At 43.1% G+C, this 576,716-nt stretch overlaps 5 protein-coding genes across 53 annotated transcripts; 3 read left to right on the plus strand and 2 right to left on the minus strand.

The window, feature by feature from the left end:
- Positions 1–1,748: 1,748 nt before the first annotated feature.
- Positions 1,749–291,953, plus strand: ABLIM1 (actin binding LIM protein 1). 25 transcript variants are annotated; one of them, XR_011493660.1, is made up of 25 exons: positions 1,749–1,989; positions 151,095–151,229; positions 176,095–176,278; positions 179,677–179,786; positions 198,905–199,031; positions 200,981–201,074; positions 241,768–241,855; positions 244,983–245,041; positions 247,473–247,553; positions 256,553–256,630; positions 257,337–257,492; positions 260,593–260,628; positions 262,495–262,624; positions 264,846–264,965; positions 272,583–272,687; positions 274,604–274,651; positions 277,497–277,643; positions 279,841–279,932; positions 281,193–281,298; positions 282,895–282,959; positions 283,601–283,661; positions 284,268–284,340; positions 285,109–285,183; positions 286,147–286,227; positions 287,319–287,602. XR_011493660.1 is itself a non-coding variant. In XM_044750337.2 (24 exons), the coding sequence occupies exons 1-24, from the start codon at positions 77,464–77,466 to the stop codon at positions 287,430–287,432; spliced, it is 2,244 nt and encodes a 747-aa protein (XP_044606272.1). In that variant the 5' UTR covers positions 77,392–77,463; the 3' UTR covers positions 287,433–291,953. The 25 variants fall into 25 exon arrangements, 1 of the variants encoding a protein (XP_044606272.1); XR_011493657.1 differs by lacking the exon at positions 1,749–1,989 and adding an exon at positions 77,388–77,527; XR_011493658.1 differs by lacking the exon at positions 1,749–1,989 and adding an exon at positions 77,388–77,527 and having other exon boundaries at positions 277,503–277,643.
- A 24,538-nt stretch (positions 291,954–316,491) lies between these two features.
- AFAP1L2 (actin filament associated protein 1 like 2) lies at positions 316,492–413,933 on the plus strand. 19 transcript variants are annotated; one of them, XM_070482802.1, is made up of 21 exons: positions 317,156–317,425; positions 323,051–323,099; positions 373,218–373,346; positions 379,577–379,651; positions 381,286–381,380; positions 389,287–389,377; positions 391,777–391,860; positions 394,602–394,807; positions 396,045–396,224; positions 399,383–399,472; positions 401,058–401,142; positions 401,483–401,587; positions 404,055–404,266; positions 406,132–406,277; positions 407,151–407,262; positions 407,938–408,183; positions 408,269–408,443; positions 408,737–408,892; positions 411,396–411,589; positions 411,712–411,834; positions 412,720–413,933. In XM_070482802.1, exons 4-21 carry the CDS (start codon positions 379,600–379,602, stop codon positions 412,744–412,746), a joined length of 2,379 nt encoding a protein of 792 aa, XP_070338903.1. In that variant the 5' UTR covers positions 317,156–317,425; positions 323,051–323,099; positions 373,218–373,346; positions 379,577–379,599; the 3' UTR covers positions 412,747–413,933. The 19 variants fall into 19 exon arrangements, with proteins under 19 accessions (XP_070338852.1, XP_070338909.1, XP_070338903.1 ...); XM_044750446.2 differs by having other exon boundaries at positions 317,270–317,425; positions 323,046–323,099; XM_070482731.1 differs by having other exon boundaries at positions 317,270–317,425; positions 323,046–323,099; positions 408,272–408,443.
- Positions 413,934–414,128: 195 nt separating this feature from the next.
- Positions 414,129–462,350, minus strand: VWA2 (von Willebrand factor A domain containing 2). 7 transcript variants are annotated; one of them, XM_070482719.1, is made up of 15 exons: positions 461,636–462,068; positions 458,241–458,361; positions 453,489–453,550; positions 449,230–449,304; positions 447,747–447,880; positions 441,550–441,659; positions 433,117–433,311; positions 429,177–429,310; positions 428,403–428,535; positions 425,285–425,340; positions 422,516–422,623; positions 420,974–421,546; positions 418,228–418,779; positions 417,427–417,552; positions 414,129–416,536 (listed from the first exon to the last, which is right to left on the minus strand). In XM_070482719.1, exons 3-15 carry the CDS (start codon positions 453,538–453,540, stop codon positions 416,466–416,468), a joined length of 2,319 nt encoding a protein of 772 aa, XP_070338820.1. In that variant the 5' UTR covers positions 453,541–453,550; positions 458,241–458,361; positions 461,636–462,068; the 3' UTR covers positions 414,129–416,465. The 7 variants fall into 7 exon arrangements, with proteins under 7 accessions (XP_070338820.1, XP_070338801.1, XP_070338812.1 ...); XM_070482700.1 differs by lacking the exon at positions 458,241–458,361 and having other exon boundaries at positions 461,636–462,342; XM_070482711.1 differs by lacking the exon at positions 414,129–416,536 and having other exon boundaries at positions 416,957–417,552.
- Positions 462,351–470,468: 8,118 nt separating this feature from the next.
- On the minus strand, positions 470,469–509,463 carry TDRD1 (tudor domain containing 1). The gene is made up of 24 exons (XM_014867845.3): positions 509,139–509,463; positions 507,014–507,072; positions 499,645–499,789; positions 497,446–497,551; positions 496,665–496,728; positions 495,516–495,617; positions 495,101–495,283; positions 494,432–494,575; positions 493,454–493,625; positions 492,278–492,364; positions 490,572–490,739; positions 490,343–490,450; positions 489,024–489,194; positions 487,381–487,623; positions 486,844–486,981; positions 483,726–483,836; positions 482,751–482,921; positions 480,279–480,566; positions 479,623–479,742; positions 478,261–478,377; positions 475,231–475,398; positions 474,210–474,437; positions 473,565–473,611; positions 470,469–473,484 (listed from the first exon to the last, which is right to left on the minus strand). Exons 1-24 carry the CDS (start codon positions 509,437–509,439, stop codon positions 473,392–473,394), a joined length of 3,534 nt encoding a protein of 1,177 aa, XP_014723331.3. The 5' UTR covers positions 509,440–509,463; the 3' UTR covers positions 470,469–473,391.
- Positions 509,464–519,089: 9,626 nt separating this feature from the next.
- Positions 519,090–573,714, plus strand: CCDC186 (coiled-coil domain containing 186). Its single transcript, XM_014867836.3, has 16 exons — positions 519,090–519,403; positions 529,107–529,802; positions 531,889–532,015; positions 538,733–538,861; positions 544,002–544,214; positions 545,410–545,529; positions 550,713–550,817; positions 551,280–551,378; positions 551,550–551,636; positions 552,521–552,663; positions 561,870–562,125; positions 563,039–563,228; positions 564,644–564,724; positions 566,495–566,705; positions 568,615–568,834; positions 569,513–573,714. The coding sequence occupies exons 2-16, from the start codon at positions 529,141–529,143 to the stop codon at positions 569,594–569,596; spliced, it is 2,727 nt and encodes a 908-aa protein (XP_014723322.2). The 5' UTR covers positions 519,090–519,403; positions 529,107–529,140; the 3' UTR covers positions 569,597–573,714.
- The last annotated feature ends 3,002 nt before the right edge of the window (positions 573,715–576,716 follow it).

Genomic DNA, 576,716 nt, shown 5'->3' on the forward strand with positions numbered 1-576,716 from the left:
GAGAACGAGGGAGACTGGATATTATGATATTACTGAAAATCAGAGGGGAAAGTATTCTGTCTACAAGAGAGTGTTTGCTTAGCGGCCTAGCTAGAGATGATGCTGGAGAGGTAGGAGAGCATAGAGTGTGGAAGGGCTTAAAATCTCTGAAGACCTTAAGCTCCACATAGACGTGGACAATGTCTATCTTGTTCACCATTATAACGCTAGTACCTGACATAGAGACTGGTATATTGTGTATGTTCAACAAAAGTCTGTTGAATGAATTAAGTGCATGGATGAAGACACTTTGAAATGTTGAGTCTTTATCTGGAGATTGGTGTGGAGTCACTGGAGGTTTTGGAGTATGTCATGTTATGTAAGACGTCATGTTATAAATAGCGTTTTAGGAAAACTATTCTCAAGGCCATAGGCAGAATAAACTGGAGGAGGTGGAGGCTGGATATAGGGAGAGCAGCTAAGCTATTCATGTAATCATCCTTTGGGTGAGAAGGGTTAATAGTGGACTGAGAACAGTGGGAAAGAAGAGTTGTTTTGAGACTGAAGCAACTGGATTGTGATTTATTGGCAAGTTTTCTGCCTAGAAGACAGTGAAAGGGATGTTGTCAAGATGGATAAATAAGTTAATTTTTGTAGTTTGTAGTGGAATTTGAGAATTTCTACTCTTTTTTCTTATCTTTTTTCCAGTATTGCTTCCTCACATCATTTGAAGGGGCTTTCTTCAATGATGCTCAATTACCCACCAATTAGTTTTCTCTAGAGCTATTACATTTTCCTATTCTTTGAATATTTTGGAATTGTCAGACCTATTATGCAATTCCCATCATACCAGGATAGATTTCAGAAGTGTCTACATAGGAAATAACTAGAACACCTATTGTGAGAGTGTACAGAGGAGAAGACAACAGAGCAGGGAATGTGTGAATTCCAGAAACTTGGAATTCTTCCACCAGTCTTAGAAGTTTAATTTAAGGTACTGTTCCTGTTCTTGAAGCTTAGAATCCCACTTCTTCAGTTTAGAACTTCTAGATCTGGTGGCTTTTGTTTTGTTGCTTTCTAGCACCAAGCTCTAGTTGATAAACCTCCAGGGCAGTAGGAGATTGGTCGTTGTATTTTCTTGTTTTCTCCCTTAAGTATAGAAACAGTGGATTTGTTTGAGAGTTGGCCCTGCTCTCCAGCCCAGCCCTGCCCTGACACTTCAGAGTTGATACAATGAATCAAATATGTCTGCAGAAGATCTTCGAGCGTCTGTTGACTCAAGACACGGCGCTGGGTCAGTGGTCCCTGCTCTTCAGGGCTTACCTCAAGGGTAGCTGGAAGAAAAGCCCCGCCCATCCCACCCAGCTGACTTTGACCTTGGTCGCTAATTTTGCTTTGACCCGCGTGCGGACCGCCCAGGTCCTTCTTCCCACTGAGGGCCAGGCCCTCTCAGGCAGTGGTGGTCTTCTCCTCCGGTCAAGGGCATCACCTAGGGGAGGGAACAGCTCGCTCCTGCTTTCTTTCTCTGGGACCAAAGCAGGAGGCTGGAAAGCCACTAATAACAGCACCAATATTATTATTAGTTATTATTTTTAGTTAAAAACCCGGGTCGGCGGAGGGGAAGACGCAGCCCCTTCCTGCACGCCCCACCTCGCTGGGGACAAAAGCCCCGCCGGGCGCCGCAGCAGCGCGGCCCTGGACCCGGTGGGCCGCGAGGAGGCGGGAGGCGGGAGGCGGGCCCCGCCCAGCGCGGGCCGCGGGCTGTCAGCGTGGCCGCGCCCGGCGGCCGTCCCGCTGGCCGCTGCGTCCCCGCCTGCCGGCCGCGCTGCACCGAGCGGGCGGCCAGGTGTCCTGCGGGAGGCGACCGGGCGCTGCGAGCCGCCTCCCCACGGCGGGCGGGCGCGTGTGCGCGGCTTGCGTTTCGGGGATATTCTCCTCCTCACGCCCTGCCGGGTTTCTCCTCTGCCCTCCCTGCTTCGGCTCCTGCCGCCTGAACCATGTCCGCAAGGGGTGAGTGGGGACCAGGTGGGCGCCGTCCGCGGACCCCTCGCCAGGCCCGGTGGGGCAGGGCGCGGAGCCGCGCGGCCCGGGCAGGTGCGGGAGGGCGAGGGGCTGCGAGAGCCGCGCTGGCCCCAACCTGGCCTGAAACTTTGGCAACGGATCCCTGGGCTCTGGGCGGCTGGCGGGTGGAAGGAAGCCCTCGCCCTTGACCTTGTTCCCCGGATGTGGGCGAAGCCTGAGGGCCAAGGTCGGTGCCGGGCTCACCTGTCCAAGCGGCACGTTGGGGCTGGGAGGGCGTGGGGGATGGGCTTGCCGCCGCCCGTCCTGCTGGGGAGCAGCCTGAAGGGCTGGCCAGGAGGGAGGAAGAGGTATTTTTTTTCCTCCTTTCTTGTTACCATTTTGCAGCTCGATTATGGAAGGAATCCAGGGCTTGATGCAGTAACATTTAAAGCTGCAGTGCTCACACCCCATTAAAAAAAGTAAATTCCCTACCTGTACTCCTCTTTGCATTAATCTCACCTCCCTCCCCCACCCCCCATTTTCTTTCTGGAGTGAAACAATTACTGCAGGTGAAACTGGGTGAAAGAAAAAAAATCAGAATTGCTTTTCAGGCAAGAGTGAAGGGAATGTATTTCTTGCCATCTGGAGCCAGTGGTGATGCTGGGGAGAGTGGGTTAGTCATAGCTCAGTGGCTGCTACTATGAGTGAAATATTAAAGAGATCAAGTCGTTGTGCAGCTTGCCAGCAGTTGAAACGAAGAGACTTGGTTGCTTTCACATAGCATTTAAGGAAAATATTGATTATTTTTAGAAAGTGTTTTTGCAAAGCAGTAAGTTCCACCCCTTTGATACCCTGAAACTTGTAAGAGGAATTGCAGAGGTGTTTTGTTTTTTTTTTAACTGAAATGTTAACCCTGCTTTTTTGGGAGCGGGTAGGGGTAAGTTTAAGAATTTGATAGCATGTGTTGGATAATTAAGTGCTGCTTTTCAGGGTTCATTCTGGGGCATGAAATGAATAGAGTAATTTCTATCCAGAATGTTTAAATTCCTTTTTAAGGAAACATGTCTTTGTTGATCTGGCAACGTGGTCGGTTGGTTGTAGACCTGGAAATGGGGTGGTAAGAGCTGCGTGCAATAACAGAATTTACATCTGTACATACTGGGCTACAGAGGGGACGTGGGGCCCTGAGATGCTACCTGCCTAATGACGCCTAATGATTTGTGCGTATTAGAGAAAGAAAAAAGAGGGTGGAGCAGATATGATTATGGGGGACTGGATGTGTGTGCGGGATCTTCCGAGTGCCTCCAGCTGTACAATCTCTAAACTGTGTTCTAAGTCTGAGACCGTCGGTCCTCATCTCTCTCCTAAGTGCCACAGGGAAAGTGTGGGGAATCTCTCTCATAGGTTGTAAAACTCTCTGTGGTCAGAGTCCACTTCTGATCCAGCTTTACACCACCCAAAACCCTTAGTACAGAACCTTGCACACTGTAGAAGCCAAATAACTACTGGGAACAAACGTGGTATGTCCTCAGAAGCATGCTTCATTAGGTTGTCTCCCCCCCCCCCCCCCCCCCCCCCCCGCCCTCCAGTTTCCCCTTGTCTCTGGCCCCTTCTATTGCAGGGTCTCCTGTATTGATCTGAGCATAAGAAATGAAGATGGCCCAGTGATTCAGAGGGCTACAGCCCTGGATTAGGGCTTTGTTCTCAAGTATTTCTTTTTGAACCTGGTTTCAAGCAGGATGATTTGGAATCAGACATAGACATTTCTCTCAGCTGTCTTGTTTCCCCTTCGAACCCCATGTTGATAATCCTGCATTTAACAGTTTAAAGTTTGACTACAATTGCAGGGGGAAAAACCATGATAATAAATATCAGTTATTGCCTACTTATTATGTGTCAGGTACTTTACATGTATTATGTCATTTTATCCTCGCAATAACTGAATCAAGTAGATTCCGTTCTTACCTCCCCATTTCACAGATGGAGGAACGGAGATTTTAAGAGATTGTGTAAATTGCCTGAGCTCAAACAGTTGTTAAGTGGCAGATCCTGATTTCCACCCAGGTCTGTCTGACTTCTGATCACACCTGCTTTGTTTTACTGCCTCTCCGTTATTAGTCCTTTGAATATTATAGTAAACATTGCAGTCATTGATTTACTAAGAAGAGAGAGAAAATGCCTTATCCTTGAGATTTAAGGGAAATGGCCTTTGTGAGTAACCTGGAATGCCAATACATTTAGACACATCTTCGTGGGCATTTGGTAATGGCAGAGTGAAGGAAGCAAGGCCCCTGATCCCTGATGTTCAGTGGATATTCCCACTCTGCTCGCTCCTGTTTCAGTTTTGAGGACCAGAACTTCTTAGATCTTACCAATGACTGAAGATTTTTCTTATGTTTTCATGAAGCATTGTTATTTTTATGAATTTGTAAAAAGCAATTCTAAGTGATCAGTAGAGTTCCTGGTAAGGTAGCTACTGAATTGAGCTTGTGTGGAAAAATGTTTGATATTTATTTTTTGTAAAAGATGTTGTCAAACTTGTGAGCTTCGCTCTGGTTCTCATATCCAGTATTTGCTCTCATCTGTACTCCTAAAAGTAGAAGTAAACCTTCAGGATCAGAAAGCTCATGTGTCTATTTAAATACCTAACTTGCAAATAGGAAGGTCTTTAGACACTTGGAAACATAAACATCATTGATTTAAAAAACGATCTCTGCTTATTTCTAATATCTGGCTTGTAGGTTATGGTAGGGGTAGAAATACTTTTTAAAAATTGAAAAACTGAAAGTAATTAAATCTCATAAGAAAAGTGATTTTATTTTAAAATTTTAGAGAGAAAAATATCATTCTTTAATTCATCTGCTCTTTAAGATATAAACAGAGTACTAAAATTCAATACACTATTCAAACGAGCAATAAAAAGCATTCTTTAATTCCATGATAGGGCAAGTGAAGACATTCCCATCTTGTGGTCTTTTAGAATATTCTCGTCAAAGACTTTTAGCTTAGTGTTGTATTTTTACTACTATAGACCGAAATGGAGCCATCATATCTTTATTTTTGAATTACCAACTAGAGGAAATTATAGCAGTTGGAATAGAGTTTCCAAATCTGGGGAGAATTGTCCTAGGTAGTCTTTTAAAAATGTGTATTCCCAAGCCTCAGTCCAGATCTAACGGCTCATTAACGCTGAAGACAGAGCCAAAAAGTTCATGTATGTGAAAAGCTCCCCAGGTAATTCTAAGGACCAATAGATTAGAGCAGAATTGTAAGAATCATCTGGAGTATTTATTAACATATTGATATCAGGGCTCTGTTTCAGATCTACTAAATCAAATGTTCAAGGAGAGGCCTGGGAATCTGAATGTTTAATAAGCCCCAGTTGCTTCTTATGTACAGGCAGACTTGGAAGCCATTGAATTAGAGCTTGTTTCTTCTAATTCAGGGTTCTGTATCATCCAGCAAGTTTTGAAAAAAGCTGCATTTAAGTTATAAAAGTAATGTGTTGAAATTCATTATCAATATGTTTTTATTATAAAAGGACAATATATTTTATTGTTGTATGTTGTATTAACATATTAATGGTATATTAAATATTTAAATTATAAAGTAATATATTAAAAATTCAAACAGAAATATATAGTTAAAAATGAAAATTCCCTATTTTTACTCCCTTCCTATCAAATCCTCAGATTTAAGAATGGTAAACAGTGCATTCTGTGTATCCTTCCAGGCAGTTTCTATCTGGTTAGCTTTGGTTAAATTCAATAAATATTAAATACCTATTCCATATAAGACTCATGGCAGATAACAGGTACTGTACACAGAAGAGATCACTCATGAGCCTACTAGCTTATCAGAAGCTGAATCTTGAGAAAAAAGGTCCAGGTGTGTAGATAGGGTCCATTGCACTGGCAGAGAAATACCTCCAAGTATGTTTGCTCTTGAAATGTTAGATCAGTCTTGCTACCTTTGTTTTCAGAACTTCCATAAAACTGGAAGTGACGTGAATGTTCATCCACTGGGAAATGAGTCACTAAATTATGGTATGCCCATACTATGATCTGTTATGCAACTATTAGAAAAAATGAGTTAGATCCATTTGTGTTGGTCTGGAGGGATGGCCATGATACATTGTTAAGTGAAAAGAGCAAGTTTTAGAATAAGGTGTATGTAATGTTTGAGCTCAGTTTTGCAAATTGAGAAAAATCCCTATATGTGCGTATGTGTGTGCTATGGGTATAGAGAAAATCACACAACAGTACAAACTAAGCATTTCACAGTCATTACCTTGAAGGCAAGAGTGGGGAGAGAAGATAGTTGGCTTTTCTTTGAATATATCTTTGTGTTGTTTACTAGCAAACAGATATAGGTTTAATAGATCAGGAGAAAAATCCAGTAAGTAAAAAATATCCACTTCCTCCCCACTCATTCATTGTTTTTGAGTGAGGCCATACATTTTCATTCATTCATTCAGCAAACATTTATTGAACACCTGTTATATGCTGGCAGTCGATGACTAGGACCCAGTATATACCCACAAGGAGCTCACAGTTTTGTTGGGGAGACAAATACATAAATATTTATAAAAGGATATGCTGGGTGCAGAGAGAAGGAGAGAGAGAATATGGGATAGAGAGACGGTATCATGGTGATACAGAACGGTGGCACCAAATACAACCTTGGCAGGGGGTGGGGTGTGGAGGGCAGGGTTGGGAGGGTGAGGCCCGTTAAATCAGGTGAAACTTCCCGAGGAAAGCAGAGTTGTTTCCTTGGAGAATGAGTTGGATTTAGCCAGATGGAAAAGGATGGGGTGGAGGGAGGGGCTTTCCAGGGAGAGAGCATGAAAAAGAAACAATAGGGTGTGTGTCGGTCCTGGGAAGCACGTTGGTGCAGGATGGCACATTTCCCCGGGAGAGGAGAGGAGAGCCAGATTTCAGTTGAGTCAGGAGGTGCAGAGGGCACTTTGTGGAAAGGCTGAGGTTGTAGAGATTTTCGTTTACCAGGAACTGTGGTTCCAGACAGCACAGTGGAAGGTTGTCAGTGGTGGGAGATGTGCAGCAGGAGAGAGGAAGCACAGGGCAGAAAGGGATGAGAGGTGGGAAGAATGAGCAGGGAGGCAGGCTCTCCATCTTTTCCGTCATTGAGACTGCAGGAATGAGGGAGATGGTTGGGCATGACTGGCCTCAAATATCCTAACTTTGGAATGAGGTGTTTTGGTTGCAGTCCAAGCTGAGTCCCTGGCAGTATTGGCTGAAGGCAGAGGGCGGTGAGGGCTGCCATCAGCTTTATAGAGTAGAGCAAAGCCCCCTGCTGGACAGTGGCTCTTTCATAGCATTGGGGCCCAGGTAGGATGTGGTGCAGAGAGTCTATAGGAATCAGAGCTGCACTGATGTTTGCTGACTTCTTGAGCTTCCGTGCTTACAGTAGTTGATGCTTACATCAACAAACGTATATCTGCTAATTGAAAAAGGGGACACTTGCATTCTGTTTCTTCTTCGCTCTTACTTCTTCCTGTAACTCTCTGCCTGTTATACCATCCTCTGCATCACTCCACCTTTGTCGATGATGTTGTAAAGATTAATACACTAAGACTTCTGATTTGGTGTTGCATGGCGGCCTTTTTTCTGGCCTGTATTAGCTACAGTGTCTCCTCTTTTTGGGTTACGGAACTCAATCAGTTTATCAAACTGAAGAAGGAGAAGATACATTTTAAAGTCAACTTTGGCCATTATTAGTTTTGGTATTACAAAATAAAATCAAAACAGCAACACACTACACTTCCTGAAAGTCCTTTTTTGCATTTAAAATAAATGGGTTCCAATTCAATAAATAGATTTTGTTTATATGAGAGAAATAGCTGTGGACATCAGTATCTCACATGTGGGAGAATCATGTTTAAGAAAAGATTTTTGGAAGGTTGAATTGTTCCCACATTGTATCTGTGAATAGCATTGCATTTTCTGTTATTTATTTTGAGACCTCATGCAGAGAAGGGGGAGTTAATCACAGTTCTCAGGTTATGGCTCACACCACCACCGGGTCATCAGACCCCTCTCTTGTCTAGTTTATTTATGATATATTTTTATCCCTATCCCCCAAGCCCATTCCCTTTTCCCCATTGGCAGCTATTCATTCTAAAACATTTGTTATGTATGTCCCTGGATCTGTAGTAAAACCAATTCTTAGAGCAGTTCTTATATTTAAAGCTACAAGTACCAAGTTATTTTTTTTGTGTGTGTGTGTATGTGTTTCAAGGATTAATCAAAGTCTTAATTGGATAACTGATTTTATGAACATATACATATTTCTGATCTTATTTGGAAATTTATATCACTTAATGCAACAGCATGCCTTATTCTGTTAGGGACTAGGTATACAAAATGAAAAAAGATTAGTTTTTGCCCGAAGGAACTCCAACTGAGGGATGTGTGTGTGTGTGTGTGTGTAAGGTTATTCACACAGCTGACAGGAAAAGGTTGTGATAAAAATTATCATATAGGACTGATCAAACTGGAATGGGAGAGTCAACTAATTGTGACCGGGGATAAGAAGAACAGCTTCATTTCACAGAGGAGGTGGGATCCGAGCTGGATTTTGAAGGATGAGTAGGAATTTGGCAGGCAGAATACTGAAAGATGGACTTTCCGTTCAGAAGGAACAGCACTGGTCAAAACAGGCAGGAGTGAAATTGCAGGATATGTGGAGGGGAAGGGGTCTGTGAAGTGTGAGGGGTACAAGATTTGCGGTGGGGAGAGGAAGAAGAAGAGGGAAGACGGGAATGATATAGTAAACTGGTGAGTCTTATGTCAAAGGCTTTTCCTGAATAGAGAAGTACAGATATGAAGAAGGGAGATGAGAGGTTTGTCCTTGGTACCTTCAGGATAACTCACCCCTGGTTGTTCAACCGCCCACAGTATTAGAGATGGCATTTTATTGCCAAATTATGCGGCAGTGAGTTACATTTTATCCTGACCACGGTTCTCATTTAGGCAGAAATCTTGCCAAAAGCTCTCTCTTGTCTTTCCTTTCACATGGTAGATTAGACTGTCTGAGTCTTGTCTTTAGTTTTGAACCTGACACCAGAAAATCCCAGTACTAAGAATGCTGGCATATGGGAGTCGTGAAGGCAGAGCATTCAAGCAACATGTTTGACTCTAGCAAGGGGAAGGAGCGAGGCCATTCCCCGAGGAAGAAGCATGCATTCTTAATGGATCCTATTTTTACGTGCACATTACTAAAAGTTTCCTCAGTTCTAGAAAGGAACAAAACAGCACTAATTCATGAGCCCTTTAAAATGAAAGAAGAAATTTTGTAAAATTTATGGAACATTATCTTTGAGATGGTAAATTAGTCTTCATTGTCTGTTGTGGAAGAAATGTTTATTTTTCATGAGCCTGTGGTTTCAGCTTCTCTAACTAATCCATGTTAGTGTTCATTGACATAAGTAGTACTAACCACTTGATACATTCTGGCATTGTGTTGCTCCATTCAGAATATACTGCTTATTAAAACCTGAACTGTATTTCACTGTGACTGCCATTATCTGCTTAATCCCTGGTTACCAGTGTACTTGGGTAGAGAAAGGACAAAGAATGTCAGTGGTCAGCATTTCACTCTGGTTAAAGCAGCGTCTCTAGGACCATCATCCATTCATCCAACCATTCATCCATCCATTCATCCATCCATTCATCCATCCATTCATCCATCCATTCATCCTGTGGACGTCTGTTGAGCCTTCATCATCAATGTTCTCTCTTAAAACGTGCAGCACTAGCCATACATAGCAGCTTGTGCCAAAAAGAACCTGTTTTGTTCACTTTCTTTAAGGACTTCTTGAGAAGCATTTTGAAGCTTCGTCCCGTCCCGTCCTGTCCAACCATCTTGGTGACAGTGTAGCAAGGCTAAAAAGGTACCTATGATTCTACCCCATGGATAGAGCAAGCCCTGTGTTTCCTGTGGGCTCTTCTGGGGCACTCCCACTTTCAGCTCTTGTTTTCTCCCTTGCAAGTTAGGGTATACTGTTTGCTTCCTTTGTGAATACCTCATGGTCTAGAGCCCACGTATCATCATTCTGTCACAGACAACAGCCTGGGGCCAAAACCAACTCACGTACAGACTGGATAGGAAACTATTTTGTTGCTGTTGTTGTTGTTGTTATTAATATCGTTATTTTACTTTTTTCTGATTTGCTGAAATGATTTCCAATTCTTTGTCTTTTTTTTAATTGAGGTTATGGTAGTTTACAACATTGTGAAATTTCAGTTGTACATTATTGTTTGTCGGCTGCCATATAGGTGCGCACCTTCACCCTTTGTGCCCAGTCCTTACCCCCTTCCCCCTGTGGATAGGAAACTGTTTTAAGGGTAAAAAGAGAGAGAGAGAGAAAGAGAGAGTATGAGAGCAATAGAGGGATTGATGTATATTAAATAAGACTATTAAAAATTGAAAATAGAGACATTGGATTTGAGTGTAAATTAAGGATTTGCTAGTGTAAATTGAATTATCATGTTTTTCTTTATTGAGAATGGAATAGAAGCTAGTGCAGTTGTGATTTACATTAGATATAAAAGGGATTCCACACTTAAGAAAATACATGCTTTCTTCTATCCCCTTTCCCAAGGATCAGAAATGCCAACCATTTGTCTGAAAATTTCTTGACAGCAAGCAAGAAGACAGTGTGATGGCCTGTGGTTAACTCTTTTGATTTTCCTCACTGATATTCAGTCAGCTAGTATTTATTGAACCTCTTTCGTAGAGTAGCCAGATTTATTCCAAATCCTTTCCTGGACTGATGATGCTAATATGTTAATTAATGAAGTTATCTAACAAATATTTATTGAGAACTCTGGGGTGAGGATTGTCATGATTTTTGAGTTGAGGAAGTTAAAGGGTGTTAGAATTTGTGATTGAATGAAGCTGGGGCAAATAGGGGCTGATCATCATTTATTGCTCACATTTAAATATATAGTATATTTTACATGTACCATATAAGTTATCTCCCAAATGGGGAACTTCTGCCTAGGACAAATGCTAAACCAGATGGGATACTGGGACAACAGGGGTATAGTGGGGCTGTCTCAGGCAAGTGGGGACTGTGGTTTTCCTAACTAGTAGTGTTTCTAGCCTGCCTGTGTTTTGGCGTCAGATAGAATTTGTTTAGTAACTGAATATCTGCCTGTAGGATTAGCTACATTACGTATTATCTACATCAAAATTTAACTTAAATCCTGGACTGGCTATTTCCTCCCCTTCAATCCAGTGCATTTCTGAGCTACTTCCTCTCACATAGGAGGTATGCTGCAGGTGTAACTACTCACGTAATTGGTATGCTCAGGTGTAATTGCTATTATAAACAGTAACATTTAGTACAAAGTCAAACCCAAATGAATTTTTGGAATATTTGTTTTTCTATTTTTTGGGTAATTCACATAATGGTTTCCTTGTATTGGGGTAAATTATCTAGAGAAAAACTATTGTGGGAAGGAAATCTTTAGTACCTTTGTTTCCTCCGTAGTCATTTTAAATGAGTGACTCTATTTATTCTAGTTAATGCAGTTTCAAAGCAGCTTTAAAATGTGTGGTTCAGTTTACCTACGGTTATTCTTGAACTCGCTCCCTACTTAATGACTCTCTGCTAGTGCATTTGAGATTTATTTCCCCCGTACATTGTATTATTTTATTGGGAAAATTATCTAATGTGCATTTACCACTATAAGGAAATTGTTACTATTTTGTTTTATAATTACTGGGTGGGGAAGTCCTTATTTAGTAGATCTATGTATAAAAGCTTTTGTATTGTTGTGCCCTGCATTAGAATAAAAATGAAAGCAGGAGTTGTGGGTCAAGCACTCAAAAATTACTTGCTGATTAATTAGAGGTCATATGATTTTGTCCTTTGCTAGGTAATTTTTTTTAGGCTCCTAAAAGGAAGCACTCTACATGCATAATTATTATTATTCACATTTTAATAAATTAGAGGTCTTTATTCTGTACAGTGTGTTCTTTCTCCAGCTCTTTAACATTATTACATGTGAGCATAATATTGGATGGTATATATGTAACTATGTTAGAGTCAATTTATAAATAGTTTTTCCTAAAGAAAATATCTTATAATATGTTTTGCTTAAAACTGTGTCCAAGGTCTTTACTCATGCTTTTCTTTCTCAGCTTATTGAGAATTCATTTAAAAAAAAACACATTCACACAGGGTGGCCACCAGAGAACTGAATGGTAACAATGAAGGGAAATGAGGACAATGAAGTAAACAACTATTTCTGGCTTTCAGCTCCAAATAGGAATGAACAGAAGGAGAGGAGTCCCAGAGTCTGGGGGAAGGAGGGAGAGGGGAAAAGCCGTAATTTTTAAATGTTGAAAAGAAGGTAGAAAAGAGGTTAAGGTTGGCAATCTCTAATGGATTCTGGGGAGATTTTTGTTGTTGTTGTTCTGGGTAAAACAAGGGAATCTTTCTTTTGATTCATTTAAGCATTTGAGTGAGTAATGAGCATGAACATCCGTGATGGTTTAGTTTTCTCACCAGTTTCTTAGTTACTGTTTATTTTAGGAGAATCTATTCTGTGGTTAGACACTTTGTATAACTATAGCCTTGTAGCTATAAATAATGTATTCATTTATACGGTCAGTCAGTAAGTATTAGTTGAACACCTACTAAGTGCTTCAGCTGTTCTAGGTGTTGGGGTGAGACAGCCACTTACCACATAAACATATAACGTGACAGCTGGTGATAAAGTGCTCTGAAGAAAAATACAGAAGGGCAAGTAGAAGAGAGAATGTTGGAGACGAGAGGGCAGGGAAGGTGCTATTTTATATAGGGTGATAATGGAAGGCCTCTTTAACACAGTGACATTTGAGCAGAGACCCAAAGGAAGGGAGGGGATCATGCATATTCTGGTACAAGGGTTTTCTAGTCAGTGAGTGAAGCAATGCAAAGGCCCTGAGGTCTACCTGCTTGTGTGTCCTCCGACCAGCAGGGAGTCCATTGTGGCTGGATCGGAGAGTAGAGGGGAGAGGGATGGAGGTGAAGTCAGAGGGAGGGTGGGGAGTGGTGGTGTCAAAGTGGTGCTCGCAGGCCACTGTGTGGACTTGAGTTTTCCTTTGAGTGATATTGAAAACCCTTGGATGGTTCTAAGCAGAGTAGTGACATGATTTGATGTAGTTTAAAAGCATCACTCGGTCAACGATGAGGAGAATAGACTGTAGGGAGCAAGGGTAGACACAAGAAGACTAGTTAGGAGGCTGTTGTAATGGTCAGAACAAGAGAAGATGGTGGCTTAGACCAGATGGGAGGAGAGCAGCTGGTGAGAAGTCATTGGATTCTGGAAATATTTCTAAGGAAGTCCTTAATAGGACTTGCTATTGGGTTGGAAGCATGGAGTAGAAGGAAGAGGAGAATTGTGGATACCTCCATTTTTTTTAGCAACTGAGAGGAGAGCATGCCATTTCCTGGGATGGAGAAGAGTATCTAAAGAGCAGATTTGAGTTGGTGGGGGCATCAAGTGTTTTGGACATTTAAGTTTGAGATGTCTCTTAGGCATCCTTTAATGAAGATATTTATTATGCCCATTTTAAAGATAGAGAAAATGAGGCCTAAAGAAGTAAAGAAACCTGCCTGAGATCATCTAGCTAATAAGTGGTTGATCTAGGATTTCAATTCAGGTCTTGTTAATGCCAGAGTATGCTCTACCCACCACAATGCTGCCTTTATACATCAGGCTGAAATACGAGCCAGCAAAACAATGTATCTGCTTTTCCTTTCTTAATCATTTATGATTTTCTCATTATGTGAGATAACTTTCTGCATTTTTAAAGATGGCTTGTGTTTAAGGGGAAAAATATCCCTGTCATTACATTATTCCAGATTCTACCATTTATCAGTATTATCATTGTTACCATTACAGAAATGCTACTGAATTGTATTGTGTACAATACCATGAAGTGTATGTGTATTCTAGGATTGAAGTGTATTCTGGGATTATGGCATTCATTCATTCGATGTAATCACTGAATGCTTGCTTGGAGCCGGGCTTGCGGGGCACTAGCTCCTCTGTTTACAGAGCTCCCAGACTAACGAAGGTGAGAGGCTGTGCACAGAAGTTACAGCACGATGTGAGCAGTGGCGTGATGGTGGTATAGCATGATGGTGGTATATAGAGGGCATTGTGGGAGCGCAGAGGAAGGACGCTGTTCCATCCTGACTGGATGTGGGGCCGAGGAAGACTTTACAAAGCAAGCGATACTGGAATGGGGCCTCGAAGAATGAGCGGAATTTGCCAAATGGAGAAGTGGTAGAAAAGTATTCCAAACACAGAAAACAGCGTGTTTTTAGAATTTAAAAAAATGGCAATTGAGCATATTAAACATTAAGAATAAAACATTTGAACTGAAATGTAACATACAGGAACACTATGAAGAAAATTTAAAAACTACACTGAGGAACGTGAAAGATTTGTCATTCCGTGGATCTACGAGGCTCTTGGATAACAAGACACCATATAGTAAAATTGTCCATTTCTACTAAATCTCTCTATAGAAGAAGTGAAATCCTGGTTAAAATGCCAACAGAAACTTTTTTTTTTAGAAGTAGCAAAATGACACTATTATTTATTTAGCAAAATGGAATACATGAAATTCTGAAAAATAAGTGTAATTAAGGGAGATTAACCCCACCAGATATTAAAACATATGGTGAAACTGCAATAATTTAAGAAGTTTAGTATTGGAGGAAAATGAGGGTAGTGGAAAAGATTTGGGTACAGTGAACAAATGAACATGCAATTTAGTTGTAGTGAAGTGGCATTTTAAGAACAGTATGAGAAGAGAGATTATTCAATAAATGATGTTGGGACAACTGGCTGTGTACAAAAAATAAATCTGGATCCCTTTCTTGTTTCTTACACACACACAGAGAATTCCTAATGTATTAAATAGTTAAGTGTAAAATAGCTGAAGCAATAGAAGTCCCAGAAGAAAACACAGGTGAATTTATAACCTGAGAATGTTACAAGGTTCCTGACCTTTTATACAGGATACAAAGCCTAAGAGTCATAAAAGAAAATGTAGATACATTTAACTACATAAAAGTAAAAGATTTCTGTGTGGTTAAAAATACCACACCCTGCGTTCTGGCTTGTAGTTCTCACCAGGCCCCAGCACAGCTGACTGGAGCCTGGCCACCTGCACCAGGAAAGTCTAGCCAGCAGGTAAGAGGGAAAAAGGCAGAGACACGTGTGGGATGCTACTGAGAGCCTCTTTGAAAGCTTGGCAAATGCTTTGACAATGTTACTATTAGACTCACCTGCGGACCTCCTTGGAGTTTTAATCTCTGCACAAAACGGGCTAGACAAGCTCTGAGGATGGCATTCACTCATGCATTTCACAAACACGCATGGGGAGTTTTCAGTAGCAAATGCGAGGGGTACAGCAGTGAGTAAGGCGTAGTCCCTGCCTCAAAGAGGCCACATCGGACCTAGGATTGACATCGGAATTGGAAGGCTGTCGTCACTCCCACTCTTTCCTGCCTTCTAGAACATTCACACTCCTTAGGATAGTCTGGTCTGAGGCTTTATCCCTTTTCTGGACATTAGGAAGGATACTAAGTGGTCATTTAAGGTTAATACTAGGCTCCCCTGTGACCCTGGCACACCTTAACCATGGAAATAAAGGTAACTTGGTGGTTATGCTCTACTTCTGGAAGGACTGACTGCTGAAAAAGATGACAAAGGGCACCTTGGAGCTGTAGAACTGGCAATCTAATGAACTCATTCATCTCAGCCTTTTCTGCTTCCATAGCCAAGCTGCCTAAGCAGAGAAAGGATATTTATTTGCTGGTGTTCAGAACATTTGATTTAACTGAGCATCCTATTAGTGTTTCCTGGAGATGAGGCTGCCCTGGTTCTCTGAATCCCTTTGATTAAATCAGCGCCTTGTTCTGGAGGCATCCTTTTGCCCTGGTTTCCCTGCTTGTAAACACATTTTGAACTTGGTATAACTCTGCTTTTCCTCTGACAGCTACGCTTCCTCCTCCCAGACTTTTTCGTTTTAGTGTCTATTACACTGACACTAAACTGCAGAGTCCTCTCAGTGGCTATATCCTCTTCTAGACTGTGAATTCTGAGAAGTCAGGGACCGAGTGTTACGTGGGTATTCCCAGATCCTCACCTACCCCAGAACCTGGAGCTAAGTAGATGTTTAATGAACAATTATTTAGAGAAGAAAGGGTCACCCCTTTTAGTTGAACTCTGTTGAGTTGAACATGACCTGGAAGTTCGTTTTCTCATACACCTCTGCTCTTAGACCTGATCAAGAACACAGTTGTATTTTTCCTACTTGGATGGGAAGTGTTTGACATGCAGATTCTAACCCCATCCATTGTGTTCTTCGGTGGGCTGGGTTCTGGAAGGAGCTAAGCCAGACACTTTGATGTGGTTGCTCTGATGGGCAGCTTTACCCTCCTGCCCCCTGCATTTCGTCTTACTACAAGGCAATGTGTACGCCAGATACCCTAACCTCTCCTGCCCTCACCCTGCCTCACACCCATGCTCTTCATTCCCACCCATCACTAGCTTCTGGAATGTGGTAGGGATGTTGGAGTGCATATTGGGTATGTTGTTGTGTTGCCCACTGCATTGTAGCTGTAAGTTAGCCTCCTTCGAAGTGTCCCTTGGTTATTTCTAAGAGTTTCCTAAGATATTGTCTCACATGTGTCTAGGAATGAGCTTTTTTGGTTCTTATGTTCGGACATCCAGCTTGGCTGAAACCATGCTGCCTTGGCATGGACAACATTCTTGAGAACTGCTGTTTTGCTGCGGCCTCTGGTCGCCTCTCCCACTCTCACGTAGACTGGCCACTAGTCTCCCTGAACTGCTTTGAATTAAGTGGGACCAGAGGCTCCTCCTAACAGCATAACTGAGACCAAGGTGTAACTTCAAAAACTAGCTAAAAACTAAAAGCTGAAAGCTTCTTTTATAATCCTAAGAGCTGCGATCTCACTATCCAGGGAAACTCCATTGACATAAAACAGAAATATACACATATAGCTAAATTCAAACAGAACAATTTTAATAACATAAAGGAAAAGTGAAAGGTCCCCATCCCATGAAGTAACCACTATTAATGGTTTCTTGAGATTCCCTTCTAGAGAAAAGTTATGTGTATACTAGTACACTAAAATCAATCCGTCTATTACCTATAAAACTACTATCTTCTTATTTACTTTTTAAAAATACCCACTGCCTTTTTCACATAGTGTATCTTGAGATCTCTCCATGTTAGTACATACAGATATGGCTCATTTTCTTATTACTGCACATTGTTCATTCATATGGTTGCACCATACCTAATTTAATAGACCTTTAGTGATAGATACTTTGCATGTTTGCTTTTATGGACAGTGCTGAACTGAACATCTTTGTACACGTTTCTTGTTCAGATATTTAGAATATAGCCATAGGTATGAGGCTCTAACTTTTACAGAGGCATTGCTGTTTGTTCAGAGATAATGGAAGGAGGGCATGGTCCACAGGATGTCTCCAACACCCCTCTGGAGCTGACCTGCCGTAGGCCCCCTGCTGTGCTGTCTCCTGCCTTGCCCCCATTCAGTCTCTCCCCAGCTAGGAGCAGCTTATTTCTCCAGCACCAGAAAATGTTACAGACATTTCCTTCATTTACACCAAGGGGCAGGCCACTTCTAGCCCAGAGGAAAAAAGAATATTTTTCCTCACTTCATCTAAAGCAAACCTCATTGCCTGTTATGGAATTAATTTTCTCCAGAATGACCCATTGCTTTTAGGACAGGATCATCACAAAATAGTCTGGTGCTGATATATTTCCCAAAGGCTGGATTATTTATTCTTATTCATGGTCACTTGTTACCCTCAGTTACTAAACAAAACCTGAAAATTAATTCTTTTTAAGATTAGGTCCAAATGTCCCTGCTTAAAAATAATCAAAATGGCAGGCGTCCCACAGAAGGCGGTACGTTCTAGTGGGAAGAGTCAGATGAGGAGTCAGGAGACTTGAGTTCTACCTTCAGCTCTGCTGCTCTGGCTGTGGGATTGCGGGCATACCATACAACAGACCCTCATCGTGGAACCCCATTCCCTTATTCCTGTCTATTGCCTAGATGATCTCAGAAGACTCTTCCTCTTCCAAGTCCTGAAACTAAAAATGAATTTCCAGATCAGATGACTCAATTTTATTTTGTCTAAATTCCTGTAATGCTTAACTTTTGGCCAGAGTTGCAGCAGACAGGAGCAGAAATTGGCAGCATTTTATGTAACATTATTTGGGCAAAGGGGTTGGGAATGGGGCTGGCTGCCATCTCAAGTCATGGTACTAAAATTTTAGGCTGCTTCTCACTTTTGTCTTTGCAAGATGTGTCTCCTGGTTTGCTAGGAGAGCCGATAGAGTTTCTGAGAAGCCTGCAGTGGGTTTGGTGCTCTTAAACCAACGAAATGAAAAGTTTGCTAGTGAAAGGAGAGAATCCTTCTTGAGTTTGGGTGTTGTATACCATTTTTAATGATGCTTATAACATGTTTTGGTCAAGGAGCCCAAACGTAAAACTAACAGGGGACGTCCTTTGCTTTTAGAAAGGGTCATATGGTGTTCACTAGGTTTGCTGGATGAATTTATTTGGAAGCATTGACTAATAAGGCTTAATATAAGCATATCATATCTAACTTATAAAAGAATTTAAATGCCAACTTTTGTATGGACTAGAAAGGATTAGGAAAATGTCAATATCTTCTTTGTTTTCTCCATACCTCTTGCTGTTGGTTCTGGTAACAAACAAACAAAAATATCAAAGATTTATTTGGCAAAGAGGAAATACAAATTTGACAAACGGGGATTACCTATTTGAGTATTCGTTCAAAACAGCCCCTGTTTACCTCATAGAGTTTTTTGGCTACAGTAAAGCATCAGTGACTGAATGGTTTTCTTTCTGTTCCTTTTGATGAATTCGGTAGTTAAGGCAGGTTTCTCCATCAAGCACTTTAATGTTCAGAATCATGATAGTCAAATTATACAACATCTTTCTCAGTTAATAAAAGGAAGTGTTAATGGACAAGTCAGGGGAAAAGCCTCTTACACAATAATTGGCAGTTTTTGTAGAAAACGCAATGATGACTACTTTTGTATTATTCATTGCAGAAGAAAATATTCCTTATAAAATTGATGTTGGGATGCTAAATTTAATCTGTAGAATATGACTTTAATACCTGTTAGGGCAAAATTTTTTTGAAAACTTATTTTTACCGTCTTATTGAGGAGGTCACAACAAAGGGAAGCTTTTTAGTGGAAATATATTTTATTAATAGAATGCTAGAAGAAAGATGTTTTATAGGAAATTGTTGTCTTGTGTAATATACTTTTAAGATTCAGTAGAATGATTCTGGAAGTTATGAATATTGACAACATGAAGCTGTGACAGAAGGGGTCTCCTCTATCTACCTTCAGCTTTGTTGAGAAAATTATCAACAACGTTTTCACTTTCCCAAGCTGCCTCTTTTCAGATTTATTTTCTAGTGTTTTTTGGGGGTTTTTATTCTACTTAAATTAGGTTATACATTTATGTGCACTTATTCTGAAAAATGTTTGAATTTACTTCTTCAAAGACGTATTGCTAATGATTTAGTAAGGTTAACGACAAACTGACAAAGACCCTACTGGAGATAATTTGACAGGTTTGACTTTATTTGGGAAGCAGTATTCACGGATGCTGTTACTACCTGAATAGTAGGAACAATATCTTAGGCAAATCTGTCTGTCTAGCACCTAGTACATTCATTTCACAAATATTTACTAAGCACCTGTTGTCTTAGGAGTAGTAGATGCAGCAGTGCACAAAACAGATTTTAAAAAAATCCTTGCCAGTGGGAGCTTACTAGGGAATTTTATTTATGTAAAAATTACATTTGTGAAATGTAAGTAAGTAAAATATGTAGACTATCAGATGATATACCAGAATACCAGGCGATTAGTGCTCTGGAGAAAGGAAGCAGGGATGGGGGGTGAAGAGTGTGGGGTGGGGCGATCAGGGAAGGCTTCATTGAGAAGATGACATTTACACAAAGAGAAGGAGGAGAGAAAGGAAGCCTTGCGGGTATCTTGTGTAGGAGAATTCTAGGCAGAGGGAACAGCCCACTGCAACCCTGAGTCAAGAGCGTGCTTGGAGTGTTTCAGACACAGTGAGGCTAGTAGGAGGGGGAGGTCAGAGAGATGGTGGGCGCTTGGAGGACCGGCCATGTGCTGTCTTGTGAACCAGTGTAAGGACTTTGGCTTTTACTTTGAGTGAGATGGGAACCATTGGCTGGTGTTGAGCAGACGAACACTCTTAGTTAAATGTTGACCTGAACTGAATATACTTTTAAAGAAAACATAAGAAACCCTGATCTGTGGCTTTAGCTTGTTTATTTATATAGTATATAGTATTTGGTCATCTTTGGATTTTGTGGTGTGTGTGCATGCATGTGTGTGTGTGTGTGTGTGTGTGTAAGGGGAGTAAGATACAACCCTGAGAGTGAGGCCTCCTTAACTTTTACACCCTAAGCACCTCATTCCCCTTTCCCTAGTCCTGCCTGGTGTGTGTTTTTATTGTTTTAATTTGTGGATAATGGTGTGAATAAAACTTAGGTATGGCTACTGATACCATTTGTAGCTAGCAAAGTGTGCATCCTGTACAACAGGTCACTTATATTGTTAGAACAAGAAAGAAGCAAGGGTAGCTAGCATTTGGCTTAGAGCATTGATATAGTCGAGAAGAATAACTACTAGAGGAAGGCAAACCCCTTCCTTCTGTGGTTTCAGAAAGGAAAAGCTGTAAAACTAGATAACCACCCCGTGAAGGGTGTGACTCAGCTTAGAAATCAAGATGTCTGACGATAAATCATTGTACTTTCAGTAGACCCAGGATTTTCGGAATGGTACATCAATTAAGTTATTAGTCTTACCCCTAACATGTTATTTGAGCTGGAGACAAATCCCCTGGGACAGAGGTTACACGCAGGTGTGACTGTTGTCAAAAATCTCAGCTGCCATCCTTGCCTGGTCTTGCGTGATATGTACCAGGATGTTTTCATTTGTTTTTTTTTTTTTGAAAGCAGACAAACGGGAGAGAAGAGATGAATTTACTGGACATGGATACATGTTGAACAGAATGAGAGACAGGAGCACACACTAGATATGACTTCTGAAGGCCTGAAGCTATATTAAAACATGCACAGATAACATTTTCATTGTTGTCTCTGCGTATCTGCCAGTAGAAACATAAGTTCAGAACAGAACTGCCCTTTTCCTTCTGGATCACCGTTGTATAGATTGCATATTTAAGCTGGCCAACCAGAGACAGTATCTAATTTCATGTCTGTTTACTACTATATATATGCTTTTTAAGAACAGAAAGATAATAGAGATAAATGATAGCTAAAAATAGAGTCAGCTCAATTTTCCAAACTTAGTTCATGATTTCCATTAAAATGAGAATTATTCAAGCACAGGACTTCGCATGGTTTGTAATTTTTCCCCTTTGTTTGGCAGTTCAGCAGTTCCAGCATGATCATGTCATGGTTTTCCATGTCTAATAAAGCCTTTTAAGTAATTAATTTCAGCTAATGCTATTCCTAAATTTCGAGAATATATAAAGAAAGCAATTAGGATTGTAAACTGGGTCATTTGTACTTACGGACTACTGTTATCAGTCTCACCCATATTCCCTTTCTACTTCATTCTACGTATCACTGCCAAATTAATTTTCTACAGCTTGGCCTTGATTGTCTGGCTTCCCTATCAAAAGGCTTCCGTGACCCCCCCCCCCACTGTTTCTTGAATTACCTTCAGATTCCTCTACCACTGCGTTCCAGGCTCCTTTGTGATAAGTACCAGGATGTTTTAATTCTTTTGGAGGGAAGAGACAAATTTGCTGGACATGCACACTATTGAGCAGAGTGGCGAGACAGGCACACACAGCAGAAACGACTTCCAAATTAATTAATTTTCTACAACTTGATTGCATGATTGCAATGGCTGGCCTATGCAAAAAGCTTTCATGACCCTCTGTTGCCTCTTGAATTGCCTTCAGATATCTCTAACTCGGCATTCAAGGCTCTTCCTAACCTGGATGACCCACCTTACTTTTCTGTCTGAAACCTTTGCTTTGGTCAAGCTAGACTGTTCATCTTTTCCAAACACAGCTATGCTTTTTACTCTATTTTCCCCTGGAATACCTTCTTCACTAGTTTCTGAGAAAATGGTGTCTATTTTTTAAGGCCCATCTTGTATGCTCTGAAGACTTCTCTTCTGAGAGAGAGAGACCTCTTCTGCTTTTATGGAGTCTCGTATCTTGTAGAACAATCTTCTTTGCATTATGGAGATTCACGTGTTTGTTTTAATTGTATTCTTCTTACTTAGAAAGGAAATTTTTTTTTTGTTGAGGTCATAATAGTTTATAACATTGTGAAACTGAAAGGAAATATTTTTTAAGCTACCATTAATAAATTGAGTCCTCATTCCATGCCAGGTGGTGAGAGACAGGATGGCATTTAGTGAAGACAACTCTAAAAGCAGACTGCCTGCGTTTAAATTCCGGCGCTGCCACTTAGAGCTGGGCAACGCTGGACAAGAACCCTCACCTCTCTGTGCCTGTTTCCTCATAAATAACAACCGTCTCATATGGTTGCTGAGAGAATTACATGAAAAATTCATTCAGGAAAATTCATACAGAAGAAGGGTTTAGGACAGAGCTTGGCACATAGTTCACACTTAGTTAACATTAGTGATTACTATTTGCAAACATCATAATATTTCATCCTAACAAAGACTCCGTGAGGTTTATATTATCCCCATTTTAAAGATGAGGAGAGTGAGACTCAGGGAAGTTGAGCAACTTGCCCAGGGTCACACGGACAGTGAATGGCATAGCTGAGATTCCAGCCTTGGTCTGCTCAACTGCACTGTGTGTCTTGCCCATTAAAACAATTTTAGCGTGGTGCTGTGTACCTCGTAGGTGCTTAGTAAATATTTCTTGAATTGAAATGATGAGTCAACAGAGGATACAGAAAGAGCCTGGGTTTTTGAATTCAGATTTTGCCTCTGCCTCCCACGGGCTGTGTGAATTTCAGGACATACTTAAATCATCCTAGCCTCAGATTCTCCTCCTTTGAAAAGGATGAGAGTAATAACTACTCCATAGGGTTAGGGGAGTAAATGTGCAGATTAAGTGAGATAACCAGTGTCTACTGCCTAAGAGGTGGAAAGTGAGTATGAGGTTTTTCCCTCACTCCTCTTATTATTATTTTTTAATTATTATCATTGCATTAATCAAAATAAAAAATTGGGAGAGACAGGATTCTGATTAGAGCAGTCACATCAACTTTTCCCAAAAAATGCTGGTCATTCTTATTTTAATAATGGCCATGAAACGTGAGGGGGGGGCAGCCTTTTGTTAGAGGGCTTGATTTAGAAGTTTGAACGTGTCTCCTTCATTCACCTTGCTGTGTTGCCTGACGTTATGTTGATCAAAGATTGGGTTGAGTTAACCAATATCCTCTTTCAAAATGCAGTGTCAAGGAAAGGTCTTATAAATGAGTTAGTTTATTGTTTTTATTTTGATTTGGCTTAAGTCAGCCAGTATTGAAGAGAAGGGGACTTTAGTTCGGAGGAGGAAGCGTGAGGGAAAAGTAATTTTTAAGTTACAAGGATAGGCCTAATGAGGATCTAAAGGAGCATACAGCAGCGTGGGTGCCTGGGGGCCTCTAAGAGAGAGGAGAGCGAATTTATAGTCAGAACAACTCTCAGACTGGATAATTGACCCTTACGGAACACTTGGCTGCAACCTTGAGCTTCTTTCTCCACTTGATCTCATGGGACAAATCCATCTCACAGAAAAAGTTCTTTCCTATAATAGGGCCACAAAGTATTCATGATTAGAATATACTGCTTTCTAAAGATTCATAACAACATGAAGTCAATGATAAACTGATGCCTTAATCTAGACTTCAGTTTTATTTTCAGGAAACTAAAAGATAGCAGTAGATGAGTTTGGGTAATTTCTTCTTCCTTCTCCTAGGAATCCACCCATTTTGTCACAATTCTACTGCATTATTATGCCCGTCTTCAAATTTCATAAAATATCTTCTGATTTCATATATCAAGTGCTAACTTTTTATGAACCAATGGAGTCCTCATTTCCCTCTGTCTGATATGCCTGTCGCTTGAAAAATACAAAGGCCTGTGCCTGTCTCTCTTTGAGTATTTGATCTCATTGAGTTGATCATATTGAAAAGCCAGCATTGGGAGGCCAAATGCAGTTTTTGAAATAATAAGGCCTGCAGTAACACCTTTTGCAGATGCTCATCATTTACCATTCTCTTTTCTTCAGGCATGAGGAAAACTGACCAGCTTGTGTGGATGCACGGCTATTTCTTTGTGTGCTCTTGTGCTGCTGTAACTCCCTGTTGATCACACAAAGGGACAGATAGGAGGAGCTTCAGCTCTCCAGGGAACTTTTGAATTGTGATCATCACCCCTTCTCTAATATCATCAATGCCGTCTTAGGAACCACATTAGCTAGAGACCTCAAATCTGGTCTACTTCTCTATTCATTCAACTAAAATTAGTGATAAAGACACATTTACAGGAGCGTAATAAAAATATATCACAGCACAAAAGAAAAATGGACCATTTTAAGCATGGGATGTCAGTGAATCAAATAAACTGGACCTTGGTCAGATATACTCTTAAAGGTGGGCAGGTTCAGGTGAGTTGAGGAGGGAAACATTAGTTAATAGTAATGCTAGAGAGTGGAATTTGTTACTCCTGGTTTAGATGTAGTAATGTGAGGTAAATCGCACATACTCTATGTGGATTTTGTGGAAGGATGAATTGAGGGAACTGATCAGAGGGTACGCATGTTCTGTTTCCCCACTGCTTTTAGTATAATTTGGATGTTACTCAAAAGAGCATGATTATTTATCACCCACTTCTTTTGAAAAAGATTCTAAAACTGGAGTTATGTTTCTATATAGGCATATTTGAGAAAAATAGTGGGTTGTCAAGTAAGATTCCTTCTAAATATAAAATTAAATGAGATATTCAGACTCCATCTAGACATCTGCAAACCCAGGTTGGTATTTTAGTGTGAAAGATGTATAAATGCAAATGCATACCACATTCCTCCAGAGCCATCCAGCCAGTGAGTACAGATGACGGCATATACATATAAGCAACCAAATTTTGCTGGCTCAGTGGCCCATACCTGAAAAGCTGGAAACACTCAGCATTTCCCTCCCTGGAAGTCTCTCCCACCTTTTCTGGCAGAGCCAAGGGGGTATCTCATGTGCTGTGAATGAGCTTACCATGTTCTAGTGTAAGCTCCTTATTACAGGCCACTGCACAGAAGTTACTTTTTAGCCACCATTCACAGAATGCTACTGCCAGGCCCTGTTCCCAGGGCTTTCCATACATTACTTCGTTTATGAATGAATGAATTGTCACAGCCACTGGATGGAGCGGGCATTAGCGTTTCTGTTTTACAGATGAAGAAACAGACACACTGAGATTAAAGACTTATAGGGTTATTAAGTGGCATTTCTCAGAATCACCCATTTATTGACTTAAATATTTTTTGTGAACCAACCATGTTTCAGGCACTGTTCAGACGCCGGGCCATAGCAGCGAATGGCACAGTTAGGGACCCCTGTTCTCAGGTTTGTAATCTGTTAGGGGCCAGGAGAGGTGCAGACAGACAATAAACAAGAGACAGAAAAGATAATTCCAGATAGTGATATGACAAAAGTAAGCCAGGGTTATGTGAAAGAGAATGACTGGAGGGATCTTTGGAGGTGTCAGGGAAGCCGTTTTGAGAAGGAACCTTTGAGCTGAGGTCAGATTGAAAAGAAGGAGCCAGTCACCTGAAGATCTTGAGAACGAGTATTACAGGCGGAGGGGACAGCAGACGTAAAGGTCCCAAGACAGAAAGCAGCTTGATGTGTTTCAGGAACAGAAGAAGATCCATATAGCTGGAATAGCTATCGATGGGAACGAAATCAGAGAAGAAAATGGAGGGGAGGCAGAGCCCAGGCCGGGCAGGATCTTGTGTGCCATCGTAACAGAGGTTGATTTTATTCTGGCAGTCATAAAAACCCACTGGAGGGTTTGAAGCAGGGGCACGATGGGGTCTGATTCACCTTTTAAAACTTTTGCTGCTTTGTGGGCTGTCAGTTACAGGTAGACTGGAGAGACGTCAGAGAGAACATCTGGGATGCCTTTTCAGTGATGTAGGGGAGGAAGGATGGCGGCTTGGAGGAGAGTGGGGCAGTGGAGGGAGGGCAAGTGGACGGATTTGTGGAATATTTTAGAGGGGAAGTTGGCAGGAATTACTGGTGGAGTGGAGTCAAGACTGTGAGGGAGAGAGAGCACCTGAGCAAGAGTGAGGGTTGTGGTTCTGTTTAGGGAGGTAGAACAGGTTTTGGAGTGAGGCTAACATCATGAGTTCTGTTAGCACGTGTTAATCTGAGATGCCTCCAAGACATCCAAGAGGGGCGGTCAGGCAGGCAGCTGGACATCTATGTGAGTCTCTATCTCAGGGGAGGCATAAGGCAAGAGCTTTAAATTGGGGATTTGTCAGCATAAAGCTTGGGGACATTGCCTAGGAAGATAGTGTAGAGGGGAAGACTGTGGCATTCTCTGGAGCGGTGCTGCTCGAAGGTGATCCACAGCCCGGAGCCCGGCCACACCCTGTCACTGGTCCCCAGTGAGATAAAAACTGAATTGAGGGTAAGTTTTAGGAACTTTTATAGCAATTATAGTAGATGCCTGATCAGTGGCTTGCGTCCTGTATGCCTTTTGATTTTATTGTTTTGGTAATTCATTTTTATTGCATTTTACAATAATATTGTTCTGCAGTGGATTGGAAGTTAAAACAAAAACACCTGGCTCCTCTCCCCAGACAGTTGAAGAACTCTGCTCTGAAGTTTAGAGGTTGAACAGAGAAGGAAGAGGTAGAAACAGAGCCCTGAGAATAAATAGCCAGTGAGGTAAAAGAAAAACTTTGGTTTTCCTTCGATTTGAATGCAGTCTGACTCCAGAGCACAGGTGCTTTACTGCGACTGCATATTGCCCTTTTCCCTAGGGAGTACCATAATGAGGCCAGTGATATTACACCAGCGGAGCTGTGATCCCATCACGATACTTCTGCGTCTATGCCCGGGTGATGTCTCTTGGTCTCCCAAGAGGCCTACTTAGGTTGCCAGTAGGGACTGCATCCCCATTGGTCCTTACGGAAATGTGTCTTCTCCCCAACTTCTGGTCTCACTTTGTCGTGTGGGTCCCCAGAGAAACCCTATTTATATTTCAGGTTTTTATATTTTATGAAGTCCCTGCAGAAAGCAGCTTTTTCTTCTTTTACATCAGCCCCTCTCTTTATGGAGGTCAGACCTTGTCCATGTGGCAGAGCTGAGAAACAAGGCCGTCCTATCTCCATTTCCCAGGATCTGTCCTCTCGGCTGCATATCAGCCCATACGAATCAGGGTCCATGAGGGGAACCGGAGGCGGAGGCAGCTGACAGCCTCGCTCAGCCAGGCCTGATCTTTAATACAAACTTTAGGGTTTTCGTTTTTTAAATATATTGTTGACAAACACAGTTACTTCCCTGGAATCCTTTTGAAAAGGGCTAATTTGATTTTTAGAGGCTAAAGAATTTCTCAGGCTTTGGAAAAAGAAAAAGAAGACAAACAACTAAAAAATTTATTATCTTACCACTTGGTCTGATTTTAAAACATTATTATTTCACAAAAAGATCCAAGATGGTTATATCTAATTTATGCAAGAAATCTGGCCGTGTATCTGAGTTTGGGAATTTGAACTTCAAAAAGTACAAGTGGTTCTGGTATTGACCTTTTGTTTTCCTGAGTTCTAAAATATATGACACCTTTGATAGCTAACTGAGTCACTTACTCTGAGTGCTTCCATACAGATGCCCAGGACACACTGTCTGTAATCCTAATACTCTAGGTTTCGTTACTCCTAAGTCAACACCAATGGAATATAAATTCTTAACTCGAAGCTCTTCTAGATCTTCATTTTTAGGCAAAATAACCTTAAAGTGACTTTTTCTAGTTGCTTTAATTTTGCTTTAACCATATGAGTGTGATCCTCACATAAAATAATAATAATTTTAAAAGTGTACTACTTCTTAGCAGTAGTGGTAATAATTACAAAATCTAACATTTATTGAGGTACTATGTGCCAAGCAATATTCTAAGATTTTTACACTGATTAATTAATTTGCAAGCCAGCTGTGGTTGTCTAGTGGTTAAGATTTGGTGCTCTCACTGCCGCGGCCCGGGTTTGTTTCCTGTCAGAGAACCACACCACCCGTCTGTCGGTTGTCACACTGTGGCGACTGCATGTTGCTGTGATACTGAAAGCTATGCTGCTGGCATTTCAAACACCAGCAGGGCCACCCATGGTGGACAGGTTTCATTGGAGCTTCCAGACTAAGACAAGCTAGGAAGAAGGACCTGGCCACCACTTCTGAAAAAATTGGCCATGAAAACTCTGTGAATAGTAGCAGAGCATTGTCTGAAATAGTGCTAAAAGGTGAAAGGATGGAGCAAAAAGACCAGGCAGCGTTCCACTGTGCTGTACTCAGGGCCGCTAGAGGTCAAAATGGACTCTGTGGTGCTAATAACAAAAATCGTTTACAATCCTTGAGATATGTCTTAGGCTGTTTGAACTGCTGTAACAAAATACTATAGACTGGGTAGCTTATAAACAACTGAAATTCACTGCTCACAGTTCTGGAGGCTGGGAAGTCCAAGATCAAGGTGCAGGCATGGTCACGTTTTGATAAGGGCCCTCTTCCTGGTTCCTAGCCTGCGCTTTCTGTCTGTGTCCTCACATGGTAGAAGGGAGCCCTGTGGGATCTCTTTTATAAGAGCACCAATCCCATTCATGAGAGCTCCATCCTCATGACCTGATCACCTCCCAAAAGCCCCAACTCCTAATACCATCACCTTTGGGGGTTAGGATTTTAACATGAACTTGAGGGAACACAAACATTCAGTCCATCACTAAGTAGATAATGTTACGGCCCCATTTGACAGATGAGGAAACTGAGGCACAGTGAAGTTAAGTAACTGGCTCAAAGTCACTTAATCAGGAAGAAAATTTTTTTTCATATTCAATTTGCTGGTCTGGATGTTTTACTTATGGAAGCAAGTGATATGTAGAGTACAGACAACGACATTTTTGTTTTGTTTTGCTTGTAAGGGTTGGAAATAAACTCAAATAATGCAGTGATGGGACACAAAGATAAATTGTATCTCTCCACATTTTTTTGTGGAACCAAAGTGTTTTTTGACAGTTAGTCATTAGATACACTTGAGCATTTTGTAATGAATTAACTGATTTTATAATATTTAAAGTAAGGTAAACACAGCATTAAAAATATTCGGGGACTTTCAAAGAACACTTAGTACAGCCTTTATTTTATAGTGTGAAATATAAAAATTGAGCACCTTTTTATTTTTCTTAGAGCATTTGTATTTTATAAGAAGGGAATCCACTTGAGTTAAGCTAGCTTTCTACTAAAGTTAGCAAAATCTATGAGAATTAAGGGTAGAAGCAACCTACTTTGCCCTAATAGGAACCCTAAAAATTCTTATTAAATATAGAAAGTCCACAAGTTATGAATAGGTTGTGTTTCCGATGTTTGACAAAAAGGTAATTTTTCTGTATTTATGTTTTGTTATAGTTTTCTATAAACAACTTTCCATGTCTATAAAAACTTCCACAGGATTCTTTTCATGACTGCATAATGTTGCGTTGAATGACTGTACCATAATTTGAAGACATATTGCCAGCCGTTTTTCCTGAAACGCTATATCATTTTAAACTTCCACTAACATTTTATGATAGTGCCCTTACAATTTCTAGATTTTGGCTTAAAATAATCTCTGTCAGTTATTTGTAGCTAACAAAAAGGATCTTATTCAGGCTTACATGATTCTAATCAGGAATGAATCTGGCCTTTTCCATATACTACATTTTGTGAATTGCTTGATTTTTTTTTATGGTGGGGGGTTGGGGTGGGGGGACAGGAGGATGTCCCTTTGTTTCTCTTCCTAAGGATAGTAACTATTTTTTCTGATATATGTTGTACATATACCTTCCTAGTTATTGGCAGGTTTTTTGATTTTAAATCTAGTGCTTTTTCATTATTTAAAGGATTCATAGTAAGAATAAGCCTATCAAGGTGTTGTCTAGTAGAATTCTTTAGGGTGACTTTAGGTGACTTTAGGGTGACTTTAGGTGAAAGAAGTATGCCACATGGCTCAGTGGTTTCCAAAGTGTTAAGACAGCATCTTCCTTGATTTGCAGTCTATACATCACTTCAGAAAAGCAGAACTTTTTCTTATTTCAAAGGTCTGCTTCCCTATCAGCTCTGTCCAAGTGACTATCCACTTCTAATCAGTACAGTACTAATTTTCCTGGAAATTTAAATTTGAGGCTGCAGCCACTTCCTTTCCATACCCCCAATTTTCCACTTTAACGAGTCCCCTAGGAGGATGTGTAGGAGTTAGGATTTAATCACGCCCAGATTTCCTCCTGGGTAGAATAAGAAAGACTTCTAAGGGAAGTGTGGAAGAGCCCTGGGATTACTTATTTCTACGCAGTCCTAGGTCAGTAACCCCAAATTTCCCTAAGAGAATGTAGGGAAGGGGCAAAGCTTCTGCTGAAAACCTGTGACTGTCCATTTGGGTTAATGTTCCTGCTTCCGTTATATGCAATATGAGCTGCAAGTATGAAAAGCTTGCAATGTCTATTCTTAAAAGGAGTTCTTACTAATAACTAACAGGATGGATATTATTAAAATTTTGAGGCACATATTAGCATTTGCCAGACTTAGTTAAAAATCATATAAATGTGTATTCAACTGTCAAATATATTGTAAGAGATTCTCCATTTATTGCCTGGAAACACTGTTAAATCATTTTGGTGACAGTTCTTTCTCTGTGTCCTGTAATTGCACTTTGTATGCTCAGATTTAGACTTTAAAAAAATTGGTGCTAACAGATTTGTTGTTATTTTAGAAATGGCTATCCTTATCCTAGCTGAAAATAGGGAGTCCATCCATTGTACTCAAGGCCAGTGCATTTTTTGCTTCTTTTTACTTTAGTTTTTACCAATAGAAATATGTCCTAGCAGGAGCATATCTTGGCCGAGCTTCCTTTAAGCCTGTTAGGCTCTATTCAGTTTATCTTCTAGCGTCAAAGCAAGGACCTAACATTGCCTGAATGCCAGCTGAGTTGGCAGTTGACCATCTGGATTGAAGTGGGAAATTGCCGTATCCAATGGATTTATGTTTTTGATGGCGAAAGGTCTTTAATATGCCCATTTCTTATGCAGATTATTTTTTTCCCTCAATTCTGTGATTAAAAAAATCAAGAAATTATGGTAAAAGCAATGCATGCGTAATGTAAAAGAAAAAATCAAACAGTACTGAATGATATTAAGTAAAAAGAAAAAATATCCTGCCCCATTTGCTCTACACCTCAGAACTACTTTTAAATGATATGTTTTTCTGGGGGGGGGCGGGTAACACCTAAAATCTACATTGCTGTTTCTTCCTTCATTAATGTTAGACTCTTCGCTATGAAAGGTAAAGATTTAGCATACTTACTGCATTGTACCTCTCTTAATATCTTTAATATTACTTATAAACTTTTTGAATTTTAAAAATTTTGCTTGTAGCCCAACTTCTTGTTCTATCAATTCTAGACCCTATGGACTCACTAGGGTGTAAGCTGATTAACTAGCATCCCTAATTATTCTCAACTTCCTCTTCGCTCCGACTCCTGAACTCCATCAGCTCTAGCACTGTTTTTATATGATCAAAATTTGACATTTACATTCTGATGTTGTTATAATTAAACTTGCCCTGCTTTGTCTATAGGCTTATGCTAAACATTGGAAACTAGAGAAAGAAATGCAATTCCATATAACCAAACCTGTGCTTCTTGGAGGAGAATGTTCAAATGGCTTCTCTTTTCTTACATTCCAGTGACTCAAAATCACATCATCTGTGAACTGATTCCTGTTCAGATAGTGACTTTCTTGTACCTCCTCTGCCTGTTCTGGAGGTTTTAGTTGCCTTTCTTTTTTGCGATTAGAGAAGAGCCATTATGTTTTCCCTACATTATTAAGATCTTTTAGCTTCTTAATCATACTATCGTCTGAAGAGAATCATTTCCCTTCCTTGTCTTGGAGTATGTTCTTGTTCATCCCGACCACTCTGTAAAAATAACAAGTCTACTTTCCCTTCCTTTGCCTTCCAGCAATTCCTATTTCCCTTACTGTGCCTCAGTTTCTGTCTCTTATAGGTCCAACTAGGAGTTTATTCATAAAGTTGTCATTTTTTCCTTTTCAGTTTTGAGCTAAAACCCAGCTACTAAAGGATTCATGGGCTAGAGGAGACCCATGTCTATCCAAAGCTGTTGGCTGTCCTTTGAACTCTGTCTTGGTAGAGTGTCTGCATTTTTCCTTTTTAAACCAAGAGAGTAAAAGGATTTTGTAATTATTCTTTCTCTTTAATTGAGTGACTGGAGGGGATAAAGGGCTGCATTAGGTTTTGTCCGCACTTGTACATTTTTCCATGGATATCCTTTTCGGCTTTGAATAAATGACTTTGTTTCTCCAAGTGTCTCAAATTTCTCCCATCTCTAATCTGGAAAGCATAATGTTTTAATATTTTTCTTATTGAGATATAATTCACACACCATAGAATTCACCCTCTTAAATTAGACAGTTTAGTTGTTTTTCATAAAATCACAAGATTATGCAACTTAATTTTTTTAGTAAAATATTTTAATATCCACAAAAGTAGGTGAAATAGTAGAGAACAACTATAATGATAACGTTTTTTACTAGAATGGTTCTGAGGCTGGCATGTTCATGTTGGTTCATGTTGGGCAAACATAAGATTTTAAGAAGTGCATGCCCTTTAAAAATGCAAAGTATTTTATTATGTGGATATGCAAGTGCACAGTCATTCCACTTTTGGCCTCTATCTCCTAAGACCATAATCATTCAGATCTGTTTCAGTATACTCTGTATTTGTAGCAACAAATTTGGAGATTTCTTTACTGGGTGGCTTTGAACTGTATTTTTAGTGTCTTTACTACATCTCCTTGAAGTGTGAGATAAAAATTCTCAAAAATTTTTTAGTGATTTTGTACCTGTTGATCATACAAGGTTCGAATGTTCCTTTAATTAGGATAAGGATTCAGCAGGATATGAACAGGTCCATTTACGGGATCAGGATTTGGGGTCAGGGGATAGCAAAGTTCAGGTTAGGAGGGATTTGGAATTAGAACGGCCATTGTGTTGAAACCAGGAAGTCAGGAAGCACTGAGGATTACGCAAGTCTCAAAGATCAAGATAGAAGAGAGCCTGGAGTTCAGAGGTCAGAAGATTTGAAAAAGTGGTTCTCCCAAAGTGATCAAGGACTGTCCACTTTCTGCCGCCATTTTATTTCCTGCTGATGCCAGCTGCCACAGTCCAACAGATGAATCTGGGACATGCTAGTGTGTCTTCTTCCAGAGTTACTAGAATGTTAGACAACATATAGTTTGAAACTATTTCAGATCGATATACACATCATTGCATTGTGGGCTTTTTAAAAGCACAAAGTGGTAAAGTGATATTTCTACCTATACATTTGTCACTAGATTTAAGGGTATTTTATGTTTTTATAGACAGGGTAGTCTATAATCTAATTTTTTATAAGCTAATCTCCATGTTGTCCCTGGGTTCACGTTTAGATAGCTGTCACTGTATGTACCATTTTATATTTTTTCTAGCCCAAGTATCTCTTTTGTTATTTTTAGACAATAGTTAATAAATTTGTATAATTTTCAGTTTTATTACTTTTTAAGCTGGGACTGAAATGCTATCTTAGGGTTTTGCTTTTTAATATACAACCCAGTGAGCCAACACACTCATCTGATTCTTTGTCTCTGTTTCGCTTGGCTTAGTAATCAAACCCCAAATGGCAATGAGGATTAAATCACTATGGCTGTTAATTACGTTGTTATTTATGAGGTCTTTGCTTAATGCAGCAGTATCTGTATTTTATCTCATATCCCAGGGCCAGGCTATTTTTCACAGATGACAGATGATATAATAGTGGACTATAAAACGAGTGCCTCCTGGTTCCTGGGGGGCACTTTGGGATTATAGAAACGGTTCAAGAAAAACACCACTACTCATCAAAATCTCTTTTGCAGAAACTCTAGCTCTCTTTGTGAGTACATTGTGTAAAAACATGCCTTCACCAGCAAGTTTAGATGCCACACTGCTCCACAAATGATGGGGCAGGAAGATCTACTGGCCCTCCCTTGGTAAGGATGTGCAGTTAGATATTTTGAGAGTAATATAGAGGTTTGTGATTACTCATCCATATTCCTTCACCTCGTCTCCTTGGTGACAGAAGCACACATACTGTGTTGTAATATTTGACTATCGGATTCCTGTCCCAGCTTCGCAAATAGAACTGCAGTTTTACTAAAACATTTTTCATTCTAAGACCAGTTATTTATATTTATTAATGTAATAAGAAATATAAATTAAAAAAAAAAAAGGAATTCCAACTGGTTCCCAAGTCCCTGGAACATATTGAAAGCGGAAAATTTTTTGTTTGTGTCCAAAAGAAATTAAGGACAGTACTTTATTGGCTCCACAGATAATAAAAAATCTTAGATACCTGGGAAAATCATTGTTCTTTAGACTGAGACCCTTCAGTGGTACTCAAAGTAGGAGCCGTCTTTCTCCCTTCATGCCTTTCCCTTTACCTGAAGCATATTTTAGGGAGTACCTGGGGGCTTGAGCTAGCGTACGAGATTTCAGGCTTCTCAAGGGTAGGGAACCAAGGATCTGTCTTATCTTTGTAAACCTTTGCAGTACCTACAACTGCACTGTGTACGTGGTAGGGAAGAAAAAGAAGAATTCCAGAGTTGTACTTGCTAACTTGCTGCATCTTACACAGTCTTGTAAACTGCTTTAAATTCTTTCTGGAACCAGTTTAGGTAGCATGTCCTCACTTAAAAACTATTCCAGGCAAGAACTTTCTTAACCCGTTGAGTATATTTACTTAATTATTAGATATTTACTAAGCTTTTACTCAACAAAAGGCATACTAACTTTCTTAATCTCTTGAGTGTATTTACTTAATTGTTAGATATATTTACTAAGTTTTTACTGGATGAAAGGCATACTGAAGAAGCCTTACCCTCAGGAAACTTACCGTTTAGTTGTAAAGGGAAGACTTAACCCTTTTGAAAATTTAGTAATTTATGTAAAATAATCTATTGAGGATTGATGCCATGATGAGTCAAATCATGGGCAGGAAAGCACATCACCCTATTATGTGCCCAGTGGTCTGGGAAGGCTTCCTCCCACAGAGGGCTGAGCTCAGTCTCAATGGATTGGAAGGGTTTGGAAAACAGGTGCGAGGAGGGCCTTCCAGAGAAGGAGGATGAGGGGAGCCAAGGGCGATGGTTGGGGAGAGTAGAGGAAGTATTTGGGAGAAACTGAGAAGACCATTTTGATGAGAATGGAGACTTTGGGAGAGTGAGTCATTATTGATAAGGTTGGAAAAGTGGGTCAGAAGCATGTCATGGGGGGCCATAAGTGTAAGGTTATGCAGTTTGGGCTTTGCTCTGTAAACAGAAAACCATTTGGAATGTTTGTGTGCAAGGGACTGACAATCTAAGCGGTATTTTAGGAAGATTCGGTGGGGAACCAGGTACAGGGTGAATTAAATTAGGTGGCAGGGGGCTGAGGCAGGGATCAGAGACAGGAAGACCAGTTAGATACTAAATCCACCTATTAAAGTCTCAAGATCCTGAAATAGGGAGTTCATGGTGAAAATACAAAGGAAGAATGAGATGCCAAAAACATTTTACTAGAGTCTGACAGCAGCAGGGAGTATGTTTCTGATATAGCTGGGATTTGGCAGAAGTACTTATTCTGTTACTTACTGAGCACAAACAAGTCCTTTATCTAATTATAAGGAGACTGAAGTTGGATGTTGTAAATTAATTTTTCCATGCGCCACTTGTGTTTTTTGGGTACTGAAGAAAATGGGGTGTGACATCTCTGAGGGTTTATCTCAGCAGGTTCTAGTTCAGTACATAAATAAGTAACTTCAGCCCAGCATGCTACAAGAAGGCTGACTTTTAAATTGTTTAGTGTGGCTGATTAAATTAATTCCAGAGACCAAACTCTAGATCTTCAGGGAGCATGTTTTTGCTTGGAGTATAGCATTGCAGTGGCTGAATTACATATGATCAAGCCACATGAGCAGTGGGTTACAATATTTTTGTTCTAAAGGGCAATTTTTGGGACCTGCTTTGTGTTGCTAGACATTTCAGTCCAAGGATTCAGAATAGTTGCAGTTTTCCCTGTAGCCCTTAATTAGGCTGTCTTTCCTCTGTTCCCACTCCACCCCGTCACCTATCTAGTTCACACTGTACCTGGCACCCCACCAAATCTCCTAAAATACAGCTGAGATTGTGTCACTTTCTTGCTCAGAAACCTTCTAAAAGGTTTTGTTTACACAGCAAAGTCCAAACTCTATAACCTTTCTATCATGGCCCTCTACAATATGGTCCTAATCCACTTTTAAGTTTCATAATATAGAATCAATGATTCCAGCATATTCTTAATTATTGTATCTATATTAAATGAAACAACAATATAGACTAGAGAATCTGAACATTTATATATCACCTGGATCTTCAATTGGAGCCTAAGTCAATGTAAAAAATTCATTTTTGTATTTTGAGTTTTAAACTTTTTAGTTTTTTGTTTAAGTATTTGTTATAGATATTTCCATATATTAAGGTAATCAACATAGTTATCCTTTTCAGTGGCTATGACTTTTCAAAAAATTAATTCATTAATATCTTGCTTTTTTCTAGAAGTAATTTAAGGCAGTTTATAATGATGTATAAAATATACCAAGGTAGCATGATTTAAAGTAGGTGAGATAGAAGAAAACATAACTGTAAATCTTCATGACCTTGGAGTAGGCAATGATTTCTTTCTTTTTTTTTTTAAAGATTGGCACCTGAGCTAACATCTGTTGCTAATCTTTTTTTTTTTTCCCCTTCTTCTTCTCCCCAAAGCCCCCCAGTACATAGTTGTATATTCTGGTTGTAGCAATCCATACCATGTAGTATATCTATACCATGGGATATTTTTCAGCAATAAAAAGAATGAAGTACTGATACATTCTACAACATGGATGAACCTTGAAAACATCCTAAGAGAAAGAAACCAGACACAAAAGTGACATTTGACTGCATTTATTTGAAAGATGCAGAATAGATAAATTCATAGAGACAGAAAGTGGTTGCCAGGGGCTAAGAGGAAGAGGAATGAGGAGTGACTGCTAATGGATACAGTGTTTCTTTTTAGATGATAAAAATATTTGATTATATAGTGGTAATGGTTGTACAACTTTTTGAATATACTGAAACCCACTGAATTGTACACTTGAAAAGGATGAATTATGGTATGTGTATTTTATCTCAAAAACAAAGTAGGTGAGAAAATTGAAACAACATACAGATATAAAATGGATCTAGGAATAAAACTGGTATTATCCTATAAAGGTCCATATACTTGCTATTGCTTGGCTGTGAATTCAGCTCTAATTTGTGTGATTTACAGATTAGTTCCATAATCCATGGTGTCATTAGTCCACTAGCTTAGGATTTCATCATGGTGACTGATCACTCGGTCATTTCACTCTAGGTGGAATTTTGTACTCCAGTAAAGGAAACAGCATTCCAGCTACTTATAGTCTACATTTTCCCTCAAGGAATACGTTCTTTGTGTACACATTATTTTAGAAAAGAAACATGACCCAGCTGTATGTACAGTAAAGCTGATTTGAATGAAGAATGAAAAGCCACTGCATTAGGCTGATTTATTTGTATGTAAGTTTACTGATATAATAATAGCTCTGTTCTCAAAATGTTTACATTCTAGGGAAGTGGATAAAAGAGTGAGTAAACTGTTATTTTTTATTTTACCCAGTAATTGTGCTGACTAAGCAGAATAACGTGGCTTTTTCCCAGCCAAACAGTAGAACATAAAGCAAAATAATTAGAAAGGAGTCTTGCTTAGCAAACTTATATTCCGTCAAAATGTTATCTTCTCTCTATTTCCTATAACACTGTAGTACAGTCTCATTTTCTCAGGCCTGGGTTTAAGAAACACCCTAGATTTTTGTCCAGACTCCATTCCTTGGCCATTCTACATGGTGTCTTATGCTGTCCTGGGAGCAACTAGGCCATTCACAGTCAGAAGACTTAAAAACTCACTCAGCAGTTTCTGTTTCAATTTGGGAATCAGACTGTGCAAACTACTTCAAGATTTGGTCCTTTAGGGTGTTTTTTTTAAAAATACAAATAATATGGGTTTTTTGTTTTGTTTTGTTTTGTTTTTAAGATTGGCCCTGAGCTAACATCTGTTTCCAACCTTCCTCTTTTTTCTTCCTTTCCAAAGCCCCAGTACATAGTTGTATGTTCTAATTGTAGGTCCTGCTAGTTGTTATATGTGAGCCGCCACCACAGCATGGCTACTGACAGATGAGAGGTGTGGTTCCACACCTAGGAACTGAACCCGGGTGGCCAAAGCAGAGCCCACTGAACTTTAACCACTAGGCCATCAGGGCTGGCTCTAGGGTATTTTTGATGTCATAGATAATTACTTCTGGGCATGACAGACTACCCATAATCTTTTTTTAAAAGAATCCTCATTTCCTTGGAGCCTTGATATCACCCCAGATTTGATGGTGTCGTCAGCTTTGGGACCAGGATGGTGGTGCCATGTTGAATGGAAAGCCCCAGCATGTTTTGCAGCTCGGGGTATATCCATACATTGAAACCTCTGGAGGCAGACAGTGAGTGCCCTGGCGAGAGCACTGGCTTTGGAGTCATCCTGGGTTCATACTCAACTCTGCCACTTGCTAAGCTGCAAGAACTTGGTCAAATACTTTCTCTAAACCTCAGTTTCCTCACTGGCAAAATAAAGTAATAAGAGCACGGGAGTGAAGAGATGATTAAAGGAGCTAACACTTGAAAGGTGCAGATCACAGTCCCTGGCACATGGTTATACAGAGTAAACAATTCTGTGGCTGCACCTAGAACCAGTGCCGGCACATGTTCAGTAGATAATTGTTGAATGGATGGATGAATGAATGAATGAATGAATGGATGGACTCCTAACTACAGATTGGAGGACATTAATTTATGAACACTTTAGAATAAAAAGTATTTGGAATGTATGGAAAAGAATAGAGAAAATCATAATATCTACAATGGTATATAGAATTCTACAATTTTGCCATACTTGCTTCAAGCATTTTTTTAAGAAATAAAATATCACAAATACAGCTGAATTCCCTATGCATCCCTCCCAAATCTCTTTAATCTCCTCTCCCCAGAGGTCATTGCTGTCACGAATATGTTATTGTCACTATGATGCTTTTAGAGCATTCCTACATATATATGGAAATGAACAACAGACAGCACAGCTTTGCGTATTTTCACTCGTTATATGAAAGTATTATACACTGTTCTATAGCTTGCTCTGTTTTTTTGGCTCACCATTATGTCTTTGAGATTAATTCATATTGATGCATATTCCTTCTTTGTCTTATAGTATTTTATGACTGTATCAGAATTTATCCATTCTTGGTGTTGATAGATATTTAGGTTCCGATTCTCCCCAGTCTCTTGCTATTATAACAATTAGGCAATAACATTCTTACTTTGTGTCCTCCTGATGCAGGGGGCATAAATGGAGGAGGGACTATTGGAGCATTGGGCTTACGCATCTTCAGTTTTACTAGATGTTAAACCTTTGCTCTCCAAAGTGCTTGTATGGGCTTATGTTACCAGCAGCGTAAGAGCATTCTCATTTCTCCACAGATTTGCCATTGTCAGGTTTGAGTATGAAATGATAACTCACTTTAGCTTTAATTTTCATTTTCCTGATTACCGATGAATCTGAACAGCACCTTTTCATACATTTATATAAGGTCATTTGTTTTTCCTCAATTGTGAATCGCCTATTAATATCTTTATTCATTTCCCAATGGTTTACCCTGTTTTATTATTATTATTAATTTATAGGTGTTTATAAATTCTGGACACTAATTCTTTGTTATATTTTCACAAATCTCCCAATTTGCTTTTGTTTGTGGTAGCTGTTTTTTAACAGAAATTTTCAATGTGAATGTAATCAGTTTTATCAAACTTTTCCTCTATGACTTGTCCCCTTGAACACCTGTTGAAGTTGTTCCTTACCCTGAGGTTGTTAAAGCTACTCTATATTCTCTTCTACAAGTTTTACAGTTTTGCTTTTTTTAAGATTTTTAATCCATTTGGAATTTATTTGTATGTGTATTGTAAAGTAGGCATGTAAGCTTTTTTTCCCCCTAGATGGGCAACCAGTTGACAGGAGACCACTTTATTTAACATTGGGAAAATTCTGAATTTGTGGATGTCAGAGAGAAATACTTTTTTGCATTTGTTTTAGATATTTGTGGGGTTCAGGACATACTACCCCAAAATATGGCACCTTGACATATTGAATATTTCAAGCTGAAGGAATTTGAGAAATGGCAGGTGCCAGAAGGACTTTCTGACCTTCCCTGGAAGCAGGTTAGAAGACCCTCATGTGAGATGTGCCCTCCCTGTACCCAGAGGAAAGGAGCATCCTTATTTCTAAGACAAGGGACACTGAGAGGATTCTGAACGAACAGGCTTTTCTGTTTCCCCAGTTCCTACACGTAGCTCATACCCTTTGTCCTGTCACATTTTCCCACAACTTTCCACTCTTCATTAACCGTAGCAAAATATACCCAATTTATAGATACAGAGAACAGATAGGTGGATGCGAGAGGCAGGGGGTGGTGGGAGGGTGAAATGTGTGAGGGTGGTCAAAAAGTACAACCTTCTAGTTATAAAATAAATAAGTCCTGGGATGTAATGTACAGCATGGTGACTATAGTTAATAATACTGTATTGTACATTTGAATATTGCTAAGAGAGTAAATCTTAAATGTTCTCAACGCAAGAAAAAAAATTTGTGACTATGTGTGATGATGGATGTTAGACTTATTGTGGTGATCATTTTGGAATATCCACAAATATCGATTCATTATGTTGTAGTGAGACTAATATAATGTTATATGTCAATTATATCTCAATTAAAAAAAACAAATACCATAAAAAACGCTCAGTTTTAACCCCTTCTTTGGGTCTTTGTTTCCTTATGAAGGCCCCTGTGTCATGTAAAACTTATGTTAAATAAATTTGTATGCTTTCCTCTTGTTGATCTGCCTTCTGTTAGAGACCCAACTGAGAACCTAAGATGGTTAGAGGAAAGATATTTTTCCCCTCCTACATATTCTAAAATTCCACATTCTACTTTTTTGTTATTGTCTCAAAACACAATCAGAAACTTCTGAATTGCCACTTGAAATTTTATCTTGTTTCTAAGATGAAACTATTCTTTCTTGATAAAAGCTTTTAAAATATTAGTTAGTTTGGCAGGTGACACCATACGTTTTTCTTCGTTTTTCTTCGTATGCTAGCAGACTCACTTTAGACGAGACGCAAGGAGATGAAGTGGGTCTGTTGATTTGTTCATGCCCTGGGGCATGTCAGCCTCCCAAAGGGAGGTAAATATCTTTGATGATGACAGTTTGGGATTCTGTAGAATTTTGGGGGTTGCTTTATTGCTGTTATTTATATGCATTCACATTTAACATTGTTTCTGCAGGGTAGGCAGAGTTGAATTGCTACAGCTCACAAAAACTTTTTGCCCACTGGCAAAATAAAGCATTTTTGTGAAAACTGCAGAAAATAACTTTCCCACATACTCATAACAGCTGTTTTGTAACAACAAGAACAAATCTCAAAGCCTATTTCCTAAAACCTTTTACAAATTACACCCTCATATTCTTTGGAGGTATAGAAAATAGCAATTAAATACAGAAATGCACAAAAAAAATGAATTCAAGTCACACAATCCAGATAATGCCTGTGGACATTTAAAAATGAGGAAAGTGATATATGTACGTAGCTTACATCTGAACAATACTTGCCCCAAGTTCTTCCTTTCCTGACAACCAGTGTGTCTCTCTGAAGAGAGATTCTTTGTATCCGTCCAGAAGAAATGCACTTAATTTCTCATAAGGGCTCATACTGTACACACTATTTTGTCCTTTAGTTTTTTAAACTTGATCATCTACCTTGGGGTTGTGTCACACCTGTGTGTACAGATGTGCTGGGTCCTCATTAATGGCAGTACCATGTTTATTGTATGGAGGGTCCGCATTTTTTTAAAAAAACAGTTCCATAGTCCCTATTAGTGGATATTTAGGTATTTCCAGGAATTTACTTTTTGTTTCTGTTTTGTTTTGCTTTTTACCTGCCACGCTGCAGGAAATACCCTTGTACATATATCTTTGACCTATTTTTGCTGGTATATCCATAGGATAAATTGCTAGTGGCAGAATTTGTTAGTTCACAGGTTATGTGCTTTTTAATTCTTCAGTTTTAATCCTGGAGACTTAAAAAATACATTCCCAAATGCTAATTTTGGAGGGAAGGCCTGATGCTTGTTGAGGAAGCTTTCTTCTTCTTTTTTAAAAATAGCATTGAGTTGTTTTGTGTGACTGGGGGTGGAGGGAAAGAAGAGAAAAGAGAAACATAATTTTACTCATGGTGTATCTAAATATATGAAAATGTGAAGCATGTTTTAACTTAATATGCTTCACTTTGCATAAGAGAATAGGCAGGCTCATTTACTGGCAGGAGCATGGCAGGCATTGAGCATCTGGTGGCTCATATCTGGTGTGGTTCAGGAGAACCCTGAGGCCCGCCTGCCCATCCCCCCTGGTGAAGTCACTGCCCTCACTGCCTCCCTGGCCTCAAGGCCCTCTTCGAGTCTCTCCTTAGGGTTGGACAGTCCAGGTGAGGGCCTGGCCCTAAAAGGTCTGTATACAATGCGCCTGCTCTGCTCACGGCAGGAAGGCAGGGCTGCTCAGAGTTCCCTGGGGCCCTGTTCTGTTAATAGGGTAGGGATTCTCTTCACCTCGGAAGGCCTTGAAAGAGTTAAGTACTAAGTAGATGCCATCAGTGTAGCTTCTAGGGGATGATGGGAAGGAGAAGGGATAGGGAAGAGAGAAGGTCAGGCCTGGGGCTTGGGGGTGTCAAAGGCAACTTTGCCTGTTTTGTCCCTAGACAGAAGCAGGAGAGGAGCTGAGTTTTTCCAATTTTAACAATTCCTTGGTTCCCTAAAGATAATAATGACAGTGGTGATAGCTTCCGTTGGAGGTACTTTATAGTCTGGCTCATACTTTCATATACATTCTCCTTGGATCCTCACAGTGACTCTATTTTACAAATGAAACTGAGACCCAAAGAAGTCAAGTAACTTACTCAAGGACACACTGCTAGTAAGTAGCAGAACTGGGGGCCACTAGGATTCTCTTGTCCAGGGCTTTGTCTGCTGCACAATAGTAAAGAATGTGCAGTTTAAATATCACCGGTGGCCTTCCAGATGTGAAAGGAGGGAGCTTCCTTTTAAAAAAGGGTTGGAAATTTGGGAATAGAGGCAATAGCAATTGTTAAAAGATGGTTTTCAGAAAAAGGGAAATCATGACTCTCCTACAGATATGAAAATGAACACATGTCAAAGGTTTTATTTTACTCATTAATCAACGAAGGAACCATGCAGATGTCGTAACCAGTTCAAAAGAGAATTGAAAACCAAACCCATTTCTAGATCAGGAATATTTAAACAAATATGTAAATGGAGGCGAACTGATTTTTCCACAGAGTAGGAGGGAAGATAATTGAGCCTCTAGCAGACAAGACAGAGATTACATGTCTGTTACCTACAATACAAAGAGGTGCAAAATAACTCAAAGACAATGAACAGGGCTGGAATCAGATAACCCTGAAGTGTGTGCTGGTTGTAGACAATGCATAGTTTCTCACTGAAACACAGATTCATCTCTACACAATTTGTATAGGCATGTCAGATAGACTGGAAAAGCAGGGAGGCTGCCCCCATGGTAGGTTGGTGGTAGGGAGGAGCATGGGCAAGAGTCAGCCAGGGGTAGATTGATGATGTTTTTCAAGGATTTGAAAAGGTCAGGATGCACGCTAACCTTTCCCTTTAGCCCTTTCATGCTGGCCTGGCTCAGTCCTCCAATACAATTCCATCCAAACTTGCCCTCCCAGGTGGTAGCCTGTGCATTCATTGATTCTTTTTTCATCCATTAAAATTTATAGATGGCATATTCCATTTCCTGAGACCCCAGCTTTCAGCCAGGTTAAAATTTGCTCTCTTAGATCACCTGAATATTTTTATAGGGGCTTATCCCCTTGTCATTGTACATCCCCCCGGCACCCATAGCTGCCCCCGGTCCACTGTGGCTCTGGTCTTCTCCTGAGCCTGCCTCCCCTGGATATTCCTGTCCTTTCCATCTGTCACTTTCTCTTTCTCACCAAAATCTGGTGAGAGATTCAGAAAGGACTAAATAAGCAAATCACATGTGAGGGTAAGTATTCATTTATTCAACAAAGAAGTATTCTGCTGTTCTGTGCCTGTGAGCTGTGCTGGGTGCTGGAGGTCCTGTAGCTTGTGGTCTACTGGCAAGACAGCCATGTAAATAATCATTACAGGGTGATGTGCTCAGTGCTGTGGCTGAGGCATGTACACCTCAAGCTATGCTTACAGAAGAGGGAGGGATTTGCCCAGCTTGAGCTGGGTCTTGAAGCACAAGTGGGAATTTGCTGGTCAGAAAAGGGAGGGAAAGAGCAATGCAGATGCTGAGCCCCCTTCCCTGCCTGTCCTGGCCAGACAGTGACAGGCAGCTCGCTGCTCCCTCAGCTCTGCGTCTGCCCAGGCAAAGACAAAGCATCTTCTGCTTAGACAGGCCTCTCTGGGTACCAGTGGGATTCCTGTAAGCAAAATGAGTTGGGGCAAAAGAAATGCCAGGAAAACAAATTTTCTTCTTCCCTTTGGCCCTTAAAAATTATGTGTGTGTGTGTGTTTAAATATGAGATAGAAACTATGAGTAAATGATGATTATTTTTTATTTTTTAGTTGAAGCTAATGGATTGGTTTAGAAGTTTAGATCTCTGGAATTTTATCAGGAAAAAGTGTGACTGGGCATTGAGATCTGATGATAAGGATTAAACATGATCTTCTGAGGACATTTAGTTATTCTTAGGGCCTGCTTGCCTGTTCGCCAAGGACGTCCCTGGAGACCGATCTGTTTGCATAAAGCAGGGAGACATCACCTGGGCACCTCCATGGATTGAAGTCCTCAGGGGCCCTGCGGGCAGGTGCAGTCCACAAGCCATGACCCAGGAACCATAAAGATGCTTGTTCCTGAGGCCCAGGAGATTGTCTTGCGCTGCCTCCACTCCTAAGTGGTGAAGGTCACTGGCCAGGGGGTTACTGCTAACTAAGGAAACTGTCCCCAGAGGGGTCAGGCTAGTAACGTGCTTGGAGAAGAACACAGCTAATCCCCATCACCACCAAACCAGACTTTGAAAAGCTACTTGATCTATTAATAAATAGTGTGGCAAGCCTCCTTATCTTAACTGAGCACAATTTTCAATTAATTCTCAGAGCAGCCTTTTATAGAGTAACTGACATTTCGTGCAAGCCAGATTTATTAGGTGGGTTGACCCTGGCTCAGGACCCTTGAAGAGCAGAGAAGGAATTGGGGTCTCAGACATTCTGTGTTTGGTTTTAAGCCACTGCTGGGAATAAGGTTTTCAATTAGACATACCATTAGTTATCCTTGTTTATTTGCTCAGTTGGAGATTTGAAGATTGAAGGTAAGTGGCAGGCAAATGTCCCACCAGGAATGGGAAGGATTATGTTTTATGATTCATGTTGTGTGGAAAGTAAATTTGGTTGTCTGATTTTCTTTAAGATTGAAGTTTTCCTGCTTACTGTTTTCTATTTGAGTGCATTTTCCCCTGTCTTGCTACCTCCATAAGGAACTGGGAAAAAGGGATCAACAAAGAGGTCTCAGGATGAGTAAGTACTGTGATTCAAAGGCTACTAGAATTTGCTCTTTATCCTAGAGATCTCTCTGCACTTGCTCATTGACCTGAGCGGCCTTTGAGTCTCCCAGAAGTCCTGTGAAAATACATTACTTCAGAAAGGTTAATTGGATATTTCACGTGGATTTTTCATAGATACTTCTTCATGGCTTATAGGATTACTTATTGAGGATTATTCTGAAGGAATGGAAGAAAAGGCAGATACGTTTGATTAAAGAATGGAGATTCTGAAATGTTTAACCATTGGAAGATGAGCTTATTCACAGAGGCCACCAGAATGCTAAAGCAGGGAGCCCCAAACTTCAGCTGGAACAGCCAGCACAAAGCTACTGGGATTGTCCAGCCGAAGACAGAAGCGTGACACACGCAAATACCAGCCTTTCTATTTCCTGTGGTCTGCCCAAGATGTACAAACTGTGACACAAGGATGGACGCCGTTTTAGCTGTAATACTTAGAATTATATTGTGTGCCTGACACCAGCCATGAAAAGGCCGCTAATCTCCACAAATATTCCAAGGAGGAGTAAGATCAGTGGCCTTGATAGATTACTTTCACTTTGCACACTAAAGTTGCGTGGTGAAGTGGAAGGACAGAATTTGGCATCAGGCTCAAGCCTTGTGGCTAGTTAACCAATAAGTGACCTTGGGCAAAGTCCTGCGGTTCATATGAGAATAGAGATTCTACTTCTCAGGGTTGTTTAAGGTTCCACTGAGATCATTTATGTAAACTGCCCAGTACAGTATCTTGGGTCATAGTAGGTAGTCAAAAAATGTTTATTATACTTTTTATGGAAAAAGACTAGGTATTTAATTTTCAAACTCTATGAAACTATAACCAACATAAATTCTGTCATTTAAGGCAGGGAAGTCAATGACATTTTGGTGGAGGTGTGGAATCCATTGTCTTTCACATTATCTTCCCTACTTTTCGTTTTATCCCAGGCCATTCTTGCCAAATTTTTCCCATGATGGTTGGTCATTATTATAATATAACATGTGCACATGAACAGAAGTTCAAACAGCATAAAAGGTTATTCAATAAAATGAGCTTCCTGTGACCCAACTTATACTCCCCAGAGGTAGCCAATGTTAAGTTGATTTTGTTTCCTTCCAGAAATTTTTCCTGCACGTGTGCACATCTGTGTCTTGCTCTTTACACAAATGAGAGCAGCCCACACACCCTCTTCTGTAACTTGCTTTTGCATTTTTTTAAAACTTTGCATGACATCAATATAGAGTAATCCAAGGCTAGAATATTTGGAAGATCTTGGATAAAAATGGGAGACTGGTGGTTCAAGGCAAAGAATGAATTTGGTTAAGAATCTAGGACTTGTGCACCTTTAAAACTGCAAGGGATTTAATTATATTCCTTTGGCTTCTAGTCTGATTCCCCCTGGAAGACCTTCTGGGTTAATTATGGGTCCCAGGGACACTTGGCAGACACAGCTGCTGCATTGCTGCTCCACAGAAGTAATTAATCATCAGCCTGAATCAGGAGAGAATGCTCCAGTCTTTGTCCTCATTACCAATAGCTTTTGGAGAAGGAAAATTTTCTAACAAAATGGAACCACATGTGATTCTTTTTAGAATTATACAGCAGATGATAATAAAGATGTTTCCATATTGGGCTTCCTATCATAAAATAGAGAAAAAAAAGTGTGTGTGTGTGTGTGTGTGTGTGTGTGTGTGTGTGTTTGGGGGAAAGCAGTAAACCACTCAACTCTTTGGGGTCATCTATTGATAATTTGGAAGTTTCATTCAAAGGGACACTATGTGCATACTTATTTCCCCTCTTTCCAGCTTCCTTCCTTTTAAAATATCATAAAATCCTAGTTTGAAGAGATATTAGTGGTTATCTGTTTCACTGGTACTCAACTGGAGGCAGTTTTGTCCCCAGGGGACATTTGACAATGTCTGAAGACATTTCTGGTTGTCACGGTTTGGGGAGGGGTGCTGCTGGCACATAGTAGGCAGAGGCCAGGGATGGAGCTTAACATCCTAAAATGCACAGACATCCCCCACAAAAAGAATTATTGGGCTCCAGATGTCAAAGTTGCTAAGATTGAGGAATCTTAGTTGATTAATCTAGTTCACTGTCTCTCTATGTGATTTCAATTTTGTGGTTTTGTGTATTTCTTACATCCCTTCCGGCTGTAAGATTCTCAGAATCTCTTCATATCAGTATATAATGACATCAGTGCAGAGGAGTTCACTTGCTCCTAACAAACACTGATGCAAGACTTAAACCACTGGTGAATCATTCACAGAGGAGGCCTCACATTTGCTCATTTCCCCAGCCCCGTGTCATACTCAGGGCTCTGTAGACGTTGGTTGAACGAGTGAAGGAGATATTTGATGCTTTGGCATCAGCTGATGGGCTTGCAGCGGTGATCTGAGCAGAAATTTGGCACCAGCATATACTTGGCTTCATGGTGACTATGACATCCATGACAGCTCTGTGTCCACGTGGTAGCTTCCATTTATAGAGCTCACCATTTCTCCTGTATTTTCCTCCTGCTCCTGTTGATGAACAATTCCAAGCAGTGCGAGCAATTACAGAAGAAATTTGTGTATAACTGTCATCTGCAGAAGCGGCTAGTGTATAATAAATTCAATCTAGAAGACCCGCATAGAAACCACTCAGAGAGAAGATCATTTCTTCTTGGAGTTTTCAGTGACTTGTTTTCCCTTGGATTCCCAAATCATTGGTAGCAGACAGGAGGATCCTAAGTTGGAAAGTTTATGTGATCTTAATAGTTAGCATGCATGTTCAAGATGAGGTCCATCAATCAGCAGAAAAATGATCATTTTCAAGAAAACATCCCTCGTAAGTTCAAGAGGTAGTGTTCCCCACATAAGAAAATCAGAACATATTTACCTTGACATTGTTTCTTTTTTCTTTTGGGGGCTGTGGGGAGAGGTTTTTTTCTTCTCTCTTTCTCTCTACTAATTTTGGACCCCCATCTGTGAAAACCCGTTAGAACTTGCATCTATCTACTTAGCTTACTTAGTTACTATAGCTGAAGAGTGGCAGACAGAGCTGGAGAAACAGTTCTAACACTGGCCAAAAAAGATGGAAGGATCAAATTTTCCTTACGTGGAAGGACATGGCAGATGATGATGAAAGGTTCTGAGTTTTCTCCACTTCTTATTAGATAGCTCCTCCCCTGGTCTGGAGGACTCCAGACAAGATAGTCTGAGACAGATAATAGTGATTCTTGGGGTGGGTGGAAAATGCACTTCTAATAGCACCAGAGAGATTTTCTGCTTTATCCTTACAATATCCTTTTGGGGAAATACTTGATTGTTTTGGTTGGTAAACAAAGGGGACAGATAGAACCTCTGTGACCTGGCTTCATAGGATGGCATAGGAGAATTGGATTGCTCCAACCTGTGTACCTAACTCCTAGGACTAATTTCAAGGGTAATCGATAACATGTTAATTTTATTTATGTTTATTTCCATATTATACCTCTGTTGACATTTTCCTTATTCTCAGTATGCAAATGAAAGAATTAAGAAGTTTAATATTTGATTGGAAATAAAAAATTAGTATTCAGGAAAAATGTTTTCTTTTTGGTATACGGTCATGCACAGCGTAACAATGTTTCCATCAATGACGGACCAGTGGTCCCATGAGATCAGTACCATATAGCCTAGGTGTGTAGTAGCGTAGTGTGTAGTGTACCATCTAGGTTTGTGTAAGTACACTCTATGATATTCGCACAGGGATGAAATCACCTAATGACGTATTTCTCAGAATGTATCCCCATCATTAAGTGACACATGACTGTATGTACTTCAATTTTAAGCTTAAATATCCCCAAAGCTCTAAGTGGTAAATATGTTACTGTATGTTTCTTATGAAAAGGAAAAGTCACAGTGAAGGTTGAGGTCAGGCAGGACGTGGTCCCCTCTGCACCTTGTCTTCCTTTGAGAACTGACTTTGTGTGTGGGCAGCCAGTTGGTTAACCCTGCTGTGCTGAGTGGGGACAAGTCAGCAGCAATGGTAAGTCTGGATCCCTTATCAGGGAGGAGCCATCGTTAGGAAATACGTGTTTTTTGAGGAATGTAATTTGTTTTTTGTTTTATTAAATGTATTCTTACTAGGAAAAGAGCAGAAGATTCCCAAATTCCCAGGCTTGTCCTTTTCTGGCAACTAATTTTACTAGGAAAGAATTGAAGGAAGAGGGTTGGATATTAATCCTAGGTGTGTTTGTGAAAATCAATGGTATTTGGCTAGCTAATTAGGAGGAAAGGGCAATGCTCCCTAAGTACAGCAACTAAAATGACTGGAATTTTCATTCTTGGCTCCCTCTTCCAACTCCCTTGGCCCACAGCCTGTCTGGAAAATCTTTTTGCCTTCTTTCTCTGCATCAAATAAGAAGGTCTGTGCTTATGTGAAAGTAAGTTTAATAATAACAATATTAGATGAAACATAAGTAACTTTTCAAAGTTTTGGAATTTTAGATATGGTTTCATCTTTGGTATCTGTGTTTTTCTTTTCTTTCTTATCTTTTCTTTTCCTTTCCTTCTTTCTTTGAGAATACTCAATAGTCAACGTTGGAATCACTTCTGCCTCCATGGTATAGTAGAGAAACAGAGAGGGAGGGAGAGCAGGAGGAAGAGAGAAACAGGAAGCCGAAGTTCTTTTTAATAACAATCCTTTGATATATGTTATAAGAACATGATGTGGGGTCAATTTATTTACTTCTTATAACAGTGAATGGATAATAGTCTTCTTAAAGCTTGCCCTTAGTTTTCTGAATCTGTAAAAAGTTTACATAGAGTAATCTACTATTGACTTCTGTGCAGACCACACCAAAAGAAACCAAACCTAACTCCTCCGAGTGTGTGTGTAATCCCAGGATTATCGGATGGAGCGTTTTACATTCTTCTGTGAAGCTGCCTGCTCAGGTTACAGGTTGGAGAATGACACAGCATCAGTAGTTGTTGGACACGTCCAGCTGATTTGGGAATCTTTTGGTAACATTAGTCACGAGCACCTCTAGAGTCCCCAAATCTTTTTCCAGCACCGTTTTCAACTTAAGATGCCAGGATCCCTGGCTTCTTTCAATGCCTGTTGTTGACAGCCTCTTTTTGAATGTCAGTGTTTGGCTAGGGATCCAGAAGTGCTATAGTAGAAAAAGCCTTGGATTCTATGTCCAAAGACCTTTGTTCCGGGCTTAAATTTGATTAGCTGTCTAATCTGCAGCAAGTCACTTAGCCTCAGTGAACTTTAGTTTTCTCATCTGTAAATGAGATGTGAAGTCTGAGGTCCCAAACGGATGATTTCATGATCTAAATGCAGTTAATTCAAAAACCAGCTCCAACCCTGTGATTAATAAACAGGAAGAGAAGGCACTCAATCTCAGGCTGAACAGCAGAGGAGGGCCACTTCAGATAATGCTCTTTTGGGAACAATATACTAGAAAGTAAGATGTTTGTGAGGGCTGATTATGCTGTATTTATTGATGTTCCTCTCTAGGCATTTCTGGGAGATGATCTGCAAAGTCCAAGTTGATGTGTAGACCCTATGAATACAGAACAGATGCATTTCATAGTACAGAATGCAATTAACACAGAATAGGTCGAATGCACTGTCCCATTTGAGCCCCTTTTAGCTGTCACCTGATTCATTGTGCTTTCTTGCTTTCTTGCTTTCTTTCTTTCCTTTCTTTTCTTTCTTTTTCTGAGGAAGATTGGCCCTGAGCTAACACCTGTTGCCAATCCTCCTCTTTTTGCTTGAGGAAGATTGGCCCTGAGCTAACACCTGTTGCCAATCCTCCTCTTTTTGCTTGAGGAAGATTGTTGCTGAGCTAACATCTGTGTCAATCTTCCTCTATGTTATGTGGGATGCCACCACATTGTGGCTTGATGTGCCGTGCTAGTTCCGCCCCCAGATCCAAATTTGTGAACTCTAGGCTGCTGAATTGGAGCACGTGAACTTCACTGCTATGCCCCAGGACCAGCCCCCGTTGTGTGTATTTTTTAAACAGGGAGACACGATGTTGTCTGCAATAGTGATATTTACCAATTACTATTGTTTGCATTTAGAGAAAGATGTATGTGAATTCCTCACTGTTTTTATTATTCTTTTACTGAAGGGAGTAAAGTTTTCTTAAAAACGGCACCTTGAAGGGAAATGGTCCTGTTGAATGAAGCTGGCTGATTGAAATGGAAAGCAAGTTATAACTCCCTGAAAGTTCTTTAGTGCTATTAAAAAAAGACTAACACAAGTAAAAAGGCATACTTTCTCTAAGTAAGTCCCAGTGGTAGGAAATGTGGGGTGACAAGCATTGTAATGCCCTTCACTAGGTAAGAAAAACACTGAGGGATGGCTTCTTGACAATCCTGGTTTTTTATTTTTGCTTTCCCTTCATCTTGCACTTGGTTTTGATTTCTCTCGGATGTGTAGTTTATTGTCAGATCTTATTATTGTGTACTTAAAAACCAGCATCCCTTGGGGACATGGTTCCCTTATTCCTTCATAACAGAATAAAAGTTTTATAATATGCCCCAAAATGTAAGGAATTTTAGTGCATGGGATCTTGGGCATTCTGTCTGAAAGGGATTGTCCTGTACTGGTCCAGAACAGAGACCTCAGCCCTGCTCTTTTGCCATCCTTGGCAAGTAACACATGTGCCCCAGAGAGAGGCCAACACAGTAGGAAATGGCTTCCTCCTTCCCAGGCGTTTTCTTATACCAGGAAAATGTCCCCTCAGCTACTCTTCTTTTCCTTGTTAAATCCTGAATCAAAAGTTATCAACATACTATGTCATGGAAATAACTGGAGGAGAAGGTGTGTATTTCGTTAGTGATGGAACTGTAGGGGAAGGAGGCAATCCATTGCTCTAGGGTTTGATTTTCAATAAGTAAGAAGTACCTATGTAAATCATTGATAGTTTTGTTAAGCAGACTCAACTTTGCCCTAAAAAGCCCCAAATATCCTGGTGTCATAGACCAACCTGCATCAGGGTTGTTCCACATACCATTAAAAATTTTCACTAGTCGCATCAGAGTGGGAGCTGTCATCTCCTTAAGTTTTATCTGCTTAGCATGTGTGTCTCACCATATGGTGACAGTAAAGTGGAAAACTCAAACCAAGAAAGCCACGTGACACTGGGGAGCCTGGCAATAGAAGGTAGGGCCTGGGTCAAGTGTCATCAGTCTGAGTGAGTGTAGCCCATAATAGGCTGCAGTCTTTTTGCTTTTAAATTTCCTCTCTTATGCATTTATTGTGTTGGTTTGAAAACCATCTTGTGCCTCTACATTGTAATTTTTAGGTCTTATGAAGGAACTACTATAGCTTCTAATTATAGGATTAATACACTTCATAATGCAAAAATTTTCCCTCTCATTCTGAAGGATATGCTGAATGTCTTCCTCCTCTTCCTTCAGCTCCTCTTTCTACCCTTTGCCCTACCCTGTGCTCCAGGAGACTGACCTCTGCAGCTTCACCAATGGCTCCGTTGACTTCTGCTTTGAGCTGGGTCCAGCCTGTGGGGGGCCCTGGCAGGAGATCTGAGAGTGGGAGGAGAATGTGTCTGGGGTATTTATTTCCCTGACTCCTTCCCGACCAGGCCACCATTGGTTGTCTGTCGCTCTGTTAAAGGCCACAGCTCCTGTGAGGTAGCCTTCTCCATTTGGCTACCCACGTCAGATTCTGGCTTCTACTCTACCCCTCCCCTCCTTAGTAGGCGTAGTAACGGCTCTCGACTGTGGCTAGCCTCAGTGTAGTGCATGTCCCTTGTAGGTTTACCTAAACCCTTCCCATACTTTTGTAAATATCCCTTTGTTCAACTTTTTTCAACTGATGCGTTTTGAATGTTCTACCTGTTTCCTGCCTAGACCCTGACTGCTATGCAAGTCTGGTGTGAGGAGTGGCCACTCCTGGTCCTAAAAGTGGTATGTGTGACTGTGAGACTCGGGTCTATCATAAACTTTACACTCGGCTTCTTCAATGCTCTCATCACTGTCACTATGGAAATTGAACATTGAACATCCCATCAAAAAGGGAACATGCTCAATTCCTATGAAAGCCATCGTGTAGCAACAAGAAGGGCTCATGGTAAGTTGAAATAGGATGACTACAAGTAAGACAATCAGCAAGAGAAAATTATGCAAAACCCTAGTGAAAGCAGATTTCTAATGGGAGCCTGGATAGCAGTATCCATTGCCTTGCTTGTAACAACCAGAAATAAGATGGTTTTGTTACTGTTGGTCTTGTGACAGGTAAAAATTCACTTTTGACAGGTGACTATATGGTGTCTTGTGACAGAGAGAGACGCCATATAGGGACTACAGACTCCAAAATGGAATAGGAATAGCCTGAATATTATCATAATCACCAACTGCTCTTTTCAGGCCCACTTACACACAAGTATGAGCTTATAGGTCGTCTTTGAGTGGGACATGTCAGAACGTCTTTGGAATTTTAAGGAATGAGTGAGAGATGAGCAAATGTTCCAAAGCCTCGGCTTTTCTAGTGAGATAACGGGATTCAAACACTTAGTGTGCAAATATGGACCCATGTATTTCTGTGTATTCTGTTAAGATTTCATTTTACTACAATTCTGGTAGTTGCCGCAGCCCTGCTGAGTCCCTCTCACTCTGGATCTATTGGGCAGCTGAACCTGTGAAAGGAGTCGATGGAAAGTCCAGTGGGTATCCTTGACCTGGACAAACCATTTGCTTTAGAGAGTCACAGATTTTACTTACATGACTGTTCTTGCCCAGGTAGATGTGTATGTGTGCATGCAAGTGTGTACATGTGTATGCATATGTATGCACATAGTGGGGACAGTGGTATACGTAGCTATTAATGTTAATTAGGGGGAGATCCAGGTTTTATGGAGCCTGAAGCTTATATAATTTGAGGAGTCCTCTTTAGGTAAAAGAACAAAAACTTATGAATACAAAATTAGGTATAAAAGTGAGTATTTAGGAAGAGAAAAGGTCTCAAGAAATGTCAAATTTTTTAAAGTGGCAGTTACCAAATATCATAAAATATGGAAGAATAACAGGCAGTTAATTAATGAACATGTGACATATCTTTGTAATATGTGTCCCACTACATTTTTGATGGCGTACTCTGATTGCCTCTTTACGTGACAATTTTGTAATATTTTCCATATACAGAAAAGAAAGAGACTTTCATCTTTCCTCCAGCATAGCTTATGGAAATTATTTTTTATCTATTGCCAGCTGGAATACATAGAACAAGCGATTTCACACACACTTGTACTCACTGCTACAATTTTGGGTCTACAAATACCAGAATTTTGAGAATTTCTCTTTCACATAGTGCCCACTTAAAAATGTATGGTACATTTGTGATGATATCTGTTTCATTATTCAGTGTATTTGTGACAGGAAATAACTGTTCTGTGTAGATGTTGATGAGGACTGAATTCTCTGCTTCTGATTTTGTGTGTCTGATGGTTAGAAGGTTTCTCCATAGACCAGCTTTCTCCTTTGTAGAATTGAAACCTCGTTTCTCTTCTGGTACCCACATAATTCTTGTGCCGGATGCCATGGACACATTCTTATCATATGACCTCTAGTCTCACCTCTTCATGTTGTGATGCTAGGTGAGCCAGCATAGTAAGCAGGGGGAGTGTTCCTGGAAGTCATTCTCACACTTTGCAATAGTGACTAGCAATAACTTAACTATACATGGAAGAGACCATGAGCCCCATAGATAGATTCAATGAAACCCCAAACTAAATGTATCCCTGACTTAAACTCTCCTTAGCCAGAGTCTTAAAATATACCCTGTGCTACTCCAGTACTGACCTATGGGAGGGCAGGGGGGCAGTCAAAATGGAAAGAGATTGTAGTCTTAAAAGGTTGTGATTAAAATATCTTTTTGGGGGCCGGCCCAGTGGCACAGTGGTTAAGTGCACACGTTCCGCTTTGGCGGCCTGGGATTTTCAGGTTCAGATCCTGGGTGCGGACGTGGCACCACCTGGCACGCCATGCTGAGGCAGGCGTCCCACATGTAAAGTAGAGGAAGATGGGCACGGATGTTAGCTCAGGGCCAGTCTTCCTCAGCAAAAAGAGGAAGATTGGCGGCAGATGTTAGCTCAGGGCTAATCTTCCTCAAAAAAAATCTTTGTGTGTATGCAAATTTTATGGACATGTGACCATGTGAATAAATATTAGGGCTACTCCCAGGACTTTGAAAGGGACTTCTGCCAGTGACAGTCCCTGAAGCGTAAGCATCATTAGCTTCATGGTAAATCCACTCCTGTTAATTATATTGGAAAGCTTGTCTGCTGCCTCACTCAAGCATTAAGAAATGGACCCCAGATTTTGTGACCTAGAATTGACTTTTAGGATAGGTAGGTTTTATTACTCTAGTTCCTTCCTTCCTTCCTTCCTTCTTGCCTTCCTTCCTTCCTTCTTCTTTCCCAAATGTAAGGGGAGAATAAATACCTCTTTTTTTAATTACTTAATTTGTTTGCTTTTCTTTAGTTCTCTTTTTTTGCATTCTCTCTGCTTTTTCTCTCCACCTTCTCTTAACATTTTCTGTCACCACAAATACACTATTTATTTTCATGGGTGTTGCTACTGCCTCCAATGATCAGCCCCCTGTGGTTTTGGGGTCCCAGGAAAGGAGGGCCCTTCACCTTCCCTCATGCTTGGCAAGGAGATGTTTGTGACAGAGAGTCTGGAGAGAGGACTTGACAGGTAGGAAGAAGCACTTTCAGGGAAATACTGGCTGGTTTTATTTTTTTTTTAAAGATTGGCACCTGAGCTAACGTCTGTTGTCAATCTTCCTTTTTTCTTCTTCTTCTTCTTCTCCCTGAAGCCCCTCAGTACGTAGTTGTATATTCTAGGTCCTTCTGGTTGTGCTATGTGGGACGCCACCTCAGCACCGCCTGGTGAGCGGTGCCATGTCTGTGCCCAGGATCCAAACGGGCAAAACTCTGGGCCGCCGAAGTGGAGCGTATGAACTTAACCACTTGGCCACCACAGCCCCAATACTGGCTGTTTTGTTAGGTGAAGAGGTTTGTGATGGCTTCACTGGGTGTAGCTGCTTCATCATCATGTGACAGCCTTGGAACGTTGCTTGTGGAGGGTGTTTGTTTCAAATGTGCCAATAGCTGGATCACTTTATCTAGAGATAGCACAGCACGCGTTTCACCCTTGCCATGCTTCTCATGGTGGTTCCTTTTCTAAATGCCCTTTTCTTTGTGGCTAAGGAAGGTCTTAATGAGGTTGCCCTTCACCGAGACTGTTCAGTTGTACGTGTTTTGTCTGCATCCGCACGTGTGAACAAATACAAGACCTGCTACCAAAACAGGCTTTGAAAAACAGTGATTAGCAAAACAGCTTAGTAAGAACGTGGAAAACTCTGTTGGTAATTAGTTTCTAATGACTAGTATTCAGGAAGCCCAGGGCAGTGGGCTTGATAGTTTAGTAAATTTGTCATTAAAAACAAAACCAAACTCAAATGGGAGAACTTTGGGATGTATATTGGGTTAAATAAAATAATTGTTATAATTAATTTCACCTCTTTCCTTTTACTTTTTTAATATGGTCACTAGGAAAATTTAAATGGCGTGGCCCGCATTATATTTCTATTGATAGTACTGATCTCTAATATGCCATTCTGTGTGTCTGAAAGTATATTAGTGAGGCCTGACAGGCTTCCTGGAAGTCTAGGGAGAGGTGGTTTTACTTTTGCACAGGACTGGGCAGGGTTTTAAATTTTTTTAAGTTGAACGAAACTCTGAAACATAACAAATCAGAGTAGTGGGCCATTCTCTTTATAGTGAATGGGAATCAGGATAATGAAACCCCTTGGGGGCTGTAACAAGTCAAACAACAGAACTTGTTCTCTGCTTTTAGGAAAATATTTCCCCCAAAGGTTATCTCTTATAACTCTACTTCTGCCCATCATAATTCAGCAGTTGCCTTGGATGTTTTTAGCCTTAGGCTCTATCTCGTTGATGTCTAGACTACAAGCCATACCTGGTATACTCCTCTAGGAAAAAAAATTAGGTAATGGCATCTGTAATTGCCTGTTTGTGCTTCCATATTGGAATGTGCACTGACTGGATTCTCGGGGTCAACTTTCGTACCATCATTACCAGTGGACATTTATGAGAATAACTCATGGTGTAGGATTTTTTTATTGCTAAGGGTATCCTACAAAACTTTGATATCGGTTGATGACCAAGCTCGTACTACTGCGGCTAATACAATATTGTCTATGTAACTGGGATGACAGAATGCACCTTGTGAAGAAACAATATAAAGTCTGTCCTAGAAAGAGGGCCTGTGACTAAATCGATTAACTCCCAAAGGCTTCCTAATCCTTTGAACTTTCTTGTGCCTGCTTGTATGTAGTTAGTTTTCCTGTCTCCTTATGTAATTATATGTTATTATTTTGTACATAGTAGGTACTCCACGGATCCTGGTTGAGTGTCAGATTCTGAGGGTGACGTCAGGAAGGAGTGCAGTCTTGCACTTGAGATTCAGGTTTGAAGATTTGAGTTTGACTTGGTGATTATTAAATGGATCCAATCCTCTGTGATAAGAAAGATGACTGCCCCTCATGGACCATAGTGAGGTTCTCATGGGCCCCCACATTTGACTTTGGGATATAGGATGAGGTCCAGCAAGTACACTTGTTGAATTCATATCCTTACCTCAAGTCTTTGTCAATAAATTACATTTTAGTAACTGCTTTCAAACACGGCTGAGACTGGTTGGTTCTAGTCTAGTCAGAATTCTGCCTGCTGTCTTGTTTTAGCATTTAAAAAATTCCTATGCTCTTGCCTAGAAGCCTTGAGCATGAGCACAAATATTCCTATTTCTAAGATGGTTTAAGTACATTTCTGCCTGGAAGTCATGACATGAACCAGACGCTTCTCAGCTGATTTTGAGCTGATTCTGAGTGTATTTAGTTTAAGAACTAGATCTGATGTTAATGAAAAAGAACTCAAACTTTTATTTCTTAATACCTCACCATATTGCTTAAGGTACTTCAGTGAGCTCAGAAATTTTTGGCATAATTATCCAATCTTTTGAAAAAGACTGGTATACATGAAAGGAATTATAAAGCAGCTTTTCCACTTCAGCTTATGAACTATTCATGAGTTTGTCTTTGAGAATCAGAATTCACTGACTTTTGGCTTGACTCCTTATTAAACTCAACCATCCGCCAAATCTTTATTGTTGGAAACAATCTGTGGATTCTCTTTGTAGAAACAGCATATAACAAAGTGCTTTCACATTCCTGAGTATGGCAGAAAAAAAGACATTGGACCCCACAGCCACTCAAGAAGGGAGAGACTGATTTGCTTTGCCCATTAGGTTAATCGTTTTTCCCCTCAGAATGACCAAAGACAGACTTTGCCTGTAAATCATTTTATCTAAAATGATGTGAAAATTAAATGAGCTATAACCAATTTAAGGGAAGCTTGAAACTGGGCGTTAGGAAATCTCTGCCAATATGCAGTGTGTATCCTAAATACTAGTTTAATAGCTGGCCAAAGCTGATTTATAGTTAATCCCCATTTGTGAAAATATTCTACTGAGAAGCACTATACAGTTACTTTTTTATAGTTTATTTGGTAACAACTTAAATTCTTCTGACTCCAAGGTACCTCATGGATGTCATGTTGTGTGTCTGCGTGAGACAGGAGGGCAGAGAGAGAGACAAATTGAACCACTGAGTACCTAGAAAAGTCAAACCGCAGAAGTGACAAGTAAGTGGCAGGTGGCAGGTAGCAGCCTGAATTCAGGCACAGGGTCTCATAGGCATACAGTATTCATACTATTTGAGAGTCGGTCCTCACTGATCTAACCACGTCGATAAGAAGTGGTTTGTGTTTCATAAGAGCCTAAGTCCGGTATCTTTTTTTTCTGGCATTCCTTGGCATGTGAGCGTACAGTTTGCATACTGTTTCTACAAAGAGAATTCACAGCTTTCTCCAGGAATAAAGATTTAGTGAGCACATTGACTCCAAAAAGGAGTCAAACTCATTCTAGCAAGAAGGCAGAAAAATTTCGTGTGAGAAACTGATTGTCCAGTAGAGGGTGGTGGTGGACCATGCCCCCAGCCCACGTTTGGGAATCTTCTGAGCTCTGTTCACACGCCTGAGCTGATAAACTATTTTAACTGAATGTCTTATTCTCACAAATCATAATGTAAACTCAGACCCAATTCAGTGAGCATTTACAGGGAGTGTAATGTGTAAAGCACAGACCAGGTACTTCGGAGGCTGCGAAGGTGACTAAACTCTGAACTGCTTAGGTATTTTGGAGGAAAATATCCCTTGTTTTTAAGAGCATGGGCTTGAGAGGCCCACAGCTGGTACTGGAATCCTGGTGTTGCCGCTGTTGTTGATGGAACTTGAAGGGGAAGTTGTTTCATCCTTCTCAATCTTTGGTTTCTTATCCGTAAAATGGGTATAATAATACCTCCAGCTTCTTCCACCACTGCTGAAAACATAGACCTGTTGGAAGGCACACACAGAGCCAAGTAATCCTATGAGGCAGATGTGCTATAATCAAGGTTAGGCAAACTGCTAGAGCAGCGAAGGATAGAGTAATGAACTTAGACTGCAATTAGAAGGGGCAGCTCCAAGGAAGAAGTAACCTCTGAGCTGAGTGCTGAAGGTGAGTAAAATTCTTTTACCTTTTTTTTTTTTTTGAGTAACATTAGCCCTGAGCTAACATCTGCCGCCAATCCTCCTCTTTTTGCTGCGGAAGACTGGCCCTGAGCTAATATGCGTGCCCCTCTTCCTCTACTTTATTGTGGGACGCCTGCCACAGCATGGCTTGCCAAGTGGTGCCATGTCCGCACCCGGGATCCGAACCAGCGAACCCTGGGCCCCGAAGTGGAACGTGCGAACCTAACTGCTGTGCCACTGGGCCAGCCCCAAGTAAAACTCTTTTGATCAGTGGGTGGAGAGTATGTCTGTGAGGGGGTATGAAGGGCATTCCAAGCTAAAGAATTGTAGATTATTTTATTTTATTTGTGTCTAAGGTTGTAAAACTCGTAGTATTTCAGAAAGGCTATTCCATGCCTCATAACCGTTAAGTTTTACTCAGCATAAATTATATATACATGTAATAAAAATCTTCTGTTAGGGGTTTACCAATGTCTGAATTAGTTCACTTAGATGCCCCCAAAGTTCACGTATTTAAAAGCAATACTGGTATGTAATTACAATGAAAAAATCAACAAATGAAATAATTATTTAAATATTTTTATTATTAAGAATGAATGGTTTAAGAGCCTCTGAATAACTGGTAAGTGAAAGTCTATTTTAATTTGTGGAGTTGACTTATTTGTATGAACACTTCTAATGATATCGAGTGTCATGCCATTTTAAAGTGTGTTTATTCTTACTCATATATTGTTCAAGGGATAGCCATGACAAACCATTGGTTAAAAACAAGAAACATAAAAAACATTGATGTTAAAATACAAGTGAATCATTTTTGTCATTAAAAATTTTTAATTTGGCCAACTCTTATTCTCAAGCTCATCTTCACCAGATTTGTAAGTTTTACTCACCTAATTAAAATCCTTCTATAACTTATTGGAATACCTATGGTATTTCAAAAGCCAATGTTTTGGCAAGATAATATGTTAATGATTAGCTCCAATTTGTCTTTTTGATTATTAGCAATAAGGACTTCCCTCACTTACAGTGTGGGATTTACAAAGAAAAGCTTGAAAATAGAAGACTGAAATCTTATTTTTTCCCATTTCCCATTCAAAAATGAAAGAATAAAAATAATAAAAATCTGCCAGTGGATGTTTTTAAACTCAAAAGTATTAGAATTCTAAACATCTGATCATGTTGCTGTTATACAGAGTTAAAATTCAGTGTACATTTTTTACTCTGCATATCTTTGAAGATTTCTGTAATAAAAAATAAAATAATATAATGTACCTCACATATCAGTCACCCAGTTTCAACAATTATCAACACTCTGCCATTCTTGTTTTATCTATTATTTTTTTAACAGTTATTTTTTTAGGTATAATTGGCAAATGTTGAAATGTACAAATCTTGGCTATACACTTTTTGCAAATGGATACACCCCTGTAACCCATACTTTTATCACACTATTGAACATCTCCACATCCCCAGATATGTGCTTGTGTCCCTTGTCATTGAGGTCTCTGACCCCTAGACAACCACAGTTCTAATTAGGTTTACCTATTCTAGAACTTCATATAAAGGATTCATACATTATGTACGCTTTTGTGTAAAGCCTCTTTTGCTCAGCATAAGATCTGTGTGATTCATGCATGCTGTTGTGTATAGGAGCAGTTCGTTCCTTTTTATTGGTGAGTAGTATTCCATTGTACCACAATTTGTTTATCCATACTATTGATGGACATTTGACTTGTTTATAATTTTTGCCAATATAAATAAAGCAGCTGTGAACATTCAGGGAAAAGTCTTTTTGTGAGTTTGTGTTTTCATTTCTCTTGGATAAACATCTAGATGTGGAATTACTAGGTCAAATGGTAGGTGTATATTTTACTTTATAAGAAAATGCCATACCTTTTTCCAGAATTGTTGTACCATGTTATATTCTCAGTAGAGCAGTCTATTAGAGTTCTGGTTGTTTCACATCCTCACCAACATTTAGTATTTCCATTTGGTATAGTGACATCTTATTGTGATTTTAATTTGCATTTCCCTGATGGCTAATTATGTGGGAACTTTTTCATGTGCTTAGTGGCTATTTGCGTATCTTTTTTGTGAAGTGCCTGTTCAAGTCTTTTTTCCCTCCACTTTTCAATTGTATTGTTTGTCTTCTTATTGAGCTGTAGGACTTCTTAAAAGTATATTCTGAATACAAGTTTTTTGTCCACTTATGTTATGCAAATATTTTTCTCCCAGTCCAAGGTTTGCCTATTTATTTTCTTAATAGTGTCTTTTGATGAGGTTTAATTTGTCAGTTTTTATGGTTTGTGTTTTTTGTATCCTATCCAAGAAATCTTTGCCCAGCCGCAAGGAACAAAGGTACTCTATGTTTTCCTCTAAAAGCTTTTTGGGTTTAGATTTTAAGTTTATGTCTGTGATCCATCTCAAAATAATTTTTGTATATGCTGTGAAATAAAGGTTGAGGTTCATTTTTTTTTCCCCACATAAAATATTCAGTTGTTCCAGCATCATTTGTTGAAAAGACCCCTTCCTCCATCAAACTACACTGGGGCCTTTGCAGAAAATCAATTGATTCTGTTAAATGTGGATCTACTTCTAGAATTTTCTCTTCTGGTTCATGGATCAATTTGCCTTTCATTATGCCAATACCACAGTGTCCTGACTACTGTAGCTCTACAGAAAGTCTTTAAGTCATATAAGACAAGTCCTCCATCTTTGTTCTTCTTCAAGATTGTTTTGACCATCCTAGGCCCTTTATGTTTCCACATCTATTTTTTTTTTCTTGGTTGAATTTTGTTTTTATTGTTAACTTTTTTTATTGTTCAGTTTTTAAAATTATTTTATCGCGGTCTTATTGGTTTATAGCGTTGTGTAAATCTCAGGTATACATTATTATATTTCAGTTTCTGTTTAGACTGCATTGTGTCCACTACCAATAGTCTGTTTTTTATCCATCATCATACATATGTGCCCCTTTATCTCTCGCCTTCCCACCACCCTCACATCTATTTTAAAATCAGTTTGCCAATTTCTGTTTAAAAACATCTTCTGTGAATATTATTGGGGTTACATTGAATTCACAAATTAATTTCAGGGAAATGAACATGTTAATATTAAATCTTAGAATCCATAGGCATGATACATATCTCCATTTATTTATGTTTTCTTTAATTGATTCAGCAATTATTTCTAGGGTTTTGTGGAATGCAGCCTTTTTCAATGAAGTTTCACAAGAGAATTAGTCTGAATGCATCCTTCATATGTAACAAATTAACTTATTGCTTATGAATTTAGAAATGTATTAGGGTATCACTTAAACGTGGAAACTTAAAAAAAAGGTGAATTGTAGAACCAGAGAGTAGAATGATGGTTGCTGGGGCAGGGGGGAGGGGAAATAAGAAGAGGTTGGTAGAAGGGCACAAGCTGTCAGTTGTAAGATGAATAAGGTCTGAGGATCTAATGTACAGCATGATGACTATAGTTGATGACGCTGTGTTGCATACTTGAAATTTGCTGAGAGAGTAGGTCTTAAGCATTCTCACACACACACAAAAGGTAACTTATGAGGTGATGGATGTACTAATTAACTCGAGGGTCGGAATCCTTTCACAATGTGTATGTATATCAAATCATCATGTTGTACGCTTTCAATATATTGCAATTTTATTTGTCAATTATACCTCAGTAAAGCTAGAAAAAGAAGAGAAATCATTGACTTGGTAGGATTCTTTAGTAGAATTAAGAATATTGTCACTAAAATAACTTTTTTTGCTTAATTCTGTCATGGAACTAGGCAACATCTTTGCACAATATCACAACAAGTATATTGACATGGATTCAGTCAAGACACAGAACAGATCCATCCCCACAGGATCCCTTGTGCTGTCCTTTTATAGCAGACATAGCCGTTTTTAAAAATTTATTTTTTTGCTTCTGGTGGGTACTACTGTAATTCTAAATAAATAATGTTTGTACTTGCATTTCTTTCAACAGCATCTCTTAACTAGCTTTACTACTCACTTCTAGAGTTTTATTAGCATTAAATTTACTGTTGGTTGTCTTTATAACTCTAATAATATACTGCTATTTTTTGTCTGACTGTAGCTAATACCTCCTGACTCCCTATTATGTAAATGAGGCAATTCTCACCCCGCCAGCTCACTTCTCTTCTCCACTCACTCTTTCTGCCTTCTCGCTGCTCTCAGCTATACCTTACTTATACATTGTCAGGGTTTTCAATACTTTACATCTTCTAACTTTCATGCTTTCTTATTTCTTATAGGTTGGTTTTTAGATCTGAAAACCAATAGAAAGCCTTTATAACGTTAAAATTATGTAAATATTCTTATCTGCAGAAGGGGGTACTATGATTGGACCTGTAGAGCAGGAATTACTATTTCGTGTGCTAAATCTGTCTTGCTCTAAGAGCATGTCCAAGCATTCTCAAAGCAGCAGCATCAAAAAGCTCTTTTCCAAAAGTCTTTTTTTGGTCAAAATTATGTTACTTTTTAGTTTGCTTTGTAGTTGCACCATGATTTTCTTATACAGATTTTTAATCCACAATAAACTTTTAATTCCAATTCTTTTTTTTTTTGCTAAGCAAAACGAATACATTAATAGCATCACTAAGATCTTCCATCCTCTTAATGATACTAACTTGTTGAGTGAAATCTATTTTCTTTCTTTTTTTTCTTGATGAGGAAGCTTGGCCCTGAGCTAATATCTGTTGCTAATCTTCCTCTTTTTGCTGGGGGAAGATTGTCGCTGAGCTAACATCTGTGCCAATCTTCCTCTATTTTGTATGTGGGACACCACCACAGCATTGTTTCATGAGCGGTGTGTAGGTCTGTGCCCAGGATTCGGGCCCACAAACCCTGGGGCCGCTGAAGCAGGGCCTGCAAACTTAACCACTATGCCACTGGGCCAGCCTCAAAATCTACTCTTGAAAATGTTTTCTTGGACCCTCTGATGATGTGCTAGTTTGGACGCACTGGTTTCCAGATCTGTTGCATAGCTGTTATTGTGGGATTCCACTCCCCCCTCCTCCCCCTTTTATTTTTAAACTAATTCTACATTTTCTTGGAATGTATAGCTTTGTTTTTGAGGATAAACTTTTCTTTCTGTTTGAGTGAATCTTTAAGTAACTTTTTCAATAAGGGTACATGGAAGGTAAATGGAATCCTCTCATGTCTTAAAAAGTCTTCTTTTGCCTACACACTTGATTGATCTGGTATAGATATCCAGATTCAAAGCTGTGTTTTCCTTAAAACTTGAAAAGTTTTGTTCCACTGTCTTTTGATATCCAGAGTGGCTGCCAACTCTGATGACGGCTAGAGTCCTTTTCCTTTCTTGGTAACCTGACTTGGTCTCTGTTAGCTTTTGGAATCTTCTCTGTATCTTCAGAGTTCTGAGATTCCACCAGGATGTGTCTTACGTTTGTCTTTTTTCTTCATCCTGTTTACACCTGGTTTCCCCATTTGATATGAAGACCTGTGTCTCTCTTCAGCTCTGGGAGATTTTCTTTATTATTTTCTCGCCTCTATTTTCTCTTTCTGAGACTCCCATTAAGTAGATGCTGGACTTCCTATCTCTTAATTTTTCTTTTGCATTTTCAATCTCTTTTATTTTACTTTACCTTCTTGGAGATCTTACATTTTTTTCTAGCCTGTCTGTTGAATTTCTTTTCATTTTCATAATCATTTTTTAATTTCTCAAAACTCTCTTTTTCTCTGATTGCTCCTTCAACTTTTTCCCCCATTTTTATTTCATGGAGACAGTGTGTTCTTAAATACCTTAGAGGATATGAATTGAATTTGAATTTTTATTTACATCCTCTTCTGCAGCCTGAATTATCTGTTTTTCTCTAGAATCATGTATTTGTATTTTAACCTTTGTCCCATTTTGTGCTGTTTGTTTTCCTTAAATGTCTAGTGATTCTTATTTGTTTCTTCATATGTGTTAATGAATTAATTGGAGGATTAATAAGGAAACTTCTGTTTGGGGGGTTAATTTTTCCTCCTATTTCCTTGCCGGTGTAATTTTTCTCTGTGGTTGTGTTGGTCTGCAGGCAAAGAGGTCTCTAAAATATAATCTTCAATACATTTAATAATATATTGATCTAAAATAGTTTTTACTTCAAAGCGCTTATCATATACCAAAATGAAATGGCAAAATGATCTTTTAAAACCCTAAGGAAGAATTATAGAATTTTATATTAATATGAAAAAATTTTGAGAACCAAGTTTAAAAATTGATGAGTAAACAATAGCTGAATTAATATTGAAAATTAGGGCAATCTAAATTAAAAAGGTTTATTAGACTGAATGATACGTGTGGGTTTTCTTTTTAATGGTAAATTCCGCTCTCACGTTAGTCTTGCTCTGTTCCTATTGTATCATGGTTTGGATGCTCACTAAGACACAAAGTCTAATTCGCTGTTAGATGGCATTTGCACGCACCCTGTGTGGAGCTAGCACCTCCTGACGTGTTCGCACTATGCTGGTTTCCCTCCCTCCTACTAGCTGACATTTGCTGGTGCTGCCGCCCGGGGCTGAGTGGGCCGGCCCAGGGCTGGCTCTTGCCTCCTGGCTGTCCTGCTGCACAGGACAGCTGTCTTGGGAGCCAGAGCCAGCTCCCCGGGACTCATCGCCTCACGATGCAGGAACATTTGCCCCAGGGCACGAGAGGCCTTGCAGGCTGCCAGATTCCAGTCCTTCATTCCAGTTTGTACTTTTTAGTAACTGTTCGTTTCTATGACTCAGACTGTTTTATAAGTGCTACTTAAATTTTTTTAAAAACCTACCTCAGAGTGACCTTATATAAGCCTGTGATGAGTTGGGGCAGGGAAGAAGCTAGGCTGTGCTGGTGTATGGTGAGGTGGAGAATTGTTTATCTCTGAGCCCATAAACCAGAAAGAAAAGGCCTGACTGGGAGCTCCATTCTCTTCCTTCCTCCTCCAGAGAGCTCTGAGACATGGGCCTGAGAGATTCAGATTATTGCAAACTCTTGTTCTTATTGAATCCAGACTGAATGAGAAGCCTCCGCACAGCCCTAGGACTTAGTGATGATGGATGAAAAGATCCATTCAGCATCTGCTATGAGCTGAATTTGGTCCTCCCCAATTCGTATGTTGAAGCCCTCCCCCCAGGTACCTCAGAATGTGAGTGTATTTGGAGATAGGGCTTTGAAAGATATAATTAAGTTAAAATGGGGTCCCTTGGGTTACCCCTAATCTAATCTGACTGGTGTCCTTATAAGAAGAGGACATTTGGACATAGAGGAAGAGAGAGACATTAGACATGTGCACACACAGAGGGATGACCATCTGAGGACACAATGAGAAGGTGGCCACCTGCAAGCCAAGGAGAGAGACCTCACAAGCAAACCTGCTGACACCTTGATCTTGGACTTCTAGCCTCCAGAACTGTGAGGGAAGACATTCTGCTGTTTCAAACCACCCAGTTAGGAGGATTTTGTTGTGGCAGCCCTAGAAAACTGATACAGAACCTTTAGCCAACCGGTCCTGATTCTTTCCTTGCTGCCAACAGGGATGGGTGGAAGGCATTCACTGGGGCGTGGGCAAGTCCTCTTGATGGCTTGATTCTAAAACCTGTATCTTTGACTTTCTATAGACACCGGTGCTATCAAGGAGAGATTTTGACTAATCTTGCCAAGTTCTGAACTCTTTGGATGTCAAACTTGGATAGAGATCTAGTGAGGGAAATCAGAGAGTGTAAGTAGGAGAATTTCACAAGTGTGCAGGAGTAACATTGTGTAGGATGTTAGCTGAGATATGCTGATGAGGACCAGTTGCCACAAGTGATGGCAGTAGAAATCTGAACGTTCTGGTTTGCCGAAGACTGACACTCCAATAAGCTGTTGACTTCAGAGATTAAAATTTGAGATTCCTTGAACCAGCCCTGATGGCCTAGTGGTTAAAGTTCGACACACTCTGCTTTGGCAGCCCAGGTTCGGTTCCTGGGTGCAGAATCATACCGCTTGTCTCTCAGTAGCCATGCTGTGGCAGTGGCTCGTGTAGAAGAACTGGAAGACCTACAACTAGAATATACAACTATGTACTGGGGCTTTGGGGAGAAAAAAGAGAGAGAGAGAGCAAGATTGGCAACAGATGTTAGATCAGGGCAAATCTTTCCCAGCAAAAAAATAAATAAATAAATAAGAATAAGAACATAAAAAAGAAATTGAAGTTCCTTGGTTTGCTTGTGCAAAGCTTATTGAATGGACACCCTTCTTTTTATTTTATATGTTTTTCCCCCACCTCTTCAATGCCATTGCATTATCATCGGTATTTTTAGCAGCAGAATGCTTTAATTTGAAAAATTTGAATCCTGATGGACTAGTTCTGATCTAAGTCTCAGGTTGTTAACTCTGCGTAATTCATTCACTCTCTCTGTGTCTGTTTTGCTTACCTAAAAAGGGAGATAATTACTGCTCCCCATCTCACAGAGAGACTATTTTGAGGTTGTAGCCAGTTTGAGGTTGTAGAAAGAGAGTGGACCTCAGAAAGGCCTTTTTCATCATTCAACTTGGCCTTGAGAAAGTGATGTACCCTCTCTGAGCCTCAGTTCCCTCATCTATAAAATGGGGGTAATAATATCTACTGGAAAGGATATTGTGAGTATTCAGTGAGAACATATGGAGAGCACCTTGCGTTAATCCTTGTATATTTTAAGAGCTCGATAAATGTCAGCCGTTGATGGATGATCATCATGCTGACATTTTAAAATCATTGACCTTACTAATGAGAGGTGACTTGTTGCTTTGGGTGCCCTCCTGAAGTATCATTCTGTCCCATGAAGTGGGTATCTGCTTTAAGACTCAGGTTAGTTGAAACTAACATGAGGGCTAATGGAAAGGGGTATAGGATTTAGGATAACAAATGGAGATGTAACTATAGAATGAGGTCTTATTCCTTTGACCTACAATATATACCATAAAGCATCCTTTCTCCAACTTTCATATGCACGTAAATTCCCTGGAGATCTTGTTAAAATCCAGATTCTGATTTGGTGGGTGGGAATGGGGGTTGGGTGCTGAGAGTCTGCATTTCTAACAAGTTCCAGGTGTGTGCTGCAGCGCCAGGTCTGGCTTTGAGCAGCAAGGTCTTAGAGTAGATGGCGAGGCTGACCATGATCCCAGTTTGCTTGTAAATTCTACTTTTATCAACCAATTATTATTTTCTATTGATTTACATTAAGCTTCAGAACAATTTCGTCTTCATTTTTCACCTTAAATTAGTAGGGCTCTTACTACTTTCCTGATCCTGGCCTCTCTGTCTAAAACTTAAATAATGTTTTTTTTTTAAGAAAAATGAGAATAACAACAATGATGACAACTAATGTTTATATAGAGGTCAGTATGTACCAGGAACTGTTTACTTGAATTTTACAGCACCCTGTAAGGCAGGTGCTGTAGTTATCCCCATCTTACAGCCGAGAAAACTGAGGCACTTGGAGGTAAAATAACTTTCTCAGATCACTGAACGAGTGCTTGACAACCAGGGCCATTTTATGAGTTTATTTAAAGGAGCCCTTTGTCCGTCAGAGACCCTAGGAATGGTTGGAATAGTCCAATCTAATTGGTCAGTATTTGTTATTCCCATCTTGGTTTTGGTTTCACTACATTTTACAAAATGTAGAGCCCACCTTCCAGGAGCCGGGGACTATGGTATTCTTCCAGAATGTGATCCCAGACCACCTGCAGAGGCGAGGTGCTGGTCATGAGTACCTAGAGTGACACCTGGAACTGGACCCCGCACACCCCACACCGTGAGTTCAGCTCCGCTTTGCTGAGTAAAACTTCACAAGTGAAGCTTGTAGGAGTGAAGGCTGCAGCAAGCAGATCCCATAGAGTGTCCACATCCTTTTCTTTGAGTGTAAATTCAACTTCTATCAACCAAATATTATTTTCTATTGGTTTACATTAAATTTCAGAAAATTGTCACCTTTCATCTTATATTAATAGGGCTCATGCTATTTTCTGCCCCTGGACTCTCTGTCTAGTGCTTCAAAAATGTTTAAAATAATGATAAGAAGAAGAAAAAGAACAAAACAGCAACCATGCACCTGCAAGCCTGTGCCGTAGGGTTGTGGGCACTGCTGGTAAGAGCACAGTGGGTAGACTTGAGCATTTCCATGGATAGGGACAGGGGACGTGTTCCTTAGGGGCTGTGCACTTGGCTATTTGGGGGAAGTGTGTATACTGGAGCACATTGCTCAGAGCCCTGCCTTGGCCACTCTCTCATTCTGGGACCTGGGACTTGTCACTTACTCTCACTGGCCTTCATTTTCCTCCTTTCTAAAAGGAAAGGATTGGACAGGATGGGAATTTTTCAAAGTATATGGTTGTTTTTAGCTATGGAACCCTTTCTTCAAATACAAGCTCATCTAGAAGCCCAGAAAATTAAGCAGATGAAATTTCTCTGATGGAAGGTGGGGTGGGGCCCAGAGTCAACCCTCCTCCTCTAATCTATCGCTAATCTCTGAGAAGCCTCATTATTCTGTGTGAGCTTGAAAACAACCAGACTAGATGATCTAGAGGCTCCCTCCAGCTTCCGTACCCTCGGTGCCTGTGTGCTCGAAGGAATGGAGCATGCACATCAGGAGGCTACTGCTGGGGGGAGAGATTGGACTGCTAAAGGCGGTTTTGTCCTTGACCCCAGGGGTTGGTTATAAAGGTTTAGCAAGGCATCCTCAGTGGTGACTTATTTTGAAAGGTTTAAATGCACGTTGGGATTTGGTTGTTTTTCTATTTTTTTTTTTTTTTTTTTTTGCTCTATCATTAAAAGTAGCTTAAACTAGAATTATCCTCTTGAATTTGGAGCAAAGTAGAAAGATTTTTGTTTTGTTTTTTGATTTTTTACTGGGTTTATAAAGTTGTGATATATATAGTTACAGACCAGCCCAATTCCCATTGCTGAAATAAGTAAATGATCTTCTTGGAAGAGATGTGAGTTGAAAGCAGGAGGAGACAAAACGTTATGATTTTCACAAGACTTTGGAAAGTCTTTGGAATAATTAGTTTGCTTGAGACCATGAATGAATGGTTGCTTTCATTAGAGATGAGGTATGAATGTTTTACTGTCAGTAAATTTTTATTAGGCAGGGTAATACAGAATGTTAAATTGAATTTAAAGTTCCCCAAATTAAACTGGAGAGTTGAATCAGAGTCAGTGGTTTGAAGTAGCATTCTTATTCTCATTAAAATGTGGCATATTTTCTATTCTCCCTAACTCTGAATGCAGCGTCTAAAGAGGTGGTGGTGGACCGGCTTGGTAGTGGTACACATTGAGTGAAAGACACAGGCGAGATGGAATGATGTAGTAACATTTCCAGGGTAGGTGTGTGTCTTCTAGGTGTTTATTCTGTTTTCCTACCCTCCAACAACAAAAAATTCCATATAAAATGTAGCCCTCTGTGTATAGCACAGTCAATAAATAAACTCTTTCATTTTCTAGGAGTGAAGCTATGTGTGGAATATTTTGCAATTGCTGTGGTCATATGTGACTTGTGAGCCAAATGGTAATTAATGTGGAAATTATAAACATGCAGGGTCCACTAAATCATTATGATTTAACCGAATGTTTGATCCTCTTATAATGAGAGAAAGGTAGAATCTGCTCATTCTGCAGTAATTTTTTTTCCTTTTAGACTTCATCATTGCAACCTTTTCAAAGGCACAGAAAGATTGGAACCCTCCAGTTCCTACAGTTTATTTGTGTCAAATGAGTCACTGAAGAGAAATGCCTGTTATTTTTGCAGGGAATACAGAATACCTTGTAATCCCCTCTAGCCTAGCTGAGCAGGCTGGGTAGGAGTGAGAGTCAGGCCAGATGAAATAGACAAAGGGAGGAGAGGAGAGAAATGGTAAGTCTGTCATCACCAACTTCTTAGCTGTGGATGGGTGATGCAGAAAGCATCTGACGGCAACCACTAAGTACATTCTGCTTCTAATTATTCCTTCTTTATTTGGAAAGGGTCACACAAATAACAGCATTGATATTGGTTAGTTAGCAATCGTGGATTCTTCCAGCAGAGGGACATGGCGAAGGCTGGAGGATGATGAGGCTGAGCCATTTGATCACATCTCACTATAGCACAGCGGTTAAGACGTACAGACCTGAGTTCAAGTCCCTGCTCCTCTGCCTACAAGCTGTGATGTTGAGGAAAATTACTTTCTCTCTAGGCTTAGTTTTCTCATCTGTTAAACAGGGGCTAATAATACCCTTCTTTTAAGCACTTGCCTTCTAAGGTTGTTATAAGGAAAAATTGAGAGATGTGAGTAAAAATGCTTATTGTAGTCCCTGGGACAGAATCAATGTTTGAAAAATATTAGCCCCATTTGGGGTATTGGTGGCAGAGGTTGGGGCAGCATCAGCAGTGATTAAGATGAGCATAAAGCCAGGTGATAACTTCCCAAATTCTAGCTATCCTCTCCCATTTAGCTTCTTGTTTGGTGTGGGGAGTCCACTTTCTGTGTGCTGGAGATTTCATCTCAAGTCCTTTTTGACAAATATTGGCCAAAAAAAAAAAAAAGAAAAGGAGAGAAAGAAAAAAGAAAAAAAAGAGTTGACAGAAAAGATGGGTAGACTGTGTTATCTCCTGCCTATTCTGATGTAGACAGAGCAGGTATTACTGGCCCATTTTAAAGACCTGGAAGACAGCTTGGTTACTGTCTAGGATCATTGGTGAGTTAGCAATAGGACCAGGACAACAAGTTGGGTCTTCTGCCTCTTCCTGGTCTAGTAAGTGTTAGATGGCAACTCCAACCTGAACGTGGATACTGCCCTGTGCAGTGGGCGTGAGATGCGAGGAGCAGTCTGCCATGATGGTCCTCCCATCACTGCAGCCTCTGTGGAGACAGGCATCACCCATCGGCTCTCTCTCTTCGTGAAGAAGATGAATTCAGGAGAATCTCACGGAAACAGAATGTGACTCAGAAAAATGATTCTTTTGACATCAGTTATAACTCTTCCCCCTTCCATACAGCTTCAGTATTTAGACTTTTTACAAAAAGCCTTTTTGTACTGCTAAACTCGTGTTTTGGATCACCCTACCATTATTTCAGGCATGGATATGGCTTTGGCATCTTCTCTGATTTCATGATTCACCCTGAGCAGTTTTAGTATTCTTGAGGGAGTTTTAGCATGCTGGCCATGGTCTCTGATTAAGACTGTTTGTGTCTAAGTCCCAGCTGCATCTCTTGTTAGTGGAGTGACCTCGGGCAATTTCTTTAACTTCTGTTTCAGTTGCCTCATCTTTAAGATGGAGATGATAATGGTACCTGCCTCAGAGGGTTATAAGAAATCAATGAGGGAATCTTTGTTCAATGCCTACAGAGAGTGAGCGCTCAGTAAATGTGAGCTATGAATAATAATGAGGTCATTCTATTTGCAGTTTATGAAGTTGAGATATATAGTGTCCATATGTAAGAGGAGTTGATATTATCTTAGTCAAGTCCATAAAATTTCATTTCCAGTCACAAAAATAATTACATGGGATCCAGTTGGAAATCATAAGCAGAAACTGGGTCTAATAGCACAGAATGTTGTGTGGTATAAAGACCATTTCTAGATTAAGCTACCCTCTAGTGTGCTTTCTGTTTAACTGTGTAGTGAACGGCAAGTTCTTTTAGTTCTTGAAATTGATGTTTCTTTCCGATGGAGTCATATAGCTGAGCTTGGTTTGGGGCCAGTTTTCTGGGCTTAAAACTGAATATCATTGGAACAAAAGTTTCAAGGGAAATGACAAATCAATACTTAACTTTTTTCCTGTGCCTCTCTAGTTAAGGTCTAGAAAGGTCGTCTTCCTTATTGAATGTGACCTTTTAAGAAATTTAGTTTTCATCTTTCCCAATGAAATCATTTCTCTAATAGAATTCGATTTGCTTCAAGTTTCTGTCTCCTCTGCTTAGTTTGAAAGATGAAGCCAGGGCCTTGTGCTTGTTTTGTTACTGATATCTCCTATTTTCACTCTCGGCACGGTCATAAATTACATTATGGTAGGCTTCATCTCCTAGGCTGCATCTTTTAACATAATCTGTGTTGTAATATGTGTTGTTTGCCTGAGAACATGCAGCATCTATGCTCCTAGGGCATGGTAGCATCCCTGGGGGCCATACCTCACTTGCAAACCACACGAGGCACAGTGGCCTACTGTAGCCATCCAAACAGCAGATCCGAATGTTGCTGGTCAGCATTGTCCTCCTTTACGTCCTGTGTGGCCTTAGGCAGCTCCTAAATTCCTCTGGCTTTAAGATTTCTCATCTTTGACACTCTAAAGTAAATTATCTCTAAAATCCCTTCTAGCTCTTTCCTTCCTCAGAGCAGTGTTCTCCAAACTCTGTTTGGTGGTAAGTTAATATTTGTGCTGGGGTTGGGTGTTCTCTGGTTGAATAAATTAAGGAAATGCCTCTTACCTTATTCTTCTCTTAAAGAGTTATAAGGCACACGTGCATATTAATGTCTCTGAGAAGTTCATGGTTAATCAAGTATTTCTCAAATATGGGTGAATACGCAATTTAAAGCATTTTTTATTTATTAATTTTGCTTACCGATAGTCTCTTTCCTGGGAAAAGTTCTGAGGAGTTCTGAGGGAGACTTCTGCTCCTGGTTCCTAAGATCACTAAGTTACATAAGGTAAAAAATACACAGCAGTATTTCTGATTTTAAACTGATATTGTGGAAGTACCATTATCCTTTAATTAGAAAACAGTTGTATATTTTAAACGGTTTCTAAGCAGTTGGTTTCTGGGTTCTAATAAATCGCCAAATGATCTCTAGTTCAACTAACAGAAGTCAAATTTGGGGAATCATGACTAGGAAGGAACTACTTGATTGGCTAACTATTCGAAAAGTCAGTTTCTGTGTTGGATTGCCCCCCCCCCCCCACCCCGCCCCATCCCACCCTCCCACCACTGTCCTGCCTTGTATAAGGCAAGGAGCCGAAACAAGTTGCTTTTAAACTAGAATCCTGTTTCAGCCCCAGAAAATAGCAGCAGCACTACACATGGTTTCTTCTTTCCCCTTTCATGTAAAGTCAGATAGGAATCATAATCTGAGATTTCAGGGGAGTAGGAAAAACAAGCTTCCATTACATTTGGAATGAGTGCTAAAGAAAATAAAAAATGCAACTATGAAAGACTTCTGTTCCATCCTTATGGGAAGAATCCTGAGACACTAACAAAAAAATCATTAAGGCTAAACTATGAACTCACTGTCATGAGAATGCTAGGCATTAGGCGTAATCAGAAGATTTCAGTAAATGCGACTGGCCTTTTGGCAGCAGCTACCATATGACAGCTCTGCAAATGCCAAGCATTTTATCAATGAGTGGTCCAGTTGTGATCCTTTGTCTGGCGCCTGGTGCTTCAGCCAAGTCAGGAGGACGTTATCAGGCACAAAGTTCTAGGCAGTGGCCTGGTCTAGAGGAAGGGAGGATGGGGTGACCCAGGAGTATGGCTGTCCCCAGAGCCTTTTCAAAGCAAAACACAAAAGCCACCTAGATGGGGAAGAGTGTAAGCTGGGAATGTTCAGTTAATCAAACTTTATATTTAAACAATGCAATCATATAGTCTTTCCTTTCAATGTGTAGATTATGGGCCTTACATTAAATTAATATCTCAGAGTAGGTGCGGCAGTTATGTCTTTATTGGAGGAATTAAATGACCTACCCTCACGCTGAAAACAATTTCGCCAGTTTCCTTCTACCTCTTAGCCAATAAATGTGTCTGATACAGAGGATGGTTGTCTTAAGTGTCTTTTCCTATTTAAACTGTCTTCATAACATTCCCAATTTGCAAAAGCCCTGGTGTTCAAAAATAGCTGGGAGAAAACTTGGGCTGTGGGTGGTGGGTAATTCAACCCAGCATCAGGGCATTAGTGACTAAGGGAAAAATATGCCTCTTTCCTGAGCCTTTCCGGATGAGGTCATTGTTTTCAGACAGTGTGTACCTAATATAAATGGGCTCAAAGTCCATGACTTGTCTCATACCAGTGTTTTGTTAGGGAACAACATCTAAACCCATGATGAACAGCCAGGCTGATAGTAAAAGGAGCCCCCCCAAGTTATAGTATTTTTGTTAAATCCTAGGATTAAAAAAAGTCATAAAAAACCCATCTGGTGAGATGATAATTCATTAAGTGAAAAGAAGAGGCAGAAGGCTTGGGAAAATCCATCCTTTTCTTTCTTTGTCTCATGTGTTTGCGTTATTGTGAAATGACAGTGACCGAAATCTGAATTCTGGATTGTGCAGAGTGGAGGAAAATTTGAAGAACATTCTGGGTGTGTTTTAATAGTGGCTTCCCAGAAAGAACAGTTTGCTGCAGATGTGGTGTCAGTGAACTGATGTTCACTGTTCATGGTGGAGACACAGTGGAGAGGAGAAGAGGATGAGGATTCTGTGTGTGAGGAAGGAGCTAGAATCATGCAGGAAACTCCTCATTCTTCCTGAGCTGGCTTGTGGCACACCCTCTGGTGTGGCACACCCCTCCCTCGAGTCCAACTCAGCCCACAAACTCCTGGGAGGAAAGCCAGGGCCCCAGCCTTTTCTTGGAGGATTGGATGCAGTCCTTCCGCGTTCCAGCTACCTGGTGAAGAAGAGCTGAGATCTCAGAGCTTTGTGAATGTTGATGATCTGGGAACCACCTGAGCTCATGGACCCTCATCCTGTCATCGGAGACAACCAAGGTTTGACTGTCCATTCTGTAAACTTGGCATGTGTGTTGTCTGGGGTGGACCATGTGTTTACAGATGGGGAGAGGTGCAGGGACTTTTCCATTGGTTAAAATAATTTTACAACTATTATAGTATGTTAACATTCTGATCTATTTATGTGCGTAACACAGGTTTGTATAAAATGCATATGTCATATATCAACATATTTAAAGATATCATTAATATAATTGATTTTAAAGTTGATATGACCGTTTCTTAGCAGTCCAGCTAAATTAAATTAAATTACATTTAGGTAGGTTGGTCTGTTGGAGCACTTTAAAAGGAGTCCTCAATGACTGTGGGTGAACACCCGTGATCCCATTTCTGCTCATGTGCTCTCTTTTTCTTTTCCCCCCATTTCCATGACAGTACCTCTGTTTTAACATAGCTAATATGTTAACCAACATATCATTTGAGACAAATTCTTTCATCCTCCTTATGCTGTAGTTTTGTCTCCGTGGGTGGGCACGATGTTTGAGTTAGGAAATGCCATCCCTAGAAGGCTTCCCTTAGAGTTGTCTTTTATGGAAAGTTTGTTCCTGGTGAGGCCGGCTTCAGGAGGGACCCAGCGCATCCTGCTCAGCATCCCCAGGGACTGACAGCCAACACCACAGCTTCAGAGGCAGCTCAACGCAATCTTGCCCAGTGCTTGGTTGAAACCAGCAAACTGTTGATTCGTGCTGATTCTTTTGATCCTAGACCCCTTAAGAGAAGCAGTTGTAATAACTTACTTGGGTTTCCAGAGAGTGGGCTGGTGGGTAATTCCATGGAAGGCAGATATGCTTTATACCCTCCCACCTTCACTTCCGAGTACTCTGCTCTTCTCGGTTTCCCAGGACCTCCAGTGAGCTCGGGTTTGCCGTCCTGCCCAGGAAGGGTAGGACTGGGAGCCTCAGTATGCTGCACTTCACGTGTACGCACTTGTTGAGAGGTACAAAGGAATGGAAGGTTGGCATGTTCTGTAACTAATGAATAATTCATGATGGCTTCTTGTGCCATAAAATTTCTCTTGTAAGTAAACATTATTTTGAAAGACAGTGCTGACTGAAAAATCTGGAAATGTGGTTTCCTATTTTTATTGATCTGCCGTAGACGTTTACTGGGAAGACAAAAGTTGACAAACATCAGAATAATTAAATCTAAAGCTGATGGTGGTCCTGTGTGGGAGTAAGCCAAGAACTCTGTCCCAACTTTATCCTCCCCTGTTTCTTCTGGAGTGTAACATAACCTGATGTTTACTAAAGGCCTCTAGATCCTTTGACACTCTCTGGCCTCTCCTCGAAGATAGAGTCTGAATTTTAGTGATAACACTGTGCATATTAGTCAATATTAATGTATTACTGGTATTTAGAGTTGGAAATTATGATTTGATGGCTTTTTCAAACTGAAAGGAGGTCTTAGAGATAAAATTAAAATATCTCAAAATGTCTATATGTCTCTATTTGAATATAATTTGAATCCCTCTGTTTTCCTTGCACTGTACAAAGAGTGGATTTTAGTTTTGGTTTCCAGGAAAGATAGTGCAGGTTTTGGAAAATCTTACATAAGGGAAAGATTATAAGTGAACAGAGTAAGTGCTATACCTGATTATATTTCTCATAGTCAAACTGGAAAGAAAGAAATTCTTTTGAGAGAATTTCATTTCTTTTTTCCATTTTTTACTACTCTCCTCCCTGCCACTCCATGGCGTATTTTTAAGGTATGTAGAGTGTTTCCACCTGCTGCCAGCTGGAATCTACAAAAAGCGTATCCTGAGAACACTCGACAGTTGACTTGCCTCTCAGTCATAATTAAATTGGAAGTCGGCAAATGATGCTGAGACTTAAAAACAGGTGCACCTTATGTTTGCAACATGAGGGGTTTACCCTGCATCGTTTTAAAAGTACTCTCCATGGGGAATAGTGACGATATATTTTAATTGCCTTTTTTAAAAAATAGAAGGATATTTTGAAAGGATATATAATGAACAGGTTTGACCGTGCTTAAATTTTGTCTCTTGTTCTTTTAGCTTGGTCCCTGATGTTTTAGAGCAGCAAAAAGCTTTCACCGGCTCATCCATCCCTCTTTTAATAGGAGTACATTATCCTATCCTTTCTCTCCTGGCACACCTTGAAAGCATTAGCTAGTTAGATGACTGTTGACATAAGACTTTGATACAGCAATTTACTACCTTCTGCTCTAAAGGATGTGCTTAGAGCTAGTGTTTGCATACAATTAATAGTAATTTAGGCATATGAGATACACAGCTCTCTCTTTTATATTAAAATCTGACTGCTGACATATACTTCTCCATAATTAACATACTTTAAAGGTTGGGATGATAGGATATTAATTCAGAATACTGAGGTTTAACAAGACTTATCTCTGATGCCATTCATTTCCAAAAAGGGGAAAAAATGCAACATGCTGATTAGCACTCCTTTTAGGTTTCGTATGAGAGAATGGAATGCTGGACAGGTTTTTCTGCTTTAAGAGGCAGTCACAGCTGCCATTGCAAGTGAGCTCTGCCAAGGTCGGTGACCTGTGGGTCAGTTAGAGCATGGCATTGCCAGGGACGTGCCTGAGCAGTGGAAGCAGGCTGCAGGAGCACTGAGCATTGGGTCTTTACAGAATAGTTAGCAGTAGAACGGGCCTCGAGAGCTCCTGTCTGAGCCTCCCCTCCCCCACAGTTCATGTCCGCAGGCTCTGCAGACTTGTGACCACACCACTGTGCCTTGAAGATCTTCATCTTAACAGAATAGAAACTCCCCGGGCCTGGTATTACTCTTCTTTATGACACTTTGCATGGGAACCATACCTCCTGCTGTCGTATGAATTGAAGTGGTACAGAGAGTTAGAAGGTGAAGAGAGGGGATACACAGTGCTCTTGGGAAAAGGTCAGCATGTTAGTGGAGTGGTATTATTTTGTGGGCAGCACATCTCTGTTGATGATTTTAAATGGTGTAAATGGTCTGTTCTCATTTTTCATATATAAGGTGATGCTGGCTATGTGTACACTCAGATACACAGATTCATGAATTGAATCAGCCATTTTACTTTTGAGGCTTTTGGCGTCACCCACGTCTTTATTTATTTTTTTAAGTTTAAAGGCACTCTGACTGTAATAGTCTGTCTCTAATTGGTAGTTTCATCAGGGAGGGTCTGCCGATGTGTCATTGAGCCCTTCCTGGACTTGGCATTCGAGCAGCTCATAAACGTTTCTATTTGTTATCGTTAATTTAGTAAGCATCTTTCAGCAGGTGGCAGACACTGTACTAGACACTGTTCAGAATAAATCTCTGTCATTTAGAATCTATAATCTTGGAAGGACCACTGGCATGTATGTGCCAAAGATGTGCTGGGCAACTAACCAAAGTGAGACATTAGTAAGGACCTGGGAAGGTGAAGAATGCAAGTACTGGAATATAAGATGTAAGAGGATTTAGTCACCTAAAGAGGTTAGGATGCTGGCTAGAGAAGGTCTGGGGCTCCTTGGGATATAGATTACCCCACTGGTTTCAAGGGGCACAATCTGACCTCAGGTTACTTCTTACTATGGCTCCAGCATGGGGAAAGGATGTCTCTGGTCCTCGGGAACCATCTCTGCTGCCTCCTCACTGCCAGAGCCACAAGAGATTAGAGATTTATGTTCCTCTTGCTAAAATGACTATTCTTTGGTGAATTTGTTATTTTTTCTTATATAAATGTATGACTTTGGACTTGCAGAAGAAACATGCTCTGTTAAGCTCTTGAGCTGTAGACACAGAGAGACCTGGTTCACATCGCAGCTTTGATACCTCCTAGCCATGTAACCCAGGGCAGGTATCAAATTCTCCAACCCTCAGTTTCTACATCTATAAAATGGAGCTAATAGTTCTACCTGCTTTATAAGATTGTGAGAATTAAATGAGGATGTCTATAAAACCCGTGGCACGGTGCCTCGCATGTAATAATGAATGGGTTGTATAATTAGCAATTATACTTCCACCTGAGAAATTCAAATGCTTCTGAATCATTTATATTATTGAATAGTGCTTTGGAATCCAAGGCCTTTATTCTAGTTTGGTTATTTTATTTTATTTTTATGTGCGTGTTTTACTTTAGTTATTTTTAATTGTACAAATCATACAAGAATAAGCTCTTACTGTAAAAATTTCAAAGAGGATTTAAAACGCAAAATCTCCCCTTGGCCAGCATCCAAACCTAGGTGGTAACTACTGTTATCAGTTTCATTTATTCATTTTATTTTCATCAAAGTAATTGCATGTTCCTAGTTTTAAAAGTCAGTGTCTTCTCCCATGAATGTGAAACCAAAGAATAAGAGCCAAAGATTATAAAGTTTTTCTGGCCTGACTTGGTAGGATGATCAAACTGTGGCATTTCTGTTACAGAATGTGGCTTTTCTAAGTGGAACTTTTTACCTTTTTATATTTCATGGTTAAATAATTTTGCAATCTATTAAAGGGTTTAAAATACTTCTAATTTTACCTGTTTGGGGGAGATAATTAATAGTACCCAGGAGAGGTCTGTTAAGCCTCTAGAACACCAGTCAGCAAACTTTTTCTGTAACGATCCAGATAGTAAAATTTCAGGTGTTACAGGATATAGTCGGCTTTCTGTATCTGCACATGTGGAACCCATGGATACGAAGGGCCAACTAAGGAGCTTGAGCATCCGTGGATTTTGGTATCTGCGGGGCGTCCTGGAACCAATCCCCCATGGATACTGAGGGACGACTGAATATGATCTGTCACTGCCGCTACTGCTTCTTTCTTTCCCTCTTCCTTTCTCTCTCTTTCTCAGTCCTTTAAAAACGAAAATAAACATTCTTAACTTGGAGCCAGAATCGGTCTGGTTTGACGGCATTGGAAAGTTACGTGGCAAAGGACTTGGATACAAGGAGGAATGATAGATTATGACCACTGATCCAAACTACTGTGCCTTCTATGCAGTAGCAGTAGTGTTAGTGTGAAAGAACACATATTGAGATTCACTGAAATAAAAGTCTTTTGCCCAATAAACCTGACAAGACTTTCATTTTTGATTAAAAAAAAAATTCTAACACTCAGGGACCTTACTAACCATATTTGAGGAAATAATATACAGAGGAAACTAGTGAATGAGATGTTTATAGAGCAAAATGCTATGAAATAGAAGATTTGCACACTTTGTGTGTCTAGCCTAAAGCAAACTTCTTCTGTAAAGGATAAGATGGTAAATATTTTAGCCTTTGTGAGCCCAATGGTCTCAGTTGTAACTATGCAACTGTGATTGTAGCACAGAAGCTGCTGTAGACAATACATAAATGAATGGACATGACTGTGTTCCAATAAAACTTTATTTACAAAACCAGACAGCCCTTTAGTTTATAGACCACCAGCCTAGAATACTGAAAGAAATGAGAAAGGGTCAGATATGGAAGATTTTTGTAGAAGGTACGATGGTTTTGAAGGCAATAAAGATTAGGTTAACCAGATGTGTTTTAGAGGTGAAGTCATAAGAAACCATATGGTCATTCAATAAATAAATTTTCCAGCAGGTTAACGGGGTTCAGCCAGAATGGAAACTCATCACTCTTCAAAAGTAGTACTTGCTACAAATTATTTCTGCTTCTGAATGCCTGTTTGAAAACATGTTTACTAAGAAATGTTAGTGTTCTTGCTTAGCTGTAGAAAGAGAAAAAAAAGGTTCAGAAATAAAATGAAAGAAATACCTCAAGTGATTTGATTTTACGCCACTTTGAAAATTTTATTTGACTAATGTGACGTAGATTCGTATAAAGGAACTAAAGAGGTTAGTAGAAATGATTTATTTTTAACTGTTAAGAAACAATATGCAGGATTCAAGTGGGTGTTTTTCCACCTCAATTGTGTTTCACTTAGATTTTACTTAGCAATCTTCATGTTTTTTTTCCCTATATTTGAAGATAGAAGAAAAGCTCAGAATAACATTAGAAAATAAAGATTTCTTGCTCAAGATCTTTAATGCCTGTTTACTCAGTTAGTCAGCTTTTCGTTAGTAGGCTGTACTTTAATGGATTTCTGCCGCTTAAATCCAGAGACAGAAGAGTTTGGAGCGTAGCTTTAGGAAAGACGGGAAGGAGGAATCCCCTTGGATAAGAGTCTTAATTCGATTAAAATTTTCTAAAGCTTCATATTTTTCTCTGGTGTTTCTTGGTTTTTCTCTCCTGATGTCAAAATACACATGGAAGAAGCAGGCTGAAAGTTATTGTTTCATTTCACTCGTTTCACTATTATTTACTGAGCGCCTGCTTTGTATCAGTCACTGCGCTAGGACCTAGGTACAACAATGAAAAGATAGCGATGATCCTTCTGTTTGCGCTGCTCATGGACCAGCAACAGATATAGCCAAGTAGATCACAGCACATCAGTGTGCCAGGGCGTCCAAGAGGGAGGGACCTGGCCTCCTCAGAGAGGGATTTTCCCCAAGGTAAATAAACTCCCTCCTGATTTGAAATACATATGATGAAAATAAAACTGCACCATGAAAGAACTTAGAATTCTCCATTCCTAGTCGTTATACCTGAGGTTAGCAATAAAATGAAAAATAATTCTTGGGAGGTTTTGAGAACACTGTAATTTGAAATCCCCTGAGTTTTTGGAAAAACACCATTTTCCCAGGTAACATAATTGCGTAAATCCACTCTCACTGTTACTGATTATTATCTCACATTTTCTTTTAATTTGCTTACATACGTTATGTTTTCTTGGGAAGTTCTCTTTCCTCTGTTTTAGTTAATTTCCTTTCTTAGTGTTTTGTGTTCACACAGCAAGGGATCCACAGAGAGGCTACACAAAGGATTAGGTCAAGGATCTGCGAAGAAACTTCCTAAGATCTAGCCTTCCAATAACCTTGCAGATGTTCTGTTTATGAAGGAGAAGAATCTATTTTAGTCTCTTTCTTTTTTAAAGATTTTATTTTTTCCTTTTTTCTCCCCAAACCCCCCCCGGTACATAGTTGTGTATTTTTAGTTGTGGGTCCTTCCAGTTGTGGCATGTGAGATGCCGCCTCGGCGTGGTTTGATGAGCAGTGCCATGTCCACGCCCAGGATTCGAACCGATGAAACACTGGGCCGCCTGCAGCAGAGTGCGCGAACCCAACCACTCGGCCACGGGGCCAGCCCCCTATTTTAGTCTCTTTTTGGCCCCTAGCGCATTCATACACATTTCTGATTTTGAAGGTTTGAACAGTTGGTTGCTTCCACCATGACATTAAGAATCACAAGAATTAAGATAGCAAAACTTTTTTGAGTTCCTATTTATGTGACATGCATTGTGCTAGGTCTTTACATGTCATATTATCTCATTTAATTGTCTCAAAAACTCTGGAAAGGAGACACTATTATTATCCATATTTTACAGATGAGGAAATGGTTGCTTATAGAAGTGTCGTGCCCAACGCCATGGTAAGTGGCAGATCAAGACCTTGAACCCGAGTCTAATTGCAAAATTTATGCTCTCACTACCTCTCGACTCCCTGAACATGAAGTGGCTAAGAATATAGGAAATTCTTTATGGTTATGATGTACATTTAAAATAGTAACTACTCAGCTTATTCTTAAGGATTGAGACCACAGGTGTGTATATAAGGTCCCTGATAAGCCAATGTTTGCTAACCAGCTAACCTGTTTCACTTTTTACATTTTTTCTTCTGAATGCATTTGCCTGAATTTTTGCCCATAATGCCTCTTTTTAGAATAAATTTTCAAAAGTAACTCTAGGAATTTCATCTTTATTAAAAACAAAAATATTCAAATAAGTAATTATTGAACGCCTACTATAGGCCCGTGATAGTGGCTAGGAGACTGGGGATACAGTAGATGTGGTCCCTGCTGTCGTGGTGCTCCTTACAGGCTTTTGGGAAGACAGACTTTATGCAGATAATTGTATAAATTGTGCTACCATGAGAAAATATATAGTGTGATAACAGAATTCAGTTTAGATTGGGGCACCCTGGAAGGCCTCACAGAGGAGGTGCCATTTAAGCTGGGGCCTAACTGATGACTAGGAGTGAGCATGGCAGTGGTAGGAAGCTATACAGATTGCCCAGCAGAGGGAAGAGGTATATGAGGTCCCTGGTGTGGGATTGAAGTGCGGCATGCTCAAGGAACTGAAAGATGGCGTCTGTGACTAGAGCATAGCAAATGAGGATGAAGCCTTCGAGAGATGAGGAGGGAGATGCTTGTGAGTGCATACCATGTAAGAGTTTTGGATTGGATTGTGCAATGACCAAATATTGAAGGATTGTGTACAAGTTAATGTGGTAAAGGTTTTTTTTTAATTAAAAATAAGTACAGGAGGGGCTGGCCCAGTGGTGTGTTGGTTAAGTGTGCCCGCTCGGCTTCAGCAGCCTGGGGTTCACAGGTTCAGATCCCAGGCACGGACCTAGCACCACTCGTCAAGCCATGCTGTGGCGGCGTCCCACATACCAAAAGTAGAGGAAGATTAGAACAGATGTTAGCTCAGGCCAATCTTCCTCATAAATAAATAAATAAAAATTAATTACAGGGGCTGGCCCCATGGCGTAGTGGTTAAGTTCAGCACACTCCACTTTGGCGGCCTGGGTTCGCGGGTCTGGATCCCAGGCGAAGACCTATACTACTTGTCAGCCATGCTGTGGTGGCGACCCACATATAAAGTGGAGGAAGATTAGCACAGATATTAGCTCAGGGCTTATATTCTTCAAGCAAAAAAAAAAAAAAAACAGAGGAAGAGTGGCAACAGATGTTAGCTCAGGGATAACTGCTTCCTCAGCAAAAAAAAAAAAAAAAAAGAATTATAAGTAAATTTGAATGGTAGTGTGGTGTTGGTGGAAAGATTTTTAAAAATAGAGAAATAGAAGAGAATGGAGTCCAGAAATAGTCCCACACACATACGGTCATTTCATTTGCAACAAAAGTCCCACTGCAATTCAATAAATAGTGCTGGAGCCATTGGATATCCATGTAGGGGAATCCCTATCTTACACCATTTACAAAAATTAATTTGAGATGGAACATAAAAGCTAAAACAAGCAAGCTTCTGGGATAAAGCAGGAGAACATCTTCATAAGCATGGAGTAAACAAAAATTTTTTAAAAAGAACCAAAAGCAAGCACTAACTATAAAAGAAAAAAGTTGTTAAATTGAATGTTGTTAAAATTAGGAACTGTTCATCAAAAGACATCATTAAGACAATGAATAGGCAATCCACCATCTAGGAGAATGTAGTTGCATTATGTCTATCTGAAAAAGTACTTGTATCCAGTGTACATGAAGAAGTCTTACAAATCAATGGGAAAAGGCAGATAATCTGTACTTGGCAAAGACATACACTTCACAAAAGAGGATATCCAAAATGGCCAATAAGCATATAAAAAAGTATCACTAGCATTAGTCATCAGCAAGATGGAAGTTAAAACCCAATGAGATACCATTATTCATCTATTGGAATGGCTAAAATTAAAAGGACTGATAATACTAAATCTTGGCAAGGATGTGAAACAACTGGAATTCTCCTGCCTTGCTGGTTCAAGTGTAAACTGAACCAATTACTTTAGAAAGGTGTTTGATGGTACCTTCAAAAGTTAACACACATCTACTCTACCCTAGGTATATACTCAAGATGAATGAGCATGTATGTCCACTAACGGACATATAGAATAATATTCATAGCAGATTTATTTGTAATAGCCCCAAACAGGAAAAACCCAAATATCCCAAAACAGGAGAATGGATAAATTAGTTATGGTTTTTTTGTTTGTTTGTTTTGTGAAGAAGATTAGCCCTGAGCTAACATCTGTTGCCAATCTTCCTCTTTTTGCTTTAGGAAGACTGTTGCTGAGCTAACATCTGTGCCAGTCTTCCTCTGTTTTATGTGGGATGCTGCCACAGCGTGGCTTGACAAGTAGTACTAGGTCTGTGCCCGGGATCCGAACCAGTGAACCCTGGGCTGCCAAAGCAGAGCGTGCACACTTAACCACTATGCCACTGGGCCAGCCCCTATGGTGTATTCTTTAAATGGAATATTACCAAGCAAAGAAACAAAACCAAAAACTACTGATACACGTAAGAACATGGATGAACTCAACAGGCATTATGGTGAGCAAAAGGAGCCAAACATGGAAGAGTACATACTGTGTGAATTATCTTGAAGTTCAGAAGCAAGTAAAACGAATCTACTATAATAAGTCAGAGTAGTTTCCTGGAGGGAGGAGGGTGCAGTATTGACTGAGTACAAAGGAACTTTCTGGGTGTTAAGAATGTTCTAGATCTTGATCTGGGTGGTGGTTACATGATACACATGCAAAAATTCACTGAGCTGTATGCTTGAGATATGTAAACTTTACCATATGTAAGATTAATTTCAATAAAAAATTTAACATTAAAAATTATTACAATTGATTTGAATGACATGGGGGAAAGTTTTGATAAACCAGAGTTATTAATTGCATATATAATGTGATCTGAACTACTTAAAAATTCATAGAAAAAACTGAACGGAAATATACTGAAGAATTAACAGTGGTTTCTATTAGGATTGTGTTATTTCCATTTCCTTATAGTTTTCAGTGTTTCCCAAATTTTCTTTAGTGGAGTATGTTACTTCTGTCTCAGAAAGGTTGAAATGGCAGAAACTGTAGTTGAGAAGATATTTGGCATAACCTGATCCTCAATTATAAATCAAGTTTGGAATTCTAGGGGTGAAGAAGCAATTCAGAGATGGGCAAATTCGTACGGGTTGTGGAGTTGGAGAAGGCTTCACAGAGGAGAAAACCTTAAGAGGAGTGGGGACAGCATTTAGGGAAGATGTGGTTGAAAGCAGGGATGGGGGCTGGTCAGCTAACCTTGTGTGATGTTTCCTCTGGCCTGTGTTCCTCAACCTGTGTTGGTCTGACTCTGTTTCTATCAACTTCATGGATTCTATGGTACTTCAAGTATGTAATTGCTTTTCCTTCAACTCTAACGTGATGATCTTTTAAGCCATTTGTGATTCTTATTCTTAAAAAGGTCTTTCTATCCTTTTACATCTTCAGGCATTACCATTTGCTCTGTTCTCTATTTTGAGGCTGGCTTTTTCTCTCCCTGCTTCTCCATATGCCAATGTGAGTTTAAAAATTAATTGTGCCAAGCTATTCTCTCCTCCTAAAAGATAAGTAAATAAAAGAACCCCAGAAACACACACACACACACACACACACACACACACACACACACACAGCTCCAAATGATCCATCTGTCCTGTTGAAGACATCCACCACCCACTTCATCCTGGTGCAGGCTATTTTTGTTTGCTTTGTCTTGAGAGTGCCTATATTGGAAGCCGTTAAAGAGTACTCTGGTTTCCATCAGAAAATGAAAAGCAAAGCACTTTTTTCTTGTATTTTATACCTATTGCAGGGCTGTGCACAAAGAAATGCTCAATAAATCCTGATTGAATTGCTTTTAAACAGATCATGGTCTCTGCCACATTTGGATTTCTCTGTGCACATTTTTACTGATGGGAGCACATTTATAATTATGAAGTGGGTTGTGGAAGGGTTAGTATTCTTTAGAATCCAGTGTTTTTCTGAATCTATTCTCTGCAAACCTCTATCCTCGCAGGTGAATTTAATTGCTACATTTTTAAATTGTATGTGATGAATTGGAGGATGAATTGAAGCCTTCTGTGAGTGGGTTTTTTTTAACTGCTTCTCTTTTCTTGGCAGGGTAAGTAATAGCATTATGCTGGGTTACTGGAAATTTTAATCAATAAAATGTATGCGTCTTTAATTAGAATGCTAGGAAGTAGTGCCAAGTTGGGTCATTTCGTTAATGCAATGAGCTGAGAGGTACAAGCATTTATGTGCAGAGGGTCAGTTTGAGTAAATTGAGTCTAGATGGGCAATTTTAATATTTTTTCTCAGATAACTCACATGAAGTATTCAATTTAAGGTCCAATGTTCATCAATATTTGTGAAGCTCCTCCCCTGAAGGACACGCAGAAATGAGGGAGACCACCTTTGCTTTCCAGAAGTCTGTGGTCCAGTGATTTATTTTCTCTTTCATCCACTCCTGTGGCTCCACCCCTCACTTTGGTGACTAGAAAAAAGTAGAGCCATTGGGACAGCAGACCTAGGAAAGAGAATGAGTTTTGGTGGAAAGAGGTGATAATGAACTAATTTCAGATGTAATAGTGAGTTTAAGATGTCATCAGGACTCCAAAAGTAGGTATTGCGTTTGTTCTCATTTCAAAAAGTTCATGAAATAGGTGTTTACCATGGGGTAATAACACCCAGATTATGATTTATGGCATATTGGAGAGAAGCTGTGATTTTCACATTGAGGGGAGATGTGAGAGGTGAAACCTAGTGGAGAAACATGGATGAATCTCAAAAACATACTCAAAAGAAGCTAGAGGCAAAAGAGTCCATACTGGATAGTTCTAGTTATATGGAGCTCTAGAATGTGCAAAATGGTGATAGGAATCAGAACAGTGATCACCTCTGGTGTTGGGGTGGGGATTGACTGGCAAGGAGCACAAGGAATTTTGTGAGGTGGTGAAAGTGTTCTGTATCTTGATAGAGATGGGGGTTACATGGGCAAATGTATTTGTCAAAACTCATTGAATTGTACACCTAAGATTCATGCTTTTCATTGTATATAAATTATACCTTATTTTATAAAAGAAACAAAAAATTAAGGGGAAAAATTACAGAGTAATATGTATAAGAGTATCCTACTAGTGATTAAAGGCAAAAGATTATATAATGTAGGAATAAACAAAATAATGTCACGGAGAAAGGACTTGCTCTTGTATTTGTGGCAAGGGGAAAAATGTGGCAAAATTTGCTCTGGAAGTGTTACTGGGATCATACACTCAATTGTTTGGGAATACATGGCTACTTTTGCAGTTCATAGCAGATATACCATAACTAAAATCTGATTTCACAAATGAGAAGGTATGAATCTTTTTTCTTTTATTTTGCTTGAGGAGGATTGTCCCTCAGCTAACATATGTGCCCGTCTTCCTCTATCTCATATATGGACACCACCATGGCATGGCTTGATGAACAGGGTGTGGGTCCACACCCGGGATCCAAACCCGTGAACCTCAGGCTGCCGAAGCAGAGCTTGTAAACTCTTTTTTTTTTTTCTCCTCAAAGCCCCAGTCCATAGTTGTATATCACAGTTGCAAGTCCTTCTAGTTCTTCTATGTGGGATGCCACCACAGCATGACTTCACAAGCGGCACACAGGTCCGCGCCCAGGATCCGAACCAGCGAACCCCGGGCCCCCAAAGCAGAGTGTGCAAACTCAGCCACTATGCCACCAGGTAAACCCTGGTGTGAATCTTTTATGTGAAATCTTCCAATGCTTCTAAAAATCTTGCACCCCACTGCCTTCCTCTAGTACCTGAAATAAATCACAACTGTTTGATTTAAACTTGCAGAGTGGGAGGGTTTACATCACAGTTTGAAACAACTAATATATAGGTCCCAGGCTGGTAGCCCATAGGCCATGGTAGGCCTGTGAACATGTTTTGTTTTGTTTTCTTTTTTTCTGAAGGAGGGATGCAGACAATTTCTTCTTTTTAATTAGTTACAAATGTTTGAAACTTGGGAGATTTCACATAAAAATCTGAACATCTGGCAATACTTGGCTTGCATCGCAAAATAGCAAAGAATTGCCTGGATCTGCATCGGGGCTCCTCCTTTGGGTGGGGAAGGTACTTCACACATGTCCTGCCACTCACCAGTGCCTCCGGACCAACCTACTGCCTCCATTGTGTTAATTTCTATTTTACTCCTATGAGTATTTGAATTTCCAGCCTTTGAATTCACATTTATAGAGCCCCTCCTATGTACTAGGAACTACTCAGGACTTTAGTAGATGTGTAATGGAGATACTATTACCATATCCATTTTACAGACAAGGTAACCAAGGCTTAAGTAAGTGAAGACTGCACCCGAGCTTGCCCAGCAGTGAGGAGCTGCAGAGCCCATGCCATTACCCACCACATTGCTGTTCTTCTTTGTTTACTTTTAATTTTGGTTTCATCTATTATTTAATACCTCTGATTAGTTGAGTTCTTGTTAGTTTTCTTATGATTTATTTTGATAGAACAATCCCGGGTCTCCAAACTCTCTTGATTTTGCATCCCTAGTGGTTAAGAAGAAAAAAATTGCCTACTTAGGTATATTATTTATAATATAATAATATACTTGCATTGGATTAATAGTATGCACATTCTAAAGCATACACATATTTTAGAATGCTAAAGAAGGAGATTTTATGTGTGTGTGTATATATAATATATATATATGATCTAGAACTTTCTTTCTACATTGTAATAGATTATCTTTTAGGTATGGCATACCCTGTTTTGGCAACCAGTAGATGAAATGACGCCTGGACAATGATTCTGCCTAAAAGCATCTTTCATATCAGAGACTCTCAGGTCTGTATCCAATAAATTGTCCCTTGCAGGTAAAGGTGCAGAAGAAAGTCACAAGATCAGCTCAGACTGTGGAAAGACGAGGGAAAGTCTCCTTTGTTAGAAAAAAAGTTGTTCGTCGATAGGCACGTTTAAAACACTGTTCTAAAACCTTCTACAGCCCTGAACTTCAGAATAGCCAAAGACATCTTTTATTCATAGTAAGGTCTTGGATTTGCCTTTGGGGAGTTTAGGTTCTCTTCGCATGTCTAATTGTGACTGTGGGTTTCATTTCGAGGGAAACAATACCTCCCAGGTCTCAGTTTCTCAGTCTGTGATGTGGGGGCTCCGTGCCACCCTTTGACCTCACAGGACTGCTGCTGTGATTAACAAAATTGTGGCTATAAAGTACTTGGACAAAAACAAGTGCTGAGCGAGGCTGTTAATAATGAATTGGTGTGAAATGCATTCGTGGATATGCGCCAAGACTTTTCCCAGAATTCTGACGCTCTAATGAAAGAATGGCAGGGAGCAGACTTTCTGGAGGCATGTTCTGTGCTTGCTCAAAGGTAATGCTGTATTAGTCTCTAAATATAGTTGTTTATATGTGAATGGCTACGTTCTTCCTTCCAAGACCTTATCTATGTTCTCTGATCTCCCTTCCCATCCTCTTGTATGATCTGAGTAAAGCTTTCTTCTGGAAGGTTCTGTTTGGAATGTTCTTTTTCTGCCTTACCCTCCTCCCCTTATTTTCTTAGTAAGTTTTTTCTTCAAGGTCCGGATCGAACATCATATTCTCCACAATCCCACCAGCACCAGGCTGACTCAGTCTTTCCCTCTCATGCACTTTCATAGCGTCAGAGCATGGCATTGAGAGCATGGCGAGGAAACACAGTTGACATGCACCCCGTGCGGACTCCCTAGAGGGAAAACTGTGTGTGTGTGCTATTCTCGGGAATGTAATAGAAATATGTAAAATCGTCCGTGTGCAATGTGAAACATAAGCCACTTCTCTTTCTGAAACACATTCTTTCATTAAGACAGAAAACTGAAAGTTACTACTAACCATATCCAAACTCTAAGCCAACCCCCGACCTTTTATTGCTATACCTATACATGGGAGTGGTATTTACCAAGTTGCCCTATGGTTAGGCGTATACAGGCCTGCAGCGCCTGCTAATTCATGTGCTCTTTGATGGCCCCCATCTTATTCATCATTAAGGCAGCCAACACCTGGCCTGTCATATTGTAGGCGCTCTGTAAATGTTTGTAGAATGAAGATAGCTCCCTTAAACAAAGGATGAGAAAAGCCCGACACTGGTTTTAATCAGATCTGCTATTATATTCCTTCTCTACCTTACATATTTCTTATGATCATAAACTATAGAGTTCCTCTGTGAAGTCAAAGTTTAAATCTAGAGATGAAGGATCTCAAGAAAAGACAATAGTGAACAAGAGAGTCTGATTGTGACACAGTCAGGAAAGAGATGATTTGGGAAGTTTGACATTTCCTAGTAACGTGACAGTGAACATGAGGTTTACCAGAGTGAGTTGGAGGTAATCTGTGTTGAGAGAGATGAATTATAAATACTTCAAACTGTGCCACTGGAAATGCTTCCCTCTGCACTTTTCCTCCTGGGAGGTCCGTGGAGGGAAGCTGGGGCAGGCAGGCCCCCGCACCTGCTCCAGGGTCAGCACTTCCATCAGCCCAGGTGCAGAGAAGCGCTGATGCTGAGGTTTCTAGGTCTACACTCAGCTATTTATCCCACCAGCAAGGATGGCCTGTCTCCTAATGACTAACCACTGGGAGAGCTTCCTGTGGCCACAGCTCACCTAGGCCTCTCAGGCGTGCATCTGCCACTTAGTGCCTTCCAGTTCAGTGGCACTGAGATGGGCTGTGCCCAGCAGAAGGATAACCACATCCTGCAGCTGCATATGTAGGAAGAGGAATTCTCAGACCCGTTCATATAGAAAGTCTTTATTTTCCTCTCCTATTTAAGCTGTTAATAATGACCAAAGGGTGTTTCGTCTTTGATATCTGCCATTTATCCAAGTATGGGGTACTCATATGTCACAATGACTTCTTCCTGAGAATTGCCAAATTCTAAACAAGGCATTGAGCACCTAGAATGTGTAGAGTCCTATGTGAAGGAAAGAGGATGACAAAGGCAAGATTCCTGCCTTCTAGAAGCTTAGCAGCTAGCAGGGGAAATAGGACAGTGTACAGGTAACCATATTGCAAGGCAGGATATAATAAACACCATGGAATAGTTGGTATTTTGGGATAAGACAGGAAGAAATTGATTCTACCTGGAGTGACTCTGGAAGGCTTGATGGAGGAGATAACAGTTGAGATGCATTTTTAAGCGCAAGTGGATTTTCAGAAGGATCAGATGGGAGGAAGTTGAGGAATTTCAGAGAAAGAAGCACAGGAAGGATTAAGGGTTGGGGAGTATGGGGTGTGTTCAGGGCATGGAGAAGGTTCGGCAGCTGGAGGAGACCACAGCCTAGTGGGTTGTGATATGTGATCAGTAACTTAGTGCTCTGACCCTGTGGAACAGATTCGCGGGGCAGCCTTGTCTAACATATGGGGTTTGAGCTCCGGGGATGCCTGTGACCCTCCCTGAGCTGATCCCCATCTGCGGCTGCTTCCTTGAAGGCATTCCAAGCCTGGCTCTCATTGCCATTTGGAAATCTTGCCTATAGAGTGTATTGTCAGAGAGTAATCTGAGACACTTGCTGTCTGTTAAACTAATTATGCTTCAGTGTTCAGAGTGCTTTGGTGCTCTCAATCCTGAACGCTCAGCAGATTTTATGTAGTATCTGAATTATTAATGGAGATGATATGGAAGAGGGGGCTTGGCTGCTTGTTCCATTTTGAGCCGGTCTTGGGTGGGTGGCATTACGGGAAGAGAGGCAGCTCCTTGCAGAGTGATGGACGAAGCAGGCCTTCCAGAGGAGCCCTACCCAGATGGGAGCCTGTGCCAGTATGCTCAGAAAATCACATCCTGCTTTGGAAGGATGGGTAAGACCCCTTAAACATTGGGCTTTGCAGAGGAGATATCCAGGGTTGACGATTGAGATGAGGAGAAGGATTAAATGTAGGATTTGCCAGTGGCAGGGAGCAGGTGTAGCTGTTGGAACGGGAGAACCTCCCATGGGCCGAGGTGCCATTATCTGGAAGTCAGATGTGTCCCTTCCTCTGAGCCCTCCCACTTAAAAAACTGCTGTTTCTCTGCTTACTCTGTTCTGCTCAGCAGCAAAGATCATCCTGATTATTGTGAGCTACTGCAGGTGTTTTCCACGGGCTTGCTGAGCTCTTTCGTTTGCTCATTTCTGATTAAAACAAAAACAAAAACTGAAAAGCAAGTAACCCCATTATTACAAATGAAGCCACAGGCTGTAAATTCAGGCCATTTCCTGAGAAAACTAAATCCCATAAAGATTCCCATTTTAGGGGCTGGCCCCGTGGCCGAGTGGTTAAGTTCGCGCGCTCCGCTGCAGGCGGCCCAGTGTTTCGTCGGTTCGAATCCTGGGCGCGGACATGGCACTGCTCGTCAGACCACGCTGAGGCAGCGTCCCACATGCCACAACTAGAGGAACCCACAACGAAGAATACACAACTATGTACCGGGCGGCTTTGGGGAGAAAAAGGAAAAAATCTTTAAAAAAAAAAGATTCCCATTTTAGAGGTGGTGATTTTCTCTGTTAAATTTTTTTTTTCCCTTAGCAAGAAGCAGGTAGATCTTAGCAGATGATTTAAAGGGGGAGGGAGACATTGGTCTGAAAAAAAAAAAAGACCTAAATCACTACATAGAATAAAATTAAAGAAGAACTAAAGTTCATTGGTGGAGAAATGCTGCAGAGACCAACCTGTGACTGGCAAATTATGAGCAGTGGTTAAGTCATCCATCTCCTGAGGACCGTGTAGCCCCCAAAGGCCTAGCTCTGAGGTTTGGGTTCATCTCATTACTGAGCTCCTACAGGGTGCAGAGGCAGAGCACTCAGGGCCTCTCAGTGCAGGTTGAAGCCCCTTGGCAAATTTGCCCCCTGCTGGTTTCTTTTCATAGTTTATTATAGAAGAAGTGCTTGTTGGGGTACAATGGAACTGTTGCTATCAGGATTAGGAGTGTTCTATCTGATAAGATATGCAGGCCAGCAAAACCTCGGGTGAAAGTTAAGCATTCGTAACTAACATTGGCTATGTAGTGTAGTGCATTGTGATAACTTGTCGTATAAACTGTCATACATACAACTATATAAACTGTCACAGAAAACAGCGCACTCCTTGTAAATGCTGTGACTGTAATTTTACATGAGCTGTGGCGAGAGGCTGATGTTTGTGCAGCAGCGGAAGAAATAGGTCTGCTGGTGCTTCTTTAAGGATCTTCTCCCTGCTGTGCTTTCATGGCTGAAGAGGTTGCTGTCAGGCAGATACCACTGAAAGTGTATTTTTAAGACTGGAGGCTTGGCCTCTGCTGGGAATTTACCCTGAACTATGTGGAAGAGGTTGGGTTGAAAACTCTGGGCACCCTGAAAAGTGGAACTTATTTCATGGGTGCCCATTGTCACTGCCGGCTCCAACCCGCAAGCAGCCAGCATCTGACCTCTTGATTCTGTCCACCACCTGAAAAAGGAGTCAGCCTCTCACCTTTATAGGAATTCAGATTGCCTTTAAAAGCAAACAAACTAGGGCCGGCCCGGTGGTACAGTGGTTAAGTATGCACGTTCCGTTTCGGCGGCCCAGGGTTCACTGGTTCGGATCCCGGGTTTGGTCATGACACCGCTTGGCAAGCTATGCTGTGGCAGGCGTCCCTCATATAAAGTGGAGGAAGATGGGCATGGATGTTAGCTCAGGGCCAGCCTTCCTCAGCAAAAAGAGGAGAATTGGTGGCAGATGTTAGCTCAGGGCTAATCTTCCTAAAAAAAAAAAAAGCAAACAAATGTTTGTTATTCTCATCAGCCTTCTCTATGGTCCACATTTAGTTTATTTTCCATCCTGATCTAAAATTCATAAACTTTAGCAAACTTCTAACATATAATCCTTTTATTGAAGAAGAATTTAATTTTTTTTCTTTTACAGTCTATCAGAACACAATTGCTTTCTGAACTAAATACATAGATCTATAAACTTTTCCAAAAATTTAGGGGTGGCCTAAATATATTCTGCTGATACAACAGCTAAGCACTGAGGTGGAGTCAGGGCTGTAGAATTTGTTTTAGTGGGCACTGCTTGACCCATTTAGAGACCAAGAAGGCAGAACAGCTTTGTATGGAATAGTTATTCTTTTGCTTGGTCAGGAAGAGGCTGAATTTGAAGGAAATAATCATCTTATCTGTCCAAACTCTATGTTTGTGTATTGTAAGTGTATACTAGAGCCTAAGTTTAAAGCGGCAGCATTTGGCTTCTCTATATAAACACAAACAGGCTGTGTGAACACATATAAGCAGATAGAGCTGCTTACTTTCTCAATTTGCAAAGAGCAGGGCTATAGGAAACTAACCTCAGGAAGAAAGAATTAATGGTGTAGGGCAGAGGTCCCCACACTATGAATTTTATTAGAAAAACACTCTAGAAGAACCTAGTAGGTCTGAGATGGGCCTCGGGCAACTGTGTTTTAAACAAATTGGTCCGGGAACTACACTTTGGGAAACATCGATAAAACATCCTACATTGTATATCCTAAGGATCTTTGAAATAGACAAGCAAGAAATAGAACACATACAGATTGTTTTCCCTGCTTTGTAAACTGTTTTTAGAGGAAACCCTTGGAAGGAATTATTTTCTGGGGGCGATGTTGGGATAGGGCTTAATTCCCAAAATTTGAGAACAGAAATTTCACCATGTGACTATGGGAGCAGACAGCTCCCATATTTCCACTCTGCTCAGCTCTGCCCCAGTCTGAACGGCCTCTGGGACAGAGTGTATCTCCTCCATTCCCACTGTGCTTCCTATTGGGCTAGAATCATTCTCTCAAATTTGGAATCTCTGGCTCGTGAACTCTGTTGTCTAATCCTGCATTAAAGATTAGGAGCTAGTAACAAAAGAAACAAAGATTTCCTTTCTCTGCTTCATCCGTCTGTAGCTTTTGTGGACGGACCTGACCACTGTGGTAGGAACAGTCATAGCTTAGGAGTCAGGAGAACTGGCCCCACCATAGGCTTGTTGTGTTGTTGTGGGAAAGTCACTTAGCATCTCTGAGACTTACCTGCCTCATCTAAAAGTTAAAGGGCTGGAGTAGATCACTGCTTCCTGAATGTGGGTCCTGGTCTGGGGAACTGCGAAATATAAGTTCCTGGGGCTCACTCCCAAAGAATTTCATTGGGAGGTCTGTGTTAGTGCCCCAGATTTTGTATTTTTCAAAAGCTCTGCAGAAGATTCTTATGCACAGCAATATTTGGGAATCACTGGACTAGATTCTCTTTGAAAACCTTTCCGGCTCTATAATTCTATTCTGTTTAAAATGTGTAAGGGTTTTAATGAAAAGAAAATGGTATTAGAACATAATAGCCCAATGACAGAAGAAGGAGTGTGGGTTTATTCACTCTGACTTGTGACTATTGTGTGGTTATACACTGTCACATATTGTGCTTAACATTACTGAGTGGATGTCAGAGGGTAAATGCTCAGTACCAGGGTTGCCCTTTGTATATCAGCACCCTAACTGTGTCAAGGTTGTGCTAGCTTGTAATTCTGTGACATCCTGCAGCTACTTACATGGTAATTCTGTCTTCATCATGCGATCCTGCTAGAGACTGCAATAGCAGAAAACCCATGAAACAACATTAAGAATATTATTAGCGTTGGATTAATGGAACAAGGCAGAAAGATTTTCATGGAACAAGGGGGAGAGATTTCCCTCTAGAAAATGGAAAAAGATTGTTTTCTGTGGCCTGGAGTTGGATTTCTTGCTAGTTGAAGCTGAAAAACTGTAAGTGAGGTCTCCCTTCCATGAGATCTGAAATACTGGAGAATTTGAAATTATCATCCTGAGTTTTTTCTGATATGCATTTTTAGATTATATACAATATGTGTATATTTGCCTAGACCTATTCACAGTATCTTACTAGAAGTTACTGAATATACTAGGAATATTCCAAAGTAAATTATTTTAGATATTGCAGCTATGTCCTTTCTCTTGCTCTGAATATTAATATGAGTTTTGAAAATGCATTCATGTCTCTGACTGATGTAGTCTTGAGTTCCTAGTAGCAGCTGTTTTTGTATCTGATCATCTGAGTATATGGAGCCCTAAGCTCTTGAGGGTAATCACTTAAATACATCTTCCTTAATCTTCTTTGCTGGGCAGTGAGAAAAAAACAAGAAGGAGCCAGGAGAGTTGTGGGGAAGGACAGCTTCTTGGGATCCTGGTGTCCATTTCTCATTTCTTTGTAATCCATGCCAAGATGCCTTCCTTCCTTGGTTTAAAGTGTCTGGGGAAATTGTGCAGCTCTGAGAAAAGCAAAGTCACTTCATCTGAGAGGAGCAGCACCAGGGGCTCATCTAGAAGGAGACTGGTTGTCAAGGATGTGAGTGTCACTGGACCCCCCTACCCTGCGCACAGGCGTGCCACCATCACCCATATGTTGTATCTCCATCCTGAGGTCTACTGCACGTTTGAGCACTTGTGTAACAACTGTGACCCTCTTGGTAAGTGAAAGACCCCACTTTGGACGTGGCTTTGTGTTTTGTGACAGGCGTAAGTAATAAAGTACTATCTAGAACCATTCTTCCATAATGTATTCTTCAAAGGAAACACTATCCTTAATATCTAATTAATGGGGTGAGGGTAGGGGAAGTGGAGAATGTAACACAAGTATAGCTATGGAGCTAAATTCTGAGGGTTCTTTTGTCCATGATTTTATGATCTCGGTAACAAATGTCTCTCTTTCCAAACTTGGTACTACTAATTGTCTATAATAGGAAGTATGATGGAAAAGAAAGATCTCTATCAATAGATGCTGTTCTTTCATATGGTAATGGGTGAATGGCAAAGAAATATTCAAGGCAGCACATTGACACTAGAAAAGAAAAACAAAGGATTTATAATACTGAGAGAGCTCGTTGAGGCTTCTTTTCAATGAAGCTCATTAAAATGAGGTCGTTTGTCCACCTCCCTGGGAAAAAGTAAAGAAAGCCCAGTCTGAGGACAAGAGTTACTGCACTTGGGAATTTTCAGACTTTGAAGTTATAATGGTGCTTTTGTTAATGAAGATGATACCTACTCAACTGCTCACTCCTTGTCAAAATCAATACCTGAATTAGTACAGGAGGCAGAAGGCTATTAGACGTGGCCCCTACAAACATCTGAAGGTGAGCCAGAAAGCAGAATGTACACCTGATAGTTCTTGGACAGCTAGAGAGAAGGGTGGGGTTGGATTAAGGTTAGGTGAGGTAAGGGAGTTAACCTATACTCAGGTGTTTTATTTTGTTTTTTGCAATTAATTTTTTAACAGCTTTATTGAGATATAATTCATATGGCATACAATTCACCCATTTAAAGTATACAATTTGGGCCAGCCCCAGTGACCTAGTGGTTAAGTTCAGTGTGCTCCACTCCAGTGCTATAGGTCCGGTTCCTGGGTGCAAACCTACACCACTCGTCTGTCAGTGGCCATGCTGTGGCAGTGGCTCACATACAGAAAGAGGAGGATTGGCAACATATGTTAGCTCAGGGTGAATCTTCCTCAGCAAAATAAATAAATAAAGTATACCACTCAATGGTTTTTAGTATGTTCACTGATAAATGCAACCATCATCACAGTGAATGTTGGAATTTTCTTTTTCTGCTTTACCTCCCCAAATCCCCCCTGTACACAGTTGTATATCCTAGTTGCAGGTCCTTCTAGTTGTGGGATGTGGGATGCTGCCTGAACGTGGCCTGAGAGCGGTGACATGTCTGCACCCAGGATCCAAACCCTGGGCCGCCGCAGCGGAGTGTGCGAACTTAACCACTCGGACACGGAGCTGGCACCCTTTTTTTTTCTTTATTTATCTCATATTTGTTTATTACTTAGCATTTTCTACCAGAATTTGGTTCCAAAAAGTTTTGGAACTTTTTTCTTAAAAAGCAGTGCTATGGGGGCTGGCCCTGTGGCTGAGTGGTTAAGTTCGTGTGCTCCGCTGCGGTGGCCCAGGGTTTCGCTGGTTCGGATTCAGGACACAGACATGGCACCGCTCGTCAGGCCACACTGAGGCTCGGAATATTTTTATTATTATTATTGTCTCAAAAAGAAACCTTGTACCCTTTTGCTATTATCCCACCCCCATCCCAACCTCTCCATAGGCACTCCGCAGCCCTAAGAAATCATTAATTTACTGTCTGTCTATATAGATTTCCCTATTCTGGACATTTTGTATGAGTGGAACTTACAATATATGGTTTTTTGTGTCTGGCATCTTTAACTCAGCATGTTTTTTAGGTTGATTCATATTGTAGCATTTATCAGTACTTTATTTCTTCTTATGGTTAAATAATATTCCATTGTATGGATATGCCACATTTTTTATTCATTCACATGTTTATTCCTTCATCAGTTGATGGACATTTGGGTGGTTTCCACATTTGGCTATTGTGAATAATACTGCTATGAACACTCGTGTACAAGATGTTGTGTGGACATATGTTCTCAGTTCTCTTGGGTATATACCTAGGAGTGGAATTGCTGGGTCATATGGTAATTCTATGTTTAACTCTCTGAGGAACTCCCAGACTGTTTTCCAAGGGGGCTACACCATTTTACATTCCCACCAGCAGCAGATGAAGGTTCCAATTTCTTCACATCCTTGCCAATACTCGTTATTATCTGACTTTTTCATTCTAGCCATCCTAGTGGGTATGAAATGGTATCTCATTATGGCTATACTGAACTTTGTGTGGGAAGAGAGAGGCTGGCTAGCAGATCAGTACTAAGGCAGGACGGGATACTGATCTAACAGGTCTTGAAGTTTCCTGATGCTGACAGTTCTTTGGCTTTCTTACTCTCCAACAGTCACCACTTCACTACTCCAGGCTCATCCTTTTCAGAGGAGCAAGGAGTGAGGATGGGGAAACCATGACTCCTTCCCCCAGGCCCCTTATAAACTACCCTAGAAAACTTTTGTTCAGAACCAGCTGACCTTGCCTATTGCAGTTTAGGGCACCTCTCTCAAATAGCAGGTTCACATGCTGATAGATACCTAAAATCCCTTTACTGCAGGGGTTGGGGGTGGGGTTGGGGGGGTAGTTTCTTCCACAATCAGGGATAAAAACTCAACATGTAGATTTCTGCTGGAGCTAACATGTTGTTGTGAATGAGTTTGGTGCTTCTACTAAAAGAGATTCAAATCAGATGGATTTGGAATAAGCTGTTGATACTCATGAAAGAGAGAAAGTGTGCCAGTAGGAGAAGGCAGGAAGTCAAGGGGAGACCAGGTAAACTGTGGTTGAATGAGAGTGTGCTGGACAATGGCTTGTCAGTAGTTTCATTCACAGGAGAACAAGGGACTAAACAGTATCAAAGAGAGCCCTGGGTAAAGGAAAGGGTAACCACCATTGGGATATCCATATCTTAGTGGAGGCAGATAAGGAAATCTGGGGGATTAGTTCAACATGTGGCTTTGGGGACGGACGTTCCAGAATTTGAGCCCCAGCTCTTCTACTTACTAAATGTGTTATTTTGGGAAGACAGTGTCTCCACCTCAGTTTCCCCATCTGTAAGGTGTGCAGAAGAATGTATACTTTGCATGATAGCTATAAGCAGGTCCATCCTAGGGTATATGAATCCCCGGGCAAATATTTTTTGTGGGGTCCCCACAAAATAGTTTATTATTTGAATAATATTTGAATATTGATTTCAATAGTATTGAATCTTTGAATAATCATTTATACTATTATTCAAGTAGTATAAACAATTTGAATCACCCCAAATGAGTATGTCAACAGCCCAATCTTGCTCAATCATAGTAAAGAAATACCATGCCAGCTTGAGGAATTGATTGTTCACCAAACTCCCATCCTGGAATCGAGCTAGATCCAGGGCCCTGAGACAACCCCATTGGCAGGAGTCCTAGAGCTCTTCAGGGCATCTGGTCAACACCCTACACAGTGTGGGCGAGATGTAAAGGATCATCAGAGACAGCTCCAAAGAGGAGGCTGGACTGCCCGTCTAGATGCTACTCCTGGGCCTGGCTGGTCCCAGGCACCAAAAAGGGACTTAGATATTTTTGAGGAAGGTATGGTTTAGGGCCAGAGGCCCTGCTTACCCAGGTCTAAGAGCAGTACTGATTATGAGGATCCAATGAGAACATGCATATCAAAAGCATTTGCTGTAATGGCATATGTAAGCATCCATTAAATTTTAACTACAATAAAAATACAATAAAATAGTTTATTATTTAAAAAAATAATGATTTCTCTTGTTTGCCTTCCACTGCTGTGAAGCATTAGAGGCCCAGGTTTTGTGCTGCTGAGGCCCAGGACTATAAACACAGCACAGGAAGTGGGATTCCCAGGAAGCCACCGTTTGTGCTTGGAGTATCCTGTTTAGGACAGGTGCTTGGAGGAAGTGCGCCCTCCTGCAGTTATGTGTGTTCCTGTGTTAGCGAAGCCCCAGAGCTCAGGAGCAGCTCTTGGCAGGATGCTCAGGGATATTTGGCAAAGGCCTCCTGCAGCTGCCAGAAAGACCTCAAGATGCTGCAGCTTCCTGTTGTTGTCTGGTGCTCAACCCCTGCTTTGAGTTGCGCAGGCCTCCACGCTTCTCCAAGTGCCCCTATGTGTATCTCTCTGTCAGACTCAAAACAACCCTCGGAAGTCAGTAGGGAAGGAACTGTTTTCCACATTTACCAACAGGAAAGGAATTGGCAAGAAGCTGGGACATGTAGACAAAGCAAACGTATCAGGGAACATAAGAAATAGCTTCTGCATGTGGATGTAACTCTGTCTCTGGTTGTGGATGCAGTACTGTTCTAGAAGAACAGCTGTCATGCACTGAGGCCGGCTATGTCTCAAACACTGTGCCAAGTGCTTTGTCATTTTTCCACATTTAATATTCCTAATAACTCAACAAAGCAAGTGTGACTTTAATCCTTGTTTTGCAAATGAGGAAACGGAGGCATACGCAGTTAAGAAACCTGCCAAAAGTGACATAGGTAGTGAGTGGAAGAGCTGGATTTGGACCCAAGTAGGCCTGATCCCCAACTTCATGGTCTTAATCATGATGCTGTACGGCCTCAGACCTAGGAACATAAGGACAGGTCATCCCTGAGATCTGCTGAGCATTGGCACTCTTAAAATTTGTAAGTAGTAGTGCTTATTAAGCAAGCAACTCAAATTTGAAGATTCTGTTATAAAATAAATTGTTTTTGCCAGGAAAATTAGCAAATATTTCTTTTCCCTAGTTCATAAATACAAACTATCTGTATGGGGTTTTCTCTTCACCCTACTGCAGGAACTTAGAGTAAGTTTTTGAAGCTGCGTTTCTTCCTGTCCTTCTGAGCTTTTAGATCTAGTACAAATGAAAGAGCTTATTTAGGGCAATTACCTTCTTGACAAACAAACAAGAAGAGACTGGCACTGTTATCAAAGGCCCTAAGGATATCTGGAAAGGGTTCAGTGATTATGTTGTCAGCTGAGTCCAAATCCTAAAGCAGAATGTTCTGGACTGGAGACCAGGGACCAAAGTAGACTTGGCAGTCCCCTCCCTGGAAAAGCAATTCATATCCCCAAAGAGAGAAAGGTGATTTTGCTCTGGTTCACCGTCTCCTGTGTCCTCCTTGTTATGTTCAGTCCACCCCTAGAGATTGTCTTCACTTGGGATGGTTTCCCCAAGACCTAAGTACTCAGATTTTCCACATAAATGAGAAAACCTCATGGGTGTTTGTACATTGTTTTTTCTTGAAGTGATATCAACCTGTTTTGTTATATGTCATAACATATAACACTATGCTTCTGTAACTTTTCTTTTTGTGTCCCTTTTCATCCCGTTCATGATCACTAATCCCAACCCCATAGATCAGATGTTTATGTCAAAGGGCTGGGGGGATGTTGGACATTGTGGGCCAAAGGCCAAAAGGGACTTTGTTGTCCACAGTGTGAAGAGCATATTCCTCAAGACTCTGTGGAGCTTTTCTATCACATCTTCCTGGGGGTATTGAGATGATGTGTTGGAAAAACATTTTAAATACTTTGCAAACCTCAAACTCGGTGGTGAAGACCCTCCCTTAAATTTGAGAGAACTATTTGACCTGGCTGTGAAAAAACGTATCCCAGAAGATATGACAAGGAGGACTGTGGTCCACCCCACAGCCCTGCTCTCTTTGCTGACCGTGTGGCAAACACAAAGTAGTAACAGGAATCTGGTGCTCACGAGGAGCTGCGCTGCCGCGTGGCCTCAGTTCCTCCAGCATGCGAGGCTGCCAGGGCCACGACCAGTTTGTTGCTCAAAACAGTGGTCTCACTTTGACTTTTATTCTGTTGAGGTTGGAAATGATAGGTGGTGGCCAGTTTCTTCTAAGTCTTGGGAGGGCACGGAAGGAGAGAGATTTAAGATTTCAGCTGTGTGGTAAAGCATTAGAGAGTCTGCATTTTTTCGTTGACTTGTAGTTATCAGTAACCCCTGTTAACTTCCCGAGGCTTCCTATTCTATTAGTTTAATCATATTTCCCAGAATCATAGTTTCAAGCCCTTGACAGTCAGGCCCTATGTCTCTATCATGTCCTACCATTCACCCCAAACACCCCGACAGACTCCTTTGTCACAAGTCTTTGAAAGGACATGTTTCATCTTTGGCCTCTCTCTGTCCGTGCTCTTCTGCTGCTTAGCGTAGCCTTCCCGGTTCCTCTGACTCTCGGACTGGCTTCAGTTCAAGCTTTTCCTCCCCGGGGGAGGCTTGTCTTACCTCTTGCCTCATCCTCCTCTGTGCTTCTACTGTGTCCTATGCATATCTCTGTTAGAGTTGCCTGTTTACAAACCTCTCTCTTTGAGTACATACTGAGTTCCTCTCTGAGGGTGTGGAAGGAGCCACATTCATATTTTTGTTCCATTACAATATCTGGCATGGAAGAAGCCTGTAAGTGTATGAGTGAGTGAATGAATGGATGTTTGCAGAATCAAATCGCCAAGTTAGACTACAATGGGCATAAAATTATCCATCTGCCTTCAAGTAGCTGAGGCCAGACGAAGCAGCATGGTGTAGTAGCTTCGAGTTCTGGGCTGTGGGGTCAGACCGCCTTGCCCAGTTCAAGTACCACTTGCCTAGCACCACTCTTTAGCTGTGTGACCTGGACACGTTACTTAGTATCTCTGAGCCTCAGTCTTACTGCATGTCAAATGTGGATAATACTACCTACATTGCAGTAATATTATAAGGACTAAAAGAAAACGAATATAAAAGAAGAAAATATACTAGCATTTAGTAGGTTCTTAATAAATATTTCCCCCTTTTCCTCTTCTTCTCTCCACCCCAAATGTGTGAGAAGCAAAATATATGGTTAGGTAATAAACACAATTAGTTTTCAAAGGAAGGAAACATAACTTTGGCCTCGTGTGGCCAGTGAAAGAGAAAGTAGGCTTTAAGCTGGAAAATACACAAGATTTACCCAAAATATGAATAGAAGGAAAATATCACAATGATACGAGTGCAAAAAGAAAAAAATAGAAGTAAGACATTTTTCACCTAGTTCCACTGCCTGACTCTGTATGGTCCAGCCTGTTATTTTGTTTCTTTGTTTTTATTTATTTATTTTTTAGACCCAGGAATATGAACAAGTATTTCCACAGGAAATGTTCCTATTTAATTTACTTCCTTGAGTAACTAAATATGCTGAAATGCCCCATTAGTTTTAATTATATGTACTTAAAAACTAATCTTATTTAAAGTCAGAGGGTAAGACAATTTAAGTTCATTGTTTTTATCCTGGCTTAAAAAAAATTTGATTCTTACTAATAGTGGCTTACCTTCATGGAAACTCCTGATTTACCATCATTTGATCCTAACAATTCTAGGGTGTGACCCAGTGCTGAGCACTATAGACTCTGTTGACTCAGTGAATCAGCCGTGAGTTTGGAATGGCGCTGGGGTGCAAGACGAAGGCTGCCAACAGGCAGGTAACATAGTCTGTGTGCTGTTCATTAAGATGTAGAGGTAGCCAGGAGAGCAATGACTCCTTTCTCAACTTTCAGAAGGTGCCACATCCAGAAGGCATTAGAGAAATCCTTCACAGAACCAGAGTTCATGGGGCCTTCAAATTTAAATATGTCAGAACTCTAGATGGATGATGGTATGCATTAGAATTCTAGATGTTTCTTAGAAATAAAAGTTTGATGTCAACACCTTCCTACAGGGAGTGGGAGACGGAGGCCCAGAGAAGTAAAATGACTTTTGGGAAAGTCTCTGTCGCATAAATTAGAGGTGGAATTAGATGAAGAACTAGCCTTCTTGCTCCCTGTTTAACATTGCAGAAGAGAGGACCGAAGGATTATCGAAAATTTTTTCAGTTAAATTAGATTCAGCTCAGGTGAAACTTTCCTGTGAAGCCTTTTGGACTTCCCTTCTTTTGGGGCCCTTCCTTGTACCACCCAAATGCCCATGAAGCACCTTTATGGTTGGTTATATCTGTTTGTCTGCATGTCTCTCCCTACCAGGTACTAAGGTTCTTATTGGCAGGAAAGTGGGCTTAATGGTCTTTGTTTCTCCAGTGTATATAATACAATGCTTGGTAAACAAAGGTACTCCATACATTTTTTAAATTAAGATATAATTCACATGCCATAAAAATATACTATTTTGGGGGCTGGCCCTGTGACCGAGTAGTTAAGTTCGCACGCTCCACTTCGGCAGCCCAGGGTTTCACCAGTTTGAATCCTGGGCACGGACATGGCACTGCTCATCAGGCCATGCTGAGGCGGCGTCCCACATGCCACAACTGTAAGGACCCACAACTAAAAATACACAACTATGTACCGGGGGCTTTGGGGAGAAAAAGGAAAAATAAAATCTTTAAAAAAAAATACCATTTTAATATGTACAATTCTGTGGTTTTTTAGTATTCAGAAAGTTGTGCAACCATCACCATTATCTAATTCCAGAGCATTTTTATCACCCCTAAAAGCAACCGTCTATCCATTAGCAGTCATTCCCTATTGCCAACACTCCCCAGCCCCTGGCAACTACTGATCTACTTTCTGTCTCTATGTATTTGCCTATTCTGGACATTTCATATAATTGGAATCACACAACATGTGGCCTTTTGCATCTGGCTTCTTTCACTTAGTATGTTTCCACAGTCCATCGATGTTGTAGCATGTATCAGTATTTCATTCCTTTTTGTGGCTGAATAATATCCCATTGTATGGATATACCACATTTTGTTAATTTATTCATCAGCTGATGGACATTTGGGTTGTTTCTGCTTTTTGGGTATTGTGAATAATGCTGTTATCAACATTGTGTACAGCTTTTTGTGTGGACATTTTTTCACTTCTCCTTGTTATGTAACTAGGAGTGGGATAGCTGGGTCATATGATAACTCTGTTTCACTTTTTGAGGAACTGACAAACCCTTTTCCCCAGCAACTGCACTATTTTGTGTTAAAATTACATTTAATACAATTTTAAGTTAAGTCAAAGCTATTCCCTGAAAGTGAAGTAACAGTTTTCACTAAAATGAAAAATCCCATATGTGCAGTCATGTTTCTTTGCATACTGTATCTTAATCTTCAAAACCCCTTATTTCCCTCCAACTTAAAGGTCTGCAGACATATTATGTAAAGGAAGGTAGTGTCTTTACTCTGAGACATTAGTTAGCTGGTTTCTTCATTCATGCTGCAGGTACCTTACTGTAGCCCCCTAGTTTTGTTTGGTTTGCTGTTTATAGATCGTTTCTCATTCAAGTTCTGTAGCCATAGATAGCAACTGAAATGAATCAGAGGATGTCAGAGAGGTTCTGACTCACAGTGCCCAGAAAAATCCAGCTCACAAAGGTCTGCATGCAGCCCAATGGAGAGGGAGGATTCTCACGACATAAATGGGTCCCCATGGGATAAAGATGGCCTTGGGAAGAAAAGTCAAATAGTTGGGGCCACTGCCAGCACCCAGCCTTCTCCCTTTCCTTCCACCATGACCCAGATCATTTTGTAAGGTCATTTTTGACATCACTAGAATATTCTGGAATGTTTAACATTTGCTCTCCTGGTGGGGACAATTCCCAGTTCTATTTCATATCACTCTTTTCCCTGAAGTGCTATCATGTGATTCTAGTATGTAGCTGGATATGCTCATGTTATCCTTTCCTCAGGCCAGACTTGTCCTTGAAGGGTACAGTCAAACTCTGTAGTCACTCGGTAGCCAGCCCTACTGCAGGCATACAGGCCACTTAATAAATAACTGCCAAATCATTGAGGTCATCAATTGCTTCAATTTATCCTTGATGGAAATACTACATGATGTTACTTTGCTTAGTAATCCTTTGACCAATCTTGATCTAGCATAGATCATGGTTCAGTTGGTCTATTTTAAGAGTTTAAAGAGGATATAAACAGCTACTTTCAACACATTTCTTGGTTAGCTATCTAGATACCAGGAGTGGTCTGTTCATTTCTTTCTGTAGCAGCTGGTAAAAAGATGTTGAGCCCAGCCAACTTGCTGTAGCTCTTCCTGTATTGGGGAGGATCACATTCTACTCCTCTTTTGCTAAGAGGCAAAATTCCTTCCTTCAAACTTTTGTAGCATTTTCTCAGTATCTTTGATTTCAATCCCTTTCCACCTCTTTTTACAGTTATTTAAGTACTTCTGCTATTTGCCCTACTAGAACATAAACTCATTGAGGGCTTTATGTAGGCGTCTTTGATCTATAAACCATTTTCAGCCTCTTGGAGGTGATGTTTTGTTAGCATGATTAATGAGTCCACAGTAGTTTATTTCTTTTCTTCTTCTCTGACTTTTTTGCCCACTTTGCTCTTAATTGTGTGATGCTATGGCTTAATGCTATTTTTGTGGCTTAGTTGCTTTTTTCTGTGTGCAAATTTAATAGCCAATGAAGCATGTTGGTAAATGCTCAGCAGCCTTAGGATATTTCATTCAGGAAGAAAAGAAAAATTGTGTAATCCAGATCCAAAACAAGGAAGAATTTAAACTCTAAATATGTCCCTTCCTATCTCCCCAAACCCCAACAAATCCAATACAAACGCAGAGTGTTTTCCATCTTGCTGGGGAATGGTGAGAAGGGAGGAAGGGAATAAAACTACCTCCATACCTCTTTTAAAAATACAGCCAACTTGGCGTATGGCACGTTGTACCTGCACCATCTTTGGTTGACTTGTAATATGCAGCTGTTTAAATTTTAAAAAGAGAGCCCATGCATATATGTAAATACAAGATGACTCATTTCTACAGAGCTTGATAAATGTCATAAAGCACATCCTTCCCCCTAAATTTAACTGCAGGCTTAAAAGACATTGTGGGGCATGTTTGTTTATGAGGCGGTTGTTCTGACCCCCATTACCAGAAATTAATCCAAGCAGGCTCATTTACATATTTTACAAGAAGAAGCACTTTAGCACAGTGTGTGTGTGCATACAAATTCCATTATGTTTGCACAATAAAATCATCCAATTAATCACTGATTCTCTTGAGAAAAAAATAATATATTCTGTCTGAAGAGCATATTGGGTGTCTTCAGGGTATTGTTCTAGAGTAAGTCTCTGTAATCTAAAGTAGAAGACTAGTTGAAAGTGATCAATGGATCGAGACAATTTTTCTTTTTAAGCATAAAAATATGGATAACTTAGATTCTGTTTTGTGTTGAACTCCCCCCAAAAGCAGACCCTGAGACAAGGATTTGAGGGCAAGTCATTTGTTGGGAAGGTGATCCCAGGAAACGCTGGTAGGGGAGTGAAGCTAATAAAGGGTAAATTATCAAACCAGTTACCAGTGTGGGCTGCCCAAGCTGAATTGACTGGGAACTCTGGGAGATAGTGTAGACCATGCCTCAGGGACGTCTCAGCCAAGAAACAAGAAGCTGGGGTATTGATCCACCACTTTCCCCTCTGTCATTGGTTGAAAGCTGCTTCCAGGGATATTAATTCACACATTGTGATGTTTCCAGTAACCACGTTTGATTTTTAGAAGTTAATGCTGAGGAGATAATAGCAAATCAAAAGAGGGTGGAATGTATATGTATAAGCACATAAAGAGGTCTCATAGGAACTCAGGAAATGCTGAACAGCTAGGCCTCAGGAAGCATAGAATTCCAGGCCGCTCCACAGCCATCAGTTCAGTTGTGGAAAATGTTGTATACTCCTCCCTCCCAGTTGGCTTCCTCTGACACTCTACCCCTCGGAATTTTGGTATCCACATGGCTCTGTGATGCCTGCCCCTGGCCTTGGACTTAGTTGATCTTTTTTTTTTTTGTTCTGAGGAAGATTCTCCCTGAGCTAACATCTGTGCCAATCTTCCTCTATTTTGTATGTGGGTCACCACCAGAGCATGGCTGCTGACAAGTGGTGTAGGTCTACACTCAGGAACCAAACCCAGGCTGCCAAACCCAACCACTAGGCCGCAGGGCCAGCCCCTACTTGATCTTTTAATACAAGTACCCGCCACTTACTGGGCCACTTACTATCTCTTAGTTCAGATACCAAGGAGTGAAAAACTAACTGGCCCAGCCCATCTTTTTCAAGACAGGATATAAATTGTAACTGCTTGGCCAGCTGATGTATGGGTCTCCCCCAACCCCCACCCCCTATCCACTGTCTACTAACAACCCAGTCAGCCATGGCCAAAATGAGAAGTCACAGGGCTCAGTGCCTACTCATGGGAGAGGTAGAATGGGGACAGAAGAGGAATAGATGGAGCAAGGGTCTCCCAAGGCATGTCTTACACCTGGGCAATGACTCGATGTTGATAAATAAAAGTCTTCTCATGAGGAATTCCATGGCATTTTCATGAATATGAAGGCTAAATAACTAGAAAGAAAAATAAAACCCTATGTGGCTATCCTTAGAACCAGTGTATTCATCTTTTTTTTTTTTTTTAACTCATCAACCTCTCTGGAGAAAAGATGCTATGGAAATCCTAGCTATAAATAAATTAGTGACAATTTTGGTTCTTGCCCTAGAATTTGGAAATAGTGAGTAAAAGGTAAAGTGATGTCGTCTCTCTTTTCTTAAAGAACCCTGGAGCTACATTTGCCTTGTGATACCCTTTGCCTCACCAAGTCCAAGGAATGGGAGATGAAGTATAAAAACAGTGATGAGATTTTGCATAATCTCTAAGCAAAGATAAATCGATTGGATGATGTGACTTCAGACTCTTCTAGGAGATGCTTAGATGAAGAATCTTGGACAGTCTGGTGCAGTCATTCTCTTCCTGCTGTGAAAACAAGGACAGCAGCCCTTTTGTACTTCTCTTCCACCCACCTCCTGGTTTTTGTAGTTATAATATCGTTTTCATGTTTCTCTTTGCTTTCTTTGCTCGAAACATTTCCATTCTCTTCTATAACCATAATCCAGTAATTGGGGCATCAGTTTTATATTTAATAGGATTCACTGCTCACTGCTAGTCCTTTTACTACAATATTTGCATTCCTGAGTTTATATTGACTCATTTCTTAGTTGGCTGGATGTTGTCATCCAGCTGTTTTTGTGGTGTGGTATACCCTGAGCACATTTGTGCTTGTGGTGGCTTGCCCATCGCCTTATGTTAAACAACATTTTGGCTGGGTGTAAAGTTCTCGGGACACACAGTTTCATTCCCTCAAGACTTCCAGGCATTACCCCATTGTCTTCTATGCATCAGTATTGCTGTTGAGAAGTCTGAGATTAGCCTGAGTTTTTCTCTTTTTGTGGGCGATAGGATTTTTTTCTGTCTGGATATATGGAGAATCATATCCTTTGAAGTTCAAAATCTAGAATAGGACTTAGGGTTAACATACTGTATCAAATTTTGCCAAAATATTATATCTGTACTCTTTAAATCTGCACGTTCAGATCTATCTTCATTTCAGGGAAATCCTTGTGTATTAGATCTTTGAATACATCTTCTGCTTGTCTGCTTCTCTCTACTTCTAGGACATAATTTTCTCAAAGTCCTTCTTTATTTTGCACATCTATTGATTTTCTCTCATTATTTTAGGCTCTTTCTTCTGCATTCGTTGTGATCATCTCAAACTTTTTTCTGTGCTGAGAATTAGATATTTTATCAGTGTCTGTTCAGTTCTTTGATGTTTCATTTATTACTATTGACACTGTCTTGGTCCTCAATTTTCACTTCTTATTTCTATGATCTTTTTCTTCATCTCTTTCTGATGTGCCATCATCTCACCCTCAAGCTCTTTGTCTATTTCAGGCACTAATTCAACATTCTACATCTGTGCCCACTGCCCTTCACTGTAGTCACCACACAGAAACCAGAAGGATCCGTGGAAATGCCAGTCACATCATGTGACTTTTTCTGTTCAAAACCTCCAGTGGCTTCCTACTTCACTCAAGGCAAAAGCCAAAGTCCTTGCAATGACCTGTAGGGCCCTGACACCTTCTGCCTCTCTAACTTCACTCCAGCTCTCATATGCCTCCAGTGTCACCGGCCTTCTCGCTGCCCTGAACACACCAGGCAAGCTCCCAACCTTAGGACCTTTGCTCTTTTTTTTTTCTGCTTTTATCTCCCCAAATCCCCCCAGTACATAGTTGTATATTATAGTTGTGGGTCCTTCTAGTTGTGGCATGTGGGATGCCACCTCAAAGTGGCCTGACAAGCAGTGCCATGTCCACACCCAGGATCTGAACCGGCGAAACCCCAGGCCGCCAAAGCGGAGCGCTCCAACTTAACCACTCGGCCATGTGGCCAGCCCCAGGACCTTTGCTCTTATTGTTCCCTCTGTCTGGGATCCTCTTTCCTCAGATATTCATGTCACTTATTCTCCCACCTCCTTCAGGTTTACTGAAATGGCACTTTCTCAAAGAGCCACTCACATAAAACCACAACTCCTTCCCCCAGCTCTCAATCGTCCAGTCTTGATTTTTCGTCATAGGATTTATGACTTATATGTATAATATATACACATATGTATATATATATTGTATATCATATATGATATATATCTATATATCATATCACATATATTATATATGTGTTTATATAATTTACTTATATATTTTATTATGTCAACCCTGATCCTTCCAACTAGAATGTAAGCTCCATCATGGCAGGGATTTTTGTCTGTTTTGTCTACTGAGAGATCCCAGCATCTAGAACAGACCCTGACACTTAGGAAGCACTCAATAGATATTTGCTGAATGAATGAGTCAGCTGAGGTAATAACTTCGGCTTCCTGGGAAGATTTCCTAACATCAATGTCCACTCTCTCTTCGATGATTGACATCACGCTGACTCTTCTCATTTGGCATCACATGTCATATGTCAAGGTATGAGGAGGTATTAAAATTCTTTAAGGCATTATAGGTTAAATCCCCCAGATTCAATGTTATCAAAAGGCTCCTGATAACCTAAAATGGTTTTAAAAACCTGAACTTTACAGTTTTTAAGCGTATCCTATTTTGTTGTACATTGATGAAGCAGCAAGAAACCAAATGATAACCATCATTATCGTCCTTCGTTGCCCTCCTTATCAGTGCCAGGCTCTTTCATTTCACGTAGAGTGTCTTTCATCCTCACCCAGCACTGGTGACATAATTTGCCACGCCTGGTGCAAAAGGAGAATGTGGGGTCTCTTGTTCAAAGTGCAGGAATAAAGTGCCATTAAGCTTTTTTCTTTATTTCACAGACTTCTCATCTTGTCATCACATTTTTTTTTTCTCCCCAAGCCCCAGTACATAGTTCTACATCCTAGTTGTAAATCATTCTAGTTCTTCTATGTGGGACACTGCCACAGCATGGCTTGATGAGTGGTGTGTAGGTCTGCGCCCAGGATCCCAACTGGTGAACCCTGGGCTGCCAAAACAGAGCTCGCAAACTCAACCACTCGGCCACAGGACTGGCCCCCTGTCATAGAGTTTTTATTTGCTATTTAATGTCTTAAATAAAGTAAAATTTTAAATTATGAACACAAATTTTACCTTTTGTGTTTACATTGTGCTGTGCCCATTTCAAATGCAGATATGAGTCTTTACCTCATACGTGGAATCACTGAAATTACACAATTGATATTTCCTAGATTGCAAATACATACGTATTTGATTCTTTCCAGAAGAGTGGGAATGCTGCACACAACTAACTCGATTGTTTTAATTTCACTTCTAGATGCAAGCACATTCTACCAAACCTCTGTTCATCTCACTGATAAGGAAGAAAGGACTGAAAGGAATGGGGGCAATGGGTTGCCCTATCTTTCTCTTTCCTTCTATGTCATCATTTTCAGCGTAGATTGTTGCCTAAGGTAGGGAAGAAACATGGATAAGAAAGGGTGACAGGTTTCCCTGCTTGTTTGTGTTTCCTAGAACACCACTGCCTCCTTTCTGCATTTGAAGCAAGCATCCTGGTTTGAGTGGAAAGTGACTTCCCAGCACCCCTGGTTATTCAGTTGTAGATGTAACAGCTTACTGTGCACTTACTTGAGTCTCCCTGAATCCCCATGCATCACGGCTCCACTGGAGTTCTGTGCTCATGGGCATTGCAAATACTGTATGTGAATGGGGCAGCAGAAATGGCAGATATACATACTGCACATATCTCGTCTGCTCACATGCGTGCTCCATGGTCCCCTCGGACTTCATGTATGAAACACAAGTTCAAAGACAAAATTATTACAAATCTCAATATGACAAGATCAAAGCATTAAACCAGATGGAGGGTCCTTCTCAGCACAGGGTCCTATGCAACTGCACAGGTCGCATGCCCGTGAAGCCGGTCCTGTCCTCACCACAACCTCGCAAGTGCGGCATGTTATTACCATTCACAGATAAGCCTGTTGAAACCCAGAGAGAGAAAATAATGTGCCCAATGTCACTCAGCCTATGGCGGAGCTGGAATTCAAACCCTGGCTGTGTCTGATCAGGCTGCCTGTGGGGCCAGTGTCGTATAATGGAATAACCTCTGGGTGGGAAGTAAGACACCAAGGGTTTTGACCAATTTCCAAGTAATTGTGTAACCTTGGACCAGTCTGCCTTAGAACGTTAGTTGTCATCTTACATATACGTGAAATTAATGCTTATTTTTTTCATACAGGTTATAGTTTTTCACAAACCAGAGTGTTGGCTGCATGGTCCTTTCTCTCTTTATACCAACTGGAGAAAGTCACTGAGACGTGATGGGTGGCATTGCCACCCTTCCTGTGGGAGCAAATGCACTAATGGCTCTCCACTTTGCATGCTTTATTTGGCCTATCCCTCAGATGACAGCCGAGAAGTCTGAGGAGAATGAGAGAGAAGCTATTTTCTGGGAGTGTGCCAAGGCATAATTAGAGTTGTGAGGCTAAATGAGGAGGGCAAATGAAGGCTTTGTAGACCTTGCAAAAATTTTGTGATGGTCTCCAAAAATTTTTTGAATTGTCTCTCTATGTAAACCACAGGAAGGCTATTCCTTGAGAGTGATTAGACAGGGTGGATGACTGAATTGCATCCTAAAAGACTTGATGTGTGGATCTAGGTACACTGTCTTGCCCAGTCTAGCCAAGGATGAGTCCAACAGACCAAGGTTATGATGCTATTCACCTGGCGGGTCCTATCATAAGACGTCCACAAACCAACGAAGGATAAGTATCAGGAGAGAAGATCATTTTGTACAGACACAGCAAAACACAACATCATTTCCATTGTGCCAGGTCTAATGGAAATGCCAAAGTCAATGTACATTGAGTGCATCTGGACTCAAGAAATACGTGTGTGTGTGTAGTTGGGGACCGGGAGGGGGAGGCTCCTTGACAACCTCTGTGGAAGGAAGGGCCCAACAGAGCAAAGGGAGAGCCTGTGGCTTTGGATTCTGACAGACCTCTTTCCACATGTGTAAAGTGTAATAATATTATCTTGTCCAATTGTTAGGAGGATTAAAGGAGGTGATAAATGTAAAGAGACTAGACTGGTGGGTGACACATAATAAGCACCATTTGGTAAATGGTGACAAGAGTGGTATTGAGGGTTAGTTATTAAGGGGACTTAGTAAAATGACTAGCTGATTAAGTTTCTTTTCAGCTTGCTTTCTCTCTAAGTTGAATTATTGGTTTGCATCTTGGCAAATACTTCCAAGCAACCACTAAATTGATTTATATAAAGGAGACTGAATTTACTTTTAATTTATTTGAGTTAGATTTTTAAATCAGTCTATTGGACTATAAAAATGAATACTTATCTAACATTTTGACTTACTGTGGTAAGCTAGTGACATTTATTCCTTAGTATTCATCAAATATTGCATCCCTACTTTGGCCTATCACTATGTGAATACAGATATTTGCATGTGATCCCTTCCTTCAGAGAGTCCACAGTCTTTTGCAAAAATAGACATGTAAATCCTTCATTGCAGTGTAGTCAACATCAGGGCACAGGTAGCATTGAAGTACCAGAAAGAAGCGAGTCTTGTTAAGGAAGTCATTGCAGTCCTAGATGATAGAAAGAGCCCATTTTTCTATCTAATAACTGTTTTTCTACCTAGAAAATACTAAGGAAAAAGATAAAGCTACTAGTAAACTGTTTTTTTAAAAAAGATCTTTTCCCAAGTAATTCAGAGCTATTCGTGCTTCTTGTAAACTTCTCACGTGCCTGTAATTAGGCTAAACCCATGAAACTCTCTTTACTATCAAAAGATCCTTTGAATTCTGGTAATAGGTTCTAGCACACTTGTAGGAAAATGGCTTGTTTTATGCTCATTCTGTAGTTTCTATCCTTAGTGGATTATTCAAAGGGAACTTTAAACATACCTTAGTAATTTCTGTCATTTTCTTAAGCTGCAACCTATTGTTTAAGTCCAAACACAGAAGCGGCTTCTAAGGACCATGGGGAAGTTTTGGATATGGATGTAAAATAATTCTACTTTAAGAACTCATGGAAAAGAACTCTGCTGGGCATTGATTCTGTGAGATTCATATGGAAAAAATCCTAAGAATTCTCAGTTGAGGGCATGAGAGTTAGTAGGATCAAGAGGGCTCAGACATTTTGGAATTTGTCTCAGACTGTAGGAAACTTTGGAATCATCACTTCCAGTAAATTTTTAAGATTGCAGTGAATGTCAGGCTGATTGTTATTTTGGCTAACTGAGAGGATAGGGTTTTTTTTCCGATGTGGTGGTGTGGTGTATAGTTCTGTTTGTGAACCTCACGTTCATTCGCCTCCTGCTTCGCAGGCCAGTGTGCTAGGCCACTGGCCCTTAGTCACTGGAGGAGCTGGCTGCAGCTCAGCCCCAGAGAATCAGAGGCATCAGACCTTGGGTGGGGACCAAGTGTCTGCATTTAAAGCACCCTTAGTACTTCTATCCTTGGAGGTCTGCAGACTGAGCTCTTGGGAGTCTAGAAAAGCATGAAATCCTCCTCACCTTCATGGAGCTCACAGCCTAGTTGTGGACATGAAGCCGTTACTACAGAAGAAGAAACCAATCCCAAATGGTTTGTGCTACTTAAAATGCTGTGTGTGAGATGTGCACAGGTGTCATTTTATTCTGTTCATCAGACAAATATTTAAATAAACTAATAAACATAGACATTCCCTGGCATCTATTGCATGACCAGCAGTCTGCTCACCACTGGAACACACACGCCAATACAACCCAGTTTGGAGGAAGGAGGCAATAAGGTTGGAAACAGATCATGGTGGACTTTGAAAAGCAGCCCAAGTCTTTGGAACTTAACTTGGAAAGAAGTAGGCAGCTCAGATTGGAAACTCTAACTACATCACTTCTAAGGTCCACCCTCCTTAGTGTGGTGTTCAGAGCCCTCCGTGACCCACCCCCCAAGCCTTAGCTTGAGCCTCTCGCTGTTCCCCATGAACAGTGAACTGCTTGATACCATGTCACCCCGTCACCTCTGCTTGGAATGATCTGTCCCCCTTTCTTCACTCGGCAGCCCTTACTTGCCCCCTCACTCCTCCTGGAAGCCTCTCCTGCCTCCCCCTTGGGCTCAGCACTGCCCTGTACCCTGTGCACGCTACTTCTTTCTTAGCACCTTCCTGTGTCATTGGGAATATTCATGTGTGTGCATCCCAGATGGTAAGCAACTCGAGAGCAGTGGTTTCTCTCTTCTCGTTTTTGTACTGCCAGCCTGGTACCCAGCACACAGTGGATGCTCCATCAAGGCCTGCAGTGAGGTTGATAGATGTAAACATTACATAGAAAGCAAATAAAAAATGCATTCTTGGGTTTTATTTCAGCTGAATTCTTCTAGAAAGGCTTTGGAGGGCAATTTGCCAATGAGTCCCAAGGTGCTGAGGGATGTGTGATACCTGGGAACCTGGGGCCCAGGGCCGTGGAAGGGTCCTGCAATTCCTGCCCTACAAGTGCACGAGCAGTAGGCAATCCGTAGCTCCGTTGAAGAGAGAGAGCAAGGAGGAAGTGGACTCCCCCAGCTTGCTTGTTTTCTGGTTGTAACATTTCCCTCTTAATTGGCATGGCTTCTATTGAAATGATGTCCTCTTGAATTTTTGCCAAGAGTGGCTGTTTGCTAACAAAGCTTTTCTCTCCAACAAAATGGTTTCTGCCCTTTGGTCACTTGTGAACAACCCTTGCTTCATTCTGTGAATGAATGAAAACACAGCAGTGAGTCAGTTTGGGGGGATAAAACAACAAATCAAACCATGGGACGGTGTCTGTCTTATCAAGCCTTACCTCATCTAAGTCAAATGAGATTGAATTAAGTTTTTTGGAAATCATCTCTAGAAACAAGAATAAAAAATCCTGGCTTCTTAGGAACCGTAAATTTTTCTTTTTTCTGGATTTATTTTGCTGCGCTTCTTGTAGTTTTAACTGGAAAGTAGAAAATATCTATGCTTTGCTTCTGTCCTCAAAGCTCTTAACTATGTGGCCCCGAGGCAGGGACACAAAGACAATTTGGTTTTACTCTCCAACATTCCAAAAATAACTTGAGTAATACCCTCTTTGGTTATCTTAAAATGCAGAGTGGATGCTTTTATCCTAAAGTAGCAGTGTCTGATTGTCCGGGGGACTCTCGCCATATGACCGTTATTTAGCAGCTAAATGCTGGTGACTCATTCCGTTTGACTGTGGTACAGGAAAATTCTTTCCATGGAAAACACAAGAGGGGGAAATCTCTCCACACCACTGTGTAGTATTTTCCTTTAGAAAAGGCTTCTGCGAAAACGAATAGGCACCAGCTGTCCCTCTGCTGGCTTAGTCTCCAAAGCTGCCAGAGAGCCCTTCTAAACCAGGGTTTCTGTGCAGTTTATCCACCGAGGCATACAGGTAGGTTCAGAACTGTAATAAGGGGCCAGTTAATAAAGTTAAATCTCAGGATTAAAAATTGTCATCCTGAGTAAAAGAGAAATTGAACTAATTGCATTTACAGTACCTGGAACACTTATGTATGATGGGGTTTGGACTAGAAACCCAATGGTGTTTTACTGTCACATTCCATTAGGGAGAGAAGGAGAGGATAGGAGGGGGAGGGAGGGAGAGAGGGAGATGGGGGTGGTGGGGGGAGAGAGAGAGGGAGAGAGACTGGTGTAAGAGCTTTGAGCTAAATAACATGACAGCCTTGGAGAGAAGGGCCTAAGTGAGGTGCTGATCTATTTACGCAGCAAAAATATAATAAACTAAATCCACCTGCTAGGCTCATAGCACCAAACCAGTTCCAGCTCTCTGAGGTTAATTTTGCTTGTCAGCATCCCCTTAGGGGCTCTGAGGGTGATGAGGGTTGAGAGGAGTAGACAAGTGCAGTTCTAGCCATGAAAATTGGGCATGTAAAGGGCTTGTCTCCTCCATACTCTTGAATCCTGCCCATCCTGCTGGACTTGAGGTCGGGTTGTTCTCGTGCTTGGCTCACATTTATGAATGGAGGCTAGAGAAGCTGCTTAAAGGCTCTTATAAAGTGCTTATAATCCAGCTGGCCGCTGACTTAGGAAAAACCTGACCCTACAGAGCTGCCGTGGGGGCAGGGAGTAGTGTGGGCAAAGTGTGTGTCATCAAAAAGAGGACCCAGGGTTGGAGGAGACTTAGCCCTTCCTTACAGGCTGAGACACCCAAGCTATTAATAGTGAAGCCCTGAGTCACAGATGTAGGAATGTCACAGCTGCTTGAGATCTGCTACTGTTACCCATCAAAAAACTGGCATAAAGGTCTGCCCCAGCCACCCCCACCCCCCACCTCCGCAACGTAATTTCAGCTGTAAACAACCTCTGAGTCAAAGATGAGGCAGGTTGATTGACTTCATTCCTTTCTGTTACCCTGGCTCTCAGACCCAACACGTTACAATATTTGCAGTAAATACAGTCTAATACTAGCTGTGCATTCTGGTTCTGAAAGATGTGCTGGCCATCTGCTTCTCTCCCGGAGGGGTGCGATGTCTGTCTTTTTGTCTCTTGCTCATCACGTGTCTCCCACATGGTGGATGTATATGACGTGCGGTGGGGAAAGAAGGTCTGGGTTTGGGAGACAGGTGCTGGCGTGAGGCGGGTGCTGGCTTTGTGAACCCGGAAGTCCTCTGCCCCAGGAGACAGACCTGTGACCCTGGGGCTCAGAAATCAAAAGCCGTGTCAGGAGCTACTGCTGCTGGTTCAGGCTTAGGCTAGTGAGGGGTGTGGGTGTGACTGTGTGCCCCCCACTTTGTGGCTGAGTTTCCTCCCTTGCATGTTCACATCCAAAGGGCTTGTCTAGAAAATTCTAATGAAGCGCGGAGAAGGTAGAAGTCAGAATCCTACCTAACTGGATAAGTCAGATGTTTACTTTGATCTTGAATTTGATCCTGGATAAGGAATTGAATCCTGAAAGATCCTCTTCCCAGGCTGTCTCTCATTGTCTCAGTCCCCTCCACCCTTCTCCCAGCCTTCAGGTACCAGAGCGGGGAGCAGTAGGGCAAAACAAATGTGATTATTCATTTTTCATTATAATCGAGCCTCCGGGACCTTAAAAGTTGAAGAAAATGAACTTGAAGGAGCCACGAGCATTATTTTTCTACTAAGGCTAATTTTATTTATTCAGTTTGTCTCAAGCTGTGAAAAGAATGGAAAGCAGGGGTAATAGGAAACTAATAAGCTAACAATTGACTAGTTTTACTTACTGGAACAGTCCCTGGCTGTTTCTCGGCCCCCCCCTCTTCTGGCAATCATTTATCAGACCCCGGGAGGGGCCAGGGCTCCAGAGCATTGTGCTGCCCGGTTTTCCTGGGCCTCGGCGCGAGGAATGCAAGGTGGTGTCAGTGACCACAGATTAGGCCAGTGGAATTTTGCATTTGTTACAGCGGCAGCAGCTGTAGCGAGCGGTTCGGGCCCAAGGGCAGAGCCCCCAAGCAGGGCGCGGCCACTGCTCGGCGCGATCTCTGGGGCGGCACCGGAGCTCGGCCCTCCGAGATGGGGGCGGGATTTTAGAAAGAAGCCCCGGACTTGGCGAGTGGATGCCGCCGGGGCTTGTCCTCGCAGCCTCTGCAGCCGCGGGTCTGTCTGCCCAGGCGCGCTCCCACTCCTAGACTTAATTCCTGATTCCTTCAGTGCTGCTCGCCAGAGGACCCGGTTGCCATGGTGAAGGAGAAAGGTAATTATAAATATCGATCACCGTGCATGGTTGCAGAAGTTGGAATGGTGCTGCAGGGCTTGGCCACCTAATGGGGGATGATCAATGGAAAGCTGGGTAGACATGTTCTTGAGGTCGAGAATCTCTGCATTGTGAAGTCTGGGTTTCCATGGAACGGAGACTTCATTAAGAACCTTTCCTTTAGCCGCGGCGTCTGAAGCACATCCTATTTCTGGAGTGTTTGCACAGCTGAGCTCCTGAGTGTGTCTCTTTTGATTGTTATTGCATTTTGAATTTTCGGTTGTGTTTGAGACTTGCCTTCCTGCCCCCATCCTAGCCTTCATTCTCTTCCTCGGTTACCCCCACCCAAATCAAGTTAATTAAGGTGTGTAACGGAAAAGTCCTTCTACCGGGCTTGTGCTGTGTTGGGCCGTGCCCAAGCCTAGCTGGGACTGGCTGCGAGGAGAAGCGGGCTGTTTTAAAGGTTTCAGGGGTGCTGCTTTAATAAGCTGGCATTTCAGCCGTATCTCTCTAATCACTCCTCCAAACATCTTAAAGGATGCTCTGCATGTCAGAGGTGGCAGATGGCATAAGGAGAATGTGAAGAGGGAGTGGGTGGGCGAGCTCTGCCCAGGTGTACAGTATTTCAGCACTGGGCGTGGTCCTGAAATGTAAGTTAAATCTTTCAGAACTGAACTATAAATACTTGCTTTACCTGGGAAATGTAAAAGAACACAGCAATGCTTGATTTTAATTATCCAACTAATATATAAATACAGCTTATGCTGAGAAAGTGAAATGTTACAGGAGAATAGAGAGCAAAAAGCAAAAATCCCTCACCCTTAGCCTGTCACTCAATTCTCCCTTCTCTTTAGAAGCAGAATTATTAGTAGTTAGTGTGTATCTTTCTAGACAGGAATAAGATAGGTAGACAGGAATGAGATAGACAGGGGTAGAAAAATGAGATCACTCTATGATCATTTTTCTGTGACTTGACTTTTCTCTCCTACTAATATGTCTTAGGAACCTTCACCACGTAATTCTGTAATGTGAATAACCACCCTCTAATTTTGCCCTTTGGTAAGCGTGGATTTACTCTGCCATATTTTCTTAGTGTGGGATGTACTTTCTCCATAAACGTGGATGGCTGCTCTTTGGGGCTATCTTGAACCATTTCAATGACTTATCTCTATCTACTTTCTCTTAAAGCCCCTACCGGGAATAACTTTGAGGTGAACACGCTGAACTTGAATTGATCCTTGTTGCTGGAAACTCAGTTCATTTTATTATACTAATGGATGGGTGAAGAAATAGGATCATGATGGCTAACAGTGTTAAAGCTGCACCTTAGGACAAAGATAAACATGGTTGTGCTGGATCCATTCTGCTCCTCCATGTCTGTAATAATCACTCGCTTTACCTTTGGTTTTGAGTAAGTGGTGACTGAGTGAAATGACTTGGTGTGAATAAAGGTGCTTCTAATAATGTTTCCTCTCTTTCTTGGGGTGCTTCCAGGATCCCTCAGAGTAACAAATACAGATATCAACATTTAATAAAGGTCATGTCTCATCCTTTGTACCTCCTACCCAGAACAACCTGGCCCTGATTGCTGTTGCTAATGGATTTGAGTTCGTTTCCTTAATATGAGTACTTTATGAGTGATGGGAAAGGTGATTACAAAAGCCGCTTCTCGTTCTATCCCTCTGGGCTCGTGGAGGTTGCAGACTTGCTGTATGTGGTATATGTATTATAGATCAGTAGTCCCGCAGTAGCAACTCTTTTTCTAAGTCATTGCAGACTTCCCAAAGCTCAGATTGCCTGGGTTCATGTTTGCTTTATAAGTCAGTAACCACTTTCTAACTGGAACACTTTGGACAGGCCACCGAGAGGTCACATACTCGTATTATCTTAGCCCTTAGCCACTGATTAAAGGCTGTTCCTTTTTTATTTTGAGGTCTGTGTCAGTCCACACTGCTGCCTCCCAGCTCTCTGACTGCACTGACCTCAGCCAACAGCAGAGGAAGGCAGGGTTTTTTGGCAGGTACACAAGAGCTTCCATGGAAAGAAAGAAATTTCATGATAGCTTTTAAAGTGAGAAGAATACAGGGGAGTATGTAGTCCAGGCCTTCATCCTAGAGATGAGAAAACGGGGGTTCAGAAGGGTAAGGAAATTCCTCAGGGTCCCACAGTGGGTACTTGGACCAAGCACTCATCCTCTGTGTTCCATCGAAGGTGTCCGTGGCTCAGGGACTGCGCTTACCGCAGCGTCTTGACGTCCGCTGGCTCTCTCACAGCCCAGGGAGCCTCTCGGAAGCTGCACTGCATCTCCATCTTTAATTTTCCAACGCATGATATAGTGTCTGCCCCAGCACAGATTCTCGAACAGTTGAAACAGGTTGGCCTGTTTTCAGAGCTGGGGCTGGAACCTGTGTCTTCTCAATTCTGAGAACTGTCCATTCCTCTCCATTTCTCCTTGCTCCCAGAGAGACCTGCCTCTTCCCTCCTGGAGCTGACACGAATCACCCTTGTGCAGGCTCAGATCATGGCAGTGCCCATCGTGAGAACATGGGAGGCCTTCTGAAGGACGGACAGAAATTCCCTGTCGTGCTCACCAGTTAGAGATGGTTTAGCTCACAGTGATTTGTGCCACCGTTTTCTCTTCTGGATAAAGTTTCCATGCCTCTGTCTGGGTTGGGGTTGACACTGACTGGAGAGAAAGCTTGAGGGCAGGTCACACCTCTGCTAGTGTGGAATTGCATTTGTCGACACACTTTGACCCTCATTATCTTTTGTTCTCCTAACCAGGCGCCCATCCACTTCCAGTTGCAGACGCTTATTGATCCGAGAATTTTGATGAAATGGGTATCTCCCTGATGTGTTCAAGGACATCCTTCCCTTGTTGTATCCTGTAACAAAGAAGCAGGAGAGATTTTTGTGTGTTTATCAGTCAATATCTGTCTTCCCAAATATCCTCTCATCAACCTAAACTCCAGAGGCTCACTACACTCATTTAAAAGCTATCATTGTCTAGCTAATGTGTGTTCTAGTGCAAGTTTTAAAAATACACACAAAAGGGATTCTTTCTTTTTGTTAGAGAAAACAAGAATAAACAAATATGAGAGGTTAAGTTATGTAAACACTCATCTAATTTAAATAGTAAGGGATGCTTATGGTTTGGAAACCACATGAGAGAATACGAATTTAGCGGCAGGGGAGGCACATCAAGGTAAATAGAGGTTTACATTTGGGCACATGATTTTGGTTTTGTTTTGTTTCCTAGAAGCTTTCTGCCACTGTTGGATAGGCCAACCAGCTTTTAGGTTAGAGTGAGACCCAGTGAAACTCATTCCAGTCCACCCATGATGGAGAGATGCTCACTCTCCACCTGACATTCAGGTGTGTGGGACACACATGCACACACACACACACACACACACACACACACACACGGCAATCTTATTTCTGGGTAGCTTCTGAGAACAATGATGTACTGTGTCTCAATGTGCCCTACAGTCTGGCACCAAAGTAATTCTCTTAGGACACTGATGTCATCATATTTCCAGCTCAAAAACCTAAATGAGTGACAAGGTAAAGTTCAAGGCTTCCTGCTAATCATTGAGGATTCTCCCCAAGTCCTTAAATTACCTCCTCCCCACCCCTGTCTAAGCTAATCTTGTTTTAGTTCTCTTTTTAATGTTATTATTAAATCTGCCTGTTATTGAACACATACTAAACGTCAGTCTTTGTGCTGAGAGCTTTACATACGTTGTCTCTAATCTTTGAACCCCTCAAGCTCGGTGGTATTCCTCCCCTTTAATAGACGAGGAAGCGGAGGCTCACAGGAGTTTAGAAACTTGCCAGAGATCACTTAGCTAGAAAGCAGGAGAGCTGATTTTCTACCCAGGCCTATCTGGCCCCAAAATCTGTGCTAATTGTACTTACGCTTCCTCCTCTCCATTTTTCCTACTTGAATAATCATGGGGGGTAGTTTTCCTCTCCAACCTCAGTCATATTGCCCCTCCTGCCCTAATGAGAAATATATGTATTCTCCTTTTCTGTGTTTGTTAAAGACGTGACTCAAGTTCTGCTTTTTTATGTTTCTCAAAGGCCCACCCTTTCTGTGAATTCTTCTAGAGTTACTCTGTGCCCCTAAGTAAACACCAAGGAAATTAAACAATTCAGTCGCCTGTGCAACTCAAGAGCGAGCTCCGTCTCTCCTCAGCTGTTTGTTGACTTCATATGTGGTCTTGTAAAACAACCTGTAGAGGTGTGAATTGTCGCTGCCTCTGATGCTATCTGCCCCCTCCCGAGCCCACTCCTCCTAAAACACACACCCACACAGATACTACCCACTCAGGTCCGTGCACGCTGACTAATGTATTGGAAACCGAAACCTATTTTCGTTCCATCCTTGGGGAAGTCTGAGAACGGTAGGTCTTTCTCTGCAGTGTAATCATTCCTCATATGTCCAAGTCACCTTTCAGGCCCCCTCTTTAGTGTATTATAGCCACTCCTGGATTCAGTTTGCCAACCTGCTTTCTTTTTTCTTTTGTTTTTTTTGGTGAAGAAGATTGGCCTTGAGCTAACATCTGTTGCCAATCTTCCTCTTTTTTTTTTTCTTCCCAAAGCCCCCGTACATAGTTGTATATACTAGTTGTAAGTCCTTCTAGTTCCTCTATGTGGGATGCTGCCATAGCATTGCTTGACGAGTGGTGTGTAGGTCTGCACCCAGGATCCAAACTGGTGAACCCTGGGCCTCTGAAGCAGAGTGCGTGATCTTAACCACTACGCCATCAGGCCAGCCCCTCAACCCTACTTTCCAGGTTAATCTTTAAAGTCCCACCCCTACCTGGTCCTGGAGTTGTCTAAGTTCGTCATCTTTCCCTTAATTTGAAAAGTCCCAAGCTTTTCAAGGGTTCACCAATGAGAAGGACATTTCCTAAGTAAAGTCTAAAGGGAAGCTGTTGATTAAAGGAGACACCACAATGCTACGAGTTTCAGAATAAATTTTCTTGATTAGTGACTTATACACACCACTCAGTTGTGAACTTTGCATCTTTGAAGGGAGGGAGCTCCAGTTTTTATCATCATATTCCACTCGAGAGAAAAAAATCCAAGCATGAAGTGCTCTCATTCTTTTATGAACAAGAGTGCCACTCTCCCCAGAACAATGGCTCTGCCTAGCTTATCTTCACTCCAGAAGAGCTGTTTGGATGAGGGGATTTCCAAGGCCAAGGGAAAGAACTTCACATTTTAAAAAAAAGCATAACAAATCCATTGCCCTCTGCCACCTACTCATTGGTTTATCCAGAAGGAAAAGAAGACTTCGTTTCTACAATTGGAGTTAAGGCTGAAGTTGTAAATAAATCTGAGAGAAGGAACACATTGGCTTAAATTTACCCAGGGCCCTTGAGAGCAGTTTTTGATCAGGGGGTGAACTCAAAACATGGAGACAGTGGACATCTAAGCTGAAGGGTGAGCCAGCCCTATTGTCAGCTACTCCCAGACTTTGGGAGGTGGCCCTGCCTCTTGCCTCTCTGCTTACCTGGTTAGGTGACCAGGAAGAGTGAAACAACCTGTCCTGCATCACAGAAACCCTCTCTTTAAAGAGAAATAAATTGACTTTCCAAATTCCTGCAGGAAAGACATCTTAAGGGTCATTTACCCTACTGACATTCGCTAGTGGCATCTGATTCACTTTAAGAGGGGGCCCCTCTGTGTCATCATATTCACAGTCCAGAGGGGAAAAGGAGGGTCCTGCTCTTGTTTGCCTCTCATATGCCAAGGTCAAAATGCCGTGTTTTCCTGAGCCAGCATTAGAGAGCCAGAGAACTTTTCAGAAGGTTCAGTGACCAGTGAGCGGTGCAGGATTTCTTCCCATTGTGGTTGAGCCTGATCTGGGCAAACCACAGTAGAAACCAGCCCAGTTTCCTATTTCATTGTGTGTTGGTCTGATGGTGACTCATACTGCGAGTTATGTTTATCCCAAATTGGCAGGAGCAGTGTATTCAAGGGCAAATTTTTTTAGTGGAGAGGGCGAATATTTGTATGCATGACCTCTTTTCTCTGAAACTTTGTATTTGTGTTCACACTGACATGATTAATGCTATTATGGTCCACTGTGCCCTGGGGGAATACTAGGGGTGAGTTTCTGTATCCCATTGCAGTATCCCAAGTTGAGCAGGCTGTCTTGTTTGAATACTTGGACTTAACTGTGAAGATGCTGGCTTTCGTAATACTTCCGGGGAAATTACTATCTAGGGCGGTGGTTCTCAAATGTCAGCAGGCATCATTACCACCTGGGGGGCTTGTTAAAACATGGGTTTCTGGGCCTTGCTTCCAGAGGTTCTGATTCAGTCTGGGGAAGGACACAAAGTTTTGCATTTCTGACAACTCTCAGGTGATGCTGATGCACCTGGGCCGGGAACGACACTTTGACACTGTCTAGGTAATCCACATTTTTTGTGGGTAAAATGACCAGCCCTTCAGGCAGATAAGTGAAAACTTACAACGTAGCCTCTCCATTCCCTTTCGCTAACTTTGTCTTGCTTACAATGCACAGGTGTCAAAGAGAAGGCAAGGAGCATCATTCTCACTCTGACTCTCCCGCAGTGTGGAATTAAGCTATGGTTTGTAATAAAACGGACCTTCTGCTGTCAGTATATGACACTGGATGTGCAGAGGGTGGGCAGGGTGGGTGTGCAAGGAAGTGACAAGCTACCTTTTCCTGGGAGTGAATTGGGGTTCAGCTTGACTTGGGGAAGGCAGCACTAATTTGGAGTCAAGGCACAGCTGGGCCATTCTCTAGGCATCATTCCTAGTTCTCCAAGGCTTAGGCGAGCCTTTTTACTTGGGTTCATAGAGCTCTTTGGAATCCTTTGGTAAAAGATAGTTTCATTAGATATCTTGGCTCACAAAGGCTACAACTCCCTCTTTACGCTTTGAGGAGCTAAAATATATCATTGAAACTTGGAGTGTTTCACCCACTACCACTGTATCTGATCTATAGTCTAGCTGTCTACATTGTTTCTGTTGTTCATTATTTGAAACACCATGAAGGGAAAAGTTTAAGAAAAATTAAGAAAAACAGAGAATGGTAGAAAAAGATAGCCAGGTTATTCCACAATGGAGTGTCTGATGCAAAAATGGGAGAGAGGGCTGAGTACCCCTCAGAAAAATGGCAGGGTCTCTAGGTTCCCAGGTCCATGGAGGGTCCCATAAGTGACATGTGGGTCAGATGAGTGTCTGCTGGACTGCTGTCTGTGTGCCACACTTGGGACCCCTGTCTGAGCAGTCAGTGAGGAACAGAGTTTCAGGGCAGACCGTGGGAATGGTGTCTGCTGGACTGGAGTCCAGTCAGGTGGTGCCTGCTCGCTTGGAAAACACTACCGGTTCTGCCACGTGTAAGGGTCCTGGCCTGAAACAACGAACCTTAGCAATGGCTTCTTGATCACAGCACAAGTTTATTGAGGTCTACTCTCTGCAAGGTATTTCGGGGATAAACTGATACACTGAAAAGTTCCTACCTGCAGGAGGTTAATGAAATAGCTGGTGTTGGGAAGCGTGCTGATTGAGAATACAAATAGAGGCGACACACGATGATAGAAGTGGTATAAACAAGATTCTGTGGGGGTTCAAAGGAAGGAAGAGTTAGTGTTTCAAATGAATCAGAAAAGGCCTTACAGAAAAGGGGTCATTTAAGATTGGTCCTGAGAGGTTCTATAAGTTTCTTAAGGTTAGGGATGGTGTTTAATTCCACTTGTACCCATAACACAGAGTCTGCTCCATAAGTGCTCAGTGAATGCTGAATGAACTAATAAGTAAATGAATGATGTGTATGGTGGAGGCGATGGTTACACTTATTTAAATGTTTATTCAGAACCTAATAAGAGATAAGCAATCTAGGTATAGAAACAAATAAAATACAATTCTTGACCTGAAAGTACTCTCATTCTAGCAAGCAACATAGACACATAAATAAGTAATTATGATACAATGGGAAATGTATTCAACAGAGAACTGTTAAAGTGATAGGGGACCACAGTGCAGGGAACAATTAATTCTGCTGTGAGGTCATGGCAGGCTAGGCTTGGAAGGATGAATAGGAGTGCAGCAGTAAATAGAGAGGAAATGAGAGAAAAGTGGTCAAATTGGCAAAACAGAAGCAGTGAAGTACAACCTCTGTCTGAGGAAATGCAGCCGGCTGAGTTTGGCAGGAGCTACTATTGGTCACTTAGTAGAGGAAGGGACACAAGAAGGGTAGAGGACTCTGCCGATTGGAAGGAGCTGAGGACGGTTAGAATTGGAGCGTGATCATACAGATGCCTCCATGAACTGGGCAGGTGACCTACATGAGTGGAGTTTGGGGGAAACTGGACAGCATGGCCCTCTCTAAAGGGAGAAGCCACTCTGTCACTTCCATCCTAGTTTCCATGGAGGGACATAGGCCAAGTGGTCAGACCTTCCAATTTTCTAGAGTAACTAGAAATAGAGATTTTTATGTAAAATCTCCAGATGTTTAAATGTTGGCAAATGATTCAACTTTCTTTTCAAAGAAATCTTTGTGTGGGCCAAACAAAACATGTCTGTGGGCAGGACTCACCCGAAGGGCCTCCAGATTGTGGTCTGGGGCTTAACGCAGAGCTCACCAAACCTACCCACAGCAAGAAATACATTTTCCCACCTCAGGATGCAGGACTCATGCGCGTATGCATATAAATGGCTAAAATAAAAGTCACATGAAACAATACTTACGTTTCCTCTCTGCTGTTATCTATTCTATTTTTTAAATATGCTGGTCATGATCTATTGACTTGATTTCATGTTTTGATGAGTCAAGACCCGAAGTTTGAAAATCACTGGTTTAGAACATCTTCACTAACTAAAGTTTTATTGGATGAAAACAGAATGAGGTACTTTCCTGGGCAATCATATTTCCATCCTGGATGCTTTTATAATAGTGATTAATAGGTATGTTTTGGTGAAGTTGGGTTTCTTCACTTGCAATTGGAAAAGTTTTGAGAAAATAATTTCAGAATCTTTTGTTTTTTTGAGGAAGATTAGCCCTGAGCTAACATCTGCCACCAATCTTCCTCTTTTTGCTGAGCAAGACTGGCCCTGAGCTAATATCCGTGCCCATCTTCCTCTACTATTTGTGGGACGCCTGCCACAGCATGGCTTGACAAGCGATACCATGTTCACACCCTGGATCCGAATGTGTGAACCCTGGGCCGCCGAAGCGGAACGTGTGAACTTAACCACTGTGCCACCAGGCTGGCCCCAGAATCTTATGATTACTTTATCCTAAACAAAAGTTGACTAGAATTTGGTGTCATCTTTTTGGGTGCTTGATACAGTTAAGAACTGACCCAGCTGTTAAATTCAGAGTAGAATGCTGTGTGGTTGAAGTTCAGCAGAAAGTCCAAAGGAATCCTCTGTTCAGGCGTCATCAGTTCTAAGCGTGGTATTTCTACGACTATTAAGAATTTCCCCATGTGATTCTGCATCAGCACTCTGACCTCACCTGATCCCCTTGTGTTTGCATCACAGCTGGGGAGCAAAGGACAAATTCAGGGCTTGGGCAGTCTGTCATGCACCGTCTCACCCATCATCAGTGCAACAGCTCTTCACCTCCATCTGTGGGCATCACGTACTATATAGCATTCATTTTTGACACGTCAGAGCATTTTGAGAGAGATTATCATTTAGGGGCTTTGGAGAGGGGTCACCCCTCCCTCAGGAATGTCTGAGAAGTGAGTTGTCAAAACAAGCCTTCAACGCAGCAGGAAAGGCATGACCATCCTCTGGGTTGAGGGTTTGCATGGCATCACTCCTATCTTGAGTAGAGGCACCCCTGCAACGTGCGAGAGGACTCCAGAAGAGCTTGGACTTTTGAAACAAGCCCAAGGGTAGCTTCTTGCCCTTGGAAGGAGCTGGCGTGACAGTGAGACCCCTAGGGAACGGCCATGCCAACCATGAAAGCCACATGACCGCAGCGAGGCGGCACTAATATGGTGGTTTTGCATAATAAGTACGCTAAGAAACCAGCTGCTAAGCATGAATTAAGCAACCAAGGCCAGACAGAGAGCAGTAGCTTGCTAGGTTGGAGAGTAGCCAATATAATACCATCAGGGGTAGGGGCCACTACCATGCAAGATGACCAGGTGCAGTGTTTGAAGATGAGCTGGGAAGGCACTTTCTTTATAGGGCCTGTGCATTGCCTCCCTCCGGGACACCACTCTCATCCTCCTGTGGGGGAACAGCACCCTCTGGAGCAGCCCACAGCCTGCCCATCCTCTTTACTCAGAGGCGGTATGCTGCCAGGGAGCGAATGCCAGGATTGGTATCAGATGAATCACGTCTCTGCCACTTCCCAGAGGACGTGGAACCAAGCTCTCCACCTGTGTGGGATTCAATTTTTTCTTCGGTGAAGATAGAACTGAGAACACCCACTTTTCTTTCCAGCTGGGGAGGTTTGATAAGTTATCTGATAAGTTTGAGCATTGGAAGACTTATCGGTAGATCTACAACAAAAATTGATTTTAAAACAACAATAAACATGATGGATTGTTTATCAGAAGCTAGGCAAGCGGGAAAAAAGGAAATGATTAAATCTAAGAGAAAAAAAGATTGTACAAGAAAGGGAATTTATTCACAGAATGCACTACAGAGCTTAGTAGAACAATAATTACATTGTCAAAGTGTAAACAGTGACCACAGATTTAACTGAATACTGTAGTACAGCCATATTGGTAAGAGCAGGATGTTAATAAGTAACGGCTGAGTTGGTGTAAGCACAGTGTTAAGCAATGTAGCAATGAAGACTAGAAAAAAACACCAAAAGTTGAACACATTTGCCTATGGGAGGGTGGGAGGAGTGGGGCAGGCAATTGCCATCATGCATTTTAGCATATTTGTTTTTTGTGCATATAAGTCTATTTAGTTTCTTAAAACTTGATACAAATAAAAACGTGGGAGAAAACCCACACTACCCTCTTAATATCTTTATTGTCAGGATTAATGTAAATGAGACAGTTTGTGTAAAAGCTTCAAATGTGGCTCCTGCTATGCAGTAGGTGCTCAATAAATGTTAATTGAAGATCTATTGATCTATAGAGTTATTTAAGCAACAGGGTAGGTGCATAGCCTAGAGCCAAAGGAAATGGCCCAAGATCCCTTGCAGAGAAAATAAGATTTAGATGTAGGTGGTGAGAAGAATTAAGTTTATAACTGGGTGGAGTGGCAAACTGCCTTCAGCTGGGAGTTTCAGTGGCAACAGGTTCAGAGCCTGACTTGTGAAGCCCCTCCCTGTACATGTCCATCTCTTTCTCATTTGTCCCTTGTGGTACAGTTGTCCTTCCATTTGCCTTGATGATTTTGTACAATTATCCCCTAAGCCTTCAAGATTTTATAGATTTGCCTGAAATACAAGTTGTGTTTATGCGTGGGAACTCTGCAGCCAGACTGCCTGGTTCAAATCCCAGCTCTGCTGTTTATTAATTGTGTGACCTTGGGCAAGTCACTCACCCTCCCTGTGCTTCAGCTTCCTCATCAGAAAATAAGGATATTAATAGTACCAACCTCATAGGACTGTCATGAGCATAGAATCAATTAATGCACGTAAAGCATTGAAGACAATGGCTGGCAGTGAACGAGAGCTCAGTGGTTGTCTGCTCTTGCTGCTGTGACTGCTGTTACTCCTCTTGGCTGAGTAAAATCAGGGACTGCGTGTTCAGTGATATGACGTTTAGTAATCAGATTAGTTTCGGGACCCAGGCAAGTAAGTAGAGCTAGGATAGGTGAGTTGAGGTGCCTGGGAAGCCCCACGCATTTCTGCGGGGCACTCTCTTCGCAGCTTATCTCAAGCAGAGCAAGACTTCGTAAACCTTTGTCGCCCCACGCTACTGCAGGACCACACGAGTGGCTTCCTGTGGCCAGTAATTCCTACCGTCCCGTGATAGAACTTCACCAAGGAATCCTACTTGCTGGGTTCTTGATGCCCACGTTGGGGCAAGCAAGCTGAGGACTCTAGTTCATCTTTATGCTGTGGAATGAAATCAGATGTCCAATACTGATTGGTGCAGGAGCATGTGGACCTTGTAAAATCAGCTGTTTTAAAGTGTTTCAGGCTGGAAGCCAGTTGTGCTCAGGATTCTTGTGGAGGAAGCTGACCACCCACTCTGCGACAGTCCCTGCTGCCATTCCACATCATCATGTCACGTGCTGGGGACAATGCAGTTAGCTTTTCCAAGGCTCTGGTGCCACCTCCACTCCTCCCCGTGGGTCAGTTTAGCTGGAGATTGTGCTTTCTGGGGTGGTTCTCATTCAGAGAGAAGCTTAGCCAGAGTTGATTTACAACTGATCTGTCCGTAAGCTCATTCCTTAAGCTTTTGTTTTTTTTCTGAGCCAGAGGCTTAAGGAAGTCTTGTGTCTTGTTCATTAGTTGAGTTTACTGACATCATCAAAATTACCTAATTGGTAGATACTGTTAGTAAACCCAAGGTGTTCAACCAACTTTCAGTTTCACCTGGAGGCTGTTGCTAAGGAAGAGGGACGGAAAACCAGGCTAATGTCAAATGAATGAATATAGTGAACATACATACAGACTTGTACCAGGAACTGTGCTGGTCCCTAGGAATGTAGTGGCAGTTACCTTGTGGTGGAGAAGACAGAAAATAAAGAAAGAAACAATGTTTAGACTGTGGTAAGTAGAAAGAAAGTAAACAGAGGTGGGGGTGGATACAGGGACACAGGGAGACTGCCTTTACTTATTTGCTTCGGGGAGGGCTCTGTGACAGGGGGCATATAAGATGCTCTAGGGTGAGACCAGAGGGAGAGGAGCCACCCTTGCAAATAGCTGGGGGACAAGCCTTCTGGGAAGGTGAAAGGAGATGCTGAAGCAGCAGGAACTGCAGCTTGGGAGTGGTGTGGAGAGGTCAAGAGAAGAGACTGGAAAGGTAGGCAGGGCTCTGTGGCCACAGTAGGGCATCTTGGAGAGTGCAGGGAAAGCTGCTTGGAGCACTACTTAATTACGGCAGTGATCTGCTCAAATTATGTCCTTCAAAGATCATTCTGATTGGTGTGTGGCAGAGATTGAACAAATGAGCCAAAGCCCACACCGTTTGAAGACACGGACTCCTTGCATGCTTCTTAACTGTCTCATAAACCCCTCCTAACACCTTGCTTGGTGAGGGATCAATTTCTTTCTTCTTTAAATTTTATTTATTTATTTATTTTATTGAGGTCATAATAGTTTATAATCTTGTGAAATTTCAGTTCTTGTCAGTCACCATATAAATGTGCCCCTTCAACTTGTGCCCACTCCCCAACCCACTTCCCCTCTGGTAACCACTCAGCTGTTCTCTTTGTCTGTGTGTTAGTGTGTCTTCCACATATGAGTGAAATCATACAGTGGTTGTCTTTGTCTGGCCTATTTCGCTTAACATAATACCCTCAAGGTCCGTCCATGTTGTTGTGAATGGGATGATTTTGTCTTTTTATGGCTGAGTAGTATTCCGTTGTATATATATACACCACATCTTCTTTATCCATTCATCAGTTGATGGGCACTTGGGTTGCTTCCACTTCTTGGCTATGGTGAATAATGCTGCAATGAACATAGGGGTGCATAAGTCTCTTTGAATTGTTGATTTCGAGTTCTCTGGATAAATACCCAGTAGTGAGATAGCTGGGTCATATGACATTTCTATTTTTAATTTTTTGAGAAATCTCCGTACTATTTTCCATAGTGGCTGTACCAGTTTGCATTCCCACCAGCAGTGTATGAGGGTTCCCTTTTCTCCACATCCTCTCCAATAATTGTTATCTTTTGTCTTGTTGATTATAGCCGCTCTGATGGATGTAAGATGATATCTTAGTGTAGTTTTGATTTGCATTTCTCTCATGATTAGTGATGTTGAACATCTTTTCATGTGCCTATTGGACATCTGTATATCTTCTTCGGAAAAATGTCTGTTCATATCCTCTGCCCCTTTTTTGATTGGGTTGTTTGTTTTTTTGTTGTTCAGTTGTGTGAGTTCTTTATATATTTTGGAGATTAGCCCTTTATCGGATCAATGATTTGTAAATATTTTCTTCCTGTTGGTGGGTTGTCTTTTCATTTTGTTCCTGGTTCCCTTTGCCTTGCAGAAGCTCTTTAGTCTGATGAAGTCCCACTTGTTTATTTTTCCTTTCATTTCCCTTGTCCAAGTAGACATGGTATTTGAAAAGATGCTTCTAAGACTGATGTCAAAGAGTGTACTGCCTATATTTTCTTCTAGTTTTATGGTTTCATGTATTACCGTCAAGTCTTTGATCCATTTTAAGTTAAATTTGTGTATAGTGAAAGATAATGGTCTACTTTCATTCTTTTGCATGTGGCTGTCCAGTTTCCCAACACCATTTATTAAAGAGACTTTCCTTTTTCCATTGTATGTTCTTAGCTTCTTTGTTGAAGATAAGCTATCTGTAGCTGTGTGGTTTTATTTCTGGGCTTTCAGTTCTGTTCCATTGATCTGTGTTTCTGGGTTTTGTACCAGTACCATGCTGTTTTGGTTACTATGGCTTTGGAGTATATTTTGAAGTCAGGGATTGTGATGCCTCCAGCTTTGTTCTTTTTTCTCAGGATTTCTTTATCTATTCGGGGTCTTTTGTTGGCCCATATGAATTTTAAGATTCTTTGTTCTATTTCTGTGAAGAATGTCATTGGGATTCTGATTGGGATTGCATTGAATCTGTAGATTGCTTAGGCAGTATGGACATTTTAACTATGTTTATTCTTCCAATCCATGTGCATGGAATATCTTTCCATTTCTTTATGTCATCATCGATTTCTTTCAATAATGTCTTGTAGTTTTCATTGTATGGGTCTTTCACCTCCTTGGTTAAATTTATTCCTAGATATTTTATTCTTTTGGTTGCGAGTGTAAATGAGATTTTATTCTTGAGTTCTCCTTCTGTTAGTTCATTATTGGAGTATAGAAATGCAACTGATTTTTGTAAGTTGATTTTGTACCCTACAACTTTGTTGTAGTTCTTGATTATTTCTAATAGTTTTCCGATGGATTCTTTAGGGTTTTCTGTATGTAAAATCATGTCATCTACAAACAGTGAGAGTTTCACTTCTTCATTGCCTATTTGGACTCCTTTCATTTCCTTTTCTTGCCTAATTGCTCTGGCCAAAACCTTAAGTACTGTGTTGAATAAGAGTGGCGAGAATAGGCACCCTTGACTTATTCCTGTTCTCAGAGGGATGGCTTTCAGTTTTTCCCCATTGAGTATGATGTTGGCTGTGGATTTATCATATATGGCCTTTATTATGTTGAGGTACTTTCCTTCTATACCCATTTTATTGAGAGTTTTTTTTTATGTAAAATGACGTTGGATCTTGTCAAATGCTTTCTCTGTGTCTATTGAGATGATCATGTGATTTTTTATTCCTCATTTTGTTAATGTGATGTATCACATTCGTTGATTTGTGGATGTTGAACCATCCCTGTGTCCCTGGTATAAATCCCACTTGATCATGGCATACGGTCTTTTTTTTTTTTTTAAAGATTTTATTTTTTCCTTTTTCTCCCCAAAGCCCCCCGGTACACAGTTGCGTATTCTTCGTTGTGGGTTCTTCTAGTTGTGGCATGTGGGACGCTGTCTCAGCGTGGCCTGATGAGCAGTGCCATGTCCGCGCCCAGGACCCGAACCAACGAAACACTGGGCCGCCTGCAGCGGAGCGCGCGAACCCAACCACTCGGCCATGGGGCCAGCCCCAACATACGGTCTTTTTAATGTATTGCTGTATTTGGTTTGCCAGTATTTTGCTGAGGATTTTTGCATCTATGTTCATGAGCAATATTGGCCTGTAATTTTCCTTCTTTGTGTTGTCCTTATCTGGCTTTGCTATCAGGGTGATGTTGGCCTCATAGAATGTATTAGAAAGTGTTCCATCTTCCTCAATTTTTTGGAATGGTTTGAGAAGGATAAGTATTAAGTCTTCCTTGAATGTTTAGTAGAATTCTCCAGAGAAGCCATCTGGTCCTGGACTTTTATTTTTGGGGAGGTTTTGATTACTGTTTCAGTCTCTTTACTTGTAATTGGTCTACTCAGATTCTCTATCTTCTTGGTTCAGTTTGGGGAGGTTGTATGAGTCTAAGAATATATCCCTTTCTTCTAGATTGTCCAATTTGTTGGTGTTTAGTTTTTCGTAGTATTCTCTTATAATCCTTTGCCTTTTTGTGGTATCCATTGTAATTTCTCCTCTTTCATTTCTAATTTTATTTATTTGAGCCTTCTCTGTTTTTTGCTTAGGGAGTCTGGCTAAGTGTTTGTCAATTTTGTTTATCTTCTTAAAGAACCAGCTCTTTGTTTCATTGAGAGGGATCAGTTTCTTTTAGGCATATCCTATTGTTTCTAATTTTCTGGCAAATCTCTGGTGCTGACACTGGTATTGAAGTACCTCTAGGCAAATCGTGTTTGTGAAGACCTCCCATATGAGACGTAAACTGGGTCTGATGGTATCTCATTCACATTTTTTTTTGTCTTTTTATGGGCTCCTTCCCAAGAGGGCAGCAGAGATGAAAGGATAATGAGGACATTTGTCAGGGTGGGGATGTGTTGGTGAAAAACAAATATATACATAAGCAGGGAGGATTTCATGCACTAACGAGGTGTGAGACGTGTAGAAGGTGTTGGGTGTTTTCCTGTCTGTTTGTGTATATAGAGTTGTTCCTTCTAATGACTCACAGATACCAGTCAAACCTGCTGCTTAAAATCTGGAGACAGAAGATAGATTAGTGGTTGCTTGGGACTGAGCAGGGGAGGGACTGGGGAGTAACTGCTAATGGGTATGAGGTTTCTTTTTGGGGTGATGAAAATGTTCCAAAACCAGATTGTGATGATGGTTGCACAACTCTGCGAATGTACCAAAAACCATTGAATTGTATGATATATGAATTACTTCTCAATAAAGCTGTTAAATCAAACCTACTGTTTACAGCCCTATGGATTAAGCTGAAATGGTGACACTGACAGCTGTAAGATTTATTGGGTGAACAGAACATTCACTGGATATTATGCAGCAGAAAAGTGCATCTGTTGCTAAAAGTCACAGAAGACAACAGAGCTGGAAATTCAACATATTTGAGTTTAAGGTGTAGCACATGGGCATTTATGATCAAGGACCTTAAACTATGACCTGCCGTATTCTCTCACTGAAACACCATGGAAACAGTAATGGCTCCATTTCTTGAGCACTCACTATCTGTCACGAAAAGTGCTGAGCACTTAACATGCATTAGCTCATTTATCCTCCTAAGTGTTAAAGTAGGATTTATCCTCCCCTCTCCCGTTTTTTTTAAATGATCCTGACCTTTTTGGGGTTTTTTTTGCTGGGAAAGATTCATCCTGAGCTAACTTCTGTTGCCAATCTTCCTTTTTTTTTTCCTCCCCAAAGCCCCAGTACATAGTTGTATATTCTGGTTCTAAGTCCTTCTGGTTCTTCTCTGTGAGCCACCACCACAGCATGGCTACCGACAGATGAGTGTCATGGTTCTGTGACCAGGGACCAAACCTGGGCCACCAAAGTAGAGCATGTTGAACTTTAACCACTAAGCCATCAGGGCTGGCTCTATCCCCATTTTACAGAAGAAGAAATTGAGGCTTAGGGAAGAAAAGTAACTTGTTTCAAGATCTCAGAGTAAGAGGGGTGGAGGCGGGATTCACACGAAGTCTGTCTGATCAGAACTAGAGCTGTGACCAGCTCACCACTGGACGTGACCCCTCCCCAAAAGCCATTATGTCACAGTCCGGGGCTCCCAATTTGTCTTCACTATAAGCTGAAAAATAGTCCTATCTCAGGTCCTAAGAAGAAGGCTAGACTATACTCTGATTATATCATTCATCTCAAGGTCTCAACTCAAGGGGACATGAACCTTTAAAGTCTGTTCCTTAGCTTGTCCTTGAAAAAGGCACCGGGCAAACCTCTTCACTGTTTTAGATTCCGTGATGCTTCCATGAATCCATGTTTCACCCAAACCAGATTTCCTGATGTCCCCCAAACATACTTCATCCTACCCTTCCTGTTATCTAAGATGACTTCTTCCTTCCTACTGTTTAAATCCTACTCTTCCTTTAAGGCACAGCTGGAAGGGTGCTTCCTTCTTGAAGCATTTTTCTGGTTTCTCTCTCCTCATTTTACAACTGTCTTCTGGCACATGATTTAGTCTCTATCTTGTATTCATATTCACTCATTCCCATTCATTTTCTCTCTCTCTCCCCTTTCCTCCACCTCCATCCTTCTACACTACTAAGCTGGAAGCTCTTGGAGGGCAGGATCTGGGATTTACAGGAATGTCATGAGAGAAACACCACAGCTCTCTTCTTTTGTTGCTCTTGTCCATGAAGCCTCTGTTTCATAAGACTGCCTGACTTACTGAACATGCCCCTTGATGAGCCCTGGCTCTCCCACCTTCAGGCCCTTGCTCATGGTGTCCCTGCTTTCTGAACTATCGTTCCCTTGTCACCTTTTCATGTACACCCCTGTCCTGCAGTGTGAAATTCTACTCCCTCCTCTGTGGAACTTTCTCCACCTATTAGTCCTGGCCTACTGCATCTTCTGTCTTCAGAAGTCCTAGCATATTGTCCATACCTCTCCTATGTTCTTAACCTCCCAGGACAGCTGACAAATGGTTTTCTGTCTGTGTTGACCAACTCCCCAGGTAGGACTTCCTGTGTGCTGTGCACACACCTGGGATCCCTGCCATCAGAGGCGGGGATGGCATGAGTGGTCTGTCTCTGCAGTTCCCCACAGAGCCTGGCACAACACAGCACACACAGCGGCACTCACTTGGTCAATATTGTTGACTCTGTTGGTAAGAAGTTATTACCCAAGGGTTGGAAGGTTACATTTAGGACTTTTCATGGAGGCATTTTTTAAATGTCTCTCTCCCCTCTCTCCCCAGTCCCATCTTGGACTTCAAACATATTTTTTCTTTCCCAGTGGTAGACTTCTCTGGGTCTAAGCTTCGTTAAACTTGAGGAGATAATCTGTCTCTTCTCTCCCACTCAAGCAGATGAACCCCTGAAGTTAAATGAGAGAATGATTATGCTGTCACCTGGATGACTAGAAGAATACCTGGCAAGGTGACAAGTATAGATTATGTGTGTTTGCCTTTTCTTGCAAAGGTAACCAGGCAAAATTATGTCATCCCGAAAATTTGAATGGGCCAGGACTTCAGGTCTGGAGGAGCCTAAGTACCTAGAGAGTAGTTGTAGCATTTGTAAAATCATGTCTGACTCTGCATGTTGGATGCTGTGGACACGAGTCTTTTGCTTTCGTCTCCCTATGGATGTTTACACACTGTCTCCCCCCTGGATGTACAGACACCGGAGAGACCCAGGGGAAGGTGAGTTTGGGTGTTGATTCACAGAGCAGGCGTGGGAGTGCCTTTTCAGAAAGGGTTCAAATTTTTGTTTCTGAAAAGACGCTCCCACGCCTGCTCTGTGAATCAACACCCAAACTCACCTTCCCCTGGGTCTACTAGCCGTGTAACCATGGCACAGTGGTGTGCTGGTAAGTGTTTAACAACCAGCTCTGGTAGGGGGAATGGGGAAGGCCCTGATCTGTAAAGTTTGCCAATTTCCATGGTGTAAATACCCCGACCATGGCCAATTTCATGCTACTCAGGTGAAGTCACTGACCTCACAGTTGGGCAGAGCTGTGCACAGTCAGCTCTCTGTGACTGGCAAGAGTCAGCTTCAGCTCAGCACTCTTGGAGCAAGTCCCTGAACATCCCTAAAGCTCAGTTTTCATATTCGTAGAATGAGGATAATTGAGGTGGATGGGATCAAAAGAGAGATTATATTTGAATACCTTTTGTAAATTGTGAATTACCATACACATATTCATCATTTTTATTAATTCGCCTAACATGCTGTTTTTAACTAGTTAGTAATTTCCGGTGTGTCCTGGGCGGTAAGTAGAAGCAGACCAAAAGAAGAGACGAGGACAGCTGGGGAGCTCCCAGTGCTGTTATGAGATTTTGGTTGTACCTCACAGGGACACTTTGATCCACATCTTGGTTGTGTTTTTAAAACCCTTCTAAAGTGTCTGGATTTGGAATTAGGGGGTAGAAGGCAGTGTGGTACCCTGCCTAAGATAACCCTGGCTCAGGGCCGTAGGCCTGAATGCTAGTAGACTGTGACCCTCTCTGTTAACTTGCATTCCCATAAATGGCTCCAATGGAACCACGCTCCCTCCCAATCGCAGAATCAGCACTGAGCAGACACTCTAGCAGGCCATAAGGATGTGATGTTCTGCCAGCAGGGTTCATGCTGAAGCCACCGCCCAATTGTTTGACTTGATCCATCTCTAAATGGAATTGCTGGTGCAGGGACAATTTGATATCCCTGGGTGACCTTAAAAGGCTATATCAAATTTCAAAAAGGATTTTTGTTATACTTCAGAAAGCTGTGTTCCTACAGGTTTGTGACAGTCTTGCTTGACATTCAGCTGACACGGACATCTGTGTACCAGGCTGGTGCTGTAGGGGCTCCGAGGAGGAGATGACCCCCCTGGTCTCCACCACCACCCTGTATTCTTAGCCGCTCTTTACAGTCTCAGGGACGGGGATGCACGTGGCAAGAGAGAGAAGCCTGGGAGTCAGGTCTAACTAACTCCTAATCTGAGGACCTTTCTAGTTACTGTTTGGGAGGAGAGGCGGGACTTTATGCAAATGACAGTACTCCAAAGTCAAATTACTGAGTGCCATCAGAGGAAGGCTACGGGAGGTCAAAGGAGGGTGTTGTCTCAGTGAGTCATCTCAACCCAAAGGTGTGTCTGAAAGGAGGAGGCTAGGTGCCAAGCTGATTTTAAATCCCTTTCCAAGATTAACCCTCCTACATAGAAGGCAGGTGTAGGACATCAGGGCAAAAGCATCATGTGATTTACAAGGAGGACATTTCCTGGTTGAATTTTTATAATCCTAGTACCTCTTTGCTTTGGGGAAATCAGATTAACTGGATTTGAACCTGGGCTGTGTCTATAATCAGGAGCCCAGCTGACCAATTGCTGACTGCTGTCTTTTTTGTTTGGAGGAACGGTGGGGACCTATTGCGTTGCCTCAGAGAAGGCAAATCAAGTTTCAAAACACCTTACAAGGGGAAAGCCACAAGTGGCGGGGAAATCAGAGCAGAGCCATCTTTCTGCCTCCTCTGGGAGTGTTTGTGCCAGGATAGCCCTGCACTTTGTGCCGAGTAATAATCCTGATTACCAAACTGACAGGGTATAGGAAAATGAGGTCGTGGAAGCCAATCAAAGAGAAGGATCTTTTTGGACAACTAATGACAGGGTACCAGTGTGTAGCTTCAAGTAACTACCACTTGCCACAGCAGGAAGTGGACTTTTAGGTAAACTGCAAATTAAGCACTCTGTGCGTCTATTTAAACTCTTGAGTTTCTTGTTTCCTAGGCTCAACACCAGCACCATTCTAGCTTCAAGAAAGGGAGTAGGAGGTGGAGGGAAGGAGTAGGAGAGGGGAGAACACAGCTCTGCAATGTGTGTTTACAATTAAATGGGAACTCATGGGCTAGAGCATAGAAAATGTTCTAGAGAATAGCAGTCTCTCTGAAATTAGACTCCCAGGAGAATCCGATTCCTGTCTTGAAGCAGAAACCAAACTTACCAGCAGCGTGTCATTTTGTGATTGCAAATCCACACCAATCCTCCCCAGGGACAGGGTTGGATCCAGGTCTCTGCTCAGGGTGGAGGCTACAGGGAGGGCCTGCCTGCTGCTGGGTTGCATTTCCTTCCTGTATCCCCATTACTCGGAAAGTGTTCTTTTCCCATAAATTGCTGCAGCCCAGAATAATTTCTTTTTGTGTTTGAAGTGTTATTTCCCATCTGCTTCTTTACGAGCAGGGGTTACCTTTGGGATTATGACGCAGCTGGGTGTCCACTGCTTCTGAGCTGTGTCATCAGAATTTACTTAGTATGTTGCACTGGCTTGATTTCCTTCTATGCTGGACAAGACTTTCCTGTGGAAATCCCCTACCCAGAGCTTCAGAGTGTGGGCTTTGGAGTCAGACTGCTTCTTGTGGTGTGATCTTGAACAAGGTATTTGACTCTTAGCCTGGGTGGCCTCCTCTGCCATACAGGAATAATAAAACAGCACCCCCTTAAGGCGGCTGTGAGAATTACCTCTGATTGTGAGTATAAATTAGTTATCACAGTGCCTGGGACATAATAAGCATTCAATAATTGTACCTGTTATAATATAATAGTGTTATGGAGATATTTATTGAGATATCACAAGTCCAAGACTCTCTAACTTCATGTGGGAGGTATAGTGGTATTGGGTGGTAACCATATTTTCTCTGACCCAAAAATTGAGCTGAGAAGTACAGAGATGACAACTCAGGTTATTTGACATGTGAAATGAGAAGTATCCCAGAAATTTGGAGGAATTGACCATTGAGAATGCAATTTTGTAGGATTGAGATTGATGCATTGTGAAACAAAAGCAAAGTAAACACAAAACAAGAGAAAATTAAGTGTTGGGTGACAGTTCAGGTATTTAGTGCTGAAGGACTTGGGGGAGAATGAATATTTGATCAATATAAGCCAGAGTGAAAGCTTCAGAGAAGAACCAGCATCTGGGCTGGGCCCTGTGGGTCAGGTTTGATTTGGAGAAACCTTTCCAAGGGAGGCACCCAGCATGAATGAAGGCAGTGGGGAAGATGGAGATCATAGGCTAGGAAGTGGTCAGAAGGCCCAACCAAAGGGAGATTTGCACATTTACACACATAAATAGCAAAGTGTTTTAGTGTGCATTCTTTGGGGTTGGACTGCCTGAGTTCAAGACTGTTTAGCACATATAGTTAAGATAAGTACTCAGCAAATGTCGTTCCTTCTTAGAATCTGAATAGCTAAGGTGGGCCGTGTTATTGAAGATCTCAGAAGCTAGACAGAGAACTTCAGACTTGATGAATTGGGACCAAGAGAGCTATCAAAAGTTTTTTTATTATAATAAACTTTATCTTTTAGAACAGTTTTAGGTTTATAGAAAATTCAAGAAGGTAGTACAGAGAGTTTCCATATACCTGACACCTAGTTTCCCAAATTAGTAACATCTTACTTTAATATAATGCTTTTGTTACAATCAATGAACCAATACTGATACTTTATTAACTACAGTCCATCCTTTATTCGTGTTTCCTTAGTTTTTATCTGATGTCCTTTTTCTGTTCTGAGGTACCACATTACATTTCATCGTTAGTTCTCCTTAGGCTCCCCTTGGCCGTGGCAAGAGGACTTTCCTCTTTGTTTTTGATGATCTTGACAATGTTGAAGTGTGCTGGTCAGGTTTTTGTAGAATATCCCTCAATTTGGGAATTTTCTCATGGTTAGACTAGGATTATGAGGTCGTGGGGAAGGAAGATCACGCAGGCAAAGGCCAGTTTCCTCACATCACATCTAAGGTGCTATCAACATGACTATCACTGTTGGTGTTGACCTTGACCACCTGGCTGAGGTAGTGTTTGTCAGATTTGTCCACTGTAAAGTTACTCTTTTTCCCCCCTTTCCATACTGTCCTCTTTGGAAGGAAGTCACCAAGTGCAGCCCGCACTTAAGGAGCTGGGGGGTGGGGTTGGGGGGTGATGCTTCACCTCTTTGAGTGGCCTGTTCTTTGCTGGTTGCATTGGAGAAGAAGGTTCCAGAGAGTAGGAAACACTCAGCAATCTGAGAAAAAGGAGTTGAAGGCTGGATTCATTGCTGGGTGAAGGGATGAGTGGACAGAATTATTGGGAGATGAAAGAGAGGTTGGGATCTAGGATGACGGCAAGGTTCCCAGCGTCGGTGATTAGGGGATTGTCTGGGTGTAAGGAGCAATGCATTAGTTTAATGCCCGACTCTTTATTTCTTGGCTGTGTCACCCTGCGTGAGTCACTTTGTTCCTCTGAGTCTCAGTTTGGCCATTTGTAAAATAGAGTTACCAGTCCCTGTTCTTCCTACTTTGTGGAGCTCTGGTGAGAGTGAAATGAGATAACACAGAGGTAAGGGCTTTGAAAGCCGCCAGGCACACAGCGCTGTGTAGTTTCTCAGGCTGGTTAAGGGAGTGCTGGTGCTATTGAGAGGGAAGGGTACTTGGGAGGGGGGATTTGTTCCCTGGTTGAGTCTGAATATTTCAGATAACCCTGGGCAAGTTCTAACTCACACTGAGTACACCATCACAGGTTGTGATAGTCCCCTGCTAAGGAGATTTTTATCCCAAATATGCTTCCTCAGATGTTCTTTTTCTGATGGTCCAGATCCACGGTCTGTCCCCCAGATGGAGATAGCTTGGGCAAGACGAGGCTGGTTCTGAATTAGAAGGAGGAGCTCTGCCTGTTCTTTTTGGCCTTCCCTTTACAGCCTGTGTTGGCCTTTGCTTGGGGGCACTGAATTTTCCTGAGATTTTCTTAAAGGTCTCAATCCCCCAGTCTCCTTGCCTGAGATAGCTAATAGACATTTCCAAAGGGGAACTTTTGATTCCTGCCCTACACTGGAGTTTCAGGGATGTGGCTAACCTGCCTTACTTGACTGTGAAAGACCACGTGAAACTTCTCAGTTAGCCTTGCGATGGGCTGTTTTATCTGAGCAGCCAGAATCCCTCCGAACTGCATATATTGCGGTGGAGGAATCCCTTTACCTGTTCAGGCAAACAGACTTGTTTCTTCATATATATTTCCTCATTATTCAGGAGGTAGGCAACCATGCTTTTTGCTCTTCGTTGTACTCTTCTTATTTTAGCAACAAATTGATGAGCCATGGAAAATTTTAACCATGTTTTCCTGAGTTCCAGGGTAAATGATTGACTCCTTGGTACAGTAGAAAGAGCTGGGAAGGAGTGCTGAGTGTATCTCTGCTGATAACTTGCTGGTGACTTTGGGCAAGGAAACTCTCTGCCCTCAGTTTCCCTATCAGGAGAATGAGTAGGGACCACCCAAGCTCTGAAAGACGGAGCATTCAAGTAAAATATTACCACCAGAGCCAAGGGCAATTAAGAGGAGTACAGAGTTAATGTCCTCACTATATTGCAACTGACTCAGCATATTTTAGAAAAGTAGAATTGAGCCAGTGAACATACATTTGGTATTAACCAAACTGCCAGAGGCAGTTATGTAAAATAAACCTCTTTATCAGTCTTCAAAAAGGAGAGAGATTCTTTTGTCTACACTGATTTGTGTTTGGATGAAATAAACACTGAGTCTCTTTTGGTCTTCTGATTCTGTCATTCTCTAACAAGAAAAGCCCATTTCTTCACAAGTGGGTTGTTCTGATATGTGTCTGCCGAGGCTGATGTACGATGGGAAGGTGAGTACACATGATATAGTCTCTGCTCATCTCGGGGTGAAAGCAAAGGTCATCTCTGAGCATGGAGGACTTCGCACTGTAATATATATTTCCAAAGGGAAATGCTTGCAAAATGCAGATACCGATCCCAATTCTGACCTTTGTGACTGGTGCCAGCATTTTCACTGGCACCTTTGTTCAGACAAAGGGAAAAGCCAAGAAGTGAAATGTTTTCCTTCCCTCATCGTTACTCAGCAGGGCTTGCTTGCTTAGCTATGAAAAATTCAAGTGTCAAGAGAAACTGCAGTGCAGTGTCTTATCCAAAAATGCATTCTCCCTTGGGGTCAGGAGATCCGCTGTGTGCTGATACTCTTTCTGAAGAGGATGGTCTTGTGCATGACTTTCTTCATTCTCCCTCTTCTCTGTAACTTGCTTATCCGTATTGTCTGAATTCTAAAGGTAAATAGTTCTTCAAATGTAGGATGCAGACAAATCACCTGAGAGGCTTACTGAAATGATAGATCCCCGACTCGTACGCCTAGTTCAATGGGGCCGAGGAATCTGCATTTTAAAAAATCATTTTATTGGGATTATATTGTCTTACAAGATTGTGTAAATTTCAGGTGTACATCACTATATTTCAGTTTCTGTACAGACTGCATCGCGTTCACCACCTACAGTCCAATTTTTATCCATCACGTTACATATGCGCCCCCTTACCACTTTTGCCCTCCCACGGCCCCCTTCTCCTCTGATAAACACTAATCTGTTCTCCTTATCTGTGTGTTTGTTTATCTTCCAAATATGAGTGAAATCATACGGTATTTGTCTTTCTCTGCCTGACTTATTTCCCTCAGCACAATACCTCCAAGGTCCATCCACATTGTTGCAAATGGGACAATTTTGTCTTTTTTATGGCTGAGTAGTATTCCATTGTGTATATATACCACATCTTTATCCATTCATCTGTTGATGGAATCTGCATTTTTAATACATGGCATAGGGGTTCTGGTTCAGCAGAGCCACCTTGAGGATTACCACCTGGGTGCCATGCCCACCTAGTGATAATTTTGCATACTCCGTGTGTGTTCCCTTTATAAACCAAGTCCTAGCTGCTGCTTTTAGCACTGTGCCTGAGCTTGACTAAATCCGTCATTGACATATAACAGTCATTGCCTGGCTTAATACAATTTCTGATTTAGCCAGATAGGGAGGGGAGGAGCATGAGCTTGGGAGTCAGAAAGACCTGGGTGTGGATCTTTGAGCGTCTGCTTACTGTTACTTGGGCAGGTTGATCAACTTCTCTGAGGCTCTATTTCCTCATCTGTCGAATGGAAACAATATTACCCACTGAGAGAGAGGGGTGGTGAGGATGGAATAAAATGACGTGTGTGTAAGCACCTAGCACTGTGCTCTTAGGAGACAGATGCTCAGTAAGTATTACTTTCCTCCATTCTTGTAGGCAGCAGGAATTAAAAAAAAAAAAAAAAAGCATCATATTCTCCACTAGCACTTGAAGCAGATATTGTTAAGGGAAACTTCTTTTTTAATGCCCAGGTGAGTAGATTTTTGGGCTTGTTACACATCACTTTAAAAGTCAATGGTTGCTTAGAGATCTTGAAAGGATGCCCCTCCTTAATTCCTATAGATAATGCTGACTTCTGTTGTAAGTACAGGTGCGGGGAGAGATCCCAGCAGGTAGATAAGGAAACGCAGGTGGATCACAATGTTGGTGCCTTTGCCGGATGCTCCCGGAGTCCAGCGCTGAGACCTCGGCTCAGGTGTTTAACCCGAAACTACACCTGCTCCTGGTCCACAGCTCACAAGAACCACCTTGTCTCTCAGAATTTAGCTAGTAATGGATTACTTGGACTGTCTTGTCCAAATTCTTTCCAGGCAAAATGAGAACATTACAGTGGTCTGAGAGAAACAATGAACCATTATACTCGTGGTGTACGGAATGCTCCTGGCTGCAAGGTGTTTCTAAATGGAGTTTCAGCAATATCTTCCCACATCTCCCTCCTGTCCAGCCCGGTTTTACCATTTGAGGAAAAACATCATCTTTGTTCTTTGTGTTGGTCGATTAATTTTAGGTTCACTGTTCATATCCCATATCATGCTTATGTAGTTACTTATGTAACACATTTTTATGTATCACAAAGTTCCTCCTTCTGAGGACCCAGATCAGAAAAGGAATTTAATAACAAAAAGTATCCATCTGCATTCTCTGGCTGGGAAACTGCAAGCTAAATGAGACCTTTGGTTAGCTTCAAACCACAGGTGCCCTCTCGCTGCCTTCTCCCTCAGTCCTTTGTAAAGGGGAGGCTGTAAATCTCCTTCCTGGGGCAGGGCAATCTCTGTAACTTCTGTTCTCTGAAGACCTCACTCTGGAAACTGAGAGAATAATGCCTGTAAGCCCCATCATATGATTTGAGAGACTGCAAAGAGCTTTGAAATCCTCTGATCCAACCCCCTTTGTTTTACAGGAGAGGAAGCTGAGGTTCAGAGAGATCTACATCGTCACTAACTAGTTTTTTAAAGAATTACTGCCTGCAGTGTGTGTATCAGAAACTATGCACACAACAGGAGGCTCATAATAGGCCACCAACAGGTTAAATGAGTCGCCAAATTAAGATCAGGAATGACACTGGTAGAGCAGATGAGAAACCAGCCAGCACATACTAACTATTAAGTAAATAAACATTTATTGAGCTCTTTTAGTACAGGAGCATTCTGCTATGTTCTGAGGAGCTCAGGGAAGGAAGGAGAAGTACAAAAGGGAAGAGGAAAAGGAACTTTAAGAAATAGTCCCCATCCTCAAGGAATTTACAGTTTGCAGTGAACTCTTCTCTGAAAGGATTGCTTTCTAAATCAAGATAAAGACATATTTATTACAAATACATATTACAAAATGCTGAACCCAATAAGATTCTATAGTTAATGACCCAATTATGTAGTCCTGGAGAAGTTTGGGAAGACAAAAGAGAAGTGCTGGCTCCCAGAGGAACAAGCCCAGTGTTTTCCCTACTGGACTATTAAAGCCACAACTTTCTTATTTATTTGTGTATCCCCATGGTTATGGCATGGGGGAAGGTGCTGAATTCATACTTATTGAATCAATGTTGGCTATTTGATACCAAAATTATGGAGATACTTATGCATGCCTATAAAGATCCCTTTTGTAGGAATGCTTTCTTCTCATGTAGTCTTTTGTTGCTTTTCTTTCAGTGGCCCACCCGCAGGACCCTCACCACCCATCCGAGAAGCCAGTCATTCACTGCCATAAATGTGGGGAGCCGTGCAAAGGTGAAGTGCTTCGGGTCCAGACCAAACATTTCCACATCAAATGTTTCACCTGCAAAGGTACGGTGCCTCCCACTTCCTGGCTTAGTGGCAAGTCACAATCGGTGCTTGCCTTGGGGTCTGCCCATCCTCTTAACTCCACACCAGGTCGCCAGATGATAAGTGAATGTGCTCAGAAGCCCTGGAATCACTTACCTTCTCTAGTTTGGGATTAGATTAGACTCAAAGGAGAGACCGAGTCCCCCCAAGACCAGTGGTACCCAGGCCTCTGAGTGTTCACTGAGGTTCCTGACCCTGGGAGCAGGGACTAATTGTGGAAGAGCAGTAAAAATTCAGTTTTATGTTTTGTCCTTTAAATTTCTTTTCCTCTGAAATGAGGGATTCCTACCCAAAAGTAACTTTGTCCCAATAGCCATTACCTATAGGAGGGCTGGAAAACCTGTAAGATTAGGGCTCTAAGTCACTGGATCCTGTGAGGTATGTACAGTCTTGTGTGTGTGTGTGTGTATGTTGAGAACTGAGAATTAAGCAAGAATGCTTGGAAGGCCTCCAAGAAGAAAAATAACTCCCATCCAAGAAGGTACCAATTTGTGGTTGATTTCCATTAACAGTCCTCTGTTTTGGGATTTATAACTAGGCATCTTGGTATGAAATATGCTGACCTGTTATTCTGGAGCCAGGGCATGGCTGAGTGGGGAAAAAGAAGAAGAGAGTGATTTTTATGTGTTTATTTGAGAAGCAGGTTACTTGAGCTGAGGGCACATCTGTGTAGCTCAGGTTGGAGTGGAGGGAAGTAGGAAGAGAGACGGAAGACGGACAAGACTGAGCTGCGTTGTAGCTTGACTCTGCGCTGTGCACCTGGTAACCACGTTCATCCCTGGAAACCGCGTTCCATTTTGTGTTTTAGGTTGTGAACTCAGCATTGCTGTCATAAGCCATTATGTCCATAGCCAGGCAGCCTCTTAAGTAGACTCCAGGCTACCTAGTGACCCTCAAATATGTGAACAAAGGAGGCATGGGGGCTTTTCTGGGCTCCACAGAGTGTAAACTTTTCAGGAGAAAGAGCACTCGCATATAGCGCGAGTGAAAAGATGGAAGGAGAAGCGAGGGCATGAGCTTAACTCCCAATGAGCATGACAGAGATTACAGACGGCTGTAAAGCACATCTTAGATAGAGAGATTCTTTAATCCTCCTGAAAACCCGTATGAGTCAGTACCATAAATCCCCAGTTTTCAGACAACCCAAGTTGGTCAGCAGGAAACATCAGGGTCACACCCAGGGTACTGACTGCACTGTTGCTCTGTGTCACTCGAGTCCTGCCATTGCCACTAAGCAGCTCTGTGATCTCAGCGAGTTACATGTATCACTATGACTCCACATCCTTATCTACAAAATAAAGAGACTAGATCATGTGATTTTTAAATCACCCTGGGTCTGAAGTTTGCCGATTCCATACATGCATAACCATGTATGTGTATAATATAGAACCCAGAGGCACTGAAGTAAAGCCTCTTAAGTAGCGTGTCAGAGAAAAAAATGCTTTCTGGTTACATCGATTTTGGCTACCTTGGAGTCAGGCATTATATTTTGTTTTATTTTTTTATCTTAAATTTCCTGAGACATGGCTCAAGGGGTAGGTTGAGTATGAAATAAATACAATCTATAAACAACTGTAGCCCTGTACGTATTTTATATTTGTAGTTGAAACTACACAGTGTTAGTTTCAGGTCCGGGTCATCACTGTTCAGCACATCAAGAGATTAGAAAACATGTTCGTTTATCCCCCGTGGGCTGGAAGCTTCCTTGCTTTTTTCTCTTCCAGTTTAAATCTAAGGACTGAATGTAAGTTGTCTATGTTGGAAAGTTGTACCATATATGATTTGTTTCATGCTATCAATGTATTCCTGAAAAGTTGAATTTTTGTACAAATTGAATCATATTTTTTTTTCTTTTTGTGAGGAAGATTGGCCCTGAGTTAACATCTATTGCCAATCCTCTTCTTTTAGCTTGAGAAAGATTGTCACTGAGCTAACATCTGTGCCAATCTTCCTCTATTTTGTATGTGGGATGCTGCCGCAGCATGGCTTGATGAGTGGTGTATAGGTCCATGCCCAAGATCTGAACCTGCAAACCCCAGACCTCAAACGAGGAGCATGTGAACTTAACCACTACACCACCAGGCTGGCCCCCAAATTGAATCATATTTTAAGAGCACTTCCTATTTGTAGAAATTATATTTAATTTAACAAAATTTTGCTAAAATATGTTATCTATTCTTGTAAATTTATATTTTATCACACTTAATCTGTCAATATCTACTATCTTATGTCCCTGACTTCCTGTGGTCACCCTTTTCTTTAATATCCAAAGAAAGTGGTTTACATTCCCCATTCTTTGTATTCTAGCAAGTTCATGCCTTTTCCCCAAGATTCTAGGAACTGTTGTCTAATAGGAATATGATAGAAGCCACATATGTAGTTCTAAACTTTCTAATAGCTATATTTAAAAGGTAAGAAAGGACAGGTGCAATTAACTTTCACATTATATTTTATTTATCCCTATATACCCAAAATATTATCATTTCAATGTAAAATTAGTATAAAAACTATTGAGATGCTTGACATTCTTTATATATAACTTTTCATTCTAGCTTAACAGCACATCTCACTTTGGACTAGTCACATTTCAGGTGCTCAATAGCCACATGTAGTTAGTGGCTACGTACAGGCCATCACAGTTCTAGAGATTCCTTGAGGTTTGCATTCTTGTGGTCCCCTCTTGCTGCCAACTCTTGCCAGTACCAAATTCGTGGTCTCCCCTTTATGAGTGCTATGCCTTTTGCATTGCTTCACCCCACCTTGGTCACCTTTTCCGAAGTACCACCACACAAGGCAGCTGTTTTCAGCAGACTTACTGAAGGTTTAGATAATGGAAGGAATTTATAGCACAGAATAGGCAACAACTGCCCTAATATGCTCAGGCCGTCTCCGGAACAAGAAATCTGTCATTGGCCAAGGCCATTTCTTTCTTTCTTTTTTTAAATTAATAGACTTTAGTTTTCAGAGCAGTTTTAGGTTCACAGAAAAATTGAGCGGAAAGTACAGTGAGGGCCATTTCTCATACTTACTCAGAATCTCACCTGCCACTGTCTTGGTAGCACCTCCTCTCTCTACAAAGACCCTTCTCTCCATCCCAAGGACTCCAATTTCCTTCTCTACTGTCAGATCAGGACTCTAAATTTCCTTAGGGTTTTTACTTTTTACAAGTCCATTAGGATGGTTTCCCAGAAGAAACAGAAGTCTTCTCCTTGAGGAATGCTGTTTTCCCCCTAACTTAAGTGGCCCTGACTACAGCTAAGTCTTAAAACCACAGTATTGTTTTCTTTTTGTTACATATAAGTAGAGGTGCCAGGTTCCGACAGTGAGCTAATGCCCTGGGACAGAGGATTTTGGGTGGAGAGCACTTGCTACAACAAGACTGGGCTTCCGCTCAAGAGCTGGCTGAGTGCAGAGGAGAAACCTTCAGATTCTGGCTGTGATTTTGGGGCCAGCCAGAATTTCTCCCTCGAATTCTCTCCTCTCCTTCCCACCCAGTTCTCCTTCCCCATATACCATGTTGCCAAAGCCTCCCAGTTCTTGAATGGAACCAGAAGTGGCTTTCCACAATTAGGAGGAAAGCTCGTAAATGCAAATACCTGTAGGAATAAAAAGCAGAAATGAACTCTTTCACTAAGAATGGATTTTGAAAGGAGAGGGGGAAAGAGGACACTGAACGTCTTACATAAGATCTAGACAAGTACAAAGGTGGGGAAGGGTTGCTGTGGAGGAATTAAAGGTCATAGCACAAACTGAAACCAATGACCAGCCCGTGACTTCATAGGTTTAGCTGTAAAAGGGTCAGGGTCGGTGAGCAGAAATTTTGTTGGTGAACTCATCTCACTTCCTGAAATTTCTGACATCTTGGCATCTGATGGTCTAGGAGTTATTTATCCAGTTAGTAAATGTTAATTGAACACAGACTCCATGCAGGATATTATGCTAAGTGCTGAGAATAGAAAGAGACAACATACCATGTTGGACCTCGAAGAACTCACGAGGTACTTGAAGAGACATAAATAAGCAACGTTTATGATACTGAGTAATAAGTGCTGTGTTGGAGAGATACATAGGATGCAGACTGGAGGCAGGGAGACTCATGGGGCAGGTATAATGGTGGTCCAGGTGGAAATAATGTGAGGTAGCAGCAGATGTGGTAGAGAATAAGGGACAGATTTAAGAGCCATTTAAAGTTAAGGTTGATAGGATTTGAGGACTGATTTTACGTGAGGAGTGAAGACGAATCCAGGTTTCCAGTTGGACTGCCTGGGTAGACAAATGGTTGCCACTAACTAAGGAAATACAGGAGCACTTAATAGTGTTCAGTCTGGGATCCACTGAGGCTGAGTACACATGGTCCATCCAGAGTCCAGTAGGCTTAGCACTCAACAGATACTGTGTTGGGGGGCCAGCCCAGTGGCACAGCAGTTAAGTGGACACATTCTGCTTCAGCAGCCTGGGGTTCGCCGGTTCACATCCCCGGTGTGGACATGGCATCGCTTGGCAAGCCATGCTGTTGGAGTAGGCGTCCCACATATAAAAAGTAGAAGAAGATGGGCATGGATGTTAGCTCAGGGCCAGTCTTCCTCAGCAAAAAGAGGATTGGCAGCAGATGTTAGCTCAGGGCTAATCTTCCTCAAAAAAAGAAAAAAAGATACTATGTTGGGAAGAAGGATTTGAAAGTGTTTGGCATCTAGATAGTGGCTGAAGCTATATGATTGTTTGTGAAATTTCTCTGGGAAAGGGCAAAAGGCAGGAACTGAATAATAAAGAATTCCAGCTGCTGAAGGAAGTAGAACCTAATTCCCATTGTAACCTTAGAAAGTGAACCCACCTCGTAATGAGATGAGGAAAGTGGTTTAGTTAATAGATGGATTCTATAATTAAAAGAAAAAGAGATCCTGAAAGCTGCTGTTATTCTTTATAATAACCCAATGGGAGTAAAATATGGCTTCAGGGTTCTGGATGAAACTATTCTTTATCTTCAGTACTCAGTAGCCTTATTTTTCATCGTTGCCCATTAGCAGCAATCATCCCACTAATTTAAAGGAGTTTTTTTTTTTAATGCTGTCCATTCATTCTGATATTGTTCCAGTGATGTGATAGTTTTTTAATATATCACATTGTCTGCATCATGATTGTAATACGTGCTCTATGAGAGAATAAGAAATCTACTTAAGAGCTTTTAGAAAGAGGTCAAGCTAAAGAGACTATCAACTCAATATGGATTGCTATATACATAGAATATTATATAGGAACCTCATGGTAATCACAAACCAGAAACCTATAATAAATAAACAAATAAGTAAGAGGAAAGAAATCAAACATATTACTAAAGAAAGCCATCAAACCACAAGGGAAGAGAGCAAGAGAAGAAGAAAGGAGCAGAGAAGAAATACTAAAACAGCCAGGGGAAAAAAAGGTAACAAAATGGCAATAAACATATATTTATCAATAGCTACTTTAAATGTCACTGGACTAAATGCTCCAATCAAAAGGTATAGGGTGGCTGATCAGATAAAAAAACAAAGACCCATGTATATGCTGCATACAAGAAACACACTTGAGACATAAAGACACTCACAAACTGAAAGTGAAAGGATGGAAAAAGATACTCCATGCAAATGGCAAAGAAAAGAAAGCAGGGGTAGCCATACTTATACCAGACAAAATAGGCTTTAAAACAAAAACTGTAACAAGAGACAAAGAAGGGCACTACATAATGATAAAGGGAACAATCCAACAAGGGAATATAACACTTATAAATATCTAGCACCCAACATATGAGCACATAAATATATAAAGCAGTTATTAACAGACATAAAAGGAGAAATAGACAGTAACACAATAATAGTAAGGGACCTTAACACTCCACTTACACCAATGGATAGATCATCCAAACAGAAGATCAATAAGGTAACATTGGCCTTAAACGACACATTAGACCAGATGGACTTAGTAGAGTTATATATAGAACATTCCAGCCAAATCCGCAGATTACGCATTCTTTTCAAATGAACATGGAACGTTCTCCAGGATTGATCACATATTAGGCCACAAAACAAGTCTCAATAAATTTAAGAAGATCAAAATAATACCAAGCATCTTTTCTGACTACAAAGCTATGAAACTAGAAATCAACTACAGGAAGAAAATCAGAAAAGCCACAAAAATGTGGAGATTAAACAAATGCTACTGAACAACAAATGGGTCAATGAAGAAATCAAAGGAGAAATCAAAAAATACCTGGAGACAAATAAAAATATAAATACGACATGCCAAAATCTATGGGATACAGCAAAAGTGATTCTAAGAGGGAAACTTATAGCAATTCAGGCCTACCTCAACAGACAAGAAAAGTCCCAAATAAACACTCTAACAGTGCACTTAAAGGAAATGGAAAAAGAAGAACAAACCAAGCCCAAAATCAGCAGAAGGAAGGAAATAATAAAAATCAGAGCAGAAATAAATGAAATGGAGACAAAAAAAAAAAATAGAAAAAAAATCAATGAAACCAAGAGCTGGTTCTTTGAAAAGATAAACAAAATTGACAAACCTTTAGATAGACTCACCAAGAAAAAAAGAGAGAAGGCTCAAATAAATAAAATTAGAAGTGAAAGAGGAGAAATTACAATGGACATCTCAGAAATACAAACGATTGTAGAAGAATACTATGATAATCTACAAGAAATGGATAAATTCTTACAGTCATACAACCTTCCAAAAACTGAATCAAGAAGAAGTAGTGAATTTGAATAGACCGATCACCGGTAAGGAGATCAAAAGAGTAATCAAAAACCTCCCAAAATAAAAGTCCAGGACCAGATGGCTTCCCTAGTGAATTCTACCAAACATTCAAAGAAGACTTAATACCTATCCTTCTCAAACTGTTCCAAAAAATTGAAGAGGAGAGGAATCTTTCTAACTCATTCTATGAAGCCAACATTATCCTGATACCAAAATCAGACAAGGACAACACAAAAAAAGAAAATTACAGACCAATATCACTGATGAACATCCATGCAGAAATCCTCAACAAAATACTGGCAAATGGAATACAACAATACATTAAAAAGATCATACATCATGATCAAGTGGGATTTATTCCAGGGATGCAGGGATGGCTCGGCATCTGCAAATCAATCAACGTGATACACCACATTAACAAAATGAAAAATAAAAATCACATGATCATCTCAATAGATGCCAAGAAAGCATTTGACAAGATACACATTCATTTATGATAAAAACTCTGAATAAAATGGGTATAGAAGGAAAATACCTCAACATAATAAAGGCCATATATGACAAACCCATGGCTAATATCATTTTCAATGGAGAAAAACTGAAAGCTAGTCCTCTAAGAACAGGAACCGGACAAGGATGCCCACTTTTACCACTCTTATGTAATACAGTATTGGAAGTCCTAGCCAGAGCAATCAGGCAAGAAAAAGAAATAAAAGGGATCCAAATTGGAAAAGAAGAAGTGAAACTGTCACTATTTACAGGTGACATGATTTTATATAGAGAAAACCGAAAAGAATCCACTAAAGAACTTTTAGAAATAATAAATAAATACAGTCAAGTTGCAGCATACAAAATGAACATACAAAAATCAGTTGCATTTCTATACACTAATAATGAAGTAGCAGAAAGAGAAATTAAGAATACAATCCCATTTACAACTGCAATAAAAAGAATAAAATACCTAGAAATGAACTTAACCAAAAAAGTGAAAGATCTGTACACTGAAAACTATAAAACACTGTTGAAAGAAATTGAAGACACAAAGAAATGGAAAGATATTCTGTGCTCTTGGATTGGAAGAATTAACATACATAAATGCCCATACTTCCTAAAGCAATCTGTAGATTCAGTGCAATCCCTATCAAAGTTCCAACAATATTTTTCACAGAAATAGAACAAAGAATCCTAAGATTTATATGGAACAGCAAAAGACTCCGAATAGCCAAAGCAAGCCTGAAGAAAAAGAACAAAGCTGGAGGTATCACACTCCCTGCTTTCAAAATATACTACAAAGCTGTAGTAACCAAAACAGCATGGTACTGGCACAAAAACAGACACACAGATCAATGGAACAGTATTGAGGGCCCACATACATGGACAGCTAATTTTCGACAAGGGAGTCAAGAGCATACATTAGAGAAAGGAGAGTCTCTTCAATAAATGGTGTTGGGAAAACTGGACAGCCACATGCAAAAGAATGAGAGTAGACCATTATCTTATATCATGCACAAAAATCAACTCAAAATAGATTCAAGACTTGAATGTAAGACCTCTGACCATGAAACTTCTAGAAGAAAACACAGGCAGTACACTCTTTGACGTCGGTCTTAGCAGCATTTTTTCAAATACCATGTCTGACCGGACAAGGGAAACAACAGAAAAAATAAACAAATGGGACTACATCAAACTAAAAAGCTTCTGCACAGCAAAGGAAACCATCAACAAAATGAAAAGACAACCTAACAATTGGGAGAAGTTATTTGCAAACCATATATCAGATAAGGGGTTAATATCCAAAACATACAAAAAACTCATATGTCTCAACAACCCAATTAAAAAATGGGCAAAAGATCTGAACAGCGATTTCTCCAAAGAAAATACATGGATGGCCAACAGGCACATGAAAACGTGTTCAACATCATTGACTGTCAGGGAAATACAAGTCAAAACTACAATGAGATATCACCTCACTCCGGTCAGAATGGCTATAATTAACAAGACAGGAAACAACAAGTGTTGGAGAGGATGTGGAGAGAAGGGAACCCTCATACACTGCTGGTGGGAGTGCAAACTGGTGCAGCCACTGTGGAAAACATATGGAGTTTCCTCAGAAAATTAAGAATAGATCTACCATATGATCCAGCTATTCCATTGCTGGGTACTATCCAAAGAACTTGAAAACACAAATGCGTAAAGATACATGCACTCCTATGTTCATCACAGCATTATTCACAATAGCCAACGCTTGGAAGCAACCTAGATTCCCATCAAGGGGTGAATGGATAAAGAAGATGTGGTATATATACACAATGGAATACTACTCAGTCATAAGAAAGAATGAAATCTGACCATTTGTGAAAACATGGATGGATCTTGAGGGTATTATGCTAAATGAAATGTCAGAGTAAGAAAGTCAAATATCGTATGATCTCACTCATAAGTAGAAGATAAAAACAACGACAAACAAATGCGTAGCAACGGAGATTGCATTGGTGGTTACCAGAGGAGAAGTGGGAAGGAAGGAGAGCGAAAGGGGTGATTAGGCACATGTGCATGGTGATGGATTGTAATTAGTGTTCAGGTGGTGAACATGATGTAATCTACATAGAATTCAAAATATATTACAATGTACACCTGAAAGTTAAAAAAAAGAAATCTACTTAAATATTATATACTATATATTTAATTAATTATATTTAATATTTAATTTAATTATATATATAGTTCACCATATTGATACATTGTATTGTTCATTATAATTATTCTTGTTTATCTTGAATATTTTTTCAGGATAATGCCCTAGATCTATTTTCTGCCAGAAACTAGTAGAGCATTTAGGAAAGACCAGGGCCCAGAGGATCGTTTTTAGTGAGCCTTTCTTGGACTATCCTGTATAAGACTTCAGCTACTCCTTATCTCACATCTTGCCCTGCCTTATCTTTTTGCTTTAAGATTTATCATTATTTAACACATTTTGTTCATTTATCTTCACCCACTCCTAAAGAGTGAGCTCCTTGAGGGTGGAGATTTTGGTCTCTTTTGTTCACTGCTGTATACCCAGTGCCTAGAACAATGCCTGATGTGGCAGGTGCTCAGTACGGTGAGTGACTCAACGAATGAATGAGCAATAATCATGTATTTCTTTGGAACTTGAATATTAGTAAATGTTTCTAATGGTACAGCTAGTACGCAAGATTTGTCAAGTGCTTACAATGATATATGTCCTCAAGTGGGTACTAGACAGTAACACTACCTTCTGAAAAGAAAGAGCATAAGTAAAGCTATCCATCATTGATTACATGTCTGCTTGGCAGATAGAACAGATGAGAGAACTCGTGTGAAGAGCCCTCTGAGGCAGCTCTTGGTGAAGAGGTTGTTGCTGCTTCATTTTTTATGCTGGTTTGGACCCTCAGATTTCTCACCTGGGCTTGCATGGGCACACTGGCTATGGGTTCTTTTCGGTCTCAAGTGGAAAATTGATAAAACTCCAATATGATGAAAGAAGTTTATATATCCCCTACGAGCTAAGCTCAAGCTTTTAATGACTATTTAGAGAATCTTAGTCATTTGGAAATTGATTAAAAAGCAGAGATTACCAGGAGGCAAGAAAAATAAGTCTGATACAAATATGCTGCCTTCTCACAACAAATGAGAAACCACTTTCATGCCATCTTTGGTTTATAAAAGGATCATCTTGTGTATTTTATCTTTTGAATTTTGTACCATGCTAAAGTGTTAGCCAGTCAAATGAATATAATTTAGATTTTTTTAAATAGTTAAGGTTTTGAATTCCAAACTGTTCCAAACTGGAACAGGATAAGGGCTCATAAATTCTCCAAAATACACTGCTTAACAATTCTGACTCTTACTGGGAGATGAGAGATAATCATCCATGGGTCTCTGGTGAGCAGAGGCACTGGGAACTTTTCGTTCTGAATGGTCTTTTCAAGGATGTTTCTATAGCAAACAGCCTTGGAAGACAGAGACTTTCCCTCTTGAGTAGCGGGGGGATTTGTTTGCTGTCTAGTATAATAAAGATAATATCTGCCTCTGAAGCAAAGATTGGGCAGGTCTGCTTACAGCTCATCAAAGGTTGGGGTTTCCTAAGCTTGGGTTTCCTCAGCTGTGACACAGACCCTCTGCACGTGCAGCATCCAGCCAGGCCTGCTTCTCTTGCCTCTGCGGGATCTCGGGGGGCATGGGGAACCAGTAACAAAGATGAAGCTTGTGCCACCTGCTGTGAGTAATACAGTCTTTTCACTTCTTTTTTTTTTTTAGTTTTTTTTTTTTAAAGATTGGCACCTGGGCTAACAACTGTTGCCAATCTTTTTTTTTTTTTTCTGCTTTATCTCCCCAAACCCCCCCCGTACACGGTTGTATATCTGAGTTGCATGTCCTTCTAGTCGTGGGATGTGGGACCCTGCCTCAACGTGGCCTGATGAGCGGTGCCATGTCCGCGCCCAGGATCTGAACCCTGGACCACCGCAGTGGAGCACGCAAAGTTAACCACTCAGCCACGGAGCCGGCCCCAAGTCTTTTCACTTCTGACCCAGCAGTTTTACATCTCTGCCAACGTCCATAAAACTAGGCAGGCTGACTTGTTGACTTGCAAGTAAAATCTACATTTCTTCACAGTTCTTGACAACTCAAAGTACATGTCCATGAAAGCTTATTTCTTGAGAAAGAGTGTGCTGAAGTTCACCAAACGTGATCGAGGAAGAACACATTTTCTAAGAAAATGATTTGTACAACAAAGTTTATTTAAGTGTTTAGAGAAAGGAGGAAAGCTGAAATTTTCCTCGAGAATCTTTAAAGCAAGCATTGAACCAATCATATTGCTGGTTCTTTTCATCTCCTGACCCTGAACATTGGGCACATTGGAGTGCCCCATGCTCAGACCTCATCTCCCTGTCCACTTCCTAGTGACCTCATTCAGTCTTGTGGTAGAAGTGCCATCTGTATCCTGATAATTCACAACTCTATACCTGTCCCCTGCATTCCAGACTGGCACCTTCAAAGGCCTTCTCAGCATCTCCACTAGGCCTCTCAAACCAAAACTCCTCATAACTAGCACCATCCCCACCCCTAAGCGTCTTCTTCAGTCTTTAAATTTCAGCATTTATCAAGACCTTCTTCCCAGTTGCTCAGGCTAAAACCTTGGAGTCATTCGCAACTCTTCTTTTTCTCTCACATGCCACAAGTATCCACTCATAAATCCTGTCAGCCCTATCTGCATAGTGTGTACAAACTCTCACCATTTATCACTGTCCCAAAGATAACGCCCTGCTCCAAGCCACTCTCGTGTCTTGCCTGGATTAATAATTTTATCAGGTCTCCCTATGTCTGTCCTTGCCTCCCCCTAGAGTTTAGCCAAGGTGATCTTTAAAAAAGTCAGATCCTGTCACCTTTCCAAGGAATTTCCTCGTCTTTCAGAATGAAATCCAAAGATCTTAATTTAGCTTTCAAGGCCTCTCCCTACTGTTACTCTCTGGCCTCATCTCCCACCATTTTCACCCTGGCTCACTCTGCTAAGCTGTACTGGTCTGCTTGAGCGTTCTTACACAAACCAAGCACTGAACAGCCTTAGGACCTTTGTGCTTACTGTTCCTTTTGCCTGACAAGGTTTTTACCCAGATAGGTGGCTGGTGCCCTCCCTCACTTTCTTCGGGTCTCTTCAAGTTCATTGATGAATTTATCAATGAGTTCATCCTTGCCACTGTCTGATATGCACTGATGTATGTATGTGTATCTGTGTGTGTGCATAGACTGTATATGCATTTATGTGCAATTTAAGTTATTAAATTATTAAGTTATTAAGTGAAGGTTTGTTTGTTTATTGCCTGTCTCCTCCACTAGAATGTAGGCACCAATAGGGCAGGAGGTTGGTGTCAGCAGTCCCTAGAAAAAAGCCTAGCTTACAGTAGGCACTCAATAATATTTGTTAAACAAATGAATAGAATGTTTGTCATTGAGCAATGTACTAATTACATTATTTCCAAATTATGAAATCCAGGTCACTCACATATGATTTCAATCAATGTCTTTTTAAGTGTGGGAAGGAGGAAATTGTTTTTCTTGTTCCCAACACAGCATTTTTCACACAGTGAAAAAAATATTCTCTTCAATTCTTTTCTCAATCCTTCTAATTTCATGAAGCAGAAGGTCTTTATAATAAAGATAGAACAGCTTTCAGGCCCAGGGCCTCCATCAGACAATGGTATCAAAGCTCAAATTGAATTCACTATTTAGTATTTATTTCTACAGATTCTTTATATAGAGAGGAAGTGACATTAGAAGTTTGATTTATGGTAGTGTATGCATTTGCCCTCTAAAATTTGTTGTCATTGCCGTGGAGTCTATTCTGACTCCTAGCAACCCTCTGTTGGCAGAGCGGAACCCTGCCCAGTCTTTTTGCTCCATCCTCTCACCTTCTGGCGCTATTTCAGACAATGCTCCGCTGCTATTCATAGGGTTTTCACAGCCAGTTTTTTGGAAGTGGGTGGCCAGGTCCTTCTTCCTACTCTGTTTTAGTCTAGAAGCTCTGCTGAAACCTCTCCACCATGGGCGACCCTGCTGGTGTTTGAAATATGGTGGCATAGCTTTCAGCATCACAGCAACATGCAGTCACCACAGTATGACAACCAACAGACGGCTGGTGTGGTTCCCTGACTGGGAGACAAACCCGGCCCACGGCAGTGAGAGCACTGAATCTTCACCACTAGACCGCCAGGGCTGGCTTTCAAAATCATTGTCCTTTTAAAAATAATTGTACTTTTAAAATAATCGTACTTAATAAAAGTGAGCTGGTTTTTAAAAGATATTGAGGAAATAAAATAAATAGATCAAAAACTATGGCAAAAAATAGTGACTGTAGTACATGAATGAAATTGGGAAAGCTTGGGAAACAGGTCTTGATGGAGGGCTTAAATTGGTAGTGGGGTGATGGCGGGGTGGGGGTGGAACGAGGTCCATGAAGAGAACAAAAGAAAGAGTATTTCAGTGGCCTGTTCAGGACCACCTAGATAAGGATTCTCCAGTCGTGTTCCCTGTGGTCTATGAAATTCCCAGGAATTGGGCTTTTCTTTAGAACAGCTTCATTAAATGTAGAATTTAGTTACAAAATGCTCAGCTAAAGAGTAGATATAAAAAGGTATGCTGCAAACATACCTGACTAGTAATATGGAGATGGAAAAAGGGATTAGATCCAGATATGTCCTATGAATTCTAAATAGGAGCAAAGAAGCAAGGCTCTAGAATACCCTATTATACAATTTCTCTGCACTCATAAGTTGAAAGCTGAAAAGCGAAATCAAATGACTATTAATGCTGGAAATCCTGGCTGAGCTGTAGAGCACACTATAAATTCTGAGCGTAAACAGTAGTATTTGTTCATTCAACAAATATTTTTTGAGTGCCAAAACACTCAAAAATAATTTCTGTGGCATACCCCGTAGGCTGTATGTTTGTCTTCCCCGCCCCCACCAAATTCATATGCTGCAGCCTAATCCCCAATGTGATGGTATTTGTAGGTGAGGCCTTTAGGAGGTGATTAGGTCATGACGGTGGAGCCCTCATGAGTGGGATTACAGCCCTCATAAAAGAGACCCCAAAGAGCTCCCTCGCCCCTTCTGCTATGTGAGGACCCAGCAAGAAGAAGGCCATCTGTGAACTAAGAAGTGGCCCCTCACCAGGCACTGAATCTGCCAGCACTTTGGTCTTGGACTTCCCAGCCTCCAGAACTATGAGGAATACATTTCTGTTGTTGACAAGCCACCCAATCTATGGTATTTTGTTATAGCAGCCTGAATGGACTAAGATAGGATATTAATCAGACACTCAAATAATGATACAAAGGTGGTTTACCAACTCTGATCCATGCCATAAAGGGAAAATAAAAAGAGCTGCATGAGCAAAAATGTGAGCTTGCAACAGATGTATTTAGGATGAGGAGATGGTCAGAAGCAGCTCCCCACACCACCCCCACCTCTCCAGGAAGAGAAGTTTGAGTGACATATAAAGGATGAAAATAAAACAACCACTTAATTCCTCCTTGTAATAAAAGTCAACTAAATAGACTTCGTTCTTCCAAATAGCAGATTTGCATTCTTTTCTTACTAAAAGTCACTCAAGTTTTGCATATTGATACATGATGGCCCTCAAATCTTTACCTTGTGAAATGTTTATGAAGCATCTGTCATCTATGCATTCAGCATGCTAGGCTATGGAGGGTTAAAAGTTACGTATGACATAGTACCTACCCCTGAAGAACCTGTGATCTGTTGGGAAGCAAGGTGCATGCAAGTGGAACCTGGCTGGTAGCAGGACAGGTACAGGCGAGGGGTCCAGAGCCCAGGTGAGGTGAGTCAGAGGCTGCAGAGATCACCTAGAGCTCAGTGGTCTGGGGATGTTGCCAAGGAGGGGACTAAATATTATGAAACATGGCTGCTGCAGAAAACTTGACCTTCCCGGGACTGGAAAGCGGGAGCCTGCTAGGTGTGGTCAGAGGTAGGGGCTGCCTTGTCCACGGCAGTGGGTGGTGAAGACAGAGGTGTGGCTAGAGTTGGCATATTGGCTTTCATTTGGGCAAGCAGCCTTCTACCAGAAATAAATGAGACCATGATGTTCCTATTGTCGTTTGAAAGATGTCATTTTAAACATTAATTATAGTAACTTTATTCCTTTTCAAAAATGGAACTAGTGTTATATGCTATTCATAACCACATAGTTTTAAATAGACTTCTGAATATTGGGTATCTGTGGAAAAATTTTTAAAATCAGATCATATAAACTCTTCTCTCAAGGTAGCATTAGCACAAATCCTCATATAGAATTATGTTTTACTAGGCTGTCACCACTTAGCAATGTGAATCTTAACTGTGTGTTAGAGGGTATGGAAAATGCTATCTTTTGATAGCTTTAAAAAAATCTCTTGGCCTCTGTAATGTTCAATCCATCAAGAGAACCCATGAACATCAAAATTGTTTTTGTTTATTTATTTTTATTTATTTATTTATTTTTCAAGATTGGCGCCTGAGCTAACAACTGTTGCCAATCTTCTTTTTCTCCCCAAATCCCCCCAGTACATAGTTGCATATTTTTTTTTAGTTGTGGGTCCTTCCCCTTGTGGCATGTGGGACACCACCTCAGCATGGCCTGATGAGCAGTGCCATATCCGTGCCCAGGATCCGAACCAGTGAAACCCTGGGCCAGCAAAGTGGAGCATGAGAACTGAACCACTCGGCCATGGGGATGGCCCCCAAAATTACTTTTAAATGTGTATCTAAAACTTAGAAAATTCAGGCTACAACTCTACTCATGTCAATGAATTGCAATATGTATTTCAAGAATTAGTCTTTAAAGATTGGGTTCTGTGTAGGGTCTTGGGGAAAACATCCCATCTCCAATAGCTCTTTCCATTTTGCCATCTTAGAGTTTGTAAGATGTTTACCAGGTCAGAATCATTCCATGTAGAATATATGCATTTATAAAATGCATAAATTTTTATGGAGTAAAATGGATGAAAATTGGGAGGTTGAGTATATAGATTAAGGGTTTTCTGTGTTTAGATAGTTTTTTTAAAGTAAAATTGTATTATCTAAATTATATGCTATAAGAACTAACTCTTTATGTTTATATCTCATTTCTAAAATGGAACTTTAGAAAGTGGTAAAATGATGAATTTGATGTTCTTTTCATTGCAACGTAATCTCTGTGATTTGACCTAAATGTATAGCTCAGTAAAGTAACATTATCACAATGTCCATATCCAGAAGAATGTTTGTTTGCTGTCCTGGATGGAAAAGCCATTTATTCTATCATGAATATTTCCTAACCATAGATATGATACAGCCTCCTTTAGGGGCCTCTTCTCGTTTGTAGTCATCTCTATGGTTATAGCTGTAAGCTTATCTTACCTACACCTCTTGGTACATGTAAAACAAACTTTCCCCCATTTTGGCCTTCTTAGATGGAAAAGAGGTGATTATTGATTTCCTTAAAATGACTCACCATTCCCTTAAAGACCATTATTATCCCAACTTCTTTTTCTTTGGTCTAATTCCAATTTCATCTACTTTTTTTTTTTTAAGTGTTCTCTCTCAGCCCTTTAATTATTCCTGTTGCTGCCCTGTGATCCCATTTTAGTTTCTTCTCATGCACCATAAGTCATGGAGCGCTTAACCAGTCACAGTCTTATTCTCTGTAATCAGGGCCTTCTTAGTATTGCTCACCACAAAATGGAGCATAGTCTGACCACATATGTAGCACATGTGAATTGAAGTGGTCTCTTAGTTGTTGAGTTGCAGTCAATTTCAGTTGCTAAGGAAGTTCAGGGCCTTAAAAGACTAGAGAAGTTGGGAGGGGGTGGAGTTACTACTTTGGCACCACCATCTTGATGCCAATTAGGACTTTGAGAAGCAAAGACAGGATTATTGGCTCAAAGTCATGCCTAATGGCCCTTTCCATGTGCTATGCCAAAGGAACTTGGCTCTGCCCACACTGTCCAGACCCCAGCCTGGTTTAAAGCAATATGAAAGAGGGGGGAAAGGGACAGTAATTTGCCATCTATGTGTTGCGAAGATATAAAATAACAGGAGAAGTGGTCTTTGCCTTCTGTAAGCTTGCAATTGAGATAAGGAGAAAGTCACAAGGGCGGTATAAGGTACCAGACAACGTATATTAAATAGGAGTCATGTGTCATTAATTATTCTGAGCCTGAGGAAGTGGAGCCGGAGGGAACTGAAGGAGGCAATCAGCTTCATCAGGAGATTGAACCTGAGTGGAGCCAGGGATCCTGGGTGGGGTTGGCGTCAGCAGGAGGTGAGAGCAGGTATCTGTCCATCAGGGAGTGGAGAGTCATACTGACTGGAGCAAAGCGCTGGTGTTCAGGAGGAGTGAGATGGAGGTTTAGTAGATGTGAGGACCTTATTTACAAGGTCAAAGCATTTGGCAGAGGCGAGCAGGAGAACCACTGGATAAAAGCAGTCTCTTATCCTATTAATTTGAAGGAACTGTGTAGGGTAAATTGGGCTGGGGAGAAACTAGAGAAAAAGAGCCCATTGGGAGGGTTAATAGACCCCATGCTAACTGCTTTTTGTGGTTGCTGGCAAAAATGGCAAAGCCTCTGTGCTTTCATCTGTTTTCTCTAGGGTCAGCTTATAGACACACGTAGAACTCTCACTGAGGCTGTCTCTGTGCAAAGTTCATAACATGCAAAGATACGTGACCCAGCTCTTCCTGGGGACTGAAAAGGGGAAAAGGAGAGGAGAGAATATAGACCTAATAACATTTACCTGTGGGCCCCAAATTCAAACGCGTGCCTTAGTTTGAGATAGGCTTACTTGGGGTAAGCAAGGTCCTATTAAGCATGGCCAGACTTTCATTTTTTCCTTGTCCACATTTTCAGCCCTTATGCCTGATATTTCTGATTATTAAAGTAATCTATGCTATCATGGAAGAGTTTAATACTTGTTCTTGTGTTATGGGATAAATCTTTGAAAGCAAAAACAAAACAAAATGGTACATTAAATGAGAGATCTTATTCTGAGTGATATCGTTCTTATTCGAGCTGGTTATAATTAGTATTGTTTGTACATGAAGTTCCACAACAGGTGTTAAAAACAAACTTACTATGTAGTCAAAGATTTTATTAACAAAAGGGGTTCTGAAATGATTCCTTTCCAACCAAGACTCTTTACTTAATATAAATTTAAACTCTGAATTAAATACAACCCTCAAATGCCTTGCTTTGGGGGCCCATTTTGCCTGGTTTGACTGCTATCTTCTTTCCCAGAAATGATCATTGATTTTGATGTGCATTTAGAAGCTAACGTGAAAATCTATTTAAATATGTTTTTTGAGGCATAGTATTTGCTTCCAGGATAATGCATTGGCAAATAGTTATTTCTGGGGGGAAGCCACCCCCTCATATTATTGTTTATGAGTCTCTGCTCAGCTGTTTTGAGCTCTGGGCTACAGTATATAGCATTTTTGAGCTACAGTGTATGGTACTTTGAAACACACTACTCTGGGTTTCAGAGCAAAAACGGATTCAAGGAGACCCCACACTGTAATGGAATTTTGGGTGGTTTGGGAAGATGCTATGTCAAAGTGTACCTTTGTATTTTCTATGAAGAGAGAGTTTGAGGAAATGAATAGAACAACATCTTGGATAAAATAAAATTCTTTTAAAATTTAGCTGGAGTCAAGGATGGAGGAAGAGAATTAGGAGTATTTGGTACTCACAGCACTAATCTGCCAGTGGAGTGTTTGAGACTTCCATACCCTGTGTGTATCTCACCCCCAGCTTCAGCACCTGGCAGCCTAGGAGGAGGCAGAGATGGTGCTGGCCCAGGCAGGGTAGAGCAGGGTTTTGACCTGGCTAAGGGTAAGCAGCAATTGTAGAGCACATGGCCCTTATCACCAGTAGTGAGGGGATGTAACTCAGGTCCCGGCCACGTGGGGCCTCCACGTCACTGGAGCAAGCTCAGAAGGGCTCCTGGTCCCCCAGTTAAAATGCTTGTGTTGCTCAAAACTAAATTGAAAACATTAATCATGTTTGCTTAGCATCCCTCCCTCTCTCGCTGGCATGAGTTGATTAGAACACAAATGAGAGCGGTGGCCCAGCAGAGACCTTCAGCCTACTGATATAGATGAAGAAAATATCTTTTGCATTTTACCTGCAACCCCGTGTCTGGGCAGAGCTTTGAGTACTACCTATTCTTCTAAATTTTTGGCAGTATGAACCACTTGACAGGCAGATGGAATGTCCCTGAAATGAATTTGTTGCAACATAAAATGTAACTGCTATTTTTAGAAGGTTGAGGAAATAGTTGCTACAGCAGCCTTGTTCATGGCACTAAAATACTGTTCTGTTTCCACCCTTGTTTGACACCTCCAGATTTAGTTCCTCTCCTGCTCTGTGGTATTTTTACAACATGTTAATTTTCTTTTAAAGATTTAAGACTTTAAAATGGGCCTGTTACTAATTTCACAACTTTTAGATAAAATTGCTTGGATGTACATATTCCTGCTTCACTAGTTAATAGTATTCAGTGGTTTGCAGGGAACGGATTCAAGAGCATAACACCAAGAAGGAGTATGTCTGTTTGTGGCCATGACTTAGTGACAGGAAAGCAGGCAAGATTCAGTGGGGCCTTGAGTGGGGCACGTTTTAAATAACTGATCATCAAGATTAATTTCTTTCACTGGTAGCTCTGTTTTTTTAGTGAAAGAAATCTATGCTTTTCCCTGGGCATACGTTACCTTTCAACTAAAGCAAAGACAAATGGCGCTCCTGAGGTTAAAAATCTAAATATATCCTACTGAAGTTTGACCTTACTAACTGAAATTTTGTAATCATGTAGATGCGAAAGTTTTGCTTTGTGCCATCAGTTGAAAGTATTTGCTAAGCTGTTCATATAAAACTGACCAAAGCTTTTTCAAAATTTTAAATGTTCATCGATTTAGATATTTTTGGTTAAAATGAGTAACCCCTTTGTCAAAGTGTAATTTTCAAAAAGTTTAATATATGACACTCATACAAATATAGAATGAACTTGTATCAAAAATTTATCCAACTCATTAATGAGGGAGCCAGAGGGATGGTAAAGCTGGTTCAAAGGAGAACCAAGGGAATGGGTTATAAAGGCGTTCAAGAAGGAATGTTGGGATAAGATGCCAGGGTTAGATATAAACTGATGAGCAGTCGAACAGGCCAATAAAACTAGATAGAGAGGCCAGCCCCATGGCTGAGTGGTTAAGTTCGAGCGCTCCACTTCGGCGGCCCAGGGTTTCGCTGGTTCGGATCCTGGGCATGGACATGGCACTGCTCGTCAGGCCACACTGAGGCAGCATCCCACATGCCACAACTAGAAAGACCCACAACTAAAATTATACAACTATGTGCCAAGGGCGCTTTGGGGAGAAAAAGAAAAAATAAAAAAATAATCTAAAAAAAGCTAGACGGAAATCATCTGTATCTCTACTGGATAAGAATCAACAAGTTACCATTATTTTCAAAGTCTGGGCCTTTATCAATAGTAAAGAACTTGTCAAACACAGATCCAGTGCCCTAGGTAATGAAATAATCCTTGGGTGAGCTGTTAATACTCCAATATGACATTAGAAGAATATGCTTCTCTCCCTTACCTTATTTCCAAGTTTGGGATACTTTTTCTTAGCATCTTAATATTAAAGTGAGCTTCCACTTATATAAGGTACCTAGAATAGTCAAATTCATAGAGACAGAAAGGAGAATGGTGGTTTCCAGGGGTTGGGGGAGGGAGAATGGGGAGTTATTGTTTAATGGGTACAGAGTTTCAGTTTTGCAAGATGAAAAATGTACAACAGGGTAAATGTATATAATGCGCTGAACTGTACACTTAAAAATGGTTATGATGGTAAATGTTATGTGTATTTCACCACAGTTAGTTTTTTTTAAAGTGAGCCGACACATAGGTATGTGAAGAAAAAGTTAATAATTCTCCGTCCTGCTGAGATAATCAATTTAATAACCCTACGTTTGTGTTGACTCACTTTTCCTTGTTCATAAAAACGTAAGTAGCCTTTTTCTAAATGGGGTTATTAAAATTCTTTACTCTGTGCTGTTTGTTCTTTCTTCTTAATGTTATATCATGTCATAACTCTGGGTTGTAGATGTTGATCTAATCCTTTCTTTATAATACCAGCTCCATAGACTGGACATACCGTAATTTATTCAACTATTTCTCTACTGATGGAAATTTGAGTTGTTTTGTTTTGTTTCCAGTACAAAGACTACTACAATAAAATTGTTAAGACAAGAGAATGATGCTGAAGGCCAGAATCTGAGTAGTGACACCAAGAGGCAGGGGAGGAAGTGGATCAGAGAAATGTTTTGTTGGGAAAATGAATTGGAGTTAGTGGCCGGATGAAAATTTTGGTGTAAGAGTGGGAGAATGAAAAGTGCTGCCATTTTATTGAAAGAAGGAATAGAAGAATAGCAGAAGGTTAGAAGGAGGATGGCAGAGAAGCGGAGATGTTAGGGTTTGTTTTGAGAATGCTGAGATTGAGATAGGCATGCTGTCTGTTTGTGCCCAGCAGGCAGCTAAAAATAAGAGTCTAAAGCTTGGGGAAGACATCATAGATAGAGACATCGATTTGAGAGCCCTTGCACAAAGTCATAGTTGGAGCTCTGAGAGTGGAGGAGATCTGTTCCCAGGGAGGTCTTATATTCTAGAGGAAGGAGATGGCCTCCATGGGAGTTATCTGCGTTTAAGGGTCTGGCCTAGGAGAGCAGTTGTGTTTGGAGGAGGAGGAAGAGGAACAGGCAAGTAAAGCCTGGAGAGACAAAAGAAGGAAGAGTCTGAAGTTATGTCACAACCGGTCCATTCTTAGGAAATGTAAGAATTAAGTATCTTCGGGTATTAGCAGCATAGCCTTTCCCTCTCTCTGCTTCCTGTTCTATACCTTCAGCCACCCCTGCCTCCATGAGTCTTTCTTCAAATGCTGGTTTCCTTGTGTATTATACACAAGAAACAACAGTACAGTTCGATAAGCCAGTCTAGGCCGCTGCTTTCAAGTTAAGGACTAAGCGATATCAAACCACAAAGGAGCACAGTTCCACTGTAGTTTGGCAGCTCTCAATGGTAGTTAGGAAGTCATTTTGTTAAGGCTACGTTAGTTTGATATAAACTAGGATTTTATTAATAAAGGAGAATATATGTCAATTTCACAAAACCACGTGAACTAGAAAGACTACCCAGAGGTATCCTAAGGAAGCAGTAACTATAAGGAATTTCTATAACACTGAGAACATTTCTAAAACATTTAGCCTTGAAGCTGTCTCAACAATCTGTATTAGCATAAAGATTACCCTGTTGCCACCTGGTCTTTTTTTTTTATAAGTTTTTTTTTTTTTTAAGATTTTTTTTTTTTATTTTTTCCTTTTTCTCCCCAAAGCCCCCCGGTACATAGTTGTGTATTCTTCATTGTGGGTTCCTCTAGTTGTGGCATGTGGGACGCTGCCTCAGCGTGGTCTGACGAGCAGTGCCATGTCCGCGCCCAGGATTTGAACCGCCGAAACACTGGGCCGCCTGCAGCGGAGCGCGCGAACTTAACCACTCGGCCACGGGGCCAGCCCCTGCCACCTGGTCTTTTTATAAAGGATCTGTGAATTTTTAAACCTACCATAGGTGATTGGAGGAGAGAACAAAGGGAATTACTAGCAGTCCAAATGCATTACTTTGTCATTTCTCATGGTTTTGAGAAATACCCAAGTTTGGAAGAGTCACTGAGACATCAGGACTGTGGTGAAATCCGGGGAGACCCACCAAATTTGAGGCTGGATTCAACTTAACTCAAAAATCGTGTTCCCAGTATTACCTTAGATACCATAGCTGAAGTTTCCTAAAGAGGAACCAAAAGAAGTAAAGGTGGGGACTCTTACCCATAAAGTGCTTTGTCATCTCATGGGAAAATAAGATATGTACATAGAAAAATACTGAAGAAAAAATCTCTCAGGTGTTCTGTGACCCCTAAGATTGTGTTTATTGCTGTTGAAGAGAGGCTAGTCCATACTTGAGTTCCCTCGACCCACAGGACCCATTTGGTAGGGATGGAGCAGGTGTGAGAACAGTGGGGGCACTGGCAGGTTAGAGGAGGCAGCAGGTGGTGAACGAGCTGTTTTCCAGGTAATGTGATCACAGTAGTATTTATAGGGTGGTCATTTTCAGATGTGATGGACTCAGGCCATCATCTTGGGTTACTTGATTATAAATTGCAAAGAAGGAGGTCATAGCTGTGGAGTGTTGACCTAAACAAAGACTGATGAATCCACAGTAGGAGGCTTGTTTGTAGGTTCTATGTCACCTTGATTGTCTTTAATAGTTTGCACTTAGTAAAGACCTCTAACTGAGGGTGGGGGAGTAGTTACCTCAGTCAGAATCTTTCTGTGCTCAGCACTGCTGCATCTGGATGCGTTAATGAGTCATGGGAACTAATCAGACGAACCCTGGAAGAGTTCTAGTAGGTCCTTCGGAAAGCAATTTAGCGGTTGAACTCCCCTCCTCTCTACCCCAACTGAGTGCCTATTCCACCTGCTTGCAGGAATAATGAGGAAGAATCCTATATTCTTCCCCTAAGGTCCTTAATTGTATCGGAGTCATCCAACCTTGGGAATCTAGAGAGTAAGACTGGAGATTTCCAGCTTTGGCTGTTGCTTCCCAGTCACTTGGCAGTAGAAAATGTTTATTCTCAGGGACTGCCTTTGGCTTTATTTTTGGACAAGTTGCTGTGTCCTGCTCTGGTCTTGTCTGAACACGTAGACCAGACCCAAGCCCCTGGCAGCCCAGGACCTGCTTCTTTGCACCATCTCCATAATTCATAGCTGCACAGTTTGAAAGAGATGCCAAAATCCAGACACAGCAAAGCATCCTCTTTTGCATGTGTGGAGGTCCCGAAGGACAGTTTTATCTTGGACACATTCCCTTTTCTTTCCTTTTTTGCCTGTTCATATTTATCTCTCTCTGTAATATATAAATAATTGCCTTATCCTATTTACTGCACAAAGAGAAAATTAAATGTCTGAATTTTTCATAGCTATGGGAAAGTATTTCTAGAGTGTGAAAAAATAGACATTGGACATTTCAGCTACTGCTTTTGGTATAGTGGGAATTTATTACTCAGCTCAGTAACAATCTTGGCTCAAGCCAAGCAGTTGTGTGGGTAAGCAGTGGGTACCTTTCCTAATAACACTGCCAGGGACACCTTTGTTCGTATTTGAGACAGCATGAACCAAGAGTATCTTTCCATCAAAGACTGTTTGATTGTCTCTGAATCTTAGACATACCACAAAAGCCATTGAGACCTAGCCAATGGATTTTACTTGTATGAGATATTGCATAGCTCCCAAAGGGAGGGAAACGAAAGGGGAGGGAGGCAAGAGAGAACTCAAAGCCCAACAATAAATAGCTCTTTGTACCAGTCCCCTCCCCTAACCCCAAACCACTGAGGTCATACAGTAAGTAACCAGCAGGCAGTAGAAAGCAGCTGCTGCCCAGCAGCTTGGCAGATGATGACCAGATGTGAACTTGTCTTCCCACAGTGTGCGGCTGTGACCTGGCGCAAGGGGGCTTCTTCATCAAGAACGGGGAGTATCTGTGCACCCTGGACTACCAGAGGATGTACGGGACGCGCTGCCATGGCTGTGGGGAATTCGTGGAAGGAGAGGTGGTGACCGCCCTGGGCAAGACGTACCATCCCAACTGCTTTGCTTGCACTATCTGCAAGTAAGTGATGGCTTCCCCCACAGAACAGTGCCGCGTTTTGCTGTCAAAGCTTGGGGAATCCAGCTCTTGTCTCGAGTTGTGTGTAGTCTTAAAACACTCTTTTTCGGATGCAGCCTTAGATTTTTAAAACTCGTATTATAGTATCAGTCTTAGTCAAAAAATAGTTTAGTTGGGAAACTTTATGCATGATGTCCTCTGCGAAATAACATGACTGATTTTAAGTGCCTTGAAACTAAGTCTGAAAGCAGCTCTGGGTCTCAAAACATTTTGAGCATTAAAAGATTGGAGGAAATGGCATAACTGTTTGGAAAGATAAAGCTTGTTGGGAAGTATAAGTTCTTATGTATATATGTGTGTGTGTGTTTAAAATAGTCTCATTTACTCTATAGCAAGAGTGGGCAAACTGCCAAATTAGACCCAGTACCTGTTTTGTAAAAAAAGTTTTATTGGCACACAGCCACGCCCATCTGTTTACGTATTGTGTATTGTCGGTGGCTGCTTTCAAGCTACAGTGGCAGAGTTAAGTAGTTGTGACAGAAACCGTATGGTCTGCAAAGTCTCAGAAAAATATTTACAATCTGGTCTTTCAGGGGAAAAGTTTGCCAACCGCTGCTCTCTAGGCATCTATCATCTACCAAAGTTAAATATTAACTGCACAAACCAGCTTGATTAAAATGATCAGTTAGGGAGAAGGAACTGTGTGACGTGTGGGTGGGAAAATGTGCTTTCCTTGTTGTGTTTTGAGGGCTACACATTATAGAACTTAAAGTGGGTTTGATTTCCATAACGAGGAGATTCACAAGTAAGGGTCAGTGACTTTATCGATCCATTCTAATTGGGCAATCCCATGCCTTTTGGAGTGGTGGGGATTGTGTGCTCCATTTTGCTCTGCCTTTGTGAAAACTACAGTTCAGAGGAGGTGCTTTGTTTTGTTTTTAAGCATTTCCTGTTTCTAGGCCAGAGAGATGTACACTCTCAAAGGGTAAATTTAATTTTATATAATTAATTAACAAGATAATAGTCATAGATAAGTCACAATAAGATTTAAGTGAAATATTCTTAGTAAAATTATTTTATTAACTTTTTTAATGATTAACCCATTCCTCAATTACATTTTGTAAAAATCATGGTTTAAAAATTCTGGATTCATGAGATGGAAATTTTTCCGCATTTTCTCAAAAGCAGAGTTTCCTCTTGACCTCTCCCTTTTCTGGCTGAATCCTGGTTAAGAGCTGGGCTGGCATTCAGGAGACTGGAGGTCTAGTCCTGCTTCCAAGGCTGATCCGAGACCTCTGTGAATTAGCTTTTCCATGGCAGTTGCCTCATCTGTAAAATGAGAGGCTGTGGACTAGATGCAGGTGATTCCCCAAACAGGGATGCTCACTGGAAGTCCCTGGGGAGGGTGCTTTAAAAATATCCATTTCTAGCCTTCCCCCCAAAAAACTCGCATGCTGATTTAGTAGTTTCTGGAGGGTTCCCCAGTATGATATGAATCAGCCAGGTTGGAAGGCCGTGGCCCCGGTAAACCCTTAGAGCCCTCCTGGTCCTGGCCCTGAGAGATCGTTGTTTTAAAGTGGATAACGAGGGACAGACATTTATTGGTGATAGCCATGTCCCTGGATGCTGGAGCCAGCAGAGAGGTGATCACTGTTGCTGCTGCTGCCACTGCTGAAGGATGGGGATTCTACCAGAACTGGAGGCCCCCTTTTCAGTTTACAAATTGCCTTCATGTAGAATTGGATTCAACCCTCTTAGCAATACTGTGAAGCCGAGCAGGAATTAGCATCCCTATTTGTGAGTGATTCCGAGTCTTCAAGTCGGAGGGACTTTCCCAGTCCCTAACGTTGCAAGGCTAAGATTTCAACTCAGATTTTCTTACTCTAAATCCAGTTCTCTTTCTATTACAAGCATTCATGCCAATAACAGAAGGAAGTGAACCCGTGTGGGCAGAGGACGCAGGAAAGGGGAAAGTGCTGAAGAGGGTCATTTAGAAGATAAAACGCAAAGTTCAAAAGACCTGGCTGGCCCTGTGTTGAGAACTGGACTCTAGCTTATCCCATAGTGGGTCTGTATGGGATTCAAGTAAGAAAATATAAGTTTAGATCAGAGGGAGGGCCTGGACTAGAGCGAAGTGGGCAAGGCACCTAGGGTGCACATTTTAAAGGGGCGCTCCCTCTCAGGGTCCTGCACTTGCCTGTGACCTGCTCTCCCTAGCTGGTCAATCTAGGCAAGTCACTTAACCTCTCTGAGCCTTATCTGAACAATGGAAAGTAACACAGCACCATGAAAGGGGAAGAGAGCACCTCAACTCAGCACTTCTAAAATGTGGGGGCATGAGAGTTTAAGTCTCCTTGATGACTGGCACCAATTGTAGAGTTAAGTCCAAATTTACTATCTGTGTGTGTATTCCAGTTAATTACCAACTGTTGGGCAGCCTAAGGGCAACTGAAAGGAGGAATAGCAGCTGGGAAAGTAGAACTCATGTCAAGAAGCTTGAATTTGTTCTTAAGGAATTGCTTCTGACTCAGGTGTGTGGGGATGTTTTGCTTGAGAGTTTTATGTTTCCTAGTTGACAGAATCACACGTTTGAAAACTTACGTTGGTGAAGATTATTGGCAAATTGGCCAATTGCAAGTAAGCAGGATGGAAACTGTCATATGGCTATTAATTAATGATTTTTTTGAAAACCTATTTGCCTGCTGAACTGGGAGGAGAAGAAACTGATAACATACATGCAGAAGGAATATTTTTGCAAAATGTGGTGTTATTGAATGTCCAATGTGAAAGGAAAGTGCCCTTCTGAAAAGAAGCTAATACTAAATTTTAACAGATATTTGCCAAGCTGTTTTATTTCTCCAAGTTTATAAGGGACTGGGTCTCCAGCACTGTGAAACATTCAGTTTACCCATTCAGATGTCCAGGACAAAGTCTAATTGAGCCTAATTATCATATAGGTCTAGGGAAAAAGTCTGAAAAAGTTAATGCTTGATCTGTAATCAGTTCTCCTGGGGAGGGGCCTTAAGCTTGCATAGGAATTTATGGCATTTAAAGTGTTTCTTCATGAAGGATTTTCCATTTGGAAAATGGAAAATTTTACCATGTGTGCCCTGCTAGGTAACTTGTTGGAACATCCCTCCACTAAGGATTAGAGGTAAATCATTCCATTTTACCCTCTGGTCACTTGTGGAAGCCGTGCGTTCTCCCTTCTTCTCAAATGTGGCACGTTTATTTGTTTGAACTGTATCCAGCTGGCTGGCTTGGTTAAGACTGCTTTTGAGACATTTTGGCTGGTGCTCCTCCAAGAAACGAATTGGCACCAGAGGGCAGCAGCAGAAGGAGTCGGGAAAAGGAATGAAATTGCTGGAATAACCTTGAGGGCGATGTCTTTCTGTCTCCAGGCGCCCGTTTCCACCTGGAGATCGCGTCACATTCAATGGGAGAGACTGCCTCTGTCAACTCTGTGCGCAGCCAATGTCATCCAGCCCTCAAGAAGCCTCCTGCTCCAGCAGTAAGTGCCCGGCAAAGGTAGCTTAGGCATGGGCTCCCCTTTTTGAGAAACTCTGTTACCTGGAGCGAAGAGTAGTCCTGTCTAAGGCATTTTCAATTGTAAGACATGATGTGTGGAGAAGCCTTCCCTACAACCCATGCAGTGAGAGCATCTCCCTTCCTTCAAAAAGACAAATAGAATTGGACATCAAACTGCACGTTTTGACAGTAAATGAAGGAAAAGGAATTCCAAAACTTTACATTAGAAATGCCCGTCTCTAGTCATGGGGGTTGAGATGTGAGAGCATTTGGTGGTGAAGTGACTGAGATCTCTGTGTATGAAAAAAGCTGTCCCCACTGTGCCTAGGGCTAATGTGGTACTTTATGCTTATCCTTATATAACTCTTTATTCTTTATCTGTCTTAACTATTCTCTGTTCACCTGGAGGGTTTCTGATATTTATTCATTGAACAGCTGCTTTGCTGAGCACCTACAATGTGTGTTGCTGTTCACACTGGAGACACAGGTGTGAGCAAAACAAGCCCAGCATCCTCAGGAAGCTTGCTTTCTCATGGGAGCAGGTAGCTATTAAATGCATACACAAAAATATCTAATATGTAGAAAAACTAAAGTAAGAAGAAAAAGCAAGGTCAAGGGGCTGCGCTTATAAGGGCCCATGAGGGGAACCTCTCTTAAAAGGTGACACCTAAGGAGAGATCTGAAGACAGTGTGGGAACAAGCTATACGTATATGGTGGGATTTGCGATTCCTATGACAAGGTTTTGTCTGATCTGTAGGAATCCAAAGAAAAGGAACTTCCCCCAAAATAAAAATAGTGACCAATTGCACTATTTCTTCTAGTAAATAACCCTGGGTAGGTCAGTTAACTTTTAAGTGAGGCGTATCCTGAACTCTGGGCACCAAACTAAGAAGTTCTACTTCCTTCTCTTTCGTGGGCATTGGGAAGTGGACTAGAGGTTTACGTTGGTTCCTGTGGATTTTTCCAGTCCCTGGGAGACCTGGAAATACCCCTTTAAGCCCTGCCCATCTCAGTCCATGGGAATGAGGTAAGCCACTTCTGCTCCAGAGGAATTTTGTGCAATTTGCAACAGATTCCAAATCTTCCTGTTAAAGTAGAAGAATCCTTATACCTGTTAAAAATGTTCTGACCAAGGTATTTGCATAGAAATTGGATTTTGACCATTGGGAGGAAAGAAGAAAATAAATGTATTAGTGCAACTTATTCAATACACATGACTGGATCCTTAGCATGTGAAATTTACATGCCCTGCTGGTAAAAAACTAGAATAATAGCTACAAGGCAGGGCACAGTGCTGGGCGGCCAGCAGGACTTCGAGTCCTTCGCTGTTCTTACCTACCCTGCTCTAACCAGGTCATCGGGAAGGTGATCTGGGTGGCAATAGTCACCCACTGTGTGGGAGGGCTTGCTTTGAAAGTACATTAACAAAACTTTGGAGGAATTGTTCAGTCTAGTTAAGAAAAAGAGGATTTTAGGAGTCCGAGGATGGGATGACAGCTGTAACGGTGGATTGTGTCCAAAGGCCTATAAATAGGAACGGCCGCATCCTCTAATTCTGTGGCGTCTCTTAGTACAATTATCTTTCTTGATAGGTGGGGAAATTGAGGCTCGTGGGCATACTCAGGCTATCCAATAATAAGGTAGGATTAGAGGCAGGCCTCTTGACTGTGCTTTGGGGCTCTCTTTTTGGTTTTATCTAATACTCCTCATTGTTTAATTTAAGAAACAGAAATGTAATATTTGTAAAGGCTTCCCGTCCTCTCCGTGCATGCAATTTGGGGACATTTTTCCTAGTCACAATCTAGCAAAATGGTTATTCTAATTTTTATTAAAAATTTCTTTGCTTTATCTATATTTTCTATTTTTATATGACATACATGTTATGCACATAAGAAAGAAATTAAAAGTTTAGGTGTAAAAATATATCAAGATCAAATCCACATTTCTAATGCTAAATTTAATGACTATTGCTTAAACGCAAATTGACAGACCAAATGATATTTTCTCCTCTGCTCTCAGTGGATGAAATCCCAATTCTATGCAATGGCTTTGGTCAGAACATTTTTATTTTCAACAAGTACTTGTCTATTTAAATAAGTACTCAAATAGCATTTGTAGGGCATGTGGGTGTGGGTGTCTGTAAAGAAGAGAGCCCTTATAGATGGCTACACACATGCAGAATGCCCAAACAAGGCAGGCGCACAAAGACTGGAGCAAGGGAATTTTCGGCAAGTTTCTGAAATTCATTGGAGCATAATTAGAAAACACTTGGTCATTATTTGTAATTCTTTAAGAGTTGCCCTATACTTTAAAACTATCCTGATGTGACTTTGATTCTTATTTAAAGAAATTTTTTTTAACTTAGTGAAGCTTCCTAAATAAAAGCAAAAAGTGAAACTCTTCTTTGATAATGTTCACACAGTCGATGAACTAGAGAGCCACGATCTTCTTTTTCCTTTGAAATGTTCTTTCAAAAACGAGTTTCCTCTTCTGAAGTGCAGTTTTATTTCGCATTCTATGGCTGGTTTTCCATCATTGCTAGGAGGTGAAGACAACAAGAGAGGGAGAGAAGCACAGAGTGGCCAACAGAAGCCAAGGCAATGAGATGATGAGAATGTACATAAACTAGTCTCCTTTTGAGCTTCCCGGATAGAGACGCAGTTTCTATTCTAGCCCCTCAGGGGCTGCCGTGTCTGTAGTGCTCTGATTTAGGGAGAACTGCCAGTGGAGTGCCTGTGATGCTGTAGACGCTCTGCTCCGTGCTTCCTTCCACCTTAAAATGCTGCTTCTAACCTTTCTGTCTATTTTATTTTCTTCATCAAGCATTCCCGTAGTACTCATTGTGAACCAGGCAATGTGTAACTGGTCTATAAATTTTAACTTATTTAATCCTCATAACCACCCTATAAGGTGATACTAAAACCATCCCCTTTTCACAGATGAAGAAACAAAGGACCAGAGAGGTTAGGTAATTTCCCCAAATTACACAGACAGTGAGTGATGGAGCTGGGATACAAACCCAGGCTGTCTGGCCCCAGATGCCATGCTACGTCCCTGATATTTATTTTACAAGGTTAAGTATCAGTCTGATTTTCAGAGATGGAGGTGCTTGGCCTTGGAACGATGACCTGACTTGTCTGCAGATTTATCCAAGTGTCTGCCTTCAAGGACTGTGTGCTTTCTACAGGCCATAATTGCCTCCCTGTTGGAGCAAGGCTTGGTGAATGGGAACCATCAGGAAGTTATTCATAGAAACAAGCCACTTCAATTAAGGATTATGGCCCCTGAATTAGTTAAAATTGTTGCAGCATCCAGTGTAATGCAATTTAAATTCAATAAGCAATAAATGGGGCCAGCATGGTGGTGCAGCAGTTAAATGTGCGCGTTTCGCTTCAGCAGCCGGGGTTCGCCAGTTTGGATCCCGGGTGCAGACATGGCACTGCTTGGCAAGCCATGCTGTGGCAGGTGTCCCACATATAAAGTAGAGGAAGTTGGGCACAGATGTTAGCTCAGGGTCAGTCTTCCTCAGCAAAAAGAGGAGGATTGGCAGCAGATGTTAGCCCAGGGCTAATCTTCCTCAAGGAAAAAAAAATCAATAAACTTTATATAATGGAGATAATAGTAAAAGTTACCTCACAAGGTTGTGATGAACATTAACTAAACTGCTTTTACTAGTAATAAAAAAAAATCAACACGCTATGTATAGCTGATCCATGCTTTAAAAACAGAAATATATGTCCGGAAGACATCATGCTCTACCAGAAGGTTGCATACACTCCTCTAAAACTTAATTCCACTCTGTTCTTCATGTATTTGCCAGTAACTGAGGGACTGGATTCCCATAGGTTAAGGAGCCAGGGGAGGGCGAAGTCTGTGTGTGGCAAACTAGAGCGTAGGGAAATCGGGTTTGGATCATTGTTTCCTACACAGCTCCTGTCTATTTCAGGCATCTGAGCAGGAGTGGGCTGCTGTCTACACTCACCCAGTCCGTTTCAAAGGCTGTATGACTCATGTCTGATTGTGTGTGGGTTTGGCGGATTGACGCGAGGAACACCCACACACAAATACATCCAAAGCCATCTTCCTCTCTCTCTTATCCCTCTCTGTGCAGCACTGTCATTATTCCAACTGCAACTGGAACTCCTACAGGTGTCAGGGCTCATGCGCTCCTTGGACTGAATTTAAAGCATTCCAGAGAGAGTCACGTGCATGTTTCCAAGGGGAGGAAGAATTTTTCCGTTATTTTACCTTTCTGTTTGGTGCAACAGCTTTTAATAGTTGCAAGATAATTTTTATTTTATCGTTATATTCTCTCTCAAGAAATCATTTACAGGTTGAGTGGGACTTGTCTGCTGAGGCACCTAACACTAGGGGGAGCGGGGATGATCTCATGCTGGGCCAGGTCCTGGCTCTGCCACTTAGTAGCAGTCTCTTGACCTCTCCATCCTCCATTTCCTTATTTGTAAAATGGGATAGTAATAGGTACCTACCTTGTAGGAGGAAGTGAGCACATACGTAAGAGTGCTGTGTGCTTAGAAAACAATAACTTACTGTTCAGGCATTAATTTCTGGATTTTTGTGTAAGACAGTCTCTACTTTTTGTGACTCCGATTTTTTCACTCTTCTGTTCATGATAGCTGTCTTTCTCTGCTCATTTGATGTTTTCCACCAGTATAAAAACCAGTGAAGGTAGGAACACATCAACACATACATAGCCCACAGATTGCTGAAGTTTGACTCTTGGTGATGTGTTTTATGGTAGGTCTCCAAAAACCGATGTGCTCCTCCATCGTCAGACATTTTTTTTCTGTAGAATGGCGTGGCAGAGGAGGCTTGGCAGGACACTGCTGAAGAGTATGGCTTCTGGACAGGTTGTTGGCTTGTTCTAATCCCAGTTCTACCACTTAGAGGCTGTGTGGCTTTGAGAACGCGATCTCTCTGTGCCTCTGTTTCTTTGCCTATAGAATGGGAAACAATAATAGTTCCTTTCTCAATTGGTTGTTCTTGGGATTAATATAAGGAAAGTCCTTAGAAGACTCATGACACCTAGTAAGTGTGTGTATATGTTAACCATTATTCTTTAAGGAAATCGTAAGACTAGGACTTAAGCTTAGAGATACTCAGAGAGGAAAGAAGGAAGAGGGGATAGCACGTGGGTAAGAACGTGGCCCTACTCTCAGAATGCCTGGGGTGAATCCTGGTTTTACCTCTTACAGTCATGCAGCCTTGGACGAGTTATTTGATGTCTCAGAACTTCAGTCCCCTCATCCTACTATTGGAAGATAGCTACTTCTAAAGGTTGTTATGAGGATTAAATGAGATACTGCATAGAAGGGCAGTGTAAATGTGGGAAGGCACTTGTAAAGGCAGTGCCGGAGGAAACCCGGACAGAACCGATGCTGTGCTCCATGTCCTGGGAAGTGAAAGTGGAAAGACGGAGCGATGGGGACAGGTTTAGGGAGGCCTTGAGGAGCTTGGCAAAGAGCAGCTCCTCAGGTAGTCTCAAACCTCGAGGATGACCAGATGAAAACAATGTGCTAGAAAGATTAAGGCAGTAATGGCGGCAGTGGTATGCAAAAGCAGCAATTTGGCATCGGTGGTCAGGGCTGGGGAGATAACTGATTGTGGGTACAGGTGATGGCTGTGAGAAAAGATGAAGAAGGTGAATAAAAAGGACCATGTCAAAGAAAAGATGTTGGATGTCATTCATTCACTCAGCAAACGTTTCTTTGAGCACCTCCTCTGTTCCAGGCACCAGCCAAATTCTTTTTTACACAGTTAGCGTAATATATTACTATGATAGATTCGTCACAACCAAGAAACCAACATTGGTACGTAACCTATTGCACTTTCATTGTTTAGATGTGTGCCCGCCTCCACCACCAAGATAATGAACTCACTGAATATAAGGACCTGTTGTCCTTCTCTCTTATGCAAGGTCTAGCACATAAAGCCCTGGATCAACATTCTGGAAATTGAGTCAAAGCCGTTTCTCTCTCTAAACCGGGCTAATAACAATCTTCTCTTTTTAAATGGGTTTAAGTATTTGTCGTAAAAGAGTACAAATATTACAGAAAAGTACAAAGAAGGAGATAAAAATCACCTGAAATCCCATCGCCAGGACATCCCCTCTATTAACATTCTGGTGCACATTCTTCTGCATATTGCTCTCAGTGCTGTAGATGTGTGTACAATTTTACATAAATTCTTCCCATGACATTTTATTCACCTATCTTCTTGTCAAAAATCATTTTTTCTTTTGAGCATCACACAAAAGGCTGAAAGCCTTGAATTTGCTCAGATGCCTTGGGATCAGGGCCAGCTCACATGTGTCCTAGCCAAAGATGTGCTTTGCATTTCTGACAGTTATTACCCATTACAGTCCTGCTGTTCTTTGTATGTTTATCTCTCTGACCAGACTATGGCTCCTTAATGGCAAGGACTGTATTTTTTTTTTGTCCTTATGAATAGCACTTGCACACTGCAAGTGCATAAATGTTCACTTAGCGAGTGAATTGACCATCCCAAGAGAGCCTTCTGAGGAAGTCACTTTCAGCTTGCAGGTCCGGAATGTTGAGTTCTGACTGCTACTTCAATGAAGATGACTTTTGTGGTTTTGTAAAATTACATAGATACAGCTTGCATGCATGGGAAGCAAGGAGTATTGGCCATTTAAACTTTTATTTTCTCATCGTATTTACAGGCTTTTTCCCTTATTTAATGCAAGGGAAAGTGGTTATTGCTTCGGAAAAATTTGTTGGCGACAGAGTCACAAGGTTTTTTTTTTTTTTTTAAAAAGTAGAAATATCAGGGAATGTATTTCCCCAGCTTTGGGTGGGAGGTTGGAGGGAGGCCTCACCTCTCTGGGCGTTTTGGATGCCAGCCTCAGGCCTGGAGGGGCAGGGGTCTCACCTGGCTTGGCAGTTCCAGTATTGCTCTACTGGCTATGGAGTGGGGTGTTGAGACAGTTTAGGATTTACATGTTTGCCAGAGGTTCGTTACAGAGAAACAAGGTATGTTGCGCGAAGGAACATTAACATTCAGATTTTTCAGACAGAAATCTATAATAATTATGAGTTAGACATAAAGATCACAGAGTGACACGTCTTTTCACTTAACCAGAGCCTTGATTATCTCAGTTGCAAGAAAAGTTCCTGCTTTATAAGGAATGGGTGCAACTAAATGGCAAAAAGTGGAAGTGGGCACAAAAAGTCTTTTCAGTCAATGGAAAGTTAACAGCATTTTGTTATTTACTATTTTTGTTTCCCTAGATATGCCTCTTATGTAATAAGACCCACACCTTCTAACAACTTATCAATAAAACTACAATTTTAATGATTGCAACAGCAGTCATTCCGCCAGTTTAATTTTAATTTTTCAGTAGCGGTAAAGATTTAGCTGTTCAAAGGACTGCTGGGTATACCTATAACTGTATATTCCTATATTCTCCAGAAAGATATTAAGACATTGCTATTAGTACTGGTCTCTAGCAGGGAGGGAGGGAGTGGCTGGGAGCCAGGAAGGAAGGAAATTATTTGTACTATATGAAAATAAATTTTTTAACCATGTGTGTGTATTACCTATTTATAACTCAAGTACATAAAAAATAAAATAATGTTAATTTTATGAAATAAAATAGAAGGCCCATTCCAGACAAATCTCACTACAGTTTGCCCTTGCTGTGACCTTCAGCCGTGTGTGTGTGTGTGTGTGTGTGTGTGTGTGTGTGTGTGTGCATTAAGTGACTGGTCACATGATGAAAGTACTGAAACTGACATTCTCCCCCCTCTTTTCTCCTTCCTGTCTTTGGAGTAAATGAGCTGGAGTTTGCTAATGAGAAGTGAACCTGAGAAACTGACGTAAAACCCAAGTATGATTTCCTCTTGGGCAAGGGCCCATGTATGCTGGGCAACCACAGCCAGTTAAAGATTTATGAGAAAACTCTTCACCAGTTAAAGTTTACACTTGAACTAGGGAAATCAGTGCAGGAACAAACCTTCTTGGTACTTTTTTTCATTGAGGTGAAATTCACATAACAAAAATTAACCATTTTAAAGTGAACATTTTAGAGCATTCACAATGTCGTCTAACCACCCCCTTTATCTAGTTCCAAAACGTCTTCATCAGCCCCGAAGAAAATCACATTAAGCTTACCCATTAAGCAGCTCCTGCCTGTTCCCTCCTCCTCTCAGCCCCTAGCAACCAGCAATCCACTTTCGTTTCTGTGCATTTACCTATTCTGGATATTTCGTACAAATGGAATCTTACATATGTGGCCTTTGGTTTCTGTCTTCTTCCATTTAGCATAATGTTTTCAAAATTCATCTAAGTTGTAGCATTTATCAGTACCTCATTTCTTTTTTGTGGCTGAGTAATATTCCACCATGGAGAGACCACATTTGTTTCTTCATTCTCCTGTTAATTAGACATGTAGGTCCTTCCCACCTTTTTGGTATTGTGAATAGTGCTGCTGTGAATGTGCCTGTGCAAGCATTTGTTTGAGTCCCTGTTTGTGATTCATTTGGGTCTTGGCACAGCTTTCAGAGGGGTAGGCTAGGGACCATCACAAATCTTTAAAGCAGTGGCTACCACCCCCCAGAAACAGTTGTCCTGGTGTCCTCTGGTGTCCACAGTGTGGCTGTGGAGTGGGCACCACTGAATGCCTCCCGGTGATTGCGGGTAGCAGCCTTCTCCTGGGGCTTCTGTCTTGCTTCCTCCCTTATTTTCTCACTCTCCCACTCTTCCTTCCTCTTTTTCACCCCTTTTCCTCCTCCGCTGCTGGCCATAGAGGACTACTTGGCCATTGCTCAGCCTGCTGGTAGAAGTCTGACCCCCAATTTTCCAAACCCTGTCCCGAAAAGGGTATCAACAGTGCTGAGGACTCAGGCTTTGAGCTTCTGACATATTAGTTCTGTCTTCTTGTGGAAAAATACGTAACAATTGCCCTTTTGAGGGGTGGCTCAGGGATCAAATAATGTTTACGAGGCTTGTGTGGATTATACCTTGTAGGCAGAAAGGAGAACTGCTCTGAACCCACTGAGAAGTACTGGTGAGAGGTCACTTGTCCTGTCCTAGGGGAGGCCCCATGACAAGAATGCCCTGTCCACTGGAGCTATGGCCTGAACTTTTCACCTAGACAGATTGGAAATCAGTATCCTTGAGGCTGCCATGTGACTGTAGCCTTTTCTGAGAGCATCCCATGATTGGGTCACAGCTTCCCATCTTCCTGTTGCTGTCCTCATGGCATTTTCAGTCAAAAGAGAATCCTACTTTTAATCTGGGGTCAATCCCTATGATGTTTGCATCATCAGAAATGATGCTGAGCAACCACCTTGGACAAACGCAGACTGACAGTTCAGGGGGAGGGCCTGCAAAGCAGTGATCCTCTGGGTCTGTCCTCCACCAGCTGGGCTTTGGAAATTGTTATCTGGGAATTTTGAAGTTGTGACTGTACATATTAGGATGTTGGCTTATTCCTTACATTTAGTCCTTCCTTTTACTTATAGTTCTGAAAACGTGTGTGAACACACACACACACGCACACACACACACACACACACACAGAGTTCTCTTTGATACAACCTTAAACCTAAAAATTGGAGCAGGTGAAAAAAATAGTATTAATGTTTTATGCTGATTTTTTTTTTTTTCTCCTCGAAGAATCTCCATTACTGCCCTAGGAAATCCAGGCGTGGTGTTCTTTTTATTTGTTGCTCAGGGAAATGAAAGAGTGGCTGTTGAAGAGATTCCTTTCACAAGGCAGTGGACGCTTTCTTTAAGCAGATGTTAAAGTTGTCAGCTCCTAACCACTTTTCCACGTCCTTTCCAAAGTACATGTTCTGCTCCATAAATGTATACTCTCACATATCTGGCATTCTTACTGGGTAGAAGGCAGCCATGTCATTCACCCTGTTCCAGGCGGGTCATGAGAAATGCAGCCTCTATAGGCCCATCAGTTATTGAGTGCTGTCCTGAGCACTGTGGTGTATTTGTGGGCCATTCAAAGCCATCCTCCAAAGGTAATTAGTGGATTTTCTCAGACTTTCAATTCTAATGAGTTCTTTATTCTAATGAGGTTTGGGGGTGAGAGTCTGAGTTGGTACCAAGTCTGTAACAGACTATCTTCTGTTTCTTTGATGCTTGCCATCATGCCTAGCAGCATTAGCCGTGGGATTCCTGCTTAATAAATTCATAATCAATTAATGGAGAGGAAAGGCAAACAATCTGGCTCCTTTTAATTTCCAGTTCAGATCCTAGTCATGAATATGGGGAAAAGCACACCAAATACTAGTTAAAGGAGAAAGCTGCTCCTTCTTCTTCTCCTTTTTTTTTTTTTTTTTTTTTTGGTGAGGAAGATTGGCTCAGAGAGACCATCTGTTGCCAATCTTCCTCTCTTTTTTTTCCCTCCCCAAAGCTCCAGGGCATAATTGTATATCCTAGTTGTAAGTCCTTCTAGTTGTTTTATGTGGGATGCCGCTACAGCATGGCTTGATAAGCAGTGTGTAGGTCCGCGCCCAGGATCCAAACCAGCAAATCCCAGGCTGCCAAAGTAGAGTGCAAGAACTTAACCACTGTGCCACCAGGCTGGCCCTGGAGAAAGCTTCTTGACCTTGGGAATGCATAATACTCCTAAGAGAATTCTGTGAGCACTGGTTTAGGGATTAGAATTGGAAGTTTCAAATGTGTAAATGGTCTATATTTATGAAACTTATGACCAAAGTAACTGAAATTCTATAAGTATATAGGATATGCTCTTTAAAAGGAGGAAAGATAGGATTTATTGCCAAATACTGGATTATAGAGGACTTGGAAAATGGCTGCTGCCAGGCCTGCCTTCAGTTTTGCTGATGAAGCTGATGATGCTAATCTGTTGCTATTATGGCCCATAAAAACTTTGTTGTGTGGTATTGTTTTCCAAAGACAACAAGATCCTTCACTTAAAATAGCAGGTCAGAGTCTGCTCTGGCTTATGATGTTCCTTTCCATTGTGGCCATCAAGACAGCAAAGGGAGGAACTGACCTAAGCAGGGATGTGAGCGGTTATGGAAAGTCTGGTTCAAGGTTACATATTCAGGCAGCACAGAAACCTTTTAAAATAATTCAGGGTCATTTTTAGTGAATTTGAGATATAAACTATTCGTAGCATTGAGACCCTTTTTACAGAGTGGCAAACACATTGCACTTACATGAACATTCTGACCCTCCACCCCTAGTCAATATTTGTCTTGTGACATCATAGTGCTTTTTTTGGCTAATGGCGGCAGAGAATTTCAGAAGTTAAAAAGCACTTTTAAAGACTAATTCTTGAAATGTGCTTTGCCTAACACTTTTGCAGTTTTACTTTCTGTTTTACCCTCTACCTGTCCTTCTTGTGGTGACCCCATACCCATGGTATTTGCCATGAAATGCAAAAAGGAAGATTGTGGACTCATTTCAGTGACTTGGTTTAAGTTTTTTAGAAAGTGGACTATGGGAGCAGCCCCCATGGCATAGTGGTTAAGTTTGGTGTGCTGCACTTTGGCAGCCCGGGTTTGTGAGTTCAGATTCTGGGCATGGACCTACAATACTCTTCAGCCATGCTGTGTGGCGACCCATATATAAAGTGGAGGAAGATTGGCATAGATGTTAGCTCAGGGCTAATCTTCCTCAGCAAAAAAAAGGATTGTGGCCAGTCACCGTTTATCAACTTATAGATGTCCAGTTTAGAACCTGACAACCTGACAACATTTAAGAGCCCAGATGAAGATGAAAGTCAACATGCAGCAATCTCCACTTGCTGGATGGACATTCATATCACTACTAAATGATGTGGACATTTTGGTCAAGGGAAGGTTTTCAAATACCCAAATCCTTTATACCTTAAAGATGTTAAAACTGTAGGCCAACTCTTATTAAAAAAAATAATAATATCAAGAAAGTCTAGATTTTTTAATAATCCATGGGTTATAAATTCAAGGGTTTACAAAAAAGGCCAGGCAGGTAACAGGTGCATGCAGTCAGTTCAAGCATGACGATGAGTGGCAATTGGCATTTAGACCCTATGGAGGGAAGGGAACCCTAGCAGACTAGAAATATCTGTCCCATATGAAGTGGGCAGCCACTACATGCTTCCAGTTAGTCTCATGAGGGAATCCATATGTCAGAGGCTGATCTGACACATGTTGAAAGCTTGTGTTCAAAGCAGCTTAACTTTACAATCTGACCCATGTTCTGGTTACTCTTTTCTATGTCCCTTCTTTTTCTCTCTCTTGGACAGAAAAACTCTCCTCTAGCATTCAACCTTCACCATTTTATCACACAAGATAATGGGAAATCCATGCCCTGTAGGAACAGTTAAGTGACAAGATACAATGTCATTCAATTCAGGACTCAAGTTAGCCAAACTGGAACTTAAATTTGGTTTTTGTTTTCCTTGAAGTTCCTTAGATTGAGTCCTGGCCAGGCATAAAGTGCCTCAAGTTAGCAGTCTATTAAAAGGACATCACTTGAATATTTTATAGGGTTTCCAAAGTCTTATTCCACTTTCTATTAATGACAACTTAAATCTGAAATGATTTTGTTTCTATTTATTTTTTATCCATGTGTATAGCCATGGACTTATGTGCTAATCTTTGTTGATGACAAATATAGTTTCTTTTTTAGTATTATTCTTAAAAAAGAATTCCAGAGAAAGCTTGAATTTTCTGGAACTTATATGGGCAACAGTTTCAATACTAAAAGTTGATTTTTTTTATTCCTAATTTTTAAAATTTTACAGTAAAGAAGGAAATACTCTGAACAGACTCCAAATCCCTTTGGATATTTTATAACATCTCGGTATCTCAGCAAGCATCAATTAAATGAGTAAAGGCCCTCTCTGGTCCCTTTTGCAATTTACATTATGTTCCCCATAATTCTCTACTTACACAATCTTTACCCTCAAGTGAACACCTCGTGCTCCAGTTCCATCATGGCTGTTTTAGCCAACTGACAGTGGAAGAGGCAATAACCAGGAAAACAAACCCATGATTGAAGACTTAAACCCAGAGAAGCCCTATAAGCCAGAAAGGCCTGACTCATGCGTTTGGAAACAGAAGATCCCCACTCTGCAGTTAGTCAGACACTGTTCAGCTGTGTGGCCTTGTGTAAAACCAAGGTCCACCCTGGGCCTCAGCTTCCTGTCTGCAAAATGAAGCATTTACGTCAAATGGTCTGCAAGGTCCCTCTGACTCTCAAACATTCTGTGATCTGTAGAATGTCGATAACCACTGTGCTTCCAGGTGAGCAGGATCCCTAAGAGTGGACTGAGTCAACAGAAGTACAAGACCTTTCAAAAGTTAAAAGTTGAGGGGCCAGCCCGGTGGTGTAGTGGTTGAATTCAAGCACTCTGCTTTGGCGGCCCAGGGTTCACAGGTTCAGATCCCGGACGTGGACCTACACTCCGTTTATCAAGCCATGCTGTGGCGGTGTCCCCCATACAAAATAGAGGAAGACTGGCACAGATGTTAGCTCAGGGACAATCTTCCTCAGGCAAAAAGAGGAAGATTGGCAACAGATATTAGCTCAGTGACCATCTTCCTCACCAAAAACAAAGTTAAAAGTTGAATGACAACAATGATAATAATATGATAATGATGATGGAACCAGAGAAAGCAAAATGCCTTCCCTGGAGGCTGACAGTGGGTCATGTGTATTTGTTAAGAGGAAGAGGAAATGTAGGTTTTGTAGATTATTGCAGCTGTGAGAACAGACACAGAGTGTTTACCGTGTGCTCTACGCTCTGCTCAGTGATAGTGCATATTCTCTTCAATCCTCACAACAGCCCGGGAAGGTGGGTATTGTTAACCTACCCATTTTACAGATGAGGACACTGGAGCCCAGTGGTTGCCTAGTTTGCCCAAAGTCCCTTGCTTCAGGGTCAGAGCTGGAATTTGACTCTAGATCTCTTTGCATCCAAAGTTGCTAATGCTGTGAGTCGTACAATTAGCGTGCAGAATGGGCCAAAATACATGTGGGACAAAACACTGAAAAGTCTTGTGTTTTCCTGTGGCTACTTTTATTATCCTCTGTCAGCATTCTCTCTCCCACCCTTAATAATATCTTAGGCAGATCCTGTAGCTTTCTGGTCACTTTCAGCTCTTAAAAGTCCAGGCCAGTTGAAAATGCTATTTTCATATCCATTTCAGAGCTGCACCGCTTCGCATTCAGGCTCAACCCAAGTTGGAGACCTGCAATGAGGAAGGGGGCACAGCCTCTTCTTCTACTCCTTCTGTACCTCCATCCCGTCCTGCTTGTGGCTCCTTTGGAGTCCGGGCAGCAGGGGGGGGGGGGGCAGGGGGGGATTAGAGGTAGAGCAGGAAAGGTGTTGTAACTCTGGCATTATCACAGTTCCTTTCAGCTAACACTGGTTGGAGACATGGTTTTTTTAATGGGGCCTATTATGAGTTCCTTGACAAAAGTGTACATTTTCTGGCCAACCTGTTACAACAAACCCCATTCCTCCATTGCAGCCTCAGGTCCTGCTCACTCATGGCCTCCCACAGCCTCTTATTAGTGCAGTCCCCCACCCTCGGCAGGCAGCCTTCTCAGGTGGGTTCATTCATGATGCTTGAGCCTGGGTACCATCCACAGGACACAAGTGCATCCCCCGGGAGCCAGACAGTGGAGGTGCACACCTCTTCCTCTTCTGTCTTCTCCTTAGCCTGCCATCAGGAGGGGCTCCAGCCAGCTTCCAAATTCAGCAGGCTGCACACTTTTTGTTTATGAACGCTTCCAAGCTCCAGGACACTCCAGTCAGTTTGTCCCAAGAACTCTAACAACAAGCTTCTCTTGGATCCCTTGACAGCAGCAGGGCCTGAGCATCCCCACTCAGTAAACATCTAGGTAGACAATGGGAGGCTGGTCTTCCCTTCTTGAAGAGTCTTCTCACAGCAGAGGGGAGGGAACACCACACTCCAGCTGTGTGGGCAACTCCCCTGCTGACTCTCCTCTATGCCTTTTCGAATTTCGGGTTCCAGAGATAGGCAGGCAGTAGGGGCTGACACTCAGCAGGTAGATCTTGGGTGAGTCCAGCAAGGATATTCCTAGCACCCTTCTTTGAAAGATGTAATGTTTATCCCCATCGTTTTCAGCTCTAAGACCGTAGCCAAAAATTCCAAGACACTAGAAAAAGTCCAATTCAGTATTCGGGAAGCTTTGATCCTAGATGGGTAGCTACTCTGAATGGCACTTTCCACCTTCAGCAGTGGTTCTAGGCATGACTGGAGTGTGCAGGCCTGGGAAGCTGGGGATGCATGGGCTTTCGGTTACTAAGTGGTTCCCTTTTCTATAGCTCCATGTCCTCAGCCTTCTTTTCCAGAGAGGCATCTTCACTCAGTAAGACACCTTTTGGGCCCTTACTCTTCCCAAATGGGAAATTCTAGGAAGGCAGAAACAGTTTTCAAGGAGCACCTAGGCATCCAGGCTAACAGGATCTTAAGTACTACCCAAGTGATGACACCTTTCTTAGCTTGGGAACAGTGGTTTCCTTCCTGAGAGACATTTCTCATCTTCTTCAACTTAAATACTTTTGAAGCCCAGGTATCCATGGCCCTATGCTAAAAAAATAAAAAATAAAAAAAATTAGATACATTAAACGAGAGAAGCAGGATCCCTATTTTCAAGGATGTCTGTTGCCTTTGAACGAGATGAAATAAATATGGAACCAGGTGTGTACTTGGATGTGGGTTTCACTTGCACACGAGTAACCAAATCTCTGCTTTTCTCCTGGCTCCCAATGCCAAGAATGACAGGCTTGGGGGTGAAGTTTTTATTGTTGCCATTGTCGTCTTTTTTCACCTTTGGTCATTATTTGTCCATGATAGAACACTTATCAGTCGCTAGAGGGTTTGATTCCCTTAATGCTGCTCCATATTCACCTATTTCTGACTTTGACAATAATTCCAGTGCGAATCACCAGCTTTCTATATTTGTCAGCAGCTGCTTCAGTGATGTGGAAACAATTTTCTCAACAGCTGAAAAACATGAAGATAGAGAGTAGGACATTTCGTTCTTTATAAAAGAGCTTAAGTGGAATGAGCATGGGAGGCGAGAACAATCCAGCATGAGCCTTTCTGTCTCTTCATCTTTTCCACTTTCCCCAGCATGACGTCAGGCTTAAGTGGAGAATATGGCTTTGTCCAGAGAAGAGTGAATGGGTAGCCTCTGTGGAATACACTGGAATACTTTGCATCATGGGCTGGTGTTTTACTTTCTAGGAGGCAGTCTTTGTTGATTTGCTTGATTTATGTCAAGATTTAGGATGAAGGAATGACTATGAAGAATAAATAGTATCATGTCTATATAGCCTTCACATGGTGCCTAGTTCATCGAAAGCCCTCAACGTAGAATGATCAGAGAAGTCATTATTGCTCTCAAATTGCGTCTCAGCTTCTTTCAAGGGGTTTTCACATTGAGTGTCCAACGCGTACCAAGCATTCCAAGTATTACGCAGAGCACTTCGTAATGCAGAATCTCTCTTCTCCTTCACAGCAATCTAGGAAGTAGGTATTATTGTCAGCATTTCATAGATGAAGAAAGATGGTTCAGAGAGAGTTAACTTGCCCAAGTCTTGCTAATCCCAAAGCCTGTGCTCTTATGGTTCCCCCATCTTCCGTCTCCCTAGATCTCACCTCTGGGCAGGGAGAGACCCCGTCTGGCTCTGCCAACCTCCCTGAGCCCAGCTGTCTCCAGTTGTAGAACTGAAAAGCCATTCCTAAAGTTTATTTTCTGCTTTAAAAATTCTATCGCCCAGATCTATTATTTTAAATCTTTACTGCCACCTACTGGGCATGATGTAATCTGAAGAATGAAGAAAAAATTCAGTTCATCTTGGATTAAAACTGTCAATTTATCTCAAGACCATGCTGTGCTCCTAACCTTTAAAATTTGTATTTATAAGCAAATATTATACCCCTTCACTTTTATCTTTATAGTAAACTACCAGATGTGAGATTTCCTTTATAAGATTTTTGGTGAGATGCTGGGATACATATAAACCCAACTTTTAAAAGAATATGTGATGCTTTGTGACCATATAATACACACTCGGCTTATAATGGGCTATACTTTAACAAATTCTAATCTTCAGTATTCATAACTTATATAGCAGATATATTTTTAACTTTGTAAATATTTGCTCAATTTTTTTTTACATTCTCATGGTAAAAAAAACAACTCAACACAGAGGATATGAAAAAAAAGTAAAGTCCTTCTGCACAGAAGGAAGTGTATTACGAGCTTATGTTTTTTTTCCAAGAAATGTTCTATTTATATACAAGCATGTCTGCGAACACACGTATACCCTATTCTTTACTATTTTTCTGTGAATGAATTTATGCTGTGTGTAGTGTTCTACAGCTTGCTGTTTTTTTTTTTTTTTACTTAATCTATTTTGGACATCTTTCCATGTCAGCATGCAGATTTGCTTTATTTTTAACAGCACATAGTATTCCATTATTGACTATACTGTAATTAATTTAATTAGTCCTTCATTAATGTCCATAGAAGCTATTTTCAGTTTTGTTGTTACAAAAATGCTACGGGGAATGAGGATATATTTTTCAGGGAATACATGCGTGCACGCGCGCGCACACACACACACACACACTGTTTTGCAAATTTATTTCTAGAATAAAATCTTAGACATGAAATTGCTGGATCTAAAGCTATGTTAATAATGCCCACTGACCAAAGATCAGCAGAAGCACACCTATAGTCAAAAAAGGCCAGGTTCACTTAAACTGCAGCAAGGGAGAAAGCCAGAGGAGTAGTGAGCCATCTCGGGATGGCATTTGGAGGAAGTTTTACAGGGTTTGAGCTTGTGCTGGATAGTTTTAGGGAGGATTCAGGGGAATGGGAGCAGTTCTGGGTTGGGTGTTGTCTGGAAGCAGGAGTCAGTCAGTGACTGCGTGTCTCACTCAGTTTTTCCAGGATGAGACAGAGTTCACGTTGGGCTAGAAGTGTCATTAGTAAGGACCAGCCGTCGTGGATGTGCTCAGAAGAGGGGGTATTGAATCATTTTGTGTACCGAATGGCCACTGAGTGGCCTTGTCTGGACATAGCTTTATTCCATGAGTGTTTTTCGTGATCAGTTGGGGAAATCATGGCCAACCTGCCACCTGCTTTCTTTTACTTTCTCAGGTACATTGATCTTAAATGTTTGTAGATGTTTATGTTTCTTTCCAAAAAGGTTGCACCAATTTACATTCTTCTGGGTTTTTTTAAATACTCAACTTCCCTAACAATGAGGTACTTAATAATCAGAATAATAATGGCAATTATAATAATAACAGATGTTTATGGAGCCACTTCCTATGTGCCAAGCACCGTGCTAAATCCGTGATTTTTATTGAATCCTGGTTCCCATATGAGGAAACCGAGGCTGAGAAAGGGGAGAGGTAGCCTGGGCCATGTGGCTGGCCCATGAAGTGTGGAGCTGGGGCTCAGAACTGTGCCATCTCATTCCAGGGCCCACGCTTTTCACAGGAAGAAACCCTTTCTCCTTTATCTGCTTCACAGGAGGCTGCCAAGGAGAATTTAAAGCTAAGGAATTAGGAGCCATTTAATTGATGATCACAAATCTTCGAAAGTCTGGTCTAGGTTGATAAGGAAGGAGATTCCTGTTTACAAAAATGAGATTTATGGACAGCATTCCAGAAATCACATATATAGTGTGATATGTGGCCTCCAGCAGGAGGTGCTTAGCTGCTCACATGTGCCCTCAATTAATAAAGGCCTATGAGCAGGTTCTTAAAATCACAGCCAAGACACTATAATTAAATATTCTCTGGGCCAGCTGGAGCTCAGAGGGTATTTAAATAAACCCCAAGGAAATAAACAGATGAAGAACATCCATCCCCTTGGATCTACCGAGGTTCGTGAAGTTTCCGTGCTGTGTGAGAATGGGGTCTGTGAGACAACCGGGAAAAATTTTGTAAAGGGAAAGAAAACGGAATGAAATGGTGCTTAAGTAAATATTTATTGAGCTTGTGATGGTTTTACTCTGGGGTTCAGAGCCGGCCTGCATGACTGGATTTAGCAAAACAAACATGTAGTAACTGCTGGCTGCTGCTCTTTTCCAGATTGTGCTGGCTGCGGAAGAGATATCAAGAACGGGCAGGCGCTGCTGGCGCTGGAAAAGCAGTGGCACTTGGGGTGCTTTAAATGCAAGTCCTGCGGGAAGGTCCTCACCGGGGAGTACATCAGCAAGTAAGAGGGGCCAGGGCTGCGCGGATCCTTCACGCAGGGATGGGGCCCGTGGCTGCCTGTACTGTAGGCCCTGCTCTGGGGGACCCCTCCCCCTCCAGTCAGACGTAAGGAAAGACATTCACAGCCCGCAATCCATATTAACTTCTACTATAAAACTTTAGTTTTTGTAAACTTTTTGAAAAGAATTTTGTTCTTCTGTTCCCTAGTTTGCCTACTATAAATTTAACAAAATGTTGATCGTCGTCTACTTGAACTATTAATGAAAGTGACATAATGTTATACTGTAGGTTGTAACTAATTAAGCATTTAATAGTTTTACTTCTGCTAATTTTTTTTTTCCTATTTGGAACTAGTGACCCTTTGTCTTCCTTCCAGGTCTTGAACATATTTGTAGACCCCTCCCCAAAAAAACACACAGGGTCTAGGCCCTGAGCCCAATAAGACCAATGCACAAAACAACGGCTAGGGAATGGGTTGGTGTTAGAGTCAGATGCTCGTGGGGATAAAAGTTAAAGTAAGTGAAGTATTTTTTTTTAATGTAGCCTGGAGAAACTAGTTACAGTGGTTACCTTTTGAGTTAAGGAGGAAAGAATGAGCATGGGTGGGGGGGCATCTAGTGGCAATGAGGGAAAATTGTCTGTGATACTTTTTTCTTTTTTCTTTTTTTTGGTGAGGAAGATTTGCCCTGAGCTAACATCTATTGCCAATCTTCTTCTTTTTGCTTGAGGAAGATTGTCACTGAGCTAACATCGGTGCCAGTCTTCCTCTATTTTATATGTGGTGCTGCCACAGCATGGCTTGATGGGTGGTGCTAGGTCTGCACCCAGGATCTGAACCTGCGAACCCCAGGCTGCCAAAGCAGAGGGCACGAACTTAACCACTAGACCACCGGGCTAGCCCCTGCAATACATTTTTTTATGCTTTAGAAAATGTTCTCAGGACACCCCAGTGGTGTAGCAGTTAAGTTTGCACGCTCCGCTTTGGCAGCCCAGGGTTCACCTCTTCAGATCCCAGGCTCAGACCTACACACTGCCTGTCAAGCCATGCTGTGGTGGCATCCCACACAAAATAGAGGAAGATTGGCACAGATGTTAGCTCAGCAACAATATTCCTCAAGCAAAAAAAATAAATAAAATAAAAAGTGTCCTCCAACCAGGTGAATACATTGCCTACTCAAAAAAATTAAAGGAATTTAACTTAAGAATATAGTGAAACAAAGGAGAAAAGCAGCTTGGGCCCCAGCCCCTAGAAATCCAATTCTGTAGGTCTGGGGTGATGCTGAAACACCTGTGTTAGAAAGGGAGCACTCACAGGTGGTTCTGACGCACAGCCAAAGTAACATGAGAAAAACGCCCAGCTTTTGACTAACACAGAAGGCTGCGCAGTGGTCAGTAACGGGCGTCTAGAGTGGTGCTCTGTCACCTGTCCAGCAACAACACACGTAGGAGGTGGTATTTTTCCTGTGCTCTGAGGTAGATGAAGGAAGGGCGGGAGCTGGATGAGAAGGCCCTGGGCCCCTCAGGCCTCCCAAGGGCTGAGGAGATGGTGTCCCGGGCTTGAGGAGGCAGTGGGGGGAAGGTGGTGGTGGGGCCTCCTCAGAGGAAGACGGACACCCGAGAGCGCGTCTGACGCCCACGTGGCTGGTAGTGAACAGGAGTGATGCTGGGTTGTGCTAGTTAGGTCTGAGACACGCGTGGACTCAGCAGTGGGCATCGTGTGGTGATTCGGCTGTCACCTCTGTGTGACCCAGAGAACCACGGCGCTCCCCGGATCGCTTGGTTTCATGGGTTTTGATCATGTCTGAGTGGATCTCCAGGCACGTGAATGCCGGGGATCAGAGAAGCACGTTCCATGACCGTTCTGTGGGAAAGGGCTCCCAGAAATGTGGTTTGGGGTCTTCCCCACCCCTCGGCCTCCTCTCAGGAGCTGACCCCTCTTCTGTCCTGCAGGGACGGCGCTCCGTATTGCGAGAAGGACTACCAGGGGCTCTTTGGGGTGAGATGTGAAGCCTGTCACCAGTTTATCACAGGGAAGGTGCTGGAGGTAAGTGACAGACGGGCTCCCCTCAAAGCCAGTCATTTCCTCAGAGGCCCTCATAAACACACAGCCTCGTCTTCCATTTTTTTCCCCACAGAGAGAGAAAAGAAAGTCGTTGCAGATGACTGCTCTCTTAGAGAATGAATGTGTTGTACTGTCTTCACAGGCAGTTTCTACTAAATGTTCATGCGGAAATTGGCATGATGGAGAATTTGAAGGAAAAAAATGATAAAGGCTCTATTAGGAATTATGTAGAAGGGAGGGTTATATTAGACTGTTCTCATTTTTAGAAGTTAGAAAAAGAGGAAATGAAGAGCATGTTAGAGCCACAGGTATATGTGTGCACGTGTGTCTGTGCACACGTGGATGTGTGCCTGCACGTGGATGTGTCCATGTACACTTGAGTGTGGGAGTGTGCGTGTGTGCACGCGTGCGGGTCCACATGGGAGTGTGCGTCTACGTGTGTGTGCTCTTGCGTCCCGTGAGCACCTGTGGGAGAGTACAGACTCGGGGAGCAGAGGCTCAGAATTGAAGCTGAGAAAAGAAACAGCGTGTGAAGAGTGAAGGCGTAGACTTCCCCACCCTTAGAAAACCACATCCTGCGCGACCCAGAACCCCCTGGGGGCGAGGCTGAGCCTGTCAAGGTAAGGTGTGACTACCTTGCACTGGAGAGCTTGGTTCCTGCTTTCTCAGCAGTGGCCCCACCAGCTTCTGCCTCTGGGCTGAGCCAGGCTCCTCCTGGGCTCGAGGCCATCGTGGAATTACGGGGCCAGAGTTCACAGCGACTGCCCCACTTCTTACAGCCCGTGGGGAGTTAACCAGTTCCGATGGAAAAAGTAAAGGTTGCCTCATACCCATCCCACAGTTCAGGGTGGAGAATGTGTACCGAGCAGACTTGAGTCAGGACGCCCAGCAGCTGGCAAGGCGACAGACTGGTCCTGCAGCTTGTCACATCCCTTCGGCAGATACAAGGACACTGAGTCCACATGACCACCTTCAAACTTCCCAGCAGGGTGTGTTTCAGTGACACCTGACGTAAATCTGAGAGGCCCCAAGGTGTCTCTGGATGGCCTCCGTGGGATTTCACAGCAAGGTCCAGCGTGGCTTTATCCCACAGCAAGCTCTGCGATGCCACAGAGAGGTCACTGTTGGCTCTGCTGGGACCTAGTGCAGCTAGTTGGACTTGAGGGATAAGGAAATGAGTGTTGTCAATGCAGTTGCCTCTTACCCAGGGGAAGGGTGTTCCAGAGAGAGGGAGCAGCATCTGCAGAGGCTCAGAGGCAAGGAAAAGCACAGCACACGCAAGAAACAAAAAGTCAGTCGGGCAGGATTGCAGGTGGGAGAGATGATGCTGGAGCAGTGGGGAGGGGCCAGAGCGTGAGGACCTCAAAGGTCACATTTAGGAGCTTGGGCATTATCCTAAGAGCAGTGGGAAGTGATTGTAGCTGGAGTATCATGTGATTGGGTCAGATTGTTGTGAAGAGAATGGATGGGAGTACTCAAATATGTGTCCACCCATGTTCACAGCAGCTCCATTCACAACAGCCAAAAGGTGGAAACAACCCAAGTGTGCATGCATGCATGGATGGATGGATGGAAAAATAAAATACAGTATATACGGACGACGGAATATTATTCAGCCTTAAAAAGGAGGGGATTCTGGCACATGCTACAGCATGGACGAACCTTGAAAACATTATGCTAGATGGAAGAAGCCAGTCACAAGAGGACACAAACTGTATGATTCCATTTAAATGAAATATCTAGAATAGGTAAATCCTTATAAACAGAAAGCAGATTGGCAGTTGCCTAGAGTTGCGGGGCGGGGAAAATGGGGAGTAACTGCTTACTGGTACTCAGCTAGGGTGATAAAAATGTTTTGGAACTAGTTAGAGGTAGGGGATGCACAACATTGTGAATGTCCTAAATGCCATGGAACTGTTCACTTTAAAATAGTTTGGGGCCAGCCCGGTGGTGCAGCAGTTAAGTGCGCACGTTCTGCTTATTGGCGGCCTGGGGTTCACTGGTGAGGATGTGGCACCGCTCGTCAAGCCATGCTGTGGTAGGCATCCCATGTATAAAGTAGAGGAAGATGGGCACGGATGTTAGCTCAGGGCCAGTCTTCCTCAGCAAAAAGAGGAGGATTGGCAGCAGTTAGCTCAGGGCTAATCTTCCTAAAAAAATAAAATAAAATGGTGAATTTTATGTTATGTGAATTCAAATTTTTAAATGAATGGAAAAGGGGTGAGTTTGGAGACAAGGAGGCCAGTTAGGAGACGACTGCAGAACTCTGGACACAAAATAGCGGTGGCACTGGCTGGAGGGAAACCTGAGAATTCGACCCCCCGCGTCCTCCCACACACACACACAGTATGGGTGTGAGGAGGAGTTTTCATGGTCTTTCCAATAAAGCTCTAATGGTCAGCCCAAGTATCTGTCAAGGCTGCGGTTTGGGCCCCCGGTGAAGCACATCCCCAGGAAAGCTATTGGAGAAGACGGATGTGACCCATCCAAAAGGCAGCGTGAAGTCCAGTGGTCACATCCCAAGACTCAAAGTACAGTGGAGGGTGCTCCCCCGCCTGTCCCCTGCATGTGTCCTTCATCCCTCCATGGAGCCCCACAGTGCTGCTCTCCAAAGGAGCTGAGGGGTCCCGACAGCATTTCCTGTGGGGTTCCCAAGTTCCGTCTGCTGCATGAGACTGAAATAAACCTGTTGAGTTGGGAGCAATTGGGAAATTTCATTTTAAAACAACGATAATAAAACACCAGAACCATTTCCCAGGTGTTCAGCTGTAGGAAGAGACAGAACACAGCCCCTGGATTTGAGGCAGCCACATTCTCAGAAGGTGTGGATCAAAACAGCTGCCTCCTCAGTCCACATGTGGAACTGTATTCCCCCAAAAGAGTTGGCAAGGCAAAAGGGCTGGGGGCCGGGGGCAGTGTTGATTCCCTTCAGATTTAGTTCAACAGCTGTGGGAAGGAACGTCTACAATAAAACTAGATCCACGAATGTGCCATTTTGAAGAAACATCTGCTTACTCTGGCTTCTCCCTGAAGGCCTGAGTATTTCAGTGTTTGCTGCGGCTGCAAGGGACCCTCACCAGATTGCCTTCAGGTCTCAGCGAGGGCTGCTTAGAAGGCGGAAGGCTTGGACGCGGTCCACACTATGCCTTCAGAGTTGGGCCTTCTGGGAGCAGTTTGCAGTAGGGTTGTTGGTAGATTCAAGATCCACCCAGCAGGCGTGCCGTCCTCCTCAGATGGGTGTGTGATCTAGAAAAATGTCCTGCACAGTTAGCACTCTGATACGTGACAGCTCATGAGTCAGTTTGGCTTGATTACCCATATAAAACAGGACTGGTCTCCACATTCCGCCTTCCTCCCTCTGCCTTTCATTCTCTGACTCCGTCATTGGTGAAACATTGTGGATTTGTTGTAAATACTGTAATCCTTGCTTTTTGGTTTTTTCCCCCAATTTTTAAAATAGTGGTAAAATCTGTGTAACATAAACTTTACCATCTTAACCATTTTTAAGCAAACAGTTCAGTGTATTGAATACATTAGTAATGTGAAACCATCAGCACCATCCGTCTCCATAAGTCTTTATATCCTGTAGAACTGAAACCCTGTACTCATTGAACAGTAACTCCCCATTCCTCTCTCCCCACAGCCCCTGGCAATGACCATTCTACTTTCTGTCTCTATGACTTTGACTTCTCTAAGTATCTCATATAAGTGGAATCATAAAGTATTTAGGGTTTTCTGTGACTGGCTTATTTCTCTTACTATAAAGTCCTCAAGATTCATCCATGTTATAGCATGGACCAGCATTTCCTTCCTTTTTAAGGCTTAATAATATTCCATTGTATGGATATACCACATTGTACTTCTCCATTCTGTGATCTTTGATTTTTTTCTAGTTGTTTTTTCTGATTGATTTCATCCGTAGAGATGGTAAATTTGTTCGTTTCCTGTATCTGCTGTAACAGTGGTGGCATAAAACAGCAGAAACCTATTCTCTCACAGTTCTGGAAGCCGGAAGTCCAAAATCAAGATGTTGGCAGGGCCGTGCTCCCTCCAAAAGGCTCTAGGGGAAAACCCTTCCTTGCCTCTCCCAGCTTCTGGTGGCTGCGGCTGCGTAGCCCTGATCTCTGCCTCCACCTTCACACGGCCTTCCTCTCTGCGTCCTCTCTCTCTGTCAAACCTTCCTCTGCCTTTTTCTTAGAAGGACACTTGTCATTGGATTTAGGGCCTACCCAGATCATCCAGGATGATCTCCTCATCTCAAGATTCTTCTCTTAATTACATCTGCAAAGACTCTCTTTCCAGACATTCACAGCTTCCAAAGATTTGACGTGGACATCTCTTTTGGGGAGCCACCATTCAACCCCCTCCAGTAAACCTGGGAACTTACGTCATCCCAATGAGGGCTGGAGCTCCGGTGTGGTTTTAATTGAACCCTCAGTAAGCATTGGGGGTGCCCTAAGGCCACTTCTCTGAGTGTGGTTTCACCTGAGATGCCATCAGACGCCTGAGGGAACTTTGAGAAGGAGAAGGGTCACTGGGCAATGATCAAGAAGCTCCAGGCTCAGCTACGTCATGAATTCCCGAGTCATTTTTGACAGGTCCTTCAGCCTCTCTGAGACTATCTTCATTTCACAGGTAAAGGGAGAGGCTTGTAACCTCTGAAACTCCATCCTGCTCTAAAATTGCATCTCCCTCTGCGATTCCTTAGTAGTTGTAAACCCCACCCGTCACATCAGCTTGAAGCTGTTGGGGTGGGGGGGGGGGAGAGCTTCTTGTGTTTTACTGAAAAGGGCCCCAGGTGACAGGGAATCAGGAACCTACTCTTGGCCCTTGGAACTCATCCTTGTGACCTTGGGCAACTCTCAACTTCATTGAGCCTCAGTTTTCTTTAAATACAAGCATTAAAAATAAATATGTAAATCCAATACTTGAACCGCTTAACTCCTAAAGTCTCTTTGGCTCTAAGGATCTGAGTTCAGTAATTCTCGTATCTTAGATCTAAGGGGTCAGAACCAGTAGTTTTTTTTTTCTGAAGAGATTTTCTGGAAACTGGCATGTAACACTCAGCATATAGCGTACACTCCATTTGTAGCTTTATTTATCATTTGCTGGCTCTCAGTTTTGTTTTTGACAGCGAGATTCTCTTTTTAGAGAGATCGTGCTATAAATGGCACATCTTTAAAAGCTTATGCTAATTATCCTAGAAGCTCCTCAGGAGAGTTCTGAAGAGCTTTACAACCTGCCTCCTAATTGAGAAGTCCAGAAGCAAATTAGTGTGAGAGACTGGAGTTTTCCAATAGCCTTCTATCTCCATCTCCACCTCTAAACTCTTCTCTGAAGCAAGCTTACCCCGGCCCCACCCCGACTCTACTCCCTTCTGCTTTAGCAGCCTCATGGTAACAGGAAGCTACATGAGACTTCAGACTTAGGTCACAGATGTCAGCAGATGTGGGGGGGGGGGGTGCGGGGGAGCATCCTGTTGGTATGAATTCCCTTCCATCTGTAATGGAAGGTCCTAGGAGATCTCTGACTCCAGCAAACTTCCTTTCCTGGGTACAGGTTGTTACCTGCCAACTTCATGCAGAAAGAAAACAGCAACAAGATAGTTTTAAAGTGAAGGCAGCACAGAAAAAAAAAGCGAATGTCAAACAGAAGTCTTGAGGGTAAAGGAAAATGGTTTGTCCCCTCCGTGTTCCCCTGTGTCTTGGGCCAGTCCATGAGCAGGCCAAGGGTGGGCTTGACTTCTCGTAGTCTCTCAGCTCTCTTGCACAACTCCCTTCCCCAGGGGCTCTGTGTTTACTGAGCACTCCACTCATTCCTTCAGGATGAATGCTCTCATCCGTTGGCTCCCTCTGCAGACATTTCCTCCCTAGCAGGCACCTGCCAGACTGCACGCCGGAGCCCTCCTCTTCCTCTTGCATGCTCTTCTCTCAGAGACAAAGGAAACTTGTATCCCTGCCTTCTTACCCCGAGGAGGAAGGCGGGGCTCTGCTTTCTTGCTTGGGTCTCACGGGCTTTCCCTCTCCTTTCTTCCTCACATCACCACACCCATGAAATCAATCCTCCTTGTCTTTCCAGAAAGGCTGGTGGCACACGTCTTTATGTGGCGTGGTATTTACCGTGCCTCTTGTGCTCTCCGGGGAGAAATGTGTGATGGTGTGTGCAACTACTTGTATACCACAGGATGTCAGAGAGAGACCCTCCAATGCAGCACATGCCAAATCCTCCAGCCGCTTTAATGCCTTTCCCATCATACCTCCGGGGGCAACACTGTCCAGTCTTTATCTGTTCGCTTGGAAATGATGGACAAAGGACAGGGTTTAGACTTGCTTCAGTCTCCCTCCTGCTGAGCTCCTGCGGTGTAGGAAATGGAATCACAACGTGATTCAGCCAAATCCTTTTTCTTGATTCTCTGAAGGATTAAAAACGGGTAGCTTTGTTTTGTTCTACTTTTTGACTAAAACTGCTTTTTCTTAAAGCCCAGGGACAAATATTTACGATGTTCCTGTGAAACTAATTCACGTTATAAATTGGAGGCCCTTGTCCTCGTCCTTCCTTTTGCTGTGGGTATTTTAAGCATGGCATGTTGGAATAGCCGTAAGCAGTGAGTCGGTCTTGTTCTGGCCGGCCTGTTATCTAGTGAGAGGAAACAGGTTATCCCACGGCACTTGCATAGCATATAATCTTTTTATGACCATCGAAGATGTAATTTGCAAAGGACAGGCTGAAATGCCAACCTCCCCTTTCTTGTTTTGTGTGTATCATATACATGCAAAGCAAGAGTAATAACCCGTGTTCACGCAGAAAACTAATTACATTCTTCTCGTTCTCACTGTGCTCAGAGGAATTCATGCCTTCTTACACTTAATTGTGGACTCAAATATTTTTGAGGATCAGGAAAGGGAAAAGAATCGTGTGATCTTAGTAGTATTGGTTGAACTGGTCTGTGTCCTGGTGGACAGTGAACCACCTCAATATCCTGCTTTTGTATGATATTTTTAACATTTGCAAATGATCTCATAAATATTTAATTCTCACAAGAAGCCTGTAGAGTGGTCAAGGCAGTTACTACTGACCTCCATTTAGAGATGAGGCTGCTTAGCGCTGGGGACTCGGGGGCTAATTAGTAACAGAACCACAATTAGAAGCCAGGTCTCTCAGTTCTCAGAAGATAGGAACGCACAGACACACACACACATGCATGCACGCACGCACACTGCTTCATGATCCACCTGGCAGTCATCGTTGAAGAAAATGAGTAATTAGTTCGCCTCCCAAAATAACGTACTGAAGGACCAAAATTTACCATTCCTGGTGAAATGGGGAAAGTCTATCTCATTAGTGGCCTTGTTATATTTATTTTCAGGAGAATAAACATTTGCTGCTTGTTTGGTTTACTTTTTAAAAGTATAAAATTTCACTGCAAGTCAGTGACCCTGCTCATAGAGTCTGTTCTATGCAGGCATATCTCATAGTGTCTTGTCTATGCAGTCATACTTCATAGTTTCTTGTCTCCTTTATTTATCTGTAGGCTCCGCAAGGGCACCTGGCATGACCTTGGGAGAATATTATAGATGGATGATGCTGTCTCAGGTTAGGGAGCACACTTTCTTCACAGAGCTGTAGTTTAGAACTCTTCAGAGCTCAGTGGATAGTCAAGAAGGTCCTGTGTGGGAGGACCAATGCAGGTACACCAGTTACCTTTCCTAATTTATATCTATAGCTTAACAATAAACTATAGAAATGGCCTCATTTTGAATATAAGTTAGACAAGATGTGGTATATCCATACAATGGGATATTATTCAGCAATAAAAAGGAATGAAGTACCGATGTGTGCTATAGCATGGATGAGCCTTGAAAATATGCTAAGTGAAAGAAGCCAGTCATAAAAGACCACATGTTGTATGATTCCATTTATATGCAATGTCTAGAATAGGCAAACCCATAGAGATAGAAAGTAAATTAGTGGTTATCAAGGGCTGGGGGAAGGGAGAAATGACAGTTAATGGGCATGGGTTTCTTTTTGGGGTGATAAAAATGTTCTAGAATTAGATAATGGTGGATGATAGCACAACTCTGTGAATATACTAAAAACCACTGGATTTTATACTTTAAAAGGGTGATTATGGTATGTGGATTATATCTCAATTTAAATATATATATATATATGTACCTACATATGTACATACACATCTGTCTGTCTTTGCAGAGATATACAGGTGATAGAGAGTTGGGATCCTGTTATTGTCAGTTTCCTTGTCTATAAAATGAGAATACTAATTGTGACCTCATAGAGATGCAGGATTATTAAAAAAAGACATGCAAAACCCCTGGCATAATTAGTCAGGTTGGCTCCCTCCCCTCTCTCCCTTTCTCTTCTTTCTTGAAGTCTTTGACAGTTTGACTTATTAGGTAGAAGAACAATGGGGAAAAGACAAGAATGAGGATTTAAGTCAATAAATGTCTTAATGCACGACTGTGTGCCAGGTTCTTTCCCTTTGTGGGCATTTAAACTTTTATTCTCTTGCATTGTGCAGAACCCTGCCCTTGATCATAGAGTGTGACTTGATTAGTATAAAATCTTTCCAGTGCAGGAAAGCAAACTCAAGTTTAACCAGCATATGGTTTATGATGTGTTGGTTGCAACATCTTATTTGTGAAGAATAACCTGATGCTAATATTTTGTCCTTTCCATCATTTACAGATTGAGAATTGACCCAGTAGGGCGTAAGCACCTTGACACGATACATAATTTGAGGAGAATCTGTCTGATTCACCCAGAGTTATTCAGTTTCTCATACATTAATGAAAAGAGGAAATGTGTTGCCAGGGTAGCAGAAGAGTTTGTTCACAAGGAGTAAAAATTTGATATTTATGAAAAAATCATTCCATTTCCTGTCAGCACAAATAGAAGGGCTTCCTTAGCCGGAAATGACATTTTGAAAAGAATTTGTGTTTTGAGTTAAAATGGTGGTTTATTTTTCAGTGCTACTTAACTTTAGAGAGTTTAGCTTATTGCTGGTGAAATGTGTGTGTGTGCTGGCAGGAAAGGGGGTGACAGTTGAAAAAGTGGTGGAATATGACTCTTCTAAAGAAATCAACAAGTAGTATTGAGCACATGCTGGTGGCCCAACATTGGGGGTGACAGAAGATAATGTAAGATTTAGGACTTGTAGATAAGATTTAGGACATAGATAAGATGTATATTTCTAAAAGTAATACACCTGTGGAGTGTCCAGGGGACCCCCAGGGCTCATGGGTGCCCAAGGCTATTGCAGCATCTTCAGTCTGAGGGGATTCTCAGTAAGGGTATTGAACTTTAGAAATGACTAGTCTCCAACAGCAGAGAGACAGCCTGTCTAGGCAAGTTACTGCCAAGCACAGTGAAGGGGTGGATCTCCTGGTCTGGACACAGAAGTGAAGACCCCTCAGGGTTATCGTTTCAACTCTCCAGGACCTAATACTTCCTGGGCCTCAGAAGGACTCGTGTGTCTGGTTTCTCATGGACCCAGAGCACCAATCCTTTGCCTTCCTGCTGTTCCCCACCTGCCTCCTTTCACGTCATCTTTTACTACGATAAACCTAAAAGGGATGATTATACCCCCTTCTTCTAAGTAATCAGTTCCAAGGTGCCTCACCTCCCCTCAGAGGTGACCTTCAATGAATTCCAAGGAAATTTTCCTGACCTTCTCTTGGTGGAGCAGAAGAAGAGTTCAATCTTTAGCAGTGTATCTCAGTACACAAAAGATAACTGGGGACCCACAGTAGTACGAGGGCCAAGGCAGAAGCACATACAGTAAATGCCCCAGGCTTAAGAGAGATTCTTGTCACTTATTACAGAAGAAGTCAGGTTTGGATCTTGAGGGATGGATAGTGATAGGCATGTGAAAGTGGGAAATTTATCTCCATTTGCTATTCTTATCGAAGTCACGGGTCACCTCTTTCCTGCCTTGTTTGAGTCTTTGATTTTAAACATGTGATTTGGTCTTGCCATTTTGTTTAATTGCATACTCATAATTTGCTATTTTCCACTTCAAATCATTTTTGTAAGTAGTCAGTGTATAAATTTTAAAAATTGAAAAAATATTTTCTGTTACAGACTAGCATTATTTTAGTTTAATTTTGAGGTCAACTGGCTTTTGTGGGCTCGCCTGGACCCATTCTCCGTCTGAAAGATTTTCCCTATTAGAAAATGCTTACCATCCACTTGGATCTGCCTACCTGGCCAATGGTGGATGGCAAGAGACCCAAATGGCTCTCTACACCCAGAACCAGCCTTTCTCTTGGAATCTGGATTGTGCCTCTGGTGGACGTTATGACGTCCCTTTGGGTCTCAAGCAATCTTCTCTAGCCTCTGGATTCGTGACAACTCAGACAAAAAGCGGTGTCTCAAGCTACCTCTGCTCTGTTTTGTCCTAGTTCTTTTGTCCACTTAGCCTCTTTCAGTGAGCATGTGACTTGAGGTTATACGTTGAAAAATGGCACCATCCAAAGGTCACCAGGACAACTTCTACCCTGGGTACAGCTTTCTCTAGGTAAGGATATGAAACTTTCCGCCAGGCCCAGGAGATGATGAATGCTTAGAGGAAATGGGAGCATTTCATCCTCTTGGCCCCAAGCAATACTGCTGCCTGCTGCCCGTCCTACTAGGACAGACTTCCTCCTCTTTTGTTTTCCACCTGAACGTGCTTGCTTCCTGGACCTCACGGCTTCCCACCTTGTTAGGCATGTTATGCCAATTCCAGCAGATGGACCTGCTTAGAATTTGCCAGCTAGTCAGAAGGAGTGACAGTTAGGGCTGGTGCCCATCCTGCCCAGCAGAAACGAAGTGGTACAGTAATTCCTCCCCCAAAAGGACATTTTGGAGTAGCCTTGCAAAGGAAAACTGTTTATAAACTATCTATGTTCATGGCCCTGTGGCAAAACTCAAAGCTGCAAGCATCTTGGGAACATAGATAGATAGAATCTGGAATTTTGGAGCTTGAAGTGGTCTTAGGCAAGGTGGGAGGGAAAGAAGAGTGATTACTGGAAAGAATTGATACAGCCAGACACTCCAGGAGGTGATTTCAATAGCTACGCTTGGAGCTGAGTAGTTAGCAAGTTGCCTAAACTCTCTGAGCCTCAGCTGCACAATAATGCTTACCTCTTAAAGGCTTAAATCAGATAGTAAATGAGCTGTCTGGGACAGGCCCTGACATGCAGTGCTTCAAGAATTTTTTTCCATTTCCTTCATTTGTAAATGAAGAAACAGATTTTGTAAAAGCCCAATATTTTGAATGAGCTCACAACTTCCTGTTTGAATGAAGGAGTCAGGCTCACCGCTATCTATTTACTTTCTGATGTAGTTGTGTGATTATTTCAGATGGACAGGTTAACAATCGTGTGAACAGTCATGTTGATGCTTTGGTTTGAAAATTTCTTAAATCACTTTACTTTAGATAGAGTCATGTGGAGATACATTCTGAGAAATGTGTTCTGGGAAATGCATCGTTATGTGATTTTTTTGTTGTGCAAACATCATAGACTATACTTACACAAATCTAGATGGCATAGCCTACTACACACTAGGCTACATGGTACCAATCGTATGGGACCACTGTCTTATATGCAGTCCAATGTTGACGGAAATGTCATTATGCAGTGAGTGACTGTATTCACATGCATTTATGCCCATAAATTCAATCTACCATTGCTTCAGCAAGTATTTTCTGTTACTTTTTACCAGGCATCTAGCAGTTGCCAAATACAGATTTGTTGAAAAATTATTATTTTTCCCCATTATGAATTTTTGCCATGGGCTTGAACCAAAACCATTAAAGATTCCACATACTCTTTGGGCGTAAATTCTCGCCACCCTGTTAAATACCTGTTCCTTTCACTCACATGTGAAGTGAATGCCCACCTGCCTTTCTCCTGTCTGTTAATGTCTCTCTTATTGCATCCACCTGAGTATGATCTGTGTGAGCATGAACTCTGGAGGATTCATGCTATTCTGTTTCATTGTTCTGTATAAAGCCCAGCACACTTGCCCAGATGGGGCCTTCATCAGTATTTAAGGTGGTGATGAAGAGGCCTCTTAGCCTCTATGGATTGTAAGAGCTCCTGTATCAGCTCCTTAATATAGCACTGAGTCCCTTTGGAACAGATTTGAACCAACTACCCCTGTGATTAGTAACACCTTTATTTACATACCTTACAATTCTCCCAGGTTAAGTGTGTAATTCAGTGATCTTTAGTAAATTTACAGAGTTGTGCAACCATCATCTCATTCCAATTTTAGAACATTTCCATCACCTCAAGCAGATCCCTGTGCCCATCCTTTGGTTCTTTACTTTTCACTTTCTTTCACCAAATCCTGTCCATACGAATGTACAGATGCAGGAGGACAGGAAAGGCATCTCATAGTGCTCAGCAAGGGCTTCCCAACCAGGCGAGTTTCTTGAACCTCTTGACTCCACATGGTGTTGGTTCTTGGCTCTTTTCATTTGGAAACTCACAAATTTGGAAATTTGCTTGGTAAATTTGAAGATGAACCGTCCTCTTTCTCCCCATCCTAGAAGACATAGAGGTGGTTAAATAAATAAAATCTGACAGAGGAGCCGGTATTCCAAATATGGGAGAGAAGGAAGAGGATGAAGTCTGTAGAGCAATGACGCCAGTTCCAATGCTCCGGTCAGTACTTCTAGCTGTGTGACTGGAAGCCTGATTGAGTTTCCCTATTTCCTTTATGAGGAGGACTCCTTCACTTCTCTGACAGATAGTTGACTGCCTGCTAATATCCCAAACATAAGTTCTGAGGTCACAGAGGTCAAAGGTACAGCCCCTAACTGCCTCAGTTTTACAGTCCAAGGCTGGGTTCCTAAAACTGCCATACATAAGAATTGCCTGGACATCTTGTTTAAAGTATGGCTTCCGAGGCCTCACCCAGGGATTCTACTTCAGGGGGTCCACGCTGGAGCCTGGAGATCTGCGTGTTAACACACCACCCTACTCTGGGTGATTGCGGTAGGGGTGGGAGGCTGCAGATCACACTGGAGAAACTGGCCCTGCAAGGGTGTGGTGAAGGCACATTCACAGAGGCTTTGACGCCTCAGAAGAAAAACACACCAGAAATGTAGTTAACCCTCTGTAATTATTATAATGTGCAATCCAGTGGCTTCCTCTTCCTTTTAGAAGCACTGCTTTGTTGCTAAAAACCTTAACATTTCTTCAACAATGTTTGGGATTGCTTCCAAACCAGCTTAGAGAGATTCCACACACACACAAAGGGTCTTTTATTAGCTGATCTTTATGGGCAAATAATCTCCATGAAAAATTTCCCTAAATCACTTTAGTCTTGTTAAAAATGACAAGAGTTGTAACAGAATCTTGCCCTAGTCCTATGAAAGGAGAATATAAAAAGGTGCTGTGCTCTCACAGTAGAAGGTTTCTGACTCCTTCTCTCTCTTCACATGTATGAGAGCCTGTGGCTTCTCCTTCTGTCGCTGGTTCACCTGGGATTTCTGCAGGCCGGTTTAGTTGACAATGAGGACATGTGTGTAAAGTGCCTGGAATGTAGGTATCTAATAATTTTTTGCTGCAATAAAAGAGCACAATACGAGCTGTACCAAAAATATGAATCAAGGAAGCTTGATAAGCAAAGTCTTTTTTGGGTCACATTTCCATGAAAAAATCTGAATGTGGAAATTCTGAAATACAAAAATTCTGAATAACAAATAGAAATCAAAATCCAGTTGCACTCCGTTTTATTGCACTTACATAAAGGATTCCATAATGTGTGCCTCAAAAGCAGTCACTTGGGAGGGAAGGCTGCCAGCTATTTGATAGCTGTGCTCAGTGGTACACCTTCCCATCATCTCAATCCATGGAAGAAACTTAAAAAGCATAAGACTCTGCTTTCACTGCAAGCCTCTGCCTCAAGGACAATTACTGTCAGATTTATGATGCAGACAGTTGTGAGTCAATGCAAAGAAATGGTACTTTCCCCACCTGCCTTGAAAAAAAAGAAAACCTACTCCCCTCCTTTTTTAGAAACATGGACTGGCCCGTAGTGGTTGGTGGTGTGTTTAACTAGTAAGTGCAGCAGGGAGAGGGCGGCGTGGGATCGCCTGCCCCGCTCTGCTCCTTTTTCGGGTGTGTGTCTCTCGAGATGCACATTTCCTTCGCTTAGAGATGCAGAAGAGGAGCCCGCTTATAAACAGGGGAGGGCGGGGAGCCCCAGTCTGGTGAGCTGAGGTCGGGCTTTTACAAGCCTCTTCCCCGTGTTCTGACTTGAAACCCAGAGGAGTTCCCTGCTCAGCACAGCCAAGGAACGGAAGACAAGGAGCCCTGGCATAAGGTAAAGCAGACATTGCACGAGGTGTCCTGTGCTCTGCAGGGCAGACTGAAACCCCTGGCTTCCGTGGCGCCGTCGGCGACCCCAAGCCTCCTGCAGATGTGGTCTGCTGGATGCTGGCGACAGAGGCCACTTGCATTGGCCTGAAATATGTTTTAGTTAAACTTTTGTTTTTCTTATGATGCAAGATGAACTACGAAGCTTGTTTCATTGATACAGGACTGGAGTAAAGAGCAGGAAAGGCAGATTATTTTACTGAGAGTTAGAGTTTATTGACTTTTTAAAGAATATTTGTGGTTTTTTCAGGCTACTGCCCCCCAAATTGAGAGTGTGGTTTCCAGATTTGTTTTGTTTTGTCTGTGGTTTGTAGAACTCTGTGGAATTTGTCTTTGAGATGAAAGGACTTTGGAGGCATATTTAGAGCGTTTGGTGGTAAAAGTGGTGCAGGGAATTGAGAAGATTATCTGCTACTATTAATGTGTGGCCTTTTTTTTTAAGACGTTCTCCATGAATGGAAATGAGGAAGCAAACGTTCAGCGTTATTCATATTTCGTTACAGCTACAGGTTGAAAGAGCTTGATAATTGCCTCTTTTGCCATCTCTGGGCAGGAAATGAAAGAAATCTAGAGATTCTTGTCTTTCTCATGAAAATAGTTTTTCTAAAAACCTAGTTATTAAACCATACTCTAAAGTTTATTTTTTAGAAAAAAGTTCTGAAGTGTTCTGTGCTAGTGTTAAAGAAGGAATGAGACCAGAAAAGTCATCCAAATTTGAAAGAAATAGATTTATGATATGGGAAAGTTTAAAAAAAAAAGTGCATCTAGCCAAAAAAGCAGCAGGAGTGTGGTCGCTCTAGCAGCCTCCTCTCTCACTTAACTAGGATTGAGGATTTAAGAGAAAATTGAGTGTGTTTTCTCTGAGACAGTCTCATGAGGAATGTTAAGAGGATGTGAAGTTATTTAGATTATCCAAACAGGTTCTGACAAGTAAGTGAAAAATAACTAATTAAAATATAATTGTTGCCATTCTATAATGGATCAAAAGGCTTGTTGGGTCTCGATGTACTTACAGAATAGGTGAATTTGCCATGGCTCATTGGTATAAATTACTTTTGAGAAGCCTTTTTAAGACTAAGTGTGCGGCCCTACCAAGCCTCTCATTATAGCACTTGGAATACATGTTTTGACCAAAAGTTTTCAAGTGGGTTTTTTAGGCGTTTTCATGTGTCAGTGAGTTTAACCCATGCATCAGTGGCTTAGCCAGCTGGTTCAGGGAATAGCATATCATGACAACAGAGGTCTGCAGGGTTTGCCCTCCAACTAAATAATAGCTAATTTAAAAGGACGAAAAGTCAGAAGTACTCAGTACTGGCTTCCTAACTCTGTGGAGGGACAGCCGTGACTTTGCCTCCTGTAGACTGGGGTTTCTCAGCCTCAGCACCATGTGGGGGACTGTCCTGTGGGATATTTAGCAACATCCCTGGCCTGTACCCACCAGATGACAGTAGCTTTCCTCCCCTAGTTATGACAAACCAAATGTCTCTAGACACTGCCAAATGTTCCCTGCGAGGGAAAATCACCCCTGTTGAGAACCACTACTGTAGAGAAACCACTTTTGAGGCCTACTGCTGCTGAGGAGGGACGAGGAAGAGAGGGCTGTGAAGGAGGCCGGATCCCAAGGGAGGGTGGCTGAGTCAGGGGAGCAGTGACAGGACAAATATTTTGCCTTGATCATTTTGGGTTTTCTTTTTTTTTCAGTTGTATTGATTTTTGTTTGCTCTTTACAACTTTTAAAAAAGTTGTTTTATTGAGGTTATATTGGCTTATAACATTGTATAAGTTTCAGGCATATATTCTGTTTAGTTTTTGTTTGAAATCACATGCTGGGGTGTTGGGTGGGTGCATTAACTCTGTTCTGGATGCACATTCTTCTGCTCCTGGCCTCTCCCCTCGTGGTCCCTTGTGGGCCTTATTTGATATAGTGCGTTGGTTGCATGGTAATCAAACTTCTCTTAAGTTGAATCCTATCTTAAGTGCATTCCAGGAATGTACTATTTTTAAAAAGAGGAATCTCAAAGAATAGCCCATTTTATAAAGCAAATAATTACCCATAACTTATCAGGTCTGCAAATATAGGTTCTTTGATATGTGGGCTTTGAGTAAATCTGGGCACACCTAGTTCTTTTTTTCTTCTGGAACCTGCAGCTGAGTGCATCATAGATTCAATAAGATAAAAAGTGTACTAACCAGGGATTTGACCAAAAGGCCAGGCATTCTCAGCCGCCTTGTTTTTAAGAAAATTATCCAGTTAAAAGAAAGAACTTGTAGGTCATACGGGAGAAACACATCTCGTTTACTGTACGTGTCCTGTTTTGAAGCCTTAGAGGGTTGGCAGTGGCTGCTGGTAAATCAGAATGCTACTGCTCAAAAGAGCCCCCATTTCCTGAGCCAGCTATCAGGACAGGGTGTCCAGATGAGGCAGACAACTTAAAATGGGAACTTATCTTGGAATACGCAGGATGTAAGGAAAGGTAAAGAAGCAAAAGATGGTCTTAATGCTGTAACTCAGAGACTGACCCCGTCTGCATTTTTCTGAGCGGAGCCCCTGGTATGAGTCTGTGTGAACAAGAATGAGTCTAACCAGTACCTTAAGCTGCAGAGGCTTAAATAAGGCCTTGGGGGAAGGAGGCCCTAATGAAAGAGGAAGCAAACCCTGCTGCTTTTCTTGTTCACCAAACCCAGAATGTTTTTGGCAAATATGACTCTGTCCCTTCCTCAGCATTGCTGGCTCCCATTGAGGTTGTTTTTTGCTCATAAACATTAGATGAAGCAGACATGTTTGCTTACACTTAAGACTGCTTTTATCTTTCTCTACTGCTAAATAATCGTTCTGTTAGTCTGGGTTCTCTGCAGCTGGCTGCCTGCATCCATGCTTATATCCGTATACCTTGTCCAAATAAACATACTTGAAAAGAGAGAGAAATGTGTTTTGCAAAGTTTAGGACATCCTCTAACAGAGTTTAAGCCCAGCTTTCTGCTTTGTTTTGGCAGCTTGTTTAGGATGCAAAGTGTATCTGGTTCTGGCAACAGATTAAAGAAGGTGTTGGTTCCTATATGACAAAGTCGAGGACCTAGGGACTTGCGGGGGGTTGGGGGGGAGGGCTGGGAGGTGGGGGAGGGTAGATTTCCAGTCTTCTTTTGTATTTTTTTAAAGAGTTTCAAAGCATAAGGAAAAAAATGTGCTTGACTGGGTTTTTTGTGTTGAGTTTAAACCTCAGAAATGTAAAAACCTTATCTTGGCTTACACAGCCCACCCCCGACCTGGTCACCTACATCTCTCCCCCTCTTTCACTCCAGCCCCACCGGCCTTCTCTCTGTCCCTCAAGCACTCACTCTTTCCATGTGGGGGTCTTTGCACTTGCTGTTTCCCCTGCCTAGAACATTCTTCCCCCATCATTCAACCCGCCTGTTGCTCCTTGGAGACACCTCCCCTGATCACCTTGCTGAAGGTGCCTCCACCTACCCAGGCCCCAGGTCATCTTCTATCCCCTGGCCCAGTTTTATTTCTTCATGGCACCTTTCCCCCCACGGTCTGAAATTCTTCTGTTTGTATACATGTCTATTGTCTGTCATCCGATGCTAGAATGTAAACTTCCTGACAGGTGCTATCGTATCTCCAGGACCTAAAACATTATCTGACAGAAGGGCGGTGCTCAATAAATGGATGTGTGGATGGATAAATGAATGGATGAATGGGAAGGGAAGGAGAGGGAAAGGAAGGGTGGGCCGCCTGCTTAGTAAACTCCTCCTCTCTAAGTCAAACTAAGTGCTCCTCTTCTGTGATGCCTCCCTGAACCCCCAGCACTGTAGGCTTGGACAGTTTTCTCCCCACACCCACCTCACTTGGTGCATTACACCAACAGACTCATCCTGTTGTAGTCACTTGCTTACGCCTCAGCCACACCTCTGCTGGGGAAGCTTCCTGAGGGCGGGAGCATCTAATAAAGGGTGATTATGGTTGTACTTGTTGTTAGTCTTACCTCCACAGCACTTTATAAACCTCTCTCTTTGTTTTGCAAATAAGGAAACTGAGGCTCAGAGCAGCTGCCCAAAGGCACACAGATGATTACTGTCAGGGCCAGGATTGGAATCCAAGACATCTGACCTCAACGCCCATTTTCTGTGGTCTTTTTCTGCTCCTCTTCAGATATCTGGTACCTGACTCACAGGCCTGCCACAGACTTTTGCCAAATGAGTGAAACCTAAGATCTCACCTTCTCCCTCTCTTCTTTATTATTTGAGCTTATAAATATTATTTACAATATCTATAATATTATATAAATATTATAAATATGAGTTTATGAGTTTATCTCTAAGGACAACTAGCTGCTGTGTCTTAAGTCACCTTTTTTCACTGACAGGGCTTAATTGATTGCTTCAACTCTCGTATTTCTTATGTAAGCCACTCTATTAGTAAAAGGTTCAGCTGCTGTTGACTCACGGTCTGTGCTTTAACCCAAGCGGCCCTAGGAATCAGTTTTTCTTTCTTCAGCTCCCAGCATTACATTGATTTTTCTTAGAACACATAAATCTTACACTGAGAACAACACCATAGCAGCCGGAGGTAGAAATTTCGAGTGGGAAAGACTTGGAAAAATCTTTAAAATTTTGAAAGTGTCAGCATTTCTTCTGTGTTTTTGACATAACCCGGTGGTTCTAATCAGCTGCCTCTCCTTGACACCAGGCTTTGTGAGTTTGGTTGGCCCCAGGATGTCCCATTGCTGAAGCAGAAAGCCAAGATCAGAAGCCTTTGCTGCCATCTAAATGTAATTCTCTGAGCCTGTTCTAAGATGAGAAAACTGCTGTCTTTACATAAAGTCGAGGTGGAAATGGTTGACTATTCTCGTGCAGAGGTTCCCGCACCTGTGCTGTGCCCTCTGCAGTGGAGTCTTTGGGTGGGAGCTGAGCAGCCTGTGCTGGCCTGTCAGGTGCAGGTCTCTCATTGTCTGACATCTTGAATTTTCCAGCACAAGACAAGTCCTGATGACAACAGGGCAGAGTTTGTAGCCTTGTCAGGCTGGTCTGTCAAAGCTTTTCTGGGCACATAACCAAGTTTCACCCAGCTTTAGGGCCAACCCAGCTGGTTCCCATTTTCCTCAGTGGAAGGGATGATAAGCAAGAAGGTGCTGCCTACATGCTATTTATGAATGTGAGAGAACTCAAAAGGCCTTCCAGCATTGAGGTAGCACTGCCGAGAAGTGCTCAGTTGTGGCTTCTGTGAGGAATCTGTGAGTGAGACCCAAAGTGTCATCTGGCTTCTCTGTCCATCACAAAGATCACAGCCACTTATTGTCCCTTTGACCATGCCTGAGCAAGGTTGGAAGGACTCTGACTTTTTAACACAGCTTCTGCAAGGGCATTGTGGCCTTGGATGGACTCACTAATAAACCTGTCTCGTGATTTACAATGTAACTGCTGTGCATTGAGAGTATTGGAAAGGAATGTATGGCTGATTAATAGTTCTCTCATGCCACTTCTAGCCCAGAGCCATTTGTTAATTGGTGCCTTGTCTAATCTGAACTCACAACCACATGGGCTGCGACTCGTTGGCTGGTTCCCAGACCTGGCCTTGCACCAACCAGAAACATCTCTTTTCTACCTGTTTATATGTATTAAAGTAATTGCTGCTCTAGACTCCTTGAAATATCATGGCAGAAAAGTTTCATAGATTTAATCTAGTCTGACCATCTTAAAGTTGAGGACACTGAGACCCAGAAAACACAAGAAGGCACAGTCCGTTGGTGAGAGAGCCAAAAGTAGACCTCAGAGCAGTTCAGTGCTCCACCCCTCCCAACCCCCAAGGCTGCCGCCTTCAGCTACTTCTCTGCTCATTGTCCAAAAAAAACAAAACCCAGGTATCTCCAAAAGGCCTTTGGAATCTTAAAGCCGTTACGTGGAAGCAAGGTGCTAGGGAATTGAGTGGATTTCTCTGTAGGCATTCAGTGGATATTTGAGAAGTTTTTGCTCAAACCTTTTTTTTCATACTCTCTCTGTTTTGGAACACCTTCCCTTTCCCAGGCCATTAGAGCCTTTCTTCTCATCCTAAAAACTCCTGAGTTCCTGCCTGCCTCCTGGAAGATTGCTGATAATTGCCCAGAGGTCCCTTCCCAAAGTCCAAGCAGACAACTTCTAAAAGTTTTCTGGGGCTGGCCCCGTGGCCGTGTAGTTAAGTTCGCACACTCCGCTGCAGGCAGCCCAGTATTTCGTTGGTTCGAATCCTGGGCGTGGACATGGCACTGCTCATCAAACCACGCTGAGGCAGCGTCCCACATGCCACAACTGGAAGGACCCACAACGAAGAATATACAACTATGTACCAGGGGGCTTTGGGGAGAAAAAGGAAAAAAATAAAATCTTTAAAAGTTTTCTTTACCAAGTAATATGTGCTCACTGTAAATAAATATGTGAATAAACAACTAAATGCACAGTATAGAAACATTCAAGGTCGAAGGCAGCAAACTCTTTCTGTAAGGGGCCAAATAATAAATATTTCCAGCGTCATGGATCAAACTGTCTCTGTCTCAGCGACTCAGCTCTGCTGTTGGAGGGCCAGAGCAGCCATGGATAGATGCAAATGAATGGACATGGCTGTGTTCCAATAAAGCTTTATTTACAAAGGCAGGTTGCGGGCCAGATTTGGCCCATGGGCTGCAGTTTGCCAACCCTGGTAGAAGGTAAAAGTAAACATCCTCCATTCACTCCTCAACCCCACTCTGCAGAAGTGGTTATTGTGAGAGTCCAGTCTATATTTTCCCTGGCATCCACAGAAATGTTTGTAAACATGGAGTTTAGTCACATAAATTTTGTCATCCAGAATGTGGTGTTCTGTATCTTGCTTTTCTCCTGTTTCTTATGCACAGATACATGTGGGAGGGTATATATTCTTTTTTATACAAACAAGACCATATTGTGCATATTGTTCTACAGTTTCTCTTTCTTCACTTGGCAGTGACTCAGTGTCGGTGCTTTTAGATTTATGACTTTTTTTTTAATGGCCACATCATGGCCTCGTTCTTTACCTTCCACCAAGAAATCATGCCAAATACAAAAGAATAACTATGTATGTAAGTAATTGCTGGCTGATGTCAAAGACGATGTCTCGTTTGCTTCCCATTGCCCTGTATGTCTTGGTGGCACTCCATGTTAGCCTTCCAAAGGGGGGATTGCTTCAGCCTAGCTTGCTCCCAGCCCAGCGCTGTGGACATGTGGTGAGTTAATAAATGGTTTTGCATGGCAACGAAGGATTCAGAGCAAATTTTAAGGTTAACCTCGTGTTTGAAGAGATTTCTGTGAAAATTCCAGGTTCTCCGTAATGCTGTGGCATGTGGGTTGCGGTAAGCAAGGTAGACCCACACCACACGCTGTGCTCACCCTTTAAAGTCTGTGCTTTCAGAGATGCCCCGTGTTAGTTTCACGGGGCTGCTGTGACAAAGTACCACAAACTCGGTGGCTTAAAACAACTGAAGTTTATTTTCTCATAGTTCTGGGGCCAGACTTCTGAAGTCAAAGTTTCAGCGGGGCTGGCTCCTCCTGGAGGCTCTGATGGGGAACCTGTCTCCTACCTCTGTCCTCACTTCTGGTGGTTACTGGCAGTCCTGGGCCTTCCTTGGCTTGTGGACGCATCACTCCGATCTTTACCTCCATCTTTACACGGCCCTCCTCTCTGTGTGTGGATCTGTTTCCCTTGTCTCTTCTTAAAAGGACATGTCATTGGATTTAAGGAACACCCTAATCCAGGATGACCTCCTCTCAAGATCCTTAATTACATCTGCAAAGACCCTTATTCCAGACAAAGGTACATTCTTTGGTTCTAGATGGGCATATCTTGTGGGGGCCACAATTCAATTCAGTCCATTGTCCTCTGTCTGAAAATCAGAGTGTTCTTCCTTCTGAGGCTTTTCCTCCTGTTTGTGAGGAAAGGAGCAAGAGCCTCCTTCTTGTCATAATCCACAGCCCTGCTCTTTGAGGAGAACCTTGGAAATCCCAGGAATGGCATCTGCTATAGTCATTTGCAAGTCTAAGATATCAGTTGCAGAGAAGCAGCAGCCAGAACTGCAAGACTTCTAGGAATTTTCTTACCAAGTTCAGCAAAGAAAGAGGCTAATGAGAAAAGTGTTTGCATATCTGATACTTTAATTGAAAAGGAAGCAGAAGGAAAACTTTCTTTGGTAATCCCCAGGAGTTTTTCCTTCCGTTGGTGCCAGTGAATGGCAGCCTTTCCCTGAAATGAACCAGCACTGATTGTTGAGTTTCAAGGTTTCACTGAATCCAGTGTGAGGCTCGGATAGGCAACACCATCTATTTGTATAATTTCTCAGGAGAAAGTTGTATTAATGCAAAAATAAAGGACTGAGGCTGAGTATGTGATCTGTTTTTAATAGTTTGTGACTGAGTTTGTGACCTGTTTTTAATAGTTTGAGGAAGCAGCTCTTATTTATGTTGCACAAGACACTTGGATACAAAAAAGGTTTTAATTTTTTAAATTGAGGAATGAGGCCTGCCCACTTCAGATTCTGAGACAGCACTCTTGGTCACAAGTAACAGAATCTCACCTCACACCAGCTGCGTTAGTGTCCTTGGGCTGCCGTAACAAAGTCCTACAAAGTGAGTGGCTTTAAAATAGAAGACATTTATTCTCTCACAGTTCTGGAGGCTAGAGGTCTGAACTCAGGGTGTGGGCAGGGCCGGGCTCTCTCTGAGCCTTCTAGGGAAGGATCCTTCTTGCCTTTTCCAACTTCCGGAGGCTCCAGGCAGTCCTTGGCTTGTGGCAGTGTCACTCCAATCTCTGCCTCCTTGTCACTTGGCAGTCTCCCTTTCCTTATCTTATGAGGACGTCAGTCATACTGGATTAAGGATGTACATACTCCAGTGTCTCCCCATTTTAACTAATTACATCTGCAACAACCCTATTTCCAAATAAGGTCACACCCTGAGGTGCTGGGAGTTAGAACTTCAACGTATCTTTTTAGGGGACACAGTTCAACCCATAACACCAGCTGAAGCAGACAGGGACTGACATCACCAAGCTGCTGCAGGGGACAGGAGTGACTGAAGCCAGGGCCTCAGATGCCATCAGCGTGCTCTCAGCTCCGTTGGCCTGTCTCTGTGTGGCACTCGTGCTCACAAACCCGCTCTCCCTGCCTGAGAAGGACAGCTGCAGCAGATCAGAGCTTCTCAACCTCAGCAGAAAAGGCTCTTCTCTCCTCTGCTCACATTAGGAAGTCCTGGGGAAGAGCCCATTGCAATGCGTTCACCTGTCCAGCCTGGACCATTCTCTGTGGCTAGAGGCAGGTCCTGGAGAGAATGGCAGCTCCCATGTCTGGAGCTGGGGGAGGATGAGGCTCGCCAAAAGAGCATGGTAGCCTTGACATGGTCTCTGGGGGATCTGTGAGCTTGGTGTAGCCACTGCCACACATTACTTTTAAATGACCCTTGTCTTGACTTGTTATTTGTCTTGACTTGCTGTTCATGTGATCTGGTGCCTGGGTTTGTTCTTTTCCATCCGCTGCACATTTACCTGGACTAACCCACTTTCAGGTTCTGAGCAATGTCCTCAGGCGTGTTATTAGAGTTTTGATTTGTCTGAAAGGTCGGTGTATTTGCATTCAGGCAGAAAGCGCATAGAGATTAGTAATTTAATCTTTAATCCCCAAGGACGCCTTGATGGTAGATATCAACGACAGGTGCTTTTTGCCTCTTATTTTAGTTTTCAAACTAAAGCTTTGAAACGGGATCACACTAGTGTAGAAGCAGTTTTAAACTCTGCTAAAGGGCCTGAAGGAAGCCTGTTTCCTGTACTTCGAATGCCTTTTTGTGTGCGTTTTCATGCGCTCACTGCTGGAAAAAGTGCTGTTCCATTTCAACTATGAAAATTAATTCAAGGGAATGACTGCATATATTATCAAAACAGCTCACAACTCAGAGTGCTCATTCCACTTCTTAATTGTGCTTGCCTCTAGCTAATATTGGAACATAACTTTAGGGGCCAGCCCTGTGGCCAAGTGGTTAAGTTCGCACGCTCCGCTGCGGCGGCCCAGGGTTTCGCCAGTTCGAATCCTGGGTGGGGATATGGCACTGCTCGTCAGGTCACGTTGAAGTGGCGTCCCACATGCCACAGCTAGAGGGACCTGCAACTAAGATATACAACTTTGTACTGGGGGGATTGGAAGAGATAAAGCAGGAAAAAAAAAAAAGGTCTGGCCACAGTTGTTAGCTCAGGTGCCAATCTTTAAAAAAAAAAAAAGGAAAAATAACTTTATTCTCTGGGTCCACTGTGAGCAGCCTAGAGAAAGCCACCTGAGATAACTAATCTGTAGATAATCCAAGAAGAGATGCCCATTCAGCTTAAAGGTAGACATAGTGACTCCTTGAGTATAATCACTTGAGAGATGGCATCATTTCAAAACTTTTCAGGCTTGTGATGACATTTTTAAGAGTCTCTCTGTCTTGGAAATTTGTAATAGGACCCAAACTTGGCACATCTCAGTAGCTAAGTAGACTCTGCCAGGGCACTAATCCTTGCTGTCTCTTGGTGAAGGATCTATTTCTCAGTAGCATTGAATTCATCACCCTTCATGAAAAAATTGATTGCTTATATCTATGAGCTCTGGAAAAGATAGGAAGTGCTAAGAACCCATTTAGCGGTTCTTTCATTCCTGGTTAATGAGAGACACCCTTTGCTCTCACCAGCCACCAGAATTAGTGAGGGACTTTAAATTCACATTGACTCTAAGCACATTAGTGCTATAGGCTGAGTTGGACTTTTATTGTTGGTTATTTGCTAAGGTGGGGAAGGGGTGAACTGAAGCATGTTGACCTGATGGAATTGCTGTGATGTGGTGTAAACCAGCTCAGGATAAATTGAGTGTGAAATCATTACTGTCGGATATTGCCTGCCAGTGGGTTTTGTATGTGTGTGTGTGATAATTATTTTTGCTTGATTTAAGAGGTGGTAGAATACTGGCTGTTACTGAAATAAAGCTAATTTCTTCCTGTTCTGAGCCATTATATTGCATGGTAGGGACATTTTTCTCCGAAGATACCTGCTTTTCTGCAATGAAGAACCAATATCCTTCTCTCTTCTCTTTCTATCGCCTCTTTTTGTTTTCTAAATTCATCACATTTATCATTTAAATGTGCAAGAGATAAGACATGAACTTTCACCTGAGCATTGTACATGGAAATTATATGGAAAAGTAGCTTTAGGTAAAGAAATGTCTGGTTTTCTGGGGTTTCTGGGGAAAGGGAGGGTGCATGGAGTAGTACAGATGGATATCTTCTGACTATAATGTAAGTAATAGGGAAAAAATTCTTGAGTTTTGGTACATAGAGTAATGAAAGGGAGATTCTGTTCTCTTTCTAATCTTGATTTACAGGTCCTTTTTCCATGAAGTCTTCTCTGACCCCTTGAATCATAATTAACCACTGTCCCTTCTTCTTGATGCAAAGGCCGAGTCTTTCATTCAATGGATGTTTACTGAAAACTTACTATTTGAACAAACTGAGGATGCAAAGATGAATAAGGCTCCTGCCTAAAGGCTTTTGGCCTCATGCAGACAGGCCTCTGGCCCCTATAGGATGCAGCATGACATTAGTATATACTAGATATTCAGCAAGTGTGCTTTGCATTGGGTTGTAACACATTTCTTTCCCCAGATCATTAATTCTGGCCCTCTTTACGCACAGGAGAAAACAGCATTTTGTTCAGCCTCCTGCCTATTTAATAGACTCATTACTTTTGGAATAAGTATCCCCTCCACCCATGATTCATGCGAGTCATCTTGTGCTCATCATGGCTGGCCTGCAGCAAGGAAGTGTGAGCAGCTTTACTGTCTTAATTGGACAGAAGGCAACTGACTTGTCTTGGATGGGGATTGCCTGGACCAGGCTTTCTGCTCCAGAAAGATGCTGAGAGAGCATCTGTCCACCTGAGATAGTTTATTGATAACTGTGTTCAAGTTTGAGACAGTGGCAGAGGGAGAACTGCTTGGTCCAACAGGAGAGGAAGGCCCTTAAACTTTATAATGCTCCAAACAGCTGGAAGGGAATATTGTAGAATATAGACAGTTGGTTTTTCTGCTGAGAGTCGGGAGTATTTTCTGGACGTGACCTGTTTGTTGCATACTGAAAGAACTAGAATTACCCTTTGCCAGGAAATGCATGAAGAGAAAAATTTCAAGAAATAAGACTATTTTAGAAAGAGGTGAGGGAGGTGTAAAAATAATTTTTGAAGGAAAACATAGCTTAGAATAGAATAAAATCCTAACGTGGCTTCACCGATATAGCTCACTCTCAAAAATTTATTCTGCCGTATTTCTGAAGCACTATAATTTTTCTCAGCACTATACTTACATAGCATATTTTTGGTCTACTAGTTTGTATAATTCTTTATACAAGAATTTAACATTTTGTGCTTGTACTATGCTAGCTGAGTGTATAATTACAGTTATAATATACAATTATAAAAGACGCAGTGCCTGTCTTAATGGAACTTAAAAATTAGTGGGAGTCATAAGACACATAAATATCTACAGCTCAAGGCACTGCATGAGTGGAATAAATAAATGCTGTAAGAGTGCAGAGGAGCGAGGAATCACGTCTGGCTGAGATTGATAAGAAAAGTTCCCTAGAGAAGGCAGCATTTGAGCCAAGCTTGGAGCCTTGATATTTTATTATGCAAAATGGACTGTTTTTACCAAAGATACCTAATACGTGCTTAATACCTGTTGGACTCTGGAAATACAAAAATGGCTAAGACAACGTCCTTGCTTCTGAGAAGTTAAGTCTAGTGAGAAAACCTGTTAAGCAACCAGCAGTTATAATATAATTTATTGCATTAGATTAATGGTGCCTACTTTATATCAATGTATCTAAAGTGTATAGTCAAGAAATAGATGCAGAACGAAGGGAATGCGTAAGTCTGGAGAGCTGGCGAAGGCTCGTTGTAGTCTAGAAGTTCTCAACCTGGGCTGCCCCTGGGAATCACTTGGGGAGCTTTATAAAGGTGCTGAGGCCCAAGCCCTTCCCCAGACCTGCTCCACCCTCTCTCAAGGGGGCCCTATAATTTTTTAAAGCTGCACAAGTAGGTCGAGAGCAGATTGTGGAGGTTGTTGAAGGCCAGGGTTAGGAAGTTCAGCTTTTGTCAGTAGGCAATGGGCTGACATTAAAGACTTATCCAGAGAGTATTGGGATCCATGTGGTAGTTAATGAAAACTAACCTGGGCTTTCAGTGTCCTCAGCTCAGTAAAGGGCCTCTGAGGCAGGCTGCTGAGCAGTGGGGAGAGAGGACTGACCAAGGGGCACCACCAGCATTTCTTAGCAGAGCGGCTACTTTACGTGGGAAGCTGGGCTTTTCCTGTCTGTCTGTCTGTCATCAGAGGAGCTGGCTTTGACGAAGTTCGGTGGGCTTCGCTAAGGAGTACCTGAATGCCTTTACCTTAGAACTCAGGCCGGTTTGCTGCCCTGAGGCAAAATTCTGGCTTGACGTCAGCTCTGGTGGCCGACTCTAACACTCTGACGGTACAGAGCTACATGACTGCACAAAATGGAACTCAGAGTTCACAAAGTCAGGTGTATATGGCTTGGCTGTCATCTGGGTCCCAGTGTCCAGCCATGGCAGGGTCAGAAGTTCCCCTCTGACAGGTCCCCCTTTTGCCTGACTGTGACTGGTGGGAGGTGTGGCAGGTGCAGCTGGCAGGGCGCCCACTGCAGAGCCCTCCCCACTTCTCCTGACTCCAGTCCCTGAGGCCTGCACTTCCAGAGGAATCCAGAGGACCCAGGGCAGGGGTCTGGAATGTGAATTCATGTATCTGTTTCTTTGTAGGGTACAGAAATGCTTTGGTTGTCACCCAAAGGCAAGAGCCTTGCCTTAAATGGGCTCTGATTTGGGATATTGCCAAACCTGGGAGTCCTGAATTCTTTCATATATCTCCCCTCCTTCTTAGAATTTACTTTTCACTGTTTTTTCTTCCTACTGACAATTAGAACTGATACTCATTGACGGCTAGAGCACCCCTCCCTGCCGCTCGCAGTGAAACAACAGAGTCTGGGCTCTGTAGACCCTGGGGTGGAGGGCGTAGTTGTTTGTTAAAGGGGGTGAAGTCCAGCCACAATGGGAGAGGAAATCAGACAAGGATGTTTGTAAAAGCAAGCTGTGTTTTTCTGACTGCTCCAGTGTTGGTTCCCACCCTGAAGGCTCCTCTAACCCTGGGGAAGGAAAAATATTTTTAGTCTGATAGTGTTCTGTAGGCAGCCCAGAGCCGAACCATCTGTAAAAGAGTTGATAACTCAGAGCAATGGTTTCAGGGAAAATAACTTGTAAGGGGTCACCCAAGACTCCAGAGAGAGGCACGGGCTACGTACAAGACTCTGTGTCTTATCCAGCTCCCATGAAGTCCTTTGAGAGTCATTTTAGGGTAGAAATACTGAGGAAGAAAAAAGAGTTGGGTGGGATGGGGAAATGTTTGTAATTTCTGGAGGAGGATGGAAATCACAGAACTGGAATATACTTTAGAGGTAGCAACTTGGTGAAGAGAAGCAGTTGACAAACTGGAATCTCACTGAATTGGGATAACAAATTTGCTATATACTATATAACAAGCTGAAATATTTTTAATTTGCAAAACCTGTCTTCTGCGTGTTTCCTACAAGTTACAAAGTCATTATGAAGATATTAACAAAGGGGACTTGTCCCATAATCTGGTATTGCCATATTCCTCCCCCTGCCCCCCATGCGTTTAATTTTGCCATTTGGCCACCAGGACATGCGTATTGATCATTGATTCTCTTGGAGCAGCTGGCGTGGAAGAGACCCTCTGGATTGCTGTTATTATACATTCCTGATTCCAACATGCTCTTTGTTGGAAGGGAGACCAAGAATGACATCATGAGTAATAAGAAAACTTGTGTTTGTCCTTGCACAAGAGACAAAAATTATTCCATTGGGATTAGGTTTCAAGAGTGTTGAACTTGAAGGCAAATATTTATCTTTTGGGGTTAAGAAAGGAAAGGATGTAAAACCTTTGACCTCAACTGTAGGGTGGTGTCTGAGTTTGGCAAGCAGGTTGTGTTAAGCCAGAAACAGGATGAGTTTCTCATTGTTCCTTCCCTGGAACTATGCTGATCGTTTTTACCACGTGCAGAGCAGCAGCTGACTTGATGTCCTGCTCAATGTTCACAGTAATGTTCTATTGGATTCTGAGAGTCTCTCCCTCTTAGGTCCAACCTCCTGAAGAAACCCCTTTAAAATTCCTTTCAGAGTATAAGTCTTTGGACAGAAAATGGCCTAGAGTCATCTGGTGTTTTGCAACCTAGTTCATCTCCCCATGTCATATTACTCAAAGTGAATTTATAAATAATTAACATTTCTTTTACCCAGACAGCAAGCTAATCTTGTGAGCTAGACAGAACCAAGACTTTCATATCCTTTTAACATTATATACCATAAAAGTCTTTTCAGAATATACAGAGGGTCAGGGGAACAAAACAGTCAGGTCCCCATGTATCCAGTCATTCTGAAAGTTCCTTTCAGGGTTCAACCTAACCGATTTCTCAAACATGCACCTTTTTACCATTTCTGACATTGCACGTACAGAAACTGGGGCAGCCTAATAACATGTCTAAAATGAGCTAATTGACCCCCTCTTAGAGAGATCCTAATAACCAGGCCCCTTTTCTTGTTGAAAATTTCAAATTAGCATCACCGTGAGTGAGTTGCTATTATGCAAAGGATAGCCTTACAAAGATCCATCGGCTCTTGCCTGGATGGTTAGCTTCTGTACTCCCTTATGATAATCTATGGAAGAAGGAGACAAAGAACGCTTATTATTTTTAAACTATCCAAGCTACCAAAGTAATTTCTTGTCTTTCTGACTCTTGACATGGAGCAGGGTTTGGGGACAGGGGAGAATGGACTTAATTAAAAAAAAACAACCCAGATTTGAACACTAGCTCTGTAACTTTGAAGACTTTTCTTTGTCCGTAAATAGGTACAAAAATAATAGGATCCACCCAGGAAGCTTTGGGTGGATTAAATGTGAACATGCTTTCTGAATGTTCAACTACAGAACAAATGCAAAGGGTATTATTAACAATAAAAATACTTGATAAGAAATGTTTAAACTCAATCATGAGAGGAAAAATTAGATCTTTTAGTAGCCGCTCAACTCCTCAACCTTCCAAATCTCCAGTGAGCCTTGGCCCTGACTAGAAAAAGCCACTTTTGAGGCTTCATGGAAAGACGTATGCAGAGTGATCCTGGCAATGCCAGCTCCTGCCTGCTGATCTTGAGTCAGTTTAGGAATTAAATATGAGGGCTATTTGCATTCCATCTACATCTCCCTGTCAGTTCAAAGGATACTACCAACAGAAGGACGAGGATGAAAGGATTGAAATTGCTCAGTGACACTCTGGAGGTCCTGAAATAATGGATACCTGATGGGATTAAACTACAGAGCTTTTACTTAGAGCCCATTTTATTAAAAAAAGGATCATTCACTTCACAGAGGTTAGAAAAACACTTTGGGAATCCATTTGGCAAAGCGCTGTTAATTTGATTCTTCTTATTTAATTCCTTCAATTCCTCTCGGATTAAAATCGTAATAAAAGGCCGAAACCACTTTGGACAACTGTTTGGCAGTAGCTGCTGAATCAGAACATAAATGTACCCAATGACCTTGCTATATACCATCTACTCCTGTGTATGTGTTCAACTGAAATGTTACATGATTCACCAAAAGACGGGGGCGAGAATTTTCGCAGCGACACTGTTCAAAACAGCCAATAGTTTAAAACGACCAAAACGCCTGTCAAGGGTAGAAGTGGATAAATAAAATATAGTATAATTACCCAAAGGAATACTGTGCAATCCTGAGATGAAGTGAAGCGCAGGCACACGCAGCGTCATGAATAATTCTCACAGTGTCGGGTAAAAGAAGCCAGACATATTTGCTTCCGTGTATGTGAACTTCCAAAACAGGTAACGCTGGCCTGTGGAGGCAGAAGCCAGCATAGTGATTAGAAGGCATGGTGACTGGGAAAAGGCCTGAGGGGGCTTCTGGGTGCAGGGAATCTTCTGTTTCTTGATTCGGGTTCTGGTTACAGGATGTGTTGCATTTATGAAAATTCATTGAGCTGTACACTTAACGATTTGTGCATTTTATCTTGGTGTATGTTATACTTCAATAAAGAAGTTTACTTAAGAGAAAAAAATAAAGGCATACCTCTTTCCTACTCCAAAGAAGGAAAAAAAAGAAGTATATTCAAGGCTTTCTACCTACCTTGTAAGGGAGAACAATCTGATATAATATGTAAAATGCATGGCAGTTTTGGTGACAAAGAAAGGAAAAAAGCCAATCTGTGGAATAGACTGCAACAACCACAAACAAAACAGCTGGTCAGGAAATACCAAATCAGCAAACACCCAGAGACATTCAACCCCAAACCCTCAGGTCCCCCATTACCCTCTCAACTATGTTGTATTCCTTAATAACTTACCGAAAGAGATGAATGAGATGATGTTATCCATGTGATGTAGTCAGTTCCTGGTTTCAAGGAAGTACATTCGGTACCTGGGAGAGACAACGTTGCTGTTGTTGAATTCGAAAATGACACGCAGGCTGGAGGTGCCAGGGTACTTTACGAGGATTTAGGGTCACGCTGCCCCATACCATGAAGATCGCCTAGGTCAAGAAACGTTTGAGATAGTTGTGTTTAAAGGACTTGGTGTTATTTATAGTTTTTTTGTTTTTCGTAACGTTTCATCACACCATCTTAATAATTGGGGACGGGATAGTGAAAGTAAAATTTTTGTTTGTTTTTGTTTTAAGGACTTAAAAATTATCTAGTCTTTTTTAACCTAAGCAAACTGTAAATTTTGAAGGCCTTAATTTTGTACAATAAACTTTTGATTGTATTCTTAAAAAAAAAAAAAAAAGAAGGAAATTGAAAGATGATACCATCAAGTCATAGGAGATCTGCTCTGCCAGGGCAGACCTCAGCTGGCGCCTCCCCTCATTGACTGAGCTGCAGAAGAAGACTGTAGGACCCAATGGTCTGAGCACAGTCTGGAGTTGAACAGACCTGAGTTCAGGTCACGGCTCCATCCCTTGCTACATGGGTAACCTAGGGCAATTCCTCGATCTCCCTAAGCTTTGATTTCCTCATGTGTTAAATGGACATAATGCCTACCTCACAGTGTTGCCAGGAGGGTCAGATGGGATAAGATTTGTAAGGTGCTTATGATGTACAGAAATTTCTTCCAGTCTTTGGCAGGTCTTTCTATTTTCTTAATGGTGTCTTGACATTTAATTTAGCAATTTTTTCTTTTATGGATTATGCTGTTGTATAATGTCTGAGAAATCTTTGCCTAAACAAAAGTCACAAATATTTTCTGTGATGTTTTTGTCTAGAGGTCTTATATTTTTAGCTTTTATGTTTAGCGCTGTGATCCATTTTAAGTTAAATTTTGTGTATGGTGTGAGGTAGGGTTTGGTTGGCTATGTTTATCCAATTGTCCCATCATCATTTGTTGGAAAGACTATCCCTTCCCCATCAAATTGCCTTGGCACTTTATTAAAAATCAACTGACAACAAATATGTGGGTTTATTTGGAGCTGTCTCTTCTGTTCCATGGACCTATGTGTCTATTCCAATGCCAATACCATGCTGTCTTGAATACTTGTAGCTTTATAGTAAGTTTTGAAATCAGGTAGTTTAAGTCCTCCAACTTTATCCTGTTCTCCTTTTTCAAAAATTTTTGACTCTCCTAGGTCCCTTGCATTGCCATATTCATTTTAGGATCAGCTTGTTAATTTCTACAACAGCCTGGCTGGGATTTCAGTAGAGGTTGCATTGAATCTATAGCTCAATTTAAAGAGACTGGTTAGGTACTTTAGGAATACACATGTTTACAGATAACTTTTATAAAGCACTGTTAAATTGCAAAGACTGCTTTAAAGTTTTTGCACTTAATTCTTTGGAAGGAGATGGGAAAGCAATAACCATCTGCAAAAAGCCACTATATATTTATGCTGGGATGTTGCCACTTTTTTCATTCTTTACCCCCCGTTAAAAGAAGGGAGTTGGAAGTGCCCATCACTGATGAATGGATAAAGAAAATGTGGCATATATATATATATATATATATATGATGGAATACTACTCAGCCATAAAAAAGATAAAATCATCCCATTTGTGATGACATACATGGATTTGGAGGGTATTATGTTAAGCAAAATAAGCCACACAGAGAAAGACAAACACCATGTGATTTCACTCATATGTGGAAGATAAACAGACACATGGATAAGGAGAACAGATTAGTGGTTACCAGAGGGGAAGGGGGTGTAGAGGAGGGCAAAAGGAGTAAAGGGGAGCATATGTATGGTGATGGGTAAAAACTAGACTATTAGGGGTGCAATATGCAGTCTATACAGAAACTGATAAATAATAATGTACACCTGAAATTACACAATGTTATAAGCCAATATGACTTCAGTAAAATAATTTTAAAGAAAAAAAGAAGGGAGTTGGTGCTATCTTTTCTGTTTTGAGTAGCTGGTCAAAGGAAACCAGAATATTGGAAGGCAATGATGTATTTCTCTCTGCATTATTTTGTGCATCTTGACAAGCTATCACCCTACCCATTGACAGAGCACATGTGTTCGGAGCAGGGGTTGTAGCTGGTGAGGCGGTGGGGCTGCAGGATGCTCTCATCCATGCAGGCTGGCTTTGCACAGACTTGTATAGACCCTCTGGGCTTTGTGAAAGCTGCCTGAGCAGACTGGTTTATTCACCTTTGCCCAGGATACAAACTTTGGGCCAAGGCACACCCTCATTATCCTGCCCGTTCAGGACGTTGCATCAGGGGAAAAAAAGCCTCCTGAAACAGGGGAGTGTCCAGCTTAGAGATCAAGCCAGTCCAGCCGCACTGGAAACCTCTCCCACTGCAAGGGAAAAAAACGGCAAAAGCAAAGAAGGCTGAGTCAGCCCCTGCCCTGTCTTTCTGCAGGAGTCAAACAGGAACTTGAGTGATTCTGCCTCTTCCTTCCCACCCATGCACCTGCCGTGTAAGCAACACATCCTTGTTACTCCCTTTGGTTTTCTCATCTACCGTCAGGTTTGGGATTTGGTCGGTGTTTCCCCAGTTCATGATGATCTGCGTAGTCTCATTTCAGCACTTATAAAATAAACAAAGAAGCTGATTTCTGGGCCCCACCTTAGGGCCACTGAACCCATTTTTAAAAGGCTCTTGGATGCTCACAGTAAAGTTAGAAAACTCCTGGTCTAGGCCAGCTCACTAACTTCCAGGCGTTTGTATATCCTTAGTCAGAAATCACCACCCACCGGAGCTGTTTGCAAGAGTCACGGGCACAGGAAAGCAATTTGTTTGTTCCTTTGGGTATTCCAAGCACCATCTCTGAATCAAGTCAGATCTTTAAGAAAACTGCAAACCTAGATGTTGATAGTTGAACTTCCCCTGTGGAAATGACTTCATTCAATTTTCTTTCAGTGCTACAGCCTTAGTTTTTCTCAAGGGTCTATATAAGACACAACTACTTGAACGTTTCCAAACATCAGCAAAATGAGTGTGGAAGATCTTTTTCTGGTCCAGAGCTGAGCTCCCTCTATGAGAATTCCGTTGGTGCTGTTCGAGGCAGTGTAGCAGGGTAGGCCTGGAGTCAGGCACCTGGACTCAAAGCCAGCTCTACTGTTTGCAAGCACTGGGGGCTTTGGGTAAATTGTTTACTTTCTTTGCAATACGAAACTATAAAATAGCACCTACCTCAGGGACGGTGTAAGACCAGTCACTTGAAGTCCTTGGTACAATGCCTGGCACAGACACTATGGAAGTTCAGCCCACGATGACTGTTACTAATTTAGAATCGGGAACCCTTGCCCCTCTGGGGACAATTGTGTGTGGCCATTTTTTCACACAGTGAGACTTTTGTGGCCCATTTTCCCTTTTGTCTTCATCTACTATGAAACTCAGATCTCAACAAACATGTTTGCCTGAGTTTGAAATCTTTTGATTTTTCTTTTCCTCTAAGGTTGTTATCCAATTGCCCAGTTGATCATGGCCTTCTCTGATAAGCATCTGCAAGGCCTTTTTGGAAGTAGGTAGGGCATAAGTTATAAATGGCTGAAGGTTGACCTCAGGGCTGTTTTCCACATCTCCTGGGCTCGAGTCAGGTGTAGAGCGCTCCAAGAGAAAGGAGGGAAAGAGAAACTAAAAAGGACAGTTAGCTGTCCAGGAGCTAAGCAGATGATCTGTCCAAGGATGAGGCGTAATGACAGTTCTCTTTCTTTCCTCCCAGGGGTCTACTAGAGTAGGCACAGGGCTCAGTCAGGGCAGCAGAGTCCCTCCTGGGTATCAAACACTGTGGGGTCTTCGATTAAATTCCATTTCCTGCCACCAAGAGTTTCCTCTCTCTATCCAGATTGCTTTTCTGTTCACACTGCTGTGTCAGCTTGTGGAGATAGGGGATTTCACACAGAATCAGAATTTTACAGCTGAATGGGACTCAAAATTGTCTAGTCCCTGGGGCTGGCCCCGTGGCCAAGTTCGCGCGCACTCCGCTGCAGGCAGCCCAGTGTTTCGTTGGTTCGAATCCTGGGCGCGGACATGGCACTGCTCATCAAACCACGCTGAGGCAGCGTCCCATATGCCACAACTAGAAGGACCCACAACTAAGGATATACAACTATGTACTGCGGGGCTTTGGGGAGAAAAAGGAAAAAATAAAATCTTAAAAAAAAAAAAAAATTGTCTAGTCCAGCCTTCGCTTTTTACAGATGAGGGGCCTGGGGCTTGGAGAGGGTAAGTAGTGACGTAATTGAGGTCCCATGAATAAGAAATTGAGGAATGACAGCCAAATCTCCTGATGCCAAATATTATAGCCCTTTCCTGGGGCACCCCAGATCCACAAGGAGTTCAGAACTCAGCTAAAAAAGCAAATTGTTTATTGTCTGTGGATTTTAATGCCAGCCAGAATGTGGGCTTTTAACATGTGCATTTTGAATATATGAAAATGAAGAAAATAAGGTTGTAATTTTTTAAATAGCAGAGCACAAAGATGGTTGGAGAATATTGACAACAGAGCTCTGGTGAGCCCTGGCAATACATCTGGCCTTCCAGACTCAGGCAGAGCCAAGTTGCAGGGTTTGGGCCTGGGGCCAGGTACCTGGTACCCACTGTTCATGGGATCACCTGTCACAGCAAAGCCCACTGTGCTTTAAAGTCTGTATCAGTAGCCCCCTCTCCACAATGAATTATATATTTATCATCTGTTCTTATATGGGTACTATTTAGACTTTCATTTTGTTCATGATCTGAAATACTTTTCCTTCTTCTAAAAATGACCCAATTTAAATGATTTTGATTCAACTACATCCGTTTTTGGGGGGGTTAGTTTGCATATGACCCTGTGTCTGTGTTCAGCTCTGGTACTTTTTTCTGGTCCTGTGCACAAAGCTGATCTGGGAACCGTCATGGGTACCAGTGTAAGAAGAAGTGAAACAGAGAGGGGGTTGCCCATACATGCAAAGGAGGAGCTCCCTTATCCTTGAGCACCTGACTCTGTGGCTCCCCAGGCCTGCACTGCGACAAAAACAGAAAAGCTTTTGAATGGCAGTGAAACTGCCCTTTGATTCTGGCTCACTGAGTTTCTTGACATGTTCGGCATCGTGGGATGAAGCAAGCGCATGGGTTAAGACTGATGTCCCTGGCATTATGATGATACTGTTTCTTAGCAGTGTTTTTGCTAATTTTTAGAGCAAATCCCTGCCAATGGGACCTTGATGTATCGTCCACCCATCTGGTGTGACAGTTCATATAACACAGTTACTCTCCTGTGCCTGTCCTTGGGACAGCATCCCAAACCGCACTAACAAGCCTTCTTTTTGTGAATGGCCCAGGAACCATCTCTATGCAGAGTTACTGTGTTGTTATTCCTATCATTATCGTATGCAGTCTGTCACACCATTTCCAAAGTGTCACTTGGTCATTCACCCTAATAACATCACTGTGAGGTAGTTATCGCAGTGGAGTACTATATGGTTATTAGTTATGATTCTAGTTAAGAACACATATTCCAGAGCCAGACTGCCTGGGTTTGCATCCTAGCCCCACCATTCCTAGCTGTGTGCCCATGGACAAGTTACTAAACCTCTCCAACCCTCAGCTTCCTCATCAATAAATACTGCCAAAGGTGCCTTCCAAAAAACAGAATTTTGCTCACCAACACTGTGAGAATGCCTCTTTCCTCACACTAGTCTTCTTTTTATCTTTGGCAATTTGATGAACAGAAATATTTTTTTCTAAATTGTGTTTCCCTGATTTCTAGTGGAGTTGAGCTAATTCTTTATTTTTTGGGTTATCTACATGTCCTCTAGAAATTGCCTTTTGCCCACATTGCCATTTATTTTTCATTATAGATGCTCTTTATATATTCTGGATAATAATCTTTTGTCTGAAATGCATGCAAATATTTTCTTCCTGTTACTTCTCTTTTAACTTTGTTTTATGTCTAGAGATTTTTATTTTTTCTGCACAGTCAATATTTGTCCTTACTGTTTCTAGGTTTTGCCTTGCTTAAGAAAGCCTTCCTACCCAAAGTTTATTAAAAATAGTGTCCTATGTGTCTTTCTAATATTTCTATAATTTTGTTTCTGTATTTAGCTTTGTAACTCTCTAGAATTCGTTTTTGTGTAGGTTATGACTTAGGAGTCTAGACTGTGCCTTTCCCTAAGTGGAGAACCCGTCATCTTCATTGTTAATGGAATAATCCATTTTTTCAACTCATTTCAAATGCCACCTTTATCAAAACTGAATTCTATTCCTGTGTGGATGGCTGGGCAACTGTTTCTTCTCTTCTGTTCCACTGATTTATTTTCTATTCGTGCATCAATATTAAAGCACTCTAATTACTTTAGCCTTGGAATAAATTTTTATATTGAGAAGGGACAATCCCCCCTCATTGCTTCTCTCTTTTTAAAAAAATGTCTTTGTATTTTTGTGCATCTTTTTCTTCCATGGGAACTTATAGAATCAGCTTGTCAAGGTCTATAGAGGAAACAGCTGTGAATATTTTGATTGGGAATGCATTGCATTAATAGGCTCATGTTAGATAAATTACAATATTTAGTTTTCTCATCCAAAAGCAGTGCATGTTACTAAGTCTTTTATGTCCATCAGTTAAGTTCTGTAGTTTTCCTTGTGTAGACCTTGCATTGAGAAGTTTATTTGTTGCTATTACAAATGGGGTCCTGTTTTCCCATTACACTGACTAAATTTGTATTGCTAGTGAATAGGAAAACTATTGGGTTTTGTATGTTAATTTTTTATCTGGCTAGTTGATTGAACTCTTTTATTAGTGACCTTCATGCTTATTTTTTTTCTTGACATCACATCGGCTAGGACTAAAACAATGTGGAAAAACATTAGTGAAAATGTACATCATCTTGTTCCCATTTCTAATGAGAATGCCTCTAATGTTGCACCACTAAATGTGGTAGTTATACTTTATCAATCTGAAGAAATTTCTTTCTATTCCTAGCTTACTGAGGAGTTTGGTTTTCACTATAGACTACACAAGATTCCTACCAAGGGGCCTTCATTCTTTCCCTTACATTTTCCTTGAGAATCCAGAGATTATCTCAACTGCCTGAGACCTCCCAGCGTTGACATCCCAGCTGAGCAAATGTGGCTTAGAACTGAGTAATAATTTTTTTTTCTTTTTTTGGCAAGAAAGATTAGCTCTGAGCTAAAATCCATTGCCAAGCTTCCTCTTTTTTTGCTTGAGGAAGATTAGCCCTGAGCTAACATCTGTGCCAGTCTTCCGCTACTTTGCATGTGGGTCACCGCCTAAGCATGGCTTTGACAAGTGGTGTTGGTCTACACCCGAGATCTGAACCTGTGAACCCAGGCCACCAAAGCGGAGAGCACCAGACTTAACACTACACCACAGGGCCAGCCCCTAGAACTGAGTAATATCTTTTCTCTTCCTGCTTTTCCTCACATTGGACCCCAGATGGCCTAAGGAAAGGAGCTACTTTGTGTTAACATTTTCTACTCTCCCATCACCCCCTGGGAAAAAAATAAATAAAAAATACTGTGTGGACAAGAACAAGATTTCCACTTCTGGAATTTTCTGGCAGACACCACTGGAAAGATTTCATTCCTGGCTTCTACTTTTAAATAACTTCAATTTTTTTCTACTTGATTATCTTGAGTAGCTGACCACCGTCTCACACTCTGCTTGTTAAGTGGCTTTTGTAGTTTCCACAGGAAGGTGTGAGAAAGGATTCACTATACGACCTCTGATTTCCTGGTGAGATTTTACGTAGGTACAAAATGCAGCCACTTTTAACTCTGGACTCTCAGCACTGCCTTGCACATGGTTAATGCTGAAGAAATGTTTTCACGGTTGATTTAATTGCAGAGTACATTTGATAATTTTTAGGTGGTGAGAGTTTTTGCTAAGCTATAAACAAAAGGATTTCATTTCGTCAGGCATGTATTTGGAGTGTGACTCAGTGTGACTTGGCACCTGTCTAGAGAATTGTCCCTGTGTCCGGTAACATTTTGCTGTGGGGAAGTCAACACCTGCTGTGATGGCATCTGTCATATTTAGGGATGTGAAATGCCCATGAATAATGCAGAGCCACCTCAATAAAATGCCTTCTTCAGAAAACAATTAACATAAGACTTTGGCAAAAGATTGTTATAAGCAGCATGGAAGAGAACTTGAGCTCCTTCTGAGATAAAAGAAGTGGACGGTGTCTTTTACTATGGTTTTTCTCGTCTTGATGTATGCTGGGTAGATTTCATTATTTTCAGACTCTTTAGCTAAGAAAGCAAGAACCTGCTAAATAGGATCTTTTCTTTTTATTGCTTTAGTACAAACTGACATTAGCTTCCAACATCAATTCGGATGTTATGAGGTGGGGATTTTGGGAGATGGAGTGGACCCACCTCAGGAACATGGTGTGATTGGCAACCATCCAGGAGAGCCCAAGGCAAGAGAGAAAGGGAAGCCAGAAACCCTAGGAGCATGGCAGCCCCATCCCAGCAGGCACGAATAGCTGGTCTTTGAGCCCCTCCCAGTTCCAGTGGGTTGGCGTCAGCTTCTAGGGCTGTTGGTGTAGAAAGTTTGGTCAATTGGACAATTATTTTTCCTGCCTCAGCTTCTTCTCTTTTCCTGCAAATCCCCAAGTCCAGAAAAGGGGCCGAGAACGGTGACCAGGAGTAGACTAAATATTCCCCACCTCTTCTCTTGCAGGCAGGTGACAAACATTACCACCCCAGCTGTGCACGATGCAGCAGATGCAACCAGATGTTCACAGAAGGAGAGGAAATGTATCTTCAAGGTAAGATGGTCTCAAGAATCCAATAAGTTCTCCCTAGCTGGGGAAGGAAAACCTTGCTATGTTTGCTTGACTGTTTTTAGAGGAGGAGGCATTTCATTAGCTGTGAGGCTACCCAGATCCAAAATGAACGTGGCCAAAAGTGACCTCATCAGTTAATATTAATCAGCTGAGCAATTGACATGACATGCTGGCAGTGAGCCCCTGAGGCTAACGAATGAACTGTGCTGCTTCTGGAATGAATGAATAGGACTGGATGTTGATGCTTTAGATGTAAAGCAAGAGTGAAAATTAGCAATACCTCCTCCCAACCCTCCCCGGGAATGTGTTTGGGAAACAAAAGATCAAAAGGGAGAATGCATTTCTAGATGTGCAACTTATTGTATGGCTACTTGTCTTTTCTCATTTCACTATGCTGCAAGAAAGGTTTTATTTAGGTCTCTCAGCTGCTCTTATCCAGGCTTTCAGGAAGAAGAAAATCTCATATTTGGTGAATTGTATCACGGACGTACTTCATCCCATGAAGATGACATAGCTCTCATATTGAAAGAGTGAGAGCAAACACACCCAAAGTCCCTGAAAGAGAAATTGAGAAGTCTCTGGAGCCAATGAAGTATCCATTACCAGAAGGCCATTAGATTTTTCTTTAATGAAAATGATTTTGAGAAATTTACCCAGTGTACAACTATGTTTAGTTTTTGTCTCCTCTAAAATTCTGGAGCCTCTCAGAGAGCTTTAGGGGAAGATTCTCTTCCAGTCAAACAGCACCATCTGTGCAAGCGGTTTACTATTTTTAGCTGGGAAAAGAGTCATTAAATAGACAAGGGCTTATCAGTAAAATTAGCAAGAACCGTAAGAGCTTTTGCTCGTTCAGTTTCGGTAATTACTGGGTCTCATCTGCCTTTGCGCATTGTGTCTTCGTTTCTCTTTGCACGTAACACTATGTGTAGTTTTAATGAATGGTTTGCTTTGCTCTCAGTTTTGTTTTTATGCAACTAAGAAAAGTCTACAGAAATGATTCTTGAATATTAAAGCAAAGCTTCAGCTACTCTCCCCTAAAAAAGGCTATCTGTGTGAGAAATTGACAACCCAAACATCCTTTAGCTTTGGAATGATCACTCTGAAAAATTAAGATTAAAAAAATCCACTGAATTTTAAAGGACCCCATAAAGGCAAGTGACAAGCATCTGAATCTATGGTCTCATGTGGGCTTTATGTGACACATTTCCCGAAGGATAGGCTGTGAATCTGCAGTAGCGATAGGCAGGTGTCATTTTGCATTTTCAGCATGGAGCCGATTTATTCTTCATTTGGTCTCCAGGCTTTGTTTTAGATTTGAGTGTGTTAATTATAGCACTCAAACACAAAGACACAGGAGCGCACGTCAACCCTACGTCTGCTGGGAACAGAGATTCAAAGGCTCTGGCTGTAGCTCTGCACGTTCACATGGTTCTGGAAGCTGAATAGAGAGAGTGATTTCAAGCTGGGCACCAATACAGCACATTCGTACTACAAATAAACAACTGTCTGTTAAGATGGGCTCCGTGCAGAATTCCAGCATTGCTATAAATCTCTTCTAGAGTTGGGCTTTGGTCCTCTTTGCCTGCCCTCTCAGCACATCCTTGAAGAATGAGCAGCTTCATCTTCCTCAACATCTGATGTTCCCTCTGAGTCACATTCTTTGGGTGTCTGACCTCTGGAGAACAATGTGACACTGTGTACAAACCTGGTGTTCTGGCCAAGGACTCCCGCTCAATGGAGCCTTCACAGAGAACGCTGCTCCCGGGCCCGGCCCCTGACCCCTTGGCCCTGCACGTTAAGAGGATTTCCTGTGCTTTGTAGCCAGCCTCCGAGTAAATGTTAGTGCTGAAGAGACTGTGTGTCTGCCTGATGGTTGTTTGTTTGATTTTCTTTTTTTTTTGGACCTGGGTTAAGCGAGATAGAAAGGATTGTTAAATAGGGATTAAAATATTATTCTGATATAAAATGTATTTTCTGAGTCATTAATTTAGTGTTATTTTAGCTCAGTGGTGTAAAATAATTCGAGTTATTTTAATTTGGTGACTTTTCAAGTCCACACAGATTGCTGCTGGAAGAGGTGAAGATTTCAACAATAAAATGGAGAAAGTCTAATATTCATACTGAGATTCTTGTTAAATTTATATATTTACTCCCTGCTTTCAACTTAGTAACTTGATTTGCTTAAGTCTTTCTGAGTGCTCCCTCAAGCTTGCCTGCCCATCCCCACATTCGAACATACCCTTTTGTGAACTTGGGACTTATGTATAGGTCTTCTCCCCAATCGTATAAATGACATATGTTATGTATCTACACACTCAAAATAGTAGAGGCAGGCTTGCATTCTCACAAGATAAGAGTTTTCTATTGGATGTAAGTACTTTGCTGAGTTTCCTGACATCGGTTCTGTCTGTGAAAGGGCTTCATACTCTGAGAAAGAGGGCCATTGACCTTGGAGTGGAAAATGACACTTAAGTAGTAACTTCACCAGTTTAAAAGTGGAGACTTTTTTGTTGTTGTTAATTAAAAGGTTGGAAGTTAAAGGAAACTGGGATTTGTAATATAATTTTCAGCCTTTCTACTGATTGGCTTGACTTCCCCTGTCTGTGTAGATGACTGTGTGTAAAATTGGATCTACAGAAGAATTCAGAGAGTTTTGCTTTTCGATGTAGACTGCCCGGTTTGACTTTATTTCCCTCATCTAAATTGCTTATTTGTTTTGATGTTATATAAACATGGCGTGTGGCCCATATTTCTGAAGTTACATGCAGCTTGTAGTAAGCACACAGACATTACTTCTAAAGGATAATAATATGGTTTAAAAAAAAAAATACACACCCAGTCAAGAACTAAATATCTCTTGCGTCAAAATACCCTTGTGCCCAGTTAGTGGTCTCTGTGGTCTACAATAATGACCTTTAAAGAACAAGCTCAGACTGGATGAGGAAAACTCACGCAGAATTTGGAGTTGTTGTAATTCACTTGGCCATAGGGCTCTAACACTCCCTGTTATGGGGAAAGAGGGATATGAACCATTCTCAAAGTTCTGTCTAATAGAACTATGCCTTCTTTCCAGTTCCTTTACTCTGAGTGGTGCTTTATGTCTTGCCAGGTTCCACCGTTTGGCATCCCGACTGTAAGCAATCTACTAAGACTGAGGAAAAGCTGCGGGTAAGGAAGTAATTAGAGCTGTGAGGCCTCGTGCATTTGCGGGCCCTATATTTTATAGTCACAAATTCTTGGGACTGGAGTTTGGGTGAAATTACTTTTTTTCTCTATAGCAGACCAAAAAAAGCCATTGTCCATTGAAAAGCCATTGAAAAACCATTTGTCCAGGAAAGGAGGTTCCCTTTGATTGTGGGTTTTGTTTCCAAATGCTTGTGTTAGACAAAGTAAGCCTTGCCTCACTAGTCGGGTCCTTAGGAAAGCAATCAAGGGAAAAGTCAAATCATACAGATGTGAAAAAATGATTCATCAAGTTCTAGATCCAACATCTAGTGACCTCCTTACCAGACCTTTTTTTTTGTACTTATTCTGTAACCACTCCAACCCAAACTCTGCATTCACTGCTCCACTCTTGGTACATTTTACTGACCTCTCAAATCCGAATTCACTGAGTGGCCTCCATCTCCAAAAGCTGATGGTTTGTCAGATAAAACCTTTGGGGGAAATAATGATGATCCCAGATGTGTCAAGGTGGACAAGAGCCCTGGATGGTTTTGTAACTTAACTCTTAGGTAGCATCAAAATGTTTTAGTAACTATCCTAGAACATGGAGCACATGAACAAAAGGATAAATCCTTTTATCTATAACTTCTAAAGCTTTCTCCTGGTCTTAGTCAAGTCTCAGAAGACCTCCAGATGACAATATTTTGTCTCTTTCAGAAGCAAAGGGCTATGCACAGATGTAAGGTCATTATCATAATCCGTATTCTGTTCAGATGGCCCAGTTTTTGACCTGGGCTGTGAAGTATTTTTCAGAGCAATAATCAGACTGGATTCCAGTCCACAGTCTCTCCGTTTAACTAACACAGTGGTACCCTTGGAAAAACTGGAGTTGGACTGTACTCCACTTGGTGTCTCAGGGAAAAGAATGGCCTGAATTTATATTGGAGGCCAGACTCTGGAGTATGGTATCATTTCTTCTCAGTCTGCCACGAGCAGGCCTACGGAGCCATGTATATAAACCCGGTACAGCATGCTTTAAGTGGAGGAAAAACTACTTTTTCTCAGAATAATTGAGTAAGGACAAGACAAACTTAAAAGGAATTTATATGCCGATATCAGAATGGTTTTGGTCTCTGTTCCGACATGCATCTTCAACTTGAGCATGTGTGAATATAACCATCAAGTCCATCGACCAGGCAGGCCCACACTAGAACAGTCACTTGTGTCTGAGGGCCAGACTCTGGGATTTTTGAGGAACCATAGATGCTTTGGAAATGGGTTATCTTTATAAAATAGTGGGACATTAAAGATAGTACTTATTGTCACTTTTATCATAAGAATGTAAAATTCACAACACAGCTAGGGGATGCTGCCCAGAAACCACCCAAGTAGATAGTGGTTTGCACTATCTCTACAGTGGTACTTTTAGTTTTTTGAATTATCATTTTTCCTTCATCCCTGATGAAGTCTTTTGGTAGACAAAAGGAGGAATGCTAATGAGGCCAGACTGCGTGGAATGTGTGTCTTTTCTCTGTAAGGATTGCTTGAGTTCGCAGATCGTGTTACTAAAATGATTTTTTTTAAAAAAATCAACACTCTTGATCACATCTTGATGGAACTCTCTGGATAAGCTTATGAAAACAACTAGTGAAATACTTCCACTCATTCTGGTCAAGAGGAGCTATTGTTTTTCGTTCCTTTAGTAAAAGCTTTCTAGAGAATTCCAAAGCTCTTCTCCTAAAGCCAACATTTACCACTTGGGAGGCCAGGCCAGCCCTCAGCTCACTCACCTTTGGGAAGCCCAGTAGTGAGAAGGATGGTGCACCCCCATGGGGAAGATGTTCCAGTCTGCCCCGGGTGGGGGACATGCTGACATTGGTGGGGTTTAAAGGGGAATAAGTTTTTGAATAAGGGAATAAATCTTGTACTTTCTTAAGGGTGTGTCTACAGATCACAAATCTTGAGCCAAGATTTCCAGGCCTTTCACTGGGTCTCGCATTAATGCAGTTACCATAGCAAAATGAAAATGTTTTAGGAATCTTTCAGCAACCCCACTGAGTAATCCACATTCTTGATATTTAAGAACTCGTGGGGCGTTTATAACAACAGATTCTTAAGAACATCTCTCATTGGCTTCCTTGGCTTCTTACTCTTCATATGTAAGAATGTCTAAGCCAAAATAAATGGAAAGGAAGGGCTGGGGGTTGGAACATAGACAAATGTACTGGAAGACCAGTTAATATGCTTTTAAACATGGGCCCCCAAACACACGCACACGCACGCACGCGCACACACACACGTATCAACTAAAGCAACGCCACTTGGGATTACTATCAAATTAGTTTTCCTGAAAGTTTTTTTTTTTTTTGGATAGTGTTTCTGAATTGAGGATATTTCTTTGTTCATTCTTACCTTTTCTCATGTTTCACGGCAGCCAAACGTTCGTCGTTCTTCATCCGATTTCTTTTATCCCAAAAGTCTGATTCGACGCACAGGACGGTCTCCGTCTCTGCAGGTTGGCGCTGTGTCCAGGCTGAGGCTCAGAGCCATTGTGCTGGCCCCAGGCTTCTGTCGCTTTCCCTCTGTGTGCTGCTTTTCCCACATAACTTCTTTGGCTCCTGCAGCGGCAGATGCTTTTTCTCACCCCACAGAGTGTATCTCACATCCTGATTCTGGCTATTTCTTCTCTGATCAATGTTTTCATTTAGAGCAGTGGCTAAAGCATTGTCTTCATTAAAATGAGCACATTAGAAGCTACCCTTTTGGTCCTGTGTTCACGTTTGTTCATTGAACAAATATTTGCTGAGCACCCAGGTGTAGTTAATGCTGGGCTAGATGCTCTAGACCTAGACTGGTAGGGAAGAAAAAACATATAAATAATTATAAAATGGCATAGAAATGTATGACAGGATATGGGTCAGATAGATCAAAGAATGTCAGATGAAGGAAAAAGTCTCCAGGGTCACTTCCTGGGAAAAGTGGTCTTTGAGTTGAATTTTGGAGGCTGGATGAGATTTGAACATGTGGAGATGACAAGAAAGGGGTGGGCCTGGTGAAAAGAACAGCAGGAGCATAGGGCCAGGGAACAGCAGTGCTCAGGTAGGAAGTGGTTGGGCTCAAGAATGGAGTAGTGAAGTGGGAAAGGAAACAAATGAGATCAGGGACCTACTCTGCAGAGGCTGGAGGATTTACGTGTACTCTCAGTTGCTCTCCCTAAGAATTCCTCTAAGGTAGCCATCCTTATTCCCCTTTTACAGATGCAGAGACTGGGACCATTCATATTTAAGGAACTTCCCCAGAGTTTCCTCACCGGGAAGTGGAACAGCTAGGATTGGAACCCAGGTCTCTGTAAGCCCATAACTCATGTTCTTTCCTCTATGCCACAAGAGGAGAGAGAGCAAGAAACCTGGGAAGACAGGAGGAGGAGAGCACTAAATCTTGGCTTAAGTCTGGTAGTGTTTAAGGAAGAGAGCAGATGACTGTGGGACCTGTGCAGAAACAGGGAGAGTACTCGGCCAGCTCTCCAGATGAGCAGCGAGGCAGGAGACTGTGTTCCCTGCACGTAGTTGACCTTCTTTGGGGGTCTCTGAGAATCAGTGAAACCTTCACCTGTTAAATTACAAGTGTCTTTCCAAATCCCATCTTTGACCAGATGAAACCCATTTTGTAGCTCTGCTAACAATTCAAATTGCAGCACAGCACCGTGGTCTGGGCTTCATTCCTGTGCCTTTTTTCTGTGCCTGCCAAAGCTGCACTAAGGTTGAGAAGAGTTTTGATTTTCATCTACTTTTATTAAAACTTCACCTTCTTTCTTTAAATGACTTGAAAGATAGAAGTAGAGTTTTAGAGTGGAAAGAAGCCTTTCAGACAGTTTCTTTATCTATAGAGTGAAGTCAACCCAGGACGACGCAGGTCGTGAGCAACAAGACTTAACTACAGATTCCAGGCCGTGGGTGCGTTGTGTTGGCCGTGATGTTGGGTTACGCTCCAACTTGTATTTCTTGTATGATCTTCATTGTGTCTTAAAACTTTAGCTCCAGTGGCAGAGTTTTCACATACAGTGAAATTACAGTCTCATGAATCCAGAGGAACAGCCAAAGCTTGTACCCACTGCAAATGAGTGTTGCCCAGAATTAGTACCTCTAGTTGGAAAGAAGTTGCCTTTTCAATAGTTTTTGGGTTTTTCCCCCCAAAAGTATACTTCATAACTCAAATGGTGTTTATTTTGTTAGCCTAAGGGTATAGCCAAGTGATGTATCTTCCGGACATGAAGAAAAATACATTCATCAGGTGGGAAATGTTTTGGTTTACTCCAGATCCTTAAGTTTAAGAGCCGTGGAGCGTCTTGAGAAGTGATAGGTTAAAGGAAAGAAAGAGAGGTCTGTTTTTAATAACTTCTTTCTTCCTCTTCTGTTGTTCACAAAGGACATCTGATTCCAATTATTCAGCCGTAAATATCAATGAAGTCAACTTTAGCTTTATCACAGAAAGTTGTAAACAGCTTGGGACCTGGCAGAGAAAATGAGCCATTTGACAAGGTCTTCCTTCACCCATTGGCCATGGAGGAGCAGCTCACTAGAACCTTTAAGTAGCCTAAAAACTCCAAAGCAATTCTCAAGTCACACAGATGTTTTGATCTTTTAAATACTGTGGCCTATACAGCAGCTCATTTCACCAGATAATATCAAACACCTTTAGCTGTTAGATAAACTGTAATCCTTGCAGGAACGTTTAGCACGGTATGCACCAGAAACGAGCCCTGGTTTTGCTGTAGAGGAAAGTCAAATTTAAGAGAGGAAAGTCATTTTATTATTTATATTCTGACATTGTTCCTTCCTTCCTCTTGCTAAATCATAGGGAAAAGAAATTGATGAAAATAGAATTACCTAACAAAAACATATTCCAGTCTTACTTACTTGTAAGAGTTTTATGTGAATAGCAGATTTTGTCTATAGGTAAAATTCAGTACTGAGCATTTGTAATTCCTGTTGCAATTCATTCTAGACACAGCACATGATATTCCCAGGACCAAATCTGTAATAATCCGGAGTGGATCCCTTGCTTTCATTCTAAAAAGGGGCTTCTTTGCTATGCCTTTGGAGGCTCAAGCATGAATGGACTGCCATACAAAATGGGCATGAGATTTTTTTTCTTTTGAAACTAACATTCACCTATTATTACATATGCACTTGCAAACCTATAATATACCAAATACTGTGTGTATGTTTTTTTAAAAGGAGCAAGTTAGTGTCTTTATGTATGTTTAGAACAACGGAATAATAGTGGTGGTTTTTGTTTTATTAGTGTCGCTACAATACATGTTGCTCTATTCTCAGCATTCACTGTGTTCGAATATTTTATTCTATTTAGTGTGTCTTTGCAATTCATCAGAATGTATATGTGTTAAGATTTACACTGCAAAGACACTGAGGCCTCTTGGCCATAATCAAGGCTGATGGCATTTGGGAAACTGTCTCCAGAGAAGGAAATGTGTGCCCACGAGCCCCTCCTCCATCTTCTCAAACACGAATTTCTTTTTCTGAAGGAGGTGGCTTCACCCTTTCTTGACTTAGCACTGAACATTCAGTGTATGCAGATTTTAAAAGTATTCCTTCTTCTGCAGCTATTACCACCACCCTGTCTAGTGAACTTCCACAAAAACCCAAGGCAGGTACTGTCATGCTCAGCAGCACTTCGTATAAGGTGCAGTCACCTTATATCAGTAGTTGTCCCCTAGGTGTTCCTAAGAGCTTCCTGATCTGGTTGCCAGTCGCCTGTAGTTTCTCTCCCTCTGTAGAGCATGGCTTTGGACGAGCGCAAATTAGATGAATTTAGTCGTGCATCGCTGCTCCTGCTGAGTGGGGGGCGGGTGGGCGCAGCAGTGCTTTCCAGCACTCTCCTTCTGAGAAGGGACCAGGCGTACATGGTGGCCCAGAATGAAAGTAAGTGGAAAATGTCATTTCTCCACTTACTCGCCAGGCAGAGCTCTGGTAAGTGTTTTTAATGGTCAATATTTGAAGAATGATGACAGCTGAAGTGGAAACAAAAAGATCTCTTCAGTGTAATTTCCCTTCTGAATGGTAGGACAGATGGGCAAAGTCAAGGCAAAGGGGAAAAAATCAGATGCAATGTCATTAGAGGGCTTTTTGAAAAGATTTCATACAGAAAACAAAAAGATATGCATTTCCAAACATCTACTCTTAGTGATCAAATGCCATTTTTTTTGTTGTTCCCATTACAGTGAATCACTAGTCTTCTAGTGAGACCTCTCTGTTGATTTTTTTTACTTTTCTTTCTTGCGGATAAAAAACCTTTTTGAAATCATATAAAAAAGCTTTTGAAATGAAAAGTGAGTGTGAAGGTGTGCTGGGAAATAAATGTAGGTCATATATGGACCCCTTCTGCATGAGAGATGGAGTGTGGACAGCCACACCCAACTAGAAAGTTCCTACTGAAGGCTCCTTTCCTCCTGTTGCCAAAATAAGGATTAAATTATTTGCCTGATTTTGTTGGCAAAATACTCTGAGAGCTCACAGTCAGTCTATGATCCTTTCTATATCTACTGTGCCTTCTCCACTCCTCTCTCTGCCTTTTTTTTTTTTGCCAAAGATGGCATCAAAAGAAAGAACTGAATTTTTCCATCTGTGCTTTCAAGTTCTTTTTTTCCTGCAAAACATAAAGGAAAATGTGCTTAAAGAAAAGTAAGTAAATTACAACTGCTTTTAACAGCTTAGTCACAGGTCCCTGTTTCCTTTCTTTGTAGAACAGAAGTGGGCATGTCTTTGGGGATAAATATTTGAAATTATCTTCATTTATAATATAGGCAAGAGAGTAATTTTGTTCATCATAACTCTTATAGAGAATTCCAGAAAAAAAGGCTGCTGATCCGTTGGGTTATTGAATTCAATTCATAATTATTGGGTCACTGTTGTTAACCTAGACATCTGAATGGGTTAAAATGGTAATTTAGGTTAAATGATTGTGCATAAGGATCATCTGTGGAAATATGGAACATCTGTAAAACTCGGTTACAGCCCAAGTTAAGTTAATGGTAAAGAAGAAACTATCAGTGGGATTTGAAAGAGGGAAAGCATATCAATAAGTTGTTGCTTCTAAGGGAGGGTGAGTTGCAATTTGAGTGGATTTGGACTGTTGGAAGACAGCTTCGTGCCTTTTGAAGATATCTTGGCTGTCAGAGACCCTCAGCAAGTTGTGTATTAATTAGGGGAAAAAATACAGCTAGAAGAATAAAAGGAGTTCTTTCAATAACAAACAAGATGTTCATTTAAAATTCAACATGTTTGGAGTTCTAGACGTTTAGAGTGGAAATGTAAAATTCTAAATATTTAGGATTAAAACTTCAAAAATAAGAGTTCAGTTTTAAAAAGTAATTTTAGTGTCTTCATAAGGGAGAGACTTCTGATCTCTACTGAGTGAGCAAATACATTTTGGAAGCCATTAGAGACTGACAAAAAGCAGACGATCCCTGTGTGCTGTGTAAGGCTTGAGCACAGTTCAAGAGGCAGCAAAGCAGGAAGTGTCCTGGCAGATACGACGGGCCTGCGCAAGGTCTTTGCCATCCGACACGGAAGGGCATTAATTACTAGAGCCGAGACCTAAGCAGGAAGTCACCATCTCAAGAAGATACAGGATCACTTCATAGAGTTCTTAAGGGGAAGGACATTTGTCAACTCAGGTGGGACTGCTGCCCCATGTACTGTGATAAATTCCTTAACATATCTGAGTTCTGATGGGAAGGAATCCAAGTGTGGTAGCTGTAGAGAACTCTAAGGAAGTCTAGTTTATGTAACTTACATTGGAAAGGACTATCCTATCATGAGAAGCAAAACAGAGGCAGCACTCTCCATCATTATTTGAGATTAACTGGCTAAGAAATCCAGTCTAATATCCAGAAAGTGCTGGGTACTTGCCATGTGCCAGGCAAGGTGCTTGAAGCTTTATATATATCGTCTCATTTATCCCCATAAAATAGGTGTTGTTAGCATCCTCTCCTCCATTCTGTAAATAGAGAAGTTGAAGCTCAAGAAAGTTAAAAGAGAAAAAGAGAAAGGAAAGAAAAAGAAAAACTCATATAATGTCACACAACTGGTGGAGCCAGGATTTGAACCAAGTTATGACTCCAAAGCGAGCCTTTTAACCCCACTATATTATTTTATAGTGAGTTGTGTTTTATCCCATTATTTCATTTTAGACAGGAAAACAAAGAAGGGCCCTTGTAAGAAAGAATTTCAGCAAGAGTGCAACCCAACCCATAAACGCGATGCCTGTGGAAGTAGATCTTAGAGTAAGGTTAGGAGGTCAGAATGCAGCCAAAGCAGACAGTGGTAAATGCAATGAAAGAAGAGCAGCTTCTGAATCTTCAAGAGACATCCTGAGCATTTCTCAAACAGCCCTAAATAGTCTAAAGATGCGCATGGCAGAGTGATCTCTCTAGGAAGCACCAGAGCATTGGCAGCTTTGGTGAACATTGACTTGACTTTGAACACTGACTATAAAAACCTAGAATATTTGTTTTCGAATCAGAGAACCCTGGACAGGTGTAGGCAAATAGGAGGTGATTCCGATCTGAAAACTTTTAAAGAATCAAATGAGACTTGACAAGAATTCAGTTTGTCAGACAACTCTTAAAACCCTTAGCCCAACAATATTCTTAGTGTACATGAACAAGATAAGTGCTTCCGAGAAAGCCTCCATAACCCACAGGATCCTTTAATCCAGGGAAGATGGAAGGTAGAGAGAGACTGAACTGAAACAGGCTAGGTCGGCCAAGAGCCCTCTTCTTCCCAGAGCGTTCGTCATCCCTGGAAGAGAGCGTTAAAGACCGCTTCCTGACATGTGCTGGTGTTGTCCTCCAGCTATATTCCTAGCAGCATGTGCAGCACACGAGAGAACAAAACGCTTCAGAGCCATCCCCGGGTGCGTCGTTAGAGGAAAGAAAGAAAGCGTTCCTGACCCACATTTGGCAAAAATACGGATGAGTAACGTGGGAGAGACCCCAAAGCTCAGCGTGCACTCCAGCTATTCACGCAATGTCCTAGATGCTTGTTAATGAAAACAGGCCTTTGTCATAGCAACACCAGCAACTGCAGACATCTGACTGTGCTAGAGCACACCCTCTCCTGCCCCACCCCAACCCAGGGAGCTAGTATGGGGTTCTCATGTTGCTGGTGGCAATAAAAATATTTTCAGTTAGCAGGCACTCTTGTTTGCTAGTTGATCTTCATATTTTTCTTTTACTTTCACCTCGTTTGTCCCAAAGCTATGTTGATAGGGGATAAATGGTCACACTCGCCTTACAATATGGGAGAAAATTTAGTGCAGGGATTAAGAGCTTGGGCTCTGCCTGTAGGGTGTCTGGCTCCAAATCCTCACACTTGCCTACCTTTGTGGCTTGGTGCACATGTGCTTTTCCCTCATTTGTAAAATAGGGGTGGTAACAGAACCTACCTCAAGGGGTTATTGAGAAGGTTAAATGAGATCATGCCTGGGAAGAGCTCAGCACAGGGCCTGCCACATAGTAAGTGGGCAGTAAATGTTAGCTGCTGTTAATATTCCTGTGTTGCTAGTCAAGAGGTTTCATTTTTGTGTTGGGTTTGGCAAATGTTACATCCTGGCCAGTTGAAGCTGATGGCCTCCCTGTAATTAGTAATAGTCCCACGGAGGTGGATGTTGGCTCAACTTTATTAAGGGATGGCGTCTCTTTTTAAAGGAGGGCTGCACTTTGGTTGTGTCACTTCTGTGTTTTGATTGGGGAATGGATCTAGGAATTGCACTTTTTGAGTAGTGTTATTATGTAAATACTTTCTTTTTCAGTATACTCAGAATTAGGAATTTTCTCACGTTGAGATATGCCTGTGATTGGAAAATTGTCATTCTAGAAGGCAAGTGCTTGTGTGTGGCAGGTCTTGGGGAGGAGGAGCAGAAGCGATGAGCCGGGCTCACCTCTATCAGTTCACAGTGTGATTTCCCCAACCCACCACCCTGGTAGCTCAGAGATCCTGGAGACGCTGCCTGAGCGTGATTGCTCTCAGTCTCCCCGATGAGTTACTTCTCACTGTTCCAGTGAGTCTAATGGCCACCTGACTTGAACTGGCCGGGTGGGTTGGCCTTCCTTGCTTCAGATAGGAATTATGTAGTGCTGCAGCATCCTTGTTTTTAGGAGCTCATTTGGCTCTGTTACACTCACATTCAAGGTGCCAAATATGGGTAGAAACAGTACCGAAGAGGAAAAGGTCCTATCCCCGACTGAGAACTATAAATTATCCTCGCCAAGAAGTAGCCGCACAGAGGGGAGCAGGTCTTCCAAAAAGACTAGGCCTTCAGTTTTCTTTGCAGAGCTTTCCAGAATATGCTAAGCAGAGGTAGGAGGCAGTAAATCCTGGCTTATACTTTCCCCTCCCACTCCTGTGACCACCACTCGCCCTCAGAGTTCTCCAAGCATATATTATAAAGTCCCATTTCTTTTACCTTCCCCAGTGGCCGACCACTAAGCTTACTTCAGTGACTCTCCATGAGGCTAGGTTCAAATCATGTCATTAACATGAGTCAACTGTCCACAAACTGAGTATTTGTTTACAAGTAATAAATTCTAGCTCATTTCCTCAACAAACATTTATGTCTTCTGAGTACCTGTGCAAAACATTGGGCATAGTCAGTGGTGAAAAAATAAGCCCTATGAGGACAGAGATCATAACTAAAGTTAATCATGGAGATAGACATGATGCAAGGAAACCAATAAATCTCGAGTTACAAATTTTGTTAGAGAAAATAACAGAGAGAACCAACTCTGCATTGAAAGATTAGGGAAGGCTTCTTTGAGGAGGTGATAGTTAAGCCAAGATGGAAGGAGGAAAAATATCAGCCAAGTGAAATGAGCTCACAGCATTTTAGGCAGAGGGAGCAGCAAGGCTAAGAACCCTGAAGCAGGGACGGGCACCGTGTCCCATGAGCGATGGGGGCTAGAGAGTGATAGAGTTGGAGAGGAAGGCAGGGACAAAATCCTGAGGTCTGGGAGATGTGGTTTTATTCTAAGTGGACACTGATGCCAAAAACAGGATAGTGACAGTCCAAATTATGTCCTTAAAAGCCTTCTCTGGCTGGTGGGTGCCAAGTGGATTTGAAGAGAGCAAGAGTGAAGACAGGAAACCCACAGAGGAGGCCATTGCAGTAGTCCAGGCGAGCCGAGGTGATGACTGGGGCCAGGATCCTGGGAATGGAGATGGAGAGAAATGTGTGCGAAGGTAGAGCCAGAAGGCCTTGTGGGGAACAAGGAAGAGCAGGTAAAAAGGAAGACCCCAAATGCATTTTCAAGGCTGGCTTGCACAACTAGTTTTCATTTATCTTTCCTTCTAGGCTGTATTGGCCTTTCATCACAAAAGTCACAAATCTTTCCTTTTTAACCAGCTTAGTTTTTTAGTAAAGCTTAGGGACTCAGGCCAGTCCGGATTCTGAAGCCAGGGTCTGAAATCTTACAAGTCACTGTTTATTTTACAGCCTACCAGGACTTCCTCGGAAAGCATTTATTCTAGACCAGGCTCCAGTATCCCTGGCTCGCCAGGTCACACTATCTATGTAAGTATCTACTTCTGGAAGAGACGTTTTCGGGACAGGTAAGGTAGGAGATTGTCAGAGTGCAATGGGTAATCCAAAATAGAAGCTAATTCAGAGGATTTCTATTTCTGTTGTGAGATCCGATTTTCATTTTTGTAGATCAGCATTCTCAATCACGTTTTCCTTCAGATAATTAAATTTATAAGTGAACGTGACCATCAGTGGCGTGATCGAGTAGATGACCCGTAAAATGCAGTGACTTAAAAAACTGTTGTGCCTAACATGCATACAGACATTAGAGGTTAATTCTACATTTTATAATGCTGATACTGAGTGTTCTTAAATTCTGCCACAAAGATATTTAAATATTTAGTTTATTAGACATGCAGTTCTTGTTTTTAGCCATCTGGGAGGATTTTTTGACCATCTGTTTGAGCTTTTCCTTTTCCGTAATAAACTTAGGAAATTATCCTAAAGGTTTACAGTTTTCTCTACTTGATGAATGCTGCATAGTCTTTTCCTAAGCTTTTGGTGACTTGGTTTTAAAAACAATCAATAAATGGTATAAATGGGCAACTTCCTACAAAGTATGACCGTGCTAAGCAAAGTGTTTTGGTCTTTATTTTTAAGGTCTTCACTTTTTGAGCAAGACATGAAATGCACTGACAATAGTTCCCTGAAGAAATGAGACTATAGAGTAATTTTTCTTTCTGTTTAACTTTTCCAGGCAAAAGTGGACAACGAAATCCTGGATTACAAGGATTTAGCAGCCATTCCCAAGGTCAAGGCAATTTATGATATTGAACGTCCAGATCTTATTACCTATGAGCATTTCTACTCTTCGGGCTATGATGACAAACAGGACAGACAGAGCCTGGGAGAGGTAATCAATTCTTAGAAGTTGTGAGTTGTACGACAACTTTCTTCTCTTTTGTTACATGTATAAAACTACTGATTGGAGTCAGAATAAATCAGGTGGTCCTTTTGATTGCCTACTATTTGCAGGCTTCCATCCCAGGTGCTTTGAGGTACTAAAAAGCCTGTGGCACCATCCCTGCCCTCAGGAGGTTAGCGAGAGTTGGGAGAGGCCAACCACAGAAACCAACAGTGAGGATGAATAAGCGTGAGGATCAGGTTGTAGGAGAGCAGAGCCAGCATTCTGGGAAGGAAGCTGAAGTTGTCAGGGGAGAGTCTGTGAGCTGGGCACAGGGAATGAGGGAGGGAGGGTCCCCTGGGGGGTCTTGGTCTTGAGACAAGCTGAAATATATTCATGGGGATCATGAGGAGAGAGAGTGTACACCCTAAATTTTGACAGCTGCAGTTTTCAGCATCCTAAGATAGTTAGAATGTGCAAGAACAGAGAGAGTAGAGAGATTGGGGGCCACAGTATAGCATAGTGGTACCAGCCATGGTTCTGGGCTCAACCCAGGGGCTCCACATGCTGTTTGTGTGACTTTGGCCATGTGACAAGCATTCTGACCTAGTTTCCTCATCTGAAAAACAGACAGAATCTACCTCATAGGGTGTTAGAATTAAATAAACTATCTATTAAAGATTAATATCTATATAATATCTAGGTAATTTATTATCTATTAAAGCTAGCCTATATAAACTAATCTATTAAAGCAGTTAGCAGGGAACCAGACTCATCGTAAATGTTCAGCAAGTCACAGCTACTACTGTTGTGTTGTTTTCACGTTTCTTCTTGGGGCTTATTAATGCTCTCCCCGCGTTAATGATCCAGAGACTGGAGCACAAGCCTCTCAGCCCCTTGAGGTCCTCCCCTTCCCTCTCTCTCTCAGGGTTGGGGTTCCCTGCTGTCACCCCCTACCCAGGTCCCATGGGCTCTGGTCTGTTCCCCTTGGCTTATTCAACTCAGTCTAAATGTTTTTCCCCTTTAATTTTTTTTAATTAGAATCATCTGTAGACTGCTTTAAGTCCAATCAGATGTTACCCAAGTAGTGGATCAAAATCAGCCATTCAAGCAAGGTTAAAACAGACTGTAAACTATCTATAGCATCACACGGTGCTTTGAGGTCTTAGATGAAGAAAAGGCATGAAAAATTCTATTAATTTGTTCTGAATAATATATATAATATTTATCGTTTTATGACGATGTTTATATTCATTTATAATTATAATATACATTGTTCTTTTTATTTATCTATTGTCCAATCTGGGTTTTATTCCAGAGCGGTAGCTCAGCATTGAAACGGTCCATTGGGCAGGAAGTGGTATCCGTTTTCCTGTAGTGCCACCTAGTGGTCACATAGCTATAACTGCACCTGCAACAGCTCTCAAGCACAGGTTGACTGGCCTGCGTTGTTTAGCTGCCATTGGGCCCTGGAGAGTTTCATAAGGGATAAAGGGCAAGGAAGCTTCCTGAGCAGAGTGCACAGGAGCTGGTCCTGGAGCAAATGGATGAGAATTTCCTAGTGTTCAAATCATACAAACAAGGGGGAGGTGAGTTTTTTTAGGAGGCTTGGCAGGAGAGTGTCTGTATTTCTGTGTGCTTTCCAGTGGCTCCATGTTGGGCAGTAAAACATCACTCAAGAGTTTGGGCTTTGAAGTAAACATTTCTGGGTTTGGAACCAGACTCTCATATTTACTAACCATACGACTTTGGGAAAAGTACATATTTCAATCTCCTTCTCTATGAACTCAAGATAATAATAGTACCTACCTAAGAGGTTTTCTGTAAGAATTAAGTGAAATGTTTAGATTAGAACAGTACCTGGCATGGAATAAGTGCTCAATAAAAGTGCTGGCTGTTTTCATAACCAGCATCGTTACTGTCATAACCTGGAATGATGACCTGCCAGTTTCCCTGAGCATAGAATCTTGGTGGGAAGATGCCCCGGATCAGAAATCAGGCATATTACTGCACTCTTCCCACACACATGGGCCTTGCAACTTAGAAAACTTTACAAGCTATTTGATTATTTATTCCTTTAGTTATTAACACTTCTTTCATAGAATCCACATCGGGCCATTTTAGAAACACTGGAAGAGTACACTTGAAGCTCTGTGTAGCCATTTGTGCCTTCAGAAGGCATGAGTAGGGTGAATCCAGAAGCCTGCTGTTAGCGGGGGCAGACCTGGCCTAATATGTACCAGGAGCTGCCATAGTCACAGGGAATACTTAGTTGGAAATTAATGGAGTCCTTACCCTCCTGGAGCCTGCAGTGTAATGTGGGAGACGGACGATAAACAAATAGGGATGTAATCTGATTTTATAGAGCAAGAGTGCTGTGAGGAAGACGAAGCATAGTGAGGAGAACGCATGCCGGGGCCCAGTTGGTTGTTAAATTGGAGGGTCACAGAAGGCACTGGGTGATGGTGCAGTTGAGGAGAGACCTCACTGAAAATGGAGAGTGAGCCCTGCTGGTGTCTGAGTGCAAAGCACTGCTGGCAGAGGGGGCAGCAAGTGCAAAGGCCCTGAGGTGAGAGAGGGCTTGGTCTGTTGATTGCCCCAAGGAAGCCTGTGTGCCTGGAAGGAGGGAAACCAGAAGGTGAATGGTGAGGAGGTTGGCAAGGCCACCAGGGCAGGATACCACAGACCTAGTCATCACACACCTATTTTAGTCATCAAACTATTTTATGTGATTGCTGTGGTTAAAATTTAGTCAACAACCATGTTTACAAAATTCTGTATTTCAGCAGACACTGTAACTCATAATAGTAAACTGAGCATGGCTTGAGCATCTAAGGGAAATAGTTCCAGTCTGTCTAACTTAAACACCTAAAGCATCACAACGTATTCTCAAAACCATGGTTCTTCAGCAGAGCCACGTGCAAAGTCTCCCAGGAGCTTTGTCATGTGTACCAGTCTGATCCCCGCTCTCAACTTACTGAATCAGAAGATGGGAGATGCGCTAGAGGTGGCTGGCATCTGTACTTTGATAGTGCTTCCAGGGGATTCTGATAAGCAACTCTAAGTAAACTGACAACGAGTTAATTTAAATTCTCTTTTATTCTTCTAGTCTCCAAGGACTTTGTCTCCTACTCCATCAGCAGAAGTAAGTGCCATTGTTGAAAATTATAATGGGTGGATTTGGGGAGTTATTTGGACCTTTCCTAGGCTGGAATTTTTTAAAAAGGACAGTAAACAAAAGAACAGAAAAACTGTGCAAGGTTATGATGAATGCAGGATCCCTTACTTGTGTGATGTGACTATAAGACACAGCAGGAAATTTCTTTTTAAATGGAGACTGGGGGGTGAAAACAGCCTTACGCTGATGGGAACCTGTGCCTCTAAGTGGCAGGAAAGGGTTTGCAGAGAGTGAAGCTGCTTGTGCCGACGTGGGGCTCTCTCCCCTTGTCCATAATTAGTTGACCTGCATCCTAATCTACTGGTTCATCTGAAATGGCAAGAGTGGTCATAGCGTATTCTGTAAGCAGAGCCATCGTCTTGGGAGGCCATTCCTTTTAAGTCTAAAATCAATATTATTCTCCTCCTTCTCAGGGTAAACAGACCTTCCAGTGGCTTTTATCCAGTCGACCAGGTTGGCTGTTCCCTCAGGGATAACCTGCTAAGTGTCTGGTTCACATAGAGCCATCGGTGATTGTACACTAGTGAGCCATGGGTCCCTTACCAGCCCAAACATGCCTGTCCACTCTGCAGCATTCAACACTAAAGGCAGCCCCCAAATTAGTTACTCTCACAACCCATTTGAGTAAAGGTTCTTCAGGAAGCTGATGGTACTGATCTGCAAAATGAAACAACTCCTTCACCCCATACCCTCTGGTTTCATTAGGTGCTTGGTTTTGCCCTCCCGCAACATTGACCACCTACTTGGTGACCAGAAACCATAGAAGTACTTTCTGGTGCCCCTGCATAATTCTTCCCTTGAGGGGTAGCTTTGAGGCTAGTGACCCAAGCTCAGACTGACCCAAATCTGAGTGTGGTCCAGCACCAAGGTCTGACCCAGCATACACTAGTGGAAACTTCATAAGACATCAAATTGCTAAAATTTAAAACATTCCTTGTACTCTTCTAATTGTTTTAACAGTTTTGTATTATGTTGGTGTGTGTGTGATTTTTTTGTATTTAATACCTAATATATTCCTTTCTAGATGTGGACGTAGGTGACATATTAGTGGTGCTATCGTATTCCATTGCATTGCTATACTATAATGTACTTAGTCATTCCCCAATTTGTTGAGCATGTAATACACAGTTTTGTCTTTATAAATGGTGGTATTATAAATATCTTTGACTATACTTTTCCATTTAAAGACTATTTTTTATTATTTCCTTGGAATATGTTTCCCTTGGAATAATTGGGAGTAGAATTACTGGGTTTGAGGCCACCACCAGCATGTTCTCCAGGAAAATCAACTTGAAATATCCCCAGATCAGTGCTGTGGACAGTGTGGGTTGGTGGTCAGAGTGGGGGGTGAGATTAGAGTCTGGAGGCTGGTTCTGAAGCAGGCTCTGCCTGTACGAGCTACACCCCTGCACACAGTCTCTCACCTGCTTGGAGCCTTCTGAAACAGTCTGTATTAGGGGAGAAGGGAGCTAATTCCATGTTTTCTACCTTCCTTATTATGCAAATCTGATAAAATATACATGAACGCACTCTGTAAAACTGAAAAGCACAATATAAAAGTGGTCATTGGAATTATTCCCTTTTCCCAGAGCTCTATCAACATTGGGGTTTATAATTTTTACATCTTAAAATTTTGATAAATGCAAGTACTGCAGACTTTGAACAAAATGCATTAACCGTGGAATGCTTGTCTGCATACATAGTTAAGGAATATGGCCCTAAAACGTAGACATGATAGGTCCTGGGAACTTTTGTGGAACTCGATTTTACTTGAACGTGTTGATAACCTGAATGTACATTTTGTTCTCTTGCTTTCTCGTTCTCTGTTCCCAGGGGTACCAGGACGTTCGGGATCGGATGATCCACCGCTCCACCAGCCAGGGCTCCATCAACTCCCCCGGGTACAGCCGCCACAGCTATACCCCAACCACGTCTCGCTCTCCCCAGCATTTTCACAGACCCGGTAAGGGCATCTGTTCCTAGGATTCATTCTGTATAATAATCTGTGTTTCTCTGTGATTTTTTTCCCACTGATAGTGCATTAAAAAGTCTGGCTACCAAATAGATCTACCCCTCTCCTAGAAAAGAAAAGAAACTCATATCCAACTATGTTTTGTGTTCTATCTTTTGTTGAAACGAGTGATTTTATAGTTGTATTCATTATGATTTATTAAATAATTACATTTTGACAGTGAATGACTAGAAGGAAGGGAGTTTTTTTTTTTAGACTTGAAGAAAATCTCCTCACTTTGAGACTTAAAATGAAGATCTCCAAAAGAAAATATTTTGATGTGCTTTTTAGGCATATCAGCGTCATCTAAAATCCAGTATTAGCATTTATTTGTGGGTTTATTATGTTTTCCCTATCCTGGCATGTGGTATTACTAAGCATGTTTGGCTAAGCACCTTCTAGAAGGAAGTATTGTGTACAACCTCAGGGTTGTGTTTGATGACTTTTAAGATCCCTTCCAACCCTAAGATTTTGAATCAGACTTGGAAAACAGAAAAACATTAGAGATGTATTGCAGTAGAGAATATTAAATAGTTGTGGACTTCAGTTGACCTTTATCTGCGCAGAATTTAGTCCCTGCTGCTGTTAGTGGGTGTCTCATACGTGGAGTAGGGAAAGAATGCCAGCACAGATCCAGGAAGCTCTGAGAAATAGATTCACAAAGAAGGACTTTGGCCTTCTAAACAAACTTGGTAGTGATGGTGTACATCTATGAAGATTTCATTTTAAGCTTCTTGCTTCTGCACAGGCTAATGAGAACAAACCCATTCATATGCTAACGTATTTTATAAAATAAAACCAAAGGAAATGAACAGAATATACAAAGGCTGCAATCTTCTCTTTAAAGCCATGGATTTAATGCTTGTAGAGCCTTGAATTTTTACTATTTGATCCTTCAAAGGTATAATTTTCTCTAGGCTCATAAATATTTACTCACTGTTTGTTGTTACGTTAAATGAGAATTTTCAGGAAATGAATTCCTTTCTTTCTTCATCTACAACGATTTTCATTTTATTTGTGCACTGGACCTGGGTCTCAAGTTAAGCCCTGTCTATCTGGGTGACAAGAAATCCTTTATGCTGCCGCCCCTACATATGGGCGTATGCAGAGGTCACTGAGTCTCCAGTCAGTAACACACAAGTCCGGCCACACTTGTCATAGTGACATGGGACGTGGGTTGCAGGGAAATTATTGTTCCAGAGAGCCCTGCATAGCGAGAGAGGGCTCAGTCAGGGACATTGTTTCCCTAAAGATCATACTGTTATTGAGCACTAGGAAGTTTTAGTCTGTTCCATGGTTCTGATGCCAATAACCTTCAGAAGATCCCCCACTCCAAGCGCTCCTCCTCCTTTCCCTCCACAATATATTACACATATGCATGATGCCAGTTATTAGGGTTTATTAGTATTTTTTCGAGGTCTACTCTTCCAAAGCGAAAAGGGGGTTCTGATAGCATAGCTGTGCTCAGTGTAGAACACCTCAGATCACCCCCCCATCTCCGCTAGATGCCAGGTGATGAGGGGCACCCCTCAGGTCTGGGTTGAGTTTTAATGGTGCATTCTTCTTCCGAGATAACCAAGTTTCCACTTCCCCAGAGCTGCCACTACACAATTCTCAGGATCACAAGAGCTCTTGTCACCCAGGGGACACAGACAGGTTTTCCTCTGTAGGCAAAATAAAATTAAACTTCCAGGGGGAGAAGTTTGCAGCTTGAAAAGAAGAATCTGACCCTTACGCATAGGTACTTCTTTTCAAGCTTCTAGAAATGATTGTCATTTTATTTTCACGTGTGTTTCAGAGGGTTCTGTTTTGTCAGGTGCTTTTCTAAAACAGCTGTTTTTGAGCCTAAATGTTGTGCCTGCTACTAGCTCAACAACGGTAGCTGGCATCATCCTGACAGGGAATGTCCTGGTGCCCCTTCCTCTCACTAAAGCCGTTTATTCTCGGAGGGTGACTCTGTACCGACCTCAACCTTTTTGCAAATCCTCCCCACTTTGCCTAACCCTTAGCAGGTGCATTCTTAACCCTTCTTCCTTCCTCCTTTTTCAGACTCCTGATTAACGTTCTTTATTTTTTTTCCCTCGGAACGATGCCGTTGTCCCTGCTCCTATGTTAATATCTGCTCTTCTTTTCTGTTTCCACCTTGCCCTGCCCCTGACTCCTTGCCGCACAGAGCTGCTGTCTCCTGGTGTGCAGAGGTTGTCCCACCTGCGCACCAGCAGCCTCAGCTCCACCCACAGCGACTCCCGCCCCAACTCCCCCTTTCGACACCACTTCATTCCCCATATCAAAGGTAAGGAGGCAGGCTTCTCAGGCAGCACCCTGTGTAGTGGACATTTATTAGAACCTTGGGAAGGCTAATAAGGTGCATCCCCAAGAGTTAGCTCCGAGCTTTGGACCTCTCAGCATGCCTGCGTGTGTCATGACTACACCCAAGAGTGTCTTAGAACTGGCATGGCATCTCTCTTTAGGAGAAATATGTCACTTCTAAGGGCTCTAGATGAAGAAACAGGAAGTATGTTTAAGACCGTAAGATTTATTATCCACTGCTTAGAAAAATATATATTATTATTTTGTTTTTGTTTGTGTCGAAAGCAAAATATAATATATAGTTGGGATATTTTCCTGGTTTGGGTATGTGATATGGCTCAGCAAAACACAACGGTATTTAGCAACAAATATCCAAAAGTTGTCTAAATGGTGATAAGCCACTTAACCACTTCACAATATTAAAACTTTTGGACAGTGTAAAAGATCTATGGCAACATAACTTAAATTTCTCTCCTTGAGCCAGCTCTTAGAGGAATCTTCTTTTGATTTGTCCTGATTTTTGCATGATGGGGAAGAGGGACTTTGCCTTCTGTTTTCTGTTCTTGCCCCACGTTTCTCCCCATTCCCTTTATGGCATTCCCATTGTTTTCCTCATTGTCCATTACGCTTCTGTAGCAGTCCTCAATCGGAGTTCCTGTTCCCGCCACGGGTTGGGAGAGCCAAGAGCCCTGAAGGGATTATGAAGGGGCCATAATTTAAAATAAGTATAAGCTCCCAAAAGGAGGCTATCTCTTTCCATCATCTTGATTTGAACCAAATTAATTAACGAAAATAGCTGAAGGAGGGAGTAACAGGCAAACACAGATGTTGTCATGGGTCTTAAAACAGACCCACAGGATTCTAATCCTGAGTTCCAAGTGCTCACATCACTAATGCTTCTATCGAGTAGCTTCTGTGTTGTTCTCCTTGACCGAACCTTCATTTCCGTCTACCCAAGCTATTTGCTTTCTGCTCACTTGGATTTTTGAGTCCTAAAATATAAATGTACTATACTCATCAGTATGCAGTTATTTTATAAGTGTGCTGTTTTAGCATTTTCTGTACTGTAAAAATAATATTGCTGACATGCTTAGTGAAGGCACACATCATTTGCCATTAGTGAAGAAAGCACTCTTTCCCAGTAAGCACAGCACTTTCTAAAATTCTTGACAGATTATTTAAAATTATTACTGCTAATTAGTATTTTTTGGGAAAATACCTTTTATTAGCTAGATGTCAAGAGGATACTTTAAAGAATGTTTATAAAACCATCAGAAATCATTGAAAAAAAATTCAGAGGTGTATTTTAAAGAGACTTTGATATAGAAGCCCTTGACCAAATTAAGATTTTTTTATTTGTTTATTTCTTATATGCAAGAGAAAATACACTTTTTAATGCATTGAAATGTAAACTGCCTTGTTCAGTTATTATGTTTCATCTTTCAGAAGAGATAACGTTTTGTAAGAAGAACAATGTCATGTGCCCAGTAAAGTTATTCAAAGTTTGTACAAATAACACATCACAAAACATCAAGACTCACAATATCTTGTGTCTGTGAACAGCCTATGGGGAGATGGAACCCCAAGCAGACACTGGAGTCCTGGGTTTGAATATTCTGTCACTTGCTAGCTGTTGAGACCTTGCATTGTTGACTTGACCTTTTGAGTGTCACTTACCTTGTGTATAAAACCTCTTCTAGGTCAGTAGGGGGTGTGAAGTAAAGTGCCCTGGTGTGTAGTAAGCACGCAGTTACATCTGTCTGTGATTCCCCTCCCCCACCCCCATTCTCAGCATCCCTGTGAAATACGCCCGGGGGGATATGAAGAGCAGGGGGCGCTGGTTAAGTGACCCAGCCAAGGGCTCACAGCTAGGAAGTGGCAGAACCTGCACCAGACCCCAGGCCTTCTCATCCCTCATTCCTATTAGGTATATGTGTGTTTCATTTTAAATATACATGAAATATAACTTTTAAAGCAAACTTTGACTTTCCATCTCTTTTTAACTGGAAAACTGCATTCTTATTGGGGCTAAGAGGAACAGCGACTTTGAGACATTTAAATTACAAAATTAACAGATTTTTACTTTTTAGTAAAAATGCCAAATAGTTATAAAAATTACAGCATCTCTATGTGTCTAGATGATGCTTTATTAAGAATGTAGCTATACATTCTTTTTTGGTTTTAGTCTGAATTTGAGGGTTTTGACACAGCCAGATATTATGAGTTTAAATTACAAAAAGCATTAGGCCAAGAGGAATTAGGGTGACCCTGAGCTTACACTTAAAGACATCTGATAGATCCTCTCCCATTTTCTTTTTACTGGACATATGCCTATTGTTTGTTCGTGTGAAATAGTTTGTATACTTCAGTTGCAAAATATAATCTACAAAACAGTATATGCTCAGTTTTAAAATCAGGTAAGCTTTTTGCTAAACTACAAAATAAATCATGGCGAATTTGTATATTAAAGACATTGCTTTAAAAGCCTATTATAGTTGAATAGCTAAATGCTATTCTCCAAAGAATTACTTCTTAGTTATTTTGAAAAGCATGCATCCATTTACATGGAAGGCCTCTCTAGCACTTGCAATTTCAGCACAGAGGGAACTTATAGCCATTTCAGAAAACATGGGGTACAGTCTCCCAGGGTTTTCCATGGCCCTTCATTCGAATATTTAGTTTTTATCTTGGAGCTTGTCATTTATCTTGTGATCTCAGGGAAGTTATTTTTAAAACAAATGTAAGCTGAAGAGCTTGAGGACCCCAGAGTAGGATGTCCATCTCAGAAATGTGTAGCTAGAAGCAGGGGACCCTTTATCACCCTGGCAGCCAGAAACCCAGCCTCCTGTTGCCCAATCCACTTCCTGGTCCTTGTTTCTGATGCATGTGGCCCAGGCCTCCAGCGTCTTTGGAGCTGAGGATGCCTGCATGGGTGTAAAACTGACACACACATCACAGGCTGTCTCTCTATTTCACTGGCTTCCCCATCCCCTTTCTGTAATGTCCATCTTGTTTTGGGGTGCGTTTTTATTTCTTCTCTCTCATACTATATTCATATATCATTGTTGGGTCATTTGGACAAGTGCATGTCTAGAGATTTGGAAAAACTATTTTCACTTCATTTGGGGCTTTGTACCATGTTTGCTGAGTTTCTCTTCCCTCCCCTTTGAAATACTGTTAGACATTACGTTCTGTCTCCGTGAAGTATAAATCAGATTTATGAACAGGAGGGCCACATACATTAAGTCTCTTTGAAGGGAATCTTCCATGTTTTGCTATAGATATGAGTTGCTATGATGTAAATGCGTACTTGACACTTGCTGAAGGAAACCATAACTGTTATTGAAGTTTTAGGCAAGAATGAGCAATCTGGAAACTCTGTCATGAAATTCTAGATGCTGCCAATTCTAAGGTCCCCTCAAAATATTCATTTATCTTTTGGAATAAAAGCACTTAAAGAGTCCGGAAAGCTGAACAGTGTTCCAGCAGGTTCCCACAGCAGACACATGCACAGCCCTTTCAGTTTACTTGTCTTAGAATTGGTCACTTAGGCTGTCTGGGTGCCAGAAAGAAGAATGAAAGTGAGGCTGGCCTAGTGGCATAGTGGTTAAGTTCACTAGCTCCCCTTTGTCGGCCCAGGGTTTGCAGGTTCGGATCCTGGGCGCAGACCTACATACCACTCATCAAGCCGTGCCGTGGTGGCATCCCAGATACAAAACAGAGGAAGATTGGCACAGATGTTAGCTCAGGGCCAATCTTCCTCACAAAAAAAAAAGAGAGAGAGAGAGAGAATGAAAGTGAATTTGTAAAGTACAGTGAGAATCCTGCAAGTGAATGATCTCCGAAGGACTGGAAAATTAGCTTATTAGGGTGACATGGTAGGAGCCAGAAATGAAGGCCAAGAAATATATAGAAACATATATATATATATAGGTAGCGTCTCATCACAGTAGCTAAGATGACAACTCAACTAGAGTGAGTACAAGGACTTATTTGAAGAAACAAAATGGCTATGAGTGTGACATATACAATATTACATGATATATACACTATTATTTTTAAACAATGTCTTAACTCCAGGCTGATAGATGATGATGATAGTAATAATAACACCTTCCACATATGATATTTCCTCTGATGTCTCATACATTAGTTTGCCTAAGTAATGAACTAAGCGCAAAAATAACCTTTTGGGACCATCATCAGAGTGGAAAGTTGTATCATTTAGAATGTTAGAAAAGGGATAGAGACCTCATCTTGAGAATTTTTCTCTTTCTTTTAAAAGTGCCAGAATTTTTAATGCCTTTGGTATTTCAAGGGCTAAGAATGTGGTACCTAGCAAGAGTCTATGTTCCCAGACCTTATTCCCCAATGAGCTGTTGTGACGTGTGGGAACCGTTATGTGCAGAATCCCTTAGATGGATGTGTTGGTGAGTCTCTCTTTACCTAGTGTTTTAAAATATTTTGTGAAAGGTTTTAAAGGGTTTAGAGTCAAATCTACTTACAAAGACTTGAATGTACTAGTCTTTCTCCAGCAACTAGAAAGGTCAATGGTTGCCAAAATTTGCAGCCAAATAAAGAACTACACCCACCTGGAGACCGCATTGAGCCAGAATTCACCTACTGGGAATTCACACAGCCACTCCATGGCCCTTGAGAGTTGTCAGCCATATCCAAGAAGTGAGCAGCTTGTACTGCCACTTGCCAGCATAAAGGCAGAAAAAGTTCGATACTTGGGCAAATGCTGATTCTAATAACCTTCAACCTTTGTGTCCCGTATATGAAGATACTTTTGTGTGTGCATGATACTAGCTAATAATTATCAAAACAAATTTAATGGTGTTTCATCTGATTAGGTATTAAAAGCAAAACGTGTGCGAACATTGCCCTGAAATACCTGACATTCTACAAGTGCAGGAAGGTTAGAGGTGAAGGGTGAAGCGCAGGCAGCAGTGTGGTTCAGAAGCAGGAGCAGCCACTGCTCAGGATCCACAGGAAGAGTCTTCAAAAGACGACCTCAAATAAGGCAGGAAAGTTGAGGTTCTCTAGACCTCCCTTAGAGAATAGCCCCCAAGAATAGCTGTTCAAGTATGGATAACTCTTGTGAATAGTTTGTAATGTTTATAGGAGTAAAGAATTCTTCTAAAGTGACGCCACTAAATTGGGGTTTGTCGAGGATTAACTCTAATGGGAAAGTTATCCAAAGGGGGTGCTATCAAAAGGGGGTTGCTGTATACTAGCATCTGGCTGCCTTGAATTAAGAGATCTGAGAAAGATGGTGGTTAACCCAGCAGTGGTGCTTACTGAATTAGGCCATTAATGGCCGTAGAATTAATTAGTTGGCCTACTTCAGTCATTCATTCACAGACATTTATTCCACTTACTCTTGGCCAGGCACCATGCTGAGCACACAGAGATGAATGAGACCCAGTTCTAATTCAGCCGTTAATTGAAAACAGAATTTGCTTCTAAACATAAACTATATCCTTCCTTCTCTACCTGCCTCTACCTGTGCTTTTTGTACTCCTTTTTTCAGACAGGAGCTGGTTATTTCTCTTTAGGAGAGTGATAGTAAATGTGATAACATTTTTGTAAATTGGCCTTTTAGTAGATCAAGTTTGGGGTGAAGCTTCATAATTTTTAGAAGCTAATATCTGACTTAAGTTGTTAATTCTACATTATATATTGGGAGCTAGATGCTAACTGACTCTTGAGGAAAAAAAGGCAAAGGTTTTAGAACACAATAACCAAAAACCTGGAATCTAAATTTGAGACAGTAACAATTTCAGATCTCATATTCAGAAAATCTTACTGCTCATTTGGTGCAGATCTGTGCTCTGGTTACCTAAAAATATACATATTGAGAAATTAAAACTCAAATATTTTAGTTTAAAACTCCAGCAACTGACATCTTTCATACTTTGCTGGCCAGATTTAGAAGAGTTTGACTTACCTAAAGAAACTGGCTCTTGTACACCTAATAGTAATACAATGTTATATGTCAATTTTATCTCCATTTAAAAAGATAATTTAAAAAGACAAAGTAAAAAAAAATAAGTTGGCTCATGCTCTATTTTCTGAAGATCTATGATTTATTTAAAATCGTTAGCATTAATTGACAAATAAGACTATCAAAATTAAAAACTTCTGTGCTTCAAAGGATACTATCAAGAAAGTAAAAGACAACCCTCAGAATAGGGCAAAATATTTGCAAATCATATATCTGATAAGGGACTTTATCCAGAATACATAAAGAACTGTTAGAATTCAATCATAAAAGTAATTACATTACTAATTCATTAAGTTTTGATAGCCCTACATCTTCTGGTGTATTTGTGGGGCAGATATTTGCTCAGACATGGGGTAGGAGGACAGTCTAGGGCAGTAGCGGATCTCCTTCCAATTTTGCACCAGCCTCCGTCCATCCCTGCGGTTCTCCTGGTCAAGAGGGAGTGATGGTGGCTATGGTCGCACTCAGGGCTTTTGCAGCCAAGCCCCAGCAATCCTTCCCAGCCTCTTCCCCATTCTCTCCAAGAGCACCACGCTGTCCAGCCACAGTGGCCAGTCCTATTGCTGTCACATACCATGGCTCTTCCTTCCGCATGATGCTCCAGCCCTCTGGAATCTGGGCCCTTCCACCCCTCTGCTCAACACCCACTTCGTGAGCTGATTCTTCAGTGCCCAGCTCAATTCTAACACATTTCTGTGGCCTTCCTGAAGAATCGATGGCACCTTCATTGGAGTGTCATAGAATTTTTCATATATCTCTGAGTAAGCAATTATGTGATATTATATTTATGTGTCTTTAGTCTGTCTCCTTAGGTAGACTCTGAGCCCCTTGAGGGCAAGGACTGTATCTCATTCATCTCCTTATCCTCAGTCATAGCTCAGTGCCCAGCCATAGTAGGTGTTTAGTAAATGTTTCATTGATGGAGTTATTAGACTGGATGGAACTTCAGTGGTGCCTTTGAAGAGAATGGTGGAGAGAGGTATAACTGGTCCCAAAGGACCTGGAGAAAGGGGTCTGACTTTATTGTGTGTGTTTCAAAGTGAGGAAACAGAAACATATGCTTCATTGAAGAGACTTTGTGTTGCTAATGGGAAGGACTGGATGACCGCACAGCTTCCCAGACTTAGCCCTCCATTCAGAGAAATGTATTCCAATTGCCAGCCTCTGCCATCGTGCCTGGAAGTGATTGTATTTGGGTTTGCATCTTCCACCCGTTTACCTGCTTGGGATTTAACCATCTGACGACTGATCCTGAATCATTAGCAAGTGACTTTCCATTCCTCTTAATGGACTTTCCATCTAATCAGTTTGCTGCTAGCTCACAGCCTCCAACCGCATGCCATTGGAATGACGCATCTTCCTGCTAGCTGCTTTTAACCTGGTTCCACTTGAACTCAAATCTCTTTTTTGGAAAACAAAACCTTATATCACCTTTGCAAGCCAAGTTGATAAATTGAGTTTGTTTCTTTTGTTTCTCCTTTTTGATGTACCTCCTTCCAGTTTATTGTTTTGAATTTTTATTATGCTAGCTTTGTTTTCTTTATTGCTCTCCCTTCTCTCATTTTGTTTTCTCCATTCTTCTCATCGGAGGCAATGAGCCGTGCAGCGGCCGGAACTCCCCTCTCCCTTACCGGCCAGACAGCCGCCCTCTAACTCCAACTTACGCTCAGGCCCCTAAACATTTCCATGTTCCAGGTAGGAGCTGACATGGTCTGTGTCTTGGTGTCCTGTCACAGTGTAGAATGTAGCCTTGTTACCTCTGTCTCGTCTCCATTTCTCATGCTCTTTTAATTGGGATGCACCCAGTCGACAAACCCTAAATTGCAGGATCTGACCTAAAGGGCCTTTTGAAAGTTTTATATGTGAAATGCCAGAATTGTACTGAAGGTTTAAGTTTTCTCAAAATGTTTTGAAGGGAAGTGGGAGGCAGAGGGTAAAGGAATGAGGGTTGAGTTGTTTTGTTTTGTTTCCATTTGTCCTTTATGTTAGTGCCTTCTAAGATATTAGTCTGTGGATTGGTGTCATTGACCAATTATCACAGTGGCAATCTAGTTATCTTCTCCTCCTAAATATTGAACCACAGCGTCACTTGAGAGTACTTTTATTTTTCCCGTTTGTCTCCAACGTGGAGATTCTTTCCACAAACTTTTCTTTTCAGAGAGGTGTGGAATTGGATCAGCTGAGTGGTCTTTCTGTAGGGTAGAACTAACGAACCAGTCTCCGTAGCCCACAAAGGTATCTTGCAATTTAGGCTTGGTGCTGCAAGCTTCGCTCTGTGCTCACAAGCATTTACTGTCGCAGTTTACAAATAGTAATTTGCCATCAGGAACTGGAAAAGTCAGAACCCATCAATATCTTAATGTATAAGGTCAGCTCAATTTGTAAAGGCAAGTTTGCCTATCAGAAGTCACGATATTATTTTTCCATTGGAAGTACAGTCATGCATTGCTTAACAATAAGGTCATGTTCTGAGAAATGCATCGTTAGGCAATTTCATCTTTGTGCAAACATCATAGAGTGTATTTACACAAACCTAGATGGCACAGACAACTACACACCTAGTCTACATGGTACTAATCTTATGGGACCCTGTCATCTACGCAGTCCATCATTGACCGAAATGTTGTTATGCAACGCTTGACTGTACGTCGTTTTGCTTCTTTTAGCTATGAAAGTGGTTTAATAAATTATCCATTATGTTAATGTTAGTGTACATATTTGGAATTTGTAATCGTTTTTTCTTTTGCATTCCAAACTTAATAAAACAGAGGAAAGTTCAATGAGATTCATATCACTAAGATAGGACTGCCTTTTTTAAAAAGTTTCATTGAAGCTTGAAAACCAGTGTTCTACATTTGAGACTTTTTCTCATGAAGAATGCCCCTCAAGATACAGTGCCCAAGATTCTGGAGAAACAAACTTTTGAAATTTCCTGAGTATTTGCAGTCAAAGTGAAATGGTAGCATAACCAAATGGGGTCCTGTATAAATATATGAATAATATTTGGCATTTCTTTTCTTTCTCTTTCTTTTCTTTTTTTTTTTTAATTTGGCCTATATGAGTTAGGATTTTGTCAAGCATACTGTCAGCACATCGGGCTACCCTTGTGCATAAAAAGTGTTTTTATGTTTAAATATATATATACTCTTTATTTTACTACATTGCTTTCCACTGTTCCACTCATTGGTTGAAAGGTAAATTGAGCCATTGGTATCTACTGGGAGCTCAATTTCTAGACAGTAGCAATTTGGGGATTTTCCCCAAACTGGTTATGTCTTTCTTACCATTGAAGTACCTCCACTGCTTGCATTTCTTCCTGTTTTAATCCCACTTTTAGCGAAGTGTGTATTTGAAATGAATAGCTCATAAATTAATGACATCTCTATCTATCCTAAGATGTATTACAAAGGATTCCATATCACTTGTCTATAGTATTTGCTCATTCCTGTTATCTCTTTTTCCAGTAAGCTCAATCTTTGTAATACGATAGTTAACCTCCTGGATTATTTTTGTTCAATAGTCTTCAGTTTGGTTTGCCTCTTGATTGATCTGTTTTTCCCATCGCTGGACTGTTTCCCATAACCACACACCTTTGCTTTTCATTTCCACAGATCAAGGGATCAACATTTACCGAAAACCACCCATCTACAAACAGCATGGTAAAACCCACTTTCCTCCAAGTAGCTTTTAAGTAGCAGGGTCAGCTGAACTTCTCTTTGCTGTCCTCTGAAAGACTTATCTGCTGCTGCTTTTGAGAATCGAACTGGGGTGCACAGCTTATTATGTATGCCTCTACAATCTCCTAAGATGCAAATATTGTAAAATTGTTTTCCTAGATGGAGAACTTGGTTAGGAAGCTCCTAACCTATTTCTGAGCCCATCAAACCATGTATCATTCCATTAATAGAAAAGGGGAAGTACTGGCCACACAGTAATTCACAAACACCCTGACATGACTTTTTTTTTTCCTGCCATCAAATAATTTAGCCAACCTCTGTAATAATTTTGATGAGCTTGCAATTAGTTTGGCTAATTAAAACTAGTAAAAGCCAGCCACCCAGAAAAGTTAATTTGACTAAGCCTGCATCAACTTGACTGTCCGAACAGAACCCCAGTTTCTTATGGGGCGTACGGACATCTGTGCTCTGCGGTGGAGTGGATGGGACATACACTGAGACAGAGGTCCTAGCCCTGGTCCCAGCTCTTCACCTAAATGGCTCTGTGATGTCATGGACCCCATCTCTCTGTCCCTCAGTTTTCTCATCTGCGAAAACCAGTGAGTTAGGCCAGCTTGTCTCTAAAATTCCTGCAAACAAAGAATCAGGATGTGGATTTATGATTATGTTTTCCTTTTCTGGGAATACAAATTTCTAAACTCAGGAAATCACATTACCATATGTAAGCCACATTTTCCTCCAGCATTATGAGGTCCCTGTAGATTTAACTGCCATAAATCTTTGTGAATGGATAGAAAGCCAAGATTAGTCTTCAGGTGATTTCAGAAAATTAAATACAAATTGTGCCTGGAAATTTGAAGGCTACCCTTAGAATCCAGTTGACGTTAATGAGTCGTTAAGGATTAGGATGACGTGAAAAGCAAATAAAGTTGAAAATGCACAAGGAAAAAATTTTAGGCCAACATTCTAGGGGAGAAAAGAGAAAGTATGTATTGTAATTGTTCTAGAACTATGATTTTTTAACCTCATTTGTTTTTTTTTTTAAGATTTTACACCATGTGCTTGCTTTTAAGTTTGTTGACATTGTTTTTGTTTGTTTTTTTATGGTTTAATGTCTTCTCACCCACTCATTAACACGTGAATGTTTACTGACTTCACCAATTCTAATGCGTAAGTACTGTTTGAAGTCATGCTTTTCATTTTAAATTTAAGAATAAGATTCTCATAGTTTGATTTATCAATTTAGAGACTTTTTTAAATACTAAAATCTCTAGGCCCTGTCTCTCTAAACAAAAGTCATCAAATAATTAAGATTTAAAGAGATTAGATAATGTTAGATTATTTATTGGGAAGAGACTAATTGGCTTCGTGAAATTTATTTTAACCTTACATTTTACTTTCAGACTGTGATTAACTAAGTAACACAACCAGGGCAGCACCTCCCAAAGGACGTTCTGCAAAACAGCAGCTCCATGCGATAGATAGAGATGTTATACCAAAATACTAGTGTCTGTGCCCTGATGCATTTGGAAAATGCTAGACTTAAATAAAGTCAACTCTTTTTTTTTTGGTAATGCGGAATTTCTCAGTCTTTGATATGCTAACGTGTTCTGTCCTTTAAGAAGAGGATACAGTATGCAGTGTTTTCCAAGCTCTATCTCTTTTTTTTCATGAGGTTAGAGAGTCAGAGAAACTCTGTTCCATACCTGGCCAACACTTTACTTCTTGTCATTATATGGAGTGACCTTGGTCAAGTCACCCAAGAAAATCGAGACCCAGAAGGCTACTAAAAGAATGGGGAATTGGAGCTGAAAATTCAAAAAGTTATTTCTAGATTTTAAACTGTGTGAGGCCAGGGAGGGGAAAGTTTTATTTAAAGCATTATAAATATATTTTGAAATGTTGAGTAACATCCCAGGCCAGTTTGCAACATTAGCCAGAATCAGGGACTGACCATTTAACCTGGTTTGTTTGGTTTCGTTTTGATTTGATTAGATTTGGGGCTCTAAGCCAGTGACTCCTCTTCTAAGCAGAGCCATTAAGAACTCTGCAGACTATTTTGTTGTTTTAAAGTTGGATGACTCACTCATCTGTGCAGACCCTTGAACAAAACTATGAGTGGGTATGGCATACATAAGTCACAATGCTCAGTTCCTGCAAGGTGAAAGTGGATTTTCCCATTTCCACTTCTCCTAGGACTCAAGGACACATAAGTAATATGTAAGGATTAGAATCGACTAGACCAACGTATTAGTGGCTAAGGATCCACAAAGATACGAAACCAGCCAGCCTTCAAATGACAGTATCATGCTTTTAACTTAGCTCTTTAATTTCAAATTACTAATTCAAATATCTAATTGCTCTAGAAGAATATTATCCAATCGAACCTTCTGTGATGATGGAAATCTTCTGTAACTGTGCCATCCAATACAGTAGCCACTAATCTCATGTGGCTGTTGAACACTTACAGTGTGGCTAGTGCAATTGAGGGGCTGAATTTTAATTTTCGCAATTTTTTCATTTCATTTAACTTTATTGATGTAAATTTAAATAACCACACATAGCTAGTATTGGACAGCTCAGATCTTGAACAAGGATTTCCAGATGTAGAACAGACATGGTATGAAACTTGGCTTCTGAAGGAACAAAAGGAAAATGAGTTGAGTTGTCACTAGGCACCACTGAGTGACTGGGCAATTGATAATGGTGATAACCAGAGTTTCTGGAGTGGAAACTTTTGCCAGAGAACAAGAAAAACTATGTAAGTGGGGTGGTACCACCACGGCCTTGCAGACTGATAGCTAAGCTCCCCCTGATTCCCGCCTAGATGCAGCTGCCCTGGCAGCCCAGAGCAGGTCTTCAGAAGACATCATCAAGTTTTCCAAGTTTCCAGCAGCTCAGGCTCCAGACCCCAGCGAGACACCAAAGATTGAGACGGACCACTGGCCTGGTCCCCCCTCACTTGCCGCCGTAGGTATGCAACTGTTGCAGCTAAGCCAAATGGACAAATAGCTAGGAGATCTCGAAATGCTTAAAAATATGCAAGAAAACGTGTCCTGTCTTAAAGATGTTTAAGAAAAGGATGACCAAGAGGTAGAATAGTGAAAAGCACTAATGTGGTATTAAGGTGTGTGTAGAATGCTTCAGAGTTACAAAAAAAACAATCACCAGAGCCTTGCTCTAACCAGGCCCACTGAGATGCATCTAAAACTGGTGATTTGTGTGGACTCTCATAGTTATTGCTGCAAAATCAGTAACTCTTTTGAACACAGTGGAGTCCAAGCCTCTTGGCAAGAACATCATTCTGTATAATTAGAGTCTAGTGGGTGCATTTACCAAGTATCCACAGAAGCGTGACTTCTTTCAGTTAAATTTGTTTTAGACTATTTCTGGGTTGTAATTACAATCCTCTTAACAACCAATCTTAACACTGAAGCACTTTCGCTGTTCCTGCAAGATCACGTGCGCCATTACTGAGAAGGGCTGTTACAGGGTAGCGGGTGTGCTGAAATACTGCTCATGTAAAGTTACGTGAGTTGACATCTGTCATTTCCATGAATTCTGTGCTAAAGTGTCACATTTGAGCTGTTTCATTCTTTGCTTTGAACCACAAATTTATGCTTCAGAATTGTGTCCGTGTCTGTACTGTTTTGTCAATAGTGAAATCACTTGGCCTAAAAAGTGGTATTATGAAACTCAGAAGCAAATACTGAAAATTTAGCGAGTCAACTTTACAAAGATATGACTATCTTATCACATTTCAATTGACAACCTAAAAGGCCTTCAATTTTCCAAATTTTCTTCATCATGCTATTTTTCATCAGGTTATTTTGGGAATAACTTTTAAAAGCAATATAAGTGGATTTTAAAGCAATTTATATGTGTGAACTAGGTAAGGGAAAATCTGCCTTCTGGGTTCATTATTCACAAGTATTCTATACATTATATTGACCTGAGATTTCTCTAATTCTTGCAGACTTGTGTCTATTCATTTTTATTAGTATAGATTAAAGAGAGAAAATTCACATTGACATTTATGATTTGAGGAACTAGGAATCAGTCATCAACTTTCCCCTCCCAGTCTCTACCCTCCAGGCAGTTCTTAGGGTCTTTGATGGGCCTGGTTCGGTCGTATTGCTTAGTACAGTGTTACAGCAATTACAGTATTACAGCAGCTAAACGTGGGGAGAGGGAGAGTTAAAATTTTGTTGTTGAAATTGTCATCACTAAATAGTTTAAAGCTCTTTTGGGTTCCAAAATGAAGAAAATTTCTGGTCCATTAATCAAAATGAGAAAAACTGAGACTGTTAGTTAAAGTTTATTTTGATTAGATTAGCAAGCTTTCCTGTTACCTCCCACAGCCAGATTAATCCAAGCAATTTAGGAAAAACAATACTTATCTTAATTTCCTAATCTTTCAAACAGATTCCTCTTTCTACTCCATCTCCCCTTTTCCAGGAAGCTTAAAAATTGTACAAGAGCTGCTATATTGGTCTGAAATAAGTAGCATTTTGGCTGTGTTAACACTTTTTATTGACCCATCAGTATAAAACTCTTGTGGCCATTTTTCAAAGGATTGAGAAAAAGGAAACATTAGAGGCCCATCCCTTAAGAGAAAAATAAAAACGCATGCTTATAATGAATTTAATAAGGGTAGAAGACAGGGTGATGACAAGTCTAAATATTCAGAAAAGAGAAAAATACAAAATTTTAAAACTTGTCACAAGGGAGTGACTGTCTTACCTATTTGATGGTATGTAAATGAGTTTGAATTCCTCTCTATTTGAAAATTAACCTAAGGGACCTCAAAATATTAACTATAGATGCCCTTCCCACCTACTGTGGAGAGCTCTGACCAATGACCAATGGGATGACTTAGACCACATCACAATGGCAAACCCAAGTTCTAATTGAGCAGACCAATTGTTGGGAGGCCAAACTTCATCCCTTACTGGATCACACACCGAACCAGCTTGTCAAACGGGCCCGTTGTTTCAAGAAACCAGCCAGTCATGTTGAATTGGCGGTAGGCTCTTTTTTGCCTTGTTCACAAATTGTTCCAGACCACTGCTGACTTTGACAGCCTGACAAGTTGAGCACAAGTGAACTAGTCCCTTAAAATCCCCTTGCCATGAGGCTAATGTGAGAAGTTGTCTTTGCTGTGGAATTAGGAGCTGACATGAGACGCAGATCTAGTGGCAGAGAGGAAGATGATGAGGAACTTCTGAGACGCCGGCAGCTTCAAGAAGAGCAGTTAATGAAGGTTTGTCCTTAAAATATTTTGCTGCAGTCCACTTCAGTTTCATTTGATTCATATTTTTTGAATGACTACTATGGGTGAGCCACCAAGATGAACAAGAGATGGGCCCAGCCCTCCAGGGCTTGCAATCTCGTAGGTGAGATGAGATGGGCATCTAGTGATTAAATATAATAAGACAGAGTACTTAGTAGGTTCTGGAAGAGATGACCTGGAGGCTGGAGGTCAAAGGCATGTGGAGTATTGGGGCTTCTGCGAGAAGGAGGAGGAGACCCTGTGTGGGGTGTGTGTGTGCAGGGCAAGTGTTGAAAGTTTGCTGAAGAGCCAGGTAGGGCCAAGGTGTACACTGAGGGGTAACACCTTCCTTCCCTCGTGTAGGCTCTGCTGAGGGAATTCCCTAGGGATTGAGCATTTCTCCAAGTCTTCCCTCGGGTTTCATAGGACCTTGTGTGTATACCTGGGCCAGGAGGGAAGGGATAAAATAGACTGCCACTGAGAAGCCCTCATTCTACTCTCCTATCTCTGGCATGGGCTTGCAGCCTCCCAGAAGACAAAAGATGGCCAATTTTAGCCTGGGGTAGAGGGAGCCAGGAAATTATAAACACTCCTACCAATAGAGGACTGATGAAACCCTTCAAATGATGTTTTCCAAAGGTTCTTAACCATATGGGAACTGCATATGATACTACTTATGTGTGTGTTGGGGGGGGAGATACAAAGTTGCATTCATTGAATGACCCCGGTTTTGTATAATATGTACATAGAAAAATACGGATGGATATAAATCAAAATGTGAATGGTGGTTGTCTCTGTGTGGTAAATTATGGGTTACTCTTCTTTCCTTCTGGATTTTCTAAAATCTGTACAATGAGCATGTATTACTTTTTTTTCTTTGTTTTTAAACAAATCAGTATAATTTCTTTTTTAAGGATACTAGCCCCAATCTTCCCTTCCCACATCAAAAATTTGCACATACTCATGCCTCCTGAGGTTACCTGCTGACACTTTTAGGGAGGACAAGGAGGGAGAACATTCTTCTGACGTGGAGCCTGGCTTGGGGAAATGGAGCCTTGACCTTGAAAAGGCTAAGAGGGGTTCAAGGTCTAAAACCTAGCCTACTTCTTGCGGAACCACCAGGCTCTGGGACTAAATGCATCCAGGCCTCGCCAGAATCTGGAACTTCTTACAGGATCTCCTAAAAAGAAACTGTAGTTCCATGAAAGTAATTGCAGGCTTCACTTTCATTTTTCTTTTCATTGTGAATAGCTCAACTCAGGCCTGGGGCAGTTGATATTGAAAGAAGAGATGGAGAAGGAGAGCCGGGAGAGGTCATCCCTGTCAGCCAGTCGCTATGATTCTCCCATCAACTCAGGTGAGCAGCAGACCCACCGCCTTCCCCAGCCCGGGAGCCAGCCACCTGCCTGCAAGGAGCCTGCCTTGACTGTTCCAGGAGAGGCAGAGCCATTTCTGGTGGAACCCACAGAGTGTTCTACAGGAAGGAAAGTGTGCAAAGCCCACTTCATGTCAACTTAGCTTATAAGCATGCCGGGCTTCCTCCTTAAGTGTGGGTTTCCTTCCTGCTGGAGATGGGGGAGCCCTTGGAGGATCTCAAGAACCATGAGGAGTGAGTTCCCGTGTGCTAGGTCCACCTTCTAGAATACTCATCTCAGAGGGAAGCAGCAAAAAGGACATCCTGATAGAGAACAAAGAATGCTTTTTGACTGTAGAAAGCAGGCACAACATTTTCTAAGCATTATGATTTTACATTAATATGTTCAATATAAGAGCTGAGGACTATAATGGTGTTGTTTTTGATACTTTTGAAGAAGATTACTTATATACTGGGCTGAAATATTCTATCAGTATATTTTCCCCTGCTTATATTTGTCATAAGCTAATTCTCTCAAGATTTCTTCTCCCTTGTTCTGAAATAGTGCATAATTTTCTTTCCTGGGGGTTCCTTTAAAAATGGGTTTAATGTTTACTATATGCAAGCACTTTTGCAAAATGTTACTTCACTTTATCTTCACAACATGCCAATGAAGTAATGATATTATTATTATTACCATCCCCATTTTGTAAAGCAGAAGGCAGGGATAGGAAGTTTAAGTAATTTGCCTGGTGTCATATTGCTAATAACTAGCAAAACTAAGATTTAGGAGTCCGAGTATTAGAACCAGAGCCCACACTCTTAGCTGGAATGCCCTGCAACTTCTCCTAGATGCCTCACTGGCATTGATCTTGGATTAGGTGGTTTACTAATCTTTAGAGTTCCTTCTAATTCTGAATTCTGTTCTATAAGAGTATGTAGTACTATACCTACGTGGGTCAAGAAATGAAGACATAAAAAGAGGAAGTAGCATGCCCAAAGTTGCAGACATGTTAAGCTGTAGAGCCAGAATTGAAGCCCAGGTCTGCTCCCTCCAGAGCCCAGCAGTTTCTGAGGCGGCCATGCTGTTGCTGGGCGGTGCACCCAGTCCCTGGCCTCCCGGGAGTCCGACTGTGCTTGGCCAGTCGATCTTGATAACTTACCTGGTTGGCTTCCAGGTCAGTTACTGCTGCCATACCAACTGGGGCATGGGCTTATAGATTCAAATAGCCCTGGGTTCAAATCGTTGCTCAGCTATTTACAAGGTGAGCGACCTTGGGCAAGATATTTAACTTCTCTTAGCCTCAATTTTTATTCTGTAAAATGGAAATAAGAATAGTCTTCTTAGAGTTTGAGGATTCAGAGATAATGCATGCTGAGCGCTTCTTCCTTCCCCACCCCTCCTCAGGAATGTCACTGCCTACCCACTCCCTGTGTCACCTAAATATGGCAGCATTTTGTGAACATTTGAGCCCAATATTATTTGGATTATTTTTTCTAAATCTTCTGTTCTACAAGGTAGAAGATACACTGCCAATTTCTTAAAGAATTGGACTTGCAGTTTCCTAACAGTTGCTTTTTTACTTTTTTCTCATTCAGCGTCACGTGCTCTGTCATCAAAAACCTCTTCTCTCCCAGGCTATGGAAGAAATGGGCTTCACCGGGTAAGGTTTCTCAATTAATTGTGTCTGCATTTTTTCCCCTTTCAGTCCTGGTTGAAGTGCTGACATATTGTCTGAATACATCTCACAATGTGATCTCAGTGTTGGAATATATTGAAAGTTGTAATCTCCTTGATCTCCTGGTAAATCACTTTAAGTTATAGGCAAAATAAAATATTTCTATTAAGAGAAAGAGAAATTGACTTTAGATAAAAGAATGGCCGGTACAAACTTATGAGAAGTCTCGATTAAGTAACTGTGTGACAGGTATTTTTACAATCAAACAAAAAGTAATTTTTTGAGCCAATCTCTGCTGTGAAAAGATATAGGAAAGTTTGTTGCAACTGCCCTCCCACAAAGCATAGAACACATGTAATTGTGTAACTATGTGGAGAAATGTGTTTTTATTTATCAGCAAGAGACACTTGCTTACCAAGGGCCTGCTGAGCAGCTGCGCTGGGTATACTGCAAGACAAAGATGTGCTAGTAGTAGAAGAGGAAATAGGAAAGAAAAGCAGTGAAGGTCCAGGAATTCAGCTTGGGCAGACTTCTTAGGATTTTGTAAATCCTTTCTTCATTTCACATGACTCCAAAACATTCACTGTAGAGTGGATTTTCTGATAATGTGTTTTTCCTCATTTTAGCCTGTTTCTACAGACTTTGCTCAGTACAACAGCTATGGGGACGTCAGTGGCGGAGTGCGAGGTGAGGCTCCTGTGGCCGGGTTCTGACTGACTGTGGCTGAGCTTGAGGAGAAGCCATCCAGTCACAAGTATATTGGCTGGGTTCATGCCACATTGCATCCCTAAGCAGGACCACATCCATCCTCTGTGAGCTAACAGAGCATTTACTCAAACCTCAAAGGACCTCCAGTGAAATGAGACCATGAGAAGCGAGTTTGTAAGAAGGAATCATCGCTCCTACTGTGTGTGGAGCACTCGATTAGATACCTAAAGATACAGCAATAGGCAAGACATGGACCCTGTCCTTAAAATGCATATGGCAGAGTGAGAGAGAGAAGCTCCGTGTGATAAATACTGTGATGGGAGATGCAGAGAGAAGGAAGGAACATCTTTGGGAGGTCAGGGAAAGCTTCCAAGAGAAATGAGTGTTTTAACTGATAACTAAAACTAGAGGAGGCATTTCCTGGCTTCAGGGAGGCAGGTGGCAGTGTGTGCAGAGAGCAGGGAAAGAACATGGTTCCTTGGGGAACGTTTGAGGAACTCCAATGGAATATAGTCTCTCTAGTAATGTTTCCATGTTTTTCTATGATCTTTCCCTTCTGATATTTTCTTTTTCTTTCTTCTCCAGACTACCAGGTATGGAACACTTTGTCTTTCTCGAGTTGGCCACACCAGCAGAACAGCCATTTTTCACCCCAGACGTGCGTTGCTGCTCCAGTGAAGGGTTTCTGATGAGAAGATGTTTATTTTGGTTGATCTGTCTAATCATTAGTCCATAGCTCTGAGGAGCCATGAGGAGCAGGCATGCCTGGGGCCTGGGTCAAGCTGTGCCTGCAGGCCTTGGGGATATGGCATGAATTAGGCCAGGCGTCAGAGGACTCTATTCTCTAGCCTTGGAGAGTCCTCTCTGGGGTGGAAGTAGACCAGCATCAAGGGTCCGCCCATGTGCAGCTTTTTTTCTTTTAGTTATAACCACTCAGTATTTTAGGTCCTCCCCAACTTTGCATGGTCCCAAATGAAAAGAAACTTCTGTCTTGGCCAATAGGAAAGAGCTGCTCTGGTACCGTTCCTTTTTCCCTGGGACCTAAACCTTGTAAAATTATGGAGAATGAGAAAAGGAAACAAAGTGCAAAGAAAACTAAGATTAAAATAAGAAAATAATGATCATAGACTTGGCTTTTTTTTTAATGTACCATATACTTTCGTGCACGGAGCCTCAATTCATGCATGGATTAGTCAATAGCTATTAAGCTAAGTATTTCCCCAACTTGATTATAAAATAGCAGGATTCCTGCTCATATTCAGCAAGGATCTCATTTTGAAAAGTCCGTGGTGGTTAAGATGACACATCTACAAAGTGGAGATGAGGTTTGAGACCCAAACAGGGAGGCGTGGGAGCCCACAACGTTCTCCCTCTCAGCTCCCCACACTGTCATCTACTTCTCCTTGAACCAGCTTTTCTGTTGCAGACCCTTCCAGATGGCCACATGCCTGCAATGAGAATGGACCGAGGAGTGTCTATGCCCAACATGTTGGAACCAAAGGCAAGTGCAACTGTTGCCTCTCATGGGGATGACAAACTGGGACAAAACCCTAAAAAGATTTGGTTTTCTATCTTTTCCTCATTGTCAGAGTGTTGAGGCCCACTTGGGTCTAGGCAGGTGCATTAGCAAGCCATGTCATAAAGCACCCTGCCGTTCCGCTAGTTTGGTCACACCAAGTCAGCAGGTTCAGGCCTTCACTGGGTGTGGCACTGTGTGTTCACAGTGAAGGACCAGCACACCTCTCCTGTGACGTCAGTAGTAACTTGGCCCCTGCGATGAGCGCTGTAAGACATGCCCAGTGCTCGGTGGAGTAGTTACAGACCAGATAGGGTGGCCAACATGTCCCAGTTTCCCCAGGACTTTCCCAGTGTTAGCACTGAAAGTCTTGCATCTGAGAAACCTCCTCAGTTTGGAGCAAACTGAGATGGTTGGTCACCCTAGCTCCAGAACATCCTGTACCTCCAGAGGTGTTAAAGGGCTGTGCTCCCTGGTGAGTGTACTTGGGGCTTATTTCAGTGTATCATCCACAAGAACACTGCTTGTGGGCCTGCCTGGCTCCATGGAGTCATGAGCCGATCATGGAACAAGATCATTGAAGCCTGCATGAAAATAGCCATATAACAGCATCATGTAAAGATAAAATACATATCTGAATTTCAGTCCTCTTCTAATTTTAATTTGCATCCCTAATACGTAGTAAGTTTGTGTTCTTTCACTCAACAAAGCCCTCCAAAGGCATTGTGCTACTTGAGACACTGGTGGGGCATTGGGAGTAAGACCCTGTCCCAGTCCACTGGAAACTTGAACTTCAGCTGGTCTTGAAGGAGGAGCACCCATCACTGAGATGCTCTGATTATAATCTCTTAGGAGCTCTATCTTGGGAGTGCCAGATTTTAGGTAGACTCTTCTTGTTAATAAAATGGACAGTAGTATTCTAGAAGAGACTTTTTCTTTGCTTCTCAGATATTTCCATATGAAATGCTCATGGTGACCAACAGAGGGCGCAACAAAATCCTAAGAGACGTGGACAGAACCAGGCTGGAGGTAAAAAAATTTTTTTAAAAATCCAGTCTCAACTGCAGATCCCTGTGCATTTCCCTCAACCCCCCAACTTTCCCCTAAGAAATGCTTTAGTGAAGACAAAAAATAAAAAGGGTCAACCTCATATTGCAGGTAGAACTAAGATAACTTTGGAGAAAAAGCCAAATTTATACTTAGGAGAGCAGCATAAAAATGTGTGGTAAAATCTAGAATGATCCAGAAGATACAGTGTGATTTTAGTCATTTTCTTTGGGAGCTTGATGTTGCCATAATTATGGCTGGCGATGTAGGATGAAGTCTCTGTCCTTCTTCCTATAACCCCAGGTTCTTATTTTTCCCAGACCCTGGGTTGAGTCTGTTGAGAGAGGGGAGGGAGCTCTCAGTAAGGAGGTTTGCACAGGACAAGTTTCTCTCTTGGCTGTTTCCCCATTCTTTGTTGAAGGGTTATCTGGGTACACATACCCTAGACCTCCTTAGACGTGGAAGACTGATCTTTGTACTTTTCCGTCTGAATGATTTTAATTAAGAAAAACTCTGGCTGCCAGTCTCATGAAGAATCATTACTTTTCCCCTACAAAGGCAGCACCTTTGTACGCCAGATCAGCCTGGCACAGAGAATAAAGGCTCCTGTATCCTGAGGGAACTTTTCTAGGAGGGACGACAGGTGGAAGTTCTCCTCAGTAGACAGGACATCCACCTGAACTCCTGTTGCTAAAGAGAGAGGAAGCCCCAGGGCTCCCCACAGACCGCCCTGGAAGTCTCTCTCTGGCTTTCTTATTGCTGTGGTCCATTTGTCCTGCATCTTCTCAATATCCCAAGGACCTGAAGTGGAGTTGCCTCCAGCATAATAAGTCCCCTGCCTATGTCCCAGCACCATTCTGCATTATTATACTCATCATTAATACTCTGCCAGCTCTTTTGTTTGGTGGGGAGGTCGCCTCACCTGGCCTGACCAGGTATGGAACTACCAGATGGTGAATTCTTCCGTTCTTCTGCCTTGCTCTTCAAAATGATAATGTGTAAACTAGAGAGCGGCTCTCCAGGCCATCCATGTAGCCATCAAGACTGACCACTGTTCTTTTCTCTCACCACAGCGTCACTTAGCCCCAGAAGTGTTTCGGGAAATCTTTGGAATGTCCATACAGGAGTTTGACAAGTTACCTCTTTGGAGACGCAATGACCTGAAGAAAAAAGCGAAACTCTTCTAAATCCTACACGTAGACAGCAATTAGCAAAAGGACTGACAATGGCGGTGACACATAGGATGTTGTATTAAGGCCCAAACTGGACTGGAGAATTTGCAAACTACTATCCCTCAGCAACAACAAAAAGGGAAAATCTGATTAAAACCTACAAAGCCAAATATTGAGCCGACCGACGGCAACACTTGCCAGGAAGCAATGGGGTAGAAATTTCTATGTTCCCACACTTGACAGTCGTGTTCACATGTGACCTTTTTACATCACCACATGTATACAACAGGAGCTACTTCTTTTGTTTTCTTTTAACTGTTGTCCAACAATTGTGCTGACTGTGTGGATAAGTGCCAGCAAGTGCCCTTAGGATGCCGCATGGAAAAAAGCAGTTGTAATAATTCCAAAGTATGAATATATTTATTATGTAGCACTGTGGCTAAGAAGGAAGAGCCTGAGGGACATATCCATGTGGTAGAGCCATTTTGCACACACCTTTCCTCACTGGCCTCACGCAGCTCTGCCTGCACCCCAGCAGGATGGAAATCGGTCGGGGAACCCGGCAGATCTGGCCGGGTGGGCTGAATAGCAGACCGAGTAATTTCTAACAAGCTCCTTGTTCTCTGCTCTTTGCTAGGACCTGGCTGGTAAAGGACTTAGCTATTATTTAAAAAGAATTTTTTTTTTAAGAGAAAGAGAGGGAAAAGGAATGAAAGGAAAACCTCCCTTAACTCTTTTTCTGCATCAAATAGTGTGCTTTCTTCTTCCTCCCCACCAAGGACAGGAGCTGTCTCGGGGGGACCCCTTTGCAAAGAAAGGAAAAAAACATTTTCTCCAGATTGGCCCAGCTGCATGCTGGTTGATGATTTTAGCACAGGGGCCGTAGCACTCTAGGCAAAAAAAAAAAAATAGTTCCGTGTCCTCCCACTGCAAGTTCTTGCCTCTGCTCTATATCTGGCATCCTCTCATTCAGATCAAGCCCACGCGGATTTTGGTTTTTTTAAGGTCTTTTCAGTGGTAGGCTAAGGAAAGGCATGTTTTTCCATTTTAAGTCTCTGCAACTCCAAGATAGATTGCCTCAAACTGATTTAATTTGGCCTTTTCAGCTTTCCTTCTGGCCTAGCACTGTGGACTTCATGGTTTGTGTGTATGGATGAATGTGTGTGTGTTTTAATTCACCCAGGGTAGTTTCGTGAATCTGCACATGCTTTTTAATTTTATTTCTGCTTGAATGCTCATCCCACTGTGCTGCAGCTTCCAAGGGACAGTTGCACAGGTGTGCGTGACTCAAAGATCAAGAGTGAGGCCAAACTGTATCCCCGCCACTACATTCTCCGTGGGAGGGCGTTGGTGCTTGGAAGCCAGCACACTCCATGACTGACGTAACTCAGGTCCGCATCAGACCGAAGACCACAGACCTAGGATCAGGCTGTGTGTGGGATCAGAGCATCTCACCAGAGCCCTCAACTTGTCAACACAAGTTGAGTGTCTAGGATTTCACCCGAACTTTCGTCTCAGACCACATCGTGATTCCTGAAAGCCAGTGGCTGTGACTCCAACGGGATGTGAGTCAGATGAGGGAGAGGATCTGCAGCCCCACCCGCAGGAGGTCAGGTCACATGTATTCTGCTCTGGGGCTCTGCTAAGGAGTTTAAGCTCGGTTTTAAAGCCAAAGGAGAGAACAATTCACCTGCCTATGCCACTGATGATAAAAGCTCAGAAATTCTTCCCGCTACCGGCACCAAGGATGAGGATTGGTTAGTAGCTGACACCAGGGGCAAAAGCAAGGAGAATAGTTTCTGAACCTGTGCTGCAGACCCCAACCTCATGACACACTCCATCAGCTGGGTGTTGAATTGAGCACTGTAATTGCTTTATGGTATTCTCCTGCAGTCTTCCCAGAGGCATCTGAATTTGCCTGTCCTTTCAGTGCTAGGCACTGAATGTTTGAGGACTGTTCTCACAAATTCGTGTGTGTGTGTGTCTGTGTGTGTGTGTGTGTGTGTGTTGGACCTACTAACATATTTTGCAAACAGCTCTGATGGGATGGACCTGAGGAGACCAGCTCTTCCTTGCAGTGTTGTCCCTTCGTATATCAATTGCCTCTTGCTTCATCTGAGGTTTCCACTGTCCATCTTCTCTCTGCCTCGGCACGATGCCTGGGTGTCCTAGTGCTAGCTTTGTCTGGCAAAGTGTAAGGGGTGGGGACTATGGTGTATTCCCAGTGTTTCCCTGCCACAATCAATGACAGGGATGGTGCAATAGGTCCCAGGGCTAGGCTGGGGAGAGATTTTTTTCATTGTGGGGATAATAAAGGACCCTCAATATTTTCATCAGTTAATGAGTTATGAGCCATGCACATGCAGATCAAATGTCAGTATAAGAAAAATTGCAATGATAGTTAACTGAATCCAAAATCTGTTCCCACTAATAAAACCCTACTTTTCTTGTAGCTTTTGAATTCAGTTCTGCATCCAACTTAGCGGGGAGAGAGGAGGTCCTTTCCATATCAAGTGTATTAGCAAATTTAAACAGCACAATGCAAAAATGTGTTGCCAGAAAACCTCAGTCACCTCCTGCCTGCCAGCAGAGCAGTGCTGTGCTCTGGGGAGAGGGCACTGGAAGTTGCAATGCAGAATGGGTTCCCCCAACTCCACTCCCCAGCAGAAGGTTCCCCCTAGAGGGATGGGTTCTGGAGCTCTCTGTTTCTCCCAACTGCCAAGTCTCTGTGGGCTACCATGCCCTATCCATTTTGCTAAACTGGGCTCAGCATGCTTGTCCCCAAAATGTCCGGGTCACTGCACAGGAGATAGTGTTCTCTGCTTGATCCCTGCCCTGCGCTACACGTAAGAAGTCCAGTTATTAACAGTCAAATGAACAGGGATTGTTCACTCCAGGAAGGGAATCATGCACATGGCAAGCTTCCCCAGTACATACGTAAAGGGCTACATTTTTGAGTGTTGGGCTTACTTGTGATGCTTTAAGCACCGCTGATGGCAGGAAGTAAAAGAGGCCTCTATGGCAATATGAAAGTCAGTGCTTCCTTTAAAGTTTCTTCCAGAAAAGCCAGGATGCCATCTAGTCTTCCTGTGTGACTTAGGATGAGACATAGAGTGCATCTGGAAACTTGCATAGCTGGCTATGCATCTACCTTGTGGTTTGGGTGAGTTATGAAACATTCTTGATGTGATTGCTTCAATAGGTAAAGATCAATTGCCCGTTCTCTGAAACCTCAAACAGAAAAGCTAGAGTTAATAGGTAAAAAGTTGCAAAAAAAAGTGGTTTTTATCTGCCCTGTCTTCTAGGCTCTTCCTCCTTCTCCCAATTCTGTTGTTTCCAAACTGAGTTTCCTCTTCTGAGGTGAGGCTGCAGCAACTCTTTTCAACTCTCCTCCCCTCAGTCTGGTTATGTCAATCAACTCCACTTGGAGAAGTCTTGCTGGAAATGTTTATAAAACTTTCTCCTAGTTTCTTTACACTTTAAAAGCAAACACCTTTTTCTAAAGAATTGCTTCTCAGATGATTATATAAAATGTATACGCTTTTGCAAGTTTAAAAAATTCAAATTAACCACTTTTGACTAGGTAGGTCTTTCTAAAAACTCTTCAAAGCGGACTTGGTGTTAGTGTTCTCTCGTTCTCCTGCCTGTTGAAGGGGCAGGCGACCCTCCAGGCTCTGGGCTCACAGAGCCTCTTTCTGACTGTCTTGAAAGATGGTGGAAGGAAAATGAACTCTTCATCACCAACTCTTCTGTGTCCTCTGAAGCCAGCTCAGTTCTTACCTTTCTGTATTTCTGGTCACTGTTTAATCTGTTTCCTAGGCCAGCCTTGATTTTATTTGATTTGTCAAATTATTTTCTTTTACAAACCAAGTGTTTGTCAGTATTCCCTAAAACTCACTCATAGTGCTCTCTTCTGAAGAATGTTCTGTTCAGACAAAGAGATTATTTGGGGCTTGAGATTTGCAATGGCACCATCTTAGAGTACATTAAGGAAACTACGCAACTGTGTTGTAATGAAAAGAAAGAGAAACTTTGACATTTTAAGAAAATTCCTATCTTTCCATTTGCTGCCCAGGAAGCAGTGGGGAGATGGAGACTGACACGCTTTGCTTATGGATTTTTGTGTTTTTATTTGGCCATTTAATGTATGGTAAACTCAAAAAGAAAGGGGGAGGTGGTCAGTTTAAGCTGAAAGGAACTTTCCAAACAATGTATGTGTACACAGCAGAGTTAAACAAATCCAACATTTTTTGATGCTTAGTATAATTGAGTGGCAATTGTTACCATTAAATAAAATTCTTCCCAAAAGTGTCTCTTGCCCAGAATGAAGATCCCTTGAGTCATTTTCTGAGCCCATTCTCCAAAGGCAGGAGACAATAGCGTATACGCTAACATTCAGAGAGGCAGTGAGCCACTGCATGATTGTATACGCATTTGTTTCTCTACGGAAGAGAAAACGAATGTCCGCAGAATTGATGTCCTTTGGGGGTTTGGTGTACACACCCGTCCAGTAATAAATGTGTGTGGTTTCTGTGAGTTGCTGACAATCCTGCATCGAAGCTCTCGCGGTTCTTTCATTTTATGTTGGGTTTATGGCGTTTTCTATTCAAGTGTCGGAAGGCACATGGTTCTTCCTGCCCCCCAACCCCCACCCTCCCCTTTCAGACTATGAAAGCAAATATTTGGAAGAACCGCTGTTTAAAAGATGTGTCGTGTCCCCGTGAAAGTGAGTGGGTGGGTCCGTCTGCACCCCGAGTACCGTGTGCTAGCACGCAGAGGCGGTGTGGCCCGCTGGCCCCATGTCGCTGTGCTTTGTGATTGCCACCTGCCCCGTGCTCCTGTTGCAGGCAGCACCTGCCCCCCGATCCGCGCTGCGCTCTGCATCGCTGTTGTACTCACAACTCTGTGAATAAAGTGTGTGCTTTATTCGTAAAGGCCTCCACACTGTGTTTTCTTTCTCATTCCTCTGCTCCTTTTAAAGATCTGTCCCGTTTGAAAAAGCATCAGCCCAACTTCCAATATCCAACACACAATCAGAATTAAGCCGAAGCCTTGGGAGTGCATTTTTATCATGCAGGAAGGTCAGTTAGAGGGGGAAATGCAACAAATAGTAATGGTGTGTTCCAGGACTGTTTGTCCGATAATTCAGACCACACTGACCAAGTCCACTAAAGAAAAAAATTTTCACGGCGCTGTTGCACTGTGCTGTTCTAGCTGGGTTTGGTGTTGTTTGTGACACAATGTCATCGTTTAGACAAGGCTGTGGATTTGAGGAGGTCTGAGGACAAGAGCTTCTGAATTGCCATGAGTGGGGGCCATTGTGCTAAGAAACTAGAATGCAGTGGGGGGAAACATCTTTCAAATCTTTGACCTCCCCTGCATTATCAAATTTTAAGTGAAGAAAATCTTCCTGGTTTCAATTTACTTATCTTTACTGCTGAGATTTTGGGCTTGCCAGAAAATGCAAGGATCTGTTTATACTCAAGATGGCCTCCTCCCACCATAGCTGATCTACTGTGTGTCTATCGAGCCTATTGTCTTAGTCAGTTTGGGTTGCTACAACAGAATACTACAGCCTGGGTAGCTTGAACAGCAAACATTTCTTTCTCACAGCTCTGGAAGCCTGGAAGGCCACAATCAAGGTGCTGGCAGACCTGGTGTCTGGTGAGAGTCCGTTGGCTTTGTAGACCAGCGCCGTCTTCTTGTGTCCTCACATGGTGGAGAACAGAGGAAGGAAGTTCTCTCAAGTTTCCTCTTATAAGGGTACTAATCCCATCATGAGGGCTCCATCCTCATGATCTAATTACCTCCCAAAAGCCCTTCCTCCTTATACGTTCCTATTGGGGGTTAGGTTAGGGTTTGACCGTATGAATTTGGGAAGAACACAAACGTGCAGTCCGTAACACCTGTCCAGGGGCCAGTTGCACTAGCGTTCATGTGGACCCGCACTTGGAAGCTGGAAACAGGTTATTCTCGAGACACTTGGCTTGTTAGTTCCCTACTGTAGAAAAGAGGTCAGGAGGCCCTGGCTGGAAGTCTGAGTTCTACTCTTTTTTTGCTTCAACCCACCCCAGCGTGACCACCTGGGTCCATAATTAGCACGGCCAGTGTTTGTCTTCAGTTCTTATCTTGCGCTCTGTGTGGCATTTGCCACTGTCATCACCATTGCATTGAAAGTTGACTCCCTGCCTCACTTCACTGGTTAGCTGTCACACACTCACAGCAAAGCTGACAAGCCTGTGTGGGGAATCCAAGGCCCTTCATGACCGGCCCTGGCCTCGCCCACCACTCAGCTTCCCCTCCCACAATGCCCCACCTTTGACCCTTGCCCTCCAGCTCTTCCAAACCACTGTGAGTTCCCTGAGCACACCATGCCCTCTCCTGCCTCTGTAGCTTTGCCAATGGCATTTCTTCTGTACAATGTCCAATTCTTCAAGGAGGCGGAGAGCAGAGAGGATCTGGCCCCAGGGACAGGAGGTAATGTCAATGCTGACTATTTGAAATCAGTTGCCCATAGTTCTTGGAGTGACCGTGTGAGTTTCCCATGGGCTCCATTTGCCCTAAATCAAAGACAAGCCTGAGTCCACACCCTCTCCAAAGCCTGTCTTGATGGGCCCAACCCTACCTGCCCCAGTACATTCTTTGCATACTATGGTTGAACATCATGTTTGACACTTTTTAAGTGTTGCCTGGTACTGCTGGCTTTGCATGTGTTTCTGCTCCTCAGTTTAGTTGCAGAGAGATCTTTATATTGAGTGCCAGGCCTTGTGCCAATGGCATCCCTCATGACATCCCTACATGACAGATCACTGTAGCTCCTCTCTATGGGGGAGGAAGCCAGAGTTCAGAGGCTAACTAAACATGCCTAATTACACAGCCAGGGAGCAGCAGAGCTGGGATTACCCAGGTCTGTCCCACTTCAAATCCCGGGCTGTTTTCCTCTGTGTCTCACTGCCTGTGAGCTTCTGAAGGCAAGGACTGTGTCTCCCACCTTCTAAATCTCCCAGGGAGCACCGCACAGAGCAGGTTCTCAGTGTGAGACTGGCCAGTTCCCTTCAGTCTGGCCGTGAGCCCCATCACTACCACCACACCGTGGTTATGAACAATGGTTGGGGGTCCTCACTAGCTGTGTGTTTTAGGGTGAGTTATTCAACCTCTCTAGGCTTCAGTTTGTTCATCTTCAAGTTGGACAAAATAGTAATGCCCATCAAACATTGTTGCTATATTGTGATAACACATGTTGAGCACAGCACAGTACTTAGCACACAGTAATTGCTCGAGAAACTTTAGTGATCTTTATTAAGAGTAATTAGCCACTTAGACATAAAGAACCCCTTAAGCTCCTTGAGCCTCAGTTTCCTGATCGGTCAGTTAGGAATGAATACCTGCTCTGGCTGTCGTATGGGGTTGTGAGGCCAAATGAAGTAAGGCAGAAACACAGCAAACACAGGAAAGCAGGTGGTTATATTATATCAGATGGTGTTGGGTGATCAGGATTTCTGGTACTTGGATGAGGTGTATACTATTTTAAATAGCTTAGTCATTTGAGAATTTTAGTTTTTGTTTGGACTTTTTCCCCCCTCTAGTCTGTATATGAACACTCCAGCATTAAAACAAGCCTACAACTTCTTTTATATGCTTCAATAACAGCACTTTCTTGGTCCAATAATAGTCTAAGGTTGAGATCCCCTGAAGATGTGCCAATTAATAGGAACCATTACAGAAAGTAGTATATAGCAGTTGAGTGCAGGCTGTACACCAGACTGCCTGGGTTTGAGTCCAGCTCCACCAATAATTACCTGTGTAGCTAGTGACAATTTGCTTAACTTCTCTAAGCCTCAATTTCCACTTCTATAATAGGAAGAATAAAACCTACCTCAAAGGGATATTGTGAGACTCATGTAGAACAGGACCCAACATGATACAAAATGAGCAAACATTAGCTTTTTTTAATAAAATCACTGCCATGTAATAGGGACTTATTTGCCCAGCCCTGAGCTAAGCGTATGACACGATTGATTTCACAAAGCTCCTTACATCATTTCTATTTTAGAACTGAGAGCAAGTGTCTTGTACAAGATGTGCCCTGCCCAGTGGTGGGGCTGGGATTCACACCCTGCCTCTCCAGTTGCAAGCTGGGCACGTGGGCAAGTGTCATGCAGAAGGGCTTTGGCATCCCCATGGGCGCTGTGGCAGCCAGGGTCGCAGGCTGGTCAAAATGGAAGCATCCAAAGGCTCCAGGTTGGGGCTCGGCTCTTCCTGAGGGGTTTTTAGAGCCATTGGCTCCAGTGTTTCCTGGGTAGGGAGGAGTTCCCTAGCCTTCTCAAGGGATGCCTAGAAATACCAGCTGCAAAAGAGCTGAGACTCAAGATGGCTTTGGTTCCAGAAAGATCTTTCCAATTGTATGACTCACTTCAAAGCAACCCAAGGCAGCAAAGGCTGAGCTGCCAGTCCTTACAGTACTGGGGACATTTCCTTGACTCCAGAAAGCCACCAGTCCACCAGAGCCCCTGCTGCCCATTGCTGGAAGGGGGCTCCTCTTCCCCTCAGAGCCAAACAGCCTGGGTGTGTTGCCAGGCCTGCCCTCTTGACCATGGCCCATTGTTGGCCGGAAAGCCCTGGGAAGGGTGTGGACTTGGTGCTGGCAGCCTTTGAGAAAGCCCAGGCTGGTGGGAGGCCTAGTGCCCAAAACTTCTGGGAATCCCGACCCCAAACTTGAGGACCTGCCTCCACCCCCTAAGTTCTTTTCTCCGTCACACAAGGCCGGGACTCTGACAAAAAGTGCCTCTTCCACTCCTACGGCCCTTGGGGGAAGGCTGTAGCCAGTCAGGGCTCTGGAGGAGGGTGTAATATGACCACATTTATTTTACTTTCCAATCTCAACTGGATAAAAATGCTCTCCAGAGCCTGCCATTGTGCTAAGCACAATAGCAGCCCCTGGAGAGGGTTTTCTGTATTTATTTGTGCGTCCCCCTGCTGCTGCCTCTTAACTCAGCCCTTCCCGTCAGATAAAAAGAAAAGTTGGCTTAGGAAAACCTCCCTCCAAAGCAGAAGCCGGTTCTGCTTTGCCCTAAGGGTATGTTAGTGGCGGGGGAGGGGGGGGGGACCTCCCAGAACATCCCCATGGGCCTGGAGGCAGGGCAGAGCCCTGGGCAGCTTCTCGTTGTGGACTAAACCCAGACCCAGAGTTTGGGAATCAGGCTCGAGGGTATGTGAGTTCAGATGATAGTAAAGGATGGTGTGATCGTGGTGTGATGGCAGCCTAACATTCTTTGAGGGCCTCTGGAGTGCCGAGTGCTGGGCTAAATACTCTGTGTAGGTTGTTTCGCTTAATCTGCAGAGGGTAAACCCAGGAATGAGAGAGGCCCACTGGCAGGTGGGTGGGATTCTAACCCCCTCCCATCAAGTTCAAAAACCACATTCCCCCTAAGGCTGTCACAGCTCTCTGGGGTCAACATGTTAGCTGGAGGTTTTCTGAAGATTTGCCAGAAAGACTATCTTTGCAAAGACAAATATGACCCTTTCTGAGCAAGGTGGAGCCTGGCCATGAATAACAACATTTAGTTTGAAACTGGAAGGATGCTGGCACAGAAAGGGTAAGTTCTGTGGTTCCTGCTATTGTCTCAAAACACATGCTTCTTAATGAGAAGTTAGAAGGTGTTGATGGGTGGTTACATTCCCATTAGGTGGGAGCAAGAGTCAGCCAGTTTCTCTTGTTTGGTTTCTTTTCTCTTTTTCTTCTTCTTCTTCTTCTTCTTCTTTTTTTTTTTTTTTTTTTTGGCGAGGAAGACTGGCCCTGAGATAACATTTGTTGCCAATCTTCCTCTTTTTGCTTGAGGAAGATTGTCACTGAGCTAATGTCTGTGCCAGTCTTCCTCTATTTTGTATGTGAGACACCACCACAGCATGGCTTGATGAGCAGTGTGTAGGTCTGCAACAGGGATCTGAACCCGCAAGCCAGGCCCCCAAAGCAGAGCATGTGAACCCAACCACTATGCCACCACCAGGCTGGCCCCCGGCTTGGTTTTTAAATAGAATGATTACTCCCCTCCTCCACGTAAAAACAAGATGTTTCAGACATCTCAGAGTAAATTGCTGGTATATATTAATCATTATTTTAATCAAACGGCTTCCCCTGAATGTGGCACTTTCAAACGCATCAACTATGATCCCCATAAGCAACCTGGGTGAGTGGTGTTGCCTCGATACACAGATCAGAGGTTGCCTGACTTGCCCAAGCTTGCAGGAGGAGTTGGGGGAGGAGCCGAGACTGGACCCAGGTCCGACTGCAAAGCTCATGCTTTAGTCCACAACGAGATCCTGATTAGGTAGTTCTGGGGTGGGAGCTGGGCAGCTGTCTCTTTAAACAAAATTTCACAGCTTCCAGGTGATTCTGATCAAGCAAGTTTGGGAACACCTGCCCCACGGTGCGTAGTTCTAGTCAAGAGCAGAGCTGGTCTGTGACTAGCCAAGAACCCGTGGCCAGGCTTCATCACTCACTGTCAGCCCAGTTCATGGGACCAGAAGTCAGACAAGGCCTAGGAAGTCAGGCCCTGCAGAGAGGGCTACTGTCCCCAGAGGGCTCCCTAGGAGATGGCTGGCATCTTCCTTCAGCACAGCAGGCCGTCCAGCCCTCTGGACAGATTCCATCAGAATCCGCTCAAATGTCACCTCATTTGCAAGGAGATTGTCTCCATTTAAAGAAAGAAGCCTGAGATGAGAGAGAACCGAACCGGTCAGGTGCTCAGTTGCTTAAAGGAAAAACAATCCACCGGCATCTATTCTCCTCCTTTTCTCCACTTGCAACCTTGAGAAACCTCTGAATGTTGAAGAACATGGCCTAGAAATACTGAGATTGTACCAAACAACTTATTTTTCCCCCCAGGGTGCTCACTGTTTCTTCAGTCTATTGTTTGCTAGGAGAGTGAGCGTAAAAAACTCCAGTCTTAGGTTTTCTACTGAGACTGTCACTCCAGGGAAATTTAGTGACTGTCTTCAGGGCCTGGCTGGAGGGAGAGTAAGAACAAGGAAGCCAGGAGTCGTGACTGCAAACTTTTTTTTTTTACATAAGATTAGTTATTTTATTTTTGAAACCTCACATAGGAAAGCATCTACAGAGGGTTGAAATAATATCCCCCAAAAGACATGTCCATCCAGAACCTGAGTGTGACCTTGTTTGGAATAAGGGTCTTTGCAGATGTAGTTAAGGCAAGCATCTGGTGAGGACATAATCCTAGATTCGAGCGAGCCTGAAATCTAATGATGAGCGTCCTGGTAAGAGACTAAAAAGAGAAGACACAGAGGTACACCCAGAGAAGACCGAGGCAGAGATTAGAGTTGTGTTGCCACAAACCGAGGAATGCCAGGAGCATGGGAAGCTGGAAGAGGCAAGAAAGGATCCTCTGCTAGAGCCTTCAGCAGGAGCATGGCGCTGCCTGCCCCGTGATTTTGGACTTCTGGACCCTAGAACTGTGAGAGGATAAACTCCCATTGTCTTAAAGCCGTCCAGTTTGTGGTCATTTGCGATAGTAGCCCAGGAGACTCGGATTGCATCCTCACCAGTGGAGAAAGGTCTCTAACTCCTCGGCAATGTAGAACAGGCAGAGGTCCGGGCCAGACTCCCCCAGGGTGCTGACCTAGAGCCCCAGGACACCAGGATGCTCCTGCCCAGGTATGGAGAAACAAGGCCTACTTCTCCAACACCAGGGAGGCAGGTAAAGATTTGATTTTTTCCTTCCTAGAAAAGAAAAGAAGATCAACTTTTGCCTGGTTATCAATGGGCTTGTGTAGCAGGCCTCACTGGCTAAAGCTATTTGGAATGTTTTCAGCAGGTACAACCCACCTTGGGAAAGGACCCCCTCTGGGCAGAACAGGGTCGGCCAACCAGATGGTGGCTGTCCCCTCCTCCCTCAAGGAACTTTGCTGTTAGGACGGAGCCTGGCCTTGGGCTAGGTTAGAACTCAGAGCATTGATGCCAAGGTGCACCATTTCTGCCAGGCTCAGGGGCAAAGGGGCCTGCAAGTTCCGCCTCTTCCCTGTAGGCTGTTAGGCACCCTATATGCTGACTCCTTTAGACGGGAGCCACTGACCAACAGCTTGAGCTGGACAAGTCACTCATGCCTCACTGTCCTCATCTCCATAGTGAGGAGGATGACGATGCTTATCCCAGAGAGCTGCTGAGAGGATTAAATGGGTTAATGCATGTGGTGCACTTAAAACAGGCACATGGGGGCGGGCCCCATGGCGGAGAGGTTAAGTTCGTGCGGTCCGCTTCAGCGGCCCAGGGTTTCGCTGATTCGGATCCTGGGCGTGGACATGGCACCGCTCATCAGGCCATGCTGAGGCAGCGTCCCACATAGCACAGCCAGAGGCACTCACAATCAGAATATACAACTAAGTACTGGGGGGCTTTGGGGAGAAGAATAAAAAGAAAAAAGAAGAGTGGCAACAGATGTTAGCTCAGGTGACAATCTTTAAAAAAAAAGAGGCACACAGTAACAGCCACTAATGGTTGGCAAAATATGATCATTGTTATTGTCAGTATTATTAGTATTTAGTATTAGGTGTTATCACCATGAGGGGAAAACGTACATTAGCAGTTTTAAAACTCAAATGATCCTGTCTATACCCAAGGAGTTCTTTAAAAAATGCAGACTCCTAGGCTTTGCCACCAGAGTTTGATTCAATAGGTTTAACGTGGGACCCACTAATTTCTGTGTGTGTGATTGTGCGTGCATGTGTGTGTGTGTGAGACAGACAGTTTTGTTTTTAAAGGTTCACCCTGAGCTAACACCTGTTGCCAATCTTCCTTTTCTTTCTCCTCCCCAAAGCCCCAGTGCATAGTTGCATATTCTAGTTGTAGGTCCTTCTGGTTCTTCTGTGTGAGCTGCCGCCACAGCATGGCTACTGACAGACGGGTGGTGTGGTTCTGTGCCTGGGAGCCGGCCCAGGCCGCCAAAGCAGAGTGCCCTGAACTTTAATCACTAGGTCATCAGCTCTGGAGAGAGAGACTTTTTGAACAAAACTCTCAAGTGATTCTGGGCCTAGTGGTTCACAAATTATTAGTTGTAAAAACACTGCCCAAATTAGGTTGTTCCTCCCTTAGATGTATGAAGCTTATTTTAATTATTAATCACTGGGAAGAGACTATGCTTTCTTTAAAATTAAAATTGAAATCTTGACATCTCATTTCGTTTTCTGTATTTGGTTACTTTTAAATCATACAAAACGCCGAGGTCTTAAGTTTCTCTTAACGAGTCTTTTTCTGCTGCAGAGGTGCTTAAATTCAAATCACTAAGCTTTATGCTCATCATTTCTCAAGCTATGTAATTTAGAAGGAAAACACACACACACAGGGTATTTAAATGGATTTTTTTCCAGTCTGGGACAAACGTTCTATCAAAGCTTTGAAGTTCTTTAAGATCTTTCCAGAGGTGAGAGTGGATTTGTCCTTCTCCAGCCGCTGTGTCTTCCTTCCCAAACACATGAGCAGATGCCCGGGGGAGCATCCACCTACTACCCCAGCACACCCTTCTCTAAGTAAAGCCCACTCACATCCAGGTGGGCTGCTTTGACGCCCAAAGTTACCTCTCTCGTTGCTGCTGACGCGGAATGCCTCCCATGAAATGTTCTGAAACAGGTCAGTGCTGTGGTTTGAAAGTGTCCCCCACAAAACTGATATGTTGAAATCCTGATGCCCAAGGTGACAGTGTTAGGAGCCAGGGTCTTTGCAGGGTGATGAGTCATGAGGGCGGAGTCTGCATGACTGAGATCAGTGGTTTCCACAAGAGGCCCCGGGAAGGTCCATCAGCCCCTTCCACCAGGTAAGGCCAGAAGGAGAGGGCTGCATCCCAGATGAGGGCCCCCACCCCACTGTGCCGGCACCCTAAGCTCAGACCTCCAGCCTCCAGAACTGGGAGAAGTAAACTTCTGTTGTTTATAAGCCTCTCAGTTTATGGCATTTTTGTTGCTGTAGCTTGAACAGACCAAGATAGCTAGCAAGTCAGCTTCCAGACGCACTGGGCTTTTCCTCGAGTCTTTGAATCTGCGACCCTTGAATGGAGAAAGTCCTGTCCCTGCTCCCCAGGTCGCCAGAAAGTGGGTGTTCCATGAAAACTCTTTCATGTTGGGGGAGAAAAGTGCAACCAGAGGAGCACTAGAGAGAAGGAGGCCTGCAAGTCTAGCCCTTATCTTTACACATCTGGCCCTACTTGAACTTGAGGTAGAAAGTTGTCTTTCCACTTTTAGGGCTCACACATTGCGTCTCTATCCATTGCTACTTTCCACCTGAATGTGTTTCAGATTTTTTTTTTTTTTTTTTAAAGATTTTATTTTTTCCTTTTTCTCCCCAAAGCCCCCCCGGTACATAGTTGTGTATTCTTCGTTGTGGGTTCTTCTAGTTGTGGCATGTGGGACGCTGCCTCAGCGTGGTCTGATGAGCAGTGCCATGTCCGCGCCCAGGATTCGAACCAACGAAACACTGGGCCGCCTGCAGCGGAGCGCGCGAACTTAACCACTCGGCCACGGGGCCAGCCCCATGTGTTTCAGATTTTTAAAACGCCCTATTAGCGCACTTTAGTTGTCATACAGCTCAGTATTCCTGGTTTCTGGGTAATGCGATAGATTCTGTGATAAGAAGGTCACACTGGATGAAATAACTTCCTGGGCCAACAGGAGGTGCTCAAGCGTCTGGCACATAGTAGGTGTGCAACATACAGTCAGTGCTTGTGGAATGACTAGAAAGGGTTTTTCCCAGTTGTGCTAATTTCCCTTAATTCTCGATGGGATAAGCAGCCCTCAAGCCATTCTGATACTTCATTTTTAAATTCCAGTAACATCTATTTAGGATCTAAAGTAAGAGACCCGATGCCTGGTGTTGTGGAAAATATGACTATGGAGAAAATAAGGGGCAGAGACTAGGGTGAGGCAGGTGAGGTGCCGAGGGCTCGCAATTCAAGGAGAGCCCACTCTCAGGCTCATGCAAATACCAACCTGGAGAAGACACAGGCCCTGCCCTCAGTGAGCTTCCGGCCTGGAGAGCAACTTAGACAAGTAAATCATAGATTAGATTTGGGAACTAAAGCAGATGAAAACGTTCATAAGATAAAAAAGAAATTAAATGGACCAAAGGCCTAAATATAAACACCAAAGCCATAAAATTTCTAGGAGAAAATTTTCATGACATTGAGTTAGGCAAAGAGTTCTTAGCTATGATACCAAAAGCACGATCCATAAAATTTGAAAAAGTGATAAATTGGTTGTCAAAATTAAGATCGTGTGCTCTTTGAAAGAGATCATAAAGAGAATGAAACAACAAGCCTCAGTTGGGAATAAATACTTGCAAATCACATATCCGATAAAGGACTGGAATCCATAATACATAAAGCACTCTCAATCCTCAGTGCCGGCGGGGAGGCAGAGCAGCTGGGGTGCTCGTGAGCTGCGGGCGGGGATGCAAAATGAGACCGCCCCTTTGAAAACAGTTTGACAGTTTCTTATAGAGTTAAATGTAAACTTATCATGTGACCTGGCAATCCCACGCCCAGGTGTTTATGCAAGTGAGACCAAAACCTTGGTTCACACAAAAACCTGTACGTGAATGTTTATACTGGCTTCATACAAATTGACAAAATCTGGAAACATCCCAAATGTTCTTTCACTGGGGAATGGATGAACAAACCGTAATTCGCCCATCAGTGGAACAGTACTCAGTAATAAAAAGGAAGGAGCTCTTGCAGATACATGGGTGAAGCTCAAATGCTTGTGCTCAGTGAAACAAAAGCCAGAATCAAAAAGCTACATAATGTATGATTAGATTCATATGATATTCTGAAAAAGGCAAAACTCTAGGAACAGAAAACCACAAATCAGAGGTTTCTAGGGAATAGGCTAGGGGGAAAGTTGACTACAAAGGGGCACATGGAAATTTGGGGGGGTGATGAAATGTTCTGTGTCTTAATTGTCGGGGTGATTACATAACTGCATACGTTTGTCAGAACTGTACACCAAAATGGGCAAATTCTGCTCTCTGTAAATTATACCTTAATAAAAAAAATTGTAAGAAGAGGCAATAAAAGCAGTTCGACAACAAATTTTTATTGACAATATTAGTGTATTGAGATCTGTGAGATGTTATAAAAGAAAAGTGATATATATCCAATGTTGAGAGGCTTACAGCCTTGCTATAAAGTAGGTACTATGCTAAGCACTTGAGATAAAAGAGTAAGCAAACAGACATTAATCAAATAATCCAACAAATATAAACAGAGGGATATAAGTGTGTAAAGAATTAATGGCCTGATTGATTCTAGAATGTCAGCAAAGCCTTCTCTGGGGAATGCGTCTATCTGAGTTGCAACTGGACTGAATATGGGCTGCAGTGGCTTGGAGGATGGAGGAGTTGAAGGAGGTGCAAAGGATGATGGGTAAGTTTTGGATTGTGTAACAGGACAGGTGGTGGAAGCTGTAGTGTACTTGGGAGGAGGAGCAGATTTGGGGCAGAGAGGGAGATCACAAGGTCAACATACGAACAAGAGTTAAACCACAGGGAGCAACACCGGATTAAGAAAATAACTACGCAGTGGACCCAATAGAAAGGAAAACATGTTCACATAGAAACTTGTCCAGGAATGTTCCTAGCAGTATTATTCATAAGAGACCAAAGGTGGAAACAACTCAAATGTCCATCAATTGATGAATGGATAAATAAAATGTGATTATACAATGGAATATTATTTGACAATATAAAGGAATAAAATACTGACACATGCTGCAACGTGGATGAACCTTGAAAACATTACACCAAGTGCAGAAACCAGGCACAAAAGACCATGTAATGGGATGGGCTTTGGGAATATTCTATGATTCCATTTATATGCCATTCCCAGAATAGGTAAATCTATAGAGTTGGAAAATAGATAAGTGGTTCCCTAAGGCCAGAGGCAGAGGAAGAAAGAGGCGAGTACAAATGGGTACGAGGTTTCTTTTCAGAGTGGTGGAGATGTTCTAAAATTAATTGTGGTGATGGTTACACAACTCTGTTAATATATTTAAAAAACACTAAATTGTACACACTTCAAATGGGTGACTTCTACGGTATGTCAATTATATCTCAAAACTGTTTTTAAAATGGAAGAAAGATAATCTGTGTAAAGATGTTTTTAGATGTTCTGTTTAGAATACTGAAATTTAGAAATCATCTAGACACCCCTCCGTGGGAGAATGGTTATAAAAATTGTGACATATCAATAAGATGAAATTCAACACAATTAAAAACACATCCAGTGACAAAGAAGGGCAATTAATTTGGAAAGATGTAAATAAAGCTTTATTTTTATCATAAGAAACAAAAAGTATTCAGTGGAGAAAGATGCCATCGATTTGGAGAAAAGCTAGATCCAGCCCAGTGTCAGCTGGAGACGCAGAAGGATGAGAGATTCACAAAGCGCAAATCAAGAGCGAGGGCGGGGCATTTCCAGCGCTCTGTCATGAGAGGCTCAGAAGCGGCTGTTGGTTTTTTCCCCGGTGGGGAGTGGGTGAGAAACTTGCACAGGAGGGATCTCCATTTATGGCTTAGGGTGAGGACACTGAATTTGGTTCTATGTGCATGAAGGAAAGCTTTGGTAGAAAAACAACTTTCTAAGCTCTTAGCTCTTTCCTCCGCCTTGTTCCTTCATCCCTTCCCCAAGACTTGAGCACTTTCTAAATGCACTCACTACCATTTTTTGAGCACTCACTCAATGCCAGATATTATGCTAAAGTTTTTGTGTGCTTCATCCTATAGCATCCTTACAACGTGTTTGTGAGGTCGGTATTATTGTTATCCTCATTTTACAGATGAAGAACCATGCGCAATGGCACACAGATCATAAATGATGGAGCTGGGATTCTCATACCCTCTGACTCTTTAGTCTGAAGGATATGTTTGAAGCAAGACGTGACCCTGCTCAGGAAAGCCTTTCTCACAGCTTCCCAAGGTATTCCACTTTCACAAGCCTCTAGAGGTGGCCCACCTGTTGGCTAGACCATGGATTCTAAGACCTTACCACTTTGGTGTCCCGAGTTGTTGTTTGAATTAAGCAACAATGGTTGTGTGAGGCAGGATATAAAGGCTACCCCGAGCCCTCAGGTGGATGGGGCAGTTCAAAGAACAAAGCCACAAGTCAAACACACTTGCAGCTTCATTCTCTGAGAGGTCCAATTTGCCACATATTTATGTGTTAACAGGTTTCCCTTTTTTTGGAGGAAACTGCTCCTCAAGCGCATTAATTAAAAAAAAGGGAAGATTCTTGTTCCTTGCCATCCAGGACCTGCCTGTTCTTGGCTCTGAACACCACACCCCAACCCTTCTGCTCTGAGACCTTCCATAAACATTACTTGTGACAAATAAAAATGGCAAGCAATAGCATATATTGGAGAATATGAGGAAGCCATTTGGTATAAACCTAATTCGGCCTGACATTGTCTTTCCAAAAGGGCCTCACCATGGCTGTTGAGCATGCATTGTATATCTGCTTTAGATATTCCCTATGGCAAGAACAAAGGCCCTTGAGATAAAGGTGCAACTTCCCTCCCCCTCCCAACGTTGGCATCTCCTTAAGGATTGAGCATCTTTCCTTATGCTAGAAACTGATTGCTGCACTCACCTATGACCGCCCAGCTTGAGACAATAGACTTGCCTCCTGCTACGCCCTCTGAGATAGCAGACCCACTACCTGCTGCGTCCATCAAGCGCTGTGCTGACAGGGCAATCTTGTGACTTTTGTGGGAGGGACATTTCAATCATATGTGAAACATCCTGTTTGAGGGTATATAAGCACTCTGTATACCTCACTTCTTTGGTGCCCTTTCTTCCTTCGGGAAGAAAGGTCCCAGGCCATGGTCCTCAGATTTCAGCTCAGAATAAACTCACCCAAATTTTCATTTATAGTTTGGTTATGGATTATTTTCGTCGACACTTGAATTACACTAAAAATTCGAATCGAGTGACAGAATGAGATCCCCAGACACTATGTGATTGTAGTGGCCTGGTTTCAAATGTCCTGCCCTGCTAGAGGATCCTCTAAAACGATTTCCACTTACATTCTCTCAACTGATTCTGCCAGAAAAAAACTGTGGCTACCTGAGGCTGTTTCCAAAAGGAAGTTAGGAAGCTGTATTACAATGACTCTCCTCTCCCGTCTTCTCTCTTTTCTCTTCCCCTCCCTTCCCCTAAGTATTTTGATCATGAAAGAAACACAAGTACAACCGTGTGATCCAGCAGGAGCAGTGAAGCGAGCTCATGGTAACACTGGGTTCAAAATAGTCAGAGCCCGGTCAGGACCCCAGGTTGCAGGATGAACTTGCCTTGAAGGTTTTGTTCCAGAATTCACCAGCGTGGAATTTTCTAGACACTTTATTGTGGGTCCCATAAGATGCCAAAATGATGTGCAGCCATCAGCAGAGGAAGGGAAACCCCATTTCCTCACGTTGGCTAACTGTGGGAAAAGGGTGCTTCTTTAGTACTTGACTCCTCAATGATGTGTAGTCCTCGAAAGTGGCTTTGTCACTCCCGCCCTCCAAGGAGCTTGTCAGAAATGCAGAATCTCAGGTCCCACCCCAGACCTTACCAATCAGAATCTGAATGTTAACCAGATCCCCAGGTGATTCCTATAGACATCGATGTGTGAGAAGCAATGGCTTAGTGAACAGGCTCCTTTGCCAGTGATGATGGAGTTTCTGGTCTCCCTTTTGAGGCTATTAATCCCTTAAGGGCTTTGTGCAATTTATGTCCAATAAAGCGTGCAGCACCATGCTTAGTCGGCATCTGACACACAGAGAGGTGGAGGGCGAGAGCTGAGTGGGTGGGTGGAGGGCTGGGTGGTTGAAATCATAGCACCAATGCCAACACTTGACACTGAGTAGGACCATTCTGAGTGTTGGGCGATTACTATTGAAACATCTGGTAGCTCTGTTTTCTCTGCCATGGAGGCACGAGTGGTTCTTCCTAAGTTATCATGCTGTGGGGAGGACGTCCTCGGTTTCAGCCACCTTAATAATTATTGTACCTAACGTCTGTTGTGAACTTATGTACCAGACACCAAGCTAAATTCCTCATGTACATCATCTCATGTAATCCTCACAACAACCTATGAAGTGCGTACAACTTTTATTTCCATTTAACTGAGGGAGAAACTGGGGTGCAGAAACGTTAAGTGAGTTGCCCAAGGTCACCCAGCTGGGAAGAGGTGGAGGGGAGAGTCTAACCAGAGCCTCTAGTCTAGTGTTTCTCACCTTTTTTTCATAATTGCCTTCTTCCAGGAGCCTTTTTAGACATTTTGTCCTAATTGCTCCCTGTGATAATTGTGATTGTGATAATAAGAAGTAGATATTTGGTCTTCCTCTCGTTTCTGGCACAGAGCTCCTAAAACCCTCGGGATTTCCAAATGATAAGAGCCACAACGATGTCTTGATGTTCATAATAAGCTCCTTTCAACCACACCTGAGCTGATGTTAATGCGGTGACTTTTGGAAAGCTCCTAAGGATAGGGGTTGGTTGCCAGGGGAAGCAACATGTGATTGGAGGATAGGAACTCTCAGTCCCAGCCCCCTGGACTCCTGGGAGGAGAGAGGGGCTGGAGGTTGAACAAATCACCAGTGACCAATGATTTCATCAATCATGCCCGTGTAATGAAGCCTCCTTAAAAACCTAAAAGCAGAGAGTTCGGAGAACTTCCAGGTTAGTGAAGGATGAGACTGGGGAGAGTGGCTTGCCTGAGACAGCATGGAAGCTCTGAGCCCTTTCTCCTGACCTTGCACTGTGCATCTCTTGCATCTGGCTGTTCCTGAGTTCTATCCTTTTATAATAAACTGGTAATCCAGTAAGTAAAATGTATCTCCGAATTCTTTGAGCCACTCAAGCAAATTAATCGACCCGAGGAGGAGGTCTTTGGAACCACCAATCTATAGCTGGTGGGTCAGAGGCACAGACGACAACCTGGATTTGGGACTGGCGTCTAAAGTGGAGGGGCCGTGGGGCAGACTCATAGGACTGAGCCCTTATCCTGTTGGATCTGATGCTATCTCCAGGTAGATAATGTTAGAATTGAGGTGAATTGTGGGACACCCAGCTGGTGACAGAGAATTGCTTGGCTGTGTGGGGAAAACTCCCCACACACGTTGTAATTTGTGGCCAGGATATAACTCCTCCACGAAATGTTAATATCTGTTTATATTCTACATGTATGTGAGTGTCTTTATATAATATATGTAAGATTTTTTCACTCTCCCCTGAGAACCAATCTTTGCCCCCTTAGGGATACACTCACTCCCAAGGAGAGTGCCTCGCTCATGAGTGAAATATTTGTGGACACTTGCTGTGTGCTAGGCTGTCCTCATAGTGAGGAGTCTGGTGTTTCGGGTTCTAGACAGGCTGTCTGAGCGGAACAACAGGACCAGGGGCCTTGGCCAGATGCAGCAACGTTTCCCATCATGTAGGAAACAGGACCCTAGGTTTACCCTCAGCACAGTGGCTGCTGCAGGAAGAGGAGAATCAGGAGACCCAGAGTCCAGCCCCAATCCTGCTCGTGTTGCTCGGGGTCAGTCATTCCATCTCTCAGCACCTCTGTCACCAACCTTGAACTGAGGGATTTGAACTAAATCAGCACTTTTAAAGAAAAAACATGCTGTGAGTCTAAGGATAGGCGGATTGGCGAGCTGGAAGCAGACCTGTTGGGGAAGGATCCCGGTTCAGGGTGACAAAGATGCACTGGTGCCCTCAAGACAGCCTTCTGCTCCACCTCACCCACCTCCCCGCCCCAGGGGCTGCTTGGGCAGGAGGCCCATCAGTGCCCATCTGCTTTCCCTTAGATACTAACAAAATGTTGTTTCTGCAAGATTGGGCTAATCCCTAAATAATTTCTTTCCATTTCCGTCCTTTACCCCAATCAACGACTTCAGGGAAAAGACTTAAAATGCCACTTCATCCAACCACAGGCAAAAGGTCCACAGAGAGAACACCAAAGAATTGGAAGTAGTAGCCAGGCATGTCAACCAGGAGACAGAGGTCTTCTGAAACCCAAGGATGAGAGTTGGAAGAAGCTCAGCCATGCTAAATGGAGAAGGATTGAGAGGCTGAGCTGTTCTGGCCTGGGGTGGTGCCCCAGCAGCCACAAGAGGCCTGGGGGAGCCGAGCTCGTCCACAGCGCAGTGAGGTGCTGGGGAAGCACCCACTGTGGCAGGATCTACGGACCTACAACAAACCTATAAACCCCAACGCCTGACGTTTGCTAGCCCTGACTGGATACCAAGGGGCCTATACTGAGTTCCTGCTCACATCATCCTATATAGTCTATTTGAAGAGGTAAGACCTAAAAAGATGGCCATTATTTTCTGTTATTAAATGAGAAATGAATCTTGGGGGAAAAGGTGTTACAGGATTTCAAGAATCCTTTCAATCCTTCGGTGCTTTCCAGACGTTCTGGAAAGCCTTGATGGAGGAAGAAGGCCTCTGGGCTGGGTCTAGAAGGACCAGCTGAGACTCTGCCGAGGTGGGAAAGAACATTCTAGAAGGGGAAAAGCAGGAAGTGCTCTCTGCTTCCAGGCATGAGTGAATGATTCCTCTCCGAGATCTCCTTGTCTGGGGACTCTGAGGAACCTGTGGGGCTGCCAGTTCTGGTCTGCCTGCATTTCTGCCTGAGCCTCTTCTGAGAACGGGTGATCTTAGCAATCATGGGAAGAGTCAGCAAAAACAATCCAGGAAGTGAATCCAAGATCAGGATCCTGGCCACTGCCCAGGAACCAGAATTCAGGCAAGTTCCAGTGGTGCTGTATGACTTAGGGTGACTCCGGGTTAGGACTCCTCAGGGAGAAAGGGCAGCTGAGCCCTGAGGAGAAGCAGGTGGAAGAAGAGCTCTTGCTGGATACCTCATCTGGGCACTGGTGCCACCTGCCAGCTGCTGGTACCCTTGGGCAGGCGCTGGTATCCCTCTGGGTTCCTGCATCCTTAACATCAGGTCACTCAGTTGGATTCACTATTGATTCCAAGTTTCCAAACAGGTCTGAAATGCTCTACACTGATGGGTTGGGAACGGTAGCAGGAAATTGGAGGCAAAGGGCCTGGAGGGGGACTGTGTGAAATGTTAGGCAAAGACAGAAGGGAAATGGAGAGGAAAAAAAGATGGGACAAGGATGCTTTTGTCCACTGAGCTACAGAACCTCCAATTTTGGTGGGTAGATGACTGGAGAATTTGTCCTTTTGCTCCCTCCAACCCCAACTTACGGGAGAGAAGACCCAACCGAGAGTTTGAGAACCCTACCTGGTAACTGAGTAGATATGTGATTTCAGGAGGAAAGTGAGAAAGGTGATGAGGGAAGGTCAATCCTCAGTCTCCTCTGGAGGGGCGGGTGGCACATCAGAATCTGGAACACAGGGGAGTTGTTTACAGAAACATGCAATGTGCTTTTCCAGAGTGAGAGAGAAGGGCTGGGGGCCCAGCCAGCACCCCAGAGCTGTGAGAGGAGAACGTGACCTTTGTGCACAGAGTCAGGAAACCAAGCAGCCCTGCCCATCTATGGTCCTAGGGACCAAGGAGGGACCAGGACCCTCGGGCCACAGAAAAGAGGCCTGGAGGAGCCCTAGGCTCTGGGCTGTGAGCCCTTGTCCCACAGCATGACCTGGGCAAGCATTCCTGGAATCACTGACCAATCTGTATGAAGTGAGGGGTCCTATGTCCACTACTCCCCAAACTGACATTCTGGGACTCTTTGATCTTCAATTATGCAGATATGTAGAGAGTCACCTGTCATTTACTCTACCTTATAGGGTATTTTAAGGAAATTTAGAAAAATAAATAGCCCGGGGCTGGCCTGGTGGCGCAGCAAAGTTCGAATGTTCTGCTTCAGCAGCCTGGGATTTGCCGGTTCAGATCCCGGGTGTGGACATGGCACTGATTGCCAAGCCATGCTGTGGTAGACGTCCCACGCATAAAGTAGAGGAAGACGGGCATGGATGTTAGCTCAGGGCCAGTCTTCCTCAGAAAAAAGAGGGGGATTGGCAGTAGTTAGCTCAGCTAATCTTCCTCAAAAAAAAAAAAAAAAATAGCCCCTTTACGTAAACTAAATCATTATAGGAACATTGGCCAGAATAAACTAGGAGTGCTTTTCTAAACAGTTAACAGCAATCATACTTGCCCCGGTTTGCAGGCCTGTGACCCTCCCTTGTGCCGGCTGTGCCTGAGGAGGTGTGCAGCTGAAGGCACTGGGAGGGCCAGAGATTGGTGCTGACGTTTCTTTCTTTTCCCTGTTGTCACCTGCTGTAGGTTCTGGCACAGATCCTGACTCAGGGGGGCACCTGGGAGTCCCCCTCTTCTAGCCTCCCCACTCTCCCCCTCTCCATCTATTCCCCCTCCTCTCAGTATTTGCTTGCTTTCTCTAGGCCAAATATTTATCAAATAAATATTTGATAAAAAATATCAAATATTTTTTAAAAAATTCTGGAGTATTTCAAACATGCCAGCTGAGAGGGCTCAGTCACCTGAGTATTTATTGAACACTTCCAACTTGGAGATTACAGGCCTCAGTTTCCTCAAATGTAAAGCTATGAGGGGATTGGACCCCAACCAGTGGTCCTCACTGTATAATATAAAAAACGCTTATGTAGCAACGACGCAGATTTAAGAAACGTCAACTTTATGCCACATGGACTTCAGAGTCTTAAAAAATGAAAGAAACCCACCAGGATGGAAATAATCAAAAAATGGAAAATAGCAAGTGTTGGTGAGGATGTGGAGAAATTGGAACCCTCATGCATTGCTAGTGGGAATGTACAATGGTGGAACCACTACGGAAAAGATCTTGGTGGTATAACGTCAGAAAGTTACACTTAGAATTACCACATGACTCAGCAATTATACTGTTAGGTTTATATCCAAAAGAATTGAAAGCAGGGACCTCAATAGATGTTTGTAACTCAATGCTCATAACAGCATTATTCACCATAACGAAAAGATGGAAACAACCCAAATGTCCATTGACAGAGGAATGGATAAACAACACATGGTCTATACATACAACGAAATATTATTCAGCCTTAAAAGGGAGTAGAATTCTGATACATCCTGGGACATGGATGAACCTTGGACAGCATGCTAAGTGAAATAAACCAGACGCAGAAGGACAAATATTGTATAATTCCATTTCTATGAGGTACCTAGAATAGTCAAATTCCTAGCGACAGGAAGTAGAATAGTGTTTACATGGGGTTAGGGGAGGGAGCATGGGGAGTACTATCTAATGGATACAGTTTCAGACTGGGATGATGAGAAAGAAAGGTCTGGAGATGGATGGTGGTGATGGTTGTACAACAGTGTGAATGTACTTCACGCCACTCAACTGTACACTTAAAAATGGTAAAATGGTACATTTTATGTATATTTTATTACAATAAAAAAAAAACAAGTGTTAATTCTTTCTTTCAAGACCTGGTTCAAAAGCCATCTTCCTCCTGCATCAACCCACCCCATGCCCATCCAACCAGACCTGATATGTCCTCTGGTAATCATTTGTTTCATCTATCTGAACTAGCAAAGACATTGTGTGTGTATGTGTGTGTGTTTTCACAGAAACCCCAAGAGGGAAGAAACGGAAAAGTCATCCATTGTTCCTTCCACAGGCATGATGGAGCACCTGCTCCCTGCCAGGTGCTATATTAAACACGGGGACAGAGAACTAATGTGATACAACATAGAGGGGTGTGGAATGAGTAGGGGCAGACAGCCTGGGAGAGCCAGAGCGGAACTATGCTGAGGAGGGCATGGAGGGTGGCGGGGGCGGGGACTGCCCTCAGAGCTGACAGCTTTTGAGCTGGCTATTGAAGAATGAGTAGGAATGAAGTAAAGAACAGTTTGATGGGTGACTTTTGACAAAATAGGATTGCAAAAGAGAGCCTGGGTGGGAAGTTGGGTCAGAGATGCTGCTCAAATGGGATTAGCTTGGGTCCTACCCAGCGGTGACCTTGGGCAAGTTACGTAAGGTCTCCGAGTGTGAAATGAGGGGAAATAGTATCTGCTGCCTGGATCACTGTGAGAATCAAACAGGGTAAAGTTTGCAAAGCAACTGCCTGCCAGTGGGCCCCCTCCTCATTGCCTCAGCTGGAGAAGCCCCCTTGTGATTGGAGAAATCTCTCTGATGCTGAGAATAGGTGTAGAAATCACCAGAGAACAAGCCCGTTGGGCAGTCAGTTATCTGTGTCCTGGATGCCTTCACCCCACACACTGAGGTCCCGACGCACCCCAACCCCAGTGGAGCTTGGTGGGAATGCCCACCGCCTAGACTCCGGGGCAGGGTACTCAGTTTGGTTTCAGGACTGTATGTGTAGCAGGACAGCCCATTTTGGATCCTGTGGGTCTGGGTGGGTCAGAAGGTTGAGAATGATCTGGAAACCCAATCATCTGATCCAGGAGGCCAGATACCCAATGAACTAGAATTTGAATGTGAGTGGCCCTTTTGTGGAAGTTGCCAAGTGACTAAGAACCTGGGGTTAACCTCCCCCAGGTTTTGGAGAGATGGGGAAGCTGTGCTGAGCTTTGCAGAGGCCTCAGATTCCTACTGATGGTTTTAAGTAGTGTTTCAGTTTCATTCTTGGAAAGGGCAGCGAATTCCCATTTTAAATTCACACTGCATACATTTCTGATTGATTTCTGTTTGTCTAGAGGCTCTGGGACTTGCCAAGTCTCCGTCAATAAACTAGAGAGGATTTAGGAAGAGGTAATTAACGGGCTGGAGCCACTGAGGGAAAGGGGAGAGGGAGCAGGCATGATAGAGATATCGAGCCACCCCCTGGCCTGCAGAGAGGGGGTGCGGTTACGGGAAGTGCCTCCAGAGACAGCCACCAGAGGACTTGCTGGGGTAAAGCCTTGCCCAGTTACAACGCTGGGAAAGCCGGAACTGAGGCGGGTGACAAAGCACAGGGTTTGGAATCAGGAAACCTGATTCTTGAGTCCTAGTTCTGAAAGACTTGGTGACTTTCGCAAGGTCCCTAACTTCTTTGTGTCCTCACTTGTAGGATGGAGACAGGTTAATCTCCATCTTTTGCTCTTGGCAACCTCAGTCAGAGCCAGCTCTGCCCTCACCTGCTCTGGGAGGGTCAGCTCGAACAGCACCCTGGGGAGTGGGGCTGGATGGTGAAACCTCCCCCCACTTGCCCCAGCTGACTGCCGGAGCTGGAATCTGACCAAGAGTGACCAGCCACCACACTTGAGGCTGGTTTCAAAATGACAAGCTACACAATCAGATTCTCCCTGAGAATTTGAAAGGAAACCTGGGAGCCATCGATGGTAGTCTTGGCACACTGTAGACTGGAGGGTGGGTGCCATGCCCGGCCACTTGCAAGATGAGGAAAGGGAGGGAGGAGGGAAGAGAGAGAAAAAGAGAACACAAAATGCAAGAGCACCCTCCGTGCAGACCAGGATCCCAGCTCCAGCTTGCACAAGGTCTGCTGAACCCTATTTCCTGTCCTTTGATTCCTTGAGACGTCAGCATTCTTGCTGCAGCCTCCACTATTTCCATTTCTTGAACCCGCATGAGCCTGGCCCACCTGGAAGAGTGGCGGAGAGAATTAAAGGAGATAATGTAGGTGGCTGAGTCTGAGGGCTCAGATCCAGGGCTCTAAGCTCCCTGGAGGTGCTGTGGGCCCTTCACTTTCTCCCTCAACACCCAACCTGCTGCCACCTCTCTGTGTCTGACTCAGTGATGCTCATCTCTTTTCTTGCTTGTTGTTCCGACCCCTACCCACAGTCCCAAGAGCAACCCCTTGTCTCCCTTGCTCATGCTCTCTGCAGTGCCTGGTAGCACCCGGCACCTAACAGAGCCTCAGGTAATAAATATGTAAGGGATGACCGAATGCATGAGTGGTGATACCGTCCACCTGGTCACCTAAGTTGCTGGAAACCAGAAGGTCAACCTCGGCTCTTCCTTATTCCTCACGCTCTGTGCTCAGACATGGAGGCTTGGCATCAAACTTCCTGCATATTTCTGCCCTCGGTCCTCTCCTCCCCATCTGGTTTCCACCACCCAGCCACTTCTCACCTGGCTGGCGCAACTGCCTCCTGCACTCCACCCTCCACTCAGCTTCCGAGGGAGCCCCAAGGCACCCACACTTTTCAAAGCTGCCCAATCCCCTTGGCTTCTGGATCACTTGGCCTTGTGGGCCCTCGAGCATGCCTGTACCTACCTCCCCGGCCTCACCTCCTTCTCTCCTGGCTTCTCCCTTTTGGCTTCAGCAACACAGAACTGTTTGACCCTGAAATGGTTCACCTCCCTGCCTTTGTCCCTTCTGTCCTGTCTGCCTGAAAGGCTGCACTCACTCCGCCTCTCCTGGCACCTCACTACCTCTAAGTCATCTTTTAAGACTCAGCTCAGCAATCACCTCTTCTACAAGACTCAGGAGGCTTCTCCAGGCTGGTTCAGGGCCCTCCACTGGGTTCCCAGAATCCCTTGCATTCCAGTTTTATCAGAGCACCTACATGGCTGTTGCCATTGTTTTCCAAGAGATGGTAACAGACAGCCTGGCATTTCCTATGAGCCCCAGGAAAGTTTAGTGAATAAACATCTGGAAGCAGACGGACCTGGGTTTAATGCCTGCTCTGTTCCTTTTTAGCTGTGTAACTTTGGGCAAGTGGTTTAACTTCTCTAAGCCTCAGTTTCTTCAACTACATGCTAGAAGTAATAATAATACCCACATCACAGGGTTATTGGGAAAACTAAAGGCAGCGCAGGTACAGCCCTTGGCACCCGGCTTTGTGAGGAGGGCTCCATCGATGTGAGTGTGAGCTGCTAACAGAACTGAGGAAAATATTTCTCAGACGGCTAGGGCACAAGGTCTCCAAACGTCAGAGCTAAATCTGCCGTTCCAAGAACAATTAAGAAGTCTTTCAGAAAACAGCAGCAGCAACAACAACAAATCTTCCTTAAGTGTTCCTTCAAGGAAGTTGGGGGAGACTTGTTGAAAAACCAGGCATCCTGCACAAACCATGACTGAGATTTTAAAGTGAAAATAGAAAAGTTTAAAGGAAGCCATGGATCCCTTAGGGGGCGGATGGGGAGGACTTGGGCGTGTTAAGAGAACAGAGGGACAGATGACAAGAGGTAAAGGGTGGAAGTGTGGTGCTTGGTGGCGGCGGGGCGGGGTGGAGTGACAGCCACGACTGAACTCTTTATGGAATAGATGCCACCCTCCGGGGTTGGCCGCGCGCTGCGCTGAGCGAGGAACCGGCGCTCCGGGATCTGTCCAGGCGGCTCTGGAATTTCAGTCCTTCTCAGGAGGGCCTGGAACAATGGCGCCCGGGGAACCTGGGCTCCGGTATAGGGCAGCGGGTAGACGTTTTCACGTGCCCTCATGTGTGCGATCGGCGGCTGCTGCCTAGAGAGGTTGCAAGAGGGTGGGAGCGATTCTCAAAGAGCTGGGCGCAGGCGCGGGGGCAGGGCTCGGTTGCGCCCATCCCTATCCCCATGCCGCCCCTCGAGGAAGGCCAAGGGCATAAGCGCGCTGGCCCCGGGGCCAAGAGGGAGGCGCTCTAGGCGCGTCTCTGGCTCCTGGCTCAGGCCTCAGTCTCCTCCTCCGGGCAGTGGGTTTGCAGCCCCGCGGTTGGAAGAACGGCTCGTGTAGGCCCGCCCGAGCCCGCCCCTCCCCGGAGCCTCCCCCAGGGTTTGGGCACGTCCCGGTCTCGCTCCGTCCCGCCGCCCCCGGGGCCCAGACTTGAGGGAACTGCCGGCGGGGAGCGCGGCCCGGGGTGCGCAGGGACAGGAGCGCAGCGGGTCGGCCGCGGAGTTCCCCGGCGGGGGCGGCGCGCGGGCGGGGACCGGGTCCGAGCGCCCCGGGCGCGGCAGCCGCGCCAGGAGGTCCGGCCGCGAGCGTGACCTCACGGGGAGGGGCCAGCGCGGCGGCCCTGGGCGCGGAGCCGAGCGCCGAGAGCTCAGCGCCCGAGCCGAGCAGCGAGGAGCTCACGCCGTGGCCCCGATGGAGCGGTACAAAGGTGAGCGCGCGGGTCCCGGCGCGGCGCGCACCCACTCCCTTCCTGCCCCGCACGGCGCCGGAAAGGAGGGCTAGGGATGGAGGGGGGCGTCACCGCCTGCGCCTCCCGTCCCGCCTGGACTCAGGTGAGCAGAGCCGGCTGCCCCCGCCCAGACCTGGGCCGAAGACTGGGGCCACAGCCGCGCCGCGGGCCGGGCGAGTGGACTCCTAGGTGGCGGCCGCGGCCCGGGCCCTCTGATCCTCCCGGGCGCGGAGGGCGGGGGTCGGCGTGGGGAGGCTTCTCACCTGTTGGAGGACAGAGCATGCGGTTTGCGACCTCCTCGTGCCCCCCGACCCGCCAGGCCCCAGACGCCCCGGAAAGATGCCCGGGGCCGAGGAGTCCCCGAGTGAGGTCGGAACAGTGCGGGGCTGCTTGGGAGCAAAGGGGCAAGTTGTTGGGTCCTCTCGCCCGGGCGCCAGACGGAGTGAAGGTCTTCTGCGGACCCCGGGAAAGAACCTGCGACGCGATGCGCTTGGGCTGTGGGGCGGGCGCTTGGCTCCGCTCCCGGCTTGGTCGGGCTACCCCAGTCGTCCGGCAGCTTCGGTCACCGTCTCTCTCTGAGCCCTTCTCCGCTCTCCTACCCCCAGGCAGGGGAGGCGGGCAGGGATTGGGGGCCGAACACGGTGTCCTGCAGGTGGAGTGCGTGGAAGCGTCTCGGCCCGAGGGCTTAGCGCAGTGCGCAGCTGGGCAAGTTTTGGGTTTGGCTGAGGCCGGGGTTGTGTCCTGTGCCCAGCTCGCACCCTTGCTTGGAGCCCCTGGGCTGGAGTCTAGAAGCCTCGAATTGCAGATCTTTGGGCAAAGGAGCTGAAAGAAGTGTCCCTTAAGCGGGACGCTGCGGGCTCCCCTACCCGCTTTCCTTTGGGAAAGCCTCTTGCACTTACTTTCTTGTCCTGGACTCGTCTCTGCCAAACCTGAAGAGGAAATACTGTTTCTATATTTATTTTCCCCTGGGAGAGAGCAATAAAGGAGAATGCTGAGATTCCCAAGGAATCTCTCTCCCAGTGGTTTCTCATTTCTGAAACTGACGTAAAGGAACCTTTGGGGACCGGCTTTAGTTCCCTAAACTAGTCGTGTCTTTTGATTTTCCTATTGCTTTTTCTCGTCTGGGTCACCTGCTTACAGGTGAGGGCGAAAGACCTAAATCTTAGCGCTTCACAGGTAAAGGAAGGGTCTTTGCCAGGAGCACAGGAAGCCGGCTGGGGGGACAGGGTTAAATTTGTTGGCAACCTTCGGTTTCTTTCTGCGAAGCCTCGCCGGAGCCTCTCTCACATTTCTAACCGGGTGTTTTTTTTCGTCTCAAATTCTGCTGAGATCGCGTCAGTTTTGCGCCTGAATGACTGAAAGCGCCCTTGTGGAGCCTCAGAACACTTGAGGCCGCCGCAGCCCCTCTCCTTCTAAAAGGGCAGTTTGCTGCTCCCTCCCCGACGCTGGCTCAGCGCCCTTTGGGAGGGACCCTCACAGGGAATTTAGGACTTGAATTGTCCACTGGAGGGGCCCTTCCAGCTCAGGGTCTGCCTTTCCTGCCTTGTGCTAGCTCCTGGTTGAAGGTCCAGATTGCAAGCATATTAATCTTTCAAAGTTAGGGCAAATGATAACGTTTTGGATCTTCTTTCCAAATGCCCAGTTACTATGGGAAGGTTTTTGTATTCATAGCTTTTGACTTGGCCCTTGACCTGAGAAAGTCTCCTTAGTTATGTTTGTCTCTCGGGAGTTTGAATCCTCCCACCCTGGAAGATCAGTTAGGGGTTTTTGCCAACTGAAGGAAACAGTTTCCAGCTCAGAGTGTTTGTGTTTTTGGTGACACATGTGTCTACCTCATTATTCTGCAGTCAGTAAGACACAGACAGTGATAAGTGGACACAGAATTATCTGGATTGCAGAGGCTAATCCTACTGTTTGACTCTGGAGAGAAATCTCTTCAGGTGTCACTGGTGAATGCTACTGTTTACTACTCCTTTCAGCTGAGGAATTTGGGGGACCCCCCCCCCATGTAGAATTTCCTGTTCACTTGAGAAGAAGCTGAGTTGTGCTTTGATCACTCACTGAATTGGAAAGTTGGTCTCTGCAAAATGAAGCATGTTGGGCCCAATCTCCAATTAACCAGTGCAACTCTAAGTAGAATGCGTAATGTGCTTGTTAGAGTTGGAGGGCGTTTTCTTTTTTTCTAAGGTAAGACTGAATAATGGAATAACTAGGTATAGTGGTTTAAACAACAAAGTTAAATGCAAAAGCAAGATTTCTTGGGCTCTCAAAACATATGTGAAAATTGTAAAGAAGAATTACTTATGACGCTTTAAACATTTATTTAAATGCCTCATTCTATGTTTCTATACTCCCAATTTTGAGCTCTCCCTCCATCTCATAGGTAGAATGCCTCATCACTGTCTCCATATTCTCAAAATGTTTTGTCTAATTTGTAAATCTTACAAAGCAGTTGATGGAGAAATTGTTTTCCGTGTTCCCCAGCCTGCCTGTTAACATGTTATACATCCTCCAAAACTAGCCTATGATTTTTAGGCTCTGGGCTCATTTTCCATTGTTTGGTAGGATGTAAAGAAAGGTCTGGAGCTGAAGAGTGGTTGGAATATTACCTTATGTCTAATGCAGAAACATTTCCAGGATTGCTCCCCGTTCCTTCTAAGCCGTTCTGCTAGACAGCCATGGCTCTTGCAAGCAAAAACAAGGGGAGTGGGGAGGGTATGTGGGAGTGTCTTCCCAGAGAGATGGAGCTTTTATGAGAGTTGTCATAAAAAATGTTGGTAGAGTTGCTATATCTTGTATGTGAATCTCTGGTTTTGTATAAGCAGTGCTAAGTTCTATAGGGTACTTTGAAAAGGTTCCCATCCTTGGGTGTTTACATATTTATGACTCTCGTAAGCGCATCCTTGTATCACTGTGCGTTAGCCCATGGCCGAACTCATACCACGTGGTCAAGGATTCTGGTTCCTACTGTTCTTCCAGCTGGTGAGTGCATCCAGGGCCAAATGTGACTGACCTACTATCTGTGGATTGCACTTGGAACGTCCAGGCTGAAGCTTCCTGAAATTGTGTCATACTTGGATCCAAATAGACATGGCTGAGATAGTGACTTTAATTTGGATCACAGTAATTGACTGAAAGTGTAATCATTCTTTTCCTGTGTTCTTTTGTTTCTGAGTCGAATCACCTGATTCTCAGGAGATGGCTCTTAGTTCTAGGGTACCGGAAAGTAGAGATGAGCTGTGAAGAGTCAAGCCAGTAAAATACTTGAAAGCTTATATGGGAATCATTGGATCTGTGGTCAGGAAAGGTCTGAGAAAGAAAAGCTAATTAAATGAGCTGGGCAGATTGATAATGTTCATTTCACCTTCATAGGAATCATCTGTATTTGTTATTTTTCCATGCCTTGGAGCTCAGGTTTTTCCTTGTTGAAGTTTTACCTAAGGCAGTGGTTCTAAACCTTAGCCACACATGGGAACCATTGGAGAGCTTTAAAAAATAGGGTTATGTAGACCCCACCCAAGACAGTCTGATTTAATTGGTCTAGGGGTCCAGCTTAGGCATTATACATTTTTTAAAGGTCTCTAGGTGATTCTAATGTGCAGCCAATGTTGAGAACAATTGACAGAAGATAAGTAATTATATGTATACCTTCCTCACCTGGAAAATTAAAAGCAAATGTTGAGTGAAAGATTCCCCCTCCATACTCACCTGATATGCTTTACCCAAATCTTATGATACCTGAAGAAGTCGAAGGTAATTCACCTTAAGTGATTATAGGCTTTAAAAGGGTATGGGAACACTGCTGAAAAACCGTCTCAAATATGATGCTTCAGAATCCTAAGCTCAGGGTTTGCTCATGGTTGTACTTGACCCTGAGCCCTCCTGACTTTGAAGCTCTTTGTGTGGGAGCCCTTGATGCTTTGGCAATGAAGTCGTCTGAAGCAGAAATACTGAGAGGTCACCATTGGTGCTGAAAGGCCAGAGGGGTGGGGGAATTCTGCTTTGGGCCCGTCCCCTCTTCTTAAGGGGGGGAGCTCTGGGAACTGGGCCGGTTCCAAGCACAATTAAAGGGCCAGGAGGGGCCAATGAGCTTCAAAGCTTGGGAGGCTGTGCCAGTTTTCTTCTAAATCCCTTTAATGATGGGAAATGTTGCTCTAAACGCTTCTGTCATTCACAGAACGGAGATTTTCCCTAAGCCAGGAAGGATGGCACGTCTGCCCAGAGCCCAGGCTGAGACATGAGGGAGACGGTCACGGTGCAATGGAGAAAGCAGTGGCTTGGGAACCGGGAGACCCACGTGTTCTGTTTCCCGGGACAGGTCATTGAGCTCTCCTGGCCTCAGTTTCTACATCTAGAAGACAACCTCCAGGATTTGTCCCTCTGACTTCCCGAGCACGCTTCAGTGCTGGTTGCCCTGTGGTCTGTGAGGAATCTTTGGAAGGAGGATGTGTCTTGAGGAGGAGAGGGAAATGAGGGAGGGAGTGCGGGTAGCCCAACAAGGGTCAGTTTACGATCGTGATTCTTATAAATACAACCAATTTCCGTTGAGAGTGGAGAGCAGCAGACTGAGTGGGAAAGGGAATGCCATGGGCCATGTGAGGAATTTGTTTCTCAAGGACTTTTGTGTGAACGTGTCTCCAAAGATTGTAGTGAAGCCCCGAGCCACCCTCTGAATCACTCCCATTTGAGAGACAGGTCAACTGAGGCCTGAAGAGATTAAGCAACAACTCAGAGAGTCAGAAACAGGATACAGTATCCTTGAGAACTGAGTTTCTAAAGGGTCGAATTCCTGTTCTAAAAACAGCAAGGGTTTATTTAGAAAAAAGTACACAAGACAATTTTGTGCTCATTCCTTATCCGTGTTCCTTTAGCCAGGGAAGGACTAGTTGCTCAGTGAAACACTCCTCAGTTTTCAGGACCTAGCCCACGTGCCTCCTCTTCCGTGAAGCCTCCCCTGATGCCCTCTGTGTTCCCTTACTACTTTACGTATAGCCTCATCAATGCCTGGCACATTGTAGGGACTCAACAAATATTTGTTGAATTAATGTCACATTGTCTTAGAATTACTTGTATATATGTCTGTTTTCCCTGTTAGACTGAACTCCTCCAACACAGGGATCTTGTCTTTCTCCTCCTAGGGTCCCTCTCCCAGCCCCTGATGCACTGCCAGGCACTTACCATCGTGTGTCACTTGATGGGGATACATTCTGAGAAATGTGTCGTTAGGTGATTTCATCGTTGTGTGGACATCACAGAGTGTGCTTACATCAACCTAGATGGTACAGCCTACTACACTCCTAGGCTATTTGGTACTGGTCTTATGGGACCACCGTTGTATATGTGGGCTGTCGTTGACTGAAACGTCGTTATGCAGCACATGCCTGTAGAAGATGCCTGGGCCATGATTGGGGAATGAGTGAGTGAATGAATGCCAGGCAATGAGAGCACCTATTTTCCTATGCTCTGGCCCTCAAGAACAGACCTCGGTCACAAGGGGAAATGAAGCAAAATCTCAAAGCCAAATTCCAGAGTGGAGATGCAAGTGTACAGTGGCTGCCCTTGGCTTTCCCGACTTGAGCCTTATTTCTGTCTGTTCCAGCACAGGGGTGTTGCTGTCTGGTGGTACAGAGAAGGATCCTGCAGGTTTCTGCTTGTGAGTATGAGCCTGCCTGTGCCCTCTGCAGCAGCTCATCTGGCCTCCAGGGCTCCCTGGGGCGCAGACCTGGCTCTGCCCATGCTCTGGACCGAAGGCTGGGGGATCTCATGGAGCTGGGTGCCGGCCTGGGCACTCCGGGGCTTGGGGTTCTAATCTGGCCTTTGCCACTAACTCGCTCTGCGACCTTGGGCAAGTCAATTAATCTCTCTGGGCCTTGTTTCCTCATCTGTACAAGTGAAGATAATGATTACTAACCCACCTCACAGGCTGCTTGGTGGAATAACTTCTGAGAGCTACTGGTGAATACTTTGAGAAGGGGCAATGTGAAATTAATTCAGGGGAGCAGATACCCTGAAACCTCTGACATGGCTCTGAACCCACCAGTTCTTGCCTTCCTGGGTTGGGTCATCAAAGTTAATTTGGACACCAGCTATGGCCATCACATGCTCTTTGAAGCTATTGGGAGTTCTGAGTTGAGGATGCTCAGCCTGTTCCCAGGCAGCCTGGCTCAAGGTCAGCTGGAAAGGAGCTAGGCAAGAAACTGCTCATTCTTAAGCCCGATGTGTGGAGCCACATCCTGGCCCTGCCTGACTTTTCTCTGATGTCTCAGCATGTTTATCTAGGAGAGACCCTTAAAATCTAACAGGGACTTTGAGCTCTTTACTAATTTTCTATCACGTGGCTCTCACCTTCTTCCTATTAGTCTCAAAACAAACTCACCAACAACCCCATTGAGAGGAAGGAGTAGGGAGAATGTATAGAAACCAGTAGGAGCTGGCAATGCCCTGAAAATGTTGCATTGGACTGGCACAAAAACAGAATGAGCCCAGGGCACATTCATGTCACGACACTCTGTGGGCATTAAATATTACGGAGGAGTGGGGAGGGGCGCCGACGCCGACAGAAGCCTTGCTCTGCTGTTTTCTAAACAGACCTCTGAGTTCTCTTCTCACTCTCTTGAGCCCCTCCTAGGGACTTCACAGGCAGCTGCAGGCCTGGTGGAGTGTGGTGAGCTCTGTACGGGGACTCAGCCCCAGCAGATTGCAAACTGGCCTTCTGCTTGTGATGAAACGGAGAAAGGAGAGTCAGCTGGTAGCTCAGAGAGAACGACCTCCTGTGCCCCAGAAGGCATCTGAGCAGGCGAGTGTGTATGCCTGCCCTTAGAGGTAGCTTTCCCAAAGAAGGTGACAAACCATCCTGGTTTGCCTGGGACTTTCCTGATTTTACCACCGAAAGTCCCACGTCCCGGGCAGATGAACTAGAGCCAATCATTTTGTCTCTTTGACAAGAAGGCAAAAGTCCCAGACTTAAAAACTAACAGTTCATAACTAACTCCCAGTGATACGCACCAGTAGGTTAAGTGAAAGAAGCCAGACTCAAAAGCCTACACAGTGTACGATTCCATTTATGTGACTTTCAGGAAAAGGCGAAACTGGGGAAAGAAAACAAGTCAGTAGTTGCCGGGGCTGAGGGAAGGGCTTGACCACAAAGGGGTATGAGGGAAATTTCTGGAATAATAGAAATCTTTATTTTTCACATCTTTATGGTGGTAGTGCTTACAGAGATTTAGGTGTTTGGGAAACTCAGAACTGTGTGGTTCACAGGGCCTTTTTTTTTTTTTTTCTGTGTGTAAATTGTACCTCCAGAAAGCTGACTTTAAAACAAACCCTAGTAGTTTGTGATACTGTGGTATCAGTGAAGAATCCACCCAGCACAGGCTTGGCCATCACAGGTTGTAAATAGACTCTGAGGTCTTGGTGTGGTCTTGCCTCCAGCGATCTGGAGAGACAGCAGAAGGCGGTGAAGAATTTTCGTACAAAACAAAGAGACCGTAGATGACGGTATATCCTAGATGCAAGAGACTTCTCCATTAGGCATAAACAGTGTGATGGTGGAAGGTCTCCCTCTCTTTAGAGAAAAGGAAAAAACTGTTCTCCTAAAATCAGGCAGCTGATGAGCCTAGGAGGGACATGGAATATCAAAGCATTAGTCCAGCTTCCCACCCTGGGAACTCGCTGCTACACACACATGGATCTAATGTATTGACTTTGGCAGTCTTTCTACAAGTCTTTTTTTTTTTTTTCTCACCAATAAAGTTATTGAATTGGAATTGAATACCCAAGTCTGCACCATAGTTATTTCCTGGCTGACTTTTTATTTTTGGCAGTCCTGCTTGTCTATGCTAGCTTGGATTCATTTTGATGGGGGAGAACCCATGATTTAGCAAAGTAATGCACCCAGTCCCATGTGATGTGAGGAATCAGTCCTCTTGTTTCCAGACAGGGAAAAGCCTCATGGTCCAAGGGCTGAATCCCCACCCTTGCTGCACTGGTCCGGGAGACGGGTTGTGGAATCCCAAGAGAATGAAGGGGTATCACTCTGGTGGTCCTAATGGAGTCTGAAGATCTTGGTGGTTTCCATTTTTAAAAAAATCAAAACCCCTCTCAAATTGGCTTGTTTTTTGGGTGAACTGTGTCTGGTTCTATGACCTCAGGAGCTGGATCTGTGTCTTCCCATCTTCCTTAAGTAGAGCGTGTTGGAAGGCTGTAGGACTTCCTTTCACGACGACCATATGGGCCCAGATCACTTTAAACCATGAATTACCCAGGAGAATTTCACGCATGCAACTCTTCTTAATCACAGACATGTCAAAGCCACTAGTCACCTACAAAGGCAGGTCTGTTCCACCTATTTGTGGGGTATTCAGGAAGAATTGCAGAATAATAGCTGGTGTGGGCCTTAGTCCTAATTGTCTCCACTTTGTTGGAGGACGTGGAGGCAGGGGGAAGAAGCAGGAAATATTTTCTATGCATATTTTAAGTGAACCCTCCCCGAGGCTGAGTCAGGCCTGGCTTGTGGCTGGTCCACCTAGGAAGGGCCAGGTTTGGGACACCCCCAGGGCCCACTTCTAGTTTGAGTACAAGGATGGGAGGGCTGCAGAGGAGAAGCTGGGAGTGCATGGGTGGGGAAATTCCTGATACTTCCTTACCTGGACTGCAAACTGTTGCCACCATCTCCCTAGGGCTACCCTGGCACACTGGCATCCTTTGGGTTCTGGGGACTGTCTTAGCCTTCCTGTTAGACCAACAAGTGGGAACCCTGCCATTTCCTTCCATCCTCCACCCCCCTTCTTTTCTCCCCCAGTTTTTACACAAGAGCATTTATTCATGTTAACTGTATTCAAGTCCCCAGATGGGGGGAGAAAAAAAGATTGTGTTGAATGAGCTTATTGTTTGGAGATTTCACTGACTTCTTTTATTTAATACCCACAGTCCTAGAACATATTGAGCTGATTTACTAAAATTCAAATGTGGTCCTTTTGGAAGGAACTCTGCTAGGGTGCTCGGTAACCCTGATATCAAGGCTGGGACCTATGGCGGCAAGTTTGCTTGGGGCATCTCATCGTCATCTTTATGGTCTTGGGTCTCCTTGGGGGCAAACATCCTCAGTTACAATCCCAGACTCCTTATGAGCTTGAGATGGTCACCCCCCTACTGCCCTTTGCATTGTCAGGCCTGTTGTGGCATTCGCTTCTAGCACATACTTTGAAGAAATAAAGATGGGCACCACCATTAGATACTACAGTTAACAGAGGCCCCCTGTGGCTTCTCCTTGGCAGTTTCCTGCACAAGTAGAAGGAAATAAAGGGTGGCGGATCTTGGGCAGAAGCAGCAAGTCTCAACAACCTCATACCTGCTGCTCAAATGCCTACTGCAGTGCGGCTGGCCCGTGACAGTCATGGCAGAGTTGGGTTACGTGTCTTTTAGCATGTTTTAGAGATGGGGTCTCTGCAGTTGATGTCGCTGGAATTGTGGCTGAGGATCATGGTATGTATGATGGTCAAATGTGGTTGTCTGGATGGCTGTCACGCAGTTGCATTGTGCCAGCTTCAGGTGTCTAGAGCCCTTGGGTATCCCCTGAGAGAGCCACTGCCGGTTCTTGAGCTGGGTGAGGCTCACGTCTCACTGGAGATGGTGGCAGCCTACCTCTGGTTCAAGTCAGTAACATCCTAGATGCCCTGAAGGTTAGCCTGTGGCAAAGCAGGTTGGATTGATGACAAAACCATCATGCACAGTACGTTTGTTAGGTGCTCCAGAAACCCCCTGGGTACACACAGGCTCACAGCTGCTCCTGTGCATCCACCATTCTCTCTCTCTCTCTTCCCTCCCTCCTGCTCTCTTCTTTCATTCCTTTATTCTCCCCTCTTGACTCTCTCCCACTTCCTCACTCTTTTTTTCTGCCAATTCCATTTAGGTCTCCTGGGTCTTGAGTCTAGAAAAGGGATTTCCCCTGAGAACCTGAGGCAAGAAAGACCCAGAAAGAGAGAGCCTCCCCTTGACACCAGCTCTCTGGTCGCCTCATGCTTACACTTCTAGTAGCCATGGCTAGAATCCCAGGCTTCCCCAGGAGGAGCTGATGATCTCAGACTCAGGGTGGGGAAAATAGGGCTTGCTCTCAGCCAGACGGGGAGCATCTAATTCCCTCCTGGAAGAGGAGGCCTGAGTGAAAATCTGTTCAGCGTGACTCCTGAAGCTTCATCAAGCCCTAGGAATTGTCGCTGCACATGGCCTGCTGCAAAGAAGGCCACCTTCCCCACCCCTCAGCATCCATAACCCTGGGCCCTTGCCTGCCACCCCACCTGGCCTAGTGCAGGTTAGCGTCACAGTGACTAGGATTCCCAGGAAAAAGAGTTCTGTGGGTCCTTAACCAGCCCTGTGACCTGCTAACCTCCGAGGGGTGGAAGAAACAGGCTTGGCCCTGTATGGGGCTCCTCCCACTGCCAGCCCAGCTTCCCTGGAAGTGAGCATCAGAGGAGGGCCTGGCATCCGCACAGGGGGAGCATGAGAACATCGCCACAGTTTGGATAAAGTTCTGAACTTGAAGGCTCAACGTTGACTAAAATAATTTTTTCCCATTGACCTCCTGCCTTCTCAGTGGGCAAGCGTCCATCTCCCGCCCATCTGATGTGGCTTTGCTGTATGTAACTGTAAACAGTTCAGGCTGGGAGCAGATCTCTGAGAGTTATGGGATCCAGGTGTCGCTGGTTCCCTCGAGAGTGGGAAAGGCCGTGTTGTTCTCAGAGGGAGAATTTAGTCTGTGGCTTTTGGGATCAAATCCTTCTGAAGCATGACTCCTTCCCGGGCCCCCACCCCTTTGGTCTCCATTTATGACTGAGAGAGACTCTGGGGACTAATTAATTAATGAATCTCTTAGCGCGTGAGTTTTTGCTTCTTTGACCCCAACATAAAGGCCCCAGTGCTCTCAAGTATGCAGGGGGCACTGAGGTGTTAACGGTAGGAGGAAACCAGCAGCCAATGTTGTCTGTGTGAGAACGTGAGGCCCACTAATCAGGGCAGGAGTGTGGGGTCACGTCAGTTTCCGCCTCATTTCTCCCAGTACAGCTGGACTCCTGGGGGAGCAGCTGGCAGGAGGAGGAGCCTCTTGTCCCGAGCAGGAGGCCTCTAGAGTGTGGAGGTGGCTTTGGGTACTTAATTACCTCCCTTTTTCTAGCAATAGAGTTGAGAGCCATCTCAGAGCAAAAGTGGGCACAGGATTGTGTTGGAAAACGTCTTTGGTAGGTTGGAGAGAGGTGGGGGACACCAGACTTGGGGGTCGGGCTCCCTCTCCTCCTTACATCCTTACAGCCCCAAACATACCTAGCTGGTGGGGCCACAGCGAAGGAGAAAGAACCTAATAAGTGCATTACTTTACAGACGTCAGGTATGATTGGGACGTGTGTATTTTGGAGGAGAGGAGGTGTCAGGTGACAGCCCCCTTTTCTTGAAATTTCCTAAAGTTGTTTACCTAATGCCCTCAAAGGGTAAGATTGCTGTCCCACAAGATTGATTTTTTTGCCCTGGGGATGCTGAGGCAGCTTGAAGGAGAGAAAGTGAGAGTTCTGAGAGACTGTGTTCTGTTGGGGTGGAGTGACTTCCAGATTCCACGCTTATTTTCAAGGCTCACTCAGCCTTGACCCCTTGACCTCCCCCGAAGCCTTTAACCCCTCACTACACCTTGCAAAGCCCTCCTCTGTGCCTTCGTACTTGGCTGCCATGTGTCTGTGCATATAGATTACTTCTCTGGCTGGGAAAAAATGAGGGCAGTCACATAGCTGGGAGCAAAATATTCTCTACAAACGGGTTTTCTTTTTTTTCCTTAAAAAGTTTACCATTATTGAGTGTGAAAATAGTGTAGATTCAGGAGGAAACAGCTGGCTGGCAGAGATCCTGGTGGGGTCTTGGGTAAGATTCGCTGTGTCACTAATGACTTTATTTGGTCCATTTCCGGCACCAGCACACTTGGCGGTTGGGGAATTTTGCAGCTGAGAACTTTCAAGGCTGGAGCAGCAGCAGGCACAGCGTCCAGCTGAGGCCAGGAAGGGAAGTCTTCACTTCATTCAGGACAGTCCAGACCTGTCCAATGGATGTCTCTTATCTGCCTAGGTAGTTTAACTTGGATACTCAAGAACCCTTTTCTTTCTAGAATGTTCTGTCGATGGGTTTCTGTGAGACTTCACTACATTGCTGCTATAGCTAAGCGAGCCCAGATTTCTTTAGGTCCCTGAACCAGGCCCTCTTCCTTGCGTGCAGGTAGTGTTGAGGGCAACTCGCCTCAGCTGTGGGGAGAGTAAGGCAAGGTGCTGTGCCTTGTACTGCCCTGGAGAAAATCCGAGCTCCTTCTGTGCGTGGCCCGTCCCTATTTGTCCAGCCTCTGCTCCTCACTTTGCTCTATGCCCCAGCCCTACTCGATTCCTTGTGGTTCCCAAATTGGGCTTTTGCATATGGTTCCATTGGCCTTGGATGCCCTCCCCTCAGGGCTGCCTGGCAAGCTTATCTGTCAAGTTTCACTTAGACTTGACACCTTAACCATGACCCCCTGAAGCCTTTCACCCCTCACTGCACCTTGCACAACCCTCCATGGCCATCGTCATTGTGTCCATGTTATAGTTGATGGAAAGTCTGTATTCCCAGGAGGCTGTAAGCTCCTTAAGAGTCAAAAGCCCTTATTCTTCCTTGTGGCCACAGCACCTAACCCCCTGGGGGTATATTGTAAGTGCTCAAGAAACTGGAATTGTATGATTGAGAAATGGTTGCTGTTCTCATGTGTTCTCAGAGTCTGATTACATCAGAGTTAAGGGCCTCTGGTCACTAGTGACCCCCTGGACAAAGTTAATAAGCAGCTGGCAGAAAGGAGAGAGAGAGATTTACAATGTCTAAAGCCTTCAAGGCAGAAAGGAGAGAGAGAGATTTACAATGTCTAAAGCCTTCAAGGGATTAACGTTTAGAATATATAAAGAACTGCAAATCAACCAGAAAGAGGCAGAAATCTCAACAGAAAAGAAGATGACTAAAGGGTATGAATGGGAGTTTACCAGTGAAGGAGCCTCCAAAAAGCTAACGAGCATCTGAAGAAATGCTTGGGCTCCTTTACTCATCAGGGACCAACCAACCTAAACAACCACCCAGGAGGCTAGCGGAAATGGGAGGCTGCAGGATGCCAAGTGTTCTCAGAACTTGCAGAAATTTCTGCATGGGTCCACACAGGGCAGGTTCGAGGATGATCTTTGCAACATTATTTTTGGTGGTGGAGGCAGGAAGCAGTCTTCACATCACCTGGGAGAGTGAACAGGTGAACTATGACAGCAGATGTGCATCCCAGAGATTAAGCAGGAGTACATGCAATGGATTAGATATCCATCCAGCAACATGGGTGGATCTTCAAGACATAGTGCTGACTGAAAGGTAAGAAGCTGGATAGGACATTTGACAATAGTATTTACAGCCACTGAAAGTTCATAAAGCAGTACTCATTAACAGGAACACACACAAACAAGAAGGTACATATTAGAAAGGTCATCTCTGTTAGGGGATGGGATATGGGGATGAAAGGGAAATCCTAAGAGTTTGCTTACAGTCTGTTGTTGATACTAGAAGCCTACAAATCTGACTTGAAGCAGAATTTGGCACAGTGAGGGCAACACCAGAAGTGCAAGCACTGTGCTATGGAAGGGGGGGGGGGTCTCCCCTTCCCAACCCCCCATGGGGAGGAGTAAATGGGGAAGCCATTTTCCTTCTTCCTCATTGCTGGTCTGTCCAAGACCCTTTGCCAGTGAGATTGTGGTAAGAGACCACCCTTACATTTGACTCCAAAGCTTAACCTTTTGTCAGAGCAGTGGTCGTGATTAGAAGTCTGCAATCGTATTGAGAGGAGGGGATGCTCCTAACCCACCCTCAGATAAGCCTGTGATGGTAGAGCTGGATTTGAATAGCTCTGTATTTTTCAGTTGCCTCCAGCCACTGAGCACCTGGAGTCACCTTTGGGTCCACATTGCTAAGTACAGATCGTGGCCAAGAGCTGAGGTCTGCATGTTGTCAGGTCAAGTAGAATGGGATTTTTGGTTGCTTGGACGTGAAGTTGCTAGACTCTGGACAGCAGTTCATTTTTGCTCCCCTCCACCCAGGAGGTGGGAATATTCACTCAAAATTGGTGCATACAAACAAGATAAACTGCCTCTCCCACCCTGGGTCTGTTTGATCTGGACAGAGTTGGCCCCCAACAGTTATTGTTTCATCTCTATCTCTACTTAAAATAATAGCTGTTTTTCTTTTTCTTTCCTTTTTTTTTTTCAAGTCTTGTAGAGATGCACGGGGATGCGTGGTATAGAGCCACTTGAAGCAAGGAGACCAGCGCCCACTTTTGCTCTGCCCAATGGTGTGCTCTGCAAGGCTGCCTGGGCCCAGGAGGCAGGACCTGGAGCTGCCTGGGGTCTTGTGAACTTGGGCAGAAGAGCTAACTCTTTCGGGTGTGGCTCAGAGTGTGGGCAGCACATCCAACTGTGTTTAAAGCCAAGAACTAAAGCTTAAGGTTTTCAGAAAATGGAAAAAACCCTGAGGTTGGCTCGGGAGGTTTGACGTTTTCCCGTCGTTCTCTCATGCACTGGAAGTCATTTATTGACAGCTGCTCTTCACCCAACTGTCTGTTTACCGACATGCTGAATTTCTGCCCCCCCCCCCCTCCCCCCCGTCTCTGACCTGCATTCCCAGTTCCTAGTTCCTGGGTCCACTGGAATGTTGATACCTCAAGTGGTGGAACAATGAAGATCTTCATTTCTGTTGTCTTAACTTCAAATGTCAGCCCAGGGCCCTTTCCAGTTCAAAGGATTTGCGATTTTGTAATGAACTTGCTGATGTCCCTAAATAGCCCCTTTACGTGGGAGAATTTCACACAGTAGGCATTTTTTTTAGCTTCACTATGTCCCAGATGTTGTCTAGGTGCGGTGATAAAGCTGGGCACAATATTCATGAGGCTTCTGTCCTTATGGAGCTTACATTCTGGAGGAGGAAAGCTGACTGTGAACAAGCACACACAGTTCTAGGAAAGGATAATTTCAGATAGCAGTAAGTAACACGAAAAATGAAAACAGGATGTTGTGAGAGTAATGGGGAGGGGAGGGGTCCACCGTTAGCCAGGGTGGTCATGGAGAGTCTCTCTGAGGAGGTGGCATTTGAATTAACACCTACATGAAGAGGAGGAGCCTGCTGTATAGAGAACTAGGGTTGAGAGTTCCAGGCAGAGGGAACAGCAGGTGCAGAGGTTCTGAGCCATAGTGGGCTAGTATAGTGGGGGTGTAGGAGAGTGGGGGCAGGGGGCAGAGCTTAGTCAGCCGCAGAGAAGGTAGAGAGAGATGAGGTGGGAGAGCTGGGCCACGCCAGGGAGCTTGGATCTCATTCTGAGAGCATTTCACAAGCAGTGGAATTGAGTTTCCCAGCCCCCCTGCCAAGTGGCTGCTGCCTCCTGCAAATGGGTGGGTTAGACAGCTAGTCTACCTTGGCTTCCAAACAGTCTTTTTTTCTATGGGAAAAATCCAAACACATCCTAAAAGAATGTTCTTCTTCCATACTTCTCTGAAGAGGTGAGGTGCTCCAGGCCTATTGCAGTTTTCCAGACTCTACTGAAGGGAGCTCGGAGGGCGAGATTGGCCGTGGAGTAAGCCCACAAGCACACAGCTCATTGGTGGCAGGTGCAGGACAATTGCCTGAGATTCCGGAATGACGGTCCCACATTCTTCCCACCAGGCAAAGCCAGGGAAGGAAGGCAGCTATGTGACCTCTGAGCCACCCAGCATCTCTGAATTGCTTCTTCCTTTCAGAGGCATTGCATGCTTTATTCTTGCACTGTTCGGATCATCTGAGACTGAGTTTAGCGGGAGGGAATATAATAATGGTTGAAAGTTGCAGGGTTTATGCAGACCTGGTTCATATCCAGTTGGACACTGGTGACCTTGGGCAATTATTTAACCTTCCCAAGCCTCAGTTTCTTCATCTGAAAGGGGCTGATTACGCTCTTCCTTGGAGGTTTACAAGGATTGAGTGAAACCTCATACTTAGAGAGCTTCTCAGTAGATTTAGCACGCAGAACCCCAAAATGCTAGTGACTGGTTGTGGGTGGTGGTGAAACAAGATGTTGGGCTGAATCGTTGGCCAAGTTTATTTCCATTACGTGAAACCTTAGCTTTCAGTAATGCTGCCATTAAGGCCGTGTGTGGGGAGGGGAAAGCTGAGTCATGAAGAAGAGCTCTTTCCTGTTTCTGAACCCGTAAGTATGGGAATCTTGGGCCTCCTTAGTCCTCTGTCATCCCAGCCTCAGTTTTCCCCATCTTTAATAATCACTGCTCTACTCATGTCATGGGCTTGTTGGGAAGATGAAAAACCAGGCATAAAAATGTTTAGAAAACTAGACAGTGGTGAACACACATAAAAGGTGATTCTTTCAATGTTGGATTGGGAATTGCAATTCTAGGCAAAGGGAAGTCCACAGTGCTACCGTAATCATCGCTAGTTTGCTCCAAACTAATTCTCGACCCTGGGGTATTTAGTGCCAGAAGGCGGGCTCTCTTGGTCATGGGAACCCAGGGTTGGATGGAATCCTGTTTGAGATTGGCTGATGAAGTGAGCAATTAGATGCAAGATCACCGTCAACAGTGAAGTCTCCGTAAGAGATTCGGTTAGGCTGGTGAAGTTCATTTCAGTCCTGCAGGCAATGGATCCGTCCATGCCAGGGTGATCATCTGCAAGATGGTGGAGGATAGTAAGCCTTCTGCAATCACAGGACCAGTGCCCGCATGGCCTCAACACCAGTTGCAACACCAGGAGGACATCTGCTTGGTGACATGCTGCTTCTGGGTGTGCTGTGCTCACTCATCCCAGCCTGCTGCTTCCTGGCCTGGCCATGGGGTCCCTCTGGGCCCAAGGAGCCCCAGGTCTCCTGGAAGCTGCTGCCTGGGTGGGGCTGGGTTGCTTGGGGCACACCCAACTTTTCCCTCCTGACTTACGGCACTACCTCTGTCCAGGGGAGCCCCCTCCTTGTCAACTCTGACTGACTTTCTTCGCCTTCAAGATGCTCTGTGGCTGCTGCTGCCTTCTTGATATTAAGTGAAGCGTCAGAAATCAAGAGCAGTTATTAAAAATAATAATGCCAGTACCTCTTTTTATTTCTATATATGTTCCATTTTTTATCTTCTCAAATATCCAAGGGAGATGTGGCAGAAGTCTTGTGAAGGCTATTTACTCCATAGGCTAACTAAGGGCCCGAGACTTTAAACCTAACTGTCACACAGCTACTGACAAGGAAGCTTTTTCTACCAGAAGGTAGGTTTTCAGACTCTCAGCCAGTGTAAGCCTTGCTGCCAACATCGAATAGTGACCGTGTTCAGAGCTCATCATTGGCAACCTCCCCTGCACATTTTATTCTCACCATCTCATTTAATCCCTAGAGACTCTGGAGAGGTGAGGGTAAGAACCCGAACTGCCAACTCTCCCCCTCCACCAGGTACCTGTCGGCTCCTGGGGTAGCTGAATAGCTGCGAGGGTTCTGATAGAAAGAGCATTTTAGAATCTTTCAGTGACATTCTTGGCATTGCTTCTCTTGGGAGAAGTCCCCTGGAATGTGGGACTTGTTCCCCTGAGGTAGGCTGAGCTAAGAATGTTAATAAAAGGCTTCTCAGAGCTTTTCCATCAGCCACTTTCATCTTGTTCCAGGTCTGCAGAGTAAGAACTGGGCGTGGGGGCGTGGAGGCAGGACTCCAACAGTAAATATTATTATCCTTATTCTGTGGATGGAGGAAATTGAGGCCAGACATTAAGGCCAGAGGCAGCCCAAGCAAAAGCTCACAGCCAATCCGGCAGGATCCAAACCCGGCTCCTTTGGACTCTCAAGCACATTCTGCTGCCTAGTCTAGCCTGATCGAGCTAGACATGATCTCCACGCTCAAATGGCTCCAAATCTGACCTGCAGCCACATTTGAATCTTATCTAAAATAGGGCGTTGAGTCTACCGGCTCCAGTCCAGCCATCTTGGTGCATCCCTTTGGGATGGGGAGGAATCGTCCCCAGCTTTGTTCATGGCTGATACTTGGCTGTCTCTGAGGAGAGCCCTGTGCCTGGGTTCCAGGTGTTCTGTCTCTCTCTTGTGTGCCCAGCTGGTCCAGCCAGGCCTTTGCTCATGCTGCTCTTTATGACAGGGAAATGTGGTCCCCTCCCTCCACCCTTCCCAATCATGCTCACCTTCGTCCACTATCCCTTCCTCCAAGAAGCCAGCTCTTATGGATCACGTCTGGCCCCAACTGCTCATACTCCATGTGGGACCCAGTCAGCACGCCTGTGCTGGCATATGTGGATCTCTCTTCCTCACATCCCTGGCTTGTCTTTATAGCTAGTTTTTTAGCCCCTAAAATGCATAAGAGTGTTGTACACACAGGTGGGTGTTCACCTTGTTCCTGGTAATTTCCACGAATTTATGTGGAGTTTCTCATCTGCCTCTTTCAACCAGCTCTCGAGCCTTCTGAAGTCCCTCCTGAGTGTGTGGGCCCAGCACTGCTGTGGGCATGTGGAGGATGAAGAGAGGCAAGCCATGGTCCCTGGCTGTAAAGGCAGGGCTCACATGACCTGGGCTTCTCTCTGGGGGCCCAGAGGTGGATGTTTAACCAGCATGCAGGAGGCCTCGTTTGCTGACTTGCTCCCATGATGCCTTGTGTGCTATGTGATTAGTGGGATGAGCTTGGGCTCTCACATGGCAGGGGGAAGGTGACCGTTTCCCCCATTTCTTACAGTTTGAAAGAAAAGATAAGTGAAGATGGTCTCATTTGGCAGATAAACCTCTTCGCAGGCAACATTCAGCCACACACTGTTTGAGCCCAACAGCTGTCTCTCATTTGTTGGCAAATGTTCCTAGTGATGAATGTCCTCCATCCACGCTCACAGCCGTCCCTAAATGGAGGCTTTGGACAAGTGTAGGGGAACAATGGCTCTTCTCAGAGAGCCCTCAGCAGACACTCCCAATGAAGTTGGTTCATCACTTGGAGCTAGGTCAAGACTACAGACAGGATGCCATTGATTCGACAAGGAAGGCCCCAGACAGTCATGGAGATAGAGAGGCTGAAGGCAGCAAGGAACAGAGAAAAGGATGGAATTTATGGCTGCTGAGAAAGGCCCTGAATAATCAGAGTGAATGGTTCCACCTCTCCAATACTGTCTTCTAGATGTTGAGTTACGGGATGATGGCCCTTCCTCTTGATATGTTTGCAAAACCCTCTGCCATCATTATAGGATCCTAGGGTTTTGGAGGGTCTGGTCCTTGTAGGGCCACCTCTACTGTTGTTGAGTGATGAGGGTACTGGGGCTGAGAGACGCGAAGGGCGAGTGCTGGGATCTGAACCCCGCCTGGCTCTTGGGCTGGATCTCTGCTTCATTCTTTCTGCAACCAGGGGGAAGGGGTGATTGAGAAAAAGAGGAGATGAGCTGGGGAGTTAGGTAGAGAGAGGGCTTCTGGCCTCAGAGATAAGCAGTATGGTCTCAGTCTTGTCAACTTTTAGGCTAGGCGTCTAGAAGCCCCCCTTCCACCATGTTCCGCTTCCCTTTTCCCTCTCTGGTTGTGTCTCCACTGACTTTCCAGGGCAAAGATAAACAGTCAGATTTCCAAGCTGATAGGGCCCAACTGGACAAACTCAGTTTTTCTTTCTCCTTTTCTTTTCGTTATTTTCCATTTTTACACTGGAGTTATTTTAAATAATTTAAAATAGTGAAACACAGCTGTATATTTCAGATTGCTGTTTCACTCCATAAGGAGTGCAATGTAGTAATTTTACATCTATTTTTTATGGCAAAAGACATAAATACTTATAATAAGATATGCACATGTAGCAGAAATTTATAACACGGAATGTGAAAATCCCTAGAATTCCACCCTCAATGATATCTGTCAAGATATATTCGTCCAAATATTTTTCCTCCTCACTGTCCCTGTCCTCCCACTTTTCTCTCCTTCCTCTTGCCTTCACTTCTTCCTTATCTCTCTCCTCCCAGCCTTCCTGCCCTCCCCTTCCTCCCTTCTTTGCCCTCCCTTCCTGTTCCCTGTCCCTCTTTCCCTCTCCTTCTTTCTAACCCTCATGTTATAAAGTTTTAAAAAGCAAAAGGATATAGTAAAAGGTCCCCCTGAGACCCCTGTTCACTCACTTTCTCTGGCCAGAAGCCCCAGTTTATTATGTATCCTTCAAAAAATAGTCCATCTAGGGACTAAATATATGGAATAAAATAGCAGCCTTCTATGTGTAATTTTCCCCCTTTCCCTCAAACGCAGCACACTCGCTGTTCCCCTTCTTACTTAAGTTAACGATGTTTCTGGGAGCTCGTTTCTGATAGATCTGCTGCATTCTTTGTAATCTTGCTCAGTAATTCCTTTATGTGGAGATCACAAAAGTTATATAATCATGGAGCATTTCAGTTTTCTCCAATCCTTTGCTGTAACAAGCAATGCCACCATGAATTTCCTCACATGGAGCTCATTCAGACACATGAAGGGTATCTGTGGCATAAATCTCGAAAGTAGAATTCCTGGGTCAAAGGATGTGTGCATTTACAATTTGATTAGATAGTGCCAAACTGCCCTCCTGGGAAGTTGTGTCCTTTTTCCTTCCATCAGCAAAGTGCCAGAGGCTCACCCTCATCAACACAGTATGTTGTTACACTTTTTCATCCTTGCCCGTCAGAATGGGCAGAGGTGTCTCTTTATGGTATCTCTCTGTTATTATGAGTGAAGTCAAATGTCTTTTCATGTGTTTAAAACCCGTTTGTGTGTGTGTATGTGTACTCTGTTCATATGCATTATCCATTCTTCTGTTGGGTTGTTGGTCTTTTAAAATTACTTTTGTAGGTGTGTTTATATGTTAAGGAAATTAACCTTTTGGAAATAAATTGCAAATTTCCCCCTCAGTTTCTTGTCTTTTGACTTTTATGTTTCCTTTTCTGATGTAGGATTGTGTGTGTGTGTGTGTGTGTGTGTGGTCACATTTATCTCCTTTTATGGCTCTGGATTTTGCTTATACTTAGAAAGTCTTTCTCTAAAATTATACTTAAATTTTTTTTAAAGCATTCTCATACAACTCACCATTTAAAGCACACAATTCAGTGGCTTTAAAACTTTCACAGATATGTGCAACCATCACTACAGTCAATTTCCAACATTTTCATCAACTCAGAAAGAAACCCCTTACCTTTCTGCTGTCACCCTCTTATCTTCCATTCTCTCCCTGCTCCCCAAGCCCTAAGCAACCACTAATCTACTTACTGTCTCTCTAGATTTTCCTACGCTGGACTTTCATATGAATGGAATCACATAATATGTAGAGTCCTACGATTGGCTTCTTTAACTTGGCATAATGTTTTCAAGGTTCAATCCAAGTGGTAGCGTGCTATCAATACTTCTTTCCTTTTTTTTTTTTTGAGGAAGATTAGCCCTGAGCTAACATCTACCACCCATCCTCCTCTTTGTGCTGAGGAAGATTGGCCCTGAGCTAACATCTATGCCCATCTTCCTCTACTTTATATGTGGAACGCTGCCACAGCATGGCTTGACAATCGGTGCATAGGTCTGCACCTGGGATCTGAACTGGCGAACCCTGGGCCGCTGAAGCAGAGCACACGAACTTAACCACTACGCCTCCAGGTTGGCCCCTCTTCTTTCCTTTTTATGGCCAAATGATATTCCATTGTATTTATATTCATAGATATATGAATTTTTGTTTATCCATTCCTCCACTGATTGACATTTGTGTTGTTTCCACTCTATTATGCATAATGCTGCTGTAAACATTTGTGTACAAGTTTTTGTGTGGACATATGCTGTTGTTTCTCTTGGGTGTATACCTAGGAGAAGAATTTCTGAGTCATGTGGTAACTATGTTTAGTCATTTGAGGAACTGCCAGACTGTTTTCCAAAGCAAGTGTACCATTTTACATTCCCACCGGCTATGTTTTCTTCTAGTACTTTTGTGATCTTATTTTTTACATTTAAGTTTTTGAAGAATCTGAAATTCTTCATGAGGTATGACATAGGGGTCTAAATGTGTATTTTTCCAGATGGCTACCCTGTTATACCAGCAGTGTTTTTCAATAATCTATCTTTCTTTCTCATTGTCTTTATCATAAACTAATTCACTGCTGTATGCCCTAGGGCCTGGTTTGTATGCTCTTGTCTTTTTCATTGATGTGGTTGCCCATTCGTATGCCATTCCCACACTGCTTTAATTTTTATAGCTTTGTGACGTGTTCTCTCTTAATGTTTTAAAAACCATTCATTGCAAGCATTTACTAACTGCTTGTCTATATATAGTGCAGAGTTAGAGACTGTGCAAATCACATCCCACATTGTTCCTGCCACCTATACGTAGTAAATAAGTTAGTTAGCCATGCCCTCTAACAAACACATTATATGAATTATCTTGTACCTTCAATTCTATGAGGGTAAGTAGAGTTTTTCATTCCCCTTGTAGGCATGAGGAAACCAAGGCTTAAGACAGACAACCCTGAGACAGAAAGAAGGCAGACATCTACAGGGTGGTCTTTCCAAAAGTTCTGGGTCAGGTGCTCTTGGGTGCCTTGTCAATGTTCAGGGCAGCATGGTGGGAAGTTCCACTTAGGGTCTTCCCTGGAGCCATTGTCTGCTTCCTCGTAGCAGAATGAACAGAATGACCGAGTGAGCCCCACCCTTTGGAATAGAAGCCTCTTGGACATAAATTCTGTCATCCCCCAGCACTAAATGGCCATTGAGAACCCAGACAGTGGGGAAGTGAGGTTGGACTTTGGCTACATTCTCTTCCCAGATTGTGCGACTCAAGATCCCTGCCAGGGATAGAGTTTTGTTTTGTTTTGTTTTGTTTTTTCCCCCCTTGCAAAAGGAGAGCAGAAGTATTTGCCACATAAAACATACAGAGCCCCATAAAGTCTCAACCAATGAAATCATCATCTCTTCCCAAGCAGACTCACTCTCCTGACCTTGGCTGATTTCCACCCTCTAGGGAGTTGTAAGGCAAGGGAACTGATTTACTCAAGGAAAAGACCTACTTAACTTTTACTTCCTCAGGCTTCATCAAACACTTGGGGTTCAGGGGTTATGGGATTAAGAGAGCATCATGTGACTGTCCTGGAAGCATTGTAGGAATGTGGGGTAAACCCATGCAGAACAAGAAATCACAAAAGGATTTTGCCTAGAAATGGCAATAAAAATGCAATCCAAGTTGCCTGGATATTTCAGAACGGCCACGAAAGGAGAAAATGTCTGTCTGTCTGTCTCTTCCTCCTTCTCCCTATCACCCCCCAAAGACATTTGTTTCATGGGAAAATTTTCCAAAGTTTTAACTATTCCACTGGGTGGTGGGTGATTATTCTTTATTTTTTATTGTGGGAAAATAATTAGGATATTTAGACTGGGTCACTGTGACCTGCCTTTGAAGATAATCCTTTTGCTGACCGTGTCTCAGACATCACTGTTGCAGAGGAGCTGGCATAGGTGGTATATACATAGCTGGTATAGTCTCTTCTCCATCTGGTGCGTGTCTTGGCCCGGACATGCTAGGGCCAGGTGCTTCCTCACGGTTGGTGGTCTGGGGCTCACTGGCCCAGATTCACTTAGTGATGACCAGTGATGTGTTCTTGGTCTTCCATGGTGGCTAGAACATCCCTGCAGGCCTGGAGACCAAGCTTCTTCTCCCATGGGTCCTCTTTGGGGACTTTTTGGACTGTAGGGTCTTGAGAAGCTGGAAGTTGGGGCCATTCCTTCTCGTCTTCTAGGCCTTTAGCTTTGTCTTCTGGGGCTAATTAAATTTCAGGCACCATCTTAGAAGCAGAGGTCTCTGACAGTCTGGAGGATGGAACAGTTGCAGGAAAAATAAGATAACGTTGTTTCATAAAGAGAGACCATTTCTCATGTAGAAATTGTAGTTCATCATTTTAGAAGGTATTCATTACACCCTAAATCTCTTGGACTCTAGGGAGCTAATGAAGACAACGACAACACTTTCAACATTTGTTCATAGAAAGCTTTTCATCTTGTCCTGGAAAGGACTCTGATTTTAGTGTGTGTTCTAGCCTTTTTTGTATTCCATCCAGGTGTCTACAAGGGTATCGATTATTGAAGATTCACAAAGTAATAGATATAAGCTTCAGTAGTATGAGATGGTTTTGCACCTGTTTGACTGAAAATTCCAGTCAATTTCCTGTGTCAATACAAAGCTAATGCTTATTTTAGAACATGTTTAGCACTAAATCAGAAGCAGCTGTCTTGTGAATTCTGTGAATAGTGTAAAGAAGACTGTGTCTTCATGCTCTTTGTAAGCAGAGCAATCCATTTGCAGGTGTTGGAACACCTGGTGATTTGTACCCTCATTCTGAAGGCCCTTTCTCTTGATTTGAACTCTGTTTCTGCTGTGACAGCCTTCTTTGCCTGAGAGGGGCACAGCACATTAGAGGTATGGCACCAGCAACCAGAAAGACCATGATTCAGTTTCTTGTCAAGCAACTGCTGAAAAATGTTGCAGAAAACACATTGGAGCAGTTTGCAGACTCCCTCAGACTTGGGGAGTACTCTCAGTGTCCCTTTGAAATGGAGCTCCTGTGTGACGCTTTCTCCTTAAGCCTCTTAGACCAGTAGGTACTCCTGTCGCTGTGCTTCCCCAGCCCTTGGTCCATCACTTGCCGAACTGAAATTAAGGCATTTGAGGGCAGAAATACATCTTATTCATTTTGGTATCTAGAAGAGTAGGGGAGCTCAATAAATAATTATTGAATAATTACATCATCACATTCAGGAAAATCAGTAACCATTCTATCCATTAACTGCTATTTTGCCAAGACCTTGGTTCTGTAGACAGCATTGACCACTCATGGGGAAGTTATATGCCCTTGATTAAGTACATCTGGCGTGTGGTACAGTGTCTATGATAGAGCAGTCAACAGATATTTGTGTCCTTCCTGTCCACCAGCCTTTGAGGGCCTTCTTTTTGAGAAGCACGTCATTGTCTTTCGTTGGACTTCACCCAGATTAATCTAGTTTACAAATCGCGCTTGGACCACGTTTGATTCTTGCCTTAAGACTAGCCTCTCTGAAGAGTCTTAGAAAAGGATTCTCTCTGCTAGGCTTTTCAGATAATCTGGTGAAATGCTCCATCTGCTAAACCGGCGTGATCGCTCTTCACGTGCTAGTTAAGATGAAGTTGGCAGCATCTCCCATTTGGTTGTTCAGAGGTGTTCTTTGACTTGGGATGTCTGGTGGGTAGGAGGGAGGGGGCAAGTGTGCATTGGCTGTGGGCTGAAGGAGATAGTTTACATGTGTATTGGGAACTTGTGTAATGCCCCCCAGTGCTGTTTGAAAACATCAAGTTGAGTGCCTTTCACCTTCCCTGCGTTGGGAAGGCAGGTGAAGGGTGTGCCGAGCCCAGTCCCTTGGGGTCTCTCCACCATCTCGTTCCCATTCCTCCTGGCTCATGGCTCTGTGGGTGGTGACTTCTGGGGAGGCCTGAAAGCTCCAATGGTTTCTCAGTCTCTGGCTGATTCTGCCTGGGTGGTCCTTTATTCTTCCCATGTTTTCTTTAGTCTTAAGTTTTCAGTATTTCTATCCCTGGGATAGTGTTGAAGTTGTGAGTGTTTTTAATTGAGTGTCGACAGTTCTGGATATAACAAGTTCAGCAACTGCATTATCGGGTCTGAATTTGCAGTGTTTCAGCCCATGTGATTGTTTCAAAATGCTTTTCCTTGTGTAGGTAATTGCTGTAATCCTCTTCGGAGAGGAGCAGTGATTGTAGAGGTTCTTCAGTTTTAAGAGAAACAATACTTTCTCCCCAGGTTAAGAGAAATTCATACTTCTAGGAGCCCAATGAAGACTGTAGCGTCAGTGTTAGAGTTTAGTTCTATTACTTAAATGTCATTTATTCCTTCTCTTCTCCTCTAAGTTGAAGGTCCCTGAGTATAGGTAATATTTCATGCTTATTTCTATTACACTCACCTATGTCCACCAGATCTGATCACAAGGCCTAGTTCATAGTTGAAACTCCATATATGTTGGTTTAGTTCATTAGTCAGAGTGCTTATGCATAATGAATAAACAAGATCCTTCCTCAAGAAGATCTCCCTATCTCTCCAATAAAGTTTAGTGTGTGTGGTTCCTTTAAGAGGGTGACTTTTTTGGAGAGTGGAAGGGAACGTTATGACTGGCCATGGAATACTTTGTTGTCCTAAATCTAATGTAAAATTTTTGTCTTTGTTCACAATTAGACTCCTATGGGACTGAAATATGAAATCAGAAAATTGAAGTCACCTTCCTTTTTGCACAGGCCAGTGGCCTTCAAGCTAAGAATGGTTTTTACAGATGAACATTTGCAATAGATTTGATGATGGGGGAACACTGAATTTGAACCCCCATTAAGCAAAATGTTATCCCCACCCAAAAAACATTTTCATTCTTGTTAGTGGACCTGTATTATAAAACATTTACTCAATTATTCTTATCATGTTTTGAATTTTGTCCATAGAAACTTTGTGGACATTGTGTTTTCTCTTCTTATAGTTGTACCTACATAATATCCTTGATTTTGCCTGTTGGCCAGCTCTAGAATAGGGGCCAGAAAACTTTAAAGGGCAGATAGTAAGTATTTTAGAATCTGTGGCCATATGGTCTGTGTGGCAATGACTCAACTCTGTCATTGTAGTGTGCCATAGACAGTACGTAAACAAATGGGCATGGCTATGTTCCAGTAAAACTTGATGGACATTGAAATGTGAATTTCATAAAATTTCCATGTGTCATAAAATGTTATTCTTCTTTGGATTTTGTTTCAACCATTTAAAAATGTAAAAGCCATTCTTAAAGGCCATACAAAAACAGGTGATGGGCTCAATTTGGCTGGTGGGCTGTAGTTCGCTGACTCCTGTTCTAGAGGATGAGGCAGTAGCCCCTATTAATGCCTTTCATGACTAGGTTAGCTCAGACACTCCAGTGAACTGAAATAACACCAGACCAGGTAATGTTGGGTCTGGTGACAAATTCCCTTCTCATCACAACCATGAGGAATGTTCCTATTCCCACATGCCACTTCTCGGCTCTGTGGGATTTAAACCCACCCATCTCCCCACCCTGCTTCTCCACGCCCACCTCCACCCCCACCCCCACCCCACAGACCTAGTTATCTGAAATCTGTCTAGGAAAGAGTTTCTTCAGGATGCAGCGTCAGCTCTGGGCCCCTTCCAGCTCCTCGTTGGAAGGTCTTTCCAAGGATGGAGAAGCTGAAACAGCTGCATGATTTTTTTTTCCTTCTAGAATCATCCAACGAGGGGGTGAGTTCAGGACTCTGGCAGCTCCTGCATAAATGCTGAGCAGCTAAAGACAAATCTGGGAACAAATCTGGAGCAAACCCTGCTGCTCCCAAACCAGTGAGGACGGCCTCACTAAAGCCAGGGCTCACAGCATCTGCCTTTATTTGAGGCCAAGGCTGGGGAAGGGGAGCCTCGCAGATGGTCTGAGACCTGCTAGGGTTCTCTCTCTCCTTCAGCTGGGTATCTATGAAGACCCTCCAGGGAAGAACACACATCTGCAGCTTCTTAAATGAGACCACTGTCCTGATTGTCAGGCCTGTTGCCCTTGGCATTATGGTTCCACACCAGAGGTTTAGCCAGCTGTGCTGTTTGTCTCACGGACAGTTTCCAGAAACACTTTTTCTCTTTCTGCTTGAATGACCAAGTTACAGAAAAATCCAGTGATAATGTGCAGGCGTTTCAAATCTGTAACTCTAGCTGGGATGTTTAGGGTCACGTTGCCTAGGAGATTTAAGGAGTGGGCATGTTAAATTCTATGAAAAAACCAACAAAATGTCCTCCCAAACCTGGAACGCTGAAGCAACAGCGAGAGGAGCAAGAGTGGACTACGCGTGTAGAGCTTGTGTGACATGGTCTAATCAATAGGACTGTGTTGTGTGCTCTTTGACATGACACGTAAGTTCCATGTGGGCAGGGGTCCCATTGTGAACCCCGGTCGTGCTGATTTTACTAGCACAGAAGGGGCAAGATCATCCTGCCTCTTGGCGTTGGGGGTGGGGCTGCCTTGGCAGGTAACCATGGTGACAGAGCCCTGGAGTTTTCCAAGAGGAGACCAGAGAGTGGAGGCAGAGCTGGGGGGCCTGGCTTGTATCTTCCCAGTCCTCTCCTCTGTGCTGGCCACCAAGTGAATGTCCCAGTGTCATCATTTTGGGGCAGCCTGTGGAGCAGGGGGACTTTGAAGTGCTATGATTGAAAGTTTGAAAAAGAGAATGAGGAAGGGTTCATGAGATTTTCCTCATCACTGTACATTTCTTGTAGGGCAAGTTTTGCAAAATAGCAACTATGTTGTATTTTATAAATAAAAGGATATGTTTTTAAACATATATTGTACGTGTTCAATGGAGTACCATGGAGCTGTTAAAAAGAATGAGGCACATCCCTTTGTTGAGCAAAGTGATGGCCAAGGGACATTGGCAAGTGAAAAGAGCAAGGTTCTGAATGCTATATATAGTGTGAGCTTACTACTATACAAGAGCTTTGTCTGTATTTTCCTCTGTATGTTTTTTATATAGAATATTTGGCATTGGAAATTCTTAGTAGGATACATAGTTTATTGACAGTAGTAGCCAGGGAGGGGGCTGATGCTGGGGGTTCTGAGATGGGAGGGACATTTTCCATTGCCTGCATTTATACTGCTATTCGGTATATATATTTTTACCATGTGTGTACATTCCATTTTTCCAGTAAGAGTTTAATAAAAATAGAAGAAAGCACACAAAAGAACTCATTGAGAAGGTATTTGGCATCATGAAAGCTTCCGGAGCGGGTCACCCTCGGCCTGTTCTGGACATTGAGATATGGAGAATAAAGCAAAAGAAAATACTGGGTTATTTCACTCATGGCAACCCCTGCCCCTCCCGCCCCACCCAGCCCTATGCGGCTTCCGTTATCTGAGCCATAAATTCTGGGACAAACAATGGCGAGTCAGCCCAGAGCTAGGCTTAGTGTTTACGGAGGGAAAACCTGGGAACTTATTGGAATGAAAAATGGCGCACAAGGCTTCTGGGCTGGGAAGGAGCCATAAAGGGGCCTTCCCCAACTCCCCCCCTCCCCCCCCCCAAATAATCTTCCCTCTGCTTTTGTGTTGTTAAAAAAAAAAAATGAAGTAAACAGGGAATTTTCTATGGCCCGAGTTCTGGCCTTGGTAAATGGTCTTTGTTTTCCCCCTGGATTGAGGAGGGGTCTTCCCCTGCTTGTCTGCTTTCTTCAGAATTAGCATTTACAACTACACACACCAGAGGCCCTCTTATTCTGTGATCTGCCTGTTCCCAGCTGAGTTGGTTTCCAAGATGATGGCCAAGCCCTTGCCCTTCGCTTGCTTTTCTTCCTCAGCACAAACCCACCTGGCTTTTTCCTTTGAGAACTGGGTGTGTCGACAGGCAGACTGAGAAAAGTTTTCAGCATTACTTTAGCTGCTCTGCCCAGTAGCAGGTGGGGAAGGATGATAGAGAAGGGGCAAGCCCCAGCTTGGCTCCCACCAGCCAATGGCCCCGCACTTACAGAGTACCCTCTCTGTGGGTCCCTGTGGAAGGCCCAACAGATGCCAGCCTGTCACAGTAACTCCCAGCATTCCTGCAGTCCTAATGGTCTGGGACCATTTCCACGGTCATGGGAAATGTAAGGATCATTTGGTATTGCCTGGCTGCCACCTGGGTCCTGATGGCTGGAGAAGGCTCTTTGGAGGAAGCAGGATTTGAACTGGGCTTCAACAGATGGAAAGGATTTATAGAGGGGGAAAAACGAATTGCAGATGGAGGGAAATAATGCGGATAAAAGTTTAGAAGTGGGATGAGATCCACAATGTGGGTGCTTTTGGCGAACACAGCGACTTCCAATGGTAAGATATGGAAAGGGGCCACAGCCCCCCGCCCCCACAACTTCACTCCCCATTGATAGGTTAAAATGAAAGCAGGTCTCAGACTGAATTCCTCTGCATCCCAAACATCTATGAGCAAACAAATCCAAGAACAGTCTTAGTCTGTCCTATGGGCCTGAAGCTCTCTGGCTTCAGGTGTTCCGCCCAACAGGCACCTCACTTAAAGCAGGTGCAAGAAAATGCTAATGGCAGGATTTAGCTATGCTAGTGGATCAGGCAACAGAGTCTTCCAACAATGTGTGAACGCTGCCCCGCCTTTTGTCCTGGGCCTACCTGGGATGTGACTCTGAATGTCAGAAGCTGCTGGGTTTGCCTAGATTCTCATATCCCATCCATGCAAGGGTAGGGGTGCCGGAACAGGATTTCCAGCCACTCCGTTTATCCTCAACACTGCTTACGTCACCAATGAAACAGTTTTAGCATCCATAAAAATATCCGAAGCGTTGAAGTAGCTGCCTTTGGGGTGTGGACTTCTGATTGGGGTCTTTCAACTAACCAGCAGCTCCTGGTGTGTGTAATCTGATTGGAGTACTTTAAATATTAGCTCCCTGTCCTGGGGTGAGGATTTAAATTATATGCACTATATATATTGCACTATTCAAAGAGGAGTATGAGAGTGAATTGTAGGCAGTATTGCAGCTAACCTGTAAGGGCCCTGAGAGGCCTGAGAATAGCCGGAGTTAGAGTATCTGGAGTGTGGATGGATAAAACTTGAGAGACTAACGCCTCTGGTCTTCTCTTAGTGGTGAGGAAACTAAGACTAAGGGGAGTTGATCAGGTTGCCCAGGGTCACGGTGCGTGGTGGTGGCAAAAGACTACAGGGTATTTCAGCTCTTCCCTTTACCACCCTCTGCATCCTACAATGGGCAGGAGGTGCCAAAATAACTGAAGGATAGGGTTTGGGCATGTTAATTTTGTTGCGTATGATCGTTGGTTTTGAATTAATGTAAAAGGTTTTATCTGATAGAGATACATTGAGGTATTTATGCATATTGCAGTACTTAAACATGTATTTTGATCCGGTTTTTTAAAACTACTTGAGCAAAAACGGTACAGAGATGAAATAATGGCAAAATATTTAGAACTGATGAAGGTCAGGACTGAGTTCATGGGGGGTTCGTTTTACTATTCTCTACTTTGAAAATTTTCACAAATTTAAAATTTTTCATAGCAAGTTTTTATGAATCAGAATTGATTTTTCCCATCCAGCCAAGGAAACCACTGTCACTGGGAACACCTCTAGTTGCCTCTTGTAGGCAGTTTTCATGACAGATAGGATTTTGGCCCTGTTCTACCTGTGTTATAGTCATGAACTAGTGGCATCACTTGCTGGGTTGTCAACTTGAAGGCGGGTGCAGTCTCCCTCGTGCCCTTATCTCCTGCACCACTGGGGCCGTGTTGCACCAGCTCCACAGCTGTTTGTGGAATCTTGCTCCTGGCGACGCATCCTTCTTATCTCTGCTCCCTGTGTGCACATGGAGTACATTAATGTGTGTTAATGTGTCCGTGTAGTTAATGATTCCAAACACCATGCTTCAGCCTGGCCTGTGAGGGTGGGAAGAATAAGTCAACTTTCCGTTTGTATTCAGTGTGTCCGCATTCCCACAGCCATCTGCTGCTGCTGCTGTCCATGTTGCAAAACATGATCCCCCAGTTAGAAAAGGATGGAGAGAGATCTGTCCTCCACTCGCTCTACCCTCCTCTGCCTCCTTGCCAGGGAGCTCAGGAAGGCTTTGGAATAACCTGAAATAAACTTGCAAGTTCAAGCAGAGCCTTCATTCCTCTCTCCCTGGTAATTAACAATGATTCACTGGAGGTTGCATTCTAGCGTGGCCTCTGGCCTTCTGTTATCAGCAGCTGCGGGGACTGGGCTCATTATTGGTCAGTTCCTTGCTGCTCTGCAAACTGCCCTTTTCACATTTAGCTCTTGCCCACAACCACATCCTGTCCCTTTAGTACTGTATGGTGTTGGGCTGCCCTGTGCTTTAGTAAGGGAGGGGTGTGCGATGGAGACAGGCACCATCAACAGATGGACCAAATCATTGAGCAATTTTTCCCCTGGCATTTTGGAGATGGAATGCACCCCAAAGTCTGCTTTCTGTAACATGTTGTCAGAGAGCCTGAGTTTGGCCTGATATGAGTCGGAATCCCTGAATGTCCATCTGCCAACAGCTGATGAGGTTTTGCCCTGGCACAGACAGGGTGTTTCCAGAAGGCTATTTGTCTTCTCCGCTTTTGTCAAGAAGACTCCTGTTACACAGAAGAGATGGGAAGTCACCCAAAGCTCTGTTTTTCTTTTGGCTCAACCAGAGAGTGATGTGTGGGCTGTCACCTCCCCTGCATTTGGGGCCTTGTTCATGGGTGTGGTGTTGCCCGGCCGTCTTAGCCGCTAAGTGTTAATAGGAAAGAACGCTGGAGGAGCCTTGATCTGTCAAGTGTGAGGAATTCCTCTTACAACTTAGTATCAGGAAAAAGCTTGTCCCTCCTGAAGGACTGGTGTGTTTCCTTTGATTAGATAAAAATAATCATCTCTCCTCCTTTACCTGACTTGACTACTTTGAAAGGCAGAGCTCATATTTTATTTTATTTTTTATTTATTTTTTGTTTGTTTTGTTGTTTTTGGGGTTTTTGGGGTTTTTTTTTTTGAGGAAGATTAGCCCTGAGCTAAGTACTGCCAATCCTCCTCTTTTTGCTGAGGAAGACGGGCCCTGAGCTAACATCCATGCCCATCTTCCTCTACTTTATATGTGGGACACCTACCACAGCATGGCTTGCCAAGCGGTGCCATGTGCACACCCAGGATCTGAACCAGAGAACCCCGGGCCACCGAAGTGGAACGCATGCACTTAACCACTGTGCCACCGGTCTGGCCCCAGAGCTCATATTTTATAGTCTTTATAATTTTAGCTTGGTTTGAGGTATATTGTCTTTCCCCTTGGGTTTTGGTTTTCTGTTTCCATTTTCAGAAATCCTTTGGAAAGTATACAGGGCACAAATAAGTGACCTGTTCAAAGGCCGGGATCCTGTGCACGCGTTCCATCCATCATCACTTTGTCCTTTGGTTTTGAGGACCCTACGTAGCCCTCCTTGCTGGAGGGCCCTGCAGTTCCTCTTGACAGAATACCCACCCCCGCCTGCCTTTTCACAGCCCAGCCCTGCCTCTGTTGCCGCTTTCATGAGGAGCTGAGAATCTTCCCTTTTGCTAAGAGGTAGCATCTTGTTACTGGAAATTGAGACCCATGGCTCCTTACTGCAATTAATGATTCTGTTCGCTAAACATTCCTGCTGGGAACACACTTAGTTCTGTCGTCATTCTCAGCCCCAAAGATAGAGAAAGTTACAAATGCATGATGGACATCTGGAAAAGCAAGAATGCTCAAAGAAAGGTTACCCCTTCCACTGATTGTAGTGGCTGGGTTTGGACAGACTTGGCTGCACAGGCGCTTGTGTGAGTCATGAGCCCTGAGGGGACTGTGCTGGAGGATGGGGACTAGTTCCTTGGAAGCTGTTGTAGATGGTTTTCTACATCGCAGAAAGATTATATTTCTCAAACTGGGCCCTAGATATTGTTTCTCTGAGGATTTTAAATTGTAGATTTTCCTTTTTCTAATAATTTAAAGAATTATTTTAAGCCTATTCTAGATCATCTGAATGGCCACCTTATGACTTGGCATTTGGGGCCTCATTTATGTTTACTCTCAGGTTGGTGCCCAGGGATCCCAAAAATACCAATAGTACTGGATTTCCTGAAGGGTTCTCAAGGGTATGCTTGGAGATTTCTGGGTTATATCTTAGCTTGGGAATGGAAGAGAACAATACACACGCCTAGACATTTCTGCACGTTTTACTTGCATGACACTGTATTGTTACATTACTGAGAGTCAAGCAAGGCTTGGAGAAGTTAGTAGTTTTCTTTGCCAAAATGATCACAATGATTTAATAAGTATGTCTACTGAGAAAGAGGGGAAGGAATTCCTTATTGAAAACCCTCAGCGTTGAAGTCCTGATTTCAGGCCATTGGCCTTGTAAGATATGTCCTGTTAGAAGTTTCTGGATAGTATTTAGGGCTCACCAGACCACTCGGATGCCCAGCCTCTGTCTGAGAGCTGCAAACTTGAATTTGTGGCTGGGTTAGAGCAAGATGGGCCTGTGGTTTCTGGTCTCCTCCTTCTGTGTCATTGCACACAGCACAGCCAGCTAACTGTTCTATAATTCTGTTTTCATTGTCTCTCTTCTGCTCCAAGCCATCTGTGGCTCCCCCATGCCAACAGGATGGCTTCACCTGGGGAGCAAAGTGAACACACCTTCAACTGGTTGGCAAGGCTCTCTCAGGCCTGCCTGGCTCACCCCGTAGGAGTCATATCTCACTCTCCACCTGCTTGAAGCATGTGCTCCAGCGCTCTTCGCCTCTCAGCAGCCACCAAAGCTCTTGTCTTACCACGTCCTTGAACGCTGTCTTTGTCCCATCTCCATTTATCCAAATCTTCCAAAGCTCAGCCCAGACACTTGTCACTCTACTTTCCTCCCCCATAGAATGGCAATCAGTAGACTTAACACGTTCTTACTTGAATTGTCGAGTGGTGAGTTGGGTGGGTGTGTCCCACCTTGTAGATTAAGAACTCTTGGATAGAGGGCAAGATTCAACTTACCCTCAGTGTGGCTTTGATTCCTTCTAAAATGCCCTTCACATTACCTATGTCCATTTGTTCACTCACTCATGTATTCATTCATTTGCTGACTCATCCATTTAACAACTTAATATTGAGCAGCTGCTGTGTGCCAGCCACCAATCTCGGCACTGTGAGTAAATGATGCTCAAGACAAACATGGAGGAATATTCTTCATGAAGTTTATAGGCTAGGGGCCTGGGCAGAAGTGGGGGAAGGAGAGACAGGCCCCAAACAAGCCTTGACAGCTCTGGACTGTTAGGATAGAGGAGTCGGGGAACCACTGGAAACACATTACAGACGAGTGTCAGCCATTGGTTGCATATGACTTACCAACTCTCTTGAACCAATGGTTTAGTCAATTTATGCCCAGGACTCTGGTTCTTAATCCTGTCTGTTCACTTGAATGAAATGAGGAACCTGCAGCTGCTTGGACACCCCCTCCTAAAAAAAGAGTCTGATTAATTGGTCTAGGGCATAGATATTAAAATAAAGCAAAACTCATGGTCCAAGGGTGAACAGGAGGACCCTAAGGGATCCCCCTCTTCCTGTCCCCCTGTAGCCAGCCTGGCAAGTCAGCTCAACTCCTTGTAGCTGAGGAGGGAGAGTCTTGCTAGGTGCTGGCCCACAGGTGAGAGGGCTCAGAAAAGACGATTTATTTGTTTGGGCTTCCATGGGCCCTGTTGTGTGTTGAATTGTGTCCCCACAAAAGATATATTCAAGTCCTAGTCCCTGGAATATGACCTTATTTGGAAATAAGGTCTTTGCAGATGTTATACAGTTAAGATGAGGTCATGCTGGATTAAGGTGGGCCCTTATGCACTAAAGATAAGGTGACCTTATAGGAAGAGGGCAGTTTGGATGCAGAGACACTGGAGAAGGCCACGTGACGACAGAGATAATAATGTGGGTAGAATGCCTTGGTTTAGCAGGCCATCACATGATAGCACTGCCATTTTAGTGATATGAACAGAAGATGCCGAACGTTGGAGGGCAAAAGCCATCTGGACCGATCCAGGAAGGCCTCCCTGCTGGCGGGGGGTGAGCATGGGATTCCAGGCCGAAGATCTGGGCTTTGATTTAGCTCTGCCACTGGTTACCTCTGTAACCTTAGGAAAGTTACTTCACTCGGTGTCCTGAACTTTAAGATTGGTTAATAAAATCTGTTTTGTAAGATTGTGAAGGATTAAGTGAAATGAAACTAAAACACGCAAGGGCCCAGCCACTGCCTCGCGCTCAGTGCACGTTGGTTGGAGGCCCATCTGGCAAGTACTGAGCTGAGATAGGACAAGAAGGACCAGGACTCAGAAGCAGAGCAGGGGCTCAACGATGTTCCCACGGCTTGTCCACTGGGGGCCTGGGGCACTGCCTCTGGGGTGGTGCAGGGGACAGCTGGCCTGATTCTGGGCCTTGGGGCGTGTGTGGCATACACGCTGCCGGCTGTGTGAAGGATGGGAAGCCAGTGGACTCAAAGGACTTTCCAAGGGACACAACTTGGAATTTCTGAGGCTGGCGTACATTCCAAGAGTTGCCTCACTCCAACTTCTAGAAATCTGTTCTCCCAATTTGCTGCCCCTATGTCCAGAACCTGCAAGACAGCTCCTAGTTCAGGAGAGGCTTGGACCCTCCATCACCAAGTAAGGGGCAGAACCTGGCGGAGGGCAGCCTGGGCTCGTTCCTGTCCCATGAGCCCCATGCAGTTGTCGCCTGCACCTGTTGGACTCCCGCCTAGAAGTCCTAGACCCACCACCCGCTCAGCTTTTTGTGAAAGTTGTTCACACTTATTTATGGCAAGAATGAAGGGCTCTGTTTCACCAAATGGATATTTTCAAATTCAGAAGTTTTTGGCCTAACTGATTTTAAGCCTAATCAGATTATTATAATCCAGTGGAAAGTCAGATCTTTTCCAACCCAGGTTAATCTTTTGCGAGTCTGTTCCTTACTGGGCTCTTTGTTTTCTTCCTAAAGCTGTGTGTGAATATTCTGCTCTAGTTCCGTGAGTTGAAGGGGGACGTCTAGGTTTCCTAGGGTTGCAGTAACAAATACCACAAACTAGGTGGTTCAAGACCACAGAAACGTACTCTTTCACCATTCTGGAGGCCAGAAGTCCAAGATCAAGGCGTCAGCAGGGCCCTGCTCCCTCTGATGACTCGGGGAGAATCCTTCCCTGTCTCTTCCAGTTTCTGATGGCGCCTGGTGTTCCTTGGCTGTGGCAGCATTAACTCCAATCTCTGTCTGTCTCCCCATGGCCGCCTTTCCTGTGTTTCTCTATCTCAGAACTCCTTCTCCTTTCTCTTTTAAAGATACTAGTTATTGGACTTAGAGCCCAGCCTAAATCCAGGATAATCTCATCTTGAGATCCTTAGTTACCCCTGCAAAGACCCAATTCCAAAAAAGGTCACACAGGTACCAGGGGTTAGGACTTGGGTATATCTTTGGGGGTCCACGATTCAACCCACTACTGGGGGTAATAATAACATTTATTGAAAAATGCTTCACGTCTGGTGGTTTTCACGTGTTAATTCCTTTCATCCCCACACTAACCCTGTGAAATAGGTGCAGCTTCTTCTTGCTTCTTATAGGTGGGAAAACTAAGGTTCCGAGAAGTTATCAAACCTGCTGAAGTTCACAGAGCTTGTTAGCGCACTCACTGAATTCCAACCCAGCTCTTTCCACTGTGCCGTGGTCATCCTTCATCATAAGAAGGGAAGAATTTAACAGCTGTCCTAGTCCAATAGCTGTAGAAAAAAAATGTAGGCTTGCTGCCACCCATTCGTGCATAGAGAATCACAGAAGAATACTGAGACGTGAAGAATACCAGGAATTTTGTGCTAATGTTCGGCCAAAAGGTGCAGAAAAGCTAACATCCCAATAGCAAGAGGACTTACACTGTGGCACGTTGATGTGTACTCCCAGAGGGCCACACCCATTTTATTGAGGGGTTGAATCTAAGGGTCCAACACATATCAGGTGCTCCATAAATATCTGATGAAGAAATGAAGCTGTGAGATGCACAATGACATGGTCAGCTTGAGGCAACACCCCGCTATGGGATGTGACTTCTTAATTGCCAAAGGGAAGTCAAGATGTTTCCATCGTTTTGCAAACTCTTCGCGCCTGAGTTGTCCTAGCCTTTCTGCTCGGATGTCACATGTCAGATGGGAGTGGTTTTTTCAAGTGGGTACTGTCCTTGGGTTTTCAGTTTAATGTTTGGCAGAAATCCTCCTGGGTCAGAGTCTGTATTAAAGTCAGTTGTCAGGAGTTTGGGAATAAGCTTGATTATCTCATTGATGTTTCTGGACTGGGATCAGTTGAGACATCACAGTAATGCTTCAGAATTCCACAGCTTCCCAGACAGAAACTTGCCCACCATTTTCTGCCTGGGTTTATTTCCTGACACTTGGTCCCATGATTTCACAGGAATAGAATACATATAAATGGGGGAAATTATTGTACTGAAGCAGAAATTTTGCTTGGAAAAGAAAATGCATGTCCAAAGTTCTGAGGACTTCTGGCCTCAACGCTGAGGAGACTGTCCAGATCTATGGGTTTTTGGTGTTTTTTTTTTTTTTTTTGAGGAAGATTATCCCTGAGCTAACTACTGCCAGTCCTCCTCTTTTTGCTGAGGAACACTGGCCCTGAGCTAACATCCATGCCCATCTTCCTGTACTTTATACGTGGGACGCCTACCACAGCATCACATGCCAAGTGGTGCCATGTCTGCACCCAGGATCCCAACCGGCGAACCCCAGGCCACTGAGATGCGGAACGTGCAAACTTAACTGCTGCGCCACCGGGCTGACCCCATCTATGGGGTTTTGAACCATGCTTGTTAGAATAAAGTTGAGATAGAAAAATACCTCGGAGATTTGAGGTTTCAGGACAATAGCGGTAAATGTTTTAATTCCCGACCATGTGAAATTTTTCTTGCCCTTTTCTAAATGTCTTTCACTTGAGTGGGACATCTCCTTGGTTTGCAAAAGCTGTGTGTGTTACTCAGGGTTCTTCAGAGAAATAAAATCAATAGGATATCTGTGCATCCAACCATCCATCCACCCATCCACCTATCTATAGGAAGAGATTTATTATAAGGAATTGGCTCGTGTGATTATGGAAACCCATGGTCCAGTCAAGTTGACACGTAAAATTAACAATCACACTCTATCTCTGTGGCATTCGTTCATTCTTAGCCCTGGTAAGGTGGCAGTATCATATATATTACCTTTTTTTGTGTCCATGTTTTCTTAGTCTTCTCAATTTCCATTGGCCTCCTTTGCCTCTTGCCCTGACCATGTCAGGACCTTTTTTTTTAGATGAATGAAAGAAAAGATGATAATATATGTTATTACAGTGCAGCTATCTGGATTTCTTTGACCAGGTCTGCACTGAACTAGCAGATCCCTTGTTTGAAACCTGTTTCTAAAGCCAGAGGAAGGCTTTGATTAAAACACCATTTGTCAGCCAAACCCCTTCCTTTACCTTTCCATTAACAGACATAACTCTCCCCATGAACCCACTCTGATTGAGTAGACCTGCCATGCAGGGGGCAAGGAAAGTTGAATCGTTTCCAGAGGACTTCGATGAATACCTCCAGTAGTGTTGGCCCATGGATGCTCATCAATTTCCTTCCCAGCACTTTCCATTTCCCCGTTGCCGTGTTGACACGTGCAAGGCATGTTTACACATGGGGCTCACAAAGTACATTTGAAAGGTGGATTTTTTTTTATTAGCTAACTTTGTTAGAGGCATTTAGTCTTTTTAAAACAAAAAGTTATTTTAAACCCAGTAATAAAGTCGATCCATTTTGTAATTTGGCCACCCATGCTTAACAAATATTGCATTAGCAAAATAATTACCATGCGAGATTTACCGGTAAACTTGTCAAGTGTTTGAACAACTCAATGTCACGCAGCAGGAACTTTAATAACAGTGGTCTCGGCACCTGTTGTAAGTTAAATGTATATCCTGAGTCTTTTACTGTTCTCTTTCACTGGGTGACTGTTCTCATAGGATATGATTTGGTCACTGGCAACTTGTATTAACAAGCCGGGTCGAAATGGACCAGCAGAGTTCTTCTATATTTATATATAAATCTAGGCAAACAATAGTCCTTTTGATATGCCTTCTCTGCTAGGCTTTATTTTCAAATGACTGTGGATTTTTTTTTTTTACCATCTGTACATGAAAGAAGAAGTTGCAAGGGAGGCCAGTCAAGGTGATGGTGGGAGAGGTCAGTGGTTTGAATTCAGATCTGGACTTACTAGCTGTGTGACTTTGGGCAAGTTACTTAACCTCCCTGAATCTGTTTCTTTACCTAAGGGATGATTATATCTGCCATATAGGTTTATTATAAGAGCTCAGTGTGATAAACTTTGTCAGTCATTTGGCTGACTTTATTATTAATAAGAGCAATTTTCCTCTTCTGGGTGTATTCTTTCTCTTTTACTGGTTTATTATTAGTAGCATTTTGTGTTATTTATTTAACTAATTCTTTCTTCATAGTTTAAGTTTCAGTAGAAAAGGGCCCATCATAAAATCTAATCCTTGTTGCTGAATTGAGAGTTCATTGTATTTTTGCTTTACTTTATGCCACAGTACATTCAGAGCAATGGTAAGGCACAAGAAGGCTCCTTTCTTCCCAGGTTTTTCTAATGAAGCCTCACTTCTAAGTAAGCAACTCCTGAACCAAGTTTGGGATTCACAGCTGAGGAATCTTGAGGAGATGCTGGATGGGGTCCCAACAACCAGTTCTGAATGGAAAGGACAGGGATGTACAGAGCCGTGGGCTAGAGGAGAGGGATTCTTCACCCAGGCCCAGCACTGCCTTCGTCAGCCACAGCTGTGAACTCATGCTCCAGGCTGTGTGCCCATCCAGGTGCCCAACAGGTGCCTAGCCAGGTAGCTAACCAGGTGCAGGAGGGGATGCCTAAAGTGAACTCCAAAACCTGATGCTTGTAGTGGTGTAGAAATCTGGTCTGAGGTTTAGGACAGATGCAATTTTAGCATTTAAAGGACTTGAGAACACTTAGAAAGTAATCAGTTGTCCAGAGAAATTCAATGCAGTGCAAATAGGCCCCTCACCACGAGGGAATGGAGAGTCACCGTGGTTGGAAGCAGAGGAGCTGATCGAGGGAGGACTGATTCTCAGATGTCCCTGATTCTAAGAAGCATCCTCAATTTAGCAGCACCGTAGTTGAGGGGAGGGGATAAAGGAAACATTGCTGCATTACCTGCCACAGAGTTGCAACATGCATTCTTATTTTATGATTTCAAGGAATATATGCAAATTAGAAATAGGGATTTGCCTGTTTATCCTCCCCATAGTATTGCTTAGCATGGCCCTGGCAGAGGGTAGGTGCCCAGTACATCTCTGAAGGGACCCCTGATGGACAGGCGGCACCCGGGAAACACTTGTTGAACAGTTGGTGTGGGTAGACAGGGCCAGGGCTGCGGAGAGCTGGGGCAGGGCAAGCTTGTGGGCTGAGAGGCTGACTACGCCTTGGGGTGCTCTTCAAGTCTTATTTGAGAGTCAAAGGGATAATAGTTCAGAGAGCATGTGGTGTGCTTGGGTGTTGCATTGGAGAACTTGGTGTTGCCAGAGAAAATGTGGCTAAAAATAATTCCAGAGTGTTCCATGCTGGGGGCCACAATTGGAGAAATTGGCGCAGAGAGAGGAGGCAGGGCAGGAAGATAAGAGCTGAGGGCTCCCTCTGAGATTGGCTGGGGAGGAAAAGAGAGATTTGAATAAAGAGCCAAATGCAAACTGAGAATGTTCCCAAAAACTGAAATGTGCTGGAAGAGTTGCAAATTGTATATCAGCCGTTTCTTTTGACAGATTTTGGCTGAAACATTAAACAAAAACAATGACCGAACTGAAAACTCTGTGATACCTTTACGTGGTTTATATAACAGGGCTTCCAGGGTTTAATTTAGAATATTTCTGTGATGAATAACTGGCTCTTGTTCCTGTAAACAAAGTACAACTTGCACTAGGAGCCCGGTTGTTTTCATCCAGGTCACGGATGTTTTCCTGAGGAGAGGACTTCCTCTTCCACCTGGCACGTCATGACCCACACGTTTCGAAGGCCCTACCTTTTCCAAGCCCTTTGCTGCCACTCCTGGGGAGCGCTCATTAAAGAATGACCCCTTGATCTTTCCTTTTCTCTCTAGGATACAAAACGACTTGAATTTCCGTTTAGAAAGCATTGGGCAGCTTTGGCAAATTCAGCTTGCTGCAAACTAACCATATGACTTTGGCGAAGTCCCCTTCTCTCTCTGAGCATTGTTTGGTTTTCATCACAGAGAGGACTTTACATGCTTTTAAAATGCTCTGAGTCTATGCTAGATGTTTCAGACTACTGCTGTCCTGTAGGAATAAGAAACAAAACACACATGTAATTTTAAAGTATGTTTAAAAAATTTTAAACTTAACAGGTGAAGTTAACTTTAAGTATTTAAATGTAGTTAATGTATTTAAACTCAATACATCCATCATCATTTCAACATGTAATCAATGTTAAAAAAAAAAAGCTGTTGAGATATTTTACATTCTTTTGCAGGGAGCAAGGGGCATTAAGTCTAAAATTCCATCTTTACTCTTACAGGACATCTCAATTCACACTGACCACAGTTCATGTGCTCAATAGCCACAGGAGGCTAGTGGCCAGTACTGTTGTAGACCATGTGTCCCTGAGTGAGCCCCACTCAGAGGCAGAGTTAATTTGAGGAGGGTCCTTAAAAGGCCCACCCGCCCACAGTCCTGTGAATTTCTTAGGCCTCACAGCTTTGTATTAATTCATTAAAAGTGTACTGTGAGTTCGCCATCATCCATGAAGTCTTTTTTAAAAATTGGAAAATTGGAAGTCAATTTTGAGGTGGAAGAAAGAAAAAGATCCTGAGAATCCCTCTATAGGTCCACAGTGTCATGAATTCCTCCATTCCCAAATCCCCAAACTTGGAAAACCAGAAGTTTTTTTGTAAAGTCGGCACAAATTAGTTTGCAGGCATCTGAAATGATGTGAGGTGATTTATAATGTATTGAACCCACTTAGCGTGAGTACTGGTGTATTTTTCTGGAGAAATACTAATGTGTTTTATTCTTGAGGGGTTTTCCAAACCCTGATGGGGGGATGCGAACCATGTTCCTTTTATAGAATCTGAAATATACTGAATTTCACAACCTCTCTGGCTCTGCGGGTTTCAGATAAGAGATCATGGCCTGTAGTCATGTTTTTCAAACTTTTCTATCGTGACTATTATAACAAATGTATTTTACATTGTATCCCAGGACACGTGCGTACGCCCACACACACCTAAAACAGGTTTCATGAAAGATTACACTCCCTTACTAAATGCAGTGCATTCTGATATTTTTCTACTTAATTTTTTTTTACGCCTCCAGTGCTAACTTACTGCGATGACAGCACAGTCCACTAAAGGGTCATGCCCACAGTTTGAAAAGCACTGCTGTGGACCCTGTGTTGGGACTATGGAGAACAGCACAAGGATGTGGGCACCAGTCAGAAAAGAGAGAAGAGCTGGGCTCCTGGCAGGGACGCAACCCCCCACCCCCACCCCGGCTCCCCATCCCTAGGCCTGCTGCTCTCTGTGTGCTTTAAACAGGACTGTCACATCTGTGCCCTCAGGGTTTGCTGGCCATTGTCAGCAGTTTTTCTGGCGGTTTGGGCACCATGTGCATTATTCAAGAAAATTACCCAGCCCTGTAGATTTTGTGCTTGGACCTTTCAAAGGCAGCAGGAAATTAAGATTACTACTGGGCCATCTTATGACTTTGGGAAATTGAGGTATGCCTTTTAAAGGGGGTGGTTTATTTACATGGAGTCACCATTTGTTCAGAGTTCACTTCCACATTAATATGGACTTTCTGGTCATCAGTGACTAAAAACCAGCTTATGTGAAAAGGGGAGTTTATTGGTTCATGCAGTTGGCAAGTGCAAAGTTAGCTTCAGGCATGGCTGGACCCAGGGACTCTAGCAATGTGGGTAGGACTCTGTCTCTTTCTCTACGTGTCAGCTTTGTTCCCCTCTGAGCACTGGCTTCATCCTCAGACTGGAGAGGGAGTGTTCTACTGCACCTCCAACTATACATCCTCCTGGTTTCGTAATCCAAAGAGAAGAAAGACATCTTTCTCTCAAAGCACACAGAGCAAATCCTAGGGAAAATTCTGGCCTTGCTTCAGTTCAGTGATGAATCCATCACTGGGGCCTGAGGGATGGCCAGTCCTCAGTTATATCCCCACCTCCTATGGCTAAGGTGGAGTACGCCAAATCTGAACCATATGGAATAGGTCCTGTTACCAAAAGAAGGGGGAAAGAATGCTAAGTAGACCAAAACAGTTAATTTCCACTCATTATTGATTCCTAACTCCTGTAAGGCTGTGAAAGGGGCTGCTTCCGAGTTGATGGGGTTCACATAAAGAGATTATACATGGCTCTCTGCCTGATCATGAGTTCTTGTCTGTTACAGATGTTCTGATCAGCAGAAGCAGGGTTAGTCTAGCTAGGGAGCCATTCGGAACTGCTGGCTTTGTTAAAATTGCTCCTTTATGTGAGAACTTCTGCTTCTCCACTCTTCCTAATATTAAGGACCATTTTAGGCAGACCCTTTTCTTGTGCTCTCCCACAACTTAACAGTCACACCCCAGCCATTTCGTCAGCTGTCTCGTTCTGCCAGCCTGGCCCCTGGCACTGGGGAGTCAGGCGTGGAGGTTTTGGGATGGCATTCTCTCCCACCTGTTTTGCTTCCTGAGCCAAGACTTGCAGCTTCCGTTCTTGTTTTTTGCATCAGGCTGCCCTGGGGGGCTCAACTGTCTTGAAATCCATCAGCACTGCCTGACATAAGTAAAGGTCTCCGCTCAGATCCTTCCATTGCCCCAGGTGTCATGCCCCGCTTTGCTTCTCCCCAGGGGCCTTTGGAATTGCCCTTTCAGTTTCCACTCCTATGTTATTCCTAAGGCTGGCAGAAGTTTGTCCTCACTGCCCTCTGCTCATTTGTCCTCTGTGCTCACCCCAGGCCTTGGTGACATTTTATCTCAGGCTTCTCAAGGTGCTTTTTTTTTTTTCTGAATCTTTCCCCACACTTTGCTTTCGTAAGTACGTTTTTTTGAATTCTACTCTCTGGACTATCTATTCTAATAAACGAATCTTTAGTGTAAAGTGGACTCAGTTTAATGGCGTAAACTCTAGGCTTGGAGCCAGAAGGACCTGTTGATTCTGAGCTCTGATATTTACAGTGTGGCCCTCCTTGGGCCTCAGATCTCCCCTCCATGACATGGGGACGGTCATGCCTGCCTCACAGGATGACCTGAAATTGTATATGCAGACTGCCAGGCCCAGACCCCAGGGTCAAAAATGTGCTGTGGTAGTTTTCTCTCCATTTGCAAGCAAAGGAGAGCCAGACCAATCTAGCTTAATCAAAAAATGGGATGTCTTGGCCACACATAACTGAATGGCGTAGGGGAAGGCTAGTTTGAGTCGGGGCTGAAGTGTTGTCAGAATCTCCAGACTCTGTTTTCCTTCTCAGGTAGGCTGTTCCCAGAGATGGCCACAGCGATCTCGGGCTGACACTCTAGCAGCTCGGAGACCCTGAGGAAGGAGACGGGCACTTCCGAGCAGTTGCAGGAAGAGTCCCAAGGCCGATGCTCATTGGCTTAGCTCTGGTCACGAGGCCATCCCTAAGCTAGTTACTGTGGCTGAGGGGAGGAGCTGAGATGCTCTGTTTGGCCTGGTCCAATGTCATGTGGCTGCCCATGGAGTCAGGGGTGGGGGTTCTAGTCTCAGTCAAACCACAAATTCGGTTGAGTAAAGAGGTTTCCCAAAGGGGAACTGGGTACAAATAAGAAAGGTCAAGCGCATGCTGGGGAAGGGGAAAAAGCAACAGGAGCCACTGCACACACTCACGGGTTATTCCTGCTGAGGCAACATTTCTGATTGTGTTGTACTCTTTGCCCAAAGGAACATTGGCAAGGTTGGCTGTCAAGGCAGGCAGAGGTGATGCTGTGGGGACAGGGGTTAGACCCTTTTTCCGAGGGTGGAAAAGAAGGACAGCAGCTAGGGGCCACCTCTCAAATCACAGCCTGGCGCTGACTCTGCTGACTTCTGGTGTCAGTTTTAACCTGTTGAGACCTGGGCTGCGGAGCTATAGGGAGATTGAAAACCTTCACTTGTCTCTTCTCAGCATTGTGTGTTTCTAGGAAGGTGATTCCCTAGAGGGGCTTGACCCGAATTCCCCCTCGACTGCCCCCGCCGCCTTTCTGCCCGCACAGCATTTAGGAGTCCTGCAAAATCAAGCAAGGACATTTCCAATTGCTTTTTGGAAGCTGTCCTACTAAAATTATAATGTATGTGTGCATGTGTTGTGTGTGTGGGGGGTGTATGTTTATGGAGGGTTTTCTGTATCCATCTTATAGTAGGAATTTAGGTTTTATTTAGCAGCTACCACTTAACTCAGTATATGCACTTGATGGGATTATTTTGTGATCTTTACACTAAACCTATGACGTAGGTACTATTATTAATCCTATTTTACAAATGAGGAAACTGAGGCACAGAGAAGTTAACCAAGCTCCCCAAGGCCACACAGCCAGTCTGTGGTGGAGCCAAGAGTGAGCCAAGATTTGGAATTAAGATTTAGGCAGTTTGAACGTGGAACTTGGCGCAAGTGGGAAGGGCATGGAGGACACTCCTCCCTTTGGACCAGGAACCCAGGCCAAGAGGCGTATGACCCCTCCTCCCCAGGACACTCTAGCGGTTCAGGGGGAACGTGAGGGCAGGAGCAAGGAACCCCAGGTTCTAGCAGCCACCAGGGGCCAGGCCAGACAAGGAGGCTGGGGGTGCTTTGTTCTCCGGCCCAGCTTCCTTGGAGCCTCAAGGAGGGGCTCCTGCCTGTATGGGCCGGTGGGCACTGAGTCGGGCTGGGGACAGCCTCCTGCCAGCTGACTCTAAGGTCAGGGTGGTGGTGGTTTTGGATTGCTAGGGCTGATTTTGACCTCCTTGGGGGCAGAGGCCTGAACAGGATGAAGAGGCCCCCCCCTCCACCAGCACACCATTCCAGTGGGGTTTCATTACTTTTGCCAAATGCTGGAAAGAAACAGGAAATCTGAATGGTAGGGTGATTTTTTTCTTTCCATACATCTTTAGTTTGTGTCCTTTTTCTCTAATACAAATAGCAAGTGAACAGGGACAAGCCCACATTTGCAGCCAAAACTCAAAGTGTAGCGGCTGCTGCAGGGGTATCTTTTCTGTTTAAGAACCCACTGCTCTTCTGTCTTGAGGAATAGAGGAGGCCGTGAAGAAGGAATGAACAATTTCCTGTACCCCTCCACCGAGAGAGAACCACTGTTCTTTTACAGCCTTCTTTTCTTTCTATCAGACACAGTACTTCCCAAACTTCCAGTGTGAACTTGAGTGACCCCAACAGCCTCTGGTTCAGAGACTCAAATGGTCTGTGCCAGTTGTCGACTTGCCACGCAGGGAGCCACCCAGCGGAACCTCTGTGCCTCCCACCCGCATAACTGGCCTCCGCCGAGTCTGAATGAAGCCACTCTTCTGGCAGATTGCATTTAAGGAATGTCCCAACTGGGCCTGGGAACAAAGGCCTCCTGGGCCCCAAAGCCTCTTTGTCTGGCCTGGACCCTGGTGGCTGCTAGAACCTGGGTGTCGTGCCCCGGCCTTCGTGTGCCCCCCTGAACTGCTGGCATGCCCTGGGGGTTGAGCTCCTCTGGCCCTGGGTTCCTGGTCTCGAGGGGAGCAGCCTGCATGCCCTTCCCACCTGCGCCCTTGAGAAGGTTTTCCCACCAGAGCACCGTCCAGGAGTGAGAAGCCTCATGTGCTCTCAGCCCCATTAGCTGCCAGAGGCTGCCTCTGGGTGGTCATTCCAGAGATGTTAACTGGCCTAGGTGGGGACTGGAATTGTGGCCAGGGACTGGTGAGCCCTTTGCCTGGGCCAACCGGACAGACCAGCCCAGACCCTTTTAGTAGGAAACAATTCAGGAGGAGCTTTCACGAGGCTGTGTGTGTGTATGTCCGGAAGCCTTATGCTCAGCAGATGTTTTCCAAGCACTGCTTTTGAACAAAGCACTGTTTTAGGCACAGTGGGGAAACCAAACCAGAAGATGAGGTCCCTACCTACACAAAGCTTTCAAGTTCATTGGGGACCAAGGACTTACATTCATGGGACAAATAGAAAACAATAAAGACGGGAGAAGACGGGAGAATCACCAGGTAATCTGGCCCACATGCTTCCGGGCTGGCCTCGGGCCTCCCTGCCTCGCTGTGCTGTGCTTGGTTTGACGTCTTCGGCTGTTACTGTATGAATTTCCAAAGGGCCCTCTCTGAGCAGCTCTGGTTCCAGCTGGCTCCGTAGCTGGGGTTGGAATTCTGCTGTTGGGGGGAGGTTTGTTCCATTTGAGAGGTCACCAGTGAGCAACTCAAGTTGTTTTTCCAGTAGTGCAAGCCGCAGCAAAGCATCTGTCCCATCTCTTCAGCCCGCGCAGCTCATCTGGGAATGCGGAGGGCGGCCTCTTCTTGGGGAAAGTGTTTTAAGTGATGAGACCCCAAGATAGGTGAGAAAAAGCAGATCTTGCAAAAATGATGACAAGCTGACCTTGAAGGTCAGGCTTGGCAGGGAGCAGCGCATTGACAGCGCTGGTAAGTGAAGCAAAACCCTCTCCCCCTACGCCATTGCTGGGAGATGGAGATAAAGAAAAACTCCTGGAGTATTTATACTGGAGAAAGTTATTTACATTTCTGGCTCAGTCTCCTGGGGTCCAAGCAGGCAGGATCAACGACAGCCTGCTGGAGGGGTAGCCTGCACATCTTTGGTGGGGCTGACTGTCAGTGATAGAAGCTTCCACTTGTTTAAGCAGATGAAGAACTGAGTCCAGTGATGTGTAAACCTATAGACATCTTGGTCCTTGCCTCCTTTCTGTCTAGAAGGGAAAGGACTTTAGGGGGGGCGGGGATGGTATTTTCAAGTGTATCTGACTTTACAGGCATGAACCTAGAAAGTTCTAAATGTAAAATCAGAATTGAGTCATGTAGAAGCACTATGAAAATTTATTTTTAAAGGAATCTTATAATTTTGTAAAGAAAACAAGTTTTTCATGAAGCAGTAATCACACCTTTATCTCGGTTCATTAACTTGGCTGCACATTAGCATCGCCTGGGAAGCTTTGAAAACTCCTGCGGCCCAGACCACACCTAGGGCAATTACAGCAGGATCTCTGGGGGGCAGACCCAGGCATCAGGAAGTTTTTGAACTCCCCGGGTGATTCCAGTGTGCAGCCATTGCTGAGAAGCACTGCTTTACCTGTTGTACGCATGCCCCTGAGTGGTCCTCTGTTACGTGTACTGAAAGCAGGCGTGTCCTGTAATGTCGGCAGGAAGATGCTTTCAAGAGCATGACAAACTGGTGTGGGGACACAGAAACCTGCTGTGTCTGTGCAGCAGCACCCAGCAGAGGAGATAGATGGATCTATGCAGACGTATGGTCTTCCTCCATCCATCCAATGGAAATCCACACAGCAATCAAAAGGAACAAATTCTCATCCGTGGACCAACATGGATGAATCTCAGATGCCTTATGTTAAGTTAAAGGAGTCAGACTCCAAAGGCTGTACAGGTTGCCAGGGCCTGGGAGGGGGCAAGGAGCCACCTGTAAAAGGGCACAAAAGAACCTTTTTTGGGTGATGGAAATGTTCTGTATCTTGATTGTGGTGATAGTTTCCCTAACTGAGTGTGTTGGTCAAAATACTAGAACTGTACAGTGAAAACAGGATGTTACTGTATGTAAATTATACCCCAATTAAAAAATTTTTTTGTGTAGAAAAACTCACTTCCTCATTACTGATGAATGGGTCAGCAGAATGCGGTCCATCCATACAATGGCACATTGTTTGGCCGTAGGAAGGAAGGGAGTACTGATCCATGCTCCAACACGGGTGAACCTTGAAATCATTCTGCTAAGTGAAAGAAGCCAGACACAAAAGGCCACATATTATATGATTCCATTTATATGAAATATCCAGAACTGGCAAGTCCATAGAGATAGAAAGCAGATTTGTGGTTGCCACAGATCCGGGGAGGAGGGCATGGGGAATGACTGCCTCAATGAGTTTCTGTTTCAGGGGGTTCAAAAGTTCTAGAATGAGATGGTGCGTGATGGTGGTTATATAACCTTATGAATGTACTCAATGCCACTGCACTGTAAACTTTAAAGTGGTTAAAATGGTAAATTCTATGTTATATGTGTATTACCACCACAAAAAAACCCGTAAAAACCCACTTCCTATTAACGTGCCAGTTACAAAGCAGGAGTTTGGTAAAGGCTAGGTCCATATTTGAAGTTTTTAAAGAAAGGTGGCTTTGGCCTGATGTCTCCTTCTTAGGTAGAGTGAAGGGGCATGTTTTCCAAAAGCTCATTCTTGAGAACTCGAGGATGCTCTCTGCTCAGGAGGAATCTACTCAGCATTCCATCCTTCATTGCATCTACATGATGCACAGAAACTTCCACCCCGTTGGTGACTTTGGTGGGTCCCCAGCAGTCAGGTTCATGTGGATAAGCTGCTCCGTGGCTTGATCTTGGGAACCACTGGGGTGGAGAGGGTGATGCACGTCGTATTTAAAAGAAGATGTCTGCTTAGTTTCATGTTTGGAAGGAAAATCATGCTCCATCGTGGGTCTTCAGCAAATGCAGCTGAATAAATAAAAATGTGTGCATAAAACAGCAGGGGAACCATGAGGAGAAGCTTTCTTGGCACGTCGGGAAGATGTTTATGGTTGGGAACCTAGTGACCAAAAAGCAAGACTGCCTTGAGAGGAGAAAAACCGGGGGAGGAGGTCATCTGGAGGCAGAGCTTTGCCATGGCCGAGGGCGATGAATCGAGCAGTTGAAGTCCAGCTCTGCGTGGGCCTTGGAAGTCCTGAACAAGAATCTTATTGATGATTTGTCAGACCCTGAGCAGAGAACTCTGAACTTTAACAGAGCCGGGATGGAAAGCCCGCACAAGGGCCTACAGTTTCCAGAAAGAACAGCCCACTTATTTTTCCCTCCCTCCACTGGAGGACGAGGAAGGGACCAAAATGAGAAGCGTGGGGCAGGGTAGGGGGAAGGGAAATGGGATGATCTCCTTCCAGAGCCTCAATGAAATAGCCACATTCCTCTGAGGGATTGCCTGCCCCTCTGAGCTTGGACGGTTGAAAAATATCACCAGGGTTGACGCAAATTGGGGTCTTGCTTTTGTTGATTATTTCCAAGAGCCTGTAGCAGGATCCCAGAGGGTGTGATCCAGGAGAATCATTGGCCTCCACTGTGTTTAGTGCCTCATCAGAGGCCCAAACCTACGAAGGCTGACCTTTGAGCAGGAAGAGCTCTTGCCTAGCCCAAGATATAGACTTGGCACACACAGAGATAACTGGGAACAACTGGCTTTGACAGTAAGGAATCTAGGCAGGCAGAAGCTGGCAGAAGAGCCGGGTGCCGCTGGTCATGGGTGGCTCTGTAGAGAAGGGGCCTGGATGGACCTTGAAGGACGATACAGATCCAGAGTGGAAGGGAAATGACGTTCTGAGCTTTGTGACCCTCTCGTTCTCGGTCCTGCGTTTCTTCAACCCTGGTGCTTAGTGTTCGCCTAATGCAGCTGTTTAGAGGAAAGGAGGGTCTCTCTGCTTTCTTAGTGCTTCCCCCACCCATCTGCCTGGTCCTTCAGTTCCCTGATGGCAGAGACGACAGCTGCCCAGTTCACTGCAGTGTCCTCAAGCCTGTGTGTCTGATGGCATTCTGCATTTCTCAGCCACCCAGGGGCATCTTCTCTTAGGGTCCCTACATCTGATAGGATTATCACCAGGTCCCGTTGCTTCTACTTGTCGCACATCTCGAGTCCAACCCCTTCTCTCCATCCATTGTGGAGTTCAGTGGAATGGAAGGCAGAGGCCATGGTCCAGGCAAACCTCTCTGCTTCTTGGGGATGGCTACAGGCAATGGACAGACACAGCAAATACTTTGGACTTGGATATACTTGGGTGTGAGCGCCAGTGCCACTACTACCAATGTGACCGAGTTAGGTCATAATTCAGCCTCAGGAGCCCATTCCCACACTGTGCACTTGCAGGGTGGTTGTGAGAATTGGAGGTGGTGGGGGTGCAGTGCCCTGCATGGCCCCCGGCTGCTGGGGTAGGTCGCATCCTCATCATTCTCATCTGTACTAATGCAGTTATCTAACCAGCCTCCCCTCCTGGTCCCCTGGTTCCCTCCCATCCTCCTCCCCACTGTTGACAGAGTTATTCTATCTCTAGCCTGCTTGAAGAAGAGCCTGCATGGCCTTCCCTACCATATTGCCCAGAGGCCCTGCAGGATAAGCACTAATGCCTTAGCAAAGCCAGTAAAACTCTCATGATTTGCCCACATGATCTGATCCCACAATTCTGGCCTCAGAGCCCACCTTCTCCCCTTTCAGGCCCAGCCCACCCTACCCCCATGCTGCATGTGCCCCTGATACGCAGAGCTACTCATGGTTTCTCAAACACCCCGTGTGCTTTCAGTCCTTGAGTCTTCTGAGCATCTCATCCCCGTGAAATGCCTCTGCCTCTTCCTGGTGAGCTCCTGTTCATTCCTCAATGACCAGCTTATAAATTCCTCCCCCTGATAACCCCAGAGTTCGTCCCTTTCCTCGTTGCATTCCTGGTCCTTGGAGACATTCCTGAATTCCTTCTGTTCTCACCCTGTGTATCCTCTGGGCCGCCCTCTCTGAACCTGGGTCCCCTGGAAGGGCTGGGGACCGCATCTGGGTCACCTTTGTCTCCCCAGAGCCAGGCACGCTTTTCACCCTTGGCCTTCGTACATATTTGCTCACGTGAAAATAAACAAAGCCTGTTTTCCAGGAATCAGGGCTGCTTTTGGGAGGAGCTGAGGATGTGGACGTGAAGAGACGCTTTCAGTTTTCGTGCTTTTTCCTTTTCTGTGTTTTGTTCAGAAGCAGTAGCAGTGGGACAGCCTCGGAAGTTCAGAAGGTCAGGAAAATGCAGCCTTTCAGCCTTTCACTTTTCCTTATGCACTGGAGCTGAGTTCGAGGCTCAGTGTCGTTTTCCTGATATTTATGCTTTGTTTTTCCTGATGTGGCTTCTTTAAGCTCATGGCTCTTTAGCCTGTTGAGTTCCTGCAGCCAGCAGGAAGCTCATCACTAGCTATTAAAAACAAAACAAAACAAAGCAGAAAACCACCTAAGTCCTTCCCCAGCTGCCCCATCTTTCCAGAAGCCTTCCAGGCTCTTGTCTGATCGCCTGTCACACTTGAAGTTGGTATCACCTGCTTTTGGTGATGTAGCTTGGTCTGTAAATTGCTTCACCAGTGCTGGTCTCGTCCTGCCAATGAGCTTCCAAAAAGGCAGGGACCCTGGCATCCTGATCTCCTTTTTAATTTCCCAGTAAGTTCAGGCTGAGGGCCCGGCCGGGTGCTGGGCACAACATGGGGTCTCACCCGATTCTTACTGATCCGTGGGCTCTGGGAGCTCTTGCTGGTGCCCTTATGACAGGCAGCATTGGGGCCGTTGGCTGCATTTCACCTCCGGTTGCTTTCAACAAGCCAGAGGGTTGTGGACACATAGCCCTCTCTGCAACCTGCTTGGTTCTTCATCCTTTAGCGGGACACTGAACAGGGGAGGAGGTTTCCCTGTTCTCCAGCTCTGGCAGGTTCTTTCAGGAATACCCCTACTGGGGAGAGAGCGCTCTGACCTACGAGAGGCAGTGCCCCCTGCATCTGAGCGAGCTGGCTAACCCCAGTGTTTGCTATGACAGTAATGTGCGCGGGTACTCGCTTCACTGCTTTCTTCTGAAATAACAAACCCTCACCACCACCCCACCGTCCCCTCCTCCAACTCTCCCACCATCAATGGCAGTATTCATTCCGGGGAGTTTGGTTTTGCAGGAATAGAGCTCATAGGCTACTTTCGCACTAAGATTGAAGGGGGTGTTTGAACAGAAACAGGCCCCGGGCCCTCCCTTAGAACCAGGGGAGCGTGAGGCCTTCTTGTCTAATGAGGGGGTTAGGGAATAATCTAGGGTTCAGTTCTGGGGAGCCAGGCCTTTAGGGGAGACTGGAAGAAGGCCCTACATGGAGGTATTGGGTGGGGTGTTGCCAAGAGCTCAGCCTTGGAGTCAGACAGCAGACCCAGCTCTCTGCCATGGGTCATGTGGGACCGTATGGGCCTTTTCTGGGCCACTAGGTCCACATCTGCAGAATGGGCATAATGATGCTTACCTCTTAAAGTTGTGAACTAGTAGGTGCCTAAGAAATTTATCCATTCATTTACTGATTCATTCCATAAATGTTCACTCAACACTTATAACCATATGAGGTGCCAAAGATATAAGACAGATCTGGTCCCAACTCTCACTAAGCCTAACAGACTAGACTAGGGTGAGAAAGACAAAAATACAATTTAAAAATGAGCAAAATAAATAAAACCATTATTCACTGATTTTACTCACTTTTAAATTTTATTTAAAAAATATTTTATATTCATATTGTTAATAAGTTGTGGTCTGGGCTATGAAGGCAGGAGTTAGATGCTGAGTTAGAAAATAAGAAGAAATATCTTCTTAGAAGAATGGTCAGGGAAGGCTTCTCAGAGGAGGTGACCTTCCTTTCCCTCCTCTCCCGTATGTGGTACGGTGGGAAATGTCGCATTGCAAGTTTTGTTTTTTCTCTAAAGGGGAGCTTAGAGATGAACGCCGTTGGTGGAGAACAAGAAATAACTAATGATGCCACAAGGGCGAGAAGAAAAATCAGGGTGAGAAGAGAGGATGATGACAACACTCTTTGTGTGGTTAGTGTAGCATTTCACAAGCACAGTTTGTAAAGAGCTTCACAGATTTTCTGTCATTTACAACCTCTTGAGATGGGCGGGGCCCACATGGTTTTCTCCACTTTATGGATAAGGAAATGAGCTTGGAGAGATCCATAACTGCTCAGAATTCCTGCAGCACGTGATACAGGGCAAGTCCAAATTTCTTGGCTGCTGTCTTCGGGAGCAGGGGCCTCAGGAGCTGGCACTGGGTTTAGACCCTTGATTGTCAGTGTTGGCTGCACTTTGGAATCACTTGACAAGGTTTAAGAACTACTGATTCCTGGGTTCCACTTCCAGAGATTCTGTATCATCAGTCCGGGGTGTGGCTCGGGCATCAGGCATTTTAATAGCTCTTCAGGTGATTCCAATGCAAAACCAGGGCTGGAAAACACTGGTTAGAACCTCAAGGAGCCAGCTGCCATTACTGAACATGTTCTGGAGAGCCAGCGGGGTGGGAGAGCAAAGATGAGGAAGCCATCAGCAAATGTGATGTCCTGTTCTTAATAGAGACTTAGCTCAACAATAACACAAACAAGAGTATGAATGCCCTGCTCCTAGGCTATTGCCCTCTGCATTAGCATTTCTGCAAGGTGGTTCCAACTAGAAATTGGTGAGTGCTTTTTATCCTGATTGTCCTTGAGAGAGCCATATTTGATGTCTGGATGTGTAGCCCCAGAGCCCTGAACCAGCTTGGGAGTGATGCTGGACTCGGTGGCCATTGAGGTGACTCAATCATTGAAGAAACTCAGGGGAAGGTTTTGTTTGCCTCAGCGTGGCTTTTGATGGGTCGTCCATATTTCTGTGGGAACAGAACAATCACTGTTTCAGCTCCGTGGGGTGACTTGGTGTTTCCCCATCCTTGGGGAAAGGATTAACAACTGGGTCAACCACAGCGTTTCTTTTGATGGTTGTGGGTTTGATCTGTGGTCAGGTTCTCCAGACCCTGTGCTGTTTTGATTGACCTTTATTGAGGAAGAAAATCCTATTTGCAGACTCCCATGGCCTGATGGGCTTGAATGGGCCACCTTGGCCACTGTCACTCCAGCAGATGGTAGCCCTGCAGCTTCGGCCCAGGTCGTCCATCTCCAAGGCAAGGGCCTGTTTCCTCCTCCTTGACACTGGGAGGCCCACATTTTGGCTGAGCCCCCCATGTGCTGCCAGGCCTCACCCCAAAACCCCGCCTTGGGACCAGTGGATCTATGGTGGGATGCTGTGGGATTCGGAGGTACATGTGAGCTGGGCCTATGGAGAAAGGCAGCCACTGTAAAGGGTTTTTCTGGTTTCTGTTTCTAGCCCTAGAGCAGCTGCTGACAGAGCTGGACGACTTCCTCAAGATTCTTGACCAGGAGAATCTGAGCAGCACAGCCGAGGTGAAGAAGAGTGGCCTGGCCGAGCTCCTCCGGCTTTACACCAAGAGCAGCAGTAAGTATGGCCCCAGGGTCCTTAGAGCGGACCCCGTGGAAGCAGAAAGATGGTTAGTTATTTACTAGGCTACCGTAGCAAAGGCCCACCGACTGGGCAGCTTAAATAACAGACATTTATTTTCTCACAGTCCTGGAGGCCAGAGATCTGAGATCAAGGTGTCGGCAGGGCTGGTTCCTTCTGAGGCCTCTCTCCTTGGCTGGTATATGGCCGTCTTCACACGGTCTTCCCTCTGTGTGCTCATCTGTGTCCAAGTCCCCTCTTATAAGGACACTGGTCATGTTGGATTAGGGCCCACCCCTGTGGCCTCATTTATTGTAAAGACCCTGTCTTCAGGTACAGTCACAGTCTGAGATACTGAGGCTTAGGACTCAGCGTATGAATTTGAGAGGGACCCAGTTCAGCCCGTAGGAATAGGGCAGAGGGATGTGATGTGAACGGGAGCCTCAGAAATCTCTTTACACTCAACACAGCAACCCAGGAGTGAGGTTTTAAACAGAGTTTCCAAAGCACTTTTCCATACTGGTTGAAAGTAGAGAAGGGACAATGACTGTTATAATAATAACGAACGTTTAATCGGGCACTTCCCACTTGCACGCCTATCAACTTGTTTCATCTTCAATATGCCCCTGTGAGGTTGGTGTTCTTATTACCGATGAGGAAACTGAGGCCTGGAGAGTTTAAATTACTTACCCAATGTCATACAGCCCAAGGGAAGACAGGAAAATGTAGTTTTAAGACTTTGTAAATCACAGAACCCTGAGTTGATAGTTTTTCTATCTTTTTTATTGAGGTAGATTTGATATAAAAGCAAGTACACAGATCTTAAGAATTCAATTCCATGAGTTTTGACAATTGTATATACCTGTGTACCCACCACTCACAACAAGACATACAACATTTCTATCATTCCAGAAAGTTCTTTCTTGGCCCTTCTCAGTGAATTCCCCTGCCCCACCCCAAGGCAACCATTGTTCTGATTTCTCCCACTGTGGATTAGCATTGCCCGACCTAGAGCTTCGTATAAATCGAGTCCTACAGTGTTCACTTTATGTCTGGCCTCTTTTCTCAGCAGCTTTGTCCAGACTAGGGGATGTGTCATTTGTTTGTTCCTTTTGTTGCTGAGTAGTATTCCGTTCTGGAAATACACCACAATCTGCTTATCCACTCACTTCTTTTTTTTTTTTTTCCTTTTTTTAAGATTGGCACCTGAGCTAACAACTGTTGCCAATCTCTTTTTTTTTCTTTCTTTCTGCTTTTTTTCCCTAAATCCTCCCAGTACTTAGTTATATATTTTAGTTGTGGGTCCTTCTGGTTGTGTTATGTGGGATGCCGCCTCAGCATGGCCTGACAAGTGGTGCCATGTCTGCACCCAGGATCTGAACCAGCAAAAGCCTGGGCCACCAAAGCAGAGCGCGCGAACTTAACCACTCGGCCATGGGGCTGGCCCCTCCACTCACTTCTTGATGGACATCTGGGTTGTTCACTGATTTGGGCTATTATGAATGATAAGGCTGCTCTGAACATTCTGGTACAAGTTTTCTAACAGACATGTGGGTTCATTTCCAGCACAGTCAGATTTCTTTTTAAAAGAGAAAGACCTTCTTGTGCACTCACAACTGTTTAGTTGAGTTTATTTTTAAATCGGATATTTGAGAATTGGAAGTGATGTTTTGGGACAGTAAGGGGCCATAAGAGGCCATCGAATCCATCTGCCTCACGGCAGGAGCAGCCGAAATCCGGGCCAGGGACAGAGTGTGCACCTGCTCTTGTCACCACAGGAAGTTCTCCCTCTTCCCACCTGAGTCCGCCAGGCTACATTTCAAGGTCCCTTGCCCTTTTCTTTGTTCCCTGTGGAACTAGTTTCTACTCTCTGAATAACAGAGAGTCGTAAAACTGAAGCTTGTTGCTGTATGCTCAGAAGCCTTCCCTTTGGGTGAAATAATCTGGCTCCCTCAGCCTTTCATTGGAGGCGTTTTCCTTGAGCCCCATCCACTGCCTTTGCAGGCCTCCAGCCCCCCCCCACACACCCTCCCCCCGCCACCCGCCCAGCCCCGGGGTTCCCAGGCTCCTCCTGGCTTTGTAGTGAGCGTCTGCTAGCCTGTCCTGAGGGCTGGTCAGCAGCACATCAAAGGTGGGAATGGCAGATGGGAAATCCACATTACAAAGCAGGTGAGTTAGAGAGGGATGAGTCACTCCATGAAAGGACTCGTCAGTGAGTCCTGTGGAAAGCACACTCCCCAAACCATTGAGGTGCGCTCCGACATGAGACTGTGCAGTGATGAAGAGCACCTCTGCAATGGGGTCTGGTCCGTGGTTCTTGGTTCTCACCACTCTCTCAGAGCTCCCTGTGTTGGGTCCTCTTTTTGGTTTAACGTGCCGTGTAGCCACCTATGGGATGACCTTTGTTTCACCCTTGATCATTGTTCCGCTCTTATAAAGTCGGGTCTCCCCCACCCTGGACTTCGGCAGCTTGCAGGGCTGCAGGAGGCCGCTGAGAACCAGTCAGTGGGCTCCCCAGCACAAATCGTCACAAGCACCCCCCAAGCCACTGATAAGCGTGCAGAGCCACAATGAGGCCTGCAGCTGCCACTGCTAATCTCAGTCTGCTTATTAATAGCCACTGTTTGACTGAGAGGTTCCCTTCTGGTCCTCTTTTCACCCTCTCAGACAGCAGAGTGGTTATAACAGCAGCTAACATTTTTTGTGGTTTACCATTTCCCTGCATTGTGCGTCATGTATGAAATGACATGGATTACATCATCTAATCCTCATCCCAAATCAGTGAGGGAGTTGCTATTATTCCCCTCTTATCAACAAGTCACTTGCTCGAGGCACATGGCAGAGCCAGGCTTGGGTCTGCAGGTGTACCTAACCATTATGCTCCCCACCCCACCCCTCCCCGTGTCAGGTTAATTGTGGTGCTGCACAGGACAGAATCCAAAGTCCCCTGAAAATAGAGCATCCGTCTTCCTCTCTTGGTCTCCCGGGCCTGCCTCACTGTGGATCTTCCAGAAAATTAGCTCAGCCTGACGGGCCTTGCAGGTGGAGGCAGACTGATCATTTCCAGATAGGCTGTGGTCTCCACTGGCTGAGCTGTGGTTTAGTCCTACACGTTTGGGGCAAAGTGTGTATATGTTTACACTTTTCAGATGGAATTGTCCATTTGCGTTTCCTTGTCTTTTGTTTTATTACTGTAACACAAATTTTCTATTCTCTTTGCTTTTTGTCTAGGTGATGAGGTCAAGGCACAGGTTGAGGTCTGTTTATGGGGGGCCTGCTCTCTGTCCCTGCCTTCACTGTGAGGGCCATGAGCCCTGCCTCAGGACCTTGCTCGGAGACTCCGGGGCTGAAACTTTGAGGGGCTGCCCCTCTGATAGCAAGAGTTTCAAACGTTCTGTCTGACCAACTGTAGCAAAGAGGGTCCATGTGCTCCCTCCCCACCCCTCACCCACTTCTCTGGGAAGGACCGCCCTCTGCAGACAGGGGTAGTTCCCACAGGAATCACACACTTGCTCAGAACACAATGAGTCTCCTTTCCAGCCACACGTGTGGCCGTTGTCATCTCCCACACACCTGTGTAACTATCCCATTCGGGTCTGTCCCCACCCCCACCCTCGCCCCCTACTGTTGGGTTCACGAAGGCAGAGACAATGTCTGTCGTCTTCTCTGCTGTACGCCCAGCACCGAGCACAGTGCTGGTGCTCAGCGCACTTCTGAAAATGAATGAGAGAATGATAGAAAGTTCTCCAACTCACGCTGCTGCCTCCCAGACATGGGACAGCTCGGCAGCCTCCCCTGCCAGGGCCAGGCTCCCTGGGCTTTTCCTAGGATTGCAGGTGGTCCCGAGAGCCTCGACTTACCACCCTGGATGGTATTGGATTAGCAAGACTGAGAACTGAAAACTAGTCACCCGCAGCTTGCAGAGTGCCCGAGTGGAGGCACAGCCTTGAGGCGGCCAGTGCGAATTTCCCTGCAGCTTAACGCATCACCATCTTGGAGAGGAAGCACCTGCTCAGACTCCAACAGTTAAAACAATAACAATATCTTGCCTTTTTTTTTTTTTGTACGGGAGTGTGGGCTTAGTCAACCGTATGGAAAAAGAAATGAGCATAAAATGAACATTAAACCCTATTTACATTCGATTCCTTTTTTGATCTCTATAAGTGTCCTCTGAATATTTTCGTGTGGTAGAGCGTTGCCTCTGTATTCTGCTTTGCGTTATTTTTGCGTTTAGAATTGCTGCCGGTGCACGTTTCCGTATGTTGACAGTTAACATACTTTTTCTTCTTTTTGCTATTCTGAAACACGATCCTTTAATTTAACTGTAAGTGTTGGATATTTTTGTAAACAGCAGACTCGCTTTTTTTCCGCAGTTGGGTAATGTCCACTGAGGGGTGAACAATAATGTTCAACCAGCCCCCTGTTAGGGGGCATTTCAGTTTTTTGTTTTTCTTAAAAGAAAATCTCTTATAGTATGGCAACGAACATCCTGAAATAAAATTTTGTTTACCTGCTTGAGTTTATCTTCAGGATAAATTTCTGGCAGTGGAAATGCAGGGTTAAAGAGTCTGAACACTTAAAATTAAATTTTCCTCCAAAATCACCTCCAAAGGGTTGTGCCAGTTTGCACACTCTCCAGTAATCCGTTAATTTTTAAAGGTGATCTGCTGGTATGTATGTTGATAGGCTGTGGTTTATTTCATCATTTTCCTATTGTTGAGCCTTTGAGTTCTTTCCCATGTTTTAGGCTGTCATTTTTCATCTTTGTTAGTTATGAGGTTATCTTACTTTTTCAAATTCCCTAATATTTGAGTTTTGTCCTCTTGAAAAGGTAAGAGTTAGGTAGAAACAGGCAATATTTCATCACGACTATTTTCCAGAAAATGCAGACAAGAAAATCAAGACTCACGGCTTGGGTGTTTTGCTCACAATTACAGCGTTAATGGCAGAGCTTGGCTGAGACCTCCCTCTCACCCCCACATCTCCTGCCTCCCCCAGCAGAGCGCCTTTCCCCTGTGCCCTGCCCTGGAGAAGGTACTGACCCAGCCCCTCTGGGTCTCCGTCAGCGGAAGTACGCAAGTTGTGGCTAACTATGTTTAGATCTCATAGTTCCCGCCCATAAACTGTGCAGCCCTTGGTGTAGAGGTGACGTTGCTGACTGGTCCTGGCAGGGCTGGGCACCAGGGTGGCAATCCCGCGGGCTGAGGGCAGAAGACCCATCCAGCCTGTTCCTCTGGGTTCTCAAGGCTCTGTTTTGCAGGCCTGTTGGCTGGAGTCTGGGCGGTCTGTGGTGTGGAATGGACTGACGCTGAACTGCCTCCTTCGCCAGGGGTTTGAATGAGGCCCCTTGACTCAGTAACACGGTCTCCAACCACTGGAATTTATCAGCCACAAGTTTCTAGGAAATGCAAATTAAGGGCTGCAAAAGAGATGCAGGAGGATTTCTAAGAGGAGAAACGCTGGGATGAGCTTCCTCTGCAGCCTTCTGGAGAAAGGGTCCCTGGGCGTTAAAACCTGAGCAAGTGCTACCCTTCCTCTGCCCAGACAGGCACTGGGAAGGTGACAACCTGCACAGAAATGATTTTAAAGGAGGGAAAGAGCTGTTCTGCTGCAAGGTGCAGTCTGCAGGTGGAGCGGGTGGCTGGTGGCACTCCAGTTCCAATTCCCAGCACACTCACCCCTCCAAACCCAGAGCTCATGATTTTGCTGTCTCAGGCCCCCACAATGGCACCCCACCCAGAGGCCTGGGAGCTAAACTTCCAGATCCTCGAGGTAACCTATCTTATGTAGACACTGCTCTAATTAGCCCATGCCAGTAATTCAGACTAGGCTGACAGTGACTGATAGGAAATGTTTTACAATTTAAATGAAATGCTAGGAAACCCAGAGAAATCTCTGCTTGATAGAATATGAGGCAGATTTTGAGGTATGGGTGCCTTTCCGCTTAAGACTTTTATTCCTGAAACCTTCCTTCTGTACCCTCCCCTTTCCTACCCTGCCCTCCCCAAGGCTAAAAAAATAAAAGTCAGCAACTTGGCATTTCTTTTTTTGGAAATCTGTCAACTCTCTGGATAATGGACTCTTTCAATCAACTCAAAGTGTTGTGTGCTTTTACTGGAATGCAAGCTGACGACAGTATCTCTGGGAGGGGGGCACTGTTTCTCTCTAGAAGCCCTTTTCCTTCATGAAATCACAGGAAGCCTGTGTCTCCCATCCCCCTTCTGCAGGTTCTGATGAGGAGTACATTTATATGAACAAAGTGACGGTCCACAAGCAACAGAATGCCGAGTCCCAAGACAAAGGTACAGGGCTGGGACTGCTGATGGCCTGGCCAGCTCCCGGGAATGGGGAAGGGAGAAGCCTTGGTCCCATCTCACCCTCCTTCCTCCCAGCCAGCCCCACAGACAGGCCTGGTGGAGTTATTTTTGGAAGTCACATTTTGGTTGGTGGTATTTTGGGTTGATATATTTTGGGATGTTTCATCAGGCCACCTCCTTGCCTCTTGAAGATCTCTCATCCTCTTCATGCTTAAGGAATCTGTCCCTAAAATCTCTGAGCCTTTCCCAGCCTCATCCCAGGAATAGGAAGTCATAATTCAGATGTTCTAAGAAAGCAGCTGTGTATGGTGCTGATCCCATGGTTCCAGCTTTATGTCCTTTTTTTGGTGGGGGGCGGGGGGTGAGGAAGATCAGCCCTGAGCTAACATCTGTTGCTGATCTTCCTCTTTTTGCTTGAGGATGATTGTTTCTGAGCTAGCATCTGTGCCCATCTTCCTCTACTTTATGTGGGATGCCTTCACAGCATGGCTTGATGAGCAGTGTGTAGGTCCGCACCTGGGATCTGAACCCGTGAACCCCAGGTCACTACAGCAGAGCGCACAAACTTAACTACTGCACCACTGGGCTGGCCCCAACTTTATGGCTTTTGATAGAAGTCTGAATTTTATGTGTGTAGGGAGGTCCTAGGGGGAGGAAATGGTGATTTCAGCAACTGCCTTAATATTTAAAGGCTTTGTTCAAAGGTGCTCTCTTGGCAGAGCATTTTATCTCCATTGGAAGGACATACTGTGTCTTCCATGGTGTCTTACTCTCCTGCTTTATTCTGCTCTCTGCTTTCCTCTGAAAACTTTCAAGAGTGGCTCTAGCAGGACCCCAGGGAGGCCCAGAGGCCAGCAGAGCTGCCTGGTTGCAAAAGGGAGGGGGCATTAGAAGCCCCATCTCCCAACTCCCATGCCTGTGACTCAGATGCAAAGGCTTAGAGAGAGGTGGGAAGACAGCACCCCAAAGCTCCCAGTCCTATTAGAGGCTTGGCTTGCAGATGCCAGCCGCCAAAGCCCTGAGGTCAGGTCTGCCTCAGCCTGTCTGTCCCTGGCTGGCCTGGCTGCCACTGGAACCCTCAGGCTCACAAGAGCCTTTGGCACCTTTTCCTTAAAAGCACACAGAGGGTTGATGGCCAAGGTCTCCAGTGTGGCTTTTCCACCTCCGGCCCTGTCGCCCAGCCTGGGGCTCCGCAGAACTCATCCGCATGAAGGCAGCCACCGTGCCCAGGGTCGTTTGTCTTCCGGGGGAACTGGGGTGGAAACAGCCTTAATCACAGGGTCCGTGCTGCCAGTGGCTCGATATAGTGACCCGGGGTAGCAGCTCTGCTCGCTGAAGCTCTGTGGCTATACCATTTTTGACACGGGGCAGGTGGAGGAGAGGGTGCGGCGCCTGCCAGAAACCTCAAACCAGTTCCTTCTGAGGAATCTGCCATGGCTGGGGCACTACGACACCCTATTCTCGGAGGAAAAACAATGTCGGCTCAGGGGACTGCCTGCCTGGGTAATTAACACCTGCTCAAATAGAACTCACGGGCCCATGTGACCAGACATTCCTGGATAATGAGACCCTGCTGTGAGTCTGGGCCCCCTCACGGAGCCTCTGCTTGCTGCCCACAGTGCCCGAGGAGCAGAGCCCACTGACCAACGGGGAGCCCAGCCAGCACACCTCGGCCCCTCAGAAGAGTCTGCCGGACCTCCCGCCACCCAAGATCGTAAGTGTTGGTCCCAGACCCCTGATTTCCCTGACTTGGGCCCTGTGAACTTCTGGTTGTTTTCACAGGGGCCAGTCCACCAAGCGCCTGCGCTTTTTGAGCACCTACTGTGTGCAGGGCAAGGGGCAGGACACTGGGAGGGACTGCACAAACATAAGCGTGCCTGCAGGTGACATTATTTACTCAGGGCCACCTACTCAGGATGCTCGGGGTATTGGGAGTGGGAGATGATGGGAGAGTGCCTCTGGTGAGTGCCACCTTGTGTCCGAGGCTATGCTAGGCTCTTTACCCAGCATCACACGAGTGGGGCCACGTACAGCTGTGGTCACCAGCTCAGGCCACAGTGACCTTTTAGAAATATAAATCATATCACACTGCACTTCCTGCTTGAAACCCACCAATAGCTCTCACTGAACGTAGGAAAAAACATCCGCACTCCTTAACGTGGCCCCAGGGCCTATACCATGGAGCCCAGCCACATCTCCAGCCTCACCACATCTGCTCTTCACTGGCCTCCCTTCTGCTCCTGGATGGCACCACATGGTCGGTCCTGCCTCAGGGACTTTGCACTTCCTGGGCTGTGGGTCTTCAATGGCTGCCTCCTCGTCATCTCTCAGACATTCCTCACCTGCCTATGTGAGGCATCCCACCCCGTCCCCACGCTAGTTACTGTCGGCCCCACTGCCCAGTTACCACTCCGGGGCACTTGCCACCATTGAGACAGTCTTGTTTATTATTTCCCTCCCAGACCAGATGTAAGCTCCCTAGGACCGGCACCATGTCTCTGGTTTAGTCCTTCGTGTCCTGTGTCTGCACACAGTGGGGCGTACACACACATTCATGGATGCATGGATGGACTCATGCAATGCTATAGGCCTGGCTTCAGATCCCAGCTCTGCCAGATGCCAGCTCTCTGACCTCGAACAGGTTATTTAAGGTCTCTGGCTCTTCCCTGGTGTTTAAATGAATGGAGCGTGAACATCTCTCTCACGAGATCGTCTCATTCTCGGACTCAGGCTGTGCGTGGCGTGCTGCATTAGCGTGCAGTGAGGGGAGCAGTAGTGTTTCTATTTTATGGGTAAGGAAACCAAGAATTGGCAGGTTTATAATGTCTGAATGTCACACGGCCTTGAAGTGGCAGAGCCAGAATTTGAACCCAGGTTCTTTCCTCTACAGCATCTGCTTGGGAAGGATTTCTATGGGTAGCAGGAGTCCGGAGCCAGTGCCAGCAGGAAGCTGCATGATCACTGAGCTCCTACCAAACCATCCATCACCAGATGTGTGGGCTCAGGTCACTGCTGAGGGGGCCCTCACCCCAGACCATCCCATTCATTTGTCCCTTCCCCAGGGGCACAGGGTTCCTCAAGATGCTCTCCCACGGCCGCAGCTGGTGGGGCAGTTCTGGAGTGCCAGGGACAGTATCCCACCATATGAGCCCCGGGAGCTGGGTGACAGCTGGCAGGGACACCTCATCTCAGGCCGGGTGAGACTTGATGGACCGAGCCTGAGTCCCAGGTGCCCCCACTATGCGGACGATGCTAGTGACTGCCCCTCCCACCCCGTGCATGCAAACACTCTCCTCCCCACCGCCCATCGGGGGTGCCTGTTTTTGTCGCTGTTTTTTGTATGAAGAAAGAGAGGCTCAGAAAGTTGCAAGAGCTGGCCGAGGTCCCACCGCTGGGTGGTAGCGGGGCCAGGATTTGAATGCAGGTCCCAGGTCTCCAGGCCCCTCTACAGCCTCTCCACTTAAGCTCATCTTTTTAGCAGAGTAAAGGTACAAGCTGTGTTCCTTCCAGCAGCAGATGCCCCTCCCTTTCGGCCCCGGTACTCGGGGAGGCAGCTCGTCCTCTCTGTTCCCATCCAACTGCCACTGGCTTTCTCCAGGTGGGAGATGCTATGGTTTTCTCGTGTGTCCCAGGCACCACTCACTGGGTGGGAGCGAGGAGGAGAGATGGCTGCTCTGAGCCAGAGCTGGAATTTTCCTATCCTGAATTCAGCATCTGATTCTGACCCAGGGCCTTCAGAAGTGCCACCGCCTGTCCCCCTGGGGCAGCTGCTTATGGGTCAACACCTGGTGGGAGGGGTGTTCACCAGGCAGAGTCTCCCAGGGGTGGAGTGCTGGGTGGTGCTGATCTGCTGTGGAGATCTGTGCCTCACAAATATGAGGATGGACTAAGAGGGCCAGGGTCTGGGTCCGGGGTGTAGTTGTAAACTCATGAGGTCACACGAGTCCCAGCAGTCGCAGGGGCTCTGTCACTGTCTTTTACTACTCCTTTGCCAGTCTCCAGTGGCAGGGACACAAAGGGCCCCAAAGGCTCTGGGATATGAAATGCAGGGCCTCTGAGTGAGGAGAGGGCAAGTAGCCTTCCCCTGGGGCAGACTTCCTGTGTCTGCGGTGACCCCGGGGGTACTGGGGCCCAGGAGAGGCGTGTGAGAGAAACCTGGTGCTGGAGGGGAGAAAATATCACCACCAAGAATAACACAATCCCGGGGCAGCCTTTCCGACGTGCAGTAATTGTTCCTGTGGACAGACTCCAGGCCCCGGCAAGATTTCCAGCAGAGTGAGCTGATGTTACAGTCTTCCCTCCTTTGGAATTTCTCTGCCAAGAAGGGATCCTGAGTGCACCTCCCGTTTCTGGGTCCCTCCTAGTTCTGTCCTGGGCGCCCACCGCACTCTCACCCCCACCCCCGGGGCTTCCAGATGTGGCATGAGGAAGGGGCTGGCGCCAACCTGATTCTTCCCATTCCCGCCCATGCGCACGCGCACACGGCTGCTCTCCCTCAGGCCTCCTCTCTGGCTGAAGCAGCCGGGACTCTTGGTGGAAGGCCCCCAGAGGAGGGGCATCAGGGCGGAGTGGGGAACAGCTGTGTCTTCTGGCTCTGAGGGAGGAGGTGGAGGTCCAGAGCAGCGGCAGCAGCTTGGGATGGGGGAGTGTGGCAGCCTGAGCCTGGGGTGACCCCGTGAACTCTCTTCCTCAGACAGAAAAACCCACAGCCCTTCCCACGCAAAGCCCAGAGTTTCAGGCTGCCAAGGTGGCTGTTCCCCTGAATGCCCGGCCCCAGGCTCACTGGGGGCTGCCGCAGAAGCTGGATGTCTTCCTGGGGTCCTCAGTGCCTATAGCTAGGCTGGGAGGGCGGCCTCTGTCCCAGGCCCGAGGTGTCTTGATTCTCTCTCTGGTAGCCTGGGGTCCCTCTCCATCCCCCACAGAGTCAGGGGAAGGCAGACCCATCCAGCAATGGAAGGGGCAGCCAGGGGTCTGGAGCAACCTTGTGGGTGTGGCCAGTGACTCAGGCAGCTGTGGCCCTTCCAGGCCGCGGTCTGCCCAGCCAGGTGCTGTGGTCACTGTAGGAGAAACAGATGTTTACTGGCACCCTTCCTGCTCCTGGCTAGCATGGCCATCTCCACCCCGTCTCCCCCTCTGGGGCCTGAACGCACATTGGCGCTGGTTTTAAGTGAGCTACTCTGTGAGGGGAGCGGCTTTCTTCACAAAAGTACGTCGCCTCGGTCAGCTGGGGCCGACAGCTGGCTTCGCTAACCCCCACCCAGGAACCTTCCACTCTGGGGCAGGTTGCTTAGGACTGCAAGGACGCCTGGGGTCATCGGGGCCGCGCCTTGTCTTCAGCTCTCCGATCGAAAGCAGAATTGGCAGCCCCCTGGCCAATGCAAATCCGCAGCCACCTGCTTTTTCGTTAGTAAAGCCTTGCTGGAACACAGCCGCGCTTTTCCAGTGATGTGTTCTTGATGGCAGCTTTTGCACAACAGCAGAGTTAAACAGCGGAGATCAGAGGCCCTGGATGGCCTGCGAATCCCTAAAGTATTTACAATCTGGCCCTTTAGAGAAGTTTGCCGACCGACCTCTGGCAAATCAGGCTGAGTGCTGTGGCTGCTGCCGCCCCTCCCCAGGAGCCCTCGAACGTTCCTTCAGGCTTGGAAGTCCCATCTTCTGAGTTAAATGTTCCCAATCCTCCCGATCCTTGTCATCAGAATGATGATGATCATTAAAATAATAGTCCTTTATTCTTAAACCTGGGAGATTAGGATCTCTTGATCTGCGACCTCTGATAATAGGCCATTGTGTCTGTGTAATGATGTGACTCGCTTCTGAATTGTTGTGTAAATCTCTCAATCGGTTTATCCTTGAACTTGACCAGGCCCTTATCTCTTGCCCAAACAGTCTTGAGGGCAGGGACTGTCTATAACGAGGCAGAGCTTGGTATAAGACAGGTCAGACCGATGTCTTCTCTGTCTCCCTAGAGTACATCTGTGCTTCCTCCACCAAATGTGTGCATGCAACGTTTCTCCCTTTACTTGATATTTTTATATTTCATGTTTTAGGTTAGTAAAAACTAGTATTTACTGAGTATTTACTAGTGCTGAGCATAGTTTAATCCTTACAACAACCCCACTTGACAGATATTTCTACTCTTCCCATTTTACAACAGAGGAACTGAGGCCCAGGGAGGTCAAGTACATTGCCCAGAGTCACACTGCTTGGATGTGCCAGTGTCAGGATTCAGACGCCAGCCCTGGACGTCAGATTCCTACTCCTGCCCTACACTGCCTCTCTGTAGAGATCCATGTGTGGATGATTTTACAGTGAGAGGCCTGGGAGACTCTTAAAGAGAACTTGGGAGCTCCTGCAGAAGGGTTCATTCCCCCTTTGTCCTGTTCTGATCAATGGAATCTTGGGTACTCGGAGCTCCCTTCCAGATGGAATCCGTCTCCTCCGTGAGAAAAGAGGCTGTGGGGACCTGGAAATGGCCACCCCAAGATATGTCTCTTTGGCATCAGGATTATTTGAGGCTGATTGCTTTTGATAAACTGGGACAGGGAAGGAGGCTCTGAGGAATGGAACTTGCCCTTTGTTAGGACATATTTACATCGGTAAGGTAAATCTCTATCTGTAAAGGTGCCTCCCTCTCTGTACCAGGAAGAAGAAAGGAGACGACCTTCTCTCTAGAAACTCTTAATCAATGCCAAAGGCAAGGACTTAAATCTGCATTTTATTGTGCTTCTCTGGTAACCTCCTGTAACTGACTTCCCTCTCCCTCCCAACGTTGGCATTTCTTTAAGGATTAAGCATCTTTCCTTAGGCTAGGAACTGATTGCTGCACTCACCTATGACCGCCCAGCTTGAGACAATAGACTTGCCTCCGGCTACGCCCTCTGAGATAGCAGACCACTACCTGCTGTGTCCATCAAGCGCTGTGCCGACAGGGCAATCTTGTGACTATTGTGGGAGGGACATTTCAATCACATGTGAAACACCCTGTTTGGGGGTATATAACCGCTCTATGCACCTCACTTCTTCGGTGCCCTTTCTTCCTTCGGGAAGAAAGGCCCCGGGCCATGGTTCCTCATAAAGCTTTGTTTAATTTTTCTTGCTATTCTGTCTCATGTGAATTTAATTCGTTCTCCGGCCAGACGAACCCCCATTTGGGAAGAGGAAATGTCTTCCTCCCCTACAGGGCCCATCTGATGGGAGTGGGTCTCTGGGAGGCTGGAGCTGGAGGCCTGGCCAACTCAGGAAGCGTGAGCCCCAGGAGCCATCTGCACACACCTTGTTGCTGCCCAGGTGAGGGGATGCTTTCCCCTTGGGCCCCAGGAAGCTGGCTCTCAGAGGACCACAGCTGGGTCTCTTGGGCAGCTCTTTCTCAGGCTGGCCAAGGGGCTAGGAATGGCCTAGAGGAGCAGAGACATCTCTCCAGGCTCATGGCAGCAAAGATGACAGGTCATCCAGTAGCAGCTGTTGGTTGCGTATGCTGTTGGCAAGGCCCTGGCCCCTAGGAAGGAGCCAAGCCTGAGTGCCGCTCACAGCTGACTCCCTTGATCCAGCCACATCTGCAGGCCCCGTGAGGCAGCTGGTCTGCTTAGGAAATGAGCAGATTATTCTCTTCCTTCCTGTGCGTTGGGTGTTGCACCTGCCGGGGCTGAAAGCTGTTCCCGGCCTGCCTCTGGGACTTGTATCGGCTCTCTTGGTGGGAGGCCAGATGGAGGTAGAAGGATGCAGTGTGGGACCCAGGCTGTGGCCTGGCCTCTGCCCACCCTCTTCATGGAGACCTGTCTCAGCTTGTCAGACAGCGATCCAGGAACCTGGTGTGAGGCTCAGAGAGGCTGTCACATGTCCACGGTTAAATCTATGAAATCCTAAAGCCTGGATTCAAACCCAGTTACATTCACTCGAGAGTCCCTATAAGTAGATGTAGGTGCTAAGCCACGGAGGACTTGGCTCTGGGGCCCCTGCTTTTGGTTCAGCCACAGGAGCGTTGCTCTGCCCTGGGGGAGCTGGGAATGGATACTCTTGCAGCCTATGCTGAGTACCGACCCCCAGAGATCCGAGCCCAGGCTGACTGCTCTCCCAGTGTCTCCTGGGCCAGGACTAGGGGAGCTGTCTCTGTCCTAGGTCCCATAAATAAGCTCATTTTCCAAGGCAGGGGTTTCTAGATCTCTGCTCCTCTCCCCAGTGGAGCAGAGAATTCCCGAAAGCCCAGGGTCCACCTGAGCTCAAGGCCCTGCAGGCTCCCTCCATTGACTGCCTCCTCTCTGATTGCCCTGCACCTCTGTACCGTAAGAGCCTTTCCCTCCTTTCCCTCGGAGCTCCTGCGAAGGCCCAGGCCTGCCCCTCGCGTGGAATGCCCAGCACAAGGACTTCTCGAAACCAGGAGTGGGAATGCCCTTCAGATTTTGCCATTTCTGTTCTCAACTCATTATGAATATACCCTTGGCCCTCCCAGAGGTTTCGTCACTCAGAAAGATGCTGGGGACTCATGTGGATGGATGTTTACCTGTATTTATAACCTGTATAGAGTAATATTTATGACTTGTTTATAGTAATATTCATGCCACAGTCTCCCTCTTTTTTCCTCCCCTGCTATTGCTTAAAAGATTAGCTTCATAGTCTAGTGCCCATTTTACAGGTGGAATAGTGGAGGAACAGAGGGGTTTCATGCTCCATGCTCCTGCACAGTTGCACATGGTTTCTGCTCTACTCAAATTGCGTTCATTCACGCCTGTGCCACGTATGAAGCTCAGGGTCATCTTTTTTTTTTTTTAAGGAAGATTAGCCCTGAGCTAACATCTGCTGCCAATCCTCCTCTTTTTGCTGAGGAAGACTGGCCCTGAGTTAACATCTGTGCCCATCTTCCTCTACTTTATATGTGGGACACCTACCACAGCATGGCTTGACAAGCGGTGCCATGTCCGCACCTGGGATCCGAGACCGTGAACCCTGGGCTGCCGAAGTGGAACGTGTGAACTTAACCACCATGCCACCAGGCTCGCCCCTCAGGGTTGTCTTTGAGACTCAGCTCAAAGATCTTGTCCTCTGAGCATCCTTTATCGGTCCTAAATGTTGCTCACACCCTCCTGGTTCCCACAGAACTTTGACTTTGTCTGGATGCATCCCTCCGCTAGTACACGGGAGCCATCCAACATTTGCTGAACGAATGGTTGAACTTAGTATGGTAAAAGTTGGGATTTAGAAACTTGGTCATCTTCCTCTGTGTGCCTCTGATTAGCCTTGGCTTTTTGGAAAGTGTATTCTATGTAGGAGCCGTCATAGCTACCACAGCAGCCTGACACCGTCTGGATCTTTATGTGTGTTATGCATCACATGCACGATATTGTGTGTGTGCAGTGGGGTTTGAGCCTCATTTTACAGGGAGAAAGCTGAGGCCCAGCAAGGTAGAACAACGTGCCCATAATCCTTCAGCTGGATGCAAACCAAACCCTGTAGACTGGGTGGCTGCTGGGAGTCATGATAATCCGTGTTATTCCTCCCGACTTGCTTAAAGTCCAGCCAGGCATTTTTTTCTTCTGGACTTCCCCCTCTTTCCACCCAAAGGGTTAATTCCGAGTTATTCCCAGTGTATTGTATCTGAAAGTGTTTATTTGTTCATACCACAGATTCCAGAACGGAAACAGCTCTCCATCCCAAGGATCGAGTCTCCGGAGGGTTACTATGAAGAGGCTGAGCCATATGACACATCCCTCAATGGTACCTCCCGGGGCTGGGGCTCGGAGAGGGTTCGGCTGCTTCCTGCACAGATGGTGGTACTGGAAGCAGAGGGCAGCCCTCGTTGCTATTGCCAGAGAGTGTGGCCCGGAGTGCAAACTGGCTACAGAGCGTTCGGCCTCTGGTCTGATGGGGAGCCAAGGTCTACGGCAGACCCAGCTCTCCTGCACGGAGGGCTTGGGATGGAACACAATGAGCTGGTTTACTGTGTCTGATGCTTCCTGTGGTCCCACCTGGATGTTGCTGGATTCAGCACAGAAGTGTGACAGAGGAGAGGTGTGTTGACTGAGGGACACCAGGCCCTCGCCAGCAGTAGAAATGTGGCCAGGCTGCATCAGAGCCCAGTTTCCAGGTTCTTTCACTGGCCTAATAGTTACTGCGCTCCCACTGTGTGCCTGGCACACTTCTAGGAATCAGGAGCTTGGCAGCTCTCAGGATTCGGCAGGACTCAGTGGTCACAGCACTTCGATTCTGTGAGAGCAGGCAGACGACAAGTGAACATAGCACGTGTCAGGTGGTGATAAGCGTTAGGAGGGAAAACAGCAGGGGCTGGGTTGGGGAAGGAAAAGGGTATTATTTCAGATCAGGATGGTCTCTCTGATAGCATGACCTTAAGCAGATTCCTGAATGAAGTGGGAAGTAGGTGGGGCAGAAACCTGCAGGGAGAACTTTGCAGAAAGAGAGCACAGTACATGCAAAGGCCCTGAGGCAGGAGTGCTCTTGGCATGTTTGAGGAACAGCAAGGAGGCCAGTGTAGCAGGATAGGTGAGGTGGGGGGAGGGGGAGACAGGAGATGGGGACACAGAGGGCTACTTCAGGCCATATCCTCTCCCAGGCAGCTGGACCCTGGTCCTCTCACTCTCCCCTTCTTACCTCCTCTCTTCTTCCTTTGTGAGTGAAAAGTCTTCGAAAGCATAAAGCAATTGAAACTGTAAGAGGTGAGGGCCCCTGTGGAGGGAATGAACTTGGCTGGGGGGGGGGGGTGTTGGTTCCATAAAGAACAGGCCCAGGGATGAGATGGGACCAGTCACTTGGAGCCCCCTTCGATTCCTCTCCTCTTCCTTCACACTTTACCTGCAGCCTGAGGCCCCGGGAACCCTGTGGGAGGGGAGGCCCTGTTTGCACTGAGGTTATTTTCTAAGAGGCTGGCTTTGTGGGCAGACGTCACTTAGCTTAAACCCTCTCAGTAGGTGAAACATCACGAGTCACTGGCCGCGCAGTGATTTCAGACCCGAGCCGAGGGTGCGGTGCTGCCGTCTGGAAGGTGGAAGCAGTGACTCACCATAGTGAGCACCTCCATGCGTCTCAAGCCCGTCTCTCTCGGGTGTGGCCCATGCCAGCCAGGACCTGCCTTCCAGACGCTCCTGGGGGCCTGTTTGTGGGGCAGACACTTCATCTCGACACAAACAAGTCGTCAGAGAGACCCAGGCTTCTTGGTGTTTGTCTCTCGACGGTGAATTCATACTGGTTTCCGCCACCACTAGGGGATCATCGCGAGGGCAGCTCGAACACAGCAGGGTGGGTGGGAACATGCCCGATTGCCTTTACTCCTGCCAGGACAAGGCCCGAGGATGACTCGGGGAGAACTTGCCATGCCGAGGGGACTTCACCTGCGTTGTAAGCCAGCCCGCCCTCAGTGCCTGCTTGTGTGCCCCCACACCTGTTGGAGCAGTGGGACATGCAGGTCACAACAGGAGGAATGACCGTTGGACTTCGGCCCCTTGCTCTAGTTCTCTGGCCAACAGCGATTTTGCTGACTTCCTGCGGAAGACCAGTTGCTTGGATTCTCGTCCTACTATACCAGCGCTGTCCCCACCTGCTCCCCTGGGCCAGGTGCCTCTCCCTGAGTAGAAGTTAGTAAGTGCCCGGATGGCCTGTGCAGGAGATACCAGGGTCTGTCCTGCTTGCCCGAGGCATCAGCTACTTGGCTGATGATATCTCCTGCCAGGTCGTGGCAGCTGCTGTAACAAATAACGCCCCCTTTCAGTTTATAGTAACACACACAAGTCTGTTTCTGCCTCACAGAACAGTTCGGGGTGGGTATCACTGGTCAGTGGGTAGGTTGGATACCCAGGCTCTTTCCAGTGTGGGCTCGGCCACCTGCTGAGGCCACAGAATCCTCTGCAAAGAGGGAGCAGAAGGCACAGTCAGTCACATGGTCATCTCTGGATGTGAAGAGGCTGGGAAATGATGTCCTTGATGGGGATGGGGCCTCTCCTGACAAGCCCACACCTCCGATGGGAAAGCACTGACTTCTGGTGGGCAGGCAGCCATGCTGCCACATCTGGGTCTCTCTCTGTATCTTTGCACTTGCATCTGTCCTTCTCTTCATCTTGTCTCTCTCCTTCTTGCCTTTGTCTGTGCTTCTGGATATCCTACAGGTCATTCTGGCAGATTTCCTCCCAGTGGAGTCCCCAGATGGGGGCAGGTGCCTGAAGGAGTCATTTACGCCACGATCACCCTGGGTACTGCTTGTCCCCAGAGCTGGAATGCCAGTGATTCCGTGCCTGCTGCCTGGCTCTCAGAGATGGGGCACATGCCCCAAGCATGGCCACTGCCCTCCTCCTGTCCTTGTGCATGCATCCTGCCTGTGCCATCCTTCCAGGAGAGACTTACTCTGCCTTCCACAGACCCCTGCCTGTGGCATCTGAATGATGGCTGAATGACCCAGAGCGCTTCATGGCTGTCCTACCCTCTGTTCCTGGGGACTTTGGGCAGCAAAAGTGGGGTGCAGTCCACTGGGACGGAATTATCTGAGCATCCCACCTTCCACTCCTGTTCATCTGTGACCCCTGGAAGCCAAGTATCTGTATTAAGAGTATCTTACACTTATGGTTGTGCTATGATTGCTCTTAGGGACAAATGAAATGAATACATTTGCCCTAAATTTCCTCCAAGCTACTCCAGGTGGCTTGAGGTACAATGATTTGCTGTTTCTTCTCAGCTGGCTTTCCCATACCCGCAGGGAGGCAGAGGGGCAGGTGTTAGAATTCTCCATGGAACACGTAGGGCAACCCCAGAAGCACGAAACAGCGAGGGATTCAGCCAACTTCCTCTGCCTCCTCCTTCCATTGATTTTCGTTACTGAAGGAGGAATCCCAATGACATCATATTCTTATCTCATTTATTGTACAGCTAATACAATACTGACATTTTTACAAAATGACCCTGATCCTACCTCAGCATCAAATCAATGATTCTGAGTTCTCCCTGTGCTTTTTAGCACTAGTCTATTTGCATAAATAATTTTAATTCTGCCTTCTCACTTACCATCATGTATTAAGGCGTCTATCGAGTTGCAGACTAGTCTTCAGAGTTTCCACTGACCACAGTTGCATGGTGTGCTCCTACGTGGACGAAATCATCCTTTCTCCCCTCTCCTTCTGCTGACTGTTAAATAGCCCTTGAATGAATTTCTTAATGTGTGTAGCCTTCCCCCTTCCTTCTTTTTTGTAAAAACTAGTTTCCTGGGATAAACTCCAGGACTGGGATTACTGGGTCAAAAGGTATGGGTGTTTTTATGGCTCCTGAAACAACAGGCTGCCAGGTTGTTTTCTGAGAGGCTTGGGTTAATCGACGTTGTCACCAGCAGTATGAGTGTTTGGAGTCCCCCACTGGGTAGCACCACTGTTTCAATCTTTGCTTATATAATTGATATAAAATCATGAACTGTGCAACTTTTTTTATTAAGCTGTGAAGGGGAGTAGTACCACCATGCTTTTAAAGAAAACTGATATTTAAATATTTAAAGTGTTATCTTTAAAAATATTAAAATAAGGCACTTTTTCGTTGGCATTGTAGCTATAATGACTGTGGGAGTGGCCTCATTCCGTTATTCCTATATTCTAATTCAAACATGGTTCTGTTTTCTTAGTATGCAGGAACCTAGCAATGCAGATGGTCGAAGGGGCTTCCAGAGAAGGGAAGATAAGGGGCCCATGGGCTCTTTTCCCAACGGTATCATAGAGAGGAAAGAGAGATTTCATTCACTCTGCTTCAAGGGGACAGAACGTGTCTATAGAAGTCACAGGGAAGTAGATGGTGGCCCCGCTTTCTGGTGGAGCTGCCCAGCAATGGAAGGAATTGTCCAGAAATCAGGAGGTAGTGAGCTCCCTATCCATGGGGAATTCAAGAAGAGACTGGAGCAGGGTTATGATAGACAGGATTCCTGTGCGGAGCCAGGGGTTGGACTGGGGATCCTGAGGTTCTCCTTTCTCCATGTCTTGCCTTTCAGGGTTTTATTGATTTATTATTTTCTTCACCCAGTTTTTGTGGGCCTTGAATGGTGCAGTGAGGCCTGGAGAACAGAGCAACTCTCGCGGGGTGGTGGGGACACAAACCAAGGTGTGTAGAACGTGCAAAGAGTCGGGTGTGGTTTGTGTTTGGTGAGTTTTGGGATTCTTTCGAAGGGAACAAAAAAGTGAGGTTGGCTGGTTGCCAGAGGTGGCGGATCCTGTGAGCTGGCAACGAGGAGAAGGAGCCGAGTTTGTGCCGAGAGGTGTTCAGCAGGGAGGGAAAGAGAACAGAGTCTGTGGAGGGTAAGAGTGGATTTTTAAAAGGGGCTGTGACTACGAGGTGGGCACTGAAGTATGGGGAGGTGGCCAGCTTCCCCAGAAAGCCATCTGTGAGGGGCCACAGTCCCCCGCGGCTCCCAGGGCAGAACCAGGGATGGAGCAGGCCCGGCCGGGCAGGCAGCTGTTGGCAGCTGGCCACATGCCCAGCTCTGGGCTCCATGGTGACCCCTTCCTCCCGGCCCCTTAGAATGACAGAGTGCCAGGCCTGGAAGAACCCAGAAACTTTCTCACCCCACTGGTTCTTCCTTTAGTGGAGGAAACAGAGGCACGAGTAGGGGAACTGGCCTTCTCAGGAGCCAACAGTCCGTCTGCGCAGTGTCTTGTCAGAGGTTTCTGTGGAGTCTGAGATGACAAGGTTTGAGGAGAAAAGGGAGAGACTCCTGGTTTTAAGTTATTTGTGTCTGTGGTCAGAGGCAGCATCCAAGAAGCTTTGCTCAGAGGCTTTGGGGGCTGCAAAGTCTGCCTGGGTCTGTGGTTGACAGCTGTGGGGCTGGTTCAAGGGCACGGAGAGGCAGGTGCGTTGTGGCCTGGGGGCCAGTGGCTGTTCTGCTGCCACCCTCCTCCTGAGCAAACTGCATGTGTGGGACCCTGTGCTGGTGATGGGGCTGTGACCCAGCAGGTCTTCCTTGCAGAGGACGGAGAAGCTGTGAGCAGCTCCTATGAGTCCTACGACGAAGAGGAGAGCAACAAGGGCAAGTCAGCCCCCTACCAGTGGCCCTCGCCTGAGGCCAGCATCGAGCTGATGCGGGACGCCCGCATCTGTGCCTTCCTGTGGCGCAAGAAGTGGCTGGGACAGTGGGCCAAGCAGCTCTGCGTCATCAAGGACACCAGACTCCTGGTCAGTTGGTCTCACGTTGCATTCCAGTCTTCTCTGTTGTGGGCGGAGCGGGGCAGACCCTGATACCAGGGGGTTAGAGCCTTTTGTATTAGATTTTCACCTCTCCCTAACCTGAAATCGTACACAGAATTTTGTGTGCATGAACGAATGTGCTTTTTCTTTCTTCTTTTTGGGTTTGATTTTTATGATTTATCATTGCCAAGAAATAATTAAGCCTAAATCTGATCAAGCTTCTAGGAATGTGCTTTTTCTTAACTAGAAAAGTCTAGTCGTTTTTATCAGTTTCTCAAAGGAGGCTGTGATTCCCATTGCCCCCCATCCCATCCCGTCCACATTTTTTCCAGGATCTTTCTGTCCCCTTGGTCCGAGGGTCCGTTATTCCTCTCCTCTGGGCCACTGGAGGTTTTGGGCAGAACCTGCTGCCCAGTCAGGGCTTGCCCGGCCTAGATCTCAGCCCCGGTTCTGGCTCCTGCTTTCGTCTGTGCAGCAGGAGAATCAGAGGCATCTTCTCAGAAGTCACAGTATCTTGACTTACCGATTCTAAAACAAGACTCGTAAAGGAATCAGAAGATACTTGTCTGACCACAGCCCTGTTTCCTGTTATTTTAAATTAAAATTCCCAGTTTTATGTCCTGATTTGAAGTTCCATGGAATCATTAAAAAGCCCTCTCCTCACTGGTTTCGACGTGCCCTGCTCTGTGCAGGTGTCCTTTGAGGTTGACCTGGGAGGACCCCCACTTTACAATTGAGACCCTGAGGGGCAGAGTATTTTCTCTGGTAGGAGAAGAAAGTCTCTTCCTTCCTCCGCTAACATCATCTTCCTAACTAACTTCGTTCCCTACGGACCCCTTACTGGGGAGGCTGAGCAAGAGATGCAGAGAGGCAGAGAAATGGGAAAAGCCATTCCACCCTGGAGAAGTGAGGCCCACAGAGGACATTATTTAGGAGCCAGCCCAGGTGGACAGTGAGATTAGAGCCATTTGGATAAATGGGGTCCTGGTGCCAAGGTCGGTGAGAAGGAGGCTTGAAGGAGGGGGAGACAGTGGGCTTGGTCACTGTGATGCCGAGAACAGGAGGTGCCGACATTGAGGGGAAGGGTCTGCCCTTGCGCTGGGGTGTCACCCTCTTGGTTTTGTTGGGCAGAGCCTGGCTCTCAGGTCCTGCCATGCCCAGTGGGCCCCCTCCGAAGAACCTGGCACCCCTGGCAAAGCAGCGTCTCATCTCTGTTTTCTTCCAGTGTTACAAATCCTCCAAGGACCACAGCCCTCAATTGGACGTGAACTTGCTGGGCAGCAGCGTCGTCCACAAGGAGAAGCAAGTTCGGAAGAAGGAGCACAAGCTGAAGATCACGCCGATGAACGCCGACGTGATCGTGCTGGGCCTGCAGAGCAAGGACCAAGCAGAGCAGTGGCTCAGGGTGAGAAAGCCGCCAGGCCGCTGAGGTCATGGGCCCGCTCCCCCAGGAGCTCCTGCTGTTCTGGCTCCCAGCTTTTTCTGAAAATGAAAGATGTTGTCAAGGGCAAACGACCTTTGGTCCTTCAAGTCCCCAGGGCTGCCCGTGTTCTAAGTGGTAGCCGTCCGTCTTACGGAAATGGGTCACAGCAGTCTACTGCCAGGTCTGTGTCCTTCTCAGTCATCTGGACTTGGGCTGTAGTTGAGATCCACTTGTCTTACGGTCTCTAGTGAGGCATCACCAGGCTCCCTATTGAGGAATAGATGTCCCTGCTATTTGTTAAGTACTTGCTATGGGCCATGTGTCTTTAGCAGACTTAACCCACCAAACCACACTGGGGGTAGCTGGGCGATGGTAATGTCCCCATTTTACAGGAGTGGAGATTAAGGCTCAGAGCAAGATGACTGATCAAAGTCCCCTTGCAAGTGAGTGGTAGCATCGAGTTTCAAACCTAGGACTGTGTGTTGTACCATCCTGAATGCACGCGGTCAGTTCTGCCTACGCTTCCCCATGACGTAGCCCCAGTGGTGATGAAGCACCTGGGTCGGGGCTGCCTGCCCCAGTTTAAAGATGGGCTTGACAATTCCAGAATGTAGGAGGTTTGCCCCAAGAAGGGTCCCATGCTTGCAGAACCTTGCAGGGCCCCTGGTAAGGCCAGAGAGGCCCCTGCTGCCTTTCCTGCATTGTGGCCATGTTGATGCATTTCCGGCACAGGAGCGTTATATCCACTGTCCACCCCCGTCTGCTGCCCGGGCTGAACATAACCACCCTGCTGAGTCCATGAGAACAGACCTGCACCACCTTATGGAAGCTTGACTGAAACGGTACCAGCCCGAGGTGCGGGCCGGCTCCTAGGCTGAGTACCCGAGGTCCAGGGTGGCCAGGCTGCTTTTGTGAACTCACTAAATGTTTCAGAGTACCAGACCCAGCCTGTCTCAGAGCCGGGCTTGTAGGAGGAGCTGACAGCTCCCTGCTCCTTACTGTGAATCTCTCAGGTGACTGAGGGGAGTGGACAGGACAGGAAGGGTCCCACCTCACAGGCAGGTTTGTGGCTCAGCTTCACAGGTCTCCCTGGGAGAGTTCCCGTGAGAATGTTAGCTCCAGAAGGCCAAGCCTGACCACTGAAGAGCATGGGCTCTGGGTTCAAGTCCGGGCTCACTCCTTTTTAGCTGTGATCTTGGGTTAGTCAGTGAATGCATACCTAGTGCTTAGCACTGTACCTGCCATATACTGAGCACTCCCTAAAACTTGACTAGTATAGACGAGAGCACTGAGTGAGGCCCAGAGAGAGCTAGGGGTCTGCCCTGGGCTGCAGAGCTGACTGGGACCAGGGCCCTGGGCTGCTGGCTTTGTTTTTAACTCCTTTTTCTTGCCCAGGTTCCCTGTTTCCATGCCAACTGTCCCCCAACCCCACCCACCACACACGCGCGTGCACACACACAAATACACACACAAATACTTGTATGCATGTACATGTGCACACACTCACACTGCTCTTGCTCCCAGTTCTCAGCACTGTCCCATTGACGGCTCAGACCCACCTGTCCTTCCCCGACCCCCAGCCTCCCTCCCCAGTTCTCACGCCCTCTTCCTGAGACCCCTGACCCCACAGTCCCTGCTGGTGGTTTCAAAGACAAGAAGCCTTTCAGAAGGCACAGCCTCTCCGTCACCCTTCACAGAGAGACCCTTTTCCTGCCTGGTCAGATGAGCAGAGGTGGACTCGGCCAGAAGGGCCTGACTCAGAAGCTGCACACACTTGCAACTGGGGGGCTGGTTAGCTTGTTTCATGGGCTCTGGACCAGATGCATCTGTTTTGTCAAACCTACCTACCTTCCCTGGGCCTCTGTGTCTCAACTCTGCATGCTCTCACCTGTGCCCATGGGGTGGGACAGGTATATGACAGTAAATGGGAGATGTTGAGTATGGCACGAGAGTCCCAGAAAAGGAAGGCACAAAGTAGAACTTCCCAGAGAAGCAGAACCCCACACCCTCGAGCCTGGATTCCTGGTTCGGCACCCTTCTCCTGGGCAGGGCGCCCGTGTGTCCAGGCCCCAGATAATAAGGATGGTAATGAATGTGCCTCTCCTGTGCTGGGTACTTTACCCACGAGCCCTCACAGCCGCCCTGTGGTATAGGTGTCCCATCCTGCGGATGTGGTGACTGAGGCCCACGGTCACAGAGCTAGTGCCTGCCCTGTCCCACAGCACCATGTCGCATATTTGGTCCACCTCAAGGACCAAGGTCCCAAACTGGAGTCCATCTAAGGAGGGAGAAAAGCCTTGTTTCCCAGCCCCACAGCCGTTCTTCCTTCTGTTCTGCTTTTCTGATTTTATCTCCTTTCCATAAGCTGCTCTATGTGGGGACTGAAAAAGGAAGGTCTCTGACATTGCTCTTGCTGAGTCCGTATCTGCAAAGGGCTTCTGGATGGGCAGTGTGTTTGTGGCTTCCCTGGCTGGTACCCTCTGGGGATGCCCCAGGTGGTCCCCAGATTTGGGGGGGCAGGTACTGCTGCTTGGTGTACTCAGCTACCTTTGACTTGTATCTGCCCTCAGCCCAGGCCCCCGGTGCCAGTTCAAAGGCTCCTTCTCAGAGGAGGGTGGTGTGGACTGTGGCAGGCAGGACCGGAGAGCCAGCATTGGGCCCAGGAGGTTTGCAGGCCTGCTTCCTGGACAGCGTGGAGATGTTCCACAGAGAGCCCCGGAGCTACCCGGCAAATGGCAAATGCGTTCTTCATCACACCCACAGCTGAACAGCACCCTGCTCAGGATGGGGACGAGGAGAGGGCTCACGGAGCTGAGGGCTGGCTGCTCTGGCCATCTTGGGGCTCTGCTGCAAAGGCCCCCTCCTTGCCCACCCCCAGAACATGTGGGGTCCTGGAGGAGAGAGGGCCTAAGGAACACACCCCCCTGCCCCAAGCCTGCCCAGCTGGGTCCCGAGGCCACTTGTGGCCCAAGTGCTGGGGTTGGTGTGGTTCTCCATTTCCTGGAAATGGTGCATCTTCTCTTTCACCTCCACCCACTCCCTTGTGACCCTGAGGGGCTCCAGCTCTGGTCTGGCTGTGTCTGCAGGCCGAAGGGCCTCGAGGGCCTGGGCCTCCCCTGATGGCTTTCCTCTTCCTTCAGGTCATCCAGGAGGTGAGCGGCCTGCCTTCAGAAGGGGTGTCCGAGGGAAACCAATACACCCCAGATGCCCAGCGCCCGAACTGTCAGAAAGTAAGTCTCTGCTCTGCCTGGAAGGAGAGTTTGCTTCCATTTTTTCTCCCTGAAAACTAAAAGTACAAAATTGAGGACTTTGTTTTTGCATTTCAGCCCAATTAATAAGAAACATACAATGCTTGGATTAGGGCAGTAACTTCAGCTTGGCAGGAAAACTGATGAAATTAATACACATGTAAAATTTTTTCTTGCTAGAGGAGGGAAGCTTTACTGGGACAAAAGTAACTTTGCCCTCCTTTCCATAAAGAAGGGAGATTTATTTTTCGAGGCTCTTTCTTCCCACTTACTCCTCATAGAGCTTCCAGGGCCGGGGGAACCCTCACGATGTTGACCCCAGCCAAAAGGCTCTAGTGCTCATTTGCAGGGAGCTGTGGGGCCCTCTGCTTAGGGGTCAAAGTTGAGAAAGTTGGGCTGGGTGCTGGCTAAGGGGAGGGCTGTGACCTTTGGGGTCACATTTCATGTCCCCGAGTATCTGCAGGTAGGTGTCCTGGAGCCCAGGTGTGCACAGAGCAGAGGGTCACTGTGTCTCATCTTGGGGTCCCCATCCTGGCAGGGAGGAAAGCAAGAGGGTGACAGAGGGCTTGAGCAAGGAGGAGGCACTTTGTTCTTTGGGAAGGCTCATTTGGCCATCCCCGTGGAGAAATACCCATAGCCCTTCTAGAATGACTGAGAGGGGCTGTTTTGTTCGTTCTGGGCCTGAAGAAAACCTGATGAAGAAAACCTGGGTTTTCTTCACTTTGAGATGAGAAACAAGAGCTCTCCCTATTGTACACCTGAAACTAACATAATGTTCTGTGTCAAATATACCTCAATAAAAAAAAGAGGGGTTCTCCCTAAAGACCTGGCATAGTGTTCCCTGGCCAGGTCCCATTGGTTGGGAGTCCCTCAGCTTGTTTTACAGAGGTCTGGAGTAAGTGGTTCTAGAGGAAGCTTGACTGGAATATTCTGAGGGCTTCACGTTGTTACAGCAGCAGCCACTACACTCTTCTACTCTCTCTAGTCCCTCAACAGCCCTGGGAATGCAGACAGGGTATTATCCGTGTTTACACACATGCGGAGCGAGGCTCAGAGAGGGTCGTGACTCGCACACACCACCTGGCTGGAGAATGCTGGAGTCAGGATTTGAATCGTAGTCTGACCTTGGGCAGCCCAGCTGGCTCTTCTCCAAAGCCCCATGTGTCGGCAGCACAGTCAGTTCTCAAGACTTCTTCATGCTCCCGGGATGGGTGGTGCCCAGCTTGTCAGTCAGCTTCAGTTGGGATGCCAACTCTAATGTCACCCCTGTGGCTGGCTACCTGCCCTCCCCGCTGGCTATGGGGCCACTGTCGCACCAGGTTGAGCGGCCATTTTGAGAACTCGTGAACAAGGATGAGTGGTGGCCTGAAGTCAGGGAACCTCAGGAAGGGAGAGTGAAGGCAGGTTCTCCAGAGGGAAGCCTGGCCAACGTCCCACCAGTGACCTGGGCTCCAGATGACCTCTGGCCTACTCTCAAGAGCCATCTATTATTTTCCCTTAAATTGTGGTCTCCGAGGTAACCATTTGCAGACAAGATCACCCACTTGTTTCTCTCTCTCTTCCACAGCCAGATATAACTGAGAAGTTCCTGTCAGCCTCAGAGTGTGGAAGCTCCATAGAAGGTCACCCTGAGGTTCCAGAGACCAAAGATGGTACCAGCACTTATGGCTCTCCGCCTAGGTTTGGGAGGGGGATGGTATTCCAGGCTATGAGACTTGACTGTCTGGCTCAGGGCTAAATGGGTTTTAACAACTGATTCTAACATGCCTCCGGTTTATAAACTACAGTTGTCCCTTGGTACCTGTTCCAGGGTTCCCTGTGGATACCAAAATGCGTGCATGCTCAAGTCCCCTAGTGGCCTAGTATTTGCATGTAACCTATGCACATCCACCCGTATACTTGAAATCATCTCTAGATTACTTTTGCATCTTTCATAAGGGCATATTGGTAGGCTGTGTGCAACGCTGATTGCTTGTTTTCTCATCTTGATAGTCAAGAAGAAATGTTCTGCTGGCCTCAAACTGAGCAACCTAATGAACCTGGGCAGGAAGAAGTCTACCTCACTGGAGCCTCCGGAGAGGTCCCTCGAGACGTCGAGTAAGAACCATAGGGCCTCCAGGACCAGAGGGCTTGCTCCCTGGGGTGGAGCCGTCTCCAGGAAGGCCGCTCAGACAGCGAAGGCGGGATTTTAGGTCTTGCTTTGAACATCTCTGGGGATGGTGTCCCCCCGCCCACAGTTTCTGTTTATCCTCGCTGCAGGTGGTTCTTTATGCCTAAACAGACTCTCTCCTACCGCGATGCTGGATCCTTTGTGGACGTGAGGGGTAACTGATTGCTGTCCTCCTGATGGTCTTTAAAAATATGTTCATTTGATTAATCTTTGTAGAGCAGGTGCAGTGTCAGGGAAAGGGGACCAAACAGATGGAGGACACAGTCCTGAGAGCCTGCAGCCTAAGAGAGATGACAGCTCTATAACCGTAACCACACTCTGTGCCATCTTAGAAGCTATAAGGCCTTAGGGACAGAAGGGACCTCTCTGTTGTCAGAGATGGCCTCCTGGACCTGAGCCTTGAAGGATGGGTAGGAGCTGAATAGACTGGGATGGTGTCTGTGGGCAGGTGTAAAGAGTCTGAGATGGGGTCTGGTGAGACCCTTTAATGGGACAATGAGTAGCCCAGTGTTGCCGGTGTGGAGGGGGTGTGGGTGCTGGTAGGCTCTCGGAGGTCATCTCACTGCCCTTACTCAGCCTTGAGGAAGCTGAGGCCAGGAGAGAAAGGCCTTTCCCAGAAAATATCCTGGGGTGAGCCAGTGTGCTGGCTCCCGACCTGGGGCCCATTGCTGTACTCTCCCTGGGGCCTGAAGGCCATTACTGTCCACCTTTGGCCCCTTTCCTCTTCCTCAAGGAACCCGTGTCCCAGCCCTGGGCTCCTTTCCTGAGTCCCAGTTCAGTTCTGCATTTAGAGGCTGGCAGGGTGGCCACGGTGAATGGGAAGGCAGCAGACGGGGCCTTACCCTCAGAGCCTCCTGCTTCTCCGGCCAGAGTGCCGGGTGATGGCCCAGCTATGCCAGCCCCTGCAGCCTCAGAGGGCACGGACTTGGGCATGGGAGCCTGGTCCCAGTGAGTCACTGTTTGGGAGATGTGACTGGGCTATTGCTGTCAGTCTCCTCAGCAGCAAAGCATGCTCCTCTCCCCTGTGGCTGGGGAAGGGCGAGAAAGAACACAGTTGCGCTTCTTCCCAGGACTCAGCATCTGAGCTCCCTACCTCTCCTGACCCAGAGTTCTCTTTGGTCCAGAGAACAGTGATGGGCGAGTGGGGTGCCCGCCCAGATGAGCCAGACTTCCTAGGTCCTGGGCTCGAATTCTTCCACTTTGCTGCCATGATGTGATGTTCACGTGGCTCTGAGAAATTCACGATCCGCACTATGTGTCCAGCACTGGGCTGGGTGGGAAGGTGGCTGTGCACTTTGACCCTGCTATATGGACCTAATTCATCCCAGCTAAGGTTCAGAGCAGCTGCCAAGCCCTTAGGACAGAGAAGGCATCCTCTTTGGGAGCCAGTGCCTCTGGGGAGGTGAGCAGTACAGAGGGGTATCAACCCACCACATGTGAGGTGTGCAGAGGGTCCTGAAGATGGAAATTTACCCATCTTTGTAGCCCCAGGGACAAGGCTAAGCTTGGCATGTGGCGTCAGCTCCGTAAATGTTCATGTGATCGGCTGTCTTCTCCTTGGGAAGGTGAACCCAGCACATGCAGCCATCCGAGAACAGTAAAGGCTTGCGTGATGGGTGCACCCCAGTGCTGGCAGCCTCTGTGCCGACAGAGGAAGAGGGGCTCCCTGGTGGAGAGGCCACAGGGCACAGACCCCAGGTGCTGGAGATGAGCGTGGCAGGTTCCTGCCCTTGAGAAGCTCCGTGTCCAGCTGGGGAGGCCGACATGGAAGCAGAGTTTCATGGTTCCAGGATCCAAGTGTTCCAAAGGAAGGCAGAGCAGGGAGTGCAAGACCCAGGGAGGGCCAAGGCCAGTGCGTGTGGGAGGATGGGGGGGAGCTGGCCAAGTGAAGGACGACTCTGCAGGCTGAGACTGAGGGACTCATGGAAGGCAAGGCTATCAGGGGTCTGAGGAAACTAGGGCTGGAGAGTCAAGAGGGCTACACCTGCAGTGAGGAGCCCCCGGCTGGGGGACCTTCCTGCATGAGGCCTAAGTGACCAGAGGTGGGAGGAGGACTGCTGGGCACCATGAGCTGTGGAGACGAGGCCGAGGGTGGGGGAGCCTCTGTTGTGCACACATACAAATGGGCCTGGTCTAGTCCAAGTCACCCACATCCTTCTGGACAGACCTTTTCCAAAAACCAGTACAGCTGTGCTGCCGCCTCCAAAGGGTCCTGCTGCTGACGTGAGGGAAGGAGGAAAGCACACTGAGATTCAGAGCCTCCAGGAGGGAAGGAAGTGTCTTGGGCAAGGTGTGACAGGTCTGGGAACAGATTCTGGGGTGACTCCGGGAGACCCAGAGGCGGTGGCGGCCAGGGACACCCTGGGTCACCTGCAGCCTTGTCTCCTCCTGCAGGTTACCTGAACGTGCTGGTCAACAGCCAGTGGAAGTCACGCTGGTGCTCCGTCCGGGACAGTCACCTGCACTTCTATCAGGACCGGAATAGGAGCAAGGTGGCCCAGCAGCCTCTCAGCCTGGTGGGCTGCGAGGTGGTCCCAGACCCGAGCCCAGACCACCTCTACTCCTTCCGCATCCTCCACAACGGCGAGGAGCTGGCCAAACTTGAGGTACTGCGGGCCGTGGGGGGCGGCAGGCCCGGCCAGGGCGTGGAGGTCGCAGCTGTTCACGGCGGGTCACGAAGACTGCAGTCCCACAAAGGGAGTCACTGCAGTTGTGTGTTATTTTTGTTTCTTTTGCCTGAGATTGTTTGCATTCTTAAAAAATTTCCATTCCCTTTCTGACCTCAGGGTGGTGGTGTTATAGGAACGGGACAATGAGCTACTTCCTGCACTTAGGGCAGCAGAGTATTTATAACTCCCTATGCCGCTGGAAAAACCTTCTGGGGATTCACAGCGGGTCTGATTTAGTCTGCATATGACCAGACGGGGCCCAGTAGGTAAAAATGACGACGTTTAGGGCTTATCTGGGGGGAAGAGTTAGGTTTGTGATACAATTACATTTCTCCCACTCCCCGCCCTCTGTTTGATGTGATGTTACATTTACAGAAATAAGAGGTGACATAATGCCTTGCATTGAATTGGGCAGGCCCAAGCACACACACCCTGGTTCACTCCTTTTGCTCCCTCCGGCCTTTATCCAGGGGTCTTCATCTGAATTTTGCTCCAATACTGCCCTCTGGTGGCTAAAAGATCCACATCCCACTTGCTCCCCCGGGGAAAGCTTGTCTTCTTTCATCCAAGCACCTGTCCCATCGACAAATATGTACTCGGTGCAATAATATAGTGACCAAGAGATGTTCCTTGTCCTCATGGAACTTATATTCTAGCATGATAGAGAGATGTTCAATTAATTACGCAATTAATTACTTAGGAACAGTTGCTGGAAAGCAGCGGTGCAGGGGCTGCAATATGTGCTAAAGCCGGTGCGCTGGGTGGGTGGAGGTGGGAGGGGGACAGCGGTGTGATGAGGCTGGGAGGCAAGGGGGTTGCTCCTAAGAATGGTGGGGGACTCGGAAGGTTTCAAGGGAGGGTAGCATGCTCAGATTTCGGTTTTCAGATGCTTCTTTCAGCTGCTGGGTGGAAGATGGATGGAAGGGGGACAAGAAGAAACAAAATGGGACCTATTAGGACAGTTGCCCAGGGCAGAGACGGTGGTAGCTGGAGCTAGAGGATGCTCGTGTAGGGCTCTATTGAGAAATCCACTTGTAAATGAATGGAAAAGGAAACCAGCTAAACATCAAACTCAGCCGAGAGCTGCCTCTCTGAATGTGAGAACGTGGCGATCAGATAGTAGAGCTGGGTCGTGTTATGCCACAGTGGTAGCTGTTTTTCATCATGAAAATAAACTTGTAAGTGCTTATAGAATTCCCAGTCTCTTCTCGTTATAAAGGCAAGAAACAACATTGGCGTTTTAATAGAAATACCCAATGTACATATTTGCTTAGCGTGCGTTGTCTCCTGGAAAAAAACCAGGCATGAGTGTCACTGGGGTTTAGTTCATGATTTATCAGAGCTGGTTGCCCTGGTGTAAGGTATTTAAGACATCTTGACTTTACTGAAACGTAAACAAAAATAAATTTGAATTTTGTTATTTCTTAGCAGGGGATCCAGGCAGTCTTATGTGTATGGATTAGGGTGATAAACTGACATGCGACAGTTCAAAAAATAGAGGTGTCAACCTACAATACATACAACGTAACAGTTCTCTCCTGGTCCATTAGCCTTCTAGAAATACATGTATATAAATCACATGTGGCGCTTGGGACAAATGTCCACAGCATCACTGAAGTGGTATCAAGGTACCACTCATGGCAGGAAATGCTATTTGGGGTTCCTAGGGGATGGGATATGCTGGTAAAAATGAGGGAGGGGCCCCAGGCTCTCCCAGAGGCCTTGTCCAGGCTGGGCATCAGGGCAGGGATGCTGTTATGGCCCACTCCAGCCTGCTCATGACCCCCTTTGCCTCCTGCCAGGCCAAGTCTTCCGAGGAAATGGGCCACTGGCTAGGCCTCCTGCTCTCTGAGTCGGGCTCCAAGACAGACCCAGAAGAATTCACCTATGACTACGTGGATGCCGACAGGGTTTCCTGTATTGTGAGCGCGGCCAAAAACTCTCTGCTGTGAGTATTAAGGGGCCTTCTGCTTTGTACCCTCCTGTTCCCAGCCATGCTTCTGGACCTCAGGCCCAGACTGGCCTCTGGTGGTCAGTGGAGCAGGTGGCAGCTGAGAACTCAGGGTCAGACCTGTTCTATCCAGCAGCAGGAAGACTAGGGCTGAGGAGCAGCCCTCAGGGAGGCCAGCTAGGAGCTGAGCCAGGCCTCAGGCGCAGGGGCAGCCACAGCATCCTGGGCTCTGGTTAGACGCTCTCCAGCTCCTGTGGGAGAGTCAGTGCCTTTCCTGGCCTTCCGCTTGCCTTGCTATTGACTCTGCACTTTCCCTTGGATCCTGCATTGGGTCCCCAACACATCCTGGAACAGGCAGGGTGGGTGGTGTTTCTGCTTTCCAGATGAACAAACTGGGGCTCAGGAGGAAGTGGTCCTGGGTTGGCTGATAGAGGCAGCACTGGTGGGAGCTGGCCAGCCACTGAAAGGGAAGCCCTTTTCTTACGTACTGAATGAGGAAAGTATCTAGTCTATGCTGCCCCAACTGTATTGTGAAGATAAAATGAGAAGGGATTTTGTTGTTGGAAGGAGGTCCTAGAAGGAAGGAGAATGGAGAAGAGGCAAAAGGATCCTAAAAAGAGGGGTACAGGACTGGGGAAGTTTGTTTTTCTGGAAGAGAAATTTGGAACCAGGAGTTCTAGTATGAAGGCCCTTGGAAGAGAGGGAGAAGATGCTGCTAAATAAATGAATTAGTTTTTAAAAAGGTGGGTGCCAGGCCCCAGGTCTCCGGCACAGCCTGTGGCTTTCACGGCATCTCTTTGTTACGAATCCTTTGAGACTGGTGGCTTTTACCAACCCTGTCCTGAGTCGTCCTCTCGCTGTGTCTTCCAGACTGATGCAGAGAAAGTTCTCAGAGCCAAACACTTACATCGATGGCCTGCCCAGCCAGGATCGCCAGGAGATGCTGTATGATGACGTGGAGATGTCGGAGCTGTCGGCCACGGTAAGGACACCCGCCAGGCAGTGGCCCAGGCTGTCTGGTCCTCCTCCTGGCAAACCTCACTGTCTCAACACCAGACACTGTAGATTATCCCTAAGAGGCGTGGACTCCGAGTCACCTGCGGGGCCATCAGTGCAGAAAGCTAGGGGCAACAGGGTCCTCTTGTGTACACTGGGCTGTGCAGCCCATCTGGCTTGGGGACTTGTTTGGATAAAACAGCTGGTTAACGGCCCTGGTCAGTGCTGGGGGTGGGAGGTGTGGTGTTAGATTGGGAGCGGTGACACCATTAGCCTTGGAGGCCCAAAGTGGTAGCTGAGGTGGAATAGTCATCCTGACAGCAGGTTCATTTACCGAGCGTTGAACTCCGCTGTGCTAGGCGCTTCAGTGGATTCTCTCCTTCAATCCTGACTGCCTTACAGGGAGGTACTACGATGCTTTTCTCTTTATGGATGAGGAAGTAAGGTTAGGAAAGTGAGGTACTGTGTCCTGGATCTCCCACCTCTTGAGTGGCAAATCCAGGACTTGAACCCAGGCCTTCTAACTCCAGCTCAACAGGAGGCTTCCCAGAGGGAGGCCCCTGCTTTCTCCAGTACAGGGCGGGGACAGGAGCTCTGAGACAGGGCTCACAGCCGACGGATGGAGGCAATGGTGAAAGCCACCCGACTCTTTGCTCTGCAGGTGGAACCCACCGAGGAAGCCACCCCTGCCACAGATGCTCTGGACGAGAGCGGGCCCGACCGAGTGTACCTGGACCTGACGCCCGTCAAGTCCTTCCTGCACAGCTCCGGCAGTGCACAGGCCAAGGCCCCCTCCCCACCACTGCCCCACCTGGACCCTCTGGCCGAGGCCCTCCCTGCAGACCCAGGCCCGAGCCCCACCCCAGATGAGGCCCTTGAGATGTCTCCAGAAACCCCTGAGTTGCAGGTACAGGCCATCCCCCAGCAGGTGAGCGGTGGCCCTGCCTTCCTGGCCCCTCAGCTGCCGGAGTCCTATCTGCTTCCTCCCAAAGCAGATGCAGCAGGAGAATCTGGAGCCTGAGGAGCCTTCCCTGAGAACCACGACAGTCAAAATCCAGACTGAACAGCAGAAAATCTCCTTCCCATCCAGCTGCCCCGACGCTGTGGCCCTCACCCCAGCTGGAGCCAGCCCACCTGTGAAGGACAGGTTGAGGGTGACCACTGCAGGTGCCTGTGCTAGATAAGAGTTTTGTGTTTTGGAAATGGCTTGAAGAAGTTAGCCCGATTCCTTCCCTTTCAGATGAGCAAACAGAGGTTCAGAGAGGTGAAGGGACTTGCCCAAGGTCACACAGCAAAGAAGGTGTGGGCTCAGTTTCATTTTCCGTCCCTGCTAGGCTGGCCTGTTGTCCAGCTCTGATCTGCCAAAGCTCCAGGTTCCCTCTGAGCCTGTGCAGTGGGTTGGGACAGCCCTCATGTTCCAGCCTGGCTGACCGGGGTGGTCCCTCTCTCTGGGTCTGTAGAGATCAAACTTGGCAAGAACAGGACAGAAGCTGAGGTGAAGCGGTACACCGAGGAGAAGGAGAGGCTTGAGAGGAAGAAGGAAGAAATCCGGGGGCACCTGGCTCAGCTCCGGAAAGAGAAACGGGAGCTGAAAGAGACCCTGTCAAAATGTACAGGTAAGAGGCCTCCCAGGTGGAGAGGGCCAGACGGGGGCCTTTGGCTCAGAGGACGTGTGCCTGGGCTTTCCAGGACCTGTGCACCTGTCCTGGAGCCCCTGTCAATCTTTGGCACACATGGATGCTCCCCTGCAAAGGCCTCAGTCCCCTCCATCCTGTCTGAAAGATTGCAGTCCTCTTCTAGGAGGCACTTGAAAAAGCTAGTTAAAGGAAGTAATGTCTAAAAATTGTGTTTTGACCTTAAATGCTTTATTTTCACTTGTATATTTCTTGGCTGATCTTTTGTTGTTGTTGTTTGTGTGGAAGATTGGCCCTGAGCTAACACCTGTTGCCAATCTTCCTCTTTTTGCTTGAGGAAGATTGTTGCTGAGCTCTTCCTCTATTTTATGTGGGATGCCACCACAGTGTGGCTTGACCAGTGGTGCTAGGTCCACGCCCAGGATCTGAACCTGCAAACCCCAGGCCACTGAAGGGGAGCACACGAACTTAACCACTACACCACTGGTCCAGCTCCCTCTTGGCCCATCTTTTGATGTAGTGCCAATGCCTTTTCCTGAAACCTGGGCCAGCTAATGGGAGCCCCATGTCATCTTTGTTGCATTAACCACACCTATAATGCAGCATCCTTAATTTCCAGTCATTTCTTTAAAGTGAACAAAAACTTACACTTGCAAGTAGAGCTGAGTCCTTCTAGATTATTTTCCCAATCATCCTCACAGCATCCATCAGCCATTTCCTAGCACCTTGCCTCACAGAGGACCTTTCTGAGGCATTTGACTTCATTTTCATAGCGTAACTCTGTGCTCATTTAGTATTTAAATTGCAGAGTTGCACTAACAAGAATGAGTGGCATAAGCAGGTTTGGGGACAAACCTAGCCGATTCCTGGGAAGCTTATAACACGACTGGTGGAGGAAGGTCATGGGGGCACAAAGTCACCCACTTTTTAAAAAAAATTTAACAGCTTTTTTGAGAGAGAATTCAGACGATACCCTTGACCCATTTACCGTGTACCCCTCTTTGGTTTTTAGTCTGTTCACAGAGTTGTGCAACCATCACCACAATCAATGTTAGCACATTTCCATCACCCACACTCATTAGCAGTCACTCCCATTTCCCCTCCACCCGCCTATCCCTAGGCAACCACAATCTGCTTTCTGTCTTTATAAATGTGTGTCCACTGGTCCTGAGGGTTCCGCGCTCCTGGCTGCTAGTGCGCAGAGACAGTGGCCTGGTTTCCTTTCCACCCAGTCAGACTAGAGAGTGAGGATGTGTTTTGATGAGCGTGACCAGAGGCTCGTCTAGGACAGTCCTTGAAAACCCCGAGTGCACCAGCTGGGGCTGTGAGGAAGAGCCAGGGATCCTAGTCCTTTCCCTCCTGTGTGGACATTCTAGGTACGAGAAGAGAGAATTTTTACTATGGTCATGCATCACTTAAGGATGGGGGATGCGTCTGAGAAATGCATTGTTAACACAATTTCGTCCTTGTGTGGATATCACAGAGTGTATTGACATAAGTCTAGGTGGTACAGCCCACTACACACCTGGGCTACATGGTGCTAATCTTATGGGACCGCTGTTGTCTGTGCAGTCCGTTGTTGACTCAAATGTCAGTACGCAGCGCATGACTGTATAGTTTATTCTGGCAAATGAGCTCTGCACACGCTAGGCTAAAAAGTCACAGATCATAAGAAAGTAATTCTCAAAGTTTTGATATTAACTAATAAAGATGAACTTTTTTTTTTTACTTCAATCCCAAAAACATTATTAGCATATTTTCTCAGCTTTCTTTTTCTCCATGAATTTTTCTGAAACGGTGGCGCCTGTGACTGCTTGTCCTCCGGCAAGGGTTGACAGATGATTATTTACCATAAAACTTGGAAACAGCACATAAGTTATTTTAGTGGCTGTTGACTGGTGCTCGGGACTCTCTAGTGAACACGTGTGGTATCATCCTTAGCTCTAGTAATGAGCTCCAAGATGAACTAGCATGGACTCCCGTGGTTGTCATTTCTTGGTGCTGCCGTACCACCCTGAGAATCCCAGGGAGAAGCAGCATAAAACAGGGCTGAGAAGGTGCCGGGGCTGAGGACCACTGAGTGCCAGAAGGACTGAGGGAGCTGTGTGGGGCTGGCTGAAACAGCCCAGCCATCCTCTAAGGGTCATTAGTAAAGCTTCTCTCACCCTTTTGTGTCACTGTAACAATAGCAGCTCAGAGCGCCTGTAAAAACCTACCAGAAGGGACTTATGCCTTCTGTGAAGGCAGAGCCGTCTTCCTCCAGAGCCTTCCCCAGCCTGTGCAGAATGCCAACACAGGCCTTGGGCTTCGAGGCTGCCCCCTGCACACAGGCCCATCCGAGCTCTGAGAGTTGGAGCCAGAGTTGTGGTCCACGTCCACCTGCTGTTCCTGCAGGGCTGGGTGTAAATCCTGCTTCTACCCAGCAGGGTTTTCTGGTCTGTGGCTGAAACTCGGTTCCCTGCAGCTGGCTTAACTCTCTCTCCAGACAAGGGAGTCCTGGCCAGCCTGGAGCAGAAGCTGAAGGAAATGGAAGAGGAGTGCAGGATCGAGGAGAGCAGGCGTGTGGACCTCGAGCTCAACATCGTGGAGGTGAAGGACAACCTGAAGAAGGCCGAGGCCGGGCCCGTGACGCTGGGCACCACTGTGGACACCACCCACCTGGAGAGCGTGAGCCCCCGAGTGAGTGCCAGGGGCTGCGGCTCCTCTGAACTGCTGGCAGGGCCTCCTGGGACCGGGGTTGGGGGAAATGGGTCATGTCTCCCTCCTCTTGGCTCAGCCCTCGTTCTCTCCTGTCACCACAGCCCAAAGCTGCCACCCCCACCCCCACCCCAGACTGCACCCCAGTCAACTCTGCAACAGCGCTCAAGAACAGGCCCCTTTCGGTCATGGTCACAGGCAAAGGCACAGTCCTCCAGAAAGCCAAGGTGAGTGGTCATTCAGGGGCACCGGTGGACAGGAGAACTGTCGCTAGGGTGGGGCCCCTCTTGTCACCTGGGTGGCGCTGTGCTGCTTTGGGCACCAGCTCTGAGTGAGGGCTCCCCTCTTCCGCAGGAAGACACAGGGGCTGGGGCTTTGCAGTGCTTTCACTCAGTCTTTGGCACTGACCAACCAGAAAGGCTCCCGGTTCAAGTGTTCTTACCAATCAGCCTGAGGACACTTGAATCCTCGAGCTACCCACCACTCGACTATCAGTAGATTCCAGGGAGACAGCTGCAGTTCAGACAGATTGTGACTGGATAGTTTTCCAAACAAAAAGTCAGTGGTTCTGAAGGACTTCTCCCATGAAAATTAAAGAAACAGACTCAGACAGGTGACATGATTTGCCTAAAGCCGCCCAGCCAACTAGTGGCAAAAGGCTCAGTAAGGCATAAACAAGGTCCGGATGCCATTACTGGGTTTTTCCCCTGGAGGCTAGACGAAAAGTGTTACTAATCCCTTATGCATTTGTACAATAAAGAACATGCCTAGAGCTGCCTTTGTTTTTCGCAAACTCTGCTCCTTATTTCTATCCTGCTTACCTGCTGGAGATATTTTGAGGCACCTGCACCAGTGACTATTAAATCCATGCAAGCACGTAAGCCACCGTTCACTCACTGCCATGGCAGACACATCACTCGCCCCACTCTCTGCTGTGCCATGGCCTCAAAATCTCTTAACAGATGTTCCAAGCAGTGATGAACACACTGGGCTTGAAACTTAATTGTCATCTCTATTCCTAACTGCTTCTATGTATATGGAGGTTGCTATAGAAGATAACTAACATTCTTATTTTTTGTGGGGGGGCTGCTGGTATTTGGATGGTACCCTAGGAATGGGAGAAGAAAGGAGCAAGTTAGGAAACAAGCTTCATCTAAAGACTCTCCTGTCAATACGGACCTTGGAGACAATCTGACTTTGTTCAAGTCTTCATTAAAGCAGCAACTCTGTGAAAGGGTGAGTCTGTTTAGAAGAAAAAGTAATGATTCGGGTACTATGAATGGAGAGCTTTGGCTAAGAAGAGGCTCTGTCGCTTTTCAGAGCCAAAGGACATAATACAACAAAAAAAGAAGGCTTCTTTGGAGACCTAAGTCTATTGGATGCAAACAAGACATTGCTGTATTTAGGGGTATTCTGTGTTTCCTCTTTGAAGGTTTTCATCAATTGCTTTATCAAGCTTTTTAAGTAGTGAAAAGCTTCTGCTGTTGAGACTGGTGGAAGAGAAATCAAGGTAGCAGGGCCCTGGCCCACTGGTCATGTGGCTTTGGTGACTGAGAAGACCCAAACTCCTGACTGTCATCTCTTAGCAGTGTTGGAGGTTAAACCATCCTTGTCTTCAAGTTTCTTCTCTCCAATAGTAGCAGGCCCAACTCCATCTTCCGTGATTTTAAACAGCATTAATACCATCTATGATATGCTTTTTAAGAAATGGTAACAGGGGAAAATATTTGGGACCAAGCTGAGGCACTGTCTCCACTAAGTTAAAGACTTTCTTTCAGCCTAAAGCAGTCCTGAATCAATTGCTCTTAAATAAATTTTTAAGTGATGCTGTATTATATATAAAAAAAAAAAATGTTTAAAATCCTGTAATTTAGAACAGTGAAAAATGTCTTTTGAGATTTAACTGACTTTTTATATTACCATAGGAAAAAAGATTATCCTGTGTTTACAGATTCAGTCCTGTGGCCATGATGTTTAAGGGAAGAGTTATTCAATATAATGTCTTAGTCCCTGTTTTTTAAGTTGTGCTTAATGTCCAAAAGTGGTGACTTTTGTTTCCTAAAATTGGTAGTGCTGTCTTTGTGCTGCCTGTCTTCTCTCCGGGTGGCACTGTTTTTTAACACAGGTTGAAACATTTCATCTCTCATCTCTGCCTCGTTGCTGGGGGTTCTGAATCAGAGTTCTCCAACACTGGTTCCTGAGAACTAAAGGTCTTTTGATTCTTATGGTCTTTCTAATCCCAGGGCATTTCTTTCTTTGTCATAAACACTTGGTCTCCCTTTACCAAGTGGTTAGAATTTTTTTTTTTAATAAAATATTAATTGTGTTTTGGGGCTTTTCTTGTGTTTCATGACATGAGTTGGAGTGGGGCCTGGTGGATTTCTGTCTCAAGGGAGAAACATCTGCTTTTTTACACACTGAACTTCAAAATATGTGGAGTAAAAACTGGTGAACATTAAGGAGGGATCTTAGCAGGAGACCTTAAGCCTCCTTAAGTCAAGTAGCATAGATAAGGCTGAAAGAGGATTTTAACAGTATAATTAACAATGTACCAAATACACAGGAGACATCTGCAAAAACCCATCTTATGTGAGTGAGTGCACAGCAATGCTCCTGGAAGTTAAACACACTCCCAGATCATTCTTGGGGACAAGAAACATACCAATACTTGGAAGGTTGCCTAAGCAGTAATTAAGAAAGTTCTAGCATAAATGTGCTTATTTTAAAAATGACAAAACCAAAATCTGGCTCATTAAAAAGACTGATACAATAAAAAGACAACCTAAGGCAACATGAAATAGCAGAACTCAGTTTTTTAAATTACAGAAAATGCTATGAATGTAGCAATTTGAAAACCTGAGGAATATGTATTTTCCATTTTATAACGTCAGCATAGTTGTGATACCAAAAATCCAACACATACTGCAAAAGAAAACTGAAAAAGTCTTAAAATATTGGCAAATGAAATTCAGCAGTGTTTGAAGAATCATGTATCATGACCAGATAGTGCTTATTCAGGAAATCAAAGGTGGTTCAACAATCAAAAAATATATTAATTGGTAGTTCATCATATGAACAGATTAAACGTGAACAAAAAAATCATCTCAAAGGAAGTGGAAAGCATACCGCAAATCTCAACACTCCTAACAAACATGCTTAGTAGCCCAGGAATAGAATAAGTGTACCGGAATCAGGATGATTTAGAGAAAACAAAAGATTGATGACATATCTGCAGTATTTCAATTTTTACAAGGAAAACATATTTATGTAAAGGGCTGGGACCTAAAAAGAGAAATAGTAAAGCCTTTACCATGTAAGCCCAGGGCCCATGGTTTTGTGGGGTTAAGTGCAAGTAATCCAAATGGAACACCGAGCCAGACAGTGTGGAATGATTAAACTGCTGTTGATTTAAAGACAAGGGGATTCATGTAAATTCTCCAACATCACCTATTGCACCTGCCAGGTGGGCCTGTGACCCAGCTCTGATGTCGCCTTCCGCTGAGGCCAAGGTAATAAGAGGAATTAAAATATCCACTGAGCACGAATGACTGTCGCAACACAGTGCTTGGTACAGCGCACTCTATTTTTAATGTCTCACAATACCACGGCGATCAGCTCTTTGAGTGCTTTTCTAGCACCTGAAATCCTGAAGTTCTTACAGCTAAGTGGTGTTTAAATCAAGGTAGCCTTGAACGTTTACATATAAAACATGACTTTAAGTTTGTCTGGACTTAGGAGCTCTACAAAGGTTGTTACTGAAAACCCAACTCGAAAACCCACCACCAAGGGGGAGAACTGGTTCCTAATTACTGCAGGGCTGAGTAAGAACTGTGTTTGCCAGAAAATGTTCCAGCTAAGCCTCTTTGCCATATAGGTACAAATACTCCTGTTAAATAAATAACCAACATCGTTTCTTGAAATATTCCTTTAAAAACTAGACATAAAGAGTAAAACAAGACCAAAACCCAGAGAGCTAGAAGATCGATGCTTACAAAAGCCAAACCCCTCTGAGTTTCTTTAGTCTCTATTTGTTGAGTTTAAGAATTCTACTGCCCCATAAAAGGAGAGTAAGACAAGACCTCAGTAAACGCCGCACAGTGAACCCTCCTAAGTAACTCTAAAGGAAGCCCGTCGAAGCGAACACTGCCCAGTACCCAGGCGAACTTCACACGGCCCGTGGAGACCAAGGCTGTTTGCACACTCAGCCCCTCCTCTACCATCAAACAAGCCAGTGAATCAGTCACATTCCAGTCTGGGGCCTTTCCAACTCTCTCCCACGCACAGATCCAGTCACCAGAACAAGCCACAAATGCCACTCGAGCCCCTTTTCAAACAAAAGAATCAATGCATCCAGGACATCTTTGGGGAAAGACGTATGAAAAGGTCCACCTTTCTCCATCTTGAAATGCCATCACTGCAGTGGTCCGAATGACACTCCAGTCAAATCTTTCAGTTAAGCATTACTATCCCAACGACATTCTATTTAGCATTTGTTGTGGGCAAACTGAGCCTCAAACAGGCCATCCAGTCTCCAGGTTCCTTTGTTCCTCCTCAGAGGAAAGGTGGCAGATGACATAAGCTCAACAGGGCACAACTAGGTACAGAAGGTAACTATTATGTCAAGAGTTTTCAACACCAGCATTAGGGGATGAAACCAGCTCCTGCCGTGTCCTTAAGCAGCACAGTTTGCAGTTGGCCACCTCTTCTCCCCGAGTGAGGAAAGTGGGCAGGAGGGTTCTGGACAGAGCTGGAAGCAGACACTCAAAGGACCCCACAAGGCAGACAGGACGCTCTGCTGAGGGCAGGCGCCCTTTCAGCGCCCAGGCTGTCCAGGCCTTCTCTGTAGTTGCTGGAAAGGCTATGGCTGCTGGCTTCCTGCAGGCTCTCGGCGGGAGCCCTGTGCCTTGGGGGCATCTCCTCTCAAGGCCCCTGGGAAAGAAGTGAACTCTGAGGACACAAGGAGCATCTGAGTCCTCTTCTCAACCAACCAGCAGCCGTGGGCCCCTGCACGTCTTGCTCTCACTCCACAACCCAAGCAGAAGACGTTGGATCAGAGGCCCCATCTGAGTGCCCTTCAGATCCACTACCCGGCCTTAGGGAGCCGACCTCTGCCGGTAGCTGAAAATCCAAGACTCCAGCGGGAATCATCTCCTGGCTGCTGGCTGTTCTGACTTTAAATGCAGGAACAGGAGCCACAGGTGGGCCCATAATGCTGCCCAACAGTCATTCTCTATGTCCTTAGTCTATTCCCCTTCTCTGCTAGTCAGTTACTGCTCTTCTCTCCTCAAACCCCCAGAACCTCCTCCCCATCCTCACTCAGCTGATAGTGGTTCCTCCCATTTCATTGAGCAAATAGAAACACTAAAAAAAGAACTCCCACCAGCTTCCACCATCACATCTACCCACCCATCTGCATTTGTGCCTGCATCCTCCATCTTCGTTCCTGTTACTTTGGATCCACTGTGCTCCGAACTGAGGCCGCCCTCAGAGGCCTTCTTCCCAGTCGCCATTATTTTTCTGAATGTGCTTAGCACCACCTACTATAATACAGGTTGTGCTTATATTTACTGTCTCCCCCACTAGCATAGGAGCCCCACGAGGGCAGAGATTCTTATTGTTTTGTTTACTGCTATATTCTCCACACCTAGGACACCTGGGATGTAGGAGGCCCCCACTAAATGCATGAACGAACAAACGATTGTATGATTCCTTCCATTGAGTGAATGCCATAGGACCTGCCTTCAGCTGAGTTCCCAGGGTGTGGAAGGACTCAGAATCCCACCCTAAGTTCACACATGCAGAGCAAGAGCCCCACTTACGGTTCTCACAGTGGGGGCCCTCCCAGCCACCTCGGCACTCGCAGCGGTAGGTGCCGTTCTGCAGGACGCAGGTGCCCTTGTTCATGCACGGGCTGGGTTTGCAGAGGCTGACTGGCCGCTTGGCTTCTACAAGAAGGAACATGCCCACCAGGCCTGGCCTGGGTCAGACCGAAAGACCCCTACCCTAAGGACCCCAGTACACATGCGAGGCCACTAGAACAGTGTCTTACACTTCTTAATGTTCCGTGGGCCCTTAAGCAACACGTTGGCACACAGTTGGTGCCCCATGCTTCTTGGCAAGATCAAAGACTCAGCTTCCACCCAGCTCTCTGACATGCATATGGAGATTCTTTCCCTTCAACGTGCTGTGCATGTACCAGTGCTTACTATGATTATTACAGCCACATACTTTAAAAAAGGCAGACAGGATGTCACTGGCAAAGAAAGCCTTGGAGTCAGGCTGGCCTGGCTGTGTTTGCTCCTAGCTCTGTCATTCACTACCTAGGTCAATGTCAACCTGGGGTCCTTAGACCCTTGGGGGATCAGTGGGTATTGTAATGATGTCTTGTTTAAATGCAGTGCATAAATTCTCAAGTTTGGGAAGAGGTGTCTGTGTTACTTGAATTATCTGCATCCTGAAGGTCAAATGGAGATGGTTGGGCCTGCTGCAGGATTTCATGTGAGCGTGGGATTTAGCACAGAGCCTGGCACGTGGAGAGCGCTCGGTGGCTGGGAGGAGCCACAACGCTTGTAGTGATGTACCCTCCCTTTGAGGCAGCCCTGAAGGTCACCCCGACTCACCTCCACATAGCCACTCGATGAGCACATCCTGGTGGTACCTCAGGTCTGTGTAGGATGCCACGTGGATCAGGGAGTCCCGGGGACCTGCAAGCCTCCGCAGTGCCTCCCTCAGGACAGGCCCTACGCCCACCACCAGGACAGAGACGCCATTGTCCCTCAGCTTCTGGGCGGGGACGGCCGCGTCCTCTGCCCCCCTCCCCCCTGTGAGCATCACTACAGCCTTGGGGACACCAGGCCGGGCGCCCTTCTGGACAGTCATCACCTTGTCATAGATGTGCAGCAAGGCCATGCCTGCGGAGCCTGCCCCACCCAGGTAGGGGGCCTGGCTCATGGCCCGCAGCACTGAGGCACGGGTTGGGTGGGTGTCCAGCCCGAAGGCCGTCTGGACCTGGCTGCCGTACACCACCAGGCCAACCTGCGTCACATCGGGGTTCACATCAAACTGGAGGGTGCAGCTTCTCACAAAGCTCTGTATCTGGGCAAAGTTCCCAGGCCCCACGGAGGCAGAGGCATCCAACATGAAAACCAGGTCCAGTGACTGTGCCTGGCAGCCTGTGGGAGCAAGCAGAGTGGGCCTCAGGGTGGGCTCTGCCAGGTGGAGCTCCTCATCTGGACCCGGCTGGCAGAGCAGGGACTGCTCTGAGTCGGGCTGAGCCCAGACCAATCAGTCTGTCAGTCCACTGCTGTATCCATCCTCCAGCCTCTCCTGAAATATTAGCAGGACATATGCATGCCCAGCTCACCATACATTTAGCCTCCGTGGCAGCTAGGTGTGGCCCTGTGTCCAAATTCTACCTGATGGGATGTAATCAGACATAACTGTGCAGTTTCTAAGTCCTCAAAAGGAAGCTGCCTGCCCTCAACTTCCCCTCTCCCCGCTTCCTGCTGGCTGATAAACAGTGACCCTGGACTTAGAGGCAGAAGCACAAGATAGCCCAGCCACCCTGCTGGCCCAGGCCACTCACCTCTGCACTGTGATGTGAAAGAAAGAAACGTCTATCATATGTAAGCCATTGAGCTCTGGGGACCTTGTGACAGCAACTTCACCTGCACCCTCACCCGTCCCATTATTGAGCACCTTCCACATGCCCTGTGCTGTATACAAGGCACTACTTATACCACGTGGACAAAATGGGTCGCTGCCTGCCCACAATGGGCTGACAGTCTATGGGAGATGGACATGAAACCAACATAGAATTACAAACTGTGTGAGAAGCCGTGGAGGAAAAGAGCGGAGTACTACGAGAGGGACCAGCAGGGGCAGCATTACGAGATTGGGAGAAGGGGTCAAGGTTTCTCTGAGGAGTGACATATTAGCTAAGAACTGAGGGAGGCGTAAGTGTGAGCTGGCTGGGTGGGGGTGCTTCTCAAGGATGGAGAAGGCTGTGTGTGTGGCTGCTCCCCTCTCCACTCACGCAGGGGCTACCGAGAGGCCTGCAGGGGCCAGACCACAGGGAGCTCTCAGAAGAGAGCCAGCGGGAAAGTTTGAATGTTATTCCAAGTGCATTGGGGAGCCGCTGGAAAGGTTTAAGTATGGTGTAAGAGGCTCTGATCTTAGCACTCCAGCGTAAGGAAAGGCTGAGAAGCTGTCAAGAGGAAACTTAGCCAAGGGGAGCCTAAGAAGACAGGATGACTAAATGTAACATGATGTCCTGGATGGGATCCTTGGAAGAGAAAAAGGACAGTGGGTAAAAAACTAGTAAATGATAATGTTTCCATGTTTGTTCATTAATTGTGACAATTGTACCTGAAGATCTTTACAAGCTGTGTAGTATATGGGAACTCTATATGGGAGTATAGAGTTCTGTATGGGAGTATAGTATACTAGTATACAGTATATATAGTATAGTATAGTATACTCCCATACAGAACTCTATACGGGAATATATGGGAACTCTACTATTGCTACAATTTTTCCGTAAATCTAAACTATCTTTAAAAAACCCACTCTGGCTGCCCTGGGGAGACGTGATTGGAGGGGCAGGCGGATTGCTGACCTTCCCCTTTGCAGGAAGGAAAGTCTCACTTCTGGTGAGAGTGACATCTGGGCTGAGGAGCTGAATTCCACAGGCAGCGTCCTCCCTCCCACCCCTCTAGAGGAGAAATGGGGAGCCCCGTCAAGGATGTGTTTCAGCTACTACATCTCGGGCCATGCGCCAGGCCCTGCCCACCAGATGGGAATGTCCATTCCCAGCGGCAGTGCTCTCCAATGGAGGGTCACAAAATCAACTTCATGGGTCGTGAAACTGGACAGAATAGAAAAATGTCAGAACGCATCCCAGATAGAAAGGACAAGTATTGTTTCGTGAAACGTTTGTTGCAGTTGTGTGTCCGTGTGCATGTGTGTGCGTGTACTGGGAATGCATTTCTTTCTGTGGATTGCCAAAAGAAGCTGGAAAGCTGCTGTTCTCGAGTATGCTTAGTAGATTCAGAGTTTTTTGTTAACAAGAATAAATAATAATAAAAAAATAGCAATACCTACAGTTTCCTGAGTGCGTATTCTGTGTTTACTCTGTACTAAGTGTTTATATTGCTTGTTTTACTTAATCCTCACAAAAGCTCTTTAGGAGGTGCTATTATTAGTCCCATTTTATTGACCAGTAATCTGACAAGTTACTTGGCACATGGCCAGTATGTAAAAGAGTGGAGCTGTGGTTCCAGCCCCTAGCACAAGCTCTGGTTGAGTGGTTACCAAAAGAAGGAAGGGGCTGCCACTGACCAGCCGGCCCAGCCACCGGGACCTTACCTGGCTGTGGCCGGCTGCACAGCTTCCCCTGCAGCTCAGGGATTTGGTTGAACAGGTCCTGTGGGTCGGTGTAGATCATGACGTGCTTCGGGCTGCCTGTGATCTCCTCCAGCTCTGTCCGCACGGCCTCACTGCCCACGCCCAGCAGAAACAGCTCGCGGGCCCTCGCGTGACGTGCTGGACCAGCGACCTCATCCTGGGAGCGTGACTCAGTGAGCAGGACCACCACCCTGCGTGGACGGTCCTGGCCTGTCCTGGTGGCGCTCCCAAAGCCGTGCTCTGCCGCCTGCCGCAAGGCACTGCCCGTCAGGGTGGCGCCACCACTGAAGGGAATGCCATCGAGGCTCCTGACCAGGTGCGGCACATCGTGGTACTCACCCACGGGCACTGCCACCACCAGCTCCTCGCTGTACAGGGCTACCCCCACGCGGGCCCGGGAGTCCACGCTCAGCGAGACTTGCACAAACCGCTTCACGAAGGCCTTGGCCCGCAGGAAGCCCTCCAGGGTGGTGCCCGCCGAGCCGGCCAGCAAGAAGAGGACATCGATTCTGCACTCCAGGCTCAGCTTCGGGGCTGCCAGATTCACAGCAGCCATCACACTATGGCCGCCTGGAGCATGCAGATTGCTGTCCCACCTGGAACACCCAACCACCACACGGGGCCTCCCCGGAGGAAGAAGGGGCAGAGAAACTGAGGCTGCAGGGGCTTAGTCAGTGCATGTCACAGAGTTAGGGCTGGACAGGGAGCTCTCCCTCCTGGCTCTGGCTAAGGGTCTGTACCCCACCACTTTGTAAAAAGAAAAATGTAACCTATTTTATAACCTTCTTCTGTTACGGTTAGTCTTTCTTGTGTCCTACTGAGAAATCTTTGTCCACCTCAAGATCATGAAAATGTGCTCCTATGTATTTTCTTCTAGAAGCCCCACTGCTTTGCCTTTTGCATTTAGATCTGTGATCCATCTGGAGTTGACTTTTGTTTAGCTTGTGAGGTAAGGGGTGAAGATCCCTTTTTTCTAGATGGATCTCCAATTGACCCAGCACTATACCCCAACTATATGTCAACCATGGTGCCAAGGCCTTCACACAGGTAATCTTATTTCAAACTCCCAACAATCCTATGGGGTAAAGCCTATTATAAACTTCATTTCCTACCTTTAAAACCAAAAAGGGTTGAGGCTCCTTGCTCCTCTTTCTGGAACAGGAGAGAAGAGACTCTGCCCAGAACCAGGACCCAGAGTTGGGCTGGCTCTAGCCAGCAGCTGGGCTCATGATGATCAAATATTAAGCAGCAGCCACTCTAAAGCTAATAAGCCAGGAGCAGCTGTCCTACTCAGAGCCTCACCACCTGAGTTATCATTCACAGAGCGCTTAGGGGCTGTACTACATGAGACATCAGATCAGTGGTGTCTTTGGAAAGTGGGTGGCACTAAGACTCAAGGGCCAGTTTCTGCCTAGTAGTTAGAAGGGTGGGAGGTGAGAAGGGGGAGCCTGTGCTGCACAGCTCCCCAATGGTCAGAGGCTTAGAAGTCCTGTGCATACATACCACAGTTAGCCTCCCCTCCGAAGGCCGCTGGGCAGAGGCAGTGGTACCTGTCCAGTCCTTCAGGAACACATGTGCCTCCATTCTGGCAGGGCTGTGAGTCACAAGGGCCTTTGGGAGAGATGCCCATTAACAGCCTAGCACATCAGCCCAGAGGTGTGTGAAGGGTTTGGCCAGAGGGTGAGTCCAGCAGGCCACCCTGCCCCAGCAGGGCCCAGCCCACTGCTTCCCCTGGGGTCCACTAGGAAATTAGTCGCCATACCTGTAAGCAAAGAGGGGAAAGAAAGCCAATAAGGTACACAGAGGAGGGGCTGGGTGTGGGTGGTAAAGGACACTCGATCATGGGCTCGCTAAGGCCTCTGTGAATTACAGGCTCACCTGGAGATGTGCCAATGGGACCTGGCTCCTGCCTCTGACACTGAGAATACATGTTATGGACTGAATTCTGTCTCCTCCAAATTCATGTGTAGGAGTCCTAACCCCAAGTACCTTAAAATATGACTATATTTGGAGACAGGGCCTTTAAAGAGGAAATTAAGGTTAAAGGTGGTCCTAGGGTGGGCCCTAATCCAAATGACTGGTGTCCTTGTAAGAGGAAGAGATAGCAAGGATGTGCACAGGGCAAAGGTCATGTGACCAAGCCAAGGAGAGAGGCCATAGAAGAAACCAACCCTACTGACACCTTCATCTTAGACTTCCAGCCTCCAGAACAGTGAGAAAATAAATTTCTGTTGTTTGAGCTCCCCAGTCTGTGGTCTCTTGTTATGGCAGGCCTAGCTGACTGACACAACCACCTTAATAACCCACGGCTGCTGAGGAGGCCTTGAGGGGCTCCAGGTGGCCATAACAATTAATGGGTATTGGACCCGAGCTTGATAAGGATGAACATCTCAGTGGCATCAAGGCGACAGTACGGGTGTCTTAAAACTCAGGGAACGCTGCAATGTGGATGGTGCTGTTTCTTCTTTAAGTTCTACACGTGCTTGTTCTTAACAGCCTCTGCCGCTGGCCCAGCAAGACAACAAGCCTTTGGATCCTCCATCAATGAATGGGGCCTCCTCCACTTCCTTGGGCACCTCAATTAGTCCCTCCAAGCTTCAGTATCCTCATCTGAAGAGGGGTGATCATACTGAGCTTGTTCCACAGTGTTACGGTGAGGAGTTCATGAACAAATCCATGGAAAGACTTAGCAGAAAGCCAGGCATGAAGGAAAACACTCCGTAACAGGGAAGACAGCATTTGCGTTTAGAAGGAAGGTGCAAATTATGGGTAACACCTCTTCAAAGGTGATATCTGACACAGGAAACCAGAGCTTATGTTAAAATCGGGCCCATTCGGAAGTGTCTGATCTATGAGACACTGCAGTCAATATCTGAGCGTCTATCAATTTCCTTATGGATTATTGCAAAATGCAGATAATACACCACCTCCCTCCCAGGGTTGCAGAGAACAAACAGGATCTTCATGTGTTCAAGTATCATGTGTTCAAAGGGCTTGATAAGCAGCTGAGTGTGGTTACCATAGGAATTGGTGATTTCTATCCTTTTTTCTTAAAAATGTTCATATATTACTTGGTGGTTACATCACTGTAATTAAGCGTATACTTTTCGAAGGTGGAGATTACTGAGGCTAACTCTGGGCACCTGGGCCTGCTGTTGTGTCAGCTGGAGTATCCTTGAAACACCTGGGGGCTCATTCACAACACCAGTGGTGGCCTCTAGTTGACCATCGAGTATGTGCCAGATCCCAGGCTAAGCACCTCTGATGCATGATCTCCTTTCAATGATGCAAACCAGTGAAGTGGGTCCTGTAAAAACGCCCGTTTCACAGATGAGGAAGCTGAAGCTCGATGACTATAAGTCCTCAGGTGCTGGAGGTCAGATAGTTGGAAGGGGCACAGCTGGGACTCAAACCCAGGTCACTCTGGTTCCAAAACCATAAGTCCTCGAACTTTAATTTCTGAGCAGAAACAATCTCACTTCCAGTTTCTTCAGAAGCCAGTGATGTTGGAACTTGAAAACAGGATGCCAGGGGGATCACACCAACCCCGGGTGGGAAGTGCCACCCCGCCTGCACGTAAGGCCACTGGCTCTGCCCCCGCGAGACGGGCTCCTACCTCGTCAGGAGCAAACCCACACAAAGACAGACGCCGACACCTGCGAGTGCAATTTCTATGCTTCCGGGTCAGTGGGATGCACTAGACCCCAGGATGGGGGCAGTGAGGGCCCCTTGGGGAACCTGGCTGAATGGTGCTTAACGCTCTTGAGCCCTCCTGTTTCCTCAGAACATTGTAGCTGATGAAGCACTTCCGTGGGCATTATCTATTGAACCTTCAAAAGGATCCCATGTATGAGCCCCCCTATCACACAGAGCAGGGAAATGGGGATTCCAGACCTGGGACCAACATTACCCCCATTTCGTAGAGGAGGAAACTGAGGCTTAGCTATCTTGCCCCGAGTTGGGAGCTGGATGTGAGGCTTTCTGTCTGCAAAGCTGGTGCTCAGGGCACGCCCTTCGCTGCCTCTCATCAGTGCAAGGGGCACTGGTTAAAGGAAGGTCATTCCAAAGCCTTCACTCTGTTCTTAGGGAGAAAAGTACCCCTGATCAAGCGACTAATGCGTATGGCATGAGCACACTGCTCCACCTCCAAAACGCCCATCCCCCTGCCCCGGAGCTGGCTCCAACTCCACCCTCTGCCCCAGGAGTGCCAATGCCCTTTAGAAGCCAGCCCAGGGCCCAGAAAGAGCAGAGAATGCAAGAGGCATACTGTACCTGGGCAGGTGGTCCTGTAGCAGGTCGCGGGGTGGGTTAGGAACACTCTCTTCCAGCTACAATCCAAGGAAACAAATGGTAGAGATCACAGGTGTAGCAGGAGGGCAGAAACGCGAAGGTTATTTAACCGCTAGAAGCTGACATAGATTCCAATGCAGAAGCGGGTCAAGAAAGATTTCCTCGTTTTCTTTCTTGACTCTACCCCAGCTTTTACCTGCACAGAGTAGGCAATGTTTCAGACTACCCAGGGACAATTTTTTTAAAAAACAGAATGAAAGTTGGCTATTATGTCAAAAGTTAGAGATATGTGTTTGATACTCTGAACTGTGGGAACAGCTTTCTTATTAAGAGCTACTTTCTGGGGCCAGCACAATGCTGTTGGGAGGTGTGGGGGGTGGGCAGGCAACTGGATTCTGGCTTTGTGACCCCAGGCAAGTTACTTTCCTTCTCTGGTCTCCAGTTCCCTCTTCTGTATAGTAACTCTATCTGTAGTTTTCAACTGTGTTCCTTGGAGCCTCAATGGAGAGAGAAGGAGAATGAGTGGCTAGGGTGCTGGCCTCCCCCAGTGCCATAGCCACCCCCTTCACCCCAAATGTGCTTTTCCTGGTCTGCACAACAAGTGTCCATACGAGGCTCTGCAGCTCAAGAGGATTTGCAAACCACCGGACTTGATGACCTCTCAGGACTTTTTGAGCACTAACATTCTGTGATAACACCAGGGCCACCATTCCTGTGGTGGCTTCCATGCTCCAGGTGTCCACATCATTACCTTGAATCCACAGCTACTGGAAGAGACGGTTATCTCCATTTTCCAGATGGAGATACGGGTTCAGAGGGCTGAATTAGGTTGCCCAAAGTCACATGGTTACTAGAACACAGCAGAGCTGGGATCCAAACGCTACCATCTGACTCCAAAGCCCGTGCACTCCACCCTCTGGGCCTTGCCTCCGGCTCTCCTGAGTCTCTGGGGAGAAGGGCTTAGCTGCAGGAGGAGCGGCTCCTTGTCCTGTGGGCAGAAAGCCCTGCTCCTGGTTGGCAGCAACTCCAGAGATGGCCTCAGCTAGGGAGAGTCTCCTCTTTGGGCGTTGGCAAAAATGTTCTCTCAAACTTTCCAAGGAGGGCTTCTTCCAACCAGATCCCACCCCAGGCTGCCAGGCAGGCTCACTGGGCTCACCTCAAGGGCAGGGTCTTTCCTGGGGCAAAATATCTGCTTAGGATAAATGCTACGTCAATTACAAACTCCAGGAGTTGCTGAAGTCAGAAGTTTGCCACGCTGCCAGCTCATGAAAGAGAAATCTACTCCCCCTCCTCCATGTCTACTCCTAGTGACCTCAGGAAACCACTAGTTCTAGCCCAGAGAGTTCCATGGGCCCACCCTGTCCCCCAGGCCTGCACCAGGATTGGTGGTGTTGGGGCAGACACTGTTGTTCACAGGACTTTGCCTGGATCTGTACTCGCTTGTCCCCCACCTCCCCAGGTCTGACTTAAATGCCCCATTCTCTGCAAGGCCCTCCATGCCCACACTATTTGAAATTTCGGCCCTACCCCACCCTGACCCATCCCTTTTCCCTATAGCATGTATCCACCTTAATAGTTTATGTATTTGTTTTGTTCGTTGCTACCTCCTGTCTTTAGAGTGTCAGTTCTTGAGGGCAGATTTGTTTCTGAGGTGTTCGTGCTGATTTCCCAGGACCTGGGACAGTGGCGGGAGCTTAGAAGACCCTCAGAATTTCTTGAATGAGGGAATTGATGAAGCAGAGCTTACTATACACAGACATCACTCTGGGAGGCTGCAACATTAGTGATTCTGCATATTAACTCACTGCACGCTCTTGACAATCCTATTGCCACACTCCTTTTCCAGTGTAGACACAGGCAGGGGGAGGTTCCCAGCTCATTTGTGGTGATCCTGGGGTTAAAAACTCAGCAGCCTGCCTCCAGAGTCCAAGCACAAAGCCATGCGTGTCCTCTCTACCCACCAGCCTCTCCCCGTGGCTCCAGGCTCTGAATGCCTCCGCCCACCGCCACCCGGTTCCCCCGCATCTTCCAAGACAGCTCAAGCAGCGCCTTCTCCATGACGTCCCAGGGGGGACAGGTCCCATCCTGGCACCTGGGATGCCTCAGGTGGTCACTGGTCTGCTTGTCCAATGCCCCCTCTAGACTGCGAGCTTCTTGGGGGCAGTGACTGCACATTGCCCGGCTCAGAGTGGGCTCTTAGAACATGCTCACTGGGGAAGGAAGAATTGCCTCCTTTCAGGTGAAAGCTCGGGTTCTGAAGAGCCTCTAGTGGCCTCTGACATGGCACAAGGCCCCATTTCCTCTGACCCATGTGCAGGGCATGGCCCTTCCCTGCCAAGATGGCCTTTCAGCTCTGCATCAGCCCAGCCTGGCCCTCACGGCTTCTCAGCCAATTCATTTCATCTCTGTGTGTGTGCTCTGATCTCATGGACGGGGGCAGGCCAAGGGCAAAGATGCAACTGGTCCAAATGCCACTTTGACCCTCCGGAAAAGGCGAGAGGCTAGATCAGCAGTTGCTGAGTAGAGGCGCTGCAACAGAGGTAGGCGAGTCTGGACAAAGTGCCGAGAGACGGTGCAGGGATTTGCGAGGGAATGGCTGATGGCCTGGCAGCAGGTGCTCCTGAGTGCCTGAGTAGAGTCCTAAAGAACCCAGCATCCCCCCCATGGCCTCCACAGCTGGAATTCATCCAAGGATCTTAAGCCTCTCGCCTCACTCAGGCCCCAGAAATGTGGAAGCCAGCGCTGAGAGGAAGCAAATTACCAGACCACTATCCCAACTCCAGACCACTGGCTTATGGGACCAGCTTTTGGCTGACTTACCAGCCTTCCAGAGCGGCTGAGTCCCTGCCACCCTCACACACCCTGGGTACCTGGGGAGCGTGTTGACAAGACTTTGATACTGAGTAGCTGTGACCCTGCCTGAGCCCCCGAGCTCTGTCCCTGGCTCCCTCCCAGGCCTCCTCCGATCCCTGTCACACGTTCCACCACCAAGGCCCCAAAGAGCTGTTCTCCCTGCAGCTCGTGAGCGCCCGGCCTTGGGAGCCTCCGTCCCCACCCAGGCTGTGCCCTCAAGCTCTGACCCCAGACCTTGCAGACGAACCTGGAGAAGGGACAGAGCGCAGCCAGCACGGCATTGGTCCCCCGAGATCCTCTCCAGCACAGGGCATTGCCGACAAGCTCCCTGACCGTCTCCAGAGTCTTGCGCTCACAGGGGTGAGGCTGGACCTTGCAGTCTGTGTCCACAGCGCAAACAGGATGGAGAAGACAGGGTTAGGACTCCTTCCCCCACCCACGGTTCCACCATTCTCAGCCCGGGCTACCTTCTGCTTCTTGGGGCAGAGCACACCGGGGCAGGGTCCTGCTCTGCCTGTTGGCTGGGCAGCCAGTCCCCGAGCATCTCCCCTGCACAGGGCCCGCCCCACACAGCTTTTACATCCCATGCACACGTGTATGCTTTATATAACGTACCTCACTCTAGCTCCTGGGTGGACCTGACAAAGACGACTAGGAATGCAGGATGTCACCCCAAGCCGAAGCCTCCCTGTGCTGACCACAGTGGGGAGCTGACTTGGCTCTTCCTCCCAAAAAGGGGACAGGCACAGGGGTCCCACAAGACCTGGGTCCCAAGCCCTTGGCCACTCTACCCCATGGAGACAAGCTCAAGGTTCCCAGCTGAGAAACCCACAGGGCCAGACACAGCGAGGCAGAACAGAGCAAAGTGCCCGAGGGCCGAGGCTGCTGGACCACGTTCCTCTCGCCCGCCCTCCCTAAGGAGCCTCCTGAGCCATGACCTCTTGCCTTGGGGAACCCTCCCCACCCCGCACCCCACTTCCATATGCGCAAGGCCACTCCTTCCCAGCCTGGATGGTCATACCTGGAGAGGCGATGGTGCAGATGGCAGAGCTGCTGAGGGTGCTGAAGAGGCCGTTGGCGGCATCCTCCACCTGCTCAGCCATCAGCACGTGCTGCTCCCTCGGCTCGCTGGCCAGTGTGTGCAGCTCCTCCCACCTGCCCCCGGCCCCAGCAGAGAGGTTACATCACCTCATCACCCATACCCACACTCCTCCTGCCCGCCCATCTCCCAGACCGGAGGCTCCTTGTGGATGGCAACATCACGCCATGATCCAGAAGCTACTTAACTGCCACCTCATCCAGCTAGGATGCAGGTGAAAATGGAGAAGTGAACCACAGACAGACCGTGAGGACACCCAGCCATGGGTCACAACATGTGCCTGCTACAGCCTGCAAACTTCCTCACACTTGAACCCTTGACTTTTATTTCAGACATGGTCCTAACAGATTGGTTGTCTGGTCTTGTAACCCACAGCTGATGAGGAAAAAAAGTAACCAAAAAGCAAATGAAGGAAAGTGGTTCTAGGTGATAGCAAGAAAGAGCCAACAAGGACAGCTAGTAAAAGAAAAAATACTGAAGAATTCAAACAGTGGACATAAGAACTCAGGCCAGCAATGTGAAGCCATGAGAGGAAGAAGCCAGCATACTTTGATAGCCAGAGTGCATCACCATTAGCGCCCAGGACAAAAGTGATGCGTGGGATGATGACACTAGGGCATGAAGAAAGGGTTAAGTCATGTTGAGAAACCTCTTTTTAAGAAGACAAGGCAGTCCATAATGCATTTAGAATCCTGCCCATCAAAATAGACCAAGGTTTGGCAATATGGCAAAAACTTCATTTATCTCTAAAATTTACTTATATGAAACTCCCCATTTTCCTCTGAAGCCATATAAACCAGATATTTCTTCCAGTATCTAGGACAGTGCCTGGCACACAGAAGGGAGCTTCTCAGTTCTGGCTTCACATTAGCATTCTGTGGGCAGCTCTGCCTGGCCCCACCCTTAGTTCTCCTGGCCCAGCCATAGACTTTCTTAAAAGCTCCCTGGGTAATTCAGATGCTCAGCCAGAGTTGAGAATCAGCAGAGATGGGGCTCAATAAATATAGAAGGGGAACAGAGTCATACAGAGCCTCATGCTGCCCTCAGCAGTGGTTCTCATACTTCAGTGGGCGTCAGAACCATGGAGGGCCTGATAAACCATAGATTGAGGCATTCATCGCAGAAGATTCAATGTGGTGGGGGCCGAGTATGAGTAGCTCTAACAGGTTCCCAGGTGTTGCTGATACTGCTGGTCCAGGGAACACACTTTGAGAACCACTGGTCAACAGCAACCCAGCCTTTTACTAGGAGGGTGGGGAGGGGTCAGGTGGGCCTGGCAGACCAACAGGCCTCCTCAGAGGGTTCCTATGTCTGCTGCTCAGCCCATTCAGACCTGAGCAACGCCCGCTCTCCCGATCTATAGCTTCTTGATTTCCCTAAGACAGGGATGATCAAAGCATGGCCTGTGCGGGTCCCCAGACCGTTTCACCCTAGACCAGCGCAGACACTGAGAGTAAGCACTTAGACATTAGCCGTGCAGCAGCCTGACAGAGTCACTTTATGTCTGCTGAACTGAGTAATAAACATTTGAGCTTAAATTTTATTTCATTTTTTTAGTAATTCATTTTTTTTATTGTATTTTAAAAATGTATCAGTCCATGATGGATTAGAAAAAACAAAAAACAAAACAAAACAGACTGGACCTCCACCATAGAGACCTTGAGCGGCACTGCTGCAGCCAGCAGCTGGAAAAGAAACTCCCAGAATGGGCCGTGGGTTTCCAGTGTGTGGTGGATTCCATCCTCACAGACAAACCTTTGAACTGTGATGTTCAAGGCACTCTATTCAGCACCGTGTGGGCCAGGGAGCCAGGAAGCAAGGTCTCTCACAAAGAGCCAATGATGAGACAGCCTGCATTAAATAGCAACTTATTGGCAATGACAACAACAACGATGATGGTGGTGGTGGCGGTCATCATTGCCACCAGGACACGGCACGATCTGGGCTATCCCCATGGTAATGGTGGCACCTCAGTCTCCTTCCCTCTATCTTCCTCCTCTTTCTGTCCTGCGTGTGCTGGCCCTCGGTCATCCTCTCTCTGCACCCACGCCTGAGTTGACCCTAGTGAGGCTTTACAAACCACCCCCAATTTCAGCCTCTCTGCCTGCGCTCTCTCCCGTGCTCCAGACTCTTACACCCACCCATCTACTCAGCTTCTCCACTTAGACGGCCAGGAGGCAGCTCAAACTTGATCCATCTGAAACAGAACTCAGTTTCCCTTGTTCTACTCCCAATCCTTCCCAGTTCAGTAAATAACACCACCATTCACCCTGGCGCTCAGGCCCAAATCCTCTATTCTTCTCGCATACACCCACATCCAATTCCCTCAGCGGAGTCACAGCCGCTTTCCTACTACCAGCGATGTTCTCTCTCATGTGAGCGGCTCCAAAGATCCCCTAACTAGTGTCTCCACCTCCCCTGTTATTGCTTCTCCCTCTGCCCCACCCCACCCCACCAGTCTACGGTGTGCCTGGCAGCCAGTCTAGTGTGAAACAAAAATGTAAGCCAATTCATGTCATTTCCCTGCTCAAAACCCTCCAAAGACATCCCAACCTACTCACAACAAACTCCAAAGTCTTTACTATGACCCACAAAGTCTCCAGGCCTGACTCCTGCCCACCTCTTCTATCTTATTTCTTGTAATTCACCCCATGCTGGCTAGATTCTAGCCATTCCCTGGCTGTCTTGCTGTTCCTAGAACACATGAAGCTAGCTACAGCCTCAGGGCCTTTGCATTTGCCATTCGCCTGCCTTGCCTGCTCTTTTCCCTGATGCTCAGAAAACTTGTTCCTCGTTCCACTCACGTTTCTGCTCAAAAATCCACTCCTTGAAGAAGCCTTGCCAGATATCTCTATCTAAAATAGCTGTGCTCTCTATTCTCCATCACTCTGTAACTTCTCACCCTACTTTATTTTCCTTCCTTTGCATTTTATTTCCACGTGAAATTATATTACTTGTTTATTCATCCACTTGTTTATTATCTAGTTCCTTTCCTAGAATGGAAGCTCCAAGAGGGCAGGGACTTTGTATTGCTGTCTGTATCCTGAGAACCTAGAATAGTATCTGGCATGAGGAAGACAACCTATGTTTACTGATTGAGAGAATAAATAATGTACTGAAATTAATAAAGAAATTTTTATGTATATGCACAGTGCCCAGAGCAGAGTCATTTCACTTAGTACCAACAACAATTAGAGGTCCATAGAGGTCACCTTCGTTTTTAGGGTTGAGAGCATTGAGGACCTGTGCCCTCCTGTCTTCTAGGAAGGCACATTCCAGCATCCGGAGAAACGTGGTTGGAGGCGGGCAGCCAGTCACGGACCCCACTCCCCTCCTTTAGGAGTGGGCCTGTGACACAGGCTAAGCAGAATCCTTTCTTGGATTATTCCACTTAAAACTGGGGGAAAGAGTCTTTTCTCTCCAGGGTGGAGCTGGGAAGATGTGAGCTGCATGTCGCCTGCAGCCACAGTCCCAGCTTCCCAAGAGAGTCAGCTGAGAGAACAGCAGAGAGGAGCGTGGGACAGAAAGCAGCTTAGTGGCATTGAAGTCCCTGGCTCTTGCCTCTCCTGGGGGAACCCTGACTCACCCAGTGCAATTAGATGGGTCCACAACTTGCCATTTCTGCCCAAATAAATTTGAGTCAAGTTTCTGGCACTCTCGTTCAGACTAAAGACAACGCAAACTCTCAGACTTCCCAACACGTGGAGCTCCCTGTGCTCTGAGGCTACACAGCAAAGGGAGGAGAAGACAGACTCTGGAAGGACCAGGATGGTTTTTCCAGCTCGCCTCTCTCCCCGTGGTCAGCAGCACCATATCCCCAGGCCAACCCAGAGGGCCCAGCCAGAGTGACCGAATCTCTTACCTCGGAAAGCGGACCCCCACAGCAAACACAGTAATGCCTCTTTCCTTCAGCTGCTTGGCCGGCAGTGCCACATGCCCTTGGGACTTCCCGTCAGTGATGATGATGAGGATCTGGGGCACAGAGGCATTTCTGCCCCCAGGGAACCCTTTGCGCAGAAGGTATTTCAGAGCAAGGCCTGTCTCTGTGCGCCCTCCTCTGAGCTCACCCAGAAGGAAAAAAACAAAGAAGAAAGCGTCAGGGATCCAGAGAGATGAAGCTGGAATGAGAGCCTGAAACAATGGGCCCCTCCATTATTAGGGACGGCCGCTTTCCCCCAGCAGAGGCGCAAAGTGACAGTTCCACCAAGAGATATGCACTTTCTCACCATCTAAACCACAATGATGAACAGAAATTAACTTTTCCCATGGACCTAAGATTCACCCTGCACATCTCTGTTGCATTACGTAATAACATCATTCTTTATGTGTGTGTGTTCTTACTTTCTCTCCCCCAGTGATGGCTCTGGGCTGATGACTTATCGTTGTTCTAACACCCACCTCCCATCCCCCCCATCCCTGTATCGTTCCCTTCTTGTTACGGCTCAACATCTCCTTGGGGTGGGAAAGCAGATAACTGAGCTTAGTAAGAGTCCATGAGAGCGAAGGACAGGGCTTTGGGGCAAGGGTCTGATGAGGGTCATTTCCATGATCAGGGCTTTCTTCCAAGTGCAGGGTTGGGTGCCGGAAGGCTGAACTGTTTGACCACTTCCAGATCAGGACAGGTGACAGTGGTTCCATCTCTACAGGATGCTAAGATTCTCTAATCCTCACAGCCCAGTTACAGGGACTGTCGACGGAGCTTGGAATCCCAGCACAGCATCTCTGCTAAATCTTGTGCAAATATCCTCAGAGGGAGGACTGCCAGCTTATCCTCAAAGGGAGGACTGCCAGCTTTGAGTGTCAACTGGGCAGAAAATAATGACTCCCTACAATGGATTTTAGGCCAAACCTTTCAGTGGACAGTAACGCATCTGAACATGAGCGACAGTGTGGAGGCTGATGGAGTCGCCATGATATTAACTGTATGCTTAGAGAGAACCCACTTAGATCGTCACTCTGCAGTGCTGACCAATCACGGACTACAGATGTGAGGAGGGGAACACATTTATTCTCAGATTGCACTCTGAGTACAAATCAAGGCAATGCCTGCCTTTTATTCGGCCCTCTCAGAGGAGCCTACGGGCCTCACATTCTTCTAATGTGAAAACATCCAACTGACAAGAAGCATAGCATTCTTGTGTGTGTATGTGTGTGTGGACACATACGTATATGTGTGTGTGAATGTGCGTGTGCATATTTTTTTTAACTTAACACTAAAACTGTTTACTTCTCCTGCAAGTCTGACATGGGTCTTCCTGCCTAGGCACCTCTCCTGGTTTGCTCTCGTCCAAGGAGCTACTCAGGGATCCAGGCTCCTTACCTCCCTCTCAGTCCTCAAAGTCCCTTCCATTCAGCAGAGAGGTGAGGAAAGAGCATAGGAGATTGTGCTTGGGAATAATTTATGGACCAGGCCTAGAATATTCTTCACTGCTATGCTTTCTATTTTAAGTGACTTCTTAGAGGGCAATTCTCTGTGGAGATCCATGAAGTTAATAAATGTCAACAAGAATGGACAACTCCTAGAATTAAGACTCTTCGTCTACTGTATATATTGGCATCTGCATCAATTAAAAAGCCACTTACTATTGTCAACCCACTAGTATTTCTGTCGACCCAACAGATGGAAGATAGTGAAGAAAGACCAGGAAGTATAACATGCTCCCTCCCTCAAAGAACTCCTGGTCTAGCTGAAGAAACAAGACCTATAAAGTAGCAGATAAGAAATATCAACGAAAGGACGCAAATAACAAGAGTTCTGAGGAGGGGTTCAGTGTGGGGAGGAGCTCTTAGGGAACAGGCTTCAGAGGGGAAAGCGTCCAGATGGGGTGTTGGTGAATCTGCTGACCAGGAAAGGAGGAGGCCATCCTGATCAGAGGAAGGGGTGTAAGCAACACCAGCTGGGTTGTGGGGCTGGCGAGGAGGGCCTGGCTTGGGCACTGGGCTCATCACAGAGGATGCCCCTGACTCTTCTCACTCTGGGCTGGATCTCATGTTAGATACTGAAGACAGCCAAGAGGGGTTTGATTCCTGTGAAGACCACTACCTTCACCAAAGCTCAGTGTCTGCAAAGAGTCTTCTACTAGGGTTCCTGGAAGGGCAGACTGTCTCCCATTTCTTTCTCTTTTTTCTTTTTTTTTTAAGATTTTATTTTTCCTTTTTCTCCCAAAGCCCCCCCGGTACATAGTTGTGTATTTTTAGTTGTGGGTCTTTCTAGTTGTGGCATGTGGGACTCCGCCTCAGCGTGGCTTGATGAGCGGTGCCATGACCGCGCCCAGGATTCAAATTGGTGAAACCCTGGGCTGCCAAAGCAGAGCAGGCAAACTTAACCGATCGGCCACAGGGCGGGTCCCTCCCAATTCTAAGAGATAACAGTAATCCTGAGCTTCCACTTTGTGCCAAACACATCACCTACTTGTGACTGAATGTGATCCTTACAACTATAGTAAAAGGTGCTAACAGTATCGTCATTTAACAGATGAGGAAACCCCTGCTCAGAGAATAGCAACAGTAACTGGTAATATTTACTGAGCACTTAGGATGTGCCAGGCACCACTCTGCTAAGAGTGTGTGAGTGTCCTGTTAGAATGGCAAAAACAACCAAAACAAAAAGTGACGAATGTTGGAGAGGTTGTGGAGAAAAAGGAACCGTATGAGAAAACAGTATTGAGATTTCTCAAAAAATTAAAAATAGAAATACCATATGACCCAGCCATCCCACTACTGGATATCTATCCAAAGAACTTGAAATCAGCCATTCCAAAAGTCCCATGCACCCCATGTTCATCGCAGCATTATTTACAATAGCCAAGACATGGAAGCAACCTAAGTGCCCATCAACTGATGATTGGATAAAGAAGATATGGTGTACATATACGATGGAATACTATTCAGCCATAAAAAGGATAAAATTGTCCCATTCACAACAACATGGATGGACCTTGAGGGTATTATGTTAAGTGAAATAAGCCAGATAGAGAAAGATGAACTCTGTATGACTCCACTCATAGGTGGAAGTTAAACACGTACACAAAGAGAACTGATTGGTGGTTACCAGGGGAAAGAGGGGTAGGGGGAAGGCACAAAGGGTGAAGTGGTGCACCTACAACATGACTGACAATAATGTACAACTGAAATTTCACAAGGCGGTAAACTATCATAATCTTAATAAAAAGTAAAAAAAAAAAAAAGAGTGCGTGTGTGTGTATAAAGGTGTTTAGCTCGTGTCGCTCTCACTACAGCTCTCGGAGACAGGGAGTTCAGAGAAGGGCCTGCTCTAAGGTCATACAGCTCATGAGCTGTGGGGGTGGGACTTGAACACTGGACCCTCCACTTCCTGTGCCCAAGTTCTTAACCATAAGGTTACACAACCAGTCAAGTCACTGCCCAGCGAGTGGAGGTCAGAACCGGATTTTAAACCCAGTCAGGCTGATTCCAAAGCCAATGGTCCTTCCTCTCTGGGGGTTAGTCAATTACAGCCTGTGGACCCAAAGGCCTTGGAAAACAGACGCCCAGTTCATTAATCTTCTTTCTACGCAGAGACCACATGGCCTTCAAAGCTTAAAATATGTCCTCTATGGCTCTTTACTGAAAACTTTGCTGCCCCTGCTCTATACTGTTATGCCTAAAAGGTTATAAAACTCTCTTCCCACCAAAAGCCCAGGTGCCCCCGCGGCCCCAGAGCTCCCTGTGCCTTCACCCTGGTAGCGCGTCCCACGGCCTCCTGGCTGTGGTCCCGCATCCTTGGTCTGCCCTCGCCCCTCCACAGTTATACTTTGGTTTTCTATTTCAATCCAGATTTTCTGAGTGGGTCTGGACCTCTCTCTTCGTAGTCACCAGCCTGTGGTTAGAGAAAAATTAAATTTCAAGGGCACGAGAGCCCGGGCCGCCAACTCCACTGGCCTTTGTGGTGTCCACACTTCATATCGCTCAGCACACAAATGCCTGTGCCGCCCACGCTCTCCACCTCTGCACCCTAACTGGCCTGTCCCAGTAGAACATTCTACTGGCTTCCGACCGAGGTCGGGTGAGATTGCTAACAGTTTCTGAACCCTGGGAAATGAGAAGAAACTGCTACCTCCACTTCGCTTATCCCATAGAGCATCTCTATCTGAGTCTGTTCTGAGCACGGGGTCTGGCTCCACACAGGGAGGTCTGAGGCCAGAGTCTCAGGAGATGTAATAATGTGGATTTCAGATTCCGTCCTCAGAGAGTCCCAACTGTTAGGTGTGTGACTGGGCCCGAGAATTCATCCACCTTGAAACCCAGGCGCCCCTCCCCTGCCTCCGGTGATTCTGACGCAGGTGGTCCACAGAACAGACTTTGAAAATAATTCATAAGCAAACTCACATTAGGTACAGGGATGTTGTTTACAGGCTTTTTGCTGTTGTTTTTGTAATAGACAAAAATCCTGGAATCAACCTAAGTATGTCTTTTTAGGGGAGTGATTAAATGCATTGTCACAGCTCAGTTCCCTGGATTATTATATAAGCATTTAAAAGGACCAACATGAAAAAGAATGCAGCTTTACGCCAGAATACGCACCAAATAATATTGAGTCAAAAAAGAGCAAAGTGCTTGGTAATTTTAACTATTCTAAAAGCTACGTTTAGACGTTAATGTGCTTTGCAAGAGGCCAGAGGAGGCTGTAAGGTGCTTTGTGCTCAGGTAAAGTGGCGAGTGCTCTTTCTGTAGAGTTATCTAAATACAGTGAACTGATAAAGCTGCAGATGGGGTCCAAAAGAATTCAATCACAGAAAACTCAGAGCTGTGTTATTGTGAGATTAATGGAATGACTGAGCTCCCTGCACAGCCAGCTGGCCAGGAGTTCCAGGCATTCGGGAGCCAATTGCTGGCTATGCTTATCTGATTTTACGTTAGCACAGGGTGCGATGTTGGAAGGTTCGATTGTATTATTTTTTATATTGCAAAGTAGCAACAAGGCGGTTGTCAGGGTGGTTTTAGGGGATGGCCTTGGTCTGGAAAGGCAAGTGCTTTGGGTTTTGGGGAGAGCTGTATTAATGAGTCCGGAATTTAAAACTCCACTGCAGAAAAAGGGTAAAGAGCCCTGGGGAGGTCATGGCTCCCATTCGGCCAACATTCCTCTGTTCTGATTAATAATAGCGTGCTTACTGTTTAGTGTCCTCAGCAACCCTGCAAGTGTGGCCAAAAAATCAGTGCCTGCCTCCTTGCCTCGTTTGCTCTCTCAGACAGGATGCACAAGTGCTGACCCCACACAGCCCCCAAAGAAGAGCTGACCTTGTTCAGACACATAAAGAGGCTTCTTTCCCCACCTCCAGTGGCCTCATCTGGCACATTCTTAATGCATCTCTGGATGTCATAGGTCATAAATAATTGGCTCTCGAGCCCTTGGGTATGACTTTCAACACAGCTGAGAAGAGGCTCAACTAATTATTTAGGGGGTTTGGGGGGGAGGGGGCAGGGAGGTGGGTGGGGAGAGGTGGGAAAGGACAGCGGGTTGGGCTATTGGACTAGCAGCCTGACCCTGTGGTCCTGGCCAAGTCACCTGCTCCTTCTCAACCTCAGTACCCTCCTTGTAAAATAAGGGGTTGGAAGAGACACGAGGTGATTTCTACAATGCCTTTTTGGACCAATTCACTGTGATTTGCGTAGTTTTCCAGATGAGAGCAGGGCTGAGTCATTTGAATTGAAGCCACCCAAACAGTTTTTGACTTTCAGTCCTAAACTTAAATCAGCAGGCTATTTTTCTTCTGTAAATGTTACTGTGTATATAATGGGTACAAAAGTGATTCCCTGTTTTTTTTTGGTTTTTTGGCTGAGGAAGATTTGCCCTGAGCTAACATCTGTGCCAATCTTCCTCTATTTTGTATGTGGGTCGCCACCACAGCATGGCTGCTGACGAGTGGTGCAGGTCCATGCCTGGGAACTGAACCTGGGCTGCTGAAGCGGGGCATGCTAAACTTAACCACTAGGCCACAGGGGAAGCCCCAAAAGTACTTTTTTTTTTTAACAATAAAATATATCAATAATGATATAATTCATATACCATAAAATTCACCCTTTTAAAGTATACAATTCAGTAGGTTTTAGTATATTCAGAGCATTGTACCACATCACCACTATCTAAAGTCCAAACCATATTTATCACCCCAAAAAGAAGGCTTATATACATTAGCAGTCACTCCCCATTTCCCCTCCCCATAGCCCCGGTAATGACTACTTGATTCTCTGTCTCCATAGATTTGCCTATCCCAGACATTTCATATAAATGAAATGATACAATGTGTGACCTTTTGTGTCTGGCTTCTTTCACTTGGAGAGTTTTCAAGGTTGATCTACAGTGTAGCATGAATCATGTCATTATTTGTTTTCATGGCTGAATAATATTCCACTGTATGGATATATCACATTTTGTTTATCCATTCATCCACTGGACTTTTGCACTATTTCCATTTTTTGGCTCTTATCAATAATGCTGCTATGGACATTACAAGTTTTTGTGTACAATTTTTTGTGGGGGCATATATTTCCAATTCTCTTGGAGTTGCCGGGTCATATGGTAACTCTACATTTAACATTTTGAGGAACTGCCAGACTGTTTTCCAAAGTGGGTGCACCATTTTACAAATCCTACCAGCGGTGTAGGAGGGTTCCAGTGTCTCCACATCCCTGTCAACACTTGTTATTCTCTGTCTTTTATCTTAGTCTTCCTAGTGGGTGTGAAATGGTATCTCCTTATGGTTTTGATTTGCATTTCCTTAATGCCTAATGATGTTGAGCATCTTTTTATGTGCTGTTAGGATGATGAAAATCTTGTTAGGATGATGAAAATGTTCTAAACTTAGATTATGGTCATAGCTGCATAACTCTGAAAATATACTCAAACCCACTGTGCTGTACACATCAAATGTGTGGACTTGATGGTATTTAAATGACATTTCAATAAGGCTGCTTTAAAAACTTATTGTGTGTACAGTCCTAGGGCCAGGGAGCAGCAGGGAGAGAGCTTGTAAAGGTGCTGATTCTGAGTGTCACGGTCCAGAGAGAGATTCCGTGGGTTTGGGAGAGTCCAGGCACCTGTGTGTTACCATACTCCCTTGGCAATTCTGATCCAGATCTCCGACCAAAGGTCTTACTCTGACAAGTGCTGCTCTGTGTGTTTGGGCCCAAGATACAGGAGCGAGGCCACAACTGTTCTCTATACAACCCATGCTTGGAGGCTCCAAGGGAATAAGGAAAGGTCAGCATATACTAACACAGATTTTAAGAAACATAATGTGCTTTTTCCTTTTGTACTTTCTTGTTTTTGACTTGTCTCTCATTCTGTTCAGGGCACCCATGGGCAGAGGAAAGGGCTGGGATAAACAGCCTGAAATAAAGTCAGTGGGGGTCCCTGGGGCCTGTAGGATCCCCAAAGTTCCTGCCCAGTGTGGGGATTTGTGCTTTTGAGCACACTGGCAGACCTATAGAGGCCTGAGGCTGGAAAATGGACCTCAGAGCTCAGGGTCTTTGCAACTGGAGGTGACGGCCATAAATGGCTGGGACCACATTCTTGAGCAGGACTTCAGTGGACACTAGCACACAGGGCATCAGAAACCAAAGAGGATCCAGAGATCAGAGTGGCAAGTGGCAAGGACAGGCATTCTTCCATGAGGGCTTGTGAAGAACAGTGTGTGTGTGTATATGTGTATATATGCGTGTGTATAACACATTCATATCCACCTAGATGTTTATGTGTGTATATATATAATACACACATATATAAAATATTTATACACAAAACACATGTATAGACCTATGTGCATACACACACACATCAGCTGACTCGTGAGGAAAGTTAAGACCCCACTACATACATATATTTATAGGATGTGTACGAGCACATAAACAGCTACTCATCATTTTTAAAGCTCTCTCAATAACAGAACGGCACTTACTCTTTTTAGACCACAAAAACGAGGCTCCAAAAGCATGGTGAACTGGCCAAGCTGCGGTGGTCACCAGGGACAGAACTGGGAGGAGGAGCCAGTGTTCTTCCCAGCACCTCATGCTCTTTACCCCAGTCCCGACCTTCACTAGTCCCTTCTCCCAGGTAAGTGACAATTACACACAATAGCAGCAAATACCTTTTTTTAACTTGCATTGAAGTTCCCACCTGAGACATTACCATGTAACAGTAAGGGGCAGCCCTGAGAGGGGAATTCTCATCACCCACTGTGCACAGCTGGGCGCTGGCAGCCAGCCCACAGCCCTCTCTGGAGCGATGTTAAGAGCAGATAGCTTCCTCCTAACCATGGCAGCATCTGATTGTACATACTTGAAAACCATCCTCTTGATTTTTGCCTTCACTTCCTGCTGGGTTGAAAATGAATCCAAGGGGAATTCCAGATGAGGGGCGGAACTGAACTGGAACGCTCCCACTCTGACCTGCAGTAGGAGACAGAGGGCCCAGGGGCCTGAGAGGGGGGTCAAGTCACAACATTCCTAAGGGGACAGAAGGGAGGAGGACAAAGGTTAACAACCCTGCCTCCTGCCTACTCAACAAATACCAGCGCCGGCTCTTCTCCATTCTCCCTAAAAGAAGGATCCAAAGACCAGGAGGAGGATCTGGAAGGAAATATCAAAGCTGCTTGTGTTCTGCACTGACAACCACCAGTTCCATCTCCCCGGCCCACATTCTGGCAGCTCGCTCAGCTGAGCTGTGAGCATCTTTAGGGCAGGGTCTGTGCTCACACGTACCGAATGCCTCCTAGATGTAGGTAGTTTTACACAATCACACACATTATTTCACTTACTCCACAGAGGCACTATTAATACCCACATTACTGTTGGAGAAACTACAATGTAGAGAGGATACAGATCTGGCCCAGGACTAGTAAGAAAGGGAGCCAGGCCATTGGACTTGGTGTCTATGATCTTCACAAGGCTCAGCTACACCATTTTTCTTCTCAGCAGCCAGCACAAGCCTTCAAGAAAATGCTCGCTGACCCAAGTCGGCCTGCCGCAGAAGCCAACCACAGTCATCATCGCTGGTGGCTCATCACTCACCACAGCCACCACACCCCGTGCTTGGTTGGGGGCAGGGGGTCAGCCCTTCCAGGCCTGCTCCTGCCATGCTAGGGAAAGACCAGCTCTCCAGACTAGAGTCAACAGCCTAACCTGAAACAAGTAATACTGGAACTGAGGTTCCTCTATAGTGGAGGGAGTGAGAGCCACTGGCGATTCCAAACAGATTATGCATCCTCCTTAAGGAGGCCATAGGAAAAAATGCAATGGCTTGCAAAACTGGAGAAGGAAATTGAGTCAGGTCATTCTGTGGACCCTCAGGACACTAGTGTGGCTAGAGCAGAGATGGCTATCAACATTTAGGTTTCCTCTCAAGGGCCCAAGCCCTGCACCTCATCATTGGCCCTCCAAAACCTCTGGAGAACCACATTCTCAGTTACTGTTCTCATAACTAACCCCACTTCTGGCCAAGATTGCAAATGGGCCAAGTGATTCATATTTAAGCAATGATGCTGCCTTTTGCTTACCCCTTGAATTCCTTCACTGATGAGCCCTTGGCAAGCCTGGGGCTTGGGAGTTGATCAAAGCACTGGACACACCAAGCTGGCTGCATCTGCTCCCAGTGAGCACAGCCCACTGGGCTTTCCTCCCACAGGAAGTTCTGAGGAGGAGCTGTTGACATCTTAACAAGGAAGAAATTTAAGTCTTGGATGGGCAAGTCAGGGACATGGACACTGGAAAAAAGAGCAGTAGAGAAGCTCAGGAAGAAGTTTCTGAGGAGCAACCTTTTTGAAATCTCCCTTGAATTTACTGTGTGATACAGGGGGCATCTAAAACTAGTGGGGAAAAGAGGGTCTAGTCAGTAAGTGATATTGGAATGACTGGATAGCCATCTGCAAAAGAATAAAGGATAAATTGCAAAGGGATTCAAGACTTATATGTGAAAAATGTAACCATGAAAGTTCTAGAAGAAAACTTGGGAGAATTCCTTCATAATTTCAAAGTGGAAAAGACTCCACTATGACAAATTCCAGAAGCTATAAAGGAAAGACTGATAAATCTGACTACATGAAGAAAACTTCTGCAGAGCAAAACATACCATAATGCAATAGAAAATGAAGAAATTATTTGCAGCTCATGTCAGAGACAATGAGTTAGTTTCCCCAATATACAAAGAGTGTCTAGGAATTGATATGTATAAGACCAACAATCTGACAGAAAAATGGGTAAAGGATAAAACAGAGATCACCAGAAAAGGATATACATATGGCTTTTTAATATATGAAAAGATGCTTGACCTTACCACACTGAGCTGCCATTTTCCTATATCAGTTTAGCAAAAAGCCAAATACAACATTTGCAGGGGGAAACCAGGTCCTCAAACACTGTTGATAAGAACGTAAATGTTACAGCATCCATCGAGAGCAGTTTGTCAATATTTATTGAAAATTACAAATGGATGGGGCTATTAGGAATTTACCCTACAGACATACTTCCACATGTGCGAAATACAAGCTCACAGGATATTGGTAATAGCAAATATCCATCAATAGGGGTTCATTAATCAAACCTTGGTGAATTCTTATGATGGAATATTAATCAGTTGTAAAAAATAATATGTACCTATATTAATATCTGTATTACCTATAAAGCTAGATGTGGAAAGCCTTCCAAGATAATGCAAAGAGAAAAAGGCCAGGGATAGAGCAGGGTGCATCGTATGCTACCTTTTGTGTAAAAAAGGGGAAAATAAGAATATATATTCAGGGGCTGGCCTGGTGGTGCAGCGGTTGGGTGCGCACGTTCTGCTTCGGCAGCTGGGGTTCGCTAGTTCGGATCCCAGGTGCAGACGTGGCACTGCTTGGCGGGTTGTGCTGTGGTGGGCGTCCCACATAAAAAAAAAAGTAGAGGATGATGGGCATGGATGTTAGCTCAGGGCCGGCCTTCCTCAGCAAAAAGAGGAGGATTGGTGGCAGATGTTAGCTCAGGGCTAATCCTCATCCATAAAAAAAAAAGAAAAAAAAGAATATATATGTTCATATTGCTTATATTTTCATGAAGCAGTTCTGCAAGGTTACTCAAGGAAGCAGGTAGGGGCACTGGGCAAATGGAAAATGTGTGAGGGGAAGAGTACTTTTCATTGAAAGTCTTCTTACTGAACCATGTGAATGAATGAATTAGTTTAAAAAAAAAGTCCCTTGAGACCAACAGCTGGGCGTGTTTACTTGGGTTAAACAGGAAGGACACAACTTCAAAACAAAACACGACGGAAACAGCTTGAGTAAGTAGTTAAGGCATTTAATTTAATTGGTGGTTTGGGAGCCAAACAGTTGCCTTTTATCTTCAGTTGACTGTACGCTGAGGAGCCAGCATGTCTTACCGTGCTGCAATCAGTCAGCCCCAATCATTCTATTAGAGCCAGGAAGTGAACTTCTCAGCTTTTAAGTGTTGAGAGGAAGACTTCAAACACCTTAAATTCACCTCAACAACAAAGCACCCATAAAAAGCCTTAATTTACAGCTACCTGAAAATTTCTTCCCCGACAACTAAAGTTACAGAAAATAAAATAAGATGCAGATCAAATCCCCTGTATGTGGAGATAACAAGACGACACGAAAACGCAGCAGCAAAAACTTGAAACCTGAAGCCACAAATCAGACCAAACCCTCTGAAATCGCCCAAATGCAAAAGCCCTTGGCCAGCATCCCAGCAAGGCCATTGGAGCCCCCTGGACGTCAAGACGCCCCCTCGCTCCCTGAAACAGACACCCAGCTCCTTGGCTGAACAAGTCTTGCCGGGAGAAAGTTTTTCTCAGGTCAAGCCCAAATATAACACCTGACCACCTGCATTCTGCCCTCTTAGCAAAACAGAGCCACTCTGTATCCTCTTTCACGTGAAAATGAGAATCAGCTTCCCCCATATATGGAGGTTTCCAGGCCTCTCACTGTCCTGACTACCTGTGGTGGGCACCGTCTGGCTTGCCAATCTCTAGCCTAAAAATCAGCCTCCAGAACTTAATGCCACATTCTAGACGTGGGCCAGCAACACTGAAATTAAGTTCCCTGAACTCTGGGGACCTGTGGGTCGAAATAGCTGCCCCCAACAGCACCAGCCATAAAGTCTTTTGTCATAGTTTTCTTACCCTCTCTGAGGGTGCTGATGGAATCTCTCTCTCTCTCTCTCTTTCTCTCTCTCTCTCACACACACACACACAGTGCCGTGTTGCCAGCTGTCCACTTGCTATGTGGTAGCAGGGTGCGAATTCTGAGTGTCACCACCTCATCCTAGCCCAGGTGCTACCCACTAGGAGAGACAAATGATCTAATGGAGCCATTCCTGGGCTGAAAGTCAAGAGCCCCAGTTCTTCCACACTGAGCTCTCTTCTAAGATTGCTGTGCAACCCTGGGCAGTCACTTAGCCTCTCTGAGCCTGTTTCCTCGTCTGTAAAACATTCTCCAATAATCCACACAGCTCTTCCCTCCCAACTTGCCATCCACAGGGGTCTCCAGGCCACCCATTTCAGGACATACTACATCAATGCCAAGGTCAACAGTGTTTGATCTTTATGGCGCCTTCCTCCATGAGTAACTAGTGAAACTTCACAGGGAATCACTTCCTTTTAAAAGCAAGCCCTGTTTGGAGGAGGGTGGAGATTCAGCAGTCCTTCGCCCCGGCCCTTTTAGAGTCTATGATGGGGTGATTTCACGGTTGGAACTTCCAGGCTGCTCAGGCCTAGAGGAAACGACATCTGCGACAGTGTCTTTGGATAACTGTGCGAGACTGCCTGAGGTCCAGGGTACAGTGCCTACTCTCCCCGAGGGACATGCTGTTCTCGAGAACATCTGGCCCTCATTAAAAGCCACTTTTGCTCCTAAATCCTAGAGGTTTTTCTAGGATTAACCCAGGAATGTCATCTTGGAAAACCACTTCCTTCCTCACCCTGTATGGGTCTAGTCTCTAATTCAAGTAATTATGGCTTTCCAGATCAAAATGCCCTTCCTAAATTTTCATTTGATTTTTGAGTAGGTTCACATGGTTCAAAATCCATAAAGTATAAAAACATCTATACCGATCAGTCTCCCTGTGGACTTGAACCTCACCGACTCGGTTCCCAGCCTCCCCACTGCTCTTAGCCTCTCACAAGTCCCTCCAGAGTCGCTTCATGCAAATACAAGCAAACACCAATATCCACTCTGTGCACTTTCCTTTATTCTTCATAAAAAGTAACATATGCGCCATTTGCACCTTACTTTTCACACTTAATTTGTTTTGGTGTCTTTCCATATCAGAGAGCGTCCTCATTCACTTTCTGCAACAGCCCAGCGTTTCATCATATGGATGCACCATAATGGATTTACCTGTCCCTGGGAATGGGCATTTGGGTTGTCTGACATCTTTTACGATTACAGACCACACTGCAATGAATGACTTCATATGTGCGTTATTTTGCATCTGTGGGAGTATCTGTAGAATAAATTGCTGGGTCAAAGGGTCCAAGCATTTGTAATTTTGATGGACACTGTCAGATTCCAACCCAGAGAGGCTGCACACTTCCACCAGCAGTGCATGAGAATGCCAGTTTCCTACAGATTTGCCAGGGGAGCATGTCACCAAATTTTGGATTTTTGCTAATCCAGTAAGTGAAAAATGGTCTATTAGCCAGAGATTTGCTATTACATCGAGTGAGGTGGTTGGGCATTGTTTCATATGTCTAAGGGCCACTGTGGTTCATTTTCTGGGAATTGTCTGTCTGCGTTCATTGCCTGTTTTTCTATTGAGTTGTTTCAAAATGCCCCTTTCAGCAACAAGAGCTACAGCTAACACACTCTGCTGATATTTAAGACCTGCTACTGTAGCAACAAAGAACAAGAAATGAATATACTGGCTGGATTCACTCAGGCATGAGTAGTTCCTTTCAAGTGAACACAGAGGGTAAGAGCTGTGCTTCATATTAAGACTCTAGTCTTTGGAGGTAGTTATAGTTTTTGTCTGCCAGCATGCTTTCCCTTTCCCACTGTTCCACAAATGCAACTTCTCTTTCTAGCAGGAAACCAAATCCACGTGTTCACTCCTCACCCTAAGAACATGGATGAGCACAGGACCCAGGTCAAGCCAGACAATCTCTTCCCTCTGACTACTGTGATTGGTCAAGGGATCATCATGTGACCTATGCCTGCCCAATCGGAGCCCTCCCCAGGACTTCTGCCAGATCTACAGGGAAAGAAGTCCACTTTCTTTTCCCTGGGGTCACTAGCTTGATGGACAATGCAGGGCACTCTGCTATGTGAGGAAAACCTACCTGGAAGCCAACTGAGGAAAGCAAAATTGAGAGGAGAAGAAAAAGAGAGGGACTGAGCCCTTGGATCCCACTGTGCCTGGAACTAGGATTCACCCCCTCGGTCTTCCCAGATCCACAAGCCAGGAAATGCCTTCTTCTACTGAAGACGGGATTTCTGTTACTTGCAATCAAAGATGCCCTAACACAAAGATGACAAGACTTGCACGCACCCTCTTGAGGTTGATGTCCAGAGCGTCACAGACCGTGATGGCAAAGTGCTTGGACCTCTCGAAGCTCCCTTTCCCGACGCTGTGCGAACCGTCCATCAGGAACAGGATGTCCACGGCAGCGGAGCACCACATCACTAGGGGAGAGTGGGACAGAGGGTGGCGGCCAGCTTCCCTGCAGTCTGGTCCCAATAGGCTCTCACCCAAAGCAGAGTGGAGTGGGAAACGACCCTGTGGCGGGTCAGGCTGCTGCTCCTCTTAGCACAATGGGGGAAATAACACTGCACAAAGTCCCGGACAGAGGCAGCCCTCTTCTGCAGCAGGAAGCACACCCCCACCAGGGGCACGATGCTCGTCAACAGGCCCTTAGGTGAAAGCCTGCATTAGTGGAAGAGTCTATTTCAACAACACTAACTGAGCCATATGAGAGGAGGAGCTACCCGGCCAGCGAGGGACACTGAAGAGCCGTGGTCCAGCCCTCGGGGCCCAGGATCTAGTCCAGGACACAGCCAGGCACCCTGTACATGAGGCCACGTCACCCAAGAGTTCAAGCAGTAACAGCCGGCACTGACAGCATCTTTCCTACAGGCCAGCTGCTGCTTCAAACGCTTTATGTACTAATTTATTTAATTCTCACAACCACCCTGAGACAGAGGACTATTTTTTAAATTTTTAACAGTTTTATTGAGCTATTATTCACATACCATACAATTCACCCATTTAAAGTAAACAATTCAGTGGGTTTTAGTATCTTCACAGACACATTCCATCATCAGCTCAATTTTAGAATATTTTCTATCACCTCAAAAGAAACCCTGTACCCTGGAGCTATCACTTAGCTCCCCACCCCTACCCCCAGTCCTAAGCAGATTTGCGATATTTATTCCCACTAGAGAGATGAAGAAAGCAGGGCACAGGGTAATTCAGTAACTTTCCTAAGGCCAGAGTACCAGGAAGTGGAGCTGGGAATCAAACCCAGGCTGTCTGGGTCCAGAGTCCACACCCTACCACCTCACCTCTCATGTAAGAGAGTGAAGTCAGAGACACACCAGCGAGTCAGAGCAGCACAGCGAGAAGGTGACACCCAGATGGCAGCGACTGAGGAGGACTTCACCAGAGAGGGAAGGAAGGGACACACAGAGCCTCTGGGAATGGGCTGGCGTGGCTTGAGCATGTAGAGGGGATGCTAATTAGGGTGGAAGAGGAAGGAACATGGCGGCAGACAAGGCTGGCTGGGTAGATGGTGGGCATGTAACAGAAGACCTCCAAGCATGGGCCAAGAAATTTGGCCACAGAGATTTACCTAGAGTTCTTACCCAGGAGAAGGACTTGGTCAGACCCCTGTTTGGGGAAAATGACTCTGGTCACAGCATGAAAGGAAGATGGGAGTGGAGCAGAAACTGTCTGGAGTAACATGGCTTCCCTTGGGTCTGTCATGCAGAGGCTGAAATGGGCGTTCGGAGGGTTGAGTAAAACGTGGGCTTACTTTTGCTGGCGGCTGAAATCTTCCCAATGGTGTCCCTGCTCACGTGGACTTCCTGAAGAGGCAGGGACGGGGGCACTGGGAGAGAAAACACCAGAAGGAGTCATGACAAGGCAGAGAGGGGAGGCATCTTAGTTTCCACAATATGTGACTAGGTAAAAAGAGAGAAAAGAGGAATTCAATGATACTGTATCTCAAAAATTACCAGAGGGATAGCATAAAGAAACCCCCAACTGCCCCACTTCTATCAGGGATCTTTGTACTTAAATGTGGGTATTTTGAAGAGAAAAATTAAAAATATATACAGAGGGGATATAGAGAGCCTGGGATTCTGATGAGTTTTGCCCCTAGTTAGGCATAATAACTGGGTGTCTCTCTGGGCTGCAGCTCCTTGCTATAAAAATTAACCTTGGATGTGAACAGACAATTCATAGAAGAAAGTGAATTCATAGACAAGCACAAGGGGAAATGTTCAAACAGGTGACAGAATCCTCTAACTCAAACAATGAGATATCCCCCTGTCTTTTTTTTTTTGGTGAGGAAGATTGTCCCTGAGCTAACATCTGTGCCAATCTTCCTCTATTTGTATGTGGGGTGCTGCCACAGCACGGCTTGATGAGTGCTGTGTGGGTCTGCACCTGGGATCTGAACTGTGAACCCCGGGCCACTGAAGCAGAGTTCACAAACTTAACCACTACGCCACTAGGCCGCCTCAAGATACCCTTGTAAACATGAAATTTAGATGATCAACTTCTAAATTTAAATGTAATTGGGGAAACATTAAATCAGGAAAAAACTTTCCAGTGGTGGCACTGTAAATTGGTACAACCCTTCTGGAAAACAATTTGGCCAAATGAATTGAGAGTCATAAAAACGCTCACACCATTTGGCCCTGTAGTATTGCACCTGGAAACTGATCTGAAGGAAAAACAATTTCAGAGAAGGGAAAACATGCATCAAGCCACTCCCTTCAATGTTATTTGTGACAGAGGAATGCTGGAGATAAAAAAAAATCGAAAGAGTCAGGACTTTGAGTAAACTTTGATATATTCATTCAGCGCAATGACTATGAACAAGGGCTAAAAAGTTTTGGGGTTTCCTACTTCCTGTTCATGGATGAGTCTTTTGTTCTTTTATATGAAAGCCAGTGAATTTGTAATAATGGTACCTGAGCAATCATTAACAATTTAAAAAATAGACTTTGAGGGCAGGGGTAACATGCCAGGAAGCCCCAGGATTGCCACACAGCGAGCCCACCATGATGCAAGTTCTGAAGGCAAAGAGGGGACCACTTGGAGGGATAATGTGAAAAGGGTAGATATCTGGTGGCAGAAGTACACATGCCAATGCTTTATAAATGCCGACGTCTGGTGGGTCAGCACAGAGGAGACCAAGCTGGGGTGGGCAGAGCCCAGGAGCAGGCCAAGCCAGGGAGGGGGCACAGGAAGGAAGATGAGCTTGGGGGCTGCTAGGGAAAGAGGTTAAGTGGGGGGGGGGGGCAGGGAATCACACATGCAGGGATGTTGCGCTCATGGGGATTTGCAAATGCCAGGAAAGTGACAAGGAGGGGGACACCAAAAGATGATATTGGGTTCTGGGGGGGATGCTTCCTGTTTGCAGCCCCCCCAGAGGTTACTGGTCAACCATCTCCACCTCTATGGCTCCTCCCCACTCACTATTCCCTGGGGAGAACTACACTAGCTTCTGGTTCTCGCCGCCGCCCCAATCTCTGAGCAGATAGTTTCCGCTCACCTGATTTGCCCTCCCCCAATCGCTCCTCATGGAGAACATGGTTCTAGGCCAGTAAGCGGAACCAGCAATTAGTGCCACAGTCAAAAGCTTCAGACAAACAGCTTTCATGAGGTCTAGCACACTGCCGCTGCCGTTTTCCCACCAGAGGCAGAGACAACACATAAACTACAAACACAGACAGTGGACTGAATTAAAGAAAAGAAAATCTTCCGCTTCCATAGAAAATGGCAGATGTTGGGACAGAGGCAGGGGCAACACATCCAAAAACATCCCAAAACAGAAGAACATGAAGTTACTCAATAATTCAGCAACCTGATCTTCCAGAAAATAGATGCTTTCTGCTTTACGGCGTTCAGACATCATCAAGATCCTGCCAATTCGGGGGCCCCGAAGCCCACCCCATAATGTGGTGCTGCTCCCCTGGGAGCTCCCCACTTGCCCCTGCCCTCCAGAGCCCAGCCCAGCTCTCTGCACACAGCAGGAGGACACTAAGGTTTCCTGACCGCGTCCACGGATCATTGGCAAAGGAGCTGAGGAATCCCCGAGGCCCTGCAGGAAACCACTGTGCCTTTAGAAATGTCTGACCAGCAAATTCTCCAGGTGCAGACACACCAGCCGTCTCCCCTGGATGGGAGGAAAGAGCATCCCCAGGACCAGAGACCACTCACCAAGGATGAGACTCAGCTAATGCGCCTCCCTGTACAACATGCTCGGGGGTGCCGGGCTTCAGGTGAGCCCCTTGTGCCTGACTGACATCGCCACTGCTCCCCTGTGAAGTCACCTCAGGACTCTGCAGAGGTTCCCCTGGAACAGGGAGCTGAGGAATGTGTGATAGCTGCTTCCTCTTCTAACCAACTCAGCCCACACCTCTGAAGACCACCTGTCTGGGCTCCAGAACTTGAATCTCCTAGGGGGATGGGTGGTGCTAAGGAGCTGGCAGGATTGAGAATCACTAATCTAATCAAACCCTTTCACTTTACAGATAAGAGAGCCAAGGCTTAGGGTGATCATTCCTGTACAGTCTTGTCTGCCCTAGATGAGCCCAGAGTGGTGGGGCCAGCCCAGGAGTCAGGAGACTTGGGTTGTCATCCCAGCTCTGCTACCAATAGCTGTGTGACCCAGGACAAGTCACACAGCCTCTCTTGGCCTCCCTTGCCTCATCTGCACAACCCAGCAACGGTCAGATCAAGTGCTCTGTAAACTGGACAGGGTCACAGAAGGTGAAGTTCCACAATGAGCTGGAACAGAAATTTTACTGGGCCTGGGCCTCCAGGGACTGTATTCAAACCCTGTCCTCAAACACGTCTCATTTCTCCCCAGTCCCTTGGCCATGAAGCTACTGTGTTCCTTCATCCACCTGTATGGCTCAGAGAGGGGACAGTAGGTGGGCTGAGCAACCACCCCCTTCTTCCAGCCTCTCTTATCTCTCCTGCTCTGGGGAACAGGCGGGTGACAGCAGCGAACTCAGCAGAGAGAGAGTACACCTACTCACAGAAACACAGACGAGGGAGGAACTGCAAGAGAGAATCGCAGAGTCCACAAGAGGATGCTGAGCCAGCCTCGGACAGCTGGTCACCCAGTCCACTTGTTCTTACTTGTGGGACAACAATCTGCAAAACACACCTACTCCTTTGTACCATCTCATATTTCAAAGAGGCTAGAACTTGGAAGGGACAGAGTGGCAAGTAACAAGAAAACTGATTGGCTCCGTTATTCATTCATTAATCTACTTCTTGAGCACCGACCAGGTGCCAAGCACAGCGCTAGGCACCGAGATTACACAGTAGTGAATAAAGAATATATGCAGAGTCTCTTGCTCACGGAACTTACATCCGGTAGAGAAGATGGATACTAATTTTTAAGTTTTACACGGAAGTAAACTCATGCCTGTGTTACATGTTACACAGCAGAGGGACTCAGGGCTACAGGAGGTTTTAATAGGGGGATCTGATCTGATCTGGGGGTCCAGCAGGAAATGTGCTAGGTGCCGAAAATGATTAGGAGTTTATCAGGGCAGAAGTGTTGGGGTGAGGGGGTGATTCAGGCAGAGGGGCCACGATAACCAAGAACCCCTAAGGTGAGAGGGAGCCAGGATGCTGGGCAGGACTGGATGGAGTGTAGGCTGCAGCACAAAGGGTGGAGGGAGGGGGCACCGGAGGGGATGAGAGGTGGCATGGGTCAGATCAGACCTCTTAAGAGCAATGGGACATCACTTAAAAGTTTCAGGCATGGGGTGGGAGTGGAGAGGGGTCTAGATATGATCAGATTTGCATTTTGAAATGGCTGCTGTGTGGAGAATGGGCTGGAGTGGGACCAGGAGGGCCCAGGGACACAAGTCAGGAGGACACTGCAGTGGTCCAAGCACGAGATGATGGGGCTTAGACTAGGCAGGTGACTGTGGAGTGGAGAGATACAGATGCATTCAAGAAACGTTTAGAAGTTAAAATCGACAGGATGTGAGGCAAACCAAACCCCTCAACATCTTACCCCCCCCCACCAAAAACACTTACCTCCGGCAAACAGGAAAACGCAGATGGCTTCCAGCAACAGGAAAGAGGGCATGTTGGTAGAACTAGAGGGCCAGGACAAGAAAAAAAGCATCAGCAATTAGCTCTGTGAGGTCCCCAAGTCGCACCCCCAAACAAGAGGACAACCACTCAGCCTTTCCCAGGGCACAAATAGGACTCTAGAAGCCCCTCCTCGCCATAATAACTACAGTAGACTGGAGTTGATGCAAATTCCCAAAAAGCCACAGAAGACTTTACTCCCGTGACTCTGATTTTAAAGGACAGTCTAACATCTTCAGACACCCCCCCTCCCAGACCCCCAGCTCCTTCAGACTCTAGCAAGGTATGCTCTGTCCAGGCGACCCAGGCAGGAGACCTGGGTCCTAGCTGGGCCTGGGCCCTGACTAGCCACGTGACCTTAGGGGACGTCCCTCCCTCTCAGCATCTCCACGTCTTCATGAGGAGCTAGACTCTGACAGGCTGAAGACTTGATTTCAATGTCTTCATTTTCTGAAACCTAGCAGGTCACCAAATCTGCACTTTCAAAATTATTTATAAACAGTAATGTGGCAGAGGAAGAAACAAGTCTTTTTGTTAAGTTTTTATTGCCTAATAATGCTTATAGTAAGGGTAAAATTCAGTTCCATGGGGTCTGATATTTATTGATTTTTTTTCTGTTTTTTTTTTTTTCTTGAAGGCATGCTTTTTGGTGAGGAAGATTGGCCCTGAGCTAACATCTGTTGCCAATCTTCCTCTTTTTTTTTTCTCCCCAAAGCCCCAGTACATAGTTTATATCCTAGTTGTAGGTCATTCTAGTTCTTCTATGTGGGATGCCACCACAGCAGGGCTTGATGAGCCGTGCGTAGGTCTGCACCCAGGATCCAAACCGGCGAACCCTGGGCCACTGAAGCAGAGAGTGTGAACTTAACCTCTCGGCCACGGGGCCAGCCCCCTATTTACCAGTTTTTGAGGGAGGTACTAGGGTGGAAAGTGACAGCTTTTAATAAGAAACTATAAACTGTATCTCTGATCCCATAAGGGCACAGACTTGAGGTTTACTTCTAATTTTAGCTGTGAGGCCCAAGAAATGCATTATTACCATTATTATCATTTGAATCACAAAGAGTTGACACACAATTCAAACAGTCTTATGTTTTAGCAAGTGTACCTGTAGCACAAGAACTGAAAGGGGTCATACAGAATGAAATTCAGACTTTCTCCCCAGTATAATTTAGCAGGGAAAAATCTAAAAATATCTTAACAATAGGTTCTAGAAATTCTATTTTTTGCCCTTTGGGATCCAATACATTCAAGATCTCACCCTACGGTTTCTCTGCATTGAATTTGCCCATTAAGAAAAGACTTGGAAGGGGCCGGCCCGGTGGCACAGCAGTTAAGTTCGCACGTTCCACTTCTTGGCGGCCCGGGGTTCACCGGTTTGGATCCTGGGTGTGGACATGGCACCGCTTGGCAGGCCATGCTGTGGTAGGCGTCCCACATATAAAGTAGAGGAAGATGGGTACAATGTTAGCTCAGGGCCAGTCTTCCTCAGAGAAAAGAGGAGGACTGGCAGTAGTTAGCTCAAGGCTAATCTTCCTCAAAAATAAATAAATAAACAAAAGGGGAAAAAAAAAAAGAAAAGAAAAGACTTGGAAGAACAAAGCAATGCTACATGGAGGTCTTACTAAAGTTTCCTTCCAGTAAACACATAGCACTGACACGCATTCAGGAGAGAATCCTGGGCAGAGATATGGAAGGGAAGAGCTGCAGGACGCCAGGGGAACCCCAGGTTCTAGAGCAAGGCAGAAGGAGAAGTGTCAGTCACTGCGTGGGGTACCCAAGGGTGCAGCCGCAGCGAGGAAACTCACTCCAACCTGATGCACACGGCTGGGAAAGTCCCTTTAACATCCTAGATAAGCACCACCCTTCTGCATCTCAGAACACGGATCACAAGGCAGGAGCACCAAGCTTTCATTTATGTATCCTGGGGCTTCAGACCTCCCCCCCTCCACCGGGGATGCCACTGCTCCAAAATACACAGCAGAAGCTTCCTGGCCATCTTTAGCAGCTCACCGAAGTGCCTTGAACTTACCCTGCACTAAAATGAATTCTCTTACTTGTTAGAGGAACTCGCACTCCACCACCTCTGCCAGGCATTGAAATCACACCTGCCAGCTGCAGGAACCAAACAGAACTCAGACTCCGAATTCAGAGGATGTGCTGAGCACGCTGAGAGCAACAGCTGCCTTGAAAATCAAAGTCACCCAGGAAATGTAGATTCTTAATTTGCGGAAAAGATTAAAATGGCCCAGTCATGTTCATATAGGTGCTATTGCCAGTTACTTGGAATTGCAGGACATATGAATAAACAGTGGGGGTGGGGGTGCTTACATGGGACAGTGCTTACCCCTAAGCCTGCATTCCCACCCTCAGGGAGCAGGAGCTAGGGGAGAAGAGCTCACAATATGGTGTGAAATTAAAGAGGAAACTCAGTGGCTGAAGGATGAGGTCACTGAGGCTCAGAAGGGGAGGGGTCCTGGGCAGTCCCACAGCGCAGGTCTCGAGCTCCTGATTCAATGAGATTTCCTCTAATCATGCTGCTTCTAGAGCCACTGCTCAGAACTCCATCTACATTGAGCTGGCACACCCATAAGTGCCTACTGACAGGCAGGGGTCACACCTGCCCCATGGTGGCAGAGAGCCTGCACCAGAGTCCAGGGCCCCGCTTCTCATCCGATGCCATGTGACCCCATGAGAGGCTGTGGTTCCTCACTTACAAAAGGAGGAGGGTGGACCAGATGCTGCTAAGGTGTCTTCTGGTTTTAAACATCCCCTTATGGTCTCCCCTCCATCACAGACCTATGATGGTGAGACCTTACTCAGCTCGTCGGATTTTGAAATATTTCTGAAACAAACTGAATCAAGTGTCCCAACCAGCTGAGTGTCCTTTTGTTTCACATAACTAAGAGGCTCACGGCTTCCCCTAATCTCAGTGAAAACTAGTCAATATTGCAAGAGCAAGGAAGTCAGGGGCTTCCCAGACACAATCAAAGGGAGAAAGGTAGACGGAGAGGATGTGGGCTAGCTGAGAGGCCGATGGGCTTCCTGCTGGCTTCCAGCTGGGCGGGTGCCAGCAAGGCCGACTCCCCACTTTCCTTTCCCCCAGGGACACATTTTCTTTCCTCTTAGTCTACACAAGGGATGCAGGACAAGTCCCCACCTGCGGCCTGGGGGCCAGGCAGGGGCGAGGCCTGGGGCCGAGGGGCCGTGCAGGGCAGAGGTAAAGGACTTCTCAATGCTGTGTAGTCTTTGGGTCCAGGATGATTTTCTGACGTCACAGCTTCTGACCTTGGGCACATGCAGGACTCCAAGGTTCAGACCTGTTACTTTGTTATAAAACCAGGATGCCAGCAGCCTCCCCAGGCTGCCGTGAGGACAAGGTGGAAGTACAGAAGGTCCCTGCCGCATAGCAAGGCACTCAGTACACAGGCTCCCTCCCTCCACTAAGAGACAAACCTAAGTGCCTTCACCTGGCTCTGCTATGTGCCTCTGCTTGCCCAGGTGAATGTTTTCCTGAGTCACCTAAGTTTCTGCTCATTAGAACAAAACTTATGTTGGCAACCCGCAAATCGATGCAAGAAGTCCAATGCCTCCTCATACATGTTAGGATCAGATGGGGCTGGCTCTGGGACCTCAGCAGCACCTCCCTCCCCTGTCCCGGAAACACAAGGTCTATTGTCAGGGCCCACACTGAAACTGCCTGCTGAGATGTTTATCTTGCCTGCCAGTGGCAAATGCCTGCATCTTAGTCTCTGTTGGAGCCCCAGCTGTGGGCGCCCGGCACACAGTAGGTGAAATACGCGCTTGCTGTACAAACTAAATACTATCATGCCCACCACTGATGGGCCAGAGGGATGCTTCCAGACAAACCTTTGTGCTCACTGTATTTTTTTTATACCAAGATAAGTGAAACTAATGCTATTTCGATGCTGGTAAAGTATTAATAGCACTCTTTACCATCTCTTCCCACCCAATCATCTCAAATGTGCAGCTTATTTCCCCCTCCTCACTTATCAAAACTTTCTTCCAATACTAATTCCACATTCTAAATACGATCCTACGTCTGAAAACTTTTTGAAAAGGACAAATTCCACAGTAAAAATCAACAGCTACTACCATCTAGCGAGCTTTTACTGCGTGCCTAGCACCCGACTCCAATCTCAAAGGTCTTCTCTCTCCCAATCCGCACAGCCGGCCAGAGAGTGTATTATCCCCACTTTCCAGATGACAAAACTGAAGCATACAGAAGTTAAGTGTTTGGCCCCAGGTTACACAGCTAATAAATGCACTGGACTCCATTCTGGCCTCCCAGTAATCTGTTCAACCTGTCAGTTCCTGATCCTGGGGATCAGGATAGAGGAACAGAAAGATCATGAAAAATCTGCCACTCGAAATCCTGCCCTTTGCAGTTTTCCACCCAGGTAATAACCTGCCAGCGACTCCCACACTTGAGTACCTAACATGAGAAGATTTCCAGAGCTTTCTGCATTTTTGTACAAAGTAGTCAGGAGCAGTCTGCAACCCAGGGGCAGAAACAGATTTGTTCCCAGGTAGACCTTGTCAAGCCTTTTCCATTACAGGACACCTGGCTCACCACATTTCTTCCTTTCTGTTCCATTACTCACGCTAATCCCACACTTTCTTCCTGGCCTCTGGGGTTCTCACACATGGAGAGATGCCCTCCGCCCTCCAAACCTCTCATCTGATTGTTGTCTTCAAATCCTCATTCCACGCGGCACCGGCCACATTTGGGACAGCAGGTGAGCGAGGTTTGCTCCAGGGCGCCACAAAACACTGCACTCGGGACTTGCATTTCCTAAGACACAGGAAGAAACGAGGGCCGAAACAAGGCTACTTTTGAAAAAGAAGGGCCAGACTGGCGATAGCTGAAGGCAAGTTTGCAGCACAATGCCCGCCTTCTCCTCTATGATCGGAAATGAAATGAGTGCAGGGTGAAAATGGAAACCACTTCCACTCCTTAGAAAATGCAATTCCAACCCCGAATATTAGATTAGGGCTTGGCAGCCTTCTCTCAGGCAGCGGGATGGAAATCTGAGCCCTTTATAAGAACAGTCAACACCTGAACAGGAAGACGTTAAAATCGGAGGTAAAAGTCTTGGGCCAGGAAGCCCCTGCTGTCTTCCTTGTCCGTTTGGTGAAACACTTGGCTCAGGCCCAGAGAGTCCAGGGAAGTGGATGACATGTCTCCAGTTTGATACGGCAGGGCGAGCGCTTTCAAAGCTGCTCGGGGAAAATCATGCTCCCACCCCCACTCCCCCAGCTGCTTAAAAGAATCACAAATTTTCAGAACCCAATGATCGACAACCAGAAGTCAGCACCAAGGGATGAGCACCATGCCGTGTGGATTCCCTGGATGGTTGGGGAGAAAGCTGGGCGGAGAGGCATAAATCGCAGGGCCTCCCGCACTCGCCACACGTGCTAAGCATCATTTTTAGCCAGAAGAGATTTTGATCTTCGTTTTGATGATACTTGAAAATCCTTTATTTAAGTTGTACAGGACCCAAATTCACTGCCGTGGCACTCTGGGAAGCAGGCACACAGGACTGGAAGTCCAGAGACAGAATTCCAGACTAGCTCTGCTTCTAACCAGCTACGTGACTGCCAACAACAACTCCCCCCCCCCCCCGCCGCCCCGGCCTCAGTTCATTCATCTGTCAAATGGGATGAATCTCAGTTTCAGACTCAACCAGTCTTGTAGATCCAATGAAATCGCGTGTGAAAGGCCCTCCTAATGGAAAAACACTTCCTAAATGCACGATGTTAAGAGACTATCATTACATTTAACATATTAATTTCATCTAACGACACTCATAACCTTATAGGGTAGACATGATCGTTTCCATTTTTACATATGTGGAAATGGTCTTGGAGAAGCTGGGGCCCAAGGTCAAAAAGCTAGTAAATCACAAGCTTGGCATCAGGCCCAGGTCTTCCGATGTGGCCAGCCTGATCATGACAAGAAGTGCGCAGGACACAGACGGAATGGAAAAAGAACCCGTCGTACGTCAGGAGACCTGAGCATGAGCCTCTCTGGTAAATTCCTTCACTTCAGACACTCAATTTCCTTCTCTCGAAAATGAGGGTGGCGTCGCCCATCCTATTTCCCTGGAAAAGGTGTTGCCACTGTCACACAAGACCACGATGCCTGGGCAGGGGCAGTTTCCTAAGTGGAGATCAGAGAAGTCCAGTTCAAGAGAAGGAACTCAGGATCAGGAAAGGAAGCGAGGGATGGAGAACAGTGATCATACACAGGGTAGCCTGGCAGGTAATTTTGTGGGTGGGAGAGGAAGAGGAAGCCGGCTGGAGCTGTTTAGAAGGTGAACGGGTAAACTAAAGGAAAGGAATACAACCTGAATGATGGTACTCAGCCGTCCCAGGTCGCTGGCCTGGGGTGATGCTGACGTGGGGGTATTGCATGGGATAGACCCTCCCTTGTGCAGGGTCCCTAAGAGATCTCCAGTAGCCTGGTAGATTATAGGAGGGATTTGTTCTATTTTAAAAAAATATCCTTGGGGCCGGCCTGGTGGTGTAGTGGTTAAGTTTGTGTGCTCTGCTTCGGAGGCCAGGGGTTCACCGGTTGGGATCCCAGGCGCAGACCTACACACCACTCATCAAGCCACACTGTGGTGGTGCACCACAGACAAAACAGGAAAAATTGCATGGATGTAGCAGGGACAATCTTGCTTACCAAAAAAATATACACATATACATTATATATATCCTTGTGGGATGAAATAAATTAGCAATTCTATTACAGTCCTCTCAATTAACACAATTAATTTTTTTCACTGATCTGTCAACTACCAAAGTTTGAGGACCTTTGTCCTTAAACACCTCATCGTGTTGCTGACCCTTCCACTGATACAATTACATGAAAGTTAATTTGTTCAATAAAAACTATTAAGCATCTGCCCTGTGCCCAGCACTGTCCCAGGTGTTGGGGAGGTAACGGAAATGCTCCATAAGATGCACACATGGTGCAGGCATGCTTAAGAAAAGGCTTTTACATGTTCACCACTTGTTTATCTCCAATGCCATCACTTGACAATTAATGTCCCTGCTGTTTATGAAGCCCTTTAAAACCCAAAAGATCGGGTTCCTGGCAGACTCTCCCATTTTCCCTCAGGCAGTCTTCCACCTTCTTTGAGTCTCAGTTTCCTCATCTGTAAAAACATAGGCATCTGACTGGTTCATTCCAGGGGACTCGAGCCTATTGAGCGGGAGGGGAAATAGCTGCTCTAAGTTTTGGATGACAGACCAAAAACCAGATTTAAAGAAAAATATATCTGTCATTGATGGTTTTCAGTCAAACAGACAGGGATGATGAAGGAAGGAATCCCCCTGGCCCTTTGGGGTTTGCCTGGGGACCTAGTCTGGGAAATCCTTATACCATCAAGAAACGGCTCTGAGCTGGATTTCCACAAAAGACAACTTCGTAATTTGAAAACCGTTCAAAGTTCCAAGACACCAACACATTGCATGGTGTCCCCATTGAAAGGCCCCTCTAAGCTGGAGAGCCATTGGTTCTTCAGTGAAACGGCAGCAAGGTGCCTTCCTCTCTTCTGCCTGGGTGCCCACCACCATGTCTTTAAATCAATGCCCCCTAGCAAGTTTCAAAGGTGTAATTTTGAGACCCTCTCTTTTACGGTCCCAGCAGGTGGCCAAGAGCCGAGCCCTGGGCAGAAGTGCAGGAAGCAGGGCTAGGTCAGCTGGCCCGAGGGAGGCAGGGTGTCCCAGCATGTGAAATCACCAGGGAGGACAAATCCCCCAAACTTCCCATTGTTCAACGGCCAGTTTCTCAGGGCAGCGGGCCCCTCAGGTGCAGCCTGCAGAGACTTCGCTGGGAGCACTCAGCTGCCTGAGAAAACTGCACGGGAGGCATCTTAACACCTGCACCTGAACTGTAAAAGGGGTCGGGGGAGTTCGGGCATGTCTTCGAAGCCTTTACGCAAAAGGCGCGCCCCTTCTGCTGGCGCCAGGTTAGGGGGCCCCATGACTATGCCAAGCAGGTTGGATTTAACACGTGGTTCCCTCCTCCACCCACAGCCACCGAGTCCCTGTCCCCTTACCTGCGGTCCGCGCTCCAGTGCCGAGGACGCAAGGGAAGGGCTGTTCCCGGGCCCGCCGCGCCCCTTCCCGAGAGAGGCCCTCGAGCCCTCCCGGGCCGACGGCGGGGAGCCGGAAGGCGGCGCGCGCCAGGTGCGCTCTGCCCGAGACGCCGACTGCCGGGGGCGCGCGGGCCTCGCCTCGCGGCGGCGCCCCGACAAAGCGCACACAATGCCGAACAAAGCCCGCAACGCCGCGGGGCGCACGCTCGCCGCCCTCCGGGCCGGGGCGGCTGGGGGGCCGAGCGGACTCCTCTTGGGAGCGCGAAGGAGTAACCGGCGCTCCTTCCGAGGTCGCTAGCGGGGGCCGGGATGCGCGTGCCCTGCGGCGCGGAGACAGCGCTGAGCTCCGACTTCCCGGGACGAGCGCACGGCGGGCCTCGGACACCGGGGCGGCTCTGCTGGCCCGCGCGGGCGCGGCTCGGGCCAGGGGGCGCTGCAGGCCCACCGGAGGGGCGTCCCAGGGGTGGGAGCCACGTGGGACACCTGTATTCCTTACAGAGGGGTGGCGGCGAGACGCGCGGGCGGACCCTGCTGGGGTTGGACGCTCTGTCCCAAGGGGCGTGCATCAGGCGCTTCTGGGAACCCGGCCAACGTCGCCTCTCGCAGTTAACGAGGCTTTGGCCAAGGTGGGCAAATAAACAAAGGTACCTCCTTCTGCGCGGGCCTCCCCGCCTCTGAGCGGTGCAGCAGGGAGCAAGCACTGTACCATCCGCTGTCGACTCCGCAGGATTTATTGCACCGACGCAAGCGAAAATGTTGACTTTGGCATCGCTTCTGTTTGTCGTGGCAATTGCCGTTTGTTTACCTGTCTGTCCTGTTATTGCAGTTGGGCATTAATAAGCAGGCCTTTTGGCCAGCATCTCGTTTAAATCTAGAAGGTGCCTGATTTTTTAAAAATCAAATGCCGCAAAGCAAAATAGCACGATGCCTGGCACAATGCCTTGTACATAGTAGGCACTCAAACGTTGGCTATTATTGCATAGCAGCCAGCCCTGGTGGTCAAGTGGTTAAAATCTGGCCCTCTCACTGCAGCGGCCCGGGTCCCTTTCCAGATCAGGGAATCACACAACCTGTCTGTCGGTTGTCATACTGTGGAGGATCCGTAATGCTGAAAGCTATGCTACTGGTATTTCAAATACCAGGAGAGTCACCCGTGGGGGACAGGTTTCAGCAGAGCTTCCAGACTAAGACCGACTAGGAAGTAGGACCTAGTCACCCACTTCTGAAAAATTAGCCATGAAAACCCTATGAATAGCCGTGGAGCATTGTGCAGGACACAGGGTCGCTGGGAGTCAGAACTGACTGGATGGTGCTAACAAGAAATTATTGCATATAGTTTTCATACTTCATCAAAAAAGTGTCATTGCATAATGTGTGCTCATTGCAAAAAAAGAAAATACCAGTAAGCAAGTTGAAAAACTGTACCTATTCCACCACCCAGAAATAGTCATTGTTATCATTATGGTGTGTGTTCTTCCAGTGTTGTTCTACGTTTATAAAAATTGACATTCTTTTTAGTTCATTCCATACATACTGTATCATAACCAGCTTTTCTGTTTCCCTTCTTGAACATTCCATGTTTTTAGCCCCTACTTAGTGTTCTAATGTACTTAACCTAGCTGCTATTGTTCAATATTATTAAATTTTCATTTTAGTTATGCAATTAGATATTTGTGCTTTTGTCCAGTTACTTCCTTGGTGTAACCTACAAGAAGGTAAATTTCTAGGCTACAGGGTAAATCCAAATTAAGGCTTGTGATGGATATTATCAAATTGCCCTCCAGGAAGATTAACCTGTTTCCTCTTTTCCATGCCCCTCACCCCATTATTCTTGTAAACATCCATCTGATAGACTAATAACAATTTTCTTTTTACGCCTCTCTTTTTAAAAAAATTTTAGGAGCTGGCCCCGTGGCCAAGTGGTTAAGTTTGCGTGCTCCGTTTCAGCAGCCCAGGGTTTTGCCAGTTCGGATCCTGGGCCCAGACCTAGCACCGCTCATCAAGCCACACTGAGGCGGCATCCACATAGCAAAACTAGAAGGACCTACAACTAGAATACACAACTATGTACTAGGGGGCTTTGGGGAGAAGAAGAAGAAGAAGAAAAAGATTGGCAAGAGATGTTAGCTCAGGGCCAATCTTTAGAAAAAAAAATTAAAAAATGATAAAATTGTTGCATTTCTGTGATTTTCAATTGGTTTCCAACCCTCCCAACATGAACAGCTTTCAGTGAAAGTGGCCTGTGGTAACATAAATGTAGCAAACTTCACTGTTGAGGGGGAAAAGAGGACTCGCTTTTCACTTCATTAATTCTTCCCAATAGCATTTACTGAGCACCCCAATGTAAAAACAGCGCCACGCCAGGGTAGCATAAACAATGTGCAAGCATCTGTGCGGGGGAACTTGTGTGCAGGGTGAAATGCTTGGAGGGTCTCTGCTTCTAGACAGGCATCGTCCTATAGAAATGCATGATGTGATCCACATGGTGATTGTAAATGTTCTAGTAGCCACACTACAAAAGTGAGAAGAAACAGGTGAACTTAATTTTAATATTAACCCGGTAGATCCCAAGTATCTCAACATGTAATCAATATAGACATTTTACACTATCTTCAAAATTCTGTTGTATTTTACATTTACAGCACATCTCAATTGGACCAGCCACATTTTAAGTGTTAGGTAGCCACAAGTGGGAAGTGGCCTGTGCCACTTTAGACAGAGCAGGGGTTTGAGAAGGGCAGACCAAGTCCCGGAAGTGGGGGAAATTTCACAGTTCACAGCCTCTCCCCCGCCTATTAGGATTGGTTGTTAACAGTGTTTTGTTGTTTTTTTTTTAAGATTGGCCCAGAGTTAACATCTGTTGCCAATCTTCTTCTTTTTCTTCTCCCCAAAGGCCCCCAGTACATAGTTATACATTCTAGTTGTAGGTCCTTCTGGTTCTGCTATGTGGGATGCTGCCTCAGCATGGCTTGATGAGTGGTGCTAGGTCCAAGCCCAGGATGTGAATGGGTGAAACCTCAGGCCACCCAAGCAGAGTGTACAAACTTAACCACGTGGCCACGGGCCGGCCCCTGGTTGTTAACATTCACCAGGGCACCTTTGCCTGATCAGGTTTACCTTAGAGAAGCCATATTTCAATTCTGGGTGTTCCTGACACTTTGACATCTTTAATTAGGGGTATTTCATATTTTCATTCCTTGATTAAGAAGTAAAAGGCTAAAATTATAAATAGTGGTAGAGGTACCAGTTGCTTCAAACTCCTTCACATCAAAGTATAATCCATTTGTCCCAGGTGCCTCTCAGGTCTTTCTCTCAGGTGTGCATGCGGTGGGGGAGAGAGGCAGGTGGTCCAGGTTCTGGAGAGTGGTGAATGGGGAAACTAGCAGGGGTGGAGGCTTTCTCTACGGAGACAAGCTGGGAAGCTACTTTTCTCATTCATGGCAACCCCTCCTTTGTGAAGACTTGTGGAAATTTCAAAATTAAAGTCACCAAGAGGACTATCATCCCCAAGGGCTTGTGAGCCCCTTGCTGCCAAGGACTTGCCTTATTCATCTTTGCGGCCCCAATGCCTGGTGACTACACAGTGAGTGCCCTTTTAAAATGTGAATTAGGGGCCGGCCCTGTGGCCGAATGGTTAAGTTCATGTGCTCTGCTTTGGTGGCCCAGGATTTCGCTGGTTAGGATCCTGGGCACGGACACGGCAGTGCTCATCAGGCCACGCTGAGGCAGCGTCCCACATGCCACCACTAGAAGGACCTACAACTAAAATATACAACTATGTACTGGGGGGATTTGGGGAGAAAAAGGAGAAAAAAAAAAGAGTGGCAACAGTTGTTAGCTCAGGTGCCAGTTTAAAAGAAAATATTTTTTAATGTGAATTAATTCATGAACTTCCCTGTACAGCATATCTCAGTAGTAAACACCCAAGCCATGAAGACAAGTTTGAATTCCATGCAGAGATAAAGGGAGACTTCCGCACTGAGCGACATGCCGTGAGAGACACCCAGTGTGGTGGAAGTTCACCGTTTTTGGAGATGAGGAGGTCTGGGGTTCCCCGTCTAGCTCTCCTGCCTACTGGCTTTGTGACAGAGAAAAGATGCCTAATTTTTGACTGCTCAGTTTCTCAGCCTATAAAATTCAAATCCCAAATCCATGGAAGCCTAATTCAAATTCTTTGCAACCAGTCTCCCAGATGATGAAAGCAAGGTGAAGCACATACGAAAAGACCCAGAGAAGGGTGCATAATAGAGCCGCAAAAGCCGTCGATTTCCCAAAACCCACAGAGCAGCCACACACCGGAACCCTCGTGTTGAGAAATGAAAGGACAGGAAACAATGCATATTAAATGGCAAAGAAACCGTCTCAGAGGAAACAAAGGGCCTGTTTCTGAAGTGCTCCACAGGCAGCAAAGTAAGCCAGGGCAAAAACGGTGGCACTAAGGGCAATGAGAGAGAACAAAGTTGGGGTGGGGGACACGAGGAAGAGAACTGCTGCCATCTCAAAGCTAAAGACCCTTAGGTTCGGGGTAGGCCCCAACTGTTCTGAGGCTCAGAGCATACATCCCAACTCCTTCAGACAGTGAGAATTAGGCACAAAGTTTTACTGGATTTGCTTCTGGGAAATGGGATGCTCTCTGGCTGAATCAAGTAAACATGGAATGTCTACAAAGGCAAAGGCTTGGGGAACCTAAGTTAGTTATTCAGTCAACATCCAGAACTGCAGAAGCTGCTTTAAACTGTCAATACTTCCAAATTTGGTGTCTTTAGTTTTCACACATATATGTGATAAATACATGACAAGCAATAGGATACATTGGAGTATATGAGGAAGCCATTTGGTATAAAACTAATTCAGCCTGAACTTGTTTTTCCAAAATGGGCTTGACACGGCCATTGAGCATGCATTATATATCTGCTTTAAGTATTTACTATGTCCCAAAGACAAGAACGATGCCCTTAAAGATAAGGATGAAACTTCCCCTGCATGGGCATTTCCTTTAGGATAAGCATTTCTCCCTAAACTAAGGATTGATTGCTGGCCTGCTGTGCTCACCCTGTGACCACCCACTTGGAGACTACAGACCTGCTACCTGCTGTGTTCATCAATTCTGGGTGAATTGCTGTGCCAGCAAGGCAATCTCTTGACTATTGCAAAAGGGACATTCCAATCATATGAGATACATGCTCTTTGACGGTATATAACCACTCTGTACACCCCCACTTCTTTGGAGTGCTCCATTCCTTTGTGAAAGGACTCTCCCAGGCTATATAGTCCTCAAATCAGGCTCATAATAAACTCGCCTCAATTTTGATGTATAGATTGGTTATGGATTATTTGTGTCAACATATGTAGGCCTTAACATAACTATTCATTGAATGAATTTTGAGAGGAATCTGGGTGCACCTGTGGAGGAGGCACAGTAGGCTTCTGCTCAACTTATAAGCCTCAGTCCATCTCACTTCCTGGAAGGCTGTATCACAGGAGGTAGGCACCTCCTCATCAAAAGGTTATCACCATGAGGTTTTAAAAACAGCATCACCTCAGGGTCTTGCGGGGATCAGAACTGGCCACCCCAAAATATGTTTCTTTGGCATAAGGATAATTTTGGACTGGTTGCTTTTAAGAAACTGCAGACACGGGAGAAGCTCTGAAAACCTAGTAGAAGTTAGCCTTTATAAGGGACATTTACAAGGGAAATCTCCATTTGTAAAGATGTCTCCCTCTCTGTCCCAGGAAGAGGGGGATGAACTTATATCTAGAAACTTTATTTTTCTGCTTTATCTCCCCAAATCCCCCCGGTACATAGTTGTATATCTTAGTTGCAGGTCCTTCTAGTTGTGGCATGTGGGATGCCGCCTCAATGTGGCCTGATGAGCAGTGCCATGTCCACGCCCAGGATCTGAACCAGCAAAACCCTGGACCGCTACAGCAGAGCACACGAACTTAACCACTCAGCCACAGGGCTGGCCCTTAGAAACTCTTATCAATGCAGAAGGCAAAGACTTAAATCTGCATAAGAACCTTACTCTTGCTTACTGTGCTTTTTCTGGTAACCTCCCATAACTGAATCCCCCATCTCCAACACCCTCGATTGTCTTTAGCTAAAAATGGTATTTAAGGCAGTGACCTCAGCCGTTCTGGTGAGTTGCTGAGTCTTCCTGGGTTTCTCCCATGTATACATGTTATAAAGCTTTGATTGATTTTCTCCTGTTATTCTGTCTCATTTCAATTTAATTTGCAGCCCAGCTGGAAGGACTTAGAGGGTAGAGGATTTGTCTTCCTCCCCAACAGTCGCAAGGTAAAAGGACAGTGCAGGAAAATGGCTGAGGTTGGGCAGCTAAAGCTGTAGACGAAACCAATTTTAGGTTATCCGAAAGCTACTGCCAAAGACTCGAGAACCTTCCTGGCAAGTTAGACTGTTTTGCCTAAACAGTGACTTGAACCACATTTGGGGCAAGAGAAGTGTTAGCAGTTCTCAGGGTGGGCCCTCTGCAACACTCCCCTGTGCGGATGGGCAGCCATCTCAATGGAACTGAACCTCTCTTAGATTCAGTGAGCACAACTGTCCTACAGCTCTCTTCACTGCGTATTTGGAACCAGGGTGCCCTCCAATTCCTTTTATCTGGAAAAACAAACAAAAACCGCCCTTGAGAATCTTGTTTAATGAGGAAGCTCTGCTTGGGTGCGAGTCGGGCTGAAGAGGCACTTGCACCAGCGAGGAGCCCAGACCTCACCCTTTGGTTAATCTCAGAAGAGCTTAATTTGCCAAAACCAGGCAGTGGCTGTGTTGGTGATGAGCCCACCAGAGACGCTCCTGGTTTATTGCCTTGGGCTGGCAGCCTCACAGTAGGGAGCCTCACAATGATGTAGTCCTCTCCTGGAATTTGGCAGTTTAGGGTCCTGCTGATAAGGATCCTCAATGTATAGCAAGAAAGCTCAATTTCAGAATATTAATCTCTCATTCACAACTTCTAGTCTTTTACATTTCTAGCTGCCCAAGCAAAAGAATTCTACCAAAAAAAAAAAGTGTATTGCATATGCCTTCTCCCCAGCCTGTCAACCCGTTTACTGTCTATTCCATGACAGAAGTCTCTTCCCTGACAAAATGGATCTGATATGTCTATTTACATGGTCTCTGCCGAGGAAGAGACTACTCGTTTGGTTATATGGTCTCAGTTCTAGTGTTCTTACCTACGACTGAACTAGGTATTTTGAGACCAAGACTGGCAGGTGTGATGGACCCTACGAGGCCCCAGTGAACAAATATAGTGCCTACCTCAATGGCAGACATATAGCTGGAGCTCAAATATTTCTTGAATAATTAAAGTTCATTAAGGTAGGAAACTTCTTAAACCTACTCAGAAATAAGATCTAGTTTCTGGTATGGGAATATGTCGAATTAAGCCAGGAGACATTTAACCCGTATCTCTATTTGTGAGACAAGTGCTTGTATTCTGGGGCAGGCCCAGAGGCGTAGTGGTTAAGTTCACACACTCCGCTTCAGCAGCCCTGGAGTCGGATCCCTGGCGCAGACCAACACAGGAATCATCAAGCCATGCCATTGCAAAGTCCCACATACAGAAATAGAGGAGGATTAGCAAAGATGTTAGCTCAGGAACAATCTTCCTCAAGAAAAAGAGGAAGATTGGCAACAGATGTTAGCTCTGGGCCAATGTTCCTCACCAAAAACCGCAAAAAGCCAAAAACCTGTTTGTATTCAAATTTCTATACTATATGATAAAACCTTGGAATCTGATAACTTTTTTTTTGAGGAAGATTAGCCCTGAGCTAACTACTGCCAATCCTCCTCTTTTTTCTGAGGAAGCCTGGCCCTTGAGCTCACATCCGTGCCCATCTTCCTCCACTTCATATGGGGGATGCCTACCACAGCATGGCATGCCAAGCAGGACCATGTCCGCACCCAGGATCCGAACCGGCGAACCCCGGGCCAGCAAAGCAGAACGTGCACACTTAACCGCTGCACCACCGGCCAGCCCCATGGACTCAGATTTTTTTATGTCTTCTTTGACTTGCTTCTCTAATTTTCCTTAAGTAAAAGGCAAATTTTGTGATTCCATAGTTTTCATTTTCATTTTCATTGTGGCTGGAATTGAATAGAGTATGAATACGAACAAACTAAGGATCCAGTGCTCCTAGTGTGTGCAGATAAAAAAAAGGAAGTTAGAATGCTGCCTATAAGAACATAAGGGAAATCTAGCTGCTAAGTGAAAGAATTTTACTGGGCAAAGCAGCATAAATTTTTATCTAATGCACATCAATATTTAAACTTTTTATATGAGGAAAAATTCCATTAATCTGACACACATTACTAGTAAAAGCAAAAAAAAAGTCTTAAGGTACTTCACTGAGTTAGTGACATTTTCTTAGGTTGTCACAGTCTGATACTTGACTCACAGAAAAATTCTCAGATCGAACTGTATGGGCTGGCGGGAAAGTCAGCTGGCCCGTAATTCTACACATAGAAGTTTAGGAGAATTTAAAATTACTTTATGTGCTTCAGGAAGAATACATACTCTAACTTAGATTTTTAAACTTAAATTGTTAACTGTATTTGTGCTTCAGAAAATGTAAATTTTTTCTACAAGAAAAAGCGGCTACAGATTTAGAAGGGTGTGGATGGCAGGAGCAGAAAGAGAAAGTTCCTTGCCCAGTCTGAGTGGCCAAGAGCCCAAGGACAGACTCTGGGCCCAAAGGAGAAGCGATCCAAGTCAGGATGGAGAGAAGGAAGCTGATGACTTCGGAGGGGACGGGAAAAGAAGAGCAGAGACTGAAGCAACAACAAACCAAACAATGTTTATTATGTGGAAGAGCAGAGGATGACAGGGAGAGCAGGGTATGTTTTATTATGAAATATTTCAAACATACAGAAAAGTCCAAGAAATAAAACTCGTGTACCCATCAACTAGATTTTTGCGGTATTAACATGGAGCCATATTTTCTTCAGTACCTTTAAGCCATAAGAAGTTATATATACAGTAAAAAGCCCCTATGTATCTCTTCCTGACAGCCCCATGAATTTGGTATGAATCCTTTACGCAAGACTTATTTGGGAGGAGGAATTTAAGAGGAAAAAAATAAAATTACCCAACCTAACAGAAGAGTGGTGAGCAAACAAAAATGAAGGCGTAAAAGGTCATTAAAGAAAGTTTCTAGTAAACAAAAACCCAAGATGCTGTACTTTCTCTCCTAAGTCTAGCCTTCGATGTTCCTTTCTCATAAGTGTTTGTTTCTGAAAGAGAAAAATCAACTATCATTATGCTTGATATAAAAACTCAGTCACTATGGTTCTTAATTTCTATCTTAAGTACAAGCAAAACAAATATTCGCTTCTAACTGAAATTACACATTTAACTGTCAGCTAAAAAAATTCACCACCACAACAGCACAATATGTGAATTACAGCTGTTTGTACTCCCCCTTCACAAACATAACGTACAGCTATTTGCACTCTCCTTCAAATATAAAAAATATTTTATATAAACTTGTGTGAAGTACTTATTTATCGCTTCTGAGCAACAGATTACAGAGTTTTATGTTCTCATCACCACAGTACTCCTAGTTTAACAATTTTACAATTATTAACAAACAAATTTCTCCAGAGATAACGAAACACTTAAAATTTAAAGATATTGTATCTAGGAAGAATAACTTAAAGGAGTAAATATTTAATTACATTTTCACCACAATGAAGGAAGTATGCTTAAGCAACCACGTATGTAATTTTTTCTATTAATATAACCCGTTAGTTTTGTGGCCATCAGAACTGATCTAATGTGAAAAGCTACTGTAACACAGCATACAGTTAAGCATCGAGGGGCAGTAGAGATAATTCGGCTTTGAGTCAGAAGACCTAGTTTCCACTCTGTGTGTGTGATTCTGTGCATTTAACCTCTCTGAGCCTCAGCTCCCTCATCGATGAAACAGGACCTACTTTCTTTCCGAGGGTATTGTGAAGATTAAACATGGGACTAGATATTAAAATGCTTTTTAAATAACGCACTACCAAAATATAAGGTATTATGCTGTGTTCAAATGTAGACAAAAATATGTATTTATTCCCACCGTAGGGGAAAGCCAGTGCAACTACTATGCTTTACATCAAGTATTTGTTTTTTTTTTTTTAAGACTGGCACCTAAGCTAACAACTGTCGCCAATCTTTTTTTTTTTCCTGCTTTTCTCCCCAAATCCCCCCAGTACAGAGTTGTATATTTTAGTTGTGGGTCCTTCTAGTTGTGGTATGTGGGACGCCGCCTCAGCGTGGCCCGATGAGTGGTGCTGTGTCTGCACCCAGGATCTGAACTGGTGAAACAGTGGGCCACCGAAGCAGAGCACGTGAACTTAACCACACGGCCACAGGTCTGGCCCCTAAATCAAGTATTTTTTGTCTGTTTTTTTTTTTTAAGTAATGTCTTCAATCTATCTAGAAAGAACAGAAAACATAGGCTCATCTTGTGTATGTAAGCACTCTTGATATTCTTATGGAAAAAGCCTATTAGAGAAAAAGATAAAAGCGCATACAAGTTAATCAACTTGATCAACAATACGATTTGGCGCTAGGACTAAATTCCAGAAGTTCATGTCATTGCATGTTACTTAATATATGAAATTAAAATCATCATTAAATTTAAGATTTTAAACTCAAGTACACAAAACAGCAGTCAGTATTAAAACAATGTATCAGAAAGGACTGACAGTTGTAATTGCAATTGTAAGTCAGCATTTATTAAAGATAAACTAAAACTTGTAAAGGAAATAAATTACGAGAATCAAAACTGTTGATCTTGCATTAATGACATTTAGTTTAGAATTTAGCCATACTTTCTTAGGAACAAAAACAAAACAATGATACATTACCACATGGAGGGTATGTCTGAACACAGTAGGTCCCTACTTGAGAGTTACCAGGCCCACAGAGACCCTCAGAGAGCAGGACCACCTCGTGAGCTGTTTGCAAACACTCTGATTTACAAAATGCTCCTTAGCCAACAAGAGTGCACAAATTAAATAAATCAAAGATCCTTTGGTTTTGGCTGGAATTATACTAACTCAACACGGTAAGGAGGACAATCTCATTTGCCTCAGAAATTCTAATTGGCTGTGGATCATAAAGTAATTTCTGTGGGCTATCTTAGAAGAAAGCATCCCAGACCATAAAAAAGCAGGGGAACCTCTGTTTAAAACCCACCAATACTGTGTCTGAGCACTAGAATCGCCACAGCCAAAAGAGGAGAGTATGTTTTGTTTTGAAATGAAATATACCATCAGGGCAGCCCACTTTCCATTCCTGGCCCTTTGGCGCCTCTTCACAAAAAGTGCTAAACATTTTTAGAGCAACGCGCACAAGGGAGAGTTAATATTACTTCCAGACACAAGGAATTTGAGGCAAAGCTTTACCTCACAACAACTTTTACAAGTCCCTCCACATATCAATAACATGAGCCTTCTCAAAATTACACAGAAGGAAAGGTAACTGGGACCTCCACAGCCCTGGGCCCAGTTCCATTAGCAGTGTCAAAGGAAGATTATCAAATAAGACCTAGGAAGACAGCAAAAACTACAACCAGACGTCAGATCATGAGATCACAAAATAAAGTACAGCCTCACAACGCGGTTCCCCCAATTAGCTCCACCCTGATAACACGACTGGAGATACCCTACTGCTGGTTACAGAAGTGGCAATAACATCCAATTTAACTTAACTTTTTAACAATTTCTTCATTTCAATAAATTTATTTTGATTGGTTGGATTGTTTAAGAGGAAGAGAAGAATCTGTTCGTGTTTTTCAACCTATGGGTGAAACAGAAATAGTATTATTTCATTCCCAAAAATGTTGGGAGTATAATTTTATTGAAAGGAATGTTACCCACTTGCTTCCGTAACTCTGTGCAGCAGTAATTCATCCTGTATGTTTCTTCTAAAAGCAAACACAAAAAGCCATTAGATAACATATGGGAGTCTGAGCGCAAACAGCTCTGCCTCCCCAATGGGTTCCGACTACAAACGACTTGATCATTTGGGCTTTACTGTAATCTACTACTGCGTCATGGGTTTTACCAAATTAATGCCCTCATCTCCCAGAGTTCAGGTCATTCGCCTATCATATATCATATATGGGATTTCTCTCTTTGGCTGACAGCAGGTCTGCCAAATAATCATCTTACGAAATATTAGTATGATTCAATCTCAAAAATATGAGTTCTCACTTTGATCAGGATCAAAAGTAAGTTGGGAGTAACTCTGAATGCTGGATATTTCCAAAGCTGTCAGCATCAACTCTATCGTCAGTGTTGCTGAGTCTGATCTAAAGAAAATCTGGACTAAGAGGCCTGCTCCCATCCAGGCAGTTCCTCTGAGGTGGCAACATGAATCAGCGCCCTGCCGCTGGATTTATAAAGGAGGAGGACAAAGGGAATGTGGCCACGGACAGGAAGGAAAGATCAGGTCACCTAAATTGATTACATCTGTTCCTAATGACACTTAGATCTGTTATTAATTAAATTTGAAAAAAATACCTTTATTTAAAGCATTTTGCTTTTTAGCTGTCATGTTTTTTGCCAGTCCACACATCACCAGCTTATCAGCTATACTGGCAGTACCATTCTCAGAACATTTCTCAACCGACACTGTATGGACATTCTTGACAATTCCTTTTACAGAAAGCATTACATTCTGATTCAACATGAAATTTTTTAGTAGCTCTATTATTAACTTGGAACAGCTTCCATTCAATTCCATTAGTCCTGGAAAAAATTGAATATTAGAGTTAATCTTCAAGTCCCTTAAAAAATATTTAGATAAATTATCTAACAATAATAAGGAAAAGGCTCACTTATTTTAGCTGGGTTATGCATGCTTTGATGGACTACTGCTGTTGCATTAAAAAAAAAATCAAACATTCAATAAATATTCATTGATACTATTAGGTGTTAATAGATAAGCGTCTGCTGTCCTGGACATACATCCTCAAGTGAGAAGCAAACAATAACGAAGATAATTTTCCAACTGTCTCTCCAGGTCAAAACCAAAGCAGACTACGAGGCAATCAGTGTGCTATTATCTGCAGGGACCTCTGGGTAAAGAAAGCAGGAGTCAGAGTGAAAAGCTGCTTTAGCATTTTAGTTCCCTTTATTCAAACTCCAACTGAAGAGCTGAATATATGCAGATAATATGCCTCGTAAGGTAGACCAAAATGGTGTCATTTGAATGTTTCTAGTCTCTGAAGAGCAGAGTAAGAGGTCAGATGGCCCCAGTTCATGCTGGCCCTGCCACTTACTAGCTTTGCAACCTGGGGCAAAACAGACTCTCTCAACCTTGATGCTCTGAAACTAATCTGTAAAACAAAGATGGAATATGATGTTTGTGAGAAGGAAATAAAGAATAAAAGATAAGAAATTTATTTGTAATTTATACAACAAATTTGATATTTAGAAATCTGGGCAGTTACTTGAAATACCCATTTCAGACTTAGCTATAAAACAAACAGAGAAAAAAATTGCACCGACATCCCAACTGGAAAGTGACTTAATTGCTTACCTTCAAGGGAACATTTAATAATCTGGAAAGGAAGCTCCAAGTGGTTGGTGGAGATGGGCTGCACTCTGGAAAGAGGCAGAGTTTCAATGTTTCCATAGTCTGCATACAGCACTTTCACATCTGTATCTGAAGTCCCCAGAACAATGGCTCGGTACCAGAAATCATCATCTGAAAATACAATGGAATCTCAGGTAAGAAGTTACATTCAATGACCCCCCTCCCTCAAGATGGTTATTCACAGTCACATTTACATTACTTAGAAATTCATGCCAAGATTTCTGGTTAGAGTCCAGATTAAATATTGGCATCATCTCTACTCCTTCCAGATCCTACCAAAAAGTCAATTAAAGATTAAAAAGAAAAAGGCACAAAACCACGAGGCTAGAGAACAAGAAAGAAGATAATATAATATTGGAAGCTTGAAAGCAGATGCATGAATGGAAATGATTTAGCAGAGCTCAACCAAAGCTGGCGGTGGGGAAGCCAAGAGGCATCCCAATTTGCATCTCAAATCCCCAAGGCTTAATCATTAGTGCTGCCCATTCAAAAGTAGGAGTGAAGATGGAGCTGAAAATGACAACTGAAAGTAAGCAGAGTTACTTCCCAAGACATACGAATAGACTTTAGTTCATAAACACATTTAGACATGATACTTACTTTTAAAGTTGTGAAAGAGAATGATCAGGTTTATGTTCACATGTTTTAATAAAGCTTAGAATACCTTCCCTCTTTCCAAGAAACTGCTGCTACCCCAGGGCAGAAGACTAGAGGTTTCTTCTCCAGAGAGGATGAGCCAGACAGACTATGGACTAGGGAACATGAGGCAGAGCAGAGGTGGAAAGTTACTAAAAACACTGTCAGGGAGGCTATGCATGCCAGGCAGGAGACAATCATCTCAAGGGAAAGCACTTCAAGAGACCAACCACAGGAGTCCCCGGTGAAAGGGCAGAGCCAGATCACCCTACAGTGAAGGCCACCAGTGGATAAGTTCTGCCTATGCACAAAGAAACTTCCAATTAACTTCTTGGTGCCCCATCTTAAATAAGTGAACAGCAAAGGATCACCAGATATTTAAATGAAGAAAGTCTCTAACATGAAAGAGAAGATGAAAACAAATAGGAACTCAAAGAAAAAGAAACAAGGAAGGGAGAAGACGATGAAAATTAAAAGAATGATATTAACATCCTCAGAGAAATGATTTTCCATCCTTCAAACAAAAACAAGACGGTACTAAAAACACACACGAGAAAAATAAAAAAGCTTTTGAAACTAAATATGTGATATCAGAAATTAAATACTCAAATAAAATTGAGGAAATCTCTTGAAAAACAGAACAAAAAGATGAAAGAGAAAAGAGGAAATTTAGTAGAAAAGCTCAAGTCCAATATTAGACTACTTAGAGTTCCTTAAAGAAAAAGAAGATGAAGAAGAAAAGAATTCAGGAAAATTTCTCAAAACTGAAGCTCATGAATTTCTAGACTTAAGGGCCCCAATATAAGTCACAACATAAATTTCAAAACATGGGATGAAGACACTAACAGTTCCAGAAAACAAAATATGTACAAAGTTTGGAGAACCTGAATGACATTTCTCTCTTGACCAGCAACACCAACAACTAAAAGACAAGAAAAACAATGCCTTCAAAATCTTAAGAGAAAGATGATTTCCAACCTAGAATTCTATAACCAGGCAAGCCATCAATGAACTATTAGGGTAGAATGAAGACTTGTTCAAACAATGGAGATAAGAGAAAATTAATCTTACATGTACCTTTTCTCAGCTTCTGGAGGATGGGATATACCCAAATACTAGAGTAAATTAGAAGTAAGGGATCCAGAAAACACTGTGAGATGAGGGAGGGAGAAATCTAGCCAATAAGGTGAGGTGGGAGAGAAATCCAAGAAACAGAGGAGGATGGTGTTAAAACAGTGCCCAGCATGATGGTGAAGGAAAAATTCCAGGATGACAGCTCAGGTCTGGAGGACAAGCAGTCTAGATAGCAGGTCAGAAGCCTGAAGATGCCTCTAACATGATAAAAGTTGATAAAGTACATCAAGTGTTTACACTAAGGCAGAGAACTGGAGATAATTAGTGAAAGTATACAAGAACAACAACAACAAAGGCAGCAAAGGAGAAATGTAATCATAGTACCCCACATGGCTAGGCTATGAATAGTGTTTATGCAAGCCTACTAAAGTAATACAGAACACTTACATAACCAAAAATAATAACGTATTACTGGGAAGAAAGGGAGGGAAAGTGTTGATTCGGTTGTCACACGAAAGAAAAATAAAACTAACCATACTGTACTTTAAAACTGTAAATCTCAATTTAAAAATGAACACTATTTGGGCAACAGACAAAAAGCATTTTAAATCCATCGTGGGCAAGGGGATGATGACAGTGGCCTGCTCACAAATTTTTGGCACATACGGAAATTTCTTTAAGATGCCCAGAGAGCAATGTTTCCAGAACCTAGAAAACAATTTACAGCCTTTGACTCAGAAATTCCATCCCTGAAAATTCATCTTATAGTATTCATAGTTACCAAATTTCTGCCCAAGAATATTCACTGCAAGTGTTATATATGTATTTTAGCAAAAGAAATTTGTTAACATGAAATATTAAATAACAGGAGAATGATTACTGTACCTTGATTCAATGGGTCTGACTCCCTGAGGCATTTTAGTCTTTAAGTACATTCACAGAGTTCTATAAATTATTTAAATCCCTCCATACACAAATATGTTATTGACTCACCATATAAAGTATGGTTATCTAGAGCTGGTTATCTAGAAGTAGTGACAGATTTGCAGATTTCTACATACATCCTTCCCTAACTACCATCTATGGCTATAGAACAGAAAAGCCAAATGATTCCAATATATGAATTAAACCCATGACCTTGTCTGTCTTAATTTCTGTAACCAAATGAAATTTACATCTAAAATAACAAAATCCACATAATCTCATGTAAAAGAGAACAGACAAAATCTTTTCCCTTTAATATTTTACCTAAAAGAATCTTACTTGTGTATCTGGCACAGCACGCATCTCCAATTCTTGGTCTGTAAGACGATCGACTTTTCTGAGCATTGTAATATTCTAACATTTCAGCTGTCAATATACACAGTTTTTCCTGATCTTCTAAAATATATAAAAGCAATCTTTTGTGAAGAAATTTTCAATGCTATTTAAACAGTATACAAAAGAATGTCAAATCTAATCACTCAAAAACCCATGTGTATTAAAGTACACATTTATATATATATATTTTTTTGATTTTTTTGAGGAAGATTAGCTCCCAGCTAACTACTGTCAGTCCTCCTCTTTTTGCTGAGGAAGCCTGGCTCTGAGCTAACATCCGTGCCCATCTTCCTCTAGTTTATATGTGGGACGCCTACCACAGCATGGCTGCCAAGCAGTGCCATGTCTGCACCCGGGATCCGAACCAGCGAACCCTGGGCCGCCGAGATGCGGAACGTGTGAACTTAACCGCTGCGCCACCGGGCCGGCCCCAGTACACATTTATATTTTAAAAAATAAATCAAACCACTACTGGTTATCTTGTGCCAAAGGGATGCAATACCGGGAGGGAGCAAGAAGGAAGCCTTTGGTGGGCTCATTTCTTGATCCAGGTGGTTACACTAGTGTGTTCACTCTACGAAAACTTAACACGTTCTATTTTTACAATTGTTCAGTATACTTTTCAGCAAGGCTGTTACAGTTAATAAGGTTTGACAATTTGAAACAAAAGTTCATTTTTTCAGCTTTAGGGTACCTGCAAATTACTTTGAGTAGCCACCACCCACCTCACACTAACTCACCTTCTGATACTAAGGATAAACCCAAATAGATTGGAGAAATGCCTTAATTGTAAACTTCCATGAAACAAAAAAGGAAAACATTTATACGCTACTTTTCTTCATTATCAGATCCTGTTTGTAAAACACTTCTCTAAGTTTCTAAGATATAGAAACACTATTATTGTAGACTGATTACAAAGTACTCTTTCAATATATCTAAAACAGTTTTGGTTCAAATGATCTTAAATGGTTGTAGAAGGTTAGCTTAGTAAAGCAATTCAATATAGACAGTCGAGATTTTAGACAAGAAATTACACAGTAATTAAAGACACTTTTGTTATAAAAAGCAGTAGATTATCAAGACCCGGTCGAGCAGGTGCTGAATGAAGGGCAGTCCCCTCATGTTCACATTTGTATTTTTGTAAGTAAATTTGCCTTAAATGTTACGACCAATTCTTCCTTAAAACATTGAACGAAACAAAAATTATCACCCACCTCTCCTCATTTCCTAATGAGTTCAGATAAGCACTTTCATCACACAGTTAAAAAGATCAGTACAAATAGATCTCAAATTTTGGTTTCTTACCAGGCATCTCACTTGGTAGTGCATAAAATAAGTTTAAGTTTATGATTTCTAATATGCTTGCTTGCACAATTTTATTAACTGGCAATTCTATCGTCTTCCACTGCTCAGCTGAAGAGATGGCTAAAAACATACAAAACACAGGTCTTGCACAAAATAAATTAAACTTAGTATCCTTTCCCAGTAACAGATTCACTCACTCAATAATTTATTCATCAACAGCTATTATCAACATTTCCAAATTGAAAATCTGTTTTTCATGCAACAATCTATTCAATTTGAAGGATTTTTATGGCGTTACACAAAGTCCAATCTATAAGGAGAATCCTTGAACTACTGTACTCCTGTAGTATATTTCTGTGGTATGTTTCCATTTCTGTAGTATATTTACCATAATTCTTAAAATTTATTCCAACTTTAAGGGATACATGGTTATATGATGCAAGTTCACCTGATAAATAACTATGTTAAAAATGAGTACAGTGTTTAATAAAACCATGTTTCAACAAGTTAATATTAACTTTAACAACCTATTATTAATCTATTTCCACAAAGCATATTTCCACAAGAAAAATGTGTCATTTAGGATAGAAATATTTTCATAGCCTACAAAAGCAAAGGATAACATGAATTAAACAACAATGGTTTTAAAATGTTACCTTGTAGCCCTGGGGCGTCAATTTGAGGGTCAATTTGAAGATCATGTTTGTTAACAGGGCTGTTATTTGGCAAGTCTTTACATGGTGAACCTACTTTTAAGACCAGATGCTCATCAATCAGAACATCACCAATTATTCTGGGATAACAAGTGGAAAGATCAGTGAGTTCAATTCCCACTCCATTCTCAGTGATTTCTACCACTCGGGCTTGGAGTTTTATCCCTGCAACACACATCTGAAATCTTGCAATGGCTTCTTTAGTCCAATGTGTGTTTCTAGGCTGTATATCTGGCAAATAAAAACAGCATTAAAAAGAATTCCGTGCCCAAGCTGCATTTTTGCTTCAACAGGATTCAGGACTGGGTCCTTGCCAAGTTTACCATTCAGGTCAGCAATTTTGAGTATCTCTTTCAATATTCAATTATATATCTATACTCTCCATGCCTTAACTACAGATAATGGATTTGCAAATATACTACCAGGGTTTTGGGAGGCTCAGGACCTTTCCTCACCTTCCCTACTAATGTATCGTCACCTGGCATTTTTCCAATAGGCAAAACCAGGATTATTATTTCGTCTAGGAGCCACCATTGTGTTCTGTTACACACACAATGACGAGTACCAATTATGCTGGTAAAAGATGTCAACAATACACCTTCACCCCGGTGGACAGTTTTCTAATGATAATTTCAAAATGTCATTTTAAATTACTTAATCAAAAATTATTTTTCTTGGATAACTTTGGCTTATATCCTTATTTTCATAACACTGATTCTCAAACTTCAGTATCCAACTGAATACCTAAAAGGCTCCTTAAAAAAAGATTTCAGGGTCCCACCCTAGAGTTTCCAATATAGTAGAAGGTCTTGTTTACAGACTGAGAATCTGGTGGTGGTTTTTTTTTTTTTTGCTGAGTAAGATTAGCTCTGAGCTAATATCTGTGCCAATCTTCCTCCACTTTATATGTGGGTCACCACCACAGCATGGCTGGTGAGTAGTGTAGCTCCATGCCCAGAAACCAAACCCCCGAACCCCGGGCTGCCACAGCGGGGAGTGCTGAACTTAACTACTACTATGCCATGGGGCTGGCCCCTAGAATCTGCATTGTTAACAAGCTCTCGTGTTGATGCTGCTGGTTTGGGGGCCACATTTTAAGAAGCACTGACATAAAACATGGTAATTAAAAACAACAATCTGAAACATAGTGTAAAATAAGTAGAAAGAAAACAGGCAAAGGAAAAAATGAAAAGTATCTATGCTTCTAGACACCATCACTATTAACATTTTGGCATCCTATCTTCCACAATTTTTATGTGCACGTGGAAACACACACATGCACATACATACTCATTTCTTTTATAAAGAAATTTTTATAATAGTAATAGCTATTATGGGTATAATGCCTGGCACTAAGTGTTTTATATTTTTTATTTTTTTTTTAAAGATTGGCACCTGAGCTAATGTCTGTTGCCAATCTTCTTCTTCTTTGTTTTTTTTCCTTCTTCTTCTCCCCAAAGCCCCCCAGCACATAGTTGTATATTCTAGTTGTGAGTGCCTCTGGTTGTGCTATGTGTGATGCTGCCTCAGCATGGCCTGATAAGTGGTGCCATGTCCGCACCCAGGATCCGAACCAGCAAAACCCCGGGCCACCAAAGTGGAGCACGTGAACTTAACCACTTGGCCTTGGGGCCGGCCCCCTATCTCTTTTATTCTTAATGACTCCTGGAGGAAGCCAGTAGTATTTTTTCCAGATGAGGAAATGGAACTACAGAGAGTTTAAATAATTGGCCTAAGGTCTCACAGCTCATGGGTAGCAGAGTTGGTTTTAGAGTTTGTCTCAATCACAATGCTCTCCTGTATCTCTCTTATAACTTGCTTTCTTCACTTAAATCATGAACAATTCTACATATAAATAACACGTATTTAACATCATTTTAATTCTGTGTAACAGCAGACACTTAAACAGAACTGAGTAACAGGCCCTATTCTAAACTTTCATCTAACGCTGACAACCCTATAGAACAGGGTTTTTATCCCTTATCCATTACACGGATCATTATTTAACCAGTCTTCTATTACTGGCTATTTGGATTGTTTTGCTATTATTAACAGCAGTGTAATTAATTTCCTTGTAGGTGACTTTGTGAAAGTCCAAGATCATTTCTTTGGGATAAATTATGAGAAGTAAAATTGCTAACACCAAAGGTAGGAATATTTGAGGCTCTTAAGGAATCCTGCAAGACGCCTTCAGGAGAAAACACTGGTTTTCACTCTCATCGTAAGAGAAAAGCAGTTGCCTCCCTACTTTGACATTTTAGCCATATCTTTAAAAATACTTTTCTGAATTTTATACTATGAAGCAGGATCTTTTAACTTATACAGAGAATTAAAATTACAGATATTAATACTTAGAAGTTTATGTATCTTAAGTATTAGAAGACCGTTGAGAAAGTTTCTTATTCTGCACCATACCTACTAACCAGCACTGAATCCCTTGAAACGGAAGCTTTAAAAACGTTGATGGCATCATTTGGAGTTCATCTGCAGTAACTTCTTCACTGTTTCCATAATCCACAAAGTGTACTTTAACGTTTCCATTTGGTAAGATTTCCTTGACTAAAGCCCGATACCAATTACCATCACCTAAATTTAACACAGAGTTTGTAACATGGAATATTTCCCTTCTATGAGCATTTGTAATTTATCTTCAAAAAGACATCCTTTGCCTAAAGTAACTAATGAATTTGCTCTCTTCACCAGATGATGCTTTTAGTTTTTCATTCAGAAATCCCTATAAGAATTCTCAAAATGCATTTTAGAATATCTACCAAAATTTTTATAGCACCACACTTTTACATCTGATATATATTAAGGATGTGATTCATAACCTACCTAATAAACAGAATGTTACTCTCACCAGTAATGACACTGTTCTACTTGTTACTTGGTAAAATAATATAAAATATAAACAGCAGAAAAACTTGTGATGAAATTAAGGTGTTTCATCAAACATATTTTCAAAACAAACACACATGGGGTGACCACAAGAAACAACGGGTCAGCAGTGAGCAGCTCTTCCATTATCAGAAATTCTGGGAAGAAAAGCATTTAACAAACTTAGCAAAGCTGAGGTAAGAAAGTATCATTGGAGGTACCTTGTTACAAAGAAAGAAGAAAAAATATATCTTAAGAACTCATTTCATCTTGATTGTGAAAAACATTTGTTTAAACATTAGGAAAAAAATACACATTAAAAATATTTGAAATATTTAATGCCTACTTGAAACTTGCTAAGACAGAAGACCTTAAAAGTCCTCATCACAAGAAAAAAACCTTGTAACTATATATTGTGATGGATGTTAACTAGACTTATTAAAAAAAACAAGGGTTGAATGTCAAGAAACAAAAGTTTCTAAAAAAGTCAATATTGCACCAACTGCAACTTACCTGCAAAAAAAGCACAACAAGGTTGCCCTATTTCTGCCTTAAAATCATTAGGCAACTTCTGCTGGCAATATTCTGCTAGAGATTTATTCAAATCATCAAGTTTCTTTAAAGCTGAAAATACAATACACATACGGCATTTAATATTTTTAAAAATGTATAGAACATAGATTTTCCTGTAAAACTGGAAAATGGTTTGATCACAAAATCTCAGGTACATGCCCCAAACAACTATTAAGTACACCAAATGCTTTATCCCTTTTCCTTATTGAAAAATTGATGGCGCAAATAAGTCATTTAGTTAATGCTTCAGTAGACTGCATACCAAGAATTCACTGGGCACAGGGACATGACAATGGCAGTATCAGTGTGCTAGAGCATGAGCTTTGCATGTGGACAAGGAAACAGTGTACAGCCTATACTGAAAGGTTACATACAAGCTGTCCAGAAGGAGTGTACGTAATTACTAACTGGATGGCATGGACAACATCTGCTTAAGAAATTCAGGGAGGTGAGCTCTGTGCTCACCAAAGGTTTCTTAGAGAAATTTGAAGTATGGCTCATTTGACAGAAAAGGAGAGGGTATTCCAGAAGGAAGAAATGGCTCTGAGCAAAGTATAGAATTACAAATTAAGCAGCCAAAAACAAGTGGTGGGAGCCCTTTGGCAAGGAGAGAAGTAGAAAGGTGAACCACTAAGGAAAAACACCAGAGATGTGCTTGGAAAAAAAACACCATGGAGAACTTTAAGATAGCAAGTAACAGAATCTCAACACAGCAGAAGAGGAAAAGAAAAACAAATGTCTTTTAAATATGTGACAAAGGCCCATTCACAGAAATGGAAATTAAACTACAATGAGTTAGAATGTTAGCCTCCAGAGTAGCCAAAACAAAAAAGTTTAAGGGCAACTATCAGAAACAGTGTGGGAAAAGGCACACTCAGGACTGCTGGTGAGAACCAGCTTGGCCGACCTCCTGGAGGGCACTCTCTCTCAAAGGCACAAGCACACATAGCCTTTGACTTAATAATTACAATTTTAGGAATTTGTCCCAAGGACATACTCTCAGAATGAAGGCACAGAGTACAAGGACTGTTTTAGCAATAAAAGGCTGGAAAGGTGAATCCTTTATTTATCCACACCTAGGTTAATTAAATTAGGATAAATCCACACAGTGGAATACCACATAACCATGAAAAAGAGTGGAGACTAAACAGCAATGTGGTATCCTGGACTGGATCCTGGAACAGAAAAAGGATGTTAGTGGAAATGGAAAATGACATCTAATGAAATACAAATAAAGTCTGGAGTTTAGTTCAGAGAAATGTACCAGTATTGGTCTCTTCCTTGTAACAAATGTATCAATTATGTAAGATGTTAGCTACAGAGGAAGCTAGGTGAGAGGGTACACAGGAACTCTCTGTACCTCCTTTGCAACTTTTCTGTAAATCTAAAATTATTCCAAAATGAAAAATGTATTTAAAAAAATGGAGAAAATACCATGTGATTTGACATCCAAGATACAGTGGGAGAAAAAAGCAAAGTGCAAAAATTATTTACAGTATTTTCCCATTTATGCATTCATAAAAAGGAATATATACATTCATACAAGCATATGTATAGAGTACTTCTGAGAAGATATTTAGAAAATTGAGAAGAGGAACTGTGAAACTTATTTTCCACTACATATACTTTTGTAACTTTTCTTTTTTTTTGAGGAAGATTAGTCCTAACATCAACCGCCAATCCTCCTCTTTTTGCTCAGGAAGATTGGCGCTGAGCTAACATCTGTGCCCATCTTCTTCTACTTTACATGTGGGACGCCTACCACACCATGGCTTGATAAGCAGTGCTAGGTCCATAACTGGGACCCAAACCAGCGAACCCTGGGCTGCCAAAGCAGAGCATGCGAACCTAACTGCTGTGCCACTCGGCTGGCTCCATGTACTTTTTAAACTTATGAATCTTGTGCCATATGCTTGTACGATCACCTATGAAAATAAATGTAACTTTAAAAATTTTGAATTTTATCCTTTATGAAATAGTGGCCTATCTCCCAGATGATTCTGGATAACAAATCTCACAAATTGGGAATCAGACAAGGACTTACCTAGTTTAATGTCCTCATTTGACAGAGAGAAAAACAAAGCTTCAGAAAAAGTTAAAATCAATGATGCTCATGAGACTGGCTCAAAGGAAGCTGACAGAAAACACCAAGTGTTTGTGAGGATGTGGAGCAACTAGAACTCTTAAACTGACAACTGTTATTACCACTTTGGAAATTTTTTGGCGTTCATTGACCAAAGCTGAAAATATACAAGTTCTCTAAGATACGGCCAGTAATTTCATTCCTAGGAATATACTCAATGGAAACGTATGCACATGTTCACTAAATTTGTAAGGGAATGTTCATATCAACATTATTTTATAGCTCAGAATTAGAAACAACCCAAATGTCCAACAGTAGAAAGGAATAATAAATTATAGTACATTCACCCAATGGAACATGATACAGCAATGAAAAATGAGCGACAGCTACATGTGAAAATGATGGCCCAATCTCACAATGTGGAAAAAAAGCAGCAAGGCACAGAAGACTATATAGTGTGTAATTCCATTTACGAGAAGTTCAAAACCAGGAAAAACTAATCTATGCTATTAGAAGGCAGGATAGTATCTCTCTTTTGAAAGAGAGAAGGAGTAGTAATCAGAGAAGACGTCAAGGAAACTTCCCGGTTACTGGTAATGTTTTATTTCTTGACCTAGATGTTGGTTATGTAAGTGTTTTGACTTGTGATAATTTGTTATGCTGTACTCCTATTTCTCCACTTATCCATATGTAAGTTAAACTTCAATGGAATCAACAATTAAATTTAATTTTCGAAAATGAATTCAGGAGGCAGTCTTTGAAATCTCAACTGGTTTAGAGATTGCTGAAAAAAGAAACAATGGCTTAAAATGGAATAAAAGTCAACTAAGTATAACCCAATCTTCCTCGGAAGTACAAATACCCACTTGGCCCTTCCTGGAAAGAAAGTACTTTTATCACTCAGTAAACTCATCCGGAGTTGTCATCTACACCAACGTATTTGTAAAAAGAAAGAAACGAGAAGAGTCAACTTACCATCCTCTTTAAGCACATGACAATAAAATTCTCCAGGACTGTATATCATACAGACCACAACATCTACTGTTTGGTCAACAGCAAGTTCAACCCACGTCCACACCAATGGATTTAATTTTGCTTCTACACCTAGGGGAACTGTGAAAACAGATGAACATTTTGTAAAAACAAATGGCCAGAGTTGGGTTAGGAGGTGGGGTTGCTGGGGAATCTGCTTTTGAAGAACAACTAAACTTTCAATGATTTTCTTAGTAACATTTGAGGAAAGTTAAACAGTATTACAATTAACCATTGCTACCTCACTGAAAATTTGGTTCTTCTTCAAAACCAAATTCACATTTCTGACTGTTCAGCTGCCATAAACCTTCTGACAAATTTTCAGTTCTCAAACACACTCTTAAATGTATTTAGATGAATGCTTGATTTAAAAATTGACATGACAGGTACTCACATCAATTCTGAAAGTATGAGAACCCACATAATCACAAAACCACCTGAACTCCAGCACGGACATTATCAGGTAGACATTTTACTCACCACTAGTTTCTTTCCTGTCACTGGGTTTATCTGTCAGGGCCCCCGTTTCCCCCACAGCGAAGCCTGTGTCTATGAGAACTTTAGCAACGCTGATGTGAGGTGTCACGGATGTATCTATAAGTTCCACCAGGGAACTGTTTTCCAACTTGTCCACTACTTTCACTGTCATCATTTTGTTCTGCACACTTTTTTTCATCAGACAAACAGCTTCTGGAGTCCAAATTCCTAATGATGGCTTTACTCCTAACAAAGAATTTTTAAGAGAATGTTAAAATATTTCCTACAGCATGCATTTAGAAATTTACCTCCTAATTTCCACAAAGTTAAACTTAAGTAATCTACGATAAACATTGGAACCAAAAAGTTCCATCTGAGAAGGGTTTTCTAAACACGAAATGAAAGAAAAATTACAAAGAAAAAGCCTGTAAACAGCTTCTATACTTCTAGGTAAAAAACCACAATTTCATCACTGTGAACATTTCACAAAAGCAAATCCACAAAGACCAAGCAGATTATTGGTTGCCTGGGGAGCAAGGATTAACTATAAGTGGGCACAGGAAATCTCACAGGGGGGATGGAAATGTCCTAAAAGTGGATTAAGGTGATGGTTGTACAACTTAGTAAATTTACTAAAAATCACTGAATTGTATACCTAAGACAGTGGATCTTGTGGTATTTAAATTATATCTCAATAAAGTTAAAAAAAAATCATAAACAAAAGTATAAAACAATCCAGGAAGAAATAATGGTCCCTTACATTAATACATGAAATATCTGTAGCATTTGCTGAAAGGCACTTACAAATCGGCAACCTCAAGGTTATGCCTGGTAAGTACATAAAATTTAAGAGCCAAGTAACCTACAAAAAAACGTTTGGCCTCACTGGTAATGAAGCAAATTTAAACGATTTCAGTTTTAGCTTATCAAAACTGGCCAAGATGAAATAATATAGAAATATCTATTTGGTGCACCAATGGGGGAAGGAATTGACTAACCTCATACATTTCTGGTAGATGTATAAACTAGTTAACCCTTTCTGGAGAATATTCACAATATGTACCCCAAACATGAAAAGAAGCATCCCATGAACACCTCCATTCCCCCTCCAGACATATTTTGCAAAGTAAGTACATTTTGCAACCTATCCTAAGGAAATGGTCTTGAAGAGGCTGCAAAATGCAGTTAAAATAACATTACTAACAGCAAAAACTTGGAAATAGTCTTCTGGTAATTGGAGACTAGCTAAATTACGGTAAGTTTGAATGAAGACTGTAGAAGGCAATTTGTTGACATGGAAAGAAGCCCCTTTTGCTAAGGGGACATACAGTGATTCCTAAGCATATGATCATAATGTTCTCATTGTTTTTACAACTAGGTTTTCTCCTACTTCATGTAGTTAATAGGCACCTGTGATATTTATCAATAATGCAGGCTCTATAAATAGCAAAAAGAACACTCGATTCCACGAGACGTCATTAAATTTTATTTTATTACAGAGAGTATTTACTAAATGTTCTATTAAGAATTATTTTGCACTAAGTTATGACTAAGCACATTCCTTTATCATATCAGTAATTTCAATTCAATGCTCCTACTTTAGGTTTTAGTATTTTAAGAGTATGGGGACCATAAAAATTTCATACCTGCCAGCACACACTTTATAGCTTGCATTGGCAGTTCCAACAACTTTGGTGTTATGGGACAAAGTCTTGTCAAACTAAGGATTTCAAAGTTTCCGTAATCCACATATCCAACGAGTACAGATTCTTCAGACGCATAAGCCAAAATAGAGGCACGGTACCACTGATCATCCTCTGAAAATAGGAGAGACTCAGTTTCAAATGATTTTCCAACAGAGATATAAACAAAAATATTTCCTCCCAAATTTAGAGATTATCATTTGTAGATTTTATTTTAACATAAGATCAAGCTTTATTGAACAATGAATGCTTATTTAACATTGCTACTTCTGCTTACCAGAAGCCTTCAACTCCTAAATGTCACCTTTATTCACACCTTACTGGACTACTAATGCTGTAAGCTGTCATTTTATTTACATGCTTTGTCTCCCCAGCAGAGCACTAGCTTATCAGGACAGAGAACATGTCCTGATCAGGTGAATCCACAAGGTTTTGATCAATACATGAACCACTGGTTAAGGCATCAAGCAGGGCTAATTCTAGAATACCTGGCAGTATGGGTTAACCAGATTCCACCAACCAAGCAATCAATTTACCAGAGGCATACTTGTATCTCCTCTTCTGTGAGGCCACTGGACCTCCCTTCAGCCAAGAATAACAGAACCCAGTCATCAAAGGCAAGACCTGTGCAGCTACAGAGGCTGTGCCATGACAGCTCTGTGCTTCCAGGCCCTTTGGCTGTTTATTCCAAAGAAAACTGGTGAAGACACGACCCTGGGAGATGGCACATTCACATAATGATGTAAATAGAATTATCTGCACCAGTCTCCAAAAATCTTCAGGGCTGCTAAGACAATAAAAACTTCCTTTACCATCCCCCCACTTCCTTGACACTCATGGGCCCTCCTCCCTTACACATTTTTTTTTTTTTTTTAAAGATTTTATTTTTTCCTTTTTATCCCCAAAGCCCCCCGGTACATAGTTGTATACACTCTTCATTGTGGGTCCTTCATAGTTGTGGCATGTGGGATGTGGCCTCAGCGTGGTTTGATGAGCAGTGCCACGTCCTCGCCCAGGATTCGAACCAACGAAACACTGGGCCGCCTGCAGCGGAACGCAAGAACTTAACCACTCGGCCACGGGGCCAGCCCGCTCCCTTACACATTTTGATTCAGTTTAATTGGATATATTTGAAAACATAATCGGTTCATTTTAATATCCAAGTTTCAAATGCAGCCATCCAGTGCAAATGCAAGATTCTGTTTCATTTGTTTTTACTTAATTATAAGTAAAAATAATTCAATGATACTCTCTTTCCTTACCTGAGAACTGAGCACAACAGATATCACCAATGGTTGGATAGAAATCCGAGCGTGGAGACACCTGACCACAGTACTCACTAAGGGATGCCTGAAGTTCAGCGAGCTTATCTGTAGATATAGATCACATCTTAAACAAAAGAAACACAAGTCTACACATTATCTTCATTTTTGCATGCTGAGTCTCTTGAAGTATGCTATCTTGATGGCACAAATAAGAAACTTTACTTACGTCCACTTTGTAGTTGTTGACAAAAGAAGTCTTCTGGAGTCTGAATGTGGGCAACCACACCACAAAACTCATCCCCTACATTCAAAGTTAACACTTTGGGGATTAGGTCGCTTCTGTCTACTACGATTTTGCTTTCAGCTGTCACTTTTCCAACGTCTTCAGGATCACCTTATCAGAAAACAGAAAACTAAGCCATTTTGGTTTCATTAATCCAATTTTTCAGTTTTTCAGGCCCACCATGCTCTTTCACACCTCTAGGGCTTAACACATGCTGCTCTTTTTTCCTGGAACACACTCCCAACCCCCCAGAAAGCTGATTATTTCCTGCTCAGTGTGCTGTCACTCTGACAAGTCTTCTCCCCCAGCCTGGGCGAGGGGCCCTTCCCAGGTGCTCGCATGCACCCGGCACCCCCTCTACCACACGGCTCTATAACCTCTTCTCCGAGTGCCTGTGCTGCCCACCTCCACAGTGCCTGAGGAAAGCAGACATCGGTCAGCAGATGTTTTGTTCCTGCCACTGGATGCCACTGCAGCATTTGCTATTCCTGATGACTCCCTCCTAGAAGCATTCACCCTGCTGTGGCTTTGGCAACATTTTCCCCATTCCCTTCCCAGCTCTCCCATCATGGCTTCTCACTTGCTGTTGTAGGCCTCAGGTTTATCTCCCTCACTACTTTTCCTCACTCCACACTCTTCCTAAGACACCACCACCATTTACTGTTTCAACCATGACTACTATTAGACCACTAAGGGTTTGGTTTTCTCCCCTAGACGGCAAAAAACTACTGACAGCTTTTCAGCAGGGTGGTCACACCAACACTGTGTGTTAGGGATATCATATAGGCAGTACTGTAAGAATACACAGAAGACAAAAGAATCAGAAGGTTGTTGCAATTATCCATGAATGATAAGGATTCCTGAACTAGAAAAATGGCAGGAGGAAAAAAAAAGACAGATACAAAGGATATTTAGGAAGAAGAATCAATAAAGACATGGCAACCAATGAGGGGCAAGGGATGGGAGGCGAGGGAGAAAGCAGGTTTAAGGATAAGTCACGTTTGTTTATGTGACAGGATGCGTCCAATCATGGCACCGTTAATCTGGCCATCACCTCTGGATGAATGAACAAGAGACAATGAAGAATGTCTACATCTAAAGTAATTGGTAAAGGAGCAAAGTAAAAGAAAGACTAGAAAAACCAACACAGGACCAGTCAACGAGAAAATAAAAGGCTGATAGTAAAACTTCTTGGTTCTCTTCTTAGACTAAAAACTACACACACAATTAAATGAGAAGTAAAAAACTTCAGACCGACCATCCTCCTAGAGTAGAATGTTATAGCCCTATTAATTATTGCTGGAATACCCAGTAAGGAAGAAAAACAAATTAAACTAAGGAAATATTAGCTAAAAATTCCTCAATCAAAAAGATCATGATATTTACTACTTTATAATCTCTGATAATTATCATGTCAAGGATTAACCTGGAAGACAGACAGGGAAGGAAAATAGGCAGGGAAGATTAAGATTAGAAAAAAATACACTACTAAACAAAAAAGTCTCATCTTTCTTACATCAAGTTTATAGGATGGTTATCATTTCTATTACGTCAGACAGAGTGACAGTTATGCCTTCTTCGTTTAGTAGAGAAGATGTTCTTCAATAACTGAAGTCACTGTACTGTTCGATATTAACCTGTATACTCACTTGGATCTGCACTTTGCTTCTTAGAGTTTTGTCCCTTGGGTTTCAAGCCATATCCCATTTCTACAAGCACGTGGTCTAAGAGTTTTCCTAAAAGTGATTAAGAAAATTTATCTCCATTGAGGTATTATACCAAGTATGAGAGTAAAAGCATGAACATAAACACAAAACAAGTGAGTCATAATCGCATGATCTGGAGATTACAGTTATTAGTACACTGGCATATTTCTGACCACTTCAGTTATCTATGTGCAAAATATAGTTTATTAATGCTCAGCTTTAAAAACTGAGGCAAAATTCCCATCATCACTTGACAGAAAATATAATGAAAATATTTCAGTTCAAAATCCTGAATAACATGAAACATTTAGTTACCAACACACTGGCATGCTTAGTATGACCAACATTTATGAGAAAAAATAAATTTAAGACACAAGACTACTTTTTTTCCAAGTATGGCTGAAACAAGGGTTAGCAAGCATCGACATAAATTTCAAGTTCCCCGAAATAGTACCCAAAAGCTTAAGTCATAACATGAAAATACAGAGCAAAGAAACAAAATAAATAGATTTTATACTTAATTTCACAACAAGATTAATGGAACTTTCTGCCAAGTCACCAACCGACGCTGGGTCTCTAAAAGTAGCAGACTAATACTTTGGAAACTCAGAGGCAATTATAAGCACACTGAGAAGTCACTTTTCAAACACATATAAAGTCAGAAAAGAACAGGATTTCAAAGTGTTTCCATTTCCACTACTTAAATTCTACGTACTTACAGTCTCAATGCTAACACAACGCAGTTCTGTGAAGGTTGTGCAAAGAAAAACGCAATGATGATAAGGACAGACGAATTCATAGAGAAATTCTTGAATTTCTCTCAATATATAGCAGAAATCAGGAGTAGATATTATAATGGCCATATCAAAAGGATAATATAGTTATCCCCATACTAAGCCTCGATGCAGCCTTTTAATTCACCTGACTCTATGAATCTGTGCCATGTCTTTGACAAACTGCCAACTGCCAAGAGCAGTCACGCTTTCAGTAACGATCTGAACGACTCCGGAGATGAGCTTACTTGGCCTCACCTCATGTTTCTATCTCTTCTCTGAGCGACAGGTACAGACTAAATAACATACCAAGCGCTCTATTTAAAAAGAAAGACTCAGAGCTTACCTGAACTTGGCAGCATAACATCCACAGCAAAGCTAAGCACTTCCTCTTCTATGACGTCGACAATCTTTAGAGAGCAGTATTGCTCCATTAACAGTGACTTAATGGTTTTGATACAATCATTGCTCCAGTTCCCCTCTGCTGGGATAACATTGGCCACAAAGCACTTTATGGCCTGAAAGATTTTATGGAAATTACTAAAAAAATTAACATTTGAAAATGCCACTCTAATTAATTATGTGAAGATTTTTTTAAAAGACAATCTATTTCATACTGAAAATTTATCAAGAATCTTCCAGTACTGGGGCCGGCCCAGTGGCGCAGCAGTTAAGTACGCACGTTACACTTCTCGGCGGCCCGGGGTTCGCCGGTTTGGATCCTGGGTGCGGACATGGCACCGCCCAGCAAAAGCCATCTGTGGTAGGCATCCCATGTATAAAGTAGAGGAAGATGGGAATGGATGTTACTCAGGGCCAGTCTTCCTCAGCAAAAAGAGGAAGACTGGCAGTAGTTAGCTCAGGGCTAATCTTCCTCAGGGAAAAAAAAAAAAAGAATCTTCAAGTACTAACCAGACAAACAATTATTTGCCTCTCTTGGTACTCTATCCACAATGCTTTTACTTTTGGGACTTGAAGCTTGAGAACTTCATGAAAGGACAATAATTATCCCTCAATTACATATAAATTCAGGTTACTTCCAAATAATGTAATAAATATAAAAACGATTGTTTTTAAAGAGCAGATTGATAAGATGTCCCTAAAAATGCTAAGTTTCTCACCTGAGGTAGTACTTCACTAAATAAGACCTAATAAAATGGAGCCAAGAAAGCTAATAGGTGTTTATGTAGTAAAAGGTATACAATAGGTAATTTTAAAGAAGAACCATGGCAGAACAGACAAGCAAATATTGTGTCCATTAAAACATTAAAAACAGCTCCTTTGGGACACTATTAGGAATTTTTAGAAAGTAAAAGAGACTCACACAAGGAGGAAACAAGTCTATGCTTCTGTTTAATTGGTGAATTCTGTTTACTGGAATTACTTCTTCATTTCCATAATCAATATATAAGACTTGAGCCGTCTTCTGCAGCATATCAACATCTTGTACTATTACTCTGTTCCAGGTCTGAAAGGGAAATACAGTATAATGGTACACTGCTTCAAAACAGCATTTCACAATCTTAGGTTTAACAACTCTCAACCAGTCTACAGAACACGCAAAGCAAAAGGCTACTGTTCTGTTCTGAGGCACTCAATTAACAAGTTAACTTAATTTTCAAATAATCTTGCTAAGAAATCCCCAAAATTGTCTATTTAGGACACCTGACTATGCACAACGACTCCCAAGCTATTCTAGCCCTGTGGACTATCACACACTAATGCCTCAGCTACACAACTGAACACAAGCTCTACAACTAGCAATCAGTCTGTAACCAGCAATTGAGGAGCGTATGAAGAGAGCTGGAGAGGGCCAGGGCAGGGGGGAAGGAAGTGAACAGATCTGGAACACTGATGGAGGAATAGAAACAGGAGTGTGACCAGGGTCTCGCTTTAAGCCATCTAATGCATTATTAAAAGCTCTGGTGTCAAGTTGATACGATCAAAGTAAATTAAAACACCTTATTAAATAATTCATTTCATTAGGAGTTACCTCATCAACAGTGTACTTGGCAACACAAACTTCCCCCTTAACAGGAATATAATCTTCTTCATGCACCATATTTGCATGTGTTTCCTTTAAGCTTGCAGAGAGTTGGTTCATGTATTCTAAAACTTCTGAAGAATATAGCTGCACATAAAAGTCACTTGGGTGTTTGAATTCAGTAACTGTACCCTTTCAAAGACAGAAAAGATGTAATAATTCACCGGGAACACAAGGAAATGTAAATTTCTTAAAGGTTTATAACTAAGACACAGAAAGTGCTGCAGACAGTTTTCACAACCTTCATCAATTTCATCAGATCTATTTTGTAGCTACCTTATGAACTCAAATTAAAATAGGAAATAAGGAAACAAAAATCTATAGTTCTTTGAATGTCTGTCTATGGAGATTAAACAAAAAATACCTTTATTTCCATGGTTTTCCTGAGTTGTACACTTCTCAAATCAGAAAACATTATTTTATCAGCACAAATGGCTTTTTCAGGAACTCCAAGGGGATAGTCACTCTGGTTTGAAAAAACACATATGTGAGTTACATACAAATACATGTTTCAATGATACTGTGACCACTATTTGCTGTAGGCCAAGATAACCTGACTCCCAGGCTTAAATAAGAGAGTAGAGAAGTAGTGGACACCTTCAAGAGTCACTAAAACCCACTGTTCGCAGGAAGTGTACACAGCACTGGATCACCCAAGAATCAGGCCAGGATGGTGAAGATAATGTTGAATTTATTTTTAAAAAAACGGGGGGGAGGGTAAGCTTTTAAGTTTCCACCTGTTAACGCTTTCGGACGAATAAATATTTGAGGAAGTCAGACTATATAAATATGTTTTTTCTTTTTCAGGACAGGGTTTTAGGATTTTGGTTTATTGACACTGCAGCATAGCAGCATTCGCAGCAGAGCTGGGAGGAGACTGCCTTTCTGGCCCCTGACCTTGGGACCTGTCTTTAAGGACAGAGGAAACAGCCATCCTGTCTTGGAACAAGACCCGCACTTGCACAGAACACAACTCCCAGGAACTCCACTGAGATGCGCACAGAAGAATTAGCTTTAAAGGTAGAAGCTAAGACCAGCTAGAGGAGGCTAAAAATTTTCTATAAATGAGTTGGACACGACCAATATTTTTCAGATTATGAATTTTTTAGCCCATATAGTAATGTAAATGGAAGACACGTATTAACACAAAAAATGCTCCTTAGATATCTGGGCCCCATTAGAATCCAGTACACAAAGCTAGAGAACGTGAACATGCAGGGACTACAAAGAAGGGACTCTCTCGGTAGTCCAAACGATTTTATACTGAGCGAGAGCCATCGCAAGTCCTTTCTGGAAAAATGCTGGGCGTAAACAATGCTCAAAGACCCCCAACAACTCACCAAATCAATCACTAGGGTGTACAGACTTACTCAATAGGAAACTTTTGTTTTTAAATCAACACTGATGAAATGTAGAAATAAGTCATAAGTATTTTATTTAGCTTAAGTTCTCTTAATTCAGTAAAGATGAGTCATTCAAAATTTACTTGAAAGGCAGAGTATGTGTATCATACCTCATTTTTCACTTCCACGTTCTTTGTTTCAGAAGGCGATTTATCATCTTCAGGTTTGTGGAAACTGAAATAAAGCAACTGATTATAATACTTATAGTACAGAGTCATTTAAGAGTAGGGGCCACAATTATGTAAATTCTCAATCAACAAAATGCAAAAAGAGCAAAACAGCTTCTTCCAGAGAGAATCACAGTAGTAACAAGGTAAAACACCCCAATGCTGGCTACACCGTGGTCCACCCTGTGCACAGGCCTGCTTCTTCCAAGGCCACCTGACGAAAGCGGGCAGCCACAGTTCCCAGGCTCAGTTTTCTTATCTGTAAAGTGGAGATAACTCCTACATTACTTAAACAAAGTTCTGAGGAGCAAAGAGTGAAACTATTTTGTAAACTGGTAAATGCCATGCAAGTAAGATTTACGTTTTTTAAAATCTCAATTCACAAGGCACCATGAGAGTCCCACCTTATCAAAATTCAGGGAAGTATACATGACTAAAAGTAAGGCTTTCTAAAGCTCTAATTGTTAAAAAAAAAAAAAAAAACTCCCTTAAGGTTCAACTCAACATATACTATCTAATTAAATTATCTTCATGAAAACTCAAGTTTGTAGAGCTGTTCACTTCAGACTTGTACACTTTATGTTATACCTCAATAAATAAGTAAAAAGTAACAATTTCTACAGAGATATGGCCTGCTTACCTGATCTGATCCTCAAACTATCAGGAAAAAAACCTTTATTTTAAAATATTTTCCAATGAATAAAAAAAAACCACACACACTTACTTTTGCTGAACAGGTTTGCAAATGATGCTGTGTGCTGACCAGTCTCGTCTCTGGCACGCTCTGGAGCAATAGTAGGTCTGCTTGCACTGTGAACACCTCAGCGAGCCTGAAGCACACAGCCCGCAACATCACCCAGGTTAGATTCCAAGTATTTGTTGTCAAAAGCAAGACATTTTCAAAGACCAGACATATCAAACACCATTCTACTAATCACATCAAGACGATTATATGAAGAAGATTATGCTGTTTATGGTTAGGTGTTAAGTTTAAACTTTCATAGCTCTCTCAAAACGCAGACAAGGAGGACTGCAAAGATGAAAATGAGAGGGAGGACAGACTGGAAACATAACTGACCTTCCTCAAGCAGAGCCCAGAACACAAGTTATAAAAGGAACAATCAAAAAGAAACATAAAATTTTGTGGTAGTGAAAACAGACTTGGGCAAGCAGACTCTGACATGGCTTACTTTGCACCATTAAAAAAATAACAAAACAAAAACCAATGAAGAGAAACACCCAGGAAGTTTTTGAAATGAAGTCTTAAAAAAAAATCCTATCAGGATCCAGGCAGAAGAAAACAAGTTATCTAAAAACAGAGAAAGAAACAAAAACCAAACCAGGCTGGCCTTGAATGCCCCTACTCTAATAGAAATAGGAAAAAACAAAGGAGGTAAATATCTAAATAGCCAGTAAGCACATAAAAACTGCACAAGATCACTGACCATGAAGGAAATGCAATTTATTTTTTTTATTTTTTATTTTTTTTCAAAGATTGGCACCTGGGCTAACAACTGTTGCCAATCTTCCTTTTTTTTTTTCCCCAAAGATTGGCACCTGGGCTAACAACTGTTGCCAATCTTTTTTTTTTTTCCTGCTTTATCTCCCCAACGCCCCCCCACCGGTACACAGCTGCATATCCTAGTTGCACGTCCTTCTATTGTGGGATGTAGGATGCTGCCTCAACGTGGCCTGACAAGTGGTGCCATGTCTGCGCCCAAGATCCGAACCCTGGGCCACCGCAGCGGAGCGCACGAACTTAACCACTCGGCCATGGAGCCAGCCCCATGGAAATGCAATTTAAATCCACAAAGAGATACCATTACATATCCATGAGAAGGGCAAAAATTAAAAAGACTGACAACGCCAAATGTTGATGAAGATGTGGAGCAACCAGAACTTGTTACCAACGGAAACATAAAATGGGACAACTACTTTGGAAAATGGTTTGGCAATTTCTTATAAAGTTAGAGATATACCTACCCTTTCACTTAGCAAGTCTACTCCTAGATATGTACCCAGGAGAAATGAAAATCTATGTCCACACAAGGACTTGTGCAAAAATGTGAAGAGAGCTCTATTCAAAATAGCCAAAAGCTGGACACTAGCAAAGTGATCAACAAAAGAAGAGAGAAACAAATTGTGGTACAATCATACAACAGAAGACTCAGCAACATACAAAAAATGTGCATGCAAGATTAACCTCAAAAATATTATTCTAATTGAAAAAGCTTTATACAAAAGAGTCCATACTGTACAATTCCATTTATATGAAATTCTGTAACTGGCAAAATTAACTTACAGTGAAAAAACTACAGTAGTTGCCTCTAAAAGGTAAGGTGACTAGGAAGGGACATGAGGGAACTTTCTGAGAAGACGGAAACAGTTTTTATCTTGATAGGGGTTTGAGTTTATGTATCTCAATGCACGTAAACTAAAAAAATAAAACTATAAAAAATAATCAAGGGGGGCCAGCCCAGTAGCGTAGTAGTTAAGTTCACCCCCTCTGCTTCAGTGGCCCCAGGTTTGTGGGTTTGGATCCTGGGCGTGGACCTACACACTGCTCATCGAGCCATGCTGTGGTGGCATCCCACATACAAAAATGGAGAAAGACTGGCACAGATGTTAGTTCAGCAACAATCTTCCTCAAGCAAAAAGAGGCAGATCGGCAACAGATGTTAGTTCAGGGACAATCATCCTCACCAGAAAAAATAATAATAATAACCAAGTAAAGAAGCAGTTAAGGGGAGGGGGGTATGGATGAATAAGAATGGTAGCATGCTGGTAGCTACTGAAGCTGAGAGATGGGTATATGGTATGTATATACTATTCTGTTTACACTGTATGTTTTAAATTTTCCACAACAAAAATATTTTTCTAATGTATGGAGGAATATTCAGACACCTGAGAGCAATATGCTTACCAAACAGGCCACAGCGATGGCAAGTTGTTGACCGAAGAGGAGGTCCTAAGGAGTTGAAGAGCGCCGGATTATTTACGGATAAGGAATTCTCAACCAATGTATGTATTTTTCTTGACTTTGCAGGAAGCACATTATTGCTCGGCTTCTAAGAGAAGAGAAGAGCAATATTAGAACTGGATAATAATTTTTTTTAAATACTAGATTTGGGACTTCCTCTTCTGGGAAGAGAAAGTATATGCACTTTTCCCTATCCCTCCCGTTAAATACAAGTAAAAACCCTGCACTTATACGGAAAACAAATATAAGACAACTCTGAAAGCAGGGGAAGAAGGCAGCAGACCAGCTAGGAACCTTAGGATCCAGAGAAGAACAGGAGATGCGTTCCCTGAGTTTTCTCTTTGCCTCATATATCCCAGAGAGGGTGCTGGAGAAGTCAGCAACCCAGAAATGCCAAAAGGCACAGACAATAAAAACCCCAACGAAAAACCTGTTCTCTCTAGCCAAAAGACCAGGAAAGGGGTAGCCTGGCAGGACAGAAACTTTGATCAGTAACTGCTCTACTCCAGACAAACACCATAGGAAAAACTGTGGCCCCGTTCCCAACAGCAAGGGGGGAGTGGGGAGCCTAGACTTCCACCTTCACCAGGCCATAACGAGGTATCCCCACTCTCCCACCCGGGTGGTATGAGAGAAGGCCAACAGAGTAGGGAGCCAGCACTTCATCCCTGCAGAGTCTCCTTGTGGGGACCACATGAGGAGCCTGGACTTCCACCTGGCAGTAATGAGTGTTCCCCTCCCCCCAGTGCCACCATTAAGGTGGTTAAGAGGAGGCCTAGAGGGCAGTCAGGACTTTTCACCACCATTCAACAATGATGAGTGTCTCCACACTCTCCCACCTCTTATCTTTCCTGTGGCCCACCCACTCTCTCCCCACCCCACCCCTGTGTCAGTAGAGAGTATATGGGGAGCAGTAATGAGGCACTCATCACTCCCAGCCAGGGAGGTATCAGAAGAAGCCTAGTGAGAAGCTGGAACTACCACCCTCACCCAGCAGCAAGGAAGAGCACCCACTTGGGTCTCAACAGAGGGTGAGTGGAGAATCTGGATATCTACTCCCACCTGGCAGCATCCCCCTCCCACTGATGGAACAGTGTCAGAGGAAGCTGGCTAAAATAGAAAGTTTAAATAAGATGCAGAGTCTCATAACATAATACCCAAAATGTCCCAGTTTCAATAGAAAATAACCTGTCATGGTAAGAACCAGGATAATCACAACAGAATGAAAAAAAAAATGTCAATATCAAGATGACAGAGATATTAAGTTTATTTGACAAAGATTTTAAAGCAGTCATCAATACTTCAACAAGCAATTATGAACATGCTTGAAACAAATGATAAGAGACTCTCACAAAGAAACAGAGGAGATAAGGAAGAAGCAAATGAAGTTTTCAACCTGAAAAGTACAGTCACAAAAGTTAAAACCACAATGGGTGGGCTCAACAGGAGAATGGAGAAGACAGAGAAAGAATCTGTGAACTTGAAGATTGAACAATAGAAATTCCCTAATCTGAACAACAGAGAAAAAACAGAGTGGGGGAAAAAAGATAAATGAACAGACCTTCAGGGACCTATGGGACTATAACAAAAGATCTAACATTCATGTCTTCAGAGTCCCAGGGGGAGGGGAGAAAAAAGGCAGGGCTGAAGAAGTACTCAGATATTAGCCAAAACTTCCAAAGTTTGGCAAAAGATATAAATCTACAAATTCAAGCAGCTTAACAAATCCCAAACAGAATAAACTAAAAAAAATATACACAAGACACTTGTTAGTCAAACTTCTTAAAGCTAAAGAGAAAGGGAAAAAAAGCAGAGAGAGGGAAACAACATCTTACCTATAGGAGAAAAAACAATTAAAAAGAGAATAGATTTCAGATACCACGGAGGGCAGAAGGAAGTGTCACAACATTTTTCAAGTGCTGAAAGACAAGAACTGTTAACTGAGAAACTTATCCAGGAGTATCCTTCAGGAATGAAGATGAAATCAAGACATTGCAAATGAAAGAAAACTAAGAATTTGTCAGCAGCAGACCTATCCTAAAAGAATAGCTACAGGAAGTTCTCTAATTATAAAGGAAATGATAAAGGAAGGAATGTTGGAATGAATGGAGAGGAAGAACACATCAAGCAACAATATGGGTAAGTACAACAGACTTTCCTACTTTTAAGTTTTATAAATTATGTTTGTTAATTCAAGCAAAAATTACAACACTGTCTGAAATAGTTCTAAATCTAGGCAGAGAAAATATTTAAGATATAAATGGGGAAGAGTAAATGGATATAAAGACAGGTAAGGTGTCTATACTTTACTCAAACTGGTAAAATGATAACACCAGTAGATTGTGACAAATTGTGCACATATAATACTTGCAACCATTGAAAAAGTTATACAGGGAAATGCACTCAAAAACACTATAGATACATCAAGATAGGATTATAGAAAGTATCAAATAACCTACAATAAGGCAAGAAAAAGAAAACAGAACACAAAACACAAAATGGGAGACAAACCCTCAACTATCAATAATTATATTAAATGTAAATTATTTATTTTATTTATTTGTGTGTGAGGAAGATTAGCCCTGAGCTAACATCTGCCGCCAATCCTCCTCTTTTTGCTGAGGAAGACTGGCCCTGAGCTAACATCTATGCCATCTTCCTCTATTTTATGTGGGACGCCTACCACAGCATAGCTTGATGAGCAGTGTATAGGTACGCACCTGGGATCCAAACCGGCGAACCCCAGGTCACCAAAGTGGAACATGCAAATTTAACTGCTGTGCCAACAGGGCGGCCCTAAATGATCTAAATATACTAATTAAAAGATAGACTGACAGGGTGGATTAAAACATTACCCAACTATATGCTGTTTATAAGAAACTATATACAATATAGAGAGCATAAAAGGATGGGAAAATAAATATCATGCAAATATTAATCAAAAGAAAACAAGAGTGGCTATATTAATATCAGATAAGGTGGATTTCAGAGCAAAGAAAATTACTAGACATTGAGAGGGACAATATAGGATGCTAAAAGGGTGAATCCAACAAGACATATTATAAATGTGTATGCACCAAACAAACAACAGGGCTGAAAAATGTGTGAAGTAAAACCCAACTGAAAAGAGAAACAGACAATATATAATTATAGCTAGAGACTTTAATATCCTCCTTTCAACAATTTATAGAACTAGATAGAAAATCAGCAAGAATACAGAACTCAACATCACCACCAACCAACAGGTTCTGTTATATATTTATAGACCCATTCTACCTAACAATAGCAGAATGCACATTCTTTTCAAGTGCCAACAAAAAATATACTAAGATAGACCACATCCTGGGCCATAAAACAAACTTCCACAAATTTAAAATAATGTAAATCCTACAGAGGGTGTTCTTCAACCACAATGGACTCAAACTAGAAATCACTAACAAAATGATAACAGATAATCTCTAAACATTTGAAAACTAAACAATACACTTGTGAATAACTCATAAGTCAAAGAGGAAATCTCAAGGGAAATAAAAGAGACACTGAACTAAAAGAAAACAAAAATACAACATATTAAAATTTGTGGGACACAGTTAAAGCATTGCCAAGAGGGAAATTTATAGCACTAAATTCATATGTTAGAAAAGAGGAAAAGACTCAAATCAATAATCAAAGTTCCCATTCTCAAGAACCTAAAAAATAAGAATAAAACATGCTCAAAGGAAGTAGAAGGAAGAAAACAATAAAGAAAAAGCAGAAATCAATGAAATTAAAAATAAAACCTTGCAGAAAAATCAATGAAACAAATACCTGGTTCTTTGAAAATATCAATAAAATTGACAAACTTCTAGCAAGACTGACAATGAAGAAAACAGAGAAGACAGTAATTAACAATATCAGGGATGAAACAAGGGATATATTACTACAGACCATGAAGACATAAAAATGATACTAACGGAATACTTTGAACTCTACACACGTAGATTTCACAATGCAGACAAAATGGACCAATTCCTCAAAAAATCACAAATTATCACAGTATGAAATAGATAATTTGACTAGCCCTACAAATATGAAGGAAATTGAGTCGTAATTTTAAAACTCTCCCCAAAAATCTCCAGGCCCAGATGGTTTTCTCTGGAGACTACTACCAAATGTTTAAAGAAAAATCAACACCAATTCTATTCAATCTCTCTTCCAGAAAGCCAGTGTTACCTTGACACCCAAACCCATACTAAGATAGTAAAAAAGAGAAAATTACAAAGATCTCTCATGAAAACAGATATAAAATCCTTATTAAATGATACTAGATGTAATTCAGCAATATATAAAAGTAATTATACACTATGACCAAGTGAGGTGTCCCAAGAATGCAAGCCCGGTTAAATATTAAAAGAAGAAAAGGGGGAGGGGCTGGCCCCGAGGTGTAGTGATTATGTTCAACATACTGCAATTCAGCGGCCTGGTTTTGCACGTTCAGATCCCAGGTGCAGACCTACACCACTTGTCAGCCATGCTGCGGTGGCAAACCACAAACAAAACAGAGGAAGATTGGCACAGATGTTAGCTCAGGGCAAATCTTCCTTAGTACAAAACAAACAAACAAAAAACAGTCAATGTAATCCCCCAAATTAACAGACTAATGGAAAAGAAAATCACAGTATCAATAGATGAAGCAGCACTTGAAAAAATTCAACACCTATTCATGATAAAAACAGAAAAGGAGGAATAGAGAAAACTTCACAAACTTAATAAAAATATCTATAATAATCCTACAGCTGACATCACACTTAACAGTGGAAGACTCAATACTCTGCCCCTAAGTCTGGAAACAAAGTAAGATGCTCACTGTCACCACTCTCACTCAACATAGTGCTAGAAGCTCTAGCCAGCGCAATAGGCAAGAAAAGGAAATCAAAAGCATGTATTCTGAAAAACGAAAAATGAAACTGTCCCTATTTGCAGATGGTATAATTGTCTATGTAGAAAATCTCAAGGAATCTACAAAGAGAAAACCTCCTAGAACAAGTGATTTCAGCAAGATCACAGGATACAAGATAAATATGCAAAATCAACCATATATATATACATATATATATATAAGCAATGAACATGACACGTGGAAATAAGAAATATAATAGCATTTACAATCACCTAAAAAAATTACTTAGGTGTAAATCTAACAAAACGTGCACAGGACTTGTAAGCTGAAAACTACAAAGTGAAAGAAATCAAAGAAGACTAAGTAAATGGAGAGACAGATTGTGCTCATGGACTGGAAGATTCTACACAGCAAAAATGTCACTAATCCTCAAATTGACATAGAGGTTTAATGCAATTCCGATCAAAATGCCAGCAAGATTTCTTTGTAGATATGGACAAGATTATTCTAAAGTGTATATTGGAAGGCAAAAGAACTAGACTAGCTAAAACAACTCTGAAAAAGAAAGAAAGTGGGAGGGATCACTCTAGATATGGCTTCAAGACTTATTACATAGCTTAAGTACTGTGTGGTATTGGTGGAGGGACAAACCCATACATAGGTCAGTGGAAAAGAACAGAGAATCCAGAATAGAGCCACAAAATTATGCCCAACTAATTTTTGACAAAAGTGCAAAAGCAATGCAGTAGAGGAAAGAGAGCATTTTCAACAAATGGTGCTGGAGCAATTGGACAGCCCAAGGTGAAAAAAACAAACCAACCAAGCTTGACCTAAGTCTCATAACTTAAAACTAACTCAAAATGGACCACAAACAATGTAAAACTTCTTGGGAAAAAAAACCAACAAATTTTCTGGATCTAAAGTAGTAGAGTTCTGGGCCGGCCCGGTGGCGCAGCGGTTAAGTTCACACGTTCTGCTTCTCGGCGGCCCGGGGTTTGCTGGTTCGGATCCCGGGTGCGGACATGGCACTGCTTGGCAGCCATGCTGTGGTAGGCGTCCCACGTATAAACTAGAGGAAGATGGGCACGGATGTTAGCTCAGAGCCAGGCTTCCTCAGCAAAAAGAGGAGGACTGGCAGTAGTTAGCTGAGGGCTAATCTTCCTCCAAAAAAAAAAACAAAGTAGTAGAGTTCTTAGACGACACCAAAAGCGTAATCCATAAAAGGAAAAATTGATCAGGATGTCATTAAAATTAAAAACTTTTCTCTTCTAAACATCCTGTTAAAATGACGAAAAGATAAGCTACAGACTGGGAGAAAATATCTGTGAATCACATATTTGACAAAGGACTAGAATCTGGAATATACAAAGAACTTTCAAAACTCAGCAGTAAAAAAAATAATCCAAGTTAGAAAATGGATAGAAGACATGAAGAAATATTTCACCAAAAAGGATATACAGATGGTAAACAAGCACATGAAATGATGTTTATCATTAACCATTAGGAAAACAAAACCACACTAAGATATCACCACACACCTGTGAGAACGGAGAAAAAAATACTAACAGTAACCAAATGCTGGTGAGGATGCTGGACCACGAGAAACTGGATCACTCACACATTCTTAGTGGGAATGTAAAATAGTACAGCTGCTCTGGAAAACATTTTGGCAGCTTCCTAAAAAACTAAATATGCAACTACTATGTGACCCCGAAATTGCACTCCTGGGCATTTATCTTTGAGCTAAAAACAAAAAACAAAACTTATATTCACATAAAACCCTGCACGTGAATGTTTATAGCAGTTTCACTTGTAATAGCCCCAAACTGGAAAGAATCCAGATGTATTTCAATGGATGAATGGTTAAATAAGCCATGGAATACCAGCCAGCAATAAAAAGAAGTGAACTATTGATATACAACAACCTAGATGAATCTCCAGAGAATTACACTGAGTGAAAAAACCCAATCCCAAAAGATTACATAGTGTATGATCCCATTTATACAACATCCCTGAAATGACAAAATTGTGGAAATACGGATTAGATCAGTGACCAGCGGGGGTTAAGGAGGGGGAGAAGGCCCCATAAAAAGGCACATAAGGGATCCTTAGAGTGATGGAAATCATCTGTATCTTGACTGTATCAATGTCAATATCCTAGTTGTGCTATTATACTACAGTTCTGCAGTGTGTTACCATAGGGAGAAACTGGGAAAACGCTACACAAGATTCTCTACTATTTCTTACAATTTTATGTTATCTACAATTACCTAAAAGGAAAGAGTTGAATGTTTTTTCAAGTACTAGGTTAAAGAAATGAAGTTTGACTTTGAATAATACCTGCAAATTGAATAACTCTATTCACACAATACAAAAATGTTTAGAATTTTTTACCCAAAATAAAAACACAAATTAAAAAAGAAAATAACTTACACTATTTACTTCCTTGGGTGGTAAATTATTTCCAACATTTAACAGTGACACTGAGTTTCCTGGGAAGGAAAAACATAATGTCTAATAAAAGCCAAATATTATTTTATTTCTGAAAATGTACAATATCATAACTAGGTAATATTCAAATAGTAAGTCTGTATCATAATAGTCTTAAAACTACACTATAAATAAGCAACATTCTACTTTTCTTAATGAAAAATAAGGATTTGTCTGAAATTTCCTCGACTACTCTTCTTCACATTGTGAACTTTCCTTTCTTCACTAAGGCAGCAGTTCTCAGATTTTTTGAACTCCTGACTCATTCACACTCTTAGAAATCACTGAGGACTTCAAAGAGTTTTTGTTTATGTGGCTCAGAAATTAAACTAAGAATTTAAAAACATTTACTTAAAAATAGTAAATGCATTACACATTTACTCTTTTTTTTTTAAACTATGCTTTCCAGAGCAAAAAAAAAATTGAGAAGAGTGGCACTGTTTTACATTTTTGTACATCTCTTTAATGTTTAGCTTAACTAACAATAGTTGGATTCGCATATCTGCTTTTCTGATCTGTTGTGGTCTGTTGCTTTGGTTGAAGCATCTCAAGAAAATCTGGCCTCACACAGATATGCGGTTGCAAAAAGAAGTAGTATTTAACAGCCTTCTCAGATAACTGTGGATACTTTCCCTTAATATCACATTGAAACTCAAGGGGTAGTTTAAGGGTTAGTGGAATCTAAAACCCTATCAATAAACTTTTCATACTGTGACATTAGAATCTGTTGATTTATCTTGCACGTCGAATGGATTTTCACCCATGCATGGCTACACAACATCATGCACTGGTCATTTGGAAAAGACTGAGAAACTCTGAGTTAATACAGATCTTCCAAATGTTGACACATTTCATTATGCAATATCAAAAAAATCATGTGTGTTAATATCCCCACGCATATCACCAGAAAAGTCTTTAAGTATTGGGAAGGTGTCAAGCTCAGAGTGGCAGACACAAGTTTCCTGAAATTCTCATTTTTCCTTGAAAGCTTGAATTTGATCGCTAGCAACAAAATACTGTCAGCTGTTTTCCCTAAAGTGACAGGCTCACTTTGTTCATTTTTGAGAAAGTGACTGCCAGATAACTCTGAATAACCATAGTTCATCATTCTTTTCAAGTAAAAATGATGTTCCAAGTAAAAAGTTTCCATTCATCTCGCAACTCAAACACTCGCACATGCGCTTTCACACGTCAGTATGCAGCACGAGTCAGGGGTAATTTCCAATGCTACCCAAAACACTAAAAATACCTGTACACAAGGGTCAAGATTTATTAATAATTCTTACTGCTTTATCAAGGACATTCTTAAGTAAAATTCACATTTCTGGCTTTTTTCATTTGTCTTAACTACAAACATATGTAAATGAAAAACTCAATGACCTCTAGCCCAGGCTGGTGTCCCTGCCTAAAGCTGAGCTATTAAGGTGCCAGCACTTTACCCACGTTTGCTTTTGCACCATCAGTGTAAAGTCAGCACAGGGGAAAGGCAAATAATGTTTTGATATTATTAGGAAAATAGTTTTGACCTCTTGGGAAACCCCAGAGGATCTCAGAAACTCTGAGAACTCCATCACCATAATATTCAAAGATCACATCTCATACACATTCACAGAGGCCAAATTCCACCAGGGCCCAGCCACCTTAAAAAGCAGGTGTTTAGAATTAGGACTAAAGAAATGATAAAAAAAAATCAAATGAAACAATCTCTTAGATTATTACATGCACAGAATTTGCATAGTATTTTTAAAATACAGCCAATCTTTAGAACACTCATAAAAAGTGAGTGTATTTCCTTTCTACATTCCTAGCACAGTTCTCTGATTGTGGGGGAAAAAAGCTCATCTGTAGACATTCTTTCCTCAGGAATCCTTTCTGCAATTAATCTAGCCAATCAAGGGAGCTACGTGGCATCTGGGTTTTCCTTCTAAACTAACATTTAAACTCAAATACTTAAGGTAGCCATTTGGTTGTTCTGTTGCGAACCCACCGGTGTGTAGTTATTCATATTTGTGACAAGTCAAAGAGACCATCAGAATCAAGAAGTATTAAGCCTGTAGTTTTCACTCACCTGTTGGCAGTGTCTTCCTGTCTCCCTTGGATCCAATCACTTCTCCACTGGTGCCATTAGAGCTTGAAGACACTGAGTTGTCTTCTTGACTAGCCAAAAACTGTTTGGTTTGCTCACAAAGCAAAAAATTGTTCTTTTTATTTCCATTCTCTGGGCTTTTCAACCTGAAATTAGGATGGTTAGCATGTCCTCCAGGACTTCTTAAAGAATCATGTGATGGAAGCTTGCTTTGATTTTTCTCAAAATTAAATGGCTCTGTCATTTTACAAGCAGATGTCTCCAGATTATTTCTTGACATCATCTTAAGCGGCAATTTAACATTCACAGAAGTCTAAGGGAAGAAATGTATTTAAAAGGCAACTTTTAATTACAAAAGTAGAAGCACTGCAGGCCCAGGTGATTTCTTTTTATATAACAGACAATTCTCACGAATGATTCCAGAGCAGACTTAAGCGTGCTATCAAAGCCTGGCCCTGTGGGCACAAGAAAACAATTCCCTAAGTATAAACTCCAAGTTTAACAGAATTCAACAACAGACAACGAAAGATTAACTCGAGAGACATTGACGGAGTAATCTCAGCGCTGACACCATTCCTTAGTTTAAAAAGCTTTTGAAAGAAACACAAAAGGACTTTCATGTTTTAAAAGAACTATTTCCAAGCTAGAGTGTACAACTTAACGGTGAAATACAATAGAGGTTATTGTTTAAATCGGGTCATCACCTACCTGTCTCGCCTCTCAGTATCCCTCTACCCTCCCCCACGTCATGCTATGCGCTACCTCCCTGCACATGGGGAACACACTACCCAGAAAGGTCCACTCTCTCACCCGCCCGGTAAACACTTTCCTCCCTTGTCGCAATTTGCCTCAGCTGACCTCTATTCTGAGTTTTCCCCAAGTCCTCTGCTTTCATAATTTCCAGCTGAGCTTCCATAAATCGTAACTTGTATCCATCGCTTTTAAGAACTTATCTGTGTGCACCTTTCTCTGAAAATAAGATGCACATATTGTTGCAAAGTGCCTCTGAGAGACCTCTACGGAGACATTATGTGTTGTTTTCCTATTACTCTTAGGGAACACTGCGAGTCCTGCCCAGGGGTAGTAATAAAAGCAGACAAACAACTCCTCTGTTTGAAGTAGTGACCTACAGCTTTGTTTGTAGCCTGCAGGCAAAACTTGGGCCCATCCTCCCAAAACTGCTCTAGGAAAAAAAAAGTCACTGGCGAGCTGAAACTAGCATGAGTAATATCTAAATGTTAACCCTGTTTTGAATAAAAGATAGACAGCAAAAAAATCCTCCTCCTTGGTGCCTTAAAACTTCCATCTCAATTCTTTCTTTAAATTAGGCCTGGCCTAATCCAATGACAATCCAGAAAAGATAAAAAAATAATAATAATAAAAAAGAAATACACAGGGACACTCAAAGGTGGGGAACTCTGAGTGGACCGGATCCTGGGAAGGTCCCTAATAGGAAGCCTGCAGACGAGCAGCTGGGTGGGAGATCCTGCAGCTGTCGGAGAAAGCACACCTGCAGCAAGAAGCACGCACAAATTGAAGGATCAGACTGAGAAATACAATATCGGATGCAGTATGAAAAGAGAGGGATACTGTGAAATTACAAAAGGAAAATAACCTCCAGGGGAAATTGGGTGGCGATACGAATACTGAGTAACCCTAGACTTTATACAGGAAATATAAAGAACATGCATTTAAATATTAGGGTAACTACCACAACAACAGAAACAATGCATAACTTTAAAATCACAGAAGAAAAAAAAATCTCAATCCAACAAAAAAAACATTCAAGCATGGTATATAGAAAACATTAATAAGATGACAGGACCAAGCCCAAGTAATCTAAGTATCAATGACTTAGTCTCAGAGAAAAGAGAAGAAAGCAAGATAGACCTAGGAAGAAAAACATCCAGCTAGGTGTTATGCACAAAAGGCACACATAAAACAAAATTATATGGTACTGCTGAAAATAAAAGGACTAAAACATCTGCCTTGCAAATAACCAAAATAAAGGTGGAATGCTAATATTAATAGCAGATAAAATAGAACCCAAGGTGGAAAATATTAGGACAAAGAAAGATATTTTACATTGATAAAAGAAACACTCCAGGAGAGAGAGCAGCCAGGAATCTTTGAATCACAGTAATGTCACTCTGAGATGTATAAAGCAAAAACTGACTGGAGGAGAAATACAGTCCACAAGAAAGACACGCCTGCCTACACTAGTCAACAGATGGAAAACAAGCAGTATAAATATTTTAGTAACATAGTAAACTTGATCTAATAGAGACCAAAACAACCAAGAACATTCATTTTTCCAGCACTGAGCATGTACTGGACTACAAAGGCCACCTCAACTAACTCCAAAAACACTGGTAACATACAGCCCACATACACTCATCACACCACAAAAATCTCCATCTCAGCTTGTCCTTCCCAGGGAATCAGCCAGCAACACCACACTGGAGGGTGAAGGGTTATGTTTTTGTTTTAGTTTAAAAGTGGTAAAATATTACCAAGGAAATGAGAGCAAACACGATGACATAAAGTCAAAAACTTACAGAACACACTAAAGGGTCCAGGAAATAAGTATTATTAAATTACAAATTTGATACCTTCAAAAAAGTGGGATAAAGAGTAAAAACATATTGCAGCGGACACTGCGGTTGACTGACCCAAACAGCATCTTCCACCTTAGATTTGCCAGCTTGAGCCAGTCACTACATATTGGCCCAAATCAGCATTCTCCTGAGAGGGGCTTCTCAGAAAGCTCTGTCCTTTCCTGATGAACAGGGACAGGCGCCGCAAGCAGGGTTCTTTGCCCCTTTTTTCCTGCGATGTGGATCTGAGGCCTAAAGGTATATCATCCATATTGCAACCGGGAAGCAATAAGCATAAGGAAGAAAGCACAACCTAAGAGTGGTGGAACAGAAAATGCAAAGAGCCTGATGCCCTTGGCCATATCCTACGGTTGTCACACCAGTCCTGATCTACCTATGCATAGATTTGCTGGGGCATCAGACACACAAACCCATGGGCCTTCTGTTATTTGCAGCCCAAGGGATACTTAGCAATAAAATAAATGAGCAAAAGCATGAACAGAATGCATAGAAAATGACAATTAGTTGATAAACATAAGGGGGAAAATGTTCAACCTCATTTGTAATAAAAATTCACATGGAAATAACTGTGTTATTTTCTTTCTATCATGGGTGCAATTAAAAAGGACACTCATGGGGCCAGCCTGGCGGTGCAGCAGTTAAGTGCGCATGTTCTACTTTGGCGGCCCAGGGTTCGGATCCCAGGTGCGGACGTGACACTGCTTGGCAGGCCATGCTGTGGTAGGCATCTCACATATAAAGTAGAGGAAGATGGGCATGGATGTTAGCTCAGAGCCAGTCTTCCTCAGCAAAAAGAGGAGGATTGGCAGCAGTTGGCTCAGGGCTAATCTTCCTCAAAAAAAAAAAGGACACATTACTGAAGGGAACGTAAATTAATCTGCTCTTTCAGGGAAACAATCTGGAGATATATGAATACACATATATAGTCTTAAAAATGTTCCTAGCCACTCATCTGGTAACTCTACTTCTACAAATCATCCCATTAAAATTCTAAACGTCAAAAAATCCTGCACATATGTCCATTTAAAAGAAGAAAAAAAACTGTGATGCCTTTATTACCATTTAGAATCCTAGTTTTCAAAAATGTAAAATGTCTTACAACAAATGAAAAATCAGAAAAACACTGTATATTCAATATAATAATAACTGCAAAAAAATTCCATGTAAAAAAGATTGAAATATATTAAATTTTAAATAACAGTGAGTATTCTGGGGTTGATAGGTCTATGAGGGAATATTTTTCGTTTTCCAAATTCAGGATGAATTACTTTTATAGGAAAAAGAATGTAAAGATTAAAATCACTGCATATTACACTTTGTTTCCCTAAAGTGTGGTTAATTCTAAATCGAGTAAAGGATCATAGTAATATTTAAACCACAAAACTAGGGAATAGTCATCTTCTCAAGACATCAGTGGGATCCTCAAGATGCAGCACACAGCTCCTGAAATAGCTTTACCTATCTTTGTCCTAAATGGTGAGGCTGACAGTCAATCCACAGTCAGCTCCTTACTACCCTGTATTACAGCAACTACCCATACATAAATTATGTCTGTCTCTAGATTATTTTAAGTTGCTTGAGAGCAGGAACCATATCTTATGAAAAAATTTAACAATAAAACCTCTGATTTCCCACAGCACCTACCGTGGTGTTTTGTACAATGAGGCATTCAAAAGATATTCATATGATAAAACTAAAAATGCACTATTGTAATGTTTCCATGAGAACCTGGACCGGGAAAACGAAATTCACTGTCTGAAATTACTTCTGGCAGTCTTAAATGGAGAATTACATCATGCTATGAGGTTTATTGAAATTTAATAGCGAATATCATGTCTTACGTCAACTCTTCTAAAGTCTCAAAATCAGTCAATATATTTGACTTTAGGAACAATAGAATCAGTCTTGGATCCAATGTAAAGTTTAAGCAGCGAATAAAAAGGATTTAAGCTTAAAAGAAGCTCTACCTATAGCAGAATATTTAGGTTAGAAGGACACCTCACTTGCCTCACCCTATTCAGGAATTTTCATTACCAGGCTCAGGGCTTTTGGAGCGGCTGCCAGGACTACTGAGTACACATAAAACTTCCAGTCATCTAAAGTCTTTTGAAATTTAATTTTTTTAAAAAATGTGTAATTATTATACCATAAAATTGCCTCTTTCTTTTGATTTGCAGTTCTATGAATTAACCGCAACTGGGATACAGAACAGACTTTTAAGACTGAATTTCAACGTTAAAAAACCACCTGTAAGAATTCGCATTTATGCCTTCTTGGGTTTATTCTGTGTCAATCACTGGGCATACCAGAATCTGGAGCGGGGCAGGCTCTATATCTTAACACTGTGCTTCCCAAACTCGGACCACAGACTTCTGCTGTACGTGTGCAGAGGGGTGACACACTGCTGCAAGAGTCACAATATGTCATAGGCCAACCTCACTTTTAAAACAAGCAGTTTCCTCCATATACAATCCACTATTTTTTAACATGCTACTGGTGATAAATGTATTTCCAATAGTCCTCAAATCCACAGTAATTAGCTGTTTCCTTAGCTAACACACAGGTTAATTAGAAGGGTCCCCAAATGACGTAATAAAAGAGCAGCAGAATGGAAGTGACTAACTTCTCTAGTTGAACAAGCCAAAACAAAGCTTCGGCTTTGTACTGTCCTTTTGTTCTGTGCTTCATGCTTTCAATAAGATGTGAAGCTCCCTAAGGGGCAAACTCTTTCTTTTACTCCTTTGGAATCCTGCTCCCCATTCCCCATATAGCTGGGAGCATCCCAGGATACCCTGCAGTGACCTAAGCCCGCTCCTTCCCTCCCTGGAGGCCACAGCCTCAGGCCTAGAGGAAACCCGCAGTGAGCTAATTCCTTTAACACCGAAAGCACATGCAGCAGGTACTCAGCTGTAATTTTTTTTCTTCTCTAATGTTTATTTTTGTCTTCCTGGTAACTCCACGTATTCAGAAAGAATGCCTACTCAAAAACAAAACAAACAAAACCCACTCCATTTTAAAGCTGGGAAGCTCAATGGGTCAGTAGAAGAGCTTCCAAGTCGGTCAGACCCAAGTCTGAGCAGAATCTCGTCTTCCTCATTTAGCTATGCTATCTCAGGCAAATCACTTCACCTTTCGAGGATTCTGTGACTGTAAAACGTGGCCAGTAGTAACTTCCTCATAATTCCCAATCATGAGGATTAAATGTGTGACTGGACGTAACTACTTAGCATAGTGGCTGGTGCCTACCAAGTACCTAAAAGGCAGCGATATTTCTACTTTACTTTTATGCCACTCCCACACACAAAGAATTTCTTCTGCTCGTGTGGTACTAGTTTGCACATCGAAGCTGGAAATAGTTTGAGGATTAACGTATTCCTAGTTCCTTATGCCTACAGATAAGGAAAGCAGACGTGAGGAGGGCAAGCAACTCGCCAAACCCCCCCAGGCCCAGGGCCCTTACACAGCTGAGATGAAAATCCCGGTCAGATTCCTAGGCCGTACAATTTCCCATTTAACACCCAGAGGGCTCAATAAGGGAACTGGAAGCATCTTCTGCAACCCCAGAGGCCAACAGGGCAAGCATTATTTACAGCAGGGGCGTGAGTGCCAAGAAAAGCCATTGGCACATAGCAGACATGCTAGAAACATTTGTTAAATGAACCAGAGCCGGCTCACCCCCTATCTAAGCGAGAGCCACAGTGCATCTTCCTCTCGTGGAGGAGGTAGCAGGTAGGGAAAAAAGTCTAATAAGTATTAGTATCGTTTGCACTGTAGCTTTGAGTTAAACGAAGGCACTGAATCCACAAACCAGTTTCTTTTAGAGAGAAGGGGAAAGAGATCCTCCAATGGGATGCAATTCCCACGTTTCTCGTCGTCCCTCTCCCCGATAAGGATGCTCCCACACCAAGACCTCCAACCCTCGACCTGCCCTTCCCAGACTAGACTCCAAGGTCTCCTCCACCTTTCTATCCTCTCCACATCCAGGCCCCTTGTACCCGCTCAACGCCCGACCTCAACGTCCAGCGCCGAACGTCCGGCCCCCAACGACCGAAGCTCCGTAGCCCTCATGCAGTCCCTTTCCCCACCATGCACGTGGGAACCCTGACCTGGAAAAAGGCAAAAGGGTCGCTCACCCTAACCCACCTCTGAAGCCTAGCCGTGGCGGCGATGGCCGGTACCCAGGAGCCCCGCCGCCCAGATACGCTCTCGGTGCTCACCTCACCTTCGCTGCCCAGCGGGCCCTCCCGCGCCAGCGCGACGCCTGCGCACTGCACGCCCACGTGCGCCCCGCAGCGCCCACGCGCGCGCTCGCGGGAGGGGCAGCTGCGCTCTGGCCGCGGAGGCGCGTCTTTGTGCTCCAGCGGGGGTGCAAAGGCCACGGGCTTAGACAGTTCCTCAGCGGAAACTTAATGTAGCTGTTCTAGCTTCTTCTACAAAGGTGTCCCTGGGAGCTCTGAGGGGAAATTTTGAGTGTAAAGACACAGATCTTGTCCCTGCAAAGGTCACCTGGGTCACATTAACCCCTTAAAGTCTTACAAAGTTTTTCAAATTAATCCATTGACTGCCTGGTCTTGGAAATTAAACACCTGACTTTTTTTTCTTGACTGAGAGCATGTGATGATATGTTGGTGTTGCTCAAAGAAAATATTTAAAACATTTTTTTAAACTATGTCCCTTTCAAACAAATTAAGAAGTGGTACCCCCAGGTACCTCATCACCCAGGTTCAACATTATCAATTTAGTCATTCTTGACTGATCTGTACCTCACACACTCTCCTCCCATTGTTTTGAAGCAAATTCCGACTTGTATATTTTTAACGCATTTTATTTTTTTGAACAGTTTTAGATTTGCAGAATAAATTGAGAAGATGATACACAGAATTTCCATGTAAGCCACACCCAGTTTCTCCTGTTATTAAGGTTACAATTAAGGATACATTTGTTACAATTAAGGAACGAATATTGATATTATTGCGAAAGTCCATAGTTTACTTAGATTTCTTCAGTTTTTACCCATTGGTCTTTTTTTGAACCAGGATCCCATTCAAGATACCACATTGCGTTTAGTTGTTATGTCTCCTTAAGCTCTTCTTGGCTGTGGCAGTTTTTCAGACTTTCCTTGTTTTGATGACCTTAGCTTCCAGGAGTACTGGCCAGGCGTTTCGTAGAAAAGCACACTGTTGGAATTTGTCTGATGTTTTTCTCATAATAAGACTGGAGTTACTGGAAGGAAGGCTACAGAGGTAAAGCGCCGTTTGTATTGCATCGTCAAGTGTATGTCCTATGAACATGATTTATGACAGTTGATGTTTTCCACCATCACCTGTCTAGTGTTTGTCAAGTTTCTCTACTATAAAGTTACTCTTTTTTTCCCCTCCCTTTCCCATGCTATACACTTTGGAAGGAAATCATTATATGCAGTCTATACCTAAGGAAAGGGAGTTACAGTTCCTGTCCTTAAGGGCAGAGTACCTACAGAAATTAATTGAAATTCTTTTGCATGGGAGATTTGTCTCTTCTCCATTTATTAATATATTCATTCATCTCTCTATCAGTATGGACTCATGGATATTTATTTTATACTTTGGGTTATAATCCAACACTATTTCCTTGCTCAAATTGTTCCAACTTTGGCCATTGGGAGCTCTTTTGCCTCTTGTTCTCCTTTGACATACTCCTATCAATGTGAGGTGTTTTTATTTATTTATTTATTTAGGGCACTTTCTTACTTTCTGGGTCATTGTATCTTTTCAATCATACATATTTAAGTATGTTTCTTTAAAAGATTATGACTTTTAAAAAATATCACCAAAACTTATCCCACCTTTAATAATTTCTTAATATTATAAAATTAGTATTTAAAAATTCCAGAGTCTCAAATGATTTTTAATAATTGGTATGTTCAAGTCAAGTTTTTCATTAAAAATAAAGTCTGTCCACTGAAAAGGCCTAGAACAATAATCAATCCAGTGCACACCCCTATTCTGCAGACTATCATCTCTAAATGTAATTTCCCACTAAAAGTCACCTGGACTCCTCTTGGAGATTAAGGGCTAATTCTAAGTGTAAATGCACCATGACTTCATACTGATATTTCTAAATTCAAATTTAAAATTGCAGAGTTTTTACTTAATTTCTTTGATTTTTTATTTGTATTTCCTCTCCCCAGTACTGAAAATCTTGGTTCCCAAAGATGTGATTACTTGTATGCTTTATACTAATGTATCTTTCAGAAACAACAATATGAATATTATTACTGACAATATGAGTACTGAAAAAAGTTTATAGTTTCTTTGATTATTTTCCCCTTGGAATAATATATCTCACTAGGAATGTTTGGCTGATTTATTGGTTTGAACTCAAGTCATTTCTTTACTGACACTTTAATTGCAAAATATGTTTTAATGCAGTATCTTCATTTAAGGAAGGAGGTGCCATTTCCTGTTGAAAAGGAAAGAGGAACAGAGTTACACAATGATTTTTTTTTCTTTTCTTTTTGCCAGCAGTTAGTATCAAAGAAGTTTAACAGAACGGTAGCAAGTTTTCTTTTATGAACTCTTGCATTGATGACTTGTCAGAATCAAATATTTTCATTCATGAGTTGTGCATAAGAAGCCCTAAACCAAAGAACATCTCTTCACCGGACAGAGTAGGTTTGCAAAACCTCCACAGACTGAAACTGCTCACCTTACCTCTCTGGACTGGATTAGGCAACCGTATTCAGTACGCTCTCTCCGAGCTACCCCCGACCCCCATACACTTTTTGTTGCTTATTATCGAGAGCTCCTGCGTGTCAAACCCCACGCTGCGCGCTGGGTACCCAGCCAGAGAGGCCACTTACCGCGCTCCAGGCGCTCACAGTCTCGTGCCAGAGACCAACGCACCAACGCTTTATTACTGAACAATGGCAGTAGGTGCCACGCTGTGGACACGAACGTGGTGCCATGGAAACCCTGGAGTCCCTCCCAGGGATAAATTATCAGACGGACAGGTGGGCTGCTGCTGCTGACTCTGCCCACGTCAGGTGCACAGTATGAGTTTTAGAGCTAAGTCACAATTTCTAATTCTCTTTGATTGCTTTAAGCCCATGACTCATATGAAGAAGGGCCAAAGTGTGAGGAGGGAGTATATGCAATGAGCGCATCCTACGGAAAGAAAGAACCCGCTTGGGTCGGGGAGGGGCGTGGGAGGCAGGACAGCACTACCCGCGGGCGAGCCGGCCCGCCGGGTCCGCCAGGGCGTGGGTGCCAGCCAGTCTGAGCGCGCGGCTGGGAGCGCCCGGGCAGGAGGCGGGGCTGCGCCGGCCCCGCCCACTGCAGACAGGTTACTCGGGCTCCAAGGTGCGCCGCGTCACACCATCCTCGCCGCACTGATTGGCTGCTCCAGGGAGCCCCGCCCCTTCAGCTGTAGCTGGGCCGGCTTCAGCGTTGCCGCCATCTTTGTTGATGTGTCAGCTCCGCGGGGGTTTGGGGAAGCCGCGACCCAGGGAGCGCGGGGTCGGCCCTGTTCCCCACCGCTGCCTCCCCTCACGCCCCCTGATCTGCTGCACCCCGCTATGGAGAAGTTATCCCCTGAGCCGGAGCTTCAGCGGCTTCGTTAGGGGTGCGGCCCGAGGCTCGGAGAAGTGGGGTGAGTGCCCGAGGGGCGCCCGGGGCGGACCAGGGAGTCGCGGTGGCTGCGCGGCGGGGCTCCCCACCTCGCGAGCCGTCGTGCAGGTCCCGCGGCGGCTCCCCCCCAGCCTGTCCTGGGGGCGATGCGCGGAGGGAGCGCGCGGGGACGGAGTCCCTCCCTCGCCCTGCCTCCCTCCATCGGACGCGGGCCGCCAGGGGACTAGGCGGCTGAAAGGGGTCGGCGGGGGTCGTGGGGGCCGCGCCCCCTGAGCAGTGCCTAGAAAACGGCCGACTTTGGGCCGGTTGCGTGGTCTCCCAGAGCGAACTGCTGCTAAGCCCCACCTGCTCGGCGATCTTTCATAGACTCAATCGTCTGTTTCTCTTTTCGTCTCTAAGTTGACTGTGTGTGTGTTTTATGTTTACTGTTGGTAGCTACTTTTTACCCTCTTCCAAACACTTCCATTACTGTGATTTTAAGTAACTTAGAGACGATTCTTTGGGATCGTGGATATCTGAGATACTGTTCTTGGTTTTTATGTTGCCTTTTCTCCAAGGACATCAAGGCATTTGATAAACCTTGGCTGGTAAGATTGGTATTTCAATTTTTTGTCTCTATCAAATATGTAAAATGGTAAAGCCCCTTCTACCTGTCCCCGGTAGAAATCCTGGGGAACAGTGCAGGTGTAATTATTGGTCAGCTGTTAACAGTTTAATAACTTGCGCTAATATTCGCATCTTGATTTTCTTTAGAGGAAAGAGGCCTGGATTTGGAGTCGGAACATCTGGATTAGAATCTGCCTCTTTCACTTGGTGGTGATAGAAATTAGATAGGGAGTGAAAGTACGCCGTGCAGTCCCAGGAGGTTGGCAGTTTTCTCTGCGTGTGTGCCTTGTTGCCCAGCTTTTTTATTTCTTCCAAAATGATAAGCCAAGAGTTTTTCTAAGGAAAATGTGCAGTAAAATAGTAGAACAGTGTTTCAAGAGGTGTGCTGGTAGTCATTCAAAAAAAAAGATATTAAGTGTTTAGGTATGCTCGGTGTTGGGTGTAGCCTTCCCATCTATTCACTGCAGGTTCGTATTTGCGGTGTTGATCTTGTGGGAAAGATTAAGTTTCAAGAGACATTGATAGTGAAACTGAACTGTCTGCGTGTGTATAAGATTTACTGTTCTCTGTACAGCTATTTTTCACTTCTTTATCGTTACACAAATTGAAAACAGTGACGATTGGCCAAGTTCTTTTTTTTTCCCTTCCTTTTTGGTCTTTTCATGTTGTTTTAAATTCAGTGAAGGTTATTGAGTAATTCACAAACCTTACAGTATAAAGAATTAAAACTCCTTTTTACACTGTAATAGGCAATCTGGAAATGCCTGGCTTGTGTTTATATTGGTTTTATTCCCTGGAAATGCATGGATTGTGTTTACATTGGTTTTGTTCTTTTTAAGACTTTGTCCAGTTCAGAATACCTGCATATAACCTTAGAGGTTTCTTTAAACACTGGAGATCCCATAGAGTGTCATCAGTATTTCAGAGTCTTATTTATTGCTCACACAAAGGAGTGGTGTAGCACAGTAACCACTCTTTAAATCTTTTAGTTCCTTCATCCATAGCTCCAGTTGTCCTTTGATGCTATACAATGGCAGCATAGCTGTTGATGATTGCTTAGTATTTTCAGTTTAAAAACATATGTTTATAACTACATGCTGACGTCATTAGAGTGAAGGTAAAACAGTACTCACTCTTTAGGGAGAGATGATAGGTCGAAGCAGCATTATTTAGAGATTTAGAAAAATCGTCTTTCCCTTTGAAGAGCAAGTAGTAATCTGCATTAGTTTTACAAATTCATCTAACAGTTTCATGTTAAAGTAAGAATCCTTAACCTGAAGTTCTGGGTTGTTTTCTTTCAATAAAACTTATGCTTTGCTTCTATCCCTTACCTCTAACTTTAAATAACTAAAGCTGATCCTGAATTTCTCATAAACATGTCACCGGGCTTACAGTATTGCTAGTGTTATATTTAGTATTCAATTCAGGGCAACAGTGGGAGCATAGATAATTTCAGTTTACAAATAACCCTCTAATCTTATCATATTCTTTCAAACTTCTCCTTTGAACTTTATTTCTCAGCTACTGAGATTTAAAAAATCTAATTGGGCTAAGAAGTAAACAGAAGGAAACATATTGGGAGTGAAGGGGCAATTGACACAAAATGGAAATCAAACCCAGCGAAGGAAAGTATTGGTTGGATTGTGAGTATATTTGTCTGTCGTTAAGACACAGGAACTGCTGGTCTGCTGTAGGGATGATTATATAGTAAGTGCTAAGGAATAATTTAATTTTTTTGTAAACTACATCATACCACATTAACCAAGCCCAGGCCAAAGGTAGTTTCAAGATTTAAACATTAACCAGAACTCTTTAATATAAGGCAGACGTGCAACTTATCTTTAAATTTTTTTTTTTTTTTTTGCAGTCGTTAGCCTTTTTGAAAAGGGAGCTATAGGTCAATTTTTTCCCCTTCTTTTAAAGCTTTTATTTTTTTTTTTTCCTTTTTTCTCCCAAAGCCCTCCGGTACATAGTTGTGTATTTTTTAGTTGTGGGTCCTTCTAGTTGTGGCATGTGGGATGCCGCCCCAGCATGGCCAGGTGAATGGCGCCGTGTCCTTGCCCAGGATTTGAACTGGCGAAACCCTGGGCCGCCGAAGCAGAGCGCGCAAACCTAACCACTCGGCCACAGGGCCAGCCCCTTTTCCTTCTTTTAGTTTTCAGATTTGGGAAAAAAAATAGCTGACAATACTTTTCACGTTTTCTTAGACTCATTAAAATTCAAATAGTGAGCTTTATACAAGTAGCTTCAAAATAAGATTTCTATATTAATAACTTTCTGCTTTAAAACTTAGTATTAGACATGTAAAACTGCACGGATCTCAGATACCAAACTGATAATGTGACATATAACTTGATAATGTGATATACGATGTGGCCACTTATCCTCTTTTGCCTGGAATCTTCATGGACCATAATTTCTCTTTCTCCTGTTATCCTGTCACAGGATTTGGTACTATTTTGCGGGGAGTCCCTCTGTGTCTGTTGCCTTGAGCCTGGTTTGTTGTTGTTGTTGTTGTTTTTGCAGGGGAAGATTTGCCATAAGCTAACATCTGTTCTCCATCTTCCTCCTTTTTTCTTCCTTTTTGTCCCCCAAAGCCCCAGTTCATAGTTCTGTATAGTTATAAGTCCTTCTGGTTCTTCTCTGTAAGCCACAGCGGCTACTGACAGATGAGGGTGTGGTTCTGTGCCCGGGAACCGAACCCAGGCTGCCGAATCAGAGCACGCGGAACTTGAAGCTAGGTCATCAGGGCTGGCTCCCTGAATCTGTCTTCTTAACATCTTTTTCTGTGATATAGTGCACACACTGTAAAATTCACCTGCTCTAAGTCTTGGGTGCAAAGATAAACCCTCAAAGGGATAATTGACCTTGGCCTCATAGAACATACTTTTTAAACTGAGGGACTAAAGGCCACTTTTAAAATTTAGTGATATGTTTCATGGAAAGGAAACTCAATGTATTAAGTTAAATTTTACCCAAAAGCTTAAGTAGAATTTGACTACTTTACAAAATATTTCCTCCTTTTGGTAGGACGAATCTAGAGTTCTTTAAAATAGCCAGCTCAGTTTTTAATCTTTTAAAAGTAGAATTTGATTTGCACAGATTCACCTTACGTGAACTTCAGTGTCAGATATTTTTATCAGGTGAAACAAGGTTTTCATGTTTCTTACACAGGTTCTTTTCTATTATTTTATTCTATATTTAGAAGCCTTATCCAGGAAAGTATTAGTATTTTAAAGTTAGTATCTATCAAAAATCAGTCACTTGGGGGTTGTGATCAGATTGTGTTGAACTATGGGTGCTTTTTGATTTATTGCTTCTGACTTTAATTGCCATATCAGAACCTTGTTAGAACTGGTCAGAAAGATAAGTTATTTTGTTTATGCTACTTTCAAAGTGTTTTTGGGGAATATATAAAATACTTTTGAATGTGCTTATTTTTTCTTCAAAGGACAGTAAACCATTATATTAAAGAATAAGAGTGCTCTCATGGGCTCAACTTGCTTATCTTAATGGACGTTATTTGATAAGTATACAGCTGGTATTATTTGAGACTCAGATGGTACAGTTTGTAATTTAAAAATTTGTAGTTTGTTGTAAATAATATCTGTGCTGAACTGAGTCAGATTTTTTTGTTGGACTTAAAACACTTAGGCATATCTGATGGAACACTGACAGACCCTCGAATTAAAATGCTGTAAACAAAAGGAGTAAAAGATTTAACATCCAGCTTTTATATATTGGTCCCCTACCCTGGAATGTAAACTCCATGAGGGATGTCTGTTTCATTCACTGCCCTGTTCCCAACACATGGAACTGTGTCTGCACTTAAGACTGGCTCGGGGGCGGCCCCATGGCCAAGTGGGTAAGTTCGCCGGCTGGGCTCCAGTAGCCCAGGATTTCGCTGCTTCGGATCCTGGGCGCAGACATGGCACCGCTCATCGGGTCCCACATGCCATGACTAGAAGGACCCACAACTAAAAAATATACAGCTATGTACTGGGGGCTTTGGGGTGAAGAATAAGAACAAAAAAGATTGGCAACAGTTGTTAGCTCAGGTGCCACTCTTTAAAAAAACAAAAAAAAGACTGGCTCAGTACCTGTTTGGGGAACGAATTAATCTCTAGTTTGGAAATGTATTTCTGACTTGATACCTTTGTATGAGGCTTGTTTGTTTGCACACCTTTTACCAAGTATCTGTGGATTAGAATCATTTCTATTTGCAGTTTATTGAATAAGCTTAAGTTTGTTGTTGTTTATACTGCTAATTACTAGGAAAACAAGAAATAGTACTCTTAAAGACAGTGTTTTCATTTATGTGGCTCATGTATGGAAATTATTTTCTTGAAATGTGAGTTCTTTCATTAAGAAATAAAATCCAAGGTGGATAGTGGTCGGTTTTAACGCAATAAAAAATGTTTCTTGACCAGTTGCCTACAGCTGATGAGCTCCAGTAAGAGCGAAACCAGTTCTCACTCCACTGAAACAGTTTTGGAGTGTGAATTGGTCCTGTAGTACTGTGTCAGAAACAGAAACAACTGAAAAAGAAGTGCTTGAATTAGGAGGAATTTGTGACTGTTCTAAGTTTTAAGTACTGTATTTTCCCCTAATGAGTAAGAGTCGCTAAAAAGTCAAATAACCTGTTATTTTTCACTTCAGAAAAGCAACAGATACTATAATCTATAATTGTAATCACTGTATCTATATATATGAGTGTGAATTTGATTTGTACAAGCACTTACTAATTACAATAATCTTGTAAACAAATGTCTAGTTTTACATCCACCCTCTTTAATCTACTCCTAGGCTGTTCCATCCTCAGTTACTTTGATGACAACTCCCCCACTCAAACTGCCCCAGGAAAAATCTTGGACACCAACCAAATTGGCCTATATCAGCCACCTGGAGGCCCACAAGAGGACTCAGCTGACTGTTTTTTCCCCTGGTTAATTGTGGACATAATCAAGCTCATGGTGGCCCTCCTCCCCCCACCGTTCTTGTACCGTTTTTAATTTTCGGTGACGGCTTTGTTACATATATACACATAGCTCTTCGTTAAACCCTCTCCTGTTCTTTTTGCCTCCAGTCAGCGTTCATTTGAGCATCAGAAAACTAAATTTGCAAGCTGACTGGTTATCAGATGCGAATTTATATGAAGACTCTTTCAAAGGTTGTGGGTATATTACTGAGCAACAATATAGAAAGTACTTGTCTTTTGAGGTTAAAAGAGCCTTCTTTAATTTATAGGAGGATAATATGTAAAACAGAGTCTAAGCTGAGGTAGTTATAAAAACAGGTTGTTTTACCTAAATGAATATCCAGCAGAATGAGACAAATTTTTGTTGTTCTGCACTGTCTTGCACATTGCAAGTCTTCTTACAACCTAGTTTCTACCTTAAATGCTGTTCAGTCCCCCAGATCATTGTGTAAACCCAGTGGGTCCCACCCTTATTGAGGACCACCGAACAGCATTTGCAAGAATGTGTGTAAAGGTGGTAGAGAATGTATTTGTTAGATTTATTTATCTATTTATTATTACCATTATATTGCTTGAGATTTAAGAAGTTTGATTCAGAGCAAGGTTTCTCCTCCTTGCAAGTACAGAGATCATTTAAAAGGCTGGAAACTGCCTTTTCAGAAAGGTCCTGAGGAAGGCTGTGACTGTGTGCTTGATGAGCATAAGTGCACTTTGTTTTCATTTACATGAGAGATTATTTTTGTACTTGATGAGGGAAAATTTGGAGGAAGATTTGGCATTAGAGTCAATTTTTAAGTATAATTAGGCTCTGGATAGACTAAAGGGAAGGACGTCCTAGATGGGAGCAAAGCCATGGAAAGGTTAATGTGCAAACTGGAGGAATCTTAAGCAGACTAGTCAGGCACTGGTACAGTATAGTGAAGTACTAGGATTTTAGGAATGTGTTGAGAGATGAGATTGGAAAAGTAGTGCAACTGGTTTAGTGAGGAATCGCAGCTCTGAGGTATAAGCTTGAAATGGTTTTATTTTTTCCTTAAAGGATCTCCAATCATACTGTGTACAACACCCCTGTCCCCTCCACTTCCCTCTGAAGTGCAATCCCTTAATAATGTCTTGGTTTGATATCATAACTTTTCTGCTACTTTTGATTACCAGAGAAAACTTACTCCAGAAATTCACAGGTTTCAATCATTTAAAAAACAAAAATAAGCAACTAAAAACCTTAATCACAAACTCATCTTTCTCCCTGAAGAAAGGTTGAAGCCGTTAGTTCCCAGCTGCTTGGATTAAGGAAGAGGAGTTGTACTTTGGGTCTAAAATATATTCCCTCTCCTTTCTCTAGCTAGCCCTTTTGGAGTTGGGGGAAGATGACCAGCCAGTGGAGGCAGAGTTTTCATTATCTGAACCTCTCAAGAGGGAAGAGGTAGTCCTGGCCTCACTCTGCTTCATCTGGTTGCATTTGATGGTGGTCTCTGTGGAGGTGGTATGTGTGGATTTTTTAGGGGCAGTGTTTTAGATCCCTGGCCCCTTCTGCCATTGAGGACCAACTTCATGGAGCAACTCCTGTGCCTCTTTGGCAGATCCAGTGTAGTACACGCTTTAACCTCATCTCTAGAGTGGATGACACTTGCCCTGGTGCTGTCTCAAGTCACCTGCCCTCCCATTAACCTTTTTGCTCCTTCACTTGGAGTTGAAGAAAGGAGAACAAGAGGGAGGAATGGAGTGAGATTGAGAAAACAATTCAAGTGTTCCAGGTACGAAGTGATCAGGCCTGGGTTGAGTTGCAGATAGGGGACAGTGACAGTAGGAAAGAGAGTATAATTGCAGGAGACATGAAATTGGTAAAAGAATATGAGGGCAAAGGAAAGGAAGGAGTCGTAACTAAGAAAAATGATACCATTGACACAAAAGATTAGCTGGGGGTACACAATTATAGGAGCTATAATTGTGACTTTGGATTTAGCCATTTTGAGTTTGAGGTTATGGTAGAACATCCATTGGAAATGCCTGTATTCAGGTGGAGATTTTAACATAGATATGGAGATAGAACGACCCTGAAGAGATAGATAATTTGTTATCTGTAACTCAAGAACACCACACTGAAAATAATGTGGGCATCAACTATGAGTTGTTGATTCAAGTTATCAAAGTTGATGAATTCTAAGAGGGAAAATAAAGTTGAGGACTGAACCCTGGGGAATGTGAAAGTTGAATAAGAGGATAGTAACCAATATTTGTTCAGTGCTTTTCTCTTGACAAAGTATGGCACACAGACAAAAGCCGTGAAGTTCTTGAATGATTAAGTTTCTTCTCACTTGGTCTGTCTGTGCTGGGGAATCACAATGCCTTTATAGACTTAATCTCTTTTAAGTAGGTTCTTTATCTACTGCCTATTACATTTTGGTCACCTCTGAGTTCAACTTCAGTTAATATAGTATTGACTAGGTATGATGTTTAAAACTACTTCCTTTATTAGTTTTTAGATTGATTTCTAAATTAAGATTTCAAATTCAGCAGCAGCACATTTACAAGTTATATCTTAAATTGAGTCTTTGGAGAAGGTAATGTCAGTGGCTAATGCCCCTCTGTGAGAATTATGTTGCTTTGTCCTGGATTTTGGAATATAGCATGCTTAATGAGGCCCTTTATAAACTTACTGCAGTTATTTGTATTGTCTAAGCCAAGCCTTTAGTAGTACTAGTGTAGGCTTTGTCTTAGTTATATATGCAGCAAGATAACGATAATTTTGGTTTGGTTGTTTGGAACCATGTTATACACATAGGTAATTTATAGTAGTAAGGCTACTTTCTATATTAGTTAATGCCCCAAAAGGCAGTCTAAACTAAATGCCAGGATATTTAACAAACAAGCTGGTCATCGTTCCCTTTCTTAGAATTATTCTTCCTGTTTTCTGCATTCCTAGAATTATGTTCCTCAAATACTAGTTTTATTGTATCACTTCTGTGCTTTAATTCCACAAATATATGAGAACCTACTATGTGCTAGAAACTCTATAGTATAATCAAGTCTACAAGCCTATCATGAATTATTATCCTTTAACAAAGTTTACTCCTGCATATCATTCTGAGGATTCTGCTTGATCATCTGCTCTTACCTTTATTCACCATCCTCCCACCAATACCTCCATCACAGACTGAAACATATATCTTTCTATTAATTCAAAAATTTCATCTTTCTGTTTTGTTTTCCATAAGTACTCCTTCCATCGGGAATTATTTCTTTCCTAGTTTCTGTCAAAACTGTGATCTGCCCGCTTTTTTATCTAACCTCAGATGACTCTGGTAACTCATCTACCCTATGCATGCTTTATTGATATTTGACCAAAGAAGTTGACAATTCTTTTTCATCAAGATTGCTGGAATATTTTGTATTTTTCTGTCTTAGGATAATTTTTGATGTTGACTAATTTTCAGAAAATAGCTAGAATAGTAACCCTCATAAACAGCATAAAAATATGTATTCTAGTGTTGTTGAATTAGTTTTGTAAATGTTTGTTTTATGACCTAAGTAGTGCATATGGACTCCATTTGAATTGCACTGAACATTGCTTATTCTTGATGATAATGTTTGGAAATCACTATCGTACTTTCTGGATCCTTGCCTGGATGAAAGAAGAATTCCTGTCAGGGATCCTTTACACCCTGACTTTTCTGAACTCAGCTCTAGGTGTCTGGGCTATAGGTAGTTGTGTTTTGTTATTGTTTAATTTTCCTTCTCAGTAAGTTTTTATCATCGTTAATGTGCATCGTTTTATTATCTTGGTTTGTTATTTCTCTCCTAGTGTTTTCATTGCTGCCTTATTTCTCCAGTATTTTACCAGTATTATTCCATACCCAACATCTTATGGGGGTGATAGGGGAATGCTAAACTGCAACTGAAATGAAGTTATATGACTGAATTGAAGGAGGAAAGAGAATGACGCTTTGTAGTACCTTACTTGTTGTGGCACACTTGCATTGGCTGTTCTGATTTTTTTATTTCCCCTCAAGGAAAAGCTTTTGAGAGAATTATTAGTGGTAAAATTTGTGGCCTTAGTTATTCCACATCATGGATTGTGTGCAAATATATATGGTGTCTTGGTTTAAAAATTTTCTAAATTTTGATGTTTTGACTTTCTTAGATGTAAAACGAAGATCAGTGAGAGATTTGAAGAAATGCAGAGTGAATTGGTACCAGTCAGCATGTCAGAGACAGAGCACATAGCCTCCATTTCCTCTGATAAAAATATTGGGAAAACATCTGAATTAAAGGAAGATTCATGCAACTCGTTTTCTGGTGGTGAAAGCAGCAGCTTAGAAAATGAGTCCAAACTATTGTCATTAAACTTTGATAAAAATTTATGTCCGCCTAATGAACACGATAAGCACATTGAAGCACAGGAAAATTATATTCCAGATCATGGTGGAGGTGAGGATTCTTGTGCTAAAACAGACACATACCCAGAAAATTCTGAACAAATAGCTAATTTTCCTGGTGGAGATTTTACAAAGCAAGTTTCAAAAACAAATGAAACAGAACAGACAGTAACACAAATATTGGCAGAATTAAAGTCATCTACATTTACAGAAGCAGCTAATCAAAAGACTTACTCAGAAAGTCCCTATGATACAGACTGTACCAAGAAACTTATTTCAAAAATAAAGACTGTTTCAGCATCAGAGGATTTGTTGGAAGAAATAGAATCTGAGCTCTTATCTACAGAGTTTGCAGAAGAACACCAAGTACCGAATGGAATGAATAAGGGAGAACATGCGTTAGTTATCTTTGAAAAGTGTGTGCAAGATAAGTATTTGCAGCAGGAGCACACCATAAAGAAGTAAGTTTTTTATTTTTTGAGGTTATTTTTTTCCCACAAGAATTAAAGATTGATTTTTTAAAGGAGGGTATCATTTTGTCCACTTTTAATTCTGCACTAGAGCCATGCACATAGTAGTTGATCAACAAATATGTATTTACTGAATAATTGAGCAAATGTCAGTTTGTGGAGTTAATTTCTATTTTAACTATAGTTTGATTTCATTTTACTTTATTATATCACCCTGTATTTTTATTCTAGATTTATATATGTAAGTGATGCATAGGTTTACTCTTTTGTAACCTTTAACAAAGGAAAGTAAAACATGCTAGCCATCACTAAAATACAGACTGATTCTCTTTTTTAAAAAGTTAATTTTTTGTTATCCACATAATACCTTTATTTCCAAATGAAATGTTTTGTGACTCAGCTCTAAAAGAGCTAGTTTTTTTTTTCTTTTGCTTTCATTTAATTTTCCATAAAGAAAACAACCTTTCAGTTCCTTTGGCTTAAATTTTCATGAATGCGTCTATTTCCAAATGTCTTTGTTTATACATCCATTCCCCTATTTTCTAATATCAATATTACTGTTGAAGGTCCCAACTAGACTTTTTAATTAAGAGCAGTTATTTGTGTATAGGATGTGCTTTGGGCATCTAAGAATAACAGTTTGAGGGCTTGCTGCTCTTTACTTCTCCCATCCTAAATTGTTTACTTATGAACTGTGGCCAAGGTTCTTGTATTTCAAGTAGTTTTCTGCAACAACTTGAGTATACACCTTAATCATATAAATAATCCAGGTTAAACCACTGTGCCAGAAAAGGCTTGAGTCAGCTTGCGTTCTACATTTTTCTCTTTCCAAAACATCTGCATAACTTGCTTCTTCGCTGCATTCTTCTGTGCCTCAGAGAAGCCTACCCTGACTACTTTGTCTAAATCACAGCTCAAGTTACACTCTCTGTCCTCCAGCCCTCTTTTAGTTTTCTTAACAGGACTTTATCACTACCTGACATTTTATTCTAAATATTTGTTGTTTATTTTCATTTTCTCCCTTAGAATGTAAGCTCCATGAGGGCAGAGACAGTTTGCTCACATACTCCCAACATGGAGAATAGTATAGCTACATAGTAGGTACCCAGTAAGTATTTGTTGAGTGAATGAGGGATCTTGAAAGTAGAAGATGGAAAGGCCTGGGGTATGAAGTTAGAGTTGGGTCCAAATCTCAGGTCAACCACTTACTAGCTGTATGACCTCGAACATTTTTTTCTTAATTCATAAAACAGATAATTTCATAGACTTGAATATTAAATGAAATAATGCACTTAAAGCTAAACTTAGTAAATAGTAATTGTGCAGTAAATGTTATTAAGTAATAGCTATTGCTATTAATAATCCTAAAATATTAGCTGTTAACCTTAAGTATCTTTTTTTATAGTTCTGAGTACTTTGCAGATAATTTTTAAGCTTTTATTTACATTTGTCTAGGGGACTGGAAATTTCTGCTTAAACTTTTATTTTATTTTACATTTACTACTCTTCTATAGCTATGAGAATATTATTAAAATATTCTGAAAATCTAAAGCAAGATTTCTCAACTCAGCACTATTGACATTTGGGGGCAGATCATTCTTTGTTGCTGGTGGAGCTGTCCTCTGCAGCGTAGGATGTTTAGCAGCATCCCTGACCTCCACTCCACCCAAGAAGCCAGGAGCAACCCTACCCCTATTGTGGTAACCAAAAATGTCCCCAGACACATGCCTGAAGGGGCAAAATTGCCCCTGGGTGAGTTCTACTGACCTGAAGGGGTTCAGGTGCTGAAAGGATGAAGTGCATAGTTGAGATGCTCAAAGACGTAAACTTAAAAGAGTGTACTTTTATTTATCTGATTATATTTCACTTGATTTGAAGTATACAAATTTCTAGGACAAAGTTAATAGCCTGGCTGGCCAGAGAAAGTTTTGCAAGGTATAATGTATCATTACAAAAGGATTATTTAGAAATGTTGATTTATTAATCATAAGTATCTACACCGTAGTCTGCAAACAGGTTATATTCCACATTTCCATTATTAATGATGTTTTACTTATACTGCCCTTTTTATATTTAGGCTAATTAAGGAAAATAAGAAGCATCAAGAGCTCATCTTAGGCATTTGTTCAGAAAAAGACAATTTAAGAGAAGAACTAAAAAAAAGAACAGAAACAGAGAAGCAGCACATGAACACAATTAAACAGGTAAAAAGACAAACAAAAATCTTTAAAGACTATACTTCAATTTATAAAATAATGTAAATACATTCCTGAAAAATCTGTGTATAAATTGGAGTTCTGTAAGTTAAATTGTATTTTAAATACAGAGGATTGTTTGATATGTAAAGGACTCTCTTTTATGAAGTGGGAATCATAGCCTGTTTTTTTTTCTTTCATGTAAATTTATATTTTTATGTGATATGTGTGACTATATTCTACTATATATAGAAAACTGAGAAGAAAAGACAATTTGATTTGGCAGTCAAATGGACTGTTTTTACCAGTTAAGGGAAGAAGCAGTATACACCTATAAGTTTATATCCGGCGTTAGAATGTTTTTAAGCTCATAGTTTAATATGGTTTCATTCTCAATGTTTTGTGAACTACACTGTGAAGATTGCCTCTCCCACTTAGATTTCATCTGGCTAGCTGGCTTCCCCAGCCTTGCCTTGCCTTTCTTTCTTTCTTTTCTTTTCTTTTTTTTTTTAATATTCTGTGATGCATGGATCAACAAAGTGAATATTCAGACTGGTAGCAAAACAGCTATTTGAGCTGCTCTTTATCTTTCTGAGCCGCTTTTTTTCTGTGGACAAGATTAGAAGCAGTCTAGCCTTAAAAGTCTTTTCTTGTGTCTCATCTTTTCACAGAAAGCAATATAATGAAAATAACAGTAAACAATTGGTAATAATATAATAAAAAATTGAACCAAGTTTCACTTACTTATGCCTTGGTATACTTAACGAACCTTTACACAGTTGGAAGGTGACTGTATGTGTAAATTTTGCATATTTAATCCTGGTTTTTATGTGCTCTAGAGCCACCACATGTAAACCAAACTTAGAATTTTAAAGTGTGAGGGAGCCTTGATAATAGGCTGAATCCATATTTTGGTAGACAGATCACTCCTGATGACCAGAAACTTCAGGCTGAATAGATGGGAGAACCAGAGATGTTCCTTTCATGAGCTTGGTAGTGGTTGTGCCTTTTTAAGAGAGAAAATTGTATTCACCTTGCTTTTGCTAGCCAGTATAGTAGGATTTTCTTCATTTTATCTCTAGATCTGCACCATTCAATATGGCAGCTAGTAGCCACATCTAAGTATTGAGCACTTAAATAGTGGCTGGTCCAAATTAAGAGGTAGAATACACAGTTAATTTGGAATACTTAGGACAAAAGAAAGTAAAACAGCTCAATTTTTCATGTTGATGGCATGTTGAAATATTTTGGATATATTGGGTTTAATAAAACATGCTATTTATTTCACCTGTTTCTTTTTGCTTTTTAAAATGTGGCTACTAGAAAATTTGAATTACACATGTAGCTTGTATTTCTATTGGAGAGTGTTGGTCTAGATCATTTTGTCATGAGGAAAATTAGTACACATGTACTAAAAGCTAACATAGAGGGTTTTTTAAACAGCTTTATGGGGATATGATTTTTTAGGTTCCTTACAGTTCACGCATTTCAAGTATACAGTTCAATGGTTTTTAGTTGTGCAATGTTTATCACAATTTTAGAATATTTTATCACCCAAAAAAGAAGCCCTATACCCATTGGTGGTTACTCTTCATTTCCCTCCAACCCCTCTCCTCTCTCCTTCCCAAGTCTTAGGGAACAACTAATCTACTTTCTGTCTCTATATATCTGCCTGTTCTAAACATTTCGTGTTAAGTGGAATCATACAATACATAGCCTTTTGTGTCTGGCTTCTTTTACTTAGCATGATGTTTTCAAGGTTTCATTCAAGTCGTAGCATGTATCAGTACTTCATTTCTTTTAATGGCCGAATAATATTCCATTGTATAGATATACAACATTTTGTTTATTCTTTCATCAGTTGATGGATATTTCAGTTGTTTCCATTGTTTGGCCATTATGAATAATGCTGCTATGAATATTCATATACAAGTTTTTGTGGGGACATATGCTTTCATTTCATTTGGGTATATACCCAGGAGTGGAACGTTGGGTTAAATGATAATTCTATATTTAACTTTTTGAGGAACTGCCAGACTGTTTTCCAAAGTGGCTGGACTATTTTATATTCCTGTCAGCAGTGTATGAGAGTTCCAGTTTCTCCACATCCTTGCCAACACTTAGTGTCATTGGACTTCTTGATTATAGCCTTCCGAATGGGTGTGAAGTGGTATCTCATGGTTTTGATTTGCATTTTCTTAATGGCCAGTAAAGTTGAACATCTTTTCCTGTGCTTGTTGGCCATTCATATATCTTAGATAGATATTTCTGTAGAAATGTCTAAGTCCTGGGCCTATTTTTAAATTGTTTTTTGTTGTTGTTGAGTTGTGATAGTTCTTTTTATATTCTGGATTATAACCCTTTATCAGATATATGATTTGCAAGTATTTTCTCCTATTCTGTGGGTTGTGTTTTCACTTTCTTTCTTTTTCTTTTCTTTTTTTTTTGAGGAAGATTAGCCCTGAACTAACTGCTGCCAATCCTTCTCTTTTTTCTGAGGAAGACTGGCCCTGAGCTGACATCCGTGCCCATCTTCCTCTGCTTTATATGTGGGATGCCTACCACAGCATGGCTTGCCAAGCAGTACCATGTCTGCACCCAGGGTCCGAACCGGCGAACCCTGGGCCGCCAAAGCGGAATGTGCACACTTAACTCCTGCGCCACCGGGCCAGCCCCTGTTTTCACTTTCTTAATGGTGTACTTTGAAGCACAAAAGTTTTAAATTTTGATGGTATCCAATTTATCACTTTTTTTCTTTTACCGCTTGTGCAATTCATGTTATATGTAAGACTCCTTTGCCAAATCTAAGATCATGAAGATATACCCCTATGTTTTCCTCTAAGAGTTTTATAATTTGTCTTTTATATTTAGTTCTTGATTCATTTTGAGGTAATTTTTGTATATGGTATGATGTAAGGGTCCAACTTTACTCTTTTGTATATGGCTATCCAGTTGTCCCAGAAGCATTTGTAGGAAAGACTGTTCTTCCTTTGTTGAATGGTCTTGGCATCCTTGTTGAAAATCAACTGATACATGGGTTTATTTCTGGCCTCTCAATTGTTTCTTTGATCTGTATGTCTGTCATTATGCTGGTGCCACACTGTCTTCATTGCTATTGTTTTGTAGTAAGTTTTGAAATTGGTAAGTGTGAGTTCTTGAATTTTGTTCTTTTTCAAGGTTGTTTGGCTAGTCTCAGTTCCTTGCATTTCCTTATGAATTTTACTGTCAGCTTGTCATTCTACAGTGAAGCCTACTGGGTTTCTGTTAGGGGTTACATTGAATCTGTAGATTCATTTGGGGAGTATTGCCGTCTTAACAGTAGTAAGTTTTCCAATTCACAAATATGAGATATCTTTCCATTTATTTAGATCTTTAATTTCTTTCTAAAATATCTTGTAGTTTTGAGAGTGTAAGTTTTGCACTTCTTTTGTTAAATTTATTGCAAGGTAATTTATTCTTTTTTATCTGTTTGTTTGTGAGGAAGATTGGCCCTGAGCTAACATCTGTTGCCAATCCTCCTCTTTTTGCTTGAGGAAGATTGTTGCTGAGCTAACATCTGTGCCAATCTTCCTCTCTTTTATGTGGGATGCCACCACAGTGTGGCTCAATGAGCAGTGCTAGGTTTGCGCCTGGGATCTGAACATGTGAACTCCAGGCTGTTGAAGTGGAGCACACAAACTTAACCACTATGCCATACACCCAATTTATTCTTTTTAATGCTATTGTAAATGGAATTCTTTTCTTAATTTCATTTTCAGGTTGTTAATTACAAGTGTAGAAATAATTGACTTTTTAATATTATATCCTGTAACCTTACTGAACTCATTTATTAGTTCTAAAAATTTTTTGGGGGAATTTCTTAGGATTTCCTGAATACAAGGTCATGTCATCTGCAAACAGTTTCACTTACTTCTTCCTTTCTAATCTGGGTGCCTTTTATTTCATTTCCTGCCTGATTGCCCTGCTGGATCCTCCAAAACAATATTGAATAGAAGTGGCGAGAGTGTGTATCTTTCTCTTATTCCTGATCTTAGGGAGAAAGCATTCAGTCTTTCACCATTAAGTACAGTGTTAGTTGTGGGTTTTTCACAAATGCTCTTTATCAGGTTGAATAAGTTTCTTTCTATTCCTAATTTGTTGAGTGTTTTTATCATGAACATGTGTTGTATTTTATCACATGCTTTTTCTGCATCTATTGAGATGATCGTGTGTTATTTGTTGTTCTCTTGGTATATTGTGTCACACCAATTGATTTCCAGGTGTTAAACCAGCCTAGCCTTACTAGGATGAATCCGTTTTGGTCGTAGTATCTAATTCTTTCTATATATTGCATGATTGGTTTGCTAGTATTTTGTTGAGAATTTTTCCATCTGTATTCATAAGAGAGATTAGTCTTGTAGCTTTCTTTTCTTGTGATGTCTTTGTTTTTTGTGTCAGGGTAGGACTGACCTCATAGAATGAGTTGGGAAGTGTTCCTTCCTTTTTGGGGGGAAGAGTTTGTGAACATTTGGTATTAATTCTTTAAATATTTGGTATAATTTACCTATGTAGTGACCTGGGCCTGAATTTTTTTTGTGGGTAGTTTTTTATTTTTTGATTCCTAATTCAATCTGTTTTGTTGTTATAGGTGCTTTCAGATTTTCTATTTCTTCTTGATGCTTTTTTGGTAGTTTGTGTCTTTCTAGGAGTTGTCCATTTCATCTAAGTTAAGTTGTTCATGGTATTCATTCATAATTCTTTTTATTTCTGTAAGGTCAGTATGTCCCTCTTTCATTTCGATTCTAGTGATCAATCGAGCTAAAGGTTTTTCAATGTTATTGATCTTTTCAAAGAACCGTTTTTTGTTTTGTTAATTTTTCTCTATTTTTCTATTCTCCATTTCATTAATTTCCTCTCTAATCTTTATTATTGCCTTGCTCTTGCTGGCTTTAGGTTTAGTTTGCTCTTATTTTTCCAGTATCTTAGGATGGAAGTTTAGGTTATTAATTTGGGATCTTTCTTGTTTTTTAATATAGGTGTTTATAGCTATAAATTTCCCTCTAAGCACTCTTTCAAATGCAGCCCGTAAGTTTTGGATATGTTGTGTCTTTATTTTCATTCATCACCTAATTTCCCCTGTGATTTCTCCCATTGCTTATTTAGGTGTTAATTTTTACATATTTGTGAATTTCTCAAATTTCTTTCTGTGTTAATGGGTTCTGCTTCCATTCCATTATGATTGGAGAAGATACTTTATATAATTTCAATATTTTAATTTATTGAGATTTGTTTTATGACCTAGCATATGTTCTATCCTGGAGAATATTGCATATACACTTGATGAGAATGTATATTCTGCTGTTGCTGAGTGGAATGTTATCTAGATGTTTTAGATCCAGTTGTTTTATAGTTTTGTTCAAGTCTGTTTCCTTGTTAATCTTCTGTCTAGTTTTGTCTGTTATTGAAAGTGAAGTACTGAGTCGCCAACTATTATTGTTCAACTGTTTATTTCCTCCTTCATTTCTGTAAGTTTTTGCTTCATGTATTTTGGTACTATGTTTTTAGGTGCATATATATTTATAATTTTCATATCTCTCTTCTGGATTGACCCTTTATATCACTGTGAAATGTCCCTCTTTATCTCTAGTAACATTTTTTATTTTAGTCTATTTGTTTGGTATTAATGTAGCCACTCCTCCTTTCTTATAATTGCTATTTGCATGATATATCTTTTTCTATTCTTTTACTTTCAGTCTATTTATATCTTTGAATCTTAAGCAACTCTTGTAGATAGCGTATTTTGGATCTTATTTTTTATTTCAGTCTGACAATCTCTGTGTTTTGATATGGTTATTTAATTCACTAATTTACTGTTATTATTGATAGTTGGATTTGTGTCTCCCCCCCTTTTTTTTTTTCCTTTGTCTCCCCAAAGCTCCCTGGTACATAGTTGTGGTTGTTTTTTTTCTTTTTTTTGAGGAAGATTAGCCCTGAGCTAACTGCTGCCAATCCTCCTCTTTTTGCTGAGGAAGGCTGGCCCTGAGCTAACATCCATGGCTATCTTCCTCTACTTTATATGTGGGATGCCTACCACAGCATGGCGTGCCAAGCAGCACCATGTCCGCACCTGGGATCCGAACCGGTGAACCCTGGGCCGCTAAAGCGGAACATGCGCACTTAACTGCTGCATCACTGGGATGGCCCCCATAGTTGTGTATTTTTTGTTGTGGGTCCTTCTAGTTGTGGCATGTGGGACGCCACCTCAGCATGGCTTGATGAGCAGTGCCATGTCTGCACCCAGGATCCAAACCAGTGAAACCCTGGACCTCTGAAGTGGAGTGCGCAAACTTAACCACTTGGCCTCAGGGCCGGCCCCCTTTATGTCTCCCATTTTTAAATTTTCTATATGTCTCATGTCTTTGTTCCCCTAGTCTTCCTTTACTGCTTTCTTTTATGTTAAGTGAATATGTAACATTTAAATTTCTTTCATGATATTTTCACTATATTTTTTGAATTATTTCCTTAGTAATTGCTTTAGAGCTTAACATCTATCTTACCAGAATCTGCTTCAGATTTATACTAACAATTCTGATGAAGTATAGAAACATTGCTAACATTTGATTTCTATGCTTGAAGTGTATTTACTGTGTTGTTTATTTTTATTTACATTGTTTATATTTATTTTTGAAGTATTGGTGGTCTGTTTGATACAGCTATAAAAATTATCTGGAAATGATTTTTTTACAGTTAGAATCCAGAATAGAGGAACTTAATAAAGAAGTTAAATCTTCCAAAGATAAACTAGTAGCTCAAGACATTGCAGCTAAAAATGCAGTTCAGCAATTGCACAAAGAGATGGCTCAGCGGATGGAACAGGTATTTTTCAAGTTATTATCCTTATTAACTTTCTGATGACTCTTTCTTGTTCATTAAAGTAGACTAACCCTGTTAGACAGTTTTGGTCAACAGTGGCGTATTAGGAATAAGTAATTTTATTTCTGTAAAAATTAAACTTTTAAAAAAATACTAACACAATACATAAATGCATGCTAACTGCAAAAAAATATTTAATAAATTAAGGAAGCGTATAGAATAAACGATGAAAGTCCCCCTTCATCTGTCCTTCTCGCTTCCTGCCTCCAATCCCTTTACATCCTGTTCCTTGTTCCATAGCTAAAAATTGATACTTTGGTTATGTGTCTTACCACAGATGCGTATATAAATCACACGTGCTTATGTGTACTTATTCATATACTTTTTTCCCCTACTAGATTGGAATCTTACTGTATGTCTTTTCTCCTGTTTGTAACCTGCTTTTTTCCCCTACTTAACATACTTTGGTAATCTTTTTGAGTTAATATATATGTTTTTGAAAAGAAGTGATTTTAAACAGTGCTTTATTATTATTATTATTATTGCTTGAACTCCTTGAGGATGGGATCTTATTCATCTTCTTTTCTGTATCCACAACACCAGCACCAATGCCTGACTAACAGTCAGTCCTCACAGTGAATTGAAGCCAAAGGGGTTAACTGACTCCTTACACTCTGAATGAGATGGATCCAGTCCTTTATACCTTAAAGCTACTACCATAAGTGGCTTTCTGGAAGAAGTTTAAGAAACAGAATATCTTCAACCTTTGTTTCTGTTGTTTTTTGTTTTTTTTTTTAAAGATTTTATTTTTCTCCTTTTTCTCCCCAAAGCCCCCCGGTACATAGTTGTATATTTCGTGTGGGTCGTTCTAGTTGTGGCATGTGGGACGCTGCCTCAGCGTGGTCTGATGAGCAGTGCCATGTCCGTGCCCAGGATTCGAACCAACGAAACACTGGGCTGCCTGCAGCGGAGCGCGCGAACTTAACCACTCGGCCACGGGGCCAGCCCCCTGTTGTTATTTTTTAAGATTTTATTTTTCCTTCTTCTCCCCAAAGCCCCCCAGTACTTAGTTGTATGTATTTTTTAGTTGTGGGTCCTTCTAGTTGTGGCATGCGGGACGCTGCCTCAGCATGGCTTGATGAGTGGTGCTAGGTCTCCACCCAGGATCTAAACTGGTAAAACCCCGGGCTGCCAAAGCAGAGCGCACAAACTTAACCACTCGGCCACGGGGTTGGCCCCTATTTCTGTTATTCTTTACTATGTACTGCCTCTTAGCATTGGAAATGTGTTGTATATTTAAAACTCACACTATCGGTTCTCAAACCTTTAATACTAATTGAAGGGAAATCTAGAGGATAAGACGTTAAGAAGTTGTTGGTTTTAGTGGACCCAAACATAACTTCGTTAGAATCATGTAGTGAGCTTTTTAAAAAAAATATTCTTCAGAGATTATATTTTAAAATAAAAACAAAGTAATAGTAACGTGCATGATAACAGTTCAAACAGTAAAAGATAAATCTTCCGCACCTTTTCTCCCATTTCCCCTTCCCAGAGACAACCACTCATGCCCAGTCCCCGTGTATCCTTCCAAATGTTTGTTGCATAGACGGGCATGCATATATTCCCTTTCTCCCTCCTCTTTACCTCTTTTTTTTGACAAATGGCAACACACTACACTCACTACTGTGTATCTGTTTCCTCCCGAATGAGGAAAAGTGTAGGTGAGGTTAATAATAGTAGCTAAGGTAATGAGTTGCAAGCTATATGCCTTCCCATGTGTAAAACACTTGACAGGTATTAACTTATTTAATATTCACAACAACCCTAAGAGATGGGTATTATTAAGTAGATTTTGGAGATTGTTCCATTTAATTATTTATAGATCTGCTTCGTTCCTTTTTTCTTCTAACTTTTCCTCTCAACTTTTTAATTTGAGAGTTTTCAAGCCTATAGAAAAGGTAAAAGAATAGTAAAATGAACGCTTGTTTACCCTTCACGTAGAGTCACCAAACCTGGTCAGTTTTATTTAGAAGTGGATTCCTAGCATGTGTGTGCACTTGTTCATGCACACAAACGCATATTCTCCCCAATTTAGTTTTCCAGCTTGAGTTTTCTTCATTTCTCAGACCAGGTAGGTAGAATGAATCTGAACCTCACCCTTACAGGAGGATAGGGTTATGTTATAAATTCTCAGGGACTTTATAACATGTCCCACTCATCCCCGGTGGCCTGGTATTGGTAAAAGAAGGTTTCAGACCTTCCTACTTCCTCTTAGATTTTTTGGCCATGGGGATTTCCCATACTTTCTTGTGAACTCAAGTGTACATTAAAAAGATGTTCGTTCTATTTCTTCTAAAATTTTTGGTGTTTTGAATGGGGAGGGTTTATCTGCTATATTTCGAGAAGCAGAGCTAGTTAGATGTTACCTTAATTTTAACTGACTGTTGAATCCTATTAACTATCTTATTCCTACTTTTAGCTTCATCCAAGTCAATGATAAACATCTTAAACTGGTCAAATCCAAAGACTTTACTGACTTCTCTTTCTTTATCTGTGCTGTAAATGGACTGACTTTCTACAGAAGCTTAAATAGTAGTCGCTGTATTATCTCATTTAATATTCCCAACGATCCTATGAAATGGGACATAGAAATGGAAACTTATAACACCCCAGGTTGTTCCTTTGCAGCTGACCCATGGATGACTGAGTAACAGGACATTCTGGTGAACATTCCCTGCTGTAGTCAAGAACCTCATAATATTTTACTGCATCTATTGTAATTGTCTTTTTTCTGTTTTTTCTACTTCTTATCTCTCAACTTTAATGAAACTTTCATGCTACCACCAGTTATCTTACTAAGACACACATTTAATAAAAGGTTCTGATCTATAAATATTTCTTCAGCTTCCCATTGCCTGTAGGATAAAATCTCAAATCATTAGCGTTACAAGAGAAGCCCTTCTTGCTTTCAAGATTTAATCTCTACCTCTCTTTCTGTTTTATAACTACTTCCTCCCTACTCCAACCAACACACCAAGTTTAACCCTTAGAAAATAACTTAATATCTTCTAAATATATCATGCTATTTTATACTTTTAGGCATTAACACATGATAATCACTCTACTTTGAATTTCTTTCCTTGACTAACTCCTTGTGTTCTGTTGAATCCTACTTAACCTTCAATGTCTAGCTCAAGTATAGCACCTCGTCCAAGTACAGCATCTTTCACCCTTAATGCCAGCTCTTCCCAGGAAACGTTAATATTTTTGTCTTTTCAGAGAACTTTGTACATTCATTCACTAGAAATTACATTGGATCATAATGTTTGTTTATGTGTTGTTCTTACTAGGTAGTGAGCTCTTCCAGGACAGAAGCCATGACTTATTCTTCTTTGTGTTCCCAAAAGCTAATATGATATCTGAGCATTAAGTTTTCATGAAACCAGACTTCTTTTAAAGTTGACATTACCATTAATTGTTTTTTTCTAAGTACAGTTATTCAATTATCTAAAAGTCTAGCTAATTCTGTTAGCCAATTCCAGCACAATTTTCTCAATCCTTGTTCACAAGCACATTGTCAAATCCTTAGGGATCTCTGGTTTCCCTATTCCAATGTTTTCCTTAATTTTTCTTGAAAATTAGTAGGCTATTTCAGTGGGGAAAAAAAATCCCAATTGGATGACTAAAAAAGTACTTACTTGTATGTTTAGTATTCTGAGTGTTTACTAGATGTACTTATCAGCTGTACCAGAACTTCATGAAACTTTGTCATAAAGACAAAGCTCCTCGGCGTCATCAGAGCAGAGGAGCTTTTTCTACACTATGCCCTCTTCAATTCAGTTATAGTATCAGTTGGCATTTACCACTAGATACCATTCAAAATCCCTAAAGTTTAAGACTGCAACTTCACATTTGTATACTATGAATTACTTAAATTAAAGGCTATCTGTAGAAGTTTTCGTTGTATGAAATTTCAGAATATGGAGTACCAGCTTATACTAAGAGTGAATTTTAAATGGGTATATAGGTGTCACACTTAATCCAATTAGGTATTTCTTATTAAGTGCAAAATACTTTAAGAAGCTTTTCATATATAGGAAATCAAATGATCATTAATTAGTATATTGTTACTTTTTTTGTTTCTTTTTTTTTTTTTTTTTTAAAGATTGCCACCTGGGCTAACAACTGTTGCCAATCTTTTTTTTTTTTCTGCTTTATCTCCCCAAACCCCCCCCGTACACAGTTGTATATCTTTAGTTGCACATCCTTCTAGTTGTGGGATGTGGGATGCCACCTCAACGTGGCCTGACGAGCGGTGCCATGTTCGCGCCTAGGATCCGAACCCTGGGCTCCCGCAGCGGAGTGCATGAACTTAACCACTCAGCCACGGAGCCGGCCCCTACTTACTTTTTTTTGAATGAACTAAGGTTATAGATTTTAGAAGTTGTCAGCCATTCAATCAGGGTTCAGGCAGAAAACAAGAACTGATTATTTGAGGGAGAATTTAATAAAAAGGCTCTTTACTCAAAGATATGGGCAAGATTTAGGGAGTCCAACAAGGGAAAATGCAGGATTCTGGGTCTGCTGGAGGAGGCATTATCACTCTTTGGGCTAAAGGAATAAGGATAAGATGCAGGTAGTGCAACCTAGAGAAGGTAGTTTAGAGAGGGCTCCTGACCGGAGTAGTGGCCTTCAGCCATCCTGTGGTGACTCTGGAGGAGCCACATCCCACTCTCTGCCTACCCTCCTGGTCCTCTGCCTAGTGCTCCCTGTCGGCTGAACCCAACTGGAAGTATGAGGGTAGGAAACTTGTTGATCTGGTCCCTGAGGGTCATCTTCCTGGAGCACAGGGGTGGATGGGAACAGTGGGAGAGTGGATCTGGAGGACTAAACAGAAAAGAGCAACCATTCAACCAGAGTAAAAGGAATGGGAAAGGGTAAAAGCAAATATTAGTGACTAATTTATTTATTGTATCATTTCTGTATAATTTTGAATTCTTCCTTTCATTTTAAAATTTCATGAAACGGGTCCTGGGAATGTTATGCAAAAACCAAGAAATTCGTTGGTACTATTATACAAAAATATTATTTATTTTGATTTTCAAAAAATATTTTTTATTAATGCTAGATTTTTTTTTCAAAGGCCAATAAGAAATGTGAAGAGGCACGCCAGGAAAAAGAAGCAATGGTAATGAAGTATGTAAGAGGTGAGAAGGAATCTTTAGACCTTCGAAAGGAAAAAGAGATACTTGAGAGAAAACTTAGAGATGCAAATAAAGAATCTGAGAAAAACACTAACAAAATTAAGCAGCTTTCTCAGGAGAAAGGACGATTGCACCAGCTGTATGAAACAAAGGTATAGCTTGCGCTCTCGTACTGTATTTGAAATTTGTTCTCTTTGCTTTCTCTTATTTAATCAAGTAATCATAACATGGTTAAACTACTATTAGACATAAAGTTGTTTGAATTAGTTTGCCTTCTAAGAACGTGAATGCTTTAGTAATTACAGTGTCTTGTTACCTGTCTGCAAAAAGTGTTTGCTGTGAAAGGTGAGACACTGACACATGTTGTTTGTTAGATAACTTTTTTTTTCCGGGGGGTTGGGGAGATTAGCCCTGAGCTAACATCTGCTGCCAATCCTCCTCTTCGCTGAGGAAGACTGGCCCTGAGCTGACATCCATGCCCATCTTCCTCTGCTTTATATGTGGGATGCCTACCACAGCATGGCTTGCCAAGCGGTGCCATGTCTGCACCCGGGATCTGAACCAGCAAACCCCAGGCCGCCGAAAAGTGGAACGTGTGCACTTAACTGCTGCGCCACTGGGCCGGCCCCTAGATAACTTTTTCTTGGTAGATTTTTTTTAAAACTTTCTTTTAAAATCTGTATGTTGAAGAAATGAGTTTGTGTCTCAAGGGAAGATTTTATTTTGGTAAGATATATGCATAGTAGTGTCAAAATATGAATAGTTTTTGAGCCAAAAGTATAATTTGACCAGAATCTTAATATAACACTATTCATCATAGAATAGAATTTATATTTTTCTTGCAGAAAAACATATTCTTCTTAGATGCTGTCCAAGGAGGTTTAATTACTGAGCTGTTCAGAGCCCTTGCTGTTAACTAGCAGCCTCATGGCTTGGTCTTGTTTCCAGTGGATTATCATTTCTTGGTGATGAATGTTATTTTTTATTAATTAACTTTTAGTTCAGGAATACTGTCATTATTCTGAGCAATTCTGGGAAAACCAATTTAATTTGTAGTTCACCTTAATGCCAGCCAGCTGGGAAGAATCATGAAGGTATACTTGTACTCACAGTTTTTCTAGTAGGTTAAAATATATATGTTGATCATCTTACATTTGTTAATTGGATTTAGTATTTTACTCCTCTCTTATGATTTAAGCTTTAAATCAATTTTATAGCTTTTAGGCCATAATGTGCCAGCCCTTGAATTATAGAGTTATTGCTTTGATTATTTTGAGGAGATATAAAAGGTACACTAATTACTTGATTGTTTAAATGAAAAAATATGACCTAGTGATATCATTTTAGGAAGGTGAAACTACTAGACTCATCAGAGAGATAGACAAATTAAAGGAAGATATCAACTCTCACATCATTAAAGTAAAATGGGCACAAAACAAATTAAAAGCGGAAGTGGATTCACATAAGGTAAGTATTATAAAGCAGTGGAAGAATTACTAGAATCAGTTTTAACAGTGAATGCAGTAATAGTTAATGAGGCATAAAGCTTAATTTAGTGACATCTGTAGGATAGGTTGGGCCTGAATATTGATGAGTGTGAAAGATATTTCCTTGCATGATTTACATATTAAATTGGATAGAGTGTTAAATTTTATCATTTGTTGTTTACAACCCCCAAATTGACTTCGTTCTTTAAGCATTTTTTTGGTATGCTATATTTTATATTAACCATTGTCAGAAATTCAAGGGGAAGAGGAGAATCTGTAGATTATCAAAATTGAAAGTAAACTCTGGAAATAATAATTTCCAAGTTTTCAAAAATAAGTTTAATGATACTGTTTAAAGCTATAATCATGGGTTATCTCATTAAATAATTCTAAGTCAGTAGAACTGTTAACAACTTTTGGATATTTGTATACAGTATTATCAGAGTAAACTAGGGGAGTTGTCTGGGTTGACAGTGGTCAAAGACAGGTTAGAGAATGGTGGATTTCCCTCCAGTTCTGAGCTAACTGCTGATCAGTGCGTGAGTGTTGGGAAACTAGAGGCAGAGAAAGAACTGCGAGAAAGGACCAGGGGCAGCAATCCCTGGAGCTCACACAGGGCTACAAACCATTTAAAGTTTTCCCTTTTACTTTGGGTTATAGAACTGGAAATTAAAATTCCAAATCCTGTGACATGGTAATGATTTCGTAACTACCTGAGTTGCTTAAACATCTGAACATAATACCTGCTCATGTCTAATGTGTGTGGCACTTTCCTCGTCCTCATCTATAGTCCTTAAGAGACAGGATCCTAAAACCTATTAGAATACTAGCATCAAGGAGTAAGACTATTTAGTTAGGTCTTCTGTGTGCCATGTGTTCAAAGAATGTGTGATAACAGACTTAATGGCAGCTTTGAGGTCAGATGAAACCAGATGCTTTGTAAGTAGGTTTAAGGCTGATGTGATAAGGTTACATGGTATAGACTGCTAGAAAATGAAAACAGTGAGCATATTGACCTGGTATGTGAATGTTAGAAATTTACCGGTTCTTTTTAAAAGCGTTTATTAGCCAGCAGGCGTTTTACTGGGTCTCCCTCTGTGCACAGCACTATATTGAATAATATGGAGGATGTAAAAGCCATAGAAGACACAGTAATTACTTTCAAAGAGTGTCTGGGATGCAATCCTGGTTACCTGTTTTACATATTTACCTAGTGGATGTGAGAGGGAGTCTCTGGATCAAAGGAGACAAGATTTAATCACGATCTGGGCAGTGTAGACCACTTCTTAAGATGTGGACAAGAGCCAGGACTCGTAGTCAGTTTTTCTCTAGGCACCCTTTCCAGTTTCTAGTCCCTGCCCATCAGGGCTTAGATATTAATACTGGAGTCCTGGGGGTTACTGGATTCATTGTGATCATTAGCTTCTGATCATACCTCCAGGAACTATTACCAGAATTTAAGTCTTAGACTAGGTAGACTGAATACCCTGATCATCAGTAGAATCATCAGTAGGGTCAAACAATAGAAACAACTTACTTGTTCTCTTTTATAAACTCCCTCGGAGGTTAAACTGAAATGTGTTTTTAACCCCTACCCTCTAAAAACAAAAGCCTTTTGAGTGTAGTGAATAAAGAAGAAGGACTCCCCCCAAGTATACCTCATATGCTTGTTCACCTACCTGGTTGCTACCTATATATCTGGTCTCAGGATAAGATAATCTCACTGGAGCATGGATACGGCTGGCAACAGATGTGGCAGTAGATTCTTCTTTGACTGTGCTGGGTGCTGCCAGATAGTTTTGCTTTAGAGAAAACTAGAGCAGTGGAGTCTTAGATATCAAGGCAACATCTAGACCAGCAGGATGTAATAGACTGCAGACCTAATGTGCGACCAGGGGTCGGTATGTTTTGTGATGTATTCCCTCAACAAGACTGCCGCTTCCTATGCTCTCCTCTCAAGGTTACGTATGTTGTCAATGACAGCTGAATGAGGTTAAATGGTTTGTTTACTCCTAAGGCCCACTAATTAGAAGCTAGGGCTCACTTTTAATTAGCTTTGCTATTATCTCCCCTAGTAAAACTATATTCTATGTTCTGTTCTATAACTCTTCGTTTCTATAAGTATATTGTATTGCATTATGGAATAACAGGGTCTAGATTTACCCTCCTACCTTAAAAAAACTAAAAAAATATCTGTATGAAACAAAGATTTTAGACTTGGGACAACGCAAGGCAGCGTAGGACAGCGATCCCTGAGAGAAGGGAAACAAGCAAGATGTAATACCTGGAGAGTTTCCAGGTTACAGCAAAAGGAGAAGAATCCAAACGGAGTCCAGCAGTCTCCCTAAATTGAGGAGACAAGAGTATGAAGTATGGGAAACAGGGCAGAGTACCAGAGAAGAGAAAGATATGCCGATCTGCGGTGTGATCTCCATATGGAGATCTCAGTTCTTTAGCACACTGCTAATCAGTATATGTGTGTGAGAAAACTACAGGAGTGGAGAAAGAACAATCAGAAAGGAGTAGGGACAACAATTTCTAGAGCTCACATAGGACTAGAGACTGTTCATGTTTCCACCAGCAAAGAGAAAACCCTCTTAACACACAGGGCATCAAGTGGTCCTCAGAATGGTGTTGCTTTAGCAGTGGGGACTAATTAGCCTTAGAATAAAATCTGTTATAGACCCACCTAACAAAGCTTTAAGAGAAAGCCTCAAATCAAATTGTTTCAAATAATTTAACTATGTCCAAGAACAAAGCCCCAAGATATTTGAGTACAAAGATAGCCAGGACCTAAAAGCATAAAATTCACAATGTTTGGTGTCCAATAAAAAATTCCCAGACATGCAAAGAAGCAGGAAAATATAGCCTATAATGAGAAGAGAAGAAGAATCAATCAATAGAAGGAAAGCAAGAAATTATATAGATGATAGAATTAGAAAACAAGGATGTTTTTGAAACAGCTATTATTAATATACTCCATATATTAAAAAAAAAGATACAGCCTGAGTATGTCAAGGAGAGACATGGAAGATTTGAAAAAGGCCAAATTGTTATAATGTCTGAGATTAAAAATACATTGGATGGGATTAACAGAAGATTAGACACTGTAGAAGACAACATTAGTGAACTTGAAAAACATGAAACTTGACAAACATGAAAATATAGTAGTAGAAACTGTATGCTAATGACTCCCGCATTTATAACTTCTACCCAGAATTCCAAATTCAAATATTCAAGTGGCTACTTGACATCTGACATCTTGGATGACTTAAGAGGCATCTTAAACTTAACATGTCTAAAATTGAGTAGATGGTGTGCCATTTTCCTACATTGCTTAGGAATGCTCCGTTGCTCCAGGCCTTTAGCAAATCTTCTTGCTCACTTCTTTTAAGTCTTTACCCATGTATCACCTTCTCAATGAGACTTTCCCTGGCTACCCTTACTAAACTTTCACCTCCCCCCAGACTTTCTCATGTCCTCACTTTACTTTTACTCCTTAGCACTTGTCACTATCTAATATAACATATTTTTAATTATGTATTCTACTTATCTGTCTCCATCACTAGAATATCAGCTTTATGAGAGTAGAGGTTTTAGCTGTTTTCTCACGCTGCAGTTTCCCAAGAACATAGAACAGTGCCTGGTACGTGGTAGGTGCTCAGTGAATGCTGAATGACTCAGTGAATGAATGAAGCGTGGTCAGTACCTTAACCAAAACACATTTAATGTGATTCCTGCTTTTCTTTTATTCAATTATTTATTTAATAAATATTTATTTGGCAGATAGGAATCTCTCAATTGCTATTTTTTGAGTGACTGGAGTACGTACTATGTGCTAGGCTATGTTATACTTATTAATGATGTAAGAGTGAGAAAAAAAAACCAGGTAAAGTTTCTCTTTCACTCTCTTCTCATTGAGCTAATATTTGAATATTAAAAACCGATATTTGAAAAACGTCTCCAAATGTTTATATTTTAAAAGTGATACTGAGTTTTAATACAAGTCAAATTATTATTAAAAGACTAGCAACTGAAAATATATAACTGAATGCTTAAATATATGGTAGATTTATCTAAAAACAAAATGACATAAGAAACAGTGTGTGAAGGATAGATGCAGTTTAGATGGTTTAAGAGATGAAGGGAAAGGCATTTCACATGGAAGAACAACAAGAAAAAAGGGAGGTGAATATTCAGTGTTTGGGAAGATCAACCTAACTAGAGCAGAAGGTTTATATTAGGTAGTCCTTCATTAATTCCACAAATATTACTTAAACAATTAATATGTGGGGAGTACTGAGCTGGGTGCTGTCCAGAAGCTATATCCTCAATGGAGAAAACACATAAGCTGCAGTACAGTATATTAATTGTTATAATCTTGGATGCCCTGGATTCAATCTGTGGGAAGGCAGAATAGCAGCATCTGCTCCTTTCTGAAGGGAAGCTACTAGGAAGAGATGATACCTAAACTCTCATTTGAAATGCACATGGTAGCTAAAACCATGGGACTGGATGGCTACTCTGAAGGAGGATTTTGGAGAAAGAGCTGCAGGCCAGGGCTGTATCTTAGAAAATCACCACAGGAAGTAGAAAGCCAGTCAAGGAGATGGGGAAGGCAGCAATGAAGAGGGAAAAAACAAGAGTATGTTGTCTTGTAATGGAAACAGAGGAAGGATATTTAAAGAGTCAAGAGTGGTCAGAACTGGAGCAGGTAAGTCAAGAATAAGAAATGAGAAAAGTAATTGGATTTGATGAGAGAGTAGTCCCTGCGAACCTTCAGAATTGCTATTGTAGGAGAGTGGTTAGGAACAGAAACCAAATTGCAGCATCAGTCTATAAAAAAGCAGATTTGAATAGAAACCATGGCCATAAGCCAAAAAACTGTCTTTTATGTGTGTGTCCAGAGAACTTTGCTCTTATCAGGTTAGTGTCTTCTAGTGATTTGCTGAAAACTGTCAAAGTTAACTTTATGTATTGTCTTTCCGTTAACTGCACAGGACACTTGAGTTTTTTGTCAGAAGCATAAAATGTTATTACTGGAATAGTATCCAATCCCTCAGTGGCAGTGCTAAGACAAGAACTTTCCCTACTCTGGTCATCATTCTTATCAGTCATCACATCAGTGTGCCCAACCTTGTCACTGTGTTTATGTCACTGCAGGAAACCAAAGATAAACTCAAAGAAACAACAACTAAGTTAACCCAAGCAAAGGAAGAAGCAGATCAGATACGAAAAAATTGTCAGGATATGATAAAAACGTACCAGGTATGCTTAACTTTTCAAACAGATTAGTAACAAATTATGCTAAGTATCAGTACTACTCTTGTTTTGTTAAATTTTTGTATCTGCAATATTTGAGGTGTGGAATGTATTTGGTAGGGCAGTGAAATACAGGTTATTTCCTATGTTAAAGTACTTGCAGCTTCAATAGAGATCTTCTTAGAGAAGTTTTTAGCCAAATAAAAATACTACACAATGTCAGAAGAATGAAGAGTGCAAGGAAATGTATAACTTAAAAAAGAAACTCCTCTGTATTGTTACATGTCTAAAATGTTGTTCTTGTTCATGCAAAATTGACATATTTAAAATCTTTCAAGGCAGTCATCATTTTTAGATACATAAGCTATGTATTTCACTCTTAGTAAACTTAATTGCCAAAGCCTTCTTCACTTTTCTAAGTACAAAACCTTAAAAATTGTCATGCTTTTAAAATTTCTTTTCCATTAGGAGTCAGAAGAAATTAAGTCAAATGAGCTTGATGCCAAGCTTAGAGTCACAAAAGGAGAACTTGAGAAACAAATGCAAGAAAAATCAGACCAGCTAGAGGTGAGGAGTTTTGTTCTTTGCATACCCTGGACTGTGTAATAAATATAGAAGGAGGGAAATGACACGTACTTATTGTCATCTACTTTTAAGGCCTTTTGGAAGGAGCAGGCGATAAGTTTTAGATCTAGTTTAGTACATAATGATTTGTGGTTTCTTTTCAACTTTTAAAAGATGCATCATGCCAAAATAAAAGAACTAGAAGATCTGAAGAGGACATTTAAGGAGGGCATGGATGAACTCCGAACACTGAGAACAAAGGTAATTGAATCTTTAGTGACGACTCCAGGTGAAGGGTAAATATCTTTAATTTTGGACTCATTCTGATATTTTAATGTTGGCGAAAGGATATTTATATAGAAATTTTCCAAAATAAAAGAACTCAGAGGAATAGAGTATCAGTTCCCCAGCACAAAATTGACTCTTTTGTTGAGATGAAAAGGTCTTCCACTTCAGTCCCTTTGAAGTGTTTGCCAAACATTCCTCCTTCACATTTGCTGTGTCTATAACTTATCCTTGGGCCTCTGATCTAAAAGCAGTCTTATCAGCAAGTTAATTCGAAAGATAGTTGGACTTTAAAACTATGAGTGTCAGAAAATAATAGAAAGACTGTCTTAATATTTCTCCTGGGTATAATTACTAGTCTTGTGTAGAGTTTTAATTTCTAACAATCTATGAAATCCTTTCCAGTGTTTATAGTCTTTTTCATAAGAATAGGATCCCTTTTAATATGAATGTGAAAAATATTATCATTGTGTATCATTCATTTATTTAGAAATAGGTTTTTAAGTAACCACCTTGAATTGGTGATCACTTAATAGTTTTCAAAGTGTCTTTCATGTATCCTTCTATTTGTTCTCCATGCCAGTTCTTTGAGGTAGGTAGGGAAGGTGTTTCCTCTTTTCAGGTGAGGAAATAGAGAGTCAGCAAAAATAAAGTGACATACTAAACCTCCCGTGACTAAATCATGAGGAATCTGTGACTGAAACCCAGGACTGTTCACTTCCCATTGTGTTTTCTTCACAATAATTAATACTGCCTCAGAATTCAGCTTAGATTGGTAATATGTAACCACTATCTGAAATAGTTAATGAGAAACAAGAAAATATTGTTTGTAGTTTAACTTGGTTATGGTTATTTGATAGGTGAAATGTCTAGAAGATGAACGACTGAGAACAGAGGATGAATTATCAAAATATAAGGAAATTATTAACCGCCAAAAAGCTGAAATTCAGAATTTATTGGACAAAGTGAAAATTGTGGATCAGATACGGGAGCAGCATGAAAGGTATAAAATGAGCAACTTCTGTTTGTGCTAATCAACAGGCTTTTTAATTCTATCTCAGGTTTCTATTTTTAAGTGCAATTATTGCTTAAACGAATAATTTTACAATTTTACTAGCTAAGAAATTTTTATTCTTATCTTCATTTGAACTTTTTTGAATTATCTTTGAAGTTCTCATCATGGCTTCTAAAAATCAAAGTTTATATTCCCTAAACATTTTATAAGACAGAATGGATTTTAGTTTCTTCATCCATTCCTTAGTTTTCAAATTCTGTTACTTATGCACCATACTTATTTTTCTTCTAAAAGGTAGATATGTGTCTGTATCGATATCTTTGCATGTATGTAGCTTAAGGTCAGGAGCTGACATTATTGCTTGGCTTCTTATAAATCTGTTTAGCTAAACGCTACTCATGACATTACCTGGCAGAGCCTGGATTCCGGTTGAATCCAAATATCTTCTTTTTCATACCCTACTGATACCCAAGCTACAGTACAGCTGAGTGTTGCTAAAGGAATCCTCACCATCATCCATATTGATGCTGCTATAAATTCATGCTTAGCAACTTCAACTGGGAATATTAATACACCTGTAATCCTGCCGTGTGTCCTTAGTCAGTGCCTTCTCCTCCATCTTCTTAGCATCTATTCCAAACCTTACTGCTTTCTTCACACTTCTGGTCTTCCCTCTCATGTCACTGTTTACTCTTACTTCACAGAAAAAATGAGAGTTGTTAGGTGACAGTTCTCTCAACCTTTGGCTGTCAGTCCTAATGAACTTGCTGCATCTGCAACCATTCTTCTTTGTTTTCCTCCTGTTATTATGAAAGAAATGTTCCCGTTCCTCGGATTGAATTGTTCTCTATACTTCTTCTGTGGATCCCATGCTCTTCTGCCTTCTCAGGGTCTTTCTTGATTGTTCCTGATTATTTCTTGATTGTTCCTTCCTTATCCTTTCTCTCTTACCTCTCTTTCTCCTGACTTTTTTTCTTTCTACGTTTAAATATTATATCTTAAAAAACATCAAAACTCCTATGACCTTCCCCTACCTTTCTCCTTTCCTTCACTACTAAATGTCTTTACAGAATCGGCTTTGCTCATCTCCACTTCTTCATTCCCTTTGTTCTTCTGTTTCTTTCCACTGAATTCTACTTCTGCCCCAACATTATGTTGAAACTTGCTAATGCTTCCTTACGTCTAGTAGACACTTCTCAGACTAAGTCTTGCTTGAATTTTCAGTACTAACACCACTGAGGCCACTATCTTTCTGGGTGTGCTCTGCTCTTTGGCTTCATTTCATCATGCTCTACTAGTGTTCCTCCCTACTTCCTGGCCACTTTTTCTCAGTCTCCCCGGCAGTCTTCTCTTTCTGTCATAAAGCTCTCTTTTGTTTTTATTTGATTACACCCCTGGGTGATCCTAACCATTCCTCTAGTATGCTGTAGGACCTTCACATCATTACCTTCAGCCCTTTTTGCTGCACTGCAGACAAACAAGTATCAGACACCTCAGACTTTAACATGGCTAAGTGGATTCATCTCTCTCTCTCACACATACGCCGTTCTGAGTTTCCTGAGATGAGTAGCATCCCCATGATTTTCCCGGGCGGCACCCTTCGCTCTTCTTTCCTTCCCCTCTCACATCTAAGCAGTCACAAAGTATTGTTGATGCTAACTCGTTAATATCTTTCAAGTCCATTTACCTTTCACATCCCAACTGCTGCTGCCATCGCCCAAGCTGGTATCAGCTTTCATCTGGAAAACTGCCACAGCTTCTAAACTGGTTTTTTTGCTGATTTCCCTTTTAATCCATTTCCCACGCTGTGATTAGCAAATCTTTCTAAAAAGAAATCTTCTCAAAACCTTTCCGTGATTTCCCATAGCCTCAAGTATTGCCTAGTGAATTCAATGCCTTAAACATGCTTGGAAGATCATTAATGACCTTGCTTCTCCCTCTGCACCTTATCCTCTTTCACTTTTGTGTTTCAGCAATAGTTGGTTAACAAATGTTGATTGATTGTCTCCTGGCTGCCAAGCCCTGTGTGAAGTGCTTAGTACAGATGTATAGTACAGTCCTTATCCTCATCAGTATTGAACATCTATTTGTTAGTACCAACACGAAGGCATTCTCTTGTTCCCTTCCCAGCTTTAGCACATAGTTTCCTCTACCTGGAACATATTTTGTTTTCCCACTTGCTCACTCTTACTTTTCCTTTAGGTTAAGAATTAGCAAACTATGGGCCAGAGCCAAATCTAGCCCACTGCCTCTTTTTTTTTTTTTGTCCCGAGGTTTTTTTTTAGGAAGTCACCCTGAGCTAACATCTGTCGCCAATCTTCCTCTTTTTGCTTGAGTAAGATTTGCCCTGAGGCAACATCTGTGCCAGTCTTCTTCTATTTTGTATGTGGGTTGCCACCACAGCATGGCCACTGATGAGTAGTGTAGGTCCACAACTGGGAACCAAGCCTGGGCTGCCAAAGTGGAGTGTGCTGAACTTAACCACTAGGCCATGGGGCCGGCCCCTGCCTCTTATTTTCTTATTTAAAGATTGGCACCTGAGCTAACATCTGTTGCCAATCTTTTTTTTTTTCTTCTTCTTTTCCCCAAAGTCCCCCAGTACATAGTTGTATATTCTAGTTGTAGGTCCTTCTGGTTGTGCTATATGGGAGGCTGCCTCAGCATGGCTTGATGAGTGGTGCCATGTCTGTACCCAGGATCTGAACTGGCAAAACCCTGGGCTACTGAAGCAGAACGTGCGAACTTAACCACTTGGTCACGGGGCCAGCCCCTAGCCTCTTTTTTTTTAAAAAATTTGAGTTCATAATAGTTTACATCATTGTGAAATTTCACTTGTACATTATTTCTTGTCTGTCACCACATACGTGCTCCCCTTCACCCACTGTGTCCACCCCCTACCCCCCTTCCCCTGGTAACTACTGAACTGTTTTCTTTGTCCATGTGCTTGTTTATATTCCACATATGAGTGAAATCATCTGGTGTTTGTCTTTCTCAGTCTGGTTTATTTTGCTAAGCTTATTTCCTTTCAGGTCTTTCCATGTTGTTGTAAATGGGATGAATTTGTCGTTTTTTATGGCTGAGTAGTATTCCATTCTATATATATACTACATCTTCTTTATCCAATCATCAGTCAATGGGCACTTGGATTGTTTCCATGTCTTGGCTATTGTGAATAGTGCTGCGATGAACACAGGGGTGCATATGTTACTTTGGATTGTTGATTTCAAGTTGTTTGGGTCGATACCCAGTAGTGGGATAGCTGGGTCATGTAATAGTTCTATTTTTAGTCTTTTGAGGAATCTCTGTACTGTTTTCCATAATGCCTGCACCAGTTTGCATTCCCACCAGCAGAGTACGAGGCTTCCCTTCTCTCCACACCCTCTCCACCATTTGTTATTTTTAGTCTTAGTGATTATAGCCATTTTAACAGGCGTAGGTGGTATCTTAGTGTAGTTTTGATTTGCATTTCCCTGATGATTAGTGATGTTGAACATCTTTTCATGTGTTTATTGGCCATCTGTATCTCTTCTTTGGAAAAATGTCTGTTCATATTCTCTGCCCATTTTTTGATTGGGCTATTTGCTTTTTTGTTGTTCAGTTGTGTGAGTTCCTTATGTATTATGGAGATTAACCCCTTATCAGATAGATGATTTGCAAAAATTTTCTCACAGTTGGTGGGTTGTCTTTTGGTTTTGATCCTACTTTCTTTTGCCTTGCAGAAGCTCATTAGTCTGATGAACTCCCACTTATTTTTTCTTTTGTTTCCCTTGTTTGAGAAGACATGATATTTGAAAAGATCCTTTTAAGTTCAATGTCAAAGAATGTACTACCTATATTATCTTCCAGGAATTTTATGGTTTCAGGACTTATCTTCAAGTCTTTGATTCATTTTGAGTTTATTTGTATGTATGGCGTGAGATAATGGTCTACTTTCATTCTTTGGCATGTGGCTGTCCCATTTTCTCAGCACCATTTATTGAAGACACTGTCTTTTCTCCATTGTATGTTCTTGGCACCTTTGTCGAAGATTAGCTGTGCATAGATATGCAGTTTTATTTCTGGGCTTTCAGTTCTGTTCCATTGATCTGTGTGCCTGTTTTTGTACCAGTACCATGCTGTTTTGATCACTATGGCTTTGTAGTACATTTTGAAGTCAGGGATTGTGATGCCTCCAGCTTTATTCTTTTTTTCTCAGTATTTAGCAATTCGGAGTCTTTGGTTGCCCATATGAATTTTAGGATTCTTTGCTCTGTGTCCATGAAGAATGTCATTGGGATTCTGATTGAGATTGCATTGAATCTGTAGATTGCTTTGGGTAGTATGACGTTTTAACTGTTTATTCTTTCAGTCCATGTGCATGGAATCTCTTTCCATCTCTTTATGTCATTATCTATTTCTTTCAATAATGTCGTAAAGTTTCCATTGTATAAGTCCTTCATCTCCTTAGTTAAATTTATTCCTAGTTACTTTATTATTTTTTTTTGCGATTGTAAATGGAATTATATTCTTGAGTTCTCTTTCTGTAAGTTATTAGAGTACAGAAATGCAACTGATTTTTCTAAGTTGCTTTTGTACCCTGCAACTTTACTGTAGTTGTTAATTATTTCTAATAGTTTTCTGATGGATTCTTTAGGGTTTTCTATATATAAGATCATGTCGTCTGCAAACAGTGAGAGTTTCACTCTTCACTCCCTGTTTGGATTCCTTTTCTTCCTTTCTCTTGCCTAGTTGCTCTGGCCAAAACCTCCAGTACTCTGTTAATAAGAGTGGCGATGGTGGGCATCCTTGTTTTGTTCCTGTTCTCAGAGGGATGACGTTCAGTTTTTCCCCATTGAGTATCATGTTGGCTGTGGGTTTGTCATATATGGCCTTTATTGTGTTGAGGTAATTTCCTTCTATCCCCATTTTGTTAAGTGTTTTTATCATAAATGGCTATTGGATCTTGTCAAATGCTTTCTCTGCATCTATTGAGATGATCATGTGGTTTTTATTCCTCATTTTGTTAATGTGGTGTATCACATTGATTGATTTGTGGGTGTTGAACCATCCCTGTGTCCCTGGAATAAATCCCACTTCATCATGATATATGATCTTTTTGATGTATTGCTGTATTTGGGTTGCTAATATTTTGGTGAGGATTTTTGAATCTATGTTCATCAGCGATATTGGCCTGTAGTTTTCCCTTTTTTTGTTGTCCTTGTCAGGCTTTGGTATCAGAGTGATGTTGGCCTCGTAGAAATGTGTGAGGAAGTGTTCCATCTTCTCTGACTTTTTGGAATAGCTTGAGAAGGATGGGGATTAAATCCTCTCTGAAAGTTTGGTAGAATTCCCCAGGGAAGCTGTCTGGTCCTGGGCTTTTATTCTTTGGGATGCTTTTGATTACTGTTTCAATCTCTTTACTTGTGATTGGTCTATTCAGATTCTCTATCTCTTCTTGATTCAGCTTTGGGAGGTTGTAAGAGTCTGACAATTTATCCGTTTCCTCTAGGTTGTCCATTTTGTTGGCATATAGTTTTTCGTAGTATTCTCTTATTATCCATTGTATTTCTGTGGTATCCATTGTTATTTCTCCTCTTTCATTTCTAATTTTATTTATCTGAGCTTTCTCTCTTTTTTTCTTTGTAAGTCTGGCTAGGGGTTTGTCAATTTTAGTTATCTTCTCAAAGAACCAGCTCTTTGTTTCATTGATCCTTTCTACTGCCTTTTTTGTTTCAATAGCATTAATTTCTGCTCTGATTTTTATTATTTCTCTCCTTCTACTAACTTTGGGCTTTGTTTGTTCTTTTTCTAATTCTATTAGGTGTAGTTTGAGATTGCTTATTTGGGTTTTTCCTTGTTTGTTAAGGTAAGCCTGTATTGCAGTGAATTTCCCTCTTAATATGGCTTTTGCTGCGTCCCATATGAGTTGGTATGGTATATTTTCATTTTCATTTGTCTCCAGATATTTTTTGATTTCTCCTTTAATTTCTTCAATGATCCATTGCTCATTCAATAGCATGTTGTTAGTCTCCATGTCTTTGTCCTTTTCTCAGCTCTTTTCTTGTAATTAATTTCTAGCTTTATAGCATTGTGATCGGAAAAGATGCTTCATATTATTTGTCTTCTTAAATTTATTGAGGTGTGCCTTGTTTCCCAACATGCGGTCTGTTCTTCAGAATGTTCCATGCACACTTGAGAAGAATATGTATTGTGCTATTTTTGGATGGAGTTTTCTATATATGTCTATTAAGTCCATCTGGTCTAGCTTTTCATTTAATTCCACTGTTTCCTTGTTGATTTTCTGCCTGGATGACCTATCCATTGATGTGAGTGGAATGTTGAGGTCCCCTGCTATTATTGGGTTATTATTAATATCTTCTTTTAGGTTTGTTAGTAGTTGCTTTATGTACTTTGGTGCTCCTCTGTTGGGTGCATAGATATTTATAAGTGTTATTTCTTCTTGATGGAATGTCCCTTTGATTATTATATACTGCCCCTCTTTGTCTCTCTTTACCTGTCTTGAAGTCTACTTTGTCTGATATAAGTATTGCAACAGCTGCTTTCTTTTGTTTGCCATTAGCTTGGAATATCATCTTCCATCCCTCACTCTGAACCTGTGTTTGTTTTTGGAGCTGAGATGTGTTTCCTGGGGGCAGCACATTGTTAGATCTTATTCTTTAATCCATCTCTCCACTCTTTGTCTTTTTATTGGAGAATTCAGTCCGTTTACATTTAGGGTGATTATCGATATATGAGGGCTTAATGCTGCCATTTTATCACTCGTTTTCTGGTTCTCCTGCATTTCCTTTGTTATTTGCCCTGTGTATTTTGATCTACCAATTGAGTTATGTAGTTTTTTATGTTGTGTTTGTTTTCTTCTTATTTATTATTTATGTCTCTGTTCTGCTTTTTTGTTTAATGGTTACCCTGAGGTTTGTATTCAAGATCTCGCGGATAAGATAGTCCCTTTTCTGATGGTCTCTAATTTCCTTAGACTAAACCAATTCAGTCCCTTTCCTCTTCCCTTCCTAAGTTGTTTTTCTCACATCTTATTCCATCTTGTGTTATGAGTTTGTGGTTAACATGACAAGATTATCTTTGTTTTTGGTGTTTTCCTTACTGTTGTCTTTAATGCTATACTTGAGTATTTGCTATCCTGCTCTGATTCTATCTATTTAACTCCTTACTCGGTGCTTTGTAACCCTTTTCTCCCTTTTTTTTCCCGGTATGAGGGCCTTCTTGAGGATTTCTTGTTGCGGGGGTTGGGGGTGTGTCTCATGGCTACAAACTCCCTTAGCTTATGTTTGTCTGGGAAAGTTTTTATTTCTCCATCATATCTGAAGGATATTTTCACTGGATAGAGTATTCTTGGCTGAAAGTTTTTGTCTTTCAGTGATTTGAATATGTCATTCTAGCCTCTCCTAGCCTGTAAGGTTTCTGCAGAGAAATCTGCTGAAAGTCTGATGGGGGTTCCTTTGTAGGTTATTTTCTTCTGCCTTGCTGCCCTTAGTATTCTTTTTCTGTCATTCAGTTTTGCCAGTTTTACCACTATATGCCTTGCAGTAGGTCTTTTTACATTGACATATTTGGGAAATCTGCCATCCTCTTCCACATGGATTTTCTTTCCTACATTTGGGAAGTTCTGTGCTGTTATTTCTTTGAACAAGCTTTCTACTCCATTTTCCTTCTCTTCTCCCTCTGGAATACCTATGATTCTAATGTTGCATTTCCTAATTGAGTTGGATATTTCTTGGGGACTTTCTTCGTTTAGTCTTAGTTCTCTCTCTTCCTCTATCTGGAGCATTTCAACATGTCTATCTTTGATTATGCTGATACGCTCCTCTATGGTGTCTGCTCAAGCATTCAGGGAATCCATATTTTGTTTTATTTCTTCCATTGTGTCTTTCATCTCTAATATTTCTGCTTGATTCTTCTTTATAGTTTCAATCTCTTTTGTGAAGTAGCTCCTGAACTCGTTGAATTGTTTCTCTATATTCTCTTTTACCTTGTTGAGTTTTTTGATGACAACTGTTTTGAATTCTTTGTCATTTAGATTACATATTTCTGCATCTTCAGGACTGATTTCTGGGTACTTGTCATTTTCTTTCTGGCCTGGAGATCTAATATAGTGTTTGATATTGCTAGAGGTTCTGTTTTTTTTCCTCCTGGCATTACTAGGTTGCAGGTACCACCTATTGCCACTGGGTGCAGGTCAAGACCCCCATATTCTGAGTCCTCTGCCTTCTTCCAAAATCCCAGGGGCTGGAGTCCCCAGTGGGCGGGTGGTGGAAGGGGCGCTTTCTCCTGCGTGCTCTCGGGGCTTTCTCACTCTGCTTTCCTGGGGTGTTGGCTTGATGAGGTGTCCCATCCACCCACCCCGTGAAAGCTTTTGCCCTGGTAGAGGACTTCCCTCTAGGCTGCAAGGGCCTACTGGGGATCTTTGATGTTCTCGTGAATGACCGTCCCCTGTCCCATTCCTTCCCTCTCGCAGGCCTCCAGTGGTCCTGGATTGCAGTCTTTAGGGGAGGAAGAAAAGATTTCTCTTACCCCGTTCCACCTCCAAGGGGGCTCTAGCCTCTCTGCCCTCTGTCATATGGCTGTGTGGACCTCTCTGACGTTTTTTGTGTTGAGTTTGGATGTCGTCTGTTGGAGTATGGATGTTTTTTTCATTGTATGTTGGAGGAGAAAGATTTCTGAGAGACCTACTCTGCCATGATGCTGACGTCACTCCCTGACTCTTTTTATAAGTAAAAACTTTTTGGAACACAGCCATTCTCATTCCTTTATGTATTGTCTGTGGCTGCTTTCATGCTGCAACGGCAGAGTTGAACAAAGGCCATATGCCCCAGAAGCCTAAATTGTTTATTGTCTAGGTCTTTCACAGGAGAAGTTTGCTAACTGCTAGTTCAAGTATTAGTTTAAGCATCACTTACACAAGCTTGGTGCTTTCATCATCAAAAATGTTTTATCCCACTCATATAATTTCCCTATTTGACTAAAAGCTTTTTGAAAGCAGAGGCCATGTCAGTCTTGCTCGCTTATATTCCCAGCTCTTAATTCCTAATGTATATTAGGCATTCATAAAAATCCAAATATTTGGATGTATGAATAAAAGTAGCTTTATAAGCATTTCATTCGATGAAAATTCCCAAACCATTAATTTAATGTCTTTTAATAGTTTAATTTTTTTCTTAAATATAAACTTTGTTTTTTAGAGGTAAACAAGAAATTGAAAATTTGAAGGAAGAAGTGGAAAGTCTTAATTCTTTGATTAATGACCTACAAAAAGACATCGAAGGCAGTAGGAAAAGAGAATCTGAGCTACTACTATTTACAGAAAAGCTCACTAGTAAGAATGCACAACTTCAATCTGAATCCAATTCTTTGCAGTCACAGTTTGATAAACTTTCCTGTAGTGAAAGTCAGTTACAAAGCCAGTGTGAACAAATGAAACAGACAAATATTAATTTGGTAAGTATAAATGTACATTTAACTTTTAAAGCAATATAGCAAGAAGTGCAAATTAAATTTCCCTAGTGGTAGTTGACTGAAGCTTTTTTTTTTTTATTGGCACTAACTTTCTGGTAATTTCAAATGCTGTAAGAAGTATCAGTTTTTCCTTTCAATTTGTGCAATTCCTTATAAAATTTCTCCCTACAATGATTATGAAGTAGTATTTCACATCTGAAAATAAGAAAAGCAGGGTTTTTGTCATTCCTAACTGGAATTACTATATATTTTTTTAAAGTACTTTACATTTCTATATTTTTATAGTTTAAATATGGTTTATTATTTCCATGTTATGGGAGTGTCTTCAAGTTACTTATAAAAATAATTTGAGACTTTAGTCCAAAAAATACAGAGACCTCTATCACATGTTGTTTTGCATATATAGAATGGCAAATGCATTAATATATCCCCCTGCATTACTATATGAGGAATTTGCAGAGCCCAGTAAACAAAACCTGGTAAGGAGTGATGATAGAAGAATCTACTATCAAGGACCTTATATATTTTTTTGATAAGGAGACTACTTTTTTTTTTTCTGGGAAAGATTTGCTCTGAGCTAACATCTGTTGCAAATCTTCCTCTCTTTTTCTCCCCTCCTCCCAAAGCCCCAGTACACAGTTGTATATTCTGGTTGTAAATCCTTCTAGTTCTTCTACGTGAGCTGCCACCACAGCATGGCTACTAACAGACGAGTGGTGTGGTTCCACGCCTGGGAACCGAACCCAGGCCACTGAAGTGGAGCGCGCAGAACTTTAACCACTAGGCTATCAAGGCTGTCTTGAGGGACTTTGTAGTTTTAAGGTTTTAAACTGTGAGCAATAGTGGAAACAGTCAGTTATTAAAATTGGTGTTTTTTATTTTATTTAATATTTAGGAAAGTAGATTGTTGAAAGAGGAAGAACTGCGAAAAGAGGAAGTCCAGACCCTGCAAGCTGAACTCACTTGTAGACAAACAGAAGTTAAAGCATTGAGTACCCAGGTTGAAGAATTGAAAGATGAGCTGGTGACGCAGAGACGTAAACATGCCTCTAGTGTCAAGGATCTCACCAAACAGCTCCAGCAAGGTGCACGATCCTTCCACATGTAGACCTTCCGTGTTTTTGTTTCTTATAATCATTAAGGATTTATAGAAAAAAATATGTTTACATCAGGTTCTACCACATTGATGAGAGCTGTATGCTCTTTTTAATGTGTGAGTGTTTATAACCCACATTGCTAAATTTCTTGTGGTTCCATGAATAGTCTATAGTATCTTCTATGCTAAAGGACATTTATTGACAGAAGCACAAGCTGTAAGAATTGGCAAGTACCTTAGCACAGTACTGTCTAAGGTTTTTTTTTGTTTTTTTTTTTTAAAAGATTTTATTTTTTCCTTTTTCTCCCCAAAGCCCCCCGGTACATAGTTGTATATTCTTCGTTGTGGGTCCTTCTAGTTGTGGCATGTGAGACGCTGCCTCAGCGTGGTCTGATGAGCAGTGCCATGTCCGCGCCCAGGATTCGAACCAACGAAACACTGGGCCGCCTGCAGCGGAGCGCACGAACTTAACCACTCGGCCACGGGGCCAGCCCCCTGTCTAAGGTTTTTTGATCACCTACTTCTATCAGTAAAAACTAAGCATTGTTCTTTAATTTATATATATTTATAAATTTTAAACATCTGTTACTCTGTTTTCTGTACATTAGAAAACACATGAAAATAGAAATTTAAAAAAATCTAATTAAATCTAAGTGTAAATAGAAATTCTATTTTCTGCCTATACATGTCTGTCAGTTTTGTGCAGTATCTACAGTACCTGAACCCCTCCTTGTAGACCTCTAACTTAGAGATCTTTAAACCCTAACACTTCATTTTATAGGAAACTGAGTCCTAGAAAGGTTATAAATTACCAGAACACAATCATTAACAGCTAGAACTGGAACCCACATTTCATTCATTTAAAAATTCATACAATTATTGGGAGTCTGTGCTATGTGCTTGGATACAAAGATAAATAAGATATGTATTCTGACTTCCTATCCTCTACTCTTCCCCATTGCTTTATGTGTATTAAAGTAGGGTGAAATGTAGTAATAAGATAAAAGAGACTTAGCATTTATTTAATAGGAGTATATTCAGATGTTTACCATAAGATTTCAGTTTGTTTTTATAGATGTGATTGAAGGGAAATTTCTGGTACTCTATAGAGATCTACTAAATCTTTCAGTACTCCAAAAGTTATGTTCACTGTACCTAAATGATACCAGTATCGGTTGTTATCATAATGTTTTTTCTATATCTTTTGTATTTGACCTGCACATTTCTAGATGTCATTTTTATATGAGTGACACCTATAGTTCTCCTGTCTAAAGTGTGTATTCCAGAAATTTCTTGTTGTTTATGCCATTTTGGCCTAAGTGATTTTTAGCATTTAAGATCAGAGACAGTGGGGGCAAATGGTCATGATAATTGTCACAAGTAATCTATTTCTTGTCCCTATAGCACGAAGAAAATTAGATCAGGTTGAGAATGGAAACTATGATAAAGAAGTCAGCAGCATGGGAAGTCGTTCTAGTTCATCAGGTAAAATCTAATGGTTTTAGTTATTTAGTGATTGATTTTAAAAAGAAATAGCACTGTTTAAGAAGTATTGATATGCTTTTTCTTTCATTTTGAATTCTAAAAAGTGGTAGTTGTACATAATTATATGGTAAGAATATTTCCAGTTAAATGTTTAAGTTCTAATCATTACCCAAGGTTTCAGGTTTGTCGGGGGGTTCTGTATCATTTTTTTCCTACTTCCTTTTTTCTTCCCTGCTGCTTCTGTATTCTGTGCAACAGTTTCCTCTTCCAGTTTTTGTTTTTCTTTTTGAAGAAGATTGGCCCTGAGCTAACATCTGTGCCCATCTTCCTCTACTTTACGTGTGGGACACCTGCCACAGCGTGGCTTGATAAGTGATGTATAGGTCCACACCTGGGATCCATACTGGTGAACCCTGGGCCACCGAAGTGGAGTGCACAAACTTAACCCCCATGCCACTGGGCCAGCCCCTCCCCTTACATTTTTTAATTCAGATTTGTATTCATCCATATAGAGAGATTTAGTGTAGTGTGGTCTCTCTCTCTTTTATTTTACTTTTATGTTACTTTTAGCACCTGAGAACTAATGAAATTTTCATCATTATATATCAGATTTCTTATATATACACATGTATTTTTTAATCTTTTAGCTTTTATCATGGTAAATATGCCTATGATCTAAAGTAAAAATGATTAGATCTATAAAATGATTGATAGCATTGTGAAAATGATAATTAGCAAAGTATCAGTGTATTTATCATTTTGGGAATGCCATGAATCATGCTGAATGCTTTAAACATATCATTTACTCTGCCAAATAGTCATGTGAGGTAAGTATTATAATTCCCATTTCACAGATGAGGAAACTAAGATTTGAAGTGGTTCCATGACTTGCTCAAACTCCACAGTGACAGAAATCTCAGACTCTAGAGTCCTTGCATGCCACTCACTACACTGCCTCCCAGGAATTGTGCATTAGGGGAGAAATGTCATCAACTGTTACAATACTGGGAAAAATGTGTAGTAGAAAGAAATGGGTTTGAAATTACACATAAGTATTTAGATTCCAGCTCTGCCATTTATTAGTGTATGACCTTGGATAAGATATATTACTTGTAGATTTAATCCTCAAAATGGGGTTGAAACAAACTATATCTTTGTATCAGAAATTCTTCTCAACTGATGTTGGTAAAAATAATAGCTAACATTTATTGCTTATTATATGCATTGTTGTAAGCACTTCACATATATTAACTCATTTAAATGAGGACAACAATCGTCTGAGGTAAATAACATTATTACCATTTTCAGATGAAGTGGTCAAGGCACAGAGAGTTCAGTAACTTGCCCAAAGTCACACAGCTAGAAAGGGAAGGAGTGGGATTTAAACCAGGGAGACTGGCTCCAGAGCTTAACCCACTGGCTGTATTCTGTTTTCTCTCTCTGTCTATGTCTGTCTGTCTCTGCCTCTCTCTCTCTCTCTCTCTCGGCTTAATTTTGGTCCTACTTCAGACTTTTTATTCTGACTTTTTCTTGAGTTTCTTGTTTCTCTGTTGCCACTTCCTCATCCTGTTCACGAGAGACATAATAGACCCTTTTGGTACTTCTGTCATCAGTATATTCAGAAACAAGAAGTCAGTCCAGGTGTGACTTGTGTTCCGTGCCCAACTCTGTTAGATGGAATATTTGAAAGTGATACTCGAAGAAATAATATATGAGATTAGCGATGACTCTAGACTAAGTCCAATACCTAAACTGGTTTTTTGTCTTCAGGATCCCTTAATGCTCGAAGCAGTGTGGAAGATCGATCTCCAGAAAATGCTGGGTCGTCAGTAGCGGTGGATAACTTTCCAGAAGTAGACAAGGCCATGCTGATTGAGAGGATAGTAAGGCTGCAAAAATCACACGCTCGGAAAAATGAAAAGATAGAATTTATGGAGGATCACATCAAACAATTGGTGGAAGAAATTAGGAAAAAAACAAAGTATGTATTATTATGGTAACATAATCTGTGTTTGAAATACCGTTATTCATATGGTAAAGTTACTGTTTTCAAAATTAATCATATCAAGAGCCTGTCATTCAGTTCCCAATCTTTTGTTGATCACTTATTGTGTTCTGGTTTGGGGAATACAGAGCCCAGAGATGAAAGAAAACACTGGTCTTCCAAAAGGTGATACAGAGTTCAGTAGATGTTAATTTTTTTAAGATACTAAAATAACTTTGGACTTAAAAAAAGATAGTGCTGCTTAGCTTTTTATTTTTGTGACAGTGATTCTGAGAGATGCATGTGGTTGTGTATTATCTTTCCTGTTGTGTAGGACATAGTGAGGTAATTTATTGGGCACCTACTCAGTACAAGGCACTGTGCCTGTGACTTACGAATATCTCATTGATTTCTTACAACTACTCAGGGAGAGAGCGAGTTCTCGCTTTGGTGGATAAGTTAACTGGGGCTCAGGTTAAGTTATGAAATGTTCCGGAGTCCACTCATCGTGTAAGTGACAGACCACCCAGCTCTGACTGACTCCAAGTTCCTCTTACAAATACCATGTTCATTTAAGAGTTTTTTTTTTAATATTACAGGTCTTTCCTCATGACTTCTTAATTTTTATTTTGAAATAATTTTAGGGGCCGGCCCTGTGGCCAAGTGGTTAAGTTCTTGTGCTCCACTGCGGCAGCCCAGGGTTTCACCGGTTTGGATCCTGGGCGCAGACATGGCGCCGCTCATCAGGCCACGCTTAGGCAGCGTCCCAAGTGCCACAACTAGAAGCACCCATAACTAAAATATACAACTGTGTACTGGGGAGATTTGGGGAGAAAAAAAAAAAAGATTGGCAAAAGTTGTTGGCTCAGGTGGCAATCTTTAAAAAAGAAAAAAGAATTTTAGACTTAGAGAAAAATTTGCCCATGACTTTAAAAAAAAAAAAAAGAGTAAAATACGGTTCTAAGTTTAGTAACAGGAAAATAGAAAATATTAACTGAAATCGGAGCAATAAAGAAATTTCCCAAATGTTTTGATTAAAGTAACAGGGAGGGGCCAGCCCTGCTGGTCCAGTGGTTAAGTTCAGTGTGGTCTGCTTTGGCTGCCCAGGTTCTGTCCCCAGGCACGGACTTATACCACTCGTATGTCAGTGGCCATGCCATGGTGGCGGCTCACATATTAAAAAAAAGAGGAAGATGGCAACAAATGTTAGCTCAGGGGAAATCGTCCTTAGCAAAAAAAATAATAAGGAAAGAAATAGAAAAGCAATGTTTATATGTTTTTAATCTAAATACCATGTTAGAACAAAAATGGGATCATTTAAGAAACCATCTGAATAAGGAAAATTCCTTTATTTTCTAATATAGTTCTGTTATTAACCTAATAAGTATTTGTTTTATGCTAATCATCTTTAAGCGAGCCCTGGCAGTCTAGTAGTTAAGATTGAGTGCTCTCACTGCTGTGGCCCGGGTTCTTTTCCCAGTCAGGGAACCACACTGCTCATCTGTCAGCCATCATACTGTGGCAGCTGCATTTTGCTGTGTTGCTGAGAGTTGTTACCAATATTTCAAATCCCAGCAGGGTCGCCCATGGTGGACAGGTTGCAGCAGAGCTTCCAGACTAGACAGACTAGGAGGAAGGACCTGGCCACCCACTTCTGAAAAATGGCCATGAAAACCCTACGAATAGCAGCAGAGCATTGTCTTATACAGTGCTGGAAGGTGAGAGGATGGCGCAAAAAGACCAGGCAGTGTTCTACTCTGCTGTCCACAGGGACACTGGGGGTCAGAATTGACTTGATGGCACTGACAACAAAATCAGCTTTAGGCTTATGATTAGTTGACCCTTGCAGACTCCAATGTTTTTAATTCTGGAGGTGTATAACTGATAGTGTCATTTTATTTTGCAGAATAATTCAAAGTTATATTTTACGAGAAGAATCAGGCACGCTTTCTTCAGAGGCATCTGATTTTAACAAAGTCCATTTAAGTAGACGGGGGGGCATCATGGCTTCTTTATATACATCCCATCCAGCTGACAGCGGATTAACATTGGAACTCTCCTTGGAGATCAACCGAAAATTACAGGCTGTTTTGGAGGATACATTACTGAAAAATATTACTTTGAAGGTATTTTTATTTCTCATTCATCTACCAACTAATAAACACGGTACAATGGTACCTTTTTCATAGTTTGATCTAGCGTGTAGATGGACTGTTTCTTTAATGCAAAGTAGCCATTTTACCCAGAGATAATGTTTTTGTGTTTTTCCCTTTTGAAAAGTACAATTTTTTAAACTAGCAAGGAAAGAAAGAAATAGAGAAAAAAATCAGCTTAGCTATTGGATAGACACTAAGATGGGTCATTCACTTTGCAATGGGTGACCTTTGACATATTATAATTAGTTATAATTGATCACCGAGACATTTTTTAACATAGAGGCATTTATTTTCTAATGTATTTTCCATGTTTATTTTATTTTTTGCATCTATTATCTGACCCAACTATTCTCTGTGTTGTGTTGGGCCTTGATAGTTAGTATGGGATTTAAAAAATAATTTTTTAAATCTAGGCAGCAGTAATTTTGTGCACTAAAATTTGTTGTATTTTCAGTAAAAAGATTGTCTGACTCTGAAATATGCAGGACTGCTTTACTGAAAACAACTCTGCCTAATTGATCACATAGCATTTAAGGCTCAGCATCCTTTCAGTTTCAAAATTTAGGCAAAAATAGTTCAAACTGAATCTTTTTACCTGTTATACTCAGTAGTTCTGTTTTCTTTTCCCCATTTTTCCAACTGGTAAAGGAAAATCTGCAGACACTTGGAACAGAAATAGAACGTCTTATTAAACACCAGCATGAACTAGAACAAAGGCCGAAGAAAACCTAATACAAAGCTCTTGCTCAGTAAACAGACAAAAGCCACGCGAGGAACAGGTGCCACTCCCCGGGATCTGGGAAACTTTCCCCTGCATTTTGTGTCAGCCAGTAAAAAACTTGTTTCGCTTTATCTGTATAAGAAAGTATCCTTTTACAATACAAATGCATTGCCGTGTGTGCTCTAAGAGTGTAAGCTTTGAGGAAGTTTGTTTTTGTATGGTGACAGCCTGTCATGGGATCGGAACAACTTAATGTAACTTATTAACAGTCATACAAAGTGCTGAATGTTACTACAAGGGCTTTTGAAAACCCCTTCTCCATATTTCTTCCCTTTAAAATACAGAATGTCAAAAATGGTTCAGCTTTTTAAAGTTATCCATGAAAGAACAGGTGTTAATCATTCAGAAAAATACTATTTCTCCAACGTGAAGGAAACTAAAGAAATGATGAGAATCTTTGTTATGACGTCCAGTGTAACCTTTGGTTGTGCTTTAGAGCTGCTGGTGAGGCCTTCAATCTTTCCATTTCAGTGGGAGCTCACGGGAAAGCTGGCTCCTGGTAACTGACAGTGTTCAGGCGTTGTGTGCCTCTGTCAGGTTTCCTTATCTGTGCTAGGTACTTTTTTTCAGATTCGAATTATTTGAGTTAACTAGTTTTTCTAATCTTCGGTTACATAAAATATGATTTTAAATAACATGCTCCTTTAGAAAATTCCTGTGGACTTCAGTTATATTTTAAAATGTGAAATGGATTAGTCATTAGAACAGAGAGATGAATAGTGAATTTTGAAACTGAAATACTTTAGATTTACTGACATCAAGTATAAAGATAAATGTTTAAGATATTTTTACAGAACCAGTTCCCAAGAGAATGCAGCATATGGCACTGTTCACCGTTTCATTTAAGCACCATTCTTTACCATTGATACAATTGTATATTATAGTGAAGTGATCTTATCCCCAAATATGGTATGTTTCAGTATATTTATTTAAAACAAAATAATTACATCTTTGTAACCAAAGAAATTTTAGAGCCAAACCTTATGTATCCTGTTGGATTTTTACAATTTTTATTTAAGATGTGCACTTAAACGTTGCCATAGTATTAGTATTTCTGTCATTGACTTTTTTTCTCACCTCTTATAATTTCTCACATGTTCTGATTTCTCTGTGTGGTTTTCACATTTCACCATATTCAGATCATTTCTATAATAGGATACCTTGGCTCATATGCAGATGTTGCAGCAAGCTTCATTTCTGTTTTGGATTTTCGCATCCTTTTTTATCCCTTAAGAGAAGTAAGCTTTGGGGGTGATGGATTAAAAGCCTTTAAAGAATTGTATGACTCTCAAAGTTGGGCCTGTGGTGGCACTGGCCCTTTAATGTATTTTAACATTTTTTGGTCAATTTAACATTGTTTAAAAAGATTATTTACTAAGGATTAGATGATTCAATATAGTGTCTTATTTTTTCTGTATATTGAGTTATATGTTGTCATCCAAAAACACAATCTTTTCACTTCAAAATGGAAATATAAATTCAAAAAGTTCTATTTTTAAAATAGCTGTAGAAAGTATTAGTCTTGCTGTAATGTTCTTTTTACCAGTAATTTATCAAAATAAAGAAAATAGGAGGGTAAGTGCAATCAAATCTGAATTATTTCCCCATTTGTTTCTAGACATACTGTTGTACTCCGAAAAACTACTTCAAGTCGCCCTGACTAAATTTTTACAGCTTCTTGTGTGATACAGATTCATAGACTAAAATACTTGTTTTTTTCCTCCAAGACACAAAATGTATTAGTGGAAACCAAATAATGATTAGATCCATAGTGTCCTATGTCTGTACACTTTTAAAAAATATATACATTTATTACATACAAAAATGAAATTCCAGTATTAACATTTGTGCCACCAATCATTTGGAGTTTAATGGTGAAACAATTTTAGAAGAAAGCTATTATAAATCGTATTTTGACTTGTTACTTTTTTCCCCCATAAATGTAAGAAACTATGGAAAACTTTTGAAGAAAATGCTTTGTTTTCCTTTTGTTCTTCAGTTTCTACTGTATCCTTTTGTATGGGGATCAGGACAGAGCAAAGTAATGTACCAAAATGTGCGTATATCAGATCTCTGTCTCTGTCCCGATTCACAAACAGCTCCTCATGTGAGGATTTAGAGGGCCTTCTCCTCTTACTGTGTTGAATACATGGAGAGAAGATTGGGGTGTCCGGAAAAGGAAAATGGTCTGGATAAACCTGAGATGTTGGGGAAAATGTGTCTTATATATTCATTATTATTTGTACACATCAAAGGGTGTTTTGGTTTCTTAGCACTATTTTGATTTCTTTGAGCAGGAAATGACTTTTATGTGTATGTATATGTATGCATACACTTTACCAGGTTTTAATTTTAAAGTGAATACTTACTGTGACTCCCTTTTTCCCACACCACTTCAAACTTTAGCTTAAGTTTTAAGGATTGAAAGTGTTGGGTTTGGGCAGAACAACGAGTTTGAACTTTCATGTTTTATTATTTTTGTCTATCTTCATAATCATTTAAAGTGATTTATCTTAAAATTAAATTTTATTAAGCTACCAACATGTTATTTATTCATTTAATAAACACATTTATTGAAAACCTACTATTGCCAGGAACCATACAGGGTATTGTGATGATATGTGAACAGAGCAGGCAGGGCAGTTCCTGTCCTCGCAGAGCTTGTGGTCTTGTGAAGATAAATAGGAGACAGTAGGAGCAGCTCTGTGAGCCTCTGCTGCTCACAGCCAGCCCCTGTGGGAGAGTTAATCCACTTGTGCAAGTAGGTGGCCCCAGGTCTCACTCTGAGATGTAGCTTCGGGAACTGAGTCCTTCCTGAGGTACACTGAGAGCAGATTGCTGTTTTCATGACGGTTCTGCACATTCTTAACTTTTGTCACAGTTTGATGTTTAAATATTCTTTAAGAAAAAGGAAAGAAAATCCAAAGATGATAAAATGGCATCTGATTTTTGCCATTTTACTAAATTATTAATGCCTACTTTCTGCTCATAAAAATGAATCTAATCATGTTGTCATGTGTGTTTCCAAACTTTGTTTTGCAGTATATTATTTTCTAAAGATTTTTCCATATAATTTAGACCAAGATTTATCGGTAGAAGAAAAAAACATTAGAAACCATTAATTTTATAAATATTATATATGCTACCCTGGTGGAAATATTTTTATTCATCATGTTGTTATTCAGTGTGATTAATTTGCCTTATGAATGTTGACTCCGGTAGCCTATTTTCAATAACCTTTTTTTAAAACAAAACAATTCTTTTTTGACACTAAGATTGTTAATTTTTAACACCAGTCAGTGGAACTAAAAACCTGAAGCTTTTCAAGACTGAACAAGAGAAAATAATAGAAAAAATATCAAACATTATGAATTTTCAGGAAAATAAATGAAAAACATAACTGTATATTAAAGATGTATTTTTCTTCTGGAGTGGAATCCTTTTCTAAAATGCATATGGCTGTCCATTTTGACTACAATGATGAAACTTGCTTATCTTCCAAAGTTCATATATATATACACATATGTGTGTACTGTACAGATAATCTTTAATTTTATCACACTGTTCATTTTGTAAATATATTTCTGTATAAAATGAAGCTTTTCAAGAGAATTCTATGTATATATTGTACTTATTAAATAGGTAATGCCTGTTTACCAAGTTGTATTTTAATGGCATCTTTGATTATTTATTTACGTACACTACTTGCTAAACAGACTGATTCTCCAGACTGTTGGCAAGGCTGATTCAAATCACTTGAATTTTCTTTTTTAAACCAGACTAGGAGTTTTTGCTTTCCATGTTTGTCTTTATTCTACCAATTATCATTAGAAGTCAATGAACAATAGTAAGCAGATTAAATTGAATGCCAGGTTGTTTTAAATTTTTGTTTAAATTGGTGGTAGCAAAATTTGGCCTTTTACAAAAGGCAAGCTTTCATATGCCTCTGTGAAAATTTCTCATTGAACTTGATGAGCCACTAATATATTCATATTTTCCACAAAACTATGGAACTTATTTGCCCAAATTATCTGGCCTTCAGAATAAAGATCTAATATGTTCAATCAAAGGATATTGAAATGGCATTAATTTCATGAAGTTGATTGTGTGATGGATATTTCACAACGCAGTGTGTTGTTTTCCATTTCTCAAACAGTTCTGGAACACCAATTATGCCACATAACTTAGTGAGTTCACTGTTGGAAAGAATCCCCTGAAGTCAGGAGCCTTGGAGTAAGGGTAAAATTAATAGACTAGTGGAAGCTTTCCTGACATCCTTAATAGTCTGCTTTCGGTAGCCTGTGGATTTGTTTGCTGGAGAAAGGAATATACATGGGAAGAGGATGAGTAGGGAAAAGAGATACTGGCTTGAGATTCGTAACTGGTTAGTGTGACCCGCAGTCATGAGATCGGAAAGACTGTTCCAGTGAACTTACATTCAAATCTGTTTTTTCTAATAAAGTCTGCTGTAATCAGTGAATGTGGAACGAGAACACACTTCTTCAGGACCAGCAACTTGGGAGGATGCTTCTGGCCGATCAGTGCTAATGCCGTTTTACTGATTCCCTCTGAGAACAGTGTGACCAGGCTTGATGTTCCTGCTCCTGCAATAGACATGCACTATTAATTCCTAAGTTACATTCAAGAGACTTGATTCTTATTTTTTAAGAGAAGCGTACATTTAAGAAGTATTCTATTTCTGAGGAATTTTCAGCCTTTTTTTTGATTGCCCAAAGGCCATGCTTTTTGCCAGTCAGACTGCCCCAAATTGCACTCAAAAAAGGGGATAGATGTTAGATTCAAGAGAGGAATCTATACCATTTAACTCAGTGCAAAGATAGTTCTATTAAAAGTTTAGGATCCACTGAAATAAAAAAGTTAAGCTTACTGATAGTCAACTGCTAGTTAGATTAACTTGGGAAATACATTAAGTGCTAGAATGGCTTTCCACACCATCCATTTCACTGTGTAGTTTTGTTTGATTTTAATCACTGAAGGCCCAGGGGCAGGAAGTAGTGTGTGTGTGTGTTTTCAGCACGCTCCCACTTTGCTTGTGTCAGGAAATGTCAGTTAAACCTGCCACACTACCTGATGTTTCTTAGGCAAGTTCTTCTTTATGAACTCTGACTAGGGAAGACACCCCCAAATGCCTGCTACCCCTGCTGCCCTTGCTCAAGCTGTGTTTCCGTCCACCTACATGGGAGAAACACTTTTGAGTGTCTGTTCTGCGTCCACTGGAGCCCCCATAGATCCCATCTCTTCAAAGAACTAGGTCCCTAGGAGTGCGTGCTGAAAGAGGATGCTGCATTGGGCTCTGAAGCAGCCTCTTCCTGGATTGTGTTTCATTTGTGTGTTAATTTGGGATGAGGGTGGAGGGATTGGAGGGAGACCCTGCAGAGACTAGCAGGGCGGGAAGGGTTCCTGGTGTTTTAATTGGACTTCAGAACTGACTTTTCTTCTGGAACTCCTACTTTAAATAGTGGGTACTTAAGTCTAGTCAAAATCTGTGGGAGTAAAAGCCTTTATGTGCTTGCCTGAAACATTGATTACTCTCTTCCTTTACTTTTATATGGTTAAATGCCTTCTAAGCTCCAAGGCATCAATTTTCAAAAAAAGGTTGAAGCAGAGGCCTGGAGGCACAGGTTTGTGGTTACTGATGTTCACGTGCTCAAGTTCAAGGTGCCTTCTGAGAACCTGGATGAGCCAAGCCTACCATCTCACGAAGGTGTTCTGCGTTTTTAAGTAGTTGATACTAGTAACTTGTGTGTCAGAGCCCAAGCGTAAAGCACAAATGTCACTGATGATTTTAAGAATCACACTCTGCCTACGGGTACGATGTAGTTCCCATTTCAGCAACAACTTGGGCAGAAGAAAATCTTTCCCTTTGTCTCTACTGCCCCCTCCCTGGCCCTCACAGACACACACTCACACACACACCCACCAGACATACACCCAGAACAATGACCAGAACACTTTACCTGCCCAGAGTTGGTTTGGCTGTCTCTGGGTTTCCAACCTTCATTAATTCCTTCATCATCCTGCTTATTAGATGGGCTTTTATTTACCAGATTGGTCAAGTGAGGAAGAGATGAAAGGGAAAAGAGGTAAGTTCGGCAAGATTCCTTGTTACATTTGTCAAATTCCGATTTCAATAGTGACAGTGCTCCATCTCATGGGCTTGCCTATGCTGTGGACTATGTGCCACAGGAAGCAGGACTGATGTCATGTGGCTATTTATGTCCCATGGTGATTCCTGCTGTCACTTTGTACCTTTTTGTAATTATAAGTCAAACTGGAGATGTACCAGCTTAACATATGTGTTGTTAGGTATTCTTTTAAAGGGGAGGGGGGGTGTTCTGGAGAGTTAAACACTGAAGTCCTAGCAGAAGTGACCTTCTGTGGATGCGTGTTGGGGGTTGGGGTGGGGGTGCAGGGAATTTTGTGGAGTGGTTAGAGGGCTGTTCCAGTTTTTAAAGAATATATTCATGTATTATGTAATTTGAAGTTGACTTCTAGGAAAGTTAAAAAAGCCATAGATGCTCAATAAGAGAGAAATAAGTGGCATGGGTGTTGTAGTCTGTGGAAATGAGAAGCAGAGACCTTGCCAGTTTTTTGGGGGGTGGAGGAGGATGAGGAACAAGTTGAGGTAGAGGTGAAGTCTGCAGTGGTGGGTATTTTAGCTCGAGGGCCATAGTTCTCACTTCCTGGTACAGCTGTCTACATGACCCATCCCACAATGCAGTCAAAAGGCGCTCGGAGTGGTTCTGGACACTTGTTCTCAGCATAAGAAAAGTAGCTTCGTATATGGACACAGTTGGCCCTCCAAGGTGCTCTTATGTGTTTTAGGAGTTTACCCAATGGTATATTTACTTAGAAAGCAAAGTAGCATTCAGGAGCTATTCTGGTCAGAAACAGAGCAAATACAGTGTACTGTATTGCTTTTGTATTTTAAGAATGTTTGTTTTCCCTTTGAAATGATAAGGAACACAATTGAATTAAACGACAAACACATCAAGGCAGGGACGGGGAACAAATGCTCAGGGACTTCTTTGAGTGAGGCTCAGACAGCCC

Source organism: Equus asinus, chromosome 2, assembly GCF_041296235.1.
Source record: "Equus asinus isolate D_3611 breed Donkey chromosome 2, EquAss-T2T_v2, whole genome shotgun sequence".
Classification (NCBI taxonomy): Eukaryota; Metazoa; Chordata; class Mammalia; order Perissodactyla; family Equidae; genus Equus; species Equus asinus.

Coding starts and splice junctions, on each gene's coding strand:
- TDRD1 (XM_014867845.3), bottom strand. CDS start 509,439: ATGATGTCAAGAAATAATCTGGAGACATCTGCTTGTAAAATGACAGAG. Junction 499,790..507,013: donor CACCCAAGGAAGTAAATAGT/GTAAGTTATTTT, acceptor CTCTTCTCTTAG/AAGCCGAGCAATAATGTGCT. Junction 487,624..489,023: donor TATAAAGTGTGTGCTGGCAG/GTATGAAATTTT, acceptor ATTCTTTGTTAG/GAGTAAAGCCATCATTAGGA.
- VWA2 (XM_044750401.2), bottom strand. CDS start 462,240: ATGCACGCCCCTTGGGACAGAGCGTCCAACCCCAGCAGGGTCCGCCCG. Junction 441,660..447,746: donor TGGACATCAACCTCAAGAGG/GTGCGTGCAAGT, acceptor CTCCTACTGCAG/GTCAGAGTGGGAGCGTTCCA. Junction 429,311..433,116: donor GTGGGGGTCCGCTTTCCGAG/GTAAGAGATTCG, acceptor GGCCGGGGGCAG/GTGGGAGGAGCTGCACACAC.
- ABLIM1 (XM_044750337.2), top strand. CDS start 77,464: ATGTTGATGATCTGGGAACCACCTGAGCTCATGGACCCTCATCCTGTC. Junction 151,230..176,094: donor CAAATGTTTCACCTGCAAAG/GTACGGTGCCTC, acceptor GTCTTCCCACAG/TGTGCGGCTGTGACCTGGCG. Junction 282,960..283,600: donor GAAGAAATGGGCTTCACCGG/GTAAGGTTTCTC, acceptor TCCTCATTTTAG/CCTGTTTCTACAGACTTTGC.
- CCDC186 (XM_014867836.3), top strand. CDS start 529,141: ATGCAGAGTGAATTGGTACCAGTCAGCATGTCAGAGACAGAGCACATA. Junction 545,530..550,712: donor CGGAAGTGGATTCACATAAG/GTAAGTATTATA, acceptor ATGTCACTGCAG/GAAACCAAAGATAAACTCAA. Junction 550,818..551,279: donor ATATGATAAAAACGTACCAG/GTATGCTTAACT, acceptor CTTTTCCATTAG/GAGTCAGAAGAAATTAAGTC.
- AFAP1L2 (XM_044750446.2), top strand. Junction 379,652..381,285: donor TGCCGAGTCCCAAGACAAAG/GTACAGGGCTGG, acceptor TGCTGCCCACAG/TGCCCGAGGAGCAGAGCCCA. Junction 389,378..391,776: donor ATATGACACATCCCTCAATG/GTACCTCCCGGG, acceptor GATATCCTACAG/GTCATTCTGGCAGATTTCCT.